This window comes from Narcine bancroftii, chromosome 3, assembly GCF_036971445.1.
Source record: "Narcine bancroftii isolate sNarBan1 chromosome 3, sNarBan1.hap1, whole genome shotgun sequence".
NCBI classification, from domain to species: domain Eukaryota; kingdom Metazoa; phylum Chordata; class Chondrichthyes; order Torpediniformes; family Narcinidae; genus Narcine; species Narcine bancroftii.
The window spans coordinates 246403396-246958395 of record NC_091471.1 but is presented as its reverse complement, the minus strand read 5'-3'; the positions used below and the strand labels follow the sequence as shown (position 1 = coordinate 246958395).

The window sequence follows — 555000 nt, the reverse complement described above, 5'->3', positions numbered from 1 at the left end:
CTGGAGGGCTCAGGCCCAAAACATTATCTTCGCCCTTGACGAAGGCTCAAGCCCGACACGTTGGTGATATATCTTCACCTTTGCTACTTAAAGGCACTGTTTGACCTGCTGAGTTTCCCCATCTTTGTGCTTTTTTCCCCTCTCTCCACAGGCTCTGTCTGCTGTTCTTTGCCTCCTACATCAGTAGCCAGAATCTCCCCTCCCCATTGGCTCTGAAGGAGGTTGGGGGAAAACTGCAGCAGCAGGTGCAATAGAAATGCAGGTGTACCTTCAGGAAAGAGGCAGCGAGAGGCAAAACACAAAACTAAATGAGAGCTTATTAATGGGAAGGGCAGTATTTGGGTCAACAGAGTAAAGAGTTGGGGGTAAAACACAGGATCCTGTTGTCACCGGTGGTTAAGTGAAAAAATACACCAATGCTGGAGAAACTCAGCAGGTCAAACAGTGCCTTTATGTAGCAAAGGTGAAGATACATCACCAATGTGTCGGGCTTGAGCCCTTCGTCAAGGTATGAGCTAAATGTAGCCAGGCACCTGAATTAAATGGTGGAGTGGAAGGTACACAGGTAATAGGTGGATAAGGGAGGAGGGTATACCAGCAAATAGGGAGGGAGGGGGGAATTGGCTCTGTGAATGGAGAGGGAAGGGGTGGAGAGCTGGAGGCAAGGAGACAGAGGGATGGGAAGAGAGGAGCGGGCTAGCTTAAACCAGAGAAGTTGATGTAAATGTCCTCCTTTTGGAGAGGGCCCAGAAGGAAATATTGGGTGCTATTCCTCCAATTTATGGGTGGCCTTGGTTCGGCCGTGCACGAGGCCGTGGACAGACCTGCCAGTTCAGGAGCGGAATGATTATCCACCGGGAGATCCCTGTCAAGATGGGATGAAGGGCTCAAGCTGTCGGTGATGCATTTTACCTTGTGTGGCATGCTGATGTAGCAGCGAGCAAGCGCACAACTCCAAAGACTACAACAGGCTTTATTCCGGTAAAAGTCTGAACGCCAGTTCATGCTTCGGTGGCTCCCTGTGTGACTGGCTCAGGAGGGGCTGCTCAGGTCTATATTTGGGTCGGCCGATTGACAGCCGGCCAGGTGGACTCAGCCCCCCCCTGAACTGATTGACAGCCGGCCAGGTGGGACTCAGCCCCCCCTGAACTGATTGACAGCCGGCCAGGTGGACTCAGCCCCCCTTGAGCTGATTGACAGCCGGCCAGGTGGACTCAGCAACCCCCCCCCCCCCGAGCTGATTGACAGCGGGCCAGGTGGACTCAGCCCCACCACCCCTGAGCTGATTGACAGCCAGCCAGGTGGACTCAGCCCCCCCTGAACTGATTGACAGGCGGCAAGGTGGACTCAGCACCCACCCCCCCAAGCTGATTGACAGCCGGCCAGGTGGACTCAGCACCCCCCCCCCCCCAAGCTGATTGACAGCCGGCCAGGTGGACTCAGCCCCCCCCCCCCCCCCCCCCCCCCCCCCCCCCCACGAGATGACTGACAGCCGTCCAGGTGGAGTCGTTTCCCCCCCCCTTAGGTGGTCGACCTGCAGGTACAGAGATCGCCCCCCTGCAGTCGGCTGGTGGTCGCATCACCACCCCTCGAGGCAAAGCTGACCTGCTGCATTGGTGTTTTTTTGGGCACTCTCCAAAGAGTTAATAATGCAACATGATGTTTAAGCTGGTTATATTACAAAAAAACCCCAACTTTTTTATCACCCAGACTGCTCACAAGGATGAAATCAAATTCTGCTCCAAATCCTGTGGGGGATTTTGGTTTTGGGAAGGGTGGGTGGGGGGGGGGAATGGATTTTTTTTAAGCTTAAACCATCTGGGCTGGGCGCTTCATTGGACAGGAGGGATCACATGGGCAAGCGCTACTGCTGCTGGAGACTGTTGGTTGGGTGAATCAGATGCTCCTTTTGCATTTTGGCTCCTTGTTGCCACAAGCCCCCTTTCGCTTGCATGACATCTGATGCTTGTCAGGCGATCGGGCGAGGGCGCGCGGCAGGGGAAATGTGCGCCGGGGCAGCGCTCGGAGGAACCAGATGAAAGGCGTGAGTGGCTGGTGGACGCCGTGTGTGGATTGTACTCCTGGATGCTGTTGCGTTGAGAGGTGCAGATGATGCACCGGGGGGAGAGGGGAGGGGGGGAAAGGGAGGGGGGTGGGAAATCTGCAGATGCCGGACGACCAGAAATGATTCCTCCGAAGGAGCAGGACAATGTAGGGGGTTAGGGTTGTGGGGGGTGGGGGTGGGGGGGGGGGGGGGGGTGGTGCAGATGGGATGTCATGGGGAGTCGCGCTCGCTCACTGTCGTCTTGTTTCCAGAATGGCGAGGTTTGGAGACGAGGTGCCGGCCAGGTATGGCACTGGTCAGGGGAGCTGCGGGCGAGGAGGCAGCCGGCAGGGCGGACCCACCGGAGCGCCCCAGAGGATGTACAAGCAGTCTATGGCCCAGCGAGCCCGGACCATGGCTCTCTACAACCCCATCCCTGTCCGCCAGAACTGCTTCACAGTTAACAGGTCACTCTTTCTCTTCAGTGAAGACAACTTTGTAAGAAAATATGCCAAAAAGATCACAGAATGGCCATATCCTTTTTTTTATTTGGTTGCTTTTGTTTTAAATCTCTCTTGAGGTGCATTGATAAAAGTATTGGCAACTGTTCTCTCATTGGATTGAAAGGGGGGGGGGGAGAGAAATCCTGCCCAATGTTTAAAACTGCCCGCTTCTACTTGTTAGCGCCGCGCTGGGGGGGTTCACGGGCTCTCACCCGATGATGCCGCCGCCTCCCGTCACCCCTCACCACCCCCGCCCTCAGTCACTAGTTATCGCCGCGACCGGTGTCCTGGCCGGGTCAGAATGGGTGCACGGTGGCAGTCGGCCCATTCAGAACCGGGTTCATTTTCCGGTGAACCGCAGCTGCCTTCGACGGTAACTGCTCATTTTTACTGCTCACAGGCGTTCCAACGGTGGTCACGGTTCGTCGCGATTAAGAGGGATGTTTTATTTTCCGGTTATCGTGTTTAAACCATGTCAGTTCCCTGATTTTATTGGTGACTGCTAATTTGACTGGTTAGGATGGCTGCATTTATTAAGAGCCATGCCAGTTCCTCTGGTGGCAATGACAACCCTGCCGATGACATAATGCCAGTTTTCCCAGTCATGGCAGTTTCACTGGTAATGATGCATCTTTCGTGGGTTCTCAGGCCAGTTTCACTGGTTAGACAGGGAACATGATGTTAAGGTGGCGCCATAATGTCACTAAAACTATTCATAATGGTGGGCATGATGTTGGGGGGGTGGGGGGGAGTGGTTGGATCTGCTGTGACAGTCCCTCCATGTATCTTATGTGCCAGTGCAGTCAGAGGACTGATGAGAAATATGAAGCAGCATAAATCCAGTCATGTCCCCCCCAAAACCTACCTTGGGTTAGAGAACTCCCCCCACCACACAACAATGAAGTCAGTTTCATATCCACCAACACAGCCATTTGCAAATATTTATAATTGTTATTAATGTAGCAGGACGGTTGCATCTATTCCTCTGGAACAAATAGCAGGAGCCTTTTATTCAGCATGTTATTGCAGACTTTTGTTTTGTAGTGGTGATGGGAGCAGGATACATTAACTGGTGCTGCTGACGTGAGGTTGTATCTATTTTAGGGAACCGTTCAGTAGGTTGGTGTGATGAATAGGATTTTTTTTTCCTCCTCCTGTTCGCATGATCACCTGCTCCCTGTCGGACTCGCGATCGTACAGATAAGATGCACGGATGGATTAGAATCTGAAGCGTTCCGGATACTCACCAGAGCCTCTGTGGCATTATTTTTAAATTCCCATTCAGCTGGGAATAGAAAGGGAAAAAAAATAACAAAAGGGAATCTATGTTCCTGTATTTGTCAGTAGGACCTTTAGTGACTGGATGTTGAATTACATCTGTTATTAACTGGAGGCCATGTTCTTTACCCTAGTTCAGGAGGATGCTTTGACGGCGGGGGGTTGGGAGGTACAATCCTTGATTTGAGGGTTTTTTTTTGCTTGTGCGATAACTGTATTAAAACCTCGGGTGAGAAGAGGAAAAAAAAATTTGATATACTCGGTGGCGAGTTTCTGATATTCTCTTCCCCCGGAGGCTGTGGGCACTCAATTGTTCAAGGCTGCAAATCCTGGATTTGTAGGAAGTAGGGAAAATTGAGGATTTGGGTGAACACTGTGGCTGTCCACCTTTTTCTTTCCACTCACACACCACATTAAGTAATCTCTATGCCATCGGTGCTCTGTGATTGCTTCAGGTGGGATGTGGGTGGGAAGAAAAATGTTTTGAAAGCCACAGTTTTGATTGTACCTAATTGACTCGTTGTGTGTATGGTTTTAGAACTCCAAAGGAAATATTTTCTCAAGCAAAATATTTCAGTAACAATTGGGTCTAGGGCAGTGATTCTCAATCTTCCCTTCCCACTCGCATACCACCTGAAGCAATCCCTTACTCAATACAGAGCACCGATGGCAGAGACATTACTTAAAGTGGTGTGTGAGTGGAAAGAAAAAGGTTGAGAACCACTGGGTTAATAAGTGGTAGAATGGATGATCCTTTGAACAGTAGGGGAAGCTCAGTGCGACAAGAAGCCCACTCTTAATTCTTAGCTTGTGAACGGGTTTAACGTCCAGCTTATAAATGGAACATTTTTGAACATGAAGGAACAGCAGGAGTTGGTACCGACTGCAGTCTTTCCAGTGCATGGTGTTGATTTGTAGCTCACATGTTCACTAACCTGCTAGTGCCGTGGGCTGTAATGTGCATTGCCAGGGCAGTTCTAGCACAGCACCAGCTTCCCTGAGCTGACCAGATCTAATTTTTGTCGACAATAAAACCCCTATTATCCGGAATTCAAGCAACAGGCAGCCTCAAGCAATCGGCAAAAAAAAAGAGTGGAAAATAAATAGATAAAAACACGCGTTTAAAATTGGCGTGCCTCGCTGTTAGTTCGCCAACACGCAATCTCAAGCAACCGGAAAAGTCACTTATCTGACACCTGCCAATCCCCCAGAGGTGCTGGTTTTGGACCTGGCTAAATCTGATGCAACATTTAGGTTTAGGCTGAATTGTCCAGACTTTATCCTGATCAGGATGGTTTGCTTAGTTTGATAGCAAATCTATCTTGGATCAGCATTTGACATTTCGTATTTATAGTTGGGTATGAAAAAAGTTTGTAAATCCCTACATTTAGATTGGGTTGGGATCAGTCTGATCAAATATCAATTCAATGAGATCTTTAACATTCATTTCCATTCTGGCCCGTGCTAAACTCTATTCTGGAATGCTGCTCTTTACCTCCAGAGGGTCCCAGATAGTTAAAATCTTGGTGAGATCACCCTGGATGCTGGGAGCAGTTCTAGGCATAACTCCTTGGAAAGAAGATATTGACATCGGAGTGAGAGCAGTGCAGATTTACTTGAAGGATACCAGAGGATAAATTTTGCAGAGATTACAAAAAAAGTGATTTAATTTGACAGATTTCCATGATATTCTGGGGGATTGAGAAAAATTGATTCCATTGGTGGGAGTTTGAGACAGAGTTGATCATAGAACAAGGAATGTAGTTAGGAAATGATTTTACTCACAGTGTGGTAGAAGTTTCAAAATATTTTTCAAAAGTTGTCATTTAATGCGCCAATTGTTAGTTTAAAGCAGCCATTCTAACCTTTTTGTTTTGCCTATGCTCCCTTGGCCCACTGCTCAAAGTTTATGGGCTCCCCTTCCCTATGAAGCGGTCAGAAAAGTTTTGGTTTGTTCCGTACTTCCCTCATTTCGACTACAAAGAAAATATTTATGTTACTTGAGGTGAAATGAAAACAAGGTTTTTACTTATGGTCCCCAGGGGGTCGTAGAAGCCCCCGTTGAAAATGGCTGGTTTAAAATCTGAGATTGGTTGTATTTTTTTTTGTATAAACATAATTCAGTGGGGTAGTGATCAAAGGCAAGCTTGTGGAATGAGGTGAGGAATTGCCCATAGTGCCATTGATTGGTGGTAATGAGGGGCTGAAGGGCCTCGATTCCTGTATTTATGGGAACACCCTGTTATTCCCATACTAATTGGCCTTTATATTTCCCAAAGTCAGTGCAAAGTCCTGGAATTAGATAGCATGTTGCCATGGTGGTTAGATAATGATCATGAATTTCTTGTCATAGAGAAAAGTACTATGTACATATACACTGAAATTTTGCATCTCACGACCTAACACATATTTCTGGGGAAAGAAAATTACCCTAGTATAGATAGAAATAATAAATATAAATGCTCAATGGATAAATAAATATCCACAGTTATAATTTTTAAATCTAGACATACAACGCTGTAATAGGCCATTTCGGCCTTACGAGTCCATGCTGCCCAATTTACAGCTTCGGTTCGTTTTTTAAGGGTGGAAGGAAACCCCTGGAGAAAACCCACGTGGACGGAGGGAGAACGTACAAATTCCTTACAGAGAGGGTGGGATTCAAATGCAGGTCCGGTCCTGGTTGCTGGTGCTGTGAAGGCATTGGGCTAACCGCCACGCCATCATGTGGCGCAGTTAGTGTAGTGGTTAGTGCCACATCTTTACAGCACCAGTGATCCGGGTTTGATTCTGCTGCTGTCTGCAAGGAGTTTGTGCATTCTCCCCGTGACCTGTATGGATTTCCTCCGGGTGCTCCGGTTTCCTCCCACCCTCTAAAACGTAGGTTAATTTGGGTGTAGTTGGGTAGCACGGGTTTACAAGTCCGGAATCAGCTTCTACTGTGTTGTAAATTTAAAAAAAAATTAAAACTAAAGGTGGTGATTTACAAACATTGGACAAGGGAGACTGTCAATCCCAGCAGAAGTTCTCTTTGGGTTTAGCATTTCCCTGCCCCCCACTGCACAATTCTTTACCCTTTCTGTGCCTCCACCATGCCCTACAATTCACCCCTACCGATACCCAACGTGAATTTCTCTCCTCAGAGGCCAGGATTTCTCCGGTGCTTTCCTCGTGAGTCTCCCCCGCGTTTTCTGCGCTGCAGAGAAATAGCCATTTGCAGAGGCTTGACGATCTCCTTTCAAATCCCAGCCCAGCCTGATGGACCTTTCCAACCAGGGCCGGATTAAGGCCAACTGATGCCCTAAGCACAGACCAACAATAGTTCACCCTTGACCCTTCCATTGTCTAATTCAGTGGTTCTCAACGTTTTTCTTTCCACTCACATCCCACTTTAAGTAATTCCTATGCCGTAGGTGCTCTGTAATTAGTAAGGGATTGCTTAAGGTGGGACGTGGGTGAAAAGAATAAAACCACTGTTTTAATCGTACCCAATTGACTTGTTATGTGCATGGTTTCAGAACTCCAAAGGAAATGGGCCAATGACAATTTTTCCCAAGCAAAATATTTCAATAACAATTGGGTCTAGAGCAGTGATTCTCAACCTTCCCTTCCCACCCACATATACCACCTTAAGCAATCCCTTACTAATCACATGGCATAGGGATTACTTAAGGTGGTATGCGAGTGAAAAGAAAAAGGTTGAGAACATTGGAAGACATGAAGACTCAGTAAGTGGTGAATGTGAAATAATACATTAAAAATTCAGTTTCCTTCCAGGCCAGATCCACACTCTATTAAATATAACCTCAATAGCTGTATCAAGACACAGACCATCACATACTTGGTGTGTGTATGTGTGTCTATATCTATGTTTTTCATTTATTGTGGGGCCCTAGTTCAGCTGCTCCACGGTAAATCGGCACTGGAAAAAAAAACTGGTGCCCCCCCCCCCCATCTTCCCTCGGTCCCCTACGCACGAGCTTATTTTGTTTCAATGTTAACCCAGGCCTGGCTCCAACCATTTGAAATAAGTCCACCAATGGCAGTGCCATCTGTCTGGATGGCCAAGGGTCCATCCTCTGCTTCCTTCGCCCTGATCCTGATCCAGATCTGCCAGCTCCTGCTGATTTCTCAGCTGCAAATTCTCCGGGACTACTGACTTGGACAAAATTTTTCTCCTCACTCCAACACTCGTTCTGTAAAGCCCCCTCGCAGGTTCATTCGGGTCTAGTTGGGGAGCACGGGGTTACAAGGCTAGAATCCGCTTCGACAGTGTTGTGCGTTTATTTAAAAAAAGCTAAAAGCGGTGATTTACTAACAATGGACAAGGGAGAAGATGAATCTAAGAAATGGTTTTTGCACAGACTAGAGAGGCTGAGGTGGCCTGTTTCTGTGCCGTAATTGTTCTGTTGTTCTGTAGTTCTACCAAGACATTCAAAACAGTTTGGGTCTGTGTTACGGAGTTTCATGGAATGAGTGGATAACCTTGTTCAAATGCACAAGATCTGAAAGGGACATGACCGGGTCAATGCTAGAATGCTTTTACTAGTGGGAGAGGCTTAAATGTGGAGACACAGATAAATAGAGGGATAGGGGCAAGGTAGGGGAGGAGTCAAGGCCAGCATAGATCAACCATGACGTTAAATGGAAGGCAGGCTTGCTGAACAAGCTGGCAGTCGTCTGCTCCTATTTTCTTGTGATTTTTGTGAATCTTTTCCCTTGTTGGGTTTTTAAGCTGCGTGTTCCAGAATTGTTGAAAGTCTTTTGTTAATCTCGGAAGGGTTAGATTCAACGTGAGGGGAGAGATTGAAAAGGGAGCACCGTTTTCCACGCAGTGGTGGGCATGTGGAATCTGAAGCTGAAGAGGTGGAGAAAAATAGCAAGATGCAAGACTCCTTTATTGTCACAGAACATGTAATATTACACAAAATTGCCTTCTGCCTGCCGCGAGGCAAAAGATCGCCATTAGTGTTGTCCAGCGCCCTTTACAGTACGAAGGAAGGAGAAACAAAATATTCCCTATCGTGTGTCTGGATTCACCTCCAGCGCTCCTGCAGCCTCTGCAATGGTACAGAGTGCTGTTCGATCCACACGATCGAGAAGCCTTCAGTGCCCAAGGCCCTTATAAAGATAGGGCTAAATGTCTAAAAGCCACTTATACACCTGATGAATCTTTCTGACCGACAGGATCTGCCGTGATCTTCCCGGATGGCGAAGAGGCTCAAGAGGCCGAATGCCACCCCACCCCCACTGTTCTTGAGCCGGGCTGCGCAGAAAGTACAAAAGGTCATTGGTATCTGCAAGGTATCTGGTGCCGAAGATTAAATGGGAGTGAGTCAAAAACTATCCTTTTGCTCTAAACAGAAAGCCCCAGAGATACAGAATCTGTGGACGCAGTCCTGTAATCTTGGAGCAGTCTTTCCTCCTAATTGAAATTAGTTTGTCAAAATTATGTGTCTACTGTACTCAGCAAAAAAAACCTCAGCCGGTCACAATGTTAACTTTCCTTTTCCCTAATGATGGAATTTATCTTCAGAATAATCCAATTTAAAAAAAAATATCATGTTGGCAGCAGCACTGATGATTAAAGCCAACATGGCAAAGACAGTACAACAGCTGGTGGAAGAGCTCAGTGCGCGTTCAACCAAGGCTTTCTGTTTAGTTTCACGCGCAAGTGGTTTTAGCTTCTGCCTTGATTTCTCTGTGCTGCCTTTATTGCTGAGTCAGTTCAATCGGTTTCTTCTTGTGTCTTTTATTAATATTGCCTCTTTCTCCTGTCATTCTTTCAGTCGGAGAGATGCAAGAGAGATGTGCTCGGGGATTTTGCTTCCCCGACCCTTGTGAATCTGGGAAGTGAACTCTTTGGAGTTCGGGGAGCACTGTGCAGGGTTTGGGGCGCCTGGTTTGAGACAAAACGTCCTGATGTTGGAGAGGGTTTACTTGAATGATACCAGGAATTGGCATATGAGGAACGTTTGGAATTCAGAAGGATGGGGGTGGGGGGGTACCTCCTAAAGAAGGATGGAGGGGAACCTCCTAGAGAAGGATGGAGGGGAACCTCCTAGAGAAGGATGGAAGGGAACCTCCTAGAGAAGGTTGGGGGGGGAACCTCCTAGAGAAGGATGAGGGGGGTGAACCTCCTAGAGAAGGATGAGGGGGGTGAACCTCCTAGAGAAGGATGAGGGGGGTGAACCTCCTAGAAAAGGATGAGGGGGGGTGAACCTCCTAGAGAAGGATGAGGGGGTGAACCTCCTAGAGAAGGATGAGGGGGGTGAACCTCCTAGAGAAGGATGAGGGGGTGAATCTCCTAGAGAAGGATGAGGGGGGTGAACCTCCTAGGGAAGGATGAGGGGGGTGAACCTCCTAGAGAAGGATGAGGGGGGTGAACCTCCTAGAGAAGGATGAGGGGGGTGAACCTCCTAGAGAAGGATGAGGGGGGTGAACCTCCTAGAGAAGGTTGGGGGGGAACCTCCTAGAGAAGGATGAGGGGGGTAAACCTCCTAGAGAAGGATGAGGGGGGTGAACCTCCTAGAGAAGGATGAGGGGGGTGAACCTCCTAGAGAAGGTTGGGGGGGAACCTCCTAGAGAAGGATGGGGGGGGGGATCTCTTAGAGAAGGATGGGGAGGGGACCTCCTAGAGAAGGATGGGGAGGGGACCTCCTAGAGAAGGATGGGGAGGGGACCTCCTAGAGAAGGATGGGGAGGGGACCTCCTAGAGAAGGATGGGGAGGGGACCTCCTAGAGAAGGATGGGGAGGGGACCTCCTAGAGAAGGATGGGGAGGGGACCTCCTAGAGATGGATGTAGGGGGTGGGGGGGGAAACCTCCAGAGGCGTTTTAAATGCTCAAAGGCCTGGACAGAGTGGATGTGGTGAGGATGTTTCCCATGATAGGGGAGTCAAGGACAAGGGGGCACAATTACAGGATAAAAGGGTGTGAATTTAAAATTTCTTTCATCAGAGGATCTGTGGAACTTGTTGCCACAGGTGGCTGTGGAAGGGAGGTCATTGGGTGTATTTAAGATTGCCAGGTATTTGATTTGTCTGGGCATCAAGGGTTATGGGGAGAAAGGCCGGGGAGTGGGGCTGAGTGGGAGGATAGATTAGCTCATGATAGAATGTAGCAGAGTCGATGGGCCGATGGACCTACTTCTCCTCTTAGATCTTGCGATCTTGTATTATGCGGAAGCCAATTGCCCCTCAATTGTTCTGCAATTGAACTGATAGTGGTTCGATCCCCACGTCGCCTGGCTCTCCTGCATTGTGAAAACACAGTTATCTGGAATTGAAGCAACCAGGAAACTCAAGAAACTGGCAAAAAAAAATAATGTGGAAAATAAGTAGGCAGAAAATACTAAAGTTTAAAATTGGCGTCAGTTCGCCAATCTAGGTAACATGCAATCTCGAGCAACTGGAATATTCAGTTATCCAGCATCTACCAATTCCCTATAGATGCCAGGTGTTTACATTGTTCTCACCCTTGTGTGTACTTATTGACAGAGTATTCGTAACCTTGAGGTGAAGGGTTTCAAGATTCACAATCCTGAAGAAATTTCCCCTTGTTTCATTAATGAGGATAGAGTATAAAAATGGGATGCTTTTCTTTAATATGACAATACCAGAATTTGATAAGACCAGGTTTGGAAAATGACATACAGTTTAGGCCTCCACATTTCAAGAAGGACACACTTGTATTGCAGGCAATGTTGAGAAGGGCCATAAGAGTGATTCCGTGTTATAGTAGAGTGAGGGAAGAGAAACTAAGCCACTATTTCCCATGAAGGACCATTTGTCAGGACTGGGGAAGGAGAAAAAAGTTTGTTGAACTGAAAGGATGGTTGAGGCAGTGGATGATTCTCCCCACCCCACCACTGGAGTGATTGAAGACCATTTGTCGGAGTGTTCTGGAGGATGCATCCCTGGACCTAAAACGTAAACCCGGGTTCTCCCTTCACAGATACCGCCTGACCTGCTGAGTATTTTCTATTTTTATCTTCTGTTTATTTGAAGACAAAGTCGGGATCGTGATACTTTGCAGCATCTTAGAACGAAATTCCAGGAATTGTCTCAAAAGAATGCTACTCTCTCAAATATTATTGGATGCTTCTCTTGTTAAAGATGACCCGAGGTTGCTTATGAGAGGTCTGTTACATAAGAAATAGGAGCAGGAATCGGCCATCGGGCCTGCTCCGCCATTCAACGTGATCATGGCTAATATCCACCTTCCTGCCTTTTTCCCCACATCCCTTAATTCCCTTACTATGTAAAAACCTATCCAACCTTGCCTTAAATATATTTACTGAGGACGCCATTGCTTCATTGGGCAATAAATCCCACAGATTCACCACCCTCTGGAAAAAGCAGTTCCTCCTCATCTCCATCCTAAATCTACTACCTTGAATCTTGAGGCCATGTCCCCTAGTTCTGGTCTCCCCCACCAATGGAAGCAACTTGCCTATCTCTATTTTATCTATGCCTTTCATAATTTTATACTTTTCTATAAGATCCCCTCTCATTTTATTAAATTCCAGCGAGTACAGTCCCAGGTGACTCCATCTCCTCGTAGGCCAACCCCCTCATCTCTGGAATCAACCTGGTGAACCTCCTCTGCACTGCCTCCAAAGCCAGTACAATTTGCTTCAAGTCAGGGGACCAAAATTGCACACAGTCCTGCAGGGGTGGCCTCACCAGTACCTCGTACAGTTGCAGCATAACCTCCCTGCTCTTAAGTTCAATCCCTCTAGCAATGAAGCCCAACATTCCATTTGCCTCCTTAATAGCCTGCTGCACTTGCCCACTCACTTAACCTATCTATATCTCCCTGCAGACTCTCCGTATCCTCTGCACAATTTGCTTTTCCACTCAATTTACTGACATCAGAAAACTATACTTAGTCCCCCTCTTCCAGATCGTTTATGTACATCGTGAACATTTGCGGGCACCGACCATTGTAGCACCCCGCTCAATACTGATTGCCCACCTGTAGAAAGCACAGCAACAAGCAGCTAGTGTCACGCCGACAGAGTCTCCCTCGTGGCTCACAGTTTGCTTATTTATTTCTAGTTTTCCAGAACCTTCGAAGAGACTTTTCAATATAAGTACCTGCTCCTTAGAATTCTCAAAGGATTTGTTACTCAGAGTTGTCTTCCTTATCCAATTGTTAATAGTCTTTCGCTGTCGTGGCTAAATATGGAGTTATTGTTCTTTGTAATCAGCTTTAACCTTGCTGAATTATCAAAGCATACTATGAAATGTTCTCTGCTCTATATTTTTGGTTGCTACTTTAAAACGTACACTCTCCCCTTAGAGGAATCCACCTGTTTTTTCTCCATTTCTATTTTTCTTCATTGGGGTACATGGTGGGGCGGGGGGGGCGGGGAACAAAGAAGAGAACTGTGAAACTGGAAAGAATGCAGGCGCTGAGATGTAGTAAACACACAAAGTTGCAGGGAGACTACAGTGCAGGCTCGAACTCTTGGTTGTATATCTTTCCCTCCTGTGAGTTCCTCGGGCAATTTTGTGCATTTACTATAAAGGAGAACGTAGGTTCAGTCCTCACCTCTACTGCTGACGGTGCGGAGTCTGCATGTTCTCCCTTGTGATTGCTCCTGCTTTTTGAATTTCAAAAAAAAACCATGCAGTTGGTTGAGTAGGCCAATAGGTGAGGGGAATTTGGAGAGAATAACATGGGATTGTTGTAAATGGGTGCTTGACGGCCAGTAGTAATTTACTGGCTGTTTCCCTGCTGTGACTTTTGCCAAGTTGGTGGTGCTCTATCAATGGAAGCTGTTGTTACTAAACAGTAGATGGACAACTCGACACTGGTGCTCTGGAAACCGGGATGACAATATCAATGTTCAATATTACCTTGGTGAAGGGCTCAAGCCCGAAACGTTGGTTATGCATCCTTATCTTTGGTGTATAAAGGACACTGTTTGACCTGCTGAATTTCTCTACCATCGTGTTTTTTACTTCGACCACGGTGCCTGCAGACTTTTGTGCTTTTCTCATCACAATATAAAGCTTTGAAATGCCCCCTGTTGTAACAAGCTCCCAAAACTAGATTGCCGAGACATTTGAAAGGACTGTTTTGTACATCAGTGAGTCCACAACTGCATTTCACTCTCGCAAATTAAAGCTTTTTCTCTTTTGTTCCTGGTTGCAAGAAAGTGATAAGTACACGTTTTATTTTTCATCAGCTGAGTTTGGATGGGGAAAGAATCTATAGCAGTGAAATGTGGCACCTATGTTATTCCTCTTGAAGTACTTGACAGCCAATGAGGTCTAAACATTTTTATATTGTTGGACAGCGTGGGGCTAATTTGGGCAGAGCAAGCTCCCTGTACAGTCATAGCGAGTAGATCATCTGTTTTCATGGGCAGCATGGTTGATGTTTTGGTGGTTCGGTTAGCGTAGTGGTTAGAGCAACGGCTTGACAGCACCAGCGATTGGAACCAGATCGGGGTTTGAGTCCAGTGCTGTCTGTAAGGAGTTTGGATGTTCTCCCCGTGTCTGCGTGGGTTTTACCTGGTTGGGGGGGGGGGTGCTCAGGTTTCCTCCCACTGTTCAAAATGTAGGTTAATGGGGTGTGATTGGGTGGCACGGACTTGTGGGCCAAAATGGCCTGTTACTGTGCTATACATCTACATTTTTAAAAAAATTAAAATTCAATGTACACGTGTAAACAAACTGTGCAATACTAGAGAGGAAAAAGATCAATGAAGTGCAAAAGAAAGAGACCTTAAATGAGTCTCTGATTGGGTTTGTCGTTGAGGAGTCTGATGGTGGAAGGGAGCAGCTGTTCCTGAACCTGGTGGTGCGAGTCTTGCGGCACCTGTATCTCTTTTCTGATGGCAGCAGTGAGAACAGAGTGTGTGCAGGGTGGTGAGGGTCCTTGATGATCGCAGCTGCCCTCCAATGCCAGCACTCCCTGTAGATGTTCTTGATGATGGGGAGGGTTTTGCCTGTGATGTCCTTGACTGTGTCCACTACCTCTTGCACGGCTTTACACTCAGGGGTATCGGTGTCCCCATACCAGACCATGATGCAGCCGGTCAGCACACTTTCCATCACACCTCTGTAGAAATTTGCCAGGGTTTCTGATGTCATACCAAATCTCTGCTATGTATTGATGCATAAACATTGCCCAGCAACTTGGAAGAACCCTACTGTTCAAAATGGCACTGTGGGATCTATGTTAATCAAAGAAAGGAAAAAGAGCCTCGATGTATAAACTTGTCTGACAGAAGCTGTTTCCCATGTTGCGATGCACTCTCGGAACTCCACTGGAGTGCTGGCTTGGAACATGTTTGAGGATCAGGTGTGGATTTGAACATGGAATTTTCTTCTACAAATATAATAGTAGTGGAAAATTGTTTGTCATATTGGAGGCCGGTGACTAGTAGAGTGCCTCAGGGATCAGTACTGGGTCCATTATTGTTTGTTATATGAATGATCTGGATGATAGGGTGGTAAATTGTATTAGTAATTATGCAGGTGATACTAAGATTGGTGGTGTTATGGACAATGAGGAAGGTTTTCAAAGCATCAGTGGGATATAGGCCTGTTAGAAGAGTGGGCAGAAAGATGGCAGATGGAGTTTAATACTGATAAGTGTGAGGTGTTACATTTTGGAGGGAATAAACAGCAAAAATTATATACGTTAAATGGTAGACAATTGAGGGGTGCAGCAGAACAAAGGGATTTAGGAATTCTGGTACATAATTCCCTGGAAGTGGAGTCACATGTAGAAAGGGAGGTGAAGAAAGCTTTTGGTATGTTGGCCTTCATAAGTCAGAGAATTGAGTACAGGAGTTGGGATGTCACGTTGAAGTTGTGTAAGGCCAAATTTGGAATATTGTGTGTAGTTTTAGTTGCTGAATTATATGAAAGAAGGCAGAGGAGCTTTTACAGAATGTTGCTGGGGTTTCAGGGTTTGAATTACAGGGAAAGGTTGAGCAGGCTGGAACTTTATTCCCTGGAGTTTCGAAGATTGAGGGGTGGTTTTTTTTAGAGGTATTTAAAATTATGAGGGGGACATATAGAGTAAATGTGGATAGGCTTTTTCCATTGAGAGTGGGGGAGATTCAAACAAGATAACATGGATTGAGATTGAAGGGGGTAAAGTTTAGGGGAAACATGAGGGGAAATTTCTTCCAGCCAAAGTGAGCGATGCAGGCTCGATTTTAACATTTTAAGGAAAACTTGGATAGGTATATGAACAAGAGAGGTATGGAAGGTTATGGGCTGGGTGTGGGTCAACTGAACTAGGTGGGAGAAGGTGTTTGGCATGGAGTAGAAGGGCAGAACTGCCCTGTTTCTGAGCTGTAATTGTTATATGGTTATTGGTTATACTATATGGTGCTGTGGTGGTGCACATCCTTGTGGCGAACCGGCCCCGCTTGTAGCGCCTTGCCGGTGGGGCAGCCGCAAGAAGATGGCACCATCAGGGGACCTCCATGCCGCGTGGGTTAGAAGAAGGCGCGCACCTCGGGCGAGCGTAATGACGTCTCTGCTGATGTGGGGGAAGAGCTCACGCCGCCCTTAAAGGGGCGCCCGTGAAGTTTGAATAAACAGTTCGGTTGAAACCTCCAATGTGGTCGTGGTGTGTTTCAATCTATATAACCGCTGCTACAGTGCCCTCAAATCTTGTTGTGTCCATGTTGTTAAAGTGGACCTGAGGTTGCTTGCAAGCAAACAGACATACAACTGCAAAAACAAATTTTTAATCACTTTGCAAAGTGTGAGAACTCTGTTACAGCAAGAGGCACTGCCACAAGCAGCTACTCTCATCCCAAGAGAGTCTGCCTTGTGGCTTATGTCATATATTTATACAGACAGAATCTCTAGTTTTTCAGAATATTTGAACTACTCCATATTGGTAAATGTTCCTCAGAATTCCCCTGGGATTCATTAATCAGAGTTGTATCCCTTATCCAAAGGTTAATAGTTTTCTACTACCTTGTCAAATAAGGAGGTTCCTATCGGCCCTAGCCTTGTTGAATTGAAAACGAGCTTCTCTCTCCCAGTGAACATTTCAAAACTTGTATTCTCAACAGTTCCTGTTGAGTTGCTCATGTTGTTGCAGTTCTATAAGTACCTTGGTAGTAGCAAGCTTTAGAGTGTCCGAAAAGAGGTGCTATGTAAATGAATGTCCTTTCTTAAAAAGTAGAGCATTGCAACATAGTGCAGGTCACCTATGCTGCCTCCTGTAACAATTTTTTTGAATGAAACATGAAAGTCTGCAGGTGCTGTGATTGTAGTAAAAACAGAGAAATGATGGAGGAACTCAGCAGTGTCTGTACGAGGTAAAGATATATTACCGTCGTTTTGGATTGGAGTCCTTCTTGAAGGTACGAGCGAAAAGCAGACAGGCACCTGAATTTAAAAAAAAAGGCTGGGGGGGAAGGGAAGGGCCTTCTATTTATCTTGTATCCATTTGCCTACGTAAGAATCTTTGAATGTACCAACCCCCTACCACCACCCCCAGCGACACATTCCAGGCGCCCGCCACTCTGAGTTTAAAAGAAAAACTTCTGACGTCTCCCTTAAACTCCCCACCACTCACCTTAAACTGATGTCCTCTGGCACTTGCTGTTGTCATTCCCAGGAAAAAGGGGCTGGCTGTCCACCCTATCTATGCCCCTCATAGTCTTCTACACCTCGTCCTTCGTCCTTCATTCAAGATTCTTTTATTTGTCATGTTTCTTTCTTCTTTGGCTTGGCTTCGTGGAAGAAGATTTATGGAGGGGGTAAATGTCCACGTCAGCTGCAGGCTCGATTGTGGCTGACAAGTCCGATGCGGGACAGGCAGACACGGTTGCAGCGGTTGCAGGGGAAAATTGGTTGGTTGGGGTCGGGTTTTTCCTCCTTTGTCTTTTGTCAGTGAGGTGGGCTCTGCGGTCTTCTTCAAAGGAGGTTGCTGCCCGCCGAACTGTGAGGCGCCAAGATGCACGGTTTGAGGTGAGATCAGCCCACTGGCGGTGGTCAATGGGGCAGGCACCAAGAGATTTCTTTAGGCAGTCCTTGTACCTCTTCTTTGGTGCACCTCTGTCACGTGGCCAGTGGAGAGCTCTTGTAATAATGTGTGATATAACACAAAATGCCCTTTAGTCGACCTTAAGGCAAACATTCGCTACAGCAGATATTGCCCAGCCTCAGAGAAAGAGGCGCAAAAGAGAGCCCATAAACTAATAATGCAGGTTCCATGGGTGCTCGTCTTGTTATGCTTCATTATGAGTTGGTGATGCTGCTTTGGCCAGCCTGGGGTTAAGCGGGTACCAAGACTCGGTATGTTGTAAAGCTGTCGATTCCTTGGGTGCTGTAATGCAGGAGAGGGGTTGGAGGTGAAGATTGCTGAGCGTGGAAAATGTAGCCTTGGCCGTTTGAAGCTCATTCAAGGAATGCCTGAGAGAAACTGCAGATGCTGGACCCTTGAGCGAGCCAGTGGATCAGGTAACACCTGTGGAGAGAAATGGACAGTCAGGACTTTTTATAGGGTCTAAAATTCCCTAGAGTTTTCTGTCACTCTGCACAGAACTAGGTTTTTGTACTTTCAAGACCAGAGTTAAGCAGTGTTTACTCCCCACCCCACCTCAGCTTCGTCTCTTCCTTTTGAGCAGACTTGATAAATGCTCACCTCTCTCCTTATTACATCCAGTTCACACCTTTTGTTGATCAGGATTCCTCACCCCAGTTCAGCAGGCACTGTCTGAGGCTTTCTGCAATTTCCTGCTTCTGGCTTATTCCTTGAAGGGCTCAGGCCCGAAACGTCTTTTGCTTTTGCTGGACGCGGAAAAACCAGCTGAGTTCCTCCAGCATTTCGGTGTGCTTTTGCAAGAATCACAGTCTGCAGACTTTCGTCTTTCACCCCTTTTGTGAACATGCCTGTCGACCTAAAATTGACGTTTTTTTCACAATGTAAATCAGTGGGCATTCATGGGAGAAGTGAAGAATGGTGTGTGGATCGTGGATTGTGTAACTTGCCAGCTGTCTTATGCTACAAGGTGGAAGCAGCTGTAATTGGAGATGTTGTCAAATAAGAGGCTATTTGGCTCTGCCTCAAGGTTAATAGAAAGCCGGAAAAGGCTCTTTAAAGAGAGATGGTTAGAAGATACTTAGAAGAGCTGATTGGCTGTTTCCTGAGACAGGAATATTGAGGATGAGCAGGGAAATATCTGCTGGAGGAACACGATGGGTCAAGTAAGCATAAAATAAAAACACAACGCTGGAGAAACTCGGCAGGTCAAACAGTGCACTTTATAAAGCAAAGATAACGATACATAACCAACGTTTTGGGGTTGAGCCTTTCATCATGGTGTGTGTTATCGAACATAAGCAAACTCACAAAGACATAAAGACTGTTCTACAAACTTTATTCCACTTAAACCTTTCCCACACTTGGTGTGAGAATATTGGTATAAGCTCTGAGACTGTCCCCAAAAGGGCCAGACCCAGCTTGTATCCCGGAGGGTGATTGACATCCCACAGGGTGGGACTTGTCCATTCAGGTCGACTGATTGACAGCCGGCCAGGTGTTGCCCTGTCCTATGTGTCTTCTGCATGTACAGAGGTCACCCCACACACGGTATGAGCAAAATGGAGGCAGGTGCCTAACAAAATGGTGTGGGGGGAGGAGGGGCAGTCCCACAGGCAAGAGGAAATAGGTGGATGAGGGAGGGAGCGCACAGCAGGAAACTGGGACGGGGGCGGCTCTGTGAATGGAGAGGGAAGGGGGTGGAGAGCTGGAGGGAAGGGGAAGGGAAGGAGAAGAGGGAGTGGGTGAGCAGAAACCGGGCAAGTCGATATAAATGCCACCTGGTTGGAGAGTGCCCGGATGGCAATTTAAGTGTTGCTCCTCCGATTTATGGGTGATCTTGGTTTGACAGTACTAGGCCATGGACAGACATGTCAGTATGGGTGTGGGGTGCAGAATGGAAATGGTCGGCCACTGGGAGATTCCTGAATTGATGTGGACAGAGCAAAGCGATCTCCCAGTCTGAGCCCAGTCTCTCCGATGCAGAGAAGACAACAATGGGAGGACTCGTTTGAAATTGTTGGCCACTGTAGCATCATTGGGAGCAAAAGAATGGTCGAAATTTTGAGTGGAGACCCTTCCATAAAGATAGTGAAGGGTTTCTGCCTGACTCGTTGACTGTTCTCTTCTCCCACTGATACTGCTCAACCCCGCTGAGCTCCTCTGGCAGATTATTCATCACTCCAGATTCCAGCTTCTGGAGTCTCTTGCAGGGGCACATCTATGTAAAATAGTGCCAATGCAGGGGTGGGCAATGTCAAAATAAATGCTGACAGGGAGGTCTCGCTAGACCTGGCCTTGGTGGCCGACATGTTGTACTTGGCGTTGTTTAAATTGAGCAATGAATGGTAGATTGAGGACAAGTCTACTGAGCATAGAAGAGACAGTCGTGTTCCTTGTATGTCTGGGGTGGTGGCGGGGCTCAGCGGAAGGAGGTCTCCTTCAAGTGGTGCCCCAGGCACGTGCCATGCCTGCCGTACCTAAAGCCCCTTTCACCCTTGCATCCCAGTAAATCGGCCGATCAGTGTCCCGTGATAGGAATGGAGGTTTGGCCTTTCACACTAGACCACTCCTAACCGGGACATTGAACGCTTTCACATTTGCAAGGGTCTATCCCCGGCGTTTTGTCTGCTCGATCTTTAATAGGAAGTGCCTGCAATGCAATTGGTAATCTCATCGCTGGCGTCTGCAGGTGCCAGGGATTGTACTAGCCCGGCAATCCCCGGCATGAGATTACGTCATCTGGTGTTGAGCCGAATTTCCCTTCACATCTGCCACTTTAAAGGTCGATTGGCGTTCGATTCTTGTGATTACTGGCAAGTGTGAAAGGGGCTTCAGATACACCCTTGGTCTTTTGTGTGTCTCGAGTCGAGAATAAGGGTCTCAGACACAGGGTGAAGGGTGGAACGTTTGGAATTGAGACGGCTCATTGTGAGTTCTTGGAATCTCTATCCCTGAGGCCATTGACACTTGTCTGCAGAATACGCTGAAGCTGTTTGGATTTGCGCACACTGGGGGACGAGAACAAAGAACAAGCAGTCAGTGGGGAAGTTTCCGACCCAGCGGGTTGTGAAGCTGCCAGAAATGCAGGTAGAGGCAGATTCTCATCAATAGGAACTTTGCGAAATCACAGTAGCTGCTTTCAGGTGCTCGGACACAGATAATGCGCTGGCAGACGTGGCTGGGGGGAGTGCAGCTGGAACGTTCAGGTGGCCGCGGAGAAGACGCCCCTCTGTCACCTGAACATGCCAGCTGCAGGAGAGCCGCGTCCGACTGTGGCCGTAGTCCCACCGCTGCTTTCAGGTGCAACGGGGGATTCTCCGAGCTGGAGGAGGATTAGGTAAGAGATCCTCCTGGCTGGGTTCTCCACTTTCAGGTGACCACCCGACAGCCGCATTTGGGTAGAATAGGTGGCTTTACAGTTGGGCATTTCTGGCCACCTGAAAGCGGCTAGTGGCACAACTGCCTCCAAGCTCCTGAGACGTGAGTTCCATCCTGAGCTCGGGTGCTATCTGTGGAGAGTTTCAGATTTATTGTCAGAGAATATGCATGACATCACATACATCCCTGAGATTCTTTTTTCTGTTTATCACTGCGAAAAAAAAGCCCTGTACCTAAAATTGTAGGGGCAACACAGTTGGCGTAGCACCACACCTTTACAGTGTCAGAGATTGGGACATGGGTTCAATCTTCTGAGATGATGACTCCCAAGAACTTAAATTTGCTCACCCTCTTCACCTCTGATCCACCAATGATCACTGGATTGTATAACTCTCTTCCTGAAGTCAACAATCAGCCCCTGGGAAAATTGTTTTATTGCCATGTGCACTGAGCAAGTGGTTCTCAACCTTTTTCTTTCCACTCACATACCACACTTTAAGTATTCCCTAAGTCAAAGGTGCTCTGTGATTAGTAAGGGAATGCTTAAGGTGGGACGTGGGTGGAAAGAAAAAAAGTTTTAATTGTACCTCATTGATTCGTTATGTGCACGATTTCAGAACTCTGAAGGAAATGGGCCAATGACCATTTTTCTCCAGCAAAATATTTCAGTAACAATTGGGTCTGGAGCAGTGATTTTCAACCTTCCCTTCCCAGTCACACCCTACCTTAAGCAATCCCTTACTAATCACAGAGCACCGATGGCACAGGGATTACTTAGTATGTGAGTGGAAAGAAAAAGGTTGAGAACCACGGCACTAAGCTTTGTTTTCCACGCTATCCAGGCAGCCTAACTCGTACAATATGACAAATAAATAACTGTGGAGCATAGTGTAACAATTTAGATTGTGCAGGGATTGGGGAGGTCTGATAACAGCAGGAAAAAAACTGGCCTTGAATCTTGAAGTTTGTACTCTCAAGCTCATGCATCTTCTGCTGAGGGAGCGGTAGTGGAAGTGAGTGTGACTGAGGTGAGAGAGGTCCTTCATTATTTTACCAGCTCTCCTGAGACGGTGAGCTTTAGAGATGGAGTCGATGGGGGGGTGGGGGGCGGCAGGTTGTCGTGATGTCCCCAGCTGCGTCTACTGTTCTCCGCGATTTCCTGCATTCTTGAGTGGTGTAGTTGCCGTTGCGTTTCCTCACGCATCCCAGCGGTGACGGAGCTGTGAACTTTGGGGCTGATGGGGAGGATAAAATATGCTGAGTGTAAGTGTTAGCTTTGATGGGCCGAAGGGGCGGCTTCAGTGTTGTATGTCTCCGTGTGTCTAATTGGACAATGTTGTTATGATGGAAGAAGAGTGGAATCTGGAACTAGTTGGTCATTTTCAAAGCTGCTAACATAAGCCCAATGAACCGAATGGTCCGATGTGAACTGCAGTACTGGAATGTGACACTCTAAAGAAACCCATGAGGGCCTGTCCTTTTTCAAATAATGTTTAATACAATCCGCGCTCCATTAAAATCAAGCCTGCTGAGCTGTTTTCAGAAGTTAGCTATGAATAACTCCAAGGGTATTTCAAATCTGCTGTGTAGGTGCTATTAATTTTAGTTACAAGTATAAAGTTGCAGATGTTTGAAAGTGAAACTGAATCAGTTCTGGTAGCAGCTTTGTATAGTAAAGCCCCGGTACCTGATACCTACGGGGAATGGTCGATGCCGGATAAGTGAATTTTCCAGTTGCTTGAGATTGTGTGTTGCGTGATTGACGAACTAATGGCGATGCACGCCAATTTCAAACTTCCGTATTTTTTAACCTACTTATTTTCCGCATTCCAGATTCTGTAGTTAAACAGTAGCACCTTGGAGAGGATGGCATTCAGTCAGTCCCCTACTGGATCGATGTGCCTCTGGAGTGGGAGTGGGGACACCCAGAGCAATGGCGTCACTAGGGATGGTGTTACCCAGTGCGGTAACTCGTGGTGTCACCCCCTCTTCTCCACCCCCACCCCATGGAGCTCCTCCATTTAGAAATATTAATGACCACAATATAGTAGCTAAAACACCAGAAAATGTGACAAAAGCAGCGACTATAAAAACACCAGCAGCAATGAAAACAACAGCGCATGCTTGTAGCACGGGCAGACGAAACCACATGATTGTAATTGGGGAATAATGACTGCTTCGACTGGAGCCCATTAGAAGGTTCCAAAAGTAAATGAGCATCGAGTTTTAGCCTTGTAGGTACATTGATACATGTAAGCTGGGCTTACAAAAAAATGTTTTTATTGTTATAATTAATGACGGGGATATTTTTTATAAAAGATAATAAATTTCTGCTGAAACACTGCACAAAGATTTTATAGACAGTCATTTTGGTGTCACCCTGTGTGGTCTGCACCCTCTACACCCCCCCCCCCCCCCCACCAGTCACCCAGACCTTGCTGAGGTGGGAATCAAACCGTCGTTGCTGACCCTGGGTTCTTGTTTGCGGGCAAGGAGTGCAGACTGCGAGGCGGAGAGGTAGCGGAAGAAGAATCCACGACGGACTCTGGGTGTGGCCACCCATGGTCTGTTGCCATCTGCGGTGCCCTTGGGAGGTGGGACCAGCGTGAACAAGAAGGGGAACCGACAAGACTCAGCGAGAATGGAGTTGAGATGGTGCATACACCAGAAGTATGTTATTGGCTGTGAAGCATTTTGTGATGCAGTCTTGGAATATACAAAAGCAGGCCCTTCAACCCAACTTGTGCATGCTACCCAAAGAAGGACACCTCTTGTTCTGTCTGGGCACCCTCCAACTGAATGACATTGACTTTATTGGTTTCCATTAGCCTTTCCCCCACCCCCATTTATCCCTATGCTCGTGCTCTCTCCCCCTCCCTCCCTCCCCTGTCCCCCCCTCCCCTGTCCCCCCCTCCCCTGTCCCCCCCTCCCCTGCCCCCCCTCCCCTGCCCCCCCTTTCCTCCAGCTTTGCACTGTTAGCTCAATGCTGTTACAGCGCCAGCTATCCAAACTGTAGTTTGAATTCCGCGCTGTCTCTAAGGAGTTTGTACGATCTCCCCGTGTTGGTGTGGGTGCTACAGTTTCTTCCCCCCCCCCCCCCCCCCCTTCAAAGAAGAACATACTAGAGGTGTAGGTCAATTGGGCGGCATGGGCTCTTGGGCCAAAATGTCTAAATTTTTTTAAAAACGAACCTCCTTCCTCCCCCAGTCAATTCTGACTTTTCCTCTTGAAGAAGGACTCAGGCCTCAAAACGTCTTTATGGATGCTGTGAGACTGGCCGAGTTTCTCCAGCATTTCTATGTTTTTAATCTCCCGAAGCCACTCATTTACATGCATCTGGTCAAGGTCCCTCTGAATCATTCCTAACCACACATCTGTCTTTTAAACTTAATTGTACTTCCTATGGGATCTCAGAAGTAAGAAGCAGGTGTAGGCCATTCTGCCCCTTGTGGCTGTTCCACCAGCCAATGTCACAGGTGATCTTGATGCCTAATTATTGCTCTATTTCCAAGAGAAATGCAATTTCTTTTTATCCCAGTGTGGAGAGTTGGGAAACAATTTGGGGTTAGCGCAACGCTGTTTCAGCACCAGCGGCGAGAGTTGGAATCCAGCACTGGATGTAAGGAGTCTGTACGTTCTCCCAGTGTCTGTATGGGTTTCCTCCGTGGGCTCTGGTTTCCTCCCACTGTTCAAAACATTTGAGGTCGTAGGTTGTGGGCCGAAAAAGCCTGTTACCATGCTGTATGTCTAAATTTTAAAAAAATAATTGGAGGGAGAGCAGATCGGGTGGGAGGGATGGATGCCTGTCTTCTACTTCAGAGCACCTTTTTAAAGGCTGAGCAACATTGAATCAATATCAAATATGTATGTTAAATTCCATGAGCAGATTTAAACCCATTGCACCTTTGAACAGTTGATTAGTGGGCCAACACCTGAGCACATACTTCAATGCATAATCCTACAGTTACTTCGATGTCTATTGAATAGCATGTAAAAATTACACATGCCTTGGTGAACATATGCAGGATGTTTTCTTATTAATTCTTGGTCTTTAGTTGTTGATGATGAGGCTAGTAATTACTGCCAATCACTGGTCCTTCTTGAGAAGGAGGTAGGCGCCACCTTCTTGAACTGCTGTTAGTTAAGATGCTTCAGATAAAGAATTGTGAGAGAAACTCCACTGGCCTGGCAGCATCTCTTGCAGAAGTTGTCTGTCTCTGGTCTCGTGCACCGCCAGACTGCGACCCCCTGCAAATTAGACAAACAACACCTCTTGTTTTGTCTGGGCTCCCTCCAACTGGATGGCGTTAATATTGACTTCTCTGGTTTCTGTTTAACCCACCCCCCTTCTTCCCCCTATCTCTCTCCCCCTCCCTCCTTTCACTGAGCCAAAATGGATTCTCACCTCTCCTTTAACCATATCCATTGACACCTTTTTGTTGGTCTGGACTCCATCCCTCCCAGTCTTCAGTCTTTATTTTGATGCCATCCTGTTTTTTTTGTTGCTTATTCCTCGAAGAAGGGCTCAGGCCTGAAACATCAGTAATATGTCGTTACCTCCCATGGGCACCACAAGACCGGCTGAGTTCCTCCAGCATTTCTGTAGGGTTTTAAGACTGTGTCTGTAGGTAGAAATGGTCATTATTTTGCTGTCATGATGTTATTAGGTATAAAATTCCAGGATTTAGATGCAGTGGCAATGAAGGATCAATGGATTTCCAATTCTGGATGCTGGGTAGCATGGAGGGGAGTTGGAGAGTGGGAAGGTGTGGTGCCTCTGCTGGCATTGACCGTATTGTGAGATTACAAGCTTGGACAGTGCCAATGAGAAAACGTACAGGAGGGAGATCGTTGAATGGTGTTATGATAACAACGTTTAGTGGTTAGAGCACATTGATCTTGTAAACCAAGGGTTATGAGTTCGTTCCTCGCTGGGGCCCCATTTCTGCGAGGGGTGCTGGTCAAAGTGGTGACTCTGTCTTCCTTATGGTAGACAAAGTTAAAGAATTTCATATATGCTACGTTCTAAATGGAGTATGACGTGACAACAACCTGGCACACAACATCAGCAAAATCAAGGAGATGAGTGTGGACTTCAGGAGGAAGTCGGGGAGCTTGACCCAGACCTCCTCGAAGGTTCAGTAGTGGGGAGGGTCAAGAACTTAAAATTCCTGGGTCTGTCCACGTTGATGCAATCACAGAAGGCTCGCCAGCGGCTATACTTTGTGAGGTGTCTGAGGCGATCCGGCTCGTCATCAAAGGTCTTTGTAAATTTCTACAGGTGGACCATGGAGAACATTCTGGCTGGTTGCATCACTGTCTGGTATGGAGGTGCCAAATCTCAGGACAGGAATAAACTCCAGAGGGTTGTTAACTCGGCCTCTGACATCACAGGTATCTGACTCCGTCGAGGACATTGACATGAGGTGGTGTCTTAAAAAAGCAGCCTCCATCCTCAAAGACCCCAACCCCCAGCCCATGCCTCTTCACTCTGCTACCATCAGGGAAAAGGTACAGGAGCCTAAAGTCGAGCACTCAGTAGCACAAGGACAGTTTCGTCCCCGCTGTCATCAGATTCCTGAATAATCAATGAATCAAAGACACTGCCTCACTTTTTGTGAACTATTATTTTATAATAATGTTGTAAGATGGTTTATAATTTGAATATTTGCCCTATGACGCTGCCGCATAACACTGAATTTCATGACTTGTTCATGATTATAGATTCTGATTCTACCTTTGGTGTATCCGAGGAGACTAACTGCAGTGCATTTATCGATTAGCATACTGCTGCACAGTTCCAGTAACCCAGTTCAATTCTGACCTCAGGTGCTGACTGCTTGGAGTTTACCCTCACCCCCCCCCCCCACCACCCCAGTGCTCTGATTTCTGCCTGCATCCCATCGATGGATGGGTGGGCAGATTAATAGCCCACTGTAAATTGCTTGCGTGAGAGGGGAATTGGGGAAAGTCAATGGGCACGTGAGAGGGAATGGGTGACAGCAGAGGTTCTCAACCTTTTCCTTTCCACTCACTTCCCACTTTAAGTGTTCCCTATGTCATAAGTGCTCTGTGATTAGTAAGGGATGACTTAAGGTGATATTTGGTGATTCTTAACCTTCCCTTCCCACCCACACACCGCTTAAGCAATCTCTTACACCGATGGCATAGAGATTATTTATAGTGGTATGTGAGTGGAGTGAAAAAGGTTGAGAACCACTGGGTTACAGGGAAAGAACAGGGGCAGGGAATGGGGATGAGAGACGTTGAATTGTTCTGAGAACCACCTCTGAGTTGGCCTTCTACTGTGTAAGTAAACCAATACGAGTGGAGAGACAATGTGGTATTGGATTGGGATTTATTCCGGCAGCCTGCTTTGTCCTGAAATTTGAGTGTTGTTGAGCTGTGAATATATTGCGTCGATAACTATAATAAAAATATCTATATTTTATTTTGATATTATTATATTTACTTTATATTGGAATTCTGCAAAATTATGTACTCTTTAATTCCAGTTGTTTTCTTTATATATGGTATTTAAGTAGATTCAACATGCCTATATTCAGCATTCTGTATTTTTAATCCAGGCACTTTCATACACGTCATTAAAGTTGTCTAATTATTTTTGGAATAACTGCCTAATCATAAAAGGAATTTTTTTTCACAAGCTGTGTATATGCTTCATAGTAAATTGTTGCATGTGATGGTTTGAACATCTGTGAAGGAATTGCTTTCATTTAACAGAAATGTGTGAGATTGTTTTCGTGATATTCCCGCCGAGTGTAGACTAAATAGGGCAAGTTTGGGAGGGGGACGGGTATGGATATTCTGTAGATTTCTCTCTCCTTGTTCAATGACCTTTCTTGCGTCTAATTGCCCCTTCGCACCCCCATAACCTCCTCACCAGTAAATTACAAAATTCACCGGGGTTGAGGTTAAAAACACAAAATGGTGGAGAAACTCAGCAGGTTAGACAGGGTCCTTTAGGTAGCAAAGGTTTTGGGCCTTGAGCCCTTCATCAAGGTATGGAAAAATGTCGGTAGGTGTCTGAGCGGGGTGGGGGGGGGGGGTGGAGGAGTGGTCGCAAATGCAGGAGGTGATAGGTGGAGAAAGGACAGCAGAGGTGATAGGTGGAGAAGGGACAGCAGTGATCTAGGGGAGGTGCGGTGGCTGGCTGAAGGAAGGGAGGAGAGCTGGAAAAGGGGGGGGATGGGGGAAGAGTCTAAGTGGGGCAGTACATAGGGCCATGGACAGATGCGTGAGTGTGGCAATGGGAGGCACTGTCACTGGTGCTGGGTGAAGTGATCTCCCAATCTGTGCCCAGTCTCTCCGATGGAGAGAAGGCCACAGAGGGAGCATTGGATGCAGTAAAACCAGTCCTGCGGGTGCACAAGTGAAGTGTTGCTTTACTTGAAAGGTCTGTTTGGGGCCCTGGAAAGAGGAGGTGGGGGCGCAAGAGCATCACCTCCTGTGGCCACGGGAAGGTGCCGGGGGAGGATCGATGGGGAAGGACGACCGCATGAGGGAGTCATGGGTGGAGCGGTTCCGACGGAAGGTAAATTGCCCACCCACCAATAGTAGGGGCAACACCTGATTTCTCCCCCTCCCCACGGGTAGTCTCCAACCAGATGGTATTAACATCGACCAGCTCTCCTCTTCCCCTTCCAAGCTCTCCTCCCCTTGTTCACTACTGTCCCCTCCTGCCCTTCTCCATTTATCACCTCTTGCCTTTGCTGCATGAAGGGCACTGCTCGACCTGCTGAGTTTCTCCAGCTTTGTGCTTTTACCCCAGTTTTACTCTCTAGATTCAAGATTCATGTAATAAAATCAGTGGAATATTACAAGAAATTTGCTTTCAGTGTTTGCCTACAGCAGAAATTGCTGGGTGCCTCTTACAGAGAAAAAGGAACAAAAGGGACGCCTCCCCCCGCCCCCCCCCCCACCCCGAGTCATTGAGTGTTCGTCTGTGGACTTGCCTCCAGCGCCCCCGCAGCCACACAGAGCCCAGGCAAAACCATCAGCAACCCAAGCTGCAGACTCGAACCTCCGACGCGATTCGGAAACCCTCTTGCGTACCCAGTTCCAATCCCCTCCAGCAGTCTGCAGCCTGGCGTGAATCCTTTGAACGCGGTCGCCCACAGTCTGCGTGGATTCCTCGGCCCAAGCCTCCCTCCCACCCCCTCGTGTTCTTCAGCCGCAGAGCCCCTCACTGTCCCGTAGGATCGTCTCCCCCACTTCTCCTTCTGTGGGGGGAGGGGAGGGTGTTCTCCCCATTTTATAGTGCCCTGCACCAGCCCTCCACATCTCCGGAGTTTGCAACCCCTCGTGGCTGCTGCCGATCATAGGTGCCGCCATCTTGGGCCCCAGACCCCCGCGGTCGCAGCACCTTCGGTTCCATTAATAGGCCATTTAAAGGCCTGTATGGTGCCAACAGTTGTCGGGCTGGCACCCTCTCTGCAGGTCCACACCAGTGGCAGTTGCAGCAGGTCCGGCAGCGATGCTATCAGTAGGTGAAATCATCCAAACTTCTGTCAGCCAGGTCCTAATTTGTTCGCCCCTAAATCCTGCGCTCTTGTGATGTACCTTGGGATGCTTTGAGTACTAAGGTTGGCGTAGCAGTCAGCGCAATGCCTTTACAGCACCAGCGGTCAGGACCGGGGTTCATATCTGTCAGGAGTTTGTATGGGATTTCCCTGGGGGCTCTGGTTTCCTCCCACCCTCAGAAAAACCATACTGGGATGTAGATTAATTGGGGTGTAAAATGGGAGGCCAAATTGGCCTGTAACACTGCTCTATGTCTAAATATTAAAAAGGTGCTAAGCAAATTGTGGTTTATTATTAATATATTAAAGCAGCAACTTGGAACTAATTTAAATATTTCTCAAAGTGAGTTGTACATTGTTTTAGTTAATTTGACGGAATTCTAATGTGAGTTTTGAACGAAGCCAATTTCCCATCCCAGATGGTTACCGTATATTTCAGTGTATAGGCCACCCTTCAGATAAGCCTGAATTTCATTGTTTTAGCATAAATTGGGTGTATAAGACAACCCACCTCAAAGAACATGAGGGCCTCCCAGCAACAATCCAAACTTCCTCTGTAAATTAACCAAGCAAATGATTATAATAACAATTTTTTTAAAAAAACCTTTGCTTCGAGCCGGTAAGCTGCCAAATGGAGCTGGGTCCAAGTCTTCAGCATTGACTCTAGCCGGAGTCAGAAACTCATTTCTCAATGTCTGGTGCGGTGCCATCCATATTGAAGAAGTCGCCTTGGTGCCCAAGGGTGCTCAGTGCATGACCCATGGCTACCTTACGGCTTGGGGGGCACCGGCTCTTGGGCAGGAGCAGGGACCCCGGGCTCTACAATTGTAAAATGTCTGGGTGGGTTATGAGGAGTGGTGGAGAGGTGACAAGACTGGCAGCGGTGGGGAGGGGTCGGGACTGGCCCACTTTTCCGGCCAGAATTTTAAGGTCACATTTTTGTTGCTGGCCTACAAGATGACCCCTGCCTTTTGTTGTGTTTTCTGGGTTCCTCAAGAGTTGTCATATACACCAAAATATACGGTTATTGTGATCATTCTGTGAATGTTGGTTGGCATCATTGACAAGAGACCTCACTTACTGCCGACCATCCTTAACTCCCCTTGGGAGCACAGGTGGGCTAAATGATAATGGCAGGTTATCTGTTCTTGTGATGTCCATTGAAGGATGGATGTTGCTCTGGTCTCGCAAGATCTAGAAGCAGAAGTAGGCCCGTCGGCCAATCGCGTCTGCTCCACCATTCTAATGGAGCTGATCCATCCTCCCACTCAGCCCCACTCGCCGGCTTTCTCTCTCTAACCCTTGATGCCCTGACTAATCAAATACCTGTCAATCTCTGCCTTAAATACAACCAGTGACCTCGCTTCCACAACCGTCTGTGGCAAAACTTTCCATAGATTCATGACCCACTGACAAAAGAAATATTCCCGCATCTGTTTTAAATTGATACCCATTTATCCTGAAGTTGTGCCTTCCTGTCCTGGACTCCCCTACCATGAGAAACATCCCTGCCACATTGAATTTGTCCAGACCTTTCAGCACTGAAATGCCTTTGAAGTCTGTGGCGCGCTGTTAGCCAGAATCAGACACACACAGAGATAGAGACTGTACAACAGGCTTTAATCCACAAAGACTTCCACAGAGTTAGGCTGGCTGTAGCTGCAGTAACTCTGAGTGAGCTTCAGGAGGCTGGCGCAGGCTTATATCCCGGAGGGTGATTGACCCTTCAGGTCAACTGATTGACAGCCGGCCAGGTGTTGTCCTGTCCACTTACACTCCTGCAGGTACAGAGATTGCCCCCTGAAGTAGTCCGGTGGTACACTCCTGCAGGTACAGATGTTCCCCTCTGCAGTAGGCTGGTGGTGTACCACCACATTCATCCCCTTCTTTAAAATTGTCCCGGGTGGTGGGGGGGGGGGCACAGTAACAAGGAATCTTACCCTCTATCTCTTCTTTGGCTTGGCTTCGCGGACGAAGATTTATGGAGGGGTATGTCCACGTCTGCTGCAGGCTCGTTGGTGACTGACAAGTCTGATGCGGGACAGGCAGGCATGGTTGCAGCGGTTGCAAGGGAAAATTAGTTGGTTGGGGTTAGGTGTTGGGTTTTTCCTCCTTTGTCTTTTGTCAGTGAGGTGGGCTCTGCGGTCTTCTTCAAAGGAGGTTGCTGCCCGCCGAACTGTGAGACGCCAAGATGCACGGTTTGAGGCGATATCAGCCCACTGGCGGTGGTCAATGTGGCAGGCACCAAGAGATTTCTTTAAGCAGTCCTTGTACCTCTTCTTTGGTGCACCTCTGTCTTGGTGGCCAGTGGAGAGCTCGCCATAGAACACGATCTTGGGAAGGCGATGGTCCTCCATTCTGGAGATGTGACCCACCCAGTGCAGTTGGGTCTTCAGCAGCGTGGATTCGATGCTTGCGGACTCTGCCAGCTCGAGTACTTCGATGTTGATGATGAAGTCATTCCAATGAATGTTAAGGATGGAACGGAGACAGTGCTGATGGAAGCGTTCTATGAGCCGTAGGTGATGCCGGTAGAGGATCTATGATTCGGAGCCGAACAGGAGCGTGGGTATGACAACGGCTCTGTACACGCTGATCTTTGTGTGTTTCTTCAGGTGGTTGTTTTTCCAGACTCTTTTGTGTAGTCTTCCAAAGTCGCTATTTGCCTTGGCGCGTCTGTTGTCTATCTCTTTGTCGATCCTTGCATCAATTGAAATGGTGCAGCCAAGGTAGGTAAACTGGTTGACCGTTTTGAGTTCAGTGTGCCCGATGGAGATGTGGGGGGGCTGGTGGTCATGGTGGGGAGCTGGCTGATGGAGGACCTCAGTTTTCTTCAGGCTGACTTCAGGCCAAACATTTTGGCAGTTTCCGCAAAACAGGATGTCGTGCGCTGGAGAGCTGGCTCTGAATGGGCAACTAAAGTGGCATCGTCTGCAAAGAGTAGTTCACGGACAAGTTGCTCTTGTGTCTTGGTGTGAGCTTGCAGGCGCCTCCTATACACATACAATATTTACAGGTTGAGACAGTCCGGTGGCCGCTTGGGTCTCTGTGACCGTCGTGGGATTGGCTCCTGGTCACTGGTTGGAGGGGAAGTGTGGGGGGGTGCTGGCAGCAGGGGTCTGTGTGATTGGTGTGGTGCCGCGCATAGGGGTGGCTGGGGTCGACATATGAGGGTCATATTGGATGGGTGGTGGGGGGGACGGGTTTGTTTCCTAAGGCTGAAGTGGGCCCCTGGTGGTCAATGAGACCCTGCGCGCCCCATAGCTGCCTGGGAACGGGGATGTATGCTTGGTCAGCGTCGTCTTGGGTTGGAGGATTCTGTGGTGTGGTGGGTGCTCCTGCTGGTGCCAAGTCTCTGGTTGAGACAGTGTCCTCGCTGCCACTGCCGAACCTAACGTAGGCGTAGTTATGGTTTGCATGAAGAAGGAAAACCTGCTCTACCAGGGCTTTGGCCTTGTGTGTCCTTGCATGCTTACTCAGGAGCACCGGTGCCGGGGATGTGAGCCATGCTGGGAGTGACATTCCAGTCGTTGACTTCCTGGGGAATGTGAACAGATGTTCGTGAGGGGTCTCGTTGGTATCCATGCACAGCAGCGACCGAATGGCATGGAGCGCCTCGGGCAGGGCGTCAGAGTACTCCATGGCCCACTTTTTTGACCTGAGAGCCAGGAGGACTGCCATCCAGACCACCCCGTTTTCATATTCCACTTGCCATTGCCTCTCAGGTTATAGCTCATCATGCGACTGGCCGCGATTCCTCTCGCCGTCAGTTACTGGCGCAGCTCATCACTCGTGAAACTAGACCCCCGATCACTGTGGACGAAGGTGGGGTAGCCAAACATGGTTAAGATCTGCCCAGGGCCCTGATGACGGTGGCAGTGGAGGTGTCCAGGCAAGGGATAGCGAAAGGGAAGTGTGAGTACTCATCCACTACTGAGAGGAAGTAGACATTTTGGTTCATGGAAGGCATGGGCCCTTTGAAGTCCACACCGAGACGCTTGAAAGGCCTTTATGACATGGGCCTGGGGCGGGTGGAAGAAACGGGGTTTACATTCCGTCCAGACCCGACAGGCCTCGCTCATGTCCCTGACGTCCCTGAAGGTGTACGGCAAGTTCCGGGACTTAATGAAGTGGTTTAACCTGGTGACACCCGGATGTCAGAGGGACTTATGCAATGCCTGAAGCCTGTCGTCGTGCATAGATGTGCAGGTCCAAGAGAGGGCACCAGGGGAGTCGTTGAACTTCCTGGGGCTGTACTGGATGTTGTAGCTGTAGGTTGCCAGCTCAACTCTCCAGTGCAGGATCTTGTTGTTTTTGATCTTGCTCTTGTGGGTGGTGTTAAACATAAATGCCATGACCCTCTGGTCCGTGAGGAGGGTGAATCTCTTGCCAGCCAGGTAATGGCTCAAGTGGCGGACCGCTTCCACAATTGCCTGCACCTCATTTTCAATGGCGGAATGCCCTAGCTTGGAGCTGTGGAGGGTCCTGGAGAAGAAAGCGACGGGGCGCCCCTCTTGGTTGAGGTTAGTGGCGAGGGATACCTCGGAGGCATTGCTCTCCACCTGGAAGGGGGAGTCCTCATCCACAGCCTGCATCGTGGCATCCGCGATGTCTTGCCTGATGCGGATGAAGGCTGCCTGTACCTCGGGTGGGAGGGGAAAAGTTGTAGCTTGGGCCAGTGGGCGGACCTTGTCCAAGAAGTGAGGGACCCACTGCGAGTAATAAGAGAAAAGACCAAGGCACCTGTGGAGGGCCTTTAGCATGGGGGGGAGGGGTAACTCCATTAATGGGCGCATCCTTTCCGGATCTTGGCCAACAACTCCATGGGCCACGATGTACCCCAGGATGGCGAGGTGGGTGGTGCTGAACAGACACTTCTCCTTGTTGTAAGTGAGGTTCAGTTCCCCGGCCGTCTGGAGGAATTTCTCCAGGTTAGCATTGTGGTCCTGCTGGTCACGGCCGCAGATAGTGACGTTATCCAGGTATGGAAACGTCGACTTCAGCTTGTGCCAGTCTACCGTGCGATCCATCTCCCGCTGGAAAATGGAGACCCCATTCATGACCCCAAAGGGAACTTGGCGGAACTGGTACAGGTGCCCATCTGCCTCAAAGGCGGTGTAGGGCTTGACCTTTGGGTGGATGGGGATTTGGTGATATGCCAACTTCAGGTCAATTGTGGAGAAAACCCGGTAGCGGGCTATCTCGTTGACCATGTCAGTGATCCTTGGCGGGGGGGGGTAGGCGTCCAGCTGGGTGTACTGGTTAATGGTCTGGCTGTAATCCACGACCATCCTCGGCTTATTTTCCCCTTTGACCACCAGGACTTGGGCTCTGCAAGGGCTGTTACTGGGCTCTATGACACCTTCCGCTAGGAGTTGCCGCACCTCCGCCTTGATGAAGTCTCTGTGTTGCAATAGGACCTACTTCTGGCGGCGATCGGCTTGCAGCCTAGCGCAAGATGTGGGAAGAAAGCCGGTGGGGTGATGCGCAGTGTGGAGAGGCCGCAGGTTGGCTGGGGCTGGTAGGTTGGTGTGCTGTGTAACGTGAGTGGAGATTTGGGGCCCCCTGAAGGCAAGCATGACACTCTGTAGGTGGCACTGGAAAGCTAGGCCCAGGAGGATTGGGGCGCAGAATTTGGGCATGACCAGGAGCCTGAACCCTGTATAAGTCTCCCCTCCCACAGTTATATTGGCCGAGCAGTGCCCAAGGGTACCAACAGTCTTATCCTTGGCGGCAAGGGCGATTGAGCAGGTGGTGGGGTGCTCTTTTAATCTCGGGGAGTGGACCACGCTCGGGTGAATGAAGCTCTCGGTGCTGCTATTGACGAACAGGCACTTCGTTACCTGCCCGTTGGCTTGCACGTCCATCATAGAGCGCCCGAGGTCATGAGGGATGTCCCTGGCCAGCATGGTGCCGGCCAGGACCATCTCTGCGTCAGAGTCGTCGCTCTCTGGTTGTGTGCAGCGATTTATGGCATCTGGAGGCATGGGGAGCATCTGTAGGGTGGCCTGGTCATCGCTTGTGTTGACCACGTCGACGTCAGTCGTGAGATGCGGCGTGCGGCAGCTGTTGGCACCCGGAGGCGTGGGGAATGTCAGTAGGGCGGTCTGATCACTGCCCATGTTGACCATGTCGTTTTCATCGTCGTCGGGGGCACTCCGTGTTGGCTGCTGCCTGGCCCAAGATGGCAGCGGCACGTCGGGACCCGCTGCGTGGCTGGCCTCCTTCCAGCCGTGTTCATTGCACCAGGGGAAGTGATGTCATTATGTCAGGCGGAAGTGTCGTGACGTCGGTGTAGTTCTTGGCGAGCGGCGAGAGCGGGGTCTGGTCACACGCTGCGACAGTCGCTGGTGGGGCTGGATGTTGCACTGTCGAAGTTGGGGGAGGCGGAAGTCATAGCGGGGACAATGTTGCCGCCTGGCAAGCACAAGTGGAGGGGTCCACGGTGGGGAGGTCATAAAGGGCCGCTGAGCTGCCGGCTGGTTTTGAGAGGCACACTTTAGCGAAGTGGCCTTTCTTGCCGCATCGGGAGCGATACTGGTTCCTAGCTGGGCAGTTTTGGCACAATCGTTGGTCTGACCCACACCAGGACCCACAGTACTTAGAGGGGCACTGGGCGCCTGCCGCAGTGATGTTTTCTCCCCAGCTCGGTCTGGGGCTGCAGCTGCAGTGTGACAGGGCCATGAGGGAGCATGGGGGAACCTGGAATTGAAGGCTTCGATGTGCAGGGCTGCCGCTTCCAGGGTTTGGACCACTTCCACTGTCTTGGTTAGGGTGTAGATATTGTCTTCCAGCAGCTTCTGCCAGATGGCCTTCGAGCGTAGCCCTCAGACGAAGGCGTCCCGGATCAGCCTCTCGACCTCCTCTGTACCTTCCCCGGGTTCAGCCAGATACGGTTGGGCCAACTCCCGCAGGTGTCCCAGGTAAGACTCCACCGTCTCCCCGGGTTGCTGGGCTTGGGTGTTGAGGAGGTACCTTCCACCTTCCTCATTCATGGGGGGCTTGTATAAGTTCTCGAGAGTGTCCATTGCACGCTTGTACGTGGAGCAGCCTTTAGTTGCCTGGAAGGCGTGGGGACCCAGCTTTGACCGGAGTAGGACCAACCTCTTCCGATCTGAGTCCAGGATGCTGCCTTTGTGTGCCTCGATGATTGCCTTGACTGCGTGCTGCCAGATCTCAAAGCATGTCTGGGCTTCCGGGTGGCGTGGGTTGACTGCGAGGCTCCCTGCGCTCAGGAGTTTTTCCATGGCAGCCGTGGGAACATTTTGTGGATTAAATTGTGGTGTGCTGTTAGCCAGAATCAGACACACACAAAGACAAAGACTGAACATCAGGCTTTAATCCACAAAGACTTCCACAGAGCCAGGCTGGCTTTAGCTGCAGTAACTCTGAGTGAGCTTCGGGAGGCTTATATCCCACCCGACCGGGTGGGGCTTGATCCCTTCAGGCCGACTGATTGACAGCCGGCCAAGTGTTATCCTGTCCCCTTACACTCCTGCAGGTACAGAGATTGCCCCCTGCAATAGGCCGATGGTACACTCCTGCAGGTACAGGTGTTGCCCCCTGCAGTAGGCCGGTGGTGTACCAGCACAAGTTCCCCCTTCTCCTTCTATACTCCAACAAGTACAGTCCAAGAGCCGACAATCGTTCCTTGTATGCTAACCCTTTCATTCCTGGTATCATTCTAGTAAATCTCTGAACCCCTCCAATGCCAGCATGCCTTTTCTCAAATAACATGCCCAAAACTACATGGTCTCACCAGTGCTTTATAGAGTCTCAATATTACATCCCTACTCCTATATGATATTTCTCTAGAAATTAACATGTCTGGGCTAACACCAAGATTGCACTTTCCATCTTAACTATTGACCCACCATGGAGGTTAACCTTGAGGGTATCCTGCATGAGGACCCCCAAGACCCTTTGCAACTCATAATTTTTCATTGGCCCATTTCATTGGAGTTATGAAATTGTGCACATAATGAGCCAATTAGGTACGATTAAAACAGTGGTTTTCTTTCTACTCACATCCCACCCTAAGCAATCCCTTACTAATCATAGAACATCTATGGCATAGGGAATACTTAATTGATCACCCTCCCCACCTCTGATTTCCCCTGATGATCGCTGGATTGTACACCTCTGGTTTTCCCTTCCTGAAATCAACAATCATCTCGGTTTTGGCGCCATTGAGGGCGAGGTTGTTGTTGGTGGACTATTTGGATAAGTTTTCAATGTCCCTTCTGCATGCTAACTCATTGCCCGTTCCTATACAACCGACTACCGTGGTATGACAGGGAATTTGTAGATGGCAGCCATAGGTGTAAAGTGAGTAGAACAGGCGGCTTTTCTTGTATCTAGAAGCATGTGTACCTTCCACCCAATGAGGGGGAATGCTTGGGGTTGGTGGAATCCTTTCCTATTTTAGCAGCTCTCCCAAGACATTGAGAGTCTGAAATTGGTTTTGTGGTGGTCTTTTCTGCCCTTTCTTGCCATCTTTAAACGAGATTGGGAGACTTTTAGAAGCATAGTCAGTTGAACAACTGATTAGCATCACTTGTCTCAATGGGAGAAAGATTGCCCCTTCTGTTCGGGGAAGGGCTTAGCAAGTTGCCAAGTACAACCTTGCCTTTCATCGTATCCACAGCATCTCTTTTCAAATAAAGCAAATGGTGAATCAGTAGGCAGTTTGGCAGTACGTCCACGGCTCTTCCTTGCGCTGTTAATGGACCAGAACGCCAGCACTGGGTTGAATGGAGGTTTCCTGCTACTGACACACAGTATATTCAGGAATAGCCAGATTCCCTTGAGGTGAAACTTGAAGAAGCCACTCTGTGGCGGAAGTTCACAGGTTTGGAAAGATTTGGGGTATCATTTAAAGGAAAACAATATCATGGGCTGTTTTGCATTTTGTTACGGATCGTAGAACAGTATAGTGTGAAATTGGCACCCCTTATCCATACCAACTGTGAAGCTTCTCTATTCAATCCCTCCTGTCACATCTAAGTAGCTGTCTGTCCAAACAGGATTTCAGGTTTATTGTCAGAGAACATGCATGACATCACATACAACCCTGAGTTTCTTTTTCATGCGGGCGAGGCAGAATTACCATTAATTGGTAGTGCAAAAAATAAACTGTACACATGAAAACAAAGAACTGGTAGACAGATAGCAAATGTAAACAAACTGTGCAATACAGAGAGAAAAAAGAAAATCTATAAAGTGCACAAGTAAGAGTCCTTGAATGAGTCCCTGATTGAGTTTGTGGTTGAGGAGTCTTATGGCCGAGGGGGAGCAGCTGTTCCTGAACCTGGTGGTGGGAGTCTGTGGCCCCTATACCTCTTTCCTGATGGCGCAGCGAGAACAGAAGTTTTAAACATTGTCTTGAGTACCTTCCTTTGCAACCATTAACATCTGGAAACCTGGCATTAATTTTTACATAGCATGATCCCATTTAAAAAAAAAACAACATGGAAGTACAATAAATCCCTGTTACCCAGAATTCAACCAACTGACAGCCTGAAGCAACTGACAAAAGATTGTGGCAAATAAATGGGTAAAAAATTCGGAAGCTTTAAATTGGCACACTTCACCGTTCTTTCCATTTTGTGGACGCTGTTTTTTGGAGTGAAGACACAAGAACTCAGCAGGTCTCACAGTGTCTATAGCCTCCTCCTACGGACTCCGAGACCTGCTAAGTTCCTCCAGCATTTCTCCTTCTCGTTTCAAATGTATCGTTGAATTGCTGTGCCTGTTTCCCTATTTGTGTCTCTCTCATTTCCTACATATGCACACAGACAGACAGCTCAGAGCAACTGGTCACTGGTGCTGTAACAGCATTGAGCTAACACGCAGTCTCAAGGAACCGGAAAATTCATTTCTCCGGCATCAATTAATCCCCATAGTACCCGAAAATTCACTTCTCCGGCATCAATTAATCCCCATAGGTGCTGGATTCCAGGGGATTTTGCGGTAGCTAGATTAAGTTTCTGGAATTGTTAATTGTAGGCTGAATATTGATCAGGATAAATTCCCTGAACGTGCCGCAAAGCAGTGCCATTAGATCGTTTGCAGGCAATTGTGACAGGAGGCAGGACTTCCCTTAACATTGATGCTAAAAGGCAGTCCCACCAGTTTTAAAGAACTTAATTTAACGATATGGCCCTTCTGGCTCATGGGCCAATGCCACCCATATACACCTACTTGACCTACAACTTCCCCCCACTCCACCATGCGCTTTGAAGGAATCTGGAGCACCCAGAGGAGACACACGTAGACAAGTGGAGAACGTACACACTCCTTATAGACAGTGTTGGATTCGAATCCAGGTCACTGGCGTTGTAATAGCTATGTGTTGGCCTAGGTCCTTGTGTTGTTCTGGGACCTGAACCTGCAGCCTTCTAAGGTAAGAGTATAGTCCACTGAGATACAATTAATGGTAAGGGTTTGAATTCTTTAATTGAAAAGCTCATCAACTATTAGAAGATGGCATGTGGTAACTGCTTCTGGTAAAATTAAGTGCAGTAGTTGATTTAAATGAGAGTGAGGCAACTTGAGATGATTCTAACCGTGGAGCGTGGTTTCCATTGGATTTATTTAATCAGTTGTGGTATTTAGGAGCTGCCTTTGAGATTTGGTTTTCTGTGTCTGATGTGTCTGTTTTCACACTGCCTAGTTTTGGTTGGTAAACAGAAAAGATTCTGGAAGTCGGAGTGAAAGTCTGCAGACGCTGTGATTGTAGGAACTTGGCAGATCTCTCAGCGTCCATAGCGGGTAGTCTCCTGCGAGACCTGCTAAGTTCCTCCAGCATTTCTGAGGTTCTGGAAGTTTCCCCCCGTCATTTCAGATGCGTCATTGAATTTCTGGGTTCTGGGTGTTTCTCTACCTTCATTTCTGTCGTAGATGCAGAGAGGCAGCTCAGTAACAGACCTTTCTGGACCACGAGCTTTTGCTGTCCAATTACACCCAATTGACCTACAACCTGGTATATTTGGAAGGTTGGGAGGAAACTAGAGCACTCAGAGGAATCCCATGCAGACATGTGAATAACTACAGGAATAGAATGGGATGAGACCAGAGATTTGAAAATGAGTCAAAGTTTTAAATTTAAAGTAAAATTTCATACTGTGGATGATCGGGAGGTTGGTGTGTAGGGGTCTTGGTGCAACTAATGGAGACTACAGGAATAGAACAGGATGACACCAGGGAGGGAGTTGAAAATGAGTCAAAGTTTTAAATTCAAAAGTTTAAAAAAAACACATACTGTAGCTGGGCACATAGTGTAACTCTTCACTCTGCTAACGCCATGGGGAAAAAGGTACAGGAACCTGAAGACGAGCACTCAGTGGCACAAGGACAGCTTTTTTCCCATTGCCATCAGATTCCTGAATGGTCAAGGAATCACAGACAATGCCTGACTTGGTCTTTTTAAAATTTATTTTGGAAGGTGGTTTATATGAATGTTTGCAAGCACAATGAATTCCGTGTCATGTTCACGACAATCAATTCTGCAAAACCCAAATGGGTCAAACAATGTACTTCATAGAGCAAAGGTAAATGTACTGGGCTTCCACCTTTCACCAAGGTGTGAGCAGAATGTAGACAGGCAGCTGAATAAAAAAAATTAATTCAAAACATGGCAAAACTGAAAGCAGCAGTCGGGGATGGACTGGACTTGGCCGTTGGAAGAAGGTGACCTGAGCCAGTCATTGTTGGAGTCCACTCTGTCAGGAGAGTCGTCTTATTCTGGATTCTGCTCAAAATGGTGGATAAGCATTTTTTGAGAATGGGCAAGGGCCTCTCCTGCCATCAGTGATTGACTGCCTCAGTCTATCCTGGGCTCGCCTCTCCTCAGCAGCCAATTCAATAGTTTAATTGAATTAATTTATAACGTACATTTCACAAAGCTCCCATTCAAGGCGGTGGGGGGGGAAATCCCTTGAAGCAGTATTCATATCTTCTGGGTATCTTAAGGTGAATGGAGCTTAAATGCTGAGGATGTGTTGAAGCAATCAATTGATTTTTAATGATGCTATCAGAGGGTACATTCTTGGAAAATAACAGATGGAGGACACTTTGGCCTTCAAACCTGCTCTGCTCTCCCTGATTATGGCTTTTATTTCAATGCCATATTCATGCTCTGACCCCATTCCCCATGATATCATTGCACTTCAAAATGTATCGATCACAAAACCTATTCAACACCTTGGCCTCTGAGGTGTTGAAGCCTCACAGTTTCATCATGATCTGAGTCGAGAAACATCTCCTCATCCTGCGACGTGTTCTATAATCTGGGAATGTGATCCGTCATTATAGAACCCTAGACCGTTATGGGACAGAAACAGGTCCTTCTAGGTTGTGCCGAACCATTTTTCTGCCTAGTCCCTCTGACCTGCACCCATAGCCCTCCATGCCTCTCCCCTCCATGTACCTGTTCAAATTCCTCTAGAATGTTAAAATGGAGCTTGCATTCACCACTACAGCTGGCAGCTCACTCCACACTCCCACCAGACTGTGTGTGAAGAAGTTGCCCCTAAACCTTTCCTTTTTCATCCTTAACCCATGTCCTCTGGTTTGTATCTCACCTACCCTCAGTGGAAAAAGCCTACTAGCATTTACTCTGTCTATACCAGTGGTTCTCAGTCTTTTTCTTTCCACTCACATCCCACTTTAAGTAATTCCTATGCCATCGGTGCTCTGTGATTAGTAAGGGATTGTGTAAGGTAGTGTGTGACTTCCAATGCAATAAACATTTAATAACAATAAACAATCATTCTGTAAGAAAACCTATTTGGCATGGACAAGTTGGGTCTGTTTCAGTGCTGGTTATCTTTCGGTCAAGGTGGCTTCTTTAGAATAGATGTTGGCTTCTTTGGGACAAAGAATCCATAAGCATTGAAGAACAAGGAGCTATAGACACCTTGTCCAATGTTTGTGCCTCCAGGTCCCCGAAACATCATCTTGTCAACATGACCTTGCTGATGTGGGAGCTTGCTGTGTGTATGCATAGGTCACGATGATCCTTGTAAGTCCTCTCATTGACCTTAAATTTAGAATCTGTTTGGAACAAGAGGTGGTCCATTTAAGAGGGAGATGAGGAAGATTCTTTTTCTTGAGAGGGCCTTAACTCTTTGGATCCCTTGACTCCAGAGCAAAGTAGAGGCAGAATATGCTCACAGGTGAGATGGACTGGTTACTGGTTTCTGGATGATAAGGAAGCCAAAGATGACGAGAAACCGGCAGGAAAGTGGAGCTAATGCATAATCAGATCAGCCACGATCCGTTTGAATGGCAGTGCTGGCCCATTTGGGGGTGACGCAGTCAGCGTAGCGGTTAGTGCGGCGCCCTTACAGTGCTGTCTGTAAGAAGTTTGCCTGTTCTCCCCGTATCTGCTTGGGTTTCCTCCGACCCGTTCAAAAATGTACCTGGGGTGCATGCAGGCCTATTGGGAGTAATTGGGCAGCAGGGTGACTGTGCTGCATGTCTAAATATAAAATTTAGATTTTAAATTTCAAAAATGTAATTAATGAATGGATGATTCATGAGTCTGTTATGATCTTGTTATGAGTCAAAATAACATGTGCTCACCTGCTTTCCCTTGGAGAAAATTACTTACAATCTGAGGAGGAAAATGATACGTTAAAGTGTGGCCGCCCTACCTGAAACACATGGACACGCAGATTGACTAGTTCCCCCTCCCTTCAAAATATCGACACAATAAAAATCTGTCCCAGCAAGGGAGCGGAGTTAAGGAAGTGGAACAAGCGGAAGCAGGCAATGGACAATTTTTTAGTTTGTTTATTTTTTGTCCTTTTTATTCCTTACCTTTGTTATTTAGTTAGGTTGTTTTTTTCTCTTGGGTAACGTAAGAGGAAGCTTCTTCACTCACCGAGTGATGGCTGAGTGGAATGATCTTCCGGAAGAGGTGACTGCAGCAGGGTCAGTTTTAAGAGAAGGTTGGATGAGTGCATGGATGTGAGGGGTTTGGAGGGTTATGGGCAAGGATGTGGAACTCATTTAAATCGGTGCGGACTAGAAGGGCCGACATGGCCTGTTTCTGTACTGTAATTGTTATTATGGTTTCGGAGGGGGCTGTGAACCTCACTCATATTTGTATGATTATATGTTTAGGGCCAAGGGAGGGGGAGGGGGGGAATAAATACAGACCCTGTATGAATGCTGATGAAGATTGTATTGTGGTTTGAATTGCTGTATGAGTCAATGAAACTAAAATAATTTTTTTTTTAAAAAATGGGCTCAGCTGCCTATGGGGCAGTAGATTAGAGTAACTGCTTGGAAAAAAAAAAGAACCTCCAATGGTAAGAACCGGAACTGTGAAGGAAAAAGACTAGTGGTTCTCGACCTTTTTTACCCGCTTATGTACCACATTACTAACCATGGAGCACCTATGGCCTCCTATGTTGTAGGTGGCTCTGTGGTTAGTAAGGTGGTATGGGGGGGTAATAAAAGGTGAGAACCACCAGCTTAGATCAACCTCCTCTTCATTGAACCTGTCCATATCTGCCCCAGCCACAGGAAAGCTGCCGATCTGTTCAAGGAACTGCCCCACCTCAGTCCCATTCTCTTCTTCCCCCACCTCCCCCCCACCCCCCCCCCCACCTTTGTCAGGCAAAAGATGCAAGTTCCAGTGTCAGGAACAATTGTCCATCCTGAGTGGGTCTCTCACTGGTAGAAGACGTTGGCCTTGCACGTTTTTTTTTAAACTGTATGGCCCTCTTTGCCTGTAACACTCAGCCTGCATCCTGTTTGCTTGGTAATTTATTTAATACTCTCCCACCACCTGTGTTGAATGCCTGGAGAGGACTTTTTTTTTAACTCTATTTTGATGCACATGACAATAAGCAATTTAAATCAATTATTGAGTGTGTCATATTGCCCTGAACGATGGGGTTTTCTTGCCCCTGAGTTGAGAATTAAAATAAATTTAAAAAAAACCTTCTGGTCCCCACAGATGCCAGAGATATTATGGACCCATTTGTTTTTGCAACATTGGTTTCATGGAATAACTTTTGAGTTGAAATTTTAACTAAACTTTAATTGTTCCGCAAGGTTGGGATTTGATCTGTCTCTAAGCCTTTGATTATACACGGCCACAGTGATTTTCAAAAGATTTGCTTCCTGAAAAGCATTTGAGAAAACTTCAAGCTGAACACAAAGATAATTTCAGATTTGCTGTATAATGTAGGAGGCTTGAGAAGCGTTAAATCAACCTTTATCTTTCATTGAAATGGCACTTTTAGCACTGCTTTAAAAAATATTATTTCAGGGTGCTAGCAAATACATGCTGAACAAGATATTAGGTTGTGACCAAACCATGCTTAGTGGCGGGGTCTGAAGAAGGAGGGAGAAGTGGAGAGTGGCGCAAAGAAGTTCCATGGCTTAAGCGTTGATGACACAGTTGCTGGTTAAATTTGGGGGCAATCACAAAGTTGGAAACCGAGGAGCACAGCCTACGAGAGTAGATCACAAATCACAGGGTGAAAGGATCTAGGTGCGAGTTGAGACACAGGCATCATTGAGGACCCCTCTCACAGTACGTTTCAGCTGCTCCCGTCGGGGAAGCAATACAGGAGTATCAGCGCCAGCACCGCCAGGCTGAGGAACAGCTTCTTCCCATTTGCAGTGAGAACGCTGAACAACGAAACAACTACTCACACTGACCACCTCTCATATTTATGAAGCAATATTTATTTATTTGTATACTTGTCCTGCATCTGTATTGTTTGTGTGTGTGTGTGTTTTGCACTGAGGACCGGAGAATGCTGTTTCATCTGGTTGTGCTTGTGCAGTCAGATGATAACAGACTCAACTAGACTCTGACCACTGTGAGGAAGTGCTTTGAAAGGTTGGTCACAGGGTAGCTTGTCTGTATATGTGTGTGCCTGAAGTTTCGTCGGGTTGTACTTGTGCAATTGGATGACAGTAAACTTGAGGCATCCGAGGTTTAAGTGATTCACAGTATGTGGAGACCAGCTGGGAAGATTTGTAAATGAGATTGTACGATCGCCTCTGTGTCCGAAATGGGGCGCAACCACCCAGGCCCCTTTTTAGATTTGACTCCCATCTCCTTGCCTTTTGCAGAGTACGAGTGTGTGTGGGACTCCCTTTAAGTGGCAAACAAGTTGTATACCTTGTGTAAACAGGAACCAGGAGAAATGGCAGATGGAGTTTGATGCAGGCAAATGCGAAGATTTCTGAATGGACAATGAACCACGGACACTACTTCACTTTTTTCTTCTTTTGCCCTAATATATTTATTTTTAAAAATGAAATTTATATCAATATTTTCCCTGTGATACTGCTGAAAAACCACACATTTCACAAGAGTAAAATTCTGATTCTGACTCGGGAACAGATAGCAATATTTAAGAGGGATTGTTTAGGAGGACATGAATAGGCAGGGAATAGGGGGACATAGATCAGGTGCAGGTAGGTGGGAATGGTTTCAATGAGCGTTGTGCAGGCGAACAGGGAGCTTGCAGGCGCTGAGCTAGAACAGTGCCCCAACATTGCTGGGGGAGGTCAGCGTAGTGATCAGCGCAGCCAGGGTGATCTGAAGGAGGGGTTCTTGCCGGGTGCTGTTCGTGTTCTACAATCTGATGGAAATGACACAGGAGGTAAAGCGAACAGGCCTGGCAAACAGAAAGTCCTGAATAGAAGGCATCACACAACAGGTTTAGGAAAGAAAACAGCCCTCCCAAAGGTAGTGGACACAGCCCAGGACATCACAGGCAAAACCCTCCCCGCTACTGAGTACATCGACAGGGAACGCTGCCGTCGGAGGGCAGCAGCGATCATCAAAGACGCACACCACCCAGCTCTGTTCTCGCTGCTGCCATCAGGAAAGAGGTATCAGTGCCACAAGACTCGCACCATCAGGTTCAGGGACAGCTGCGACCCCTCCACCATCGGACTCCTCAACGGCAAACTCAGAGACTCATTGAAGGACTCTGACTTGTGCACCTTGTTGATTTTCTTTTTTCTTCTCTCTGTATCGCACAGTCAGTTGGTTTACATTTGTTATCAGTTTTCTGTTCTTTGCACCGTGTACAGTTTATTTTTGCACTACCAATTAATGGTAATTCTGCCACACCCACAGGAAAAAGGAACCTCGGGGTTGTATGTTATGTCATGCATGTACTCCGACAGTAAATCTGAAAGTGGGATTTGGAGAGGAGGGAATGGAGTGGAATTTAGGCAATAATTCCAAACCTCGGGACTAGATATTTGAAAATGCAACTCCCAAGCATTCAGTGGGGTCAGGCTAACTGTGTGTAAATGTGATAGTGGTAGCACAGTGCTTGTATGAAATGAATGTCAAACATTTGAGAGCTGGTGCTATCCGGTAAAAGTACTGATTTTAATTTAGACATACAGCACGGTAGCAGGCCCTTCCACCCCACGAGCCCCTGCCAACCTACAACCCCCTGTTTTTGAAAGGTGAGAGAAAACCCATGCAGAGGCTGGGAGAACATACAAACTCCTTTCTGACAGCGCCAGATTCAAACCTGAGCCGCTGGCGCTGTAACAGCATTTCACTAACCGCGCAGCCTGTGAAAGGTGAGGAAGAATGAAAGAAATACTTGGGTGGGGGTGGGGGAGAGTTGACTCTTTCATAATTCGATCTCTGTGTGTTCTGGCGCTGTCTGCAAGGAGTTTGTATGTTCTCCCTGTGAACTGTGGGGTTTCCTCCCACAGACGTACAGGGTTGGTTGGTTGGTAGGGTAAATGGACATTTGGCTGGTGCGGCTGGAAGGGTCCTGTAATCGTGCTGTCTCCAAATTAAATTGATCATGAAATGGCAATGGATCGAGGTTCCGGAATGTGAGTGAAGGGTTGTGATGCAAGACCGGGAGGAGTAGGCTTCAGCACAAGTGATGAGAAAACCATTTTTAAAACAAGGCTGTCAAATTGCTTTTTATTTTCAATGGAAATGTCAACTCCACCCAACCCCCCCCAAAAAATATTCAGATCATGATCCTGACACATTGGCTTTGCGTTGTGTTGATTCAGCATACATTTTGAAATGTATCTAGGTCATTCACAGCAAAGCAAAACCATTACCATATTCAGCCGCACCAAGACAAGCAAGACCTAGATTTACAAACCACCTTTAACATAGCTCTCTAATATTCCATCGATTATTTTCTGGTGTATCGGTTCCTATTTAGAAGGTAATTTTGTATAGTAGGGCTGCAAGTTGTGTGGTCAGCTAATGTGGTTCCTTTTTGAAGGAACACCACAAGAAGTCTTGTTCAGTAGATTTCAGATTTATTGTACGTACAGGGCATCACATACAACCCTGAGATTCTTTTTCTCGTGGGCGAGGCAGAATGACCACTTATTGGTAGTGCAAAATCTGTGCTCAGGAAGATGTGCATGTAGTGAAAGGTATTTGCATAGATGTATGGACTGGCCAGTCTGACCTTCCCTGACTCCTCCCTTGGCACCTCCCTGGGTTCAGTCGTGAGCGTAGTTGGCCGGCAAACCTGCTGCAGAGTTGATGCAGACCTCAGGGGTGTGTTCGCTACTGCACCACGTGGCGGGGTCAACTCCACCGTCTGTTGGCTGGATGACCAGGCATCTTCTCGATCGCTGCTGCCTTGTCCTGTGTGCGGCGCACACAATAATCTCGTTGACGCGATAGGGTGATTAAATGGGTTTAACGACCAAAAACCTGAGCATTACTGATACACAACTTGGCCAGGTTCCAGGTACAAGAGCAAGAGGGGGCAAGTCCGGGCATGCCAACCTTTATTGGGAAATCCGGGGAGGAAGCAAGGGAGGGGTTAGGGAAGGTCAGGGAGGTTCGGACAGGCCAGTCCATACATCTATGCAAATACCTTTCACCACAACGCATATATGTAAATAAAGGAAGGTAAACTGTGCAATATAGAGAGAAGGAAAGGGAAATCAATAAAGTGCACAAGTAAGAGTCCTTAAATGAGTCTCTGAGTTTGTCATTGAGGAGTCTGACGGTGGAGGGGTAGCAGCTGTTCCTGAACCTGGAGGTGCGAGTCTTATGAACCCTAGACTTCCTTCCTGATGGCAGCAGCGAGAATAGAGCGTGTGCTGGGTGGTGTGGATCCTTAACGGTCGCTGCCACTTTCTGACGGCAGCGCTCCCCGTAGACATTCTCGATGATGGGGAGGGTTTTACCTGTGATGTCCTGGGCTGTGACCATGACCTTTTGCAGGGCTTTATGCTCAGATTCTTTAAGACTTGCTTTTCTATTGATCCTCAAAGTGTATCCACTTCATCAAGTTCTTTCAGATCACACGCTAGAGGACACGTGTTTCAGGAGAGGGGGGGGTGAAAGTTTAAGGGAGATGTGCAGGGCAGATATTTTACACGGAGGGTTGTAGGTTCCAAGAACAGGCTGCCAGTAGTAGTGGTGGAAGCGGTACAATAGTTGCTTTTAAGAGGCTTCTGGATATACGTACATATTCAGGGAATGGAGTGCAAGAGGCTTATTTTTAGTTTGATTTGTGTTTAGCACAGACAGGCCTGATCCTGTGCTGTACTGTTCCATGTTAAATTGCAGTAGGCAATTTTTTTCTCTCTCTGCTTTCCACAGACAGTTTGTTTACATTTCTTTATTTTTTTCACGTGTGTACGCTGAGTGGGGTTTCGCACTACCAATCAGTGGTATTTCTGCCTGGCCCGCAGGAAATAGAATCCAGGGATGTATGTGATGTCATGTATGTACTCCGACAGTAAATCTGAAATACATCTGTGCAAGATGGCAAGCCTCCACAAACAGAAACTGTGACCACTCTTTTCATGCCAGGAAGCATCGGTGGACGGAAAGATTCTGATGAAGGGTCACTGAGCTGAAACATTAACTCAGCTCCTCTTTCTTCCCACGCTGCCTAATCTGTGGACTAGCACCAGCTTGTTCCGTTTTTATTTCAGATTTCCTGCATCTGCAACATTTTACATTTTTGCGCCCCTTTTAGTGACGCTGATTTTGGGAGCTCTCAGCCGTGAGACCGGTTTTATTTATTTAAAAAAAGCCGCGATATTTTTGAAAGGGGAAGCATCTCGAGGACGTTCTCTCTGACTAAGGAGAACCCGACTGGGTAGTACCAGAGCATCAGCTTTGATTTTTGTGATTAATCTCTGGTTCAGGACTTGAACTTGCAAACTTCTGTATCAGAGGTGACTCACAGCTGACTCTGGTGTATTTACCCATTTATAAAAAAAATGGAGGAAAAGCTTGCGATCTTTTAATGCGTTTGTGAACTGGTTTTGTGAGCTGCTGCAGTCTGTGTAGTGAGGGGATCCCCACGTGCAACTGGAAGGGAGCTCCAGGATTTGGACGGGACAGGATGAGAGGTTATTCCCATCCCAAAGCAATGCAGACCTGACTTCGGCGCCGAAGTAAATGCCAGCAGGTCCACACAGCTCGTTCATTTAGTGTCGTTGCCACAAGACTGCGGGCGACTTGCGTTCAGGGGACTGGCTTGTGGTGACCAGCTATTGGAATTGGGATTCTAGAGGGCGCTGAAGGCCCCTGAAATGCCTCGGGTGCTGGAGGCTTCCTGATGGTGTCGGAAGTTTGGATCTGGGTCTTGGGTTGCCGCACTGGTGTGACAAGGCGGGGTGCAGACTGCACCAAGAGACACCATCAGAGGGGGTGACACCAAAATAACTGTCTATAAAATCTTTTACAGTGTTTCAGCAAAAATTTATTATAAAAATATCCCTGTAGTTATAACAAAAACATTTTTCATAAGCCCAGCTTACATGTATCAATGCCCCTACAAGGCTAAAGCTCGATGCCCATTTACTTTTTGAACCTTCAATTGGAGCCGTCATTATTCCCCAATGACAACGATGCTTCGAATCACGTGGTTTCGTCTGCCCGCGCTACAAGCACACGCTGTTGTTTTCATTGCTGCTGTGCATATGATATTATATTTTAAAGGCATAATTTTAATTTTGCTGGTTGATTATCTCACTACTATTGCCATTACATTCAGTGATCGACGGGAATTACGATTAACGAGTAACATTAGTGCAACATTAGGATTCTTGTATGGTCTGTTATGGGAGGAGGTCCATGGGGGAGGGGAAGGGGGTGTGGCACTAATACCTGTGACCCCACTGGGTTGCTGATGGATCAAATAAGAGATTGCACGGCTCCAGCAGCGCTGGACACTTTTTGTCTCATACTGTCAGGGGCACCGGACGATATTTATGGTAACTTACAGCAGACAATTTCATGTAATATTACACGTTCTGTATCATTACATGACGATAAAGGAGTCTGGAATCTCTAATGGCTTCCCGAGTTAATTCAAAGGGCATTTACTCATCAATTGCAGAGCTGTAGGCCTGGGGTCGAGGATGGGTCAGGCCAGATAAATAAGAACAGATTTCCATTCCTGCTAATGAAGCCAATGGGTTATTATAGCAGTCTATTATAACTATTAATTATTATTAAAAGTTTATTTCTGGATAAAAAAATTAGTTAATATGATTTAAATTCCAGAGCAGATGTTTCTATAAAGCTGGTGCTCAATGTCTAGTTTGCTTGTTCATTCCTTTGTGCTACCAGTCACACAGCCTCACTTTCTTATGAGGCAAGGTTATCAGAGCTGAGACTTTTCTCTTTGGAGCGTAGAAGGATGAGGAATGACCTAATAAAGGTCTACAAGATTACGAGAGGCATAAATAAAGTTGACAGTCAGCATCTTTTTTCCCAGGGCAGGTGTAGCAAACACCAGAGGAGATCTGTACAAAGGAAAGGGAGGAAAGTTTAGGGGAGACATGAGGGGTAAGCTTTTCAGAGAGTTGTGGGTGCCTGGACTGCACTGGTGGAGGTTGGAACAATAGGGACATTTTATAGACTCTTAAACAGGCACATGGATGAAAGGAAAATAGAGGGATTGAGTTAGGGAGGGTTTAGATTTTTGGAGGGTAGGTGTGTATGTGTGTGTGTATGTATATGTATGAATGTTTTTATTATATCGGTCAACACACATTGTGTAATGTAAACAAGGGGAAGTTCAAGAGACTGAAAGCCATTGGAAAGAAACTGATTTTGGACATTGAGGTTCTGGTTTACAGGCTTCTGGACCTTCTGCACAAACGTAGGGGTGGGAAGAGAATTTAACCTGCATGATGGGGGTCCTATATGATGGCTGTATTCAATCCATGGGAGGTCCGCTCTGTCCGCTCTCTCGAGAACTTTCTGAGTTTCTAGGTATTCACATTCCCAGACCCGGCTGTGTTGCGACCAGTCAGTGCACCTGCCGAATTTGAAAGAATCCTGGATGGCATCGAAAATGGATGCTTTGGTGTGCCTGCTTAATGGTACTTTGATCTGCTGGCTCCGGGAGGGGTCTTCTAAAATACATTCTGCAAATAAGTGATCTTCTTTATGGGGCTTGGGGCTGAGGTGGTAGACTCTATGGTGTGGTTTCAAAGGAGAATAGTAGAGATCTTTGTTGTATTCTTGCAGTATTCTTAATTAATTAATATCAAAATGTGATTATGTGACCCTTTGTTGTTGACTGTGGGAGGTGGCTGCATGCAAAGTGGCTGTGGAGTTTCCTGCCGAGCTTTGAGCAGATAGGGTTTCCTTTACACTGATGCCATCGCCCATTCCCATCATAGAAACAGGGAACTGGTGATGTGTTGGAGAGCTGCAATAAGATTGGAGGATAGGCAGTGAATAAGAAGACACTGAGGGGTATGGACTGACCTTCGAATCCATGAGACACCCAAGTGACGCCACTGGGATTAGTTAAGGTGGTATGCGAGTGGGAAAAAATGTTGAGAGCCACTGGTCTAGGACCAGAGGGCACAGCCTCAGAATAAAAGGACAAGACTTAGATGAGGAATCTCTTCAGCCAGAGAGGGTGCTGAATCTGTGGAATTCACTGTCAGAAACAGTTGTGGAGGCTCAGGAAATGGGTATATTTAAAGCAGAGGTTAATAGGATCTTGACTGGTAAGAGCATCCAAGGTTATGGGTATGTAACTTCAGATTCCAGCGTGCTCTGCCATTTGAATCATGGCTGTCGTGTTGTACCTCTGAACCCCTTTCTCCTGCCTTCAGAATTGGGATTATTGTCATGAACATGTGTTATGAAATTTGTTGTTTTGCAGCAGAGGTATTGAGTGGTGCAAAAATGACCATAAATTACAATTTCATAAATACAAAATTTAAAAAAAAATCAATAACTAGGGTGGCACAGTGGGCGTTAGTGCACACTTTTACAGTGCCAGCGATCCTGCGCTGTCTGTAAGGAGTTTGTACGTTCTCCCAGTGTCTACGTGGGTTTTCTCTGAGGGCTCCAGTTTCCTCCCATCGTTCAAAACGTACCAGGGGCGTAGGTTAATGGGGTGTAATTTGGGTGGCACAGACTCGTGGGCCAAAATGGCCTGTTACCGTGCTGTGTCTACATTTAAATTTAGTGCATAAAAGTGAGGTGGTGTCCATAGGATTACTGTCCGTTCATAAATCTGATGGCGGAGGGGAAGAGGCTGTTTTTGTATGGTTGGGTGTTTGTCTTCAGGCTCTTGTACCTCCCTCCCTGATGGTAGCGGTGAGAAAAGGACATGGCCTGGGTGGTGAGGATCCTTGATGATAGAAGCTGCTTTCTTGAGGCACTGCCTCTTAAAGGTTTCCTTAATGAAGTCTGATACCCACGGTAGTGCTGGCTGAGTTCACAACCCTCTTTGGTCTTCTCCTGTCCTGGGCATTGGCACCACCATACCAGAGAGTGATGCGACCCGTCAGAATGCTCTCCACAGAACACAAGTAGAAATTTTCAGATCTTTGGTAGATACCAAATCTCCTCAAACTCCTCACGAAATAAAGCTACAGGTGTGCCTTCATGATTGCATCGACACGCATCCTGGAATAGATTTTCAGAGATATTGTCACCCTGGATTCTGAAGTTACCTACCCATAGCCTTTGACCCTCTTACTGGTCAAGAACCTCTGCTTTAAATATTCTCAGTGACTGAGGTTCCACAACTGTTTGTGACAGTGAAATTTCCACAGATTCACCACCCTCTCTGGCTGAAGAAATTCCTCATCTCTTTCTTAAGTCTTGTCCTTTTATGCTAAGGCTGTGTCCTCTGGTCCTCGACCAGTGGCTCTCAACATTTTTTTCCCACTCACGTACCACCTTGGTGTCACCCACTGCAGTAGCTTATGGTGTAACCCCCGCCCCACCCCCCCCCCCCCATGGACCTCCTCCCGTACCAGACCATACAGAATCCTTTGTAATGTATTTTGTACCAATGTTACTCGTTAATCGTAATTCCTGTCGATCACTGAAAATAGTAGTGAGATAAACAACCAGCAGAATTAAAATTACACCTTTAAATTACCATATCATACGCACGGCCTAAAAGTATTTACAAATGCAAATGACCACAATATTGTCGCTAAAACACCAGAAAATTTGGGTTTTAACCTATTGATACAAGTAAGCTGGACTTGTGGAAAGAAATGTTTTTGTTGTTATAACTAACTACAGGGTTATTTTTATATATATAAAAAAATTTCTCCTGAAACACTGCACAAAACTTTTCTAGATGGTCGTGATGGTGTCACCTGGTGTGGTTTGCACCTCCCAAGTGACGCCAGTGAGTGATCCCTTATTAACCACAGAGCACCGATGGCATAGGATTACCATCGGTGCTCTGTAGTTAGTAAGGGATTATTTAAGGTGATATGTGAGTGGAAACAAAATGGTTGCGAACATAGAAACACCCTTGCCACATCCATTGTCTCCAGGCCTTACAATATTTTTTTTCAATTAAATGCACTCTTCCCCCATCCTTCCAAACTCTAGCAAGGATGGGCCCACAAACACACTTCATGCATTAACCCTCTCATTGCCAGAATCATTCTTGTAAACCTCCTTTGGAACCTCTCCAAACCAAGATTCAATTTTTAAAATCATAGTTACATGAAATTTCATTTTGCCTGCAGATTCACCACTGGCAGAAATTGCCTCTTACAGTCAGAGAGAGAGAGAAGCAAAGGAGAGCTCCCCCCGCACCCCCCCCCACCCCCCTCCCAAGAGTCACTGACTGCCCGTAGATTCTCCTCCGCAGCTCCCGCCACCCTCCCTTCGATATGGGGCCAGAAACTGCACACAGTACTCCAAGTGTGTTGTGACCAATGACTTTAAAGGCTCAGCATTACATCCTTCCTTTTATAGTCTGGTCCTCTTGTAACAACTACGAACTTTGTCTACAGATACTTGAAGGAGGCAGGAGTGGTTAGGAAAGGCAAATCGGATCTTTTCCTTTATGATCCATGGCATAGAATACAGGAGCAAGGTCTTGCTTGAATTAAACCCCCCCCAAGTGGATGGCAGCTTGAATACTGTGCGCCATATTGGTCACCACGATTACAGGGAAGATTGGATTGTAGTGGAGAGAGAACCGAGGATGTTGCTGGATACTGAAGAATTACAGCCATGAGGAAAGTTTAGATAAGCTCGAGTTGTTTCCTGTGAAACAGAGGAAACTGAGGGGAGATGGTTGTGGTAGAATTATGAGGGGCTTTGCTGCAATAAACACAAAATATTTACATCCCTTGGCAGAGGAGGTCTAAAGTAGTGGTTCACATCCTTTTTCTTTCCACTCACATCCCACTTTAATCCCGATGCCATCGGTGCTCTGTAAGGGGTTGCTTAAGGTGGGGTGTGGGTGGAAAGAAAAAGTTTGAAAACCACTGTTTTAATCGTCCCTAATGGACTCGTTATGTGCACGGTTTCAGAACTCCAGAGGAAATGGGCCAATGACAATTTTTCTCAGGCAAAATATTTCAGTAACAATTGGGTCTAGAGCAGTGATTCTCAACCTTCCCTTCCCACTCACATCTCACCTTAAGCAATCCCTTACTAATCACAGAGCACCGATGGCATAGGGATTACTTAAAGAGGTATGTGAGTGGAAAGAAAACGGTTGAGAACCACTGGTTTAAAGTAGAGATTATGCATTTAACACGGAAGGGAAGGTGAATACATATTTGGAGAGAAGTGGAGGCAGAAGCCCTTGTAACATTTGAAATGTAAAGGTTGTTTACTTGAGGAGCTGTGGCATGTAGGATTTCTGGATGAAGTGGTGGAAGGTGGGATCAGTTTCTTTCCTGACTGGGGGCAGGCCCAAAGGGCCAAACGGCCTCCTCAGGTGCTGCAAGATTTCTCTGGTGGCTGGACGTCTTACAGCATTTAGCTTTGATGATGAAAGTTTGGAATGGCAGGAACTTCAGGAATCCTTGAGGTTTGGTTTGCTGAAATGTAAGTTATCATTATCACTGATTGTACATGTCCCAGTGTTTCTCTGGACCACAGTACACACACACACACACAGTAGATTACAATCAAATATGTGCATGCAGATATAATTTAAATGTATACCTGTATAAGTATTTGGTGATGTTTTACTTGGTTACAGGACACTGTTCATCAATCCCAGAATTGATTTCCCAGCCTGGCAGTCCTGATATGGATATCCCTGTACCACGATGGTGGTGGGTCAAAGATATTGTGTGAACTTAACAACATAAGAAATATGAGCAAGAGTCGGTCATCCAGCCCGTCGAGCCTACTCCGCCATTCAATGAGATCATGGCTGATCTGGTGCTAGGCTCATCTCCACACACCTGCCTTTTCCCCATATCTCTTAATTCCCTAATATGTAAATATTTACTCTCTGGGAAAAGTTTCTCCTCATCTACGTCCTAAATCTATAACCTTGAATCTTGAGGTGATGTCGCCTAGATCTAGTCTTCCCCTACCTCTATCTTATCTATGTGTTTCATAATTTTATGTTTCTACAAGATCCCCTCTCAATCTTCTAATACTGAATGGAAAGCGTTCCTCAATGATCCTTTTGAGCTCTAGTTAAGCAACACTCCCGATGAATGTCAGTAGAGGAAAGGAAGACCCCAGTTATCTTCTCCATCATTTAGTTGATCCTCTGTATTGAACTCTGGTCCACAAGAAAGAGTGCAATTCCAAACACCCCTCCCCGCACCCTGTTCAACTTACAATCATTGTTGCCTCACAGTCAATCCTAGAAAGATCTTCCTGTGTCCCATGCCTGGTCTGAGTCCTCTACTCTATACCTTATGTTTAGCCATTTTTTTCAACTGGAGTGAAATGCAAACGTCTGCAGATGCTGTGATTGTAGTTAAAACACACTGATGCTGGCGGAACTTGGCTGGTCTCGCAGCCTCTATAAGAGTTAAAGAGATATAACCAACGTTTCGGGCCTGAGCCCTTCCTCAAGGCGCTATTTCATCTGATTGTACAGTCGTGAACTTGAATTTCAGCAGATGCACCTCAAGGTCTCCTGAAGTTCTTGCCGTTCCAATCCCTCATCACCCAAAGTAAATGCTTCAAGAGGTGCAGCCACCAGATAGATGTGGCAGCGTTAAGGGGAGGCCATTTGGCCCATTACGGCTGTCCCCAGGGTCTTGAGGAAGGGATCGGGCCCGAAACATTGCCCATATACCTTTACCTTCTGTGCACGCTGAGTTCCTCCACACGTCCTCTGCATCCTCTCACCTGGAGCCACCCTGACTGTGGCAAATTCCCCTGGTCTGGGATTTGGCCCATTCTCTTGGTTCCCTCTCGATCATATTTATCCTGTAACTGTACCATTGTCAAATGTGCTTCTGTGACTCACTCAAAAGATCTGAATTAACGGAATCTTTCCCAGCAAACCTAAAGGCTTTTCATCATGGAAAAAATAATCTCTAATTGCCTTGGAACCTCACCAGCGGGGGAGAAGGGATCAATATTTCCTGGCAAATAGACTGTGAGAAACGGAATACATTTCATGCAAGGATTGCAATTAATCAGCATCTAATAAGAAACAGTTTGCAATTTAATTTAAAAATGTCTATGCTGACCATCAGCTAATTCTACATTGATCTTTTTAAAAAAATTCTCTTCATATTTAAATCAAACCCACCCAGATTTTCCGGTGCACCAAAGTGGCTATTGCGTGTTGCTCCTTCAATGTGCAGGTGGTCTTAGTTCAGCACTGCAAGAGGCCCCCAAGTGGAGTGTGAAATGCTTGGCCACTGGGTGGTCCCGTCCTTTGCAGCACCCAGTGCTCCATCTGGGCAAGCAGATGCCTTTAACATTGTGACTTCTCCGGTTTCGATCGGACCACTCTGCAGACTTGCTTTCTCTTTCTATCTCCTTTCCTCCAGCTCCCCACCCCCATTTAGAATGCTCTCTCGTTCCCCTATCACATCCCAGCTTCTCCCAGCCGTCCCACCCCAATCCACCTATGATCTCTTGCCTGTGGGCCCATGCTCCTCCCACCATTTTAGTCAGGCGCCTGCCTACATTTTGCTCATAACTTGATGAAGAGCTCAGGCCCAAAATGTTGGTGACGTACCTTTGCTACATTAGAAATGCTAAGTGACCTGTTGAGTTTATCCAGCACTTTAGAGTATTGAACTAGAATCAATTTGTCTATGAACCTTCCTCTTGAGCCTGACAAGATGGTTGACAGAGCTTGGGCTTTTCTCATTGGAGTGATGAAGGATGAGAGGTTGATAGGTTTACATGGGCCTGTACCAAGATGTAGTGAGTTTTTTTTGATTCTTATTCTTTCATTGGTGGTGTTTACTCTGAAGGACTGATGATCAAAGTGATGGAAGTCGTGTTAGGGTGATGCAGCTCCTTTCAGAGCCCCACTCGGCGTGACGCCTGCTCATCTTTTGAGGTGGGCGCCATTTTCGTGCTCTCAAATAGTTTCACGCTCTCTCTTTGGCGGAGCCTAATTTGCTGTCGGGCGGGGTGGGGGAGGGTGGGTGGCGGGCGACACTTCACTCCGCAGTGCTATTTCCCAGGGCCGGCCTGGATCCCTCAGGGTCTCGCGAGCGAGCGTGATGTTCGGGCTCGGGCTGCGACCCTGCCAGGGAAAGGGAGCTGAGTGTTCTAGTACCAGGGCTGATGGAGCGCAAGGCCGCCATCTGTCAGTCAGTCAAGCTGAGCTATAGTCGGTTCATGGGTGGATGCAAATTATCCAGTGATTATGTTTCAGCAAAGTAGAGAATGGTTTTCCCGTGCCCTGTCCCCTGTAATCCCTCAGGGGAAAGAAATCTGCCAAATATCATCTCATCTGCCTTGGTTTGCAGGAGCACAGCATATCTATTAGTTATTGTTCTGTACATTTACAGCTCCCAAGAGCAGTGCCTTTGGATGCCCTCAATAAAGATAGGAGCCTTTTTTAAAAAACCCGCATTTAAAAATGAGGCATTCATTTTGTTTCTGCCCAGAGGTTTCTAAATTTTGGGCTGCAGCAAGATTTCAAAGTGAATTGTAAAGAAGGGATTGATGTTGGATGGCGTGAGTAGTTCCCAGCCTCTTGTCACTCCAACCTGCAATTACTTAGCTGCCAGGATTGCCAGAGTGAATGGCCAGTATCCACTCGTCCTATTCAGCCTCTGTTAGCCCTACGCCAATCAGTGCTGCCCAAAGGTCCACAGCAAGGTGTATTTATCATGGAGTGAGCTCTCTTTCAAATTGAAAACAGGTCATTGATGAGAGCTACAAACAAGGGGACATGCTGTGCAAATCTGCAGTGCTCGGAGGGAGGAAGAAAGCCAAGCCTGGCTAGGGTCCCTTTCAGGAGACAAGCTAAAATTGCTGCAACGATTATTAGCAACAATTGCAGCATGAAAAGAGGGTTGATGAAAGAGAACGCGTTTCAATTGGGTTTTGTGTCCTGGTGTTTAAATGTCTTGGATGTCAAACGTCTTGGCTGGGCAGTGGGTAATGTGGGACTTCGGCAATTGTTTTGAGAGCTGCTTTATTCTATTTAATCTGAGAATGGCGATGTTGTATCCTCTCAGCCTTTTGTGGGTAGCAGCCTGGCAGGAATTGTGAATGGTTTCCCAGATGCATTTCAACACCGAGGAACCCATTCTGCCCATTGCCTCCTCTTGGTGGCAGGGTGAGCGTAGCGGTTAGTGCCACTCTGTTACCACGCCAATCACCTGGGTTCAAATCCGGCGCTGTTTGTAGGAGTTTGTACGTCCTTCCCGTGTCTGCGTGGGGTTTCCTCCCACCCTTCAAAACATACAGGGGTTGTAGGTCAGTTGGGTGTAATCGGGTGGCACGGGCTTGTGGCTGCAAGGCCCCGTTATCATGCTGTGTGTCTAAATTTAAAGTTAAAGTGACTGCTGGAATGAGTGTCACCCGGTCCAGTAAAAATATAATGGTGGAGAAACTCAGCAGGTTAAACAGTGTCCTTTATATCATCATTAGTCATCTTGGTGCCTTGCTGCTCAGCGTGGGCGATCATGTCTCTCCATCTGTCACGACCTCTGACCCTCCGAATTGTGGTTGTTACCTCCCCTGTTCTCCTTCGGTGAAGGCTCCATCTTTGAGCTGAGACTGTAGTCAATGTTGAGTTCATGATTATACAAGGGAAAAATACTGAAGTGATTTCCCATCACCTTCTTCAGTTGCAGGGTCCGTACTGGTAAACCCTGGCTGTTGATCAGCAGATTCATCTGCCCAGCGTTTTTAGTTTTACAACCATAAATTCCAATCTACTTGTAAAAACCACCCACCATCTGCAATCCATGGCTTCACGTGACCCTGACTGGGAGGCTAAACAGATACTACACCTTGTCCAAGAGTGACCTGTAGGCTATCGGATGGAAGGAGCACCTTACACCTCCTTTTGATGAGCTCCAACACCAACATCCTAAATATGTAGCAAATGTAAAAATACATAACCGCCGTTTCAGGTTTGAGCCCCTTGAAATGTCGGTTATGTATTTTTACATTTGCTATATAAGGGACGCTCTTTCTCCAACACTGTGTTCTTACTTCAACCGCAGTGTCTGCAGATTTTCATGTTTTATTTCTGTTACCTGGCCCAAACCCATTTCATAGCTCCTAGTTCTTGTAAGTTATCTCAAGAGATAAAAACATTAAAACTAGGAGCAGGAGTCGGCCATCCGCCTGTCAAGCCTGCTCTGCGTTTCAACGTGATCATGGCTGATCTGACGATGGGCTCATCTCCACCTACCTGCTTTTTCCCCATATCCCTTAATTCCCCTATTATGTAAAAATCTATCCAACCTTGTGTTAAATATATTTACTGAGGTCGCCTCCACTGCTTCCATGGGCAGCAAATTCACCCCCCTCTGAGAAAAGCAGTTCCTCCTCATCTCCATCCTAAATCTACTACCCTGAATCTTGAGGCTATGTCCTCCAGGTCTCATCACCCCCACCAACTTGCCTATCTCTATTCCTTTCATAATTGTATATGTTTCTGCAAGATCCCCTCGCATCCTAAATTCCAGTAAGTAAAGCCCCAATCTCTCCTCGTAGGCTCACCCCCTAATCCTTGGATTCAACGTCCTCTGCACCACCTCCAAAGCCAGTACATCCTTCCTCAAGTAAGGAGACCAGAATTGCGTTCACTTCTCCTGACGCAGCCTCACCAATACCTTGTACCTTTGCAACATAACCTCCCTGTTCCTGAATTCAATCCCTCCAACAATGAAGGGCAACATTCCATTTGCCTTCTTAACAACCTGCTGCACCTGCAAACCAACCTTTAGCGATTCATGACTCACTGAATGATTGCCGCTCATATCGACCTTGCTTGAGGAAGGAAATCTGTTCCTTCTTGCCTGGTCTGGTCATTCTCATCGCAACATAGTTGATCCCTGATTCTTCTCGGGGGTAGCTCAACGTGCCATTCAGTTAAGGGAAAGTAACAATGGGAAATAAACATTGGCTTTGCCAGCAGTTCCCCACATTCTGGGAATGAATGAATAAAACCACGCTGCTGTTCAAAGACCTTCCCCTTGTGGCTAACTGATAGCGATCTCAGATCTACGTGCACTAGCTTTCTGTTGTTATAAAGTAAAAACACAATGCTGGAGAAACTCAGCAGGTCAGACCGTGTACTTTAAAGACCCATAACCAATGTTTCGGGCTTGAGCCCTTCCTCAAGGTACCTTTATAAAACACACTGTTTGACCAACTGAGTTTCTCCAGCATTCTGTTTTTACTTCAACCACGGTGTCTGCAGACTTTTCCATTTTAATTCTGTAGGTAAGAAAGTTCCTTCTGCCCGGGGGAAGCCACGTTTCAGGAAAGAGGAGATTTTGAAGGAAGGCTTCATGATTAGAACAAATCCTCAGACATCCAGTCTTGGGATTGGAGGGCATGGGTCATAAGGAAGGTGGTGTTTCTCCTCCCTGGAGAGTAGGAAGATGAAGACTTGTGGCAAGAGCTTTAGAAGATCATAAAGGCTGGAGGTAAAATGGACGGTTACAGACTTTTCCCTAGGGTAGGAGAATTGAGAAGTAGGGAGCACAAGTTTAAAGTGAGGGAGGTATAAAGGAAACCTGAGGGGCAACTTTTCTATACAGAGAGTGGGGAACAGGCTGCCAATGAAGGTGGTAGAGGCAGGTATTTAAGAAACATTTGGACAGGTAAATTGATAGGAAAGGGTTAGACAGATGTGAGCCAAAATCAGGCAAAGTAGCATGGACAATTTGGGCTGGGGCTTGTTTCTGTGCAGATATAGGTGGGTTAAGTGAATGGGCATGGGTCTGGAAGATGGGGTAAATGCGAAGTTATCCACTTTGGAAGGAAAAATGGAAGATCAGCGGATAATTTAAATAGCAAGTGATTGCAGCATGAGTCGCGAAACGTGCAGGTGCAGCAGGTTAACTAGAAGGCAAATGGAATGTTGGCCTTCATTGCTGGAGGGATTGAATTCAGGGGCAGGGAGATTATGCTGCAATTGGTGAGGCTGCCTCTGGAGAACTGCGTGCAGTTCTGGTCTCCTTACTTGAGGTAGGCTGCACTGGCTTTGGAGGAGGTGAAGAGGAGGTTCACCAGGTTGATCCCAGGGATGAGGGGATTAGCCTATGAGAAGAGATTGAGTTGTCTGGGACTGTACTCACTGGAATTTAGAAGAATGAGGGGGGGGAATCTTATACAAATGTATAAAATTATGAAAGGCATTGATCAGATAGAGATAGGTAAGTTGATTCCATTGGTGGGGAGACCAGATTGAGGGAACATAGCCTCATGATCCAGGGGAGCAGATTTAGGATGGAGATGAGGAGGAACTGCTTTTCACAGAGGGTGGGGAATCTGTGGAATTGAAGCAGTGGAGGCGACCTCACTAAATATATTTGAGACAAGGTTGGAATTATTTTTACACAATAGAGGAATTAAGAGATATGGGGGAAAGGCAGGTGGGTGGAGATGAGGCTATCGTCAGACCCGCCATGATCTCATTGAAAGGAAAATCTCATTGATGGGCCAAATGACCGACTCCTCTTCCTTATGCTCTTGAGTCTCCCTCCATCCTTTGAAGGGCCTTCCCCTTTAGTCTTGTCTTTTCTCGCATTGAAGCTCTTTTTTTTAATTTACAACTTCCCCAAGATAACACCTATTAAATTATAATCTCAGATTGCTTTTCTTTGCAAAGCAAGGACTTGTTTTACTCTGAAATTTGCTGCAGAATTGTGCTGTGGAACCCAAAGTATGAGTGGGTGTTTTATACATGTATTAGTTAATATTTAATGTGGGCTTGAATTCCATACCTTTGTGTTGGGATCAGCTGCTGCCGGGTGATTTTATTTGGCACAGAGGAGAACGCAGGGAGGTTAAGCGGAGTTATATGAAGCTATGGCGGCTGGGGTGAATGAGGAGGGCAGCTTCCATCTGGAGTTGCAAAATTAAAGCCGAAGAGAGAAGGAGTGCAAGGTCGCCATGGTTAGCACGTCGCTATTCCAGCGGCCCAGGTTCAAGTCCGGTGCTGTCTGTAAGGAGTTTGTACGTTCTCCTCATGTCTGCGTGGGGTTTCCCCTGGTGCTCTGATGGACAGGGGTTGTAGGTTAATTTGGGTGCTATTGAGCAGCACGAGTTGCAATGGGTGGAATCTGCTTCTACTGTGCGGTAAATAAGTAAAATAAAAAATTAGGGCCGAGAAGCCTTTCCTGCCAGAATTATGGGGCTCCTTAGCAATCCATGCGGGCTGCTGGGACACTTGCAGTCAAGGGACTCACACCGGGCTTTGGACTGCTGGAGACTGGCAGAAAGGACGCGAGAGGGCGCTGGGGGGGGGGGTGGGCGGGGGTTCCTGTTCACATTGGAGGTTTGGATCTGGAGCTCTGGTTGCCGATGGTTTGGACTGAAGTCTGGGTGGCAGCAGAGGCGACTGGAGGTGAATCCATGGACTCTCATTTGGTTCACTTCAGAATCAGGATTTATTGTCATGAACAAGTCATGAAATTCGGTGTTTTGCTGCAGCGTCACAGTGCAAACATTCATATTGTAACCATCTTACGACAATGATATAAAAAAAAATAGTGCATGAAAAGTCAGGTAGTGTCTGTTGTTCGTTGATCATTCAGGGATCTGATGCCAGCAGGGAAGAAGCTGTCCTTGTGCCGCTGAGGGCTCATTGTTAGGCTCCTGTACCTTTTGCCCGATGATAGCAGAGTAAAGAGGGAATACCCTGGGTGGTGGAGGATCTTTGAGGATAGAGGCTGCTTTTTTTTAAGATAGTGCCTCATGCAGATGTCCTTGATGGAGTGAAGTCTGTGATATCGCAGCTGAGTTAACAATCCTCTGGAGTTTATTCTTGTCCTGAGAGTTGGCACCTCCGTACCAGACAGAGATGCAACCAGCCAGAATGCTCTCCACAGTCCACCTGTAGAAGATTATGAGACTCAGTGACATACCGAATCTCCTCAGACACCTCACAAAGTATCGCCACTAGCAAACATCAATGTGGAGGCTCCAGGATAGATCCTCAGAGATGTTGATGCCCAGTAATTTTGTTCTAGACCCTCTCCACTACGGAGCCTTCGATGATACTGGGTCATGTTCCCCTGACTTCCTTCTGAAGTCCACAATCATCTCCTTGGTTTTGCTGACATTGAGCACAAGGTTGTTGTCGTTACACTGGTCAACGAGCTGATCTGTCTTCCTTCCTCCTGTACACTTCCTCATTGCTGTTTGTGGTGTCATCAGCCCTGTGTGGCCCTGTGCTTGGCCACATAGTTATGGGTGAATAGCGAGCGGAGCAATGGGCCAAGCACATGTCCATGGGGTACGTCTGCATTGATAATCAGTGAAGAGGAGATGTTTCCAATTCGTGCTGACTGTGGTTTTCTAATGAGAAAGCCAAGGATCCCGTTGCAGAGGCCTAGAGTTTGTAGCTTCTTGACCAGCACTGAGGCAATAATGGTATTGAAGGCCAAGCTGTAGACTATGATGAGTAGCCATATTTATGAATTGCTGTTTTCGAGATGATCCAGAGCTGAGTGGAGAGCCAGCGACACTGCATCTGCTGCGGAGCGATTGTGACAATGGGTGAGTTGCAGTGGGTAAAGTGCTTTGGGCAATTTCTGCTGATGGCGAGTCTTTGTCTGCCTTACCACCGACTAAATGCAATTTTGTGTAATATTTTATTCTGTAACAATAAAAGCTTCTTGAATCTGAGGAGAGAGAAAAGCAGTTAATGTTTCGGGTTGGGCACCCTTTATTGGAAGAGTCATCTTATGGAAGGTTCCAGACCTGAAACATTAACCATGATGCTGCCTGACCCGAATTCTTCCAGCATCTGCATTTTTAAAGTTTATTTCCTGCTGTAATAGAGTTGGCTGCTATTTGCGCGGTGAAATTTGTTTAATTGGCCAAAATGCTGGTGTGCCATGGACGCCCAGAAATGTCAACCTTATAGCGCGATGAGAATGAGTTGAATGGGACTGGAGCCCCTTGCAGCTGCCAGTCATTTCGGAATGGCTTTGGGCATGAACGCCATCGGGAGAAAGCCTTGCATTTCTCACTCCCCCCACCCCTCGTCAGGACATGCTGGATCGCTCTGCAGCCAGTGAAATCGTTTTGCCATGTTGCTGTTGAGCAAATATGGCAGATAGGAAGGATAAGGTGGAGAGGGTGCAGGGAAGATTTACTAAAATGTTGCCAGGATTGCAGTATCTGGAGTACAAAGAAAGATTGAGTAGACTGGGTCTTTATTCATTGGAGCGTAGAAGGCTGAGGGGGGATTTGATAGTGGTATTTAAAATTATGAGGGGGATAGATAGAGTAGATGTGAATAGGCTCTTCCCCTTGAGGGTAGATGAGATTGGAACAAGGGGTCATAAGTTAAGGGTTGGAGGCAGAACTTTAGAAGTCACATGAGAATGGAATGACCTTCCGGAAGAGGTGGTTGCAGCAGGGTCAGTTTTAAGAGAAGGTTGGATGAGTGCATGGGATTGGAGGGTTATGGACAGGGAGCAGGTAGGTGGGACCAGAGGAGATCACTTAAATCAATGCGGACTAGAGGGGCCGAGATGGCCTGTTTCCATACTGTAATTGTTATATGTGTTTTGAGGGATTAAGTCAAGTTTATTGCCATCTGATTGTTCGAGTACAATCCAACGAAACAGCGTTCTCCGGTCATCGGTGCAAGACAAGCAGACACACAGCCAGACATAATACATGTACGGACAAACAATACGTATGCAAGATAGAGATTTCATCTCTACAAATAAATAATTAAACATTGTTTCATGAATATGAGAGTCTTGCATAGTAATTATGTGCTGTTCCTTAGGTCGTTCGATATTCTCACTGCCCTTGGGAAAAAGCTGATCTTCTTTGGGACACCTCCCCCCCCCCACCTCACACTAGGCCTTCCTTGTCTTTGCCTCTACCTGACAAGGGCGGAGGGGGTTTTTTTTTGGTTTACCCACTAATCCAAAGGTGGGTTCTCAAGACGCGCCAGACTCCCTCAGTGCTGTACCAGAGAGGCAGCTGAGATTCTTCCGCTCAATTTTCTGGAGAGGGACTTGAACCCACAATCTTCAGACCGAGGGAGTTCTGAACCAAAGTTGTACTCAATGAATTTCAGTGAGATGTTGATCGGAGTGAAAGACTGCAGATGCTGTGATTGTGGTAAAAATGAAATAATGCTGGTGGAACTCAGCAGGTCTTGATGCGTCAATTGGAGGTAAGGATACATAAACAACCTCTGGGCCTGAGCCTTTCATCAAGGTGTGAACAAAATGCCGGGCTCCCCATGCGTAATCCCTGCAGCTCTTGAGCTTTCATGCCTTGATGAAGGACTCAAGCATGAAATATTGATTATGTATCTTTATCTTTGCTAGGTAAAGTACATTATTTGACCTGTCGAGTTTCTCCAGCGTTGAGTTTCGAGTTCAATCAAGGTGACTGCAGACTTTCGTGTTTTACTCTCGGTTAGTAGACTAATTGGGTGCATTTGGGCGGCGCAGGTTTCATGGACTGTTCTGCCTCATTAAAATTAAATCAAGTTAGATTTGCAGAGGATTGTAGCCAGTCCAGGGGGTCATGGCCTGACCCACCAGTCTGGATCTGATTGCACTATTCCTTCAGGTGAGCCAGTATCTTCATGTGGGCCAGAAAGCACTTTTCCCATGCTGACACAATCTTGTTTTCTAGCACTTCTATAACCTTGTATGCCTTGTCGTCAATTGCTTGTTCAGGTGCAAGGTATGTGGTAATTATGGGGCTGAGATCAACTGGGAAGGTGGGCACAGGATTGACAAGTGGAATTTAGTTCAGACACGCACCTAGTAATACATTTTATTTTTTAAAATTTAGACATAGAGCACGGCAACAGGCCTTTCCAGCCCACGAGCCCGTGCCACCCAAATACACGCAATTCACCTACACCCCCGGTACATTTTGAATAGTGGGTGGGGGGCACCGGAGCACTCAAAGCAACCCACACAGTTCACAGGGAGAACGTACAGACAGCGCCGGATTCAAACTTGGGTCTCTGGTGCTGAATGAACCAATGGGCCCTTTCAAACTGCTATGTAAAATGGGGTTAACCGGGCAATTTGCGGCAGTTAGAAAGGGTCTAACCCGGTCAATCCCGTTGGAGTCCAATGGGTCCCTGACCTACCTCAGAGGTAGTCGGGGAACCCAGTTAAACTTACCTAGGTCACGTCCACAGGTGTTTTGAAAACAAAAATGGCTGACCTGCTTATTCTGGTGATGTCAGCGCGTGCATGCGTGTGTCATCAGCCAGCATCTTGACTTCCATTGGGTATATGACACAGCATTGTGGGGGTTGGGATCCCCTTATAAATCATCAGGTTGGCGATTTAATGGGTTGATTTCCGCCTGCAGTTTAAAAGATGTTTCCAGCTCCTTTGCCCCAGTAATCGCATCCGGGTTCCAGGAGGGCCACCTAATGTCTGACCATCACCCACTCCCACTTAGGGTTCCCAAGTTTTGAAGTCTGTCACAGCAGGCTGCATAGCTGTTTTGAGTGGGGTGCCACTGGAGATTGGTTTCCTACTTGAAACACGAACTGATTCTCTTCTGCACAGATACTGCCTGACCTGCTGAGCATTTTGTGTCTTCGGTCCCGACTTTCTTCATCTGTAGTTGCCTGCTTTTTTTTCCCCTTTGCCTCAGAGAGTTACAGACCACAGGACAGGCCCTTTGCCTGAACTCCTGCAACTTTGTTGAACCGCCTCAGTTCTGGTCCTATGGTATTTTTGGGCAGGGTTCCCAGTGATGATAAAGGGTCGTCAATGTATTTCCGAGTGAGGATGCAATGCTGATGGCAGGGAATACACCCCCTCCCCTTCTAACTTTGTCCTTTTTTCACAAGGCTGGGAGGTGCTGTCGGTGTAGTCTAGATGAATAATTGCAGAGGTGTTTGTGGGGGGAAGGAGAGAATCCGTGTTCAGGCTGATTGGGGTGGGGGAGATGGTTGGGGATTGAATACGAGAGTCTGGATGCCACATTACAGCTGTACGAGATGTTGGCGAGATTGCACGGAGTATTGTGTGCAGTTCTGGGGGTCAATATTGTGCCTGCTGGCCAAGTTCGATGAAAGCGTGCACGGCACCCGCTCTCGGTGTGCAGCCCTACATCGTCGAATCCAGACATTTGTAACCCTCTGTCCAAAGATGCACTCTGTGTTGCATTTACTGGTTATATTGATGACCTCTGGTCACGCAGATGGGTCTTATTTTAAAATAATAGCCGAAATCTGTCAGCATAACTTTCATCCGTCTTATAAAGTCTTTTCTGAAATTGCTGGTTTATAACAATCTGGCCTCATGAGACCAGTTTTCTATTAGTTGCGATACCTCTGCACTCCCCACCCCCCCCAAAAAAAAACAATCCCCTTATCCTCTGAGACTTCAGTCTCACTCTAGAACCTTGAGTGAACGTCGAGGTTTGTCTAAGGGGTGTGGACTCCAAGCATTGACTGATCGGGGATGCTGTCTGGCCTGTTGAATTCCTCCAGCAATTCTGTCTGCTGGGCACTAATTGGCTTGAGTCCTGGCCTTGAAACATTGGGAAGATTAGTGTGGTCCTTTGACTTTAACCCGTCCTTCGCACTGTCAATTGACAGAGTCAGAGGAACGGCCCAACTTGCCCATGCCGACCAAAATGTCCTGCGCAGTCTAGTCCCACCACCGAAGCAGGCAGCTGAGACATTGCGAAGGGAGCGGCAAGGGTGTGACTTGGAGCAAGGTTCATTTTTATTTTAAAATTTAGACATACAGCACGGTAATAGGCCATTTCAGCCCACGAGCCCATGCCGCCCAATTTACACCCAATTAACCTACAATCCCCCAGTACAGAGGAAACCCATGCAGACATGGGGAGTAGGTACAAACTCCTTACAGATGGCACAGGATTCGAACCCTGGTCCCGATTGCTGGCTCTGTAACAACGTTGCTCTGTTTTCCAGCTCAATGCAAGTCACAGATTTGAAAACAATTACAGCTCAGGCCCTTTGGCCCTCAATGTTGTGCTGACCTATATATTCCTACCAAAATAAAAACTAAACCCTTCCTACCTCCATTTTTCTTTCATCCATGTTCCTGTCTAAGAGTCTCTTAAATGCCCCTAATGTTTCAGCATCCACCACCACCCCTGGCGAGGCATTCCAGGCGCCCACAACTTGATGCAAAAAAAAAACACTTACCCCTGATGTCTTCCCTAAACTTTCCTCCTTTCACTTTTTAAAAAAGTCAAGTAGAGACACAGGAAATAGACCCTTTGGCCCTCTGGTTCTGTGCAGACTGTCAATCGCCCATTTGTACACTTGTCTAACCTAAAGCCATTTTATTTCCTATTCTGCTATCCACGTAGACAAAGGGTCCAGTGAACCTCTCCAACCTGCACATCTAAGGGGCGTGGGAGGAAACTAGCATGTGGAAGGAACCCCATGTAGACAGCACCTGTGGTCGGGATTGAACTGGGGTCATTGGAGCACGACCTGCGGCGTCACCATCTGCATCGGAGAGTCTGGGCACACAGACTGGGAGATCGCTGCATTGAGCACCTCGGCTCTGTCCGTCGCAATAGCATGGATCTTTTATTGACCACCCATTTCAATTCCTCATCCCATTGCTTTGCTGGTTTGTTTTTCTGTGGTCATGCACTGCCGGACTGAGACTACCTGCAAATTGGAGGAACAACACCTCATCTTCCGACTCCAATGACTTCTCTGACTTGCGTTAAACCCCTCCCCCCTTCCTTCTTCTCCCATCGCCTTCCCCCAGCTCTCTGTCTCCCTTCCTTATCTCCTTTCGCACATACGTGATAAATTCTCACCTCTCCCCTTATCATGTCCAATTAACACCTTTTGTTGGTCTGGATCCTTCTGAGATCTCCTGCTTCTGACCCATTTTGCCTGAAGAAGGGCCTGAAATGTCAGCAATATACTTTACGTGGGCGCTGTGCCACTGGCTAAACTCTTCCACCATTTTGCAGACTTCCATGTTTCACTCGGATCACCATGATGACCCCCCCCCCCCACCCCCCCCCTTACGATTGACGTTTTCTGTTCAGACTGAACCAGAGAGAAATGCGAACACAATCCAGTTCTCCGGCTAATGTTCCTTCCATAGATGTCCAAACTTGCCCTTCCTTCCAGCAGGGGAGGTCACGTGAATCTTGTCCAGATTTAATGTTGGCCTGCAATATTGTCTCTTGTCCTCTTTATGATGAGAAAAACGCAAAAGTCCACCGATGCTGTGATTGCAGTAAAAACGCAGAAGTGCTGGAGGTACTCAGCAGGTCCCACAGCGTCCACAGGAGGTAAAGAGATATCACCAACGTTTCAGGCCTGAGCCCTTCTTCAAGGAACGAGTGAAGTGCAGCCTGAGATAGAGGGCTGGGAAGGGAAGAATGGGCAGGGGGAGGAGTACAGACCTATCAGGCAAAAGGTTGATTTGTCTCACTATTGCAAGATACTTTTTTTGCACTTGGAACGGATTTGTTATCAAACTCAAGTAAAACCCAGGTCTGATTGAAAGGTCATAGACCGGCAACATTGCCTCTTCTCAGTCTCTCGACAGATATTGCCCGAATTGTCAAATCATTCCGACAATTTTTGATTTTTTTGTTTAAAAAAAATGTTTTAAAGCAGAGGAGTGAACTATGGAAAAAATGAAAACCCACAGAAATGCTGGAGGAACTCGGCAGGTCTCGCACTGTCCATGGGAGGTAAAGATGTTTTGGGCCCGAGCCCTTTGGCACAGTGGAACAGAATGGAGTTGTTCTGGTGCAGAGAGGCCTCTTGCCTGGGGTGACCAAGTTTGAGGTGAAGGCAAAGAACCAAACGGTCTCTGCAGAATGGGCCTCGCAGACCTGGCACTGGCTCAGCTTGCTGAGGTTGTGTGATCGCAGACATTTATCAAAGGAATTGCCAACAGGTACTGGTGCCATGGGGATGCTAAAGGAAGATGATTAAATGAGGGAATTGATTTTCTTTTTGTTTAATTAGCAGAGTGTACGCAGAAAGTATCAGTTGCCATCACCAAAGTTGCTTAGCTCGCATCTTCTAAACCATGGTGTGTTCTCTATCCGGCTGGGTGCTGCCATGACTGGGAGTATAACAGCACTGCATGGTGGTGCTGGGTGGTTGTGGAGAAGAGGCGTAAACTGCAGGAGGGTCTCAATGCAGCGGCTGGGAGGGATTGGCAATGGAAGCAGAGATTTGTCAAGTGCAAATTGATTGGGTGAAGCCTGTAAGCCGGCAATGAATTTAGGCAGAGCAAATGAGGGAAGGAAAAATGATAGGGTTGTGTGGAGGAAAAAGCAGGAGGATCTCGATGCTGGGTGGGCAAAAAAAAAGGGGCAGCTTCATTGACTGCGCAAGAGCAGAGAGGTTGGGTTAGAACCGTAGAACAGCAAAAAGGGTAAAGTTCAATGTCGAGGCGTGGACGTCACAGTACGAGGGGGATGGGAATGCAGTGGAGATGTGAGGAGAGACTGGACTCCTGGAAGAGGGGAGACTGAGGGAAGGGTGAAAATACTCACAATGAATGGAGGTGTAGCATGGATGACTCCAAAGGAGTCATCACCTTGGAGGCTGTTATCGAAGGAACTGGTGGAATGATTAGAGGGGAATTATTTCCTTTGGCCCCCTACCCCATGGAGGATAGTGGGGATGGGCCCAGAGGGAATACGAGGGCGGCTTCAGTATGGCAGTGCATGAGGCAGTGGACAGACATGTCAGCATGGGAATGGGGTGGGCAATTAAAATGGGTTACAGAGAAATGCAGACCAACTGGAGAAGCCAGATTGTTTCTGGAGCAGGGCAAGGGGCCAGAGCAGTTTGGGTGGGTGGTGGTGTTTCAAAACTTGTCCAGGGTGGGGGGGTGGCACAGCAGTTAGCTCTGCTGGCTCAGAGACCTGGAGCAACAGGAGCCACTGTGTGGCAGAGACCTGGCGTCAGCACTGACCTCGGGTGGAGTTTGACGCTCAGCCTCTGGGCTTCCACTGGGGCCTGCCATTTCCTGTCGGGTAGGTTCATTAGCTTTTGTGAAAAGCTCTGGTGTGGGTGGTGGGTTGGCAGGAGCATCAAGAGGGAGTTGTGATGGGCACATCCATTTATTTATCATGTGATTGTACCAGTGTGAGCGGACGAAACTGTTCTCCAGTTCACGATGCAAGCACGTTACAATTGAACACGTATGCATACAAATGATACATGGGCAGAGAACCTATGTCTGATATACATTTAATTAAAAATAAATATTACTAGTAAATGGTAGAGTCATGGGGAGTTGTTTTAGCAGTTCATTGTTCTCACTGTCCATGAAGCTGTTCCTCAGCCAACTGGTTCTGGTTTGAATACTTCTGTATATCTCTTCCCCAATGAGAAGATGCTGTGTGTGGGGTGATAGGGGTCCTCAGATTTTTTTTTGTGAGCCCCACTTAAAACAACCATCCCAGTAAATCACTCGATGTGGTCAAGGGAGACCCCAGTGGTCCTCTCTGCTGCTTTTATGGTTGAACTCCGATTCGACGCTCATGCTGTGGCCAGGACGCCCTCGATAGAAAGTTGTCAGGAAGTGGAGTCACTGTGTGGCGCCTTCCTGCCAAGTGAGGAGAATTCTTGTGGCAGGAGCAGTGGACTCCGAGGAACTTGGTGCTCTCTCCACTACCAAGGTACTTAATGTGACTGGATTAATGAGAACCCAACCAAATGGCTGGCCAAACCTTGAAAAATCTGGCCCACATGTTGCATGCGATTCCGTCACCAACTGTACTTCTCAGAGTCGTTGAGTAAAGAAACTGACCGTTCAACCTTCACTGTCTATAAAACACTCACCTCCACTAATGCTGTTTAGCAGCAGTTGGTTTGTAGCCTTCAGTGCCACGACAAATCAAGTTGAGGTTTATTTATCATCCAATTGTAGGAGTACCACTGATGAAACTGCGTTCTCCGATCCTCTGCGCAACACCCCGAAAGCACATATACAGACACCTGATACATCTGCACAGTTCTTACTGTATATACAAATATTAAATTAATATTATCATTGAATAAATAGTAGATCGGAGCAGTAAAACACAAAAGTCTGTAGACACCGTGGTTGAAGTCGAAACACGATGCTGGAGAAACTCAGCAGGTCAAATGGCGTACTTTATATTACAAAGATAAAGACATGTCACCAACGTTTCGGGCTTGAGCCCTTCATCAAGGCATGGAAAAAATGTAGGCAGGCCTCCGAACAAAATGGTTGGGGTAGGGGAGGAGAATGGCAGGAAGTAATAGATGGATAAGGGAGGGAGGGCCCACCAGCAAACAGGGGGAGGAGTGGCACTGAATAGAGATGGAAGGGGTTGGAGAGCAAAGGGGAAGAAGACGGGGGGGGGGGGGGGTGGAATGGGGAAGAGTCTCATTGCCTGTGGGAAGAAGCTTTGATGCTCCTGTATCTCTTTCCCAATGGGAGAAGATGCTGTTCGCGTGGTGGATGGGGCCCTCATTGCGAGCCCTCTTTAGATGACAATCCTGGTAAATCATGTTGATGAAGGGAAGGAGACCCCAGAGATCCTTACTGCTTCTCTTATGGGCCTCTATGGACTGGCCTGCAATCTGATGCTCTACAGTGCTCATCTAGTTATGACCTGAACCTTTTGCAAGTCCTTGCCTCATCCACCTCCAGGGAGTTTCCCTTGACATCTTTTCTTAATGCCTTGCTCCTTACTTCTGGAAAGGAGCGATAGAAAGATGGTCCTCTTTCAGTGACATATTGAGCAGCACTAAGTATAATTTCTGGGCCCTAGCCAATTGGAATGGAGTCAGTGCCTTGCACAAAACCCCATCTCAGCTGCGCAAGCCTGGGGTGCTTGAACCATCCCAGGAGGGTGACCATTCCTGGGATCTGATTGTGCCTGCCAAAGCTGGCACTAAATACCTATCCCTATTTGCCTCTTCAACTGATTGGTTTGCAGACCAGATGGCAGCAAAAAAGGCCAATCCACTATTCCCAGCCCCAAGCCCTCAGAACCCTCATCTCTCCTGCCCTCCCATCAAATACTCCTCTAACCCCAGCCTGCCACCTCCCAACTCTGACCTCCCCTGCTTGCCACTCACTGGTGGATTAACTACCACCTGGCACCATAGGATGAGCTTTAGTGAGGCTCTCCCTGGCCTCCTTTATTGAATAGAATAAAGTGACGTTAAATAACTTGAATTAGGGGCCGATAGTGACCCCTGGGGGTGGATGGGACTATCTAAGGGGTTGAAAAATGGCAGGGGGTTGAAAGGGGGGAGGTTGATTGAACTTTTGGGGTCGAAGGAATTGTAGAGCCAGAGGTCCCCGCTCCTGCTAGAGACCCTTCATTCCGGGCCCCTGGCCTTAAGCCTACTCAGTCTAATAGTTAATCCGCCACTGCTACCATCTTCCCCTCCAATCTCCCCTGCCCGCCCTCCCATATCCACCTATGAAGCCTTGCCTGTAGACCTGTGCTGCTTCCCCCGCCCACCATTTTGTTCAGGTGCCTGCTCGAAACATTGGTTAGGTATCTTTACTACATCGTTGAATCAGAATTTGTCTCGAACACATCACTAAATTTATTGTTTGCTGCGGCAGCATCACAGGGCAAACATTTATATAAACCACTTTACAAAATAGTGCAAGGAAAAGTCAAGGTTCATTGATCATTCAGGAATCTGATGTCAGCGGAGACAAAGCTGTCCCTGTGCCGCTGAGTGCTCTTCTTTAGGCTCCTGTACCTTTTTCCCGATGGTAGCAGAGTGAAGAGGGCACGGCCTGGGTGGTGGGGTTCCTTGAGGACAGTGGCTGCTTTCAGAAGGCACTGCCTCTTGTAGATATAATGTACGCTGTGTGACCTGCTGAGTTTCTCCAGCATTGCGTTTTTACTTCTATCGCATTGCTAAGGTCCAGGAGTCACCTAACGACCAAAGCAAGTTAGAACGTAGAATATAGAAAACTTACAGCACGATACAGGCCCACAAAGTTGCGCCGAATGTATCCCTACCTTTGAAGTTACTAGGTTTTCCCATAGACATTTTTCTAACGCTCCATGTACCTATCCAAAAGTATCTTGAAAGACCCTATCGTATTCGCCTCCATTGCCGGCAGCCCATTCCACTCACCCACCACTGTCTGCATTTTTAATTTAAAAAAAACTTACCCCAGGCATCACCTCTCTACCTACTCCCCAGCACCTTAAACCTGTGTCCTCTTGTGGCCACCACTTCAGCTTTCTGACCATCCACACGATCAGTGGCTCTCATCGTCTTTATCAGGTCACCCCCACCCCCCCCTCCTCCTCCGCCCGTCCAAGGAGAAAAAGCCGAGTTCACTCAACCAGTTTTCAGAAGGGCACGTTCCTCAATCCAGCAACATCCTTGTAAATCTCTGCATCCTTTCTGTGGCTTCCACATCCTTCCAGTAGTGAGGCAACCAGAACAAAGCATAGAGGGGTCTGACCAGGGTCCTATATAGCTGCAACATTACCTCCCGGCTCCTAAATTGAGAGGATATCATTTCATTCTGTGAAGGACATTAATGAACTGGATGGGTGTTTATGACAGTTCGGTAGTTCATAGGCTGTAGTAATGAAACTAGGATTTTATTGAAGATTAATTTAATTAGCAATTTAAATTTTGCAGATGCTCTGAAGAGCTTCAGGGATGGTAGAGATGAGGGATTTGGCAGCCAACAGGCTGAAGCAGGGATAAAGGGGGGCCCAGCCTACAGTGGCGTCACTAGGACTGAATTCCCAGTTCGAACCGGCAATGAGGAGGGTCCAGTTCACAGCCCCACACGTGGCAACAGCAGCAACGGTGGCGGTGATAACCCCGGTGGCACTGGTCACCACCTTGCCGGAAAGTTCCGGGCTGCGGGGGAGCTTCACAAAGATTACAGAGCCGGGGGTGGGGGGGAGAGATTGGAAATCTGAAATAACAGCGGAAAATGCTGGGGATATTCCTACTCCTCGACCTTGATTTCAAATTCAATTAATTCTCCGCTCTAGATGTGCACAGACGCAAAGATTTTGAATCCTATTGGAAATACGTTCATTTTATAATCTGAGACAGCGATAAGGAGATGCCATTGACTAGAATTGAAGCTGATGGGTTCTGTTGCACCACAGGGTCAGTGCTGCTGGGCATGGAGACAGTCCTCGGCTCACTGACAATTGATCGCTGAAATGTTACCTACCAGATTCTCTGACAACATTTCCTGAGGCAATGAACTAGCTGGAGACCTGGGAAATATCAAACGGATTGGTTAGTTTTCTAGTGGGGAAAGAAGCATCCTTTATTTCTCCAAGTCTAGAAACGATATCCAATTCGAGGGAGATGCCACTTCCTTCTGCTGATTTAAGATTTAAGGGCGAGGACACTCGGGCATAGATGATAGCTCCATCTGTTGCAGCTTTCTCTCTCCCCCCCCCCCTGTTTTTTTCTCTTCCTACCTTTACCTCTGTCTATCCTCTCTGCCCCTCTCTCTCCCCTCCAACTTGCTCTCTGTCTGTCTCTCTCCCTCCCCCTCTCTTCCACCCTCACTCTCTCCCCCTCCCTCCTCACTCTCTCTCCCCCTCCCCCCCTCTCTCCTCCCCTCTCATTCTCTCTCTCTCTTTCTCCCCCACTCCCACACCTTTCCTTCTACTGATCAGAGCAAGCAGGCCTTCATAGACAGATGGAATGGAGGTTGCCTCCGAAGCCGTCAATGCTCTGAATTAAATGAGAATGGGCGGCTCCCACCAAGCTCCCAGTGGGAGATGCTTCCGAAAGCTGCCCCATCATTCCTCTGCAATAACCAGTGCAATGGCCTGAAAAGGCCACGATTCGGAGACATACAATGTTTTGCAGGCTCTGGGCTAAGTTTTAACTCTTTGTACATCTGCAGGAGAGTCTCATTGTCTGGAATTGCCCACCCCCCCCCCCCAACCTTGCAATGCCCAAGTCCCCCTTTACCTCAGATTAGCAATGAAACAGCAAGTGTTGGAGGGCCTTTCGTCTAAAGCTGACGTGATTGCCTTCCTCAGACTCGGACAAATTGGAAACCGTATGTAAGCGGTTGACAAACAGAGGGCAGCTCCTCACACCGAAATCAACGCCACCTCTCCCATCTCTTGGAAATCTCCCACACATAACACATCAGCGCCTTACTCCTACCGCATCATATTCCTTCAAAATACTTCTCATTTCCCCCCCCCTCCCCGATTTCAAATTTATTGTCAGAGTCCATACATGACATCACATACAACCCTGAGATTATTTATCCTGCAGGCTAGGCAGAATTTCTACTGATCGATAACTGAAAACGATACTCAAGAAAAAAAGATACGTATACAAACGAGAGAAATGTAAACAAGAAAGAGTGCAATGCAGAAAAAAGTAAATATTCGAAAATAAATAATATGCAAAGTGCGTTGTTGAGTTTGCCGTTGAGGAGTTTGACGGTGGAGGGGGAGCAGCTGTTCCTGAACCTGGTGGTGCGAATCTTGTGGCACCGAGACCTCTTCCCCGATGACAGCGGTGAGAACGGAGTGTGGACTGAGTGGTGTAGGTCCTTGATGATTGCTGCAGCGTTCCGTGTAGCTCAGTAGTTCTCAACCGTTTCTTTCCACTCATGTAAGTGTTTCCCATGTCATCGGTGCTCTGTGATTAGTAAGGCCTTGCTTAAGGTGGTATGTGGGTGGAAAGAGAAAGGTTGGAAACCACTGTTTTAATTGTACTTAATTGACTCATTATGTGCGTGGTTTCTGAACTCCAAAGGGAATGAGCCGATGACAATTCTTTTCAAGCAAAATATTTCACTATCAATAGGGTCTAAATTAGTGGTTCTCAACCTTTTGTGGGTGGAAAGAAAAAGTTGGCAAGCACTGTTTTAATCATCCCTAATGGACTCGTTATGTGCATGGTTTCAGAACTCGAAAGGAAATGGGCCAATGACAATTTTTTTCCAGCAAAATATCTCAATAACAATTGGGTCTAGAGCAGTGGTTCCAAAGCTTTCTGTCCCACTCACACCCCACCTTAAGCAATCCCTTGCTAATCACAGAGCACCGATGGCCTGGGGATTGCTTAAAGTAGTATGGGAGTGGAAAGAAAAAGGTTGAGAACCACTGGAGTAGCTGTTCTTGATGGTGGGGAGAGTTTTGCCTGTAATGTTCTAATGTTCTCTGTCATGCGACTCATAAAACAAAATAGTTTTTGTTAAGGACAACTACTGTCGGGTCGCCTGCAAACGATGATTCTGTAGAAGCTGGATCTGCAGTTGCAGACGTGGGGTCAGTAGCATGAACAGGAATGGGCTGAGCACATAGACCTGAGGTGCGCCCATACTCTGTGTGACGGTGATTGATTTTCTGCAGCCAAACCGGGCAGAACGTGGTCTTTCCGTGAGAAAGTCCAGTAACAGAGAGGGGTCCTGAGTTCCAGCGAGCACGGCTTCTCCACCAGCTTCCAGGAAATGATCCTACTGAGCAGCAAGCTGAAGTTGATCAACGGCAGCCTGGTGCGTGAGATGCTGTTCTCCAGGTGGGTCAGGATGAAGTGGAAGGACAAAGCCACAACTTCAGCAGTGGAATGGTTGCGGAGTAGCAACTATTCCTGAACCTGGAGGTACGAGGCCTGTGGCTCCTGTTCCTTTCTCCCAGCAAGAGTCTTCTGTGAACTCGGCAATGCCCTTACAGCGCCCATGATCTGGGGTCCAAATGTGGCGCTGTCTGAAATGAGTGTACATTTGATCCCCGTGGGTTTCCTCTGGGTTTTCTGGTTTCCTCCCACCCTCCAAAATGTGCAGGATTAGAACACTACAGCACAGACCATTTTGCCCTCGATGTTGTGCCGACCCTTATATTCCTTAAAAAAATGTACTAAACCCTTCCTACCCCGTAACTCTTCTATTTTTCTTTCACCCATGTGCCTGCCTCAGTCTCTTAAATGTCCCTAATGTTTCAGCCTCCACCACTGTCCCCGGCAAGGCATTCCAGGCCCCCACAACTCTCTGTGTTTATATAAAAAAGAACAAAACCCTGATGTTTCCTCTAAACCTCCCTCCCTTAACTTGGTACGTATCTCCTCTGGTGTCAGGTCACTTGTCCATGTTACCCAATCGCATAGTCAGGTGGTCGGCGACTAAACTGGCTCCCCCACCAGGCTTGACTGGTGCGGAGGGTGGCTCAACGCCCTGCAGGATGGGAAATCAAGACATGCCAACGGGCGGACAAACCAGCTTGTAGGGTCAACAGCTGTCTAGCAAACAAGTGCCGTGAAGCACGGAAACGGGCGTCCCTTGCATTGAAGCTTGGTCTGGCCGTTCACTGCTACAGAACTTCCCCTAGCCATCTTGGACCTCAACAGGCCACTGGATCTGGGAGGGGATGTTGAGAGGGTGGGTCTGGATGCGTACAACCCCTGCTCACCTGAAATCCATTCACGCACATGCTGTTCCTTTCATATCAAACCCCACAAACTGACTGAAAGGAACTGTCGTCATCCCAAGGGATGGATCAGAAGAAGAAGAAGATTGTCCTCTGGTGATTAGTAGGTTACAATTGAGGAGCATAAATTTCTTTGGCTGGAGTGCACTTTAAGAATCTCAGTGCACTGTTGTGTCATTAGAATGTTAAAAATTTATTAGATTATGTCTAACATTCCTACAACTGTGTCAAGTGAACAACCTACAGCGTTAAGGATTCCAGTGAAAAGGAAGATCAATGAGCAACAAGTGCGAGGACACTGTTATGGGACTCGTTCAGGAGCTGATGGCTGAGAGGAAAGAACCCGTTGGTGCGCGCTTTCACCTTCTCCCCAATGGAAGGAGGGAGAGGAGTGTGCTTGGGGTGTGTTGGCTGCTTTTTCTAGGCAATGGGAAGTGTGGATGGAGCCCAGGGTGGGGAGGGAAGTTTTCACTCTGAGCCGCCTTCACTCCCTTCTGTCGCTCCTTCCAACCTGAGGTATTAAACCAAGACTCTCTTTGTTCTCTCGTGTGGAGGGTCCTCGGAATCGGAATTCTGGCCTTGCTGCTTTTTGTCCACGGCACGGTTAGCGTGAGGCTATTACAGTGCCAGCAACCTGGATTCAAACCCCGCGCTGTCTGTGAGGAGTTTGTACGTTCTCCCCACGTCTGCATGGGGTTCCTCTGGGAGCTCTGATTTCTTCCCACCCTCCATAATGTATGGGGGCTATAGGTTAATGTGGGTGGCACGGGTCCAAAATCGACTCCTACCGTGCTGTAAATAAAATTTAAATTTTGGCCAATGCAGCTCATGCAATCTGTGCCCCAAATGTGGACAGCTGCTGTAACCATTTCCAAATGGTTTTGTTACACCACAGGACACCTCCTGGAATGGAGTTGTGTTTCATGCATGAAGATGTGAAATTATGGCTTGTCTGACTCCAGATGTTGGACCCCCATCTCTCTCAGCCCCTCCCATTCCCTCGTTTGTCAAATGGCAAGTGGAACTCGGTGATGAAAGAGCAGAAACTTCCCTGACTAAAGGACTGAAAATGTTGTCAGTTTCCAAGCTACAAGATTTTAATTTTTCTCCTCTTGGCAACCATCAGGGTGAGGGAGATTGTTCCTGAACTTGGCGTCCTGTTTGATACTGAAGCCAGCCCAGCTTCAGACCACGTATCTACACCATGACCAAGTCCACAACATTAAGTCAGAGTAAAACACCAAAGTCTGCAGACACTGTGATTGAAGTAAAAACAATGCTGGAGAAACTCAGCAGGTCAAACCGTGTACTTTGTAGAGCATATAACCAACGTTTCGGGCTTGAGCCCTTCATCAAGGTACCTCCATAAAATACACTTTGACCAGCTGAGTTTCTCCAGCATTGTGTTTTTACTTTTACGTTTTAATTCTGTAGGTAAGAAAGTTCCTTCTGCCCAGGGGGAAGCCACGTTTCGGGAAAGAGGAGATTTTGAAGGAAGCCTTCATCGTTGGAACAAATCCTCAGACATTAAGTCTTGGAACTGGAGGGCCTGAGTGATAGGGAGGCTTGATAGTCTGGGAACGTTCCTCCCCCTGGAGAGTAGGAGGCTCGTGTCATGAAGACACTTATTTATCTTTAATCTACTGAGTTTCTCCAGCGTTTGTATTTATACCAAGCCCACAACGTTGCTCACTTTGCCCTGCTTTGGCTCATCTGCTGCTGAAGCCTTCATCCCTTCCCTTGTTGTCATGAGACTCGACTTCTGGCCCAGTTTCCCACCTATCTCTTCAGGAGTTCATTCAAAAACTCAAGGAGTTATAGCTGAGACTGACTCGTTTATTGGTCACTCCTGTGCTCACTGACTCATACGAGGGCCTGGATTTTTGAGGGCAGCACAGTTATGTCATCAGTGACCTGGGTTCAAATCCAGCGCTGTCTGTAAGGAATTTGTATGTTGTCCACGTGACCTGTATGGGTTTTCCCCTTGTGTTCCAGTTTCCTCCCACCCTCCAAAATGTATGGGGGATCAATGGCCAGAATCAGCTTCTACTGTGCTGTTAATAAAATAAAATTAAAAATAGTAGGAGGTTTCTCAGAATGAGTATAACTGTCATCCATATTGTACAATCTAAACTGAAATTCTTACTTGTTGCAGCCAAACAGGTATTGGAAAGAATCCGCTTTTATGAAGAAACCTGTGTTCGCTTTTACAAAAGGGTTTAATGGATTTTCACTTTTGCAAAAATAGTAGTGAATGGGTCTTCGCTTTTTAATGCTATTTTGGCTTATGAAAGGTTTCATAGGAACACTCGAGTTTTGTAAAGCAGGGTATACCTGTGCTTTGTTTATTTTATTAAAAACACAACTGCAATAGTGTACTTCATTGAATTAAAAAGAGTCAATAAATAAAGATACATTATAAATATTCAAAGTTGGAAGATCCTGATTTAGAGGGGGATCTGAGGAAGAAACTCTCTTTCTGAATGAGTTGCTTGAAATTAGGACACACTGCCTTGTGGGCGTTCCCACAACATTTCAGAATTGCTTAAATAGCCAAGACACAGGCTATGGAGTCAACATTGGTAAATGGTATTTACCACAGATGTTTGTCATTGGTGAAAGGATTTTGTTTCAATACAAAATGACTTGTGGAGAAAACAAAATTAATTGTTGGAAATTTCCTCCTCACTGCTGCATGCACCATGTAGAACCCCAGTCACTAGACCACTGAGTTGAAGTGAATTAATACCACCCTGTATCACAAGATCACTTGATCTCTATGGCCCAAACGGCTTCCTGTTGATCTGAGCTTTTCAACTCCAACTGCCTGAGTCACCTGACTCCAATTGCCAGGTGGAGCCTTCAGATAAAATCCCTGCTGAAGTCTGCTACAGACTCTATTACCTCCTGGTAAGCAATGCCTCAATATTTATCTCTCATTCTTGTTTTAAATTTCCTCTCAGGTCTTTCTCAGCCACCCCCGCCATAGTGATTTCCTCCAGCCTCACAATTGCTTGGGATTCCTTCTAACTCTAGTCTCTTGCCCATCCCCCCCACCCAGTATAATCCCCCCCACCATGTTCCTGCTCTCCAGATTGCCATCTAGATTTCCCTCTCCTAAACCTTGCTATCTCCCCCCCCCCCCCCCCCCCCCCCAGGAATGAGAACATCTCCAGGGAACACTGCTGTCGGAGAGCAGCAGCAATCATCAAGGATCCACACCACCCAACACCTGCTCTGTTCTCGCTGCTGCCATCAGTTAAGAGGTCTCGGTGCCACAAGACTCGCACCACCAGGTTCAGGCACAGCAGCTCCACCGTCAGACTCCTCAACAACAAACTCAATCAGGGACTCACTTAAGGACTCTGACTTTGCACTTCATTTATTATTGAATATTGGGCAGGACAGTTAGCACAATGCTGCCTCAGTGACAGTGACCCAGGTTCGAATCCTGTACTGTCTGTAAGGAGTTATTTCTCCCTGTGTCTGTGTACGTCTATCTGGGTGATCCAGTTTCCTCCCACCCTTCAAAACATAAGGGGGTTGCAGGTTAATTGGGGTATTTGGGTGACATGGGACTGTGGGCTGAAAGGGCCTGTTTTCTTAAATTTAATAAATTTATTTATTTTCTAAATGTAGAGTCTGTCTGTTTGCTCGTCTTTCTTTGTTTACATTTCTCTCTTTTGTATACATATCTTTTCTTGAGGATAGTTTTTTTTTACATGACCAATCAGTGGTAATTCTGCCTGGCCCACAGGAAAAAGAATCTCAGGTTTGTATGTGATATCGTGTACGTGCAGTAAATCTGGACTTTGAATGTCTTGTCTCTACCTTTCTGCCTGGTCAGGTGTTCAGTCCAATAAGTCCTTGCTTTTCTTGTTTTACACTGCAAAACAATTTTACTTGTGGAGTATTATGTCGATGGAAGTGGCTGTTTTTTTCATGTAACATTTCTGTCCACTAGATTTGCCTTAACTCTCTCACTCCATTTGAATACATGATTCTAGCAACGATCATCGCCAACTGTATTGTCTTAGCCCTGGAACAGCATCTTCCCGATGACGACAAGACTCCCATGTCCGAGCGTCTTGTAAGTGATTTTCTGTCTCGTACTGCCCCTGTCGACCTTCTTGGAGGCTACAGGTGTGACACCTTGTTTCTGGCAAAACTGGGACTGAGAAAGGGTTGGGTGCAGATGTTGGGAGGAGGTCAGGTTTTTCGGCAGAGGATTTGCTGATGAACAGTTTCTTTCATTATGGAGGTTGTTCACAAGGCCAGCATTCATTGCCCACTGCTAATTGTCCCTGAGAAGGTGGTGGTCAGGCATCTTCGCGAACTGGTACAGTCACCATGGTGAAAGGCGCTCCCACAATGCTTTGGGAGAGGGGGATGCATGATGTAAAGCGGTTTATTGGGATGGGGTGTTATCGAAGCACTGAATTTTCCAATTTCAGGTAACCCTACCCTCCAGTCTTTCACGCCCATCTCTGGTCCTCTCAGTTCAGTCCCTCTTCCCCTCCTGGTTTTGTCTACCCACTATTCACACGTTTTATCCTCATGGATCCCTTGCCTTACACCTTTCCCTTTGCCTGGCCTCCTCCACATTCCAGCACTGGGTGCCTTTTTGTTCCCTTGTATCAATCTACAGTAGCTACATCCCCCTCACTCCCCTCCTTCACCCTTTTTCTGCCACCCTTGGTCCTCCCCCTGAGTCAGCGTGGCACACCCTCCGTCCCTGCGACAATGTGGCTCTCCCTCCGTCCCTCGTACGAGCGGCTCTCCTTCCATCCCTCAGACAGTGCGGCTCTCCCTCTGTCTTACCCCTCGGATAGTGTGATGAACCTTCTTCAGCCTGTCCGAGTGCCATGCTCTCCAAGGGGTAGAATAGAGGGAGTGCCACACAGATCCAGGACAGAGTGGCACTCTCTCTGTTTTGTCCCTCAGACAGTGTGGTATACCCTTTGGCTGTCACTCGGCACTCCCTCTACCTCTGGTAGAAATGCATTTGACCATTCCAGAATTCCGTGCCCACTTCCACATCCCGCTGACTGGAGAAAGCTTGGGGTGAAGCTGACAACCTTCACACTGACATCGATATTAACTAAGCATTTATCGACCGTATTTCTGCTTTGTTTCAGGATGACACTGAGCCATATTTCATTGGAATCTTCTGCTTTGAGGCAGGAATCAAAATAATTGCCCTTGGATTTGCTTTCCACAAAGGCTCTTATTTGCGGAATGGTTGGAACATCATGGATTTTGTGGTGGTTCTGACTGGGTGAGTCATGCCTATGTTGTCTTTAACATTTTCCTGGTGATTTGGGCCAGGCGTTCTTCTTCACTGGGTTTTGCATGTGTGGCCTCAGAGCGGCTGGTCAATCTACGGACAAAGAGCAGAGGGCAGGGGCATTAAGGGAAGGGAACAGGTTGGGGCGGAGAAATAACCTGAGGGCTGAGTCTTTGAGAAGTTGGGGGATGTAGAAAAGATCTTTCCATCTGTGTGGCTGAATAGTCGTTGGGATGATGAATCCAGTGGTGAATTCAAGAGTTTCTCATGCGTCACTGAGAAGGACTGGTGAGAAATTTCTGATGGGAATGACTGTGGTGATTGTTAAAAAGAGGAAAATGGGTGAGCAGATGAAAGAGGGCAGCATGCAATGATCCCTCTAATTTTTAGTCGTCAGTGGGGGCAAAAATCTGATGTTGTGCACGTTTTTATTTTCCCGTGACAAAAGTCTGTGCGCAATGAATGCGTGTGAAAATGTAAACTTGAAACTGTTTCAAGATCATTTTGGCCCAGCCTCTCTCTCATGGCCAATAAAACTGTATTGGCATGTTTTAATATAATGCACTCTGATTGCATTTTACGAAGTAACGTATTTAGTTAAGATTTTATTCTGGACTTTGAATTACTTTGTTCTGTATGTTGCTTCATTAATTAAAACATCAATGAGTATTTCTTATTTTTATGTGATGCAATGTCTGAGTAAATTAATAACACCCATCAATTCACAGATGATTATTATTAAACTTGCTGGAAATGGTTAAATCAAAACTCATTCAATTACAAAGTTAGTCGACAAACTATGCAGACCCTGAATGTGAAAATCTTCACACACAGCACAGCTTACAAAATATTTGATGTAAAACTGCACAGAATATCATTCATATTTAAGGCACTCATTTAGCCAAGAGATTATTGTCAATGTATAGTTATTAATTACTACATTATTTTAGGTCACTCACCTTTTGTGTGCACAGCAGTTCCCTTTGTGCGCTGGTTGCGAAACGTGTGCGCGCACGCACAGCTTAGAGGGAACATGGGCAGCACAGTTACGGCATAAGCGACTAGGGTTTGAATCTGGTGCTAACTGTAACGAGTTTGTACCTTCAACCCGTGTCTGAATGGGTTTCCTCCAGGTGCTTGATTTCGTCCCACCCTTCCAAATTTACCGGGTGTGTAAGTTAATTGGATGTATTTGTGCAGCACGGGCTTGTAGGCCGGAAGGGTCCGTTACCGTGCTGTGTGTTTAAATTTAAATTTAAAAAATGTAACATTTTAAAGATCTACATGGGGTGTTCTGAAGAGGGATAGGAGGAGGTTTGTGTGGAGTATGAGCATTGCTGTGGACTTGGGCTGAATGGCCCCATTTCTCTCCCATAAATCCTGTTCTTTCTGCATTGTTCAGTCGGGAGGTCAATCCTAAAATATGGACGTGTCTCAGGTCTTTGTAACTGAGGGGATAGGGGTGGGCTATCAGGCATTCCCCGCTGAGCCTGGTGTCGGCAGAGGACTGGGCTTCAACCTTTTGACCAACAGGCAGGAAGGATCATCTGGAGCCGACTGGAATCATTGAAAGGACCAGGGGACCTATATTGGTGACCTATGGCTTCTAACCGGGGTAGTTCCCAGGAGGAGAAGGAAGGATTGACTTTCAGCTTCTCCCAAGTGGTAGGAATTTAGTTGAAGGTTAGCACCCCTGTCATGTGTCACTTAAATTGAACCCAGATTTGACCATCTTGTTGCTATGCTCAACCACCCTTTGAGAAACTTGACAGTAACCTGGTTAATTCTCTTGTTTCCAATTGCAAGAACAAAATCAATGGGCCTCCAAACCTGACGTGGAAAACTTTTCTAAACTCGGAGGGTGTGACAAGGAAATGGAATTTAAAAACACTCAGGAGAATGTTACCAGGCAGTGCAACATTATGTTTTACACCAGCCATTCTCGACCTTTTTTTCCGACTCTGGCCCCCTTAGGGCCTCTGCTCAAAGTTTATGGGCTCCTTTCCCAATGAAGCGGTCACGTTTTGGTTTCTTCCATACTTCTCTCCTACCGGTGATTATGATTTCAGTCTGTGGCCTCCCATAAATGCGGCCCCCGGGGAGGGAGTGGGGGAAGGGAAAGCCCCAGTTGAGAATGGCTGCGTTACCCAATAGATCAGTGGTTCTCAACCTTTTTTTCTTCCACTCACCGTGCCTCCTTAAATAATCCCTTGTTTAACCACAGAGCACCTATGGTATCCCAGTGGGAGATGACTAAAGGTGGTATGTGGTAGGTTGAGGACAACTGCTGGAGATATTTAGCTGAATGTCAGTCTCCAATTCTGGCAAATTTGGAAAAGTTCCTCTCTTGGGTTGTACTTGGAAGTTTCCCACTTTGCAAATTGTAAACCCCGATGTACATGAATTGAGTGGCTTTCTACCATTTATTTAATTGATGTCTCTGACAGCCAATGCACGAAATCAGTGTTTCTCAAGCTTTTTCTTTCCTCTCACATCCCACCTTAAGTAATCCCTATGCCATCGGTGCTCTGTGATTAGTAAGGGATTGCTTAAGGTGGGATGTGGGTGGGAAGGGAAGGTTGAGAACCACTCCTCTAGACCCAATTGTTACTGAAGTATTTTGCCTGAGAAAATTTGTCATCGGCCCATTTCCTTTGGAGTTCTGAAACCAAGCACATAACGAGTCCATTAGGTACGATTAAAACAGTGATTTTCAAACTTTTTCTTTCCACTCACATACCATACTACTAATCACAGAGCACCTGTGGCATAGGGATTACTTAAGGTGGAATGTGAGTGGAAAGAAAAAACTTTGAAAATCACTACACCATCAGTTAAAGGTTGGTGTAAAACACAGAAGTCTGCAGACGCAATGATTTTTTTAAAAAACAAGCTTCTTTTTTACCTAAAGCTCGGTGATAGCACATGGACGATAATCTGGTGCAACCCTACGGAGGATGGTGCTTTGCGAAGAGATACTTGATCCACGCCATAAAGTACGAGTGCTTATTCTGCTCCGCTTGCAAAGGGAGCCCTACGTTCATGCTGTTCTGAGCGCGGACATTTGTTTCATTCCCAGCAGCTGGCTGGTTTGACTTTCTGATGTCTTTGTGTGGTGTTGGCATCTCACTGTGCACGGCACAGGACGCCAGGATATTTTTGACGTGAATTATGGAACAAAAAATGGTCTTGTACATGCAAATTATAAATTGATGCTGTACTCTAAACTTGCTCTCATCAATGTCAGCTTGGTTCCTGATGTACCTTTCCCAAGTTTCCAGGTTGTTATTTTAGAAAGTGTTACCATGATCTTCAGACATGCAGCTGGTGTAGAACTTTTTAAAGTGTAGTCCACAATGGGCAATTCACACATTCTGAAGATCCCACCAACACAAATATTATAATGAGGAGACAATCTAATTTTTTTAATGATTATTGAGTGAGAGATAACTATCAGCCCTGAGATTGACTTTGAAGGGTCAGATGTAGCTTGTATCCCAGAGGGTGATCGGCAGCCAACTGGGTGGGGCTTGGTCCATTCAGGTCGGCTGATTGACAGCCGGCCAGGTGTTGCCTTGTCCTCCAGTGCTCTTCCTGCAGGTGTACAGGTCATCCCCTGCAGTAGGCCAGTGGTGTATCATCACTCATGGCCTCAAGATCCAGTCGATTTAGGACGGAGATAAGGAGGAACCGTTTTTCCCAGAGGGTGGCATATCTGTGGAATTATCTGCCCATTGAAGCTGTGGATGTGACCTCAGTAAATATTTTTAAGACACGGTTGGATATGGGGTAGATGGAGGTGAGCCTATCATCAGATCAACCATTGAATGGTGGAGCAGACTAGATGGGCTGGATAGCCTACCCTGCTCCTATTTCTTGTATCTATTAGCCTGTACCTCCTCCCCATGTCCATTCCTCCCCACCCCTTCCACCAGGTCATTCAGACAGCTGCCTATCTTTGCTCCTACCTTGATGAAGGGCTCAGCCCTAAATTGTTGGTCACCCTATGGCGGCTGGGTGACCTGTTGAGTTTCTCCTGCACGCTTGCGTCCTGCATCAAATAGAAGTTTGAGGTTGAGCTGGCGGGATGTGGGGTTTGAAGAGTGGCGCATCTGAGAGTGCAGCACTCCTTCAATGCCGGGCTCAGTGTCAGCCGAGAGGGAGAGAATGGTACCCCCTGAGTCGCAGGGACGCCTAAGGTAGATGTCAAAGCTATCACAGATACCATCATCAAAACCCTTATGGATTATTTTAGAAACCTCTTCTTTCTTGCCCAATGCTTTGCCTAAAAGGTTTATTTCCTGAAAAAACATTGGGAGTTTATAACTTCAAGCTGAACACAAAGCTAGTTTCAGATTTGCTGTAGGAAGTTGGAGAAACATTAAATTAACTTTTATTAAATTTAGCACATTTATTCTCATAATGATGCTGACAGATTACATTAGTTCAACTGGCCTAAAAATGTTTTGCCATTGATTTTCGTTTGTGCTCAGTGCCTGAAGCCTCTTGGGTCAATGTCCAACAACAGTTGGCCAGCATTGATGGATTCCAGTCACCCTGATACCGTTTTCCCATGGTTGGGATGTCCGGGTGAAACCTTTTGCCATGTCCGTCACTGACTGCACCAAGATCAAGATGGATTACTGACGTGTGGCCACTCTTTTAACAGAGGATTTGTAGCCTCCTATAAAATTTAATTTAGACAACCATCACGGTAATTGGCCCTTCTGGCTCTCTAGCCCATGCCACCCAATTGACCAACAGGAAAGAAGTCCAAGTGCGAATGAAATAAATGAATTTTCAAAGTGTGTCATCTTCATACACGTTAGAGGAGACAATTGCATTTCCTCCTCTCATATCAAGAGATACAAGGAAGGAACTTGCTGGACTACATGACCAGCTTCTGTGCCCAACCTTCCAAATTCCTGAAATAATTAACGTCTGTTCGCATTCAAATAAATGACTTGTGCTTTCTATAACATGTAGTTCTGCTTTTGAGTTTGTGATAATTTTCATTCACTCTAATCTTATTAACTCCTGACAGCGTACAGCTGCAGGCAAGAGGAGGGTTATGACTGCTTCTGTCCTCATTTACATTCCTATTCAACCCTTGTAACTTCCAACTTTGCCCAAACACTAAAGCAAAAACACCATGCTGGAGAAACTCAAGCAGAACAATTTATAGAGCAAAAGATACACAATCAATGTTTCAGGACTGAGCCCTTGTCGATGATACATTGATAAAGAGCTTCGGCCCAAAATGTTGGTTATGCATTTTGTTCTTTGCTATAATAAAGTTCACTTTTTGACCTGCTGAGTTTCTCCAGCATTGTGTTTTTTAATTTCAATCACTGCACCTGAACTCTTTTAAGCTTCCCTCTTGCCCTGAAGTCGACTGGCTTCAATCTTGATGCTATTCAATGAGTGCACATCAGTGACAGCCTCGGGGGGGTTAGAGAGCTGCAGGGATTCACAGTCATCTGTGTGAAGAAAATTATCCTTGCTGCCTCACTAAACGGCTGACCCTGTCATCACAGCCCTGGATTCTGCAGTCACAACACAGCAATGACCTCTAACCCTTCTGCCTTCTTGAAGGTTTCGTCGAGTTACCCGTAGGGATTGATAGAAGCTGGATAAGTATATTTACCGGTTGCTTGAGAGTTACTCTTCCAATGCCAAACTAATTCACCTGCATTAAGAATGAACAGTTCCAAAGGCAAAAATACTACACTCGTCTTAATACTGAACAAACTTCACTTGCATGAAAATTTAAATTTAAAAAAAAATCTATACTCACAGCACAGTAACAGGCCATTTCGGCCCGCAAGCCCGTGCCACCCAATTTACACCCAACTGACCTACATCCCCGGTACGTTTCGAATGGTGGGAGGAAACCTACGCAGACACGAGGAGAATGTACAAACTCTTTATAGACAGCGTGGGATTTGAACCCCAGTCCCGACCGCTGCCGCTGTAACAGTGTTGTGCTAACTGCTATCCAAATCGTGCCACCTGGTTAGCGCTGTATAAACTTTGTGTAGCGTTGCGCTGTATATGGTTTATTTTTATATATACTGTATATAAACAAAACATTTTACTTTATTTTCAAACACATGCTTTGAAAACATTTAACCGTTGCTGCATCTGCAGGTTCCTCCCCCTCCATGGAGCCACCCAAAAGACAAATAATATTATAGATAATTAACCCCCCCATCCCCCAGTTTACAGACCTGGGCGACTGTACTAAGCAGAGATAAGGAGACACTTTAAGAGAGTCACCCCAACGGTGAGCGGCATCAACCAGCTCTTCATCCTGGGCGACGCCATCGTTGGTTCACACAACTTTATTCAAACAGCTGCTACGAGCAAATCCACAACCAAGGCCCTCCGCTGGTTAAATATTTGCTCCCATCTTCATCAAAGGTCTATGTGTTACTTTTGAGAACATTTACAATTTTAAATGCATATTTTTACCTATTATTTTGTTTATTATTTTTTAATGTTTTTTATCTATTTTCCTTGATTTTTTTTTTGCCGGTTGCTTGAATTCCAGATACCAGGGACATTATTTAAAGCTAAGGCAGAATTTTAGGCTCCATATGTGCCGGGGATACTGAGGATCAGGCAGAAAGAGCTGTCTGCTCCTGAACGGGCTGGAGAGTCACGGCTAACCCCTCGATCTGTTCCTCATGTTCGTTGAATTTGTGCTCTGGGAATTTTTTTTGTTCTCGTTTCAAAGACAAGCCCATCAGCAGTGCCGTGCTCCTTCCCTGCTGCAGAAGGGCTGTTGGGATGAGCTTTTTTGTGTGAAAGTGAGACTTGAACCCACAACCTTTAGCCTCGGAGAGGATGACCCATGAAGGAAAGATCAGACTCCTGCGGTTTGCCCTGTTCTACCCCCCCACCGGCGTTCCTGAATGCTTGGCTGCGCGGTCTTCACAGGCGACAGGTGAATGACTACAGAGTCACTCTCTCAAGCTCACGTGTCTGCCCACGGCCTTTCACAGCACCCCACCCTGATTGGAGGAAACAACACCTCATTTTTTTGTCTGGGCCCCCTCCAACCTCAGGGCATGAACATCGAGTTCGCTGCATTCCACTAATCAGCTTGCTTTTTTATCCCCCCTCCCTGCTTTAACTAGTCATTCCAATTTCGACTTCCCCTCTCTCTCTCTCTCTCTCTCTCTCTCTCTCTCTCTCTCTCTCCACCTAGCCTAGACTCCTCCCTCGCCTTCCTGCAGTCCTCCCTCCCCCACCCCCACATCATCTCCCACCCTCACCACCCACCTTCCCCCTTTTGTTTGGATATCTCTTATGTTCCCCCCACCCCTGGATGAAGGGCTCCAGCCCGAAACGTTGGTGATGTATCTTCACCTTTTCTATCTAAGGGCACTTTTTGACCTGCTGAGTTTCTCCAGCATTTGTGTGTTTTTTCACTTAACCACCAGCGTCAACAGAATCCGGTGTTGTACCGGTGAATAACTACACATCGATCTATCTTTAGCTTTTGCATTTGAACGAATTCCACCTTCAGGAGAGGTCACAGACAGGAGCATTTGGAGTCTGTTCACTTAGACACCCAAAGTATTCAGTGAGTCAGGGTAAAATTTGTGTAATGAAACATGAATGTCTGCAGATGCCGTGATTATAGTGAAAACACAGAAATGCTGGAGAAACTCGGCCGGTCTCGCAACGTCCATAGGAGGTCAAGATATATCACAGACTTTCGTCCTTCATGGACCTAGATCGTTGAAGGAGGACTCGTGTCTAAAACACCAATAATATCTTGATCTCCTATTTGCGCTGCGAGACCTGTTGAGTTCCTCCTGTATTTTTACTAAAATTTGTGTGCGACGGTTTCTGTAGAACGTTACAGCGCTGAAACAGGCCCATCTAGTCTGTGCCGAACTATTATTCTGCCTAGTCCCTAGCCCCTCCCATCCATGCACCCATCCACATTTTTCTTTAATGTTAAAATCGAACACTGTTGTGCGCTGAGATCCTCAGCCTTATGTCCTGGCACTGAAACCATCGATAGTTCATTTTGTGCTTGTCTACGTTGCCCCTCTCCTGTCTCAGAGCAGTGGAACAGTAGGAATTTTCTGCAATGACCTCCAAGATCCCTCACCTTGAAGACAATGTCGGCAAAAGGCCGTTGTCTTGCCCGCATCCAGACCCAGCCAGTAGTGGATGGCAGGTTGGTTCAGGGTCATTTTGGAGAAGGAATGTTTTGCTCACCTCTTCTTTGGGTGGCACGTGCGGCGCAGCAGTTAGTGCCACGTTGTCACTGCACCAGCGATGTGGGCTGGGGTTCAAATCCCGCGGCTGTCCGCAAGGAGTTTTGCACATTCTCCCTGGGTCTGCGAGGGTTTTCCTCCCCCCAACTGTTCGAAATGTACGGTGGTGGGGGGGGGGGAGTTGTAGGTTAATTCGGTGTGTAATCGGGCAGCATGGATTCGCGGGCTGAAAAAGCCTGTTAGCGTGCTGTATGCTTATATAACTTTTTTGTAAACAAAATTTATATTTAAATTTTAAATTCTTGCGACGTGGAAACTCAGCTCCTTGAGTAAAACACAAAAGTCTGCATGATTAAAATAAAAACACAAAGCTGGAGAAATTCAGCAGGTCAAACGGTGTCCGTACATACCCAAAAATACATAGCCAATGCTTTGGGCTCTTGCCTTTCATCAAGGCATGAGACGAAAGACCTTGATGAAGGGCGCAAGCCTGAAGCGTTTGGGTTTTGTATATTTATCTTTGCTGTACGAGGCTCTAAAGGCTGTGTACGGCCCCTCACCCCAAGTCCAAAGCCCGCTGCGCAGCTCAGACGGCAAAGTCCTCCTCAGCGACAAGATCTCCATCCTCAACCGATGGTCAGAACACTTCCAATCTCTTTTCAGTGCCAACCGCTCAGTCCAAGATTCTGCCCTGCTCCAGCTCCCTCAACAGCCCCTAAGGCTAGAGCTGGATGAGGTTCCCACCCTGGATGAGACATATAAGGCAATCGAACAACTGAAAAGTGGCAAAGCAGCAGGTATGGATGGAATCCCCCCAGAAGTCTGGAAGGCTGGCGGCAAAACTCTGCATGCCAAACTGCATGAGTTTTTCAAGCTTTGTTGGGACCAAGGTAAACTGCCTCAGGATCTTCGTGATGCCACCATCATCACCCTGTACAAAAACAAAGGCGAGATATCAGACTGCTCAAACTACAGGGGAATCACGTTGCTCTCCATTGCAGGCAAAATCTTCGCTAGGATTCTACTAAATAGAATAATACCTAGTGTCGCCGAGAATATTCTCCCAGAATCACAGTGCGGCTTTCGCGTAAACAGAGGAACTACTGACATGGTCTTTGCCCTCAGACAGCTCCAAGAAAAATGCAGAGAACAAAACAAAGGACTCTACATCACCTTTGTTGACCTCACCAAAGCCTTCGACACCGTGAGCAGGAAAGGGCTTTGGCAAATACTAAAGCGCATCGAATGTCCCCCAAAGTTCCTCAACATGATTATCCAACTGCACGAAAACCAACAAGGTCGGGTCAGATACAGCAATGAGCTATCTGAACCCTTCTCCATTAACAATGGCGTGAAGCAAGGCTGTGTTCTGGCACCAACCCTCTTTTCAATCTTCTTCAGCATGATGCTGAACCAAGCCATGAAAGACCCCAACAATGAAGACGCTGTTTACATCCGGTACCGCACGGATGGCAGTCTCTTCAATCTGAGGCGCCTGCAAGCTCACACCAAGACACAAGAGAAACTTGTCTGTGAACTACTCTTTGCAGACGATGCCGCTTTAGTTGCCCATTCAGAGCCAGCTCTTCAGCGCTTGACGTCCTGCTTTGCGGAAACTGCCAAAATGTTTGGCCTGGAAGTCAGCCTGAAGAAAACTGAGGTCCTCCATCAGCCAGCTCCCCACCATGATTACCAGCCCCCCCACATCTCCATCGGGCACACAAAACTCAAAACGGTCAACCAGTTTACCTATCTCGGCTGCACCATTTCATCAGATGCAAGGATCGACAATGAGATAGACAACAGACTCGCCAAGGCAAATAGCGCCTTTGGAAGACTACACAAAAGAGTCTGGAAAAACAACCAACTGAAAAACCTCACAAAGATAAGCGTATACAGAGCCGTTGTCATACCCACACTCCTGTTCGGCTCCGAATCATGGGTCCTCTACCGGCACCACCTACGGCTCCTAGAACGCTTCCACCAGCGTTGTCTCCGCTCCATCCTCAACATCCACTGGAGCGCTTACATCCCTAACGTCGAAGTACTCGAGATGGCAGAGGTCGACAGCATCGAGTCCACGCTGCTGAAGATCCAGCTGCGCTGGATGGGTCACGTCTCCAGAATGGAGGACCATCGCCTTCCCAAGATCGTGTTATATGGCGAGCTCTCCACTGGCCACCGTGACAGAGGTGCACCAAAGAAAAGGTACAAGGACTGCCTAAAGAAATCTCTTGGTGCCTGCCACATTGACCACCGCCAGTGGGCTGATATCGCCTCAAACCGTGCATCTTGGCGCCTCACAGTTTGGCGGGCAGCAACCTCCTTTGAAGAAGACCGCAGAGCCTACCTCACTGACAAAAGGCAAAGGAGGAAAAACCCAACACCCAACCCCAACCCACCAATTTTCCCCTGCAACCGCTGCAATCGTGTCTGCCTGTCCCGCATCGGACTTGTCAGCCACAAACGAGCCTGCAGCTGACGTGGACTTTTTACCCCCTCCATAAATCTTCGTCCGCGAAGCCAAGCCAAAGAAAAAAAAATAAAGGACACTGTTTGACCTGCGTAGTGATTTAATTTCAATCACAGTGTCTGCAAACTTTTGTGTTTTACTCCTGTCCAATGCAAAACTGCTAATCTCTTCGAGGGACACCTACCCTGAAGAGGTTCTCCTTTGAGTTTGGGTACCTGTCCACATTTTCTCAAACCTCGATGAAGACCTCAAGCCCCAAACATTGTTTCTGTGTCTTTATCTTTGCTACATTCATATAGTACACTGTTTGACCTGCTGAGTTTCTCCAGCAATGTGTTTTTACCTTCAACTCCTGGAGTCTTTGCTAACTCTTTGAGCAATCCTATCATTTGCTTGCTTCACTCACACCACCCCTCTCCCCACCCCCAACTCTCCTGCCAACACTACAGTCACCAATTAACCAACCAGCAGGTCTTTTGGATGTAGGGAGAGACCAGCGGAGTGCGAACTCCACCTCAGCCGATCTAGAAATGAACTTTCGCTAAGTGGATGACTGTATCTCTTGACCTTCTCTTTCAACTCTACAGCAGAAACACTGCTAACTTCTGCATCAGCCATATCATTGGAGGGTTTATTTAGATTCAGGGAACGCAGGCATCACTGGCAAGGCCATTATTTAATGCTCTCCCTTAATTGCCCTGAAGCTTGCTGGGTCATTTCAGAGGTCAGTTAAGCATTAGGCAGTTTGCTTCATCTGGAGGTGTTGCCTAACTCCTAAAGGGCCACATGGATGTGATTTCCTCCACAGCTAGACGATGGTTATTAATCAGCTGGAAGGGTGCATTTCACTGGGATGTTGCCAGGACTGGAGGGATTGTTGCAGGGAGATGTTAAATAGGCTGGGTCTTTAATCCCTGGAGCAAGAGAACCTGAGGTGAAATCATTGAGGTTTATGGAATCATGGATAAAGTGAATGCTCAGCCTTGCCCCTCACTACCTCCCCTCCCCACCAGTCCCCACTGGATTCTATAATTCTAGAACTGGAGGACAGAGATTTAAGGCAAGAGGGGAGAGTTTTGAGAGGGACCAGAGGGCCACCTTTTTCAGAGGGTGGTCCCTATCTGGATCGAGCTACCAAAGGTAGCTGTAGAACTGGGTACAATCACAATGTTCAGGAAGCATTTGGACAATTAAATGGATGGAAAGGGATTAGAGGGATCTGGACCTAATGCAGGTATTTGGTACAAGCCCAGAATCCCAACTTGGTTGGCCAGAAGGAGTTGGGCCAAGAGACCTGTTCTGTGCTGACAACCCATCAATTTCATGGTCTCCGCGACCATCAGCAACTCTTTTAATTCCAGATCAAATTTAGGAATTGAAATAAAACTCTAGGTGATACAGTGCATCACCAGACAAGTGACATAACCACTATCCCACCTCTCCCTGCTTTCCTCATTGAGCCATGGGACCTTGTCCCACTGATGTGGAGTGAAACACAAAAAATCTGCAGACACTGTGATTGTTGTAAAAAAGCACACAGAAATGCTGGAAGAATTTAGCTGGTCTCTCAGCACCCATAGGAGGTAAAGATGTATATTACCAACATTTTGGGCCTGAGCCTTTCAAGGAATAAGCAAAGAACAGGAAAGCATCAGAATAAAGAGAGTGAAGACTGGCCAGGGGGAGGAGACTAGTCCATCAAAAGGTGTTAATTGATATGATAAGAGGAGAGGTGAGAATTTATTTTGGCTCTGTGAAAGGAGACAAAGCTAAGAGGGAGAGGGAGCTGGGGGAAGAAGTAGGGGGGGAGGGGGTTTAATGGAGGGTGCCCAGATGGAAGATGAGGTGTTGTTCCTCCAATCTGTGGAGTGCATGAGACCATAGACAGATGTCAGCAAGGGAACGGAGCTGGGAATTGAAATAGGTGACCACTGGGAGATCCACGCTATTGCGGCGGACAGGTGCTCAACGAAGCGATCTCCAAATTTGTGTCCAGTCTCACCGACGTAGAGGAGACGACTCATCAGGCACTGGCAGGGACTTATTTTATCTGAAGGATGTGCGCTCTTGTGGCACTGACACAGAGCTGCACGGAAGCAGCGTGTGTGCTCAGAGGGGCTTGAACCAGCTCTAAGGCAAGACTGTTGCCAGCTGCGTGAAGTGGCAGGATAATGGAGGGATATGGACGGGTTATAATGGACACCTGTGAGTGAATGTCAGGAAGCAGTCTGTCTGTGAGCACTGGTTGTGGAATAATGGGTGCCCAGGAGTGCATTATCCAGAGGAAATCGAGGGCTTCAAGTTGCTTTTTCAACCATCGGACCGCATCACAAGCTGTCTCCGACCGATTGCAAGAACTTGTGACCTTGCACTGTCTCCAGGATGTCAATCGTTTCCTGTTAACTTGCGCTGAAGTTCATGGGGTGAGGTTACTAAAAGCGATCTAGATGGATTGTTAATGACAGTTTCTCTTTGTGGAGGCTGTCAACTGATACACTGCAAGCAAAAGAGGCTGGGAAATAAGTGATTGTCAGACAATTGCACTAAATTAATCTGTGCTGTAGTCAACAATTAATTTCCAGAAATAATTCTAACAATAATGCTTTAAAGCATTTGTGCCTTGACCCCAACCTCTGTTCCTCTCCATCTCATCCTATTCGGCAACATCATTCACACTCCCAGCATCAGAGTTCTTGTGATGGCACCAATGCCTTTTTCTTTTAGACACATAGCACAGGCCCTTCCGGCCCACGAACCCGTGCCGCCAAAATACACCAACTAACCTCCCCATCCGTCCGTTTTGAAGGGTGGGAGGAAACCGGAGTGTCCCGAGGAAACCCACACAGGCACGGAGAGGACGTGCAAACTCCTCAACTAATACCTAGATGAGACGTAGGAAAGGAAATAGGCCATTCAGCCTCGAACCCAGGTTCCAAAAGCGTTGCGCTAACCATGCTGCCCGGTTTCTTGACCCCTTCAATACCATGAACTTGCCAAAGCCACGCAGCACCAGGCGAGGAACTGCCTCCAACTAAAGCTGCAGGAATCTTGAACAAAGAGAAGCTCAGTAGGTCAGGCAGCATCCAGGGAGAGAAATGGTCATGTCTTGATAAAGGGTCTCAACATGAGCTTGATTTCTTTCCACGAATGCTGCTTGACTTGCTAAGCTTCCCACTGTTACCTCCAACTACATATCCGGGTGACGGATGCTATTATTTTGGTCCCCAATGCAGACTCAGTTACGTCTCCTGGTGATGCCCGAAACTGCACCTGACCAAATGTGATGGTGGTCTTTTTTTTTTGACAGGAGGCATCACCTTCTCCATTTCAGTCCTGACTGCAATTATTTTTTAACGTCACTATCCAATGGATGGAAATCTAGCCTGTCGATGGAGAGAAGGCCGGGCAGTGGTGCTGAGTGGGAACATGCATCAGTTCATGATGGTGGGAAGACTCAATGGGCTAAATGGAATATGGCTTATGGTCTAATTGTTGCTCATCAGGCAATCCATCCATTCTAGGTATTAGTTGAGGAAGCCATAGAATATTACAGCACAGAAACAAGCCACTTCGGCCCTTCTTGTCTGTGGCAAACCATTTTTTTTGCCTTGTCCCACTGACTTGCATCCATTCCATACCCTCCATACCTCTCCCATCTATGTACCTGTCCAAATACTTCTTAAATGTTAAAATTGAGCTCGCATTCACCACACTCCCACCGTTCTTTATGTGAAGAGGTTCCCCCTAAACTTTTCCCCTTTCACTCTTAATCCATGTTCTCTGGTTTGTATCTCACCTGCCCTTAGTGGAAAAAGACTATCTACATTTACTCTGTCTATCCCCCTCATAATTTTAAAAACTATCAAATCTCCCCTCATTCTTCTATGCTGCACGGAATAAAGTCCTAACCTGTTTAACTTTTCCCTGTGACTTCATTCCTGAAGTCTGGGCAACATCCTAGTAATTTTTCTCTGCCCTCTTATCTTATTGATATCTTTCCTGTTGTTTGGTGAACAAAACTGTACTATAACATTCCAACTCCTGTTCTCAATACAGCGTTCTATTTATTTAATTATTTTCATTTCGGCCCACGAATCTGTGCCGTCCAATTAACCTACACCCCCCTAGTGTGATTTTTGAACTGTGGGAGGAAACCGGATCCCTCGGATAAAACCCACGCAGACGCAGGGAGAGCATACAAACTCCTTACAGCCAGTATGGGGATTCGAACCCCCGTCCGGTCCCGATAGCTGGCGTTCTAAAGGCACTGCGCTAACTACTACACCAACCATGCCGCCTTTTATAAAGACCATCATGCCAAAAGCTCTCTTTACAACCCTATCCACCTGTGATGCTACTTCCAGGGAATTATATATCTGTATTCCCAGATCCCTCTGTTCCATCTCAGTGCCCAACCATTTACCTTTGTGTTTCATTCCTGCTGTTGTGTGACAGAGTATATAGAGGTGGTTTGGGAGGAATTGCTAGATCAGCTTGCACACACACATTTTAAAACACAGGATTTTTGCAGGACTTTTGCAGAGGAGCAACAAAGTAGCAACATACAGCAGCTTGCCTGGGAGAGCATGTGATCTTTGCAGACAGACAGAATGGCTTTGGTCTCAGAGAGGGAGGGAATGAAATAGAGAGGAGAGGCACAGAAATCAGTTCCAGAACTTTTGGAAGGCTGTCTGGTCAAAGGAGAAGACTGGCTGCCTGAAAGTTGAGCTGAAAGAAAGAGGATCATCTGGAGAATCCTGAAGGGGGCAAATTTCGTCAGCAAGACTGATTGGAAAGGAATCAGTTGCGGATATCCTGGAAAAAGAATCTCTCTTTGAAAACCAGCAAGAACCCTCCAGAGTGGTAACCATTTGCCTGTTAAGCACCCAAGATTGGTGAACTTTGTTAATGCTAATATCAATGCACATCCAAGAATTCCCTGTAACCAGTGAGATTGGACTGTGATCCAAAGAACTTTTCTAATCTTAAATATACATTACACACACCTGCACTTAGTATTAGAGGGTGTGGGGTGGGGGGGGGGGGGGGATTAAGTAGGTTAGGTAGGTGAAGTAATAAGTTAAAGTTTAATTCTGTTTTCTTGTTCAATTATAATTAAAAACTACTTTTGTTTAAGTAACCCTGTGTTGTGGTGCATATCTATGAATCTTCCATCTGACAAATAATGCTTCCTTTGCTCTGTGCTACCTGATCTCCCTCTCTCTCTCTCTCTTTTAACTACTGTTAAAAGGGTTAATGAGATGCACTGTTCACAAAATGAACTTGTGATAATAACGCAGTGCTTCAGGTGAAGAAGTAAGGATTGTTCTAAGTCTCTGAACTGAAGACTAATGTCGAGTCTGAGTGAGGGTCGGGGGAAACATTTTCTGTTGATTTGTCGTTGAACGTGGGGCAGAGAATCTTTTTTTCTCTCTCTTCGTAAGGAATAATCTGATGTGATAAGAGAGAGTTGGCGACTTTACAATTACGGGATTACACCTGGCAGAATTTGGTAATGGCCTGGAGACACGTCAGCATTGACGGACATACCCCAGGGAGAGCACACGCCAAAGGAAAGGGAAGCTAGCAGTCGAACACAAATCTTAGATCCAGCGCGCGATCTTGTGTACCGACCATTATAAACCATCAGTCATCACAGTGTGTCCTCATCCGCTGGGGTGAATATCAGAAAATTCACACTGTGGATGCAACCTTCCAGCATTGCAGAGCTGTGTGGCTTCAGATCTTCCCACCTACCTTCTTGTCCTGACAGTGTAAGTGAGCTGCTGTCTCCATCCCCTGGAGACACTGGGTTACCATGAGTCTGTGCTAATGACTCTGGCAGGCTAACATCTAACATGATTACGTTTGTTATCGAACATGGAGCAGAGGGTCTAATTTTTCCTTTGTAACGAATAATCCGATTGGATAAGAGAGAGTTGGCGATTTTGCAATTGGTGAAGCAAAGGCCGTACACATGATTGACCAATAGAAATCCAATGGTTATCTGCAGGAATATTAATGAGAAATGTTGGAAACTCTCAGCAGGTTAGGTTAGGGATCTATGGAAAGAAGAGTTAATGACTCAGTTTCAAGTTCAAGAATGTTGTTATCATCCAATTTTACAAGTATGAAGCAGCGTTTTCAGACCTCTCTATACAAACGTGCAAACGTGTGTAGACGTTATTATCAGGTTATGAGATTCTAGTGTGAAAATTTTGATGAAGATCCATTATTGCCAGCAGGGACAGAAGTGGAGTTGTTGCTGAGTAATGGAGATATAAAGAAATTTATTTCAGTAATGTATAGGTTGTTACAAAAAAAATAGTAGGGGTCCATAATTCAAGACAAAGATGGGAAGTGGATTTGAATAAGCAAATAGACGAGTGCAATTGTATTGAATTGTGTAGAGAAAGTATGAAAACACAATAAATGTGAGGTACAGGCTGGTACAATATAATTTTAATTGTCAGTCATATTTGACACCACAAAAGCTAAATAAATTAAGAACTTCAGAAATAGGAGCAGAAGTCATCCATCCAGCCCATCGAGCCTGCTCCGCCATTCAATAAGATTGTGGCTGATCTGATCATTGACTCAGCTCCACCGACCTGCCTTTTCCCCATATGCCCGATTTCCTTTCTTGTGTAAAAAAAATCTATCCAACTGAACCTTAAATCTGTTTAAAGAAGCATCCTCAACTGCTTCCCTGGTCAGAGAATTCCACAGATTCACTACTCTCTGGGGAAAACAGTTTTTTCCTCAACTCCGTCTTAAATCTACTCCACTGAATCTTGAGGCTGGTTCGCCTAGTTCTGGTCTCACATACCAGTAAAAACAATTTTCGTGCCTCTATCTTATCTATCCCTTGAATAATTTTAGACGTTGAACCAGACTTTCACGGATTTGTGTTTCAGATGTGGATGGGAAGTTGGTACATTTTTGCATTCTACTTGGCAGTGCCTGTTTGGTTTGAAATAGGTAATTTATTAGAATGAATAACAAGGGGGGGGGGGGGTTAAATTCCCACAGGACCCAATGTTATTTTCATTGGATGATATTAGAGGGGTTAAACCTAAATTAAAGTTGAACATCTATCAAGTGAAGTCATTTCATATCACTCTAGAAAATGTATTGCTATAACTTGTAAGTCAGGTACAGACCTGGGAATGGAGAGATGGCATGTGGAAGTTCGGCCATTGGAGAAAATTACTTATAATTTAAGAGTCAAATATAATTTTGGAAAATAGGGAGCCCATGTTTACAAACTGTGGGTATGAATATTTGAATGGCTCTCAGATATTTTCCTTAAGGAGGTCCCCTGTTGAGGATCTCTTGCCCCATTCTTTTTTGCTTTGTAGAGGGGTGGGTGGGAAGTTTATGGGGGGGTCTTTCTCTTTCATTATTTTCTTATATATATCATATGTATTTGAAATGGACGTATTACTGTAAAGTACAATCTTTTGTGGTTTTAAATTTATAAAAAATCATATATGCAGTACATATAAATAAATAGTAGAGTCTCGGACGGTTTGTGTGACATATTCATCAGTTTTTATACACTCTCGCTGCCTGTGGGAAGAAAGTGTCTCTCAGCCTGGTGGCTCCAGCTCTGATAACTACTCTATCTATTTCCCAACAGTCCTTAATCATTTTTCGAGCCCACTTCAGACAACGATCCCAGGAGATCATGTCAATTGTGGTGGAGAGGGGGGTGGGAGGGAGACACCAGCTCTTTGCTGCTCTCATGGTCGTATGGATTGACCTCTGATTCCATGCTCTGCAGCAACTGTACCCACACTGTGATGCAGTCGGCCAGGACGCTCTCGATAGAGCTCCTGTAGAGTGACGACAGGACGATGGCCGGTAGCCTCGCCTTTCTCAGTCTTTTTAGGAAGTGTAGTCACTGTTGTGCCTTCCTGACAAGTGAGGAGATGTGTGTCAAGGATAGGTAAATGGACTTTGAAGAACATGGTTCTCTCTACTCTCTCCACTCTTGAATTATTAAAGTGGAGTGGAGGGTGGTCTTCCCTGGTCCTCCTGAAGTCCACGATCATCTCCTTTATCTTGTCCACGTTGAGACTCAGGTTGTTGCTCTCACACCATAACATGAGATTTTTCACCTCTTCTCTGTAGTGCGACTCATCGTTGTTTCTGACGAGGCCAACAACTGTTGTATCATCTACAAACTTGATGACGCAGTCTGAGTTGGATCTGGCGATGCCATTATGAGTCAGTAGTGTGAACGGGACCGGGCTGAGCACGCAGCCCTGAAGTGAGCCAGTGCTCAGCGTGACAGTGCCAGACATTTGGCTACCGACCTGGACAGGACATGGTCTTTCTGTTAAGGTTGATGAGCTGTCATCAGACCCTGTGAAAGTTAGCAATGAAGCCACCTTTTAACAGCAAAGGACAGTGCTGTTACAGTGCCAGTGAGCCAGGTTCGAATCCAGCGCCATCTGTAAGGAGTTTGTACATTCTTCCCCGTCTGCGTGGGTTTCCTCCGGGGCTCCAGTTTCCACAAAGATGTACCGGGGTTTTAGGTTAATTGGGGTATTTGGGCAGCAAAATAAAACAGTCAGGAGGGAGGGGAGAATGAAAAGGGAAGCTGTGTGATGTGTTGGATGGTAGGCGAGATGAAATGCGAACAGCAGTATCATTATCTGAAATTATTAAAGTCCAATGGTCAGTTTGCAAGACTTTAAAAAAATTTATGCATAGAGTACAGTAACAGGCCATTTCAGATCACGAGTCTGTGCTGTCCAATTTACACCCCATTAACCTACAACCCCTGGTACGTTTCGAATGGTGGGAGGAAACTGGAGCCCCTGGGATAACCCACGCTGACACAGGGAGAATGTACAAACTTCTTAAAGACAGCGCAGAATTCGAACCCCGTTCACTGGCGCTGTAAAGGTGTTGCGCTAACTGCTGCACCAACCATGCTGAGGTGTAGTTACTGGTGTTTAAGTGGGGCTTTAGTGGAGTAGACACAGGCCGGAGGTCAGAATAGGAGTGGAAGAGACAGGCCACCAGAAACCTGTATCACATTGGAGAAGCTCTGTGAGACCTTCTACCCAATCTGCCTTTGGCCTTCAGGATTATGTCTGGCCAGGGTTTGGTAATGACCTGGAGCCACGTCAGCATTGATGGACGTACCCCAGGGAGAGCACACGCCAAAGGAAAGGGAAGCTAGCAGTCGAACACAAATCTTAGATCCAGCGCGCGATCTTGTGTACCGACCATTAGAAACCATCAGTCATCACAGTGTGTCCTCATCCGCTGGGGTGAATATCAGAAAATTCACACTGTGGATGCAACCTTCCAGCATTGCAGAGCTGTGTGGCTTCAGATCTTCCCACCTACCTTCTTGTCCTGACAGTGTAAATGAGCCTGCTGTCTCCATCCCCTGGAGACACTGGGTTACCATGAGTCTGTGCTAATGACTCTGGCAGGCTAACATCTAACACAACCCCCCTCCTCGTTTACCATCCGTGGCTTGGCCTGCCTTCTTCAAATCCTCTTTTTATTTTCACAGATTTCATTCCAGCCATCTGTGTATAATCGAGGGTAAGGGAGAGATGAGAAGAGAAAATAAAATATAAAGCGCTCCCCAAGGCTGGAAATGGTGGGGTCGGATTTGTGGCCTGGACAGGTTTGATGGCGAGCTTTTAAAAATTATTTGCTGTAGTTCAGAGTGATTAAAGGGAAGGTTAGACACCTTCGTAAATCAGGGGCAGGGAGGGGAGTAGAAGAGTGGACAGAACTCACAATGTAAAGTGCTCTTGCAGTCACCTTGGCGAGGCAACCATCTGTCTTGCCTATGTGTCATTAGGAATTTCTGTGAATATACACAATCGGCAAAGCAACAATTTGACTTGCTGTTTCATGACATTTCTGTTGACTAAATCATTCATATTTAGCAAGAAATCAAAGGCAGTTTTTTTTTAAAATTTGAGGGGAAAGGAATTTGGAGGCACACTGGTAGATAGAGGGCAGAGCTCCAGTTATAAGACACCCTGGGCAGTCCAGACCAGGACCACCCCTTGGGAAGGACAGACTGGATTAGAACGGCCACCCCATCCTGGGTCCACGGTGGGGTGGCCATTCTGACACTCTCAGTGCTGACCTGTCCAGTCACAGAGGTGTAGAGCTCAGAAAGATGCCCTTTGGCCCATCACATCCATGCTGACCCTTACCCCATCGACGCTAATCTCTTTGGTTGCAATATGAGGAAGTCCTTCTGCGCATGCCTAAATGCCTCTTCAGTATCGTAATCACATCCGATTCCACCATCTCCCCCTGCAGCGATATTAGCTGCTCTCCAATAAAAACACAGATCCCCTTTTCCCCTTTTAAACCCCCCCCCTGTTGTTTTTGATACCCTAACCATCAGGGGGGGATAAAGATTTTAACTACCCCAATTTTGATTTTGCCTCGCATCATCTTAACGTTCCTTGACCACCTTTCCCTGAAGGGAAGTCCAGCCTATCCAGTCTTTCTCCATCCTCCAATCTTGGCACTCCAACGTGAATCTCTTCTGCACTCTCTCCAGCATCCAAATGTGGAAATGCTGGAATAACTCAGCCCTGTCCATAAGAGGTAAAGATATATTACTGATGTTACGGATCTAAAGCCCTTTTTCAAGGTATGAGTGAAAGAACACAGGCAGAATTAAAAGCTGGGGAAAGAAAGAAGGACAAATGGGGCAGGGAGGAGTCTAGACCAACAAAAGGTGTTAATTGGATACGATGAGGAAAGGTGATTTTGGCTCTGTGGAAGGAGACAGAGGGGAAGAAAGGAAGAGGGGGCAAAGCAAGAGGAAATGAAACGGGGAAAGAAGGTGGGAGGGGGTGAGAGGATTTAGCGGAAATTGGAGAAGACAATGTTGATGCCATCCAGTTGGAGGGGTAACCAGCTGGAAGATGGGATTTTCTTCCAGTTTGCGGTCTTGCAGCACGTGAGGCTGTGGACAGACATGTCGGCTAGGGAATTGAAATGGGAGACCTACGCGATGGTGGCGGACAGAGCCAAGGTGCTCAATGAAGTGATCTCTCCATCTGTGCCCAGTCTCTCTGATGTGGAAGAGACCACGATGGGAGCACCGGATGCAGGAGATGACCCCTGCAGTGAAGTGTGGCTTCACTTTGCAAGGCCCGTTTGGGGGCCCCGAATGGAGGTGTGGGCACAGGTGGGGAAGGAGGAGAGGAAGTCACAAAGGTCCGCGGGTACTGCGATTGCAGTTAAAACACAGAAATGCAGGGGACTTTTGCATTTCACTCTCTCTAGTGTAACCACATCCTTCCAACGGTGCAGCAACCAGGGAATGGCCCACAATGCTCCAAATGTGGTGGAGCCAGTGATTTGTAAAGTTTCTGCTTGCTGTCCCCTCTCCTGCAGTCGAGACCCCCACCTGTGACTCCGTTGATGATGCCAAAGGCTACCCTCAGGAAATGGTAGAGACTGCCATCTGTCAGGCGGATAGGGAGCTGCTGGTATGCTGACGTGACTTCACCAGACTATCAACGTGTGGCCATTTTCAGGGATCTACAGCCGTGGAGCCCTCTTCCAGTTCATCAACCTTGTTAAGTGCTCTACCATTTAACTTCTAAATTTTTTCAAATTTAGGCACACGGCGTGGTAACAGGCCCTCTTGGCTCCTGAGTTCGTGCCACCCAATTGACCTACAACCTTGGTTTTCTTTCAAGGAAAACCAACGCAGACACGGGAGAATATGCAAACTCCTGACAGTGCGGGATTCGAACCCCGGTCCCAATTGCTGGTGCTGTACAGGCCTTGTGCTAACCACTACACTAAATTTCCCACCCCCGTGGCATGATTTACTGTGTCTGTTCTACCTTATTTTGACTCCCCACTCCCCCAAATACATGAGAGGAGATTTTACATCCAGGAAATTCAGAACTTTCAAAGTGATTGAGGTTTTGCACATTAAAGGGAACTGGGAGGGAGGATGAAGGGTAACCATTTGAGGAGTTGGGGTCCAGGGGACAGTGTGTAAAAAGCTGAGCCTCTCAGGAATGAAGTTTGGCAACACTTCATTGCGCAAGGCGTGTCAGAGATTTGAAATTCTATTCCACAGACAACAGGTGAAATGGAGGAACGGTTTTGCGTGTGGGGCCATTGCATTTCATAAATTTTGCAAACAGAGAAGAGAACCTGGCAGAAGCAAGCCCGGGAGGTGTCAGTCCGGACCCCCACTCGTCTTGTCTGAACCCGTGTGTTTCACTTCAGATCACCTTGATTCAGACGATTGATTGGTGTGCCCGGTTTGCTATCTTTCCCAATGGCTGTCAGTCACTGCAGATTCAATGTGGAGCAGCCCAATTGCTTCTGTGGCCAAAATAAAGGTCATATTTCAAAAGCCCGCAAAGTAAAGGACAAGGGAAGCAACAAAGCCAATTACAGTGACAGCATCTGACAGAATTGAACATTATTTATTTATTAAAAAAATTATTTTTCACTCTGTGCATCATATCAACCAAAATTATGTACAAATATTTCTCGTTAAATTTACACAGTGACCTTTTCTCCCTTTTTTCCCCCTTGCCCTCCCTCCCCACCCCCCAAAAACCCATTGGAATTCAACATATACAATACAATAAAACCATAAAACAATATCTTCACACAAAGGAAAATAAACAAGAAAAATGCGTCATCTATTTGTTACACACTGAATCTAGTCGTTTTGTCTTATCATTTTCTTTTTAGGGGATGGAGGTCCTAGTCAAGCTCTCTTTGATATGTTCCATGTATGGTTCCCAAATTTGTTCAAGCATTGTGACTTTATTTTTTAAATTGTATGTTATTTTTTTCCAGTGGAATACATTTATTCATTTCCATGTCCCATTGCCGTACTCTCATTTTCCAGGTTGACATTACACATTTTTTTGCGACAGCTAAGGCTATCATAATGAATTTTTTTTGTGCTTTATCCAATTAAAGGCCTAATTCTTTACTTATGTTATTTAAAATAAATATCTGGTTTTTTTTAGTATGCTATTTTTTGTAATTTTATTTAGTATCTAGAATTGTACATTATTGAGACCACATGCAGTGATGGTAGGAACATTTGAGTAAGCTTGCTGATTAAGAAACAATACATTTTTAGATGTATGGACAATGCCATCTATCAAGTTCAGGTAAGTATCACCCAAATGAACCATTGCAAATAATGATAGTTCAACGCACACAGAAATGCTGCAGGAACTCAGCTGGCCTCCAGCATCCGTAGGAGGGCCTATATTGCCCACGTATTGGGCTTGAGATCTTCTTCCAAGGTATAAGTAAAAAAAAAAGGAAGTCATCTGAATAAAGACCAGAGAATAGCAGGGGAGGAGTCCAGACCAACATCCAAAAGGTGTTATTTGGATATGATGAGAGGAAAGGTGGGAATTAATTTTGACTCTGAAAGGAGACAAATGGAGAAAGGGAACACTGTTGTTTGCAGAGGAAAATGTCTACCTGCCATGAAGGCCAGTCAACTTTGAAAGCTGAGGCAACACAAACTGATTCGGATGAATGCTTTCAGCACTGACTTTTCAAACTAGTGGCCTGCCACATTGTTGGAAAGGTGTGACAGAAGGCACAAGGATGGCTCCCCTGGCATAACCACCCACTAGGAAGACGCAAAAATTTCAGTGCACAGATAAGTAGATCAAGATGCGATTTATTGTCATGTTATAAAGACAGAATATTACACGGAGTTTGTTTTCATCTGCCATAAGGCGGACAGATTCGTCATCGGAAGAAATTGCCAGAAGCGCCTCTCGCAGACCGAGAAAGAGAAGCAAACAAGCGTCCCCGCAGAGTCACTGTGTGCCCGTGCTTTCACCTCCAGCGCTCCCGCAACCCCGACAGCCATAGAGTCCAATCCAAACCATCAGCAGACCGAGTTCCAGATGCGAACCTCCGACGCGATCCGGAATCCCTTGGCGCCCTGTCACTTTCTCAGTTCCGTAAATGTCCACGGCAAAGTCCTAACCCACAAACCTGCTGAGCAAGAACTTTCAAGATATTAAACACGATTGTTCTTAAGATGCAAATGTTCTGAGGTCCTTTGTGAATAAATGACCTACTTTGACTAGCACAATATTCAGCAAGAAAATATTTTTTCGCTGACTGATTAATTTTTTTTGCTGTTGAAGGTCACTGCTTGACTTGGAGCTTAAAAAAACAGCAAATACTCAACAGGTCAGGCAGCATGTGCAGAGAGAGGCGCAAGACTAAACTTTGAGGTTGATGAATTGGAAAGATTGATGGCCTTCCGTGACCACATCACACAGGAGACAAAAATAAGGAAATGTATAGGGGCACTAAGAGGGTTAACCTGATTTACAGCACAGTGTCCTCGACCCAACTTTGAGAGAACCCTACACTGCACCAATGCTCCTGGTTATGCTGGGAAAGCAAGGGTTCTCATGTGAGGAGTGTTTGGCAGCTCTTGGCCTGTCCTTGTTGGAAGGCTTTTAGAATGCCGGCCTTTATAAATCAAAGTATAGAATATAGGAACTGGGAGGTGATGCTGAGACTGTTCAAGGCATTGGTGAGGCCAAATTTGGAATACTGTGTGCAGTTCTGGTCCCCACATTACAGGAAGGATATCAATAAGGTAGAGAGGGTGCAGAGAAGATTTACTAAAATGTTGCCTGGATTGCAGAATCTAGAATACAAAGAAAGAGTGAGTAGACTGTAGACAGGGTCTTTATTCATTGGAGTGTAGTGAGGGGGGATTTGATAGAGGTATAGAAAATTATGACAGTAAAGACAGAGTAGATGTGAATAGGCTCTTCCCCTTGAGGGTAGGAGAGATTGGAAAAAGGGGTCATAAGTTAAGGGTTAGGGGGAAAAATTTAACATGAGAGGAAGCTTCTTCACTCAGAGAGTGGTGGTTGAGTGGAATGACCTTCCGGAAGAGGTGGTTGCAGCAGGATCAATTCTGTCATTTAAGAGAGGGTTGGATGAATGCATGGACATGAGGGGTTTGAAGGGTTATGGACAGGGATCACTTAAATCGGTGCAGACTAGAGGGGCCGAGATGGCCTGTTTCCATACTGTAATTGTTATATGGTTATATGCAATTGAGGAGAATTGGGGGGGTGGGGGGGTTGAATCTCATAGAAATATTTTGAATCCTGAAAGGTGTGGACAGAGTAGATGTAGAAAGGTGGTTTCCCACCAGTAGAGTCTAGGACAAGAGGGCTCAACCTCAGGATTGAAAGGCATCCACCTAGAACGGAGGCGAGGAGGAATTTCTTCAACCAATCTGTCGAATTTGTTACCACGGTAGTTATGGAGACCAGGTCATTGAGTGCGTTTAAGGCAGAGATTGAGAGGTTCTTGATTAGCCAGGGCATCAAAGGTTACAGGGAGAAGGCCTGACAGTGGGGCTGAATGGGATCAGCTCATGATTAATTAGACTCGATGGGTTGAATGGCCCGAGCTCCAGATACAAACTTCCGATGTGATGCAGAAGCTTTCAGCTCCCGAGGCCTTTAGGGCCCTTCTTGCCTTCAGCTCCCTCTTGATACCTTGCTCCCAAGAGCCAGTCTCCAGCAGCACATCGCCCACGTGGGTCCTTTGAACTGAAGCTGCCGACAGCCCGGAGCCTATGGGGGTCTTTCGACCATGTCGCCTGCGGCCTGTGCGGCTCTCTGACTGCGAGTCGCCAGCAACCTGTGTGGGTTCTTCAGCCGCTGAGCCTCTCGCTGCCCAGGTCGCTGTCTCCCATGCTTCTCCTCAGCCGGGGGTGTTCTCCCCATTTTTGTAGTCTGCGCCCATCCCCCGGAGTTGGCTACTTGTGGACACTGCCCAGCACAGGCGCTGCCATCATGGCCACAGACTCCATGGTTGCAAGGCTTTAAAAATAAAGCCCTGTCCGCTACTTTAAGCTTGTATGGAGCTGTCAACATTAGGACTGGGCCGTAAGACCCTGCGAAGCAGCTCGGCATCTCTGCTCCCCATCTCCCCCCCCCCCCCACCCTGGTACACAGTGTCACCATTTTTGTTTTGGTTGGTCACAGGTCCAGCATTGCGGCTTGAGAGCCATACAGTTTGACGGCACAGAAACAAGGCCCTTTGGCCCTACTCTGTGTGAGCCCGTTCTTTTTGCCTGTGAGTCCATTCCATTGGCTTCCCCAATGAAACAAAATGTGCGTGCACTCTGAGTCATCATTGTGATACAGTTTAATCTCCGAGTCAGAACGTTGTGGTTTAGACCCCACTCCAAGACCCGATCACAAAACACTCTTTGTTTTTTTTTAATCCCAGTGCAGCCAAAAGGAATTTACATCTCCTTCAGATGAAGCATTTCAAGTTCAAATTCAAGTTTATTATCATCTGGTTGTACAAGTACAACCTGATTAAACTGCGTTCTCTGGTCCCCGGCACAAAACATGCGGACACAAGACCAGTTATAGCGCAAATACAGACAAGTGCAGGACAAATATACATATATAAGAATAGATAGATAGTAGAGTCTCAGAGGGTCAGTGTGAGCAGTTCCTTTGGTCGTTCATTATTCTCGCTGCCTGTGGGAAGAAGCTGTTCCTCAGCCTGGTGGTGCTGGCTGTGATCCTCTTGTATCTCTCACCAGACGGGAGCAGCTGGAAGATGCCGTGCGTTGGGTGGAAGGGATCCTCAATGATTTTGCGCGCCCTCTTCAGACCAAGATCCCGTTAGATCACATCGATGTGGGGGGTGGGAGGAGAGGGGGGCAGCGAGATTCCAGTGATCCTCCAGTCTTATGGTCCTGAGGATTGACCTCCAATCAATTTCTTTGCAGCAATCGTACCCACACTGTCATGCAGCCGGCCAGGACGGCCTAATTGATCTCCTATAGGATGTTGGCCTCTGGCCTTGCCCGCTTGGTCTTCTCAGGAAGTGCAGTCACTTTCTGTGCAAGTGTATCCACGATAGACAACTAGATAAGTGGACTCTGAGGAACTTGGTGCTCTCCACTTCAACTGCAAGTTCCCAAGGCAACATTTTGAGGAAGAGCAGAAGTTTTCTTGCTTGGGCCTAAATGTTATTCTTCAACTAACATTTCTAAAAGCAGATGATTTTGGTTGCTGTTTGTGAGGAGGACAGGACCTGTCCCAAAATGGCTGCATGGTTAACCCTGCAGCTAGTGCAATGCTGTTACAGCGCCAGTGAGTGGGACCGGGGTTCGAATCCCACGCTGTCCGTCAGGAGTTGATCATTCTCCCTGTGTCTGTGTGGGTTTCCTCCCACTGTTGCAAGCATACCGGGAATTGTGGGTCAATTGGGTGTAATTGGGTGGCGCGGGCTTGTGGACCGAAAGGGCCTGTTTCCGTGCTGTATGTCTAAATTTAACATTTAAAATTTGAATCTTTCCTGACTGCGACTGCACTTCAGATTATAAGGGGTGCCACAGACCTGAAAATCTCTTCCACATCCCAACATTATTTTCCTCTTGTTCTCATCTGGGCAATATACCCAGACAAGGAAGAGCATGTGTTAATTCTTCTTTAAACTGTGTGTTTGTTGGTGCTTGTACTGCAGTGCAGTATCCTGCTTTGGTCAGCGTTAATTTTCATTTGCTCTGAGCCCGTCCAATTGCATGAATGATCCACTTTGGCAGTGGTTCATTCCGAGAGCAGGGGTAATTTATTTGCAAAGGAATAAGAAATCCAAGCTGCCTTCTGCCCACCTCCTGGGCGTTTGTTGTTTCTGAAGCTGCATTCCCAGATCTGCTTTAATCCAAAGCACCTTGCTTTGCAGTCGAATTTTAAAAACTGTGCATTTTCGGGACTGCCTGTCCCATACTCTTCTGAAGTGCAGCCACTGCTGTTTATCCTTGGGGTGTTCTCACAAAGGGAGAACGTGAGATCAGTGCATGAAACTAAGGACTGCCTGCATTGGGAGTGAGATAGGAAAATCTGCAGACGATGTGATTTCAGTAAATACTCAGCCGGTCTCACAGCCTCCATAGGAGGCAAGGTTTTGGGCCTGAGTCCTTCATGGAATCAAAAACAGGGCAGGTGCCCCAATAAAATGATGGGAGAGGAGGAGAGATTTGATAGTGTACAAAATCATGAAGGGTAATGTGACGGAGTATATAAATATGTTTTTGGGAGATAAATTGGGGCAAGGTTTGTTAGTGTAGGTCACATACAAACACTTTAAAACATATTATTTGAAATACTGGAGCTCCACTAAAGCTAGACATAACGGCCCCACAGCCTTTGCAAGAGCTTTGGAGAGTGCCCAAGAGACTTCGCTAATGGATTGTTGATAACAGAAAGGAAACAGATGAAAGAGCTTGTCGGAGCCACCTTCTGTCTGGAGGAGAACTTGCTGTTCTAAGAGGGTCATGTGGCTTTGCAAGCAGAGAGAATCAAACAGGTTTTCTTTTGGAGAGAGAGAGAGAGAGGGCGACATAGAGATCAGTTCTACAGTGTTACAGTTCAGCAACAGCAGCTGGGACTGGAACAGGACAAGCTGGTAAGCTTGTGGAAAACCCCATTTGGAACATGGGTTGTGAGTGCTTAGTTCAGCCTGGTCAAAGCCCATGCAAGAGGAGAGGACTGGCTGTCAAATGTTTCACTTGGAACAAGAGAAACAAAAAGGCACTCTGTGATGACCTGAAAGAAAAAGATTATCATCTGGAGAACCCTGAGGGGGCAAGTTTCTTTGGCAAGACACTGAAGTGGTTGATTAAAAAAGGAGTCAGTTGTGGGTGTCAGCGCACAATTAATCACTCTCTGAAAACCAACAAGAACCTTCCTGAGCGGTAACCATTTACCTTTCAAGCACCAAAGCCTGGTGAACTTTATAAATGTTAAATTCTGTGCACAGTATAAGAATGGCCTACAACCAGTGAACTTGGAGAAATGAGAAGTGAACTTGGACTGTGAATCAAATAACTTTTCTGAACTTACACACACATTACATACATATCTGCTTAGAATTAGAAGGGGGTTAAGGTAGGTTAGTTAAGTCAATAGGGATAAGTTAAAGTTTGATTCTGTTTTCATGTTTAAAGATAATTAAAAGCAACTTTGGTTTAAGTTACCATTTGTCTTGGTGAATATCTATTGCTGCTGGGTTTTGGGGTCCTCTGGGCTAGTAGAAAAAAGCCTGCTTGCATTTACTGTGAGGTCAGGTGGGATGAAAACTAGAGGACATGGGTTAAGGGTGAAAGGGTAAAAGTTGAAGGTTAATGCTAGGGGGAAATGTCTTCACACAGAGAGTGGTGGAATGAGCTGCCAACTGCGTTGGTGAATGTGGACTCAACTTTGTCATTTAAGAAAAATTTGGACAGATACATGGATAGGAGGGGAATGGAACGATATTGAATGGATGAAAGTCAGTGGGACTACGCACAGGCACAGATACACACATGCATGTACACACACAGACACACACATACCCATACACACCCCCCCCCACTAAATTGTTCCATGTGTGTATTTTCTATGGGTGCGAAGGTTCCCTTTACTTCCAGTGGATCATCCTCTGCAGTAGTGTGATATTAGGACCTTCTCTTGCTCTGTTATCCTGTGCTCTTCTTGGCCAGGTAGAACAGAGTTGACTTGGCTGGTAGATGGCTATCCAATGGATACGGTGTGGTCGAACGAGCCATTGATGGACGCTGGATGTGCCAAAGGGCAGGTGAGGAAGTAAATAGGGATAGGAGGATGGATTGTCCAACAAGGTGGGGCTTGAATGGAGCAAAGAGTGTGGAGAGCAGACTATGAGGATGCAGATACTTATCTAACACCCCGTGTAAGCTTCCTGGAATAGGCTGCTGAATAGGCCCTTGTTATGCCAAAACCTCAGCATCCTTGGGTCCTGCCCATTCTTAGTTGTGGCCGCCTCTGGGAATTTCTTTGGAGCTTGCGGAGGATTTTTATGACATTGGAAACCTTGTCAAACTTCTACAGATGTGCAGTGGAAAGTGTGCTGACCAGCTGCATCGTGGCCTGGAATGGGGGCACCATTACCTCTCAGTGGAAAGCCTTGCCAAAGGGAGTGGATACATCCCAGGACATCACAGGAAAATCCCTCCCCACCATCGGCGGTGACATTGGAGAGCAGCAGCAATCGTCAAGGATCTACACCACCCAGCATGCACTCTGTTCTCACTGCTGCCATCAGGAAAGAGGTATTGGTGCCACAATACTCGCACCACCAGGTTCAGGAACAGCTGCTACCCCTCCACCATCAGACTCCTCAACATGAAACTCGATCAGAGTCTCTTACTTGTGCACGTTATTGTTTTCTTTTTGATCTCTCTGCATTGCAGTATCACTTTGTTTACATTCGTTATCTCTTTACAGTTCTTATTTGTTTATGCTGTGTACAGTTATTTTTTGAACTACCAATTAGTTATAATTTTGCCGTGCCTGCAAGAAAAAGGAATCTTAGGATTGTATGTGACGTCATCTATGTTCTTTGATCTTAAACCGAATAATAAACAATAAACCGAATCTGCCTTCTTCTTCACGTCCTCCTATGACCCTTTGTCTGTTGACCTTTGCTCCTTCTCTTACCTTACTATTCAAGTGCCTGCTTACTTTTTGCTCATAACTTGTTGAAGGGCTCAGGCTTGAAATATTGGTTATGTATCTTTTATCTCCTATGGACACTGCGAGACCTGCTGAGTTTCTCCAGCTCTCTTGTGTATTTATGGCACTCACAGTGATTGCATACTTGTGTGTTTCACTCTGTGTGGCAAGATGTGCCCGATCTCCCCTTTGAAAGACCTGTGTCCAATTTTTGGACTTTGCCATTTAATTTCCAGATTGCAGTGAAAATTGTTTCACTTTGGCGGAGAGGTTATTGTAATGCATTTACAGTGCCAGTGTTACGAGTCCAGAGGACCCCAAAACCCAGCAGCAATAGATATGCACCACAACAAAAAGTTATTTAAACAAAAGTTGGTTTTAATTACCTTTGAACATGAAAATAGAATCAACCCCCTTCTAATTCTAAGTGTGTAATGTGTGTGTAAGTTCAGCCAAGTACTTTGGTTCACAGTCCAATCTCACTGGTTGCAGACAATTCTTGTACTGTGCACAGAAGTTAGCATTAATAAAGTTCACCAGGCTGCGGTACTTAACAGGTAAATGGTTACCACTCGGAAAGGCTCTTGATGGTTTTCAGAGAGAGTCTCTCTTGTTCCAGGATATCCACAACTGATTCTTTTTTAATCAGCCACTCCAGTGTCTTGCTGACGAAACACCCCCTTTCAGGATTCTCCAGATGATAACCTCTTTCTTTCAGGTCACCACAGAGTTCCTTTCTGTTTCTCCTATCCCAAGGGAAACATCGGACAGTCAGTCCTCTGACCAGGCCGTCTTCCAAAGCTTGGCAGCTTGTCCCTCTGGAACCCATGTCTGTCTGTCTGTCTCTTTCTCTTTCTCTCTCTCTCTCTCTCTCTCTCTCTCTCTCTCTCTCTCTCTCTCTTTCTCTCTCTCTCACTCCCTCCAACTCTGAGAGCAAAGCCTGCTTTTTCTTCTGCTCTCTGCCTGCAAAGATCACATGACCTTCCAGACAGTTCTGTTTTCCATACAAAGCTGCTACTGCCTGACTGAACCTCTTGCAAAAGCTCCGTTTTGTTTGTGTGTGACCTGCTCTAACAAACCTTTATCTCCCAAACACCTCTATATACTCTGTCACACCAGCGATCGGGACCGGGGTTCGAGTCCCGCGCTGTCTGTAAGGAGTTTGTATGTTCTTCTTGTGTCAGCGTGGGTTTCCTCTGGGGCCTCCAGTTTCCTTCTACTGTTCAAAACGTACCGGGGCTGTAAATTGGGGCTCGTGGGGCCAAATTGGCCTGTTATAGTGCTGTATATCTAAATTAAATGAACCTCTACGCTAACCGTGCCATCATCGGAACTGGAAAAGTAAGAGAACATTTTAAGATCAAAAAAGGGCAAAGGGAGGGGAATGGAGAGAACTGCCCCTGTAAGTTAAGCAAGAAAATCTGTAGATGCTGGGGTCGAGGGCAATACACGTGCTGGAGAAACTCAGCAGGTCACGCCCTAGCCACAGGAAGTGGTTAACATTTTCTAACCTCAGCCTTTCGTCGGGAATCTGGAGCAACAGGTAGGTGCCTGATAATAAGAATGAGGCGTCGGGGAGTGGGGGGTTGGTGGGAGAGAGATGGGAGGAGGAGAAGGACTACAGCCTCACAGGGAGGAAGTGATAAGTGGATGATACGTGAGTCCTGTGAAAAGGGGCTGTTCAGATAGCAATTAGAGCTATCCAGTAAATAACCTGGATTGTAGTTTGTCATCCTTTCTTGTTTTTCTTTATGGTTCTTACTTGCTCTGTTAATTTAACGATTGATTGATTGATTGATTGATGGCAGTTTGAGATTGCAAACAATTTGATGAATGAGCTCCAAACAGCCAATTCATCACCAAACAGGCTGAAGACGTTCAAGAAAAGCATTTGATTGAGAGATTTTACAAAAAAATGGAAGGGGTGGCAACAGCAACATCTGTGGAGACAGAAACTGGGTGAGTATCTCAGCTTGTGTCAAAAGGTGGTGGACCCAGCCCAGGACATCACAGGCAAAACCCTCCCCCACTATCCAGAACATCTACAGGGAACACGGCCGTCAGAGGGCAGCAGCAATCATCAACCATCCAGCACACCCTCTGTTCTCGCAGCTGCCATCAGGAAAGAGGTGTAGGTGCCACAAGACTCCCCCCACCAGGTCCAGGACCAGCTGCTCCCCCCACCCCCACCCCCACCATCAGACTCCTTGACAACAAATTCAATCAGGGACTCATTTAAGGACTCTTACTTGTGCACTTTTATCAATTTTCTTTTTTCCTGTCTGTATTGTACAGTCAATTTGTTTACTGTTTATCTGTTTAGAGTTCTTATTTGTTTACATGTTTGCACTGTGTACAGTTTTTTTCGCACTACCAATTAGTGGTAATTCTTCCACGCCCTGAATCTCAGGGTTGTATGTGACGTCATGTATGTACTCTGACAATAAAATGGAATCTGCCCTCTTCTTCATGTCCTCCTATGACCTTTTGTCTGTTGACCTTTGCTCCTTCTCTTGCCTTACTTTTCAAGTGCCTGCTTACTTTTAGCTCATAACTTGTTGAAGGGCTGAGGCCTGAAATGTTGGTTATGTATCTTATCTCCTATGGACGCTGCAAGACCTGTTGAGTTTCCCCAGCTCTCTTGTGTACTTAGGGCACTCACAATGATTGCAGACTTTCATGTTTCTCTCTGTGTGGCAAGATTTGCCTGATCTCTCTTTTGAAAGACCTGGGTCCAATTTTTGGACTGCCATTTAACTTCCAGATAGCAGTGTAAATTGTTTCACTTTGGTGGAGTGGTTATTGCAGTGCCAGTATTATGAGTTCAGAGGACCCCAAAACCCAGCAGCAATAGATATGCACCACGACCAAGGGTTACTTAAACAAAAGCTGCTTTTAATTACCTTTGAACATGAAAATAGAATCAAACTTTAACTTACCTCTAGTGGTAATTCTGCCATGCCCGCAGGAAAAAGGAATCTCAGGGTTGTATTCCTTGAGAATTGTATAATTTATGTTCTCTGACAATAAATATGAAATCTGAATTTGAACAGATGAGAGGGGGAGAAAACAAAGGATTGGGTAGAAGGCTGGAAGGACGACTCCTTACAGATGGATGACGTTGTGAGGGGAAAGGAATAAAGAGACAAAAGGTGCCACTATTGATCAGCACGTGGCCAGGAAGCAAATGGGGCTAATTCAGGCAGACAACTTAGTTGACATGGATGAATTGGAATGAAGGGTGTTATAAAACTTTAAGACATAGGAGCAGGAATACGCTAATCAGCCCATTGAGTCTGCTCCACCATGAGTTGATCCATTTTCTCATGCAGCCCCACTGCCTGGCCTTCTCCCCACAATCTTTGATTGCCCTGGCTAATCAAGAATCTGTCCTTAAATACACCCAATGATCTGGCCTCCACAACTGCCTGTGGCAACAAATTCCACAGATTTACCACCTCCTGGCAGAAGAAATTCCTCCGCTTCTCTGTTCCACGCAGACACCCTTCAAGCCTGAAGTTGTGCCTCTTGACCGTGACTCTCTCCCATCAAGTGAAACAACTTTTCCACATCCACTCTGTCCATGTCTTTCAACATTCAAAATGTTTGAAATGTTTCAATGAGGTTTCCCCCCTCCCCTAATTCTTCCCCATTCCAACAAATACAGGCCAAGAGCTGTCAAACACTCCTCATATGATCGCCCTTTCTTTCTCAGAATCATCTAGTGAATCTCCTCTGAGCCCTCTTCAATCTCAACTCATCCTTTTTTAAATGAGGAGCCCAAAAATGTTCACTGTACTCCAAGTATGGGTGCTGTTACACTTGGGTTTTGTGTACGTAAAACCATTTATAGCACAGAAACTGGCCAGTCTGGCCCTTCTACTCCATGCCGAACAATTCCTCCCACCTTGTCCCACTGACCCGCATTCGGCCCATAACCGTCCATGTTATATGTATATATACTTCAAGTTTATTATTCAATTGTACAAGTACAACCTGATGAAGCAGTGTTCGCCGGTCCGCACAGTCACACAACCAGACATTACACACATACAGGCAGATGATACAGGTGCAGTACCTTTGTGTGTGTGTGTGTGTATGTGTGTGTGTGTGTGTGTATTTTACATATTTTTATATATGTATGTATATACATATAGATAGGTATATTACAAATATAAATACCGTTTAATAAATAGTAGAGTCTCGAGAGGGTTTGTATGAGCAGTTCAGCAGTCATTCTGCATTCTGGGAAGAAACTGTCTCTCAGCCTGGTGGTCCTGGCTCTGATACTCCTGTATCTTTTTCCTGACGGGAGTAGCTGAGTGGGGTGGCAACGATTTTGTGAGCACTCCTCCAGGTCTTCGTGGTCCTGTGCATGTACTATCTGTGCGTGCAGGGCTTATTTCAGTGCCGCAAAATTCCACGACTCTGTTCCAGTGTAAGGTCATTGGCTTAAAGCAGTGTCCCTGTTTCCCTCCCCTCAGAGGCTGCCCGACCTGCCGAGTACTTTCCATGCTTATAATTGAATCGCGATCTGAAACTAATGATCGAGCCTAGGAAGCCAGTAATCTGCTTGCTTGGCAAGAGCTAGCTTAATGCTTTTTGCTCCAGTGTGGATGTCCTCTTGAGGTAGTTTTCCATAACCCGCCCACACTGGTGGGGAAGTCCAGAAGGAAAGAGAGAACAGGTAGGAGGCGCAGCATGATGCAGTATATTAATGTGCCCTTTCTCCTAACACGAGTTCATTCCCCACGCAGTGTTCAAATGATCTTCTCAAGTAGGTTGCACTGCTCCACTAGAGAGGAGAGAGTTTGGCAAATGTTTACTACTCCTTAAATTAAAATTTAATGAATTTCTGTACGGTTCGCTGGAAAGTCAGACACATTATAAATGGGCCTGCAAACGAGAGAGAAATCTAGTATCCTACACCTACGGGGATTGGTATATGCCGGATAAGTAGGTTTTCTGGTTGCTTGAGACTCGCCTAACTAATACACCTTCGTTAAAAATAAACAATTTAAATGACAAACAGCAGAGCTAAAATGTAAAGTCATTTGGGGGAAAAAAAGTCAGTATTGTGGTCTTTAATGATGTAAAGTTCATTTTAATCAGATAATTCCCGTAACTTACAAAATGTAAATTTAAATTAGAACCCACTTGTTGGTGCTGCAACGGCGTTGGGCTAACCGTGCCACCATCATAATTTATCTCCCCGCCCCCCCAACTAAAATTTACAGATAAAGCCTTATTAATATACTTACTGGTAATTATAAACTCATACTAAGCAGGGATAAGGAGACACTTTAAGAGAGTCACCCCAACGGCGAGCGGCATTGACCACCTCTTCGTTCTGGGCGACACCGTCACTGTTTCACACAACTTTATTCAAACAGCTGCTGTGAACAAAGCCACGACCAAGGCCCTCTGCTAGCTGAATATTTGCTCCCAGCTTCACCAAAGGTTTACAAGTTACTGCAGAAAGCATTTACAATTTAAAACTTTTATTCAAATTTTTATTTATTTTAAATTTACTTATTTATTTTCCTCTTTGTTTTTGCCAGTTGCTTGTGGTTGCCAGTTGCTTGAATTTGGGATAATAGGGTTTTCACTGTATATCTATGGGTCCTGTCTGTATTGTGAGGGAGTGTGTTTGCAGAGGCTCTGACTGGGTTCATTGTTCCTCTGACGATGGAACTTCCCTGGAGATGTTTCTCAAGGAAAGTTACGTTTGGGCCTCTTTTCCCCCTTCAGTGCGTGCTACTGTGTTTTCTCAGTGGGCCGCAGTCTCGCTCCTGGGCTGGGTCCCAGGTCCGTGTCTTCAGCGCTGTTTGCGTCGGATCCATCCAGTAATGGCTGAGCGGCTCTTGGGAAGGCCGGATGTAGCTAGGAATCATTCAATTTCAAGGTCTTTTTTTAAATAATCCATCCAACCCCGACAGAGACAGCATCCTCCGGTCCTCGCTGCAAAACATGCAGACACACAACCGGACATAACACACATACAGACAAGCAATACACATACACAGGACAAATATACATATTAAAAAATAAATATTGATGAGTAAATAGTAGTGTCTCGGATGGTTAGTCCAAGCAGTTCCTCTGGTCATTCAGCGTTCTCACTACCCGTGGAAAGAAGCTGTTTCTCAGCCTGGTGGCGTTGGCTCTGATACTCCTGATTCAGGGTAGTAGATTGAGGATGAAGATGAGGAGGAACTGCTTTTCCCAGAGGGTGGTGAAATCGCTCTCAGTTGAATCAGTGGCGGCTACCTCAGTAAATATATTTAAGATAAGGTTGGATAGATTTTTACATAGTTGGGGAAATAAAGGATATAGGGAAAAGGCAGGTAGGTGGAGATGAGGGTATCATCAGCTCAGCCATGATGCCATTGAATGGCGGAGTAGGCCTGATGGGCTGAATGGCCGACTCCTGCTCCTATGGGGGCAGCAGGATGCAATGCACAGGGTGGTAGGGGTCTGCAATGATTTTGCACACCCACTTCAGGCACGATGACGGTAGATCACATCAATGGGGGGGGGAGGGGGGAGAGACCCCAGTGATCCTCTCTGTCCGCTCTCATAGTCCTGTAGATTGACCTCTGATCCAATTCTCTGCAGAAACCATGCCCACACTGATGCAGCTGACCAGGACGCTCTGGATAGAGCACCTTTGATGGCTGACACAAAGGTAGCTTGTAGGCTCACCCATTTCAATTTTCTCAGGACCTGCTGTCTGGAGATGTGTGTCCACGATATTAAGTGGACTCTGAGGAAATGAAAGTATCCCATTTGCCCGTTAGGTTAAAATGCTGGAAACCTATTTGGAGCACAGTCACAATTAATCTTGTTACTTTGCTTTGAGCATGCATTCTGTGAACCTTGAAGTTCAAAAAGGTACCAGTAAAACTTGGTTAGAATGCAAACTGAGATCTTCACTGCCCGACAATACCAGGCACACACTCCCATTGAGAAGCTGCCACACTATTGCAGCAGGGCCTTGTTCATTTGCGGTTATTGATCATGAGCAGCGTAGATAAGGTAACAGGTCATCATCTAATTAAAAAAAACTTGAACCTGATTTCACCTAAATGGTGTAACAGTTAGCGTAGTCTTTACAGCGTCAACGATCGGGACCTGACCAGGGTTCGCACTATCTGTAAGGAGTTTGTACCTTCTCCCCGTGTCTGCGTGGGGATTCTCCCACCTTTGAAAAAAAAAGCACCAGGAGTGTAGGTTAATGAGGTGTAAATTGGGCGGCAAGGCCTTGTGGGCCGAAATGGCCTCTTACAGTGCTGTATATCTAAAATTTTTTTAAATTCTACCCCAATGTGCATAACAGGAGGGCATAGATTTAAGGTGAGAGGAAATGGATTGAAAAGGGATCTGAAAGGGTTCCATTTTCACACAGAGACCAGCAGGTCAATAGTTCAGGCCGCCAGAGTAAGTTGTGGAGATGGCCACAATTGCACATCAAAGACATTTAGTCAGATCCATGAGTAGGAAAGGTAAGAGAGGGATACTGGCCAAAGGCAGGGAAATGGGACGAGTGCAGGTAGACAACTTGGCCGGCCTGGATGAGTTGGGCCGAGTGGTCTGCTTCCATGACATTGATGTGATAGGTTGGACCGACTCCTCCTGTGACCTGAGAAGATTGTGAGAAGCAGTCCAATTCGGGTGGAGGGAACAGGAGAATGTAAGGAGATGGGAGGTGGGACCAGATCTGGATGAAGACAGGCTGGGGACTGGTGGTAGAGTTTGAAGTGAAGACATTTTACATGTGTTTCACCTTCCTCTCAGCGAAGGGAACAGACCCTTTGGCCCAACTTGTCAATGTCGACCAGGTTTGTCTCATTTACCATGTCCCTCAAAATCTTTCTTCTCTATGTGTCTGTCGCCTACGGCCATACTAGCCTGAAAACGCCCGATCTCGTCTATGTGTCTGTCAAAGGTCTTTTAAATGTTACAATAGTTCCCACTTCTACCATTCTCCTTTCCAAATACCCAGCACCCTTTGTGTGAAGTAGGTGCCCCTCAGTCCCCTTTCAGTCTTTTTACTCCCACCTGTTATTTTTTCCAAAATTTCATTTCCAAATGCCAAGCTCCTTGCAGGTTCTAAGTGAGGTTCCCAGCTGTTGCAGTAACTACAAGCCCATAAGATATAGAAACAGAAGTAGTTGAGTCTGCTCTGCCCTTCAATCTACTTTCCCACTCAGCCCCTCTCTCCTGCCTCCATAACCTTTGATAGCCTGATCGTTCAGATACCAATTAATCTCTGCCACAGCCACCCATGATGGCAAATTCCAGTGGTTCACCCCTCTGTGGCTAAAAAAAACTTACTAATCTCTGTTTTAAATGTGTGCCCATCAATCCTGAAGTTGTGCCGTCTTGCCCTAGACTCCCCTACTATGGGAAACAATTTTGCCACTTAGAACATTGCAGCACAGTATAGGCCATTCAGCTCTTGATGTCGTGCCGACCAATACGTTCCTACCAAAAAAAACTAAACCCTTCTTACCTCGCAACCCTCTATTTTTCTCCCATCCATGTTGCCTGACGAAGAGTCTCTTAAATGCCCCTAATATTTCAGACTCCACCACCAACCCCATTCCAGGCCCCCACAATTCTCTGATATCTCCCCAAAACTTTCCTCCCTTCACTTTGTTGAAATGTTCCCTGGATATTGCCTGCCTTGGGGAAAAATGTGCTGGAAGTCCACCGTACCTCCGCCTCTCAGAATCTTGTAGACCTCTATTAATTATCATCTTCGCTCAGCCAACCTTGCCTCTTAAGACTTGGTCCCCAATCCAGGCAACTTCCTTGTAAATCTCCTCTGCACCTTCTCCATAGCTTCCACAATCTTCGTATAATGAAGTGACCAGAACTGAACACAATACTCTTAAGAGTGTGGTCTCACCAGAGATTTGTAGAGTTGCAACGTGACCTCTCGACTCTTGAACTCAAATCTCCCAACTAATGAAGCCTAGCAGCCCATCTACTCCGATAATTGGTTATACGAGATTCAGAATAAACCTCCACTCAAGCACAAGGTAAAATATTGCAGCTCATCTCAAGTGAATTGTGTCAATGTGCACTCATGTCAAAAACAATCCAGTCAGCACTTCAAGTTTAGGGAATGTAACGCAGCTTAAAAGCATTTTATATCTAGGACAGGTGGACGAGCTTGCTGTTCTGTCAAACACTATTTTTCATTGCTGTTTCAGAAAGGACATCAATGATAGTAATGGCCACACTTCACTCAGTGTCAGTGTTAAACACAGCATCCGTTTAGGCGAGGATTTGACCCAGTTGTGTGCTCCAAGCTGCTTTGGAAAGCTCAGGAGTTTTGAAATGACCATGTTGTTGTCAATTTAAAGTCTTACTTTTGCACTTTGTTGGGATTTTTTTTGCCCTCTCTGTATTGCACAGTCAGTTTGTTTACATTTCTTTATTTGCTTACATGTGTACATCGAGTACAGTTTTTTTACCACTACCAATAAGTGGTAGTTCTGCCTCGCCCGCAGGAAAAAGAATCTCAGGGTGGTATGTGATGACATTCATGTACTCTTGACAATAAATCTGAAGTATGAATTTCAACCTGAATTGTGACATTTTTATAGGCACCTTGCTATCTCTCCCAATGTAACATGTCAAACAATAGTGGGCAGTCAGGATCATGAGGTGGAAAAACACAGAAAAGCCGGAGGATCTTGGCCGGTCTTGCCGCGTCCAGAGGAGGTAACGATGTAGAAATGACTCTTCGAGGCCGGATCCCTTCTACAAGGAATAAGCAAAGAACAGGAAGGCGCCAGAATAAAGGTCAGGGGAGGAGTCCAGATGAACAAGCCGTGTTAATTGGATGTGATAAGAAGAGAGGTGAGAATTGATTTTGGTTCTGTGAAAGGAGTCAAAGGGGGAGAGAGAGAGAGAGAGAGACAGGAAAGGCGACAAGGGGAAGAAGAAGGGCAGAAGAGGGTTTTAACGGAAACCGGACAAATCGATGTTGATGGCATCCAGGTGGAGGGTGCCCAGAAGGAAGATGAGGTGTTGTTGCAGGAGACCATGGACAGACGGGTACGGTATATTCCTCCAGATGTAAGAGGAGGCTATTACAGCAACTCCATCCCCCACAATTTACAATGACCTTGGCTTTTCCAGTTCCGATTTCTTGCTCATCCCTGTGTTTAATTCCCAACTGCTGGCACGAGCTGCTCTGCCTAAGGTCAGATGAGGCTGTAGAAGATGGTGAATGCAGCACAGAACCTAATGCAAACCCTCCTCCCCTCCCTGGACTCCATATATATCTGCTGCCACCTACAAAAGGCAGTTGGCAGGCTCATCACACCCTGGACCCACTCTCTACTCCCTCTTCCCAGTAGGGAAGAAGGCTTAAACACATGCAAACAGGCTTAAAGACAGTTTCATGCCTGCAGCCATCAGGCTCCTGAACGAACCCCATGATAGCGCTTTCATGCTACCCTTAGATATCTCTCTTTTCATTATACTCTGTTCACCAGCTCTTGGCCTGCACTCGTTGGAATTTAGGAGAATGAATGGGGAGCTCTTTGAAACGTTATAAGAGCCATCTTATTCAAATGGGACATCTCCAGACCTCTGACAGTGTTTCCATGGTTCTCTCGTATCAAGTCCTGTTTATCATGTATTTGATTCACTGGCGAAATTTGAAGATACACAGCGACCTTTTAAATCTTATTTTCATTTGATGTAAATGTTTTTAATGTGATTAAATGTACTAACTCTTCCAGATGAGATATCGTCTTACCTTTGTTTTTTGATTCACAGTATGAATCAAAAGCTACAAAATATACGTAACCCTCAGATGTTTTTTTTTGTTAGTTTTTTTCAATAGAGTATGTTAGGTGGGATTTAAAAAAATATATATATATATTAAAAAAAAACCACCTAATCTTCTCTTTCTCTCCGTCTCTCTCTATACGATTTTTTTAATGTCTTTTCTGATTTCACCTAGTGCAGTGGAGGGGGACCGAGTTTACACTGTTTGAAGTTTTATATATATACATATATATATATATATATATATATATGTATATATATATATACATGTGTGTATTTTCAGTTTTCTTCCCTTTTCTTCTATTTGTTATAAAAACCAATGAAAAAATTGAAAAAAGAAACATTTTGAATGCTGAAACTCATGGATAGAGTCAACGTAGAAAGGTTGTTTCCCATGGTGGGACAGTCTAGGACAAGAGGGCACAACTTAGAACAGAGATGTGGAGCAGTCTCTTCAGCCAGTAAGTGGTAAATCCATGGAATTTTTTTTGCCGCAGGCTGTTGTGGAGGCCAGGCCTTTGGGTGTATTTAAGGCAGAGATTGATCGGTTCTTGATTTTAGCTGGTGCATCGAAAGGTTACGGGGAGAAGGCCGGGCAGTGGGGCTGAGCGGGGAAACGGATCAGTTCATGATTAAATGGCAGGGCAGACTCAATGGACTGAATGGCCTATTTCTGCTCCTGAGCCCTATGGTGCGCTTTATACAGATGGATGAATGGTAGACTTGTCGCAGAAGAACCCGTCTCACATACCAATTATAGGGTGACAAATTAACATAAACTTCATTTGCTGTGATCATATGCTCTGGAACTTTCCATATTAAATTCTCTCCTCTAAAACCCAGATTTTAATCACCTGAAGCTTGGCGTGAACGTTTCCTTGAAAATGACCCTCGGAAAAACTCTTCGAGATGTTTTACAATGAACAGTGCTATATAATTGCACCTTTGTTGTTGGAGCTCAGCCACTGCTCAGATTGGGCTCCTGCTGTGGTGTTTAATGCTATAACCTTGGCGACATCCCACCCCCTTGTAGCTGTAGGAGTTCTTTGACCCTCCCACAGCTCCCAGGAATAGCTCTGCTTCAAGAATCTAATGTGGGTTTGAATGCTAATCCAGAGATTAACTTGGAAAAAAAACCCCACAAAAATAGTTCAACACTGACCGGAATGAATGAAAAGGGGCTGTAGGGGCTGCAGTCTGGTTACATTTATGATACTGAAGCAATTCAGAAACACTCTGTACAATTAATGTTTTAAGTCGTGGACAAGCAGTTGTAGTTTCTCGGGTTAAACCTTCAACTGGGACTCGAGGAAAGCATAGAACATAATAGCATAGTGCAGGTCCTTCAGTCTGCAATGCTGTACCGACCCATATATACCTGCCCTCCCAAAAAAACGAGACCCACTCTACCACATAGCCCTCTATTTTTCTTTCATCTATGTGTCTGTCTAAGCGCATCTTAAATGCCCCTATCGCTTCAGCCTCCACCACCACCCTGGCAAAGCATTCCAGGCAGCCACAACTCTCTGTGTCCAAAGTCTTACCCCTGATGTCTCCCTCTACTTTATACAGATGCTTCCTGATGCTTGCTACTCCCGCCCTGGGTAAAAAGGTGTTGGCTGTCCACCTATGCCTCTCAGAATTTTTCTGACCTCTGTTATGTCACCTTTCGCCCTCCTTCGCTCCAAAGAGAAAAGCCCCAGCTCTGCTAACCTTGCCTCACAAGACACGTTCTCCAATCCAGGCCACATCCTGGTCAATCTCTTCTGCACCGTCTCCATGAGATGGCCAGAGCTGAACACAATATTCTGTGGTCTCACTAGAGATTTATAAAATGGCAATTCATAACTCCTGAACTCAATCCCCTGACTAATGAAGCCCAACATGGCATAGGCCTTCTTAACTGTCCTATCATCAACCTTGAGACATGTATGAATTTGGACCCCAAGGTCCCAGTGTTCTTCCACATGGTAAAGTATCCTACCATCAACCACGTACTCTGCTTTCAAGTTTGACCTTCTGAAATGCAACTCTCACACATAACCGGATTGAACTCCATCCGCCACTTTTCTGCCCAAAACTGCATCCTGTGACAACCTTCAACACTGTCCACAACTCCTCCAATCCCTGACCCATCCGTCTACTCCTTCATTGTGGTCATTATAAAAATCACAAGGAGCAGGGGTCCCAGAAATTCCACTAGTCACTGAAGCAGAGGTAAATAAATCTTGACAAAGGGGATTGGACACGCTGCATCTAAAATCTGACCAGCGTTCGAATGTCATGGAGAGATACACATAGAGAGTGGTAGTTTGTTCCACCTGGGCTACAAGCACCTATTTCTTTTTACACTAATTCTCACTATTCTCCTGTATTGCCATCATCTCTTCCCAGATTCTACCCCTCACCTACGGAGTGGGGGCGAATCCAGCTCTGTCCGTAAGGAGCTTGTATGTTCTCCTGGCCTCTGCATGGGTTTCTTCCGAGCGCTCTGGTTTCCTCCCACCCTTCAAAGCGAACGGGGATTTCTAGGTAAATTGGGCTATTTGGGCGGCATGGGCTTGTAGGCCGGAAGAGGCTGTTACTGTGCAGTATGTCTAAATTAAAAATAAATAAATTTAAAACTGCAGGCCCTCCCCCAAACCCGGGGTATTTGCACTTGCTCACGGGAAGAGTGTGCAAACTCCACAAAGTCAGGATCGAACCCAGAAACAATGCCAGACTAGCTGTGCCACTCTGCTGACCGGGGCTTTGCCCTGGGGATTTGCAAAGGGCAAAGTGAAACCCAGTCCGGGAGTTGAAGACAGTGTTGATCAGGTTTGACCCTAGTACCTCTGTCAGGCCTGTCTGCCAGTTACTTTGAGCCATTGACTTCCTGGCTCCATTTGCAAGAGACCAGCGATTGAACAGCTGGTTTGGACTGGCTCAAGATAAAGCAGGCGCTGCCCAAAAAACTGATTTCTTTCAATTCAGTAGCACGAGATTCATTTTTCACTTCTCCCATCGTTCCTGCAAGATTATGGTTAGCTGATAAAGCTTTAAATTGACTTCCTCATCAATATCTCCTCCTTGTTGATGATCAACGCTGGCTCACCTCAAGGATGCGTGCTTAACCCAATGCTCCACTGACTCTACACCAGTGGGTCTCAACCTTTTTTCATTCCACTCATGTACCACTTTAAGTAATCCCTCTGCTATGGGTGCTCTGTGATTAGTAAGGTGGGATGTGGGTGGAAAGAAAAAGGTTGAAAACGATTGTTTTAATCGTACCTTATTGACTTGTCATGTGCACGGTTTCAGAACTCCAAAGAAAATGGGCCAATGACAATTTTTCTCAAGCAAAATATTTCACAAACAATTGGGCTTAGAGCAGTGGTTCTCAACCTTTTTCGTTCCACTCACCTTAAGCAATCCCTTACTAATCACAGAGCACCGATGGCATAGGGATTACTTCAAGTGGTGTGAGAGTGGAACGATAAAGGTTGAGAACCACCATCGTAGTTGAGTTCATGATTGTACAAAGGAAAAATACTGAGGTAGTTTCCCGTCGCCTTCTTCAGTTGCAGGGCCCGTACTGAATGGGTAAACCCTGGCCATTGATCAGCAGATTTGCCCGCCCATCATTTTTACTTTTACAACCATAAATTCCAATCTGTAGAATCTGCTTGAATAAACCACCCACCATCTGCAATCCATGGCTTCACGTGATCCTGACTGGGAGGCTAAACTGGTATGACACTTTCCCCAAGGGTGACCTGTAGGCTATTGGACGGGAGGAGTGCCTTACACCTCGTTTTGCTGAGCTAATTGCGCAGCCCCGACACCGAATATACTTATACAACCTGACAAAACAGCGTTATATAACAACACAGTACACAAATGATATATATGCATAGCAATCCAAAATAAATATATAGTTATAAATAACTTACAAGTTTAAGATTGTTGAACAGTCTCACTACCTTCCAGAATAAGCTGGCAATCCTGGTTTTTAGTTCCGTGCCTCTTTTGTGAAGGTACATGAAACATTACAGCACAGTACAGGCCCTTCAGCCCATGATGTTATGCTGGCCCATATCAACAACCCAAATAAAATCATTAAACCATAGTAGTTTCTCAAAGATACTGTGGCCTACATGTTAAGGGTCCTCAATGATTCTCTGAGCCCTCTTTAAGCACCACTCTCCCTAGAGATATTGTTGATAGAGGGAAGAGAGACCCCAGTGATTTTCTCAGTTTTAATCACCCTCTGTACTGACCTCCAATCTGATGCTTTGCAGCTACCACACCACATTAACTACAATGATCGAGATAGAGGAGGATGAGAGCATAGACGAGTTTGAAAATAAGAATGAAAATATCCATATTGGCAACCAGAAACCAGTGTGGGTCAGTGAGCACAGGGGAGAGGATTGGGACAGGACTTAGTAAGAATTAGAATTTGGTAGGTATTTGTGTAAATATGAATGACATTTCCCAGCATGCAACAGAAAGGGGAAGTGATGTGTGATGGGGGTGTGGTCAATGGAAGTCAGTTAAAGCAGCTCAAGGAAAATAAAGTCGGTTAAGTGTTAAACACACATAAAGTCGTTCTTATTGAAAGGCCGAGCGTTACAGCAGGTTGACCTTAAGTTTGCAGAGAGTTGAACAAGAGAAGCTGGCCAGTCGTGCAGTGGAGTTGCCATGTCAAAGGGAAAGCAGCAGCAGCAGGGATGAGAAAGTCGGGCAGGAGTAGAGCCAGAACTGGCCAACGTTCCAGATGTAGCACCGGGCAGCCTCCGCGAGGGGCTGAATGTGACACTGTTGCATGGAGTTGGATTCTGGGGAGTGGAATTGGTAACAGAAACCTGTTAGTTCTCTGCAGTGCCGAGAGAGGATTGATGTCAAATGGTCACTGGATTTTGGTGAGTGAAGAGATTTAGTACACATTTATCCGATAGAGTCATAGGGTGATACAGTCCAGGCACTTCATCCATTTGCACATTTGCTGCCTTTGGCCCATCTAAACCTTCCCCATCCAAGTAACAGTCAGTAGGACCTGGTCTTCATGAACCTGTCCCATAGTAACGATCAGTAGGGCTGGGTATCCGTGAACCTGCCATATAAGAACAGTCAGTAGGGCCTAGTATCCATGAACCTGAGCTATAAGAACAGTTGTTAGGACCTGGTATCCATGAACCTGTCCAATAAGAACAGTTGGTAGGGCCTGGTATCCATGAACCTGTCCAAAAGGTTGATAGGTCCCATTAGTTGGGGAATCCCCCATTAGTCGGGGGGGGGGTGGGATTGAGTTCAGGAGTCAAGAGATCGTGTTGCAATTCTACAAATCTCTGGTGAGACCCCACTTGGAGTATTACATTCAGTTCTGGTCACCTCATTACAGGAAGGATGTGGAACTATGGAGAGGATGCAGAGGAGATTTACCAGGATGTGGCCTGGATTGGAAAATAAGCCTTACGAGGCAAGGTTAGCAGAGCTGGGACTTTTCTCTTTGGAGCGAAGAAGGACGAAAGGAGACGTAAAAGATTATGAGACATGTAGATGGGGTGATGGGGGGGTTGGTGGACAGGGCAGTAGCAAACACCAGAGGTCATCTGTACAAAGTGATGCAAGGAAAGTTTTGGGTAGACATCAGGGGTAAAAATTTTTTTACACAGAGTTGTGGGTGGCTGGAATGCCTTGCCAGGGATGTTGGTGGAGGCTGAAACATTAGGGGGCATTTAAAAGACAGGAAAATAGAGGGTTATGAGGTAGAGAGTGGTCTGAAGGGCTGCAGTGTTTTACGTCTGTAATAGCAACAGTCGGCAGGTCCTGGTATCCATGTACTATGTTTTTAACTACTGCACTATATATAAATGAACTAACTGGACTGCTTGCAAAACGAAGTGTCTCACTGCACCTAGTACACATGACAATAAAGTTAATTTCAAGGTGAAATGAGATTTGATGACAAGCCATGGCCAAGGCTAAATTTAACTCCAAGGCTGGATCGAAGATTGATAAAGATGAAGTTTAGATGTATTCCCCTCTTGTAAGCTGGCTTCTTTCCTGACTCTACCTTCTGTCTATTTATATCCAACCTAGGAGAGCATTGGTTGTATTCCAGGTGACACACCTCCTGTAGAACCCTATCAGATCACAGCTGGCTGGTCTTTCTGAACCAAAGTGAATTGTCTCACCTCGGAGCCTCTAACTGACCCGTTACCAATCAGCTGTCATTTTGGAGAAAATAGCTTGTTTTATGTTCTAGCTCTCAGCTTTCAATAGTTATATACCTCCTCGTCACAGAGAATAACACAACGGTTATAACTAAAACAAGAATGGGTCCCTCATTGAGTATGTTCACTAACAATCATTTTGTAACCTCAATACCACATTTCTGTCCACCCATGTGAATACTTTAAATATAGACGTACAACATGGTAACAGGCCCTTCACCCCATGAGTCCGTGCCACCCAATTGATCTCCAATCCCGGTACGTTCTTGAAGGGTGGGAGGAAACTGGAGCTTCCGGGGGAAACCTATGCAGACACGAAAAGAACGTACAAACTCCTAATAGCGCGGGATTTGAGTCCTGGTCACTGGCGCTGTAACAGCGTAGTGCTAACCACTACACAAGTGGTTCTCAACCTTCCCTTTCCACCCACCTTCAGCAATCCCTTACTAATCATAGAGCATCGTTGGCATAGGGATTACTTCAAGTGGGATATGAGTGGGAAGGGAAGGTTGAGAACCACTGGGCTGCACTGACCGAGTTTCATCATAAATCATAATAACATAACATAACAATTACAGCACGGAAACAGGCTATTAGGCCCTTCTAGTCCGCACCGAACCAAGCACCCCTTTCTAGTCCCACCTCCCTGCACAATGCCCATAACCCTCCATCTTCTTCTCATCCATATACCTGTCCAACCTTTTCTTAAATAATACAATTGACTCCGCCGCCACTATTTCTCCCGGAAGATCATTCCACACAGCTACCACTCTCTGAGTAAAGAAGTTCCCCCTCATGTTACCTCTAAACCTCTGCCCCTTAATTCTTAACTCATGTCCTCTTGTTTTAATCTTTCCTCCTCTTAACGGAAATAGTCTATCCACATCCATTCTGTCTATCCCTTTCACAATCTTAAATACTTCTATCAAATCCCCTCTCAACCTTCTACGCTCCAAAGAATAAAGACCCAGTCTGTCCAATCTCTCCCCATACTCCAGATGCTTAAACCCAGGCAACATTCTGGTAAACCTTCTCTGCACTCTCTCCACTCTGTTTATATCCTTCCTATAGTTAGGCGACCAGAACTGCACACAGAACTCCAAATTAGGCCGCACCAACGTCTTATACAATCTCAACATCACCTCCCAACTCCTATATTCCATGCAATGATTGATAAAGGCCAGCATACTAAAAGCCTTCTTCACCACCCTATTCACGTGAGTTTCTACCTTCAGGGAACGATGTACCGTTACTCCTAAATCTTTCTGCTCTTCTGTATTCCTCAATGCTCTCCCATTTACCACATATGTCCTATTCTGATTCTTCTTACCAAAATGAAGCACCTCACACTTATCAGCATTAAATTCCATCTGCCATTTTTCAGCCCACTTTTCTAAGCAGCCCAAATCCCTCTGCAATCCTTGAAAACCTTCTTCATTATCCACTATTCCACCTATCTTAGTATCGTCTGCATATTTACTAATCCAATTCACCACCCCATCATCTAGATCATTAATGTATATAACGGACAATTTCAGATTTCTTGCATTTCCACAGGAGAGGCCATTGCGCTGGCTGAGCCTCTGCTGGCACATGGCGACCTTTAAAGAAGCCATTCTCGACAGAGACCCTACCCAGCCCCCCCTCCCCCTTCCCCACCCCCCACCCGGGGGCCATGGCACATTTAAATAAAACCCTCATGTAACAAATTTTTTTAATATATATGTGTAGTCAGTGGGAGAGATGTAGGGAAGAAACTAAAACTTGACTGCTTCACTGGGAAGGGGGGAGCCCATTAACTTTGAGCAGAGTCCAAGGTGGGGGAGGGGGCCCCGTAGCCAATAAAAGGTTGAGAATAGCTGTATTAAAGCGCCCCCATCGGTTCTATTCTCCCATGAACAGAGCAAGTGCAGAAAAGTTGTTTCCCATGGTAGGAGAATCGAGAACAAAAGGGTGCAAGTTCAGGAACTTCTTCAGCCAGAGTGAGGTGAATCTGTGGAATTTGTTGCCACAGGGGGTTGTGGAGGCCAAGATGTTGGGGTGTATTTAAGACAGAGATTGATTAGCCAGGGCATCAAAAGTTATGGGGAGATCACTGGGGGGGCGTGGGGTGCGGACCGCACCGGGTGACCCCATCAAAGGGAGTAACTGCAAAGTGACTGTCTATAAAATTTTTGTGCAGTGTTTCAGCAGAAACTTATTATTTTTTACAAAAATATCCCTGCAGTTAGTTATAACAACAAAAACATTTTCTGTAAGCCCAGCTCACACATATCAATATCCCTACAGGGCTAAAACTCTAAGCTCATTTACTTTTTCAACCTTCTAATGGGCTCCGGCCAGAGCTTTCGTTATTCCCCAATGACAACGAAACATCTTCGTCTGCCCGCGCTACAAACACGTGCTGTTGTTTTTGTTGCTGCTGGTGTTTGTATAGTCGCTGGTTTTTGTCAGATTTTCTTTACAATATTGTGGTCATTAGTATTTGTGAAACGAGATCAGTAACCTTTTTCAGGATGAAGTAGTAATTAAAGAAAAAGAAGGAGCAAAATCAAAAAAGGTTCTGCTCAGTTACTAATAATGTTGTAACTAATTATGTTTTCTCATCGAATTTTCACTTTAACCACAAGAAACTATGTAAGTGTAAATACATTTAGGCCATTTGTATGATATTATAATTTAAAGGTGTAATTTTAATTTTGTTGGTTGTTTATCTCACTACTATTGCCGTTACATTCAGTGATCGACGGGAATTACGATTAACGAGTAACATTAATGCAAAAAAAATTACTAAGGATTCTGTATGGTCTAGTACAGGAGGGGGTCCATCGCTGTGTGGGGGGGGGGTGGTGATGACCCCATGAGTTACCACACTAGGTGACACCAACCTTAGTGACGCTGCTGGGGGAGATGGATGGGCAGTGGGGTTGAGTGGGGGGGGGGGAGAATGGATTAGCACATGAATAAATGGAGGGGCAGACTCGATGGGCTGAACAGCCTATTTCTGCTGCTATGTCTGATAGTCTAATATTTCCTTGTGTTACGAGCCCAGATGACCCCATAACACAGCAGCAATAGATATTCACCAAGACAAATGGTTACTTAAACAAAAATTACTTTTAATTATCTTTAAACATGAAAACAGAATCAAACTTTAACTCATCACTATTGACATAACTAACTTAACTTAATCCCCTTCTAATTCTAAGTGCACGTGTGTGTAAGTTCAAAAAGTTATTGGATTCACAGTCCAATCTCATTCCTCCAAGTTCACTGGTTGCAGACAATTCTTACACTGTGCACAGAATTTAACATTTATAAAGTTCACCAGGCTTTGGTGTTTGAAAGGTAAATGGTTTCCACTCAGGAAAGTTCTTGTCAGTTTTTAGAGAGAGATTTGTTGTTCCAGGACATCCGCAACTGATTCCTTTTTTTTCAGTGTCTTGCTGACGAAACTTGCCCTGTCAGGGTTCTTCAGATGATAACTCTTTCTTTCAGGTTACCACAGAGTTCCTTCTTGTTTCTCTTATTCAAAGTGAAACAATAGGCAGCCAGTCCTCACCTCTTGCATGAACCACAAGGGCTTTGACCAGGCTGAACCAAGCACTCACAACCCGTCTTCCAAATGGGGTTTTCCACAAGCTCTCCAGCTTGCCCTGTTCCAGTCCCAGCTGCTGCTGACTGCAAAACTGATCTTTGTGTATCTCTGTCTCTCTCTCAGAGAAAGCCTGTTTGACTCTCTCTGCTTGCAAGACCACATGACTCTCCTAAAACGGGCAAGTTCCCCTTCAGACAGAATCCGGCTCCAACAAGTTCTCTCATCTGCTGCCATTTTGTAAACCGCAATCCATTTGTGAAGCTTCTTGGGCAATCTCCAAAACTTTTGCAACGGCTCTGAGGCCGACATGTCTAGCATGAGCAGGGCTTCAGTATTTCAAATAAGATCTATTTTAAAGTGTTTGTATGTGACCTACACTAACAAACCTTCCCCAATTTATCTCACAAAAACATATCTATATTCTCTCACACTTGCAAACCTTCTGCCTTCTCATTTTAAAGTGGCTGCTTCCACGGCTGTTTGCGAGAGATCCAAACTCTGTATCCTCTGCGGGAGCAGGGGGAGTGGTTCCTCTTTTCCCATTTTTAATGTGCAAGCCTGTTTCTTTTAAATAGTATTCATGATTCTTGAAGAAAGAAAGGCAGACTTGCATTGCTGTAACATCTTTTGTGTCACTTCTATGTCTGATGAAGCGTATCTGAGCAAGAAAGCAATCTGCGGGGGGTGGGGGTGGGGAGCTCAGCCAGTTGAGGAGCGTCAGTGGGAGGAAAAGGCCGGTCGGTGTTCTGGGCTGGAACCCCCTGTCGAGATGCAAATTTTCCTCCAGTGGTTGCTGAGGGTTTTTGCTCCAGATTCAAGCAACTGCCGCCAGTCGTGCACCCAAAGTATATCCAACGCTCGGACACTGTTGCAAGGCAGCTGAATTGTGAATCGCCAACTCCCACAAGCAGCTGTGCTACTGGGCAGGTAACCAGCTTGTGGGATAAATATTGGCTTCATGTTGCAACCCTTATTTACTTCCCTGCTCTCCAAACACACTTCAGCCTGCGCGCACCATTTTCTGGAAGCTCAGGTTGCCAACAGTTGGAACGGGAACCTGCACGGCTACAGGAGGGGCAGGAGGTGAGTTCATGGACACTCAGTGTCTCTGAAGGGATTCTCATTGGCTTCTCTTCCTGCCATCCGGGCTCCGGGCAATGCTCATGGGTACTTTTAGTTTGCCTTATGACAAACTACCCTTTGACTGAGTTCCAAACCTCTCTACACTCTGTGGGGGAAAAAAATTGTGCCCTTTTCCCATCTTAAATATGTAAACCTATTAGTTGAAACAGTATTTACATTTCTCGAAGAGAGAAAGACAAACGTACATTTCTATAACACCTTTTATGCCACTTCTATGTCTGATATATCTTAGCAAAAAAGCAATCTGCAGGAGGAAATCAACAGGTCAAGTATTTTTAGACCGACAGCACGTTACCAGGCTGTTTTGGCCCACGAAGCTGTGCTGCCCAATTTACACTCCAATAAACCCAAAAGGTAACGATTCCACTATTGTCACGTAATACCACATTTAGAGTGTTACATACAGTAACCTCTGTCCAGCACCCCTCACCTCACCGGTACATTTCAAACAGTGGAAGGAAACTGAAACCCACGCAGACACGGGGAAAACGTACAAACTCCTTACAGACAGTGCGGGATTCGAACCCTGGTCCCGATCGCTGTAACCGCTACACCAACCGAGCTGCCCCATATAATGTATGTGAGTAATGTATATTACATTTGCATGTATTTACTAGCAGGATACCTGGTGTTGCCCGGGAAATAAAAACACTCAGTAGTTGACTAAATAGTTGAAACAAAATACCCAAAACACTTCACGACAATTCTGCATAAATATATATTTTTTCGAACACAACATTTATATTCTTTGTAAGAGATACACGATTCAAACAATTTGTTCTTCATAAGAAGGCTTGTTGTCTGCTCACGGCATCAGCACTGAGGCGGGCTTGGCGTTGGCCCTCAGCTTCCTGCTGCCTGCTCCTTACTTGTCTGGAAGCATCAGCAGTGAGGGGGTGAGACTGCCATTCCTCCATTGCCTCTTGCTTTCTCCTTTGACTAACTCTACAGTCTTGTGAAGTGCTTCTGCCAATGTTGCTTCGCTTTGAACTGGGTTTGGCCACTTGTTTTTACTCTGAATGTACATTAATGCACAGCACTGTAACGAATTGAGGTGTCCCTGGTTCAAGTTCAAACATTTTTTTTGAATGTCATGTAACCTTGAAGGTTAAATTCAATGTGGTCATGACATTCAGGATCAAATGTTACCCTGACTGAACCTCCTTGGACATTTCTAGAGTGCTCCATATTGATTTGCATGGAGAACAGACAAACAAACATACATGTACACATATATATTAGATTACATGTCAATAAAATAAACCTTGAACAAAGGAGTTGACTGGACCTCCTTGGAGAGTTTGGATCTCTGATGGTTTACTCTTGGTTGTAACTGAAGTGTTCCCCTTAAGTGCTATGCGTTGCTGATTTACCAAGAAAATCCAAGAGTTAACTCATGAGGGGTTTAAACTATTATTTCGCCACTTGGTTAGAAGATCAAGAATGATCAGTGGTTCTCAACCTTTTTCCACTCACATCCCACTTTAAGTAATCCCTCTGCCATCGGTGCTCTGTGATTAGTAAGGAGTGGATGTGGGTGGGAAGGGAAGGTTGAGAACCATTGCTCTAGACCCAATTGTTACTGAAATATTTTGCTTGAGAAAAATTGTCATTGTCCCATTTCCTCTAGAGTTATGAATGTGTAACGAGTCAATTAGATACAATTAAAACAGCCCACATACTACTTTAAGCAACCCCTTACTAATCACAGAGCACCGATGACAGAGGGAATACTTAAAGTGGGATGCGAGTGGAAAGCAAAAGGTTGAGAACCACTGATTAAAATGAAGCTAGCAGGACATTGAGGAATCGGATGGCGGAAAACCAGTTCTGCTCTTTAGGAATCCAAGACTTTGAGTCTAGAACTTGGCAAATAGCGGAATTATATAGCGATGTGGCTTGGAAATGGACCCGTGGTCCAACAAGGGCACAGTGATCATCAAACACACTTTCACACTAATCTCACACCAACCTTTTTATTCTCCCCACATTCCTCTTTCAACTACCACCCCCACTCCCCCCCCCCCCCCCGCCCAGATTGAACATCCCACCTCTGTACTCGGAGAGATTTAACAGTGGCCAATTACTGTTACATATGTGGGAGAACCAGGCTTTTCATGGCCGAGGTTTTGAAACACTCTGCAGGCAACGGTTGCCAGAGATATTAAGCATGCTCTTCTCATTTGATAACGCTGGACAACAATTTTTTTCAAAAGGTTCACTTCCTGAAAAAGAAATTGGGGATTATGATAGACAACGTCAAGCTGAACACAAGGATAATTTCAGATTTGCTGCATCACGTAGGAAGTTGGAGAAATATTAAATTAACTTTAATTGAATTTACCATGTTTAATCACATGGTGATCCTGACACATTGCGTCAGTTCAACTATCTTAAAAATGTTTTGCTGCTGATTTTCGTTTGTACTCAGCATCTGATGCCTCTCATGTCAGTGTCCAACAATAGTCAGCCAGCCCTGATGGATTCCAGTTGCCCTGATACCGCTTTTCCTCGGTTGCGAAGTTCTGGTGAAACCTTTTACCATGTTTGTCACCGACTGCACCAAGATCGGCCGGGAAGACGTCCAAGTGCGAATGTGAAAATGACTTTTCAGTGACATGCTGCACTTCATTGTTTTGTCTGCTTGAAATAGATAGGAAGTCACAAATAGAGGTTATATCTAAAAAGTGGTACATAATAGGACAATTTTAAGGTGAATTTTGTGATCAGCTAACCAAAATCCATAAAATACCCAAAAGTGTTCAAAAAGCAAAATCTTTGTTGGCTTGGAAGATGACTATAGTTAAAGGAATTAGGATATATGGTGAAAAGCTAGGCAGATGGAGTGAGGTTCTAGATCATCCATGGTCTGTTAAAAGTAGAACAAGACTTAAGGGCTGAAAGCCCTCCTTCTCTGCCTCAGTTTGTTAAACTCAGCTGGTCCATAATAAAACGTAATAATAATATTAACATTGACTTTTCCGGTTTCTGCTGACCTGCTCTCTTCTTCCCCCTTCTAGTTTTCCTCCCTCCCTTCCCTCTCCCCTCACCTCACCATCCCTCCTCCCCTTGATCGCTGCTATCCCCTCCCTCCCCTCTCCATCTATCATCTTGTGCTTTGCAACCACACCCCCCCCAACTCTTTTGTTCAGATGCCTGCTGACATTTTCCCATAACTGGATGAAGGACTCAAGCCTGAAACATTGGTTATGGATCCAGGGTTCAAATTCCACACTGGCTGTAAGGATTTTGTACCTTCTCCCCATTTCTGTCTGGGTTTTGTCTGGGGGCTCCAGTTTCCTCCCACTGCTCAAAATCGTACCGGGGTGGAGGTTAATGGGGCATAATTGGGTGGCACAGGCACATGAGCCAAAATGGCCTGTTACTGTGCTGCATGTTGATACGGAGTCCAGAGGACCCCAAAATCCAGCACCAATAGATAGGCACTACAACACAGGGTTATTTAAACAAAAGTAGTTTTTAATCATATTTGAACAAGAAAACAGAATTAAACTTTAACTTATTACTTAACCTACCTAACTACTTAATGTCCCCTCTAATACTAAGTGCAGGTGTGTGTAATGTATATTTAAGATTAGAAAAGTTCTTTGGATCACAGTCCAATCTCACTGGTTGCAGGCAATTCTTGGACTGTGCACTGATATTAGCATTAACAAAGTTCACCAATCTTGGGTGCTTAACAGGAAAATGGTTACCACGCTGAAGGGTTCTTGCTGGTTTTCAAAGAGAGATTCCTTTTGTTCCAGGACATCCGCAACTGATTCCTTTCCAATCAGTCTTGCCGATGAAACTTCCCCCCTTCAGGGTTCTCCAGATGATCCTCTTTCTTTCAGGTCACCTTTCAGACTGCCAGTCTTCTCCTTTGAATAGACAGCCTTCCAAAGTTTGCCAGCTTGTCCCACTGGAACTGATTTCTGTGACTCTTTCTCTCTTACTCCCTCCCTTTCTGAGAGCAAAGATGCTCTGTTTCTGCCTGCAAAGATCACATGCTCTCTCAGGCAAGCTGCTACATGTTGCTACTTTGTTGCTCCTCTGCAAAAAGTCCTGCAAAAACTCTGTGTTTTAAAATGTGTGTGTGTGCAAGCTGCTCCAGCAATTCCTCCCAAACCACCTCAAAATACTCTGTCACAGTATAAAGGACGCTGCTCGACCTTATAAGTTTGTCCAGCTTTGTGCTTTACTTCAATCATGGTGTCAGCAGACTTTTGTGTTTTACATCATAATAAAGCAGGTGTGGGAGAGGGGACAAAATTAGACTCCTGGTGAAACTTGTGAGTCTATCTATATTTGTACGACTCCAGACTTTCACGTGGTTGAATTTTGAGTGTGCGGGCTCCCTCACAGAGATTTGTTCACACATGCGCATATGATTGTGTGCTGTGCACAGATGCACACAGATTAGGAAAGCTTTCAAAGCTTCTAGAGGGATCTGGACCAACTGGAAAAATGGGATGCAAAATGACAGATGGAACTTAATGCAGACAAATGAAGGGTGTTGCATTTTGGTAGGACAAACCAAAATAGGACATAGGTGGTAACGGTAGGGCATTGAGGAGTGTGGTAGAACAGAAAGGATCTGGAAATACAGATAGATAATTCCCTGAAAGTGTTGCCACAGGTAGATAGGGAGAGCTCTTGGCACGTTAACCTTCATAAATCAAGGCAATGTGTATAGGAGTTGGGATGTATGCTGAAGTTGTACAAGACATTGGTGAAACCAAATCTGGAGTATTGTGTATAGTTTTGGTCACCTAACTACAGGACAGATATCATTAAGATAGAAAGAGTGGAGAGAAGATTTTTTAGGATGTTACAGGACTTCAGGAACTGAGTTACAGGGAAAGGCTAAACAGGTTAGGACTTTATTCCCTCGAGTGTAGAAGAATGAAGGGAGATTTGATAGAGGTTTACAAAATTACGATGGGTGTAGGTAGAGTAAATGGAAATAGGCTTTTTCCATTGAGGTTAGGTGAGATACAAATCGGAGAACATGGGTTAAAGGTGAAAAGGGGGAGGTTTAGGGGGGACATTTGGTGAAATTTCTTCACACGGAAAGTAGTGGGAGTGTTGAACAAGCTGCCAGCTGAATGTGGGCTCAATTTTAACATTTAAGGAGAATTTGGACAGGTACATGGAAGGGAGGGGTATGGAGGACGATGGACTGGGGGCAGGTCAGTGTGATGAGGCAGAAAAATAGTTTGGCACAGACTAGAAGGGCCAAAGGGCTTGTTTTTTGTGCTAATGTTCTCCGGTTGCTTGTGCACACTACATGTATGTACACAAAGGCGTGTGTATGTACACACAAAGACTTGCGAACACGTGCATTCATTGGTCTGTGTTGCTCTTGCCGAAGTGTAATGAGTTTGAATGTAATGAGTTTGAGTTCGGGTTGTGTGTGCATCCTGGGGTGTGTGTTTTGCGTTTGTAGTTGTGTCTGATTGTGTGTCCTTCATGGGGAAAATATTGTTGCCTGAGTGCTTCTCCAGGTAGAAGGGAGAGCAGATGCGGCAGCGACAGTTACGTAATGTTGGAGGGCAGAGTCGATGTCAGAACAAATCTAATCGAGCAGCATTAGGGTAACTGCAGGGTGGGGGGAGGCACAGATTTTTCAGTGACATTGGACCGTGGAGGGGGGGTGGGGTTTGGCCGTAGCAATGTCGGACCGAATGAGTGGGGAGAGAGAACAATAACTCATTGGGTGGGGTGCCATGACCCGCGAATGCCACCCCATGATGCCGACCCTTTTGGAGTCATAAGCAGGCAGGCGAGGTTCAGTGGGTCAGTAGAGACATCATGGGACGAAGGACTTGTTTCTGTGCTCGTCTGCTCGATGGTCTCAGGGATTTGGGAAACAAAGCGGTTACGTGGAAGTGGGTTCCACTGAGTGGGAGAACAAGTTGAGGGGCCAAATGGCCACCTTTCATTCATGCAGCGTGCAGTAAAACTGGGTCTGATCTGGGAGCTGGGAATTTTGAATGATGCAACTCCGGAAATTCAGGACGACCTTTTCCTCACTCATTTTCTGTCCTCCCACCGTGCCAGTGTGTCATCGAGAGGAAGTGATGTTTCTGGAATGTTACACATATATTTAAACATTTATGTTGCAAACCCAGCATCTTAAATGGCACCGAAAGAAATATTGAACAGAGGAATCTCTATAAATACACTGATGATATAATTATAGACAGCACTGCAAGTCACTCACTGCTGCAGAGTATTTAGGAGTCTTTTGTTCCTCTCAATAACATTGCCTCTGTTGTGAAATCCACTCGCTGTGGGAACCGACATGAGCTCTCGCCACCTTCAAGATAATTTTAGCAGCGATGGGCTGTGTTTTCCTAAAAACAAAAGTGACAGAATCTAACCCTAGATCCTCTCTCCCTACTCTTGGGAGCCCTTGAAATAATGGAACCAGCTCTATAAACAATTTATATCTGAAAGCAAATTCTCTGCAGGAATCCTTGCAGTTACCAGAGCTGTTTACTTCTTCTGCACCTCATTGGTCGACTGTCATTGGTGTACATTGGCGTACTATTGCTGGTGTACGTTGGTGTGCTGTCGCTGGCGTAGGTTGGTGTACTGTCGCTGGTGTAGGATGGTGTACTGTCGCTGGTGTAGGATGGTGTACTGTCACTGGTGTAGGTTGGTGTACTGTCGCTGGTGTAGGATGGTGTACTGTCGCTGGTGTAGGTTGGTGTACTGTTGCTGGTGTAGGATGGTGTACTGTCGCTGGTGTAGGATGGTGTACTGTCGCTGGTGTAGGATGGCGTACTGTCGCTGGTGTCGGTTGGTGTACTGTCGCTGGTGTCGGTTGGTGTACTGTCGCTGGTGTAGGATGGTGTACTGTCGCTGGTGTAGGATGGTGCACTGTCGCTGGTGTACGTTGGTGTTCTGTCGCTGGTGTACGTTGGGGTACTGTCACTGGTGTACATTAGTGTACTATCGCTGGAGTACGTTGGCGTCCTGTCGCTGGTGTACGTTGGCGTTCTGTCACTGGTGTACATTGGTTTGCTGTGGATGTGTACCTTGTAAACAGTCAAGTTGAAATGTCACCTCTGGCTCTCTGGTCATTTGCTTTTTCTTTTCTCTGTCCTCTGAAGGCCACACTTTGTTGATGGTCGGCTATCAGAGAGTTGAACACTGTACAACTTCACAACAAAGCCATTAGAGTTCTATTCCAGGGTAGTGATAGTGTAGCTCAGATCACGGAAACTTGATTAATTGCCTCTCCCCAGCGATCTGTAAACTTACCATGTGGAACTATGAATATTAAGCACCCGCTGTTCCAGTTTAACGTCCTTCTGAAGAATTCTAGTGCATTCTCATGGGCAGTTCTCAGTGCTGACTGTAATAATTCTCACTGACAGTAGAAGGCCATTCTCTGTTTGGAGAAGGATCGGGGGGGAGGTGAGGAAATGGTAATAGATCAGCCTTATTGACCCATGTATACTTCTGATCCCTGGTGCCATCTGTGTGGAGTTTGCATGCCCTCCTGTGGCCCCCAGATGCTCCTGTTCTCTTCTACAACCCAAAGACATGCTGTAACTTGTCCCCAATGTAGGGAGATGGTGGAAGAGGGGGAGAGTTAGGGGGCACGTGAGAGAGAATTGATTGGAATGAAGTCGGGAGTAGGGACGCTCACCAAGCCAATATCAGCTTCATGGACCAAACGACTTCCTGCGCCTTGAAATTGAATTGTTCACTGTCACGTGCACCAAGATACAGTGAAAATCTTTGTTTAGTGTGCTGTCCAGCAAAATCAACCCGCACTTGAATGCTGCAGGAAACTCACACCACCCAGCACACTCTGTGTTCTCACGGCTGCCATCAGGAAAGAGGTCTTGGTGCCACAAGACTTGCGCCACCAGGTTCAGGAACAGCTGCTCCCCCTCCACCATCAGACTCCTCAATGACAAACTCAGTCAGGGGCTCTGCCTTGTGCACTTTATTTATTTTCTTTTCTCTCTATATTGCAGTTTCTTTACATTTCTTGATTTACACATACACGGATCTTTTTTTAAATTTTTTTAAATTTTTCACACTATGAACCATACTGACCAAAATACACACAGACATTTCCCTCTTGAATATACACAGTGTCACTTTCTCCCCTTTTTCCCCCCTCCCTTCTCTCCCTCCCTCACCGCCCCCCCCCCCCACTCACTCAACGTTCAACCTATATGATACATTAAAGCCATTAAACAATGTCTTCACACAATGAAAATAAATAAGAGATTTGTGTCATCTACTTTTATATACTGGGTCTGTTCATTTCGTCTTCTTCTCCTTCTGTCATTTTAGGCGGTGGAGGTCTGCGGTAGGACTTCTCTATTGTGTTCCATGTACGGTTCCCAAATTTGTACGAATACTGTGATGTTATTTCTTAAATTATATGTTATTTTTTTCCAATGGAATACATTTATTCATTTCTATGTACCATTGCTGTATTCTCAGGCTATCTTCTAATTTCCAGGTTGACACAATACATTTTTTTGCTACAGCTATGGCTATCATAATAAATCTTTTTTGTGCTCCATCCAGCTCGAGTCCAAGTTCTTTACATCTTATATTACTTAGAAGAAAGATCTCTGGATTTTTTTGTATGTTGCTTTTTGTGATTTTATTTAATACCTGGTTTAGATCTTCCCAAAACTTTTCCACTTTCTCACATGCCCAAATTGCATGTACTGTTGTTCCCGTTTCCTTCTTACAGCGAAAACATCTGTCTGATACTGTTGGGTCCCATTTATTTAACTTTTGGGGCGTGGTGTAACCAATTTTATTGTATCATGCGTAACCTCGTGTTTATTGTATTTCTCATAGTTCCGTAGTAAGCTTTTCCCATGTTTCATTCTTTATCTTGTTCCCATTTTTGTTTAGGTTTACAGCTTATTTCCTCGTTCTCTTTTTCTTGCAATTTGATGTACATGTTTGTTATAAATCTTTTAATTATCATTGTGTCTGTAATCACATATTCAAAATTGCTTCCTTCTGGTAACCTCAGACTGCTTCCCAATTTGTCCTTCAAGTAGGTTTTCATTTGGTAGTATGCAAACATTGCACCGTGAGTTATACCATATTTGTCCTTCGTTTGTTCAAAAGATAATAATTTATTTCCCGAAAAACAATTTTCTATTCTTTTGATCCCTTTTCAGTCCCAATCTCTAAAGGAAAGATTATCTATTGTGAAAGGAATTAGTTGATTTTCCGTCAATATTAATTTTGGTAGTTGATAATTTGTTTTATTCCTTTCTACGTGAATTTTCTTCCAAATGTTGAGTAGATGACGTAGAATTCCCTGAAGTTAAGTAGAGATATTGGTCTTTGTTAAGTAGAGATATTGGTCTATTCCTATGTTGCACCAACTTTTCATCCCACTTATAAAGTATATGTTTAGGTACCTTCTCCCCTATTTTATCTAGCTCTAATCTGGTCCAATCTGGTTTTTCCCTTGTTTGATAAAAATCTGATAGGTATCTTAATTGTGCGGCTCTATAATAATTCTTAAAGTTTGGTAGCTGTAAGCCCCCTTGTTTGTACCATTCTGTTAATTTATCTAGCGCTATCCTCGGTTTTCCCCCTTTCCATAAGAATTTTCTTATTATTTTCTTTAGCTCCTTGAAGAATTTCTCTGTTAGATGAATTGGTAATGATTGAAATAGGTATTGTATCCTTGGGAAGATATTCATTTTAATACAATTTACCCTTCCTATCAGTGTTAGTGTACAAAAACCCTGTACAAAAACAAAGGCGAGAAATCAGACTGCTCAAACTACAGGGGAATCACGTTGCTCTCCATTGCAGGCAAAATCTTCGCTAGGATTCTACTAAATAGAATAATACCTAGTGTCGCTGAGAATATTCTCCCAGAATCACAGTGCGGCTTTCGCGCTAACAGAGGAACCACTGACATGGTCTTTGCCCTCAGACAGCTCCAAGAAAAGTGTAGAGAACAAAACAAAGGACTCTACATCACCTTTGTTGACCTCACCAAAGCCTTCGACACCGTGAGCAGGAAAGGGCTTTGGCAAATACTAGAGCGCATCGGATGTCCCCCAAAGTTCCTCAACATGATTATCCAACTGCACGAAAACCAACAAGGTCGGGTCAGATACAGCAATGAGCTCTCTGAACCCTTCTCCATTAACAATGGCGTGAAGCAAGGCTGTGTTCTCGCACCAACCCTCTTTTCAATCTTCTTCAGCATGATGCTGAACCAAGCCATGAAAGACCCCAACAATGAAGACGCTGTTTACATCCGGTACCGCACGGATGGCAGTCTCTTCAATCTGAGGCGCCTGCAAGCTCACACCAAGACACAAGAGAAACTTGTCCGTGAACTACTCTTTGCAGATGATGCCGCTTTAGTTGCCCATTCAGAGCCAGCTCTTCAGCGCTTGACGTCCTGCTTTGCGGAAACTGCCAAAATGTTTGGCCTGGAAGTCAGCCTGAAGAAAACTGAGGTCCTCCATCAGCCAGCTCCCCACCATGACTACCAGCCCCCCCACATCTCCATCGGGCACACAAAACTCAAAACGGTCAACCAGTTTACCTATCTCGGCTGCACCATTTCATCAGATGCAAGGATCGACAATGAGATAGACAACAGACTCGCCAAGGCAAATAGCGCCTTTGGAAGACTACACAAAAGAGTCTGGAAAAACAACCAACTGAAAAACCTCACAAAGATAAGCGTATACAGAGCCGTTGTCATACCCACACTCCTGTTCGGCTCCGAATCATGGGTCCTCTACCGGCACCACCTACGGCTCCTAGAACGCTTCCACCAGCGTTGTCTCCGCTCCATCCTCAACATCCATTGGAGCGCTCACACCCCTAACGTCGAGGTACTCGAGATGGCAGAGGTCGACAGCATCGAGTCCACGCTGCTGAAGATCCAGCTGCGCTGGATGGGTCACGTCTCCAGAATGGAGGACCATCGCCTTCCCAAGATCGTATTATATGGCGAGCTTTCCACTGGCCACCGTGACAGAGGTGCACCAAAGAAAAGGTACAAGGACTGCCTAAAGAAATCTCTTGGTGCCTGCCACATTGACCACCGCCAGTGGGCTGATAACGCCTCAAACCGTGCCATCTTGGCGCCTCACAGTTTGGCGGGCAGCAGCCTCCTTTGAAGAAGACCGCAGAGCCCACCTCACTGACAAAAGGCAAAGGAGGAAAAACCCAACACCCAACCCCAACCAACCAATTTTCCCTTGCAACCGCTGCAATCGTGTCTGCCTGTCCCGCATCGGACTGGTCAGCCACAAACGAGCCTGCAGCTGACGTGGACTTTTTACCCCCTCCATAAATCTTCGTCCGCGAAGCCAAGCCAAAGAGTGGTAAGTCTTTCCAATGCTCTAAGTCGTCTTGTAATTTCTTCATTAATGGCTGGTAATTTAGTTTGTATAGATGGCCTAGATTGTAATCTAGTTGTATACCTAGGTATCGAATTGCTTGTGTTTGCCATTTAAATGGTGATTCTTTCTTAAACTTTCTGAAATCCGCATTATTCATTGGCATTGCTTCACTTTTATTTGCGTTGATCTTATACCCCGATACTTCTCCATATTCCTTCAATTTCTAATGTAATTCTTTTATTGATATTTCTAGTTCTGTTAAGTATATTATAACGTCATCTGCAAATAGACTGATTTTATATTCCTTCTCTTTTATTTTTATTCCTCGTATTTTATTTTCTGTTCTTATCAGTTCTGCCAGTGGTTCTATACCTAACGCGAACAGTGAGGGAGATAGTGATCATCCCTGCCTAGTTGATCTGCTTAATTTAAATTGGTTTGATATATATCCATTTATTGTCACCTTCGCCAATATAATGCTTTAATCCAATTAATATATTTCTCTGGTAGGTTGAACCTCTGTAGTACTTTGAATAAATAATTCCATTCTACTCTGTCAAAGGCTTTCTCTGCGTCTAAATCAACCGCCACTGTTGGCGTCTTGTTTCCTTGTACTGCATGCATTAAGTTACAGATATTGTCCGTTGTTCGTAATAAATCCAGTTTGATCTAGTTTTACTATTTTTGGTATACAGTCGGCCAATCTGTTGGCTAATAGTTTAGCTATGATCTTATAATCTGTGTTAAGTAGAGATATTGGTCTATACAATGCTGGTGTTAGTGGATCTTTCCCCGTCTTTGGTATTACTGTAATTATGGTTGTTTTGCATGAATCTGCCATGTTTTGTGTTTCTTCATTACTTCCAGGAGAGGAGGAATTAATAAGTCTTTCAATGTTTTATAGAATTCTATTGGGAGTCCATCCTCTCCCAGCATTTTATTGTTCGGTAGTTTTTTTAATATATCCTGTGTTTCATCTATTTCAAATGAGTTTATTAATTTATTTTGCTCCTCTTCTTGCAATTTCGGTAGTTCAATTTTAGCTAGAAATTCACCTATTTTGTCTTCTTTCCCTTCGTTCTCAGTTCGATATAGTTGCTCGTAGAATTCCCTGAAGTTTTCGTTGATCTCTGTTGGGTTATATGTAATTTGTTTGTCCTTTTTCCTTGATGCCAATACCGTTCTTTTAGTTTGTTCTGTCTTAAGCTGCCAAGCTAGTATTTTGTGTGTTTTTTCTCCTAGCTCATAATACTTCTGTTTTGTCTTCATTATATTCTTCTCCACCTTATATGTTTGTAGTGTTTCATATTTTATTTTTTTGTCCGCCAATTCTCTTCTTTTTGTTGTATCTTCCTTTATTGCTAATTCTTTTTCTGCACTTGCTATTTCCCTTTCCAACTGTTCGATTTCCCGTTTGTACTCCTTCTTCATCTTAGTTACATAACTTATTATCTGCCTTCTGATGAACACTTTCATTGCATTCCATAGTATAAACTTATCTTTCACTGATTCTGCATTTATTTCAAAGTACATTTTAATTTGTCGCTCAATGAATTCTCTAAAATCCTGTCTTTTAAGTAGCATAGAGTTTAATCTCCATCTATACGTTCTCGGTGGGATGTTCTCCAGCTCTATTGCCAATAACGGGTGAGTGATCCGATAACAATCTAGCTTTATATTCCGATTTTCTAACTCTCCCTTGGATGTGGGCTGACAACAGGAACAGGTCTTTCCTTGAGTATGTTTTATGTCTACCCGAATAATATGAGTATCCCTTCTTCTTTGGGTGTTGTCTCCTCCATATGTCCAAAAGTTGCATTTCCTGCAACGAATTAACCATAAATTTGGTTACTTTGTTCTTTCTGCTAGTCTTTTTTCCAGTTTTATCCATCTTTGAGTCCAAATTAAGGTTAAAATCCCCTCCTATTAGTATGTTCCCTTGCATATCTGCTATCTTCAAAGAGATATCTTGCATAAATTTTTGATCTTCTTTATTAGGTGAGTATACATTGAGCAAATTCCAAAATTCTGAATATATCTGACACTTTATCATTACATACCTCCCTGCTGGATCTATTATTTCCTCCTCTATTTTGATTGGTACATTTTTATTGATTAATATAGCTACTCCTCTGGCTTTTGAATTATATGATGCTGCCGTTACGTGCCCTACCCAGTCTCTCTTAATTTCTTGTGTTCCACTTCAGTTAGATGTGTTTCTTGCACGAATGCTATATCAATTTTTTCTTTCTTCAGTAAATTTAATAGCCTCTTCCTTTTGATTTGGTTATGTATTCTGTTAATATTTAAAGTCATATAGTTCAACATGGCCATTTCATACTTTGTTTACCACTCATTTCCGCTTCCTCATCACCACCTTTCCTCCTTATCCATTTCTGCTTTCTTTTTTTGAATGCACTGTAAGACAACACTTCTAAAACATAAAATATTTCCACTATTCCCACATCTAAAATTCCCTTAACCCCAAAAGTCCACCCCCTCTCTGAGTTGCCCCTTGTCCCTTGCCGGACAACCACATCTCCCCTCTCCATTTGGATTGCGAACCCGCTTGCAAGTGTCAACTGATTTCGCAGTGACTGTTATTCTCTCCCACCCAGCCCCCTCCAGAAAAGACTTTTATCTTCACATATAACAAAGCTCACTCTCTTAATTCCCCCCTTACTTCCTTTCTTCCCTTTCTTCCCATTCTTAGTTCTTACTTATACTGTATTTTTATCTTTATCTGTATTTTGTCATCATTTTTGTTCTTGTTATATCTCTTCATCTCTCTGTCAGTTTTGCAGGCGTTCTGCAAGTTCTCATGCTTTCTCCGGATCCGAGAACAGTCTGCTTTGCTGCCCCGGGATAACTATTTTAAGCACCGCTGGATATCTTAACATAAATTTATAGCCTTTTTTCCATAGGATCGATTTTGCTGCGTTAACCTCCTTCCTCTTCTTCAGGAGCTCAAAACTTATGTCTGGGTAGAAAAAAATGTTTTGACTCTTGTATTCCAGTGGCTTTTTGTCTTCTCTTACTTTTTTTCATTGCCTTCTCCAATATATTTTCTCTTGTCGTATATCTCAGGAATTTTACTAGAATGGATCTTGGTTTTTGTTGCGCCTGTGGTTTAGGGGCTAATGTTCTGTGTGCCCTTTCTATTTCCATTCCTTCCTGTAATTCTGGCATTCTTAGGACCCTGGGGATCCATTCTTTTATAAATTCTTTCATATCTTTGCCTTCTTCATCTTCCTTAAGGCCCACTATCTTTATATTGTTTCTCCTATTATAGTTTTCCATTATATCCATCTTCTGAGCTAACAACTCCTGTGTTTCTTTAACTTTTTATCAGATTCTTCCAAATTCCTTTTTAAGTCGTCCACTTCCATTTCTATGGCTCTTTCTCGTTCTTCCACCTTGTCTACTCTTTTCCCTATTTCTGTCGTTACCATCTCTAATCTACTCACTTTTTGTTCCGTACCTTTTATTCTTCTTTTTATTTCATTAAATTCTCGTGTCTGTCATTCGTTTACTGCTTCCATATATTCTTCAAAAAATTTCCTATCTATGTATAGTCCATTCCCTTTATCTTCTATTTTTCTGTGCAGAGCTTGATGTTCTCCCTCCTCTTCCCCTGAGTCCACTCTAGGACCTGTGTTCTCTACCTCTCTTCCTTGTATCTGTGGCTCTTCTGACTTCCTTGTCGGGCTGTTTATCTCAGGTTGCTGGGTTTTTTTTTATGGTGTCTTGATGTTGTTCCTCATCTTCTGCGTTGGTCTCTGATTTCCTTTTTTCATTCTCCTCCCTCTCGTTCCCGTTATTTTCTGTATCTTCCCACTTGGAGCCCTGCTGTCGGGTCTTTCTCAGCTGTTCAAGCTGTGGAGTGGAACTCCACAGCTGGTCCCCCCTCCCGTCAGTGTTGTCTTTGTCTTGCGCACCTCTGTTTGGCTCTGTGAGCCATCCTTGTAGTCCTGCGCTCGGTGGTTCGCGTCCCCTCGGGGTTTCCACTGACCTCAGGGAGTGGGCTCCTCTATCCACGGCGGGTCCCTGCTTCTTCGTACAGGTAAGGTCTTCACCTTTCTCTTCCGACGTCTTTCCTTCTTCTTTTCTTCCCGTTGTTTTTGGCTTTTCTTTCTTTGATGCCATTTTCTCCACACTTTTATTTTTTATTTGTTGTGGTTTGTGTGTCTGTGGCTTTGCTTTTCCTTTACTTTTTTCCTTCTTTTCTGGAGAGGGGTGGTATTCTCCTACCAGCCACTACTCCATCAAGTGACTCCTCCATATACGCATCTTCTTGAGTACAGTTTTTTTGCACTCCTAATAATCGGTAATTCCGGCTCGCCCACAAGAAAAAGAAGCTCAGGATTATATGTGACGTATTGTATGTACTCAGACAATAAATCTGAAATTTATCACAATGGCAAAAGGAAAACACGGGGGTGAGTGTAACAATGAGTCCAAGAGCACAAAGTATCGGGTTACAAAGACAAAAGAGCAGGATCTAGAGATAAAGTACAGTCCTCTATAGACGATGCGATTGGCGTGGGGGTTAGCGCGACGCCTTTACAGCGATCAGGACCGGACTGAGGTTCGAATCCCGCGCCATCCGTATGGAGTCCGTGTGTTCTCCCAGTGTCTGCGTGCGTTTCCTCCGGGGGGGCATCAGTTTCCTCCCATCATTCGAAATGTACTGGGGGTTGTAGGTTAATGGGGTGTAAATTGGGTGGCATGGACTCATGGGCCGAAATGGCCTGTTACCGTGCTATATGCCTAAATCTTAAAAATTAAACAATGAAACACTGTTATGCCATGATTGGCTGATGCTGGCTGGACATGGCTCCTGAGACTGATTCTACCCATAGCCCCTTGCATGTTCCCCCTTTGTCTTTGCTTCGATCAGTCAATGAGGTTGATGGTTGTTCCAGTCTTTAGTCAATAAAAGCCTGATAGTTTCCCAACTCCAGCCTTTTATGATTATTGACGGTGCAGCACACATAGAGAAAAATTAAACACATGCAGGGCAAGTATTCATATCTACAAATTAATAAATAAATATTTTGTGAATATGAGAGTCTCGCATGGTTTAGTGTGAGCCGTTCCTTTAGTGCTCACGGAGATGGCCAATTTAAATGTTGCTCTTGGATGTTTTCAGAGTGAAGCTGGTCGGACCAGCGTTTATTGTCAACCCTGCATTGGTCTTGGGAAGGTATCCTGAATCACAGTAGCCTGTGAAGATGTTAACGTGGTAACTCTGGATCAGGAGTTTCAGTCCAGAGTGTTGTGAAGTTAATACTTGAACTACATACAGGTTCTGAGAAAATGAAACTGAATTAGAATTTTTCGCGATGAACGTCCTTGTTTTGCAGCAGCATTAGAGTGCAAATATTGCTATAAATTACATTTAAAATGAATAAATTAATTAATGCAAAAACGAGAGAAAGTGACATAGTGTCTGTGGTTCACTGTCCGTTCAGGAATCCGATGGCAGTTGTCCTTGTGCCGCTGGGTGCTCGTCTTCAGTCTCCTGTACCTTTTTCCCGATGGTGGCAGTGAAGAGGGCATGGGATGGGTGGTGGGGGTCCTTGAGGACAGAGGCTGCTTCCTTAAGTTACTGCCTCTCAATGGAGTGACCATAATACCCATGATGTCGCCGGCCAAGTTAACGACACTCTGGAGTTTTTTTTTCCCGTCCTGTGCATTTGCACCTCTGTACCAGACGGTTATATGCCACCAGCCAGAATGCTCTCCACCTGTAGAAATGTTTGAGAGTCTGTGGTGACACATGGTTGGAGGCATGGCTTGCATAGCGGTTAACACAACGCCGTTACAACACCAGCGATTGGGACCGGGGTTCGAATCCTGTGCTGTCTATAAGGATGTTCTCCCTGTGTCTGTGTGGGTTTTCCCTGGGGGCTCCGGTTCCCTCCCACTATTTGAAACATACCGGGGAAAATATTTGAGATGTCCTTAGCTATGGTGAGGTCCTGGAGGATTGGAGGATAGCTCATGCTTTTCAGTTGTTTAAAAAAGACTCCAAAAGTAAACCAGGAAATTACAGGCCTGACATCAGTAGTGGGTAAATTATTGGTGGGTGTTCTGAGAGATAAGATGTACAAGTGTTTGGACAGCCAAGGGTTGATTAAGGAACGTCAGCATTGCTTTGTGTCTGGTAGGTCATATTTAACAAATCTTTTTGAGGATGTTATCAAGAAAGTAGGTGAAGGAAAGGCTGTTGATGTTGTCTACATGGACTTTAGTGAGGCCTTTGACAAGGTTCCACATGGAAGGTTACTTCAGATGGTTCAGATAATTGGTATCCACTGAGAGGTTGTAAACTGGATTCGAATTTGGCTGAATGGGAGAAGACAGGGAGTGGTAGTAGATGATTGCTTCTCAGACTGGAGGCCTGTGATTAGTTGTGTGCCTCAGGGATCAGTGTTGGGACCATTGCTGTTCGTTGTCTATAAATCAATGATCAGGATGATAATGTGGGGAATTGGATCAGCAAATTTGCTAATGACACTAAGATTGGAGGCGTTGTGGACAGTGAGGAAGGCTTTCAAAGCTTGCAGAGGGATCTGGACCAACTGGGAGAATGGGCCAGAAAATGGAAGATGGTATTTAATGCAGACAAATGTGAGGTGTTACATTTTGGAAGGACTAACCAAGGTAGGGCATACATAGTAAATGGTAGAGCACTGAGAAGTGCAGAGGAACAAAGGGATCTGGGAATGCAGATAGATAATTCCCTGAAAGTGGTGTCACATGTAGACAGGGTTGTAAAGAAAGCTTTGACATTGACCTTCATAAATCAAAGTATTGTGTACAGGAGTTGGGATGTTATTGGTGAGGTTATAGAAGACATTGTTGAGGCCAAATGTGGAGTATTGTGTGCAGTACTGGTCACCAAACTACAGGAAGGATATCAGTAAGATTGAAAGAGTGCAGAGTAGGTTTACTAGGATGTTGCCGGGTCTCCAGGAGTTGAGCTACAGAGAAAGATTAATCAGGTTGGGACTTTATTCCTTGGAACGTAGAAGAATGAGGGGAGATTCGATAGAGGTTTACAAAATTATGAGGGGTACAGACAGAGTAAATATGAGTAGGCTCTTTCCGCAGATTAGGAGAGATAAATACAAGAGGACATGGTTTTAGGGGGAAAGGAGAAAAGTTTAGGAGGAATATTAGGGGAACGTCTTCACTCAGAGAGTGGTGGGAGTGTGGAACGAGCTGCCATCCGATGCGGTAAATGTGGGCTCGTTCTTAAAATGTAAGAATACATTGGATTGGCTGCCTATTCCATTACCTAAAAACTTATTTAAATCACAAAACAACTGTATTAGACAGGCATAATGAGGTACCAAGAATCGCAATGGGAAAAACCGACACGGGGCTACGGGTTGGGAGGACTTAGACTTCCAGATTTAAAAAAAATCATACTTAGCCGCACAGGCTAGATTTCTCGCAGCCTTCTTCATTGAAGACAGCCCCCCCCCCCCCCCCCCCCGCACCTCCTTCTTGGATCCAGATGGGAATGTTCTAAAAGAAGGAGGGGGAAGCAAAGGATTTTATCTATAAATGGAGTGTCAAATCACTAGACAAAAAGACAAATAATCCCATACTAATACATATGATCAGAACGTGGCAAGAAATTAATGAATGCTTAGGAAAAAAAGCGGGGATATCAATATAAGCACCGTTGTGTAAAAATGTGTTACTGCCTATGAACATGGACAATGGAATATTAAATTCGTGGTATGACAAAGGTATAAGATGTATTGAAGGCTGCTACACTTTTATGTCCTTCGAACAATTAAAACACAAATATGGAGTGGCCAATGGGGCCTTCTTCTGTTTTCTCCAGATTAGATCACACTTAAGAGAAAGATGGGGACCAACGTTGACCCCCCGCCACCGAATTAGTAATGGTTTGGGTGGGGAATACACCCAAATTTCTGGCAAAAATGTACAATGTTCTCCAGAGCGAAAGTGCAAAACCAGGGTTGCCGATGTCGAGGGAAAGATGGGGGTTGGACTTGGGTTTGTGGTGATTCCAGGAAGAAGCTGGTGGGATTGGTGTATGGACAGCACAACAATTATAAATGCAAGTTATGGACTGGTTCAGTATAATTTTTTGAACCAATTAAATCCAGAAGTGATCAAGATCAAAAGCATGAAATATCAGAGATATGTTTCAGATGTGGGTCTGAGACAGGAACCTTTCTACATGTGGTCCTGTGAGAAAGTGAGGTCATTTTGGCAAGACATCACAGAAAGATTAACCAGGATAGCAGGAGTGGTCTTCAAGTTATATCTACTTGGTAATTTTATGGAAATAAGTGACAAATTGACCAAATATCAAATCTCATTTATAAAAATTGTATCGCGATCACTTGGACATCCAACTCCCCTCTACTTATAGCACGATGGACTGAAGAAATGAACAGCTGTAAAAAAAAATCGCATATAACTTAAAGAATAAATATGACACTTTTGTAAAGGTCTGGCAGCCATACCTGGACCACATAAGGGCCCAGATACAGTAATTAAAAAAGAAAAAGTACTATAAATACAACTATTATATATATTAAATGTGGTTTCCCCATGTATTCTATATATTTAAAAGATATATGAGCTCTGACGGTGTGTGGATTCGTTTGTATGGAAGGGAGGGGGAGACTGTTTTTGTTTGTTGTTGTTTGAAAGAAAATGTTTAATATATTGTGATATTGAAAATGTTATTATGTTCATTTTTGAAAAAAATCAAAAATAAAATATTTTAAAAAAATAAATGGGATGGGAGATGTCTGGAGGGTTACGGAATGGGTGCAGTTCAGTGGGACTAGAGGAATGATGTTTTCAGCTCAGACTAGAAGAGCCAAATGACCTATTTTCTGTGCTATTCTATGGGTGTGATTGGGTTGCACGGGTTCGTAGGCCAGAATGGCCTTTTACCGTGCTGAACGTCTACATTTAAATTTAAATAAACCAAATCTCCTTAAACTCCTCACCAAGTATGGCTGCCGGCGGGCCTTCTTTGTGATCGCATCCATCAACATGGAAGCTCCAGGACACATCCTTGGAGATGTTGACTCCCCCTCCCTCTCAGGAATTTGAAGATTTTGACCCTCGATGATGGTTCGTGTTCTCCTGATTTCACCCTCCCGAGGCCCACAATGAGCTCCATGGTTTTGCTGACGTGGAGCACAAGGTTGTTGTTGCGCCACCCCTCAGTGAGCTTATCTGTCTCCCTCCTCTTTACTGTCTGTGACTCCACCGACGACCATGGCAAATTTTAATTGTGTCTGGCCATGACCATGGGTGTAGAGTGAATAGCGCAGTGGGCTAAGCACCCATCCTTGAGGGGCGCTTGTGTTGATCATTAGTCAAGGATCCAGTTGCAGAGAGGGGTGCAGAAGCCCAGGGTCGGGAGCTTGTTGACCAACACTGAGTATATGGTGGGGTTCAAGGTTTTCGTGAATAGCAGATGATAGATTCATGGTCACCACTATGGATACCACTGTTTATTTATAACAATTTCTTTAATTAACGGAACTTGCTGTTGAGGTGTCGTTCATGCTCACTCAGTAGCCAGTCCAGGGCTCTGGATCACTAATCCAGTAACACAGCAGCAATGTTCCCGCTCAGTTTGTCGGTAACAATCCAAAAGGCTGCAGTGGCTGCTTGGCTGCTCCCAACACCCTTCCTGCGTCGCATAGACAACCTGGGACGTTAGTTGGCCACTGCCAGTCACCCTTGGATGTGGGCAAATGGCAAAAGAAGCAGAGGGGAGTTGAGGGGCATTAATGTTTTTAAATTTAGACAAGCAGCAGGGAAAAACAGGCCCTTTCAGCCCCTGAGCCCAATTACACACAATGGACTTGGAACCCCTGAAATTTTTGAACGGCAGAGGAAGCCCATGCAGACACGGGGAGAACGTACAAACGCCTTACAGACAGCGCGGGATTGGAACCTGGGTCGCTGGCGCTGGAACAGCGTTGCACTAACTGCTACACTGACCGCTGATTTGAGAGAGAATGAGTTTTGAGGGTAGTGGGAGAATGCCACTGTGAGACTTGTTCCCTATGGGCCTGATGAGCTATATGGCCTCCTTTCGTGGCGTTATAATGATAAGATTATGATGCAAAGAAGGAAGAACCTTTGAAAAGTTAAACATAACATCCCTCCCTCTTGGTATTACTCACCATCCATATTGGACAAATGAAAATTGGGGAAAGCCCCCACTAATTTTTCCGATCTTGCTCCTGACCAATGAGGATCGAGATCTGGACAGGGTTCTGAGCTAAATGACCCCAGGTGAGGATTTGTCCCCGAAATACACAGTGGCCACCAATGGGTGACGCCTGGGTTAGATTTGGAACAGTCTCAGAGTTCATTGGCTGCTTGGGAGAACCACTGTGGGAGGAATCTGTCACGTGGGATGCAGTGTATATGGACACCTGAATTGAATTGTCTATTGCCGTGTCTGCTGAGGTGCAGTGAAAAGCTTCACATGAACCCCTCTGAAAAGGCTCACTATTCTGAAATATGTTTTTGTGAATCATGGCATATTCATCCGCTAACCTTGCCGTTTGCTGCCATGTCTCCCATGTCGCTCTCATCCAGGTATCATTTAATTTCATTTGGAACACACCGTTTAATTTCCTCAATTAATAGCAGTTCTCTCAATCTGTCAAAATCATTATTTATTCCTTTTGAGGTGCACCAACGTAAAGATTTTCCCAGAACATGCACTGAGGTACAGCATTAATTAAACAAAAGGGCTGAGTGTAGTGTAACAGTTGAGTCTAAGAGTTCAGGGTAGATGACTGATCTGATCTCCCCCATCCTCAGGAACAGAGATTCACTGCCCTCCAAGAAGAAATTTCTATGCTCCTCAGTTTTAAATTTCCACCACTTCTGAAGTTAAAGTGTTGTCAATACTTCCTTTTAGTTTCAAGATATCTGACATTTGTATGTATAGAGAAATTCTAATTAACACACATAAAACAGAAGGAGCAGTAAAAGTGGGGACAAATGCAACGGTTAAGAGTTAGTATTATGCCAGCAACCCAGTACTGACTGAAAGGGGTTTGTACATTCTCCCTGTGTCTGCATGGGTTTCCTCCGGCCTCTTTGGGTTTCACCCACCTTTCAAAACGTGCAAGGGTTGTAGGTTGCTTGGGGTATTTGGACACCATGGGCTCGTGGGCCAGAAGGACCTGTTTAAAACATTCTGATGATCTAAAGAAAATTAGAAAGATAGGACATTGAGAGGGATTATGGGGAAAACCTTGGCAAATAGGTCTAGCCTGGTCAGGGCAGACACATTGGGCCAAAGGGCCAGTTTCTGTCCCGTTGAACTCATATTTCTGGTCACTACTGCTTTGGAGGATCACTGTTAATATTTGTTCTCAAGCTTCTAGCGTGGGATGCAGTCCTAATACTTTCAGAAAACCTGTAAACTGGTCAGAAACTTTGGACGGTAGCAGATGCGCGGTGCCCAGAGCTTTGCAATCCCTCTTAGAAAGTTCACACCTGCTCCATTGTTCTTCAGAAATTTTTTTAAATGTTACACACACACAGCACGGGAACAGCCCCTTCCAGCCCACAAGCCCAGGCCGCCCAACTACACCCAGAGAGACATTGGGCAGTTTTGAAGGGTGGGAGGAAACTGGAGCGCCCTGGGGAAAACCCACGCAGACACAGGGAGAACATTACAAATTCCTTACAGCCAGCGGGGGATTCCAACCCCGGTCCTGATCGCGGGTACCGTGGCAGTGCTGCATTTACTGCTACACCAACCACACCGCCCTTTATCAAGCTTAAGGAGGCCTGATCCCAGTTCCCAGCTCGTCCTATGGCCTCAGGCTTTCCCTCTTCAGAGGGGTTACCTGGGTTCTTTGAAACATGATGGTTCTGCCCACCCCCCCCCCCCCCCCCCCCCCCCCCCCCCCCCGACCCCATCACTTTTTCAAGCAGTAAGTTCTGGACCACCCTCTCTACTGACCCAAGTGCATGTTTGACTTCAATGCACTTTGAATTTAAATTTAGAGATACAGTACTGTAACAGACCAACGAGCCCACACCGCCCAAATATACCAATTAACACGCTTTTTAGACATTGGAGGAAACCAGAGCACCCCAAGGAAACGCATGTAGACATGGGGAGAACGTACGAGCTCCTTATGACAGTGCTAGATTCAAACCCAGGTCACTGGTGCTGTAATAGTGTGGTGCTAACCCAGCCAGCTTTACCTTAAACCTCCTTCCCCAATTACCAACCTCTCTGTGGGGAAAAGAGGTCCTTTCCTCCTGCCGGTTATCATTATCGGGACACACCAATGTTACATTTTCCTTCAGCCTTCCAAAGGAAGCCACTTCAGCCCACTGGCATCTCTAGAGTGGGTGTCACCCCGTGCGATAACCTCCCCTCCCCCCCCCCATGGACCTCCTCACATACCAGACCATACAGTAATGATTTTTGTATCAATGTAACCCGTAAATCACAAATACTAATGACCAGAAAATTGTAGCTAAAACATCAGAAGATTTGACAAAAACAATGACTATAAAAACACTGGCAGCAACGAAAACAACAGCGCATGCTTGTAGCGCGGGCAGACGAAACCATGTGATTCGAAGTGTCATTGACATTGGGGAATAATGGTAGCTCTGACTGGAGCCCATTAGAAGGTTCAGAAAGTAAATTAGCATCGTTTTAGCCTTGTAGGTACAATGATACATGAAAGCTGGGCTTACAAAAAATGTTTTTGTTGTTTTAACTAACTGCAGGGGTATTTTTATGGAATATAATAAATTTCTGCTGAAGTACTTGAACAAAAACTTTTAGACCGTGATTTTAACATCAACCCCTCTGATGGGATCACCCAGTGTGGTCCGCACTCCCTGCACCCCTCTAGTGACGCCAGTGCTTCAGCCCGTACACCCGAACTTCACTAAGGTTATGCTCTCCAGCTTTGGGAAAGCTCTCATGAGTTTCCCCAGAGCAGAATCAATGCAGAGAGCTTCACTTTCCCTTTCCTGCTCACATCCCGCCACCAGACTGTGGCCTTTTTCACACTGGCACTCTAACCACCAATCTACCAGTCAACGTGCCAACGTGAACGTTCGCGAACTGGCACGCAGGGGTCAACTCGCCCTGGGGATGAGCCGCTGAGGGAGGGTTTGTCATCACTGATTCATTTTGAATCGGCGTACTGGTTCGCCATGTGTAAATGGGACAGGGGGTATGCAGGGCATCACTGCTGGATGATGGGCGCTCCTTTGCTCTGGTGACTGTGAAAGGGAGCAAAGAACCGGTTAACGTTGGTCCAGTGTGAACCGATATTTTAAAATGATGGATTGAACCACAAATTTAGTGGTGCGCCAATGTGAAAAAATGTGAAAGGGATTGTAAGTGACACCGAGTATGGCCCACATTGTGGTGGGGGCATCACGGTTAAACTCTGGCCCCCCTCCCTCCTTACTGCTTTGGATGAATGAATGAACATTGCTTTGCGAACCATTATGAATGAGTTATGGACTGTTGCCATGACAACATTTATGAATGAGCAGTGGCCGGTTGCCAAGGAAACTGTGAATAAGCCACGGTGTGCTGTCGCAGAGATGGTGTGACTCCATCAGACAGGCTGCAGAGATCCCTGCCTGCAAACGGTGCACGTCCTCGGTCACGTGCAAAGCCATTTCAGCAATTCACAGCCGGCAAGGTTGAAACATCAGAATGCTGCTGGAAGGAGCTGACTTCAATTTCAATCTGGACCTCTTTCCGCTCCCACTAATCGGGTCACCATTCCAGAGCAGTACGGAGTAGGGAAGGGGTGCGCAGACTTCACCTGGTCTCTCGGCTTCTTGAAGCAGAGGAAAGAGAATCCTCTGGAACCAATTATTAGCCATCGGCTGGGTGTTTTGAGAGCAGGGGAGTAGTGGAAAGGAGAAAACTGCTACCTCAGCTCCACTGGTCAGATTCCACCAGGCTACTGTTCCACCATCAACCACAGACTCAGTTCAGGGGGGCTCATTTAAAGACTCTTACTTTGCCCATCCGAGGCAGGATTCACTCACGAAATTTGTTGTTTTGTGGCAGCATCGTCGTGCAAACCTTTCTATTAATTACATTCTGGGCAGAGCGGTTAGCGACCTGGTTACAGCGCCAGCGACCTGGGTCGGAATCACTGCCTGTGAGGAGTTTGTACGCTCTCTCCGTGGGTTTCCTCCCCCCTTCCAAAATGTGCCGGGGTGGTGGGGGGGGGGGGGGTGTTGTAGGCCAAATGGGGTATGATTGGGCGGCATGGGATCGTGGGCCAAAAGGGACTGTTACCGTGCTGTATGTCTACATTTTTAAAAGAAGCTATAATTATAGAACTTAAATTATAGATGTAACTTGTTAGCAATGTTGGCCCCTCCCCCCGTGACACTGCCGCAAAACAACAAATTTCAAGACATGTTCATGATTCTGATTCTGATAACCAGCGACAATAACCTTGAAACTACAGGGCTGATGCAAAAGCCATCCAGTTCTCCAAGATCCTTGCCCAGAATTACCCTTGCGTTGCCAGGCCCCTCCGCAATCTGGCTGAATTTCTGCTGCCTTCTGAAATGGCCCAGTTCAAAGTTCATTTAAAATAGACCAACTGCAACAGAGAATAAAACAGAGGTGAATAATAATCATGAATAATGTCAACGGTGTCTGGAGAGGGGATTTGCTTTCTCCAATGTATTCTTTTAAGTCTCTAAATAGCCAACTTCAAGCGGGAAGACTCTGGATTGGAGGAAGTCTCCAAGGAACTGTCGCGGATCAAAGTTCAGATTTATTGCCAGAATACATACATGATATTGCATACAAACCTGAGATTCTTTTTTTTTGCAGGGTCAGGTAGAATTATAAACTGTACTCAAAGAAAGAAATGTATACAAAAGAAAGAAATGTAAATGCATATACAAAAATAAATATCCAGTAATAAATAATGAGAAAAGTGATAATCTTTTAAATGAGTCTCCGAATAAGTTTGATAGTTGAACAGGGTGTGAACTGGGAGAGACGGTGGAAAATGAAACGTAGTATTGGTTCTACAGTGTAGTTGGCAGAGATAGACCGGGTGCACAATTGCTCTTGCTTGAACACACAGGCTACCAATGTCGAGGATTGGATGCGGTGCAGTGTAGGTGGAGTTATCTCTGTCCGTGGAACGATGCTTACCTGAATTACCACCTTGTTTTACTCGTTTATTATACGGGTAATATTTGCCTATTCTGCATCACTGCGGAGCAAACGTGGGCACCAGAGGTTTCCAGGTTGAGAGATGCCACCATAGAGAAACATTCAGAAGTTGGGGACCTGACCCCAAGTCAAGTCAAGTTTGTTGTCATCCAATTACACAAGTACAACCTGACAAAACAGCATTCTCCGGTCCTCGGTGCAAAACACGCAATCACACAACCAGAATCAGAATTTAAGGTCATGAAATTCGGTGTTTTGCGGCAACTTCACAGTGCAAATGTTCATATGATAATCATAACACACATACATACAGACAGGTAATACATATGCAGGACAAGTATTCATATGTACAAATGAATAAAAATTGTTTTATGAATACGAAGGTCTCAGATGGTCAGTGTGAGCAGTTCCTTTGGTCGTTCAGTGTTCTCACTGCCCGTTGGAAGAAGCTGTTCTTCAGCTGGGTGGTGCTGGCTCTGATACTCCTGGGCGGCACGGTTAATGTAGCGGTTCACTCAATGCTGTTACAGCGCCAGTGACCGGGTTTTGAATCCAGCACTGTCTGTAAGAAGTTTGTACATTCTCCCCGTGTCCGTGTGGATTTCTTCTGGGTGCTCTGTTTTCTTACCACTGTTACGAGCCCAAACAACCCCAAAAGCCCAGCAGCAATAGACGTTCACCAAGACAAGTGGCTTTCAAAACAAAAGTTATTTTTAATCAACTTCAAACATGAAAATAGAATCAAACATTAACTTAACTCTATACTTAACTAACCCAAATTAACCCCCTTCTAATTCTAAGCACATGTGTATGTAATGTGTGTGTAAATTCAAGAAATGTTCTTTGGTTCACAGTTCAATCACTTCTCCTTCTTCCAAGTTCTGGATGCAGGCAATTCTTAGGCACAGAATTTAACATGTATAAAGTTCACCAGGCTTTGGTGCTTGAAAGGTAAATGTTTACCGCTCATGAAGGTTCTTATAAGGTTTGCAGAGAGAGATATTTGTTGCTCCAGGATTTCCACAACTGAGGTACCATCACTAGAGACCTCAGGGTCTCGCTGATGAAACTTGCCCCATCAGGGTCTTCTAGATGGTAACCTCTTTCTTCAAGCTACCACATAGTTCCATTCCTTCCTCTATTTCAAGAGAAACATCGGACAGATAGTACTTCCAGCCATCTACTGCTCTGGAACTTGCTTTCATCAGTTTCAAACAGTTTTCCCTGGATTGCACTTTTCAGTTACTTGTCAGTGTCCCACACACTGACTGACTGACTGGGCTGTTAACTCTCTCTCTTCCAATTCAAACTCCAAAGAGGGCATGTGACTCATGTCTTGCAAAACCCCCACATTCTCCAGCAAACAACAGGAGTTCTTTCTTCTGCTCCATCTGTTATCTTAGGTAAACAATCCAGAATTGACCTTTCTGTGAGCACCATGACTCCAGCAAGACAATGGTCAAGCATTTTATGAGGTCAGTTCAATTAACACCTACTTGTGAAAGGTGCTTCCATTCTCCAGAGATCCTGCAATGTGAATTCTTCAGTATTTCAAATAAGATCTGTTTTAAAATGTGTGTATGTATGTGATCTACTCTAAATCTTATAAATTCTCCCCAAATATTAATATTGTTACACCACCCTTCAAAAAACGTACCGTGGGTTGTGGGCCAATTGGGTGTAATTGGGCTGCATGGGCTCGTGGGCTGAAAGGGACTATTACCATGCTGGATGGGGTAGCGGATAGCGCAGTGATGTTACAGTGTCAGTGATCAGGAGCAGGGTTCAAACCCGGTGCTACCTGTAGAGTTTGTACGTTCTCCCCATGGGGCTCTGGTTTCCTCCCAACATTAAAAAAATGTACCGGTGGCGGGTGGGGGGGGGGGGTCGTAGGCCAATTGCGTGTAATTGGGCAGCACGGGGTCATGGGGTGGAAGGGCCTGTTACCGTGCTGTATGTCTAAATTTAAAAAGAAATTCCCAATGGGAGTTGCGGCGGGGTGGTAGGGGTCCTCGCTGATTATCTGAGTCCTCTTTAGTCCCGGCAAAGATGGCAGGGGGCTGAACGATCTCCCTTTGTGCATTTAGATCCCTGGATCAATGTTTTGTGAGTGAGAAGTGGAGTGATGGGGTCTGAGGGGTTGGTGAGGAGGATGCAGGAGGGGGACCACACAGATCAAATGACAGGCAGAGACGCTCGATCTCCTCTGTGCTTGTTTAAGTGTGATCTGTTTAACAGGAGAGAGAAGCCAAGGAGCTACTGCCTAAAAGAAAATGTTATTTTTTGCTTGCTCGATCCTGGATTGTCCTAAATATTTCAGTCTTGCGAAGGAGGCACTATTCGCTATTTTTTTGTTGCTGGCTTTGCTATTCAGTCGAAAGCTTTACTGCAGCAGAATCACCTGATCTCATGAAAATGCATGGAAAGTATCTCCGAACACAAAGCTGCTGACATTACAAATGTGATCCTGGTCTAACTCCATCCTCGGGATTGTGGAATGAGGAGGCCTCAGAGGTGGGTGACTTGACACCAAAAGGAGAGCATAACAGCTCTCGAGAGGGATCAAGGAGATTCAAGAGTGTTTTACGGTCATGCAGTAAAACAGAAAATGTTATATAAACCCAAACTTTCCTCTAGCCTACTCTAAGGTAGGCAAAGGTTCACCATCAGCAGAAATTGCCCGGCGCTCCTCACAGAGGAAAAGAGAGTCAGTTTCCCCCCACCCCACCAAAGGTCACTGAGTGTCCGTGGCTTCATCTCCAGCCCTCTCACAGCCACGCATACTTCAGTCCAAACTATTGGTAGGCTGAGGTTCAGGTGCGCCCCTCTGACACGATCAGGAAGCCTCCAGCACCCTCTGGCATCCCTGGTACCCCCTTCAGCCACTCTCCCGCAGTCTCACCAGCAGCTCGCTGTGTTTTTTTTATTACGCAGTTAAATTTTATTCAAACTACATCGTTATAAAACACAAGTTACAACTGCAAACCACCGTAAACATGGCGGCAAAACCGTGAGAAGCAGTAATCACAGCTGGCTCTCTACTACCCATCAACCTCACACCCTGTGTATCGTTCCCTGAACTCAGTCGCCGTCCCCTCGGACACTGTGCGCTCCTGCTCCAATGCCGCATGTAACCCTGAAAGACAGTTGCCCCACACCTTCGGCCGCCCTCGCTGTGCTCTTCACCCTCAGAGCCTGTCCCTGTTCCACTGCCGTGGTCGCCGTCCCATGGGTCATCTCCTCTCGGTGGTCTCCCCATTGCCTGGTGCCCTGCGCTGGTCCTGTAGAGGCTGCTCAAGTGGAATTGTTTTTCTACGAAAGAGAGGCGGCAGGGAGACTTAATTGAGGTGCTTGATTTCTAGTACTTATTTCCCCTCGAGAAGGTGGTAGTCAGCTGTGGTGGCTTTGAGCCAATTCAGCAAAGCATTACACTTTAAAACGTCAGAGCAGAATTAGACCATTGGGCCCATCGAGTTTGCACCAACATTCGAATAATTTAATTTTAGCAATACAGCACGGAAACAGGCCCTTCCGACCCAGAAGCCCGCACCGCTCATATACACCCACAACACCTAAATCAGTACACCTTTGAAATGTGAACCCGGATTCACTGGCACTAACCACTGCACTAATCGTGTTGGCTGATATTATTTTCCTCTCAGCCCCATTGCGCCACCCCCACCCCCCCCCCCCCCCGTAACCCTTGACATCCTCTAAACAATCAGCCATCCGTGGCAACGAACTCCACTGATTCTCCACCCTCTGGCTGAAGATATTTGTCCTCGTCTCTGTTCTGCAGGGATGTCCTTTCATTCTGAGGCTGTGGCCTATGGACAGAGACTCTACGTGTCCACTCTATCCAGACAGTTCAATATTCAGAAGCTGAATGTCATGAACATTCTCCAAATTCATAATTTTGCAGCAGTGCCCACAGTGTAGTAAGTTACATTTTAAAATAAATAGTGCAAAAATGAGAGAAAGGGAGGTGGTGCCTGTAGTTCATTGTCCATTCAGGAATCTGATGGCAGTGGGGAAGAAGCTGAGTATTCATCTTTATGCTCCTGTGCCTTTTTTCCTGATGGTAGCAGAGTGAAGAGGGTGGTGGGGGTCCTTGAGGATAGAGGCGACTTTCTTGAGACACCGCCTCATGTCCTCGACGGAGTGGGGACTGATGCCCATGATGGGGCTGGCCAAGTTTCTTGCCCTGTGAATTGACACATCTGTACCAGACAGTGATACCACCGGCCAGAATGCTCTCCACCATGCTGTAGGTGCCGCAGATTCGGCGAAATCCCCATCATCCTACTAAATCAGTTGAGGTCCGGCATGTTGCCGTCGATCTGGTGTCAGGTGGGGCAGAATGTTGAAGGATCAAAGGATGGCTAACGGGAGGCCATCCAGTCTAACATATCCATGAAGACTATCCCATTTCCCTATCGTTAATCTATAGCCTGAGGCAACGATAGATGTTAGCGATGGATGAATTTATACGAAGAGCCTGCAATTTATTTTGTCACCATGTTGCTGTTGTTGAATTTCGGCTGCATTTAAATCAACAGTTTGGTTTGAACTGTGGTTTCTCTTGGCTTGGCTCTGTGAACGAAGATTTAGGAAGGATTGTAGACGTGGGCATGTCCTTTGAGTTTGCACAGTGGTTTTTTTTTAGGTGGAATGCAGTACTGGCCCCACCCTTTACACCTGGGGTTTATCTGCCGTGGCCTAGCAAACTGGGACAGTGTCAGCCAGGTCCTCGGGCCATGGGTGCCACGTCGGAGGGTCCTTCTCCTAGATGGATTGGCCTGATGAGGCTAACGAGCTCCCCTCTGCCCGGGCTTGAATCAGAGTTTTCCCTCTGTTATTCTGGCTGCCGACCAAGGCTAACGAGCCCAGCTGACCCATCCATTGTGGACGTAAGATGAGGCTGTCCAAATATCAATTAGGGTTTCTTAAAATTGCACTGACAGTGGCCAGAAAATGTATTGCAGTTACCTGGAAGTCAGATTCTCTCTTGGATATAGCCCATTGGAAAAACTGAAATGCACCGTTGTGTTCTCCTGGGGAAAGTTACTTACAACTTCAGGAATAAATACAATGTTTTTTGCAGGTACAGGAACCTTACTTACAAAATGTAGGGTTGAATACTCAATAAATAAGATACTTATTCTATTTAATTTTTCTTCCTTTTATTGAAAATTAGATAAAAATAACTGGGCCTCTTCTCTGTTGAATTGGATTAAAGATCAAGATCGCCCCTTCTCTCTTTCTTTTACTTTCTCCTCTATCTTCTTCTCTCTTTTTCTCCTCTTTCCTTCTTTGTCTTTTTTTTTCTTCTTCATTAGGGGTTTTGTTTGTGGGGGGAGGGAGGATGGGGACCATATTTGGAACGTATTAATGAGTCACATTTAATTACTTATCGGTGATGAAACTTTGGTATTGTTGGTTGATAAAAATCCAAAAAAATATATTCAAAACAAAAATGAGGTGTTGCTATGGGGGCAGTTACGTAGGTGAGGCCATTTGCAGTGACCTCCTGCCTGGCCAAGCCAAACAGCGGCCACGTGATGATCACTTCACCACTTTCCCTGGGTGAGCGGGACATCAGGGCCCAGACCTTGCCCGCTCCTCAGATTTCTAAAGCACAGAAATGCTGGAGGAACTCGGCCAGTCTTGCAGTGTCCATAGAAGTCTCAGCCCCACAATGTCATTACCTCCTATGGAAACTGAGCTCCTCCAACATCTCTGCATTTTTACTGCAATCTCAGTACCTTTGTGTTTCACTCCCATCTGAAGATCTGGCTCAGTCCTTGGCATTACCAGGCCAGTTACCTGACCATTTACCATGCTCCAACTGCACAGCTCATCCTGTGGGCAGGCCAACTGCCAGCATCTGTCTTCACGGTGAACGCTTAGAATATGATCCCACTCTGCTAAGCCCACTGACCCTGCCCAGGACCTGGGAGACCACGAGAGAAGAATAGGAAATAATTCCCCTTTTGATTCTGCTCGTCAGATTTCAGCCAGCTGAGCGACTTTGGAATGCCTTCAGGAAAGTTCTCTGCGCTCCTCCCATTCCTGAGCTGCTCTGTGTCGGTCCCTTGGGATCAAGGATCACTTGCGTACACAGACCTCATTTAGCATCACCCAATGCAAGGACAGCTGGTCCTGAATTTCATCTACATTGCTCCATCTCTACTGCCAGCAGGTCATAGGTTGCAGATTCCATGGGTTAATGGGGGTGATGCTTTTTGATGAAGACGTCCAGTGCAGTAATAGGCCCTTCCGGCTCGTGCTTCCCAATTAACCTAACCCCCACATATGTTTTGATGGGTGGGCGGAAACCAGAGCACCCGGAAGAAACCCACTCAGACGCAGAAACTTCTTACAGGCAGTGTGGAATTTGAAACTCTGTCGCTGGTGCTGTGTAATGTGCTAACTGTGCTGCCGTCCATGTTTATTTTCTTCAAGAGGCTTGGAGAATATCTTTTCCTTCATCAGCGGGGTAATTTCCTACTGCAACTCGGCCGAGAATGAGTGCGTTGGGCTTGTGAGCAAGGTGGTCTGTCCAGTGGGTCCAGGCTCTGTCCTGGGGAGTCTGACCAAGACATTGGGCTCCTTATCCTGCAGTGGGAGTTTCGAAGATTTTTCAGAAACACAGGTGGTATCTTGGCCTCACTTCAGGCCCCTGCCGTTGATGGTCCAGACAGCTCTATAAAATGCCGTGTTGCAGTTGCCCAAAACTCTCGGTACACGACAGTTGGAAAATCCTGTTCAAGTTCTGGTTGCCTTATTACAGCAATGTTGCAGAAACTTTGGAGAGGGCGCGGAGGAGATTTGCCACGATTTTGCCTGGATTGGAGAATGCGGCTTACGAGGCAAGGCTAACAAAACTGGGGCTTTTCTATTTGGAGTGAAGAAGGGTGAGAGGAGGCTTGACAAGATTATGAGGCAGACAGCCAGCACCTTCTTCCCCAGAGTGACAGTACCAAATACCGGAGGACATCTGTACAAAGTGAGAGGAGGAAAGTTCAGGGGGAGACGTCAGGAGTAGTTTTTTTTTACACAAGAGAGTAGTGGACGCCTGGAATGCATGGCCGGGGTTTGGTGGAGGTGGGGGGGGGGGTGGGTTGGGGGGCGGGTGGTGGTCAAGGCTTGTAGAGGAACATTTAAAATACTCTTAGACAAGGGCATGGATGCAAGAATATTAGGGGCTCGTGGGGAGGAGGCAGGGAAGGTGTAGGTTGTTGTGTAGGTTTATATAGGTCAGCATGACATTGTAGGACAAAGGGCCTGTACTGAGCTGTTCACTGTTCTGTGAGTCAGAAATTGTAGAAACACAATTATCACCGTTACCCCCAAATAATTGTTTTGTGGCATGTCTGAGATCTTGATTGTGAAACACGCTTTCCTTGGAGAACATGGGTAAGATTGTGGCTCTGGGCTGGAATGGATCAGACATGCAGAAAGAGTGCTGTGGGGTGGGGCTAGATTGTGTAGACAGTACAGTGGGGCCAAATATGTGGACAGTGCAGTGGGAAGAGGGGCCAGATGTGCAGACAGTGCAGTGGGGAGAGGGGCCAGATGTGTGGAGAGTGCAGTGGGGAGATGGGCCCGATGTGCGGACAGTGCAGTGGGGAGAGGGACAAGATGTCTGGACAGTACAGTGGGGAGTGGGGACAGATGTGCAGACAGTGCAATGGGGAGAGGGGCCAGATGTGCGGACAAAACAGTGGGGAGTGGGGACAGATGTGCATCAGTGGGGGAGAGGGGCCAGATGTGCAGTCAGAGCAGTGGTGAGTGGGGACAGATGTGTGGCTGCAAGTAGGACCTGCATTTCATCAGATTACAGAGTAAAGATCTATGTGTACAGTTGGAAGCCGAGGTCTGCGGTTAGATTTGGGATCTCGGAATTGGAGCACGGTCCGGATTGGGATCTCATGACTGGAATGGGGCCTGCATTGGGATCTAGAGTCTGGAGCATGTTCAGGATCAGGAAGCTGGCTTGGGGTTGTGGTCAGATCTGGAGATTATAAAAGAGGTTCACTCAAAATAGTACAGAGCAGTAAGGAGAAGGTTAGAATGCAAACAATGAAAGTTTGTAGTAAGTATTTGAATATGGATGGGCAGGTGATAGAGAAGGGAAATGCTCTGGAAGAAGATGAAGGGCAATTGGCAGGAAAAGTAAATAATGTTGTTCTTAAAGATGAGGGAAAACAGGGATTAAAAAATGGGAAATCCCTGAAATTCATATATTTTAATGCCAGGAGTATTGTAAAAAAGGTGGATGAGCTGAAGGTGTGGATTGATACTTGGAAGTATGATGTGGTAGCGATTAGTGAGACATGGTTGCAGGAGGGATGTGATTGGCAACTGAATATCCCTGGGTTTCGTTGTTTTAGGTGTGATAAAGTCGGAGGGGCAAGAGGAGGTGGGGTTGCATTGCTTGTCAGGGAAAATATTACAGCGGTGCCTAGGAAGGATAGATTAGAGGGCACATCCACGGAGGCTATTTGGGTGGAACTGAGGAGTAGGAAAGGAGAGGTTACACTTGTAGGGGTGTATTATAGACCACCCGGAGGGGACCGAGACCTAGAGGAGCAAATCTGTAGGGAGATAGTAGATATTTGTGATAAGCACAGGGTTGTAATTATGGGAGATTTTAATTTTCCACATATAGATTGGGAAACACATTCTGTGAAAGGAATGGATGGGTTAGAGTTTGTGAAATGTGTGCAAGATAGTTTTTTACAACAATATGTAGAGGTGCCGACCAGAGAAGGAGCAGTGTTAGATCTACTGTTGGCAAATGGGATGGGTCAAGTGACGGAGGTTAGTGTTGGCGAGCACTTCGGGTCCAGTGATCATAATGCCATCAGCTTCAATGTCATTATGGAAAGAGAGAAATCAGGGCCAAGGATTGAGGTTTTTGATTGGGGAAAAGCTAGATTTGAGGAGATGCGAAAGGACTTGCAGGGTGTGCATTGGGACAATTTGTTTTATGGGCAGGATGTAGTAGAGAGATGGAAGTCTTTTAAAGATCAGATTTTGAGAGTGCAAAAGCTTTATGTTCCTGTTAGGTTAAAAGGAGGGGCAAAAGGTTTGAGAGAGCCGTGGTTTTCAAGGAATATTGGAAACTTGGTTCGAAGAAAAAGGGAGGCGTACATTAGATATAAGAAGCATGGAGTTAAGGAGATGTTTGAAAGATACATTGAATGTAAGAGGAATCTTAAGAGAGGAATTAGGAAAGCTAAAAGAAGGTACGAGAAAACTATGGCAAGCAGGTTGAAAACTAATCCAAAAGAGTTCTACAAATATGTTAATGGTAAGAGGAAAGCTAGAGACAAAATTGGTCCCTTAGAAAATCAGAGTGGAAAACTGTGTGTGGAACCTAGAGAAATGGGGGAGATATTGAACAGTTTCTTTTCTTCGGTATTCACTAAGGAGAAGGATATTGGGAGATGTGGGATAAAAAAAGCAAATTGGGTAAATATGGGGAATATAGAGATTACAAAAGGTGTAGTTTTAAGGCTTTTGAAGAATATAAAGGTGGATAAGTCTCCGGGACCAGACGGGATCTTCCCCAGGACATTGAGAGAAGTGAAGGAGGAAATAGCAGAGGCTCTGGCGGTAATTTTTCAAATGTCATTAGATATGGGGATAGTGCCGGAGGATTGGCGCATTGCGCATGTGGTTCCGTTATTTAAAAAGGGTTCAAGGAGGAAGCCTGGCAACTATCGGCCTGTAAGTTTGACGTCTGTGGTAGGTAAATTAATGGAGAAAATTCTTAGAGATAGTACTTATAAACATCTGGATAGACAGGGTCTGATCAGGAGCACTCAACATGGATTTGTGGGAGGAAGGTCATGTTTGACCAATCTGATTGAATTTTTTGAAGAGGTGACTAGGAATGTGGATGAGGGTAGCGCAGTGGATGTTGTCTATATGGACTTCAGTAAGGCCTTCGATAAGGTACCACATGGAAGGTTAGTTAGGAAGGTGCAGTCTTTAGGTATAAATTTTGAGATAGTCAAATGGATTGAACATTGGCTGAAAGGGAGAGGCCAGAGAGTGGTAGTGGATAATTGTTTGTCAGGTTGGAGGCCGGTGACCAGTGGTGTGCCTCAAGGATCTGTATTGGGCCCATTGTTGTTCGTTATATACATTAATGATCTAGATGATGGGGTGGTGAATTGGATTAGTAAATATGCAGACGATACTAAGATAGGTGGAATAGTGGATAATGAAGAAGGTTTTCAAGGATTGCAGAGGGATTTGGGCTGCTTAGAAAAGTGGGCTGAAAAATGGCAGATGGAATTTAATGCTGATAAGTGTGAGGTGCTTCATTTTGGTAAGAAGAATCAGAACAGGACATACGTGGTAAATGGGAGAGCATTGAGGAATACAGAAGAGCAGAAAGATTTAGGAGTGACGGTACATCGTTCCCTGAAGGTAGAAACTCACGTGAATAGGGTGGTGAAGAAGGCTTTTAGTATGCTGGCCTTTATCAATCATTGCATGGAATATAGGAGTTGGGAGGTGATGTTGAGATTGTATAAGACGTTGGTGCGGCCTAATTTGGAGTTCTGTGTGCAGTTCTGGTCGCCTAATTATAGGAAGGATATAAACAGAGTGGAGAGAGTGCAGAGAAGGTTTACCAGAATGTTGCCTGGGTTTAAGCATCTGGAGTATGGGGAGAGATTGGACAGATTGGGTCTTTATTCTTTGGAGCGTAGAAGGTTGAGAGGGGATTTGATAGAAGTATTTAAGATTATGAAAGGGATAGACAGAATGGATGTGGATAGACTATTTCCGTTAAGAGGAGGAAAGTTTAAAACAAGAGGACATGAGTTAAGAATTAAGGGGCAGAGGTTTAGAGGTAACATGAGGGGGAACTTCTTTACTCAGAGAGTGGTAGCTGTGTGGAATGATCTTCCGGGAGAAATAGTGGCGGCGGAGTCAATTGTATTGACATAGGGAGTTTAGAGAAGAGGTCCTAAAAAGTGAGTACAGGCAGTTAGGTAGGGAGTTAAAAAGAAGGACCGGAAAGGGGGTAATCTCTGGATTACTCCCTGTGCCACGTGACAGTGTGAATAGAAATAGAATGAGGTGGAGGATTAACACGTGGCTGAAGGGGTGGAGTAAGGGGCAGGGTTTTAAGTTTCTGGATAACTGGGACCTTTTTTGGGGGAGATGTGACCTGTACAGTAAGGACGGGTTACACTTAAATCCCAGGGGGACCAGAATCCTGGCAGAGGTATTTGCTAGGGCTACTCAGGATCCTTTAAACTAGAATGGTTGGGGGAGGGAACAAAATAGTACAGAGCAGTAAGGAGAAGGTTAGAATGCAAACAATGAAAGTTTGTAGTAAGTATTTGAATATGGATGGGCAGGTGATAGAGAAGGGAAATGCTCTGGAAGAAGATGAAGGGCAATTGGCAGGAAAAGTAAATAATGTTGTTCTTAAAGATGAGGGAAAACAGGGATTAAAAAATGGGAAATCCCTGAAATTCATATATTTTAATGCCAGGAGTATTGTAAAAAAGGTGGATGAGCTGAAGGTGTGGATTGATACTTGGAAGTATGATGTGGTAGCGATTAGTGAGACATGGTTGCAGGAGGGATGTGATTGGCAACTGAATATCCCTGGGTTTCGTTGTTTTAGGTGTGATAGAGTCGGAGGGGCAAGAGGAGGTGGGGTTGCATTGCTTGTCAGGGAAAATATTACAGCGGTGCCTAGGAAGGATAGATTAGAGGGCACATCCACGGAGGCTATTTGGGTGGAACTGAGGAGTAGGAAAGGAGAGGTTACACTTGTAGGGGTGTATTATAGACCACCCGGAGGGGACCGAGACCTAGAGGAGCAAATCTGTAGGGAGATAGTAGATATTTGTGATAAGCACAGGGTTGTAATTATGGGAGATTTTAATTTTCCACATATAGATTGGGAAACACATTCTGTGAAAGGAATGGATGGGTTAGAGTTTGTGAAATGTGTGCAAGATAGTTTTTTACAACAATATGTAGAGGTGCCGACCAGAGAAGGAGCAGTGTTAGATCTACTGTTGGCAAATGGGATGGGTCAAGTGACGGAGGTTAGTGTTGGCGAGCACTTCGGGTCCAGTGATCATAATGCCATCAGCTTCAATGTCATTATGGAAAGAGAGAAATCAGGGCCAAGGATTGAGGTTTTTGATTGGGGAAAAGCTAGATTTGAGGAGATGCGAAAGGACTTGCAGGGTGTGCATTGGGACAATTTGTTTTATGGGCAGGATGTAGTAGAGAGATGGAAGTCTTTTAAAGATCAGATTTTGAGAGTGCAAAAGCTTTATGTTCCTGTTAGGTTAAAAGGAGGGGCAAAAGGTTTGAGAGAGCCGTGGTTTTCAAGGAATATTGGAAACTTGGTTCGAAGAAAAAGGGAGGCGTACATTAGATATAAGAAGCATGGAGTTAAGGAGATGTTTGAAAGATACATTGAATGTAAGAGGAATCTTAAGAGAGGAATTAGGAAAGCTAAAAGAAGGTACGAGAAAACTATGGCAAGCAGGGTGAAAACTAATCCAAAAGAGTTCTACAAATATGTTAATGGTAAGAGGAAAGCTAGAGACAAAATTGGTCCCTTAGAAAATCAGAGTGGAAAACTGTGTGTGGAACCTAGAGAAATGGGGGAGATATTGAACAGTTTCTTTTCTTCGGTATTCACTAAGGAGAAGGATATTGGGAGATGTGGGATAAAAAAAGCAAATTGGGTAAATATGGGGAATATAGAGATTACAAAAGGTGTAGTTTTAAGGCTTTTGAAGAATATAAAGGTGGATAAGTCTCCGGGACCAGACGGGATCTTCCCCAGGACATTGAGAGAAGTGAAGGAGGAAATAGCAGAGGCTCTGGCGGTAATTTTTCAAATGTCATTAGATATGGGGATAGTGCCGGAGGATTGGCGCATTGCGCATGTGGTTCCGTTATTTAAAAAGGGTTCAAGGAGGAAGCCTGGCAACTATCGGCCTGTAAGTTTGACGTCTGTGGTAGGTAAATTAATGGAGAAAATTCTTAGAGATAGTACTTATAAACATCTGGATAGACAGGGTCTGATCAGGAGCACTCAACATGGATTTGTGGGAGGAAGGTCATGTTTGACCAATCTGATTGAATTTTTTGAAGAGGTGACTAGGAATGTGGATGAGGGTAGCGCAGTGGATGTTGTCTATATGGACTTCAGTAAGGCCTTCGATAAGGTACCACATGGAAGGTTAGTTAGGAAGGTGCAGTCTTTAGGTATAAATTTTGAGATAGTCAAATGGATTGAACATTGGCTGAAAGGGAGAGGCCAGAGAGTGGTAGTGGATAATTGTTTGTCAGGTTGGAGGCCGGTGACCAGTGGTGTGCCTCAAGGATCTGTATTGGGCCCATTGTTGTTCGTTATATACATTAATGATCTAGATGATGGGGTGGTGAATTGGATTAGTAAATATGCAGACGATACTAAGATAGGTGGAATAGTGGATAATGAAGAAGGTTTTCAAGGATTGCAGAGGGATTTGGGCTGCTTAGAAAAGTGGGCTGAAAAATGGCAGATGGAATTTAATGCTGATAAGTGTGAGGTGCTTCATTTTGGTAAGAAGAATCAGAATAGGACATATGTGGTAAATGGGAGAGCATTGAGGAATACAGAAGAGCAGAAAGATTTAGGAGTGACGGTACATCGTTCCCTGAAGGTAGAAACTCACGTGAATAGGGTGGTGAAGAAGGCTTTTAGTATGCTGGCCTTTATCAATCATTGCATGGAATATAGGAGTTGGGAGGTGATGTTGAGATTGTATAAGACGTTGGTGCGGCCTAATTTGGAGTTCTGTGTGCAGTTCTGGTCGCCTAATTATAGGAAGGATATAAACAGAGTGGAGAGAGTGCAGAGAAGGTTTACCAGAATGTTGCCTGGGTTTAAGCATCTGGAGTATGGGGAGAGATTGGACAGATTGGGTCTTTATTCTTTGGAGCGTAGAAGGTTGAGAGGGGATTTGATAGAAGTATTTAAGATTATGAAAGGGATAGACAGAATGGATGTGGATAGACTATTTCTGTTGAGAGGAGGAAAGTTTAGAACAAGAGGACATGAGTTAAGAATTAAGGGGCAGAGGTTTAGAGGTAACATGAGGGGGAACTTCTTTACTCAGAGAGTGGTAGCTGTGTGGAATGATCTTCCGGGAGAAATAGTGGCGGCGGAGTCAATTGTATTATTTAAGAAAAGGTTGGACAGGTATATGGATGAGAAGAAGATGGAGGGTTATGGGCATTGTGCAGGGAGGTGGGATTAGAAAGGGGTGTTTGGTTTGGTGCGGACTAGAAGGGCCTAATGGCCTGTTTCCGTGCTGTAATTGTTATGTTATGTTATTATTTAAGAAAAGGTTGGACAGGTATATGGATGAGAAGAAGATGGAGGGTTATGGGCATTGTGCAGGGAGGTGGGATTAGAAAGGGGTGTTTGGTTTGGTGCGGACTAGAAGGGCCTAATGGCCTGTTTCCGTGCTGTAATTGTTATGTTATGTTTATGTTATGTTATGATTTGGGGAGGGGGTGTGGAGAAATGTGTCCGGAGAGAGAGGGGTGTGTTTTAGGAGTGAAGGAGGGGTGTCAGGGTCAAGGGAGGTTCAAGGGTCAGGCAGTGGGAGAACACTCCAAGCGAGGAGGTTCAGCCACAAGGAGTACTGAGTGTTTGAGGGGTCATGGGATTGATAGGGAAGAGTAGGCAATGGCTGTACAGGATGTGGGGTGAGCATATGCATGTGTATGTGTGTCTGAGACAGCATCCGCTAGCGCTTGAGTATGTGTGTGGGTTGGTGTGTTTCAAAGAGAGAGGAAAAGATGGAGAGAGAGAAAGATTTCAGATTTATTGTCAAGACTGCATACAGGACATCACATACAACCCTGAGATTCCTTTTCCTGGGGGCGAGGCAGAATTACCACTAATTGGTAGTGCAAAAAAACCCACTAAACACAGTGTAAAACATTCAAATAAACAAAGAACTGTAAACAGATAACAAATGCAAACAAACTGACTGTGCAATACAGAGAGAACAAAAAGAAAAACTATCATGTGCAAAGACAGAGTCCTTTAATGAGTCCCTGATTGAGTTTGTCATTGAGGAGTCTGGTGGTGGAGGGGGAGCAGCTGTTCTTGAACCTGGGGGCGTGAGTCTTGTGGCACCTGAACCTCTTTCCTGATGGCAGCAGCGAGAACAGAGCGTGCATTGGGGGGAGGAGGCCTTTCATGATGGAGGGAAAGAGGGGTGGGGGGGAGAGAGAAAGCACATTCCTATTCTTTAGCCTGGGGGTATTGCCAGGTGAATATTGTGGGGGGGGGGGGGGGTGGTCAGAACTAGGCTTGGATGGAATACTGCTGCACCCGCTCTTTCTGGGACCTGCTCAAAGGGAGAAATGGCAAGTTGTACCTGACTATCGGTAATTTCAGGAAAAGTTGTCAAAAATTAACAGAAAAAGGATATCCACTCTCCATGTAAATTGAGTTTTGTAAAAACAGCGCAATGACGCAAAAGGTTTTCATCAATATTCATGTGGGAACCAACAGTACATTGAAATAAATGATCATGAGAGACAGTCATTCATTCTTATGCTTTAATAAAATTGAGATTCTCCTGAGTCCTGCCCTGGAATGCAAACGGACCAACCATTGCCAATGTTTCTACTGCTGTTGAATGCACTGTGTGGGATACATTCTGCTTGGTACGCTTTCCATTCTGAGGCACACCACTGGGTGGGAGACACTGAAGAAGTCCCAGTGATCGTGGACACACCGGTGTGATGTGGGAACGGAGCACTCTGCTTTGCCAATCTCTCCTTCTCACTGCCACTCCCCCCCTTAGGTGGGCCTGCAAATAGTGGGCGCTGTGTAGAACTGGCAGCACAGCACAGGCTTATTCTCTTCCATGCGGGGAAGTACAGTGCTGCCCACTGCGGTCATCGAGGACCCACACCACCCAGCACACGTGCTGCCATTGGGAAAGAGACACAAGACTCGCACCACCAGGTTCAGGAACAGCGGCTCGCCCTCCACCATCAGACTCCTCAATGACAAACTCAATCAGGAACTCATTTTAGGACTCTGAGTTGTGCACTTTATTGAATGATTTTTTTTAAAATTCTCTCTGTATTGCACAGTCAGGTTTTTAAATTTTAAATTTAGACATACAGCACTGTAACAGGGCAATTTAGCCCCATGAGTCCGAGCAACCCAGTCAACCTACACTTCAGTATGTTTTTGAAGGGTGGTAGGATACTGGAGCTCCTAGAGAAAACCCACACAGACACTGGGAGAACGTACAGACTCCTTATAGACAGCGCGGGATCGAGCCCCAGTCCGGTCCCTATTACTGGCGCTGTAAAGGCGTTGCGCCAACTCTGCCACCAGTTTTTTTTAAACATTGTTTATAGTCATTATCTGTTTATAATTCTTTATCTTCGTGTATGTGTGTACAGTTGTTTTGCACTACCAATGACATCACCCCTCATTCTCCTAAATTCCAATTACAGGCCAAGATCTGTTCAAATGCTCCTCATATCAAAGCCCTTTCATTCCCAGAAATATCCCTGTGAACCTCCTCTGAACCCTCTCCAAAGTCAGCATATCCCTTGTTAAATGAGGAGCGCAGAACTGCTCACAATCCTCCAAGTGAGGTCTCACCAGCACCTTATAAAGCCTCATTATCATATTCCTGCTCTTATATTCTATTCCTTTTAAATTGAACACCAGCGTTGCATTTTCCCTCTTCACCACCGACTCATCCTACAAGTTCACCTTCAGCCCGTCATTCACGAGGACTCCCAGGTCCCTTTGCATCTGGATATTTCCAATTTTTTCCCCGTTTAAAAAAAAAATAGTCTGCCCGTTTTATTTTTTCCTACCAAAGTGCATGACTTCCCGACATTGTATTAGTGTAATTCTGCCTGGCCCACAGGAAAAGGAATCTCAGGGTTGAATGTGATGTTATGTATGTACCCCGACAATAAATCTGAAATCTGTTCACTCCAGTCGAGCAGTTTCAAGTGTGTTGAGGTTCCCAAGTTCTCAAAGGTAAAACCTATTGAAATTCTTTGAGGAAGTGACAACATAAGAAATAGGAGCGGGAGTCGGTCATCCAGCCCATCGAGCCTACTCCGCCATTCAATGAGGTCATGGTTGATCTGATGATGGGCTCTTCTCCACCTACCTGCCTTTTCCCATATCCCAGAATCCCCCTGCTATGTAACAATCTTGTCTTAAATGTATTTACTGAGGTCGCCTCCACTGCTTCAATGGGCAACAAATTCCACCACCCTCTGGGAAAAGCAGTTCCTCCTCATCTCTGTCCTAAATCTACTCCCCTGAATCTTGAGGCCGTCCCCTCGTTCTGGACATAGCCTCATGTTAGGAAGGGAGATGTAAGAGAGAGTAAGACTGGATAAGGGAGATGTGGTGGATGTTGTGTATTTGAAGCTGCTTATAACAAGATAAGAGCTCCTGGTAAGACAGGAAAATGCTAATTAATTGGCCGATTGGCAGGAAACAGAGAGTGGGAATACAAGGATCATATTCTCTGATTGGCTGCCAGTTGCCAGTGGTGTTCCACATCGGTCGGTGTCGGGCCCACTTCTTTTTATGTTGTAGATTAATGATTCATTTGATGGAATGAACGGCTTTGTGCCAAGTTTGCCGCTAGTTCGAAGGTAGGTGGAGGAGGAGGTAGTGTAGAGGAAACACAGGCTGCAGAAGGGGAATGAGCAGATGAAATACAATGTCAGGAAGTCATGCACTTTGGTAGAAAAAAAATAAAACGGGCAGACTATTTTTTTTAAATGGGGAGAAAATTGGAAATACCCAGATGCAAAGGGACCTGGGAGTCCTCGTGCAGGATGGGCTGAAGGTGAACTTGCAGGTTGAGTCGGTGGTGAAGAGGGCAAATGCAATGCTGGCGTTCATTTAAAGAGGAATAGAATATAAGAGCAGGGATGTGATCTGGAGGCTTTATAAAGCGCTGGTGAGGCCTCATTTGGAGTATTGTGAGCAGTTTTGGGCTCCTCGTTTAAGAAAAGATGTACCTTTGGAGAGGGTTCAGAGGAGGTTCACAAGAATATTTCTGGGAATGAAAGGGGGCGTTTGAGTGACTCTTGGACTGTGCTTGTTGGAATTTAGGAGAATGAGGGGGAGATCTCATTGAAACATTTCAAATATTGAAAGGCATGGAGAGAGTAGATGGAGAAGGGTTATTTCCCGTGGTGAGAGAGTCCCAAGACAGGAGGGCACAACTTCAGGATTGCAGGGCATCCGCTTAAAGCAGAGACGCAGAGGAATTCCTTCAGCCAGAGGGCGGTGAATCTGTGGAATTTGATGCCGCAGGCGGTAGTGGAGGCCGGGTCTTTGGGTGTATTTAAGGCAGAGTTTCTTGATTAGCCAAGGTGTCCAAGGTTATGGGGAGAAGGCCAGGCAGTGGAACTGAGTAGGGAAATCAATCAGCTCATGATTAAATGGCAGGGCAGACTCGATGAGCTGAATAGCCTTTTTCTGCTCCTGTACCTTATCGTTCTGGTGTGCTCTATCCGATTCTACCGCCCTGTGGTGCCAGCAGCAGACGGCAGCCCCTGTGGGTTCACCTCCAGGCTACACACCTGTCACATTGATGTTCCTTCACTAACCTGAGACCAGAAGCTACTCCCCTCCGCCCACCCCCAAATGGCAACATGTCTGACAACATTCACCTCAGAAACTGCCATCGTTCAAGATGGTGTTCAGCCAACAGCACCTCAGAAACAATCAGGCTCGTCCGCTTCTCTGATCCCTGTCTCCCATGCCTGAGGATTTGGCTTTCAAAGAGATCTTAAAGCTTGTGTAATTTGGGATTCGGGATGCTTTGAGCTGCGTTGTGTGCTGACTTTCATGAGTGTCAAATGGGTCAAATATTATGGATGAAAGAAAGCTGGACCTCTGTTTCAAAAGACTTTGATTCAAGACTTTTGTTGCGAAACCCATTTGCGTCGATGGCCAGGCTGATTAAAATTTGCTTGAACCAAAACTCAGACAACAATGATTTCTGCTATCTATGGAACAACACCAGCATGTAGAATCGGTAATTGGCCTGAGCTGAGGGCCTGCCAATCATTTCACCAATCTTGCTTTGTGCTGTATGAAATCACTCACAGACGAGTGGATCAGATTCCCTTCTTGTGTTCAAGTCCAAGTCTATTATCTGACTGTACATTCGTATATAACCAGACAAAACAGAGTACCTCTGGGCACAGTGCACACACATACTCATACAATACACAGCACATAATAACCACATATCATTTAAAATAAATATATATACTTTATATAAATGCAACAAAACCTCTGTTATCCAGAATTCAAGCACTTGGCAACCTAAATGAATAGAATTTAAATTGAATAAGTATTAGTAAAAATTTAAAGTTTAAAATGGTAAAAGTAAATGTTTTCTGAAGTAACACATAAATCTTTGGAGAAGATGGGAGCAAATATTCAGCCCGCGGAGGGCCCTGGTCGAGCTTTGCTCGTAGCAACTGTTTGAATAAAGTTGTGTTCGAATAAAGTGGCATCATCCAAGACAGTCCAGTCGTTGCCATTCGCCGTTGGGATATTCTCTTAAAGTGACTCCGTATCCCTGCTTAGGGAGTTTTTAAAAAATCTTTATTAGTATATTAAGTGTTTAAAGAGGCCTTTCCTTTAAAATATTAGATATTCAGCACGGTAACGGGCCATTTTGGCCCATGAGTCTATGCCGCCCAATTTACACCCCATTAACCTACACCCCTGGTACATTTTGAAAGGTGGGAGGAAAATGGAGCCCCTGGGGAAAACCAATTAAGATGGGGGGAGAACGTACCAACTCCTTACAGACAGTGTGGGATTCGAACCCTGTGATGCACCATCAATCACTCAGGAGACTATTGTAGAGAGTTCACTTGAGAACATAGCATATCCCTACTGTTTGGTTGTCCTGCACAGAGTTGACAGCCCCCTTTATGGAGGAGCCTATGGGGAGGGGCCACAGGTTCAACTGACCAATAGACATGCTTGACCAGATAATGAAATATTGCAGTGGTTTACCACACCCTGGTCCCGATCGCTGCCGATGTCACAGCATTGCACTAACTGCTATGCCAACCATGCCTCCCCAAAGGAACCCGACTCCGCCAGTACTCGAATTTGGAACCTTTGAATAGCTTCACCTGCAAGACAAGGGATTCTCAACCTTTTTCTTCCCACTCACATACAACTTTAAGTTATCCCTAGGCCATCGGTGCTCTGTGATTAGTAAGGAATTGGTTAAGGTGGTCTGTGAGTGGGAAGGGAAGGTTGAGAATCACTGCTCGAGACCCAATTGTTACTGAAATATTTTGCTTGAGAAAAATTGTCATTGGCCCATTTCCTTTGGAGTTCTGAAACCACGCACATAACGAGTCAATTAAGTACGATTAAAACAGTGGTTTTCTTCCCAGTCTCGTACCACCTTAAGCAATCCCTTACTAATCACAGAGCACCGATGGCAGAGGGATTTCTTAATGTGGGATGTGAATGGAAAGAGAAAGGTTGAGAACCACTGTGTGAGAAATCCAATGTGCTCTCCATTGCGCCGCGGAGACACCTGTTTATCTTTAAACTTGGGGGAGGGGATGGGGGCTAATTAGGATGGTGGCATGGTAAGTTTGTAAGTTACGGGAATTACCTGATTAAAGTGAACTTTACATAATTAAGTAAAAACACAAAATGCTGGAGAAACTCAGCAGGGCAAACAAGAACCCTTAATGTCGCACCCGAAGTTTCGGGCCTGAGCCCTTCATCAAGGTGTATGCTGTGGCGCTCTGTTATCCATGCAGACACTGAGTATAGGCATGAGTCAGTCTCATGTCCAACGGACGTGCTGGTCTGCGGGAGATCAGCTCAAGGTGCCTTTGCCATGATGGGGGAGGGGGGCAACTGCAGCATGATCTGTCTCATGTTCTGTTTCCCCAGTATCGTCGCTACAACAGGGGCAGAATTTGACCTGCGAACCCTGCGTGCAGTGAGGGTCCTCCGGCCGTTGAAGCTGGTCTCTGGAATTCCAAGTAAGTGCCACACCTTTGGGGGTCAACGCGGGAGTCAGCAGGTGGCGCAATGCACAAGCGTGCGTGAGGAACTCGGCGGGTCTCCATCGGAAGTAAAGAGACGCCAACATTTGGGGTCTGGCTACCTCCTCAGGTAAGGTAGCCCAGACCTGAAACTTCAGTTCCTCTTTACTTCCAACGAATGCTATGTGACCTGTTGTGTTTCTCCAGCACCGTGTGTTATTGGAACCATCATAGTTTGTTCCAATTTCTGATTTTGATGGACTGGAGAAGATTCCCCACCATTCTACCCAATGTCCCTCTTCACCTTTTACATCCCTTCTACCTTGCTTCCCCCCCCCCCCCCACCACCCACTGGTTTCCATTGCTCGTCACTCACATAGCTAGTAGTAAAACACAAACGTCTGTAGATATCATGGTTGAAGTGGGCGGCACAGTTGGCGCGAAGCCTTTACAGTGCCAGTGATCAGGACCAGAGTTTGAATCCCGCGCTGCCTTTAAAGTGTTTGTACCTTCTCACCGTGTCTAATGGGTTTTCCCCGGGGGCTCCGGTTTCCTCCCGCCATTTGAAATGTATCAGGGGCAGAGGTTAATTGGAAGGCATAGACCCATGCGCCGAAATACCCCTATTACAGAGCTGAACGTCTACATTTATAAATTAAAAAATTTAAAAGTCCAATCCTGGAGAAACTCAGCAGGTAGTTTATATTGTGTTTCGGGCTTGAGCCCTTCATCAAGGCATGAATAGAATGTAGGCAGGTGCCCAAACAAAATGGAGTCCATTTTGGAGTAACAGGTGAGTGGGGGAGGGAGGACACAGGGGGAGGGGGAAAGGGTGAATGGAGAGGGAAAGGGGTGGAAGAACTGGAGGAAAGAAGACAAAGGGAAAGGAAGAAGAGCAGAGAGTGGGCTAGCAGAAACCGGAGAAGTCGATGTTAATGCCATCTGGCTGAAGAGCGCCCATACGGAAAATCAAGCGTTGTTCCTCCAATTTACAGGTGGTCTTGGAGGAATGGTGCTTGAGACCATGAACAGACATCTGATGATGGGAGTGGGGGCACTGAATAGTTGGCCCCTGGGAGATCCCTGTCATGGATACAGACAGAGCGAAGGTGCTCAGCGAAGCAATCTCCCATTCTACTTGGCCTTCTCCCTTAGTTCGCCTCTCTTATCCTCACCCACACCTGCTTCCATCAACCCTTCCTTGTATGGTTCACCAACCAGCCTCTTGTCCCACACCTTGCCCATCCCCTCCCCCGCTCAAGCATGAGCCAAAATTTAAAAGCTTGGGGTGGGGTGGGGGGGGGGGGGAGTGGGGTTGGGTGACAGACAGGAGGAGATTTCAGGGACATGGAGGGGTGAGATGAAGGAAGGATTTGAAAACATGAATCAAAATTTAAAAATAAACCAAGGCATTGCTTAACAAAATGTTCAGGAGCTGAGAACACAGGCCAGATAGGAGTGCGTTGGCATGTTCAAATCTGGAGGTAAGGATTTAGACATATACACGGTAACAGGCCCTTCTGGCCCACAAGCCTAAGCTGCCCAATTACACAACCCCCGTACATTTTGGAGGGTGGGAGGAAACCGAAGCACTCAGAAGAAACCCCCGCAGACATGGGGAGAAACTGCTCGCAGGCAGCGCCGGATTTGAACCTGGGCCGCTGACGCTAACCGCTATGCTAACCATACCGCCCCTGGGCTGGGGTGAGGGTTTTAGCTGTAGATGAGCTGAGGCAGGAGGGAGAAGCTCAGGTTGAGGTGCAGCAGAAAGACTTGTGGACAGGGAGATCTGCACCCTTCCCCATTTTCTGCCAGATGCAGGGCCGGTTGATGCCAACTGATGCCCTAAGCACAGCCCAGCAATGGTTCCCCCTCGACCCTTCCATTATCCAACTGACAAGACATTAAGACTCAATAAATGATGAATGTGAAATAACCAGATAACCATATAACCATATAAAAGCTACAGTACTCAGCCCCTCTAGTCCCACCAATCTAAGTGATCTCCTCTAGTCCCACCTACCGGCTCCATGTCCATACCCTCCAGTCCCCTCACATCCATACACTTATCCATCCTTCTCTTAAATGACAGAATTGACCCTGCTGCAACCACCTCTTCCAGAAGGTCATTCCACTCAGCCACCACTCTCGGAGTGAAGGAGCTCTCTCTCGTGTTACTTTTAAACTTTTGCCCCCTTGTTCCAATCTCAACTTACCTCAAGGGGAAGGAATAGATCTCTGTCTATCCCCCTCATAATTTTAAATAACTCTATTAAATCCCCCCCCCCCCCGACTTTCTACAATTCTATGCTTGAATTCATCCAAGCCATTGAATATAAACAGCAATCCTTCTAGGTTCTTCCAGACGAGATGGTTGATGAGGAGATAGGAAAGGTGAAGATAAGGGGAGAGAATTGTAAGGGAAATTTTATAATTCTTCCTCTATCTCTTTTAGTTTTTTTTCTCCCCCTTCTAGTTTGGGGTTTAATATGTGTTATGAGCATGTTTTGGAATGCTGAATTTAGTTCATATTTTGAGAAGATGTCTTAAATATAATTGGAACATTGAATAATTGAGATGTTCAATTGATAGTGCTTTAGCATAGAAAATAGGTGCAGGAGTCAGCCATTTGGCCCTTCAAGCCTACACCACCATTCATTATGATCATGGCTGATCGTCTCCTCGATGCCTAATACCTGCCTTCTCCCCATACCCCCGATCCCCTTAGCCACAAGGGCCAAACCTAACTCCCTCTTAAATATGGATAAGGAACCAGCTTCAACTCCTTCCTGTGGCAAAGAATTCCACAGACTCACCACACTGAGAGAATTTTTTTTTCTCATCTTAGTCCTAAAAGACTTCCCCCTTATCCTTAAACTGTGTCCCTAGTTTCTGGTTTTCCTCAACCTCAGGAACAACCTTCCTGCCTCTAGCCTGTCCAATTCCTTAAGAATTTTATACGTTTCTATAAGATCCACCCCCCTCAATCTTCTAAATTCCACCGAGTATAAGCCTAGTCGATCCAGCCTTTCTTCATATGCAAGTCCTGCCATCCCCTGGTATCAATCTAGTGAATCTTCCCTGCACTCCCTCCATGGCCAGGATGTCTTTCCTCAGATAAAAAGAAACCAAAACTGTACACAATACTCCAGATATGGTCTCACCAAGGCACTGTATGGCTGCAGTAGATCCTCTCTGCTCCTGTACTCAAATCCTCTTGCTGTGAATATCAACATATCATTTGCTTTCCTCGCTACATGCTGTACCTACATGCCCACTTTCAATGGCTGGTGCACAGCAAATCCCAGGTCTTGTTGCAGCTCTCCTTTTCCTAAACAGACACCATTTAGGTAATAAACTTCTCTCCTGTTCTTGCCTCCAAAGCGGATAAACTCACATTTATCCACATGTGCCATGCCTTGGCCCACTCACCTAACTTGTCCAATATTTTATAAAGAAAAGAATTACAGACATGATTTACAATTGATGTACGCTAGTGCTATAAGGAACGTCTTACTTATTCTGTGTATGTTTCTATCAATTTATTGAATTGTACCTTTTTTAAAATGTGTATGTTCTTTATTAAAATCAATAAAAATATTTTTTTAAAAATAAAATAAATTCCATTTTCTTCAAGGCCAGACCCTACAACTATATTAAATATAACCTGCATATACATTTTTTTTTCTCATTTATTGTGGGGGTCCCTTTTTGCGGGCCCCTAGTTCAGCTGTTCCATGGTAAATCTGGCACTGGAAAAAAATCCCTTGGCGCCCCCTTCCCTCTGCGCCCCCTTCCCTCTGCGCCCCTTCCCTCGGGGCCACCCTTCCCTCGTGGCCACCCTTCCCTCGGGGCCACTCTTCCCTCGGTGCCCCCATGCCCGTGCTTATTTTGCTTCACGGTTAATCCAGACCTGACTGGAATCTTCACCTTGCTGGAGTTCCATTTATTTCTGTTGACTTTGAAAACTGTGAAGGTGCGTTTGGAACCCCTTGAGGTGCGTCATAACGGAAAGGAGCTGACGGAATCTCTTCTTTTTTCTTCTCAGGTTTGCAAGTTGTGCTTAAATCTATCATGAAGGCAATGATCCCCCTGCTTCAGATCGGCCTGCTGCTCTTCTTTGCCATTTTGATGTTCGCCATCATTGGGCTGGAATTTTACATGGGCAAATTTCATAAAGCGTGCTTCGACAGCAACAGTATGTCCCCGTGTCTCATTGTCAGCCTCCAGGACTGCAATTTGTTTTCCATCCATTTTATTTAAAGATTCCTTTCTTTAGACATACGGCATGGTAACAGGCCCTTCCGGCCCACGAGCCCGTGCTGCCCAGCAACCCTGGTACATGTTTGGAGGGTGGGCGGAAACTGGAGCACCTGGAGGAAACCCACGCATGTCACGGGCAGAACGTACAAACTCCTTACAGATTCGAACCTGGGTAGCTGGCACTATAACAGCATTGCGCTAACCATACCTCCCTACCCACAATCCTTGGCTTAGAATACCAGAGCTTTATCCATGGTTCTTCAGCCCATTGGGGTCTCCCATCGATCCCACTCCCCGCTTGCGACCTATCCCAATTCTCTGCTGCCCACCTACACCCAGAAGTAGACAAAATTTTGGCCCTTCAATAGAGATCGTTATAGATCATTCAAATTCAGTATCTTTATTATCCTTGAATTCCTTCATCCTTTATAACTATAACTAACTTTCTCGGGGTAAATATCAATAGAATTAAGAGAGCCAATTTAACCCACTATAGGCTCTTTTGCCCATCAATAAAGATCATGATTCATTCATTCAGGTGCCTTGCTGTTCAGCATGAGCACATCTCTCCATCTGTCACAATCCCTGACCCTCCGAATTGTAGTTGCTGCCTCCCCTGTTCTCCTTTGGTGAAGGCTCCATCCTTGAGCTGAGACTGTAGTTGATGTTGAGCTCATGATTATACAAGGGGAAAAATACTGACGTCATTTCCTGTCGCCTTCTTCAGCTCCAGTGTCCGTACTGGACGGGTAAACCCTGGCCATTGGTAGCAGGTTGAGAATCACTACTCTAGACCCAATTGTCACTGAAATATTTTGCTGGAGAAAAATGGTCATTGGCCCATTTCCTTTGGAGTTCTGAAACCACGCACATAACGAGTCCATGAGGGACGATGAAAACGATGGTTTTCAAACTTTTTCTTCCCACTCACACACCACCTTAAGCAATCCCTTACTAATCACAGGGCACCTATGGCATAGGGATTGCTTAAGGTGAAATGTGAGTTTGAGGGGGCAGTTTGAAAACCACTGCCTGGGACCAGAAATATTTTGGATTTTCTCTGGATTTTGGAATACCACTTTAAAAAATGCACTCATTCACTCAGACTTAAAGATACCTGCATTCACATTACAATACTCTCTACAGTCAATAATGCACTCCTTACGTCCACTATGTCCCGTTCTCCGATTGGGATTTCTGAACTCAATTGCGTATTACCTTACAGGATCGTGGACGAATAAAGTTTCAGATTTTGGGTATTTGGATAAGGGGTGCTCAACCTGTATGGCATTTGCCACTTTTCTGCCCTAATCTGTCCAAGCCCATCTGCAGCATTCATGTTTAAAACTGTATTCCTGGGAACAAGTAATCGGCATCTGTCTCGTCAGGGGATTTGAGTGATGCTGCAAAATTAATCAAATTTAAAGAGCTGACATGAGGAGCACAGTTTTTTTTTACCCGCTTGGCATCTGTGGGGGTTTAGTTGAGTCCTGAATGAAGTAGATCTGTTTTGATTTGTTTTGATTGTACAATGCGAATTGTCATGTTTCTTTTGCAGATGAAATTGTGGGCGAATCCCCTTGCGGGACCGACTTGCCAGCTCGTATTTGTCCCGCTGGAGCCAACTGCACGGAATACTGGGAAGGACCTAATTACGGGATCACCCAGTTTGACAACATCTTGTTTGCTGTTCTCACCGTGTTCCAGTGCATCACCATGGAGGGCTGGACTGACCTCCTGTATGATGTGAGTAGCAAGGAACACTGGTTTTTCCCTGAGATCGATTTAATTTTAAATTTGGCCCTCCGTGTTATGCAATTTGTGAGAAATGTAATTCTTGTCTTTGATTAATATTTTTCCTTAATTTAGACATGATAATAAGTTTTGTTTCCGACAAATGTTGTTTGGCGAGCAACATTTTTGAGTAGATTCATGCAATATGAAGCAATTTTAGGTTCAATCAAAGACTAATAATTTATTTGGTACATATATTGGAGCGAAGGACTCTGGAGTGTGGCTTTAAGAGGACTGTGCAGCATGCTGAATGTGTGTTGCCTGCAGGTTTATCCCTTTAAATCAGTGGAGAGGCCAACAACAGATTGGGGTGGGAATGGCTATGGAAGGAAGTAAAAACACATGGAAATGCTGGAGGAACTTGGCCTGTCTCACGGCGTCCATAGGAGGTAAAGATATATTACCGATGTTTCGGGCCTGCACCCTTCTTCAAGGTATACGTTTTTTTTAAAAGCCAGCAGGCGTCTGAATAAAAGACTGGGGAGAGAAAGGTGGAGGAATCCAGACATAAGGTGTTAATTGGATATGATAAGAGGAGAGGTGAGAATTGATTTTGGCTCTGCGAAAGGAGACGGTGGGGTGGGGGGGGAGGAAGAAGATGGGAGGGGGTTCAGCGTAAACGGGAGGTTGATGTTAATGTCATCCGGTTGGAGGGCATCCAGACAGAAGATGAGGCATTGTTCCTCCAATTTGCGGGTGGTCTCAGTCTGGACGTGCGTGAGACCATGGGCCAATATGTCAGCAAGGGAATGGGACAGAGAATTGACATGGGTGGTCACTGGGAGATCCATGCTACTGCGAAGCGAAGAAAGCGACCTCCCAGTCTCTCTAGGAGCAGCGGATGCAGCAGACGACCCCCTGCAGGTTCACAAGTGCACTGTTGCTTCACTTAGAAGGACTGCTTGGCGCCCTGAATGGTGGTGAGGGAGGATATGTGGGCGCAGGTGGAGGATCTCCTGGGGTCACAGGGGTAGGTGACAAGGGGGATGGGAGAAGTGGACAAGGGAGTCATGGAGGGAGTGGCCCCTGCGGAAGGAGGGGAGGGGAATATGTGTCTAGTGGTGGGATCGTGTAGTAGGTGGCGGAAATAGCAGAGGAGGATATGTTGGATGCGGAGGTTGGAGGGGTGGTAGATGAGGACAAGGGTAATCGTGTCCTTGTTGAGTGTGGGGGTGGAGGGGACCAGGGCAGCTGTGGATACGTGGGGTGGGGTGGGGGCTGAGTTGATGGTAGAAGAGGGAAGGACATCTCAGATGATGTGGCATGGAAGACCTCATTTGGGAGAAGGATGGCTATGGGGAGAGAACCTTTCATGACCTTCTCTTGTCTTCTTGGAAGGTTTCAGAGCCAGGGCAGAATTTTTAGCAGAACATGGCATTCAGCACGATCCCAAAAAGGCTTGCTCTTGTTCTCTCGCTCCAATGACAACCGGGAGAACTCGATCCTGAGCGGAGGGGATATGCCTGTCAAGAGTTCGTCTCCCGAGATGGAGACAGAGCGATCGAGAGAAAGAGATGGACCATGTGAGGTTGAGGAATGGCTCAGGCCTGAAACATCTGTACCTCCTATGGGCACTGGGAGACCTGCTAAGTTCCTCCAGTATCTTCAGATTCCAGCATCTGCCGTCTCCTGACACAAAGAAAATTAGAATTGATTGTCTTGGACATGTCATGAAATTCGGTGCTTTGCGCAGCATCGCGGGGCAAACATTTCCATGAACCACCTTACAAAATAGTGCAAGAAAAAAATTTTACCAAGTCAGGCAGTGTCTGTGGTTCAATGATCATTCAGGAATCTGATGGCAGTGGGGATGAAGCTGTCCTTGTGCCACTGAGAGCTCGTCTTTAGGCTCCTGTGCCTTTTCCCCGACGGTAGCAGAGGACACGGCTGGGGGTGTTGATGGGGGGGGGGTGGGTCTCACTGCGCTGGCCTAAGGGGCTGAGAATTCTGGAAAGGGGGACTGCAAAAAATTTCCAAATTCAGCTTCCCGGTGAAGGGCTGGTGGAATACGAGAAACGGTGGTTTTGAGTGTACAGGGTTAGCGACGTGATGGAGCGTTTCTCACACCACTTTTACGTCACTGCATGCATCCGGTAACCTCTGTGCATGAACCTGCAAAGTACTTGAAATTTCACTGTGAACACATTAGGAATTGCTCGCTGCTCTGTAAAAGGATCTGAGACCTTGTACAATACCTGTATCCAGACTTGGGATCAGACTGTTTTGGTTTTTTGGATTTTGGAACAATGGAACTAATCAGCATCAGCGCGATACCTGTATCCGCGGTTAAACAGCAACAACAACAAGTAACGAGAGACTTTTTGAGCACCGACATGATGCCACAAGTGGAAAATTCACATGAAATAATGTTAAGTACTGACCAAAAAAAAATTAATCTCTGCTTACAAAATAAGATAAATGCAGCACCAAACACTAGATATTCTCCTCGGTGGCTTTCTCAAATGTTTCTGCCGCCACCCGGCACCTCCCCACTGCTGGCCCCAGTCCTCGATCCTGCCCGGGAGTCCGAGGTCCCCTGCTCTTGCCCGGTAGCCCAAGGTCCCCTGCTCCTGCCCGGGAGCCCAAGGTCCCCTGCTCCTGCCCAGGAGCCCGAGGTCCCCGCTCCTTCCTAGGAGTCCGATGTCCCCAGTCCTGCCGGGAGCCCAAGGCAACTTCTTTGATGAGGACGTCACCACACCCCATGAGGAGAATGGAGTTGCCATCACCAACTCCGGCTGCAGCTGATGCTGAAGACTTGGACCCAACTCCGGTTGGCATCTGCCCACCCAGAAGCAAAGATTTATGCCACAGAGGCAAGTCAGGTGGTGAATGCTTTTCAACTTCAACATGTCAGCGCTTTAAAAAAAGTTTGGGTTTTGGATCTTTCCAGTTTTCGGAACCAGAAACGGGGTACTTGACCTATATTACCCATTTAGGTGGTTAAATGGCTAGATGACCTTAGCCCCTTTTAAACTGGAGGGGGTCGACCCATTAAATCGCCAACCTGGCGATTTAAGGGGGATCCTGTCCCTGCAATGACGCATCACGCATGCACCAGAAGTACTGGCGGATGCTGGCTGCCCAGTGCCACATGCACGCAAGCGCTGACGTCACTGGAATAAGCGGCTCGGCCATTTTCCTATTCAAATTGCCTGCGGACGTGACCTAGGTAAAGTTAACTGACCTACCTGTTTGGATTAGGATGGGGTTCAGCGGGTCAGACCCTTTCCAACTGTCGTATAACTGGGGTGCTAACCCCATTTTCCATGGCAGTTTGAAAGGGCCTATTATCTCTGAGCATCATCTTCACTCTGAGGTCCCATCCCCTATCAAATGTCTTAGCCTGGAGCTGGCGGAATTCTCAAAGCTAGCACGTGTGCGACGTGAGTTTCTGACCACATCTCTGCCTGCGGTTCCCAGTGTGCAGTGATGTGGATACATCAGTTCAGATCCCTTTTTGTAATTGTGTTTTTTTTTGGTGCCTTTCCTCCGGATACAGCAGTCTCCATGTACATTTGTCAAATGGTTTCAAAACCAGCTGGAGGATGAATTTTAAAACCTATTAGAGCTTAGATTCACTGCAAAGCTGTAATGAAGCATAGAGAGGCTGGCATTAAAAATTCTGGAAGAAGTATTGATGGTAGAAAGCATTACGGCTGTTTTTAAAATTTAGCTGGTGGGCATTGAGCTAATAATTAATGGCCTTGAACTTGCTGTGAGTATTAACCTCGAAGAAAGAAACTTTGCAGTGTTGACGTCTTCTTTCCGAACTCCTGCTGCTGTTAGCCCATTGGTTCAACAAATCCCTGGTATCCAACAGCCAATCGCACAGGAAGGGCTCTCACAGATTGGAAAGGAGGAAGCAAAATAAAAAAGTTCTTTTTTAAGAAGTCGTTTATTTTAGTCATAGACAGCACGGTAGCAGAACCTTTTGGCCCATGAGTCCATGCCGCCCAATTACGCGCAATTGACCTACAACCCCCCCCCCCCCACCCGATGTGGAGGAAACCGGAGCCCACGGGGAGATTATACAAACCCCTTACAGACGGCGCCAGACTTGAACCCCGTTCCCGATTGCTGGCACTGTAACAGTGTCACGCTAACCGCTGCACCAGCCGTGGTAACAAGGCCCTTCCAGCCCACGAGCCCAAATACCCCAATTAACCTACGTCTTTGATGGGTGGGAGGAAACTGGAGGAAACCCAGATGAAACCCACGCAAACTTGGGGAGAACGTACAAAATCCTTACAGACAGTTCCGGCTTCGAACCCTGGTCCGTAATAGCATTACAATAATGTTTAAAGGTTCGTTGCATTTTGAGATATTTACAATGGAGTTAGAATTCTCACACATTGAATTAATCTGGGGGAAAGATAGTTTCATTAAAAAGTGATTGCAAATTACTGAAATATGAAGTGAAAAGTTAAGTTTAAGGTTTTGCAGCAGGATAAATTTGTGAATAATTGAGATGTTGCTTCAGTTCCACTGATTTCCTTTAAAAGAAAGAAGTTACAAGCAGTGGACAACAGCGTTAGTGTCGTGGCTTTAGCACAATGCTATTACAACGCCAGGGTTTGAATCCAAAAAGGTAAAAAAATTAACAATGGCGCTCTCTGCCGTCCAGCAATTTCAAGACCGCATGAAATCAGATTCAGTGGCTGCTGGCCGTTTCTCTGCAATTACCATTTTCAGAATGGCGGCACGGTTAGCGCAATGTATTAGCGTGTGAGCGACCTTAGGTTCGAATCTGGCACTCTCTGCAAAGATTCCTCTGGACGCTTCGGTTTCCTCCCAGCCTTTGGAAAAGTACCGGGGGGGGGTCGTAGGTCAACTGAGTGTAATTGGGCAGCACGGGCTTGTGGGCCGAAAGGGCCTGTTACTGTGCTGTACCTATGTCGAAAACATCCGGGCAGTTCTTCCTCCAATAGCCTGGTCAAGTTAGGAGCAAGACCTTTTATTCCATCTGGTACTCTCCAAATTCTGTTAACTCCCATGACTTTTTTTTTCCCTATCCCTCTACCTTCTTTCCTTCCAGCTCCCCACCCCCTTCCTTTCCCGCTCCTTTCGGAGAGTCACCACCTACCCCATTTCTACCCTCCTCCCCTGTATCCACATAATCTCTTGCCTGTTGGCTTGTGCTCCGCCCCTTGTCCATTTCTCCCTCCTCTTCTCTTCCCCCCACCCCTCACTTTTTAATTCAGGTGACTGGCTGTTTTTTTCCCTCATACCTGATGAAGGGTCCAGAACCGAAATGTCGGTCACCCTTTTACTTCCCATTGATGTTGTGTGACCTCCAGCACGTTTGTGTATAGCTTAGTGTTACGAGCCCAAAGGACCCCAAAACCCAGCAGCATTAGATATTCACCAAGACAAGTGGCTTTCAAAACAAAAGTTATTTTTAATCAACTTCAAACATGAAAATAGTATCAAACTTTAACTTAACTCTATTCTTATACTATACCCTATGCTAACCCAAATTACCCCCTTCTAATACCCGCATGTGTATGTAAAGTGTGTGCAAATTCAAGAAAGGTTCTTTGGTTCACAGTTCAATCTCACTTCTCCTTCTTCCAAATTCTCTGGTTGCAGGCAATCACCATACAGTGCATAGAATTTAACATGTATAAAGTTCTCCAGGTTTGGTGCTTGAAAGGTAAATGTTTACTGCTCAGGAAGGTTCTTGCAGGGTTTGCAGAGATATTTGTTGCTCCAGGATTTCCACAACTGAGGTACCACCACTAGTCACTTCAGAGTCTCACTGATGAAACTTGCCCCATCAGGGTCTTCTAGATGGTAACCTCTTTCTTCAAGCTACCACATAGTTCCATTCCTTCCTCTATTTCAAGAGAAACATCGGACAGATAGCACTTCCAGCCATCTACTGCTCTGGAATTTGCTTTCATCAGTTTCAAACAGTTTTCCCTGGATTGCACTTTTCAGTTACTTGTCAGTGTCCCACACACTGACTGACTGACTGAGCTGTTAACTCAATTCTCTCTCTCTTCTAACTCAAACTCCAAAGAGGGCATGTGACTCATGTTTTGCAAAACCCCCACATTCTCTTTTTTTTTAAATTTTTTATTTTTCACACCATAAACCACATTGACCATGATACATACATTTTCCTTTTCAAATATATACAGTGTCATTTTCTCCCCCCCTCCTCCCTCCTCCCATCCCACCCTCCCTACCTCCCCCCCATCCATTTAAAGTACAAAATCTAAGATACATTAAACCAGTCAAACAATGTTGTCATTCAATAAAAATAAACAAGAAATTCCACTGAGTCAATTCTTTTCATTTCCTTCTCCTTTCGTTAATTTAGGTGGTAAATGTCCCTGGTAGGTTTTCTCTATTGTGTTTCATGTATGGCTCCCATATTTGTTCAAATATTTCAATATTATTTCTTAAACTATATGTTATTTTTTCTAATGGAATACATTTATTCATTTCTATATACCATTGTTGTATTCTCAAATTATCTTCCAATTTCCAGGTTGACATAATATATTTTTTTGCTACGGCTAGAGCTATCTTAACAAATCTTTTTTGTGCACCATCCAAATCAAGTCCAAATTCTTTGTTTTTTATGTTACTTAGGAGGAAGATCTCTGGGTTTTTTGGTATATTGTTTTCTGTAATTTTATTTAATATCTGGTTTAGATCTTCCCAAATTTTTTCTACCCCCACATTCTCTAGCAAACAACAGGAGTTCTTTCTTCTGCTCCATCTGTTGTTATCTTAGGTAAACAATCCAGAATTGACCGTTCTGTGAACACTTTGCAGAAGGTGTACTGATAGACAGCATGACTCCAGCAAGACAATGGTCAAGCATTGCATTGCAGGTTAGTTCAATTAACACCTACTTGTGAAAGGTGCTTCCATTCTCCAAGAGATCCTGCAATGTGAATTCTTCAGTCTTTCAAATAAGATCTGTTTTAAAATATGTGTATGTATGTGATCTACTCTAAATCTTATAAATTCTCCCCAAATATTAATAGTGTTACACTTAGAAGCAAAGACACTTAAAAATACTAGTCCACTGGAGAAACTCAGTGGGAGAAGAAATATGGACAATATTGTGGGCCTAAACCTTTCATCCAGGGAACTACATCGCTAAGGTTGCGACTGCAAGTGAAGATGCTGAGAAGGACAAGAGTCAGCATAGCCATAGGTCCTTTCACCCATCTGCTTTAATCCTGTTTGCCCACATTAGCACCGCACCCTCCTCTGCTGCCCTACTGAAGGACACTTTGGAGAAGACACTGGAGGTGCACAGGAGACACCAGATGCTGGCAAGCATAACTGTTGTGGGGGAGGGGGAGCCCAGTGGGTTGAGCAAAGTAGACCCGAGGCTGCTTCAAAGCAAACATGAATACAACTGCTTGAACAAACTTTGAATCACTTTGCAAAGCACATGAACTCTGTACAGCAAGAGGCACTTCTGAGAGCTGCTTAATTACTACCCGTGTCTTACAATATCACTTCATTTATAATTTTGAGCCTCTAGTCTTATGGGACATTCAAACAGACTTCTCCATATAAATCCCTAAAATTCTCTTGGGATTCTTTAGTTAATTTCATTCCACCCGACCAAATACAGAGCTCCTGATCAGCTCCTAAGCTGATAACAGGAAATAAATGCAGCCCTCAAAAATGCAGTCCCCCTTTTCCCCTTCCACTCAATATTTTTATGATATTCTAAAATCTACATTCTCAGCGTTGGTGGGAGAGAAAGAGTGGTTTACGTTTAACAGCCCAAAAGGCCGACTTTGATGAAAGGCTCAAGTCCGAAACATCAGTTCTGTATCTTTATCTTTACTATATAAAGGGCAATGTTTGACCTGCTGAGTTTCTCCACGTTGTGATTTTAGTTCAAACACAGTGTCTTCAGACTTTCGTGTTTAACTTCTATTGTAGACAGGATGGAGCAGTGAGGAGGGGCGGGGAGAAGGCAATTTTGTACCTCGTAGGAGACGATAAGAGGGTGTGATGATGCTGCAGTCCCCTGGCCCTGCGCTCAGACATCAGCATGGAGCAGTGTGCCCCAGTGTGAGACTTGACCTTACGACAGATTAACCCACAAACCTGTGGCTGATGTGTGGCGAAAAGTGCCACCGGCGGCATCGGGCTCTGTGGACACCACTGCCCCGAGTGTCAAGCCCTCTAAAAGGTAGTGGACGCGGCCCAGAATAACACAGGTAAAAACCCTCCCCACTATTGAGAGCACCTACAGGGAACGATCATCAAGGACCCACGCCACCCAGCGCACGCTCTGTTCTTGCTGCTACCATCAGGAAAGAGGTCTAGATGTCACCAGGTTGAGGAACAACTGCTCCCCCTCCACCATCAGACTCTTCAACCATAAACTCAATCAGGGGCTCAATTAATTTGGTGCTAAATTGGTTTATTTTCCTCTCGGTATTGCGCAGTTTGTTTACATTTCTTTACTTGTTTACATGAGTACATTGTCAGTGTTTTTGCACTGCCAGTAAATGGTAATTCTGCTGCTCCCACAGGAAAAAGAATCCCAGGGTTGTAGCTGATGTCATGTGTATATACTCTGACAATAAATCTGAATCTGACTGTTGAGGAACAAGATTCCACAAGTTTCAGTCCGAAACATCGACCGTTCTTTTTCTCCCGCTGATGTTGAGTTCCGTCGCAGGAAGGGGACGAGGTGGTGTTTGATTAATGAACCATCTCTGTGTTCTCCCAAGATGTGGCTTTAAGCTTCTGAAGTGTACTAACTTGAAATGAGGGTCACTCCACCTTTCAATAGGTCATGACTGATCTGATTGTGGCATCAGCTGTGCATCTCCTCCTTCCCACGGTCCTTCCCCATCATGTTTATCAAGAGTCTCTGCCTTAAAAATATACAGAGTTCCAAAGGCCCTTTTATAGTGAAAATTAGTGATTTGTAAAGACAGGTTTCCTCTGCATGGCTGGTCCAACGAGCTCCAGGTTCCCTCTGCTAAGGGTCGAAGTGTCAGAGGTGGAGCGATGTCACTCCATCTCCTGCGTAAAAGGAATGCCGCTGAAAGTGTCTACAATAGGGGGGGGGGGTGCTGGTGGCGCCGACAGCCTGCGACCTGACCGCGCAAATTTTAAAGGCGCGCAATGCTGGATCCACCTGCGAACTCAGCGCTTTCACTTCCCGGCGCAGATGTTCAGTGTCACGGTGCCGGGTAGGGCCATGCGCCTCGACCCCTTCACCTTCAGAAGCTGGGTTGGGGATCTCCCTGTGTAAAAGGTCCGCACGACCCGCCTTTTTCTGCTCGCTACATAAAAGGTCAATTCGCCTTTTTTTAAACTTGAGCAGGCGATAACATGGCTTTTGTGCATAAAAAGCTCAAAAGTTACCCAACCTTCTCTCTTAAATGGGCGACCTTTCTTTATTTTTATACGGTAATAATTAAGGTTCAAAAGTTCCTTTTATTGTCATCTAATAATATATTTAAAATGTAGTATACATGATCTACTCTGACTTTTGACTGCTGGAAGGCCACAAGCATTGCCTGGCACTCTCTAACAATAGGAGAAAGAGAAGCGAAAGACAGTCCCTTCAGAGTCATCGAGTGACCGTGAATTCACCTCTAGCGCTCCCGCGGCCTCTGCAGCCGCACAGACTCCTGTTCAGCCACCCGAGCTCCAGATCTAAACCTCCGACACAATCAGGAACCCTTCAGAATCCAAGGCCCTTTGGGAGGGAACACGTCTTGCCCTCAGCCCCCTCTCGAATCCCGCTTCCAGTACCTGGCTCCCACGAGCCACACTTCAGTTCTGGATTCTAAATTGGTTCAGGATTCTCCCACACGGGGAAACATTCTACATCCACCTTGTCCAGACTCATCAGGATCTTGTTAAGTGCATAGGGAAGCAACTGGCTAATTCTCAATTGTCTTCGGAAGATTGACTTTTAAGTGGAAGTTACTGGAAGGTGTCTGTGAGGCTAAGTCAAAGTAGCATTGATAGCCGACCACGGTCAGCTCACACAGCACTAGTAACACGGGTTAGAATCCAGTGCTGCCTGTAAGTTAGAATCCAGCACTGTCTTGTACGTTCTCCCCACGACTGCCAATGTTTCCTCTGGGTGCTCTGGTTTCCTCCCACTCTCCAAAAAATTTCTGCGGTTTGTAGGTTAATTGGTGCATTTGGGTGGAATAGGCTCGTGCTGTATCTCTAAATTTTAAAAAAAATTAAAGCATTAAATATTTGGCCAACGGGCCTACTTTTCCAATATGATCTGATGGGAAAGTGATTAGGGAGGAGGAATGAGAATCAGAGTTGGAGGAGATCAGCTGAAACTTAGGCCCTGGTTTTCTTACCATAGACTATACCCGACCTATTGCGTGTTTTCTGCATTTTGATTCAGTGTAAGAATTTTCCAATTGATGCATTTCATTACTGGAAGCCAGTAGAGTTCAATAAGCTCAAGAGGCAACCAAGGATCAGCAGGTAGAGCATTGGCCTTTATTGCAGAAAGGTTGGAGTTTAAAATAAAGTGGGATGTCTAGGGTTCTGGTGAGGCCTGGGTGGAGAACCGGTCATAGTTATGCTCATTCTGTGTAAGAAAGGATATGCAGGTACACAATCTTTTATCCGGACATCTAATATCTGGAAAGCTCCAAAAACCAGCATTTTTTTCCTGACGCTGGTACACCGGCGGGAGAGAGAGAGAGACAGCAGCGCGACTAGGTTAGGCGGGAGAGATGGCAGCTCAACTCAGGCAGGCGAGAGGGGTAGAGAGACGGCAGCGCAACTTGGATGGGTGGGGGGGGAGGAGACGGCAGCACGATTTGGGTGGGCGGGGGAGAGAGACGGCAGCACAACTCGGGTGGGTGAAGGGAAGAGAGACGCCAGCACGACTGGAAGGGGGTGGATACGGCAGGACAATTCGGGTGGGCTTAAATCTGAGGCAGCTGGCTTTGGTTCTGAAATCCGGAAAAATCCAAAATTCAGAACACACTGTATCCCCAGGGTTCCGGATAAAAGATTGTTTACCTGTACTGGCATTGGAGGTAGTCCAAAGGAGTGTCAGGCCAATAAGTGGAAAGTGGGTTGTCCTATCACAATTAACTAAAGAAATGAGCTTTATGTTCTTTGGAGTTTTAGAAATGAGGGAGAAATAATAGAATACTGAGGGGGCTCAACAGTGTAGATATTCTTCCACTGGTGGGCAAATCCTACACAAGGGGATGCAGTTGCAAGACCTTTTAAAACTGGGGTGCGCGGGGGCTTCTTTTCACAGAAGGTAATGCATCTCTGGCATTCTGTAGCCCAAAGGATTGTGGAGGCTGGCCTGGGAGGGTGGGTGGTCATTGGTGTTCAGGAGGAACACGATGGTTTCTCTTTTTAAACATCCAGGGAATGGAGGGTTTGGGGGAACTGACAACAGGAGAGGAGTTTGATATCAGAATCAGAATTTATTGTCCTGAGCAAGTTATGAAATTTGGTGTTTTGTGGCAGTATCGTAGTGCGAACGTTCATATTTTAACTGTCTTGCACAGTCAGTTTGTGTACAAATTTTTCTTTGCTTACATTTTTCTCTTTAGTGTACTTTTTTCCTTGAATGCAGTTCACAGTTGCCAATAAATAGAAACTCTGCCTGGCCCACAGGAAAAAGGATATCAGGGTTGTATGTACTCTTGACAATAGATTTGAACTTTGGTTCAATCCCGACCTCAGGAGCTGTCTGTGTGGAGTTTGCGTATTCCTCCATGACTGTGACCCCAGGTGCTAGGTTAATTCCCCAACTACCCCTTAGAAGTGTTGGGGGAGGGTGAATAAAATAGGATGATCAGAATCAAGATTTATTGTCATGAACAAGTCAGGAAATTCAGTATTTTGTGGCAGCGTCATTGTGTAAACATTCATATTAGAACCATCTTACAACATTACTATAAAAAAATTAAAATAATCGTTCACGAAAAGTAAGGCAGTGTCTTTGGTTCATTGATCATTCAGGAATCTGATGGCAGCGGGGAAGAATCTGTCCTTGTGCCACTGAGGGCTCATCTTTAGGCTCCTGTATCTCCTTCCCGATAGTAGCAGAGCGAAGAGGGCACAGCCTGGGTGGTGGTGGGGTCTTTGACCATAGAGGTTGCTTTTTTAAGACACAGCTTCACACAGATGTCCTCGAGGGAGTGAAGTCTGGTGCCCATGATGTCGCAGGCAAAGTTAACAACCCTCTGGAGTTTATTCTTGTCCTGAGAGTTGGCGCCTCCGTACTGGGCAGTGATGCCACCAGCCAGAATGCTCTCCCGCTGTAGAAGAGTCTTCGGAGTCGAAGTACATCCAGGCCAGATCAACCATGGTGAGGTGGAAAGGTGAGACAAAGATTAGGGGCCATCAGCTCTAACTTCCCGACTTTCTTATGAACAAATCAGGAATTTCAGATTTATTGTCAAAGTTCATACATGACATCACATTCAACCCTGAGATTCTTTTTTCTGCGGGCCAGGCAGAATTTCTTCTTATCGATAAAAACTGTACTCAAGAAAATGTACCTATACAAAAGAGAAAAATATAAACAAAGGAGGAAGTGCAGACAAACTGACTGTGTGAAACAGAAAATAAATATTCAATAGTAAAAATTGAGCAATGTAAGAACCTTAAATGAGGCTCTTATCTGTTGTTTAGGTGTCTGATGGTGGTGGGGGGTAGACTTCAACATGGTGGTAAGCATCGTGTGGCATCTATACCTCTTTCCTGATGGCAACAATTTCAAAACGTACCAGCGGTGTAGGGTAATGGGGTGCAATTGGGCGTCACCGACACATGGGCCAAAAAGTGACCTGTTACCATGCTGTATGTCTGAATTAAAAATTTAACAGAGTGCGCGCTAGGTAGTGTGGGTCCTGGATGATTACTGCTTTGTACAGATGTTCAATGGTGGGGAGGGATTTTGCCTGTGGTGTACTGGCCCGTATCCGCTACCTTTTTTGCATGGTTCTCCACTCAGAGGTATTGGTGCCCCCATCCCAGACTGTGATGCGCTCGGCAGTCAGCGCGCTCGTCGAAATAGTCAAGTCTGGAAGTAAAGAGAAGGCGGATGATTGGAGGTAAACAGTGGGACAGATAAACAAGGGGAAGAGCACATTGGGGCCTGGGGGAAAAAAAATAAGGAATTACCGCAAATAATCATGTATAATGCGTTTCGTGTATAATGCGACCCCTCCCCCATTTTTGAGGGGAAAAAGGGAGAAAAATTTTACCCCTGTGTATAATATGACCCCCCGCCTGTGATAGTACAGATCTATCACCAATGTACATAGTGTATATAGTTACTGTATCTAGACTGTGCTTACAGCGATTGGCTGAGAGCTAAGCCACGCCTATTGTCTGGGTCTTAAAGGGTTGTGTCCCTAGCCAGGTCGGATCATTCCGGACTGGTCGGCCACCTGTGAAGAGCTCCGGTCTTTTGCTAATAAAAGCCTTGGTTTGGATCAACAAGTCTTTGGTTCTTTCGACGATCTCTACACCGCCCCTCACCCGCCTGAGTTGCGCTGGTATCTCTCTCCCCCCTCACCTGCCCAAGTCATGCTGCCATCTCTCCCCCCACCCCCTGCCCCTCCCCCCCCAGTCGTGTTGCCGTCAATATAGACAGATGCTGATTATCTTACTTACGGATAAACCTGGCAGAAAAAAAATTGTTAAAATAATAACCTCGTGTATAATGCAAACCCCACCCCCCCTACTTTGAGCTTGAATTTCAGTACAAAATCTTTTTCGCATTATGCACGAATATTTACGTTAATTTTCCTGAAAAGGTAGATTTTCCTGTCATTTTCCAATCCTTTGGTGAGGCTGTCCACCCTCACTCCAGAAAAAAAAACAATGCTTGCATGTTTGCTCATCTGTGTCCCTGCCGAGTTTGCTTGGTTCACTGTGTTATTGATTGACTGCACGGACCTGGGTTTTATATATAGTACAATAGCCTTTGGTCACAAGCCAAAATGGGATTCATAGAGCAAAATAAGATGGATAATATTCCACTTGCACGAAAAGGCTGAACATTAATGTCCTCTGTTACTGCAGGCAGGGAAGGGATGTCAGAACAGAACATTAATCCCTTGATTCCTGTGCACATTAATGTGGACTAAAACCTTATAGTTTTTTAAAATTTAGGCTGAATTTTTTTTTGCCTGAGTGCACAGGTTTAGTTACAGGGCTGAAATCAAGACTGGGGTCTTGAGCCATTGAAATGTTAGTGTGCAAAGAAGAACTCTGGAGATTTTTTTTTTTAGATTGTCATCAAATGTTAACCTTCATTTTCCGGGATAGAGTAACAATTAGCGCAACACGATTACAGTGCCAGTGACCCGCGCTCGAATCCAGTGCAGTCTGTACATTCTCCCTGTAGGTCTCCTCTGGTTTCCTCCCACTGTTCAAAATGTGCTGTGGTTGAGGGTCTTTTGGGGGATATTTCGGTGGCATGGGCTCGTGGGCTTGAAGGGCTTATTTTGAATTTAAAACGTGCAGAGGGGGATCTGGTACTCCTGCTGTGGTCTCCTCTGCTTCGGAGAGACTGCTCGCTTTGTTGAGTGCCTCGGCTCTGTCCGCCGCAATAGCCACCCATTTCAATTCCCCGTCCCCTTGCTGACATGTCTGTTCATGCACTGCTAGACTGGGACCACCCAAAAATTGGAGGTGCAGCATCTTCTATCTGGCCACCCTCCAATCGGATGGCACCCGACAAACTCCTTACACACAGTGTTGGATTGGAACCCGGGTCACTAGCGCAGTAACAATGTTACGCTAACCGTTACACGAACCGTGTCACCCAAGATGTAGACCTCATACTTGTCGGAGTTAAGTTCCCGTTGCTACTCCATTGGGAAGATACCTGACCACCATCATTTTATTGTCCACGGGAGCTGGCTTTGTGAAAACTGGTCCAAACCTACACTTCAATGTTACAGTATCTCAAAGTGCTTTGGGAGTATTGTGAAGAGGTGCTTTAGAAACGCAAGTAAAACTTGATCATTTGAATTTAAATTTAGACATAGAGCACGATAGCATGCCACACAATTGACTTACAGCACCCATATCTTTTTTTTTGAAGGGTGGGAGAAAACCCACTCAGGCTCAGGGAGAACATGCATGCTCCTTATAGACAGCACAGGATTTGAGCATGGGTCACTGGCACTGCAACAGCACGACGCTAACCATTCTGCCTGATGTTTTAAGTGCAGTGGGAACAAACGATATGCACGTCCATTACTTGCCAACGGCACAAGTGCTCACAAGTGGATGGATGCTTCAAACCTGCAGGAAGGAGGCAAGGTTGTATGATTATATTTGGCGAATTACGGGGTATCCATTTTCATTCAATAGCAGTGAGAAATGTCAAAAGCAGCCTCACTGTTATATTAATAGTAGACTATGTTATTCAACCACAATCTATCTAAGGGTTTAGGTTACCAGGACTTATGGAACTTAAAATCCTTGTGTATCACCATCTCCGAAGATCTGTCCTGGAGTTTCCATGTCGATGCAATCACGAAGGCGGCTCGCCAGCAGCTATTCTTGGAGAAGTGTTTGAGGAGATTCAGTATGTCACCAAAGACTCTCGTAAACCTCTACAGGTGTACCGTGGAGAAGATTCCGGTTGGTTGCATCACTGTCTGGCACGGAGATGCCAACGGTCAGGACAGGAAAGAAAAAACTCGAGAAGGTTGTTAACTCGGCCTGCGACATCACGGGCACCAGACCATCGAGGATGTCTACAAGAAGCGGTGCCTCAAGAAAGCAGCCTCTGTCCTCAAGGACCCACCACCCAGTCTGCGCCCTCTTCACTCTGCTGCCATTGGGGGGGTAAAAAGGTACAGGAGCCTGAAGACGAGCACTCAGTGGCACAAGGACAGCTTCTTTCCCTCCGCTGTCAGATTCCTGAGTGAACAGTGAACGAGACACTGCCTGATGTTGACTTTTCATGCTCTATTTTTATTTATTTTTTGTAAGGTGGTTATAAATGTTTGCACTGTGACGCTGCCACAAAACCACGAATTTGGTGACTTGTTCATGACAATAGATTCTGAATCAGATTCCCGTGTAGGATTCCTTTTAAGATGACCTTGATTATCATCTGTATTGGTTAAATCTCCATATTCTGGAGGGATTCTGCCATCCATGCCTGATCTATGCAGTGTAATATACTGCAATTAGTATGTAACTCTTGTTCTGGCCAGCAAGCTTGTTACTACGTAGAGACATATGGGCACAGCACATGAATAGCTGGAGTTCCTGAAAAGAATCTTTTGTATCCGTGCACCATCCGTGGTTGTCAGATCTGAATTGCCATTTATTGGAATGAATCTCCGCGTCCTTCTTCCCTCTCAAGCCACTAGGTGAAATTGATGGAGCTCACGGTTAAAGCCAGCTTTCATTGCCCCTGTTAGCTGTTCCTGAACCTGGTGGTGTGAGTCTTGTGGGACCGAGACCTCTTTCCCGATGGCAGCAGCGAGACAGAGCGTGTGCTGGGTGGTGTGGATCCTTGATGATCGCTGCTGCCCTCTGATGGCAGGGTTCCCTGTCGATGTTCTCGATGGTGTGGGGAGGGTTTTGTCTGCAATGTCCTGGGCTGTGTCCACTACCTTTTGCCAGGCTTTCTGCTCAAGGCTATTGGTGTCCCTGTACCAAAAAAAATAATGCAGCACCCTTTCCACCACACCTCTGTGAAAATTTGCCAGCGTTTCCAATGTGAATCCCAACCTCTGCAAACTCCTAAGGAAGTAGAGGCGTTGACGTGCTTTCTTCACGATGCCATTAGTGTGTTGGATCCAGGAAAGATCCTCCTATATAATGACTTCCAAGAACTTAAATTTGCCCACCCTCAAATCTCACTGGATCATCCACCTCTGGTTTTAACACCCATGCCACTCTTTTCCAAGAAGGCAAGGATCAACCTGGAATTAATATTTTTCCATGAACCCAAATCAGGCCATCTCTGCTTGTTATCAGCTTGCCATTTGTGGGGGCTTGCGATGAACATAATTCGTTGGTAACAACAGCTCATTTCAAAAATGTATTGTTACCCATGACACATCCTGAAAAGGCGACACCAATTCCACTCTTTCTCCCATTTTAATTTGTTTAAGTTTACGGATACAGCACTGGAGCTCACTGGAGCGCCGCTCTGGCTTCTCACCGGGCCGCTTCAGCACCACTATGGAAGTGCTCCGGGATGATGCAGAAGCAGTGCCCACCCACTCCCCCCCCCCAACTGCTGGGCAGGCCCTCCCCTGCAGTAGCCCCCCTCTTGCCCGGTAGCAGCACCCCACCTCCCCACCACCACCGTGAGACCTCATTGTCACCGTTTTGATGAGCTCCGGCACCTAAAAATCTACCACTGCACTCCTGAGCACTGGTGACAGGCCCTTTCGATCCACAAGCCTGTGTCACCCATGTGACCTGCTAACTTACAAACCCGTCCGTCTTTAGAACATGGGAGAAAACTGGAGCGCCCAGAGGAACTACATGCAGGTCACAGGGAGAACATGCAAACTCTTACAGACAGCACCGGATTTGATCCCAGCTCGCTGGCACTGTAACAGCGTTGCACAACGCCCTCGTTATCAGCCAAGCCGGTTCTTCTCCTTCCTTGGTTTAACAATGTCAATTACGAGCCAGGGTTCTCTGAATAAACAACAGAGGCAGAACCCCTGTGCGGTTCTGCTTTCTCAACTCCTCTGCAGGCACCCACTACCATTGGCTTGTACCTCACTCTTGGGCCTTGGCTACCTCCGGCTCGTCCGTCCACCAAGATCCCAGCCAGTCTCCCTTGTTCAGCCCCACACCCTGCTGCCCGTGTCGCATTTGCCCACCCCTCTCGTGCTCGCTGACCCACGTGGCCTCCCACTTGAGCAACACCTCAGTTTTAAAATTCTCACCCTTGTGTTCAAATGTCTCACGATCCCCTTCCCTTCTTCTTTCCACCATTTTCTCTGCCGTCCTCCAGTTGTGCGGCACGATTAACGGAGCTGTTACAGTGTCACCGTTGTGGGATAGAATCTGGTGCTGTCCGTAAGGAGTTTGTACCTTCTTCCTCGTGTCCAGCATAGGTTAACTCGGGTGCTCTGACTTCCTCCCACCCATCAATAAACGTAGAGATTAGTAGGTTAATTGGGGCTTAATGAGCCAGTTTGGCCTTCTGCATCGTTGAAAGAGATCTGCTTTGGAGTCTATCCCCCACTGGAGCCGGGTGTTCAGCTTGGAATTTTGTTTCTCTTTAAATTTCTCTGTCCGCCCCCAACCAAGGCATTTGCGACCTGTCCTTGCATTCCTTACGTGGCTCTGTGCAGGGTCAATGTCGGAACAAGTCTCAGTAGGAGGCATTAGGGTAACTGTGGGGGGTGGGGGGTGCACAATCTGACGTTTGAAAACTCACTCAGGGGAAGATCGATTAAAGAAAAATTTTCTTGCAGGGGTATCTCTTTAAGAAGTCCATCCCACACCCCCCCCTTCTCACAGCACCCCGTTCCCAGCCACGCCGCGAACTCAATGCCGGCTCCGGGCAAGTTGGTGATGGGAAGTAGCTGACAAGCGTCCTAAGTTTCACTTGTATGAGAGAAGAAGGATCCAGCGCTGGGGGACAGAGTGAAGCTGAGTAGAAAGAAAACATTTCCTTGGGTCCACATTTCTCCTTCCCTCCCACTCTCTCTCTCCCTCCCTCTCCTTCACTCCCTCTTTCCCCCGTCTCTCCCACTCACCCTCTCTCTCCCTCCCCTCCTCCCCTTCTCTCCCTCTCCTTACCATGGACTTCCTCCGTGTTCCCGGCCGCCGTCCTCCCTTCCCCCCCCCCGGTGTAACAGGCAAGCGCGCCGCTCCTATTACGTGGAGACTGGTGACGTTAGACTCCAGTGCTGCGGGATGGGGACCTCATTTAGGGGGGAACAGGCCACGAGTGAATGGGTGGGGGTTCACAATAGTCTTAGGGTGGGGGTCAATGCCCCCACCCCCCTGGCTCTGTATCAGAATCTTGTTCAGTGAAGTGTTTTGTGATAACCCTGGCTTGGGATTAGGGCACTATAGGAGTGGATCTTTTTGCTGCCTTCTCACTGATCACTGTGATCTGAACGTTAGGCAATGCTTCTCCTCATTAAATCACGGGGGAACAATGATGCCCCTTCGTAGATGACGTGAATTAAACTCTGCCTCGAGACATTCTTCTGTGTAGCTTGATGCAGTGGTTAAATATAGTAACAGTCAGTCGCAGTGTGTACAAAACTGAACACTCAGGATGGAGATGATGTTCCCAGGCAGTGTGTAGGCTGCAGTGATGCAGGTCTTTCTCAGCTCTTGAAGGACACTGTGTTTCCCACACACACAAGTATCTACCCAGTGAATGACGTGCTGATAACACAAATCAAAAGTAAAAACACAAACTCAATCAGGTCAAACAGCAAAGATAAAGATTCATAACCAATGTATAATCCGTAACTCTATGTACGGTATTCATTGCCGTTCATTTGAAGTGTGGGAAGAGTTTTTGCCTCCAGTACCCCGAAAGTCAACAGAACTGTGGTCATCCCTTCTCTCCTCTATGGTTGTCAGACCTGGGCTCTGTACTGACATCAAGTCAAACAACTGGAGGAAGACCAAAGTGCCCCCTCCTTGGCATCTGTTGGCAAGACCACGTCCCCAAAATGGAGGGTCTTGGGTTGTGCCAAGTCCACCAGCACTGAGCCAAGATGCAATGGGTGGGACATGTCACCATACACCTCGCCAGCTGCTCTATGGTGAACCAGCGACCCCAAGGTCATCCACTCAAGTGCTATAAAGACGCTGTGAGGGGAAACCCTATGCTATCGTGACATCCGGCCAAGAGAACCTGAAGCTGCGGCTGGTGACAGAACCCGCTGGTGAGCCCTGTGCTATGAAGCCTAGACCAGTTTTGAAGGCAGGCGATGCCAAAAACGGATGGAAAACCGTGAACGGCGTCACAAACCAGCAGTCACGGTTATTACAACAATGGCCTTCCAGTGTCCCCATTGCACTCGACTCTGCGCTTCCAGACTGGGACTGCAGAGTCACCTTTGTGTCCGCAGATGAACTCTTCAAACTGAAGGACCACCAATAATACCCTCACAGGTAGTGGCTCTCTGACCCTCTTCCAGTGAACTTGAAGTAATAACCCGCCCTCATAACTGACACTGCCAGGTCCTTCCTGTCGTCCAGAAGGTGTTGCGTCAGGCAGCAGGGTACATCATAAAAGACCCCCATCACCACCTCTTCTTGCTGCTCCTTTCAATCAGAAGCCTGAAGTCAAGCACCTCTTGTATTAATCTAGCAGTTATCAAGCTCTTGAACCTTCCCTTCCTACCCTAACCATAAACTACTCTGGGACCACCAAAGGATGTGTATTTTTCCTTGCACTCACCACAGCTATCCTTCGATATTTCTTTTTTTTCCCTCTGGCATGTTGTGGAAGTTTAATTGTCACTTTTCAGCAAGTATGAATGTCAGTGCATCTGTACAACACCTATGGCAATAAGGTCGCAGATACATCGAACATTTTAGCCAAAACCCAACTTTCTGTCACCTTGGTCCACTTCACCAGTGTTCTACTGATTTGTCACCTGGTGCACTGAAAAAAGTTCTTCTGCGAGCAGTCCAACATTCACAAGCCGCTGTTTTCAAACTCTTTCTTTCCACTCACATCCCACTTTAAGTATTCCCGGTGCCATCAGTGGTCTGTGGTTAGTTAGTTTGCTTAAGGTGGAGTGTGGGTGGATAGGGAAGGTTGAGAACCACTGCTCTCAACCCAATTGTTACTGAAATATTTTGCTTGAGAAAAATTGTCATTGGCCCATTTCCTTTGGACCGTGCACATAACAAATCACTTAGGTGTTATTAAAACAGTGGTTTTCAACCTTTTCCTTTCCACTCACATCCCACTTTTAAGTATTCCCAATGCCATTGGTGCTCTGTGGTTAGTAAGGATTGCTTAAGGTGGGATGTGGGTGAAAACAAAAGGTTTGAAAACCACTGTAGACAGAGGAATGCAGTACAATTGCAGAGCATAAAATACAATGAAAAGAGAGATCAATTTGTACAAAGCAGCGGTAGCATGAGAAAACTGCCGTGGGGTTCATTCAGGGGTCTGACAGCTGTGGGGAAGGAACTATCCTGAAGCCTGTCACCCTCTTGGACCTTCTCGCTGATGGGAGGAGGGAGAAGAGAGTGTTTCCGGGGTGGGATGGGTCCTTTGGTGTGTTGGCTGCCTTTCCCGGGCAGCCGGAGATGTAGGCGGAGTCCGTAGAGGAGGGGGGAGTTTACGTGATGATCTCAGCTGCGCTTAACACCTTCTACAGCTTCTTTCGATCTTGAACAGAGCTGATCCTGTACCCACGCTGCAGTACATCAGTAAGTATGCTTTCAGTGGTGCCCCTGTAGACGGAAAGGAATTCCTTGGGTCTTGAGGTTTGTATTTGCAGGCTCATGCACCCGTGGTGGTGTTTGGAGGCGAACATTTTAAAATGGACCTTTCCGACTGTTTGGATCAGGATAAAGGCTCATTGTTCTGGACCAATAATCCCAAGTCCTGGATCCAAAATAATTAGGTTTCAGATTTATTGGCAGAGTACACACATGAAGTCACATACAACTCTAAGATTCTTTTTTTTCCTGCAGTCAAAGCAAAATCTACATTATTGGTAATGCCATTGTACACATCTGAACAAATAAACAAGCTGGCGCAGTGCAGAGAAAACAATAAAAGGCAAAGAAATGAGTCCCTGATTGAGTTTGCCATTGAGGAGTCTGATGGTGGAGCGGGAGCAGCTGTTCCTGAACCTGGCGGGGCGAGTCTTGTGGCACCTGCACCTCTTTCCCGATGGCAAGAGCAAGAACAGAGCGTGTGCTGGGTGGTGTGGATCCTTGATGATCGCTGCTGCCCTCTGAAAGCAGCGTTCCCCGTAGATGTTCTCAGTAGCGGGGAGCATTTTGCCTCTGATGTCCTGGGCTGTGCCCACTACCTTTCGCAGGGCTTTATGCTCGGGGATATTTGGTGTCCCCATACCAGACCATGATGCACCACTGCAGAAATTTGTCAGGGTTTCCAATGTCACACCAAACCTCCTGATGAAGAAGAAGCGCTGACGTGCTTTCTTCACGATGCCATTGGCGTGTTGGGTCCAAGAAAGATCCTCCAAGATAGTGACTCCCAAGAACTTAAATTGTTTACCCTCTCCCCCTCTTGTCTCCCCATGAGTTCAATTCTCACCACAGCAGGTGGGGAATCTAAATGCATTCAATGAAATGCATTTGGACCAAAAGGCTTGGGTGGCTAATGATGCAACCATGTTGTTGTGAGAACTTAGTACTGCCCTTAGAGATAGAAATCACCCATCTTTGCAATGCACCAATAAGCCCTTCATCATGAATCAATCATGACGAAGGGCCCAGGTCCAAATTGTCGGTTATCCTTTACTTCCTATGGATGCCGCATGACCTGCTGAGGTTCTCCAGCACATTTGTGTGTTGCATTCAACCCCAAAATCTGCAGATGATCCAGTTCTACTCCAATCTGCCATCTTTACCTGATCTGGCTGGAATGTCGCCCCAGAAATTCTCAACTGGCCCTGAAATGACCCAGAAGGAGATGATGCAAATCACTGTGTCAGCTGCCCGATGTACTCAGCACAGCTGGAGCACCCTCGCCAGTCTCGCTGCCCTTTACAGGGACGTATATTTAGCATTTCAGCTGCATAATTTGGCTTGGACATGAAGCACTGATGCCCACATCCTGTGGGGACAGGACCATTCTGTTTTGGAGAGAGCCATCAGCATCTGCCTTGACATGTTCACATCAGAACTGCAGGGAAAATACCAAGGTTTCAACATTCCTTTTATTAACATGTAATAATACTTCAATGCATAACATACAAGATGTACTTTTGCCCCGCTGTAAACAAAGAGGCTCTGGGACCATTCCCCGGAGCCCCTAACAACAGGAGAAAGAGAAATGAAAGAGAGTCCCTTCAGAGTCACCAGGTGTTCCTGCGGGCTCTGCAGCCACACGGCCTCCTGTTCAAACCCTCAGCCGCCCGTGCTCCAGATCCAAACCTCCTTCAGCACCTGAGGTTATTCGGGAGCCCCTATTGCCCTCTCGGCGCCCTCTGGTTGCCTGCTTCCCTTGAGTCAGTCTCCAGCAGCCTACGTGGGTCCTTTGACCGCAGGTTGCCATCGGCCCCACATCCTGTGCAGAGCAAGAGCACAAGACCTGCATATAAATCTGAAAGCTGGCCTTTAAGTTTGACTTCTCCCTTTTGCAAAAACTGCAAGATGTGTGACTCTAATTGGAGTGTCAGATGATGGTCGCAGGGTTTGGGTTGGTGCCTTTCACACAGGAACCTGTCGCCCAGCAGGCCAGGCCCGCGGGGTGACTGCATCCCACAGAGCTGCCATCACAGACTGCGGCAGGCGCATCTGAAACTCATCATTAAGTGTTCGCTCCCTGTCCGGGAAAAAAATAGAGGCAAGGAACAGTGTAATACTCAGCTGACCAGAGAGGAGACAAGGAGAAAGGCGTCTATGAACCTGGGAGAGGGTGAGGGAGAAGAGAACAAAAGGGGAGGCGTTCCTTGGGGTGGAGGAGAGAGATTAACTGTGATTGTATATTGGAGGGAAGAAATAAAAGATGTTTATGGAGGGTTGCCAGAAGGTCAAAGAGGGAATTTTTTAAAATTAGATTTTGACTAGACAGCACAGTAACAAGCCCCTCCGACTCACTCCTCCCATTAACCTACAACCCCCATCACGTTAACAACAATGGGAGAACCCAGAGAAAGCACGGGGAGAGTGTATAAACCCCTCAAAGACTGCGCGACCACCTGTGCAAACTGTGCTGCCCCTGTTGTTGGACTTGGTTGTAATCAGAAGGCAGTAATTAGCTGAGAGGGACGACGGGGTGAGTTAATCAAGGTGGAGCAGAGGCTCATTGGAAATGGACAAGAGAATGTGAGGACAGGGATAGGCATGCGAGAGGGTACAAGTGTGAGGGGGGAAAGAGTGCAGGGGAGAGGAATCCGAGGGGGTGAGGGGTGTGGGGGGTTGGAGTGAGGGGGTAGGAGTGCGAGGGGGAGGAGTGCGAGGGGTTAGGAGTGCAAGGGGAGAGGGAGAGAGTACGAGGGGGAGATGAGTGCGAGGGGTTAGGAGTGCAAGGGGAGAGGGAGAGAGTACGAGGGGGAGATGAGTGCAAGGGGAAAGTGTGCAAGGAGGAGGAGTGTGAGGGGTTAAGAGAGCGAGGAGAGGAGTGCGAGGGGGAGAAGAGTGCGAGGGGGGTCGGAATACGGGAGGAGTAGTGCGAGGGAGTAGGAGTGTGGAGTGCAAGGGGAAGAGTGTGAGGAGGAGAGGAGTGCAAGGGGGAAGAGTGCATGGAGAGAGGAGTGCGAGGAGAGAGGAGTGCGAGGAGAGAGGAGTGTGAGGGGGAGGAGTGTGAGGAGAGAGGAGTGTGAGGGGGAGGAGTGTGAGGGGGATAGTTGTGAGAGGGAGGAGTGCGAGGAGAGAGGAGTGTGAGGGGGATAGGAGTGTGAGAGGAAGGAGTGCGAGGAGAGGTGTGAGGGGAGGAGTGTGAGGGGGAGGAGTGTGAGGAGAGAGGAGTGTGAGGGGGATAGTTGTGAGAGGGAGGAGTGCGAGGAGAGAGGAGTGTGAGGGGGATAGGAGTGTGAGAGGGAGGAGTGCGAGGATGAGAGGTGTGCGAGGGGGAGAAGAGTGTGGGGGGTCAGTGAGTGAGCGGGTCAGAGTGCGAGGGGAGAGGAGTGTGATGGGGGATTGGAGTGCGAGGGGGTCAGAGTGCGAGGGGAGAGGAGTGCGAAAAGGGTTTGGAGTGCGAGGAGAGAGGAATGTGACGGGGGTCAGAGGGTGAGGGGGAGAGGAGTGTGATGAGAGGTGTGTGAGGAGGTCAGAGTGTGAGGGGGAGAGGTGTGTGAGGGGGTTGGAGTGTGAGGGAGAGACGGAGTATGAGGGGGACAGGGTGCGAGGGAGAGACGGAGTATGAGGGGGTCGGAGTGCGAGGGAGAGACGGAGTATGAGGGGGTCGGAGTGCGAGGGAGAGACGGAGTATGAGGGGGTTGGAGTGCGAGGGAGAGTCGGAGTGCGAGGGGGTCGATGTGTGAGGGGGAGAGAGTGCGAGGAAGAGAGGTGTGTGAGGGGGTCGGAGTTCAAGGGGGAGAGGAGTGCGAGAGGGGTTTAGAGTGTGAGGAGTGTGACAGGGGTCAGAGGGTGAGGGGGAGAGGAGTGTGAGGGGTGGTCGGAGTGTGAGGGGGGTCAGGTATGTGGGGGGTCGGAGTGTGATGAGGAGAGATGTGTGAGGGGGTTGGAGTGCGAGGGGGAGAGGTGTGTGAGGGGGTCGGCGTGCGAGGGAGAGATGGAGTATGAAGGGGTTGGAGTGCGAGGGAGAGACGGAGTGCGAGGGGTTCAGAGTGTGTGGGGGAGAAGAGTGCGAGGAAGAGAGGTGTGTGAGGGGGTTGGAGTGCGAGGGGGAGATGGAGTATGAGTGGGTTGGACTGCGAGGAGGAGAGGGGTGTGACGGGGGTTGGTGTGAGAGGGAGAGGAGTGCAAAGGGGTCGGTGTGCGAGGGGCAGAGGGGTGTTTGGAAGTGTTCGGAGTGTAGGGTTTGCTACTATGCTGAGTGGTTTCTGACGGTTTCTGTGATGGCCTCGTCCTTGTTCAGCTATCGCGTTGACCTACCTCCCCCTTTCCATCAAAAGGACATCTTTTACCTTCATTAATCAGCAAAGCCCTTTACTCAGTGTACATCCCGTCTCACCTCTCTCCCACACGCGCATCGCCAATGTCAGGGAACAATTACCAATCAGAATCTATTGTCCTGAGCCAGTCACGAAATGCGATGTTATGCGTCATCACCACTTTTACAATGTATAAATATTTAAAAAGACAAAATAGTTCACGAAAGTGAGTCAGTGTCTTTGGGTTCATTGATTATTCAGGAATCCGATGGCAGGAACCTAGTTAAGAATTTTCTTTCAATCAATAATGTGTATGGACACTGTTATGCATTGATTTTAATATTGGGTAACCCACTTCTGGGAAAAGGTGATTAATACCTTTCAGAAACAGAGTACCGAGCGAAGGATCCTCCTCTTCCCCCCTCCCTCTCTGGGTTCCACTAACGATCGGATTCTTTCGATGACTTCAGGCCCCCCTGAGAGTGCGGAGGGAGCAAGCCCTTCCCGTTGAGCACTGCAGCAGCGAGGCTGCAGCTCCTGTTGTCGAATGCTCCTTCCTCGAGTGTCGAGCCTCTGCCTTACGTCGCCGGCTGGGCGAAGCTGGCCTCCTTGCTGGAGAGATTCGGGCAGCAGGCACCCTTTCGGCCAATGAGAACTCATCAGCATCCTCCCTTCATCTATAAGGTCAGGAGAGGAGAGGATTACTCACTTGTTCAATTCCATTCACAACTCCTCAGCTAATGAAGAGGCCAGGCCTGCACACAGCAAGTTTATTGTCACCTGCACTGATAGAGGTTATTTTGCAAACAGATTTTCCATACGGTTACAGCCCAGTTAGGGAAATGGCTATTGCAGCTCGGGTCAGCAACCCAGGTTCGAATCCAGCACCGTCTGCAAGAGTCTGTACGTTCTCCCCTGCGTCTGCGTGGGTTTCTTCCGTGTGCTCCCTCCCACTGCTCAACAACATAGGTCGATTGGGGTATTTGGGTGGCATGGGATTGTGGGCCAGAGCTCTTATTACCGTGCTCTACATCCAAATTTATATCTAGTCAAGTATCACCAGTGAGACACAAGCTAACGTGCAGTTGTCGTGGAGAAAAGGCAAGGTGTTTTCAGTCTTTCAGGGTTCATGCCGTCTGATAGCGGCAGGAAAGAAACTGTCCTTGATGCTCATGGTGCATGACTTCACGCTCGTTAATCCTCTTCCTGGAGGGAGGGGAGGTGAGGAGAATGCTGTTGGGGAGCCATGGGACTTGATGGTCAAGGATGACAATACAGGGTGCATGACAAGATAGGCCTAAGCCAGCATGGCTTCCTTTAAGGAAAGTAATGCGTGGCGAACCTCCTGCAATTTTTTGATTTTCAAAAGGCCGCCTAAACAAGATGAGAGCCCATGGAAGGATATTAGCATGGGGAGGGTATTGGCTGGTCGGTAGGAAACAGAGAATGGGGATCCTATTCTGGTTGGCTATCCGTTACCAGTGGTGTTCCGCAAAGGTAGGTGTTGGGGCCACTTTTTTTTTAACTTTGTATGTTAAAAAGTATGGAATAGATGGCTTAGTGGCTAAATTTGGAGATGAAGCCAAAACTGGGGGGAGGGCAGGTGACGCTGAAGCTGCAGAGGGACTTGGGTGGTTTAGGAGAACGGGTAAAGAGGTGGCAGACAAAATACAATGCTGGAAGATGTATGGTCGTGTGGAAGAAATAGACGGACAGACTATGACTTAGATGGGGAGAATATTCAAAGGGGCTTGGGAGTCCTCGTGCAGGAGACCTGAATGGTCAACCTCCAGGTTGAGTTGAAGGTGAAGGAGGTGAATGCGATGTTGCCTATTCATTTGTAGAGGAAGAAGATTTAAAAGCTGGGATGTAATATTGAGACTCTATAGGCCCCTGGTGAGACATCACTTGGAGTACCGTGCACAGTTTTGGGCACCTCATTTGAGAAAGGATGGGGAGGAGAGGGGGGTTCAGAACAGATTTACTAGAATTATACCAGGATCCAGGGATGAAAAGGTTGGCATCTGAGGAACAATTGCCAGTTCTTGGATTGTTCTCGCTGGAGTATGGAGGGAGGACCTCATAGATGCATTTTGAATGCTGAAAGGTCTGAATAGAGTAGATGTGGCAAGGATGTTTCCCATGGTGGGGGAAGTCTAGGGCAAGAGGGCACAACTTTAAGATAAAAGGCTGTCAATTTAAAACAGAAATGCGGGGAAATTTCTTTAGTCAGAGGGTCATGAGTGTTTGGAACTTGTTACAGGCGGCTGTGGAAGTGAGGTGGTTGGGTGTGTTAAAGACTCACAGGTACTTGATTAAGGTTACGGGGAGAAAGCAGGGGAGTGGGGCTGAGTGGGAGGATGGATCAGCTCGTGATAGAATGGTGGAGCAGGCTCGATGGGCCGATTTGCCTACTTCTACTCCTATATCTTGTGATCTTGCTTTTCCAAGCCAGTGGGAGTTATTGATGGCATCGATGGTGGGGGAGAGGGCGGGGTGTACATGTGGTGGTTTGGATCAGGTCCACAACCCCCTGCAGTTTGCTGTGGTCTTGGGTGGACCAGCTCCCGCCCCACGCAGTGATGCACCCCGATAGGTTGCTTCCAATGGTACACCTGCAGAAGTCGCTCAAGGCTGCTGGTGGCATGCCAGATGTCCTGAGGCATCTGAGGAAGTAGACACTATATTTACCTCGTGTGGGTGACACTTAAAGAGCTGGACTGTCCATGTAAATGTAGCCTCTGCAGGATGAGTTTCAAGTTTGGCAGCTTATGGAATGTGGCTCACCTTTGAATTCCCTGAAGCTTTTCCACCAAGAGCAGAGCAGAACCTCTACCCGTCAGGATGTGATACCATCCAGGACAATGAAGCCTACTTGACTGGGACCCTTCCTTTCACCTCTTCTGTCTCTTTGCCTTTAATTCCAAGCCCATGCCTTGAACCACTGAGACCTTCAGAACCCCCTCCCGACCTCTCTGCTCCTCCACTCTCCTCTGCTCTGATGTTCCTCTGAAACAAACTTGACTCCGCTTTTGGACCATCTCGTAACCCAGCATAGGATCATAGAACACAGCAGTGCACAGATAGGCTCTTCGGACTATCTAGCCCAGGGGCAGGCAACCTTTTACCATGCGTGGGCTGGATGGTGTGCCAGTGGGCCACACTGATGCCCCCATAAATGAAATAAATCCTGAAACACAGACATTATCTAATCGACGTTTTCGATGGTCTCTGCTTGAAATACGAAATGTACAATGTGTGAATGTAACTGATGATAATTTATCAAAAAACATTCCAAATGAAAAATTCCAAGCAACGAGAACAGCTGTATTCGTTCCAAAAAAAAACTTCTTGGGTCTTGGCTGTTTACATTTTTTTTTACAGGTAACGATATTGCTGGTCCTTTTCGGTTCCACATCTATTTTTCGGCATTTAACAAAATGTTTCCATTTTGCAAATGTTTTTTTTTAATTTTGCATTATTTCGGGCTGGGTATTGGGTGGCCGGCTGGATAAATTGGAGCCATAGGTTGCCCACCCCTGATCTCGTCTGTGTCAAACTATTCACATTCGCAGAGCTATCCCCACTCCCCCTGTTTTCTCGTGTCCCCCCCCTTATCCACCTGTGGCCCTGCCCTCTTTCCCCCTCCCCCCGCAACCATTTTATTTCAGATGCCTGCATACATTCTGTTGAAGGGCTCAGCCCTGAATTTTTAGTTCTGCATTTTCATCCTTGCTAAATAGTGGACCTGTTGAGTTTCCCCAACATTATGTTTCAACTATTAATCTGCCTTGTCCCACTGACCTGCACCCACACCATAGCTCCCCCCCCAACACCCCTCCCATCCATGTACCTGTCCAAATTTCTCTTAAATGTCAAAATGGAGGCTGCATTTGCCACTTCAGCTGGCAGCTCATTCCTCACTCCCACCACTCTCCAGTAAAATTTCTACGATAACACTGGACAACAATTTTTTCCAAAAAGGTTTGCTTCCTGAAAAAAAAAGTTGGGGATTATGATAGTCAACTTCAAGGTGAACCCAAAGATAATGTCAGATTGTCTGTATCACGTAGGAAGTTGGAGAAATATTAAATTAACTTTGATTGAATTTAGCCGGTTTAATCGCATATTGATGCTGATGCCTTGCGTGAGTTCAAAACTGACCTAAAAAGAAGTTTTGTTGCTGATTTTTATTTGTACTCGGCTTGGCTTTCTACACCAGAATTTCTCCCCCACCACCACCCCCGCAACTGGATGCCTGACTTCCTCATCGGAAGACCACAGTCAGTCCGAATTGGAAACAACGTCTCCTCCTCACGGTCATCCACTTGCTCTACACCCGTGCTTGCGTGGCCAGGCACAACTCCAATGCCATCTGCGGCAAGTTTGCCGCTGACGCCACGGTTGTTGGCAGAACCACCAGCGCAGGAGGGAGATAGGTCAGCTTGTAGAGTAGTGTCAGCGCTGGCAGCCTCGCACTCAAATGTTAGCAAAACCAAGGAGATGATTGTGGTCTTCAGGAGGAAGTCAGGGGAATCGATCCAGGCCTCAGTCGTAGAGAGGGTCAAGAACTCTTCTTATTCCAAACATATGAAGAGTTAATGGATACATCAGAGTCAAAAAATTTCTTTGGTATAAAAATCGGAATTGCCTAGAATAAATATAAAAATTTAGGCAGAAAATTCATTTTGATGACTAATTCTACCAATAAGCGACACAGAAAAGGGGGACCTGCCTATAGCCAATCTTTGGGAGATGAAAATAATTTCTTGTAATATCACATTTTCCATTTTATTATATAACAATAAAATAATCTTGAATCTTGTTATCCAGAATGATTAACCCATTGGACATTTTTAACCTTTACTCCAACTGGGACCATGTAAACTACAGTACAAACACCAGTATGAACCATACCAGCTGGGGTTTGGTCCTGGAAACTGGGATATATTTTCATTGGTTCTGTACCTTTATATTTGCTACATGAAGGACATTGTTTGACCTGCTGAGTTTTTTACTTCAATCACAGCATCTGCAGACCTTTGTGTTTTACTCCTCTTGTAAGTTTACATCCAGTAACGCACGGATGGCAGTCTCTTCAATCTGAGGCGCCTGCAAGCTCACACCAAGGCACAAGAGCAACTTGTCCGTGAACTACTCTTTGCAGATGATGCCGCTTTAGTTGCCCATTCAGAGCCAGCTCTCCAGCGCATGACGTCCTGTTTTGCGGAAACTGCCAAAATGTTTGACCTGGAAGTCAGCCTGAAGAAAACTGAGGTCCTCCATCAGCCAGCTCCCCACCATGACCACCAGCCCCCCCACATCTCCATCGGGCACACTGAACTCAAAACGGTCAACCAGTTTACCTACCTTGGCTGCACCATTTCATCTGATGCAAGGATCGACAGAGATAGACAACAGACTCGCCAAGGCAAATAGCGCCTTTGGAAGACTACACAAAAGAGTCTGGAAAAACAACCACCTGAAGAAACACACAAAGATCAGCGTGTACAGAGCCGTTGTCATATCCACGCTCCTGTTCGGCTCCGAATCATGGGTCCTCTAGCGGCATCACCTACGGCTCCTAGAACGCTTCCATCAGCGCTGTCTCCGCTCCATCCTCAACATTCATTGGAATGACTTCATCACCAACATCGAAGTACTTGAGCTGGCAGAGTCCGCAAGCATCGAATCCATGCTGCTGAAGACCCAACTGCGCTGGGTGGGTCACGTCTCCAGAATGGAGGACCATCGCCTTCCCAAGATCGTGTTCTATGGCGAGCTCTCCACTGGCCACCGAGACAGAGATGCACCAAAGAAGAGGTACAAGGACTGCTTAAAGAAATCTCTTGGTGCCTGCCACATTGACCACCGCCAGTGGGCTGATATCGCCTCCAACCGTGCATCTTGGCGCCTCACAGTTCGGCGGGCAGCAACCTCCTTTGAAGAAGACCACAGAGCCCACCTCACTGACAAAAGACAAAGGAGGAAAAACCCAACACCCAACCCCAACCAACCAATTTTTCCTTGCAACCGCTGCAACCATGCCTGCCTGTCCCGCATCGGACTTGTCAGTCACCAACGAGCCTGCAGCAGACGTGGACATACCCCTCCATAAATCTTCGTCCACCAAGCCAAGCCAAAGAAAGAAGAAGAAGTAGCACTGTGCCGATGGCTCTGTTCTTGTCTCCAGTAATGGTGAATGGTGAACAGCAGAATCATTTCATCCTAAACACCAACCTTTTGGAATCCTGATAAGTATTACTCGTGTAATAGTCAATCACAGTAATAGTCGGGCCACCCCCCCCCCCCCACCCTTTTAGACATGTTTTTGGTATGACCCATGTAAAAGTCGATCCTCTCCTCCCTATATTTGGTCCCAACTTCCTGCCCATCCAAGCTCCTGACGCCCCCCCCCCCCCCCCCCCCGACCACAGACTCTCTCCTCGGCCCAGCCGCCCACCCACCAGAGCTCCCAACATCCCAACCACGGATCCTCGTCTGGCTGCCTACCCACGGGGGGCCCCGGCGCACCAGCGACACTCTCTCCTAGGCCCATCTGAGCTCCTGATGTCCCGAACACAGATTTACCACCCGGTCCCGCCGTCCAAATTCCGATGCCTTGAGCGCCGCAGGTATAAAAGGGGAACCCGTGTAAAAGTCGACTCGACCCCCCCCAAAAAAGATGGTCCAAAAAGCTTGACTAATACATAAGGATATACAGTAAATCTCACGATCAAAACCTCTTTGTGGTGCAAATAGCCAAAGATCAAATTTTCTTAGACTGGACAATTTATGGCCTTTTATGGAAGGCAAATATGATAAAGATTTAATCGAAGAGGGTATTTGTATCAGTAATGTCATCAGAGATATGAATTTCAAACTATAAGAACAGCTTGTGAAAACTTTCACACACCACGTCGCATCCCAAGTGACTGCCAGACTGCGATATTCCAAAGTTAAAGAATGAGTAATGCTTAAAGGCTCGATGGCTTTTATGGTCACGTATTAATACATTAAAAATGCAATATGCATGATACACCAACTTTTGCCTGCCATAAGGCAAACAAAATGTCACCATCGGCATTTCCCGGCGCCCCTCGCAAAAGAGAGTCCCTTCAGAGACACTGAGTGTCTGTGGAAAGTTAAAGAACCAACTTAATAACAGGATCACCAGGGGGGTGAGGACCCCACTGGGTGACCCCATTAGAGGGGGTGACCCCAAAATGACTATCTATAAAATTTTTGTGCAGTGTCTCAGCAGAAATTTATTATTTTTTATTAAAATATACCTGTCCTTAATTGTGACAACAAAAACATTTTTCGCAAGCCAAGCTAATATATATCAATGTACCTACAAGGCTAAAACTTGACGCTCATTTCCTTTCTGAACCTTCTAATGGTCTCCGGTCGGAGCTCATTCCCCAATGACAGCTACGCTTTGAATCACGTGGTTCCGTCTACAAGCATGCGCTGTTGTTTTCATTGCTGCTGGTGCTTTTTAAAGTCACTGCTTTTTGACAAATTTTCTGGTGTTTTAGCTACAATATTGTGGTCATTAGTACTTGAGTGCCGATATCAATAACTTTTTTAATTTAAAGGTGTAATTTTACTTTTGCTGGTTGTTTATCTCACTACTATTGCCATTACATTCAGAGATTGATGGGAATTACGATTTACGAATAACATTAGTACAAAAAAAATTACTAAGGATTCTGTATGGTCTGGTACAGGAGGGGGTCCATGATGGGAGGGGGGGGGTGGTTGGTGACACCATGAGTTACCGCACTGGGTGACACCAAGCCTAGTGACGCCACTCAACAGGACCGCTCATCAGTGCAGAGTCAGAGAGAGGTCTGCATGAGTTAAGTTGTTTAATTTCTTATCCTGTAAAGCTCATTGGTTTTGGGAGCTGTTGGTGACATTTTATTGGGGCTTTCTTTCCTGCGCACAACCCCAGGGCCTGGTGTTAAATGTGGATTAATGGGAATGATTCGCTGAACCATTGATTTAATCACCTCATAAGAATCTACTAATTACGTGCATTGTTCATCGTGTTGATATAATAGTTTTGGCCCCTGATTATGTATGAGCAGAAGAAATAGTTCCTTCAGAGAGCAGTGTAATTATTGCTCAAACAGATCAGTTGATAACGAGGTGTCAGAGATTTACAGGTGCCACAGAGCGTGGGCGCAGTGTAATGTGAATTCCAAACACGTCAGGGAGAGAGTCAAGCTGGAACTCACAAGGGCAGCAAAGCCAAGATGGTGCATTCCACTCCATGGAATTCACTGCATTGATATAATACTGAGGGAGTGTTGCATTGCCTGAGGTGCCATCTTGTGGAGGAAGCTTTAAACTCCCATCTGCTCCCCATAAATTTTAATTTTTAATTTAGTCATGCAGGCCTTTCCAGCCCATGAACCCGTGCCACCCGAATCAGATATGAAAGTAATCCACTCCTGACCCCCCCCCTCCCCCTCGAGAGTCACTGCAGAACACATTTTCTTCCAGTTTTAATTTTAAATGCAGTCTGGTTATCTGTCTCTGTCTCCTTCTTGGCCAAGGAGTCCCAGACTCCCACAAGTCACCTCCCTGTACAGTATCCATGCCAAGAAGATGGGTGAAAAAAAAACTCCAGAGGGTTGTGAACTCGGCCTGTGATATCACAGGCACCAGACTTCACTCCATCGAGGACATCGACGTGAGGCGGTATCTTAAAACAGCATCCTCTTTGCTGTAAAGGGTTTTAATGATTCTGATGTTTATCCTTTACGATCACTGGAGGCAAGAACGGACACATCAGCACCATATACTAATTATAAGAGGAGTAAAACACAAAAGCCGCTTTCAGGTGCTCGGACACAGATAATGCGCCGGCAGACGCGGCTGGGGGAATTGCAGCTGGGACGTTCAGGTGGCTGTGGAGAAGACGCCTCTGTCACCTGAACGGGCCAGCTGAAGGAGAGCCGCGTCCAAGTGAGCGCCGGCTCCTGTGGACTGTGGGCGTGGTCCCACTGCTGCAACGGGGGATTCTCCGAGCCGGAGAATATACCTACAGGAGGAGGGTTAGGTAAGTGCTCCTCCTGGCTGGGTTCTCCACTTTCAGGTGGCCACCCAACAGCCGCATTGGGGTAGAATAGGCGGCTTTACAGTCGGGGTATTTTGGCAAGTGCCTAAAGTCTGCAGACACCATCGTTGAGGTAAAAGCTGGGTAAACTCAGCATGTCAAGCAGTGCACTTTATACAGCAGAGATAAAGATACATAATCAATGTTCAGCCCCTCGTCAAGGTTTGAGCAAAATGTCCACTTACCTCTGTTTCCTTTCCTCCAGCTCTCTACTCAACCCCCCCCCCCCCATTTTCCCTTGAGCCCTCCACCTATTACCTCCTGCTTGTGGGCCTTTGCCCCTCCCGCTCAACCATTTTGTTTGGGTATCATGCTGGCTTTTTGCTTATACCTTGAGGAAGGGCTCAGGCCTGAAACATCGATAATACATCTTTACCTCCCAGGGACACTGCGAGACCGGCCGAGTTCCTCCAGCATTTCTATGCTTTTTTACCTCTTCCACATCGCCATGGTCGGGAAAAGATGTATGGCAAAGGGACACCACTAGAGAGAGCAAGAACCATGGGAACATCCCTAAACAATCTAGAAAATATCAGGGACGAGAGACGTCACTGTTACCATCGATCCGACCCTGGATTCGAGAGGCAGGTCTCAGTCAGAACCTTGAATTTGAACTTTCACAGGCTAATCACAGTTTGTGCGCATTCCTTTCATTGTTTACATTTCCCTTTTTTTTCTTGAGTGCAGTTTACAGTAGAAATTCTGCCTGGCCCGCAGGGAAAAAAAAGAATCTCGGGGTTGTACGTGATGACACGTTTGCCCTTTGACAATAACTTTGAACTTTGTGTCCCAGACCTGTTGTTTGGACCCTGTGAACAATGTGAAGGGGAACGTGCCCTTACTGTAAAATCCAGTGCATGATTCAGAAACACCTCTGAGCACTTCACACATAGGAAGTGAGTGCACCATCTGCTCAGCTCGAGAAGGAAATCACAGCCCTCACTCTGCCCAAAAGCTCGGAGTTCCTTTATGCTCCACTCCCTCTCACCCAGATCCATCTGCTCTCTCATCCTTTATTATTCCCTGCCTTCCATCACAGATCTTTCCTTAAGTCTTGCATTATCTCTAACCACGTTGGTGCGATCACGAACAAGGCTTACCAGCGCCTCTACCTTGTGAGGTGTCTGAGGTGGTCCGGCATGTCACCGAAGACTCTTATAAACTTCTACAGGTGTACCGTGGAGAGCATTCTAGCCGGTGGCATCACTGCCTGGTACTGAGGCGTCTTTTCCTACTCCTTATTCCCCTACTACCCTCTCCTGCTCCCTTGTCCCTACACTCAATCCCATTCCTCATTTTTGCTGACGGTGGCTCTTTGTTTGCCTTACGACAGACTAAATGCAATTTTGTGTTTGACAGTACATTTCCCCTTATCTGAAGTTCCGTTAACCGAAATGTTCCATTAACCGAGCTTTCTAACGTGAGGTCACAAGTTGAAAAAAAGTCTTTCACCTGATTTGCCCACATAGAGTTCTGAGGCCCTGTTGCCGCCAGTTTGATAATAACAGAGCTGGGAACCAGCCAGGAAGACAGACTGAATGGCTGGATGTCGGCTCAGAGAAGCAGGCTGGAATCTCGAGCCAACAGTGGAGGAAGTCGGTGGGTCAGGCAGCACATGGGGAGAAATGAGGTGCAAGGTTCAGCCCTTAAACTAGGGGCATGAAGGGTGATAGTCCTTGTTTCCGGTAACTCCCTCCCCTCTCGCTGTCCATTTCTTTACCCTCCACTGTACCGCTGCCTCCCAGCCGTGGGTGGTTGGAAGAATCCTTTGTCTTCGTGTCGTCAAGGAAAGCAGCCTCCCGGGCAGGAGCGGGGACTGTAGTCTGGACTGGTACCGATGGAGAGGTGTTGGGGACCACCAATAGTGGTGGGGAGGTGTCGGGGATCGGCAGTGGGGAGTTCTTGGGGACCAATGACGGTGGTGGGGAGTCGGTGACTGGTGACAGTAGTGGGGAGGTATTGGGGACCAGCGATAGTGGTGGGGAGTTGTCGGGCACTGGCAACAGTAGTGGGGAGTTGTCGTGGACCGGCAGTGGGGAGGTGTTGGGGACCAGCAACAACGGTGGGGAGATTTTGTTTTGGTTTTGTTCCGTTAACCAACAAAACCCAATAATGGAAAACCATCCGGTCCCAAGATCTTCGGGTTTGGAGAAACGTACTATATTACATCTGCTTTATTACATGAGAATAAAAGTATCCTGACCCCTTCCTTATTTGCCAATCCTCCTCTTTCCTGCATTCCTCTCCCTTCCCCTAATGTTCCCTCCTCCCCTCACTGCCAGCCCCATTCTTTGTTGAGTCAATTCTGAGATCAATGAGACAATGCTGGGGTGTATCTGCGAACGGGGGTTCGTGGTCAGGCTGGAAGCTAAGGGAATGGGTGAAATTGCAAAGTCCACAATATTTGGATGGATATGTGGCTTAAAAGGATATGGAGCAAATGCAGGCAAACCTCAAGGAGGGGCTCAAGCCCAAAACATTGGAAATATACCTTTACCTCCTATGGACACTGAGAGACCAGCTGGGTTCCTTCAGCATTTCTGTGCTTTGACTACAGTCACAGCGTCTGCAGACTTTCATGTTTCACTCTAACCTAGAATGTTGAAGTCAACTTTATTAATATCATTTTGTACATCTTATAGAGTTTTTCGAGGAGGTTACTAAGAGTAGTGGTGGAAAATTGTTTGTCATATTGAAGGCCAGTGGAGTGCCTCAGGGATCGGTACTGGGTCCATTGTTGTTGGTCATCTATATTAATGATCTAGATCACACATGTCAAACTCTGGCCCGTGGGCCAAATTTGGCCCGCGATATAATTATATTTGGCCCGCAAGATCATATTAAATACATATTAGAGTTGGCCCGCTGGCCGCCGCGCCAGTATAGCGCATGCACACTGAAGGTGAAAATGAAGATGCTGGAGGTGTGGAGGGATCTCAGAGTCCCGAATCCCGGGGATCGGAGCGCCGCACTCAGCCCGCCCGGCTCCCGGACACACAGACGCGGCTGGAGTTGGGGACCATCCTCGCTGGGTCTGCGCTTCAGCGGCGACGCCGGACCGAATGTCTCGTAGGCGATGCCTTCCCCCTCGCTCCGTGCGCGGAGGACCCTGCCTCCCGCTCCTTTTGTTGGAGACGAGCCCGGCGCCGTGAGATCGCAGTTTAATCCCTCTCCAACAATGGGAGGGGGGTGGGAGCAACGCCTTCTTCTCAGCCAATTCCTCCACCGCCCCAGACGCCGGCGTTTCAACGGGGGGTTCGGGTGCCTTCGTCAGGCGACCGACCTGTTGGTCCAAGACAAGGGGAGAGCGTACAAACTCCACACAGACAGCACCTGAACTCGGGTGAACGTGGAGCTGCGACCCCACATTCCACATCAGGACTGTGTGTAAGATTGGGAGCAGTGAGACGGAAGCTTATTTTGTTCCTGTGATTTAAGCCTTTCTTGGGGTGGGGGGGGGGGTCCTTCTCTGACCACTTGCCTAACAATTAATCTAATCAGATGTGGAGTTACCACAATACAACAGTTCTCAACCTTTTTATTTCCACTCGCGTCCCTGTGCCATTGGTGCTCTGTGATTAGTAAGGGATTGCTTAAGGTGGTCTGTGGGTGGGAAGAAAAAGTTTGAAGACCACTGCTTTAATCATCCTTCATTGACTCATCATGTGCACGGTTTCAGAACGCTAAAGGAAATGGGCCAATGACAATGGCAACGAAAGAGTTTATCCAAAACTATTATTAAACATTTATTTTAATAAGAAAAAGTTTAACATTACATATGTTGAAAGAAGAGAAAACATGCAGATGTTGTTGAAAATTTTCAATAAATATTTAGTTCGGCCCTCGACTTAGTCCAAGTTTTTAATTTTGGCCCTCCGTGAATTTGAGTTTGACACCCCTGATCTAGATGATAGGATAGTAAATTGAATTAGTAATTATGCAGATTATACGAAGGTTAGTGGTGTTGTGGACAGCGAGCAAAGTTTTCAATGCTTGCAGTGGGGTATGGGACAGTTGGAAGAGTGGGCTGAAAGATGGCAGATGGAGTTTAATACTGATAAGTGTGAGGTGCTACATTTTGGTGGGATTAATCAGCAAAAGTTATACACGTTAAAAGGTGGACAATTGAGAAGTACAGTAGAAATTCTGGAACATAATTCTCTGAAACTGGAGTCACATGTAGATAGGGTGGTGAAGAAAATACTTGGTATGTTGGGATGTCATGTTGAAGTTCTATAAGGCATTAGTGAGGCCAAATTTGGAATATTGTGAGCAGTTTTGGTTGCTGAATTCTAGGAAGGATATAAACAGAATAGAGAGAGGGCAGGGGAGATTTCCAAGAATGTTACCTGGATTTCAGGGTTTGAGGAAAAATTGAGCGGGCTGGGACTTTATTCCCTGGAGCGTAGATTGAGAGGTGATTTGATAGAGGTATTTAAAATTATGAGGTGGACAGAGTCCATGTGTTTTTGCATTGAGAGTGGGGGAGATTCAAACAAGAGGACATGGATTGACATTGAAGGGTAACATTTTAGGGAAACATGAGGGGGGATTTCTTCACTCCAAGGGAGTGTGGAATGAGCTTCTGGTGGATGCGAGTTTGATTTTAATATTTAATAAAAAGTTGGATAGATGAGAGAGGTGTGGAAGGTTGTGGGCCAGGTGTGGGTCACAGGGGGTTCGGCATGGACTAGAAGGGTGGAACTGGCCTGTTTCTGTGCTGTTATTGTTATATGTTTGCATTCAATTGTAACGAAACAGTATTTCTTTAGTCCTCAGTGTAAAAGCATGCAGACACTTATAGCACACGCTTATACAGATGATTTATATGCAGTATGTACATAAAAATATTGTTAAATAAATGGTAGAGTTTCGGAGGGATTGTACAAGCAGATCATCAGTCGTTCAGCATTCTCACTGCCCCTGGGAAGAAGCTGTTCCTCATCCAGGTGGTCCTGGCTCTGATATTCCTGTATCTCTTTTTCGACGGGAGCAGCTGGAAGATGTGCTTGCGGTGGAAGGGGTCCTCGACAATTCTGAGCACCCTCTTCCTTGCTTGTCTTCTTGCTTGTTCTGGACAAACTGGGCCTCTGCATAAGGAGCCTCTGCATAAGGAGAGAGGCAGAAGGTTGGTGGGGGTGGGGGTGGGGGGGTTGTCTCCTGGTGAGCACACGCCAACGACTAATTAATTCTCTACTTCCTTCCTCACAGAGCAACGATGCCCTGGGGGCCACCTGGAACTGGCTGTACTTCATTCCCCTCATTATCATAGGCTCCTTTTTCATGCTGAACCTTGTGCTGGGCGTCCTGTCGGGGTAAGTGCCTGAAGCTTGGGCTCCCCTTTCCGTCAGCTCGCGGACTTCAATCCCAAGTTCAGTGTTCGCATGCGCCATCTCATGGAAGTGTATCCTCCCGACCACTGCCCGGACAGACCATGATGGATTGGATTGACGAAATGTGGCCTTCGCAGTTAATTGAAGAACTCCCGCCTTCGGCAACAACCTCAGCCCCCACCCTCTCATTCAACATTTCGATCGCATTGTAATGGAGCCAATCACAATTCCTTTTATTGTCACGTACATAAAAAATGCAATACACGTGAAATACTTTAACTTGCGTCTGCCGCAAGAGTCGCCGTGAGCATTGCCCAGTGCCCTGAGCAATAAGAGAAAGAGAAGCAAAAGAGGGTCCCTTGAGATCCACTGAGTGTCCTTGGATTTGCCTCCAGCACTCCCTCAGCCCAGAGATTCCTGTTCCATCCATTGGGGGCCACCCGAGCTCCAGATATGATCAGGGCCCGAGGCCCTTTGAGATCAGAGCTTGAGGCCCTTTGGGAGCCCTTCTTGGCCTCAGCACCCTCCTGAACCCCGGTGGTCCCCATGAGCCAGTCTCCAGCAGCCCCGCACCCTTTGTGAGTCACTCAGCGGCTGAGCCCCACTTGCTGGTCCGCCACTGTGGTCACTGTCCTGTAGAGAAATCTCCTCTGCTTCTCCTTGTTTCTGATGCCCTGCGATGGTCCAATGCTTCAGCGAAATTTGTAACCCATGTGGTTTGCTGTCCAGCACAGGCCCCACCATCTTGGGCACTGACCTCCGTGGTAGTAGGATTTCTAAAGAAAACACCTTTGGCCCCTTCAGCAGGCCGTTTAAAGCCTGTACTGAGCCTTCAGCATCACCACTGGGCCCATTGATCCCATCTCCTCCATGCCACCAAATTGACATTTTGAGCTAGTCCCATTTGCCTGCATTTGGTCCATATCCTTCCCCTCCCTATCGACGTGTCTGTCCAAGTCAGAGTCGGTGTCAAAACAAATCTAATGGGGGGGGGCATTAAGGTAACTTGGGGTGGGGGGGGCGGTGGGCACAAACTGCTGATTGAGAACTCAATCTATGATGTCAGAGGTTGGACCAGGGAGGGGGGTGGCAGCAGCATCGGATTGGGTTGGAGGGGGCACAATACTCATGACCCCTGAATGCTCCCCCATGACACCGACTCTGGTCGAAGTGTCTTTTGAACTTTATAATTGAGCTCACCTTCACAGCTTCCTCCAACAGCTCGTTCCAGATTCGGATCACACTCTGAGAGAGATAGGTCAGGTCTCTCTCCTTAAACCTGTGCCCTCTAATTCCAGAATCACCTACTCTAGGAAATAGACCGTGAGCCTTGACTTCATTCAGGCCCATCATGATGTTGTAAACATCTGTAAGGTCACCCCCCCGCCTTAGTCTCCAGTGCTCCAGGGAGTAAAGACCCAGCCAATCCAGCCTGTCCCTGTAATTCATGCCGGCAACATGCTGGTTAATCTCTTCTGTACCCCATTCCAACCTATTGACATCCTTCCTCCAGCTGGGTGAACCGAGCTGCATCCAGTACTCCATGCATGTTCTCACAGAACCTTCTACATGCTGCATTATGATGTCTCAGCTTCTGTACTCAATATCCCATCTAATGAAGATTGGCAAATACCTTCTTCACCACCCTGTCCACCTGCGTCACCTCTGAGGAACTATGAACCTGCACCCCTATCTCTCTAGCGCGCTCTCTCTCCCCCCACCCACCCACCCCCCCACCACACACACACACACACACACACACACTTTCTCCCTCTCTTTCTCATTCTCTTTCCCTCTCACTCTCTCCTTCTCTATCACACACACACACTCACTTTCTCTCACTCTCTTTTTCTCTTTCACTTTCCCTTTCTCTTTCTCTTTCGCTCACTCTTTCTTTCTCGTTCTCTTCCCCCCTCTCTTTCACATACACACTTTCTCTTGCTCTCACTCTCACTTCCTTTTTCTCTCTTTCTCTCTCTCTTTCCCCCTCTCTTGTCTCTTTCGTTCACTCACTCTTCTTTCTCTCTTTCTTCCCCCCTCTCTCACGCACACATTCACTTTCTTTTTCTCTCTCACTTCCTTTCTCTCTCTCTTTCTTTCTCTCTCCTACAACAGAGAATAAAAGTCCTGTATTCTTTTAGTGCCTTTGGGACGTCCCAAAACAAGTCACATGCGGCAGCGTAGAGACTGATAAGATCATCTATTTTGTGATGCTGCTTGAGGAATGAACTTTGGCTCTTGGCAACGAGGGGAAACCCTTCTTGCTGAATGTCGGCCGTAGCTTCTCTCATGGGGACATCTTTGTTGCAGGGAGTTTGCCAAGGAGAGAGAGAGAGTGGAGAATAGGAGAGCATTCCTTAAACTGAGGAGGCAACAGCAGATTGAAAGAGAGCTAAATGGCTACTTGGAGTGGATTTGTAAAGCAGGTAAGCATGGGATTCGAACAATAGACGCGCATGGAGCTGGCTTCGCCCACTGTAGTCATGAAGTTCTTGTTGCGAAAGAATAAATTTAATGGATATGTTTAACTAAGGGTTAATGAATTAAGTGAGAAAATACAGTGGCTGTCTGTAAGATGGTGGGAAAATAATTGCTTCCTTACGTTGTAGAGATTATAGCTAACTCCACAAGAATATCGATATACCTTGATTGAAGATATTCTAACATTTCCCAGACAATTTCTAGACCCACTGGGTAACACGTTATTGTAAACACAAATTGCCCGGTGTGTGAAACTTGTAAAGGTCTCATGCAGACTCCTGCCCAAAAGGTGTATAGAAGTACATTGAACACTCCGATGCTTTGAGTGTGAGTTCAGTTCAGAGAACAAGTTACTAAACTCCTTATCACTCCTCACTCCCGCATGCATGACCAAAGTGAAATGAAGAAACTGTTGTATGCTAAATTGGTTCTGCTGGGGTTTTTTTGCTGTTTGTTTTATTACTGCGCGGGCTGACTTTAACACCAGTTCGAGTAGGTTCTGGTTAATGTGGGTCCTGCAGGGGAGAGGTGGGAGTCAGGAGGTGGTTGACTAGCTGGCCATTTGGATGCCAAGCCTTTCACTATTTAACTGGGCCTTGTGCCCCCTCCTCACGAAGGGACTCAAAGCCTCACCACGTTAAACACAATGCGAGCAGCTGCTCGCGTGATGCTTTTACAGCGCTGTCTGAAAGGAGTTTGGATGTGCTTCCCATCCTCCAGATGCTCCGGTTTCCTCCCACGTTCCAAAGACGTTCAGGGGGTTGTAGATGGATGGGTCACACGGATGTATTTGGGCTCGTGACCTGTTGTATCTCAAAATTAAATTAAAAATGATTTAAAAAATATATTTGGTAGGCATTGCAACTGCTTCAGTCACTTAATCCCAATGAAGATTGTGCCATTAACCTGAAATATACTCTCTAAAAATATAACAGCAATTCACCATGTCAAAATCTCAGCAATCAAGTTAATCTGAAGTGTTCTATGAATGTTCAAAGCATGTATTTCGCAGGTATAATTTCTTACAGGGAGCTTTTCATATTCTCATTTTTTTCCTGTTATTTGACTATTCATTTGATGCAGAGGAGGTTATACTGGCAGAAGAGGAGACAGACACTGAGGAAAAATCACCCTTTGATGGTAAGGCTTTGAATTAAAATGCAATAATTCAGTTGCGGTCATGAGCTGTAAGAAGTGCTGTGCATCGAAATTCTGATCCTTTCGGATCAAGCCCATGGTCAGTTGGATTTACCACAGGGGGCCAACCCTGGATGTTCCCAGCCCGGCCTACCGCACATCTCCAGGAGAGGATGGAAGTCAGGACATCCGCTCCTTCACTACATTTGCTGTTAAGAGCAGTAGCAATGCACTTAACCGGCTGGAGATCTCGCGCATCTCCCACCTGACCCCTGATCTCTCTTCCAGGGAAGTCTGAAGGACATCGATCTGGCAATTTCCAATGTACCTTGGTGCTATTTAAGTGTTTATATTTTAAGGCTGTGGGGTCAAGTGGCAGGGAAGCAGTTCCTTCTCCCCTCTGAGTCTGCACAAACTATCTGTTGGTGCCCTTCCTGCTCTTCATCCCATTTTTATTCTCTCCACATCTCCGGGAGCTTCCGCTCGACTTGACCGCTCAGCCACACATCAGCCACCACCACATATGATAGTTGACCCACAGTTGGATGAGAGCGACAGGGAGAACATGATTCTGTGCAGCGCACGAGCGTGCTGGAGAAACTCACCTAGGCCATGGGTGCTCTGTGATTAGTAAGGGATTGCTTAAGGGGGGATGTGAGTGGGAAGAAAAATTTGAAAACCACTGTTTTAATCATCCCTCATGGACTCATTATGTGCACGGTTTCAGAACTCCAAAGGAAATGGGCCAATGACAATTTTTCTCAAGCAAAAGAATTCAGTAAGAATTGGGTCTAGAGCAGTGATTCTCAATCTTCTTTTCCCACTTACATCTCACCTTACCGATCACAGAGCACCGATAGCATCGGGATTACTTGAGTAGAAAGAAAAACCACTGAATTAGAGGAATGTACCGAACGATAGTGTGGCTTACTGAGAAAAGTACGGTTCAGGATAGTGCCAAGGCATCATTTGCTGTCAGTGTGGGGTCGTTTTAAGGTTCTGATAACAGCAGGAAATAAATTGGTCCTTGTTTACAAATACACACATCTTCTGTCCAGTGGAAGGGGGAAGAAGAGAATGTAGGGTGGCCCCTTTACTATGGGAGCTGCTTTCAGAGTTCAAATTATTGTCAGAGCACATCCAACCAACCCTGAGATTCCTCTTTCCTGCAGGCCAGGCAGAATTTCTAATTCTCAGTCACTGTAAACTACTCAAACAGAAAGAAGCGTATTAAAGAAAGAAATATAAACACACTCATTGTGCATATGCAGAAAAATATATTCTGTAATAAATCATGCGCAGGGTCCTTAAATGAGTCCCTGATTGAGTTTGTGGTTGAGGAGTCTCATGGTGGAGGAGCAGCAGCTGTTCCTGAACCTGGTGGTGCGAGTCTTGTGGCACCGATACCTCTTTCCTGATGGCAGCAGCGAGAACAGAGCATGCGCTGGGTGATGTGAATCCTTGATGATCGTTGCTGCTCTCCAATGGCACCATTCTCTGTCAATGCTCTCGATGATGGGGAAGTAATGTCCTGGGCTGTGTCCACTACCTTTTGCAGGGCTTTACACTCAGGGGCATAGGGGTCCCCAGACTGTCAGCACACTTCCCGCTGCATATCTATAGCAGTTTGCCAGGGTTGCCAAAGTCCTCCCAAAGTAGAGTCGCTGAGACAGTGACAGTGGAGGGGGTGGTTTGACACAGAATGTGTGGAGAGGACTGGCGCAGCCTCCCTGGAAGTCAGTTGGCTGTTCTGTCCAAGGTATCTGTCGTTACAGGGAGTCCCTAGAATTAATCTTGTCAACCAGTAACCTGGATGAATCAGGACCATCTTCCAGCTCATCCCTGCCATCAGCAGAGGGTCAGGGTCATTGGAATAATTAAGCACTCCCGAGATGCCTCATTCTTTCTTTCTTCGTTCTTTCTGCCTGTGCCAGCCATGAGAAGAGGAACAATAAAAAAGAGTAAAACTGATCTGCTGAATCCCGAAGAGGGTGAAGATCACCTGGCGGACATCTCTTCTGTAGGTGAGTGGGCTGATGGTGGGATATGTGCTGTGCTCCGGGAGAGCTCCTGTCGATGTCCCCCTTTTCAGGTAGCATTCTGAAGCTTGGGAAGTGAGGCCAGCGAAGGTGTCTAATCGACTATGGACAGCACAAGGGAACCTCCTACACCTCCCTCGCTGTAACACCGCCCTACTCTTCGACTGCTGAAACCCTCACCTGCGTCCTTGTAACCTCCCACGGACCTGAGGCCATCCAAAACCCCTATGTGCCGACTTAGACCAAGTCCCATTCACTATCCCCAACACACAGCCCAGTGTCAGTCCCCACACTGATCCCACTGCCCCACTCTCTTCCCACAGTCCCGTGTCAGTCCCCACACTGATCCCTACTGACAAATAAAATGTTTACAGGTAAACTGCAGTATCCTATGTAGCTTTGCCAAGTATATAATATGGTGTTTCCACAACATCCACATCGCATAATGCCCAATTTCACAGAACGTATCATGGGCATTAAGTGGCGCAGACCTGTACATGATGGACATCCACTTTTGCCTGCCCTAAAGGCAAGAAAAGAGTCATCATGAGCTCCCCCAATAATAAGGAAAAGATAGTCCCTTCAGTGACACTGAGTGTCCGCGATTTGCCTCTAGTGCCCCCACAGCCTCTGCAGCCGCACGGACCCCTGTTCGATCCATCGACCACCCGAACTCCAGATCCAAACCTCTGATTCAATCAGGAAGCCATCAGCCCCCGAGGCCCTTGGGGAGCCCTTCTTGCCCTCAGTGCCCTCTTGAATCCAAGTTCCAATACCTGGTTCCCATGAGCCTGTCTCCCGCAGCCTGTTCGAGTCCTTTGACCACTAGAGTCACTGCAGACTGCTTGGATCTTTCAGCTGCCGAGTCCGTTGCCACGTTCGCCTTCCTGCAGGGTCATCTCTCAGGCTTCTCCTCCTCAATATAACAACCAGATTATAATTACAGCACAGAAACAGGCCAGTTCGGCCCTTCTAGTCCATGCCAAATACCTTTTCCCACCTAATCCCATTGACCCGCACCCGGCCCATAATTCTCCACACCACTCTGGCCCATCTACCTATCCAACTTTTCCTTAAATATTAAAATCAAACCTGCATCCACCACTTCAATGGAGGGAGTTCCCCCATTTCTGGTGTCCTGCTCTGGTCAGTTGCTCCCCTGGAATCTTCATCCCCTCTTGGTAGACTGCCCAGCTCAGGGGTCGCCATCTTGGGCACAGATCGCCGCAGTCACAGGATGTTAAAAAATAACCCATTGTCAGCTGTTTAAAGCCTGTACGGAACTGTCGGCTTCATGACAAGGCAGTAGGACCCCGCAGAGCAGCACTACGTCTCCCTCTCCCCTCAATCGAATGGGTTGCAGGCTGCTACCTCGGGTGCTGAGCAGGGGTTCAGGAGAAACCTCCACGTGCTGACGAACAGACGCACTGATTGTTTTCTCTCCCGGAGCAGGGTCGCCATTCACAAGAGCAAGTATTAAAAGTGCCAAACTTGAAGGGTCTTCCTTTTTCCGCAAGAAGGAAAGACGCTTCCGATTTTTCGTCCGAAGGATCGTGAAAACGCAGGCCTTTTACTGGACTGTGCTCAGTCTGGTAGCCCTTAACACCTTGTGTGTGGCCATCGTGCATTACAAGCAGCCAAACTGGCTCTCTGACTTCCTCTGTGAGTATCCTGGCAACTTCTATTGGGCATTGGGGAGGGGCAGGGGGCTGGGGTAGTGTGAGCTTCACTGAGAGGAATGTTCTTTCTTGGGGCTACATTCTCCAAGCACAGTTCTATTCGATGAATCTCGTGGATCTGCGATGTAGCTTGTGATATAACAGTAGAAAATGCTGGAAACACTCAGCAGGTCAGGCAACATCTGTGGAGAGAGAAAAACAGTATGTTTCAGGTCAAAGATCCTTTGCAGCAGTTTTAGGAAGAGACTGGTGTCAGTCTCGGAGCACGCGCAGAATCTTGATGTTCGTTTAGCAGCAGCCTTGGTGGTTCGTGAAATAGCTTTTTTTTTAAATTTTTTTAAAGTTTTGTAAATTAAAAAAAACATAGGCATTCAGCACGGTTACAGACTCTTTCGGCCTCAAGCCCACACCCGATTGCGCCCTGTTGGCCTACAGCCCATGCACGCTTTGAAGGGCAGGAGGAAACCGGTGTGCCAAGAGGAAACCCACGCAGACACAGGGAGAACTCCTTACAGACAGTGCCGGATTCGAACCCTGGATAGCCTGTGCTGCGATAGCATTGCGCTAACTCTATGATAATTGGGCTGCCCTTTCGTAGTAACTGCGTTGATCACTCTCACAGCCGCTGATTTGCCTGTTATATTAATGTTAACCTTAAATGCATAGATTAACCTTGCCACCATTTTCTGTGAACTTTGGCGGATCCAAATTGGTGCTATAACGTGTGGTCTTTTTGTGAACTGCCTGCATGGTCCACAGTATCTTATGCAAACGTGACAACAAAAATATCAATTCAATAAGCTCGGTAAGGTCAGCCTTGACGCTGTTGAGTGGCAGAGCAGGCCCAAGCAGCCAAGTAGCCCACTGCTGTGACTGAGTCTCCTGTTCTGCTATCCTTGGACGAAGAGCAGAGGAGATCCCCAAAGTGCACCATTCTCATCTCATTCACCATCATGTCTGTCTGTGGGGGCTGTCTGTGCTCAAACTGCAGTGCCAACACTGCGATGTGTTTCGTGCCAGTGGCTTCATGGTTGGCGTAGCTGTTAGCGCAACGCCTTTACAGTGCCAGGGATGAGGACTGCGCTATCTGTGAGGTGTTTGTGCGTTCTCCCCGTGTCTGCATGGGTTTTCTCCAGGGGCTCTGGTTTCATCCCATCGTTCAACACGTTCTAGGGTGTTGGTTAATGGAGTGTAAATTGGGCAGCATGGACACTGTGGCCCATTACCGTACTATATATCTAAATTTATTTATTAGTAATAAAATTTTATTAAAAAACTTCTCTAGACCCTTCCAAAAGGGTCTGTTCAAATTTGTTTATGCTCCAACTGTCCCTGATTTCGTACACGTTGGGCAAGATTTGTAATTTGTACATCGGGGAGTGTGCATGACACACAGAGCAGTGTCTTTTACAGACTGATCTAGAAGGCCTTGCTCTGTAGAAGGGCCTGTACCGTGCTGCAAAGATGGTATTTAGCCTGGAATTGTGCGACCCACCGAGTCTAATTTCTCTGCTTTCATTTGTAATGCAAAGTGGCGATGATCACGGTACGACTGACTGAAGCAGCCATTCACAACCACTTTTCGGACTAAGGCCTCCTTAGGCCTCTGTTCAATGTTTATGAGCCCCCTTCCCTGTGAAGAGGTCAAGTTTAGTTGTTTTCTACCGTACCTCTCTCTCCTACCAACTACATAAAAAAACATGAAAAATATTTTGCGTGATGTGAAGTGAAAAGAAAGCTAGACCTTTATTTAACTGTGCTGTTGGCCCCCGGCAGCGGGGGCGGGGGGGGGGCTCCATAGAGGCCCCGTTGAGAATGGCTGCTCCAGGCGGATTATGATTGGCCGACAGATTGTCCATGTTCCCTCTGTTTCAGACTATGCAGAATTCATATTCCTCGGTCTCTTTATGTCGGAGATGTTTATAAAAATGTACGGGCTGGGCACGAGACCCTACTTTCATTCTTCTTTCAACTGTTTTGATTGCGCGGTAAGTGACGCTCTCTCTGAAACCTTTGTTGCTAGATTTAGATCTGTTTATTACTGCCACCCAGGTCATGAGGAGAAGATTCCTTTAGCGCCGATCAAGAGAAGGCAAAGAGTTAGGGTCTCACACTTCAGACAGTAAAGGGAAAGGCAGGAAAATCCCTCCAGAGACAGCGGATGCAGCGGATTACACTGCCCCCATCGATGCAGACTTGATCCCGATGCCTGATCTCCTCGGAAGCCCAGCTCCCAATTCCCGTCAGCACCTGTGGCCTAGAGAGAGCTGCCCTCTCCTCTGCACCTCTAGACCCATTTCCCTGTGGCCTAGTGTGAAATCTCTTCTCCTCCATACCCCTGGGTCCCAATTCCCCACGGCCAGGCAGGAGGTCTCCCCTCCTCTGCATCACTCGTCCCAATTCACTGTGGCCTAGTGGGAGGTCTCTACTGCACTGCTTGTTCTGGTTCCTAATGTACTAGTGTGAGGTCTCCTCTCCTCCACCATCCTGGGGTCCTGATTCCCTACAGCCTAGTGGGAGGTCTCCTCTTTGCTGGTCTCGATTCTCGTTGGCATCTGTGGCCTAGTGAGAGTACTCAGGCCAGTGAGCCCAAGGTAGGGACACTCTTGCCCAGCTCTGCTTCATCTTGACTTTGGCTGTCCTGCTTCCCCTCAGGCTCCCAAGTGCCCTCCCAGTGATTGCCGATACCGCCACTGCCACAGCCTCCTCCTCCTCCATCGCAACCCCCTCCTGACCTTCTCGGTATAGCCCAACAGCAGGAGCCATCACCTCTTGGCTTCACCGCCACTGCCTGGGCCTCCAACACAGCCATGGCTGCTCTCAACGTCCCCTTTCTTCTATCTCAATGTGTCCACCTGGACAGACATGATGGAAGCACTTAGCATTGCCATGGGTCCAATCCCCATGCCTAGCCCTTGCTGAAATGGTCGCCATCTTGACAATCTCTGGAAACAGCTATCCCAGTCAGAGGATCTGACTGCCAGTCAGAGACCCCACCGTCCCAACATTATGGCCTTTAGTGGGAGTTTCCTGGAGTTCGTGCACTGTTTATGCCACATTGCTCAGTGGCAGATGAGGAGAAATCACAGATGTGTTTTAATGAGAATGGATTTCTTCCTGAATTGGTCTACTAAAATCGACCTAAATAATTTTTATAATTTTATTTACCCATTGCACCCAATTAACCTCCAACCACTTACGCCAGCTTTTGGAAGGCGGGTGGAAACCGGGGCACCTAGAGAAAACCCATGCAGGTCACGGAGAGAAAATACGAACTCTTTGCAGGCAATGCTGGATTCAAACCTGGGTTGCTGGCACGGTAATAGCGTTGCACTAACTGCAAAGCCAAAGGATTATGGTGGAACACTCGCCCAGTTCCTGGATGAATATATTTTCGCAAAATTCAAGATGCTCTTCACCACACAAGACACCACAGGCCACTCGATAGGTATCCTATCCACAACCATTCATACACAGCACGGTAACAAATCCATGAGTTCATGCTGCACAAATACCCCAATTAACCTACAACCGCCCCACACCCCCGTATGTTTTTGGAGCGCCCTGGAAAATGGCACGCAGACAAGGGAAGAACATGCAAACTCCTGACAGCGCCAGCTATGAATCCTGGTCGTTAGCATAGGTTAACCCAAGCTTACCGTGCTGCTCTCACTAACCTTGCGTAGACTCAACAACTAGGATACCAAGTTCCAAAGATTCATATAGACAATCTTCCTCAAATCAACCGTGATTGGCCATCCCCTTATTTTGACCCCCAAGCCCCCCATCGCTCCAGGTCTACAGACAAAAGAAACACCCTCTTAGTCATCATTCAGGGGCCTTTCTGTTCAGCGTGGGTGATCCTGTCTCTCCATCCGTCACGATCTCTGACCCTCCAAATTGTCGTTGTTGCCTCCCCTCTTCTCCTTCGGTGAAGACTCCATCTTTGAGCTGAGATCATAGTCAATGTTGAGTTCATGATTATTCAAGGGAAAAATGCTGAAGTGGTTTCCTGTTGCCTTCTTCAGTTACAATGTCTGTACTGGACGGGTAAACCCTGGCCATTGATCAGCAGATTCATCTGCCCTGCGTTATTACAACCATAAATTCCAATTTGTAGAATCTGCTTGTAAAAACCACCCACTATCTGCAATCCATGGCTTCATGTGACCTGATTGGGAGGCTACGACACCTTGCCTGAGGTCTATCAGACGGAAGGAGCGTCTTACGCCTCATTTTGCCGAGCAATTGCGCAGCCCCGACAGCTCTTAGTCACTTCAACCCCTCTTGGAATCTGTCGTCTGACGAAATTTCCTGTTTCCTTGCAGGTTATTATAGGCAGTATTTTTGAGGTGTTCTGGGCTGCCGTGAAGCCAGGAACCTCTTTTGGCATCAGTGTTTTACGGGCACTGAGGTTACTCCGCATCTTCAAAGTCACAAAGTAAGTTTGCCTGGGTTTCTAAGTACTGCCTTGTGTTAGTGGACAATAGCCACGATTGTGCTCAGATTGTTCATTCACTGGCCATATTGACTGAAGTCAATTTACTTCAAATAGGTTAGAACACAACTTGACAATGACTTGATTCAGACTGTTCGAGGCCCCGGTGGGAATTCCCCCATGATTATACCCCATTTTGTGGACTTTCAGAAGGAAGTCCTTGGAAACCACGGATCACGGGAGACTACAAATGTTGGAATCTGTAGCAAAAAGCAATCGGCTGGGGGAACTTAGCGGGTCAGACAGAGGAATGGCCAGCCTTTCAGGTCGAGATTTGACACTAAGACCTGAAAGGTCAACCATTCCTCTCTGACCCCACGGATGCTGCCAGACCTGCTGAGTTTGATTTGTTCTCATGGGTAACTTTGGTGAAAAACATGTTTTAGACCATAAGACCTAGGAATAGAGATAGGCTATTCAACCCATCGAGTTTGCCCCGCCATTTAATCATGAGCTCATCCATTTTCACACTCTGCCCCATTGCCCGCCTTTCTGTGGATGCCCTGGCTAGTCAAGAATCTATCAGTCTCCGTGTTAAGCACACCCGCCTGTGGCAACAAGTCCCAAAGATTGGCTACCCTTTGGTTGAAGAAATTCCTCCACATCTCTGTTCTAAGCAAAGACCCTTTAATCATAAAGTTGTGCCCTCTTGTCCTAGACTCTCCCAACCTTTCTACATCAACTCTGTCCACGCCTTTCAACATGCCAAGTATTCAAATCAAATCCCGCCCCCCCCCCCCCCCCCACATTCTCCTAAATTCCAAAAAAATGCAAGCCAAGAGCTACCTCAAAAGATTCTCGGAATCATCCTGGTGAACGTCCTTCAAACCCTCTTCACCCTTTTATTCCCCAAGTATCTCAGTTTCTGACCTGTACCAGCAAATATCCAAAGCCACGTATACATTCTTCTGTATTGATGCATCATTTGCCCCGTTTCCAAAATACCCCAAGGTGCTGTTCATGGTTGCTGTTGAACAAATGTTCATGCAATAAGGAGATGCTAAAGCTGAGGACAAAGTGTTTGGTCAAGGAATTGGGTTTTAAGCAGCACCCAACAGGAAGAGAGAGTGTCCAGAAAGAGAATTCCAGAGTTATGGGGATTGGCAGCTGCAGGTGTAGCCAAGAATCAGGAATCGAGTGGGTGAAATTAGAGGAGCATCAATGACCTCATGAATTTTGGAGTGGGAAGGATGGGGAAAGGTGCAAGACTGTGAAGGGACTGAATCAGAGATAAGCATTTGCAAATCGACTATAACCAGGAGCAGGTAGGTCAGGAAACATGGGAATGGCAGGGCTTAATGTGAGATGGGGCAAGGTTTAGGCCCTAAGATGCAGGTAGGGCATTCAGCCTATCGGTCCGTTCCGCCATTCAATCATGAGCTGATCCGTTCTCCCACTCAGCCCCACTCCCCCCCCCCCCACCTTCTCCCCATAACCTTTGATGCCTTGACTTCAGATACCTATCGATCTTTGCCTTAAGTACACCCAACAACCTGACTTCTGCAGCTCCACGTGGTTGCGAATTCCAGAGGGTTCACCACTCTGGCTGTAGAAATCCCTCCGCACCTCCATTTTACGTGGGTGCCCTTCCATCCTGAAATTGTGCCGTCTTGCCAAGGGAAACACGTCCACTCTTTCCAGGCCTTTTAACATTCGAGATGCTTCAAAATTTCCCTCTCGTTCTTCTGAACTCCAAGGAGTACAGTCCAGTTCAGAATGGAATAGTTCAATCTAATGGGAACAAAGACAGGGACGAGGGGGGGATTCAGCAGCAAATTATGTGAGGGAGGGGCAGGGTCAGGCAAGTTTATGATGTGTCTGTGCAGTCTGAACATTGTTGGAGTTCAAGCCCATCAGCGCAGGACTCTGGATTACCTGGAATACTCTCGTTTTGTACCAGGACAGTAGGGGAGAGGGATGTTCATACCTTATCAAATGGCCTGAGTATCTGACAGAGATTTCTGCTTCTTCCCCAGATATTGGGCTTCTCTCCGTAACTTGGTGGTCTCTCTCCTGAGCTCCATGAAGTCCATCATCAGCTTATTATTCTTATTGTTCCTCTTTATCGTCGTCTTTGCTCTTTTAGGAATGCAACTCTTCGGGGGCCAGTGAGTACAAATTGTTAGCGATTTCACCTGTACTCAGATCAGGTGGTGGGGTGGGGTTGGGGTGGGGGGGGGGGGGGGGTTTAAAATGCATTACAATAAAGGAAATGGTTCTCTATTGGAGAATATTGCTCGTGTTACAATGGGACTCGCTTCAAGTCGATGGGCCAAGTCAATGGTGCCTGTTCGGGCCATGACCTGAAGAAGACAATGGATCCTTAAAATTGCCTTGATCACAACTTCAAACTGACTTTACAGTCTGTGGCAATGTGTAAATGAACCCAGCTTCAGAGCAAATGAGGTTTAGCTTAATTCCCACAGGTTTATCTTAATTCCCTATCAGTATTGGTTAATGCCAAAGTTAATTGGTTTTAGTGGCCTTAGATGAAAGAGAATAAACAGGGAAATCAAGAAAGGGTGAATGGGACCAATGGATAGCTCCCTTGAGTTCCTGCATCGACCCAATTGGCCAATGGCTCTCTTCTGTGTCTTAACAAATAGATGCTTAGATTAGTCCCTCACTGCTAAATAAATCGGGTAGGATGTCCATGCACTGGATAGGATATCTAATCATTGGATTATATGTTTATTCACTGGGTTGGACATCTAATCACTGGATTATATGTTCATTCACTGGATAGGATATCTAATCATTGGATTATATGTTTATTCACTGGGTTGGTCATCTAATCACTGGATTATATGTTCATTCACTGGATAGGATATCTAATCATTGGATTATATGTTTATTCACTGGGTAGGACATCTAATCACTGGATTATATGTTCATTCACTAAATTGGATATTTATTCACTGGATAGGATGATCACTCACTGAATAGGATGTTGATTCACTGGATTGGATGTTCATTCTCTGGGTTGAATGTTCATTCACTGGGTTGGATGTTGATTCACTGGGTTGGATGTTCATTCTCTGGATAGGATGTCTAATCACTGGATTGGATGCTTATTCACGGCAATAAAAGAATCTTGAATGATCAGGCTGGGCCCACCATCTATGGTTTGGTAGAGTTAACCATTGGACAACTGCTTCTGGTTCTGTCTCTCAGGTTTGAAGTTCAGCGAACGTGTAGGGTCAGCATGAGAAAACTCTCTCAGCAGGGGTGGGGGGGAGGGAGAAAGGGGGCACATACCACGTTAAATGCAGCATCTTGGGATCTGCAATCTCATGTGCCTTGATGAAGGGCTCAAGCCCAAAACAACGGTTCTGCATTTCTACCTGCTGAGCTTCTCGTGTTTTTAAATACTTAGCGCCAGCCTACAATAGCACATTTCCCCTGCACTTTAATTAGAGTGAAATTAGAGGCAAATAAAACCAGTTTTGATTCCCTTTTTTTTAAAATATTGCAGGTTTAATTTTGAGACTGGCACACCCTCGACTAACTTTGACACGTTCCCTGCTGCAATAATGACCGTATTTCAGGTAAGTGCTGAGTAAATCACCAGCTGCTCCCAACCCTGCTGTGGGTAAGGAGAGTGGAACTCCCATCCGTGCCAGTTTGCTGTGTGAATAAAGACAGTTGATTTAAATCCTTAAAATCTAAGCCATTGCAGTCAAGCCTTTTAAATGTGAGAAAGCCTCAGAGTCCTTCACTCAACAAATTAGTGCTGTGCAGGCAATTAACATGGCCAATTTAACCATCTTTAATTGTGAAGATGTTGCTCCTCAGGCCTTGGCCTGTTAAAGCTGCAGTCACTGAGTGGCAGCTCGGCTGAAGCTGGAAGTCGAGGATGCTTTAAGGGCACCTAAGCCTGAACTCAAGCATCCTACTAATTCGTTTTTATTTTTAAAAAATTATATAATTACATAGCGCAAAGTCTAAAGATTAAACTTCAATTAAAATATTGCCTTTGTCAAGTGTGATGCATTCTTCCCCGTGGGGTGCCCAATACTACTGGATCTCTCTCTCTCTTGATATCTTTCTCTCATTCTATCTTTGCTCTCTCTATATTTCTCGTTCATTATATCTCTCTCTTCCTCTCTCCCCTCTAACACTTATTCCCCTTCTCTCACCCATCCCTCTACTCCTCCCACTCTCCCCTGCTCTCTTCTTTCCCCCTCCCCTTTCTATCTCACTCCCCTTCTCTCACCCATCCCTCCCACTCTTTCCCCTTTCTCTCTCTCCCCTTCTTTCAGCCATCTCTCTACTCCCTACCTCCCTCTTTCTCACTCCCCCACTTTCTCCCCTCCCCCACTCTCTCCTCTTGTCTCTCACCCATTTCTCTACCCCTCCCTCCCTCTTTCTCTTCCCCACTTTCTCCCCCTCCTCTCCACTTCCCTCACCCATACTCTACCCCTTGTACTCTCCCATTCTCACTGACCACGCTGTCCGTCTCTCCCCCCCCCTGTCTTTCCCTCTCGTCCCCTTGATCCCACTCACATCCCTCTCTCCCCTCTCTCTTTCTCCTTCCCTTTTTCCCACTGCGAACCACCCAATTGTAAACAACATTAATGTGGGGGCAGATGAATTTGATGGATGGGTCAACCTTTGATTGGCTGCCTTGGTCAGGCTCAAGATGGAACAATCAGGGGGTCTTCCACCCACCTTCCTGCTGTACAGGTGAGGGTCAAAATATTAGAGCCACAGGGCGACCCCTCTGCATATGGCCACCGCACACTAGCAGCTTGGGAAGCTGCAGACCTGTCTGAGATGAAGAGGTTGAGGAGGTCAAGGCTACTGGCCCCCATCCTGACAGCATTTTACAGGAGCCCATTTGTCCGGCTGCATCATTGTTTGGTACGGTAGCTGCAAAGCATCAGACCAGAATATAGAGGAGCATTAAAATATCTGAGAAGAACACTTGAGTCTCCCTTTCCTCTACTGGCAACATTTATCAAAATGCTCAACAAATTAGTGAGGGCCCTTTCCATCCAAAACACAATATCTTTAACCCACTACCACAGTGGTCCTCAACCTTTCTCTTTCCATTCACATCCCACTTTAAGTAATCCCTATGGGGGGAAGTCACGTGATGGAGTAGTGGCCAGACGGTGAACTCCAACCCTCTCCAGAAAAGTTGAAAAAAATAAAGGAAAGCACAAAGGCACAAAAATAAAAATTAAAGTAAAGTGAATATAAAGGTGGAAAGAAGATGGCGACGAAAAAAGAAAAGTCGAAACCAACGGTAAGAAGAGAGGAAGAGAAGACAACGGAAGATGAAGGAAAATGCCTTACCTGTTCGAAGAGGCCCGCGGTGGAGAGAGAAACCCGCTCCCTCAGGTCGGTAGAATATGGACTACAAAAATGGCTCGCTGAGCCGAGTAAAAGTGCGCAACCGTGCATGCGCGACTCCTCGCGCATGCGCGATGCGCATGCAAAAAAACACATCGACGGGAGGGGCGACCAGCTGGGGAGTCGATCTCCACAGCCGGCAATGACAGCTACAGAACAGCAGCAGCAAGAGGAGAACATAGAAGACAACGAAAACAAGAAAGAGGAGAAGAAAAAGAAAACAAAGAAACAACAGATGGCCAACCCAGAGGAAGAAGAAGAGGAAGAGGAAGAGTACAGTGAAATGGAAGAAGAAGGGAAAGGCAAGATAAAGGATATACTTTCTCTTATTAAAGAATACATGGATTCATTTAAAGAATGGCAAGCACAAGAATTTAATGATTTAAGAAGAAGAATAAACAGTACAGAAGAGAAAGTGAATAAAATAGATATGACCATATCAGAAATAGGAAAAAGAATGGACAAGGTGGAAGAACGAGAAGCAGCAATAGAAATGGAGGTAGAGGACTTAAAAAAGAAATTAGAGGAATCTAATAAAAAAGTTATAGAGACACAAGAACTGTTAGCTCAGAAAATAGATATAATGGAAAATTATAACAGAAGAAATAATATAACGATAGTGGGCCTTAAGGAAGATGAAGGCAAGAATATGAGAGAGTTTATAAAAGATTGGATCCCCAGGATCTTAGGATGTCCAGAACTACAGCAAGAAATGGAAATAGAAAGGGCACATAGAGCATTAGCCTTTAAACCACAACCACAACAAAAGCCAAGATCCACTTTAGTAAAATTCCTAAGATATACTACAAGAGAAAAGGTACTGGAGAAAACAATGGAGAAAGTAAGAGAGGACAACAAGCCACTGGAGTACAAAGGGCAAAAAAATTTTATTTATCCAGACATAAGTTTTGAACTCCTGAAGAAGAGAAAGGAGTTCAAAACAGCAAAGGCGATTTTATGGAAGAAAGGGTATAAATTTATACTAAAGCATCCAGCGGTATTGAAAATATTTATTCCAGGACAGCAAAACAGACTATTCTCGGATCCAGAGGAAGCACGAAAATTTGCAGAACAATTACAAAATAGACTGAGAGATGAAGACGTGTAACGAGAGTACAAAAGACTGCGAACTAAAAAGACGTGTGTATAGGACTATATACATATATAATACATATATTACATAAGTGTATGTGCATTTAAAAGAAAATATATAGTGTATAGAGAAGAATTAATGAGGGAAAAAAAAGGGAAGAGAGGAGTAAAGAGGGAATTTAGAGAGTGAACTTTGTTGTATATAAAAATTGAAATCTTTTCTGGGGGGGCTGGGTAGGGAGAAATTACGGTCACTGCAAAATCAGTTGACGCTTGCGAGTGAATTCGCAAATCCAAATGGAGAGGGGAGATGTGGTTGCCCGACAAGGGAACTCAGGAAATGGAGGGGACAATGGGGTTAAAGAAATATTAGGTAGGAGAATAAGGGGAATGTTTGATGTGTTAAAAATGTTGTCTTATAAACTGTTCAAAGAAAGAGAGCAGAAATGGATGAGAAGGAAAGGTGATGATGAGGAAACGGAAGGGAAAGATAAACAAAGTATAAAATGGCTACATTAAACTATATGACTTTAAATATTAATGGAATACATAACCAAATCAAAAGGAAGAAACTGCTAAATTTACTGAAAAAAGAAAAAATTGATATTGCATTTGTGCAAGAAACACACTTAACTGAAGTGGAGCACAAGAAATTAAAGAGAGATTGGATAGGACATGTAACGGCAGCGTCATATAACTCAAAAGCTAGAGGAGTGGCTATATTAATCAGTAAAAATGTACCAATTAAAATAGAAGAGGAAATAATAGATCCAGCAGGAAGATATGTAATGATAAAATGTCAGATATATTTGGAGTTTTGGAATCTACTCAATGTATATTCACCTAATGAAGAAGATCAAAAGTTTATGCAAGATATGTTTTTGAAGATAACAGATACGCAAGGGAACATATTAATAGGAGGGGATTTCAACCTTAATTTGGATTCAAACATAGATAAAACGGGGAAAAAAATTAACAGAAAGAATAAAGTAACCAAATTTATAATTAAATCGATGCAAGAAATGCAACTTTTGGATATATGGAGGAAACAACACCCAAAGGAAAAGGAATATTCATATTATTCGGATAGACATAAAACATATTCAAGAATAGATTTATTCCTGTTATCAGCTTGTATACAAGATAGAGTTAGGAAAACAGAATATAAAGCTAGAATATTATCGGACCATTCACCCTTGATATTGACAATAGAGTTAGAGGATATCCCTCCAAAAATGTATAGATGGAGATTAAACACCATGCTACTTAAAAGACAGGATTTTAGAGAATTCATAGAAAGACAAATTAAAATGTATTTTGAAATAAATACGGAATCAGTGAAGGATAAGTTTATATTATGGGACGCAATGAAAGCGTTCATCAGAGGGCAAATAATAAGTTACGTAACTAAGATGAAGAAGGATTACAATCAGGAAACAGAACAGTTGGAAAAGGAAATAGCAGATATAGAGAAAGAATTAGCAAGGAAGGAAGACACTACTAAAAGAAGGGAATTGGTAGATAAAAAAAATAAAATATGAAACATTTCAAACATATAAGGTGGAGAAAAATATGAAGACAAAGCAGAAATATTACGAACTAGGAGAAAAAACGCACAAAATTTTAGCATGGCAGCTTAAGACAGAACAAACTAAAAGAATGGTATTGGCATCAAGGAAAAAAGACAAACAGATCACATATAATCCAACAGAAATTAATGAAAATTTCAGAGAATTCTACGAACAATTATACCAAACTGAAAACGAAGGGAAAGAAGGCAAAATAGATGAATTCTTAACTAAAATTGAACTACCGAAATTACAAACAGAGGAACAAAATAAATTAACAGAACCATTTGAAATAGTAGAAATACAAGAGACAATAAAAAATCTGCCGAATAATAAAACACCAGGAGAGGATGGTCTCCCAATAGAATTCTATAAAACATTTAAAGATTTATTAATTCCTCCCCTCCTGGAAGTAATCAACCAGACTGATAAAACACAAAGCTTACTAGATTCGTGCAAAACAGCAATAATTAAAGTAATACCAAAGGCAGGGAAAGATCCACTTGCACCAGCATCATATCGACCAATATCTCTACTTAACACAGATTACAAGATAATAGCTAAATTATTAGCAAACAGATTAGCTGATTATGTACCAAAAATAGTAAGTCTAGACCAAACTGGATTCATAAAAAAAAGACGAACAACAGATAATATTTGTAAGTTTATTAACTTAATTCATGCAGTAGAAGGAAATAAAACTCCAACAGTAGCGGTTGCTTTAGACGCAGAGAAGGCCATCGACAGAGTAGAATGGAATTATTTATTCAAGGTACTATAAAAATTTAGTTTACCAGAGAAATATATTAATTGGATTAAAACATTATATAAGGGGCCATTGGCAAGAGTGACAGTAAATGGATATGTATCAAAACATTTTAACTTAAGCAGATCAACAAGACAGGGATGCCCACTATCGCCCTTATTGTTTGCGTTAGCCATAGAACCAATTGCAGAACTGATAAGAACAGAAAATAAAATAAAAGGGATAAAAATAAAAGGCAAGGAATACAAAATCAGTTTATTTGCAGATGATGTTATAGTATACCTAACGGAACCAGAAACATCAATAAAAGAATTACATAAGAAATTGAAGGGGTATGGAGAAGTGTCGGGATACAAGATTAATGCAAATAAAAGTGAAGCAATGCCAATGAATAATGCGGATTTCTCAAAATTCAAGAAAGAATCACCGTTTAGATGGCAAATGCAAACAATACGATACCTAGGTATACAAATAAATAAAAACCTCAGCCAGCTATATAAACTTAATTATTATCCACTAATGAAAAAAATACAGGAAGATTTAGAGCATTGGAAAGACTTACCATTAACACTAATAGGAAGGATAAACTGTATTAAAATGAACATTTTTCCAAGGATACAATACCTATTTTAGGCACTGCCAATACACTTGACAGAAAAATTCTTTAAGGAGTTAAAGAAAATAATAAGGAAATTTTTATGGAAAGGGGGGAAACCGAGGATAGCACTAGATAAATTAACAGAATGGTATAGACAAGGAGGCTTACAACTGCCAAATTTTAAAAATTATTATAGAGCCGCACAATTAAGATATCTATCAGATTTTTACCAAACAAAAGAAAAGCCAGATTGGTCTAGATTAGAGCTAGACAAAATAGGGGAGAAGATACCTGAACATATATTACATAAATGGGATGAAAAATTGGTAAAACATAGGAATTCTCCAGTATTGCACCATTTGCTTAATATTTGGAAGAAGATTCATGTAGAAAGAAATAAAACAAGCTATCAATTACCAAAACTAATACTGACGCAAAATCAGCTAATCCCTTTTACGGTAGATAACCTGTCTTTTAGAGAATGGGAGAAAAAAGGGATTAAAAGAATAGAAAATTGTTTTTCGGGGAATAAATTATTATCCTTTGAACAAATGAAGGATAAATATAATATAACTCAAGATACAGTGCTGGCATATTACCAATTGAAATCCTATTTAAAGGATAAATTGGGAAGTAATCTGAAGTTACCAGAAGGAAGCAATTTTGAATATCTGATTACAGACACAATGATAATTAAAAAATTTATAACAAACATGTATATCAAATTACAAGAAAAGGAGAATGAGGAAATAAATGATAAAACTAAACAAAAGTGGGAACAAGATCTAAACATAAAGATAAAAAAGGAAACATGGGAGAGGTTATGTTTAGGAACTATGAGAAATACAATAAATACGAGATTACGTATGATACAATATAATTGGATACAAAGGTTATCACTCCTCAAAAGTTAAATAAATGGGATCCAACAGTATCTGACAGATGTTTTCGTTGTAAAAAAGAAATAGGAACAACAATTCATGCAATCTGGACTTGTGAAAAGGTGAAGAAATTTTGGGAAGATCTAAACCAGATATTAAATAAAATTACAGAAAGCAATATACCAAAAAACCCAGAGATCTTCCTCCTAAGTAACATAAAAAACAAAGAATTTGAACTTGATTTGGAGGGTGTACAAAAAAGATTTGTTAAGATAGCCCTAGCTGTAGCAAAAAAATGTATTATGTCAAATTGGAAATTAGAAGATAATTTGAAAATACAGCAATGGTATATAGAAATGAATAAATGTATTCCATTAGAAAAAATAACATATAGTTTAAGAAATAATATAACATTATTTGAACAAATATGGGAGCCGTACATGGAATATGATAGAGAAAACCTACCGGGACATCTATCACCTAAAATGACAAAAGGAAAAGAGAATGGAAAGAATTGACTCAGTGGAAGTTATTGTTCATTATTGTTGAGTGACAACATTGTTTGATGGGTTTGATGTATCTTGGACTAAGAGTTTTGAATGGATGGAGGGGGAGGTGGGGAGGGGAGGGGAGGAGGGAGGGGGGGAGAAAACGACACTGTATATATTTGAAAGGAGAAATGTGTATATCTTGAATAATGTGATCCATAGTGTGAAAAATAAAAAAAAAATTTAAAAAAAGTTATCCCTATGCCATCCATGCTCTGTGATTAGTAAGGGATTGCTTAAGATGCTGTGTGGGTGGAAAGGGAAGATTGAGAATCAATGCTCTTGACCCAATTGTGACTGAAATATTTTGCTGGAGAAAAATTGTCATTGGCCCATTTTCTTTGGAGTTCTGAAACCGTGCACATAATGAGTCAATCAGGTACGATAAAAACAATGGTTTTCAAACTTTTATTCCAACCCACATACCACCTTAGCAATCACAGAGCACCGATAGCATAGGGATTACTTAAAGTGGTATGTGAGTGGAAAGAAAAAGGTTCAGGAAGGAAGGAGGCATCAAAGTCAGGACTGCCAGGCTGGGAAATAGCTTCTGGCAGGCTGTGAGATTGATAAAAAGTGCCCTGTAACCAAGTAAATCATCCCACAATATTTATATATATTTATTTTAATTATATCTGTATGTGATTATCATGTGGATGTGTATTCTGTGCACCGCGGTCCGGAGAAACGCTGTTTTGTTGGATTGCATATAACCAGTCAGTTGAATGAACTTGAACTTAACAGTTCATTGTTGTACACAATGTGCAGATTCACCAAAATTCTTACACAATTAATGCCGGAGAAACTCAGCAGATCATGCAACCTCCCTAGGAGGTAAAAGCTAATTAACGGTGCGAGCCAGAGCCTGTCATTGGGAATCTGGGCGCTGTGTGACCCTGTTGAATTTTTCTAGCACTTTTATATTGCACTCGACCCCAGCAAATGCAGATTTTATTCTTTAACACCAGAATTCTCTTTGTCAGAAGGTGAGTTTATAAAGGTATACAAGATTATAGAGGCATAGATAGGGTAGACAGCCTGGGGCAAGTAGCAAACACCAGACGAATACTGTATGAGGGGAGGGATGTCAGGTGTAAGTTATTTTACACGGAGTGCAGTGGGTGCCTAGAATGCATTGCCAAGGGTGGTTGTGGTGAAGGTTGGTGCAATAGGGACATTTATTGTCAGATTACATACATGACATCACATACAACCCTGAGATTCGTTTTCCTGTGGGAGCGGCAGAATTACCACTTACCGGTAGTGCAAAAAAACCACCTGACTCAGCATACACATGTAAACAAATAAAGAAACATGAGCAAACCGTGCATTACAGGGAGAGAGAAAAAAATTAAAGTGCACAAGCAAGAGTCCATAAATGTTGTGGTTGAGGAGTCTAACGGTGGAGGTTCGGCAGGCCCATGGATGAAAGGAAAATAGAGGGTTACGGGTGTGAGGGAGGGAAGGTTTAGATTGTTGAGTAGGTTCATATTAGGTCAGTGGGCTGAAGGGCCTGTACTCTGCTGTAATGTTCTATGTTCTCATTTGCTGCAGTCACATGGGACTGAAGTACACCAATGTTATATGCCAATATCAAAGACAAGACGAATAAAAATTCACAGCTGCAGTTAGTGTAGGAGGAAGTGACATTTCAATAGTGCAGAGGATCGATTGGTGCCCTCCCCCCCCCCCGAGTAGTTTACGTTTAGTGTAGCACAGAAAGATACAAGAGCTTGATAGATGTTGGGGAAAAAAAATCACTGTTCTTCAACCACAAAGTTTCGGGAGTTTAGATTTACCATGTAGACTCGTGTAAGAGTCGCAGTTTTCTGGTCCAATTTTTCAGGTCACATTTTGGTGGAGGGGGTTGACTTTTACACGGGTCACCCTTCTGACCGCGGTTTGTGCCTGCGGCGTTGGGAGCTCAGATGGCCGGGACCGGGCGCTGAGTCCCCACTTGGGGGCGGCGTGAGCTTCGGTGGGTGGGTGAGGGATCAGGATCTTGGATGGGCGAGCGGTTGGGGCAAAAACTAGTGGGGGGGGGGGTCGACTTTGTCACGGGTCATAGGCAAACAATTTGATTTTTGAGCCAAAGAACAGGGGTGGGAGGGAGTTGGCTATTACACACGTGTAGACAGAAATGCAGAGAACTGCCGTGGGCCATCTTCTCCACCCCAGCTCCGTGAAGGAAGTAGACAGTGTGATAGGTGACAGTCTCATTTCTTTGCTTCTAGATTCTGACAGGTGAAGATTGGAACGTGGTGATGTACGATGGCATAGAATCCCAAGGTGGCGTCAACAGAGGGATGATCTCCTCGGTCTACTTCATCGTCCTGACTCTCTTTGGCAACTGTATCCTTGACGTTTTAAAACACAAAGTCCTGGTTTCAATGCGACTTCACAGGAGCTAGCTCCCACTCTGACACCACCAGCTGTGATATTTAATTTAGACATACAACACGGTGATGGGCTCTTTCAGCCCATGAGCCCTGTGTCACCCACTTACACCTACAACCCCAGTATGCTTTTGAAGGGTGGGAGGAAACCGGAGCATCCAGAGGAAAGCCACACAGACAAGAGGAGAACGTACAAACTCCTTCCAGACAGCAGTGGATTCAAACCCCGGTCCCTGGCACTGTAACAGCATGGCGCTAAGCAGTGAGAAGCAGGAAGGACTCAGTGGATCAGGCAGCATTGGCGGGTGGAAATGGTCAGTCAACGTTTGGAGTGAAAACCATGTATCAAGACTAAGGTAAAAAGATGAAATGATGTATATAAATGGGGAAAGAAGCTGGGCGATGGGCCTAGACATGATAGGACAGAAGGTGTGAGAGGTGCAGAGACAGGTAGAGGGAGAAGATTAGGAAAGTGGGGGGGAGAAGAAAAGTTGGAGAGAAAATAACACGCAACAAATTTTTTTTCAAAAGCTTTGCTTCTTGAAAAAAATTGGAGATTATGATCGTCAACTTCAAGCTGAACACAAAGATAATTTCAGATTTACTGTATTACATAGAAGTCAGAGAGATGTTAAATTAACTTCATTGAATTTATCCTGTTTAATCACATAATGAAGTTGACACATTACGTTAGTTCAACTGACCTAAAAATGTCTTCCCGCTGATTTTCGTTTGTACTCAGCATCTGATGCCCTCCACCCCCGCCATGTCAGTGTCCAACAATAGTCGGCCAGCATTGATGGATTCCAGTCGCCTTGATCCCATTTTTCCAGAGTCGCAATGTCCTGGTGTGTGTTTATCACCGACTGCACCAAGATCAACCGGGAAGTCCAAGTGTGAATGAAGAAAATCAATTTCCAATAACACGTTTCTCTTCACGGTTTCTGTATGCTTAAAGTAGACTTAAAATATTAAAGGAAATCACAAAAATAGGTTATATGTAAAAATGTGATAGTAAAATTTTAAGGTGATTTTCATGATCAGCGTCCCAAAATTGATAAAATACACCCAAAAATGTTCATGAATCAAAATCTTCGTTGCCCAGTGTAACTGAGTGCAGGAGTATGTAAAAGGAGCTGGGAATGTTTGAATCACATCAGTGTTCCTGCCATCAGATTTAAGGGTGTCCAAGAAGAATTTGATTTGTTCCTCAAGCTGATGTTCAACCTCACCCTGACAGTGAAGACAGATGTGTCATGGCAGGAATGGTTGGGGGAGTTAGAATAGTTGAGACAGCTGTTGGCAGCTGACTCGAGGCAGCAGGGGGTACAGATGGGGCTGATGGAGGGGAGGTTGGATGATGGATGCAGTGAAGAGAAAATATCTGACCTCCAACTACTGGGACTTAATCACTCAGGTTTTTTTGGTGTATTCTTGTTTTGACCTTCATGTTGCTGTTCAGACACCCTGCTGAATGTATTCCTGGCCATTGCGGTGGACAACCTTGCCAATGCACAAGAGCTGACAAAGGTACAAGACGCCAATTCCCCCAATGTGGGTGTTGGTGGAGGGATGATCGTGTTGGGGCTGGGCCGATTGATATTTCAAACGTTGAGAATGGGCTACTGTGATGTCAGTACCTCCAAAATGTCCTGTTAACTTTTCTGCCATAAATGAGGTTCAGTTATTCTCCTTTCTTCCAATTTTGTGCTGTTGGCCCCATCGTTGAGACCCTCACTGTGACTGGACCTGACCCATTGCTGATGGAACCCTCATTTTGACTGGACCTAACCCATTGCTGTTGGGACCCTCACTGTCACTGGACCTAACCCATTGCTGTTGGAACCCTCATTTTGACTGGACCAGCCCCATTGCTGTTGGAACCCTCATTCACTGGACTAGTCCCATTGCTGTCTGACTCCTTACTTTTCCTTGCTCAGTGCAACAGGTTGAGTAATGATGCACCTCCCTTAGCCCCCCACTGGGACAGTCACTAGGGCTTGAATCTGAAACCACCATCTCCTAATCCAGACATGTCACAATGAGGCAACAGATGTATGCTTGGGCAAAGTTATCTGCTGGACCACAGCAATGCTACGCAGCCTTGCCACAGTTTGCAACAGTCAGCAGTGCCGCAGCCAGTCAACAATCAGTGTATGATGTTACCACCACTGCTGCCCCACTTTGCCGGACAGTCATGGTTGTTCTCACTGTGTCGCCCTAGGATGAACAGGAAGAGGAGGAAGCGGCCAATCAGAAGCTTGCCTTGCAAAAGGCGAAGGAAGTGGCGGAAGTGAGCCCCTTGTCCGCTGCCAACCTCTCAATTGCTGCGTAAGTGGAGTCTGCTTAACGTAATGTTGTGGTCCAGAATAACGTGGATTTAATATCTTACCACTGCAATGAAGGCAGAGGTAAGAAATAAAGAAAATGTAAAGAAAGGAGGACACACGTTCCCAGTGTGGCTGCTTCCTTTGTGGCATGTTGGGGACTGTTGAATTGGACCACATTGTGAGAGCTTTTTCGTTTTTGGAAATTTACAGCAGCAGGAGTTCAGCATCCTGGAGAGTCCTTTACCTTGGCCATCTTTCTGTTCCCCCCCTCCGAGTGTCCACAAATCTACTGACAGCAGCCTTGAATGAGTTTGACGGCTTCCGTGACCTCAAAGGTTCACACATTTCTGGGTGAAAGGACTCCTCAGTCATAGCTAGGTGACCCCTTTTTTTTTTTACCAACGGCGATGCCCGTTATGGTGTCCAAGATGGTATGGGTGGTTGTGCCAGTTTGTGATTCCATTGTCCAGCAGGGACGAGTCGTGTGTGTGTGATTGCTCACATGGCGAGGCTCTGGTCCTGCTGGTCAGCTCATGCGTGAAATCAGGACTCTTCTCAGTGTAGGGTGTATAATTAAGATTAGCAGTACTGGGCAGCTGGTCGACCCTGCCACCTTGCATTGGAAGGACGGAACTTCCACTTGGTCCAGAAATGGGAATGATTAATTTCCCACCTGGTTGGTTCAAATCCATCTCTTGTCCTGGTAGGGGCATCAAATCGGCTCAGCCATAGTGTGGAACCCATTGGAAAATAAACGGGGGCAGCAATTCAGTTCACTGATCTGACAGGGTGGAGTAGGAAGGCGTTAAGTATCTCTCCCATTTGGTGGAATTTCTACTTCACGTATTAAAAGGGTTGAATTTCTCCGCAGATTGGCTGAGCTCGGGTGGAAACCTCAGTCAGTGCTGCATCATGGGTTCAACTTTCTGAATAAGGATGCATTTCTGGCCCTTAATTCCTTCCTCATCTGAAGAGGTCTCATTTTGGCCTCTATCCCCGCAAGATTACATTGTGGCCACTTCAGCTGCCACAATGGTTGCACCCTCATCTCTTAGTCAGAAGGTTGGGGGTTCAAGCCTAGGAGAGACTTGCAACACTGTTGGAGGGACTGTTGCTTAGATGAGATGTTAAACCAAGGTCCTTTCAGGTGGGGATAAGGCATCCCATTATGTTATATTTCAGGGGAACACTCTCTGGTATCCTGGAGAGTCTTCAACCCTCAAATAAATCTTCATCTGGCTATCGTTTTTCGTGAAAGTTCGCTGTCTATAAATTGGCCCGTTCGCAACTGTGACCTCATTTCAAAAGTATCTTAACGGCTGCGAGGTGCTTTGAGATATGATGAGAGGTCCAGTAAGTTGTGCGAGCTATGACCTCAACCCTTGCCTCCTTGGGAGTAACACCAAAGATGAATTTGCCCAAACTGGGAACTTGGCTGATCCCTCTTTTCACCACCTCCCACAAATATCCTTATTCCGATTAAATGAAAGCAGAGGTGTGCTATTAATTTGATCCCAACCACTGGGTCAGAGAGAAAGACGTACATTTCTGTTACAGCTGTCACATCCCTTTAAAGACATCCCAAAATGTTTTTGTAATGTCAGTAGCCAGCGTTCAAACAATTCTTAATTGAGGGATAAATATTAACCCCAGGCTGATCCGAGCCGTTCTTCAAGATAATGAATGTGGGATATTTTACATGAATTGGATCATGACGGCTTTCTTTGTCTTTACACTTTACCACAATAGGATGGCAGGGATTTATACATGGTCTAATGTCCTGCTGAAGAAGACACCCGTGTGACATGATTTGAAAGTACTATATATACTTGTGTAATCTTCAATACTGTGTAATAGTTGACCCACCCCCCCCCCCCTTTATTAGCTCAAAAATTGGGGTGTTTTTGTATGACCTGTATAAAAGTCAACCCTACCACCCCCCCCCCCACACTATTTTTGCCTATGGCTGCCCGCCCATCCGAGCTCCTAATGCTCCAACAGTGGACCCCCGCCCACTGGAGCTTCCAACCCACCCGACTGCATGCCCATCCGAACACCCGATAACCCGGCTGAGGATCCTCACCCCTGCCGCCCACCTACCAGAGGTCCTGACGCTTCGGCTTCCCACCCATCCTAGATCTCGATGCTTTGGTCACTCACCCACCCAAGCTCCCGATGCCTTTGCTGCCCACCCATCTGAGCCTCTGACGCCTTGGCCGCCCACCCATCCAAGCTCCCAACACCTTGAATGATGCAGATACTTACTAAGGTCAAAACTTTGCCTATTGAGCACATCTCCAGGGAAGGTTGCCGTTGGACAGCAGCAGCTATCATCAAAGACCCACACCCACCCAGCACACCCTCTGTTCTCACTGCTGCCATCAGGAGAGAAGTATTGGTGCCATAAGACACACTCGACCAGGTTCAGGAGTAGCTGCTCCCCCTCCACCATCATTCTCCTCAACGACAAACTCAATCAGGGACTCGTTTAAGGACTCTTACTTGTGGTTATCGTTTTCTTTTTGATCTCTCTGTATTGCACAGTCAGTTTGTTTACATTCATTATCTGTTTACAGTTCTTTGTTTACATGTTCACGCTGTGTACTTTTGTTTTAACTACCAATTAGTCGTAATTCATGCACTTCTGCAGGAGAAAGAATCTCAGGGTCGTATGTGATCTCATGTATGTACTCTGCCAATAAACCTGAAACCTGATTTGTCTAAAAGTCGACCCCACTGCCCTCCCCACCAAACTCCTTTTTTTAGCCTGAAAAAGTGGTCCAAAAAATTTGACTATTGCACGTACATTACGGTATATTGATTTCCTTCCACATTTAAGACAGAGATGAGAAAAAAATTCGTTGCCCAGAGTGTCCGTGGAATGCTTTGCCGCAGAAGATGGTAGAGGCAAGTTCTCTGGACAAGTTCGAGAGGGAACTAGATAAGGTTCTTGTGGAATTCTGGGTTATGAGGAGAAGGCAGGGTACTGATAGTGGAAGGTCAGGCATGATCTAAATGAATGGCGGTGCTGGCTCGATGAGCCGAATGGCCTACTCCAGCACCTATTGTCTATCCCGCTCTAACAGTTCTGTGGAAATACCTTCTCCAGGAGGTCTCCAGGAGCTCAAGAAGGCCGTATAGAACTTATCGAGTTGAGATGCAGTAATACTCAGCTTGCAACTGAATGCATTTATCACCCCCGTCACTGAGACAGAGTGAAATAATAAACAGGAAGAAACCAGATTTATTCTGAGCCAAAAGATTTTCCATTCAAAGCATGAAGTCACTGAGAAGCGACTGAAGATCATTTAGGTTGTGCACTGCACTTTCAAACCCAGTTCTGTGAGAAGCGATGATTTGTTTATCATAAAATCTTCGAGTTGAACATCCGTTTGCACTAATCAAATCTCCCTTTATTAGGTCTATATCCATCCACACCGAGCCTTTCTAAACATGTGTTAAACGAAGTGATTGTATCTGATTCCACCACCTCTGGCAGTGTGTTCCAGATACCCTCTGCAAAAAGAAGTTCCCTCAAATCACTCTGACTCTGAGACCTCACAGTGGGATAAAGAAACCATCTACCGTAGTTATGCCTCCTAGAATTTTATATACATCTTTCAGCCTTTTGCTCCAGGGAGGACAAGCCCAGTCTATCAAATCTCTCCCCATTACTAACGTACTTCAATCAAAGCACATCCTGCCCATTTCTGCCATATCCCACCACCAGAATCCTCCACTATTTCCACCATCTACTCCGTGATCCCTTCAGGCAACATCTCACTTGTGAATCCGCAGAGGCCACCTACTGCATCCGATGTCCCTGTTGTGGTCTCCTCTACACTGTAGAGACTGGACGCATTCGGGGAGATTGCTTAGTTCAGCACCTCAGCACTGTCCACTGCAATGGTATAGATCTCCCAGTGCCCACCCATTTCAATTCCCCACCCCAGTGCCTTGCCAACATGTCTGTCCATGGTCTTTTGCACTGCCAGACTGAGACCACCAACAAATTGGAGGAACCTCATCATCTGGGCACTCTAGAACCTGATGGCATTAGCATCAACTTCAAGTAGCTATTAGTCCCCACCTCCATCTATGACTCCTTTCCTCATTTTCACTCTCTCTCTCTCTCCCTTCTCTTTTCCCTTTTTCTCCTTAGAGGGGAAAGGACGCCTACACAGAGCCCCAAACATTTAAAGCCTGTACATTGGCAGTCAGGTAGGACCCTTCAGTGGAGTGCTATGTCTCCATTCCATGCTCCCCCAGGATCCACACCTGCCGCTACAGCAGCCCAACAGTGCTGCCATTCCACGGATCACAGATATCAATCAGAAAAGCATCCTTCCACAACCCTCTGCTTTTCTTTCACCAACTTACTTTTCAGACCATTTAGCTGGCTCACCTTGGATCCCAGGTGCCTTGAGCACCCTAGCATGTAGGATGTTGTCCTAAAGTCCATGTAGACAACGTCTCATACAATACCGTCATTGACTTTTCTCATTTAGTTCCCCAAACATGTCAGCCTCCAATGCATCTCAATAACCTACGTCTGGCTTGATAGGTTCATTTTAATTTTTAAATGTTGACACACACCACTGGAACAGGCCAATTCACCCCGACGAGTCCATGACGCCCAATTTACACCCCATTAACCTACACCTCGATATATTTTCGAAAGGTGGGAGGAATCTCACGCAGACATGGGGAGAGCGCACAGACAATGTGGGGTTTAAACTCGGGTCTGGTCTCGATCATTGGCGCTGTAAAGGCGGGGCGCTAACCGTCACGCCAACTGTCACCCAAGGTTCATTGTTCACGGTAGAGGGCAGATGAGTGGTAGAATCTGAGGGGAAGGAGCAGTTAGTGGAAATGTGAAGAGTATAAAGTTCCTTGGAATAGGATTTGTATAACACATGCGCTGGAAGGTCTTGGCGGCTCAAAGGCACTGATTCCATGCAGTATCTCTCGATTACTCTTCGAGATACACAAGAGCAGATCAATGATGTCTATCTTAAGGAGGGTGATGAAGAAGAAAGGAGTGATGGGAAGAATAGGAGAAGAAATTCTAGATCTTAGCATTTGGGCATGTCCAGGACATTCGGAAGGAAGATGTGCAGTGATCCTGGAGGGATATAGAGATAAAAGTAGGGGAATTACAGGGGGTTTTGAAAACGATAACGATTGAAGAGATACATGATCAGAATCTAGTGCAGTGGGGGATAGGTAAACGAGAGTCGTTGCAAGAGTGGCCATGGACAGCAGAGCCCATGGCTGATGGAGAACAATGATAGAGAGGTTGCCTCAAAGAGGATAGCATGGTGGAGCAGCTGGTAGAGTTGCTGCCCTACAGCTCCAGAGACCACGGCTCAATTCTAACCTCGGGCATTATCTGGGTGGATGTGAAATTGCGTAGGGACTCCACTTCCCTCCACAGACGTGCAAGGGCAGTAGGTTATTTGTCACTGTAAATTAGCCCCAATGTGTAGGTGAGTGATAGAATGTGGGAAAAAAGGGAGAATTTTAATTCACGGGTTTCTGCTCCTATCTCACGGTTTTATGGATTAATGTAGGATTTGTGCAAGTGTGTGGTTGATGGTTTTGATGGCCCTGTGGGATGGTGGGGGGGGGGGGAAGGGGAGCACTGTATCCCTCTGTGACTTCGTGAGTCGGCAAGACTCAGGGGTGCCAGTGATTGATGAGGGTTACAGCAACCGTTAAACTGAGGGCAGGGACAGTCAGTGGATGTGACGGAGACAGAAAGAAGCATCCGCTGCCATCGTTCACCTCTGGCTTCTGTTGAGTTCCGGACAGATGCCAGCGAGAGAGTCAAATATCGTTCCACCTCTTGGCCAATGGAACAGCCCCATGGGAGACCAATTTGGTCAGAGTGACTGATGTTGATTTGCACTTCTTCAAGTCAGTCACAGTAGCATTGCAAATAAATATTTTGGAATGGGCACATTCACACTGTAATTAAGACAGTTTTATTTGCTAAGTCATAGTCATCAATGCTAAACCTACTATTAAACTAATTAAAGCAAGAAGATATTTTCAAATATTCTCACAGATTCGATACTAATGATAATTTTATTGGAACAGTTTTGCCTCTATCAGCTGTGTCATTGAGGTTTATTGCATTTCTCCCCTCATTGTTGCCTCCCCTCACCTCTCTGATGCATGGTAAACAAAGAAGGCCATTTGGCCCATCCAACTCATGGACACCTTGGAGGTTTATAGCACAGGAATTGCCATTATTATAATCCCTGAAAGAAATGGGCACCACAGGGAGTTCCTCTCAGAAGATATCAGTGTATTGCCCTTTAGCTCTTTTGTTTTAAATACTTTATTTATAAACTTTTAATCACAATATAATCACGTTACATTCAATTGTAAAATACTTCAAAAAAACTTATACATGTGGTATTGATACTCCCGTTCCCCTCAACTCACCCCCTGCCCCCAAAGGAGAAAAAAACTGGAGAGTGCCAAGAAAATAAAACATTTATATGGAAAAATCTATTGGAGGTTACCAAGAAGTGAGGTCTTCTGTGACAGAATATAGTATATTTTTGGGGGGATGAAATGGGGTTTCCACAGCTTGTCCTTTTCCGATCCCAGTTGCTGCTGCTGACTGTAGAACTGATCTCTCTCTCTCAGAGAGAAAGAAAAAACCTGTTTTACTCTCTCTGCTTGCAAAACCACATGACCCTCTTAGAACTGCAAGTTCCCCTCCAGACTGTCTGCGGCTCTGACAAGCTCTTTCATCTGTTGCCTTTTTGTAACCAACAATCCATTAGTGAAGTCTCTTGGGCACTCTCCAAAGCTCTTGCAAAGGCTCTGAAGCCCTGACATGTCTAACATTAGTAGAGCTCCAGTATTTTAATGTTGTGACCTACACTAACAAACCCTTCCCCAATTTATCTCCAAAAACATATCTATATTCTCAGAGAGTCAATCATAGGTGCAAACCAAAATTTTGTAAATATGAGCTCCATATCTTCCAAAAAACATGATATTTATCTCGCAGATTATGTAATTTTCTCTATGGTCTACAACTACAAAGTTCTGCACGTCATCTTTCCATGCCTAAATCTCTTTTTGACTTCCATGTTATTTCTATACATTTGCCCATCAGCGCTTGAAGAATGCCCGATGACAGATCAGACCATGTGGAGCCAGTCCCATCCCAGATTCATTCTCTCTAAGTAGAGTGAAGGGGCTTGGTAGGGGCTGGGGGGGGTGGGTGGAAGCAAGTGATCTTGTTTGTCACGAGTGAGGGAGCAAAGCCCCACATCGCGGAGAAAGGTAAATCAGCTGAATTTGTGAAGTTCACCACTCTTCACTTGGAAATTTTCCACAGGAGACCTTTGGGCGAGGGAGAGGCAGGTTCCACGGTGATGCACAGAATGTTGCCATAGCTGGAGGGTGTGTTAGCTCAGGAAACTTATGCGGAGAAGTAGAAAGACAAGAATATCAAAAGTCTAACACTAGGATATGAATCCCCAATGACATTGCCAAGTTAACATTGTTATGAGCCCAGAGGACCCCAAAACCTAGCAGCAATATGTATTCACCAAGACAAATGGTTACTTAAACAAACGTTACTTTAAACATGAAAACAGGATTAAACTTTATATTAACTTAACCCCCTTCTAATTCTAAGCCACATGTACGTATATAAGTTCAGAAAAGTTCTTTGATTCACAGTCCAGTCTCACTTCTCATTCCTCCAAGTTCACTGTTGTAGGCAATTCTTATACTGTGCACAGAATTTAACATTTATGAATCTTCACCAGGGTTTGGTGCTTGAAAGGTAAATGACTACTGCTCAGGAAGATTCTTGTCAGTTTTCAGAGAGAGATTTGTTGCTCGTTGGACACCCACAACTGATTCCTTCCGATCAGCCACTTCAGTGTCTTGCCGAAGAAACTTGCGCCAACAGAGTTTTCTAGATGATAACCTCTTTCTTTCAGGTCACCGCAGATTTCCTTTTTGTTTCCCTTATTTCAAGTGAAACATTATATAGCCAGTCTTCTCCTCTTGTATGGACCACAAGGGCTTTGCCCAGACTGAACTAAGAACTCACAACCTGTCTTCAAAATGGGGTTTTTCCACAAGCTTGCCAACTTGTCCTGTTCCAGTCCCAGCTGCTGCTGTTGACTGTAAAACTGAATTCTCACTCTCTCTGTCTCTCAGAGAAAACCACATGACCCTTTGAGAACTGCAAACTGCACTCAGACTGTGGCACTGGAGCCCATCTTCTGAGTTCGTTCATCTGTTGCTTTCCAAAACAATAATCCATTACTCCACAGCATGTCCAATTAACATCCTTATAGGCATTCTTCAAGGTTTTTTCAAAGGCACTCGGAGCCTGGACTGTCTGGCTTTTTTTTTTAAATGAGATCTGTTTTGAATTGTTTATCTGTGACCTAACACTCCAACAATTTATCTCCTTTGAAACATATCTAGATACAATATAAAAATATAACATAATCTGTCACAACATCTATGTTAAAACAGTAGGCAGCCTGAGACCACATAAAGGCATCTATTTTATCAGTGGTGTATGAAATTACATTTAAAAGTCCTTGTGAGGAGGCTTCTGGAGGATGGTTGATCTCACCCCTGCGGTGGGGGCAGAGATGCACACTCTGCCAGCAGCTAACGGCCTGAACAATGCACTCCCAAAATTCCATCAGAAGTACAGCTGCTGCTACATTGGTGGGATGTGGACAAGTGGCAAGAAGTGAGTTGCTAACCCCTGGTTCATTCAGGGGCCTTGCTGTCCAGCGTGGGCGATCATGTCTCTTCATTCATCACCATCTCAGACCCTCCGAATTGTAGTTGTTGCGTCCCCGTTCTCCTTCAGTGAAAGCTCCATCTTTGAGCTGAGACCACAGGGAAAAATAACTGAAGTGGTTTCCCATTGCCTTCTTCAGTACCAGTGTTCGTACTGGACAGGTAACACTGGCCATTGATCTGTAGATTCATATACCCAGCGTTTTTAGTTTTACAACCATAAATTCCAATCTTTAGAATCTGCTTGTAAAAACCATCCACCATCTGCAATCCATGGCTTCACGTGACCCTGACTGGGAGGCTAAACAGGTACGACACCTTGCCTAAGGGTGTCCTGTAGGCTTTCGGGTGGGAGGAGCACCTTACACCTCCTTTTGCTGAGGAATTGCGTAGACCTGACACCGGGATAGAGTATTAGTGGAAGACAATGTTCAGGCTTTCTCATCAACTCTCCGCACATTCTGTCACTCACACATTGGGGCCAATTTACAGTGACAAATAACCTACTACCTTTGCCGTCTTTGGATCATTGGAGGGAAGTGGAGTCCCACCTCCCCCTCCCCCCCAGACAATGCCTGAGGTTAGGATTAAGCCATGGTCTCAGATTTCAGATTTATCGTCAGAGTGCATACATGACATCACATACGGTTGTATGACATACGGTTGTACGATTCTTTTTCCTGCGGGCAAGGCAGAATTACCACTTACTGGTAGTGTTAAAAAAACTGTACTCAATGTACACAAATTTAACAAATTGTGCAATAGAGAGAGGAAAAAAAATCAGTAAAGTACAAAAGAGAGTCCCTGATTGAGTTTGTCGTTGAGGAGTCTGATGGTGGAGGGGTAGCAGCTGTTCTTGAACCTGGTGATGAGAGTCTTGTGGCACCTCCACCTCTTTCCCAATGGCAGCAGTGAGAACAGAGAGTGCACTGGGTGGTGTGGATCCTTGATGATCGCTGCTGCTCTCCGACAGCAGCGTTCCCCGTAGATGTCCTCGATGGTGGGGAGGGTTTTCCCTATGATGTCCTGGGCTTTATGCTTGGGAGGGTATTGGTGTCCCCGTCCCAGACCGCAAAGAAGTGTGTCAACCCCCCACTGCCTAAAGTCAGATTACTTAATACTGGTGACTGCGGGACCTGATCTAATGAAGGATTGGCACTTCCAAGAGGGAAGGACTGGGTGAAGCGTGGAAGAAAGCTAACCTTGAACTTGGTGATGGTGCTCCCTTTGAGCTGAGCTAACTAAACCACTTGTTCTTTTTTTTGTCTTTTACTGCATGACTTTGTTTCAGGACTGGAAACCGTTGTGTACCAATTTGCTGGTTAATGTTTATTACTTTTTTTTTAATTGTATGCTTTTTATATGACAATGTTTGAAGATTAACCTGACTTTCCTGGCTGGGCTACATCGCAGCCTCAAGTCCCAAGTCACCTCATGGCTGGGATGGAGCATCAAATTTCGCTCCATGTTTCAGAAATACTCAGCTGGCTTTCAGCAACATGACATGAGATTGAATGGTTAGAGTATTGGATTTTTTGAAAAGGATATTTCACGGAAAGAAGAACAAACCTCAATAATTTGCCTTTTGATCTTGATTCTGTGCTCAATTCAGATTAAGGAAACGTGAAACTACCAACCTTGTGAAACACGAAAGTCTGCAGGTGCCGTGATTGAATGCTGGAGAAACACAGCAGGTCAAGCGGTTTACTTTATGGAGCAAGGCCAGAGATACATAACCAATGGAGCCTAAAACGCTGATTATTTAAAATTTAGACATTCAGTGTGGTAACAGGCCCTTTAGGCCCACAGGCCCGTGCCGCCCCATTGCACTCAATTGACCTAAGATCCCTGCTACGTTTTTGAAAGGTAGGAGGAAACTGTGTCACCCAGAGGAAACCCTCGCAGTCACAGGGAGAACGTGCAAGCACCCTCCAGACTGCCTGCTCTGGGTTTGAACCCCAGCCCCGACCGCTGGCACTGTGACAGTGTTGTGGGAACCACTACGCAAATCGTGCTAACGGTGCCACCCTCTACACTAACCGTAGGGGGCTTAAAGGTAGGTATCTAGCCCCTACACAATGCCCCTATGCTAACTGTTATGTAGGGCTGATGTGCTATCAATAACTTGAAAGACTGGAGTTACAGAACTGTAGGCTTTTATTTACAATAAACCTGAAGGTTACCCTGTGCTGTGAGCCAGGCTTTCTGGGGAGGGGTTATGGTGTTGGAGCCTTTATAGAGGGTCAAGAAGGAGGAGCCATGGGTACAGTCATAGAATAGGGCGGAGCCAGGTAAATGTTCATCACAAGGGTTCAACCCAAAATGTCAGTTCTGCATCTTTATCTTTGCAACATAAAGGACACTGTTTGACCTGCTGCATTTCTCCAGCATCGTGTTATTACTTTCATTGGCACAAAGACATGTTGATAAAACTTTACAATTTAACCAAGGTGGATTTATGCATCTCTCCGACGGACCTCCATTTGTCCTTGGTTGAAATGCAATTTAGGCTACATTTTGTACAGTATTCCCAAAACTGTTGACTTCATGTCTTAAGGAGAAGTGGATCAAAGTGCAGTCGTCACATCCAAGGAGGTGGATATCCTCAATGATAAGCAGGCCCTTGGGAGAGGGGTCACTGCCACCCGAGTCCAATCCTGGCTGACCTTTCTTCCATTGTTGTCCTTGCAGACTTCCGTACTTCACTTCACTGCATTGCTTTTCTGTCAAGTGGCAGAACCCAATCAAGAGGTGAAATAATATCTCAGGTGCTGGATGGTAGAAAGTGGCCTTTGCTGTGAAAAAAATATATATTATCCATTGACTTGGTTTAACAGTCTGAAGTTATTGAGGTTTTTTTATATGCTTTCTCTGATCTTTGAGTTTTCTGGGATTTGTGTCATCTATGACCACCATCGGGTGATCGGCTTACACTACCCTGTTTCTTGTCCGCTTTCTAATTCATCAGCAAGACCATAATTTGTGGCCCTTTGAGAAGAAGGCATTGAGCTGCCTTCTTGAATGGCTGCCGCCTTTGAAGTGATGGTGGTGTCACAGTATTGGTCAGGGAAGTGGCCCCAGGGTTTAGCCCCAGCGCTGATGCAGGAGCAGTGATGTATTTCCAATTTTGAATGGTGTGAGGAGGGTTTTGGGGTTGGGGCTGGTGGAGAGAGGGGGGGTTACTGGAAAGAAGTTCTCCTGCTGTCCTTGTTATCCGAGGCAGTAGAAGTGATGCATTTCAGGGGTGGTAATGAAGAATCTTAGATGATCTGCTGCAGTGCATGTTAGGGGTGGCGCACAGTTCAGCCTGGTCTACCACTGGTGGAAGGAATGAACATTTAAGATGGTGGATGGAATGTCAAGCAAACTGTCTGCTCTGCCTTGAATGGTGCAACGGAGTGTAGGATCAGGCCCATTACTGTTAGGACCCTCATTATTATCCTAATTTGTAGACGTGATGGTTAAGGGTGGGAGCCTCACCACAGAATAAGGAGTAATCCCCACAAAATTCATACGCAGAGTTAACACAAGATGAGCACTAAACAGCGTCATTTAGTTTGCATTGACACAGTGGCGATCCCATCAAATGGACGTCATGTGATTGGACTCTTCTTAAAGTCCTTGAGACATTGGCTCAAAAACAGGGATGTTATCCCAGAATCCAATACTCAAACCTTGAAGCCAATTTGGTGCGCTTGAATTTCAACGAATCTGGGTTTTTTTTTCTTTCCCAAGTGAGATCGTTGATTTTATCTGAAGTGAAATTAGCTGAAGATTTTGCAAACCCAGTGGAACCAGGACAGTCATGATCAGCAAGCGCTGGAATGTGTGCACTTCATTGCGTGTTTGGTAACAGAAAGCATTCTTCTGAACTTTGACACTCTTTCCACATGTCTGAACAGTGCAGAGAGAGTAAGAGCCCCTTCCCCTAGGACCTCAGTGTTCGAGAGTGATGTCTGCACTCAAATGTAAGTATCGATGCAGTGCAGGTTAGAAATTAAACCAAAAGACCAGCGTTCCCCTCGAAACATCCATAGAACCTGTACCAGAAATTGAACCTCTGTATAGTGTGACATACTTTTATATGTTTATTACATAAAATGCATTAATGCTGAAATACAGCAAATGTTGTCAAATCTGGTCCTCTATTTCCACGATGTGTTTATTTAAATCAATATTTAAACAGTTATAAGATAAGGATTTGTCTTTCTATGATTGTAACAATGCCATCAGTTTTGATGTAATATTTTCTTCCTGGGTGATTGTTTGGAGATAAAAATATATGTGGATTATGAATTACACAAGTCATGATTAGAATTGTCACTGGTTTTTATCACAGGTTGGCTCTTAAGTCTGGAAGAATCGGGCACAAATTCTTCTGGAGTAGCAAAATTGAGAGGGAGTTGGACAGGTTCTTTTTTTTTGACCATTGTGGGAAAACACGCAATGTACCCAAATGTCAAGGATAGAAGCACCTAAGCCACACCTGGAATGAGACGGACATTACCCTCCTCTCACCAGTCTCTCCGCTTAGAGCAAAGGGACACAATGTTCAATAAAGAATTTACATTTTCAAAAGGCTAAATTTAAAAAAGAAAATTCTACAGCTCCTTTCAGGACACCCCAGTGCAGACAATGAGTATTTTAACAGTCTGATATTGTCATGATGTGGAAAACTAGGCTGCTGATGTTGAATGCAGTAGATTGTCTTTAAAAATAAGATAATCTTTTTTTTTTAAATGTGGTTTGACGAATAAATTTTGATGCAAAGACATCAGGGCAATATCTCCCATTGTTCATTAGACCTTTTGCATCTCCCTAGGAAAACAGAGGGATTTTAAAATTTACGGCACTGGTTCTCACCCTTTTTCTTTCCACTCACATCCAACTTCAAGTAATCCCTGTGCCATCGGGGCTCTGTGATTAGTAAGGGATTGCTTAAGGTGGGATGTGGGTGGGAAGGGAAGGTTGAGGATCACTGCTCTGGGCCCAATTGTTACTGAAATGTTTTGCTTGAGAAAAATTATAATTTCCTTTGGAGTTCTGAAACTGTGCACATAACGAGTCCATTAGGGACGATTAAAAGAGTGATTTTCAAACTTTTTCTTTCCACCCACATACCACCTTAAGCAATCCTTTACTAACCACCGATGGCTTACCACTTAAAGTGGTATGTGAGTGGAAGGAAAGAGTTTGAGAACCACTGATTTAAAGTTTATAGTGGAAAATATTCTTAATGATTCCCACCATCCCATCAAACCCAGGAGAATAAGGTTCCAGCAACAATTGGTCCAGCTGTTTAGGTTAGGTTAGCAGAGAGACCACCATACAGAGACACTGTCCAATAACCAAGACAGCATGTTCAAATTTTATCATGGTAGCTGCAAAATTTCAATTCAGTTAATTATATAAATTTGGAATAAAAGTAAATCTTGAATGTACTGTAAAAAAAAAATTCCATCTGGTTAATTAATGTCACTTAGAAGAAGACTATCAACACACAGTAATTTATGACCCCTGATTACCCCTCAAAGTGACCCAGAACAAAATTATATTACAAAATTAGAATCAGAGCCCTACTTGTCAAAAGACTGTTCTAAAACAAGCAGTGCACTTGCCGTCCTTCCCTCGACCCATTCAAAATGCCACTGGTGGGAGCACCAATGTAACTGGAGAGAAGATGTTAACAGTTGAACACTTGACCTGGAAATGATACCAGGGATCACTGATGTTTCAAATTCCTTTTATTGTATTATACGTGATACACTAAAGGCAAAAGAAGATTTGCCATGAGTGTTGACCGGTGCCCCCAATGAGAGAAAGAGAAGCAAAAAGGAGTCTTTTTGGAGACACTGATTCAAGATTCATTTTTTGTCAAGTAATTTCAATCTTACATGAAATTGCCTGCCGTAAGAATCCCTATTAGTGTTGTCCAGAGGCCCTTACAGTAAGAGAGAAAGAGAAGTGGAAGGGAGTTCCTTCGGAGACCCTGAGTGTCCATGCATTCATCTCCAGCGTTCCACAGCCTCTGCAGCCGCACAGACTCCTGTTCGAACCATTGGCCGCTCGAGCTCTGGATCCAAAACCTCCAATCTGGAAGTCTTCAGTGCCTGAGGCCCGTCGGGAGCCCTTCTTACCCTCAGCACCCTCTCGAATCCCGCCTGCGATATCTGGTTCCTGTGAGCTAGACTCCAGCAGCCCGGATCCTGTGAGGGTCCTTCGGCCACAACAGCCCGCATCTGTGTAGTAGTACACAGGTGACAGCCTGGGTAAACTGAAGAAAGTATCCATAGAGTTCTACTGCATGGAGACAGACCTTTCAGCCCATCTTGTCCATGATGACTAAGCTATTCCCATTTACCTTTCCTCTCCATGTACCTGTCTTAATGTCTTTTGATCATAACAATTGTCCCTGCTTCCACCATTCCCTCTAGCAGTTTGATCCAATCCCCCACCACACTCTGTGTGAAGAAGGTGCCCTTCAGGTCCCTTTAAAATCTCTCCCCTCTAATGGCCTTAAGGGTAGCATGGTTGGCATAGCGGTTAACACAACGCCTTTTCAGCGCCAGTGATTGGAACTGGGGTCGAATCCCACGCTGTTTGTAAGGAGTCTGTGCATTCTCCCCATGCATGCGTGGGTTTTCCCCGGAGGGTTACGGTTACCTCCCACCAGGGGTGTAGGTTAATTGGGCAGCAAGGACTCATGGGTTGAAATGGCCTGTTACTGGGCTGTCGGTCAAAATTTTAAAATGTTTTAGATTCACCTATTCTCATTTTTTAAAAACTATTTTATTTAACTATATATACCTCTATATATATATTATATATATATATATATATATATGTGTGTGTGTGAGTGTGTGTGTGTGTGTGTTCCTCATAATTTTATACAATCTCCCTCAGAACTCCAAAATCATCTTCTAGATGAATCTTCACTTCCAAGAACCCTGTCTCTGGTTGAAACTGGTTTCCACCCACATCCCATGAGGTTGCTGGAGATTTAACTGTAAATTGCCTCTTCATGCAGAGAATGGACGGCTGTGGGATACATGTGAGGAAGACGAAGATGTAGAGTACAGGGAAATGGGACTGATGGGATTTCTCTGCAGGGAGCCAGTGCAAATCCAGTGGACCATATAGCTTCCTTCTGTCTCCTAATAAGCAAATAGGCTAGAAGACGAAAGAAAGTAATGTGACCTGTGATATAAAATAACTGCTCAGCGTGGAGTTCTTTTGGAGTTATGGCAGGGAGGCTGAAACCATGAGCATTGTTCTTGCAGTAGACAACCTCCTGTGTGTAGCCCACTCCCTGCGAGCCATTCCAGTGCAGATAGAGTTTCATTCTAAATATCCCCTGTTCTACAATATTCTGATTGGACAGTATTGCTTGAAGCTGTGGTCTTTATAAATGTACATTGGTAGATTGTAATTAACTGTTTCTGTGTTCGGGCTATTTTGCTGTCGTGAATGTGAATTCTGTTCAGTCTTTGTGCCTTTTCATTTTAATTTGCCATCAATTTTTGATGGGGTGCCTTCTTGATTTGCATTTTAATTTTTTTTGGCTGGTTGACTTTGCAGGTTGGAATGAAATGTAATGTCTCCGGTTAATGACGGAGGTAACGAGGGTTCAAGACGAGATTGGTTCCACCATCCCCACCCCTGTTCCCTCTCTGCTGCACATGGTGGGGCGCGGAGGGACTTGTGTAATTGGATTGCTATCCAGAGGCGTGGAGACACTTCCGATTCCCAAGGCAGCAAGAAGGCAAATTTAAATCTGGTTGGTTAAATAAACCATTGAGGGTGAAATTACTGCTACCCCATCTCTATTAGTATCCAGGCGAGAAAAAAATCCTGACACAGTCTGTCCAGAGTGTGACATCAGGGGACACCACAGCTGCCCTGTAAAATGGCCCAGCAAACAGTTCAAGACCAAAAGGTGGAGGTAAACAGTGGTTGCCCACATCCCATGACCAATTCCTGACTCACATCCATCCACAGTTTATGAAGGCGGAGTTAGAATTGTAATGATAGAGGGCTAGTGATAATCCCGGCCACTAGAGGGAGTCATAGTCGAGTTGTTGCAGCTAAGAGTAGATTCAAAATGGATGCCTCCATGAGGTCGTGAGCGCTTTAGCTAATAAAAGTATAGTTGCTATAATAGAACCATAGTTTTTTCATTACAATAAAAGAAACATCACACCTATCTAGTCTCTTGGAACACTGGCGCAAGCTTACTGTCGCCAAGGCGTTGCTTCAGCCATATGGCCCTCTCTTACCCTTGGAAAGGCACAGAACATGGATAGCAGGAGCTAAAAATAAAGCAATTGAATGTGCTTTTAGTCTTTCCTACCTGACAAAGCCGCTCTCTGAACTTTGTGCATTTAACTAATTGCATGCGACATGCTGGATTTTATTTGCGTTCTGGTAAGTAGACCCACACGGAGCCTGCCACTGCTACATGCTTAAATCTCCACTCTTTTGTTAATCTCTGTTTTGTGCTTTGTGCTTTGTGCTTTATTTCGCTTTGAAATGTAGTAAAACAAAACAATGAGAATACTTCTGCAAATAAAGTTAACGCTCAAATAGTCGTCTGTTATCAAACTGATATTGATAGATTTTTCTTATATGTAAAACTTGGATCAGTCTCAGGGTTCTAGTGGTGCAGAATTGTCAGACTTTTGGATTTTACTTCTCTTTATGCCCTAACATATTTTTAATTCAGTTTTTTAGATGATACACAGGGGTAAAATTGGTTATCCTATGAACTAGGCAAGTTTAAAGGGAAAGTGTGGGGAAATGGGGCTTCCATGAGTTTAAAGCAGTGGTTCTCAATCTTTTTCTTTCCACTCACGTACCACTTAAGTAATCCCATAGTAACCACACAGCACATATCGCATCCTATGCCACGGGTGCTCTGTGGTTACTAAGCGATTACCTTAAGGTTGAGAACTATTGGAAAGGGAGTATGGGAAATGGGGTCAAGGTGAATTTAAAGGGAGTGTGGGAAATAGGTCCCAGTGAACCAGTTGCTTAGCAACTGGAGATTTCTGGACAATCAGACTGCAGATTATTGGAGATTTCTACTGGATGAGGACACGTGGGGTTAGGTCACAGATCAAATATAATCGAATGGTCAGACAGTTGGAGGGGCTCCTGGTCTCAATTCTGTTTGTGGGTTTCTTCATCTCTCCCTTCACCCATCACAAGAATCTGTTGATAAGAATTTTCCTTTCCTTAGAAACAGTAGGCCATTCAGCCCTTTGATCCTGCTGCATTGTGAAAAAAAATTATGACCATCCGTTTGGCAAACTGAATTTCCCTCAGTGATGCCAAATCCATTGCTGTTGTAGAGAAACTGATAGGCTTTTATTCACCTCAGAGTGGAGGTCCGTCCATGCTGGTCTGAGGAGGGGGCTGTGGCTCAGTCATCTTTTATTCAGGGGTCAGTGGGGGTGGGGGGAAGGAGCCTCAGGCACAGTCAACAGGGCTAGCACATCCAAACGTATATACAGTGGTTTACCACAATGAACATGTCACAAAATTTATTGTTTTGTGGCAGCATCACAGTTCAGACATTTATATAAACCACCTTCCAAACAAAATTAAAATAGCGCAAGCCAAAGAAAATGTCAAAGTCAGGCGGTGTCTGTGGCTCCTTGTCATGGCTGTGGGGAAGAAGCTGTCCCTGTGCTCGCCTTCAGGCTCCTGTACCTTCCCCCCTGAGGGGACCAGTGTGAAGTGGGCATGGGGCTGGGTGGCAGGGTTCTGAGGACAGAGGCTGCCAATTTTCCGAATCTATTCAAATTTTTAAAATCTCTTCCTCTCACCTTAAACTGTGCACTCTAGTTTAAACTGTGCTCTGAGACGAAGACTATGACTCTTTAGTTATAAGACTGTAAGACATAGGAGCAGAAATGGGCTATTTAGCCCATCAAGTCTGCCCCACTGAGCTGATCCATTTCCCCACCCAGCCCCCCTGCCTGGCCTTCTCCCCATAGCCTTTGATGCCCTGGCTAATCAAGAACCTGTCAATCTCTACCTTAAATATACCCAGTTACCCGGCCTCCACAATCACCTGTGGCAACAAATTCCACAGACTTACCACCCTTTGGCTGAAGAAATTCCTCTGCATCTTTGTTCTAAGCAGACACCCTTCAATCCTGAGTTAGTGGACTCTTGTCCGAGACTCTCACACCATAGGAAACAACCTCTCTACTTCTATTTTGTCCAGGCCTTTCAACTTACAAAACATTTCAATGAGATCCTCCCACCACAATCTCCTAAATTCCAATGAGTACAGTTCAAGAGCTGTCAAACGCTCCTCATATGATAATCCTTTCATTTCTGGAATCATCCATGTGAACCTTCTCTGAACCCTCTCCAACATCATCACATCCTTTCTTAAATGAAGAGCCCCAAACTGTTCACAATACACCGAATGAGGTCTCTAGTTTTTATTTTCTCGTTTGACTCTATTCTCAGACATTTAGAGTTATTCCATGTCTAGAATCCAGAATTATTATAATTGATTTGACATATAATTTGTTGGCCATAACTGACTTTGGACAGTTCAGAAAAAGTATCGGAAAACTTTAACTCCGTTGTGTAAAAGTTTTCTCTGTCCACCATCCATTGTTCGGTTGATTTCCCAGCTCACGGGCAAGGTTGGAGGTATTTTAAATGCAGACAAACGCTGACCATGGTCCTGATTTAAACTTCCCGCCTACCTGCACCTGACCCACCTCCCCTGTTCACGTGACTGCCTTAATTCCCTCTTACACATTGGATCACATCGGCTTCTACCGCTTCTCCTGGCAGCATGTTCCAGACACCCACCATTCTCTGCATTTAAAAACTTGATTCAAAAACGACCCCTTTTATCTCGACACTGTGTTTCCGATCTCGATATTCCCTTCACAGTTAGAAACTGTTGGACCACATGCATTCCATCAAGCCCTCTAAACATTCAGCACCCTTCAACGAAATCACCTCTCATTCTCCTAACCTCCAGACAATATAGTCCCCATTTATTCTATAACTTTGAAAAAAGTATTTAGACATACAGCATAGTTACAGGCTCATGCCGCCCAATTACCCACCCAATTAATCTATACCTCCCCCCCCCCCCCCATCTTAAATCTCAGGAACCAATCTCGTGCTTCCAAGTTTATTCTCCCTTAAATAAGATACCAAAGCAGAAAATAATTTTGATAAACATAAAAGAATAATTATTCAGGGTTATTTGTACAGGGCCCTGGTGAGACCTCACCTGGAGTAATGCATCCAGTTCTGGTCCCCATATTTAAGAAAGGACATACTTGCTATAGAGGGAGTGCAGCGCAGGTTTACAAGGTTAGTTCCCGGATGGCAGGATTGTCATAGGCGGATAGGCTAGAAAGACTTGGATTATATGCGATGGAGTCTAGAAGGATGAGGGGAGACATGATTGAGGTATTTAGGATTATCAAAGAGCTTGACAAGGTGAAATCAGAGCACATGTTCCCAATGATGGGAGAGACTATGACTAGAGGTCATAGTTTAAGAATACAGGGAAGGCCATTTAACACAGAAATGAGAAGTATTATTTTTTACCCAGAGAGTTGTGGGTCTGTGGAATGCATTGCCACAGAGGGTAGTGGGGGCGGATTCATTGGATAGCTTTAAGAGAGAATTGGATAAGGCTCTTGAGGGCAGGGGAGTTAAGGGTTATGGGGATAAGGCTGGGATTAGTTATTGAAAGGGAACGATTAGCCATGATCCGATAAATGGCGGTGCTGGCTGGAAGGCCCAATTGGCCTACTCCAGCACCTACTGTCTATTGTCACAGACACATGCTTTGGTGGTTCATGGTTAGTGTTACAATCATACGTGGAGGTTCGTGAACCTTAGAGCTGTTGGATAGAACAGCTCTTGAATGAAGAGGTGCTGGGTTTGTTGACGATGGGGGAAAATCTGACTGTGGGTTCTGCAGTGGGCAGACGACCCCGTAGGTTAAACAGGACCGTCCGCAGACGCTGCAATTGCAGCGCAACGCACAAAAGAGCTGGAGAAACTCAGCAGGTCTCACAGCGTCCACAGGAAGAAAAGGGTGACCATCGTTTCGGGCCCAAACCCTTCGCCAAGGTACAGCGGTAGTGGGAAGGGGCTAGGGAAAGGGAAGATGGAGAGGGAAGGCGAGCTGGAGGAAAGGAAGCAAAAGAGAGACTGGAGGAGAGGGGTTTAACGGAAACCGGAGAAGTCAATGACGTCTGGTTGGAGAGTGCCCAGGCGGAAAATAAAGTGTGGCTCAGGCCCGATATATGGGTCACCTGTCGCTTCCTGTGGATGCTGAGTTTCTCCAATGCAGACAACCCGACTAACATCTGGTTTCTTTTCAGGAGGGAACATCAGAAGAACCAGAAGCACGGGAAGACAGTGTGGGAGCAGCGCATGAGCGAGATGAGAAAGCAGAACCTGATGACGAGCCGGGAAGCCATTTACAATGAGCTGGACCCTGACGAGAGATGGAAAATGGCGTACTCCATGAACATCCGCCGGGATATGAAAACCCACTTGGATCGGCCGTTGGTGGTCGACCCTCAGGAAAACAGGAACAACAATACCAACAAAACCAGGCCCTCGGAGCCCACAGTGGATCAGCGGAGCAGTCAGCAGAGAGCAGAGGAGTTCCTCAGGAAGCAGGCGTGTTACCACGACCCCAACGAGGACAGGACTCTGGAGCGGGACATGGGGGTGGTGGAACAGGGCGAGAGGGGCAGGAGGTTCCGCAGCAACAGCAAGGAAGGGGAGCCGAACCGGGAGGGTGCCCCGAGGGAGGCGGAGTACCGGGGGAGGGAACAGGAGGGCAACCAGGAGAGGGGCGACAGCGAAAGGAGCCAAGGCAATGAGCCCGCGCACAGGCGGCACCACCACAGGACGGGGGTGGGCAAGGAAGGGAGGGGCGCCCCGTCCCGAGGAGAAGGCGACAGGGAGCGGCGGCACAAGGCGCATCGGCGCAGTGGTGATCCCCGCGAGGCCGGCGGGGCAGAAGACGGTGTCAGGGGTGAGAGGCGCTCCAAGCACCGGGAGGGAACTCGAGGCGGCAGGGAGGGCAGAGGGGGCGGGGACAGTGAGCACCCAGAGGGGGCAGAGAGACGACGGAGGAACCGCCATGCCCCATCCGCGTACGACAATGATGCCAAGAGGGAAGAGAAAGATCCAGCATCAAAGGAGAGGAGGCACAAACGGAAGAGGTAGATTACGTTTAAAACTCATTCAAAATTGTGTTAGAGGTTCATCCTCAATTGCTTGACTAGGGGCATGTATCTAAGGTAATGGCACACGCCATTTGAAGGGGGCACCACTGAGCAATTCCTGCACCCTCCACCCCTCCCCCCCAGGTGGTCTCCACTGCCCCGTGGTCTCCACACCTCACCAATGACCAGAAGTGGCGCATTGAAGGCCGCACAATTAGCATAGATGGAGGCCCAATTCGTGTGGACCATTTTCCTCTCCCCAGACCACAGACATACAAAGACCACCCGCCTCTTTCTTCTCCACTTTGTCCTCTTATTAAAAGGCTGAAGCCAAATTCGCTCTCACGAGATCTCCTTGTCGCCGATTATTTTGACCCTCGGGTCTAAACTTGATTTTCCTGTAAGCTATCTCCCCTCACCATGCCTGCCCTCGGCTCCTCCATTGTCAAGGTGAGGCCAAATGTCTACTTGAGGAGCAACACATCTTATTCCTCATGGACAGCCTGAAACCTAACGGCATGACTGACGCGCTGAGGTAGCAATGAGCAAGCGCACAACTCAACGACTGTACAACAGGCTTTATTCCAGTAAAAGTCTGAACACCAGTACATGCTTCGGTGGCTCCCCGTGTGACTGGCTCAGGAGGGACCAGTGATTGATGGCCGGCCAGGTGGAGTCAGCCCCTTAGGTGGTCTTCCTGCAGATACAGAGATCGCCCCCTGCAGTCGGCTGGTGATCGTATCACCACAATGAACACTTGCGATTTCATATTCCGGGTAAACAATCCCACCCCCCACTTCCCCATCTTACGCCTTCTATTTCTCTGCCTCAAAGACGGGCTCAGGCCCAGAATGTCGGTAATATATCCTTACCTCCTATGGATGCTGCAAAACTGGCTGAGTTCCTCCAGCATTTCTGTGTGGTTTTTTTCCCGTCCATCTCTTCTTTACCTCCTCCTGTAATCATTTTTTTCTATCCCTCCTTCCTAACCTTCTCCCCCTACCTGTCTCCCCACCTCCCAATCACCTCTGCCCCTGCCCACCCCATCCCCAACTTCTTTCCCCATTAATTGGGCGGCACAATTGCTGTTGCAGTCATAAGGACACCTCATTTTTTTTCGAGAGACGGGCATGCCATCTCATCCAACAACCAGGGAGCAGGAGGGACAGCATCTTTCCATCTCAGCGAAATGGCCAGACTTCTCGCCACGAGGGAGGCAAAAGCCACGACATGGGATTGGGAGAGAGTCAATACTGAATCCGTGGGCCTCCACTCACTCCAAAATTAGCAATGAAAAGGCGAGGAGTCAAATTAATATTAAGAACGAATGATGAAGTGCAAAATACCTTTGCCAAAAATTAAAGAGAGAGGGACCTAACCAAACCTTATGATGCAACGTTATGCATTTGTGGTTATGGTTCTCTTTTTAAATCTTTCCTGCTAGATTTACATTCCACTTATTCATTCTATTCACCTGGTTTATTTACCACACAGAGGAAGTCAATTCCGGCCATTGATGTCCGTTGCCCGCCCAAATACACCAACTTATTTACATCGCCGCAAGTTTTTAGAAGGTGGAAGGAAACACGGGAAAAGACAAAGGTCATGGGGAGAGCGTACAAACTCCTTCCGGACAGTGACAGATCGGAACCCGGGTTGCTGGGGCTGTAATAGCGTTGCGCTGACCACAACCCAAACTGTGCCAACTGTATTCAGAATCAGAATTTATTGTCAGGAACAAGTCGTGAAATTCGGTGCTTTGCAGCAGCGTCACAGGGCAAACATTCATATTATAAACATCTTGCAACAATATATTTCTTTAAATAATAGTGCATGGAAAGTAATGGCCTGAGGAGCAAAGCTAAGAGTGGACTATTACCCCCTAATACATGGTCAAAGTTGTCAGGCATCACGGTAGATCATCTACAAGGTGGTGGGAAGCTTAGACTTTAATGAGGGCAAAAAACGGGGCGGCACGGTTAGCGTGATGCTATAACAGCGACCAGGATTCAAATCCAGCACTACCTGCAAGGAGTTTGTAAGTTCTCCCGGTGTCTGCAAGGGTTTCCTCCAGATACTCTGGTTTCCTCCCACCCTTAAAAAAAAACGTAACGGTGGTTGTAGGTTAATTGGGTGGCTTGGGCCAAAAGGGCCTGTCACCGTGTTGGTCGTCTAAATTAAATCAAACACAATTGGAACATTGGCCCTTTAACTAATATGGTTTTGAGGAAACACAAGATTGGTAATTAAAACAGTTGCTTATTTTAGACCAGTAAGTTTGGAAAACTTCCCATGTGGTGCTGCTGTGGACACCAATTTAGACAATAAGTGGCAGAAAGAACAACAATTCCACCCAAAAGTTGGAGAGGAGGCAGCAGACGCTGGAACCTGGAGCAACAAACAATCTGCAGGAGGAACTCAGTGGGTCAAGTGGGGTAAACAGGTTTGGATCCTCACCCAATATCAAAGACTCGATGATGGATTCTGACCTGAAACGCTGATGGTTCTTTTTCTCCCTGTGACGCTGCTCGACCTGCTGAGCCCCTCCGGCAGATTGTTACTCAGGGTTGATTTCCTAACGAGGACGTACGTGTCCAGAGATCTGTACAAAACCTCTCTGCTTTAGGGTCAAGCCCATTTTCAACAATCTTTGGGGTTCAAAATTAAATTTTGACATACAGCCCTATCAGCCTCTGCTACTCAGTTGACCTACAGCCCATGTACCTTTTGAACGGTGGAAGAAACCGGAGAAGTTGGAGAAAATCCACGCAGACATGGGGAGAATGAATAAACTCCTTACAGACAGCGCCGATTCGAACCTGGGTCACTGGTGCAGTTATAGGGTGGCGCTATCTCTGCAGCCCTTTGGAAGGAATTTCTAGCCCTCTGTTTTGTTATTTGAGAGTTCTGCAGGCAAACGCTGTGCTGGTCTAATTTGTACTCCTGTTTTGTTAAAGAGAGACCCAAGGGACTGCTCCCCCTGCTCCTGGGGGCCCATCCTTGTCCACCACACGGCCGGTACAGCAGGACATCAGCAGGCAGAATGGACAGCAGGCTGAAGACATGGACAACCTCCGGAACAGCAAGCTGGCCACGCAACCTGCCCCTCCCAGGGACGCCGGCAATCCTGTCAACCCATCCAACCCCTCCACTCTTCACAATCCTGGCAAAATGGCAAACCACACCAACCCTCCTATTCCCAGTCACCTGACCAATCCCCTCAACACAGCCAATCGTAAAGCCCCTACTATGACCCCCGGGAATCCAACCAATCCTGGCAACCCGGAGAATAATCTCATCCTGACCAATCCCAACAATCCGACAAAAACCATCCAGAAGCCTGATCACACCACCGTAAACATCCCATTTGCAGATCCTACTCTTCAAGGTAAGGCTGTTGGTGCTGGGGATGAATGCAGTCAGACTCTGATAATGTGGCATCTGATTGTTTAATAATAGTGCAGGCAGTGAGTGGGGGCGGAGAGTGGGGGAGTGTGGCTAGGGTCAGGACTGTGCGCTGGAGTCAGATCAGGTTTGCAAAAAACAGAGGCCTTTCTGAAACAGACAGGCTGCAAGGCAAAGCTCACCGCCTTCTATTTCCCACTCGAACTCAGGGGATACCTTAAAGCACAGGCCCTTCGGCCCACAATGGTGTACTATATATATACCTGCTCAACATTCAAAACCTTTCCACCTCCCATCCATGCACCTGTCTAAGTTGTTTAAAAGTCCTCCACCACCATTCCAGGCACCCACCACTCTGTAAAAAAAAAATTTACCCCTGGCATCGCCCCAAAACTTCCTCCACCTTATACAAATGTCCTGTTCAAAGTTCTAATTTATTGTCAAAGTACATACGTGACATCACTTTTTCCTTCTTGCCCCAGGTCTTTTGAAAGTTAATATTTGATGGCATATTGTAGTCATTTAGTGCTGAACTAAACTCACCAGTCCAAGCCTTACTCAACCCCAATGTGTGTTTTTTAAGGCACCCATGCTCCCGTCGGACTTCGTGACGCTCGGCCTGGAAATGATGATTGGTAGCTTCCACATCCTCTGTTCTAAATGGACACCCTTTAATCCTGAAGTTGTGCCCTCTTGTCTTTTGAATCCCCCAACAACTTTTCTGCGTCCATTTTGTCCACGTCTTTCAACATTCGAAATGTTTCAATGAGATTCCCCCCCCCACCATTCTCCTAAATTCCAACAAGTACAGGACAAGAGCCATCAAACACTCCTCATACGATAATCCTTTCATTCCCAGAATCATCCGAGTGAATCTCCTCTGAACCCTCCCCAATATCAGCATATTTTTTCTTAAATGAAGGGCCCAAAACTGCTCACTATATATATTCTTTTCACCATGTCACATCCCTGCTCTTGTATTCTATTCCTCTTGAAATGAATGCCAACATTGCTTCACCTACTCCTGTACATATTATTTTCTCTCTCTCTCCTCTTTCCCCACCCTTCCCTTCCTCTACCCATCCCTCCACTCTCTCACCATCTCCCATTCCTTCTGTCTTATGCCCCAGCACCTCCACCCCTCCTTTAGCTTCTTAGCTCCCCTAGTCTCCCTTTCCACATGTCCTTTCTCCTAATTCTTATTCCTGATGAAGCGTTCGGACCCGAAGTATTGTCTGACCATTTCTACGCATGGACTTACTGAGTTCTTCCAGTACCTCTTTGCTGAAATTGAAATATATTTGGGCACCACTTGTTATTGCTGTTGTCCAGGTGATCCAGGGCTGAGTGGCGCTAGGCGAATTGCAGTAGGTCCAGGTCTTTGCTTCAGTACGAGTTAATTCTGGTCATGACCAACCTCTGATTATAGTAGATAAGAGTGCTCACTCTTTTCTGATAACAGAGAAACTGTACTTCAAGCTGGTGGTTTGTGGAGACCCGGGGGAAATTTAAATGAACAATAAACTAGTCAGAAGACTGGATAAGCTAATAGGATCTATTTCCCTTAGCATTCAGTTACAGTAAATGGTGGAAGAATTAGAAGGGAATTAAGGGATAATTCTTTCCCCTGGAGGTTGGCGGGTCTGGGAAAAGTGAGAAGCAAAAGCATTTTCCACATTATAAAGAATACAGTGTGAGCTTGATGAGCAAGGGGCTGGAAAGGGATATCAGTCTCAATAGTTCTGTCTCATCCAGTGATGGGCTGAATGGCCTCCTTTTATGAGGGAAGGAAACCGCCTAAATTATGGATGGGACCACATCTGGTGGATCCCATTCCGGGGGTAAGGTAGAGACTGCCGGCCATGGATCAAAAAGCAGAACTGACCTCCGGAGGGAGTCAGGAGGGTGAGCAGTGTCCTGTGGAGTCGAAGTTTCAGCTCGAGTCGCTGCGTCAGTAAAGATAGCAAGTGCGGGGGAGGGGGGGGACAAGTGGAAGCAGGTGAGGTGGGAGCTGATGGGAAGATGGGGCCAGGAAGGGAAGGGAACAGGAAGAGGAGGGATGTTTGTATAGATTGTTAGGTGATTAATGGAAACCGATAAGGAGAATGGGCAACAAGAGCCCTGGGGGAGGGGAGGGGGGGTTGATGAGGGACCAAAGACCAATGATATGCGGATGATTACCAGATTGGGAGAGGGAAATAGATGGGTGGGCTAATGGACAAGATGGGTCCCGATTACAATGGACAACAAATTCTTTTCAGAAGGTTTGCTTCCTGAAATAAAGTTGGGGGTTATGATTTTTGTTTGTACTCAGCATCTGATGCCTCTGTGTCAGTGTCCGACAATAGTCAGCCGGCATTGACAGGTTCCAGTTGCCCTGATGTCACTTTTCCAGGGTCGAAACATCCCGGTGAAACCTTTCACTGTATTCGTCATTGACGGTCCCAAGAGGAAGTCCAAGTGCGAATGAAGAACATGAACTTTCAACAGCACTCTGCACTTCGTGGTTGAATTAGATTTGAAATGTGACAGGAAATCACAAAAATAAGTTATATCTAAACAAAATGGTGCACGCTAGGAAAATTTTGAGGGGATTTTCTTGACCAGTTTATAAAATACACCCAAAAATGTTCAGGAAGCAAAATCTTCATTCTCCAGTGTTACGGAGCCTGGTGTAAAATGACGAAAACCCCGCCCCCAGGCAATGAGGCTCTATCTGTTTTGTCTACCCCCACACCCCTCCCCACCCCAGTGAATAAAAACGCCAACACAGATGCTGTACCCAAGAAGGAAGAGGAAAAGAAGGAAGAGGAGGAGGTGAAAGGTGATGGAGAAGACGGTCCGAAACCCATGCCACCCTACAGCTCCATGTTCATCCTGAGTACCACCAACCCGTACGTCACTTCTGAATGGTCTAACCTTGCTTAGCCGCAAATCCTTGCTTGAGTAAACTTGCTCCCTTGGGTTCCCCTTGAAGTAAAAGGAGTTGCCCTCTTTTATCAGTCCGTTAAAAGCTTAAGATTTCTCTTTTTTTTTAAATATTTTAATTTATTTTTACAAGACCTGTATAGAACATTATTACATACATCTTTAAAATTACAGAGTCTCATATGATTACCCAAATCTCACCCCCTTAACTGTTTATTTAAAAAAAATTCTCTGAAGAAGAAAGGATGCTGCCTTCATTAATTAGTCCATAGCCACTTTCAGGTGGCCACAGAACCCCGACTGTAAAGCTGCCGATTGTACTCCAATGCAGCTGTCGGGTGGCCACCTGAAAGCGGAGAATCTGGCCAAGAGGAGCGCTTACCTAACCCTCCTCCTGTAGGTATATTCTCCGGCTCAGAGAATCCCCCGTTGCACCTGAAAGCAGCAGTGGGACCATGGCCACAGTCCACAGGAGCCGACGTTCGCTTGGACACAGCTCTCCTTCAGCCGGCACATTCAGGTGACAGAGAGGCATCCTCTTCATGGCCACCCGAATGTCCCAGCTGCACTCCCCCAGCTGCATCTGCCGACGCATTATCTGCTTCCGAGCACCTGAAAGCAGCTAAGATCTTAAACCTTTTCGGGGAAGTTAATTATATCCTTAAGCCAGTATAATTCAAATAAGGTTATCATATTTTAACGTCATATTTCTTTCTAAGTTATCTTTTCCAGGGGGGCACAACTTCAGTGTGTAATAAATAAGGGAGAGTCGGACTTCCATGTAACAGCGGTACATCTCCTGGCTACCGCAAGTCCAATCCTCACGAACTGTATTTGTTATTTTATTAGTTTTGTGCCAATAACCATAAGATTGGTCAATAAATAGAGTTCTGGTTCCAATGGAAAATCCACTTCTATAAATTTTTGTCAGACTTTCTGCCAAGTCATTCCAAAAGGATCTTACTTCCATGTTGAATGTATAAATGCTCGAACCTCTATTACCACACCTAAAATGTGAGACTGGAATTTCAGATTTTAAACTGTGTAATTTTTACAGTGTAAGGTATGATTGGTGGATAAAATTGTATTGTACCAATTATATCTGACATTAATAAACGCGGTTGTATGATCCGAGCACAATTTTGACCATTATTGCTTTTTCTCTATTGCTGATTTACTCTTGCAATCTGTCCATCAGTGATGTTTCTGGGAAGATGAATGAGATCCCTCTTCATTGACTCCTGTGGCCTCTTGCTCATTCCCAATTGTAATTATTTGAGAAAACAGAAGCTGCAGAATCAGAATTCCCCTCCATGGTGGCGAACCTGATGAGCTGAGATCCCCTCCCTGCAACTCTGCACGTCTGCTGAGGGATACCCGGAGAGCTCTAGCTCTTATACAAGAGAGTCTGCAGATGCTGGGGTCAAGGGCAAAATTACAAATGTGTGGGAGAAACACAGCAGATCACACCGGCCCTTCGTCGGGTGTCCGAAAAAGTGGAGGGGGGGGGAGGAGGAGAGGAGTTGAAGAAGGGGAAGGTAAGAAGATGCGGGCGGGAGGGAAGCTCATTGGCTTCATAGTTCTTCATCGTTAGGCAAGGCTTTCTGGGCTGCTCTACTGTGTTATAGAATGGGAGGGGAGGCTGAGTAGGTTGCTCAACTGGTTAGTTTTATTGGTGCAGTAAATCTCTTTACTGTGAAATGTTTTCGACAGGTTGCGCAGAGCCTGCCATTACATCGTGACCCTCCGCTACTTCGAGATGTGTATCCTCATGGTCATCGGAATGAGTAGCATTACCCTGGCTGCAGAAGATCCCGTCCAACCCAATGCCACCAGGAACAATGTGAGCATCTGTCTCCTCCCAAAAATACATCCGTGATTGTGTTGCACCTGTAATGGATAAATATTTGGGGAGAATTTGGTAAGATTTAGAGTAGGTTACATACATACACACATTTTAAAACAGATCTTATTTGAAAGACTGAAGAAATACTGAGGATCTCTGGAGAATGTAAGCGCATTTCACAAGTACGTGTTAATTGAGCTGACATCATAAATTGTTTGGGACTGGAGACACTCTGGATGTTGGAAGCTCTTTTCAAGGGTTTTGACAGAGTGCATAGGAAAGTCACTCCTGGGTTTTGTTTATCTAACAACAACTTGAGCAGAAAGAACTCCTGTTGTTTGCTGAAGAAGGTCGGGGTTTTGCAAGTGAGGCACGTTGGAGAGAGGGAGAGAACAAGAGAGGTCACATGCTCTCTCAGTCAGTGTGTGTGGGACACTGAACAGGAAGAACTGATAAAAAGTTCCAAAGCAGTGGATGGCTGGAAGTACTATCTGTCTGAAGTTTCTCTTGGAATAAGAGGAACAGAGTGGAGCTCTGTGGTGGCCTGAAAGAAAGAGGTTACCATCTGGAAAACCCTGATGGGGGTCTCAACCCTGATGAGACCTTGAGGTGACTAATGGTGGTACCTCAGTTGTGGAAATCCTGGAATAACAAATCTCTCTGCAAACCCTTCAAGAACCTTCCTGAGTGGTAAACATTTACCTTTTAAGCACCAAAGCCTGGTGAACTTCATACATGTTGAATTCTGTGCACAATTGAAGAATTGCCTGCAATCAGAGAACTTGGAAGAAGGAGTGAGATTGAACTGTGAACCAAAGAGCTTTTCTTAAATTTATACACATATTACATACACCTGCACTTAGAATTAGAAGAGGGTTAATTTGAGTTAGTTAAGTATAGAGTTAAGTTAAAGTTTGATTCTATTTTCATGTTTAAAGTTGATTAAAAATAACTTTTGTTTTTAAAAACCACTTGTCTTGATGAATGTCTATTGCGGCTGAGTTTTGGGGTCCTTTGGGCTCGTAACAGACCAGATTCACTATGGCATCAGAGATACTGTCAGTAATGAGAATGATCCTGTGCACAGTTGTAGGGGGGTGGGGGGTGGGAATCAAGGTTCCTTTCTATTGTCACGCAATAATACATAAAATTCAAATACACATGATACTTCAACTTGTGCCTGACGAAGACAAAGAGTTTCTGTGGGCATTGCCGGGCGCCCCTAACAATAGGAGAAAGAGAAGCGAAAGAGAGCCCCTCCAGAGTCACCGAGTGTCCGTGGATTCGCCTTAAGCCCTCCTGCAGCCGCACAGATTCATCGGCCAGCCGAGCTCCAGATCGAAACATCTGATACAATCAGGAAGCCTTCATCACTCGAGGCTTTTCGGGGCCGTTCTTGCCCTGAGTGTCCTCTTGAATCCCGGCTCTGATGCGCCCCCAACCCCCCCCCCCCCACCTGGATACATAACTGTACAATTAGCACACTTGACATTTGTCACCTTGTTCCTCCAGTGTGGGAGATGTAATTGTTTAATTGTAGTTATTTTTAATTAATAGCAGTCACCAGGGTGGGCTGCATGGTTTTCACCCATTGTTTTTATTCCTTCTTTCCACAGGTTTTGAGATATTTTGACTATGTATTCACAGGAGTCTTTACCTTTGAGATGGTCATCAAGGTGAGTGAACACAAGAAGAGGTCAGGGGTTCAGTGAAAAGTTCACTGGGTTCAAAGAATAGCGGGACTGGACTCAGGCTGAAGGCAAAACTGATCTTTACTGAAACCCACGTAGGGGGGGATCGCAATAGGGATACCACATAAGGGTGGCACGGTTGGCGTAGCGGTTAGTGCACTGTCTTTTCAGCGCCAGCGACCAAGCCGGGGTTCGAATCTGTCTGTAAGGAGTTTGTTCGTTCTCCCTGTGTCTGCGTGGGTTTTCCCCGGGGGCTCCGGGTTTCTCGGTTGTAGGTCAATGGGGTGTAAATTGGGCAGCATGGACTTGTGGGCCAGAATGGCCTGTTACCATGCTGTTGGTCTATATTTAAATTTGAAGTTTGTTCTTCATCACACAACATAGTGCAACCAGTCACATTGGAAAACGCTACTGATACTAGCAACTGTTTATACAGACTTATCATAATCAAGGACTACAATACGCTACATTCCTTGTCTAATGTGGGCATGTCTCAGGTGCTATCTGCAACAGTATTCAACAGCCCAATCCCTAAGTAGTGCAGGTCTTACCAGCGACTCCTTCAGTATTGTTCACAGCACTGTTCAATAGCAAAAATGGAAGGCCTATCCTGCGTGGTGGACTTGAATGCAGTAAGCTGGAAGGCCCCAGCCCAGGTAATCACTAGATGATTAAAGGGGCTAGTGGTCAGGTGTGCATCAATGGGTGGGCAGAGTCTAACCTTGATTGGCAGGTGATGCAACTTCCAACTAGGTTCCAGACGGAAAAGTCATGTGACGCTCCACAATCCATATTCCCACATGGAGAGGTCACTACTTGACCCTCCACAGTCCACCCTACAAATACCTACCTCACATGGTGCAATCTGATCTTGACAGATCTGATTCTTCGAGGTTGCACATATTAGAAAGGGGAGAATCTGTAGAAATGTTGCCTTAATTCTCCTTGAAACCGGCGCAACAGCTACAATCACTGTTCGGTGCATAAGGGTCCTGATTTGGGTGCACTCTGTGCCAGCGAGAGCTGGATTTGGTCATGAACATGTGGCCTGTGTCAAGTTGGAATTTCTGGATTTCAATCAGTTTTCCAACCTCACACCTGGACTGAGAGACAGAGCGCGCTAAATGGGCCAAGTGACCTTGCCCCTTATTTGTTTGTTGATATTTGTAAGCAGCAGAGGAAGGCCGTGGATAGTGTGGGAGTTGGCCTGGAAGACCATGGAGAGAATGTTTCTAAAAAGACAGATATGCATAAATCTCTGGTGAGACCAGACTTAAGAGTATTGCTTTCACTTCTGGTCACCTCATTACAGGAAGGATGTGGAGGCTGTGGAGAGGGTGCAAAGGAGATTTACCAGGATGTTGCCTGGATTGGAAAATATGTCTTGTGAGGCCAGGTTAGCAGAACTGGGACTTTTTCTTTGGACTGAAGAAGGGTGAGAGGTGGCTTAATAGAGGTCTACAAGATTTTGAGAGGCGTAGATAGGGTGGACGGCCAGCATCTTTTTCCCCAAGCGAGAGTAGCCAAACACCAGAGGCCATCTATACAAAGTGAAGGGAGGAAAGTTTAGGGGAGACACCAGGGGTAAGTTTCTTTTCCACACAGAGAGTTGTGGGTGCCTGGAAAGCCTTGCCAGGGATGGTGGTGGAGGCTGGAACATTAGGGGGCATTGAAGAGACTCACATGGATGATAGCAAAACAGAGGGTCATGAGGTAGGAAGGGTTTAATATTTTTTGGTAGGAATATATAGATCGGCACAACATCGAGAGCTGAAGGGCCTATACTGTGGTGTAGTATTCTATGCACATCGAGAGTCACCTTTCATTTTAGTTCAGTTTTAATGTAGAAACTCACTGAGACACAAGTCCACCAAAGATCTGTGTTCTTCTGTCCAACCCAGAATATTTGTTATTTCTTTTATTTTCTCTTCCTTTTCCATTTATAATGTTTTTCTTCTCATGGCATATTAATTGTATGTAATTTGTGTTTGTGTGTTTTGAGTAGGGTGAGGACTTCCGTGGCCTCCGTACATTGTACTTGGGTACAATGGACAATAGACTCATTCACTCATTCACCCCTGCCAAATTGTTCACACCAAGACCCATTCATGAGCACGGTTAGCGTAATGCTGTTACAGGACCAGCAGCCAAGGTTTGAGTCTGGCATTGTCTGTAAGGAGCTTGTGCGTCCTTCCCGTGTCTGCGCGGGTTTCCTCCGGGTCCTCCGATTTCAGGATACAGCGATTTGCTGCCTCTTTGAAATCATTCCCTGGGATCTGTACGTTCATTGGATAAAAATGTTGAATACCGTGGTGCAACATAAATATAGAACACTACATACAGGCCCTTCGGCTCTTGATATTGTGCTGACCCATATGTTCCTTAAAAGAAGTACTAAACCCTCCTCACCCCGTAACCCTCTATTTTTCTCTCATCTATGTGCCTGTCTAAGAGTCCCATTCCCAGTTTTCCTCTCTGCCACCAGTGGATTGACCTCGGAGAGGGACCAAAGAAAGGTGAACTTGAAAGTTAGCTGCATTTTAATTGTTTCCTCTGTCTCCTTAAAGATGATTGACCTTGGCTTGGTCCTGCATCAGGGAGCGTACTTCAGAGACCTCTGGAACATCCTGGACTTCATCGTGGTCAGCGGGGCGCTGGTGGCCTTTGCTTTCACGTAAGTTCCTTGCCAATCTCGTGTGCCTGCTTGGATGGGGTTGCCACCCAGGAATGGTGTTTGTGGTGCGTTTGGTTTCCTTTCTTGGCAGTTTCTGATGGCGAGGCGCGGGATGTAACCTCTGCTTGTTACCTCTATGCCTGCAGAGAGGGGGAGTTGGGGGTGGTTTGCATGCTGGTTGTACTTAGCAAACATTTCACATTGGAAGTTTTCATAAGTGTTCAGGGCCAGATTCAGAGGGGCCTAGGATAGAAGAGCAGTGTCCATTGACACATCGAAAGACTCCAAACACCCAGGCACAATAGAAATTCTTTTTGATATTAACCCAGGAGAATGGTTTTTCCCTCTTTCGTTGATGTTTAATTTTTAAATTTTTTTATAAATTTATACATACAGGCCATTTCGGCCCATGAGCCCATGCCGCCCAATTTACACCCAATTAACCTGCAACCACTGGTGCGTTTTTGAAGGGTGGGAGGACACTGGAGCTCCCATGGAAAACCCACGCAGACACTGGGAGAACGTACAAACTCCTTACAGACAACGCGGGATTCGAACCCTGGTCGTTGGCGCTGTAAAGGCGTTGCGCTAACCCGCTATGCCAACTGTGCAGCCCTAACCCAGTGAAAATAGTAATGGGTCTCTTCAGTAATACCCTGGCTGGGCTTTTCTGCCATAAGTCCTTTTTAATGTCAGTCTTCCAACCCTGATATTCCTGCTGGTGGAGCTCTGTAATTCCTTGACACTTCGAGGATTTCTTTTTGGTTACTGAGCGATCCGTTGGGTCGTGGGCTCACAGCTGCCTTTGGGACCACATCCCCAGCCTGCAGGGACTTGGGGATCCACTCACCCCTCTACCCCCCCCCCCCCCCCCAACTGGAGCAGAGGCTGGGAGAGGCTGCGGCATGGGGCGGAGTGATTCCCATAGGTTCTGGCCATAATACTGACCATCATTGCCTTGTCTCTGAGCTCCAGGCAATTGGAATGAGGTGCAAACGGGGCAGGCATTGTCCTTCACCTGCAATATGAACCTTCAAGTGCAGCTGTGGATAAACGGAGCAGGTGTCAGGCAACATTTTTATGTCAAATAATTTAGAGGCTGACCCAAAATTTAAGTCACTCATTATCCTTATCATACATGATTGGGACCACGTGGGAGAATGGATCAGCTCATGCTGAACGGTGGGGCAGACTCAATGGGCTGAATGGCCTTATTCTGTTCCTGTGTCTTATGATCTTGCGCCATTCCAGCTATTCTTCCTCTTTGTTTCTACAGTGTTCATTTACCTGCATGGGTCACTCCCAACTCCCAACTGCATGATCCTCTCTGCCAATGACAGTTAATGGGGAACTGCAACGAGCCCTGCTGGTTTCCCTCTTCCATCCTGGCTTAGAGATATGACCCCTTTCTCTCCCCCCCACCCCCAAGCCCCTCTATTGCCACCAACCCTTAGAACTCTCTCACCCACAAAAACCGTAGGAGCAGTGTTCACTAGAACAAGGACGGTGGTTCAAGGCAGCAGTTCACCACTATCTCACTCCGGGGGGGGATTGGGCTTTGAACTTTGTGACAGAAAATGGTTTGCAAACCTCCACCAACAACCCCCCACCAACCCATCCCCATTTCCCCGCCCTTTCCCATCAGTGGTCGTGTGTGGGGGTGGAAGTAAAAGAAAGGAAAAGATCACATACACTTGTGAAAACGCTGAAAGTTGTGAAAATGGCTAAGTCGCGAACACAGTTTCCATGTTGTTTCTGAATGCAATGCTGTCTCGTAGATCAACAGCAACAAGGCTTTGACTATTGTTTGGGGCTTTGACCAGTTTACTGTAACCAATGATCACATGAAGTATTGTTGTCAAATATACCATTCAATTTTCTACGAATATCTATCTGGTGCACTTCTGACTTCATATTTCCTTCATTGATTTCATACACAAATTCCTCCTGTTACAAGCTCATTCCCTGCTTCATTCCTTGTTCTCATCTCATTTTCCTCGCAGTTTAATTGTTTCACATCTCCAGGAATCTGTGCCAGTCCCTATTTATTCTAGATTGGGGCATGGGGAACACCATGAAGCCATGCTTTATGTTTGAGACCAACCCACTAGGGAGTTCAACCCTCGTAGTTTCACTTGGTTTTAAATGGTTAACGTAGATTTCAAATCAGACATACAGCACGGTCACAGGCCCTTCTGGCCGATGAGCCTGTGCCCCCAAATACCACAAACCCTGTACGCTTTTGGGAGGGCGGGAGAAACCGGAGCCCCCAGGTCACCAGGAAACTCCTTACAGACAGCGCCAGATCTGAATCCGGGATGTTGGCGCTGTAAGAGCGTGGCGCTAACCGTGCTGCTCCATTTAACCCAAGTTATACTGGGGTAAATCAATCGGTGGATTCCGAATGCAGTATGACAGTGGTTGGACAGTTTTATGCGTAGAGCACTCTAACTATTACATATTAAAAGAAACTTGGGGGGGGGGGGTTGTTTTGGAACGTATGACCTTAATTATGAATATGCTTTGAGAATTTCTACAGAAGTACCACCTTAGGGAGAAGGTTGGTAATGGTTATTCCCATTGACATCAGTATAAAATATTACTGCCGGCTGAACAGACCATTACATGAACCTCAATCATTGAACCTAGAATCTACAGTGCAGTACAGGCCCTTCAGTGTTGTGCTGACCTCATAACCTAGTCTAACTTCCTAGAATTTCCCCACTGCCTAACCCTCCATGTACTGATCTAATGGTCTCTTAAAAGATCCTGTTGTACCTGCCTGTGCACCCACCACTCCTTACATCCGCCCTATACGTACACCCAAGCACTGTCAAACTATGCCCCCTCATCTTAGCCATTTCAATCTTAGGGGTAAAAGCCTCTGGCCATCCACATGATCAATGCCTCTCATCATTCTATCAGGTCATCCTCCGTCCCTCCAAGAAGAGGAAAAAAAACCTACATTCGAAAGCCACTCTTTCCAATCCGGGCAGCACCCTTGTAAATCTCCTCCTCACCATCTCTACAGAGCCCACATCTTTCCTATCATGAGGCGACGAGAACCAAGCACAGTGTTCCAAGGCCACTATGTGAGGGAATCAATGTTTAAATGAACAGAGAAACATTTAGAAGTAAATCTTTCTTCATGAGTAGTTAAAGTGTGGAGCAGTTGGTGAGTAAGTGAATTGGAGCAGGCACTTCAGAGTAGAATAGCTTTGCACGCCTGTTTGTTTGTTCTCGTAAGTTGCCTATTGCTGGTGTTGTGTTAGTGAAGGTGTTGAGTTAGAGAAGAGTGAGGGAAGGAATCTTCAGGCTTGTTTTGCACACCAGCAAGTAACACAATGTGCCTTTAAGTTTCAGTACTCCAAGGCAGATGCTTACAGATCAGTTGCCCTTGAGCCCATGCTGCCCAATCACACCCAATTGACCTAGAGCCCCCCTGCATCGTTGAAAGGTGGGAGGAAACCCCCTACTCAGATGCGGGGAGATCGTATGAACACCTTACAGACTGCGCCGGATTTGAACCCGGGTCTCTGGCGCTGTAATAGCGTTCCACGAACCACTACGCTGCATGTGCTACCCATTTATGTGTCCCTTCTGCCTCACTGGTTTTTTCCAGTTCGGGTTGGGATGGTTGCATCCCACCAGTACTTGTGTGGTTACCGGAAGAGATGGGTAATGCTCCTCAATTTTGGCGTTACACCACATCACTCCATTTTTTTTTACTGAAAAGAACCAAGTGGAATGTGAGCATGAAATGATGTTAGTGCGGCATCTTTAAAGTAAGATGAAATTAAATTGTTCCGCACCTTCACGGAATTTTTTAAAAAATCACAAACACTGGCACTTCTCACCTTATTGCTCTCAAATCCTGGGATCCTGAGACGGTTTGTGACTTTGGAAGATCAGCGGTTTGAGCGTCGGGCAGTCGGCCTTTCCCTGTCTTGGGACAAGAGCTCAAGCTTCTTGCCAACGACCATTCGAGCAAACACGGATAAGAATTAGGGCAGGGAAATAATCAGAATCAGAATTTATTGTCACGAACAAGTCACGTAATTCATTTCTTTTGCGGCAGCGTCACAGGGCACACGTTCATATAAACCACCTTACAACAGTAAATAATTTGTTTTAATGGTGCATGAAAATTAAAGCAGTGTCTTTGGTTCATTGATCATTCAGGAATCTGAGGGCAGTGGGGAAGAAGCTGTCCTTGTGCTGCTGAGAGCTCGTTGTTAGGCTCCTGTACCTTTTTCTCGATGGTAGCAGAGTGGCCTGGGTGGTGGTGGGGGGTCTTTGAGGATAGAGCCCGCTTTCTTAAGACACCTCCTCTTGTAGACGTCCTCGATGGAATGAAGACTGGGGCCTGTGATGCCGCAGGCCGAGTTAACAACCCTCTGGAATTTTTGCCTCCGTACCAGGCAGTGATGCAACCTGCCAGAATCCTCTCCACGGTACGCCTGTAGAAGTTTTCGAGAGCCTTCGGTGACGTACCGAATCTCCTCAGACTCCTTGTGTGGTCGAGCCAAACGAGTCATCTGATTTGGGAGTTCCATTTGGTTCATTTTAATTTTGTTTGAAATCTTGATTTGGTTGGGTTAAGCTGGTTTGCAGTTAGTGACGAAGTGGTGTCTACAAGTTAGAGTGCTGTCTTTGACAGTGCATTCTGCCCCACCCATGAGGAAAGAGTAGTCCAGGTTTATTCCCACCCTGGAGAATGTTCTTCCATGTGCATGCTTCATGTAACACGCCTCGTGATTCACTCCTCCCTGGGTTGCGCAGCTTTTTAAAGTAAAACCACCTTGTTCTTCCTTCCATATCATTCACGCCTTTTGGAGAGGTTTCTTAAGAGGAGTGGAATGGTGTGAGGAGATTAGATGGCACAACAGGAATCCTGCCAACAAAATAACAACTATGGGGCAAGACGTGCACGAGGAAGGACTGGGAGCTTCAAGGGGACTGAATATGCCCTCTCCAATGTGGGTCCCAAGTTGAAATCTCTCTTCGTCATCACACGCACACACACTCAGCATTTCAATTCCTTGGGTCCAATATTTCGGTCTTTCCTCCGTGGGTCAAATTCTTCGAGAGAATGTTGCTGGTTCAAGTCCTACCCTGAGAAGGGCACCATGTTGCCATCACTTCAGTCAGCCATGCCATCTTTCAGAGGAGCTCTCCCTTCTCTAAGCACGTCCTGTCAGGCCATTTCAGGGGAAGTGAAGGGGACCTCCTCCTGCTCATGTGAGGCCAGTGTTAAGTCCACACTGAATGTCAAAAGCAGGCTAACTCACCCTACGGCTTGTTGGAGCTTGCCGAACACAAATTAAATGCTACATTTCCAGCATTAGAAGAATGACCACACTTCAGAAGGTCTTCATGAAAATCTGTAGATACCGTGGTTGAAGTAAATGTTCCAAAATGCTGAGGAAGTTCAGCAGGTCAAACAGTGTCCTTTGAAGGTTAAAAAAAGACCCATAACCGATGTTTTGGGCTTCATCGAGGCACGAGAGAACGCTGGTGGCCATCCGAATGAAAAGGAAGGGTGGGGAGTGGAAAAGGCAGGTGGAGAAAGGAAGGAAGGGGCATCAGTGATCAGGGGGAGGGGGGATAGCTGGGTGGGAAAGGGGCAAGGGAGAGGAGAACTGTAAAGACAGGAAAGGGGGCAAGTTTAGCGGAAAGCAGATGTTAATGCCATCTGGCTGGAGAATACCCTGGCTGGAGATTAGACTGGTTAGATCTTTGGAGCCCCCCACCCCAAAAGGGCACTATAGAAATGCAAGTCTTTATACAAGGGGCAAGGATGAGAGTAATGAACCTAATCCTGACATTGGTGTTTTCCCTGCAGTTGTTGGCCTCATCTAGACATGAGTCACTGACTGAAGCATTCAGCACCATCAGACACTTGGAAGCTTCTGGAAGCTTTTATTGTTTCGCTTCATGGTTCAGCTACTGCTAAGGACAAGTTTTTCTGATTCATCCCCTGTTACGTTTGATCTCAGGGGCTTGCTGGGAAGTTAAGAGTGGTTGTGGATCAGGAGTCGCCTGTGGGAGGGATTGCAGATGGATGGAATTTTACAAGGCTGAGCTTTGTTATTGTTCCAGTGGGGCCGTGGTCTCCTTTATTTACTCAATTCACTGGATTTGAATCCCCCCTCCACCACCCACTGCCAACGAGTTCCTTGATGCTCGTTACCCCAGTGTCGCCCAGCAGAATAGTGGATTAAACCCTGAGACAACAAAATCCTACAGCAGTACATGAGGTCATTTGGCCCACTGAGCTTATACTAGCTCTTTGACTATTCCCCAATAACCCCCACAGGTGCTTCCCCCCCCCACAACCCTGTCACAGTCATCGATCTGGTCAGTTATTAGTGACTCTGAGGTGACTTAAGCCCCTCAACTTGGTTCAACTGCGTAACTGATGGGCCGTTTTAGTACAGAACCCCTCAATTAGTTCCCAGTCTATTGTGCATCGTCAATGCCCAACCTCTCTTTGTTGCGTTCATGTTCTGTGCCGTGTCTTGAGATTCCTTAAGGGAGAACATTCGGCCCACGATGTTATGCTGACCCATAGATACCTACCAAAGAAAAGCTAAACCCTCCCTACCTCAGAACCCTCCATTTTTCTTTCATCCATGTGCCTGTCTAAGTCTATTGTTTCAGCCTCCACTACCACCCCTGGCAAGGAATTCCAGGCACCCACAACTCTCTGTGTAAAAAAAAAAATTACCCCTATGTATCCCCTAAATGTTCCTTTGTGTAGATGTCCTCTGGTGTTTGCGGATCTCGCCCTGGTTCAGATTGCCAACTTTTTGAGTAGTGATGTTTTATTTTCTCTTCTTCTAGATTTCTATATCTATGCGTAGAAAAATGAGGGGAAATTTGATAGAGCCATGCAAAATTATGAGGGGTATAGACAGAGTAAATGTAGGTTGGCTTTTTTCACGGAGGGTGGGAGAAAGACAAATCAGAGGACATGGGTTAAGGGTGAAAGGGGAAAAGTTAAGGGGGAACTTCTTCACACAGGGAGTGGTGGGAGTGTGGAATGAGCTGCCAGCTGAAGAATTTGGACAGGTACGTGGATGGAGGGGGGGTGTGGAGGCTATGGACTGGATGCAGGCCAGTGGGACAAGATAGAATAATAGTTTGGCAAAGACTAGAAGGGCCAAATGGCCTTTTTTCTGTGCTGTAATGTTCTATGATTCAGAGAGGTGACAAGACTCAGTCCATCTCAAGACCTCTGACCAATAGATCCGTATTCTCTCAGGAAATCATTGGACCTGGGGATTTGAAGGAAATGTAATGTTGAAGGACAAAATCAGCCTAATTTTGGAGCAGGCTTAAATGGCCAAATGGTCCGCTATTTCTTCATCCCTTTGGGCCAAATAGTTTATTACTCATCCACTAAGCAGTGGAAAAATCAGAGTCAAGCCTGTGGATAAAAGAAGGATGGAAATAGTGGAAGGAAACTCGATTTACATACTTGAAGCAGAGCAGGTCACCTTTGAGCTTGGAGAGAGATGAGGCAAAGAGGGGCCTGAGTTCTGAACAGTGTCATGTGGCTTTATAGACTATTCCATCCATAGAAACTATTAAACAAGGACAGCTACGAACCATGCAGAGGAGAACAAAATTAAGAAAAATCAAACTACCGTATATTTCAGTGTATAAGTCAAGTCTTGGAACGCACTCAAAAATCAGGGGGTCGACTTATACTCCAGATACAAAAATTACACCTTAGATTCAACTCAAAAAAGACCACCTGATGTAGATTTGACATATAAGACAACCCTTGAAAAAGATCCAACTTCTCACATATCTCAAATGCCCTTGAACAGCACCAGCTGCTGGATTTCTTGGCTACCTCTATGACTTTTAAAACTCGCTTCATACTTTGCTGGAGGCTTCATGATAGCAACTGCCTTCCGGCAATGCCCTACAGCTCAGTCAGTGCATCATTTTGAGGGGGCGTGTTGACCTATACGCCTGATACATGAAAATGGAGACCCAACTTAACTGAAGATCGACTTATATACTGAAATATATGGTAATATCATGAATTCTGATGTTATAAAAGCAGGTCAGAAGTTGTGATAAATGACAAAGTTCTAAAGTCAAATTTCAAATTTTATTATCAGAGGACAAACATAACATCACATACAATCCCAAGATTCTTTTCTCAGCAGGCCAGGCAGAATTTCTAATTATCACTGTGCTTAAGAAGAAAGATATGAATACAAACGTGGGAGATGTAAGCAAAGAACATAGACAAACTCCTGACTCCACGAAGCCTTCCTGTTATGTAGAGGACAGGGATGGAGTGCTTTTCCCCGTACCTGGGCAGCATCCAAGATGGTGCAAGCTGCTTGAGTGGCATCCCATTCCACCACCTACCCACCCCCTCATTTGCTTCCTCCTGTGCCAGTGTGTACCATGCACGAAGTGGACTGTGGTGACTCTGGCACCACCTCTCTAACCCACTGTCTCCACCGTGAGTGCAGCTGGTGTCTTGGGGCACCACCACCCTCCTTATGGATCCCCCCTCCAAGTAATTCTGACAGAAATATATTACTCTTTCTTCTCGATTGAGGGTAAATCCTGGGCCTACCTCCCCAAATAGCACGGTGGAAACCACCTTCACCAAGCTGGCTGCAATAGTTTCGGAAGGTAGAGATTTGCGCGACGCTGTTACGGCGCCAGCGACCCGGGGTTCGAATCCCCCGCTGTCTGTGTGGGTTTTCTCCGGGTGTTCCAGTTTCCTCCCACCATTCAAAACCTACCGGGATTGTAGGTTCATTGTGATATTTGGGCAGTATAGGAACGTGGGCGGGAAAGGCCTGTTATCATGCTTAGATTTAAAGGGAAGGCTGATTTCCACCTCATGAAAGGCTGTTAGTGTTCGGAATTAATTTGTTTTTAAATTTAAACATACAGCACAGTAACAGGCCCTTCCGGCTCACGACCCTGTGCTACCCATATGCACCAATCGGCCTACAACCCCCATACATTTTTTTGGAGGGTGGGAGGAAACCGGAGCATCCAAAGGAAACCCACGAAGACACGGGGAGAAAGTACAAACTCTTTACAGATGGCGCTGGATTCGAACATGGGTCACTGGCACTGTAACAGCGTTGCGTTAACTGCTATGTCAACATGCCGCCCATAGTTTGAGTTACTTTGCCAGTGATTCAAGATTGAATTTATTATCATAGTAATAAAACAGCGTCGTATTACATGAAATTTCTTTTTGCCTGCTGCAAGGCAGACAGATTTGCCACCGGCAGGATTTGCCAAAAGAGAGTTCCCCCACCCCCCGAGACGCCAAACGTCCATAGCTTCTGCAGCCACACTGAGTCCAGTCCAAACCATTGGCAAACCGAGCTCCAGATCTGAACCTCCGACACTATCAGGAACCGTTCAGCACCCTCGGCACCTTCTCGTATCCCGGTTCTGCCACCCAGCACCCCTCCGGCCAGTTGGAGCCAGTCTCCGGCAGCCTGCAGCCCGGCGCGAGTCCATCGGCAACGGTTGGCAGCAGCCCGCAGCTTCCGCGGGTTCCTCACCGCGAGTCACCAGCAGCCCCACCACGCACACTGGTCTCTCAGCCGGAGAGCCCCCTCACTGGTCCGCTGCCGTGTCATCTCCTCTGCTTCTCCCTCTCAGACTGGGGCTGGGGGGAGGGTGGTCTTCCCATCGCCTGGGGCCCTGCACCAGTCCTCCTCTTCCCCAGAGTTTGCTGCCCCTAGTGGCTGCTGCCGATCAATAGGCGCCACCATCTTGGGCACAGATCCCCGAGGTCATGGGTTTCAAATACGACACCGTCGGCTCCCTCAACGGGCCGTTCAAAGCCGGCATGGAGCCGACAGCAGTTGACTGGGTGGCTGGACCCTGTGGGAGTGCTGCTTCCCACGGGCTCACACCAGCAGGAACTAGCACATCACAGGACGATGAGAACACCTCTGACATGAATTAAGATGAGCCAAAGACTTTGTGATCTTGTCTGTACACAAAAGTACATAGCAGGTCCTGTAGCATCCTTATATAACCAAGATACCTTGACTAAGGGGGTCAGACCCAATACGTGTATCTGTGCATGCTATGAAACCTGCTTTTGTGTATTAACTACAATCACAGTGTCTGCAGACTTCCTTGAGATCTTACGTTGCCTATTTGGACAAGAGGACTAGGAGATGAATGCTCACACAACACAGATGGGGCATAGAGTGGGCCCTGTCATTCCCATGAGGAGTCCCAGGCGATGGAGGAAGCATTCCTAACACAGGGACTATCCCTGGCTCAAGGGAGAGCCCATTCACTCCATCACTGGGATAGAGCAGAGCTGGCATCTTAGGGAAATGTCCCCATACCCAACATCGCAGTGTTCCTCGCCCTTCCCCTCAGGGTGAGAGCCAGGTGACATGAATGACGACAAAAGAAAGAAGTGGAGCTCCCACGCTTCGCAAACTCGACACCATCCAGGATGTGAGCTGCATAAAGCAAGTATCACTCTAGATGTGACTCAATGCCAAGTGGTAACTGCACACACAAATTTAAAATTGAAGCCCTCCAAAATCACGGACTATTAAGCATTTAGGATTTTCTGAATACTAAATAGTCCTCGGCCCTTTACACCAGATCTGACTTGTTGCACGCTGATATGATGGGAATCACGTTGTTCGTGCTTGGGATGAGTGATTTGCTCGTATCTCCTTGGAAACAGCAAGACTGCTTCTCTCCAAGACCTTTGGTGAGAAAATGTCCGTCTGTGCAGGATTGCCTGGGATTATTGGTCCACGCCAAATCACTTGTACCAATCATGGCCTGTACCTTCGAGAGTGGGATCACCTTCTCTTTGTTGCTGGGAGAGAGTGGGGGAGGGGGGAGGTGAGAGTGATCCCACGTTGCATGTCGGTTGAAAGAGTTGAGTTGGAACCCAGTAACGCCTGTTACTGGTGAGGGTAGAACATCGGCCTCGACCGAGATGAGGAAAGTGTGGGTTGCATGTCGCATGTTGATGCATGCCACAGGTCTCGGTGCTCGACTGCGACTTGGTAAGCCTTACCGGAGGGAGGGGTAAGTGGGCTGTGGGTTTGTCCCACCCTAGACTGAGGCTACAGTGGAGAACCAAGGGGGGAGAGTTGCACTGTTAAATTGGGGTGCAGCCTTCTCCCTCCGTCACCACTGTGAAGAAGGAGCATACGAGGTTCCCCTGGAGCCCCAGCCAATATTTACCCTTCAAGCATCAACATTCCCTAAAGAATATTGTTTTGGGATCTCAGAGTACCTAATCTACCGTGGTGAGTATGTTTCAAAAACACTCTCCTGCCTATGAAACCCTTTTGGACTTCCAAATAGAGAAGATAAGGATCCACATGAAATCTGTAATAAATGATCAACCATGGTCTTTCAGAAGTCATTATCACAGCTGAAGCATAGATGCCAGCCATGGCAACCATCCATTGCCCCTGGACGAGAGTGAGAGGCTAATCATATGCTCGATATGGCAAGGAGTTCCGATTTTCCACCTTCATCATCATCTGTTAAGAGATTTGAGTGACTTAACCAGCTTCCCTGAAGCCATGGGCTGTTGAGATAGAGAATGCAGGAAGAGTTTGAGGGGTCAGGTTCGATCTGTGGTGAAGAAAACACAATTAATGATTCAGATTGAAGCTCTTTCATCAGAACTAGTTAAACAGGGAAACAGAAGAACTGCTGGAATCTATGAGGCCACCACAAGAAGCTGGAGGGATCAGTGGGTTAGGCAACATCCGTGGGGAGATCGGGATCCTTTAGGATATCATCTCATCGCTTCTGGGAATCACCCCATCACTGCCTCCAATCCGAGAGGCCCCCAACCTCACCCTTCCCCCTTCTCCCTCCCACCCCAGATTCACGGGCAAGACTGCCCTGGCGGACCCCATTGTTCCAGCCAGTTCCTGCCCATCCTGATCTTGACCCATCTCTTCGTGCCTCAGTGCTATTGTTAAAAAGGCCTCCACAAAGGGTCCCAACCAGCAACACTGATGGACATTTCTCGCCGTGGAGGCTGAGTCCTTCCAGCTTCTCGTTGTTTCGTCACGCAGAGCATGGGGGAAGGAAGAGGGAACGAAAGGGAAGGCCCTTGAGTGCAGAGCGGGGAAGATCTTGTCCTATGCTGATGTCAGCTGATTCTGGTGAGCACCAAGCCACAATGAAAACTGCCTTATCATAAATGAATGCCTATGTTTCAGAAGGTTACTGACGAAGCCCCAAAGATAGGACATCTTCAGATCTCCAGCCATGTTAAGCTCTTCGCATTCATAGAAACATAGAAGATGGGAGCAGGAGTCGGTCATTCGACCCTTCGAGCCTGCTCCGCCATTCAACGAGATCATGGCTGATCTTAAAGTTCAGTACCCCGTCCCCGCCTTCTCTCCGTAACCTTTAATACCCTTATACTGAAGAAATATATCTAATTCCCTTGCTCTTCCTCAAACTCTTCCTTGGTGGAATGTCTCAACTTCCCAAGGAATCCTGCCTCCACCACTCCATGCAGCAAGCTACTGCTGGCGTTGCTAGAGGACAGTCCTGTGCCTGGCGACAAGCGTCTCCAAGAAGCTGAGGAATTATAACTTTCCACTTTGCTGGCAGTCAATTGAGAAATCTTTTTTTAATGCTGAAAAATGCTTCTGTGTCCCTCTGACAAGCCATAACTGGCTGAACCATTTTGTTCACAATTGCTGCACTGTTCGGTTATCCTTGTCACAATACCTTAAACCAGTGGTTTTCAAACTTTTTCCACTCACAGACCACCTGTGCCATAGGTGCTCTGTGATTAGTAAGGGATTGCTTAAGGTGAGTGGAAAGAAAAAGTTTGAAAACCACTGCCTTGAAGAATAGTTTGCACATTCACACGTGCATGCAAGTTCACTCTTAAAGACTTTCACACGTTCTCAGTTGCTAGCTCTCTTACATACAAAAACACACACACACGTCCACATAAACACACACTCGTCCATACACATACACATCCACATAAACACACACATGTCCACACACACACACACACACACACACACACACACACACACACACGTCCACATAAACACACACGTCCACACACACACACGTCAACATACACACATGTCCACATACACACACACACACGTCCACATACACACACGTCCACACACACACACGTCCACACACACACACACACACGTCAAGATTGGTATCCAGTTGCCCCAATGACAAAAATTGTAACCAACTTACATTTTATGCTCCTATGATCAAGTACACCCTGAATGAACTGCTAGTAAAAGGTATGTAGTTTGCGGTAAAAGAGCAGTGACTATAAGTATAACCAAGTGTAAATTTTTCATCGTGTTTCCAGTGGGTGGGAAATTGGATCTGAGAACAAAATATTGATGTTTGAATCTGACTTTTAAGAAGTGAAGTTTGAAAACATATTGTTCATTTTAAAAAAAGGCATCAAGGCAGTGGTCGGGGGTAGAGGGCTGCAGTGATGTAATGTATTCTGCTGACTGCTTGCTATTGGTTATGACTGTAGATTGGCTCCACCCTACTGGTACAACAGATGGTGCAACTTATCCCACTGGTCAGTAGAGGTGCCTTCTTCTGTTAATAAAATTGATATGCCATAAGTAAGGACCAAACTTGTATCATTCTATAGGCTTTTATTAACATCTCTACTGACCAGTGGGATAAGTTGCACCATCTGTTGTACCAGTAGGGTGGAGCCAATCTACAGTCATAACCAATAGCAAGCAGTTAGCAGAATACATTACATCACTACACAGGGTATGTGGAGGAGGGTCAGTGTATCATAAATTCATTTGAAAGGGAAAGCAGGTTTGAAGGACGGAATGTCATTACTCGTTACTATGGAATCAGAGAAAAATCAGAGGGTTCCTTAACAGTGTCTCCAAGTAGGAAGACACATTGACATCCAATAGTGGAGATCCCAGTTCAGCAAAACTCCCACTGTAAGAGCATATGGGATAGGAGCAGGAGTTGGCTATTTGGCCCGTAGAGTCTGGTTCCCATTCAGAAAGATGGATCTGGACGTGGACTCAGCTCCTCCTACCTGTCTTTTCCCCATCACCCTTAATTCCCCAACTGTGCAGAAATCCACATGTGTCTTGACTATATTTAATGAGCCATCCTCAGGCAGAGAATTCTGCAGATCCATTACTCTCTGGGAGAAGCAGCCCCCCCCCCCCCCCCTCATCGGCATCCTAATTCTACTTCCCCGATCACTGAGGACTGCCCTTCTATACAGTGACCATCGGAACAGCTAAGTGAGAGCTGCTCCCATCCTGCAAAGCATGCTGAAGATCTGACACAGAAATAGGCCACCTCCCCATTAGCAAGCCCTCACCAGCTTGCTTCACCTGCACGTTGCAAGCTGGAGACAGACACCACTGCAAACCGATCATTCGCGCCGTTAACTTCTTTTATGCTCCCACCGTCATCTATAACAGTTCGTGTACAGTGTGGAGGCCTCTGTATCGGCCTTGGTGTTGGCTCCCTGCCTTAGTTCTGGGGCTGTGCCTGGCTTTGACTCCCTCCAACCTTGGCAGAGGTGGCTTTGACATTCCTGACCAGAGATTTCTGAAGGAATGTCAAAAGTGTTGGGACTATGGGAGTGTGGGGGGAAGGTGGGAGGGAAGGGCTGGATCAGCCACGTTCAAGCATTGGAGTACAGCATCCTGCATGTGTAAGTTGCCTCCGGGGTTATGTAGCTCGTCGTAATTTTTTTTTTGTTTAAATCACTGTTACCTTTCTCAACAGGAGGCCACCATCGCCGGAACTGGGGTCAAATCAGGAATCCTCTGAAATGTAAATCAACCAATGGTGTTGGGATTTATTAAAGATGCATATTGCACAATTAGTTATTCATTAGCATCTTCCCGGTATCAGAGGGCCCTTTTCATCTGATTTAACTTTTAATTACCTCCTCCATGTCTATTATTTTCATTGTTCATGCACCATTATTCCCGTTGCCCGGCAACTGAGATGGATCAAGGCCTTCCTCGACTTGGCAATGCGAGACGTTTCGATGAAGAGTTAAAACCAAGCCCCTTTCGGGCGGAATTATCAGATTGCAGGGCACTATTTTGGAGAGGTTCTGGTCATCATCTATCACTCATGATGTGACTGAAATAGAAACCGTCTGGTTATTGTCCCGTGGCACCCTGCGGTGCCAAGGTTAATGCTGCACATCCAGCATAACAGTGATTACTTTCCAGGACTACTCTACCCATTGCACAGAAGCATTCTGGAAGGGATGAAAAAAGTGCAATAGAAATGCAAGTCTGGTCCTTCAGCGATTAGGCTTGGATTGGGGGGTGGGGGGAGGGAACGTACTAGGACTCCATTTTCCTGGGGTATGGTGAAAGATCTTCTCTCTGTCCAATGGATGCATGCAGATCAGCCATTCTCAACCTATGGCCTACTTGGATTCATCTTAAAATTTATGCCCCCCCCCCCCCACCTTCCCTGTGGAGCAGTTAAGTTGGTTTCTTCCATATTTCTCTCCTACTGACTACGTAAAAGCATTAAAAATATTTTATGATTTTAGTCCGTGGCACCCATAAAAGGTGATGTTTCCTCCAGGGAGGCTGTAAGGCCCATGAAGAATGGCTGATCTAGATCTCCCAATTAGGTTCAAAAACTCCACAGGAAGGAGACACATTCATGGCTGTTTTCCTTTCCCCCATCCTGGTCGTCTGGGCTTCTGCTCTTGGCAAGGGTGAGCTGCTTTTAACAAATGCCTTCCTCTCAGCTGACACAGACCTGAACCAGACAGACTAGGTCAGTGTTGAGTGGTAGATAAGGAGCCCGTTGTGTTCATGGGACCAGGAAGCACGATCCATCCATCTCTCAGTCAAAGGGTAAAAGACCCTTCACCCCAACTTGTCCATGCAAGCCAAATTGTCCATCTGATCTAGTCCCATTTTGCCCAAATCCCTCCAAACCTTTCCTGTCACAACTTGTTAATTCCTCATCCATTAATTGAGACCAGGGTTTTAATTTTCCCCAGCTTCTCAGGAGATGAACTCCAGACTTCCACCACCAACCAGTAGCTTTCCCCTCAATTTAATTTAATTTTAATTTAGACCTAGAGCACAGTAACAGGCCCTTTCAGCCCACGAGCCCATGCCGCCCAGTTACATCCAGTTGACGCACCCCAGGGAGGGGTGATGGATGATGGACATAAGCAGTTGATCGGCAGATACCAGAGTGAATCTGGGGTTTAGATGGGAGAACATGTAAACTCCTTACAGACAGTGCAGGATTCGAACCCCAGTCCCAATTGCTACCACTATAACAGTGTTGTGCTAACTGCTACGCCAACCTATTTCTTCCTCTGCACTGTCAGAAATCAGGTAAAGCTGGCTCATCTCCATGAACGTGGAAGTGGGGAAAGGGGATTACAATGTTGCTGCACTTGTTCTCGGCACCTGCTGAGTCTTTAAAGCCCCAACCACTGGCTCCTCACGTCAGGAGTGAGAGCCGCGTACTTGACCTGACAATGTTACTGTGGAGACAAGGAACTTCAGAAAAGATGCAGAGAAAGGGAGAGGAAAATTGGGGTGAACACCATTCTCTTCCAACTGAGAACTTGGGATGTTCAAAGTCACCACATGGGAGATGTAGAATCAGGAGCGGTTCCTATGACCCGTCCCACCATTCATCTGATCCAGTGTACCCCCTTCCTACCTCAACCCCAAATGCACCCTGGCTTCTGCCAATCAACTGCCTCTGTCCGTCATCCTTCACCCTTCCCTGGTCTCCCCCCTGTCCAACCCCTCCCACCTTGTCCACTGTGTCATAGAAACATAGAAAATAGGTGCAGGAGTAGGCCATTTGGCCCTTCAAGCCTACACCACCATTCAATATGATCATGCCTGATCAGTACCCGGTTCCTGTCTTCTCCCATACCCCTTGATCCCCATAGCCACAAGGGCCAAATCTAACCTACTCTTAAATATTGACAAGGAACCAGCCTCAACTACTTCCTGTGGCAAAGAATTCCACAGATCCACCACTCTGAGAGAAGAAATCTTTCCTCATCTCAGTCCTAAAAAAACTTCCCCTTTATCCTTAAACTGTGACCCCTGGTTCTAGTTTTTCCTCAGCATTGGAAACAACCTTCCTGTGTCTAGTCAGTCTAAACCCTTAGAATTTTATATATTTCTATAAGATTCCCCCCCCCCCTCCCCGCACTCTCAGTCGCTTGGAAGGGTCTTGCCCTCAAACCATTGAGAATTCTCTCTCCCCTGCTGATGCTTCTTGGTCCGCTGAGTTCTCCGGCAGACTGCATATTGACCCAGTCTCACTCACCATGAAGCCCTCCCTGGAGGATAGACCTGGAGTAGAGACCTCTGGCTTCACGGCCTTCTGAGTGAAGAAAGTTCTTTTACCTCAGTCTTAACTAGCTAAAAACCTGACTAGGCTCTTCAGCCTGTAAATGCACCAACTAGTGTACAAGAAAACCCAGTGGGGACAGGATTTCTCTGAATTAGCAGAAGCTTGTTCAGCCTAAATGGTGCATGGTTTGGAACTACATAAATAGCCTCTCAGCCCTCATGCTGGTGGAATTTCCAGGCCTCTGTGAGATTGCATCGTTCTTTGAAACTTTACTGAGTGTAAGCCCGTTCATTTGATCTTTCTTCATGGGAAACCTTCTGCCTCATACTAGGTCTCAGTGGCATTCCACGCTGAACTGACTCCAAGCATCCTGTACCAAGATCAAAGCTGCAGGCCATCCCCATATGCGATCATCAGACATCTTTGTCCAGCCTCGCTGCTGCTATGGTGCGGACTGGCCTCCATTATGTGGCACACTGTTGTCTGTGGCTTCAGCTGCCCCCCAAACTGCGGCAGAGTTGGGTGTTGAGATGTCAAGTGCAAGACCAGCAGGTCACTGTGGCAGCACTGAGGTGCCATCTTCCCCACTGAGCCTCTCAACTTCCCCCAAAGTGACTGTAGAAGTGAATCCACACTCCAACTGTGGGAGTTTAGCTGCGCGCATGTTTGCATACCCAAACATTACAACAGAGACTACACTTCAGAAGACGTTCGTTGGCCATGAACACCTCTGGGACACTGTGGGTAGATTGGACCCTTGCCCCCACACCCACCACCAGCCCCTAGACCAGGCACTTAGACCTCAGCAATGGGACAGTGCATCTGAAAGAGAAAATGTTTGGTTTGGGGGAAATTGAAGCCCACCAAACCATGTAACAGACGGTATTTCCAGGCTGCGTAAAACCATTGCGCATCTGAAGCCAATGGTTTATTTATTGCAGTTATGTACATAATCAAAGTATTGAGTACAGGAGTTGGGATGTTATGGTGAAGTTGTACAAGACATGGGTGAGGCCAAATTTGGAGTATTGTGTGCAGTTCTGGTCACCTAACCACAGGAAGGATATCAATGCGATTGAAAAAGAGCAGAGGAGATTTACAAGGATGTTGCCAGGTCTTGAAGAACCGAATTACAGGGAAAGGTTGGACAGGGTAGGACTTTATTCCCTGGAGCGCCAAAGGATGAGGGTTAGACTTGATACAGGTATACAAAATTATGATTGATATAGACAGAGTAAATGCAAAGCAGGCGTTTTCCACTGAGATAAGGTGCGATAACATGGTTTAAGGATGAAATGGATTAAAAGAAGTATCAGAGGGATCTCCATGGGGTTAGTGGTAGGAGTCTGGAATGAGCTACCAGCTGAATTGGTTTATGCAGCCTAAATTTTGACGTTTAAGAAAAATTTGGGCAGGGATGTGGATGGGTTATGGACTGGGTGCAGGTCAGGGTGGTGGCACAGACTGGAAAGGATGAATAACTTGTTTCTGCGCCGTAATGTTCCATGGTTTGATCAGTGATCAAACATTGAGTAGCAGTGGGAAGCCGCAGGCAAATGATGCTTATGGAGCATCCTGTCCTTGTCTTCTTGGCAGTGGGAAGTTCTGTCCGAATAGCCTAGGTGAGCAAGTGTGGTGCATTCTGTCAGTACTACACATGGCAGCCACTGGAAATAAATGCTCAGGGTTGTAGAAGGAAGGCCATTTAGGGGTGCTGTGTGAGCCTGGATGCAACTAAGCTTCCATGAGTGTTATTGGAACAGCCAGAGGAGGGTATTTCATCCCACTTGTTCCTTGTAGATGACAGAACATCGTTGGGACATCATTTTGAGTCACTCATTGAGGGATATGTAGCCTCTCACCTGTTTTTCTGACCACAGTCAGCGGTGAAAATAAGCAAAATATCTACCCCCATTCTGTCATTTCTCTGCCATTAGTGAATGAACCCATGTCCCCTATGGTCCACCACACCAATTTGTACTTGCTGATTTCCATCTCTGGCCATAATGAGAACTGATGAACCCCTTCTATCCCTCCAGGATAGAAGAGAGGAAAGTTTAGGGGAGACATCAGGGGTAGGTTTTTATATTCAGAGAGTTGTGGGTGCCTGGAATGCCTTGGTGGAGGCTGAAACAATAGGGGCATTTAAGAGACTCTTAGACAAGCACATGGATGGAAGATAAATAGAGGGTTATGGGGTAGGAGGGCCTTTTTATTTGGTAGGAATATGCAGGTCGGCACAACATCAAGGGGTGCAGGGTCTGTACAGTGCTGTAGTGTTCTATGTTCGAGGGGGACTCGAGCATGGTGTCATTGATTATTGAGGGAAGGTGGCTAGACTCTCTCTTGTTGGGGAAGGTCACTCTTGTGGGGCGAATGTTAGTGCCAGGTCTGAACATTGTCTGGGTTACCATTTCCTGTGGGTTTGAGCATGGTGCAGCTTTCAGCAAGCATTTCCCCATTTCTGACCCAATGAGGGAAGGAAGGTTGAGGCCAGGACACGGCCATCAGGAACTCCCACAGCGAAGTCCTGAGGTGGGGATTATTGACCTTAAAGGTGTAAGCCTGGATTTGGATCCGCACATTAGGAAGTCCGTGGCTCTGTGACATTAGTGAAAGTAAGGTAACCACAATGGACAAAATGCACAAAACTTAGAGCGTCTTTTCCACTAAATCCAACCGGAATCTGAGTTGGCTGGCACTGGGGCTGATCTCATTGCTGATTCCCTTCATGGTCAACTCTACCCATCCCATGTAAAGGATGACCCATGGTGTGAAGTAACAGAGACCTACCATTGCTCCCGCTTCCAATGTGAGACCCCCCCCCCCCCCCAGCAGACAGGATGGGGGTACAGAAATGCCAATGTTCTCTCACTGCCAAAATTTTAACTCTGTTTGCACTTGCATGGTATCATTTGATACTTCACACTGGGGTGTTAAGGAATTATTTTAATATCCCATTTGAGTTGAGTTGAAAGAAAACCTTGCAAACCATTTCATCCAAAGTTTCTATTTTGACTCACAACCCAATTACTATGGTTACTGGCAGTTATGGCGTTCAGTAAGAGGTTGCCTGTTACTAGTTGGTCTCTGGATAAGGCATGAGTTGATGAGATTCTGTGCATCAGAGTGGCCCAAACTAAATCATCAAAGTGTAAACAAAGTCTGCTTTCTGGGAGAAATCCTGTATTTAATCGCTGAGGTGGTGTGCCCATTGATTCTCTATCTCTTCCTTCTTGCACGGGCAACTAAACATGTATTTTGCCCGCTCCGCATTGGACTTTGCTCCCGGGTCCTCTTTGCTGCTGCAATTTCTAACCCCCCTCTCCTCCTCCATCCCCATTGAAGGCATGGAGGGGGGGGGGGGTGGGGGGGAGGAGATGAAAGAGTACCGAGCACCTGGAGCAAAAGTGAGGAATGGGATCTCTTCTGGGCCACGGCTTCCTGTCAGGTGGAAAATTCATGTTTTATCCACAGACTGGCTTAACCTCAGAAGCAGGCGTCGCCCTGAAGGGCCGCTGAGAAGGTTGCATGCCCAAAGCCTTCAGAAGGGATTCGCAGGGGAGGGGGAGACAGGAAACACAGGATACTGAACAGGCATCCATGGCTTATTGGTTAAAATTATTCCAGCAAATCCAAGCTTGGGTTTGACCTCCCATTAAAATACCCCATGGATGTCAGTTCGTATTTTTTTGTAACACTCCTATTCTTATTGAAAGAGGTTGGGTTTTTTTATCGTATTGCAAGAGCTGGATTATCTCACCACTTGTGTGGAAATACAATTCACCAGAAAGAGTGTTATAAAAGTGTCTTTGCTCTCCGCTCTGCACCCATATCACATCCAAATAAGGCACTGGACGTCCAGTTGAGACCATTTTGTTCTGTGCAACCTAAATTTAGCCTGTCCAGAGTCTGATTATTGGAGTGACGTGAACCGTGACTGGTGGAGAGCTGGCCTGGTGTGTTTAAATAGTTTCTTCTTGAGGTCATCCAATTCGAGTGGATGTGAGCATTTAACCGCGTGCTCGATTCCGATGGGAGTCTCCACATCCAGACCAGAAGGAGGCTGTACCCAGGAAGTGTGGCGAATTTGGTGAATGAATTCTGCGATGTAGCATGGCTAGCGTGGCCGGGGGATTGTGTTTTGCCACTCCAGTGTCCAGTTTCCCTATTTGCTGCCCTGTCTGTTCCGCTCCTCCAGGGTTTATAACTATGCTTCCTGTTTTCTTAGTTTCATTCTCCTCTGTGCACGCAGTTCGTGTTCCAAGCTTTTGTGTCCTCTCTTCACACTGACTCTCTTCTCATCTTTCTTCCCTGCTGGATCAGGAGCGTCATGGGGTAATATATCTGTTCTATTTCTTTGCAATACTGTCATCAAATTTGCACTGTGTTCTGTTCCTTCCTGTGTTCCTTGCTCTAGGCCGCTGGATGTGAATTTGCTGATGTATGTACATATGTTCTGTTTGATAAGTGACCTTGTTGGTGTCCAGCTGAGTGCAAGGTAATTTGTTGTTGTGCCAGAATGCACTGGGTGGGTATAGAAACTGATTTTTCTTATCCACTGATGACATGGCCGGTGTAGAAATGATTCGCCTGGTTCAGCACTGTCGTTTTCAATTGTTTTCAGTCATCATTAACTTTTCACTGGAAGTTCCATCCCTTGACGTACAGATCTCCAGATAAAAATCCATCCGACCGCGTCTACTTCTGTGCATTAGTCGATCCTGTGTGGAAGTTGCCTTATTTCTGGCCCCGACCGCCCGCCCCATCTGATCACTGACTGTGAGCCCTCGCTTGCCCACCCCACCGGAGCTCCCGACGACCCAACCACGGACCCTCGCCCCTGACCGCCCGCCCACCGGAGCTCCGTCTGCAGATCCTTGTCCCGGCCACCCACCCACTGGAGCACCCGATGCCCCGACCGCAGACTCTCCCCTAGGTCCCAGCCTTTTCAAGCTCCAGATTGCCCCATCTGTGGACTTAGCCCCCTGGTTTCAGCCATCCGAGCTCTCAGCAGATGCAGTCAAAAGTAATAACCCATGTAAAGGTAAATCCCCAAATTTCACCCGAAAAATTGGTCCCAAAAAACTCGACTATTGAATGAACCTGTACTGTATACATGAGCTGATCACTGAGAGTTTGGGAGGGACTCAACAGGTCAGGCTGCATCCACGGAGAGAAATGGTCAGTCAACAATTCAGGCCAGGGCTCATTATCGAGAGCTACCAAGTTTCTGCTTTTTATAGCCTGAATGAAGAGCCCCGACATGAAACTTCTCTCCAGAACTCCTGGCTCGGCCCCTTCAGCTTCTTGTCACTCACTCAACATTCCAGCATCTGTTCCTCCAAATCTGAGCCCTCCGATCTGGCCCTCGGCCCTGGAGTCATCGACTGGTGCAGGCCTTTCAGCTCATCTTGCCCATTCCAACCAAGTCGCCTATCTGAGCTAATACCATTTGTCTGTGTTTTACTCCACATCACTCCAACCTTCCCTGTAAATGTTGTCATCGTCCCTGCCTCCACAGCTTCCTCTAGCAGCCTGTTCCATATACCCACCACCCTCTGTGTGGGAAAAGTTGCTCCTCAAGCCTCTTAAACCCAATGTTTCTCGTTTCAGACTCTCCTATTCTGGAGAGGAAAAAAAATCATGTCCCCTTCACCTGATCAGAACCCCTTATGATTTTATATGCAGAGAAGATTACAGAAGAGAAAACAGGCCCTTCTCTCCCGTGCCGAGCTATTATTCTGCCGAATCCTACAGGCCTGCACCCAACCCACAGCTCTCCACATCTCTCCTGTCCATGTACCTGTCCTAATTTTTTCTTCAATGTTAAAATTGACCTCCCATTCACCACTTCAGCTGGTAGCTCGTTCCACACTCCCACCACTCTCTGTGTGAAAGTTCTCCCTCACATTTCCCCTAAGCTTTTCCCCTTTAACCCATGGCCTCTTCATCCTCCCTATGCAAGGGGTGAAAAATGTCTTAACTTATCGTCTCTCTTCATAACTAAACTCAGTGGAATTCATTTTGCCCTCTTTCCAGTCTAAGAGTGTCCTTCCCATAGTAGAATTACACACAATCGTTAGAAATGTGACAATCATAAATGTGCTTTTGATCTGATTGATGATGTGGCAACATATTGATTGTTTCAACTGAGCAGCTCGTACTCACTTGAATGAACTGTGGCAGCCCAACCAGCCCCAAATGTTTTGTCAGCATACACGCCCAAGCCTTGATGTGTCTCATCCAGTTTTGTGTCTCATCCAGTTTTGTTGGGATGCCTGGCATTTCCTTGCCAAACAGTCTGCAGAAACTAACCAAGGGTGTAGCCATTTTGACATGGTTTTGCACTTCGCCCAACCTTGTCCCTGCTGTAGAATCTTGCCCTTTGACCTGCATCCGCACAAGGGATTCCACGTGTCGTCCCCTGAGTCCTCGAAGGTACAGGGTTCAAGAAGCGTAGCCGCAAAATTCTAGGCTGCCCTGCACCCCTCCCCCCCCCAACGATGCAGCGCTGAGGGAGCCCGGCACTGTGAGGAATGCTGTCTTTCAGATGGCATGTTGAACCAAAGCCCCGTGTGTTCCATGAGAACAGTCAGGTGTCAGTGTTTCAAAGTTCATCTGATTGCACAAGTACGACCCAGTGAGGGGCCTCTCACCAGTCCTCGGTTTAAAATACGCAGGGGTAAAACCAGACATACCACACAGACAGAAAAGATATACATATGCAGAACAAATATCCTTTTATTAAAAAACATAAATAAATATAGTTGAATACATAGTAGAGTCTTGGAGGGCGAGCGTGGATAGTTCAGTTCACATAGTCTGATGCCCTGGCCAAACCCTCCATCGATATCTCTCAAACGTGGCTTTGTGTTTTGTGGGAATTAATTGTATTCAAATTGGCAGCTGAGCCCCCCCCCCCCACCACTCGTGCAGAGAAGTAACGTACTTTGTCATGTCCTGCAAGGACTGTGGAAGGTGCCAGGGAAATGCACCTTTCTCCTAGGCCTAGGTTGGATGAAATGAGATTGACGTCCATTCCCAGAGGTGATCGGCAGGGCCCAGTGCCTCACTATGGTGGAGCCACCACCATACATTCAAGCTGAATAAAATCCCTCTTTCTGATGACCTGCAGGTAATGGGCAGGTGCAAATGTCCCTGTACCTCCACTTAAGATCCAGCAATTCATCACGGGCCTTGACAAATATTCCAACACACCTCACAGTGTTTAATGATATATTGGGAGGAGAGAAGATTTCAATGCCCTACACTGGTTACAACAGGATCCCATTAAATTCTCCATGGGAAGAATGCATGACCTGGGTGAGGGTCACATTTCAGAGGGGTACTCCATGCTATTCACTGACCCCCACAGATCATTCCAGTTTACCTCCAATGTTTATTTGCAATAGAAAATGTGGAAATTGTTACACAGAGGAGAAATTTAACCTTCAGTAAACAATCCAGCCCATGAGGGGGCTAAAGTGACAATCTGTCTTTAATATTAAAGGAGTTCTTGTACCTAAATACTGCTGTTCTTTCCTTGACACAAAAGCAGGTTCAGTTGGCTGCTTGACACTTCAAAGGCTTCCAGTAAATGGATTAAAAATGATTTCCCTTTCACTAAAGCACTTACAACTTGCCAGATTACCTTGAATCTTGTAAAATCACCACAAGCAGATGATTTGTTCAATTAGTTATAAAATCTTCGCATCACTCAAGCACAGAAGGGACCCTTTTTTTTAAAGACCCACGGCATTTCGGCCCGCGAGCCCGTGCCGCCAAATTACACACAATCAACCTACAACTCCCGGTACATTTTGAATGGTGGGAGGAAACTGGAGCTCCTGGGGGGGAAACCCACACAGACACGGGGAAAACCTACAGACTCTTTACAGATAGCGCGGGATATGAATCCCTGTCGCTGGCACCGTAACAGCGTTGCACTAACCGTGCCACCCATTCCCTCGTCCCACAACTATGTTTATATTGTGTATTATATTGCCTATATCCCTTGTCTCTTCTGTTTAAACTCGCTTTAAATATTGTGATTGTATCTTCTGCCATCATCATTGGCAGCCCACTCCCTATCATCTAGGGAAAACTTCTCTCAGATCTCTTCTGAATTCCTCCCCTCTCACCCTCAAAGGTTCCTTTTATTGTCATGTAAAAACACATTATAAATGTAACATACATGATATAATATGTTTCGACTTTTGTCTGTCATAAGACAAACATTGCCCGGTGCCCCAACAATAAGAGAAAGAAGCAAAAGAGAGTTCATTCAGAGACACTGAGTCCCCGTGGATTCGCCTCCAGCCCTCCCATGGCCTCTGCAGCCGCACAGACTCCTGTTCGATCCATTGGCTGCCCCCCCCCCCCCCAACCGAGCTCCAGATCCAAACCTCCAACACGATCAGGAAGCCTTTGGCGCCCGAAGCCCCTTCGGGTGGCCCTCAGTCCCCTTTCGAATCCTGGTTCCGATTCCTAGTCCCCATGAGCCAGTCTGCGGCAGGCCGCAGCTTCTGTGGGTCCTTCAGCCGCTGAGCCCCTCGCTGGTCCACCATGGCCAGCATCCTATAGGGCCATCTCCCATGCTTCTCAGTGGGGGTCAGGGATCTTCCTTTAAACCTGTGTCCTTTAGTTCTAGTTTCCCCTACCCTAGAAAAAGTAAAATTCTATCTATCTTATCCCTAGCCCTCATTATTTTATAAATCTCTTCAAGGTCTCTGCTCACCTTCCTATTTCCATTGAGCATAAATCCAGCCTATCCAATCTCTCCTTATAACTACAGTCCTCCATTCCAGGGCACTTCCTGATGAATCTCTTCTTTCTTTTTCAATCTTTTTTATAGGAAATTAAATGAAGAAAAGGGAGCAAAACTAAAAATAGTCTATCACATATGTATACATATATTAATATAAAACTTCAAACACTATAAATTCTATCCCCCTCCACTGCAATGAGTGCAAATGGGAAAAAAAATATTGTATTACAAAAAAACCCACCTAACCTACTCTAATAAAAAACACAACTAACAGAAAACATCTGAGCAGTTTATCATGGGGTTACATAAATTTTGTAGTTTTTGGTTCCTATCATAAATCAAAAGAACAAAGGTAAAACTACATCTCATCTGGAAGAGTAAGTACATCTAATCACATTAGAAACATTTACATCAAATGAAAATAAAACTTAAAAGGTCGCCGTGTATCTTCACCTTTCACCGATTAATCAAATACATGACATCTAATTTTTTTCTAAAATTAAACATGATGTAATATGAGAAAAACATTGAATCACTGTTGGAGATCTATAGTCTTTCCATTTGAATAGGATGACTCTTTGAGCCAACAATATAGAGAAGGTCACAACCTGTTGAATAGGTACAGAAAAACTCCCTTGTCCGGGTCAATAACCCCGAAAAGAGCAGTTTTTTTGGATTGGGTTGTAACTCTACCAGGAGTATAGTTGAAATGTCTTCCCAATAGTTTTCTAAGGATGAACAAGACCAAAACATATGTGTCAATGTAGCGGTTTAAGATTTGCATCTGTCATAAATAGGGTTAATATTAGAAAAAAATACTAGCCAATTTATCTTTGGATACGTGAACACGATGCACCACTTTGAATTGGATTAATGAATGTTGGGCACATATTGAAGAGGTATTTACCAGTTTAAAAATGTTGTGCCATAGATCCTCAGATAAAGGTCTTGCAAGTTCCAGTTCCCAAGGCTTTTTAATCTTATAATGAAATACTGGGTGTATTTTTAATAATCTATCATAGATCATTCCAATTAACCCTTTCTGAGAGGGATTCAATTGAAAATTATTGTCAACTAAATCTGGTGGATGTACAACTGAAAAATCCAGTAATATGGTATAAAAGAAATTGTGATGAATCTCTTCTACACTCTCTTTCTGACTTGGATTAAGTTTCAGAATAAATCAGTGGGAAAATGAGATTGCCCTGTGAAAATACATCCATTCGTGGGCAAAAAATGTCCTGATATATGTCATCAGGAACTGCATGGAATGAAATAAACTGTGAAACACAAAAGTCTCCAAATGCTGTGTGATTGTCATAAAAACCCAGAAATGCTGGAGGAACTCAGTTGTCCATAGGAGGTAAAGATATATAAGCGACGTTTTGGGCCTGAGCCCTTCTTCGAGTAAAAGGCAGGCAGTCACCTGAATTAAAAGAAAGGGCGGGGGAGGAGTACAGAGCAACAGACAAAAGGTGTTAATTGGATATGGAGGGGAGGAAAGGTGAGAATTGGGGGGGTGGGGAGAAGTATGGCTCTGTGAATACAGATCTGGGGTAAAGGAGATGGAGAGAAAAGGGATGAGAGAGAGACCGAACTGGTGAAAGGAGACGGAAGGAAAAAAATTAGAGGCGGGGGGGGGGGGCTTAAGGAAACCAGAGAAGTAAATATTAATGCCATCCGGTTGCTGGGTGCCTAGATGGAATATAAGGTGCTGTTCCTCCAATTTGAAATAAACTACAGTAAAATCCCTGTTAATCCAGAATTCAAACAATCTTAAGCAACCGGCAGAATGAATAAAAAATGCGGGATTGGAGCACCTCGGCGTTAGTTCTAAATTCATGCAGCCCTCAGTCTCAGGCAACTGAGAATTCCACTTAGCCGGCATCTGCCAATCCCCATAGGTGCTGGGCACCAGGGATTTTACTGTATTGGCAATGCACCTTGACTGAAATATGCGTGAATTCCCTACGCAGATACACAATGCTGCTGCCATTATCTTGCACATTTAGGACTGAAGATGAATTTATATACCTGTGTCTTTTTTTATATAAAGCCAGTGATCCTTACCGTCTTTTAAAATCTGTTTCTTAAAAGACAAACAGCATTCTTTCTAAAAGGATTGGGAAATTCATCAAGTAGCATCAAAGGGAAGGCCTGACATTGGAGAAGCTGATGCACGGTGTCCCAGATAGATTATGTTGTATGAGGAGGCTGCATTTTAATGCCTTCCAAATGCCTCTGTCTTTGATTTGAAAATGTATAAAAGAAAGAATAAATATTTGAGTTGCCATGGGAAAAATAATATTACCAAATTTAGGTGAACGAGCTATAAAAAAAAATCTGAATGCCTTGACTCTGAGTAAGTGGGATTTTACTTCAGTGTGGCATTTTTGAAGTTAACAGGTTGTATAAAAGCAGGAGAATTCTTGCAACGAGCTGGAAGGCTGGGCTGCTGTTGGTATTATTTGATGACATGCTTATCTTCGCTTATTTTCTTATCAGTGGGAGCAAAGGGAAAGACCTGAACACCATCAAATCTCTGAGGGTTCTCCGAGTGCTGCGGCCCCTGAAGACCATCAAAAGGCTGCCTAAGCTCAAGGTAATGAGGATGTATCTTGGCCTTCCTCTGCATGTAGTGGGGGTGGGGGGGGGGGGGGGGGGCGGTGTGATTGAAGTCATTCATCGCACCACCAATGAAATGGACTCCAATTATCTGGATTGGATGGCACCAGGCCTATGTCAGATAAATGATTTTTTTGGAGAACTGGTCATTTTGTAAAACAGCCCAGTAGCAACAGCAAATAATTCATAACAGTGTTTAAACAACGAGGAAAGGCTTTTTAGGCATTAAAATAATGTTTAATTCTCACCAAAAAAAAAATGCTGGCCATCGCCGATCACCTCCGAGGAATAGAACCTCCTCTGGACCGCCACCGGAGCCAGTCTCTCTCAGGTATGAGAGCAGAGCTGCACGCAGTTCTCCAGGTGGGGCCTCACCCGTACCGGTTCAGTTGCAGCAGGACATCTCGCCAAATCTCCTTCTTGCATCGCAGGCACCTTCCAAGCAAGAGAGCGAATGAAGAGAAGCATGAAAGTCTGCAGACGCTGCAGTTGCTGTAAAAACACACCAAAATGCTGGAAGAATTCTATAGGAGTTTCGGGCCTGAGGGATAAGCAGAATGAGCCAAGAGCCGGGATGCAGTCCCTTAAGAAGCTTTGCTAGCTTCTCGACGTTTTGGGTGGAACCTCAGCTGAAGTTACAAAAACGTCTGCTATCAGAAGCTGGTGGGAAACTGCAAACCTGCTTAAGGTGCGGTTACACAGGAACCTTATGAGCCACAAAATGGGAGCGTGGTCAGGGTGTGGTGCATTTCCCTACCACCCTCCTGCTGCTGCCCAAGTTGACTTCAATGGGTTTCCTTCTAAGTCATTCACCTTCCAAGGCAATCAATCAACCTAAAACATACACAGGGCCAAGCCTGAAGTGAAGAAAGTCATTTTATTTAAGTTTGGAAACATTTCAGAGTGCAAAAATGGAATGTGCTTAAATAAGATGTTGAACTATCAGAAGTAAACTTTTTACAAAAGTAAGTTAAAGTGGTAATATGATTGCTGCATTCATGAGCGCAGCTTTAATACACTAATATGTACACTAAGAGGTCTTGTCTCTCTGCAAGACGAACCTGGAAGGTTAGACTGTAGCTCTGGGCTGCTTTATATACAAGGTCACCGGGATGACCTCTAGTGATCTAGTGGTGTAATTACATATCTCCACAATGATGAAATGTTTGTGTGAGGGGATTGAAATTAATATACAATTAAACCAATCTTTTTTTAACACTTGATAACTTTCTGAGCCAGTTAAGAACTAAAAGAGCTCATGGAACAAGATTCCTTCATTGTCAAAGGCAAAATGCACAAAATGTGTTAACTTTTGTAAAGCCACACAAACAGGGGCCATTAACCTGGCGACCCCACCAGGGTAAAAGAGAAGCAAAAGAGGGTCCCTTCAGAAACACCAAGAGTTCGTGGATTTTCCCCCCCACCCCTTTCACTCCCGTTAACTCCGCAGCCGTACGCCCTTCATTGCAGCAGAGAACCCATGCTACCAGTTCTGTACTTCCACACCCGAGGCCCTTCTTGCTGTTGGCACCCTTGAAACCCGGTCCCGATACCTGGTTCTCACGAGCTGGTCTCCAGCACCCTGCGTCCCGCAGTTGTGGGTGGCTATATTGTGCCGTGGGTCTAGTTTGTAAACACTGTTGCTCCACCTCGGTACCCATGCATCCCCTTGACCAGAGTGGAGAAACTTGAAGTGTGTTGGATCACTGACCACAGCTTTGGTGTGTCCCACTTACTGTATATATTTGTGTAATAATAAATCCCCTGTAAAAGCCAACCCCCCCCTCCCCCAACGTTTTGGCTCAGATATCATATGTAAAAGTTTCCCCCCCCCCCCCTTTATTTCTGGCCCAAGGCGCCCGCCTATTCGAGCACCTGACTGTGCATCCTCGTCTCAGCTGCCCGCCCACCAAAGATCCCGGTGCTCCGAATGCCCGCCCATCCGAGATCCCGGTGCCCCGAACACGGACTTGCCACCCAGTCCCAGCCATTCAAGCTCCCGGCGCGGGAACTTACCGCGGTCAATTGTAGGACCCGCGTAAAAGGTCGACCCCAAAATCTGACCCCCCCCACCCAAAAATGGGTCCCCAGAACTTGACTATTACAGCAGTATATTGTACCTTTCTAGTTATGCGGAGCAAAGTCCGTGAACGTACTTTCTCCACAGTATCCTGTCTCAAAAACTAGACTGCACTGAGGGAGATTTTGACAAGTATTTCCTTGGGGGTTTTTTTCCGCTCTGCCTGATTTTCTTGCCCTCTCCTTCCAGGCAGTCTTTGATTGTGTTGTGAACTCACTGAAGAATGTCCTCAACATCCTGATTGTTTACATGCTTTTCATGTTCATCTTCGCTGTGGTGGCAGTGCAGCTTTTTAAAGGCAGGTTTTTCTACTGCACTGACGAATCCAAAGAGTTTGAGCGGGACTGCAGGTACTTGGTTTCATGTTTAGCGCATACGTGTTCTTTCCCGTAAAGCAGGTGCTCACAGGGGCTGCCGAGGCGCCACACATCTGGCGAGCTGCACAGTGATGACATTTGTCAGTCGCAAGTATTTTCAAAGAGGGAGTACGACTGACACTGATCTCTGCCCACTGGGAGCGGCAGATATGTCCTTTTCAAGTAGGGGGTGTTACATAGGAGAAGAAATAGGCCATTCAGCCTATCGAGTCTGCTCTGCCATTCAATCGTAAACCCGCTCAGCCTCACTGCCCGGCCTTCTCCCCATAAACTTTGATGCCCCGGTTAATCAAGAACCTGTCTTAAATACACCCAATGACCTGGCCTCAGCATCTGCCAATATCAACAAATTCTACCAATTTACCATCCTCTGGCTAAAGAAATTCCTCTGTACTAAGCAGACGACCTTCAATCCTGAAGTTGCACCCTCTTGTTTTCTACCAAGGGAAACAACCTTTACACATCTACTCTGTCCGTGCTTTTCAAAATGTTTCAATGAGATTTCCCCCCCCCCCCCCCCCACCATTCTCCTAAATTCCAACAGATACAGGCCAAGAGCCATCAACAATCCTCATGTGATAACCCTCTCGTTCCTAGAATCATCCTAGTGAATGTCCTCTCTAGCGTCACCACATTCTTTCTGGGATGAGGATCCCAGACGGGTTCACAATACTCCAAGCGAGGACTCACCACTTACACAACAAGAGGAAGAGAACAGGCCTGAATTGAGAGGGTCCTGATTGTTAAATGGTCCAGTTTTCTGTGATTAGTCTTGGGGAGCATGTGCATAGATCCGGCAATCCTGTGAAATACTTCTGGAAGAATTAAGACTTTACTGTGTACATCAACAATCCAATCTCCCTGCCAAAAACAGGGCAATGGAATCAGTGTGGGGACCGACAGGGGGCTGTGGGGATAGAGTGGGGCAGTGTGGGGGCTGACACACAGCTGTGGGGAGAGCAGGTGGCAGTGAGATCAGAGAGGAGACTGATATGGGGCTGTAGGGAGAGAGCGGGACAGTGGGATCAGTGTGGGGATTGGCATGGGGGTGTGGGGAGAGAGCGGGGCAGTGGGATTAGTGTGGGGACCGACAGGGGGCTACGGGGATAGAGTGGGGCAGTGTGGGGGCTGACACACAGCTGTGGGGAGAGCAGGTGGCAGTGAGATCAGAGAGGAGACTGATATGGGACTGTAGGGAGAGAGCGGGACAGTGGGATTAGTTGGAACTGTTACAGGGTTATGGGAAGAGAGCAGGGCAGTGGGATCAGTGTGGGGATTGATGCGGGGATGTGGGGAGAGAGCGGTGCAGTGGGATTATTTGAAACTGTTACAGGGCTGTGGGGAGAGAGCAGTGCAATTGGATCAGTTGACCAAAACCATGGAAAGCAAAACTGCGGATAAGGTGGACCACTGTAATTATCTGATCATTTCCTGGGTGGTGACGACAGGAGTAGGCTGCTTTATATTGCATCCACCCACCAAGGTTATTTTAATTTAGATGTACAGCCCAGCCACGGACACTTCTGGCCTATGAGCCCGTGCCACACAAATAGATCTCTGTGACCAATTAACCTACTAACTCTGCACATCTTTAGAGTGTGGGAGGAAGCCGGAGCACCTGGAGAAACCCATGCAGGTCACAGGGAGAACATACAAACTCCTTGCAGACAGTGCTGGATTTAAGCCTGGGTCGCCCTAACCAAAGGTCACAAGTCAGCCGCGGTGAGATCCTAAACCACGCCCACCATGTCTTGAGACAGTTGGCCCACTGAATGGTGTTCCATGGTCTAATTTTCAGCGAAGATCACCAGTCTTGTGTACAACAGCAGAGCATGTGTCACCTCTTCGCTGGCCAACTCATTTGGGGTCTGGGTGGCCCGTGCAAGACCCCACTGACAGTGTCTGTAAGTGGCACCCACAAAAGCTCCCCATGGGTATGCTGGGCACCGATGCCCTCATAAAGAGGCTCCTGTGCATGCGCCACCTAGTGGACACCTGCTGTCCTTTGCCTTGTTCCTCTGTTGACATATCTGGAGGGGCAATTCCAGAGAGGGCAGATTAGCATGGCCTGGTTAGCATAGCAGTTCATTCATTCAGGGGCCTTGCTGTTCTCCGTGGGCAAGCATCACAATCTCCGACCCTCCGAATTGTAGTTGTGGCCTCCCCGTTCTCCTTCGATGAAGGCTCCATCTTTGAGCTGAGACCGTCGTCGATGTTGAGTTCATGATTGTACAAAAGGAAAATGCTGCAGTGGTTTCCCGTGGCCTTCTTCAGTTGGATTGTCCGTACTAGACGGGTAAACCTGGCCATTGATCCACAGATTCATCCCCCCAGCATTCTTATAACCGTCAATTCAAATTTGTAGAATCTATTTGTAAAAGCCACCCACCATCTGCAATCCACGGCTTCGCGTGACCCTGATTGGGAGGCTAAACAGGACCTTGCCCAAGGGCGACCTGCAGGCTATTGGACAGAAGGAGCGCCTCACACCTTCTTTCACTGAGCAGCACCAACAGCACAATGCTATTACAGTGCCAGCAAGCCCCCGGTTCAAATCCAGGCGCTGTCTGTAAGGAGATTGCGCATTCTCCCCACGACCTGAGTGGGTCTCCTCCGGGTGCTCCGGTTTCCTTCCAAAAAACGTACGGATGTTGTAGGTTGATGGTGGTATTTGGATGGCCCTGTTACCGTGCTGTATGCCTGCAGGTTAAAAATTAATCGTTGAGATGCTGTCACTCAACTCTGCATGAATCGATCTCCCCGTGTGTGCAGTTACAACATTAATGACTGCATTTATCTGAAATAGCAATAGTCAATACAAATGTATTGTATGTGAAATGCTTTGAATGTTTTTTTAAAATGCTGATTTAATCCTCCATTTAACCATTTAGCATGCTTTTATTTCTCTCTTGTCTGTTACAGAGGGCAGTACTTGGTTTACATGAGGGAGAGTGACATTAAGGCACAGAAAAGAGAGTGGAAACGTTACGAGTTTCACTATGATAATGTGCTTTGGGCTTTGCTCACACTGTTCACTGTATCCACGGGAGAGGGCTGGCCAGAGTAGGTATCTCTGCCGATCTGCAAAAGCATCCTCATTCGCCCTGTCATCTTCCATTTAGCACCATGTGACCTTTGGTCGGGGGCACCCATCGCCTGCTGGGTGAGAGGATCCTCTGTGGCGCAGGTTCGATCCCGACCCGTGTGTAGGTTGCATGTTCTCCCTGTGGTCGCGGTGGGGGGGGGGGGGGGGGGGCTACTCTGCTCTCCGACCCCCCCTCCCCCGTTCCGAAGGCCTGCAGGTTGGAGGGTGAACTGGCTGCTGCAGGTTACTCCCAGGGTGTAGGTGAGTGGGAAGACTGAAGACTGGGATGAGAGCCAGTGAATGGTTAGCACAGATTCAAAGGGCTGAAGGGCCTGTTTCTATCTACACAGCCCGCTGCATCCATGGGTTTTTCAGCCACAGAGCTCCTTCGTGATCTACCCAATCGCCAATGTTTGTGTCTTCTCTGGTTTTTGCTGGCAGCTCGTTCCATGTGTGGCTCACCCTCCCCGTGGAAAAGATGCGCCTCAAGTGCCTCTTAAACCTTTCCCTTTCTCGAATATAGATCTAGACCAGTGATTCTCAACCTTTTTCTTTCCACTCACATCCCACTTTGTCATCCCTCTGCCACCGATGCTCTGTGGTTGGTTGCTTAAGGTGGGATGTGAGTGGGAAGAAAAAGTTTGAAAACCACCGTTTTAATCGTCCCTAATGAACTCGTTATGTGCACGGATTCAGAACTCCAAAGGAAATGGGCCAATGACAATTTTTCTCAAGCAAAATATTTCAGTAACAATTGGGTCTCGAGCAGAGATTCTCAACCTTCCCTTCCCACCCACATCCCAGCTTAAGCAATCCCTTACTAATCACAGAGCACCGGACGGCAAAGGGATTACTTAAAGTGGAATGTGAGTGGAAAGAATAAGTTCTAGAATCATCTACACTGGGAAACAGACTGTGAGCATTCATTTTATAAAATCATCCCTCAGTTTCCTACACTCCAGGGAAATAAAACCCAACCAATCCAGCCTCTCCTCAAGCCCTCAATGACAGTAATGTTGTGGTGAATCCCTTCTGCTCCCTTTCCAACATTCTTCCTCCAGCTGGGAGACCAGATCCTGTTCCCTCTCGTGTGTCCCAACAACTGCTCTCAGTTTTTTCTCCCACCCACTTACACCCATGGCAATTCAACTTTGAAAAGACACCATCACCATGCCCATACACTGGGCAACATTGGTTCATTCTAAAAGTTTGTTCCTGAAGTACAATTGGCGATTATGATAGACAAAGATAAACACCAAGGGTGGGGTCCCTGATCCCTGATCACAAATTTCTCTTCAGATTTGCTACATTGCGTAGGAAGTTGGAGAATCATTAAATAAGCTTTTATTGAATTTAGCAGGTTCAATTTAACTCTGAACCAAGCTCTCAGGTTGACTGCACATGTTACACAGCAAATGTGAGGACCCCAAGGTTCATCTTGGTCACCAATTTACAACCGAAGTAGAATTCATAGGCTTTCTTCGTAAGTGCAGTCATGCTGCGTCTTTGAGCCTTAAGCGTATCCTCACCACAAATGTAACAGAATGTTTCGGAGCCATTGATGAGACATTTCTGCTGCATTGAATCTTCCTGGAGACAATAAATGCTACTGTTAAGTACACTCACTAGGCTATTGCCTGAAGAACATGTGCATCACATGCATTCAGTCTATGCCAATGTAATGCACAGCATCCGTATATGTGAGCTGCTTTTATAGCCTGTCTGCATCTATCCTGAGCCCAGGCCTAAGACAACATTTGCATAGCACCCGCACTAAGGGCACACCCAGGCAGGCTTGGACTGACCAAATCAGCTTGCTTTGTGGGCAATGTACTAAGTAGATTTAAAATGACAGGAAATCTCCAAAATAGATTATATCTAAAAAAATAGTAAGTAATATGAAAATTTTAAGGTGATTTTCATGATCAGCAGCCCATAATCCATAAAATACACTCAAAAGTGTTCAGGAAGCAAAATCTTCGTTGTCCAGTGATAGCGGAACCAACGTGAGGAGCTTAAAAGTCTTCTCTGCTGCCCCCATGTTTCCTCATTCCTCCTAAATGCAAGGACATCTCTTGAGAAAGCTGAAACCATGTCACTCATTGCAAATCCTTTTGAACAAAAAGTCTGCCAAGGATCGAAGTCAGGCATCTCAGGTTTACAGAGAGATGCTATCATTTGGCTCATTTCTGTCTTTACATTCACTGTATTTTAACATTTAAAGACATTTGGACAGGAACGGGGAGGGGGGAGGGTGCTGGTAGAAAATGTTTAGACACAGCCCACAGTTAGGCCACAGTGTGTTTCTATGTGAGTCTTTAAAAATGTTAAATAAAATACATTCAATTAGATAAAGTTGAGCTGTCTTAGACTTGAAAATATTGGTCACTCATTGCCACTAGTGGGCCATGGCATGTTAGGCCGGAAGCCAGGTGGACCTTAGACTGAAAAAGGTCGAGAGCCATTGCTCGAGGGATGTGCGCCAAATAGCAGGCAAGTGGATCTAGCTCTGATAGGCATCTGGGCCGGCATGAATGAATTGGGCCTGTTTCCTTGCTGTATAACTCCGTGAATCTACACGGTGCGAGAAAGAGATGAGGTGGGGGCGGGGGGGTGCAGATCAGCCGCGATTGTATTGAATGGTGGGACAGACTTCAGGGGGAGAGTGACCTCCTCGCTGTGGTATTTTCTTGCATCCTTACCCATCTTCTTTTTCTCTGCAGTGTGCTGAAACATTCGGTGGATGCAACCTACGAGAACCAGGGACCCAGCCCTGGCTACAGGATGGAGATGTCCATTTTTTATGTCGTCTATTTTGTGGTCTTCCCTTTCTTCTTTGTGAATATCTTTGTGGCCTTGATCATCATCACATTTCAAGAACAAGGGGACAAAATGATGGAGGACTGCAGCCTGGAGAAAAATGAGGTGTGCCCCACTGTCAGAGTTTGCAAGCCCTGTGGTTAGAAATTAATTGCGTTAATGTCAAGGGTGTTGTCCACTAGGCGATTGGCCTATGAGGAGAGATTGAGTCACCTGGGACTGTTCTCACTGGAATTCAGTAAAATAAGAGGGGATCGCTCCAAGAATGTGCCTGCAGGTATGTTCAAATAAATGTTCAGGTGGCAGTGCTGTTCTGGCACCTGAAAGGGCCGGCTGCAGGAGAAACGCTTCGGAGCAAACACCGGCTCCTGTCGACTGTGGCCGTTGTCCCGCCCGCTGTCAGTCAGTGGGGAGGGATGTCTGGCGCGGGAAGGGAGGCTGTCAGGTGCAGGGATTTGGGTCGCTGGCTGATAGACATCATCCCGCCCCTTAGCAGCCACTACTGCTTTCAAGTGCCTCGGTTGACTGCTCGGATGCGGAGATTAAACCTCCCCGAGGAGAGTTGGGTGAGTATTCCAAGGGACCAGGTTTTGCGCTTTCAGGTGGCCTTCCGACAGCAATGGGATAGAATGTGTAGCTTTACATTGGGGTATTCTGGCCACCTGAAAGCGACTACAGAAACATATAAAATTATGAAAGACATAGATAAGATAGAGGTAGGAAAGTTGCTTCCATTGGTGGGGGAGACCAGAACTGGGGGACAGAGGCTCAAGATTCAGGGACGGAGATAAGAGGAACAGCTTTTCCCGGAGGGTGATGAATCTGTGGAATTTGCTGGTCATTGAAGCAGGAAGGCGACCTCAGTAAATATATTTAAGTTTGGATATAGTAGGGGGTTGTAGAGCTCGTCGAAAGAACCAAAGACTTGTTGATCCAAATCAAGGCTTTTATTAGCAAAAGACAGGAGCTCTTCACAGGTGGCCGACCAATCCGGAATGATCCGACCTGGCTAGGGACACAACCCTTTAAGGCCCAGACAGTAGGCGTGGCTTAGCTCTCAGGTAATCGCTGTAAGCACAGTCTAGATACAGTAACTATATACACTATGTACATTGGTGATAGATCTGTACTATCACATTCACCCCTTCTTGGAGAACTGACCCTGGAAAAAAAAACAAAAAAACGAGGGAGAGAATGAAAGGAAGGGGTAGGTTAAAGACTGTAGCGGTCAGGGGGTCTGACCATCCGGCGTGACCGCCGTGGTGCCGGGATTGGGGTCGCTGGAGTGGTGTCGCCAGCGGGCTCATCGGGTGCGACCGCTCCTTCACTCAATTCCCCAGTCGTGTTGACGGCAGGATGGCCCGAGTCGTTGGGGTGCTGTTGGTCCTTCTGTTGAGGCATGGGGACTGGGGAAGAAAGAGTTGGGGAAGGTTGGGTTGGGGGGTTTGCTGGGTCTACCGCGTCCTGAGCTAGGTCCCGCCCGTCTGGGAACTCAACGTAGGTGTAATGTGGGTTCGTGTGGAGTAGAGTCACTCAGTCGACCAAGGGGTCGTTCTTTGAGTGCCGGACGTGGCGTTGCAAAAGGACGGGGCCAGGGACGGTGAGCCATGCCGGTACAGTGGTTCCTGATTCGGATTTCCTCGGGAAAAGGAACATCCTTTCATGGGGGGTGGCATTTGTTGCGGTACATAGGAGGGAGCGGATGGAGTGTAATGCACTAGTGAGAACCTCCTGCCAGTGAGAGGTGGGGAGACCTTTAGACCGGAGAGCCAGTGTAACCGCTCTCCATATGGTGGCATTCTCCTTCTCGACCTGCCGTTAGCGCGTGGGTTATAGCTCGTGGTCCTGCTTGAAGCGATACCACACTCCAGAAGGTACTGTTGCAGCTCTGCGCTCATGAATGAGGATCCCCTATCACTGTGGATGGAATTGGGGTACCCGAAAATGGCGAAAATACTGTGAAGTGCCTGTATCACTGAGGTGGCAGTGGTGTCTGGGCAGGGCACAACGAACAGGAAGCGGGAGTACTCGTCGATGGCCATGAGGATGTAGTTATTACGGTTGGTCGACGGTAGGGGCCCCTTAAAATCTACGTTAAGACGCTCAAAGGGGCGGGTGGCCTTGATAACGTGGGAGTTATCCGGACAGAAGAAGTGGGGCTTGCATTCAGCGCACACCAAACAGGCTCGGGTCATGGAGCGGATCTCTTCGACTGTGTAGGGTAGGTTGCGCGCCTTCACAAAGTAGGCAAACCTAGTGACCCCTGGATGACAGAGCGCCTCATGGAGTTTCTGTAGTCTGTCCATCTGTATGCTGGCGCACGTCCCCCTGGAGAGCGCGTCAGGCGGGTCGTTGAGCTTACCAGGCCGAGTTAAAGGTGGAGAGTTCGATTCTCCATCTGGCGATTTTGTCATTTTTTATCTTACCTCGCTGGGTGTTGCAGAACATGAAGGAGACCGCGCGTTGATCAGTCAACAGTGTAAAGCGCCTCCCAGCGAGGTAATGTCTCCAATGACGCACCGCTTCAACTATGGCCTGGGCCTGCTTCTCGATCGAGGAGTGTCTACTCTCTGGACCCTGGAGGGTTCTGGAGAAGAAGGCTACAGGCCAACCGGCCTGGTTCAAGGTGGCTGCCAGGGCGAACTCGGATGCATCGCTCTCGACTTGAAACGGGACAGACTCATCGATCGCGTGCAGCGTCGCAGCGGCGATGTCGAATTTGATTCGATCGAAAGCCGCTCTGGCTTCGGTCGAGAGGGGAAAGGAGGTGGTCTTGATAAGAGGACGCGCCTTGTCGGCGTAGTGTGGAACCCATTGGGCGTAATACGAGAAAAGGCCCAGGCAGCATTTGAGCGCTTTCTGGGATTGGGAGGGTTAAGTCCATTAGGGGACACATGCGGTCAGGATCTGGCATGACTATCCCGTTCTCCACCACGCAACCTAGAATAGCGAGTCGTGTGGTCCGGAAGACACACTTGTCCAAATTGTAAGTCAGGTTCAGCCGGCGGACAGTTTGAAGAAATTTGTCTAGGTTGGCATCATGGTCCTGTGAGTCGTGGCCGCAGATGGTGATATTGTCCAGATACGGGAAGGTAGCGGTTAGCCCGTTCTGGTCCACCATCCGGTCCATTTCCCGCTGGAAGACCGCGACACCATTCGTGACCCCGAATGGTACCCTGAGAAATTGATATAGCTGCCCATTCGCTTCAAAGGCCATGAATGGTCGGTCCTCACAGCGGATCGGGAGCTGGTGGTAGGCCGAACGTAGGTCAATGGTGGAGAATATACGGCATCCAGGAGCGTGAAACGGTTAATGGTCTGGCTATAGTCGACCACCATCCGTAGTTTTTCCCCGTTCTTGACAACCACCACCTGGGCTCTCCAGGGACTTGAACTGGGTTCGATGATGCCCTCATCCAGCAATCTACGTACCTCACTCCTAATGAATTGCCTGTTTTCGTAACTATATTGCCGACTTTTGGTGGCCACAGGCTTCCAGCCAGTGGTGAGGTTTGCGAAGAGTGCTGGCGGGGCAATCCGGAGTGTGGAAAGGCCTCAGGATTGGCCCCGGGGCACGGGAGCGGGTTGCTCGGGTGCTTCGGGGGTGGGGCGATGGCAGACCGAGAGGGGGGGCGTGGGGTCCCCAAAGTGTAGAGACATCGTTCGGAACTGACACTGAAAGTCTAATCCCAGCAACACTGGGGTGCACAGTTGGGGAAGGACGAATAATTTGAAGTGGGTGACCGTTACGCCCTGTACTTTCAGCGTGGCGATGCAATACCCCTTTATCCCGGTCGAGTGCGACCTCGTTGCTAATGAGATCCTCTGGGTAGTGGGGATAATGTCAAGTCCCCAACGGAGGGCCAAATCTGGCTGGATAAAACTGTCAGTTGACCCAGAGTCAAATAAGCAATTGGTGTAGTGTCCATGCACTTTAATCAGTTCCATTGCTCTGGTGAGGGGATGAGAGCATTGCTGGTTTAGTGTTATTGAAGCAGTTGACAGGGGAGTTCTGCGTGATGACGTCATGCAACGGGATGACGTCACATAACGGAATGACATTTCACAACGGGATGACGTAATAGACGTAGTCAATGCTGGAGGAACTCCCGGAAGTGCTGTTGTGGCGGTGTCGGCGGATGAAAGGTAAGTAATGGGGTTTGTAGTTGCTCGCGGTTGGCGGTGGGTAGGTCGTTGGTCGCGGTGGTCGGGCCCCGGCGGTCAGCAGCAGCGGTAGCGTCGGCCCCGGGGGTGGCTGTGGCGGCGGCAGCAGCAGTGGTAACGTCGGCCTCGGGGGTGTCTGTGGGGGCGGCAGCAGCAGCGGTTGCCACAGTCGGGACCGAGGCCGGGTCGAGTGTTCCATACGGGGGCGAGAGGCGGGCCAACACCATGGTTGCGAGGGTGGGCTGCCCCTTCTGGGTTCGGCGTCTCCGTGATGTCAGGCGTTGCCGTGCAGGGGAGCCCTCGCTCTCATTGGACAAGAGCTCTGGGGAAGAAGAGTTTGAATGGGATAGCGGCGGTTGGGCTTCACACGAGGCACTGTGTTTGCCGGCGGCCATTTTAGACCTACAGACTGCAGCAAAATGGCCCTTTTTAAGGCACTTCTGGCACCTGGCTTTTCTTGCTGGGCACTGGGACCTGCTGTGCTTGTCCCTCCCGCAGAAATAACATTTTAGGTTCGCACAGGGCAGTGTAGCAGCAGCCGACAGGCCGTCAGTATCTCGGGGGGTGGTAGGGTAGAAGGGCACTCTACTCACATCAGAACGTGGGGTCCAGTCCCAAGAGAACTCGGTGGACTTTAAGGCTGCATCCTCCATTGTGATTCCAATCCGGGCCACGTCCTCTAGTTTTTCTACTCCTTGCTCGAGCAAGCGCAGCCTCACTTCGTTCGATCGGAGCCCGGCCACATAGGCATCCCGGACGAGATCGTTTGTGATCTCGGCAGCAGTTTTGTCCACAGTTACAGTCCTTGCCCAACGCCTTTAATACTTGTAAATATGCCCAGCTGGACTCGCCGGGCTGTTGATTCCTCGACGCAAGCACGAGCCGGGCATGAACTCTGTTCACCGGTTGATCATACAGTTCTTTCAGTACCTTTATGGCTGCAGTGTAAGTGGTCTCATCCTGGATGTTCTCGTAGACTCTCAAGGACACCATAGACAGCAATGTTGTTAGACGCTGGTTATCCTCCTCCATCTCAATGAATCTCAGGAAGTTTTCAAAGTTCAGCAGCCAGAACTTAAAGGCTTTGAAGGCTATAGCTGACTGTGGGTCGATATCAAGTTTTTCTGGCCGAGTTAAATGCCCCATCCCTTTCAAAAAAAATTCTTTTTGCTAATAAAATTGTAGAGCTTGTCGAAAGAACCAAAGACTTGTTGATCCAAACCAAGGCTTTTATTAGCAAAAGACAGGAGCTCTTCACAGGTGGCCGACCAGTCTGGAATGATCCGACCTGGCTAGGGACAACCCTTTAAGGCCCAGACAGTAGGCGTGGCTTAGCTCTCAGCCAATCGCTGTAAGCACAATCTAGATACTGTAACTATATACACTATATACATTGGTGATAGATCTGTTCTATCACAGGGGTTAAGGAAAGAAGCAGGTAGGTGGAGATGAGCTGATCATCAGGTCAGCCATGACCACATTGAATGGTGGAGCAGGCTCGACGGGCCGGATGGCCAACTTCTGCTTCTATCTCTTATCATCATGTAAAATGGTGCATTACCTGAAGTTACATGTTTTACGAATAGGTGCACATGGTGACAATAAACAAACCACCCACTGAAGGAACTCAGTGGGACAGGCTGCATCCATGGAGGGAAATGGACAGCCAGCGCTTAGGGTCAAAGCCTTGGTTAAGGTCTGAGAGGTGGGCAATGAGGGGCAGGGGGGGAATGACAGGCAGTATTTAAGAGGAGTGGGAGGGTCCAGTGGGTGGCAGGTGGATGAGGAGAGGTGAAGGATGATGGACAGATGGACCCCATAGGGGAGGAGCGGAAAGGCGGATTTGGGGGGTCAGAAGGAGGAGAGTTGAAGCAAAGGGGGAAAGATTCCTTGCCCCTTTCCTATCCCAACATGTCTGTCTAAGGTCTCAAGCACTGCCAGACTGAGACCACCTGCAAAGTGGAGGAGCGACACATCGTATTCCATTAACATTGACTTCTCCGGTTTCCATTAGCTCCTCCCACCTCTCTTTTTCCCGTCTCCTTTCCTCACTTCCCTTTTCTTGTTCTCTATCTTTCCCATTCCCTCTGTCTTCCTTCCTCCATCTCTGCATTCACAGAGCGAACCCCCTCCCCTGATCAATTCTCAGCATTTACCTCCTGCCTTCCTATCTATGTACACCTATGGCCTCTTGGCTGTGGCTCCTCCTTCTTCCCTCCACCACCCCCAACATTTTATTCAGGCGCCTGCCCGCTCTTTGCCTTAACGATGGGCTCAGGCCAAAAATATAAACCCTCTTACTTACTGCAGGGCCCGCTAAATTTCTCCAGCAAATTGGTGTATTCACAGTGTTTGTAGACTTCCTTGTATCACCTCACAGTTAATAATTCTATTTCTTGGGACCAAAAGAAAGTTCTAGATACTTCTGGTCAATCGCACTTAGTTAGCATATTGCTGTGGGCAAGTGAGATTCATATTCAGCAGTAACAATGTACTAGGAAGGGTACGAGCCTTGGGTTGGGCCACTTGTGTTGTTTTCTGTGCAGTATCGAAGGCTGAGGGAAGATCTGATAGTTTATAAAATTATGAGGGGCACTGATAAGGTAGATGGCCAGAATCTTCTTCCAAGGTGTTGTTCAGAACAGGTTCAACGGGTTCAGAGAGAATCAAGGCTAGCCATGTGTTATTAACAAACAGTGGTCTTTATTTATGCATGGGGAATTCACAAAAGGGCACACACTCACATAGGCCAATCCAGAATAATATACAAATAACTCCACATAGGTTGTAAGTAAGTCACTGCTGAGCATACTCATCTCCCAAATGGGGATGCAAGGTTTAAACACACTGAATCCAGCACCCCTCTCTATCTCTAGCAATCACAGCACACCAATATAAATTAATTACAACTAACAAGTATATCATATAAACCGGGTCTCCAGCATTGCCTGTGGCTCGGGATCTTGGATGGGCCCATAGCAGTCAGCCCTCTGGTGCTGATTGTGGCATGAAGTTCAGTGATGGTCTCCACATAGCAGCAATGGAGAGAGAGGGAAAAGCTCCACATGCTGCTTTTTCAATGCAGGGCCCATCCATGTGACCTGCAAGGACCAATTGCGTGTCAGCCCCACCTGTGGGCAGATCTAATGCTTGACTGGTACCTGGAGGACCAGTCACATGTCCAGCTGCAAGGGTCAATCACATATCAACCTTACAGGTGGGTAGATCTAGTGGCAAGTGAAGTGACTTCAGATTATGTTCCAGCCAGATAGGTCACATGATCCCCCGCAATCCATGCTCCCACCAGATTACAGCTGAAGAGGTCACATGACCCTGCACAATCCACCTTTTCATCAGGTTCCAGGCAAAGAGGTCACATGACCCTCCACAATCCACCTTTCCACCAGGTTACAGGCGAAGAGGTCACATGACTATCCACGTTCCAGACAAAGAGGTCACATGACCCTCTGCAATTCATACTCCCACCAGGTTCCAACTGGAGAGGTCACATGACCCTCCACAATCCACCTTCCCACCAGGTTCCAGTTAGAGAGGTCACATGATCCTCTACACATTCCGACCAGGTTGCAAACAAAGAGGTCACATGACCCTCCACCATCCACACTACATTCCAGGTCACATGCATTTAAGGTGGTGGGGGGGGGGGGTGTTTAAAGCTTGATTTCCAACACTTCTACCAAGGAGAAAACTACTGCAGCACTTTCTTGAAGTCAAGTGGCCCAAATTATCGATTGTCAAAATCCCACCGCTGAATGAAATCCAGTTTCTCGGGAAGCGCGTCCTTTCTGCACAGGGTAACACGTGGAGCTGTTAGAACCCCAAAGGGTGGCCTTGGCCATCCTGGCTGGTCGAGCATTTACTGCAGCTGAATTGTATTTTGTCCTCCTTGCAGAGAGCCTGCATCGATTTTGCCATCAGTGCCAAGCCCCTGACCCGCCATATGCCGCACAACAAGCAGACCTTTCAGTACAAGATGTGGCAGTTTGTGGTGTCGCCTCCATTCGAATATACGATCATGGCCATGATCGCCCTCAATACCGTGGTGCTGATGATGAAGGTCAGTGCGCCGAGCCCTCTCCTCTCGCCGTTCGTGTCCCAGTTATCAGGAAGAACATCGCTTCCATGGAAGAATCTTGCACTGGGTGGTGTCTTTGATTCCATTGGTCTTCTCAAGGTTCCTTTTATTGTCACGTAATAGCACATTGAAAATGTAATACAGCAAAACCCCTGTTATCCGGAATTCAGGCCGTCGGCAGTAATCACAAAAAAAATCGCAGAAAATAAATAGGTTCAAATATGTATAAGTTTAATATTGTTCTGCCTTGTCATTAGTTCACAACCTGCAATCTCAATCGACCGGAAAATTTACTTATCCGGCACCAAACAATCCTAATAGATGCTGGATACCAGGGGTTTTACTGTACTTTTGCAATGTTTAAGAAAAAGATTGGACAGGCGGGTGGATGGGATGATATAATCCAAGATTTTCTGTAAGGCGAAGGAAGAGAGTCACTATGGGCATTGCCCGGCGCTCCGAGGAGAAAGAGATGCAAAAGAGAGAACCTTCAGAGACACTGAGGATTCCATAGACTGACAGTCCTTCAGCCTGTGCAAGCACGCAGATTCCAGCTCTGACCATTTGGCAGCCCGAGGTCCAGGTCCATACCTCCGATACAATTCAGGAGCCCTTCTTGCCCGCAGTACCCTCTCGAGTCCCATTTCCAGTACCTGGTTCCCATGAGCCAGTCTCCATCAGCCCGCAACCTGTGCAAGTCCTCCGGCTGCAAGTCGGCGACAGCCCGTGCCCCCCCCTTCTAAATATGCCACCATTGCATTCCCCAAAACTTGCATGTGGGTGGCCAGTTGGACCAGTTGGCCCTCGTGTCTATTTCACCCGCCAAGCACGTGGTTGATACTCGCAAGGCCTGTTGGAGAAGTCAAGAATCCAGTTTATCCAGGGGTTGGAATGTAGAACCACTTGGACATCCAAAAGTTGTCGCAGGACAGTGACGCAGATGGCAGAAGCCAGTGCCTTTCACCACTTGACTTCTCAGGTTGTCTGCGTGGAGTTTACAAATTCTCTCTGTGGATTTACCAAGCATTTTTACCACATCCCGTGGGTGACTGGCAGAATCTCAGGAGCCGATAGAATACAGGGAGAGAGTTAATGTCGGACTAGTGTAAATGAGTGGTTGATGGTCAGGGCTGACCTGATGGGGTAAAGGGTCTGCATTTCTCTTGGACATAAGTCACAGATGAGAAAAAACTACTACTCCCAGAGAGTAGAGAATTCTTTGTCCAAGGAAGCAGTAGAGGCTGCCTCATTATATGTATTTAGGACGCAGGTGGATAGATTTTTAAATAATAGGGAGATTAGAGGTTATGTGGAGCAGGCGGGTAAGTGGAGCGGTCCGCAGCCAGATCTTATTGAATGGTGGAGCTGGTTGAAGAGCCAGATGGTGCACCCCTGCTATTTCTGATGTTCTAATGTTCTTATGACGCCAACATGCACAGTCAATGGTATAAAGTTATGCACTGCTGTCAAAAATCTGTACTGAAGCTGCTGAGATGAGGCCACATTTATCTGGATATAAATAAATCCATGACACAATTGGACCAGGACAATTTCTCCTTTGTTCTGATAAAGTGACTTCAGCTTAAAACATCAGCTCAGTTTTTCTTCCTAAGATATGGCCAAACCTGCTGAGTGTTTCATCATCTTCTGTTTTTGTTATAAATCACCAACATCTACAGATGGTTTTTTTTTAAATCCATTACTTATTTGGGTGAGATTACCCCTCATTCATCAGTGGTTTTAAAACTGTTTCTTTCCACTCACATCCCAAAGTAATCCTGATGCCATTGGTGCCCTGTGATTAGTAAGGGATTGCTTAAGGTGTTGTGTGAGTGGGGAGGGAAGGTTGAGAACCACTGCTCCAGACCCAATTGTTACTGAAATGTTTTGCTTGAAAAAGATTGCCCTTGGTCTATTTCCTTTGGAGTTCTGAAACCCGTGCACATGACGAGCCCATTAGGAATGATTATAACAGTGGTTTTCAAACTTTTTCTTTCCACTCACATCCCACCTTAAGTAACCCCTTACTAATCACAAAGCATTTGTGGCAGAGGGATTACTTAAGGTTGTTTGTGAGTGGAAAGAAAAAGGTTGAGAACCACTGGCTAGCCTGCTGAGTGTTTCAACATCTTCTGTTTTTACTATAAATCAGCAATATCTACAGATGTTTTTTTAATCCATTATTTATTTGGGTGAAATTACCCTTCATTCATCAGTAGTTCTAGATCAGTGATTTTCAATTTTTTTTTCCACTCACATACCACCTTAAGCAATCCCTTACTAATCACAGAGCATCGATGGCATAGGGATTACTTAACGTGCTATGTGAGTGGAAAGGAAAAGTTTGAGAACTACTGGTGTAGATCCACTCTGCTCAATCTCACCCCTGAATACAACCCCTTGTCCCAGAAATCAGTTAGTAAGTCTACACTCTGCTGCCACGAGGAGATCAGAATCTGGTTTATTGTCAGCATTTTTGAGCATTACTGGTGCAAAATTTGCAATAAATTACAGTGAGGTAACCAGTCTGAATGCCGTCCACAGTACACCTGTGGAAATTTGCAAGAGTCCTTGGTGGCATACTGAGTCTCCTCTAACTCATGAAGTATGTGCACCTTCTTCGTGATTGCCTCGATAGGATGGCCCTAGGATAGATCTTCAGTGATGTTGACGCACAGGAATTTGAAGTTCCTTACCTTCTCCACTGCTGACCCCTCGATGAGGACTGGTCCGTGTTCTTTCATGTGAACCCTTCCTTCGATACATATCCAATGATCCGCCTTACCGAAACCCTTTGCAATGGCAGCCAGACCAGCTTGTTTTTCTGAGCTCCAGCAATGAAGGTCCAACAAGCCTCTCCATTCCTTGCTCTATCTGCATGTTAGCTTTCCATGTCTCCTTTACAAGGATACTCAAATCTCACCGTGTTCCATGGTTTCCGAATTCTCATTATTTAAAAAAGTCACATGTTTCTGTGCTTCCTACCTGTCATCTCACATTTTCCCACACGACATCCAACCAACATGAACATGCCACGAAGCGCAGAAAGGGCATCCCTTGCATCGAAGCTGGGTCTGGCCATTCGTTGCAATAGAATTCCCCCCACCCCCCAGCCATCTCGGACCTCACCGTGCCGCGAGGGGATGTGGAGAGGGTGGGTCTGGACCTGTGCAACCCCCCCTAAATCTATTCATGCCCATGCTGTTCCTTACTGAGGAGTGGGGTACCCTCATCATCATCCTACCGGATAGACGGCCAGAAGAGTTTACTTGATTCTCCTCTGAGTGTCCTTTTGGAGGTTCATTGGTCTCTCTCCGGCCCAGCTTGGCACTCTCCTGCAAGGCTGTTGCTGCATCACGTTACGTCCTCTCATCAAGACCGCTAATATTGATTGTGAGTTGCCGAGAGCCTGCTGTACCATCTGATAATCATTTACCCATCTGAATACTTAGAGTAGTATGTGAGTGGAAAGGAAAAAGGTTGAGAACCACTGGTTTAGAGGGAGGGGGTAGATTAGTAGGGAGAATGTTTTTTTTTTCCTTTTTATTATTGTCGAATAAGTAAAGGGGAGGTTTAACTACAGAACATATTGCAGAACAACATGATCACATCAGAGAAGTATAAAAATCTTATATAAGGGAATTTTATGTATTGTTAGTTTAGTTTTTGTATTCAATATTATTTTTGGACATAGTACAAGTTATGATTTAATTGTTTAATTATTATCGTTTATAGAATTTGATGTCCTGAATGAAATAAGTGATGTAATAATTAAGGTCATGCTTCTAATTTAAAATTGATACGTGACATGTATATGATATGATTTGATCTATGTTATCATTCATTTACCTTGTGTAAAGGGATTTTGTTAAACTCAATATTTTAAAAATAAACAAATTCAAATTATGATTTACAACTTGCATGTTTTGTTACACTGAATGTATTATTAATTTGACATATCATTTTATTGAATTATATTATCTCTATAAGTTCTGTCTTAAAATTAATTAAAATATTTTAGAAAGAAAAAGATTACGATGACCAAACTCTCTTCTCTTCTGTCAGTTTTCTGATCAACCGCAGTCTTACGACGACGTTCTCAAGTATCTCAACATGGTCTTCACCATTCTGTTTTCATGCGAATGTATTCTGAAAATTATTGCCTTTGGAATTCTGGTGAGTACGTGCCGTGAGTTGTGAGTTGTAGGGGTCCCTGATTTTCTCTTCCTCTAACAAGGAGGGGGGGGAGGGAAAGCGACCCTCTCTCACTCAATCAGGTGACTTATCTTTGAGGGGATGTAAACAATGATGAATCTGCTGGATCACGCTCTTTAGATGCATGCACTCCCCTTACCAAGATGAGCAAAAAATTATTCAGCTCCTCAGCTAAATGGCACAGAAGTCAGTTGCACCATTCCACTGACTGATTTGACCCAATTCAAGTATCGGTAGCCCGAGCTCCAGATCAAAGCCTTCACACAGGCTGCTGGTGACTTGAGGTTAAAGGACTTACATCAGGCTGGGACAGCTAGAAACTGAGCCATAAGACTGGAATTCAAGGGTACTGAGGACCCTCTGTGCCCAGGGCCATTTGGGAGTCCTTCTTGCCCTCAGCACCCTGGTTCTTATGTGCCAGTTCTCCAGCTTCCCCCAGCCTGGTGTAGGCCCTTTGACCTCGAGTTGCAGTAGCCCGCCGCCTGTATGGGTTCATCACCCACAAGCCACAACAGCTTGTCACCTGTGTGTGTGTCCTTCAGCTGCAGACACCCTCGCTGGTCCGCCACCGTGGTTACCATCCCAGGGGAGGTGGGGTGGAGGTGTTCTGCCCGTCACTGGAGAACACATCAGTCCACTACTCTGCTAGAGTGTGCAACCCCTTCTGGCTGCAGCCGATCATAGGACCAGACCCCTAAGTTGCAAGATTTTAAATAAAACACCTTTGGCTCCTTTAAAACCAGTACTGAGCCACTGGAAGTTGGACTGAGCGGGAGGAGCCATATTGGTGTATCTGAACTAAACATTAGAGCAATGGTTCTCAGCCTTTTTTTTCCACTCACATATCACTTTAAGTAATCCCTTAAAGACCCTCTAAGGCATAGGATGCCATGTGGTAAGTCAAGGATTACTTATGGTGATATGTGAATGGGAAAAAAAGGTTGAGGACCTCAGCCCTAGAGCAGTGGCTTTCAAACTGCCCCCCTTAGCGCACTTTAAGTAATCCCTATGCCATCGGTGCTCTGTGATTAGTAAGGGATTACTATGTGGGTGGGAAGGGAAGGTTGAGAACCACTGCTCTCGACCCAATTGTTACTGAAATATTTTGCTGGAGAAAAATTGTCATTGGCCCATTTCCTTTGGAGTTCTGAAGCGGTGCACATGACAAGTCAATGAGGAACGATTAAAACAGTAGTTTTCAAACTTTTTCTTTCCACTCCACATACCACCTTAAGCAATCCCTTACTAATCACAGAGCATCAATGGCATAGGGTTTACTTAAAGTGGGATGTGAGTTTAGGGGAGCAATTTGAAAACCACGGCCCTAGAAGAATGGAGAGAGCGGAGCAGTTAAACTCAGTAGAGTTTAATATGTGTGGATATCTCGCAAGGTTTGCGGGGATGGAGAGAATGGAGGGGTTTGAAAACCAGGGTGAGACACTGACCCCACACTGCCCAGCCAGGAACGGTGTGGGGCAAGTATCCCATCGAGTGCTGAGGAGCCTACACAAGGAACTCGGGTGTGAAGGCAGGTTTCGGCCATGACCTCTTTCCCTAGTAGGCACTCGAGGTCATTTGCAAGGAATAAATCTTCCATTTGCGTAGTTGGGAGTGAGGAAGAACGACACTTGGAAACTCTTCTTTGCTAATGTTGATGCTTTCTACTTCACAGAACTATTTTCAGGATGCTTGGAATGTGTTTGATTTTGTGACCGTCCTGGGCAGTGTCACTGATATATTAGTGACAGAATTTTGGGTAAGTGCAGATCACAAGGTTTTGTTTTAAATACAGTCGGTCAATGCAGGGGTTTAAGGGGGCAGAAAGGAGCTGATAACTCCTCCTTCCCTTCATTTAAGATTCGGTTATTTTATCGACATGTAATAAGACCGTTAAATGTGATATTACACGAAATTTCATTTTGTGCAGCAGACAAAGATTCGCTATCAACAAGAATTGCCTGGCACCCCTTACAGCCAGAGAAGCAAAAGTGAGTCCCCCGTCCCCCCCCCGCCCCCCCCCCCCGGGGCACTGAGTGTCCATGGCTTTGCCTCCAGCGCTCCCGCGCCCTCTGCAGCCACAACGACTTCAGTCCAAACCATCAGCCACCCAAGTTCCAGGTTGCACACCTCCAACAAGATCAGGAAGCCTCCAGCGCCCTCTCACATCCTGGTTCCGATACCAGTCTAGTGTGAGTTCTTTCATCGCAGGTGGCAGCAGGCCCGCAGCCTGCGTGGGTTTCTTGCCTTAGGTCACTTACGACCCGCCACCTGTGTATTCTCCATCCGCAGGGCCCTTCGCTGGTCCTCCGCCGTGGTCACCATCCTGTGGGCCATCTCCTCTGCTTCTTCTCAAATGGGGTGGGGGGGGTGATCTCCCTGTTTTCTGGTGCCCTGCGCCAGTCCTCTGCTTCCCCAGTGTCTGAAACTCCTCGTGCCATTACAGATCATAGGCACAGCCATCTTGGGCACAGACCCCCGCGATTGCGGGATTGTAACATAAACCACTATCGGCTCCTTTAACGGGGCTTTCGAAAACCTGTACGGAGCCGATGACTGTCAGACAGGGTGTTTAGGCCCCTGGGAATCACTGTGTCTTCATTCCCCACACTCTGTTACAGCAGCTCTGGCAGTGCTGCCATCACATTAAGGGCAAGTGTATCTGGTTAACATGGAAAACCTGCAGCACAATTCAGGCCCTTCGGCCCACAGAATTGTGCAAACATGACTCCACCTAAGAAATTGATAAGCTTTCCCATAGCCCTCTATATTTCTAAGCTCCATGTCCTTATCCAAAAGTCTTTTAAAAGACCCTATCATATAGACTGTTTCCCTATCTGCTCCTCGATATCCCTGTTCATTTTGGGCAGGCTATGAAAAACAATTTATTGACCCCTTCCTGTTCCTAACCTCCACCCACAGAGACTCCTAGACAATATCTCCATGGTGTCCACCTTTTCTGTAGCCGTGACACTATCTCTGATCAACAGGGCCACGGCCCCCACCTCTTTTGCCTCCCTCCTTGTCCTTTCATCTAAAATCCGGCGCTTGAAGTAACCAATCCTGTCCCTTTGCCATCCAAGTCTCCGTAATGGCCGCCACGTCATAGCTCCAACTACTAATCCATGTTCTGAGCTCATCCTCTTTGTTCATGATACTCCATGTGTTAAAAGAGGCACATTTCAAACCGCCCGACTGAATGCGTCCCTTCTTTATCACACCTCCCTCACACACTCCCTATTTGTGAGCCAACCTTCCTCTTTCCCAGTCTTTTCAGTTCATTTCCAACCCCCCCCCCCTCAACAATTCGAGTTTAAACTCCACCGCAGCCTCAGTAAACCACCCCGCCAGGATATTGGTCCCCCAGGATCCAAGTGCAAGCCATCCTTTTTTGTATTGGTCCCAGCTGATCCAAAAAGTGTAGTGGGACTTGGGTCTAAAATAATATTGGTGATTCATAGATGTTTCTGCAATTCCCGGAACTCCTCCACCTGTTCCAGTTATGTAGTTCTGTTTAGTGTGTGATCTCATTGAAGAAACGTTGAGGGCAAGAAGCGTGTTTAATCAGTCAGTGAAGGGCTGGGGGGAGGGGGAGGTTCACAACCTAATCGGCTGAAAGATTGGGACCCTTGTAACATTGCAGAGGCCTTTCGCAACCTTCCTCACTGCCCCACCTCATCTCTGGTCAGTCTTCCGCTCAAATGAAGCAAAGCTGTGGGAGGCAACCCAAGAACCAACCTCCGGTTATCGATCCGCAGTATGCTGGCATCGCTTTCCGATGCCTACGCTCAGAGGCTGTTGTCCAGGTCATTCTCTTGAAGTGTCCGAGAAACTTACCCCTTCACCAATGGTCCCACCCCCACCCCCCCAATTACACTCCCCCAGATGCCCAGTCCTGACTTTGCTTCTGTGGGATCACATGGCTCTCAGTCTGATGCCACTGACTGTCCAGATATCTAGCTGGCTGTCTGGACACTAAAGGATGATGGGGCAACAAAGAAGTTTGATCACAGACTCAGCTGTGGGGAATTGTGTGCATTACGGACTTGGGAGGTGACCCCTGAATTGAAGAAATGGACCATTGTTGGTTCTCCCGAATCTGTACCCAATGAGTCACAGGTGTTGCCAGACTGAAGTGACTCAGTAACCAGCCTAAATGTTGTCAACCAGTCATCAACCCTTGAGTTAGCCTAGGTGTCAGATCAACGCCGTTACGGCACCAGTGATCCAGATTGGAATTCGCCACTTTCCATAAGGAGTTTCTCCCTCTGTCCATGTTGGCTTCCTGAGGGTGCTCCAGTTTCCTCCCATGTTCTAAAGATGTCTGGGTTAGTAGGTTAATTGGTTACAGGGGTGTATTTGGGGCAGCACCGACTCGTGGGCTGGAAAGGCCTGTTACCGTAATATCTTTTAACAAGCTACACTTGTTGTACTGCAGGATGATTATGTCCACTGCTGCTGTCCTAATCATTGCTGTTGAAAGAGATTTGTCTCCATCAAACTTCTGTCCTCCTTCTTTAAGTTAGTGCAGATACCAAAGCTTTCAAACTGGCTCTCATCGGTTCACAAGCCTTACTGCAGGGGTTATGGGCCAATACCATCCCTCCATCTCATTCCCACCTCATGCTGCGTGCCTCAAGCTCCTTGCCCCTCTGCCAATGCCCCTGACCTCCACCCACACCCCCCCCACCAAGCCTCTTTTTTGAGCACTCCCCCAGTGATGAAAGTGACACGATAAGTTGAAGGGAAAAGTGTGCAACTCCTCTTGCCTTGTACCTTAAATGTCGATAAGTAAACGCACCAAAACACTGGAGGAACTCAGCCGGTCTTTTCTACATCTGTAGGAGACAAAGATACGTTGCCGACGTTTCGGGTCTGAGCCCTTCGTCATGGAACAATCAGAAAAGGCAGAAGCAGGAGATATCAGATAGTCTCAGAATTCAAGCAACGGGGGAAAGAATCCAGACCAACAAAAGGTGTTGGGTGGATATGATAAGGGACGAGGTAGAATTTATCATGTCTGTGCAAAAGGAGACAGGGAATGGAGAGACAACAAGGAACGGTGGGGGTTAACAGAAGCCAGAGAAGTCGATATTGATGCCATTCAGTTGGAGGGCGTCCAGTCAGAAGATGAACTGTTGTTCCTCCAGTTTGCGGGCGGTCCCAGTCTGGCAGTGCACTAGACCATGGACAGACATGTCGGCAAGGGAATGGGATGGGGAATTGAAATGGGTGGCCACTGGGAGATTTACATTATTGCAGTGGCAGAGCAGTTGTGCTCAACAAAGCAATCTCCCCAGTCTGCAGCCAGTCTCTTCAATGTCAGTCTCAACTCTATAGTTGCGATGTTACTAAAAGTATGGTTGGGCCATGATATCTGTGGAGAACTGAACAAGAATTGGAGAAAGTAAAGTCCTTGTTGAAGACAGCAGCAAGACGAAAGTGTTACAGATCAACCTAACGTATTCTGCTCATGTTCTTGTCTGTAGAAAACACTTCCCAGTTAGATTTGAAAGGCTTAGCATCTGAAAGGGCCACAGTTCAATGACACAATGTTCAGGGAAAGGAAAAATCAGTGTTTTTTTTAGGATGATGTTGTGCTTAAGTAGTTCTGAAACGAGGGCATCTGCTCATTATTCAGTTCAGATGCCCCTTTGCAAGGTGAGTTTGAGAGAAGGGTGAATGGAAAAATATTCAATGTAGATTTTTTTGCCACCTGTCCAATAATCACTGATGACTAGTGATGGAATGGTTCAACTGCTAAAAAGCATCCAGAAGCTGGGAAATGCTTCGGGGACTAGCTCTTGCTGTGTTCAAGTGACCTCCTGCACTATGGCCGGAGGTCAGCAGAGTACAGCAAGGCAAATGTACCCACGCTCTCACTTGGAAGGAGTTGGTCACTGAGGCTTTTTGCTTGGTTTGTATTCCTGGGAATTTTCCACAGTATTTTTGACCACATTGGCATTGTCTATGCTGCACGACTGCCAATGGACTCATTTTGTTCAAACGATGCAGATGTTGCCAATCCCAACTTAAAGAAGATATGCAAACCATGCACAGGAAAGGGTATGAACCACAAAACCTCCAGGCTCTGGAATCTTGTGCAAACTATGAGCTCCTGAAGGGGCTCAGTGGGTCAGGCAAAGTTCAACGTTCAGATTTACTGTCAGTGTACATATCACATCCAACCCTGAGATTCTTTTTCTTGTGGGCACGGCAGAATTGCCACTTATTGGCAGTGCGAAATATATACACATATAAACAAAATAAAGAAATGTAAATAAACTGACTGTGCAATATAGAGAGGGAAGAAAAATCTGTAAAGTTCAAGAGTCCTTAAATGAGGCCCGGATTGAGTTTGCTGTTGAGGAATCTGATGGTGGAGGGGTAGCAGCTGTTCCTGAACCTGGCCGTGCGAGTCTTGTAGCTCCTATACGCCTTTCCTGATGGCAGAATTATCTGTGGGTAGGAATGGCCAGTCAACATTTCGGGTCGGGACCTTTTATCAAGACCACCTTGATGAAAGGTCATTGACTATTTCTATCCACGGATACTGCCTGACCCATTGAGTCCCTCCAGCACCTCGCGGTTTGCACAAGGAAGAGTGCACTTCCCGACCCAACCCTTGTCGTGAACCATTTCTGTCTGTACCAATCACTATTGTATTCTGATATAGATCATTGCCAGTGAAAGGAAGTGAGACACCTATAATGATTGTCTTTTTATCTTGTTTTATCTTTTCACATGCTCTCTGTAATCTGTGCTTTATGGGTGCCACGCCTTCTGAAATAACTCATCCAATCAAAAATGCACTATGAAATTCATGTGTCCATCCATGTAACCGTCTGTGTATCCATGCCAACTAATTTTTAAACTGATTGCAAATCAATCCCAATGCAATCCAATTCCAATCATCCATCAACAACATCTACATATAGACCACGGTTGGTTTGTAACTTTTTGAGCCTAATGCATTCACGGACAACTACCCTTGGCATGGCATGCGCTGCGGAATTGTGAATTGCTCTATTCGTATTGCATTGTGTTTTTTTTAGCATGGCTTTTTGATCCCTTACTCTGTCCTATGCTTCCAAGACACAAAGTTCAGATGACAGATTTATTGTCAGTGTACATATATGACATCACATACAACCCTGAGATTCTTTTTGCTGCGAGGCAGAATTACCTCTTATTGGTAGTGCAGAATTAACTGTGCACAATGTACACACGCAAACAAATGTAAACAAACTGACTGTGCAATAAGGAGAGAAAAAAAATCCATTCAGTGCAAAAGTAAGGGTGGCAAGGTTGGTGTAGCGGTTAGCACAACGTCCGATCAGGACCAGACTGGGGCTCGAATCCCGCGCTGTCTGCAAGGAGTTTGTACATTCTCTCCGTGTCTGCGTGGTCTTTCTCTTGAGACTCCAGTTTCCTCCCACCATTCAAAACGTACCTTGGGTGTAGGTTAATGGGGTGTAAATTGGGCGGCACAGACTCATGGGCCAAAATGGCCTGTTACTGTGCTGTAGGTCTACTTTTTCAAAAATTGAAGAATCCTTAAATGAGTCCCTGATCCCTGATAGAGGAGTCTGATGGCGGAAAGGGAGCAGTAGTTCCTGAACCTGGTGGTGCAAGTTTTGTGGCACCTAGACCTCTCTTTCCTGATGGTAGTTCTGCTCTGACCTTGGTGTGAAAAGTCTTGACAAAGCAAGACCACAGAGCATAGAACATTACACGTCGTTTAGCTCACAATGTTGTGCCGACCTATAAAAACCTGCTCAACAAACTAAACCTTTCCCCCCTCACACCCATAACCCTCTATTTTTCTTGCATCCACATACCTGTCTCAGGATCTTTTACATGTCCCTGTTGATCCAGCTTCCACCACCACCCCTGGCAATGCACCCCAGGCACCTGCTATTTTCTGAATAAAAAAGCTCCTTGATGTCTTCCCTAAATGTCCCCCCCCCTCACTATGTACAGATGTCCCCCCGCCTCACTATGTACAGATGTTCCCCCCCCCCCCTCACTATGTACAGATGTCCTCGGATGTTTGCTATTCCTGCCCTGGGAAAAAAGTGCTGGCCGTCCACCTTACCTATGCCTCTCAGAATCTTGTAGATCTCTATGAAGTCGCCTCTCATTCGTCTTCACTCCAAAAAGTCCCAGCTCTGCTAGCTTTGTCTCATAAGACGTGATCTCCAATCCAGGCAACATCCTGATGAATCTCCTCTGCACCCTCTCCATAACGTGCACCTCCTTCCGTAACAAGGTGACCAGAACTGAACACAAAATTCCAAGTGTGGTCTCACCAGAGTTTTATTGAGCTGCAACATTACCTCACGGCTCTTGAACTCAATCCTCCGACAAATGAAGGTCAGCGTACCATAAGCCTTCTTAACTACCCAATCAAACTGCATGGCAACCTTGAAAGATCTATTGATTTGGAGCCCGAGGTCCCCCAATTCTTCCACATTATTAAAAATCTTGCCATCAACCGTACTCCACCTTCAAGTTTAACCTTCCAAAATGCAACACTTTGCACTTCTCCGGTTTGAACTCCACCTGCCACTTTTCCGCCCAACGCTGCACTCTGACGTAATCTACAGCAGCCTTCTGCACCTATGCACAACACCTCCAACCAATCTGCAAGGACCTTTATAGTTGTAGCCAGGCTCTCCTCCTCCTCAGGGGCAACTTGAACAAGACGTGCATTTTTGCCTGGAGACACACGGATGCTGCAAAATCTCCACTCGAGGAACTCATTGCATCGAGCAGCATCAGTGCGAGAAAAATAACAGTCAGCATTTCAATAAGAGTTTTGGCTCAAAATGTCGGCCATTCTTGTTCTCCCACTGATGCCTCTCGATCCACTCTCCTAGAGACAGTGATTAGGATGTATTTTTGTTCTGTACATTATCGCGAGGTTGCTGATCTAAAGCAGCCTTTCTCATCCTTTTTATTATCGGCCATGACCTCTTTAGGACGGTGCTGAAAGTTTATGGGCCATCTTCCCCTGTGAAGCAGTCAACTTTTGGTTTCTTCCGTACTTGGCTACATTAAAAAAACGTAAAAATTATATTTATGTCAAGCGAGGTTTAAAAGAAAAACGTGTTGCGGGCCCTCATTGAGAATGGGACCATTTGCCTTTTTCTGGCACCCCCCCACTTCTTGGTCCTCTATCTCCAAGCATTCCTTGATTGTTAGTTCTTCCACTCGAGAGGTTACCCACCACAGGGTCAGGCTGCAGCTTCTGCCTTCCTGAGATTAATTGCAACCAAGCCAATGGGCGTAGGGTTCCCTCCAGTTCGTCTGCGCCTGAAGCCAAGCAGAGTGGAGAAGATTAAGCAGTTCCCTGACGAGCGGGCCCAGCGACCTCTCCTCTTTAGGCTCCTGGGACTGATTTCATGGCCATTCTCTGCTCACGGCCTTCGCTGCAGAAATTACCTTTATGAGGAGAGGTAACTGCAGTTGCCATTTACTCTTCGTGTAAACTTTGTTTTCTGAGGAAATTGGCATTGATTGTTTGCCGTGAATGATAGGTCCCCTATGCCACCAAAGTATTGGCTGATTAGGAACGCTAAAGTCAGCATTATCATGACGGTTTATGCTATTGCCTTGTAAAAGAGCAAAGGAGGCTTTTTTCACAGCAGCCACCTTGTGTTCTAATGTAGTTACCTATTTTACAACTGCTTGAAGTAACAAGAGTAAAAGAAAAAAGTCTGCAGACACCATGGTTGAAGTAAAAACACAACCCTGTAGAAACTCAGCAGGTCAAACAGTGTCCTTTATAGAGCAAAGATAAAGATACATAACCAACGTTTCAGGCTTGAGCCCTTCATCAAGGTATCTTCACCTTTGCTGTATAAAATGAGCTCTTTGACCTGCTGAGTTTCTCCAGCATTGTGTTTTTACTTGAAGCAACAAGAATTGATTTGTTTGTCAACACTCCCTGGGGTCTAACTGTTCCTAATATTGTCCTACACCCTTCATTTGATTTGCCCCGCACAAGGAGCAGAGACTTTTTTTTCCAAGAGTTGGTGAAAGGAGGGGAAAGATTTAAAGGGGGTCCTGAGGGGAACCTTCTTCTCGCAGAGGGTGGTGGGGATATGGAACAAGCTGCCAGATGAAGTGGAAGAAGCAGGACTAAGTCTAACATTCAAAAGGTATTGAGACGAGGACATGGACAGGAAAGGTTTTGAAGGGTATGGGCTGAATGCAGACAAGTGGGCCTGGCTGGGTCAGCGTGGATAGGATTGGCTGAAGGGAGCCCAACTCTCTGACTTTAGTGCAGGCTTGTCATGATTAAGTTCCACCTGCAGTCGTCTTGTCCAACTTAGTATCATTCTCCAGTAACCCCCCCTCCCCCACCCTCCTCACAAACAGCATCACCAATTTCCTCATCTGCAAACTTCCTAATTACTCTGCTAACATGGAACATTACGTGATCAATGCATCAAACAAGTAAGGGTGCCAGCACAAATCCCTGAGGGGCACCACTGAGCAGAGAATTCCTCTCACACAAACCCTCCGCCCTCACCTTTGATCAGTTTTGAACCCAGTTTGCCAACTTTGGATCACATGGCCTTTAGACCAGTGGGTTCTCCACCTTTTTCTTTCCACTCACATCCCACTTTAAGTTATCCCTAGGCCATCAGTGCTCTGTGATTAGTAAGGGTTTGTTTAAAGTGGTCGGTGAGTGGGAAGGGAAGGTTGAGAATCACTGCTGTAGACCCAATTGTTACTGAAATATTTGGCTTGAGAAAAATTGTCATTGGCCCATTTCCTTTGGAGTTCTGAAACCATGCACATAATGAGTCCATGAGGTACAATTAAAACAGTTTCCTTTCCATCCACATCCCACCTTAAGCAATCCCTTACAAATTACAGAGCACCTATGGCATAGGGGTTACTTAAACTGGGATGGGAGTGGAAAGAAAATGGTTGAGAACCACTGCTCTAGACTTTTGGACTTGTCTTCCATGAGGGACCTTGTCAAAGTTCAAATTCAATATCTTCCGATTGTGTAAGTACAACCTGACAAAACAGCGTTCTCCAGTCCTCGGTACAAAAATATGCAAACACACATACAGACAGAACACACAGACAAATGCTGCATATACAGTGCGTACTTACATACTTAAATATAAATAAGAATGAATAAATAATAAGAGTCTCAGACAGATCAGCCATTCAGTATTCTCACTGCCCATGGGAAGAAAGGTGGTTCTGACACTGAAACTCCTGTATCTCTTTCTCAACGGGAGTAGCTGGAAGAAGCTGTGTCAGAGTGAAGGGGGCCTCACTGAGGCCAGTGTGAATCACATCAACCACAATGCCCTCGTCGATCTATTTTATACCTTCATAAAATTCAGTTACGTTAATCAGACAGGATCTCCCCATATCAAATTGGTTAGCTTAGTGGTGAGGGAGCGGTGAGAAAAACTCCAACAACCGGGGTCCGAATCTGGCCCCGTCTGTCAGGAGTTTTTGCATTCTCCCTGTGTCTGCGTGGGTTTCCTCTGGATGCTCCGGTTTCCTTCCACTGTTGGAAAAAAATACATACCTGGGTTGTAGGCCATTGGGTGGCATGGGCCAAAAGGGCCTGTTACCATGCTGCATGTCTAAATCTGTCTGACTATTACTGATCAGCCCCTGTGTTTCCATATGTAGATTGATTCAGCCTCTCGGAATATCTTCCCTGTCCTAGACTAATTGGCCTTTAAACCCATGCTGCCCTCATCAGCATGCTGTCTGGTACCAATACTCTTGGGAGAAGTATAGAGTTTCTTTGGCAGGGGCTCGTTGTGTCTCCAGTGGGTAGCAGTTCCAATGCTGCCGTTGGGCAGGCAGCACACCCCCCCCCCTGTTTTTTTCCTCAATCCCCCCTCCCCTTTCCCTGCCAATCGATTTCTCCCAACTCCACCCCTCGCCCTCCCCACCTGTCCGATGTCCTTCAGCCCTCCCAGTCCACTACTGGTTCCTGCCAACCCCACCTTCCACGACCTCATAATACTGGCCTATCTCCCTTTTGCATAATCAGTTTTCCTTCAGGGTTTCAACCCAAAATATCGACAGTTCTGTTTCTTCCACTTGATATTGCCCAATTCACCGAGTTCCTCAAGCAAATTTGTTTTTGATCTAGTGTTGGACGGTTTTACTGTAGTTGACACTTTTTGGGGCTGTAAGTCCATGAGTTACTGCAGCATTCCAGTCCTTAACTACTTGTCAAAAGGGGGGATACTTTGAAAAGGGAATAAATACACAAAAGCGCTGGAGAAACTCAGCAGGTCCCTCAGCCTCCATAGAAGCAAAGGTACGTAACCAATGTTTTGGGCCTGAGGCCTTTGTCAAGGAACAAAGATCAGGAAGGTGCATGAATAAACAGGTCAGGGTAAGAAGGAAGAAGGGACTAACACAGGCCAACAGACAGGAGGCCACAGGTGGGCAGGAGGGAAAAGCTGAGAATTGATCGGGGGTGGGAGGTACCACCCCCAATACAGAGCTGGAGGAAGGGAGACAGGGAAAGAAAGAGAGAGAGACAGGGAAGGAAGGGGCCTTACGGAAACTGGAGAAGTGGTTGGAGAGGGCCCAGATGGAATATTAGGTTTTGTCCCTCTGTAAAGGGGCACAGTTAGCGTAGCAGCTAGCGCATAGCTTTTACAGCCCCAGCGACCTGGGTTCGAATCCCGCACTGTGTGTAAGGAGTTTGTACGTTCTCCCCGTGTCTGCGTGGGTTTCCTCTGGATGCTCCGGTTTCCTCCCACCCTTCAAACGTTTGGGGTTCAAGGCAAGATTCCCTCTCATTTTTTTAGTATTCAGTGTGCACAAAAATCTGACATTGTGCAAGCTTGCTTCCTGTGTCAAAAGTACGTGTGCACTGAATGCTTGTGCAAATGTAAACTTGACACTGCCGCTGTGCAAGCCAGGACATGAAAGGTGAGGTGACGTAAATTAGTGATGTGCAAATGTGGTATTTGAAAAACCGACTAACTAGTTAGCAGAAACTGTTAGCCAAGAGGTTATTAAGTATAATTATTAATTATGACATTATTTTAGGTAACAAACCTTTTCTTTCTTTTTCAATATTTTTATTAACATTGAAATGTCACATCCAAAACTACAGAGTACATTATGTTAAAATTCACATTGCACTTCATCATTTCATCCAAGGTTCCCCACATTTTAATCAAACAGATTATATTGTATTGATATTTTATTATTTTCTTATATTAAAAAAAAGGAAAATCTAAACCCACGACCAAGAAATAAGCTGTTTGGCCAAAAAAAAAGACAAGATTCTTATCAGGAGTGATAAATTACCTCATTAGTCGACAGATCCACCTTCATAACAAATCAGAGATTATGAAGGTAATTCAAAAAGGACCCACAGTGTTTGAAAATTTACATTCAAATTGGAAATTGAGCATCTAATCTTCTCTAAGTTTAAACACGACCTGACGTCACGTAGCCATTGAGCTTGATGAGGTGGGGTAACGTCCTTCCATCTCAGCAACACCTCCCGCCTCACCGTAAGAGAAATAAAAGCTAATACATGCAGTTCAGATGCCATTAACATTCTGTCACTCTCTCCAACAATACCAGATAAAGCAGTTAAGGGATTTGGTTTAAAATTAAGATAACTAACCCTTTGTGCGCACATTAATTTCCTTTGTGCGCTGGTTGCAAAACACACAGACACAGCTTAGAGGGAACAGTGGTTGAAGGTTAATTGGGCATATTTAGCCAGCACATGCTGGTGGGCCAGAACACCCTGTGATGTTGAAATCTAAGTGTAAAAGTTTTTCATCCGACGTTTCTTTTCTTCTCCACTTTGCCTTTCTGTGAGCGGGGATTTCAGAGACGACTTTGAAGCTACATTCATTCACTGCATGCATTCCAAGGGCTGCTGGTTTATGGATACCCCCACTGCACACTCCCGTGCCCCCTCCCCCCAGTTCTTCCTGATGACTGCTGCGGGGCTATTGTGCATGCACGTTGGAGTCTTCACATAACAGAAGGAGCTGTGGTGTGATATCTGCCATGCGATGGCATACAGTATCTCGCTTTCCGTGCATCTTTGCTGTTTTGCGGACTCCACATTATGCCTTTCTTGTGCCAAAGGACAGTGCATTTGGTTGTGTTAAAAATATATAGATATTTGCAAATATTTATATATAGTTTAACAATGAAACCCGTTCTTTTCCCATGATTGGATGATGGCCAGACTTGTTTATTGGGAGTGTTCTTTCTCGTGACCTTCTTGTCAAGCACAGCCAATGAGAATGGGCAGGCGTTCACCTCTGACCTTTTGTTCTCCACCTCGCTTTTGTAGAAAAGCATTATCAACCTGAGCTTCCTGCGGCTCTTCCGTGCTGCTCGACTGATCAAGCTCCTGAGGCAAGGTTATACCATCCGCATCTTGTTGTGGACCTTCATTCAGTCCTTCAAGGTAAGGCCTGCCACGGTGTTGGGTTTTTTTCAGATGTCAGCTCAGGCTGGCCAAGCAACAAGTCGAGGTCAAAGTTCAGATTTTGTTTTTGGTCAGAGGGCATACACGGTTAGTGTGGCAGTTAGCACAGTGCTGTCACAGCGCCAGCGATAGGGACCGGGGTTTGAATCCAGCGCTCTCTGTAAGGAGTTTGTACCATCTCCCCGTGTCTGCATGGGTTTCCTCCAGTTTCCTCCCACCCTTTATAAGAACATACAGGGGTTGTAGGTCAATTGGGTGTAATTGGGCGGCACGGGCTGGTGGGCCCAAAGGGCCTGTTACCGTTCTGTATGTCTGAGCTGCATTAAATTATATACAACCCTGAGATTCTCGCAAGTCGAGGAACTTAAACAAGAAAGTTTGCAGACACTGTTAATGTAGTTTAGAATAAAATGCTGGATAAACTCAGCAGGTCATGCATTGTTTTTTTATGTAGCGAAGGTAAAGATACATCACCAATGTTTCGGGCCTGAGCCCTTCATCAAGGTACGAGCAAAAAGCAGACAGGCCCCCGAATAAAACGGCAGGGGGAGGAGCACAGGGTCAGAGGCAAGTGGTTCTGGGTAGGAGGGCACCTTTGCTCTATCTTCATCAATGGCGGGTATCTGCCAGTGGCCAGCCATTTCAATTCTGCGCCCCATTCCCACACTGACATGTCTGTCCGGCCAAGCCAATTCACCTGTAGATTGGAGGAGCAACACCTTATGTTCTGTCCCACCGCATGGCATTAACAGCGACTTCTCCAGTTTCTGTTAGGCCACTCCCCTCTTCCCCATCTCTCTGTCCCCTTTCCTCCAGTTCTCCACTCCCCTCTCCTTTCATAAAGCTACACTCCCCCCCTATTATTTCCCAGCTTTTTTTTCTCTTCTGCCCTCCCACTGATCAGTACCAGACTCCCAGGTGGGAAGAGGGTGATTTTTCTAATCCAAGGGCTGTATTTGAACCATTCGCACAACAAGTTGGCGTTTTCAAGGATCATCTAGTAATCACTGTTTTAATTCCAGATTTATTTAATTCACTGAGTTCATTTCCCAACAACCTGAGTAGGATTTAAACTTGTGTCTCTGCATCACTGAACTGCCCCTCTGAATTATCCACATAGCGGTATAAACCTTGATAAATCCTCGTTGGAGACGTGAAATAAATTTTAATTTAGACATATTTAGAGTTGTTCCTTTGTAATCTAAACTAAAAGGCAGAAAATGGAGGATATATTTGACAGGTCAGTAACAGGCCATTTCGGCCCACGAGTCTGTGCCACCCAATTAACCTACACCCCCCCGCCCCCCCACCGGTATATTTTGAGTGGTGGGAGGAAACTGGAGCCCTGGGGGAAAACCCACGCAGACACGGGGAGAACGTACAAATCTCCTTAAGGACAACGCGGGATTCGAACCCCGGTCCCGATCGCTGGCGCTCTAAAGGCGTGACGCTATGCCAACCGTGCGGCCTGATTATCAGATTTTCAACAAGTATAATTTTATGAAGCTTAAGTAAAATTGAATAAATTCTAAAAGCAGGAGTCCACAAAACACCTGATGCCTTGCTCAGCTGTTCTGCACTAAGAATGGCTCCACTCGCCCAGAAGGCAATGCAGAAACTACAGGCAAACCTTCTGAAAGGTGCTCTTTGTTTCATGTATATCTGCCTTTCCTATTTTATTTTCTATCTCAGTAACCATCAGGATCTCAGGGCCACAGGCATCTTGCCTAAATAAATCTTTAAAGTTTATCTCTGCCCTTATGGTTGTAAAACTCAGATTCCTGAAATCAAGTAAAGTATTCCTGGCACGGTTGGTATAGCAGTTAACGTGACGATGTCACAGCACCAGCAATCGGGACCGGGGTTCAAATCCTGTGCTGCCTGAGGGAGTTTGTACGTTCTCCCCGTGTCTGCGCGGGTTTTTCCCGGGGTCTCCAGTTTCCTCCAACTGTTCGAAATGTACCAGGGGTCACAGGTAAATGGGGTATAATTGGGTGGCACAGACTCATGGCCCAAAGCGCCCTGTTACCGTGCTGCATGTCTAAATATTTTTAAAATTAAATTACTTTTTTTTAATAAGTTTATTGTTATCTAATTGCACAAGTACTACCTGAAGAAACAGTGTTCTCCAGTCCTCGGTGCAAAACACACAGACACACAACCAGGCATAACATACAGACAGGCAAACAATACATATTCAGAACAAATATTCAAATATACAAATAAATAGATTTTGTTTTGTACATAAGAGAGTCTCAGATGGTTGGTGTGAGTAGTTCCTTTGGTCATTCAGCAGTCTCTCTGCCCGTGGGAAGAAGCTGTTCCTCGGCCTGGTGGCGCTGGCTCTGATACTCCTGTATCTCTCCCCCAATGGGAACAGATGAAAGATGCTGTGTGTGGGGTGGAAGGGGTCCTCAATGATTTTGCACGACCTCTTTAGAAAATGATCCCAGTAGATCACATTAATGGATGGTGGAAGGGAGATCCCAGTGATCCTCTCTGCCACTCTTATGGTCCTGTAGATTGACCTCCGATCCATTTCTCTGCAGCAACCATACCACACAGTGATGCAGCCAGCCAGGACGCTCTCGATAGAGCTCCTGTGAAAGGTTGTATAAGTTCAGCCTGGTCCTTGGTGCAAAACACACAGCCAGAGATAGCACACATACAGACAAAAATACATATACAGGACAAGTATTCATATAACCATATAACCATTTACGGAGTGGAAACAGGCCATGTTGGCCTTTCGAGTCTGCACCGGTTCACTAGAACAGCTCCACTAGCTCAAACCTCCCTGTACAAATAAATATTATTTTTTGAATGTGAAGGTCTCGGATGGTTAGTGAGAGCATTTCCTTTGGAATCTAAACTAAAAGGCAGAAAATGGAGGATATATTCGACAGGTTTAGGCGGCATCTGTGGGGAGAGAACCTTTTCAGGCCAGTGGACCTTCATTATAACTAGGAACAGAGATAAAAGAGTTGGAAAATGCAAAGGAAGGGGAGATGTTCCCATCTGGTATTGGGATCAGCCTACGTTTCCATCTACTGCATCTGCCAATCCTGTCCACCTCAGAACCCAAACTTTTAGTGACTCTGACATGATGTACTGACCATGCAGCAGATTGGGTTTGCCTCCATCAGACCTCCTCTCAACCTACTCAAAGGTGAACCTCCCACTTCTCAACCCGAATTCCATCGCTGAAACACCTCCTTTCTAAGTCCTATTTCAGACCTTCACTCCTTCCCTCCAGTTCATTGACAAAAAAAAAATGGACACCATGCTCCAGGTTTGGACTATCCAGTGCTTTAAAATGTTCAATGTGGACTCCCTGCATTGGCATGACCTCAACGTCAACATAACCTCAAGACCTGGGAGAATCGACTTCAGGCGGAGATAAGGAGGAACTGGTTCTTCCTCGAGAGCCAATTAAGTAGTAGAAGCTGCCTCATTAAATGCATGTAAGACACAGATGGGGAAGAAGAAGAAGAAAGAAAGAAAAGAAGATGGGGAATTAAGGTGAAGCCGAGTCCTCATTTTTGAATGACGGAGCAGGCTCAACTGATCTGATGGCCGACCCCAGCTCCTGTTTTTTATGTACATTGCCACTACATGATTTATTAACCACTCGGTCCTAACACCTTTGAGGGCAAAGGTACAGATCGTCTGTCCTGTAAACCCTTTATAACCATGCCTGTTATTGTCTGTTCTTATTCCTTCCTGTGCGATTGATTTTATTTTTCAGGCCTTGCCTTACGTCTGTCTACTGATCGTGATGCTATTCTTCATTTATGCTATCATTGGAATGCAGGTGAGTCAGGACTCAAGTTAAAGTTTACTTCTCATCCGATTGCACCAGCGATCTCCCAGTGTTCTCCGGTCCTCAGTGCAAACACACATACAGACACCACACACATACACAAATGATGCAGGCTGCATACTTCAGCGTATAAGACGGTATTTGAATCTTAAAAATGTCACCCCCAAAACCATTATATACGCCAAGTAGAAAATCCAAACCCTGCCCAGCTAACCCAATTATATCTCCCATCCACAGTGGAAAGATTTTTACAATCCAAGTCGGCCATCACCTGCCTATTAATGTCATCCCTCCACGTCTGAAAATGTTGTCAGATTTCCAATTCTTGTGCAGTTAGAAACTATTGAGTTACAGGGAGGCTGAGGTTCTGCTGCGGATTTTCTTCTGACTGAACTATGTCAGATGGAGTTACAGAGTCATACTCGGTTGGGAAGAGATGTATGATATTCTAGAACAGCATTCTCAACCTGTTTTTGGCTACGACCTTCTTAGGACTCTATGGGCCCCCTTCCCTGTGAAGCAGTCAAGTTCAGTTGTTTTCTTCCGTCCTTCTCTCCTATCAAATACATAAAAATATTTTAGGATTTAAATTTGTGCCTCCCCCCATCCTCCAATAAATGTGCTATGCCCCCAGGTTGGTCATACCGTTGAGAATGGCTGCAATGCCTATCGTCAGAGTCAAAGTTTAGATAGATCCTTTGGAAACATCTTCACTGTATGTTCTGCTTATCACACTGCAGGGAGGGTTCAGTAACACGGGAGTTGGGGACACAGGGCGGGGCCAGGATCTGGGAATTTTAGTTCCGAGGGGCCGTTGGCTAAGCAGATGTTCTTCTTCACATCAGAAATGGTGGAGAAGAGATTTAAACAAGATGCATAAAACTTCTCTCCTGCCAACAACTGAAAAAAAAACTTAAAATCCAGAAATCTGGAGCATCCAAGAATCCGCACTTGGCGAAAACTCTCAAACTATTAAAAATTTAGCGGGATTTGGCGTGCGTAAGCGCCACAGATGCGCAGTGGGCTACAAGCGACCACACTTGCTGACTTCATTTTACTCGTTTTGATCAATGAAGCGTGCTGCATTGGCCAATGAATAAACTGCCAAAATTTACCTGTTCACCTCTTCTTTATTCCTCCGTAAATTTGGATTATAAAAAAACTGCCCATTATTCCATCTGTTTTGGTCACGTTTCTCACTTCCCAATTATTGGGAAAGTATCTTCCGTCCTTTGCCTTCAGCATTTTATTCCACACGTGCAGTAATTATTATAATATACAGATATCAAAAAAGGTACAAATTACTTACCACACACGATGGTTTTCAACCCATCCCAAAACCCCTCCCTCCTATCCAACCTCCCACCCCCTCCCCAAAAAAAGAGAGAAAAAAATAGAAATTGAAAAATAAAAAGAGAAAGAAAAAGTAGCAAAAAATTTTGGATTGCAGAGAGCGATGTCGTGCAGCACAGTTCTTCAGTTCAAACGCAAACATATAGGGGTGGATTCTGCTGGACCAGAGGGGCTCCTACTAATGTCATGAACCTTAATTTTCTAAATTTCTGGGGTCCTTTCCTTAATTATTTTCAGAATTTATAAGATTATTGGATCCTATTTTATGATTTAGTTGTCCTTTCATTCATGCATTAATAGAACATGTATGTTCATTCATAACTTCACAAGGGAGAGTTAGATCATTAGAATAGTTTTTGCTTAATATACATTTTTTGGCTCTTTCATAGCTTGTTTACAGCAACTTGTTAATATATGTTTACTTTGTGGAATATATATCCTTGTTATTACCTATTTATGAGGATATATTTAATTCAATAAAAATATTGGACAAAGTACTGCCCGAGAATTCCGAACATCGGGACCGACCCAGTCCCTGAGCAGTGCAGATTTACTGTGTTTTATGATTTCGGTCTGTGGACCCCCTTAAATGGGCTGTGGTCCCTGTTCCTGCTGGCGAATCTTTCCGATGAAATCTTTTCCCTTCGCTGTGGAAAGAGGCCAGCCCATCCGAGACCCGTAACCAAGAGCTCAGTCTCAGCCCGTGATTTGGCTTTGCAGGTATTTGGAAACCTTGCCGTGGACGACGACGAGGATAGCGAGATCAACCATCACAACAACTTCAGGACATTCTTCCAGGCCCTGACCCTTCTTTTTCGGTGGGTACCAGTCACTTTATTAACCTTCTCCTCTCCTCCCACTCTCTTCCGAAGGTGGCGGCGGTGAAGGCTTCCCAATCGCCAGCGTTCTCTCCTGCACCTCTCATCCAAGATTCTCGAGAGCCCACAGGATGAAAAGCGTCAAAATGGCTCCCCACAACAGACGTCCTTGTCCGCCTTTAACATGCTGCCACTGGTGTAACTTGGACCGCACTGGGTGACACCATCGGAGGGGGGTGACACCAAAATGATTGTGTATAAAATTTTTCTGCAATGTTTCAGCAGAAATTTATTATTTTTTTATAAAATTATCCCTGTAGTTAGTTATAACAACAAAAACATTTTTCGTGAGCCCAGTTTACATGTATCAATGCTAAAACATGATCCTCATTTACTTTCTGAACTTTCAAATGTGCTCCAGTCAGAGCCCCCACTCAGGACCACCACCACCCCCCCCCCCCACCCCCCACATTTCAGCACTGCTGCCATCCCCCCTCCCCACACTCAGCATTGCTGCCGCCACCCCGGACATACAAGGAATACACGCCTGTTTCTTCCATGCTCAGTACACTTGGTCGATGGCGGGGGGTGGGGTGAACTCCATGAGTTACCGCATCAGGTGACATCGACCCTAGTGAGGCCACTGCATCCTGCCGCCTAACATTAGTGTGGCAAGGATGGTTTGTGGTGGAACATGGGAGGGGAAGGCATTAGTTAGTGAATGGGGGAGGTGGGAGTGAAATATAAAAGTCTGCAGGTATGATTGTTGTTAAAATACAGAAATGCTGGAGAAACACGGCCAGTCTCGCAGCATCCATAGAAGGTAAAGACATATCACCAATGTTTCGGGCTCAGCCTTTCTTTAAGAACCGTCAATTATATAATCTTTTTCTCCTGTGGACGCTGTGAGACCTGGTGAGTTCCTCCAGCATTTCGGTGATCTTATAGGAAGCCATTTGACTTTTCAAAACTGTGCTAGCTCTTGAAGCAATCCCGTTGGCTCCCTTCTGCCACATTTCCCTGTCCCCCATTCTCTCCCCAACCCATCAATCTTCCTCAATTGTCCTGCCACCTTCTTGCACAGCCAGTTAATCTGCCAGCCTGTACGGCATTGTGATGTGGCAAGAGGTCGGAGCACCCAAGGGTGATCTACATGGCCACCGAGAGAACATGCAAACTCCACAGAGATTATGTGTGAGGTCAGGATTGAACCCTGATCCTTGAGGCTGTACTACTGTTCTGCTTGCAGTCGGAAGGAAGGGGCTGATAATCGGGTGTTAAATGTTTTAATTTTTTTTAAATTTAGGCACACAGCACGGTTACAGGCCATTTTGGCCCATAAGTCAGCTAATTACACCCAATTAACCTACTTCGCTGTGTGAATGCATGCGTGTTTGTGTATGAAGGTGTGTGTGTGTATGTGTGTGTGTGTGTGTGTGTGTGTGTCTGTCTACCTGCCTGCGTGTGCAGTGGGTAGGCTGCAACTCAAAGATCAAAAGAAAAGGAGGAGGACATATTTCCACTTTTATCCTTCCAGGATATTCCCCAAGTCTCTATAGCGAATAGAGTAGTTTTGAATAATGTGGACAGGTCCATGGATGGGAGGCCTATGGTCCGGGTGTAGGTCAGTGGGACAAGGCAGAATAATAGTTCGGCACACACTAGAAGGCTGAAGGGCTGTTCTGTGCTATGGCTCTATGAACTACAGTAGTCCCTGTTGCAAAGTAGGAAATATAATGTCTAATTTGCCCTGCTACCGCACACAGGAGTGCACTGCCCCTGGTGTCCATCTTCAAGATTACACCATGGAAGCCTTCAATCCTCCTGACCGCAGTCTCGTTTGAAACGCAGCCCGTCCAATAATCCCTGAGTACCACACCTCCATGAATATACTGCTGAAGTGGGGGGTTGGGGGGAACTTGCTGATTTAAAAGCAAGAGCGAAACTCACTGAGAAATGGCTGAGACACAAATCAGCAGAGGTGACGCCCTTGCCCCAAAACGAAAGAGATCTCCTTTACCAACCCAGGCCTGAGATGGGACGGCGATTTGGCAAAGTTAGTGCAATGCTATTGCAGGTGCACCTCAACTTAGGATGGGGTTACGTTCCGGCAACCCCATCGTAAGTCGAAAAAGAATACTGCACCAACCATTTTTGATGATTAAGTTTTGAACACCTTTATCCCACACTGAAACAGCCAGTAGAGTACGTAGCTGAAAATGGGCATGACGAATGTTTGAAGCATTGAACTAAAATTAATTGCTGGACGGTGAAGATGCTAAAGCGACAGGGTCATCAATTTCACTCTCTCCTGATGATGCCCAGGATCACGAGAGTAGCGTACCACATATCGCAAGCCCGGGAACAGATCGAAATTCAAAATTGAAAGTATGGATTTGAACCATCATAAGTTGGATCATCATAAGTAGGGGAGCTCCTGAACCAGAGTTCGAATTTGGAGTTTGCACGTGTTACCTCCATGAGCTTCAGTTTCAAGTCAAGTTTATTGTCATCTGATTGCACAAGTACAACCCGGCGAAACAGCGTCCTCTGTGCAAAGCACGCAGGCACACAACCTGACTTAATACACATACGGACAAATAATACATATACAGGGCAGACAGATAAATATCATGAATATGAGAGTCTCGGAGGGTCAGTGTGAGCAGTTCCTTTGGTCGTTCAGCGTTCTCACTGCCCGTGGGTGGAAGCTGTTCCTCAGCTTCTGGTCCTCCTGAATCTCTTTCCCAACAGGAGCAGCTGAAAGATGCTGTGCGTGGGGTGGAAGGGGACCTCAATGATTGGGGGGGGGTGGAAGGGAAACTCCAGTGATCCTCTCTGCCACTCTTAAGGTCCTGTGGATTGACCTCCGATCCATTTCTCTGCACCAACAGTAGCTCACCGTGATGCAGGCGGCCGGACGCTTTTGATAGAGCTCCTGGAGTCGGTTAACATGATGGTGGCCGGTAGACTTGCCCAATTCAGTTTTCTCAGGAAGTGCAGTCTGTTGAGCCTTCCTGACAAGTGAGGAGATGTTGAGTACCAATAATAAGTGAATTCCGAAGAACTTGGTGCTCTCTACTCTCCACTACAGTGTAGTGGGAGGTGGTCATTCCTGGTCCTTCTGATGTCCACGAATCACAGGCTGCTGCCTTCTGAGCTGATTGAGATCCCTCTGTTTCTCGGTACTTTCTCAGGTCTTACCATCCCCTTATGTATATAACTCCTTCAAATCAGTCACGGGCGGCACGGTTCAACGTCACTACAGCACCACCGACCTGGGTTTGAACCCAGAGCTGTCTCCTCATGCCTGCGTGGGTTTCCTCCGGGTGCTCCAGTTTCCTCCCGCCCTCACCATACAAGGTTTCATCCACGCTGTGATCCAACCGGTCAGGATGCTCACGATAGTGCTGCAGAAGTTTGACATCTCCCACGTTCCAAAAGCAACAGCTGAAAAGGGAACCACCAGGAGAGAAGGTCACTCTCCCACAGATACTGCCTGACCCTCTGACTGCCTCCAGCAAGATTGCCTTTGCTCCGGTACCCTTTCTCGTGTGTCTCGTGTAACCAAACCTTCTGTGTCTGTGTGTGTTTCAGGAGCGCAACGGGAGAGGCCTGGCACAGCATCATGTTGTCGTGCTTGGGTGGCAAACCCTGTGACCCTCGATCCGGCATCGTGGGAAATGAGTGCGGCAATGAGTTTGCCTATTTCTACTTTGTCTCCTTCATTTTCCTCTGCTCCTTCCTGGTGAGTATGTCCACGGGCCGGTCACCCTCAGTACAGTACAGTGTCTAAAATCAGTGAAGCCTTCCTGTTTTCCTTCTCCTCCCAGCCTGAGGTGGGAAAATTGCCTGAGACCAGATGGGCTGAAGTGCCTGTCCAGTGCTGTACGGCGCTATGCCCAGAAGTGCAGGGCTGCTGCGGCTTGGATGCCCTGATCTCGACGTGTCTCCCGATAATCCAGGGGTCACTAGGCTTTGTAAAGGGGGGTGAATTGGCCAAGGTTGGAAGTGGTGTGGGTCAATACTCCAGCGCGTTCATCAGTGATTGGACCGGTGGTTGAATGATGTAGCCGTCCCGCCTGCTTGGCTGTCACAAGGGGGTGGAATGGTTAGTGTAGCAGTTAGCACAATGCTGTTACAGCGGCAGCGACCGAATTCAAATTTGGTGCTGTCTGTAAGGAGTTTGTATGTTCTCCCTTTGTCTGTATGGGTTTTCTCCAGGGGCTCTGGATTCCTCCCACCATTCAAAAATGTACCAGGGGTGTAGGTTAATTGGGTGTAATTGAGCAGCATGGACTCATGTGCCAGAAGGGCCTGTTACCGTGATGTATGTCTAAATTTAAAAATAAATAAAGATATATATACCTTTAATACCTATATGTTTCTATATACCTGTATATGTATCTATCTATAAAATATAAATATATAACATACCTAATAATTATAACAATGTTATTATGTTTATGGTATGTTTATATGTGTGTGTGTGTGTGTGTGTGTGTGTGTGTATGTGTGTCTGTGTATTGGTGTGTGTCTGTGTTCGTCTGTGTGTGCATGTGTGTTCATGTATGTGTCTGTTCGTCTGTGTGCGTGTCTGTGTTTGAGTGTGTGCGCGCGCGTCTCCGTTTATGTCTCTGTGTTTGTGTGCGCACACTTGTGTGTGTAAAAGACAGCCACACCTAAAGTGGCCTCCTTTCACACTTCAAGGTCGGGTGGGGAGTCATGTGATGGAGTAGTGGCCGGACAGTGAACTCCAGCCCTCTCCAGAAAAGTCGGGAAAAACAAAGGAAAATACAAAGGTACAAAAATAAAAATTAAAGAAAAGTGAGTATAAAGGTGGAAAGAAGATGGCGACGAAAAAAGAAAAATCGAAATCAACGGTAAGAAGAGAGGAAGAGAAGACAACGGAAGAAGAAGGAGAAGGCCTTACCTGCTCGAAGAGGCCCGCGGTGGAGAGAGAAACCCGCTCCCTCAGGTCGGTAAAAAGTGGACTACAAAAATGGCTCGCTGAGCCGAGTAAAAGTGCGCAACCGCGCATGCGCGAGGAGTCGCGCATGCGCGATGCGCATGCAAAAAAACACACCGACGGGAGGGGTGATCAGCTGGGGAATCGATCTCCACAGCCGGCAATGACACCTGCAGAACACCTGCAGCAAGAGGAGAACATAGAAGACAACGAAAACAAGAAAGAAGAGAAGAAAAGGGCAACAAAGAAACAACAGATGGCCAACCCAGAGGAAGAAGAAGAGGAAGAGGAGAAGTACAGTGAAATAGAAGAAGAAGGGAAAGACAAGATAAAGGATTTACTTTCTCTTATTAAAGAATACATGGAGTCATTTAAAGAATGGCAAGCGCAAGAATTTAATGATTTAAGAAGAAGAATAAACAATACAGAAGAGAAAATGAATAAAATAGATATGACCTTAACAGAAATGGGAAAGAAAATGGATAAGATGGAAGAGCGGGCAGTAGCAGCAGAAATGGAGGTAGAAGACTTAAAAAAGAAATTGGAGGAATCTAATAAAAAAACTAAAGAGACACAAGAACTACTAGCTCAAAAAATAGATACAATGGAAAATTATAACAGAAGAAATAATATAAAGATAGTGGGCCTTAAAGAAGATGAAGAAGGCAAGAATATGAGGGAGTTTATAAAAGATTGGATCCCTAAGACCCTAGGATGTCCAGAACTACAGCAAGATATGGAAATAGAAAGGCCACATAGAGCATTGGCCTTTAAACCACAACCACAACAAAGGCCAAGATCTATTTTAGTAAAATTCCTAAGATATACTACAAGAGAAAAGGTACTGGAGAAAACAATGGAGAAAGTAAGAGAGGACAACAAGCCACTGGAGTACAAAGGGCAAAAAAATTTTATTTATCCAGATATAAGTTTTGAACTCCTGAAGAAGAGAAAGGAGTTCAATACAGCAAAGGCGATTTTATGGAAGAAAGGGTATAAATTTATACTAAAGCATCCAGCGGTATTGAAAATATTTATTCCAGGACAACAAAACAGACTATTCTCGGATCCAGAGGAAGCACGAAAATTTGCAGAACAATTACAAAATAGACTGAGAGATGAAGACGTGTAACGAGAGTACAAAAGACTGCGAACTAAAAAGACACATAAGTTTTGAACTCCTGAAGAAGAGAAAGGTGTTCAATACATCGAAAACGACTTATGGGAGGAAAAAAAACTATTCTCGGATCCAGAGGAAGCAAGGAAATTTGCAGAACAACTACAAAACAACCAGAAAGATGAAGATATGTAATAAGAGTAAAAATGACCACGATTTATATGTATGTGGGTAAAGAGGTATATGTGTGTATATGTATAATGTGCATACATGAATGTATCCGTATTTAGAGGAAAATATAGATAGTATAGATAAGAATTAATAAGGGAAGGAAATGGAATAGAGGGAATAAGGAGGGAACTAAAAGAGTGACCTTTGTTACATATGAAAAGTGAAATCTTTTCTGGGGGGGGCTGGGTGGGGAGGAGTTGCGGTCACTGCAAAATCAGCTGACGCTTGCGAGTGAATTCGCAAATCCAAATGGAGAGGGGAGATGTGGTTGTCCGACAAGGGATAAAGGACAACTCAGGAGGTGAAGGGGAGATTGGGGCTAAAGAAGTTTTAAATAGGAGAATAAGGAAAATTTTTGATGTTTTAGGAATGTTGTCTTATAAAGGGTTCAAAACAAGAAAACAGAAATGGATAAGAAGGAAAGGTAATGATGGAGAAACGGAAAGGGAAGATAAACAAAGTATAAAATGGCTACGTTGAACTATATGACTTTAAATATTAATGGAATACATAACCAAATTAAAAGGAAGAAACTGCTAAATTTACTGAAAAAAGAAAAAATTGATATAGCATTTGTGCAAGAAACACATTTAACTGAATTGGAGCACAAGAAATTAAAGAGAGATTGGGTAGGACACGTAACAGCAGCATTGTATAATTCAAAAGCAAGAGGAGTAGCTATATTAATTAGTAAAAATGTGCCATTTAAAATAGAAGAGGAAATAATAGATCCAGCAGGGAGATATGTAATGATAAAATGTCAGATATATTCGGAGTTTTGGAATCTACTCAATGTATATTCACCTAACGAAGAAGATCAAAAGTTTATGGAAGATATCTTTTTGAAGGTAGCAGATACGTAAGGGAACATATTAATAGGAGGGGACTTCAACCTGAATTTGGATACAAATATGGACAAAACTGGGAAAAAAATTAACAGAAAGAACAAAGTAACCAAATTTATAATTAAATCGATGGAAGAAATGCAACTTTTGGATATATGGAGGAAACAACACCCAAAGGAAAAGGAATATTCATATTACTCGGCTAGACATAAAACATACTCAAGAATAGACCTATTTTTGTTATCAGCTCGTATGCAAGAGAGAGTAAGAAAAACAGAATATAAAGCTAGAATACTATCGGACCATTCACCCTTAATATTGACAGTAAAGTTAGAAGACATCCCTCCAAGAATGTATAGATGGAGATTAAACCCCATGTTACTTAAAAGGCAGGATTTTAGAGAATTTATTGAAAAACAAATAAAAATGTATTTTGAAATAAATACGGAATCAGTGGAAGATAAGTTTATACTATGGGATGCAATGAAAGCATTCATTAGAGGGCAAATAATAAGTTATGTAACCAAGATGAAGAAGGACTATAATCAGGAAACAGAGCAGTTGGAAAGGGAAATAGTAAATATAGAAAAAGAATTAGCAATGAAGGAAGATACAACTAAAAGAAGAGAATTGGCAGATAAAAAAATAAAATATGAAACACTACAAACATATAAGGTGGAGAAGAACATAATGAAGACAAAACAGAAATATTATGAACTAGGAGAAAAAACGCACAAAATTCTAGCATGGCAGCTTTAGACAGAACAAGCTAACAAAATGGTATTGGCATCAAGGAAAAAAGACAAACAAATTACATATAATCCAAAAGAAATTAAGGAAACCTTTAGAGAATTCTATGAACAATTATACCGAACTGAAAACGAAGGGAAAGAAGGGAAAATAGATGAATTTCTGACTAAAATTGAACTACCAAAACTACAAATAGAGGAACAAAATAAATTAACAGAGCCATTTGGAATAGTAGAAATACAAGAGATAATAAAAAAATTACCAAATAATAAGACACCAGGAGAGGATGGATTCCCAATAGAATTCTATAAAACATTTAAAGACTTATTAATTCCGCCCCTCCTGGAAGTAATCAACCAGATTGATAAAACACAAAGCTTACCAGATTCATGTAAAACAGCAATAATTACAGTAATACTAAAGCAAGGGAAAGATCCACTCTCACCAGCGTCATATAGACCAATATCTTTGCTAAACACAGATTATAAGATAATAGCTAAACTATTAGCAAACAGATTAGCAGAACAGGTACCGAAAATGGTAAATTTAGACCAAACTGGATTTATCAAAAAAAGACGCACAACAGACAATATTTGTAAATTTATTAACTTAATTCATGCAGTAGAAGGAAATAAAGCACCTACAGTAGCAGTTGCTTTAGACGCAGAGAAGGCCTTCGACAGAGTAGAATGGAATTATTTGTTCAAAGTATTGCAAAAATTCAGTTTACCGGAGAAGTATATTAATTGGATTAAAGCATTATATAAGGGACCGTTAGCGAAAGTGACAGTAAATGGACATGTATCAAAGCAATTTAACTTAAGCAGGTCAACGCGGCAGGGATGCCCACTATCACCTTTATTGTTTGCGCTAGCTATAGAACCACTAGCAGAATTGATAAGAATAGATAATAATATAAAAGGAATAAAAATAAAAGACAGGGAATATAAAATCAGTCTATTTGCGGATGATGTTATAGTGTACTTAACAGAACCAGAACTATCAATAAAAGAATTATATAAGAAATTGAAGGAATATGGAGAAGTGTCGGGTTACAAGATAAACGTAAATAAAAGTGAAGCAATGCCTATGAATAATGCGGATTTCTCAAAATTTAAGAAGGAATCTCCATTCAGATGGCAAATGCAGGCAATACGATACCTAGGTGTACAAATAAACAAAAATCTAGGCCAATTATATAAACTCAATTACAATCCACTAATGAAAAAATTACAGGACGATTTAGAGCATTGGAAAGATCTACCACTAACACTAATAGGAAGGATAAACTGTATTAAAATGAACATTTTTCCAAGGATATTATACTTATTTCAGGCATTGCCAATACAACTGACAGAGAAATTCTTGAAGGAGTTAAAGAAAATAATAAGGAAATTTTTATGGAGGGGGGGAAACCGAGGATAGCACTAGATAAATTAACAGAATGGTATAAACAAGGAGGCTTACAACTGCCAAATTTTAAAAATTATTATAGAGCCGCACAATTAAGATACCTATCAGATTTTTATCAAACAAGGGAAAAGCCAGATTGGACGAGATTAGAATTAGATAAAATAGGGGAAGAGATACCTGAACACATATTATATAAATGGGATGAAAAATTGGTACAACATAGAAGTTCTCCAGTATTACATCATCTCCTCAATATTTGGAAGAAGATTCATGTAGAAAGAAATAAAACAAATTATCAATTACCAAAACTAATATTGACGCAAAATAAGTTACTCCCTTTTACAATAGATAACCTTTCCTTTAGAGAATGGGGAAAAAAAGGGATTAAAAGAATAGAAAATTGTTTTTCAGGAAATAGATTCTTATCCTTTGAACAAATGAAAGATAAGTACAATATAACTCAAGATACAGCGCTGGCATATTACCAATTGAGATCCTACTTGAAGGATAAATTAGGAAGCAGCTTGAGTTTGCCAGAGGGAAGTAACCTTGAATATGTGATTACAGATACAATGTTAATCAAAAGATTTATAACAAATATGTATATTAAACTGCAAGAAAAGGAGAATGAGGAAACAAATGGTAAAACTAAACAAAAATGGGAACAAGATTTAAATATAAAGATAAAAAAGGAAACATGGGAGAAGTTATGTTCCGGAACGATGAGAAATACAATAAATACAAGGTTACGTATGATACAATATAACTGGATACACAGGCTATACATTACACCTCAAAAGTTAAATAAATGGGACCCAACAGTATCTGATAGATGTTTTTGATGTAAAAAAGAATTGGGAACAACAATTCATGCAATCTGGACATGTGAGAAAGTAGAAAAATTTTGGGAAGATCTAAACCAAATATTAAATAAAATTACAGAAAACAATATACCAAAAAATCCAGAGATCTTCCTCCTAAGTAACATAAAAAACAAAGAATTTGGAATTGATTTGGATGGTGCACAAAAAAGATTTGTTAAGGTAGCTCTAGCCGTAGCAAAAAAATGTATTTTGTCAACCTGGAAATTGGAAGATAATTTGAAAATACACAATGGTATATAGAAATGAATAAATGTATTCCATTGGAAAAAATAACATATAGTTTAAGAAATAATATTGAAATATTCGAACAAATTTGGGAGCCTTACATTAAATACAATAGCGAAAACCTACCGGGGACAGTCATTACCTAAGTTAACGGAAGGAAAAGGAAATGAAAAGAATGGATTCAGTAGAATTTCTGGTGTATTTTTATTGAATGACAACATTGTCTGACTGGTTTAATGTATCCTAGAATGTATACCTTAAATGGACGGGAGGGGGGAGGTAGGGAGGGTGGGATGGGAGGAGGGAGGGGGGGGAGAAAATGGCACTGTATATGTGTGAAACGTAAAAAGTGTGTACCATGGTTAATGTGATTTATGGTGCGAAAAATAAAAAATTTAAAAAAAAAGGTCAACACAGTGGCATCAGTGGTTGACCTGCTTCCAGCAACGTGGGTTCGATCCTGACCTCTGGTGCTCTCTGTTGCATTTGCACGTTCTCCATGCGGGATGCCTCCCAGATGATCCAATTGCCTCCCACATCCCAAAGAGTATGTTATCTAGGCCACCCCCCACCCCCCACCCCGGTTGCCCCAACAGCCCCCATCACCTTCCTGCACCCGCAGTGGTGGTATCTGGGGAAAGTCTGTGGGATTGCCGGGGCTATAAAATGGGATTAGGGTGGGTGGGCCATGTGGACGCAGGGTCCAAGGACCTGTTTCCATGCTGCATGACTTTAAGGCACAGCAAATCTGTCTGTTTCCAGAGCCTTCATGTCCTTGACCCGCATAACAGTCCCTCCCATATTCTCCAGAAATCTGATTTAGGCCTGCCAACTTCCAAACGGGATTCCCCAGTTTTCAAACTGAAACGTGATATTTGTTGTTTAAAGCAAATAGAACGTTTCATTGATGTCTCAGCGAAAGAACCGAGCATCTTTTCAAGGACAACTGTTGCAGTAATTCAGGAAAAGCTGACGTGTTCTCAGGATGATCCAACCCACAGGCAACAATGGGATCGTGGAGGGACATATGTTGCAGTAAAGATGATTAAAAGTTGATGCTGGCCAGAACTTCCCTTCTGCCTTTATCAAAGCAGTGCACTGAGATTCAGCCTGGGCCTCATCCCAGAGGGGACATCCATAGCCTTCTCTCAGCCCTGCACTGTGTCAGTTTACAGTTTAGTCCACAACCTGCAGTTCCTGAGGCTAGCACACTGCTCAGTGAGCCCAGCTGATAAGGTCACTTAGACCCTCAGTTTGATTATGCAATGAGCTTGTAAACTTTCCACTAACTTCTGACCCATAATATTGCCCGAGTCTCCACTCTGCTTACTGAACAGACTGGAACCAACCTGCCTCCCCCCTTCTCCCCACCCTCCCCCCCCACCACTTTTTGCCTGATTTTCGACATTCCTGATGAAGGGGACCCTTCCCAGCGATGCTGTGTGACCTGCTTTGTGTGTTTGCATTTAACCCGCCATCCATGTCAGCTCCCAGCCATTCCCCTTCTTATTTCTCTGTAGCCTTCCAATGTCAAGTCAAATCAAGTTTATTGTCGTCTGATTGCCCAAGTCCAACCCGCATTCTCCGGTCCTCGGCGCAAAACATGCAGACACACAACCAGTCATAGCACAAACACTGGCAAACAATACATACGCAGGAAACTTAATCAGATATTCAAATAAATAAATAAATATTGTTTCTTGACTATGAGAGACTCAGGTGGTTGGTGTCAGTTAGTGTGAGTGGTTCCTTTGGTCGTTCTGCATTCTCACTGCCCGTGGGAAGAAGCTGTTCCTCAGCCTGGTGGAGCTGGCTCTGATCCTCTTGTATCTCTTCCCTGACGGGAGCAGCTGAAAGATGTTGTGCGTGGAGTGGAAGGGATCCTTAGTGATTTTGCGCGCCCTGTTCAGACAATGATCCTGGTAGATCACATTGATGGGGAGGGGGGGAGACACCAGTGATTCCTCTCTTACGGTCCTGTGGATTGACCTCTGATCCATTTCACTGCAGCAACCGTACCCACACTGTGATGTAGCCGGCCAATTCTCTCTTATACACCCATCAACTCCCCTTTTGCCACTCATTGCCACTAAGGGACAATTTACACCGGGCAATTGATCTACCCGCACGTCTTCTGGGATGTGGGAGGAAACTGGAATTCTGCATGGTCCAGGGAGAGCATGCAAACTCCACATGAGCAGCACCAGAGTTCGGGTTGTTAGCAACTATCCCCTGGCCCAGCTTTTACAGGTCACTCTTAAGTTGTTTATTGAAGCTTTGAAGCTTCTGAAGTTGTGAATCTCTTCCCTTTGTTTACATCAGATGCTGAACCTTTTTGTTGCTGTCATCATGGACAACTTTGAATACTTGACAAGGGACTCGTCCATCCTGGGTCCCCATCACCTGGATGAGTACGTCAGGGTCTGGGCCGAATATGACCCAGCTGCCCGGTAAGTCACCCAATGTCCAATGCCCGTTTTCTTCCAGTGCAGCAGCCTGGGAGATGGGAATTCGGAATAGTAACTGTTGTTCCCATGCGCCGTGCCTCTTCACGCCCATGGAATGGAGCTGGAATGCTCACTGTTTGTTCTGGGAGATAAGAATGGTCTGTCATACCTCCCTGCTCAGATCTGAGTGGGACAGTTAGGGGTGAGTGGCTCCGACCCGTTCTAGAGGACATTGACGATTCCTTCCTTCAAGAGGGCACCACCTCTTCCCGCTTCCCCATCCATGAATCTTGGAAATCACCACTGGTGCGGTTGAGAATTTCGGCTTTTCAGGCCTAAAATCGTCGATAGCTTGCACAACACTCTTCTTGTTGAAACATTATTTTTTTAGAGATCCGTTGTAGCCTCACAGGTTGCCTGTTTGAGGGGGTCTACACACAGTCGGCAGTGTAATGCAGTAAGTACATTCCCTGCTGATGGTCTGGGCACTTGCCTTCTCCCTGATCCCTCTTTTATAAAGACTTCCTCTCTCACCTCTAAGAATATTTCCTCCTGTTCCCAATTAGTAGTCCCACTTAATCCAGTATGTTGGCCTTCACATTGATAATGTCTTGTGTATCATGGTCATTGTATGCAATCTCTGAGAATTAACAAAATTGTTGCTTCCAAAGGTGTTAGAATCTCCCTCCACTAGCGATATATGTATTCTTGGAACAAGCATTAGTGCTGTCCTGACTTAACATTGGCAAGCTGTTAGAATATCTTAACTAGACTTAGTAATGCAGCTAAGTCCTGAGATCAAATGACATTGATTAGGAACGGTTATGAAAACTGGCCATTCCATTTTCCAACTCCTAGTACAGTGGTTCTCAACCTTTTCTTTTCCACTCACCTACCACCCATACTAACCAGAGCACATTAGATGCCCAAGGTGCTGTGTGGTTAGTAAGGGATTACTTCAGGTGGTATGTGAGTGGGGGGAAAAAAAGATTGAGAATCACAGTCCTAACATAACTTGAAAATGTTCTGATGACTTCACCTCTTGATAACGAGGGAACCAAATCCCCAGCTCAGCTGCCCATATGCGGAGAGGCCACCAACAATAGAAGGCCTCTCCTCCTTGGTCTCGAGAAAGACCACCACTACCCAGATAGGAGCCTTTATCGGGGCAAGGTGATGTTTGTGCTCATTGCCTTTCGCAGAGTGAAGGAAGGATTTTTTGATAACAAATCCATCTTTCCTGTGGTTAGGTGACCAAAATTGCACACAATACTCCAAATTTGGCCTCACCAATGTCTTTACCATAACATCCCAGCACCTATACTCAATACTTTACTTAATGAAGACCTATATCCCCTCTTTACAAACCTATCCACCTGTGACACCACTTTCAGGGAATTATGTATCAGTATTCACAGTACCCTCTGTTCTAGCGCACTCCTCAGTGCCCGACCATTCACTGTGTTCGAACTTTCTTGGTCGGTCCTTCCAAAATGCAACACCTCACACTTGTCTGCATTGAATTCCATCTGCTATTTTTCAGCCCATTTTACCAGGTGGTCTGGATCCCTCTGCAAGCTTTGAAAACCTTCTTCACTGTCCACAACGCCTCCAATCTTTGTGCCTCTGCAAACCTGCTGATCTAATTTACCACATTATCATCTGGATCATTGATATAGATGGAAAACAGCAATGGTCCAAGCACTGATCCTGAGCCACACCACACCTGATTTCTCATCAGGCAAATAGTCTCTGGTCTGAGAAGCAATCATCCACCGCTACTCTGGCTTCTCCCGTCCAGCCATTGTTGAATACCAACAGATGTTCCACTCTCTCTCTCTCTCTCTCTCTCTCTCTCTCTCTCTCTCTCTCTCTCTCTCTCCCTCCCTACCCTATCCCTTTGCCTCCCCCTGCCCCCACCCCCTTCTCTGCAGCTTAAAACAGTTCAATTTCCATCACCCTAATTCCTGGTCATTGACCTTAAACATTCATTCTGTTCCCCTCTCCTCAGATACTGCATGACCTGCTGGGTACTTTCGGCATGTCCATTTTTGTCTCAGATCTCTAGCATCTGCAGCGTTTTGCTTTTCGATCCTTGGGAATTCCTTCCGTATCCGCCTTAGTTCTCTCACTCCCTCCCCACACTGAGGTTCTGGTTCCACACTACAAACTGTTTTGGCAAATCGCCCCAGTTGTCCGAATGAAGTATTGCCCTCTGTGGACACAGGTAACTGGTCAAAACTTTGATTTTGAATGGTCCAAAGACAGAGAGAGAGAGAGAGAGAGAGAGAGAGAGAAAGAGATTGTTAAATTAATCACCCTTCTGGAGTAAAAAGCGATTACTATAGACAACACTTTCCTTATTCTAAATATATCCTAATTTCAAAGTATCATCTTCCAAAGCATGAGCTGCAATATCCCAAATTTAGATCTCTTTAATCCAATAAATCAAACTCTGTGACTTTTACTTCATGTAGTTTTAATCTATTGATAGAACAGATAAACATAGCTTCACAACCAGACTTTCATAACAGTGAATAACAAAACATTTACTGTATAATACAGATACAAAGATATATAGAGACTCAAAAACTTAAAGAGATAACAAAAATTCAAAGAAAAATTTCTTGTGTTCATGCTTCCTTCACATCTTGTAGAATGAGAGCAAGCCATTAGCCAGGGCAGATATTACAACATGTTACATCATAGACACCATGATAACACTACAAATAATAGTTCTCTTAAAGAGACAGACACAAAATTAAGAATCGAAAACACAAGGTTTTAACCTTTACGATTACAGCTTAACACCGAATAAATTTGTAGAGAATTTTAAAAATCAGAATATATGGTCATGAACGTGACACGAAATTCATTATTTTGAGGCATGCAAACTTTTATATAAAACATCTTACAAAATAAATAATGCACGAAAAAGAAAAAAAAGCAAAGGTAGTGGTTCATTGATCATTCAGGAATCTGACGGCAGAGGGGAAGAAGCTGTCCTTGTGCCGCTGGGTGTTCATTTACAGGCTCCTGTACCTTTTTCCCCCGATGGTAGTAGAGTGAAGGGGGTGCGGCCTGGGTGGTGGGGGGGCCTTGAGCATAGAGGCTGCTTTCTTGAGGCACCGCCTCTTGTAGATGTCCTCGACAGAGCAAAGACTGGTCCCTGTGATGTCATAGGCCAATTTCACAACTCCCTGTCGTCTTTTCCTGTCCTGTGCATTGGCACCTCCATACCAGACAGTGTTGCAACCAGTCAGAATGCTCTCCTTGGTACACCCATGGAGGTTTCCAAGAGTCTTCAGTGACCTACCGAATCTCCTCAAACTCTTTACAAATTATCTGCTCTGTCGTGTGAATTAACAGAGAAGAGAAATGAATCAATGGTTGAGTCATCAAAACAATTTTCTTCTGCACTCCCCTACCTGTCAGCACTGAACTAAAAGTGGTTCAGCACAAAGAAAGAGGTTTCCTTTCGAACGTACATCAAGATGCGCCTTCATCTCCTCACCGGGGTCCCAACCCTGTTCACCAGTACCTGATACCATGTGTCGATCCTGCTGTGTTCCTTTGTCTTGTGGGATACTGTGTCATTTTAATGAGAGACGGGGTGGGTTCGGGCGGGGGGGGGGACACCTCAGTTTACAAGTTCTGTGCTGGAAGTGTGTGGCTAAGCTGAAATTCATCCTGCACCATTTTAAAGTTTCTTGGTATTGGCTTTGATTTCTCATCAGAATGTCACAGAAACAAGACAGCCCCAGACCTTGCCCTGTCCTTAACATTTGTGAATTGGAAATGTTGTTGACATCATATTATGAATTCGCTTTCCTGGAAGCAAAATAAACCGCTTCCAAATCAAGTCGTCCCCTTTATTTGTTGTTTATACCATAACTACTAATGCAATGCACGATAAAGATGAGATTTCTCCAGGAGCAGATTTACATAAATAGGAGTTAAATATTAAGTCATAACACAATACAAATCCATAATATAGTATGTTCTAGGAATTAAGGAGCCTGATGGCTTGGGGGGAGAAACTGTTGCACAATCTGGACAAGTGGGCCCGAGCACTACAGTACCTCCATCCAGGTGGCAGAAGGGAGAAAGGTTTACAAGAGGGGGTGTGAATAGTCCTTCGCAATGTTCGCAATGTTATTTGCCTTCCACACGCATGCATCGTGTGTTGTAGATGTCCATCATGGTTGGAAGGGAGACCCCAATAATCTTCTCCGCTGATTCCGCAGGGTCTTTCGGTGTGAGATGGGACTGGTTCCAAACCAGGCGGTGATGCAGTTGCACAGGATGCCCTCAATACATCCTCTGTAGGACGTAGTGAGGACAGAAGGTGGGAGAGGAGCTTTGGCAGGGAGTAGAGGCGCTGCTGGGCTTTCTTGGGCTATGGAGCTGGTTTTGAGGGACCGGGTGAGATTCTCCGCCAAGGGCCCACCAAGACCTCGACGGTAGATGGTCAGTATTCAACAGCCTTCAGGAACTCACAGGCTAGTCTGCTGCCTTCGTGTATGGCTGCTACGGTTCGTATTTGTGGATTATGCCCAGTAAGAGCGCCCCTGGTGAGATTTTTTTTTCATGGGATGTGACGATCATTGGTAAGGCTGCCATTTATTGCCCCTCCCTAACTACTCTTGAGAAAATAGCAATGAGAAGTTCCCTTTCTTCACCCGTGGAATGAATGGTCCCACGGTACTGCCGGCAGTTCCAGGATTTAAATCCAACAACAATGAAGGAACAGTGAGACGCATCCAAACCGGAATAGTGGGAGATTTACGGTGGTAGGTGCTCCCACAGACTTGGAGCCTGAAAAGTATGCTGGAATTGGGTGGTGGGAGAAATATAATCAGGGAATTCCACCACCAAGATTCAGTCAGAGAAGAGTTAAATATAGCGGCAGAATGAAAACATGAATCATCTTTTTTAAGAAAGTTATTAACATTAAATGTTTAAGAAACTCGTCTTCTTTAGACCCAAGTAACTAAAACCTTCACTGAAATCTGAGGATCCCACATGGAAAGGAAAAATTTGGATGGCTTTCTGCCACTTGAGTGGGACAGCTATAGATTTCTGAGCACAGATTGTGAATTGTTCCACCCGTTAAAGAGTTATTGGCATTACTAAAATTTAGACAACAGGAGACCCTTCGGCCAATCATGTCCAAGCCAGCACAGCACCAACAGGGAAACAAGTCACAATAGCAGGATAAATTATTGGGGAAATTGTTTTAAACATGGATAACTGGGCCCAACGTATCATCTGAAATCACTCATTCTTCTCATCTTCAAGAAATACAGACCCAAACCTTTTAGCCTCTCTTGGTAGGACGATCCTACTCTGCCAGGAATTCTCCTGATGAATCTCCTTTGGATTTCCACCAGTGCTGCAACGTCCTTTTGATAGGTGAATGGCCCAAAGATGTGGACTCATTCAAATGGATTGCAACCTCAGGGTCACCTCATCCAGGCACCAAAGAACACGCAAGCTTGACCAACCCTTCGCTTGTTCTACTCTTGTTCAAAGGGACGTCTTCCCAAACTCTGTTGGCAGTGCCCTAACCTGCATTGCCCCTGTGTTCGCTGCCTTCTGCTGGCTCACACCAAACGAGCATGACCCTTGACCCTCTTCTCCTTATATTTGTGACCTCTTTCAAGAAGTAGTCCTTGGAGCCCTTGACATGGATTCCAGACCCTAAAAAGCCAGGAAACTTCGTCCTTACCACCGCCCTATCACTGAACTCTCTAGGACCTTGGCCCTCTTGCATTTCCAGCTCTTGCCCATCTCTAAATTCAATTGTTCCATCTCAAGCAGTTGTGCCTTCACCTAAGGAGGCCCTAACTTTTGGAATTTCCTCTGTAATCTCTCCTGCTCCAAGATGCATCTTGAGTTTCACCTTTCTGTCCAAACCTTTGATCTTCTAATCTATTATCTCCTCACATTTTCCTTGATAAGATTCCTTTGAAGAAACTTGGGCATCTCATCTTACTCAAGGAGCGTCTTCGTTGGAAGCTGTTGTTGAATCATGTGGAAGTACATTCAATAGAAGCAGAAGATTGGAATGAAGAAGGCCCTTCATTCCCCAGTCTGTGGCGGTCCTTGACAGAACTACCCCAGCTCCAATCTCCTGTAGGCATAGTTGCATCATGGGAGCATTGACTAGTTCCTCCTGCAGCTACCATTGAGTGGATGGCCGCTGCCTCCATGACTCCCTTCCCACCGATCATCCCCCTTGACACCTACCCCTGTAACGTCTGGAGGTGTTCCATGGGCGTTCACACGTCCTCCCTCACCACCACCCCAAACAGTCCTTCCAAGAGGAGCAACATTCCACTTCTGAACCTGCAGGGGTTGTCTACTGCATCAGGTGCTCCCGTTGTGGTTTCCTCTATGCTGGAGACTCTGGGCTCAGACTGGGAGATTGCTTTGTTGAGCACCTTGGCTCTCTCTGCCGCAAAAGCGTGGATCTCCCAGTTCAATTCCCCATCACATTCCCCTGCTGACATGTCTGTCCATGGTCTCATTCACAGCCAGACTGAGACCACCCGCAAATTGGAGGAACAACACCTCATCTTCCGTCTGGGCACCTTCCAATTAGATGACATTAATATATACTTCCCTGGTTTCTGTTAACCCCTCTTTCCCACCCCCCCTTCTTCTTTCCCCCAGCTCTCTCTCTCTCTGTCGCTGTCTGTTCCTCATTCTCTCTCTCTCTCTTCCCCCCACCACCCTTTTCCCTCTGTCTCCCTTCACAGAGCTAAAATCAATTCTTACCTCTCCTCTTATCATATCCAATTAACACCTTTTGTTGGTCTGGACACCTCCCCCTCTCATTTGTCAGTCTTTAGTCTGACGCCTTCCTGTTCTTTGCTTATACCTTGAAGAAGGGCTCAGGCCCGAAATGTCAGTGATATGAATTCCCTCCTTTGGACACTGAGTTCCTCCTGCATTTCTGGGTGTTTTTACATCATCTTGTGGAGCAAGCAACAACTAAGTGAGATGGCGTTGATTTTCATGCACTGATAATATTCCAAATGCTTGCAGAAGAATTGCTTTTCTTATTCTCTATACTAATTTATTGAAAGGCACAGTGAGTCACTCAGTTTCTCACAATTTGGCAAGACATTCCATAAGTCCAGATCCCATGTTAGGGAGCTTGAGCTGCAGTTGGATGAACTGAGGATCATAAGGGAAGCAGAGGCAGTGATAGAGAAGAGTTACAGGGAGACAGTCACCCCTAGAAGGCAGGAATCAGGGAATTGGGTGACTGTGAGGAAAGGAGGGAGAGTGCCTGTGCAGAGTACCCCCGTGGAAGTGCCACTCAGCAACATGTATTCGGCATTGGATACTGCTGGGGGGAACAGCCTATCAGGGACGAGTCGTGGGGGTCAGGTCTCTGGCACAGGGGCTGCCCCTGAGGTTCAGAAGGGAAGGAGGGATAAGAACAGGATACTTGTAGTTGGGGACTCGTTAGTCAGAGGGACAGATAGAAGGTTTGTGGGTCGAGATCGGGGATCCAGGTTGGTCTGTTGCCTCCCTGGTGCCAGGGTCAGGGATATCTCTGATCGAGTTCATAGCATTCTGCAAGGGGAAGGAGAACAGCCAGAAGTCGTGGTCCATGTGGGGACCAATGACTTAGTTAGAAGTGGGGATGAGGTCCTGAAACAGGATTATGTGGAATTAGGTAGGAAGTTATATGGTTAATAGCTAGGGATGGTCTTGTGGGTGATAATGTGAAGCCCTTGGCTTTTAATGATGGAATTATTTATTGGAATGCCCCTGCTCACTCCAGTATATAAAGCTCACCTGGGGAATTAGTCCCATTAAAAGGCTGTGACTGACTCTCTGCCACGCAGCCTGAAATAGAACCTTTACCGTTCTCTGCAACTTTAAACGTCGGGTTGGCTAGTTTGCTGGTCTTTTTAATTCCAAAAGTTATTCTTCCCAGAGTTGGGTGAAGGCCACATCCCGGCTGAAGCCCAGTTGAGTAATGGACAGCTCTCTCTTCAGTTAGCGTTGCAGTTTGGTATCGGGATCGATAAGTGTGATCATAGCTTGTTGCCTACTCAAATCCCCATGGCATTCGAAACCTGCCGCACCAAAGGAGGCCTTCCAGCCAAGCTGTGCGCATGTACGTGTGCACACATGTGCATGCACACAATTTGTAACCAGCACACAAAGGAAATTAATGTGCGTAGCAAAGGTTAGTTACCTAAAATAAAATCTTAACTAAATATGTTACTTTGTAGAATGCAATCAGACTTGTATTATATTAAAACATGCCTATACAGCTTTATTAGCCATGAGAGATAGGATGGGCCAAAATTATCCTGAACCAATTTCAAGTTTACATTTGCACAAGCATTCAGGGTGCACAGACTTTTGTCATGGGAAAAAAAAAATTGCTCAGCATTTTTGCACACAATGACTACTAAAAATTAGAGGGAACGTTGCTGTCAGTCTGTTATGTCCATGCCAGCTAAACAACTACAGTATTACCCTCAGTATCCAGCATCTGTGGTAGATGCCGGATAAGTGAATTTTCCGGTTGCCTGAGATTGTGTTGTGTGTGGAATGGTGAGGTGCACCAATTTTAAATTTCCATGTTTTTTGCCAATTTATTTTCCTTGATTTTTTTTTGCCAGAAGCTGCCGGTAGTTGCTTTAATTCTGGATAACAGGGGTTTTACTCCATTGAGGCAAATGCTGTTGGATTGAAGGTCCCAGCCCATTCTCTGGTGTTTTTCAAATGTATTAACCTCCAGAACATTTTCAGACAATAAATTCCAGATGCACAGCACAATCCCAAAAAAAACCCTCAGCTCTCCTACCTGTCTTCCTTTAATCTGTGAAACATAATTGAGAATCTACGAAGTTCTCAACCTTTTTCGGTCTAAGGCCCACCTGGCTTCCGGCCTAACATGCCATGGCCCACTAGTTTTTTTTCAAGTGTAAGAAACTCATCTTTCCAATTTCAAGTATTTTATTTATCAGTAACATTTTTAAAGGTGAAGAAAGCGTGGTTCTCCAGTGAGCAATGACCCACTGGCTGAGAACCACCTTGTCTGAGGCCCTTTCTGTTTATTGATCCCTTGCAGTTTTGCACATCTTGGTTGAATCTCCTGTCAGCCATTGCCGCTCTGAAGAAAATTGCCTGCTTTGCCAACTCCCCCCCACCCCCCGGAACTAAACTTCCCAAATCCTGTGTACGCATCTTTCTTACTGTTGCACCCTAGGTTCAGTGTAGCAAGCAGAGCATGCACTGAGGACGTTTCTAAAGGATCAATCTAAAATCAAATTCTGATCATAGGTTTGTAGCCATTCTCAATGGGGGCTGTATGACCACCCTAGGGCACATTTAACGGTGAGCCACAGACTGAAATCATAAAATATTTTTAATGGTTTTTTTTTTAATGTAGGAGAGAATTATGGAACTAAACTTTACTGCTTCACAGGGAAGGGGAGCCTATAAACTTTGATCAGAGTCCTAAGGGGCCATTGCCAAAAATGAGGAAGGCTAATAGTGATCAATTCCCTCAAGTGCAAGGATAATATGTTTTTGGATGCTATTCAAATTCAGCGACCCACAGAAATTCATCTTCATTTTATGTTTGCTTCATGTGAGCGTTCAACTTAGCATCTCTACAACAGAATCGTTCCCTCTGGGAAAATCACAATGCCTTACCAGAGCCAGCCTCCAGTTCAAATTGAATTGAGGGAAGTACTTTGCAGTTTGAAAGCATTGTTTTTGGTCAGGTTTTTTTAAATTCATTCATGGGCTGGAAGCATTGCTGATAAGGCCAGGGAAAATGCACTTCGAACATAGAAGGGTACAGCACAAGAGCAGGCCTTTTGGGGGGGGTGAGATGCGGCCCCTCCTGAGGGCCACAGCTCGTTTTAGGGAGGCTGCAGACTGAAATCATCAGATGCAGGTAGACCCCGACTGACAATGGGGTTCGATTCCAGGACTCACCGTCGTAGGTTGAAATTATCGCGTTGGAATCAGGTGGAAAAACTGCGAGATTTGCCTAGAAATGCAAGATTTTCCCAAAAGAAAGAGAGAGATTTTGCCGAAAAAGGCGAGATTTCACCAAAAACCGCAAGAGCAGAACCATCGTTACTTTGAAATATTGTACGTTGGGACATCGTAAGTAGGGAGTCTAGCTGTGCTTAATGTTTTTTTATGTAGACAGTAGGCGAGAAGTACATAAAAACCAACTAAATCTAATGGCTTCACTTTGTGCTGATTCCTAAGGGGGGCCACAACAAAATATAAGCTGGTCTATGTGATGAAGGTGCTCCTGAGAGAGGATAACTGCCCATTGTCAAAGGAAAATAATGATATATTTCCAAGTTTGGATGATTGACACATGGAAGGGAAGGTGTAGACTGGTGTTCCCTTCAGTTTGCTTACCTACTTCGAAGTGGCTGAGATCACGGGTTTTGTAGGTGACGTTAACTCGATCTTACTGCAAATTAATTGCATGTCGCATTACAATCAAGTTCAATCCCACTTCCGTGCAGATATTTGGTTTGGCACCATCCCCCCGGGCATCCTGGGGATGGTGCTAGGAGTTTATTACCATGGCTTAACTTAAGTCTGCGGCTTTGGCCGGCTCACAAGAGCCTTGAGAAAACAAACACCTCCATATTGGAGAAAAACCAGACCAGTTAAGAGTTGATTCGAATGCTCGCGCCATTGGCTCCTCAGTGAAGTGGGTTTGAAGGACTGGTTGATGTGACAAACCAGCTCTGCTTTTTTTTTAACCGTAAGCTGCTGTGCATTAACATGTGAACATTCTGCTCTGTTTTAACCCCACAGCCTTCCTGTCACTAACTGGTTGTATTCTTTTTCCAGCGGTCGCATTCATTATAAGGATATGTACAGTTTATTGCGTGTTATCTCGCCCCCTCTGGGCTTAGGCAAGAAATGTCCTCATAGGGTGGCCTGCAAGGTTTGATTTCCACTAAGCTACCGGCCTCGGCATCAATGAATGCGTGTGCTTCCTCCTTGTTTTGCATTTCTCGGAGTAGAATGTACAGGAAAATGCAGCCGGCTAAACAATCCAGCATGGAAGTTGCACTTAACTACCTCAGCCATTGCTGCTTGTTTGAACCAAAACCACTTGGCATCTTGGGTTTAATTGTGTTCATTGCCTTAGGGGACAGAAACTGCATTGACAAAGACTGCATCTCCTCACAACAGGTTTCTCATCAAAGACGAATCTCTCTGTGCTCCTATGCAATAGTTAGACATTGCATAAGGATTGGGTAAATTTCAGTGATTGACAGACCCGTAAAGAATAACCTTGTAATTTTTTTTTTGTTTTTGTTTTGTTTGTTTCTTTCCATATTTTTTTTATCCTTTCTGTTCGTCGCGGATGCCAACTTCTTTATTGCCTCATTTCCGCTGCAAAGTGGCCGCATCAGTTACACTGATATGTATGAGATGTTGAGGCACATGTCTCCGCCTTTAGGCCTGGGGAAGAAATGCCCTACGCAAGTTGCTTATAAGGTAGAAATGTGTCCTTAGTGTTCAGTGTGGTGGAGAAGCTCTGTGACCTTTGAACTGTTAGGGTCAGGGTTCGTGCAGTCCAAATGAAGTGGGAGGAGTCAGGGAAGGGGGTGCTAATAAATGCAATCTACCTGGTAGTTCATGCAACTAAAATCAACCCAATCCAGGAGCCAGCCATTTACTTCATCAGTACAGTTAAATTTAAAACTTGACCCCTATCCATAAAATATTTTGATTTTCAAATATTGATTAAACAGTTGGATACTGGGGCCAAATAAATCTTGTCCTTTGCTGTTAAGAATTAATAAATATTGGTACATCAAACAGAGGCAAACTTTCCCCCAATTCATCTGATACCCTCCCATCTCTCGCTCCCTCCCTCCCTTCCAGTCAGTTTTCCATTGCCTTGCCTGAAATTCTAAAAAAGCCCCTTGTCAATAAATGTTGGATTATCTTACAAGAGGTGTCTAGTCAACGTGAAAGTGGGAAGAGTAGCCAAATCCCTCAGGGCTTTGCTGATCCATTTTGGGACCCCACTCCTTCTCTCAGGCTGAGGCCAATCCAGTGAGGGTCTCCCTGGCAACGCCAGCATTTATTGCTCATCCCTCATTACCCCTGAGCAGATAAGATGCAATCATATTGGTGTCTCAAGCCATATATGGGCCAAATGAGAGAGTGACATTAATGAAGGAGATGGATACTCTAGCAGTGTCACACATTCACTATAACTGAGACAGTTCAATTATTTCAAGTTAAAAACCCCAGCTGCCATGGGGAATTTCGAACTCGATGGTCCAGAAGTCAGCTTGCAGTTCCAGTAATGTAACAGCTGGGGCTGTTGAATTTTACAACAGTTCAGGGGATGTGAGTGCTGAATAAATTTGGCCCACATATTTCTTCCCCAAACTTTCTTGTTCTTCCCCAAGCACATATACCGTGCGTACTTTTATTAAAAAAAACACACGCCCATTTTATAGGGCATTTGCTGTCAAGGCCACAATTTATCACCCAACCTTCATTGTCTGCAAGAACTGTCTTCTTCCACGGCTACACTCCCATGTTAAGCAGGGGTTCCCACCAACAATGTAGGGATAGTGCTGCATCTTCATGTTAGATCATGAATAACACCAGACAAAAAAAAGTTTTCAAAAGATTTGCTTCCTGAAAAAAAATTGGGGATTATGATAAACAACTTCAAGGTAAACACAAAGATCATTTCAGATTTGCTGAATCATGTAGCAAGTTGGGGAAACATTAAATTAAATATTATTGAAGATGGATTCCAGTTGCCCTGATCCCGCTTTTCCAGGGTCGCAATGTCCCGGTGAAACCTTTCACCGTGGTCGTCACCGACCGCACCAAGATCACCAGAGAAGATGTCCAAGTGCGAAGGCAGAAAATGAATTTTCAATGACACGTTGCACTTCACGCTTGAAGTAGACTTAAAATATGACAGGAAATCACAAAAATAGATTATATCTAAAAAATGGTACATGATAGGAAAATCTACAGGCTATTTTTGTGATCAGCAGCCCAAAATTCATAAAATACACCCAAAAGTATTCAGGAAGCAAAGTCTTTGTTGTCCAGTTTAATCATAACAATTCAGCAGGTGTCACATTTACTGTAGAGACAGTTTAATTACCCCAATTGCCATGGTGGGATTTGAACTCAGTGGTTCCTTGATGTCAATTGGCTGGCCATTGGATGCTAGACTAGACACAAGGGTTGGCAAATGACTTGGCTGACGTCAAAGGTGACACTGAACCTGCCTTGAGTAACAATGCATGGCCCAGAATGGCTAAAATCATAGCTTTTTTCATTACTCCTTGATCTAACTTCTACTCCAGTTGTGATCACCAAAGCAAGGGTAGTCCCTGATCACAGTACTATGATCGTCTGTGCAGTTGCTTACTGGGCTTAGAGCAGAGATTCTCAACCTTTTTCTTTCCCACTCACATACCACCTTAAGTAATCCCATACTAACCACAGAATAGGTGTTCTGTGGTTAGTATGGGATTACTTAAGGTGGTTTGTGAGTGGGAAGGAGAAAGGTTGAGAATCACAGGCCCAGATGAAATCCTTATCCCCTTATCTTCCTCCACTGCGAATCCTGCCCAAGTTCCAAGCTGCTTGCATACCCACGAGTCACAACCTTGGAATAATCTCCTCTGCGGCCATGCCCATTTAGAATGTGTCGCTGGTTCATCACAGTCGGCCAGAAGTCCAGAGAGCAGGGTTAACATAGTTGTTGACCCCAATTCACCCCCCCCCCACAAGAGATTTAGAGAGAGACCCAGAAAGGCCACAAGGTCCGGAAATAGCAACATTTACACCATTTCTGAATTCCATATGTTTAAAAAAATTCAGCTTAAATCCAGCCCTCTTTAGCTCGGCAAAATCTCAATTGGGAAGGAGGGGAAATACCATTTTTTTTAAAATGGATCCAAACAATACTTTAAAAAAAAAGATATTTAACTAAATAAAGTTGTTTAATGAAAAGCACACTCCCCTTCCTGTGGGTTGCATGACTTATGTTTGTGTGTTTCAGCGAGGGCAGGTCAATTTCTCTTCAGGTATATAGGCCAAAGGAAAGCAACAGATACTCTTCAAGTTCACCTCGGAACGTTTAGCTCTTACTAACTTTTCTAGCTTTTACCTATTTTCTTTCTGTCAATGCAGTTCTAACCTGTATTGGTCCCTTTTATTCCCTCCTACACACCTAGTTAATCATGAATGCTTCCTCGTCATCCTGCATGCTGGGGTGCAAGGTGTGCCAACCTTGATACACAGGCCATAACACCCAACGCCACATTGGCAACATTTTAAAATTGCATCCCAGCAAGTTGTCCACATCATGAGATATTTCACGCCAAGATCGGGTTCGTGTATTTCAATTGCAAGCTCTATGAGTTTACCGAAATGCTGGAATCTCCATTATTCCAGTAGTGAAAATGAGAGCAGAGGCCTTATTAGATATCTTAATGTTGGCAAAACATTGCACCTCTTGTGATGCTTGAATTCTCCACTTAAAATATCCATTAATCCATGATTTCCCTCTCTTTTCCAGCCCATGGATAATCTTTCTTTTCTGTTTCTTCTCCTTTCCCAACCTTCCTTATCCTTAAGGCAACACAAATGCCTAGTTTTTAATCAGCATGGATTGGTAATGAAGACAGCTTTATAATCCCATCTATCATGCCTTTGATAGGATCAGGCCAGCAAAGTTGAGGGTGTTCCCTTTCTGGCAGTGAAACTTCTGTGGGGTTTCTTGCTGCCTGGTTTCCATCCATCTCTTGTTCCCCTATTTTCAGGCCCTCCCTTCACTTCTATGCAGTGGGTGATCTCAAGAAAGGAAGCCATTCGCCCAATGTTAGCACCCAAAATTGCTGGAGGAACTCCGCAGCGTCCACTGGCGGCAAAGATGTATACCCAAAGTTTAGCCCTTGACCCCTTCACCTTGACGACGGGCTCAGACCCAAAACGTTGGGCATACATCTTTGCCTCCGATGGACGCTGACTTCCTCCAGCAATTTAAAAAAAATTTAGCTAAGAGCCCCTTCCGGCCCACGAGCCCGTGCTGCCCAAATACCCCAATTATCCTGCCATCCATGTGTGTTTTGAAAGGTGGGAGGAAGCCAGAGGGCCTGGAGGAAACCCACGCAGGTCACGGGAAGAACCTTACAGACAGCGCCAGATTCGAACCCGGGTTGCTGCCTCTATAACAGCATTGCAATAACGGCTTCGCTAACCATGTATTAACGACTACCACAGTGCCTGGAGACTTGTTTCACTCCATTTACCCAAGAAGTCCATGTCAACTGACTCAAAAATTCCCCTTTAGATGGGTTGATGTACAGGGGAAGCCAGTACATTTTAGATATAAAAAATATCCTGGAGGTCATATCAGTTTGGAGAACATCTTACACCCTTTATTTCTCTAATAGTTGTTTAAGTTTCTCACAGTTCGGTGGGCAGCAACCTCCTTTGAAGAAGACCTCAGAGCCCACCTCACTGACAAAAGACAAAGGAGGAAAAACCCAACACCCAACCCCAACCAACCAATTTTCCCCTGCAACCGCTGCAACCGTGTCTGCCTGTCCCGCATCGGACTTGTCAGCCACAAACGAGCCTGCAGCTGACGTGGACATTTACCCCCTCCATAAATCTTCGTCCGCGAAGCCAAGCCAAAGAAAGAATATTGTGTTGATTATTAAGTGGCGATGGGGTAGGGCATGTGACTCATTTGAAGAGTGGAGGAGAGTGTGATGATCCCCCCCCGGAGAGATTTTTACTCCATCCTTTGTCTGATGACCCGCCCCACCCCACCCCAACCCGGAGGAGATGATTTAAGTCAGTAATTGGTTAATGAGCAGTGGTGGCTGAACTTGTACCTTCCACCTCCTCCTCCTTTACTGTCCTGAATGGTCCATCTACCCTCCTCCCCATTCACCACCGAATGCTACCCACCCATGTCTACCATTCCTTTGCTGTTGACCCTGTCAAACCCTCAGGAGTGAGCGATTCGGTGATTCAACGGCCCCATCCTTCTTTGCCTCCTCCCTTTCTCTGCTCCAGATCTCTGCGTTCTTCTGGTGCTGGCATTCAAGATCATTCCCAAATGAAGGCTCCACTCTTAGCAGCTGTACCCTCCGCTGCCATGCCCCATTCCTCTGGAATTCCCTCCCTGGATCTGCCTGCTCCATGTTAGATGTTCCTCCCGCCTGCCCTTTGACCAAGCTTCTTCCTATCTGCCCTGTCGTCTCCTTACATGGTTCAGTGTCAATATGTGGGCTCTGGTTTTGAATGGCATCAGTAATTTTGCAGGGAATCATTCTCCCATGATGCTTTTACATCACATTTAACCAGAGTCAATAAAATTAACAAGAATAGCCCCTCAATCTGTTCGTAATTCATAAGTATCTTGGCCATATCTAACTCCTTTTCCAGTTTCCTTTACTAAATTTGATTGACGCAAATCTATTAATATCAGCTTTAAAATCAACAACTGTTATTGGAAGTGTTCCCAGATTGATACCTCCCTGTGGTGAAGAGGAACATTTCTGGTCTTCACTCCTGGGAGGTCTGGCTCTAACCCTTAGGTACAGTCCCCATCAGTTCCACTTCACATCCCGCAAACCCTGAATTTTTGTCCTTTCCAGATTCCAGGCAATGCAACCCAAATTTGTAGAACTTATTAATCCTTGGGTCAGGAGCCTTCTTGGTGAACCTGCATTGCTGTATCTCCTTCCTCAGGAGTGATGCCCCCACACTTGCTTTCCAGTGTGCCAGGTATAGTCTAACCATAGCTTTGTACAACAGGAACTCCAAATATAAAGGCCATTAACTTTTGCGATTGTCTTTGGCTGTTCATGAGATTTGAATGGTCGAGGACCCTCGGATCATTTTGAATTTAACTCTTCAGGCTTTAATTTGGAGAGATGGCCTGATTGCCATTGACTTAAATTATAAATATTATTGCTCCATCTAACTTGCTGGTGACAGGACCATCTGTTGCATCGGCCATCATCTCTTGCCGTCATTGAAACACAGAACTCTCTCTGTTGCCTCATTAATTATCTGCTCCACCAATCACATCTTTTGAGTTTGGAAGCAATCTGCCTTGTGTCTGAACATTAAGGGTGGGAGCAGAATTGAAGGACAGCTGCAATTGGTGATCTTTCAGAAACAAGGGAGGTGATAAACGTCTGCTGCGAAGACCACAGCTCTTGGAAGATGGCACTTTTATAAACTCTACTCCACCCCCCATTTATAAAATAAGTCCCCAAACATCAGCTTATTCTGACAATGGATCCCAGATCTTCATTTCTTTTTTTAATTCAGACATGCAGCACGGTGACAGGCCCTTCCGGCCCTTGAGCCCGAGCTGCCCAATTATTGACCGACAACCCGCATATGTCCTGAAGGGTGGGTGGAAACCAGTGCGCCCAGAGGAGGCCCGCACAGTTGCAAGGAAAACATACAAACAGAGCTGGATTCAAACCCAGGGTCACTGGCACTAACCCAGTGGTTCTCAACATTTATCTTTCCACTCACACACCACATTAAGTAATCCCTATGCCATCGGTGCTCTGTGATTAGTAAGGGATTGCTTAACATGGGATGTGGGTGGAAAGAAAAAGTTTGAAAACCTCTGCTTTAAATGTACCTAATTGACTCATTATGTGCACGGTTTCATAACACAAAGATAGGAGAGATGCACAGGTCATACTTTGACCCACAAATACTTTTAATGTTGCCCTTTGAACTTTACCCTCTGATTTCCCCATGTGTTTCCATTCTTCTGTAATTCCCCCCCCCTCCCCCCTTCTATCCATGGGCTTTTCCTTTCTTTTCCTGTCCTTCATCCCTCTTTGACATTTCATGTTCTTCCAGACAAGGTAACAAAGTGTCAGGAAGTTTCTGTGCTGTTTGGGAAGATTGATCTGTCACACCTGTTGATACTTTTGCAAGCCATACTGAGCTGAGATGGTACTCGCCACATGGATCTTTATGCCATAATACATAGGAGCAGAATGGGCCATTCAGCCCATCGAGTCTGCCCCACCATTCAATCATCCAATCAGCCCCACTGCCTTATCTTTGATGCCCTGCCTTAAAAACTCCTAATGACCCGGCCTCCACAACCACCTGCAGCAACAAATTTCATAGATTCACCACCCTCTGGCTGAAGAAATTCCTCTGCATCTCTGTTCAATGGACGCCCTTTAATCCTAAAGTTGTGCCCTCTTGTCCTAGACACTCACCATGGGAAGCAACCTTTTAATACCAACTCTGTCAACACCGTTCAAAATTCAGAATGTTTCAATGAGATCACTCACCAAGATTCCAATGTGTATAGCCTGCCAAACGCTCCTTGAATGACAAGCCTTTCATTCCCGGAACAGTCCTAGCGAATCTCCTCTGAACCCTCTCCAATGTCAGCGCACCTTTTCTTAAACGAGGAGCCCAAAACTGCTCATAACACTCCGAGTGAGGTATCACCACTGCACTAAATGTAGCCCAATAGTGACAGTGAGGGTAAACCCTCCCTTCCTCTGTACTTCAGCGTTTCTGTAGAACAGGGAATCACTAGACCTTGGGTCCGAACAGCTGCTGAATGCAGGCACAAGATTAGTCTTCACCAGCTGATTCGATGCGGCTGTGTGTTCTCAGTGTCTGGAAATCTACAGCAGAACATGATAGCAAATGGGGATTTCCAGGGTTGACCTGATACATATTTGATATTAAATTAAATTGAAAAGAGATAATAAATGTTCATTGATATCATCGTGTAAGAAAAAAATGGCATTATAATAGAGAAGGCGTTCCTTTTGGTGGGGTCAGTGCAGTCCATGATTAGCATAGTGCAGGGATGTTCAAGAGCCTGATAGCTGTTGGAAAGAAACAATTCTTCAGGCTTTTGAAACTTATACCTGAAGATAGCAGTGAGACGAGGTTGTGACCAGGGTGACGGGAGTCCTTTGTGAGGTTGGCTGCCTTCTTGAGGCAGCGTCTAACTTTGATATCTTTCAGCGGATGGGAGGTCGAGAATCTCTTTGATGGTCTTAGTGGGGACTGCTGCCAGGGCAGTTCTCCCCGCAAATGCTTTGAGGCAGGGGCTGGACTGCTACAGCACGGTTCCCCAGAGATGGAGGGAGTCACCTGCTGCAGCTTTGAGTCAGGGTGCACCACCCCCCCATCTCCTGCAGCGGCTTCGAGGCAGAGGAGACAGGCTGCAGCGCGGTCCCCCCCGGAAGCGCAGGGCATCTCCTGCATCGCCTGTGGATTCCCTTGTATTCCAGCGAGCCGCCGGAGTCCTGAAGTTGTGGTCATTTTCATGGCATCACGTCAGTGGGCTCTGACAGCTTCACCACTGCTCTAAACGCTGCCAGGTCCAGTGTGATTACTCCCCCCCCCCCCCTCCCTCCCAAGTTCTGATTGGGAAGTTCTCATTAGTGTCGCACTGATATCAAGACAGAGATTTTTATTATCGGTTGTCAGGGCTCAAATACAAAATTTTAACAACTTCACAAGGGATTCCCTTAAGGACCAAATCATTCATTCTTCACTGGGCACAAGGAAATTTCTCACACTTTGCTCATGTGTCATCACCTCTTCATCCTCTCTTTGTAATTTTCCCCCTTATCTCTCGCTCTCCCCCCCTCCCCCTCCCCCTCCCCATGACGGGCATAACACTTTCCTGAAGCAAATACCTTTGAAACCATTGCATGGTTTCAATTGTAGCAAAAGCATCATCCTTACTTCACTCAGGAACTATGAATACCTCTATCAATGATCTCTGAATGATGCTCCTTTGCTCTGAGAGAGCAGATACAAAGCATTAGCCTAGCTGCGAATGGAATCCAGCGCCTTATCCTTAGAAGCTTCTGTGTCCAGTGTTACTGCATTGCTTGTTCTGTGGGGGTACCTGTGTGCATGCTGCATGTGGTCTGCATCCCTCTGTTTTTGTCACTTGGATGTCAGTACCTCCAATGGATATGGGAATGCCCATTGCATTGTGTCTGTCCCGCGGGTTTTACGGGTGTGCGAGCGTGTGTGCGTGTATTGTGTCCTAAGTGTTAGAATTTTGTTCACCAATGGAATGAATGGATTGAAATGATACTGAAAGGAACCTCGATTGGCTGTGCTTTGCACTAGGCAGCTGATGGTGCTGTGGGCTAGGTATGTTGTGTGATTGCTTCTCCGCAGAGGCTCTTGCGAATGGATTTGCCAGTTGCAGAGGACAACAGCGTGCATTTCAACTCCACGCTCATGGCTTTGATTAGAACAGCCTTGGACATCAAAATTGCAAAAGGTAAGGCTTGTATCGTTGCGACATCCCTGCTGGCCATCCCCGCTACGGGACACAATAACGGGAAAGTTCACACATCTCTGCACTTCATAATGACTTGCGGTCCCAACAAGGAATGTGTAATGGCCAGAATCAGGCCTGTGCTACCATTTGAACATAGAGAGTAGAGCTCGAACATGTTTGCACCAAGTATGCGGCCAGATTAGAATGGGCTCTCTCCTTCCTGCATATGATCCGCATCCCTACATTCCCCACTTATTCCCAGAAGCTTGCCATCACGTCTGCTTCCACCACCACCCAGTTATCCCAGGCACCTCCCACACTCTGTCTAAAAATTGTCTCGCGCCTCTCTCTCAAGGCATGTTTCAGGCACCTGCCTACAGCTTGCTCTCACCTTGAAGGGCTAAAGCCCGAAACATTGGTTCGGTACCTTTGCAATATAAAGTATGCTGTTTGACCTGCCGAGTTCCCCCTGCATTGTGTTTTGACTTCAGTCGCAGTGTCTGCGAGCTTTCATGTTTTACTCCCTCAATGGTTGCCCTGAAATCAATAATTTGATGAAATCAAGCCTTCTATGTAATCTAACCAGTGCTCTGTTACTCTTAATCTCCCATTTAATCAGAAATCTACCAATCTTAAATGTAAGATTTACATTTGATTCATTTAGATGAAGTTACAGCAGTGGTTCTCAACCTTTTCACGTACCACCTTAGTAATCCCTATGCCATCGATGCTCTGTGATTAGTAAGGTGGCACCGAGACAGAGGTGCACCAAAGAAGAGGTACAAGGACTGCCTAAAGAAATCTCTTGGTGCCTGCCACATTGACCACTGCCAGTGGGCTGATATCGCCTCAAACCGTGCATCTTGGCACCTCACAGTTCGGCGGGCAGCAACCTCCTTTGAAGAAGACCGCAGAGCCCACCTCACTGACAAAAGACAAAGGAGGAAAAACCCAACACCCAACTCCAACCAACCAATTTTCCCTTGCAACCGCTGCAACCGTGTCTGCCTGTCCTGCATCGGACTTGTCAGCCACAAACGAGCCGGCAGCTGACATGGACATTACCCCTCCATAAATCTTCGTCTGCGAAGCCAAGCCAAAGAAAAATGTGAGTGGGAAGGGAAGGCTGAGAATCACTGCTCTAGACCCAGTTGTTACTGAAATATTTTGCTGGAGAAAAATTGTCATTAGCCCATTTCCTCCAGAGTTCTGAAACCGTGCATATAACGAGTCCATTAGGTACGATTAAAACAGTGGTTTTCAAACTTTTTCTTTCTACCTACATATCCCTTACTAATCACAGAGCACTTATGGCATAGGGAATACTTAAAGTGGTATGTGTGTCATGTGTTTCTGAACTTCACTCCTGAAATTCTGCCTTTAACTTTTAGAGTCTGCCCCCTTATCCTAAGACTCTTTTACGCTCCCCTTGAAATGCAGTAATTAACACCTGTGTGAACGCAATGAAACTGGGATGGGGTGGGTCATTTTCATCCCGGTACTTACCCGCCATGGTAGGTAGTATCAGAGTCACTGCGTTTCACATGGGCTCCTGTATAAAAGGCTTACCCCTCTTCCCAGGACACCAATACTGTAATGCTGCAGGTCCCACCTCTGGGAAGCCGGGCCCCCATGTAAGAGGTCACACTGAACCGGCTTTTCCTGGTTCAGTGTGAAAGCTCCAATCTGGTGTTAAACACGGGTCATTCAGCTATTCAATCTGTATTTAATAATCTTCATATTGTATTAGACACTGATATATTTTTATTAGGGAATAGGCAACCGTTGATTGATTTAGAATTAGATAATTACCAGATCTCTTTTATTTACTTAGCGCTGGCAATGGCCAAGAAATGTATAGCAATTACTTGGAAGAATAGAAATGTATTGTCTTTAGATAGGTGGTATTCAGAGATGAAGTTTTGTTTGGTTATGGAAAGAATATCTTTTTCTATACAAGATAAGATGTCTTTTCATGAGTTAAAGTGGACCCCATTTATTGATTATATACAATTTAAATAAGTTTGAATTAATCATTTCTTTTTCTTTAAAAAAACTTTTTTTATTATTATTATATATTTTTTCTATATATATGTTTTCTTTTTTTTCTTTTTCTTTTTTTTTAGTTTTTTTATTAGTTGGTTTTTTCTCGTTTAAGTTTTTTTGTTTTTGTTTTTTCATATATATTCTTATATAATAAAATTTTTTTGGATTAATAATTAATTTTTTTTGTTTTTTTAAATATATATCGATCTTTTTTTTTAAGATATATATTTTTAAATTTTTTTAATTATACTAATAGTATTAATTCTTCACTCTTTATCGTGGGGGTGGGGAGGGGGGGCTTAGGGGTTAAAAATAGTTTTTTTTTAGTCTTAGTTTTTAGTTGTTAGGGGGAGATGCCGAGATTGGTATTGTATTAACTATGTTACTTTGTACTTGTATTACTTTATTTTGTATTTTTTTTCTGTACGTGAATTACTTACTTTCTTCATATGTTAAAATTAATAAATAAAGTTTTGAAAAAAAAACACACCAGTTTAGTGGGATCTCTGTGTAAACAGGACTCTAGACTGCCTGACCTGTGGAAATGGTTTCTCGGCAGCTGCGTCTTTCGTAGCTAAAGGCTTTAAGACCCGCAGTAAGTAGCTGCAGTTAAACAAGAGAGTCTGCAGATGCTTAGGGTCAATGCAGTAGACAAATGTGCTGGAGAAACTCAACAGGCCTGCAGCATCCAAAGGAAGTAACAGTTAACCAAAGGTTTCGAGCCTGGGCCCTTCATCAGTGACATGCTAAGTTTCTCCAGCAGGTTTGCGTATTGCTGTAGCTACCGGTCCATTTTATTTCTGGCCAGGGGGAAAATATCCTGCTGGAAGGTCACTCTCAATTTTAATCTGACCTAAGTGACTGTGCAGTGATCATACCTCAGGTGCTAAGTACCTGAGATTTCATTCATCCAATCTTCAGGAAAAGATTAGAAATTCTGCCTGGCCTGCAGGAAAAAGAATCTCGGGATTATAGGTGATGTCATGGATGTACTCTGGCAATAAATTTGAGCTTTGAATTTTAATATGGTGGCAGAGGAAATCTCAGTGGTTGCCCATAGAAACAGATCTTGGGGCCACAATGGCTCAATCAGTTTTAAATATATTGATCAATCCTATATTGCCTATCTCTTTGTTAGGAGGGGCTGACAAACACCAAATGGACCGTGAGTTAAGGAAAGAGATGATGTCCATTTGGCCAAACCTCTCACAGAAGACGATTGATCTGCTGGTCACACCTCACAAATGTAAGTGGAGCTGTTTATAACTCTCCCCTGATCACTCCTGATGCTTTAACCAGCTACCATTCAGGTTCCTGCCACATTCTTGTTGGTTCTGTGCCTGATGGCCACTTCTTCCGTCTAACCCCTCAGACGGTAAAAGCCCCCGGTATCCGGCACCTATGGGGATTGATAAATGCCAGATAAGTGGTGGTCATTTTAAGCTCTCGTATTTTTGACATTTATTTTCTGTGATTTTTTTTTTGCCAGTTGCTTGAGGCTGCTAGATGCTTGAATTCCAGATAACAGAGATTTTACTTTACAAGCCCTTACTTTCATACCTTGGGTTAAAAAAAATCTGCCAATCTTAGATTTAAAATTAAATCTGATACCAAATGTCTATTGTGGAGGTAAGCTCCAAGTTTCTAACATCTCCTGGATCTCTCCATGGATGCTGCTTGACCATTCTGAGTGTTTCCAGGATTTTCTGGTTTTGTTTCAGAGTTCCAGCATCTGCAGGGTTTCTATTTGGTCCTGGTCAACTTTCAATTTGTACTTTATCTGCACTGAATAATGGATGATGTCTGCTCTGGGCCCTTCATTCCAGATTTATCACAATACTTTATTGTGGCTTAAAAGTCCAGATGACCCCCCCCCCCACCCCCTCGATTTATCATAACCATCCTATCCCAGGCCCACCACTTGGAAATCTGCCCTTTTATTCCTCAGTCATCCAGCATGTTAATTTTTTTTTAAATTTAGAGACAGGCCTTTCCAGCCCATGAGCCCATGCCACTTGAACACACTAACCTATAAACCCATGCGTTTTCGAGGAAACCCACGAGGTCACGGGAAAAACATACAAACTCCTTGCAGATAACGCTGGATTTAAGCCCCAGGGTGCTGACACTGTAATAGCGTGTCAGCCCTTGGACTTTGATTTGTCCTATGACCTTTGACAACAAATTGTAGCCATTCTCATGAGATTAGAACAATGCAGGATTAAATTTCATTGAGCCATGATTCTGACATAAATGAGAAGCAGAGAAGATTGTGTTGATAATATCCCTTTTATTTTCCCTTAAGCTGTTATATTGGTTTTGTGGAATTTTTTAAAACATTTCAGCATGGTTTTGCAGTTTTGGGCAGAGAAAATTTACTAGGATGTTCCCCGGACTTCAGGAACTGAGTTACAGGGAAAGGTTAAACAGGTTGGGACTTAATTCCCTGAAGTGTAGAAGAATGAGGGGAGATTTGTGAGCGACACGGTTGGCGCAGCGCCAGCGCTCGGGATGTGGTTTCGAATCCCGCGCTGACTGTAAGAAGTTCACATGATATCTCATGCATCTGCGTGGGTTTTCCCGGGGGCTCCGGTTTCTTCCCACTGTTCGAAACATACCAGGGGTGTAGGTTAATTGGCTGTATTTGGGTGACAAAGACTCGTGGGCCAAATGGCCCGTTACCCTACTGTATGTGTAAATAATAAAAACAAGGGGGAACTGCCCACTGAGAGTGGTGGGAGTATGGAATGAGCTGCCAGCTGTAGTGATGACTGCAGGTTCAATTTTAACACTTAAGAAGAATTTGGACAGGTACATTGATGGGAGAGGTGTGGAGGGCTGGGTGCTGGTCAGTAAAGTGGTTTGGCACAGATTAGGAGGGTCAATAATGTTCTATGGTTCTACAGTTAATGTAGCAGTTAACACAACGCTATTACAGCGCCAGTGATCCCAGGTTTGAATAGGATGCTGTCTGTTTGTATGTTCTCCCTGTGTCTGTGTGAGTTTCCTCCGGGTGCTCTGGTTTCCTCCCACCCTTCAGGTTGTAGTTATTTGGGCAGCACGGACTCGTGGGTTGGAAGGGCCTGTTACTGCGCAGTAAGTTTAAATTTCAAGCCATAATAACATTGCCTTTTGACTTTAATTCACCAAATCTATATATTCCTACTGCTTTACTACATGAGGAATCCATCTGCCTTAAGCGTCCAGCCAGGAGCAGATTATAGTTTGCGATTTTTCCAAAAGGTTCGAAACTTTTTGATACTGTCCTGCAGGCTGTCCGGGACAGTGAAATACTCAGATGATTTGAACTCTTCCTACATCTTTAATTTATCTTAGACATACAGCACGGTAACAAGCCCTACCGGCCTATAAGTCCGTGCTGCCCGAAAATCACAATTAACCTACAACCCCAGTCTGTTTTGAATGGTGGGGGGAAACCCACGCAGACACGGGGAGAGCGTACAGATTCCTTACATGGCAGCACTCGGTTTCGAACCCCGTGTCACTAGCACTGCAACAGCATTGCACTAACCGCTAAGCTAACCGTGCCGCTCCATGGATTCCTCCAGCAAGTGGGTTGTATCCAGAGCCCTAGGTTTAAAATAACTGGCGCAGGAATTAAGGGAAGAAGTGAGAGCATTTTTATTTTTCACACAGAGGGCTGAGATATGAAACACACCATCTGGCAGGTGCTAAATGTCACGAGAACGCCAATTAGGCATGTGTTTCCAGAAAGCTATTTCCACGGTTTAGGGGAGGAGCTGCGGGCGCGGGATGATTTCCCTGGCTTTTCCTCAGAGCTGGCAGGAGTCTGATGGGCCGAAGGGCTTCCTAGCACCCTGCCACATTCTGTATTCTGTGATCTAATGGGCAACTCTAAAGCAAGATCTTCACATGTTCTGCTTTCTATGGGGTTTCACTTCACAGAGAAGCATTGGAGTTGAGTTTGTCAAAAGATTTGCTCATCCTACGGACTGTTTAGGAAAGTTTATTTTGACTCAAAAATAATTTCAACAATCACTACAATCTTTCTCAGCATTCGTGGAACGTACAGAGTCTGTGTTTTGTATCCCCCTCCCTTTCCCCCAAACACATAACCAGACATTATACAAGTGGGGTTCAGGAGACCCCCCCACCGAAAACCTAAAAAAAACAAATTAACTAAATAACCCAAGTAAGAAATAAAAGAAAAAAGAAACAAAGAGAAAAACCAAACTAAAATAAAACCAACTGAGAAAGGACTAAAAAGAAAACACACATGTCACTTGTTGCCAGTTTTGTTTCCTTCACTCCAATCCTTTCCCTACTAGGACAGGTTTTTATAATCCATATTTCACGGGGTAGGGGAGCTGGTCAATCTACATGCCCATGAAGGGCTGCCCCACCTTAACGAATGTGTCATGTTTTCCCCTGAGACTGTAAGGGATCTTCTCCAAGGGGATGCAACTCTGCATTTCCATATTTAATTGGGAGTCGGACTCCCACGTAAACCGCTGTACACTTTTTGCCTACCACCAAGGCGACCTTCCTGAACTGAATATGATATTTGGACAGTCTAAAACTCCGATACAGGTACACAATCTTTTATCCAGAACCCTTGGGGATACAGTGTTCCGAATTTCGGATATTTCCGGATTTCAGAACCAAAGCCAGCTGCCCCAGATTCAAGCCCACCCGAATTGTGCTGCTGTATCCACCTCTACCCCCTTCCAGTCGCGCTGCCATCTCCCCCCCCTTGCCCGCCCGAGTAGCGCTGTTGTCTCCCCCCCTCACCCGCCCGAGTCGCACTGCTGTCTCTCCCCCACCCCGGTTTTTGAAGCTTTCTGGATTTCAGATGTCCAGATAAAGGATGATGTACCTGTATTTCCCAACTCCGGATCTTGTGGAAAATCCACTTTTGTAAATTTTTTCTAAACGGTGCACACCCCCCTCCCCCCCCACCCGCCCGGGTCTTCCCAGAAGGGTCTCAACTTTGTACGTAGCCAGGTGGAGTGGACAAATAGGTTCCAATCTCCACACCACACCTAACGCACATTTCTGAAATTTCCTGCTCTGACTTATGCAGCTGTTCGGGAAAGTTAACCAGGTTTAAGAAATGCTTGAGAGGTGGTCTTATCTGAGTGGGAAAATGAACCAGTTCCTGATTGAATGGCGGGTCAGACTTGATGGGATGAATAGCCTATTTCTACTCATAGGGTCTTATGGTCTAAACTGCAGTGGTTTTCAAACTGCCCCTTAAACTCACATTCCACCTTAAGTAATCCCTATGCCATGTGCTCTGTGATTAGTAAGGGATTGCTTAGGGTGGTGTGTGAGTGGGAAGGGAAGGTTGAGAATCACAGCTCTGGACCCAATTGTTACTGAAATATTTTGCTTGAGAAAAATTGTCAATGGCCCATTTCCTTTGGAGTTAGGAAACCATTCTCATAATAAGTCCATTAAGTACAATTAAAATAGTGGTTTTCAGACTTTTTCTTCCCACTCACATCCCACCTTAAGCAATCCCATAGGGGTTACTTAAGGTGGAATGTGAATTTCGGGGGGCAGTTTGAAAGCCACTGGTCTAAAGTGAGCAGGGAGTTTTGAGAGGAGTTTGTAGCTAGGGATGGGATGTGGGCAAGGAAACAACAATGATGCCAGCTTTTCCGTCCCGCTCCCTAACATAACCCTCTCACCTTGTCGTCCTCTGCAGCAACGGATCTCACGGTTGGGAAGATCTACGCGGCCATGATGATCATGGAATATTACCGGCAGAGCAAAGCCAAAAAGCTCCAGCTACTCCACGAGGAGCAGGTACTAGTGTAGCGGAGAGTGTCCATCCAATCACAAACCTGATCAGGGCAGCAGCTCAAACAAAAGGGGAAATTCAAAGCAGAAACTCACCCAGAGAAAGAACCAAGCTTTTCCTTGATTTGCCCGGCTTACAATTTTGCCTTGTTGCTGCTTGCTTCTTGCACGTCCTCATTCATTGGCCTTCGCCTTAGATGTCACAGTAGCCGAGAATGGAACTTTCCTTTGGCGATAATGAGCTTCCAGCCTGGTTATTTTTTTTTTGCATCTCGGCAAATCTGGGGTATCCAAACCGTGACTCCTGTGCCGCTCGATCCTCCTCCATGGTTTTCCTCCGTGCCTTCTGCCTGATTCTGGCTTGACTTCTCTGTGGGCCTGGAGGTTTGAAAGCAGGTCTCTCGAAGCTTCGGTTCATGTTGGCACAGAAATGCGGAGGGAGCAAGACTCAAATCTCCAAAAGGGGCTGCAAATTCGATGCCAAGCAGAGCAGTGCACACATTATACGGTAGCAGCTGTGTATTGCACCCGAGTGCTGAAATTCAGTTCTGTTGTCTTCAATGCAATACCACGTTCAACCAAGAAAAAAAATCTGAACATTTATTGCTTCCGAGAATCCGTGGTTAGATGTCATTGAAGATGTAAAATCTGAACTGCTTCAGATCCTGGTGTTAAAAACTCTTGCCAAATGTTTGTACTGTAATGATTTTTTTATTTCCAAGAGGTACAACAGGTAGAAGAAACAAATGTTTAAGGATGGTGTGACGATCAAGTAACATTCGATGGGGTCGAGCTGCTTGAGTGTTGTGGAGTTTGTCAAATGCCTGTGGGTTTTAAACAACCTGCTAGTTTTCTCAGGAGAGGTTGGTGGTTGGGGATGTTCCCTGCATTTCCCAATGGTTTCTTCGCCGCCGGTAATGTCTTCCGCGTTAGGGTCTCTTTTGTTTTGAACGCCTTGTGGCCTTGCGTCGCGCAGGTGAATGAAACTGGGCCGGTTACTCTCAGCATTAGGCATGTACACTGCCTGTGTGGTGCTGAAGGCATGCAGGGATCACCGACGATGCAACTGAGGGCATCAACCTTTTGAAATGTGTTCAGCACCACAAGGCATTAATTGTGCAAAGCAAATAACCATAAATTCACTGAAAGAAGACTTGCCTCTCTAAGGCATCTTCATTTCCCTTTGTGGCCATTTCAAAGTGCTTTAAGATTCATGACTCCTTTACTTTCGTGTAATAAAAATTGTGTAACTATGACACAGTTTCGAGTCAGCAAAAATTGCCCAGCGCCCCTTACAGTCAGTGAAAAAGAAGCAAAAGGGACCCCCGCTCCAGAGTCACAGAGTTTGCGCGGATTCGCCTCCAGTGCTCCTGCAGTCTCTGCGGTCTCACGGCCTTCGGTCCAAACCAGGGGCAGACTGAGCTCCAGATCCGAATCTACAACCAGGCCCCTCGGGAGCCCCTCCTGCTCTCGCCGTCCCCAGTTCTGATATCCCGGTACCTCTTCAGCCAGTTTCAAACCTGCAGGTTCTTTAGCTGCAGAGTCCCTCACTGGGCCCACTGCCCTGGTTACCGTCCTGTTGGGTCATCTCCTCTGCTTCTCCTCCTCAAACGAGGGTGGGGGGTGTGTTCTCCCCACTTTCTGGTTCCCCGGGATCTGAAACTCCTCGAGATTGCTGCCGAACTCAGGCCTTGAGGGTTCAGACCCTGCGGTTGCCGGATTTTCAAGTAAACTGCCGTCGGCTTCTTTATATTTAAAGCCTGTATGGGGCCGTTGGACTGGATGGCAGGACCATGTGGCAAAGTGCTGTGTCTCCCCATTTTCTGCACCTGTGACACTGCTGCCTTGACAGCAGCTCCGGCCCTTATATTTTACTGCCAAACCATAAGCCTAAAACTGTGGCCTCTCTCAGGGTGAAGGGAACGCCCAGTGCATGCACAGAATGCTCCCATGCATGACAACATGATGAAATTCAGTGCAGGGAATACTGAGTGGAGAGAAGGGGTCAATGTACCAGACACAGTTGTATCCCCATTGTCAATATAGCCCAACTTGCATGGCCTGGACTGTCACTGATATACTACGAGCTACTCTTTGACAATAATCCCTATTACACAGCCACTTCAATGCGGGAATATTGCACCTTAGAACATAGAACAATACAGTGTAGTACAGGCCCTTCAGCCCTCGATGTTGTGCCAACCCATATATTCATTCTTAAAACAAAAGTACTAAACCCTCCCTAAACCATACCCTCTATTTTTCTTTCATTCATGATTCTCTTATTCTTTCATTCTAAAATTCTCTTAAATACCCCCAATGTTTCAGCCTCCACCACCAAGGTACAAAGATGGAATTAAAGTTCATTGCGGTCCCGCCTTTAAGCCGGCAGCGGAGGTAGTCACAACGCCGAATCGTCGTCTGTGTAAGAAGGGTGAGCCGGCAGGTCAGGACCAGGACGGGGAAGGATGTGTCTGTTATACATCACCCTTGATTGGTTCAGTGTAAACAAGCAAAGCTGGCTTAACGACAGGTCTTCTTTACGGCGTCTGTGTGTAAAAAGGGCTAATGCTTAAGGCAGATTCAAGACTGAGAGAGAAAATGGAAACATTTGTAAATGATCAATGTTTTATTTTGGGGGGGGGCAGTGCCGGATCAATTTTCTACAAGCGAAGCTGCTCTTGTAATAAGTTGATTGATACCAGTTGTCCCAGTGATGTGGCTGTCTTTGCCTTGATGTGCGCCCACCGGTCAAACTTGGCTCATTGGTGAGGGGTGATCGGAGGAGAAATTTGCATGGTTGTCTGGACTTCAGAAACTGAGTTACAGGGAAAAGTTAAACAGGTTAGGACAGTAGTTCTCAACCGTTTTCTTTCCACTCACATACCACTTTAAGTAATCCCGATGCCATCGGTGCTCTGTGATTAGTAAGGGATTGCTTAAGGTGGTAGGTGAGTGGGGAGGGAAGGTTGAGAATCACTGCTCTAGACCCAATTGTTACTGAAATATTTTGCTTGAGAAAAATTGTCATTGGCCCATTTCCTTTGGAGTCCTGAAACCGTGCACATAACGAGTCCATGAGGTACGATTAAAACAGTGGTTCTCAAACATTCTTTCCACTCATCTATCACCTTAAGCAATCCCTTACTAATCACAGAGCACCAATGGCAGAGGGATAACTTAAAGCGGTATCTGAGTGGAAAGAAAAAGGTTGAGAACCACTGGATTAGGACTTTATTCTCTGGAGTGTTGAAGAATGAGGGGAGATTTGATAGAGGTATTTAAAATTATGAGGGGGATAAACAGCTTGAGATACAAACCAGAAGACATGGGTTAAGACTAAAAGGGGAAAGGTTTAGGGGAAACTTCTCCAAACAGAGAGTGGTAGGAGTGTGGAACGAGCTGCCCACTAAAGTGGTAAATGCCGGTTCAATTTTAACATTTAACAAGAATTGGGGCAGGTATGGACGGCTACAGACTGGGTGCAGATCAGTGGAAGGAAGCAAAAAAAAAGGTTCAGCACAGACTAAACAGGCTGAAAGGGGCCCGTTTCTATGCTGTTCTATGGTTCTCTGGTTCCAGACTGATTTCCAAAGAGAAGCTTGTGTGCTTTTTTTTTGGCGTCTGTACGCGGTCGATAAAGAAAAGTATCTCATCTCAAAGAGTGTTCCGAAACTGATGGAGAAAGGTTTACCCCGGATTTCATTTCTGCATCTTGTCTGAAGAGATGCATGACCTTTTTTTTAATGAATGCTTTGGGTTCAGATGACGTTCATTTACTCAGTAAGGTCATTCAACATTGAACCTGTAAACTGGCTGTGAAATTTTGCAAAGATAAATTGTTGACATCCATCAAATTTTAGTTATGGTATCAATTGGTAAAAGTGTTCTAGGTGTCAAATCAGTCTCCACTTTGATGTCCAGAATCGTAGGTGCCCCATGGCCCACTATCATTGCTGCCCTTGGTCATCGGTGATGGATGAGTAACTCCTTTCCTGGATTATAGTTAATCCCTCCACATGCAAGTCCGGTGAACCACAATAGTCTGCAGGCGCTGAGATTGTAGTAAAAGTGCAGAAAACCTGGAGGAACTCAGCAAGTCTCCATAGGAGGTAAATAACTGATGTTTCTGGCCTAAATCGTCAGTTAAATATCTTTACCTCCTATGGACACTGCGACACCTGCTGAGTTCCTCCAGCATTTCTGTGCTTTTCTTGCCAATAAGAATGGGAACAGTGTGCATGTCTGAAGGACGGGAAGACCACAACCACAATGTATAGGAAGTCACTCAGAGCTAAACATCCAATCAGGGCAGCTTGCATTCCATTGAATAAATTCTCCCTGTTTTCAAATGCAAGTGCCTGTTGCAGGGCAAGCATTTTTTTTTCCTGCTCATCCTTTAATCATCCTTGGCTTCCTCGGGGAATCAATGAATCAGCCAGATCGTATTGACTCTGGAGTGCGGTTTCCGTGCCAGGAGGGTTGGGGGGTGGGGGCGGGAGCTGAGAAAGACGGGATTTTACAGCGACACACTAGCTCCATGCTCACCATAATCGTCATTTGGATTTCATGTGAAATTGATGTGAAGTTCCCCAGGTGGGATTTAAACTCATGCCTCTCGACAGTCAAAAATGATGTAATCTTTATGCATTATTATTAGTTTGGAGGCAACTTTTAAGATCGTACCATGGTAGTTATTCTGAAGGAGACATGCTCCTGTAGGTATCCTTTTTCCCTTATCTCTCTCTCTTTCCTCTCTGCCTACTGTTTGCTCTCTCTATCTCTCAACTATCTCTTTACTCTTCTTTTTTTCTCTGTAGCCTCTTTCATGTGGCCAGAATACCCCGATGTAAAGCCGTATATCCTACCCGAATGCGGCTGTTGGGAGGCCACCTGAAAGAGCCTGATGCGGCTCGGAGGAGCACTCACCAATACGGGAGGTAGAATCTCCGCATCTGAGCAGTGTTGTCCCCACCCTAACCCCCCCCCCCCTCCCCAAGGCGCCTGAATGCAGCCAGGTTGATGGTGACCCAAATCCCCGCTGCCTGACAGCCCCCCCTTCCCCGCGCCTGACAGCACCCCCCCCCCCACTGCCTGACAGCCCCCCTCCCTGTCCCTGACAGCTCCCCTCCCCGCCACCCCTGCCCCAACGTCCCACACCAGCTGCCCCTGCCCCGATGTCCCCCGCTGACAGGAGACAGAGCGCTTTCAGGGCTGCCACCTGAACGACCATTCCACAGGGCTGCATCCGCTTTTGCAGGCACATTCTTGGCAGAGAATTAACCTGAAAGTGGCTTCTCTTTACTCTCTCTCTACTCTCCTCTCGTTCTGTCTACTCTCACTACTATCTCTTTACTCTGTATCTCATCTCTCTCCCTCTCCCTCTCTCTCTCTACTCTCTATCTACTATCACTTTTCTCTTTCACTCTCTCTATCTCTCTCTACTCTATCTCTTTCTATTCTCTCTACTCTCTCTCTCTCTACTCTCTCCCTATCTCTCTCTCTCTCTCTCTCTCTCTCTTTCCCCCCCCCCCCCCCCCACTCTCCCTGGCTGATATGTGCTTGAAGTTTGAAACTTGCTGATTTAAAGTTTGCATGGGCATCTCTGAATGCCCATCCCTCCCCATCTGGCCTCTAGGCTGATCTATCCAATCGGATTGTCCCCTTCCATGGACCACCTCACCTTAAATCCCCAAAATGACTTGAATTTTTGGGTCAAAAAATGCCAACGTCAATAATCATTTTTCCCTGTGCATATTGTGACTGAAAATAATCTGATTTGTTAGTTATGCTGTAACATTTATAAGCAGCAATTTCTACCAGTATTCTCGAGGTATGGATCGTGCAAAGTTCTCACAGCCGTGGTGTTAAATGACCTCCTTTTTCCCAGAATCCAGAGTGACCTGGGAAGTAAATGAATCTTCTTACGGCATCACATTCTGAATCTGATATCTTCATTCCCATAAGTCTGTCTGATGCCAGCCCTAGGCCATGTTATATCTCACACAGAATCGAACGCCATTACTATTTCAGCGCATGGAGCCACCATCACCTACCCAGGAGATGGATCCGGGTCAGAGCACCTTGCCGGAACAGCAGCACATCTCTGGGAATGCCCTGTAAGTTTGACCGCCAGTGAGTTAATTTGTAATGTGGTGTAATCCGTGCTGAACGAATTTAATGCTACAAAGTTGAGGGCAGATCATTGGATCACTATCAAACCTCTGGCAAATCTCATTGGAACTGTTGTGCAGAAGAATCACACATTAAATGTTATCGGTGAATGATGTAAATGTCACGTACTTTTAAAGGTTATGGCTGTGATTTATTCTTTTAGTTTTGCTTTCTTCCATCTTAACCCACTGGATCTGTAATCAAGAGTCTGGCTGGTGAAACATTCTGCATTAATAGAGAACATGGGGTGAGGGTGTAAGGGGAGAGGATTAGGGGAAACATTAGAGTGGTGGGAGCGTGGAACGAGCTGCCAGCTGAAGTGGTGAATGCGGGCACCATTTTACCATTTAAGGAAAATGGATCGGAGGGGTACAGAGGGCTATGGTCTGAGTACAGGTCAGTGGGACTAAGCAGAATAATAGTTCAGCATGGACCAGAAGGGTCAAAGGGCCTGTTTCTGTGCTGTAATGTTCCATTGTTTTAATTGGATTAATATAAGATTGGACAGTGGGGCTGATTGAATGGCAGGGCAGACTCGATGGGCCAAATAGCCTATTTCTGCTCCTATGGTTTGACTGTTTATCTGACCTGATGAATCAATGGGCTAGAATGTAAAAAGGATGTTCACTCCTGATTCTCACTGACCCTACCATTATCGGTTCCAGCCAACATGTCTCTGCCAAGCCCCAAGAAACCATTCAGTTCAAGGGCAGTTGGGGACAGACGATAAAAGCAGGCCTTGCCACCGAGGGACTGGTTCCTCCTTTCCCATTGAACCTATCCAGCTGTAATGCACAATTCAAGTTTATTGTCACCCAATTGTACAAGTACGACCCGACGAAACAGCGTTCTCCGGTCCTCGGTGCAAAACACGCAGACACACAATCAGACATAACACACAGACAGACAGAAAAATACTTCATCTATGCAAAGAAATAAATAAATATGGGGTTTTTTTACATAATAGAATCTCAGATGGTAGCTGAGTTTTCAACTCAACCAAGCAGGTCGAGTTGAAAATTCTTCTCCTTGCTTTCAATTCTTCTAGTCGTTCCAAACAAAGAGACAAAAACTTGCGGACGATCGTCTGAATCCAATAAATGACCCAAATAATTAGGGTGACCAGAGGGATAAGGTTTCATTGTTCTCCTCCCAATCAAGGCAGTGATACCAATATCACCATTTCCTCATACTGTCTCGCACTGAGAAACCCATGTCCTCCTCTCACCGATGCAACCCTTGAAACGTGCATGCTTAATGATTAAAAAGCAGGTGAATGCATTTAACACCCTTCCTTGGTGGGTGGCAAGGTTAGTGCGATGCTATTTTATCGCCAGTGATCCAGGTTTGAATCTGCCACTGCCTGTAAGGAGTTTGTACATTCTCCCCGTGCCTGCGTGGGTTTCCTACGGGTGCTCCAGTTTCCTCCCACCCTCCAAAAACGTATGGGCTGTAGGTTAATTTGGATGTAATTGCACGGCACAGGTTTAAATGGCCGGCATCGGCTTCTACCATGCTGTAGATAAAAACTAAATTCATTCCAGCCCACGTATACTCAAAGTATAACCACTGAAAAGATGTTGGAAATACATGTAAATACATAAAAATAACAGGTTAAAAATACTGAACTGAGGGTGTCTTTTGACCATATGTTTTTCCACCTCTCAAAATGTAGCTTAATTGGGCGGCATAGGATTGAGGCCTGTTACCGTGCTGCACATATAATTTAAAACAAATTATATCACCAATTTTCATATGTGTTATCAAAGGTTATTTATGGGGAGAAGGCTGGTCGCTGGGGCTGAGTGGCAAAATTGTCCAGCTCGTGATTGAATGGTGGGGCAGACTCCAGGGGCTGAATGTCCTGTGCCTTTTGGTATCACAGAGGTGCCTAGAGGACTGCATGAATTGGACTTACCATCGACTCAGGGGAAGGGGCCCCTAATAATTCATTGTGGGGAAGGGAGAAAGGCAAACCAAACCAACAGGATGCGAGAGGACCTGGAAAGCCACAGCAACAACGGCTGGGGAAAGAGATGTGGTCGAGGAAGAAGTTATTGTGTGGAGATCAGGCAACACTATAGGTCAGTGAGAACAGGGACCTATTTAATTGTTAGAATGGCCCTGGGTAGATTAAGTCCAGAGAACAGTAACAAAAGCATGGGCGAAGAATCATTTTTTTAATTTACAACATGGAAGAAACTGATTCTGGCCATTTAAGTTCATGCCATCCAATTACACCATCCTACAACCCTCCACACCCCATAAGTTCTCCCCCACACAGGTCACGGGGAGAACGTACAAACACCTTAACCAGATTCGAACCCAGGTCCCTGGCGCTGTAATAGCGTTGCACTACACCACTTTCCAGCAATGAGCAGCAAGTCTGAGAAGAGGTAACAATAAGCAAATTGGAAAAGGGGCATGGACACGACTGGTGACAAGGGAAAAAGATGAAGTTGTTTGCAGTCTTACTGGAGTCCTGGATAAAGGAAAGCAGAGAGTGGCCATCACAACTGAGTGGGTAATGCTAGGGGTTTCTTTTATTTAGACACACAGCACAGTAGGAGGCCATTTCAGCCCATGAATCCATGCCTTCCAATTAACCTTTACCCCCCGGTGTATGTTTTTTGAACGTGGAAAGCAATAAACATTGTGAAGGACTCCACACACCCCTCATGTAAACTGTTCTCCCTTCTGCCATCTGGTAGGAGGAACGTCCTTACGTCCAGATTGGGCAACAATTTTTTCCCCCTGAACCATCAGGCTCCTGAATTCCCAGAACATTTGTGGATAGTGTGCACTTTTACTGTATACATCTTAATATTTTAACCTCTATTTTAATTTATATTTATATAAATCTGCTGCATGGTCCTGGAGAAACCTTATCTCATCTTTACCATGCGAGCATGGCATGAACAATAAATATAGATGACTTGACTAGACTTGACACCGGAGCCCCCAGAGAAAACCCACGCAACCACGGGGAGAACGTACAAGCTCCTTCCAGACAGCACAAAATTCAAACCCCGGTCCAGTCCCAATCGCTGGGGCAGTGAAGGCGTTGCGCTAACCCCAACGAGCAAGAATTTGGAAGAGAGGGTAAAAGTTCGAGATACGGGGAACAAATGTGATGTTGAGGAAGGATCCACCTCACAAAGATCTTCTTAGCCAGTCCCTTGGGATCGAGGTAGAGTTGCTTTCACTCCAGTTGGGAGGTCGTTGCCGGAATTATTTTAACAGGCAGTAGCCATTGCACACCAGCTTCTACGTAATCAGCTCCGCCGAGCAAAGTCCTAGTCCAGTCTCAAGGAGGTCCAGAACAAGTGGAGACTTGGCCCTGCTGCAAGATAATTCTATGTGCACACCCACAGGCACAGTTTGGTGCACACATACTTGGGAAGAAACCGTACAGGGGCAGATGCTCGAAGGCAGAGACCCACCTCCATCTAAGAAGGGATTAAAGCTGCTTCATTAGGCAGCCATTCCCAACCCTTTTTTTTCACTATGCCCCACCCCCAACCCCACCCCCCCCCCCCCCCAGGGTCTCTGCTCAAAGTTTAAGGGCCTCCTTCCAGACAAGTTTTTCCATACCGACTACATAAAAAAAATTTAAGTTACGTAGAGTGAAGGGAAAACAAGGATTTTACTTAAATATGCTGTGGCCCCCGTAGGGCCCTCATTGATCATGGCCGCTGTAAGGTACCTTCTCGTGTGCCGAGGTGGGCACTTAGCAGGAGGTCTTTAGGAAATTATATTTAGTGAGCCTTCTCTGAGACTGACTACAGTCCATGAGGTTTAATTTAATAATTAATCATAAGTATAAAAAGGAAATTAAGAAGATTCTATCATGTTAGGGCAAATGCCCCCACCTTGATCAATCAGAAGACATGAACCATTTATTAGTTGTGTATTCCAAAAATGAGGGAGGTGGCATGCATCTTAAAAAGATCACCTTTTCTGAAATATGATTTTTTTTTTTGCAAATCCTTTCCGGAATATTCCCCTGAGAAATGTGAGGCAGAAATGTCATTAAATTGATTTCCATATTCCAGTGTAGAAGGACAGACTATTGCTCGGTGAAAATTTGGCTCATGCCCCTGTTTAATTCCTCGCAGGCAAGGTGATGTAGTGGGAGATTCTGCCTGGTGTTGGGTAGTTGCAGCTCGGTGTGTACTGATGTCCTTTCTAAATGTTTGGTTCCTCTGCCCATAGACCTCAAGATGGGATTATAAAGGAGAGTCAATCTTGGATGACGGATCGAGCTCAAAAAATGTTTCAGCAGACAGGAGCGTGGAGTCCTGAACGAGTTCCATCGGAGGATATAGAAGACACTCGGCTGAACTCTCAGGTACAGGTAGTCACGGCTGCTTTTCCTGATGTTACACCATTCCATTATTATTATTGTCTTGTGGTTGTTCATTCTTCGATGGGGAAATAGTGGCCGTCCACACCTCAGCCCAGTTGGACACCAGCTCTTGAATAATTCTGCCTTCCCCTGCCTTGCACGCCTGACTAGATGGTCCAGTATTGGTGATTAATAACAAGATCATGGCGCTCACCTCTGACCTCAAACGAATACTTCCCCCCACAATGATCTGCTGGTCGCCAGCATGTCTGTCCATGGCCTAATGCACTGCCAAACCAAGGCCACCTACAAATTGGAGGAGCAGAACTAATCTGGGCATTCTCCAACCAGATGGGATTAACATCAATTTCTCTGGTTTCTGTTAAGCCCATATCTCTCTCTCTCTCCCCCCCCCCATCCCTTGTTTGCCTTTCCTCCACCTCTCCACCCCATTCCCTCTACATTCAGAGAGCAGTCCCCTCCTCCTATCGGCCCTCAGCTTTTTATCTCTCTCCTGCCCTCCCTCCCATATGTGGCATGGCTAGTATAGTGGTCAGCGCAACGCTATTGCAGCGCCAGTGATCCATCTCGAATCCCGTGATGTCTGCAAGGAGTTTGTATGTTCACCCCATGTCCGTGTGGGTTTCCCCTGGGTGCTCTGGTTTTCTCCCACCTTTCAAAATCTATGGAGGTTACGGGTTAATAGAGGATATTTGGGCAGCACAAGTTCGTGGGCTGGAAGGGCCTGTAACCATGCCGTATGTCTAAATTTAAATATCGACCTTTGACTTCTTGGTTGTGGGATTGTGCTCTTCCCCTTGTCCCTCCCTCCACCATTTTGTTCGGATGTCTTTTGGTATTTTGCTCATACTTTGATGAGGGTCTCAGGCCTGAAACGTTGGTTATGTATCTGTACCATTGCTATCAGATGAACAATTCTCCAGCATTAATGAGCAAACTGTAATGCACAATGTCCAGCAGTCTTGTGCCTTGGATTCCCCCTTTCCCGCTTCTTACTGTCACCAGATGTGAATTCAAGCCAAGCCCTGCTGCTCTGTGGTTGTAATGGTGATGAATCTCCAGTGTAGGTTACCGGCAAGAAACCAAGGGGAGTTGGAACAGGTGTGAGAGAGAGTAGGGAGTTAGCAAGGACCCATCAATAAAAAGATTCCTTTGTGTCATTACAATTTGACTGGTTGGCCAATTAAAGAACTCTCACAGCCTGCAAAAGTACAATAATTGAAAAGTAAATTTAAAAAAAGGCATATACACAGAAAATATTCGATAAAAGCAGAATCGAAGTCAAAATTTACTATCAAGAACAAGTCACAAAATTTGGTGTTTTGCACCATCGTCACAGTACAGACATTCCTATTATAACCATCTTACAACCTTACTATACAAATATAACAATAATCGTGAACGAAAAGTCAGGCAGTGTATTTGGTTCATTGATTATTCAGGAATTTGATGGCAGCGGGGACAAAGCTGTCCTTGTGCTGCTGAGGGCTCGTCTTTAGGCTCCTGTACATTTTTCCCCGATGGTAGCAGAATGAAGAGGGGATGGCCTGGGTAGCGGGGGTCTTTGAGGCTAGAGGCTGCTTTTTTAAGACACTGCCTCTTGTAAATGTTCTCGATGCAGTGAATACTGGTGCCCATGATCTCACAGGTCGAGTTAGCAGTCCTCTGGAGTTTTGAATTCAGATTCACAATTCTTTTACTATCAGGTAATAAGACAGGTGTAATATTACACAAAATTGCATTTATTGTACCGTAAGGCAGACAAAGAGAGAAGCAAAAGAGAGTCCCATGAGAGTCACTGAGTATCCATGGATTCACCTCCAGCATTCCCACAGCCTCTGCAGCCACACACATTTCAGTACAAAACATCTGTGATGTTTCTTTTATTGTAATAAAGAAACTTGGTTCTTTTATAGTAATTATAATTTATTAGCTTTAGAACTCATGAGCTCGTGGGGGAATCCATTTTGAATCTAACCCTGGCTGCAACAACTCATCTCCAACTCCCTCTAGTGGTCAGAATTATCACTAGCACTCTATTGTTACATCCACTTTCCTTGAGATATTTAATCTAACAACATGACACACTAATACAGTATTCATTTCAATTTAAATTTCAACATGAAGGTGTAAACAAACATCAGCAGCATAAACTTTTTAGATGTGCAGTTCTTTTTCTTACAATGTCAAGTTATTTGATAATACGTATGGATCTTCTTATCAGGGGCGCTTGTGTAAACTCCGCTGATCCATTACTGTCCAGCACTGGTGATGTTTTCTCTGTTGTGTGCATGCTGAATCCTCTACATTTGTCCAATTCTGCAGTGTCTCTTGCGTTTTCAGCAGGCTCTTTCAATTCCTCTTCAGCATTTGACAGTTTCTGTTCAACTTCTGTTCTGACAATGTAGGATCCTGGATCTACTTCCTCCAAAACAGTGGCCTTTTTGTCCCAAGTGTAGGAATCTCTGAGTCTCCCGGTGTCATGTTGTGCCAGTGGCCCAAAGCTTCTCGCTGACATCATAGTTTGCTTTTTGTCTCCATTGCAGGTGTTTTTGTTTCTGTTTGACATCGTTGTTCTTGGTCGAGACTGCAGAGTAGGGAAGTGTTGTATGTAGTCTACTTCTTGTCAGGGTGACATGCCATGTTCAAATGGTGAAGCTCGGTAACTCAATAGAGCTAGAAAAGGATCTGAGCCCCTGTCTAGTGTTTTCTTGAGCAACTGTTTAACTATGTGAACTCCTTTCTCTGCTTTACCATTTGACTATGGATGCAGAGGACTTGAAGTTACTTGTTGAAAGTCATGCTCTTCTGCAAAGTTCTGGAATTCTCTACAACTGTAGCATTGTCCATTGTCAATTTGAGGAATTCCAAAGATCGCCATCTCGATAATCTTTTTGAACCTGCCCTGGTCAGATGCCTCAACAAAAACAAATATGGAAGTCATGTGATGGAGTAGTGGCTGGTCGAGTGGAAGCAGCCCTCTCCAGAGAAAAGAAAAAGAAAGTGTGAGAAAACAGAGCTCAATAAACATAAAATACAGGAAGAGAAAGATAAAGTTTCAGAGAAGAGACAGAAGATGACACCCTAAAGACAAAAAGTAAGAATAGCAGAGAAAAGGGAAGAAGGAACATCACTGGAGAAGAAAGAAGAAGGCAGACCTTACCTGCATGTCGGAGAAGAGCAGCCAATCTCCGGTGTTGGTGAGTCCTCAGAGGAGCGGCCGATCTCCGGTGTTGGTGAGTTCCCAGAGGAGTGGTGTCCTCCCGACCGGCAGACTTCAAAAATGGCTCTCAGAGCCAAGAAGAGGTGCGCAACTGACCAAGTAAAAGAAAAGGTTAACGCCAGCGGGAGGGGGACTCAGCTGAGGAGTGGCCAGCTGAGAGACGCCCAGTATTGGGGCATTCGGCTGGGGGAAGTAAGCAAGAAAGAAGAAAAGAAGAGTGGTGAGAAAGAGAATGAAGGTTTGGAAGAGGGTGAGCGGCAACGGGACGACCGATAGGGGGACGACCTGTGGCAGGAGGCCCAACAACAGGAGGCACAGCAGCTGGAGGGCCAGCAAGGATAAAGAAGCAGCTCACCAGAGAAGGATGAAGATACATAGATACAGAGAAGAGAAGACACAGAAGAGGAGGAGGAAGACGACCAAGAATTTCAAAGGAAAAAAGAAGGTAAATAGAAGGACAAAGTTTAAATAAAGCCTTTTTTGAAGACAAATGAGGTCATTAAAAGAATGGCTATCATTAGAATTTAGTTCAATCAAAAGAAAAATGAAAAGAGCTGAAGACAGAATGCAAAGCTTAGAGTTGGTCCTGTCTGAAATAGGGAAAAGAGTAGAAAATGCAGAGGAACGAGAAGCTGCTGTAGAAATGGAGATAAATGATTTAAGAGGGAAGTTGGAAAAGAACGAAAAAAAATTAATGAGACACAAGATTTATTGTTACAAAAAATTGACGAATTGGAAAACTACAGTAGGCGAAACAACATAAAAATAGTGGACCTGAAAGAAGGCAAAGAAGGGTCAGATATGAAGGAATTTATAGAAGGATGGATCCCGAAGGTGCTGGGAACGACAGATTCACATGAAGAAATAGAAATCAAAAGGGTGCTTAGAGCACTCGTACCGAAACCGCCACCACATCAAAAACCGAGATCCATATTGGTAAAATTTCTAAGATATATGACAAGAGAGAACATACTGGAGCAGGCAAGAAAGAAGGCTAGAGAAGACAATAAGCCTTTGGAATATAAGGGAGAAAAAAATATTTTTTTACCCCGACATAAGGTTCGAACTTTTAAAGAAGAGGAAGGAATTCAACACGGCGAAAACTATCTTATGGAAGAAAGGATATAACTTTATATTAAGACATCCACCAGTACTCAAAGTATTTATTCCTGGGTAATGGAATAGACTGTTCTCGGACCCAAAGAAAGCCAAAGAATTTGCTGAATATTTGCAGGACAGGAGAAGAGAGGAGGAGGAGTGACAAGAAGGAAGACCAGCAAGAAAATATACAAAAATATGTAAAAATATAAAGTAAAGATAATGTATATATAAAGATTTAAAGATGGATAAGAGAAAATAGTGTTCTCTGGGGGGGCTGGGGGGACAATAATGGTCACTGCAAAATCGATTGACACTTGCGAGTAAGTTCACAAACCGAATGGAAAGGGTTGTGGTTGCCGTCAAGGGACAAGGGGCAATCCAAGGAGGGGAGGTTCATTTGGGGTTAAAGGGTTATTGCTTGTGGGGATTGTTGGGGTATTTCATGTCTTAAGTGTGTTGTCATATATTGAGATTAAAAAGGAAAACTTAAAAAACAGTAATGAGAAAAAAGGGGATGGAGGTGGTGAAGAGGCAGAAAAGAAGTGAAAATAAAGATATAAGATGGCCACGTTGGACTATATGACTATAAACATTAACGGAATATATAACCAAGTTTAAGTGTATCCCATTGGGGAAAAAAACTCACATATAATTTAAAAGACAAAGTTACAATGTTTGAAAAACCCTGGGAACCATATATGGAACATAACAGAAAAAGCAGGCCTCAGACCACCACCACCTAAAATGATAAGAAGATAAACACAATCAGATTTAATGTGATTAAGTAGATGATACGTCTTTTTTGTTTGTATTCCTTTTGTATAAAGATATTGTTTTATTGTATTTTATATGTCCAATATTTACTGTTTTTGGAGGGGGGTGGGAAGGGGGAAGGGAGGGATGGGGGAAAAAAAGAGAAAATGTCATTGTGAATATTTAAAGAAATACATCTGTAAATATATTGGTTGATATGGTTCATAGTGCAATAAATAAAGAATTACAAAACAAAAACAAATGTGTTGAAAGTCTCCAGTGCTTGAGGTCCTGCCACAGTAAATAGCAGTGCAATTTTCCATCCATCAGGTTTGCTATCGAGTCCAATAGCTTGCAGGTACAGCTTAAATCATTATTTGAACAACCTCCTCTTATGGTCGACATTTCTAGACCAATTTACAGCATCAGGAGTCTTTACACTCTCCATGTTTTCTGCGGGTATCAACTTATTCTCTCTCTGCACACTCCTGATGTTTCTTCCACTCCTGGTACCAGGAGTAATAAAGAAACTTGGGTTATTTTATAACAACTATAATTTATTAGCTTTAGAACTCGCAACTTCATGGAGTCATCCATTTTGAATCTACCCCTGGCTACAACAACTTGTCTTCAATTCCCTCTAGTGGTCAGGATTATCACTAGCACTCTGTCATTACACCATTGTCATTCCAAGTTCTAGATCTAAACCTGATATGATCAGTAAGCCTTCAGCGCCCTTCGGGAGCCCCTCCTGCCCTCAGCACCATCTCGAGTCCCGGTTCCCATGCCTAGTGCCCCCTTCAGCCAGTTTCCAGCTGTCCCCAGCCTGGCGTGAATCCTTTGACCATGCAGCCTGCGTGGATTCCTTACCTCGAGTTGCCAAAAGCCTGCGACCTGTGAGTTTGGGAATGCTGGGATTTCTGAGTTATTTAACACGTGCATCAGAATGTTAAAGGTAGTGGCAGAGCGATGGTCAGGAAGGCCATTATTTAAAGGTTAGCATTCCTCTAAATACTTTGTTGATTGTCCGCACACTGTTGCTAATGGAATCGAGTTCTGGCTGCTTCCGACAAGCCTACCCCAGTGAGCTGGTTGGAATGGGTTTACTCATCCTTAATCATCAAGGTCTATCAATCACTGGAGTGCTGTGTGCTGGCTATTCTAGTTATATAACATGCCTTAGACTCTTTGTGGTATTTTATTCTTATTTAAACATTTTTAATACAGTATTTTGTCATGTTTCTTGGAAGCAAATTCTTAAATGCATTGAATGTTGTAATCCAAGCAAATACAAGAGCTACTTATGCCAACAGCGAGAAGCTGGATGGACTGTGCAAGTTGGGCAGCGACCACGAATGGAACTAGACATTCAATCTGTCCTTTCCTAACCTCTTCAGAATCAGAATCTATTGTCATGAACAAGTCACAAAATCCGGTGTTTTGCGGCAGTGTCACAGTGCAAACATTTATATACACCACTTTACAACAATAATTTTTTTTTAAATAGATCACGAAAAGTCAGGCAAAGTGTTTGGTTCACTGATCATTCAGGAATCTGATGGAGGGGAAGAAGCTGTCCTTGTGCCACTGGGTGCTCTTCTTCAGGCTCCTGTAACTTCTTCCCGATGGGAGCAGAGTGAAGGGGGCATGGCCTGGTGGTGGGGTTCCTCGAGGATAGAGGTTGCTTCCTCCACGTAGAAGTCCTCGATGGAGTGAAGTCTGCTGCCTGTGATGTCGCAGGCCGAGTTAACAACCCTCTGGAGTTTTTTTTTTCTTGTCCTGAGAGATGGTGCAACCGGCCAGAATGCTCTCCATGCTGCACCTGTAGAATTTTATGAGAGTCTTCCTCAAGCACTTCACAAAGTATAGGCGTTGGCAGGCCTTCTTCGTAATTGCATCAACATGGAGGCTCCGCGATAGATCCTCGGAGATATTAACAATTTGAGGTTCTTGACCCTCTCCACTACTGAACCCTCCCCTTCCTTTTGTTTTGGTGTGGGCGATGTCCCCTTGAGAAACAGTCCTGACTCAAAGCATTGACTGCCCATTTCTCCACCTGACCTGCTGAGTTCTACCGACTCTCTCTGTTTGCCCAAGGTTCCATCGTCTACACTTTCACGTGTCTGTTATGAGATGCTTCATGCATACACGGTGTTGATTGAGGGGAAGATGTTGACTCAGATAACATGTGCATGATTTCTGATATGTAACTTCAATTTGTTTAATGACCAACATCATCTGGGGATTTACTACTCAAAGGGGAGATTATAAGGAAGAATGGAGGATGGACAGTAGGCATCAAAATGACCCCCGGACTAGGGGTTGAAAATGTAGATGCAGGATTGGGGTAGGGTGACCAGAACCAAAGATCACAGTCTCAAGTTAAGTCATTGGCCCAGTGATGGTGTGAAAGTTTTACATCTGGGGAATCTTGGGAATTTGCCACCCTAAAGGACAGTGATTACCTGAGTATATTTAGGATGGAGATGATAGATTTTTGGATCTAGAGCAGTGGTTCTCAACCTTTTTCTTCCCACTCATATCACACTTTAAGTATTCCCTGTGCCATCGGTGCTCTCTGATTAGTAAAGGATTGCTTAAGGTGGAAAGAAAATGTTTGAAAAACACTGTTTTAATCGTACCTCATTGACTTGTTATGTGTATGGTTTCATAACTCCAAAGGAAATGGGCCAATGACAATTTTTTTCAAGCAAAATATTTCAAAAACAATTGGGTCTAGAGCAGTGGTTCTCAACCTTCCGTTCCCACTCACATCCCACCTTAAGCAATCCTTTACTAATCACAGAGCACTGATGGCATAGGGATGACTTAGAGTGGTAAGTGAGTGGAAAGAAAAAGGTTGAGAACCACTGATCTAGAGTTCTGGGGTTAGTGCAGGAAACTGACCGTAAGGTGGATGGTCACCTATGTTCTGACAGAATGGCACAGCAGGCACGAGGATCTGAATCGGCTCCTCCTGCCTTTTGTCTGAAACCTGGTGAAACGTCCTAATGCAGAGAACTTGGGAAATACTCGGTCGAGTTTCAAGTTCAAATTTATTGTCACATTATATCTGATTGAGTGAGGGAAGTTCTATTGTGATCAGTCTGGCAAATCAACTCTGACATCCAGAGAAAGCAACAGAGCACAATTACAGTGTGCATTGTTACAGTGCAAAGATCAATTACAAATCAATGGCAGCGTGAGAGTACTGTTGTGGGGTTCCTTCAGGAGCTTGATGGCTGCATTGATGAAACTGTCCTTGAACCTGTCGGTGAGCAATTTCACATTTTTGAACCATCTCCCCAACAGGAAGAGGGAGAAGTGAGTGACTCCAGGGTGGGATAGGTCCACAAATTCACGTTCATATCAAGTGTATTGTCATCTGATTGCACAAGTGCAAGCCGACGAGACAGATTTCTCCTGTCCTTGGTGTGAGCGCATATCCAGACATAACATATGCCATACAAACTATATGCAGAACAAATATATAAAAATAAATTAATTAATGTTGTCTACTGAACACTCAGAGAGTGAGTGTGAGCAGTTCCTTAGATCGTTCAGTATTCTCAATGCCCGTGGGAAGAAGAAGTTGTTCCTCAGCTTGGTGGTGCTGGCTCTGATATTCCTTTCCCAACTGGAGTAACTGAGAAATGCTGTGTGCAGGGTGGAAAGGCTTCTCGACAATTTTGCCTGCTCTCTTCAGACAACGATCCCAGTCGATAATGTCAAGTGATCCTCTCTGCCACGAAAGGTTGATATGATGGTGGCCGGTAGCCTTGTCCGCTTCAGTCTTCTCAATTGCATCTTCCTGACGAAAGGAGATGTTGTGCATCCTTGATAGGTCACTTGTTTTTTTTAAACTTTATTTAAGATTTTTATTACATGAATAAAATAGAAAGTTACAGTAAAAATATTAAACATAAGATAATAAAAATTACAATACTACATCGGCAGACTAAATAAACTAAACCCCGCCACCAAATTAGTACACAACATTAATGACCTAGCTTAAAGTTAGTCCAACCCCCCCCAAAATAAAGAGTGAAAGAGTGAAGAGTTAATAAAATGAACAATAATTATATATTTTAAAAAACCCTTACACAAAAAAAGATAAAACATAACAAATAAAGATACTAACATCAAAAAAAAGAAGAAAAAAATTTTTTTTTAAATTATCAATACTAAAATATCAAACTTAAAAACATATTTAAATCAAACTTAAATGCATATATTTAGCAAACGGAGTCCACTTTAACTTATAAAAAGACATCCTATCCTGAATTGAAAAAGATATCCTTTCCATAGTCAAACAGAACTTCATCTCCAAATACCATCTATCTAAAGTTAATATATTTCTATCTTTCCAAGTAAGAGCTATACATTTCTTGGCCACAGCTAAAGCTAAATAGATAAAGAAATCTGATAATCTTGTAGGCCCAAATCAATTAATGATTGCATATTCCCTAATAAAAATATACCAGGATCTAATACAAGACAAATATTATATAAACTATTAAATATAGATTGAATACCCTTCCAAAACTGTTGCAATCGATCACAAAACCAAACAGTATGCAAAAAAGTATTAGCCGTCTGGTCACAACGAAAACAGCAATCCGACTTACTAAGACCAAACTTTTTTAGTTTCTCCGGTGTTAAATATAACTGATGTATAAAATTGTAATTAATCATCGCTAATCTAGCATTAACCAATTTCCTAATACTATTCTGACAAATTTCCATCCAAGCTTCTTCAGCTATTATAAAACCTAAATCTTTTTCCCATTTCAACTTATCTTTATCCCAATCTTTTTTACTATCAATTTCTTGTAAAATACAATACAAATCAGATATATATCCCTTTTGTGGTATTGAAAGTACATATTCCTCAAAATTAGAATCAGGCAATAAAATCATATGTCGACCACATATCTGTTTTACAAAAGATCTTAATTGATAATACACGAATACAGAGTTTCCACTAATACCAAATTTCCTTTGTAATTCATCAAAAGAACAAAAACATCCCTCAGAAAAACAATCGGATAAATTTTTTATTCCCTTCCTTTCCCACTGTTTCAAAGTAATATTGGAGACTGTAAAAGGAACAAGTTGATTGGTATATAATGGCAATCGTCTAGACCATTTATTTTTGAGCCCCAATTTATTAAGTTTACTTGTCCATAAGTTTAATAAATGCTTCAATATTGGGACATCATAAGTTCGTAATAAATTTTTATTCCATCGAAACAAAAACTCATGAGAAAATTTTTCTGAAATAACCACCATTTCTACCTTTGCCCAACTGGGCTGATCATCCATATTCATTAATGCACTAAGAAATTTAAATTGAACTGCTTCATAATAATGTTGAAAATTCGGTAATCTTAAACCTCCAAATTGAAAATCCCACATCAGCTTTCTCATCGCTACCCTCGGAAATTTTCCCTTCCATAAAAAGTCTCTAATTGCTTTATATAAATCCTTAAAAAAACTTTTATTTAAAAAACAAGGAATTGATTGAAACAAATATTGTATTCGGGGGAAAAATATTCATTTTTATAGTATTAATCCTCCCTAATAGACCCAAAGGCAAATCCTTCCACTTAATCAAATCTAATTTAATCCTTTTTATTAAAGGAAGATAATTAATTGAATATAATTCTTGAAATTCCGTATTAACATTAATTCCTAAATATTTAATTTGTGTGGTCCACTTCAAATTTGTAATACTTTTATACATTGAATAATCATTTTTACAAATTGTTAAAATTACACTTTTGTCCAATTTACTTTATAACCAGATAATTGACCATAAATTTCTAAACATTCTTGAATTGCTGGTAAAGAAATACCCGGATCCACCAAATATAATAAAACATCATCAGCAAATAGATTAATCTTATATTCCTCATTCAAAACTCTCATGCCTTTAACATTTTCATTTTGACGTATTAATTGTGCCAAAGGCGATAGGTCATTTGTTAAGCTCGACCAAGGCCTTCCACTGGCTGGATATTTGCTCCCATTACCAAAGATTTACGTGTTACTTCCGAGAGCATTTTGCTTTTATAATTTTAAATGTATATTTTTTACCTATTATTTTTCCTTTATATATTTGAATATTTTTAATTTATTTTCCTCGATTTTATTTTACCAGTTGCTTGAAGCTGCCGGTTGCTTGAATTCCAGATACCAGGGGCTTTACTATACAGGTAGACCCCAACTTACGATAGAGTTCCATTCCCGGACTCACATCGTAAATTAAAATGATCGTAAGTTGAAACAATAGCACCCTCTACCATTTATTTTTATATAAATTTAATTTAAATACTGAAAACATTTTATACAACACAATTTAAAGTGAATAGCATTACAAACCTGTGCCACGTAATGCAAGTGAGGGAAACATCGTAACTTGAAACCGAAAGTACCTGATTCTGATTATCATATCTTTGAAATATCACAACATGACGACGTAAGTCGGGGTCTATATTAACATTATTTTTATTAATATTATTATTAATTAATAGGTGGTGCTAATAGCAACGATAAATAATGAATAAAGTAAGAGTCTTTAAACAAGCTCCTGATTGAGTTTGTGGTTGAGGAGTCTGATGGTGGAGGGGGAGCAGCTGTTCCTGAACCTGGTGGTGGGAATCTTGTTTGTACAAGAAGGTAGCTTTGAGATTAAGCATTTTATTCAGTTGTCTTGACTAGCATAGAATATAGAACACTACAGCCCAGTACAGGCCCTTTGGTCCTCAGTGTTGTGCCAACCCATATATCCCTTCCTAAAATAATACTAAACCCTCCCTACTCCATAACCATCTATTTTTCTTTCATCCACTTGTCTTAGAGTCTCTTAAATCCTCCCAATGTTTCAGCCTTCACCACCATCCCAAGTACCCACAACTCTGTGCCAAACACTTACCCCTGATGTCTCCCCTAAACTTCCCTCCCTTCACTTTGTATTCAAGTCCTCTGGTGTTTGCTGACCCTGCCCTGGGAAACAGGCGCTGGCTGTCCACCCTGTCTACGCCTCTCATAATCTATCAAGTCTCCTCTCATTCTTCTACACTCCAAAGTGAAAAGTCCCCGCTCTGCTAACCTTGCCTCGTAAGACTTAATTTCCAATCTCGGCAACATCTTCGTAAATCTCCTCTGAATTCTCTCCGTTGCTTCCACTTCCATCCTGTAATGAGGTGACCAGAAATGAATATAAGTGTGGTCTTACCAAAGATTTGTAGAGTTGTAACATGACCTCTCTACTCCTGAATTCAATCCCTTATTAATGAATCCCAGCATCCCATAGGCCTTCTTAACTATACTATCACCCTGTAACCAACCATTAACCCTGTACTCAGCCTTCTGATTTGTCCTTCCAAAATGCATCACCTCACACTTATCTGGATTGAAATCCATCTGCCACTTTTCTGTCCAACTCTGCATCCCATCTATATCCTCTTGTAACCTTCAACAACCTTCAGCTCCATACACAACTCCTTTTCCAGAGATGCATGTTGCTGGCAAAGCCAGCGCTTATTCCCCATCCCTAATTGCCCTTCAGAAGGTGGAGGTGAATCAGTTTGGGACAGGACACCCACAAACAGAACCAGTTGGTCAGGTTTTATAAAGTTATGGCATAAACATTGGAACAGGATGCAATAGAAAGCCCCCATGGTATTGGCCAGTCCTGTGGGATCTATTAAAATATTGAGGTAAAATTGACATCAACAGGATTTTGAAATGGGTAATTGAGATGTATTTGTAAAGGTCCAGCAAGGTCAGTGTAGCGGTCAGCTCAATACAGTTAGAGCGCAATCGGGACCGCACTGTCAGTAAGGAGTTTGTACGTCCTCCCCATTTCTCTTCAGAACCTCTGGTTTCCCCCCACCTATCAAAAATATGTGCAGGAGTTCTAGGTTAATGGGGTGTAATTGGGCGGCATGGGCTCGTGGGCTGAAAGGGGCTGTTACTGTGCTGCATGTCCAATGGGGCAAAAGGGTAGATTACAGGGTAGTGTGGGGGAGATGGAGTTAGGTCACATGCAGCCAAGATTTCATTGAATTAGAATGGAGGCCTGAATGGCCTTGTTCATCCTTTCCTGGTTACTGGGAATGGGCAATCAAGGCTGGCCTCGCCAACATTCAATATAGAATAAGAATTAAACCGTTATTAACTCTGGACAAAAAAATTTTTTTCAAAAGGTTTTCTTCCTTAAAAAAAATAGAGGATTATGCTAGACGACTTCAGGCTGAACACAAAGATAATTTCAGATTTTTTGTAACACATAGGAGTTTGGAGAAACATTACATTAACTTTTATTGAATTTAGCTCGTTTAATCACAACATTGCTGACACGTTAAACTGACTGAAAAATGTTTCCCGCTGATTTTCATTTGTACTCAGCATCTGATTCCTCTCATGTAAGCGTCCAAAAATAGTCAACCAGCATTGATGGATTCCAGTTGCCCTGATACCCCTTTTCCATGGTCACAATGTCCTGATGAAACCATTCACCATGTTCGTCACTGACGGCCACCAAGGTCAGCCAGGAAGATGTCAGTAAATGAAATTTCAAAGACATGTTGCACCTTCATGGTTTTGTATGTTTGAAGTAGACTTAAAATATGACAGGAAATCACAAAAATAGGTTATATCTAAAAGATTCAAGATTCCCTTATTGTCATGTAATAAAACAGCAATATTACATGAAAATCACTTTTGTCTGCTGTGAGGCAGACAGATTCACCATCGGCAGAAATTGCCTGAAGCGCCTCTTACAGTCAGAGAAAGAGAACTCTCCCTCAGAGTGTCCGTGGATTTGCCTCCAGCACCCTCGCAGCTTCCACAGCCGCACAAAGTCCGGTCCAGACCATCGGCCGCCCGAGCTCCAGATCCCAACCTCCGGCGTGGTGAGGAAACCTTCAACGCCCTCTCTCGCATCCCTGGATCCTATGCCCGGTAGCTCCTTCAGCCTGTCTCCAGCAGTCCACCGCCTGGTGTGAGAGCTTTGACCACAGTTGTCAGCAGCCAACAGATGGCGTGGGCTTTTCGCGATCAGCAGCCCAAAATCCATGAAATGTGCCCAGAAGTGTTCAGGAAGCAATGTCTTTGTTGCCCTGTGTAATCTGGTGGGAGCTTCCCCTCTCCTTAGACATTGGTTTCTGTGAACACATTGGGCAGGTGATGGAGTGGCAGGCGCAGCAGAGAGAACAAGGAGCCTTCTCGCTCACTCGGGCGCAGCTGGGGCTGATGTTTCCTTCCCTTTAATACCCCCCCAAATTTGGCTTTGTCTTGCAGGCTGTGGAGATGCAAGAAATGGGGAGGGACGCCTACTCGGACAGCGACCAGTACCTCCTGATGGAAGGCCAAAGTCGAGCATCCTCCATGCCACGACTTCCAGCAGGGAACCAAGTGAGCTCAGTGAGACCTACTCTGCTGCGTCCTGTATTGCGTTCCATTCACTTAACTCTTCCAATGCAATCTGTGCTAATGAATTTACACTCACATGCATTTCAGGAGAACTCTTTAGGTTCCTATACCCCTACCCAAGATAAATTGTTCTTCTGACTTAGAAAGCCAGTAAATAATAAATGGGAAGAAAGGCATCCACAATGACTAGGACTGAAGGTTATAGCCAACATCTGAAGCAAAGAAACTATGGCTGCGGAATCTCAGCAGGCAAGCAGCATCTATCGAAGCAACCTTTCATGTCGAGACCCTGCATCGGGTCTGGACTTGGAAGGTTCACCAACTCCCTTGGGCCTTCAGGGATGTTTCTTGACTTGTCGGCAGTTGGTGTTTCACTCCTGAAATGTCCTGCATCTGATTTCAGTTAAACTGAACATCAAACCCAGAATAATGTTTCTGCTGAGTGCTATTGGTCTTAGACCAGCAGTTTTAGAACAGTTCCACCCCCCCCCCCATCAAACTCACATCCCACCTTAAGCAATCCCTGTTCCATAAGTGCTCTGTGATTAGTGAGGGATTGCTTAAGGGGGTAAGAAAAAGTTTGAAAACCACTATTTTAATCATCCCTCATTGACTCGTTATGTGCACAGTTTCAGAACTCCAAATGGGCCAATGACAATTTTTCTCCAGCAAAATATTTCAGTAACAATTGAGTCTAGAGCAGTGATTCTCAACCTTCCCTTCCACTCACGCACCACCATAAGCAATATCCTACTAATCGCAGAGCATTGGGATTGCTTGAGGTGGACTGTGGCTTTGGTGGGGTGGGGGGGGTTGTAATTTGAAACCTCTGGTTCATACGGAGAGCGTCAGCTAAATCTGTACGGGAATTGTTGGCAATGTTGGCAAACTTTGCTCAATATTTACCCTGTAGAGGAAAGCAGGAAACATTTCTAAGCATTACAAAGTGCCCCAAACTGTGACATGCAATGGAAAAGTAGATTTCAAATGCTGACATCCAGCCAGAAATAGGAATACTAATGACATTATAACCCTTGGCAAAAGCAACACTGAACGTTGGCTGGTTGTTAAGTTCAAAAAGGGCTTGTTTGCCTTTTCCATCTGTATGTTTTTTTTATTTTGTTTCATGACCGTTCCTTTTTTTAGGAGATGTGCATTTAATTGCCATCTCTGGAGATAAACTTCCGATGAGCTTTGCCAAGCATTTTCTTTGATTGATAGTCAGTGATAATTATCATGTAGTAGAACAGAACATGCGATATCTCATGAAATTCCCTTCTGCCTGCTGTAAGGCAGACAAAGAGTTGCTGTTTAGTGTCGAGAGTCCCTTTAGAGTCTGTGGTCAATTAGTTCAATTTTGGATCTAGTGTATTTGACTTTTCAGAGAGCGTTTGATTCTGTATAGAAGATTAGAGAATTCAGGGTCATAAGCAGGCATACAGTGAGATTAATTTAACCCTTTAGCCTCCATGTTCCTGTTTTCAGGGAGTACCAACAAGCGCATATTCTCCAAGACCCCAGCTGGATCACATTGAAGTTTACCCATGGACCCAGTCTGGAATATATATATTTATATATATATATATATATATATATATATATATATATATATTTATTAAAAGTGGCCAGGGTCCATGGGGTTAACAGAAAGCAAAGAGTGGGAATGCCTGCATATTTCTCAAATTGGTAGGTTGTGGCAAAGGCTCCTTCAACAATTTGGCTGACGGTGCACAATGTTGTGTTTCCGTACAACGATACGAAGCTGCTTTGGATGGTGCATAAAGGAAATAGATTACAAAATGAGCAACGTTAACTGGCCAAAAACACAGCAGATGAGGCATGATGTGGGAAAATGCAAGGTGATCCATTTTGGTGCCCCACAGGAAAACAGCATACGACTCAAAAGGTGACATGTTTGGAGAGTTGATATTCCGATGACCTATTTGTCCTCAGAGACAAATCATTGAGAGCTAAAGTATTATAGCAGCAAGGCAGAAAGACCCTTGTGCAATACACAAAGTGTGCTGGAGAAACACAGCATCTGTGGGAAGGGTGATCAGCGTTTTGGGTCTGGGCCCTGCTTCAAGGCGTGAGGCAGGTGCCTGATTGAAAAGGGGAAGGTGGGGGAGGAGAGGAGCCGAGTCGGTGTCAGAACATCTATTTGGGGTGGGGGAGGCATTAGGGTAACCATGGTGGTGGGCCACAAATTGACATTCAAGAACTCACTCAGTAAGAGAGGAGGAGGAGAGAATAGGTGCCATACCTGCCATGAACTTCCTCCAGGTGCCACCATCACACCTCTTCTCCCTCCGATGTCACAGACCCATGGTTGTAGGGTGTGGAGGCGCAACCACGTCATTTTGATGGTGCTGCGGGTGGGGGGGAATTGTGTACAATGTTGATCTGCTAACCAAAAAATAGGATCCACCTCCCAGAGAGAGCCACAGGATTCAGGAGACTGGTTCTTGGGATGGTATGTTTGCCTTATGAAGAGAAATGGAATGAACTCAGCCTTTAATCATCAGAATTTATAAAATTAGAAATTATCTCATTGAAACGTGCCTTTTTTTTCACTGGGGTTGAGGGAAGATATTTCTCTGAGCCGAGGAGTCGAGAACCAGTGGAAGATCAATACAAATGATCATTAGCCCATTCCATGTATGGATACACATTGGTCTAAATCTTTTGGCTTCTCGGTTAATTTTCTACTACCTCACCTCGCAGCCTGAAAAATATAAGACATAGAACCTCCAATGCTACAGGCCATTCTTCAGTCCTCGATGCTGATCCGGGTTATGCATTCCTACCAAGAAAATAAATCCTTTCTTCCTTGTAGCCCTCTATTTTCCTTTCATCCACGGACTTGCTATTCAGCCCATCAAGTCTGACCCACCATTTAATCATGAGCTGATCCATTTTGTCACTCAGCCCCCATTGCCCGGCCTTCTCCCCATAACCTTTGATGCCCTGGCTAATCAAGAACCTATCAATCTCTGCCTTAAATAAACCCAATGGCCCGGCCTCCACATCTGCCGTGGCAACAAATTATGCAGGTCCACCACCCTCCGGCTGAAGTAATTCCCACACATCTCTATTCTAAGCAGACGCCCTTCAATCCTAACGTTGTCCTGGAATCTCCCACCATGGGAAACAACCTTTCTACATCTACTCTGTCCATGCCTTTCAATGTTTGAAATAGTTCAATAAGATCCCCCCCTCAATCTCCTAAATTCCAATGAACACAGGCCAAGAGCCGTCAAATGCTCTTCATATGATAACCCTTTCATTCCGGGAATCATCCAATTATGAACAGGTCAGTTGTTAATATCAAATCTGGTTTTGATTAGGGAAGCTTCATTGCTTCCCCATCTTCCTATCACATTAATTCAATTCATTAATAAAGAAAATAATTGTTTTATTTGTGTTGTTGGATATTCCCATCTATACTCCCTGAATGTTACAAGAGACCAAAACCCATTCTTCCACCTGAAAGAAATTCTGTTGGTCTGGACAATGCACTTCTCTTTAATAATTGTGAAACCGTCTGGTGTGTTCTGTCCTGCTCTTTCTATCAGCTTATTGTATAACTGTTGTATCTTTGTGCTTTTTCCCTTCTGCCCCTTTTGTTTATCTGCTTTGTTCACTGAAAATAAAACCAACTGACTTTATTTGTGTCCTTCTCTCCAAACCTCGGACACACTCGCTGCTGCCTTTTCGATGTGGGGAATCCTGCTGTGGTCACTTTCTGTCACCTCTGTCCTGTCGCTCCTGTCTTGTGTTTTCACCTCCCACCCTTCTCAATGCGCACCTTCACGTGCGGCTGTTAGCAGAGGAGAAAAGTGCGGAACCGTGGGAATAACCTCAGTGTATGTACCCTGTCTTGGTCTCTCTTTTGTGTTTCAATTGCTCCTGTCTGTCTGAAAGCTGCGTTTTGTCCAATTGTCACGTTTACCGGGCATGTTCATTTGTTGAAGGGGTCATGGCGTTGACCATTTTTCCTCAAATAATTGTCCATGCACATCTGACAGTGATGTGATTATAACGAAGGTGATGCAAAAATTAAGAGTTCTTCTCCAAAGGAAAAAATATTTTTTTGAATAGCCATTTAATTTTCTTTAATGAACTCAATTTCTCATAGTTGTATTTAAATATTAATGGCACATTTTATCCAGCTCTTTTAGAATCATAGAACACGATAGTACAGAAACAGGCCCTTTGGCTCATTAAATCTGTGCTGAAGTGCCTTGCCCACTAATCTGCACCTGGAGCATAACCCTCTATAATCGGTGTTCACTCTAAGCTGTGCGCATGCACGCTTGCACAAATGACCCGCGGGTGCACACTTGAGCGAGCTGGGATGTGCGGGCACGTACGCACAAATGCGCGCACGCTGGTTTCCCTCATGCCCACGCCTGCTGATCGTTTGTGCGCACACACGCATGCACAGCTTAGAGGGGTTTTTTTTTTAAATGTCAAAATCGAGCCTGCTTTCACCTCAAGTGGCAGCTCGCTCCACATACTCTGTGTGAAGAAGTTATATAGACTATAGACTATTACAGCATAGTACAATGATGCACGGTATGAAACTATTGACCAATCTACACCTTCTCTACCTCCCACCCCCTCTATTTTTTATTCATTGTTCTTCAATCCTGGTTAATCTCTGCACTCTCTCTCCAAAGCTTCCACATCTTTCCTGCAATGAGGTGAACAGAACTGAACGCAATATTCCAAGGGTGGTCAAACTTGCATTTTATGGAGCTGTAATGTAACCTCACGGTGCTTGAACTCAGTCAGCTGACTAATAAAAGCCACCATATCATTCGCCTTCTTAACTACCTTGTTAACCTGTATGGCAACCTGGAGAGGTCTAAGGATTTGGTCCCCCAATGTCCCTCTGTTTTTCCACATGGTAAAGAATCCTGCCATTAACCATGCACGTCACCTTCAGATTCGCCTTCTAAAATGAATCACTGCACTTCTCCGCTTTGAACTCCATCAGCCACTTCTCCGCCCAACTCTGCATTCTGGCTACATCCTGGCAACTTTCGATGCTATCCACCACACCACAAACCGTTTGTGTTGTCTGCAAACTTACTGACCACTTCTACCCCCAGGTCATTTATAAAATCAGAAAGAGCAGCTTCCCCCACCCATGTTCCCTTTAAACATTTCACCTTCCATCCTTCACCCAATGTCCTCTAGTTATTGTCTCTCCTAACCTCAGTGGAAGAAGCCTGCCTGCATTTACACCTCATAATTTTGAATACCTCTATCAAATCTCCCCTCATTCTTCTATGCTCCGGGGAATAAAGTCCAAAATTTTTTAACCTTAGCCCCGGAACTCAGCTCCTCAAGTCTTGGTAACATCCTTGTAAATCTTCTCTGCACATTCCCAAAATCTTCCCTAAGGAATAAGTAGACGGTCACATTTCTTGAAGAGAATGACTATTTAATTGTCTTTAAAAATAAAATGGTGCATTTTATTAAGTTATTTTAAACTTGTTTGTGATGGAAGACCTGCCTCTCAGAAGAGTAAATGGTTTTTTTGATCCCCTCTTGATCATCTATTATTTTTGTCCAAAGGCTCTTCCATCTTACAGAGCCACCAGAAATTGGCCAAGTGCTCTTCCAAGGACTCCTCAGGCTCTATCTCACTATCTACCTCGGAAGTTGAAAGGGAGGCAATCAAAGTTACTTCTGCCACCCAGATGTGTGCCTTGGGCCTTGTCTGTGGTCCAGGTCTTCTAGATTGAAATAATGTATGAAGTAGGAGCAAAAATAGACCATTCAGCCCATCTGCCATTTAATCATGAGCTGATCCATTTTCCCACTTGGCCCCACTGCCCGGTCTTCTCCCCATAACCTTTGATGCCCTGGCAAATCAAGAACCTATTAGTCTCTGCCCAATGACCTGGGCTCTGCAACAAATTCCGTGGATTCACCCCTCTCTCCCCTCGGCTAAATAAATTCCTTCACATCTCTGTTCTAAGCGGATGCCCTTCAATCCTGAAGCTGTGCCCTCTTGTCTGAGACTCTCTCACCGTGGGAAACAACCGTTCTACATCTACTCCGTCCATGTCGCTCAAAATTCAAAATGTTTCAAAGAGCATTGGTCGAGTGTTGGCACCCAATTCCTTCTTGCCACAGTCGCACCATGCAAAACAAAATCCTCTTCCACTAAACTACTGAGGGATCTGTAGTGTAACATTTTAAAGCCCTATACTGATCACAACTGAACGTGCCCTTATAACAGCGTGCATGCCAAGGGTTTTTGCACACACCCAGACTCAAGGCTTGCATGTTCCTGGAATGATTCTGCACTGATAACCTAGCATGAGAAAGCATGAACAGTTAAACCCCCCCCCCCGGCATCCAACGCCTACGGGGATTGATGGATGCCGGGTAAGTGAATCTTCCGGTTGCTTGAGATTGCGTGTGGCGTGATTGGCTACTGATGGCTAGAGGTCACCAACTTTCGTATTTATTTTCCACAATTTTTTTGTTTTTGCCTTGAGGCTGCCGGTTGTTTGAATTCTGGATAAAGGGCATTTTGCTGAATTGTGATCATTAACAGGACAATAGTTCTGATTGAAGAGAGAATGTTTGCCACATTGCAGAGAAAAGTAAAGTTCCATTTCTATGTTGGTAGCAAACTGAAACCTTTATGATGATTGAGCCCGTAAAGTTCAAGTTTATTTATCATCCAATTGTCCAAGTACAACCCAGCTAAACAGCGTGCAACACACTGCAAACACGCATACAGACATAACACACCTACAGACAAGCGATACATATGCACAGCGTTTATATACAAATATTAAAAGAAATAAATATTACTGTTAAATTATTTGTTGAGACGCGGAGGGTTTGTTATTTGAAATATTGTTGAGTGAATGAAAAAGCTGTTAAAGGAAATATATTCCGTTATCTTGAAGGAACAGTGAGCATGTTGGCAGGTTCTCTGTTGAATTGTGGTTAAAATGCATGGAGGATATGATTGGATAAGAACTGTTATCAAATCAGAGAGGTCAACAAGGCACAGACCCCAGAGCTTCCATTGGCGTCAGATTTCGGATTCATTGCCAGAGTACATGCATTGCATACAACCCCGAGGTTCTTTTCCCTGCGGGTGAGGCAGAATTACCACTTTCTGGTTGTGCCAAAAAACTACGAAATAGATAAAGGACTGTAAACAGATAATGAATGTAAGCAAATCACTGTGGACTCAGAGGTTAAAGCACCACAGTAGATCCATCACTGCACCCTCTACCTCATCTCAACAGGGCTCAGCTCCTCCTCACTGCCCATCGGAAGACTTGGGTGAAGGCTGCACCAGTGGGAAAATTTTTAACAGAGCCTGTATATTCAGCCTTTTGAGTCACTATTCGACCAGTCCAGCCTAACCCCGAGTTCACAGCCCCAAAGAGTCATGGTTAAACTTCTTTTAGAACAAGATTTAAAATGAGCAATTTGAGTCATGGAGTTCGACTGTGCGGAAAGTGCATTTGGACCCGGTCTGTCCATGCTAATAAACAAGCCTGGCTTCAGTTGCCACTTGTGACTGAAATCTACAAAACTCATCTACCATGTGGAAGTATTTTCTGACTTTTTTTTTATTTCCTCCGGGTGCTCCAGTTTCGTCCCACGCTCCAAACCGTAGAGGGCTGTAGGTTAATTTGGGTGTAATTGAGCGGCACAGGTTTAAAAGGCCAGAATCGGCTTCTACAGTAATAACATTTAATATTTAAATAAATTTTAAAAAGGTTGAAATTTACTTGATTGTGGGAATTCACAAAAATCCCTATAATTGAATATATGGAGAGTGTGTGTGTGTCTGTGTTTGTGTGAATGTGTGTGTCTGTGTTTGTGTGATTGTGTGTGTGTGGTGTGAGTGTGTGTGTCTGTGTTTGTGTAATTGTGTGTGTCTGTGGTGTGAGTGTGTGTGTCTGTGATTGTGTGTGTGTGTGTGTGTGTATGGTGTGAGTGTGTGTGTCTGTGTTTGTAATTGTGTGTGTGGTGTGAATGTGTGTGTCTATGTTTGTGTAATTGTGTGTGTGTGTGGTGTGAGTGTTTGTATGTGTTTGTGTGATTGTGTGTGAGTGTGTGTGTGTGTACAGTATGTGTACATGATATGTGTGGGTGCGCATATTCTTATGTGTACATGGTGAATATATGTGTGTGTGTATGCACAGTAGGTAAAAATAGCAGGTTATTTGCATGTACACAGAACACATCTAAAGTTAGTTTACACATATGAACAAGTAATATATTTTTCTTTAGATACAAAATATGTACATTAGTAATATGGTTGCTGTAAACTGCATGTTGAGAAAAGGTGTAGGTTTAATGCGAAATATGGGATGTCGTCACAGGTCAACAGGTACATAAAAATGTCTGCATCTAGCAGAAATGTGCATTATGCTGAAGACAAAACGATAAAAGCACCTCATTAGTTGGTTGGTGATTCTGCCAAATATTTCTGCCCATTAAAGTCAACATCATGACTTTCACAGCCTGAGCCTGTGGGATAGAAGTCAGCGATTGGGACCAGACCTGGGTTCATATTCCGAGCTGTCTGTGAGGAGTTTGTGCATTCTTCCCGTGTCTGCGTGGGTTTCCTCTAGGAGCTCATGTTTCAAAACGTACCAGGGTTGTAGGTTAATGTGGTGTAAATTGGGCGGCACAGACCCGTGGGCCGAAAATGACCTGTTACTGTGCTGTATGTCTAAATTTAAAAAATTTTAATTTAAATTTATATTAGCATGTCCTAAATGCAGTTGAGGATAATATGTTCCTGCCATTTTATAATGGTCATGGAAAACACGAACATTGCAATTACTATATCTGTGGAGATAGGTACAATTTCAGTGGCATATTTACTCATGATAAACATGAAATTTTGCTGATTAAAAACTGCATTGTGAGTGAAATCAAGGAAATCAAATAATGACAGATTTTTAGGACGGTGTTTATATAAAATGGGCATGCATGTAAGAATGTCATTGCATGCAAAGTTGGGAATTTGTCTCATAATGGATATAGTGTTTGAGGACCTTTAGATGGAAGAACTAATAATTATCTGATGCAGCTAGGTTGAACGATTGCGTAAATGTTGACGTTTTCAAGTGCCACTCACTTTCACACTCGCCCTAGCTGCGTTAACTAAGGTTGGTTCATTGAGTGACACACCCTACGTTGTGCTCCGTAGACTATCGAAGACACCAGTCCGATTAAGCGATCGGCGTCCACACTGGGCCACCAGCGCTCCAAGGGCATACGGCTGGACGACTACTCGCTGGAGCGGGTCATCCCCGAGGAGTCGCAGAGAATCCATCGCCGCAGGGAGAGAGGTCACAGGACATCAGAGAGGTCGCTAAGCCGATACACGGACGCTGACACAGGTGGGCTTTTTATTTATTACTCATTCAAAGGATCTGGTTTTCCCTCTGAACTGAGTGCCTGGCTGAATCATTTCAGATGGTATTTAAGAGAAAACCACTACAGGACTAAACCCATATGCTGGCTTGGCCGGGAAAGGTCAGTCGGTTTCCTTCCCCACTAATGAATTAGATGGATATTTAGTTTCAGAATTTTTGAATCAATTTTTTTCTTTTTATGCCTCAGAATTTATTGTCATGGAATTTGTTGTTTCGCAGCAACATTACAGGTGCAAACATTGCTATAAATTACATTTTTAAAAATTAATTAATTAATGGAAAAGTGAGGTAGAGTCTATGGTTCATTGACCGATCAGAAATCTGATGGTGGAGGGGAAGAAGCTGGTTTTTTTTGTGATGTTGGGTGCTCATCTTCAAACTCCTGGACCTCCTCATTGATGGTAGCAGTGAGAAGAGGGCATGGCCTGGGTGGTGGGAAGCTGCTTTCTTGAGATACCACCTCTTAAAGGTGTCCTTAGTGAAGTGAAGACTAACGCCCATGATGGCATTGGCTGAGTTCACAACCCTCTGTAGCCTGTTACTGTCCCATGCATTGGAACCTCCAGACCAGCCGGTGATGCAACCAGCCAGAATGCTCTCCGCCGTACAGCTGTAGAAGTTTTCAAGAGTCTTCAGTGTCATTACCAATCCCTTCAATCACCTCACAAAGTATAGCCACCAGCAAACTGCTTCATGTTGGTTAAAAACTGATTACATGTTATGGACGTTGGGGGAAAGACTAGGACTAGGGGCCATAATTTTAAGAATACAGGGAAGGCCCTTTAGGACAGAGATAAAAAAAAGAAAAATTCTTTACCCAGAGAGTCGTTGGTCTGTGTCGCAGAGGGTGGAAGAGGCGGGTTCTCTGGATGGGTTCAAGAGGGAGCTAGATAAGGTTCTTGTGGATGGGGGAATTAAAGGTTATGGGGAGAATGCAGGGTACTGATAGTGGAAGATCAGCCATGATCTAAATGAATGGTGGTGCTGGCTCGATTGGCCTACTCCAGTGCCTATTGATTATGGACAATCTACCACCAATGTCAGCTATCTTCATAATCCAGTCACAAAAGAGGAACAGCGAGAAGGATTCTTTCACAATCAAGGCGAACAACAGTCAGTCAGTCAAGTATAGAATTACAAATTACCATCACAGTGATGTGAACCTTCTTCATTGCTAATGCCAGAGGGAGGGAAAAAAATAAACATCACAAAAGGTAAATTGTCCAGCATCTAATGATATAACCATGGGTATGTTGAATTCCTCCTGATAAATATGAATTAAAGAAATCCATTCAACAATATTATCTTCAGAATTATGATTCTCAATGAATCTAGCTTGATCTAAATGAATCAAAATTGGTAAATATTTTGCCAATCGATTTGCTAAAACCTTTGTTACAATCAACATTTCATTATGAAATAGGTTTAAAAGATTCAACTTGCAGAGGATCTCTATCTTTTTTAAGAATAACTGTGATAATTGCCCCAAGAAAAAGAATCCAGAAATGAAAGAACCTTGATCGTCCTGTTTCAATACTTCCATTAACAAAGGTCTTAACAAATCCTGACATTTCTTTAATAAAATTCAACAGTGAATCCATCTTCACTAAGAGATTTCCCATTAGGCATGGACTGAAGTGCTTCTATTATCTCTTTATAAGTAAATGAAGCTTCCAAGTCATTAATATCCCGATTACTCAAAGAAGGTAGATTAAGATTAGATGAAAAATTATCATTTTTAGCTTCATCTTTCTCTAATTCAGAAGTATACAATTTTACATAAAATTCCTTAAGCACACCATTTATCTCTTGTGGTTTATACGTAATCTTAGAACCTTTCCTAATCGCATTAATCATTCTAGAAGCCTGTTCCGACTTCAATTGCCAAGCTAAAACGTTTCCCCTAATTCATAATATCTTTGATTAGTTCTCTGTAATAATTTTTCAAAAAAAGGTAAATTGTCAAATGAGAACAGTTCCTTGAAGGAGTTACTGGACAACCACCACCCCCCCCCCCCCCCCACCAAAAAATATTCAAGGAACTGAGTTACAGCGAAAGGTTGGGACTTTATTCAAGTCAAGTTTATTGTCATCCGATTGTACAAGTACAACCCGACGAAGCAGCGTTCTCCGGTCCTCAGTGCAAAACACACAGACACACAACCAGACATAGCACACATACAGATAAATAATACATATGCAGGACAATAATTATATCTGTAAAAATAAATAAAAATTGTTTCGTACAAATGAGTCTCTGGTGGTTAGTGTGAACGGTTCCTTTGGTCGTTCAGCGTTCTCACTGCCCGTGGAGAGAAGCTGTTCCTCAGCCTGATGGTGCTGGCTCTGATCCTCCTGTATCTCCTCCCTGACGGGAGCAGCTAAAAGATGTCGTGTGCAGGGCAGAAGGGGTCTTCAATGATTTTGCGCGTCTTCTTCAGACAACGATCTCGGTAGATCACGTCGATGGGGGGGAGCGGGGAGTGAGACTTCAGTGATCCTCTCTGCCACTCTTATAGCCCTCTGGATTGACCTCTGATCCATTTCTCTTCACCAATCGTATCCACACTGTGATTCAGCCAACCAGGACACTCTCGATAAAACTCCTCTAGAAGGTTGACATAATGGTGGCCAGTAGCCTTGCCTGCTTCAGTCTTCTCAGGAACGCATTCGCTGTTGTGCATTCCTGACAACCGAGGAGATGTGGAGTATCCCTGATAGGTCACTAGTTAAGTGAACTCGAAAGAACCTGGTGCTCTCCACTCTCTCTACAACAGAGTTGTTCATGTGCAGTGGAGGGTGGCCGTTCCTGGTCCTCCTGAAGTCCAAGATCACCTCCTTTGTCTTGTCCACGTTGAGATTCAGGTTGTTACTCCCACACCATTTCACAAGGTATTCCTCCGCTTCTCTGTAGGGCGACTCATTGTTGTCGCTGACGAGGCCTGCGACTGGACGACACTGTGGGAGATGGATCTGGCGATGCAGTCGTGGATCAGTAGCGGTGTGAGCACAACTCCCCTGAGGTGCGCGAGTGCTCAGAGTGACAGTGCTCGATATTACGCTAATGATTTGACTGTGGTCTTTCCGTAAGGAAGTCCAGGATCCAGTTACAGAAATGGGTGTTGAGTTCCAGCAAGGTCATCTTCTCCACCAGCTTCTGGGGAATAAGATCGTATTAAACGCCAGGCTGAAATCATTGAACAGCAGCCTGGCATATGAGGACAGAGTGAAGCGACAAGGCTATAGCATCGTCCGTGGAACGGTTTCTTCTATAGATGAACTGAAATGGATCCAGTGTCTCTGGGAGGTAGGCTTTGATGCATTCCATCACCAGACACTCGAAGCATTTCATAATGGTGGAGGTCAGTGCTACTGGGTAGTAATCTTTGTGGCCTGTTGTAATCGCCTTCTTGAGTACTGGAATTATAGTGGCTGTCTCAAACCCTGTGGGAACGATGGACTCCTGCAGGGAAGTGTTGAAGATGTACGTGAAGACGTCCGTCAATTGGTCTGTGAAGTCCTTCAGTACCTGATCAGGTATGTTGTCTGGTCCCCGCCGCCTTATGTGGGTTCACCTTGGATAGGATTCTCCTCACCTTGGCATGGCTATGCAAGGGGCCTATTCATCAGGGGACATGGAGATTTCTTTGGCTTCATCCTGTCTTCTCTTCTCATCAAACCATGCATAGAAGGTGTTCAGTCTGTTCAAAAGGGAGGTGTCATTGTCCTTAATTTACAAGGTTGACTTGTGATCCGTAATTGTCTTGGTCCCTTGCCCCAGGTGCCTCTATCGCCAGTGTCTCACAGCTGAGTGGATCTTCTGTGTGTACCCTCGCTTTGCTTTCTGGATTGCATGGGAGAGCTCAGTCCTGGATGATCTTAATGCCATCGTGTCCCCTGTCCTGAAGGAGCTCTGAGAAGGACCAAAACCTCTGCAGCCAACCATGGTTTCTGGTTAGCCCTGGTTATGAAGCATTTGATCTCAGTGACATCCTCAAGGTGCTTGCTGATGTAGCCAGTCACTAGGCTCGAGTACTCCTCTATATTTACATGACCATTGTAGGTGGCACCTCCCTGAAACAGTGTAGAAGAATGAGGGGAGATTTGATAGAGCTATTTAAAATTATGAGGGGGATAGACAGAGTAGGCTTTTTCCACTGGGAATAGGTTAAGGGCATGGTTTAAGGGTAAAAGGGGAGAAATTAGGAGAAACTTCTTCACACAAGCTGCCAGCTGAAGTGGTGAATGCAGGTTCAGTTTTAACATTTAAATAGAATTTGGACTGGCTTGTGGATGAAAGGAATATGGAAGGATGTGGCCTGGGTGCAGGTCGGTGGGACGAGGCAGAATAATAGTTCAGTGGGGACTAGAACTGCCTGCCCCTGGGCTGTAATGTTCTACGGTTGCGTGGCAGGAATGTCTCCGAGTCAGGGCTCCTAAATGTGGTGTGATTTATGCAGGTGTGATTTGAGCCAGCTCAAGTGGAGGAGAGAATGGAAAAGTACACCCAGCAGGTCATTGCTCTTGACATTGCAACAACTCAGGTTCACGATGAAACTGAAGGTCATCGCAGCCCAGACATCAAACAGAAGAGGCTGGCACGAAGCAACAAGGACCAAAGGAGAAGCCCAAACCTGCCCATTCTGCAGCATCCCTGGGCATCTGGATACAGTCAATGATGAGTGGCTTGGGATATCAAAATTGGTGGCCTACATGCTAATCGTCAAAGAAATATTTTACAATACAGTGAAACCCCGGTATCTGGAATTTAAGCCTCAAGCAACCGGCAATAAAATCAAGGAAAATAATTTTTAGAATTTGTATTGGGAAGGGTTGTGGCTGTCATGTGACAGCACTGCCCCCCCCACCACCAAGTCGGAGGACACACCAACTGCCAATCAAGTTGGGTTCCGCCCCACCCATTAGTGCACACCTTGCTGTCGGACACATGTAAATTACCTGGACTGCACTCTCCAGCCTGGCTGTACTTGGCTAATTAGATTAACCCTCCTGCCACTGAGCTATTGGCCCCCAGTAAATGATGTGGCCTAGAAAGGTGCCATGTGCTCTTTGTTCTACCTCTTTGCCACCCTGCTTCACTCCAGGCCTAGAAATGTGGAAGGGTGCTGAAGAAACTGTTGGTAAAATATGCACTCTTAAAAGGGTTGGGACCATTTAATTAGTGTCCCTTGTAGCATAGAGCCATGCCTGCACTGAGTCGAGGGGTGGTGGGGCATCGTAGTCATTTTTCCCTGATCACTGTATGTACCAGTTCATTGTGTGTTGTGTGTGTATGCTCTGCAACACTTGCCTTCTGTCAATAAAATCCTTCCCTACCTCAGAGTCCTTACTTTGAGACTTACCAAACCTGTTTCCTCATTCACAACAAAATTAAAATAAATAAGCTAAAAAAATTCACACATTTAAAATTATAAAAGTAAAAGTTCTCCGAAGTAACACATAAACCTTTGGTGAAGATGGGGGCAAATATTCAGCCAGCGGAGGGCCTTGGTCGGGCTTTGCTTGTAGCAATTGTTTGAATTAACTTTTTTAAAATTCTGACAGCACGGTAACAGTTCATTTCAGCCCACAAGTCCGTGCCGCCCAATTTACACCCAATTAACCCAACCCCCCACCCCCCCAGTATGTTTCGAACTGTGGGAGGAAACCAGAGCCCCCGGGGAAAACCCACACAGAGACAAGGAGAACGTACAAACTCCTTGCAGACAGTGTGGAATTTGAACCCCGGTCCCAATTGCTGGGGCTGACGAGCAGGAAGAACAGCTGGTTGATCCCGCTTAGGATGGCTCTCTTAAAGTATCTCCTTATCCCTCCTTAATCAGACTCACCTTGGTCAGAGGTTTTATCTGTAAACTTGGGGGTGGCAGAAGCCGGTGGTGGGGGAGGGAGAGGAGGATGGGGGTGAGCAGTAATTACACTGGATAACAAATTTTTTAAAAAGGTTTGCTTCCTGAAAATAAAATGGGGGATTATGATAGGCAACTTCAAGCTGATCAAAAACATAATTTCAGATTTTCTGTGTCACGGAGGAAGTTGGAGAACCGTTAACTTTCATTGAATTTAACAAGTTTAACCACATCATGATACTGACACATTGCGTTAGTTCCACTGACCTAAAAATGTTTTGCCCCTGATTTTCATTTGTACTCAGCATCTGATACCCCTCATATCAGTTTCCAACAATAATCGACCAGCATTGATGAATTCCAGTTCCCTGATACCACTTTTCATTGGTCGCAGTGTCCTGGTGAAACTTTTCCGCAGGTTTGTCACTGGCGGCACCAAGATCAGCAGGAAGACATCCAAGTGCGAATGCAGAAAATGAATTTTCAACGACTCATTGCTCTTTATGTTGCTTGAAGTTGACTTAAAATATGACAGGAAATCACAAAAATGGGTTATATCTTCAAAAAAAAGATTCATGAAAGAAAAATGTTATGGTGATTTTTGTGATCAACAGCTGAAAATCTATAACATTCACCCAATCATGTTCAGGAAGCAAAATCTTCGTTGTCCAGTATTCGTCTTTCAGGCGGCCCTGCGGAGGGGGAGGAATCTGCAGATGTAGTGATGGTTAAATGTTTTTAAAGCATGTGGCTGAAAATAAAGTAAAATGCTTTAAGATTTATATATTCATGCAAGTGAAGTTTGTTCAGTGTAAGTACAGTGTAGTATTTTTGTCTTTTAAACTGTTTATTCATAATGCAAATGTATTAGTTAGGCATGGTAAGATTAAGTCTCAAGCAACCGGAAAATTCACTTATCCAGATACCAGGGGTTTTACTGTATTTAATAACTGAAACAAATATTTTCTATAAATGAAAGTCTTTCTTTCTAAACATTTCTTTTTCTTTGCCTAAATGATCAGCTTTTATTGACATAGGGCTCGGAACAGACCTCAGTACCACCACACAGTCGGGTGACCTGCCTCCAAAAGAGAAGGATCGGGAGCGAGGAAGGCCCAAGGACAGGAAACACCACCACCATCACCACCACCACCACCACACATCGTCCGACAAGGAGCGTTACTCCCAAGAGCGGCACGAGTACAGCAGACCTCGATCGAGGGACAGGCGGTGGTCCCGATCTCCTAGTGCAGGCCGCGAGTGTGTCCCCCATAGACAGGTGGGTCTGCAGACTTCACAGATTTTAGCGGTAGACAGAAGGGCAGACAACATGTGTCTAACTTGTGCTGCGGAAGAAAGGACGACTCAAATAGTGCAGTGGAAATCTTTTGTGGATGGAAATAAATGACTGAAATTGGTATGTTTGGGCAGCACAGGGCTCATGGGCCGAAAAGGCCGGTTGCCGTGCTGCATGTCGAAATTAAAATTAATCCCTTGTATCTAGAACTCCTCTACTGTACCTAATTAATATCAGTTTTCTCTAAATTACAACCATAATCCCAGCCAATCCAATCACTAACCCCTGCAGTAGATACTAATTTTCATCCTGCACCCAACAGATAGAGAAACCCATCCTTAAAACTTTACACAAAGGGATCCGAATTTATTGTCACGAACGTGTGTATGAAATTTGTTGTTTTGCGGCAGCAAAAATTGCGGTTAATTGCATTTTTAAAAATAAATAAATGAGTGAAAAGGTGAGTGAGGTGGCATCTGTGGTCCATTGTCTGACGGTGGAGGGGAAGAAGCTGTCCTTGTACCGCTGGGCGCTCATCTTCAGGCTCCTGTATCTCCTTTCCAATGGCAGCAGAGTGAAGAAGGCGTGGTCTGAGTGGTGGGGGTCCTTGATGATGGTGGCTACTTTCTTGAGAAACCGTCTCTTGTAGATATCCTTAATGGAGTGAAGGCTCGTGCCAGTGATGGCTGAGCTTACAACTCTTCCTGACCTGAAAGAGATCCAGACACGATCATGTGATGTGTAACAAATGGCTGGGGACTGTCTGCTGTGAGTAACATTTAAGAGGCATGTGGACAGACACATGAATCGACAGAGATTGGAGGGATATAGACTATCTGCAGTTTATTTTACTATCACTTTCAGTGCCAATATCGTCAGCCGGAGGGTCTGTCCCTGTGCTGTCAATTCAAGATTCAATTTATTGTGATAAAAACAGTACAATATTATTCAAAATTTGTTTTCATCTGTAAGGCAGACAGATTCGCCATCGGCAGAAATTGCCTTAAGCGCCTCTTGCAGTCAGAGAAGGAGAAGCAAAACAAAGTCCCCGAGTGTCCACCTCCCGCAGCCCCTTCAGTCCAAACCATCAGCAGCCCGAGCTCCAGATCCGAACCCCCGGCACCATTAGGAACCCTTCAGTCCCCTTTCACCTCTCAGCTCCCACACCCTGCTTACCCCTTCAACCAGTTCTTGAGCCAGCCTCCGCGGCCTGCGTGGGATCCCCGCCTCGAGTCGCCACCAGCCCTGCCACCGTGGCCACCGCCCCGTGGGTCATCTTCAGAATTGATGGCGGGAGGGTGGTCTCCTCATTTTCAGTACTGTTCTATGTTCCAAGTTCCATTCTACTTCAATGTTACATTTCTATTCAGGAAAATAAATTGCTACCCAATGGTTTGTGGAGTTTGTATTTAGCAATGGTCACAATCTAAGCAAATTTTTGAGTGGATTGCCAGCATTTTATGAAGAGACAGAGGGCAGGAAGCTGAAACACAAAGTGCTAAAACTGCAATAGGACAGAAAACAGGCCCTTCAGCCCTTCTAGTCTGTGCTGAACTATTAATCTGCCTCGTTCCACTGACCTCCTCCCTGTCCATACCCCTCCTATCCATATAACCTTACAAATCTTTCTTAAGTGTTAAAAGTTGAGCCCGCATTCACCTCTTCAGCTCATTCCGCACTCCCACCGCTCTCTGTGTGAAAAAGTTCCTCCTAAACTTTTCACCCTTAACCTCTGGTTTGTATCTCACCTACCCTCAGTGGAAAAATCCTATCTACATTTACTCTGTCTGTACTCCTCATAATTTTGGGCAGCTCTATCAAATCTCCCCTCATTCTTCGACGGTCCAGGGAATTAGATCCTAACCTGTTTAAACTTTTCCTGTAACTCAGTTCCTGAAGTCCCACGATATCCCAGTAAATCTTCTCTGCACTTTTTCTATCTTTCCTGTAGTTAGGTGACCAAAACTGCACACAATACAGGTAGTCCCTGATTGCAACCTATGTGACTTACGGCCATCCGTACATACAACTGAAAAAAAAATTAAAAAAATATTTGTAAATATAAAAATTACGCTTTTAGGGTGAAAGTAGGGGCCTATCTATGGAAATAAAGCACCTATGGCAGGGGTGTCCAACTTCTCTTCGAGACCTGGCCTTGGTGGCCACCATGTTGTATTTGACGAACATAACATGGATACAGTGACTTTCTGACTTGCGTCCATTTTGAGATATGGCTGATCGGTCAGAACGGAGCATGGTTGTAAGTTGAGGAGTACCTGTATTCCAAATTGGGCCTCACCAATGTCTTACACAATTGTTCCTTAACATCCCATCTCTGTTACTCAATACTTTGATTTATGAAGGCAATAGGCCAAAGGCTCTCTTTACAACCCTATCTTCTTGTGTCGCCACTTTCAGGGAATTATGTTTCTATATTCCCAGATATTCTGATAGCTGCCATTTTTTAATCGGCCATTTGCAGCCAGATTGCATTTACAAACCAGCCACTAGCTCCAGTTCACAGATTTAGAGAGGGGAAAAATTAGGGCTGAATGTCAATCTTTATTACAGTAACATCCCTATTATTCCCTTACGGGAATTGGTAGATGCTGGATAAATTCGTTTCCTGGTTGCTTGAGACTGCCGCACGTTGTGTGAATCTACAAGGCGGGCCCATTTTAAACTTCTGTATTTTTCACCCATTTTCTACAATTTGTTTTGCCAGTTGCTTGAATTCTGGGTTACAGGGGTTTTACTATATATCCAATTAATCGCAGCAGTAGAAATATTGACTACCAAATTTGGGGTCAGAGGTGAACCAGGAGGAAGTCAAGGGAACACAACCCAGTCCTCATCGTGGGTCCAGTAGTGAAGTGGGTCAAGAACTTCAAATTCCTGGGCATCCGAAGATCTGTCCTGGAGCCTCCACATTGATGCAATCACAAAGAAGGCTCGCCAGCGGCTGGACTTTGTGAGGTGTCTGAGGAGATTCGGTATATCACCAAAGACTCTCGCAAACTTCTACCGTGAAGAGCATTCTGGCATCACTGCTTGGTACAGAGGCGCCAACTCTCAGGACAAGAATAAACTCCAGAGGGTTGTTAACTCAGCCTGCGACATCGCAAGCACCAGACCTCACTTCATTGAGGACCCCGGCATGAGGCGATGTCTTAAAAAAGCAGCCTCTATCCTCAAGGACCCCCCACCAGGCCATGCCCTCTTCACTCTGCTGCCATTGGGGAAAAAATACAGGACCCTAAAGACGAGCCCTCAGCGGAACAAGGACAGCTTCTTCCCTGCTGCCATCAGATTCCTGAATGATCGATGAACCACAAACACTGCCTTACTCTTCGCGCACTATTAGTTTAGTTATTTTTTTATTGGTAATGTCCAGGGCCGGCCTTAGGACCTGCGGGCCCCAATTGGAATCATTTTTTTGCAGGGCCCCAGGTTCACAGCCAAGGTCTGTAGAATCTTATAGTTTATTATAGACTTATATCTCTATGATAGAATGGAAAGCAATCGAAAAATACACCAAAATATTTAAAGTCTGTGCATAGCTTGTTCACAGCGTGGAATCGCAGCTAAAAATGGCTCCACGATGTTGGTTAATATTTAATTAAGCGCTGCTAATGCACACGTGTTCAAAGCTTCAGCATCAGTGGTGCTAAATCTAAATTTTGACTGAGTTTTTATAAGTTCATTATCTTGTTATTTTGGACTTCTACTGTACAGTTTTTAAAAATTCAAAATATAAACAGTACTAACTTTTTAAGAATTCAGAAGAAAATTAAAATTGTTGCTGCTCTCCATAAAACCAGCAACATGGTGTTAGGACTATGCTGCAATGTCCTGTTTTTGACAAGACGGGAGTAGATATTACCTTGGCGCGGGGCCCATTTGGGAGTTATTAGTCCAATTGGGTTTAAAGCCAGCCCTGATAATCTCACAAGATCTTGCCGCAAAACACCGAATTGAATGTCCTTTTTCACACAACAATAAATTCTGAATCTGATTCGGGAACCGCATGCTGAACTCAAAAGTTGTCTCTTTGGCTGCTGGTCCATGTTAATAAGACTGAACATCCAATTTCATTCACAATTCAGACACCCAACCAGGAAAATAAAAGATCGCAGGAAAAGAATATTTTGTAAAGGCAATAAGACACCACTGTAGGTTTGATGAGAAAATGGTTTTGCAAAGTTGATGTCTGGGAAAAGCCATTATTAGCTAGAAATTATGTAACTAATTGTGATGTTATCAAATTAATGGCTATCTGGCTCATAATTGTGCAGATCACAGAAAGAGAGAGAGGTCCTTGGAATTTCTTAACTTAAAATGGAGGTTTATTGATTTAACCAGGTGGTTTTGAGCCAGAAACATTGGGTAATGGGATAACCTCCATCAGAATTCATGCACTGTGCAGCATGTAGTTGTTAAAACACCAACAAATTTAAGAGTAAAAAATGCGCCAAGCGGCTCAATTTGTGACATTATTTTCTAATCTTCATGGCCACCCATCCTGTTCCCAGAAAATGGTCTGTATTTCAGACTCTTCCCTTACTGAAACAAGAAAATGTGGAGGCTTTGATAACTCGGTGGACATTATTTAAAATGTTTAAATCCAGTTCAGCAAGCTGGCTGAAAAATCTCAGCTGAGCATCTTTTTGCCACATCCACTGTTTCGAAGAAATATTTAACCCTCAATATTTATACAAAACACACTTCAAGTTCATACCAAATTCATTTTACCGGCAGTCCAGCTAGACATCTCATACATAAGATCATAAGAAATCAGACCAGGAGTCGACCATCCGGCCCGTCAAGCCTGTTCCGCCATTCAATGAGATCAGGGTTGATCTCCATCTACCTGCCTTTTCCCCATAGCCCTTATTACGTAAAAATCTATCCAACCCTGACTGAGGTAGTTGTCACTGCTTCAGTGGGCAGTGAACTCCACAGATTCACCGTCGTCTGGGAAAAGCAGTTCCCCCTCATCTCTGTCCTAAATCTTGAGGCCATGTCCCCTAGTTCTGGTCTTCCCCCACCAATGAAAACAACGTACCTAACTCAATCCTATCTATGCCTTTCATAATTTTCTATGTTTCCATAAGAACCCCTCTCATTAGAACATAGAGCAATACAGGCCCTTCGGCCCTCAATATTGTGCCAACCCATATATCCCTTCCTTCAAAAAAGTACCAAACCCTCCCTACCCTGTAACCCTCTGTTTTTCTTTCATCCATGTGTCTGTCTAAGAGTCTCTTAAATGCCCCCAGTGTCTCATCCTCCACCACCATCCCCGGCAAGGCATTCCAGGCACCCACAACCCTCTGTGTAAAAAAAAACACCCCTGATGTCTCCCCTGAAGTACTTCATTGTCATTGTGTAAGGAAACACAAAGAAATTTAAAAACGCAACCGCGGTACTCACCGTAAAACATACGAGCAAGTAAAACAGTAAAAACAAGAAAGAAGCAACATTAAAAGAATACAAAATACAAACACACTAATTGGCGGAGTTTAATTCTCAAAAGTCTCTGGGATAGAATCTTTACTTGAGTCTGTTTGTCCATGATTTAATGGACCTGTATCATCTACCCGAGGGCAAATGATAGCCCCGGGCTGAGTAGAATCCTTAAGGATATCGGCTGCCTTCCCGATGCAGCAAGATCGAAATATATCTTCCAAAGGGGACAGGGAAAACCCCATGATCTTTTGGGCCATATTGATATCCCCTCTGAAGATCCCTCTTTTATCTGCTGCTGTACCACACAGGAATGCAGTAAGTCAGCAGACTCAATAGAGCAGCGACAGAGGGACATCAATAACTTCTCCTGTAGATTAATTTTCACGAAGGATTCTCAGGAAATGGAGATGTTGATGTGGCTTCTTGGCTATAGTGGTGGCATTAACAGTCCAAGAAAGATACGTTCTCAGAAACGTGAAAGTCATAACCCTTCCCACTCAGTCCCCATTACGAGCTCTTTCATCTTCTAAGAACTTCCCTCCCTTTGCTTTGTACAGATGTCCTCTGGTGTTTACTGATCCTCCCTTAGAAAACAGGGATTGGCTGTCCACCCTATCTATGGTTCTCATAATCTTGTAGACCTCTATCAAATCACCACTCATCCTTCTACACTCCAAGTTATACATTCCAGGAACTACGGTCCCAGACGACTCATAGGCTAAACCCCTTCACCTCTGGAATCAACCATCGTAGAGCAAGCAAGTCCCAGCACAGACGTGCATTTCAAAGATCAGTTGGTAATATCATTTTACCATTGGGAGGTTCATTTGTTCCTCCTGCCATTAGATACCAGAATGAACCTATCACAATAGTAAAGTTGTTGTTTACATTTGTATGTCAGAGGCTGGTTGCATTTCAACAGTAAATTCAAAAAGGGGTCTTAATTGGTGGACTTCGGCATGTCCCAACATTAACAAGAGAGGTATTGCTGATTTGCACGTCATTTTTTTTCTTTTTACAACAGTTCCGTCAGCTCCTGAGAAGCTTTCAGTTAACTTTTCAGAGAAATGAGGGTTAAGGCAAATAGGCACCCTCTGGTATGTGTATTTACTTGTGCAATTCCAAGGAGGGGAGGGAGGGAGGGGGGAGGAAGAACTTTGGGTGTGCAAATTCGTTCTTTGCCACTGAACTCAATTTTCAGGAGGAAGGAGACAAGTTATGGGCCAGCCTAGCATATGTTAGCTAGCGAATTTCCCACTCTGTATTTTCCCAGACAGAGCTAAACCCCAATGAACATTAACTCAGATTTTCACCAGATCACAAGTCGGCCCGTCGGCTCATCGAGTCTGCTCCGCCATTCTAATCCTGAGCTGATCCATCCTCACTCCCCGTAACTCTGTCAATACACCCTTCCGACCTCGCTTCCACAGCCACCCGCGGCAACAAGTTCCACAAACTCATGACCCTCTTACTAAAGAAGTTTCCCCGCATCTCTGTTTAAAATTGACACCCTTTTTATCCTGAAGTTGTTCCCTCTTGTCCTAGACTCCCCCACCATGGGGAAACATCCTTACCACATCTACTCGATCCAGGCCTTTTGGCATTCGAAATGCCTCGATGAGGTCCCCCCACATCTTTCTGTCCTCCAAAGAGTGCAGTCAAAGAGCCGGCAATTGTTCATCATACCCTAACCCTTTCATTCCTGGTATCAGTCTAGTAAGTCTTCTCTGAACCCTCTCCCACGCCAGCACGTCTTTTCTCAAATAACTGTACATAGAACTCCAAGTGAGGTCACACCAGTGCCCTGCAGAGTCTCAACATTATAATCCCTGCTTTTTGTATGCTATCCCTCTGGAAATGAATGCCCTCTTCACCACCTACTCAACCTGGAGGTTAACCTTTCGGGTATCCTGCACGACTCCTTTGCACCTTGGAATTTTGAATTTTATCCCCCATCTAAGTAATAGTCTGTCCGTCTATTTCTTCCGCCCAAAGTGCACGACCGGGCACTTTTCAGTGAATGGGGCCTCTGGAGACTCATCACATTTTAGCGTAGATCCTTCGGACTTCCAGCTGTGCTAGCATTTCCCGTTCAATTTTGAACGTAGACTCCAAACTGTTTAATGTGTACACACGTTTAAACCCATGTTATCAAAAAGCCTGCTCTTTCTCAACCCATTGACTTACAGACACCAATTTCTCTTTTTACTTTCTTTTGATTATTTTATTCTGTGGTCATCGCTTCCCTTTTCTTTTTCTTTTTGTTACCTCTTTACTTTCTCCGATGGTTTTTTCCTGTCTGTGTTTTTTGCTCCTGATTTTTTATTTTTGATTTGCTTTGTTTCGATTTTCATCTAGGGCAGTAGTTCTGTGAGTGGGAGTCCAGTTCCTTCCACTTCTGGTACCAGCACACCGAGGAGGGGACGCAGGCAACTCCCCCAGACTCCCTCCACGCCCAGGCCGCATGTCACCTACTCCCCCGTGGTCCGCAAGGCCATGAACACATCGCAGCAGCAGGGCAGGACACCGACCCCGGTGCCGCGCCGGTACTCGTCCCCGCCCCCGGAGCACCAGAGGGGCGAGAGGCCTAGCAGCAGCAGGAGCCGGTCGCCTGGCGCGGAGAGAGGCCCCGTCCCACGGAACGGCTCTCCCCGACTGCATCGCCAGAGCAGTGGACAGTGGTCCACCCCCAGCTCCCATGTCTCCGAGCCTTACCTGGGGTGCCACGACGAGGACTATTACCGCCACGCCGACTATGAGCCGAGTGAAGAGACGCTGACCTTCGAGGTAGCCATGGCGACGAGTTCCGGGAGGTCGCCGAGGACTTGTCGGGCACCGTCCTCCTCTGTGTCTCTTCCGAGGCACGGGCGTCGGGTACCCAATGGGTACTACCACAACCTCGGGCCAACCAAAACGAGAGGGCCCGGTGGAAGGAAAGGGATGCATGAACCATACAGTGAGACTGACGAGGATGACTGGTGCTAGCCCACTGCCACCCGGCCTCTCCTTTGCCCCGCCACCGCCATACTTCTTATGTTGCCATGTGAACCAGAGGAATGGCCCTCTCGAGAAGCTCTTGCCTTCCAAATACACACACACACACAAAAGAAATATAAATATATATATATATATATATATATATATATGTATATCTTATCAATGAAAGGGCAAGAAATTACACCGATTTTGACCGGGAATATGGCATTTGGAGCATGGGCATGCCAAGAGACCAAAATGGCAGCCTGGTCACATGCTTGGCATAATTGAGCAGGAAAAAGGAAATGAGAAGGAAGCATGGGCACGCCAACAGGCCAAAATGGAGGCCTGGTCATGTGCTTGGCATAATTGAGCAGGAGAAAGGAAAATGGGAAAACCATGATGCAGGAAGAACTGCTGGGAAACTGTTGGGGTTTTATTGATGAGTTTTATCATCCATTAACCTGCTAATATGTTATTGGTGTTGTTTGGCTGGGGGAGGGGTGGGAATGGGGGTTGGGAGCATGAGTCACCACGCGCCAGGCCACGTGCGGAGGCCTCAGAGGCGCAGTCGCTAAGCAACAGTCAGCACCGAGCACCCTTTGGAGAGCCTGGAAGTTGTTTGCCCTGTCGGAATGGCCCATCAACAGCATGGATTCCTCTCCATCAAGAGCATGCCGTGACCAAGAGCACTTTGGTTTAATTACTGTGCGTAATTTGGGGCGGGGTTGGGGGAGGGGGGCGTAAGGCGGGCAGCAGTTAGTGGTCGGGGGTGGGGGGAGGGAGGGGAGAGGAGGCTGCCAGATTAGCAGCTCGCTCCCCATAAACACGAGTGAGATCATTTCCATTTGATTTGTAATTCTACTTTTTCGAGGACCCTGTCCATTGAGGAGGTGTTCAGGGGAAAGGGGGAAATCACTCTGGCCAAAAAGAAATAACACAATCCCAGTGCAAAATGGGGAGTGTATTTTCTAACTGTGTGATGCTCTGAGTGCCTTTGTAGTTTAATCAGTTTGTTAGTTTTCCAAATTTGCTTTCTTTCCTTTCATCTCTTCTTTATAATTCAGAATTATGTATATTCTGGGTGATTTCCTCTGTGCATTAACCATTAATCATTGTTTATTTCTATGGGTGACGATGAAAGTTAAAGGGATTGGATTCTCTTAAAGCTTAGTCATTTGAAACCAACATCCAGAGTTCTCCAGCAGGTTCTTTAATGAGTGTTTGTGTTAATGGTACAAAAATATCTGACAAGTGCATAGGTCCAAAAAAATAAATCCCAGATATTCACATTCCCAATGTGCTCCAGTGCCTCGGAACCAGTTGATCTGGTCAGTGCCCACTTTCCCCTCATTGCAATGGAGACTTCAGTCCACTTTTGGTTTAACGGCGCTCCTTTCCACTGAGTTACCTCAGCAGGTCAGTCTTTGCCACGTTGTGGGAGAAAACAGGAGAGTTTCCACAACTAAGGGCCTGCTAAAAGGGTAGAGTAGTAGATATAAGTGCAAGGCTGGAGAAATTGAGCAGGTCAAAACCGTGTGCTTTACACAGCATGGATAAAGGTACGTCACCAACGTTTCGGGCTTGTGCAAAATGGAGGCAGGCACCCAAACAAAATGGTTGGGGGCTGGGAGAGGGACAGGGAGAGGAGCACAGACCCACGGGCAGGAGGTGCTAGGTGGGGAGGGCACACCAGCAAACAGGGGTAGAGAGGATGGCTCTATGAATGGCAAGGAGGTGGACAGCTAATAGCAACGTTTCAGATGGCGAACAGAGGAGAAAGGGAAAGGTCGCTAATTTCTAATTCGACTTGGAATGCGATGATGGGCAAACTTGAATGACCTCAGTTCCTTATTGGGTGAGTTGCTTCCACGTGCTGTTGAGAAGGGAGTTCTTGGACTTAGATCAACGATGAAAAGTTGACCGGTGTGTGACTTAGAAGGAAACTTGGGTTGTGTATTTGAAGTTCTGGAGGAGCACAAGTGTTTAAAGTTGGCCTATTTCTACAGAGCAGCCATTCTCAATGGGGAGAGGCATGGGCCACAGCACATTTCAGGGAGGTAGGAGTGTACACAGACTGAAATCCTTTATAAAAGGGACCCAAGGTATATTGAGGGCTGGAGAGAAGTACGGAAACCAACTAAACGGCCACTTCACAGGGAAGGGGGGCCAATAAACTTTTGAATAGAGTCCTAAGGGGGCCACAGCCCAAGAAAAATGGTTGTTCTTAAGAAGGACTCAGGTCCGAAACGTCGGTAATATATCTTTACCTCCTACGGTCACTGCAAGACCGAGTTCCTCCAGCATTTCTGTCTTTCTTTACTATAATCACAGCGCCTTGGAGATGTTTGTGCTTTGCTGATATATTGTCAGCCTGAATATCCACATGGAGTCAATTAACTTCTTAAGAAATATTCTTTCACCCAGCGTGCTAGATTGGTTAACTATTCTGTTAGACACAAGATGCAATCAGTAGGAAAAAAGGACATCAAAGGGCATTTGCAGAGTTGGCTCTTCCATTGCTGAATAGGTAACCACAATTGTGCCGAGCGTTTATCCCTTCAAGAAGTGGCTGACGCATCCAGGCTCGTAGCTCTTACCCACTTGCCAAGAGATCAGAATGGGTGATCTATCCAAACCTCTGGGATCCCACAGAAGGAATCTTAAGGCAAACAAACAAGTGGGAATTAGATTGGGCACCTCTATGTCCCTTCTGATCAGGTAGACTTTTCCTATGTGCTTGGTGTAGCGGTTAGCGCAACACCTTTACAGCTACAGCGATCAGGACTGGGGTTCAAATCCTGCGCTGTTCGTACATTCTCCCATGTCTGCGTGGGTTTTCCCCAGGGGGGCTCCAGTTTCTTCCCACCGTTCGAAATGTACTGGGTTGGAGGGGGGGTGTTGTAGGTTAATGGGGCGGCTTGTGGGCCAAAATGGCCTGCGGCCGTGCTGTATGTCTAAAATTTTAAAACGCCCCGTATCTTTGCCCTGCCCTTGAGAGCATCCACTCCTGAATGTTGTTCCTTGGGAAGATAGGTCGTCGACGCAAACACTACAGAGTTGATGAAGTGAGATTAGGGGAGTGTGGTTTGTGCCCCCATCACCGATTAAAATCCTGCCCTTAGATGAGCAACTGCATAAAGTGCCAGCCTTAAAATACCCAGTAGCACTACCTGTAGGTGCAGCAGGAATGCAGACAAGCACACCGAGTCTGCATGAACAGGGATTTTTTTTAAACGTGTTTCTTCTGTGCACTCTATCAGTGCCTGCCATCCAAGCTAATGAAGGAGGTGTAGTAGGGCCGGGGGGTAGAGGGGGAAGCATCAGTCCCAAACGACAGCTAAAACAGGGAAAACTAACATCTAGAGTCCTGCAAAGGCAACAGGATCTTTAATAATGAAGATGTGGGATTTTTGTGTGAAAATGTTTGCATTGAGTTCACTGTAAATAAGCTGATGACCCTCGTAGAATAATGTCAGTGATTTGAGTTTAGCATTAGTGCAATTCCAACAAAAAATAATAGATTATAAATTTCTGGAAAATATATGAATATATATGTATATACATATATTTATGTATGAAGAATATTTATTAATATAGAGCATCTAAGAAGGCACTACAAAACGTACCCAAAATGTGAAAGAGGGCAGGTGAAAAAGAGAATTACAAAAGACACATTTTGAATTTTAATGGAGGTGATCTCGTAAAGTTTTGAATGCTCCAGGTTCAATTTAATTTCAATGTCTTTCTGATCCACTCAAACGCTGGTTCTTGTTTGCACATCTTGTCAAATGTACAATTATGTCCTTTATATGCCTCTGTGCACTCAACTGGAAGACTGGGTGCTTATGCTATGGTGCGGGGCTAAACACGCAAGCGAGGCTGGTTGACAGATCAGCTCTTCTTCCCCACCGAAGCAAAATGTGGCTCGGTCTGTGACACTCCCTTTAATTCCAATGGTTGCGAGGCTGTGTGTACAAGCTGCACTCCAGGAACTGGGGTACATAAATCTCGGCCAGCACTTAAGTACAGTACTGAAAGAGTGGTACACTGCTGAGGTGCTGCCCTCTGGATAAGATGTAAACCAAGACCCCTTTCTGCTTTTCTCAGGTGTAAAAGATTCCTTGAAATTATGTCTGAGTTCTCACCTGCTATCCTAAGTTCCTCCTGTTTGTCAACATTTTTGAATTGCAGTTCATTCTGGGATTAGTGGGAGTTGTGTACAAATTTATTGCTGTGTTTCCTCAATCACAACAGTGGCAATACCTCAGAAACTGTTTCATTTGGCTATGAAGTATTTTTGGACATTCTGGCAGGAATATGGAAGGTGCTGTAGAGAAGCAAGTCTTTAAATCATTCTCTGACTCAATTTTCCATTGTAGGTGAGGCTGAGTGCTAAGGGACCATCTGATATGATCAGCAAGGGAAAAAAAATTAAGCTTAACTTTTTTTTCAAAGCTTTTGGACACGATCAAAAAAAAGGTATAAAAGGAAATGTATTTCAGTCCAAAATCTTATATACAGTGCAGTGGTTCGCAACCTTTTTCTTTCCACTCTCATCCAACCTTAAGTAATCCCTATGCCATCAGTGCTCTGCGATTAGTCAAGGATTGTTTAAGTTGGGATGTGAGTGGGAAGGGAAGGTTGCGAACCACTGCACTAGACCCAATTGTTACTGAAATATTTTGCTTGAGAAAAATGGTCATTGGCCCATTTCCTTTGGAGTTCTGAAACCGTGCACATAACGAGTCAAGTAGCTATGATTAAAATGGTTTTTCAAACTTTTTCTTTCCATCCACATACCACCTTAAGCAATCCCAGAGCACCGATGGCAGAAGGATTTCTTAAAGTGGAATGTGAGTGAGAAGAAAAAAGGTTGAGAACCACCAAACTAAATGAAAGCCTTGCCAAGTTTCGAAACAAGCAGAAATTAATCTTTACTTTGGGTGGCGCAGTTAGCACCGCGCTGTTTCAACGCCACTGCCTGGAATTCTAATCCGGCACTGTTTGTACGCTATCGCCATGTTTGCATGGGATTCCTCCCTCCCTCCAATGGGGGTTTGTAGGTCAATTTGGTGTGATTGGACAGCACAGACTTGTGAGCCGAAAGGGCCTTTTACGTCTAAAATATATTTTTAAATTTTTTTAAATTAATTTTATTTCCCGCCAGGAAAAATTATATCACAAAAAAAAACAATTCCACAATGTTACAATAATTTACAATATTTTATCTTCAATTTTACTCCTGCGGTAACATTGTAAATAAATAATCTTAATAATTTCTGACTCAAATAGTTTTTTAAAAACCTGCTGAAACTCATCTGTGAAATAATGAGTTTCAAACCTATTCAATAGGATGCCCTGATAATATGTGATGCTTTTCTCTTCCATCTTGTGAAGTTAGTGGTTTCACTTGTTTCAGTGTCTTGTCCAAGGCAAGGTGAATGAAATAAAAATGATGGGCCTTAAATTGTGTGCACTCAAACCCATGCTGACCTGTATCAATACCAGGAAACTGGTTCAAAACATGTAACCATTGCAACCGGCACCTTAAACTTTATCCCAGGAGTACAATCTGAACCACACCACAGAACCACAGCAACAAATTGCAATTTGTGCACAGCTAGTTTTAAATAATATTGTTTCACGATTACTGTGTCCTTGTACAAAAGTAGATGTCATCCTAATATAAAATGTCTTTGGAGGGTAGATAACTGTGTCAGAAATGGGTTAAAATGGCCATGTCTCAAAGTGCATCTTTTGTGTCATTACTCCAGTATTTTCTGAATGTTACTGTATAGAATGTGAACTGGCTTGCAACAATCTGTGTAGGTTTTAACATATATTGTACTGAATTACGGCATGTCTTTGTTAAGCAGGACTAAAGCAGACAGTTAATACTAAAACTATTTTTTATTTGAGGACTTACTCTTCAGAAATTTAGCCTGGGAGAGTTCTGAGAACTACTCTTCACAGAATGTTCTCCCCTCCCCTCCCCCCCTCGTTTCTTGGGTATTATTTCATTGCAAAATGGGGAAGGAAAATTTGCCCTGTTTTTTGGCCAGTGCTGCTTTGGATGGCTGAATGCCCGGAGAGGTTTGATCTTTGAATGGTATCCTCAGTTTCCCAGAAGGGGAACATTTATTTTATATACCATGTACTTCGGTGTATAAGGCGACCTTCAGGTAAGACGGGTCTGCATTTTCAGCCTGAATTTCACGGTTTAATCGTGTATTGGGCGTTATAAGATGACCCGCCAATTTTCTGCTCAGAGCGGCAGCCAGGAGCGGCCAGAATTTTAAGGTTACATTTTTTTTGTATCTGGCCTATAAGATGACCCCTGTTTTTAGAGTGGTTTTTTTTTGGGTGCTTCAAGGGTTGTCTTGTACGCCAAAGTATATGGCAGTTGAGGAAATGCCAGCGAATGCAAACGCACATAGCACTCAAAATCCGATCAAAGAATGACGACTGAGATCTCAACCCTTCTTTCATTCCGGCCAATTGCCCTCCATGTTTATTGGCCAACCACACCTTTGGCAACAGAGACGCTGGCTCCTTGACTCTTCCTCCTCTCCACCGCCCATTCTTTCACGTCAACGGTGATTTTGTCCAGCCGCCCTATTGTCCAATTGCGTGGCTCGGGGCCGACTTTGTGCTTTGTCGTCTTCCGGAAAACTGCTGATGTCTATTCATGAATTAAAAATTTCCCTAACTCAGTCTCATCCTCCCCACAGCCCCACGGTCAACTCTCTTCTTATTTTTACATTCTAAAAAATCACCTGTCATTCTGAATAAAAAACAGCTAATGTGACATTAATAAACTACAATGTACAAATTGTAGGCTGAAGCTTCCTAATGAGCACCTATCGGTGTAAACTTCCGGCATGCATGATTCAGGAGGCAGAATTTTGTCCCCGTCAAGCACGAAACGGGTGAAACCGTAACAGAGGTGCTTCATACTATGCATTTGAAATTCATCTCTATTGGCGGTTTTTTGGTAGGAAGTCCAGCACATGTTTGGCGTGTGCATTTGAGAAGGAATTTCCATGGCAGATGTCTTAAGGGGTGAGGTATTCAAAAAATAATCATTCTGACATTTTACAAAATAAAACTACTGACCTCAGCATTGGCAAAATATGAATCCAACAGTGCAGTAAAACAAAATCCAGATCAAAGTCCAAATTGTTCCCTTGATGGAGATCAAGGACTGAAAGAAACAGGGTGTGGTGTTCACTTAAGACAGGCGGACATTCTGTGGTATTAAATTTCAGTTACTTTTAGGACTTACAATTGTTTAAAGCTTGCTGAGTGGAAAAAAATAAATGAGAGCTAATGGCTAGGTTAATACATAAACTCACCAAAACGCTGGAGGGACTCAGCCGGTCTTTTCAGCATCTGTAGGAGACAAAGATATGCCGCCGATGTTTCGGGCCTGAGCCCTTCGTCAAGGGAAAATCAGAAAAGCCTTGTCGAGGGGCCCAGGCCCGAATCGTCGGCAACATATTTTTGTCTCCTACACATCCGAAAGAGACTGCCTGAGCTCCTCCAGTGTTTACTACAATCGCAGCGTCCGCAGCCTGTCGTATTTCGCTAGGTGAATACATTACCTGTGCCTTTCTAACATCTGACCGTGTCCATGAATTCTGTCAAAACAATCGGAGGTTGAAAAGAAATAGAGCATTTATGCAATCCATCTGTGAAATTCATGAGCATTTTCGGTGCTTACTGTCTGTTTATCTCTCTGCTCAACAAATTTACTATTGAATTGAAGATGTACGTGGAAAAAGAGTCATTCTCTGCTATTTTAAAAATGATCTGGTTCCACCACCTTGAGTTTTCGACCTCCAAACGTGTCCCTAACTTCTCAATTGTTCTTTCTTGATTACCAGAAATGTATGTCCTGTTCTTTTTACGCCATTCATAGCTTTATGCAGCTTAATTAATCTCATTCAGTTATTCGGCTTGGGTGTCACAGATGTGGCCATTGTTTATTGCAATCTCAGTACTGAACCAGCTCACGAAAGCTCTCCTGGTTGAATGGAAGAGCAGCGGGTAACACTCGCTGGAGATTATTGCAAGCCCAGTGTACAGTGCCATGTGAAATGGTTAAATCAATGCAAATGTGTGTTGTGATGAATATTCTGTCTTTGAGCAAGATTGGATGTGTTGGGAGAGCCAGTGTTCTTGTTTTTGTGGACGTCCAGGTTGGCAGGATTCAGCAGAAACCTTGCACCTTCACCATCTGTAATTCTCGATGTTCAGTTTGGGGTTTTCTGCCAGTTGGTTACCAGCTTTTTACAGACTCTAAATGCCAACCTCGGAGTCGACTGGCACCAGCACATTGTGGCGCCCACAGCATCCTAGGTGAAAGTCTACTGTTCACATACTGGAGAGAGGAGTCAAGGGAGGGAGGGGGCATCTTTCGACGCACTCTCTTATATGTCAAATATCACTGTGTTATCCATGGTAACCAATCATTTGTCAACGTAGAAAATTGTTCTTCCAGAAGTTAGCTATTGTTCTAAATGGTACAAAACGGTTTTTTTTTAAAAAAGGTTCAGGACTGAATTGTAATTCCAGGCTTTCTTCCCTGTGTATGTCCAATGATACTTCACTAACTGGTATGTAGATGTGCGGCTGCCTTTTACATTAACATTTACCACAGAAGGGGAGGAAGGCAATGAAGAAAGTGAATGGAAGAGGTCAAAGCAGTGACAAGTGCATCTCTGCAGCAGCTTGAAATTTTAGATAATGAGGAAATGAACTTGCATTTAGATTTAGCTTGTGACAGCCATGTTCCACAAATGAATAATCTCAATTGTCTACATAGAACATTAGAGCACAGTACAGGCCCTTCGGGCCTCAATGTCATGCCGACCTATATATTCTTACCAAAAAAAATTACTAAACCCTTCATATTTTCCCTTCATCAACGTGTCTGTCTAAGAGTCTCCGAACTGCCCATAACGTTTCAGCCTCCACCACCATCCCAGGCAATGCATTCTAGGCACCTATGTAAAAAGACTTACCCCTGGTGTCTCCCTTAAACTTCCTTCCTTTCACTTTGTACATATGTCCTCTGGTGTTTGCAATTCCTGTCCTGGGGGAAAAAGGCGCTGGCTGTCCACCCCATCTATGCCTCTCAGAATTATGTAGACTCCTCTCACCCTTTGCTCCAAAGAGAAAAGTCCCAGTTCTGCTAACCTTGCCTCATAAGACTTATTTTCCAATCCAGGCCACATCCTGGTAAATCTCCTCTGCACTCTCTCCATAGCTTCCACATCCTTCCTGTAATGAGGTGACCTGAACTGGACACAATACTCTAATGTGTGGTCTCACTAAAGATTGGTAGTTGCAACATGACCTCTCAAATCTTGAACTCAATCCCCCTATTAATGAAACCCAACATCCCAGAGACATTCTTAACTACCCTATCGACCTGCATGACAACCTTGAGAAATGCATGGATTTGGACCTCAAGGTCCCTCTGTTCCTCCATTATCCTTGTACTCAGCCTTCTGTTTTGACCTTCCAAAATGCATCACCTGCAAAGGATATTTCAAATTAAATACACGTGCCAAATATTTGATTGAAATTTCACTACTGGACTATCAACACTCCTTCAGGACTGTGTGGGTCTAACTGTCAGACCAATATGAAGTCCTTTTACTCTGGTAGTCTGATTATCCAGGATGCAACCATTTGATCTCCATTATCTTTCTCTATGGAAACACATTTAATAATTATCAAACTTACTGTCACACCAATTAACAGATTTCTACACTCTAAAGGAAACAAGCTGTAGCATCTTTCAAATCCCACATAGGACATTCCAGTTAATTGCTTTTTAAAAAGTACCCATTGCTCTCAGTGCCTGCTTTTCCATTCTCTCTCTGGGGGCCAACCATCCTACTCAGAGTCTGAGAAAGATTCCATTAAGAAGAAAGCTGAAATCATGTGATAATTAGGTTGATTGGAAAGCCAATCATGGATTCCATTCCAAAATTCCAGTGGACTCCAGGGAGGAGAGGGGGGGGGCTGGTTGCCACAATGGTACAGGGACTGCCTTTCAGATAAGAGTTGAACAGAGGCCTAATCTGCACTCTCTCAGATGCAAGTCAAGAATCCCTGGTAGAAAAGGAAACCAGTTTGAAGAGGCAACAGGTGGCCTGGACAATTTACACTCAAATCACTGGAAATAATTATCTGGCCATTTTCTCGCTGCACTCTGTGAGATCTTGTGCAGAGATTTACCATTTTTTTTACATTGAAACAATATTGATACTTGCTTCATTGGTGGTGAAGCACTTTGGACATCCTGAAAGGTGTCACGAAATGGACTTTCTAAGTTGGCTACAAGATCCCAGGGAGTTGTGATACTTCTGGAAAATGACTGCATGGAGCCACAGGATGTGAACATTAGTAACTCTCCCAACAAATCCTAAATCAGTGGTTCTCAACCTTTTTTCTTTCCAGTCGCATCCCACTTTAAGTGACCCCTATGCCATTGGTGCTCTGTGATTGGTAAGGGATTGCTTAAGGTGGTGTGTGGGTGAGCTCTCAACCCAATTGTTCCTGAAATATTTTGCTTGAGAAAAGTTGTCTTTGGCCCATTACCTTTGGAGTTCTGAAACCGTGCACATAACAAGCCCATGAGGTGCAATTAAAACAGTGGTTTTCAAACTTTTTCTTCCCACCCACATCCCACCTTAAGCAATCCCTTACTAATCACAGAGCACCCAATAGCCTAGGGATGACTTAAAGTGGGATGTGAGTGGGAAAAAACAAGATTGAGAACCTCTGTCCTAAAGGCTACTGAACTGTCAAGATGAGTTGTTTCAGAGGGCAGTTAGATTCACATTTAGAACAGAGCTGATAAGGAGAACATGGATTCCATGCTCTCCATTACTGATGCATTTTTTTTCCCCTGAATAATTTATTTAGTTTAAATTCTCCAGCTACCAGAGTGGATTCCTCCAGATTATTTGTCTGGGTCGTGAGATTGTAGTGTGCATTATCTTACAGTGTTGGATCCCGACACGCTAGGGGTAAATCTTGCAGTGGGGAGGTCACTGGAGAGTAACGGAGAAGGAAGTTACAGCCAGGACCACCTCAGGTCCAAAGGGAAGAGATTAGGGAGGAAAGGGGAGAACAACATGATTTCGGGATTCATTGTGATCAATCATTGGACGTAACAGATGGGAAGCAAATGCCATGGATAGCTTTCTGTCCTAATCCTTTCTTGCAAGAACAGACTAAATTAGCCTCTGGTTTCTAAGGTAAATAAATTGTAATGTATCTAAAAGTGAATTTCCCCCATTTTCCTCCACCCTTATATAACACTGGACAACAATCTTTGCTTCCTGAAACAAAAATTGGGGATTATGATAGACAACTTCAAGCTGAACACAAAGATCATTTCAGATTTCCTGCATCAAGTAGGAAGTTGGAGAAACATGATTGAATTTAGCAGGTTTAATCCACTGCTGACACATTGCGTTAGTTCAACTGACTGAAAAATGTTTTGCCGCTGATTTTCATTTGTACCCAACATCTGAGGCCTCTCGTGTCAGTGCCCAACAATAGTTGGCCAGCAGTGATGGATTCCAGTTCCTCATCGCTGTTGCACTAACTGCCACGCTGACCATATCGCTCACCCCCACCCCAGCTTGTGCCCCAAAACCCCAGACCATCCACAGACATTTGCTGAGACTTTACCTGGCCATTTTGTTTTGTGACTCTCTGACAATGTTTAAACTTGACAAACCCGCTGCATCAAGAGAAATAAATACAAAAAGTTTGGCTTTTCACAAACTGGAATGTTTAGACGAATGACATCTGACCCATTTGGCAAGGTTGTGACAGCCAGCCTGCACTTTGGCATCGTGCCAACATGTCTCATGTAATTTGGACAGAGAGGGGACCCAGAAGAGGGGCAACCTAGTTTTGAAGTTTCTGCCAAGTTCAGAGAGTTGAAGACAACTAGCGTTCCCCCAACCTCTTCCCCTTCTCTCCCATCCCCCCCCCCCCCCCAACCATTGTTTTTCTCTCTATTTCAGTTTCTTTTCAGCTGTTACTTAGGGTGAACGGTCACCAAATTTCTGTCCATATCAAAGCAAAGGCATGAATGAATTTCAGGGGTGGGTGGGTGGGGAACAGAATGCAGAAGGGAATGTGCCTGTGACTAATAAGCAAGGCTTTTTAACTTTTTCCAGGAATCTAGGGAAGGGGAATACGATGTGGTTGCGATTTTGAAACAACATCAACAAATTCCAGATGTGACACATCCCACCCAGACACAACTCACCCTTAGAAACCAGCAGCAGTTAATTTAATCTGACCACAAACCTCTATGTCAATGTTTTAAATATGGTGTCTTAGAAGAGTGAGGGATTGATATTGCCACCTGAATCCACTGTACTGCAGCCCAAAGCCCTCCCTGGGCCAGGGAAAAGGTGATGACAGCCACACTGGAAATCCGAAATGCCACGAATGTGTGGGAAATGCTCAGGGGAGCCACCGAGTTTAAAATTTCAGATCAGTGACTCGGGTGATCCCTCGCTAGTTCTTCTGAGGTTTCTCCCCAATGCAAGGAGGAAAGCATCCAAATTCTAGTGTCCAGCCTGAGGTTAACCTGCTACGGCTGACAGACACTGAATGTAAATTTTGATGATCTGGTCAAATCTCACTCCAATGTCGTCCCCGCTCCCTTCCTCTGAATGGTGTCAGTGCAACCAACCAAAGGTCCAAGCCTTCACCATAAATTTCCATCATTTGTGACCTCCCTGTCTACATTTTCTGATATCCTTTCGCAGACAAAGAACGATTTTTGATAGCCAAACAAAAAAGCTGTTTTACAAAAAAAAATCTAGATTTTACAGTAGACAGCCTGGATTCATACTGAGTTGTGGACCTCATGATAAAACGGTGAACCACTCCTGCAGGGAATCTAAGGTGGCAGTATCACAGACCTGCTCCAATGGAGAATAGTCTAATGAAGAAAAAACTCTGGCGCTCGGGTGACCTGGGTGAGGGTCTCAGTGCGTTGGAGATTGTGGTAACCTCTGCTGGAGATCTAGAGTCTTTTCAGTCACTTGTCAAGTGCATGTTTCTTTCTTAACGGACAAGTATTACTTCTGTAATTAACAACCCACCCACACACAAAAACAAAAACCTGGACACACATCCAGCGGACTATGCAATTCTGTAAACTCCTTTCGTCCCTTCCCCCTGGTATTTATCCAACAGTATTTGCAAGTTTCTGGGTGGATGTTGCAAGGTCAGTGACTCTTTAAGTGCAGGAGGTGACCTTGCAACAGTGGTATCTGTATTCTGCATGGTGTATAGTCGCATGGCTTCTGGCACTGTCCTATTTCTTCTTCTCCCACCCAGATCTTTACGTTGCTAACAATCTGCTGCCACACACCTCATCGGCTCATTACAACTTTCTCTCAGTAGGAGTGCTGATCAGTGGTGTGTGGATATAGAGGATAGAGTCTTCAATCTAGAATTAAGCACAGAATCTAAAATTATACGTCGATATTAGGTGAAACAAAATTGACTAATGTTACAAGATATCCTCTCTGGCAAGTAGCTTTGCAAGACTTGATCTCTTACCAAATCTTCTCGTGGCAATGGTTTGATCCTTCTCAGCCTTGGTGTCCCATGCTTGAGCCTAAACCACATATCTGCACGTACACTAGGGCCCACCTTGCTGCACCATCAATTACTCCAAGGACTGTTGCTGAGAAACCAATAGGCTTTTACTCACTTAAGAACAATGGCGCGTCCATACTGTTTGACTGCCCTGTACCGACAAGGAGGCTGTGGGACAGTCACCTTTATACAGGAGCCCGTGGGGCCACAGGTGGGCCTGACCAGACCATTATACACAGCAGTGGTTTACTGCACCCACTCTGAAACATTGTCAAGTCAAACCCTGCCAATTACAACTAATTCAGGTCAACCTCTCCCATGTGACTCATTCTAGATCAACCAAACCCCTTGCTGTCCAGGTCCCAAATCCTATCCATCCATGTTCCATGATGAGCTTCCTAATCTTATACTTTTATATCAATGCTTAATTTTAAATCTCTCCATGGTCTCATCCCACAGGGGTGCACCTCCCACCCCCTGCCAAATTATCAATGCGACCTTTAAATTAAATCTTATTTTTCTTGTCCATTGATTCCAATCACTTTGTAAAATGTTGTTTCCTTCCTGAGGGTGGAAATCTGAATCCGGCTTTAGGTATTGGCATCACTGTGCACTTGTATCACCTTTACACCAAATAACATTCTCACTTCAAAGGAAAAGTTAGATGGTGCTGAACCTACTGGGCATCGACTAAAGAACAGGAGTATTCCCTTAAAATTAATCCTTTATATCATTTTGACCACTGGAGAACAATATTTTGCAAAAGGTTTCCTTCCTGAAAAAAAACTGGGAATTATGCTGGACAACTTCAAGCTGAACACAAAGATCATTTCAGATTTGCTGTATGATGTAGGAAGTTGGAAAAACATTAAATGAACATTCATTGAATTTAGCATGTTTAACAGTGCTGACCCATTGCGTTAGCTCAACTGACCTAAATATGTTTTGCCACTGATTTTCGTTTGTACTAAGCATCTGATGCCTCTCATGTCAATAGTCAGCCAGCATTCCAGTGGCCCTGATACCACTTTTCCATGGTTTTAACACCCTGGTGAAACCTTTCACCGTGTTTCTCACTGACTGCACCAAGATCAATAGGCAGGAAGTCTGAGCGCGAATGCAGAAAATGAATTTTCCATGAGATGCTTGCTTGAAGTAGACTTAAAATATGACAGGAAATCATCAAAAATAAAATGATAGATTATAGGAAATGTTTACGGTGCTTTTCATGATCAGCAGCCCCCAAATCCATAAAATGTGCCCAAAGGTGTTCAGGAAGTCAAACCTTCATTGTCCAGTGTTATTGATTGCAGGTGCATTGAAATGCATTTTGCATTCACAGGCCTAATGTCACAGGGAGAAGTTCCTAAACTCCATCTTTCAAGCCTGATCTGATTTTGAACCCAAATTCTTGAAGGGCCTCCTCTGCAAGTTTGAGGACTTTCAAACCTCCGCTGCCTTTGTCTAACTCACGTTACCATTTCCACTGGTCGCCTCCATATTTCCCGACCGACTTTCCGAATTATTTTCGAAGCCACCCAGATCCCACCCCCTCTGTAATTTACTCCAACCTTACAATCTTCTGAGATCTCTTGAACGCCTCTGGCTCATTTACAAATTCCATCCCTAATCTTCTCCACTTCTACTATGCTCCTTAAACCTACCTCCTTGAAGAAGCTTTTGGACACCTATCGCCAGGGCCATTAGGCCAACTAGGCAGTCACCTAGGACGCAGACCTCAGAGGGGCACTGTTAAAAGAGTGTCTCCAACAGCTCCGGCACCTCTGCATCATGAATGGCATTGTCCTGACTAACGCCCTATAGACGCGTGCGTCAGTCTAGTAAGGCGGAGGGAGGTAGTGGTAAGGCACATCAGGCACTCCCTCCCCCCCCCCTACTCAGCCTGGTCAACACAACCCCTGCCCAGCCCGGTCAACAACACACCCACTCCCCATTCTCAGCCCTGCTTGGGGCGCAAAATAGTCTGGCACCAGCCCTGCCTATCACAATGCAGTTCTGAATAACACACTCCTGTGGAGTACATTGGGATAATTTGCTGTGTTAAATGCACAATAAAAGCCAGAATTTCTTGTTATTTGGAAGTACAGAAAATATTGTTGAGCCTCCCAGTTGCACCATAGGTTCAATCCCATACAACAAAACAATTTGTCGGAGAGAGATTAATCCACACCTGCATCACCTGACCCCATAACCTTGGCACCACTCATGTAAGAGTTCCATTCTTTGACGTACGTAAGTGCATTGGATAAATTGGACCGTTTTCCCATATTGATCCCTAGTCAAAAGCCATTTCAAAACAAAACAAAGCGACTTTTCGCACACCACTGACCAGACTTGGGTTGAGCACCGATGAAGTAGGCCTCAAACGTATGAATGAAACCAAGTTTTTAATTTTTTTTTAATAATTCCGGTCAAAAGAATGTGGGGGGGAAAAAACTTAGGTTTTGAAATTATTTGAAAAGAAATTTCCAAAAGAAAAGTATGCATGAGATTTTTAAGCTACTTATTTCATTTTCCTCACTCGACGCTTGAAGGGCACCTCTAAAGGCTTCAGGGCTGAACTCAACTTCAATTTGGGGTCCCCTGGTGCCCCAGGCCACTTTCAAACTCAATGCACCCGTTGGTCATATGCGGAACATGCAGATATAACATACCGTTGGTAAACAAGACTACTAAAAGTGAAAAAATACTGCATGTGCGATGTGCATGCCACTAAATGGTTAAATGTCATCTTCAGGATTATAGATGTTTTTAGGGCAGTGTGTTCTTTCCTCTATTTTTAACAAATTTGGTAAATTAATGGAAGTTTGTTTGAGATATTTATATACATGCTGTTACTGAGATGGTCGAATCCTTCAGTAGATACATCTCAGAATAACAAAAGTCTTACAAACAGTGAGAGGATAAAGCTGGATTATCAGTGCTGTTTCTACCAGTGCATTTTGTAATCCCAAACAGAACCTTCCTTAGCAAACCTGAATAAATCAGAGAGTATGCACATGTGATCTGTCTGCAATGGGTGTAATTATTTGAAGCAAGATTCTTTGTGGTCATGCGATAGTGCAGGGCATTGTAATATTGACATGAAATTGCCTTCTGCCTGTCGTGAGGATGGTCCGAGGGCAAAAGGACTCCCTTCAGAGTTGCTGAGTGTCCACGGATTCACCTCCGGCACTCCTGCAGCTGTACGGACACCTGTTCGATCAATCGGCGACTGAAGTGGCCAGACGTCCGGTTTTAGAGGGTCAGTAGGCCGCGTGCAGCCATGTTTCTTCTTGCGCAAATGCTGGCCATCACATACACGGTGGATTGCAGTACCAGGTCCCTACTTCCATCAGAGAGAAGGGGAAAGTCTGCCAGCAGCACACGAAGGTTCATGGCAGGTAAGCCACCCACACCCCCCACCACCACCACCACCGCTGAGAGAGTTTTCTGACGCTGACCCTGCATGTCCTCCTCACTGGAAATTTGGAAATGGCCACCTGACAGCAGCCCAAGTTCCAGGTCCAAGCCTCTGACATGATCGGTGGGGGCCTTAATGCCCAAGGCCCTTCAGGAGCCCTTCTTGCCCTCAGCACCCTCTCGCTCCCATGTCTCAGCCGCTGAGCCCCACACAGGTCTGCAGCTGTGGTCACCACCCTCCAGGGTCACCCCCTCTGCTCCTCCCTCAAAGGGTGTTTTCCCCATTCCTGGTGTCCGCACTGCTCCCCAGAGTCTGCAGCCCCTCGAGGTTGCTGCGGAGCAAAAGAACAGCCATCTTGGACACAGACCTCCGCGGTGGCAAGATTTTCAAACAAGCCATGTAAAGCCTATACAGGCGTTAGGACCAGGCATTTGAACCCTTCAGAACAGCGCTCCCCCACACTCCCAGATCCGCCCCAGCGGCAGCGCTGCTGTTAACTGCTCTGGCACCGCCATTTTTTTCTTTTTTTCTCCCTTTTAACTTCAAAAGTTGTCCCCCATTTCAAAATATATGAAGGTGCGGCCCTCTAGTACTTCAATCCCATTGGTTCATGACTGAAGTCCTCTGCATCCAGGGCCAGATTAAGCCCAACTGATGCCCTAAGCAATAGTTCCCCCTCAACCCTTCCATTGTCCAACTGATAAGACATTAAGACTCAGTAAGTGCTGATTGTGAAATTACAGATTACACGAAGTCAGGGCCAAAGGCTTTATTGATCTAAAGATCCAAGCATGCCTCAGCCGGCTGCTGGCTCAAGTCCAAGGGCAGGTATGAGGGAGAAGACTAGGGCTCTTGGCCTTTATTAGGGGTCTTAAGAGGAGGGGCTACCAGTTCTGCAGATGGGCCAGCTCAGTGGGGATGCCTGCAATACCATGTTCTGCCACATGTGGGGGGCCCTTTTTGTGGGGCCCTAGTTCAGATGCACCATGGTAAATCCAGAAAAAAACTCAGTGGTGCCCCCCATCCCCCCCACCCCCCCACACCATTTCCTCAGTGCCCTAAGCACGTGCTTATTTTGCTTCATAGTTAACCCAGGCCTGGCTCCAACCATTTGGAATAAGTCCACCAATGGCAGTGCCATCTGTCTGGGTGCCCAAGAGTCCGTCCTCTGCTTCCTTCACCCTGATCCTGATCCAGATCTGCCTACTCCACTCCACAAATACTCCAGACAGCTCCTGCTGATTTCTCAGCTGCAAATGCTCCGGGAGTGCTGACTTGGACAAACTTTTCCTCCTCACTCTAACACTCGTTCTGTGAATCCCCCTCGTAGGTTCATTTGGGTCTAGTTGGGGAGCATGGGGTTACAAGGCCAGAATATGCTTGGACTGTGTTGTACATTTTAAAATTATTAAAACTAAAAGCAGTGATTTACTAAAACTGTCAATCCTAGCAGAAGTTGAATCTAAGCACAATTCTCTTTGGGTTTAGCTTTTCCCTGCCCCCCTGGACAATTATTTGCCTCCACCATTGCCCTGCAATTCACCCCCAGCGATACCCAATGTGAATTTTTTCTCAGAGGCTGGGATTTCTCCGGTGCTCTCCTCGTGAGTCTCCCCCGCGTTTTCTGCACTGCAGAGAAATAGCCATTCGCAGAGGCTTGACGATTTCCTTTTACATCCCAGCCCAGCCTGAATGGACCTTTCCAACCAGGGCTGGATTAAGGCCAACTGATGCCCTAAGCACAGCCTAACAATGGTTCCCCCTCGACCCTTCCATTGTCTAATTCAGTGGTTTGCTACCTTTTTCTTTCCACTCATATACCACTTTAACTAATCCCTCTGCCATTGGAGCTCTGTGATTAGTAAGGGGTGGCTTAAGGTGGCATGTGAGTGAAAAGAAAAAGTTTGAAACCCACTGTTTTAATTGTACTTAATGGACTCGTTATGTGCAGGGTTTCAGAACTCCAAAGGAAATGGGCCAATGACAATTGGGTCTAGAGCTGTAATTTTCAGCCTTCACTTCCCACTCACCTTAAGCAATCCCTTACTAAAATCAGAGCACTGATGGCACAGGGATTACTTAAAGTGGGATGGGAGCGGAAAGATAAAGGTAGAGAACCACTGCTGTAGATCATTGGATCAGAGGTCAATCTACTTGACTATAAGAGCAGCAGAGACAATCACTGGGGTCTCCCTATGCCCTTCATCGACGGGATCGTTGTCCGAAGAGAAGCTCGCAAAATCATCGAGGACCCCTATAAACCCACAAACAGCATCTTCCAGTTACACCTTTTGGGAAAGACAGGAGTAACAGTGGCAGAACCTCCAGGCTGAGGAACAACTTCTTCCTACGGGCAGTGAGTGATGAAATGCTCATACAATCCCTCTGAGAATCCATAATTATTATTGACAATATTTATTTATTTTTATGTATGTACTCCATATAAATCAGTTGTAAATATGAATTCCATGTCTTTATATGTGTTTGCATGTTTTTTTTCACAGAGGACTGAAGAACATGATAATAATAAAGTTGGTGATCCACTTGAACTATTTGCAAGGACTGTCGGCCGCTAGGCATGTGGCAGGTGAAGAGTCAAAAGAGAAGGTGTTGCATCTTCCACAGTTACTTGGGGAGGTGCCATCAAAGTGGGGAATAGAGACCTAGGAGCAGAAGTAGGCCAATCAGCCCATCGAGTGTGCTCTGCCATTCTAATCATGAGCTGATCCATACCACCTCCCCCTCCACTCAGCCCCCAGCTTTCTCCACATAACCCTTGATGCCCTGGCTAATCAAATACCTGTCGATCTCTGCCTTAGATACACCCAATATCCGCCTGTGGCTACATTCCATAGACTCACGACCGTCTAATTAAAGTAACTTCTCCACATTCTTTTTTTTTAATTGACACCCTTTTATCATGAAGTTGTGCCCCCTTGTCCTAGAATCCGCTACCATGGGAAACATCCTCACCACATCTACTCTGTCCAGTCCTTTCAGCATTCAAAATTTTTCCCCTCATCCTTATGTTGTCCACCGAGGTTCCAGCCCCAACAAGGAACCGCCAAAAGATGAACAGTAACATTATAGATATTTAACCCTCCCCCCCCCCCCCCCGCCCAAGTTTACAGATAAACCCTCTGACCTGGGTGACTCCTACTGAGCAAGGATAAGGAGACACTTAAAGAGAGTTACCCCAGCAGCGAGCGGCATCAACCAGCTCTTCGCCCTGGGTGACGCCATCGCTGTTTCACAAGACTTTATTCAAAACAGCTGCTATGAGCAAAGCCCGACCAAGGGTCTCTGCTGGCTGAATATTTGCTCCCATCTTCACCAAAGGTTTATGTCTTACTTCAGAGAACAGTTACTTTTGCAATTTTAAAGCTTACATATTTTTAACCTATTTTATTTATTTTTCAATTTTGCGGGTTGTTTGTATTCTGGATACCGGATGTTTTCCTATATTAATATTATTAATTAATAGGTCCCGCTAGTAGCAGCATTTTGTTCCTCCCAGGCACTCTGCTGGAATTTGGACATTCACCACGGTAACAGGCCCACGAACCCATGCCACCTGTTTGCACCCAGTTAACCCTCAATCCCCGTATACTTTTGAAGGGTGGGAAGAAACCCTCGCAGGACACAGGGAGAATGTTCAAACTCCATACAGACAGCGCGGGATTCAACGCCCAGTTACTGTGGCGCTGTGGCAGCATTGAGATAACCGCTACACCTATAGGTGGTGCTGGCAGTCCTCCCCGCACTCTGCCAGAGGTAAATATAAATGTCAGTTCCTCGAGACATTAGATGGTGCTGTAGACCCTGTGACACTTCAGTGAATGAGAAAGAAAGAAGTTAATTGTGTGTAATGAAAACATCGTACCATCCTAAATGAATCACAAATGTCATCGAGGCTTTCACTATTTTCCAAGCATTGAGAAATCACTAACAGCAAATCATCAAACAACTCAGCGGCTGCACTTAATTTCCATACTTCTGATGCACCTTTAACGATCTGATCAGAGCAGATACTATTTATTGTCAAGTCATAAAAGGCAAATGCAATATTATGCAAAATTTCCTTTAGTCTGCCATAAGGCAAAGATTCACCATTAGCTTTGCCCGGCGCCCCTTACAGTCAGAGAAAGAGAGCAAAAGAGAGTCGTCGTCTCATTTCCCCCCCGCCCTCCACAGAGTCGCCAAATGTCCGTGGAATCGCCTCCAGCACGCCTGCAACCCCTGCAGACGCACAGACTCCGTTTCAAACCATCGGCATTCCGAGCTCCAGATTCAAATCTCTGACGTGATGAGGAAGCCTTCAGGTCACCTCAAGCTGCACCCACCGCTCTCCTAATATTCTGATCCGTTGGCAGGAGGCACAAAAATGTGATCACAAAACTGTGATCTTGGCTTCGTGTCAGCTCTCTCAATCAGATGACTGAAAGTTCTGGCCCCTCAGCGTCCTCTCGAATCGTGGTTTTCAAAACTGCCCCCCCCCCCTAAACTCACATTCCACCTTAAGTAATCTCTATGCCATAGGTGCTCTGTGATTAGTAAGGGATTGCTTAAGGTGGGATGTGGGTGGAAAGAAAAAGTTTGAAAACCACTGTTTTAATCACCCCTCATGGGCTCGTTATGTGCAGGGTTTCAGAACTCCAAAGGAAATGGGCCAATGACAATTTTTCTCAAGCAAAATATTTCAATAACAATTGGGTCTGGAGCAGTGATTCTCAACCTTCCCACCTTAAGCAATCACAGAGCACTGATGGCATAGGGATTACTTAAGGTGGGATGTGAGTGGAAAGAAAAAGGTTGAGAATCACTGCTCTAGACCCAATTGTTATTGAAATATTTTGCTTGAGAAAAATTGTCATTGGCCCATTTCCTTTGGAGCTCTGAAACCGTGCACATAACGAGCCCATTAAGTGTGATTAAAACAATGGTTTTCAAACTTTTTCTTCCCACTCACATCCCACCTTAAGTAATCCTTTACTAACCGCAGAGTCCCGACGCCATAGGGATTACTTAAAGTGGTGTGTGAGTGTAGGGGGGCAGTTTGAAAACCATTAGAAGAGCATAAACTCAATCATCTGACTGAGAGAGCTGACACTAAGCCAAGATCACATTTTTGTGCCTCCTGCCAATGAATCAGAGTGTTTGGAGAGTGATGGGTGCAGTTTGACATGAGCAAACTGCAAAAGGCAATACCATCGTGAAAATTGCCTGATTTGTTTACCATTCCTATTGGTTCCCTTATGACGTTGCGGGAAGTAAATCCCTCTGCACCATCCATTCATTTGCCCCTACACAGAGGCTCTACAGTTCCTTGCTATATTTTGCGTGGTTGTGTGAAAGTTCAACGGATAATGTGTTTCCAATTGTCCGTCTGGGACCAGTAGGCTCTGTAAACACATCTGCGTATTAATCCACGTCAATGGACGAGTAATTATGTCAATACACATCACTATGTAACGTTGTGTCCGCCGATCGACCTCTGTCAACCTCCTTCCCAGCTTTAGATCATCTGCCTTATATTTCCTTAGGTCTCTCCATTGGTTCTTTAAAGTTTTATTCAAACTACACCTTCCTGCTATGCTCATTTAATTTTTTTTAAATTTAGACGTACAGCACGGTAACAAACCCTCCCGACCCATGAGCCTATGCCACCCAAAGGCATGGATATATTGGGTGATTTGTACATTGGAAGAGCCCCAATATGTTGCATCAGTGGTCTTACTGGCATCCCTTAATACCACTGGATAATAAGAATGTTATCGCAATGACATGAAAACTTGTAATCATAAAGGATTTGTCATGCATATCAAGTCAAGTCAAGTCACCTTTATTTGTTGTTCATACCATACTCGCACGGTAATGGCGAAATACTGTTTCTCCAGGACCACAGATCATACTTGGATAAATATAAGTTAGAATAGAAGTTCAGCACTTTGAAATATTAAGACGTATGCAGTAAAAGTTCACGGTATCTATCCACTTATGTTCTGATGGCTTGGGGGAAAAGCAGTTGCCCAATCTGGACGGAAGAGCCCGAGTGCTACAGTACCTCCTACCAGATGGCAGAAGGGAGAACAGTTTATATGAGGGGTGTGTGGAGCCCTTCACAATGTTTATCGCCTTTCGCCTGCATCAAGTGTTGTCGACGTCCTTCATGATAGGAAGAGAGCCTATCAGAGTGGAGTCAGTGGTCTTTTCCGCTGACTCCACTATCCTCTGCAGGGTCTTTTGCTCTGAGATGGTACAGTTTCCAAACCAGGCAGTGACGCAGTTCCCCAGGATGCTCTCGATACATCTTCTGTAGAACGTAGCGAGGACGGAGGGTGGGAGGTGGACTTTCCTCAGCCTTTGCAGGAAGTGGAGGTGCTGCTGGGCTTTCTTGGCTGTGGAACCGGTGTTAAGGGACCAGGTGAGATTCTCCACCAAGGAACTTGATTCTCTTGATGACCTCAACGGTGGAGCTGTCAATGGTTTGCGGAGCATGGTTCTCCAGCACCCCCACCCCCCCACCACCCAGGGACATGTAAGTACAATCTATTAATGTTACAAAATGCAAACTTGCAGCAGCCAAACAGCTAATTCTGTTAAAATTATAACAATTCCAATAGTGTACTTTAAATGACCCCAGTACAAGCTTCAAGATGCTTTTATTCTCATGTAATAAAACAGATGTAATGTTGCAAATTGCCTTTAGTCTGCCATAAGTTAGACAAAAAGTCGCCTTGAGCAGAAATCGCCCAGTGCCCCTTACACTCAGAGAAAAGGAAACAAAAGAGGGTCCCTTCAGAGTCACCAAGCATCCATGGATTCACCTCTAGCGCTCCCGCTGCCTCCCCAGCCACACAGACATCAGTCCAAACCACTGACAACCCGAACTCCAGATCCAACACAATCAGCAAGCCCTTCCCACCCTCCGGCACCCTCTTGCATCCTGGTTCCAATGTCTGGTAACCCTCCAGCCAGTCTTGAGCCAGTCCCCAGCAGCCCGCAGCCTGCAGGTGTGTTCCTTGCTCAGAAAGAGATGAAATATTCACACTTTCAGTTAGCGCAAGAGAAAAAGTGATGTTTTCAGGCATGCAAGACAGGTCTTTATTTGGGGTACTGTAGTTTATTATTATGGTAGAAAGGGGAGGTTCAAGAGTCTGATAGTCATTGGGGTGGAAACTGTTCTTGAACCCAGAGGTGCTGGATTTTCTGAGGCTAACGTGCCCCCTTCTGCCCGGTCTTTAATCAGAGTTTTCCTTCTGTTAGGCTGGCTGCCAACCCAGGCTAACAAGCCCAGCTGACCCATAAAAATCCAAGTACCCCATCCTTAAATATCTCCAGGATTCTAATGGTTCACCACCCTCTGTGAGAAGAAAATTCTACTCATCCCAGTTTTAAATGGCTTCTTCTTCAGGACTCTCCTGTTGGTAGAAAGATCTGTACATTTATCCAATCAGGCCTTCTTGTATTCTAATTCCAAAGAGTTGAGATCCAATTTCCTTCGCCGCTGCTGATTGGACAAGCCTCTCATCCTGAGAATAATCTTTCTTTTGGATTACTTTTCAACTGTCTCCACTACTTCTTAAATAACAGGGAGAAAACTGGGCAGAGCATGGTCACCACCATGTACAATTGATAAGGCATCTCCATTTTTAAATTGCGGCCCCCTTCCAATAAAGGCCAATATGTCATTGATTACTGTCTATTATTTGTCTTTGTGACTCACGCAGAAGAATACCTACATCAGAACATTGTGGGGGTATAGGTTAATTGGGTGTAATTAGGTGGCATGGGTTCGTGGACAAAAACCATGTTGCATGTCTAAATGGTTTAAGATCTCTTGGTACCTAATTCTAATTTCTATTCAATTAAAAGTCTGCCTTTGGTCCCCTCTTACTGCAGTCCATGAAGTAGATGTTGAAGATCAGGAGAAGAGGGCACAACTTCAGGATTGAAGGGCGACCACTTAGAGCAGAGATGTGGAGGAATTTCTTCAGCCAGAAGGTGGTGAAGCTGTGGAATTTGTTGACTCGGGCGGATTTGGAAGTCGGGCCATTGGGTACATTTAAGGCAGAGATTAACAGGCTTTTGATTAGACAGGGCATCAAAGGTTATTGGGAGGAGGCTGGGCTGTGGGGTTGAGTAGTAGGGGGGGGAATGGATGGTCAAGGTCAAATCAGGTCAAGTTTATTATCATCTGATTGCTCAAGTACAACCCGACGAAACAATGTTCTCCGCTCCTCAGTACAAAACACAGAGACACACAACCAGACATAACACACATACAGACAAACAATGCATATGCAGGACAAGTATTCATATGTATCAATAAATAAATGTTGTTTTGTGAATATGAGAGTCACGGATGGTCAGTGTGAGCAGTTCCTTTGGTCGTTCAGCATTCTCGCTGCCTGTGGGAAGAAGCTGATCCTCAGCCTGGTGGTGCTGGCTCTGATACACCTGTATTTCTTTCCCGACGGGAGCAGCTGAAAGATTATTTTACGCACTCTTCCAGAGACAACAATCCTGGTAGATTATGTCAATGGAACCGGGGATGGGGGTGGGATCTGAAGGAGCCTCCAGTGATCCTCTCTGCCACTCTTATGGTCCTGAAGATTGACCTCTGACCCATTTCTCTTCTGCAACCGTACCACATTGTGATGCAGCTGGCCAGGACCCTCTCAATGGAGGTCCTGCAGAACATTGACATGTTACCCCCCTGCTTCTCCTCAAAACCTCTAGGAATCCTCTCTGCCACTCTTATGGTCCTGTGGATTGACCTCCGATCCATTTCTCTGCAGCAAGGTCAGCTCATGATTAAATGGTAGGGCAGACTTGATGGGCTGAATAGCCTAATCCTGTGTCTTATGGTCTAACTCACAGTAAACTCCATTTGCCAAGATTCTACCCACTCAAATCATCTAGATCCTGTCTACACAGTCTAAATATCACCCCCCCCCCATCTATTTTAGGGTCTCCAGCTAACTTTACACCCTGCTAGCTTCTCCAGGTTATTAAAATGAAGAGTCAGTAATTGAGGGCCAGGAACATTCCATTAATTATATCGTTCCAGCTTGAAAAAGCATCCTTCAATAATTTTCACCAGCAGTTGAACATAAATTGGATCAGATAGTTAACAAGGTTTTATTTAAACACGAATTGAACCTGAACCCAGCCCCTTGGTTCCTGGCATCTCTCCCACTCCTGGAACTTCCCGTCCTGAAAGGAAATCCCAGAGGAGGCTGGAATGTCTCCATTAGATTTTGGCCTCATTGGCTGAACCCTGATCCAAATTCACCGGAAAATCACAGTGAAAAAAGGAAGCCATTCAGTCAAAGCCGACCCTCCCAAGCGAAGGAACACTTTACAACCTGGTCTCGCCACCCAGCTCTCAGTCTGCAGCCCTGTGGGTTACAGAGGATCATGAGTTATTCAGCCACCTTTTAAATGCAGTGGGGGCTTCTGCCTTGTCCATCCCTTGGGGAGTGGGCTCCAGAAATGAATGATTTTTTGTTTATTCTCAGCTCCCTTCTACCTATTACAATCAATTACATTAAAATCTGTGCCCACTACTCCTGCTCACAGAAATGGATCTATCTTCCACTCCACTAGTGACCTATCCTGGATATGCAGCATCTCCTCACTTGTCAGGAAGGCACAACAGTAATCGCGCTTCCTGAGAACACTGAAGCGGGCAAGGTTAGCGGCTACCATTACATCTTTCGAGAGCGTCCTGGCTGGCTGCATCTCAGTGTGGTCACAGTTGCTGCAGAGAAATGGATCAATCCTCAGGTCAATAAGAGTGGCAGAGAGGATCGCTGGAGTCCCTCCATTGACGTGATCTACTGGGATCGTTGTCTGAAGAGGGCGCGCAAAATCATTGAGGACCCCTTCCACCCCGCACACAGAATCTTTCAGCTGCTCCCATCGGGGAAGGAGGTACAGGAGGATCAGAGCCAGGCTGAGGAACTTCCCACAGGCAGTGAGAACGCTGAACGATCAAAGGAACAGCTCACATTGACCCTCCAAGGCTCATATTCATGAAACAATATTTATTGATTTATTTGTATATATGGATACTTGTTCTGTATGTCTGTTAAGTCTGGTTGTGTGTCTGCGTGTTTTTGCACCGAGGAGCAGAGAACGCTGTTCCGTCGGGTTGTACTTGTGCAGTCAATAAACTTGACTCATTCCACCTACACTGCCTCAGAGAAGCAGCCAACACATTAAAAGCCTCTCCTCATCCCATCAGGAAAGAGATACTTTACTCATCATTATCAGGCTTCTTGAATGAACCCCAAAAGTGGTCAAATCACAAGATCTCGGAGCAAAAGTAGGCCAATTGGCTCTGCCATTCTACGCATAAGCTGACCCTCCCACTCAGCCCCACTCCCCTGCTTTTTCCTAGTAACCCTCAATGACCGGATACATCAAGTACCTGTCAATCTCTGCTTTAGAAACACCCAACAACCTCGAGTATTAACAAAGGTGAGGTTTAACGCAGAATACAGGAGCTTAAATTTAAATTTAGACATACAGGCTTTTTCATCCCATGAGACCGTGATGCCCAATTACACCCAAGTGACTGACAACCCCAGTAGGTGTTGAAGAGTGGGATTAAACCAGAGCACTCAGAGGAAACCCACACAGACAGGCGGAATATATACAAACTCCTTGCAGACACTGCGGCATTCGAACCCCAGGTCGTTGGCGCTGCAACAGCATTGAGCTAACTGCTCAACTGGGCTTCAGGCTCCTGGAAGCTGAATGCGCACCCACCTCTGGAGGAAGGCTGATGGAAATTAAAGGGAGCTGTGAACATGTACGGATTTGTACGAGAATAAAAAATGTTGGCTCAGGAACCCCTGTGGGTCAGCAAGGACAAAGCTAGGAGAACAGGATTCGGGTAACGGCTGGAGGATTTTGGTCAGGCAGCACTTGAGGAGGAAGAGCGATGGTTAACATTTCGTCTTGAGGCCCTGCAAAAGGGGAAACAGCCAGAATAAAGACGTGAAGCAGATTATAGGAGCATTCGGGTGAGGGGTTTGATAGAGCCAGGTGGGGGAGAGAAGGTTCTCACTGGTATGGTGGAGATGTAAGGGCTGCAGATTAAGGAATCTGATAAGAAAGGTGGTGAGGAGAAGCAGATAAAGGAGGGAGGGTGGGCAGATGGAAACAGATGGGGAAGGGGATAACAGTGGTTCCCAACCTTTTACTTTCCACTCACATATCACTTTAAGTATTCCATATGCCATAAGTGTCCTGTGATTAATAAGGTGGAATGTGGGTGGAAAGAAAAAGTTTGAAACCCACTGTTTTAATCGTCCCTAATGGACTCGATATGTGCATGGTTTCAGAACTCCAAAGGAAATGGGCCAATGACAATTTTTCTCAAGCAAAATATTTCAGTAACAATTGGGTCTAGAGCAGTGATTCTCAACCTTCCCTTCCTACTCACACACCACCTTAAGCAATCCCTTACTAATCACAGAGCACTTGTGGCATAGGGAATACTTAAAGTGGTCTGTGAGTGGAAAGTAAAAGGTTGGGAACCTCTGGGATAAGAGCACCAGTGAAAGGTAGGCAGATGGAACAGGGTGGGGGAGAGGAGTAGAAATGATGAACAAGGGGTTGAAGCAGGGTTGTTTGGAAAGAAGGGGTTGTGTTGGGGGCCCTGGGTGAATCAGAAGACCTTCCGTCTCTGGGCATTGAGGACGTGAGACTAAGGGAAAGCACCTCAACCAACAGAGAGGGGAGTATCAACCGGATACCACAGTGGTGGCAATGGTGGAACGTACAGTGATGGGAAAGTACGGACCTGACACCAGGAGTATGAAGAGACTTTGGACGGTTTTCTTTTTCATAAGCAAGTTATTGTGAACAAAGTCTAGAGTAGATACTTATGTAATCGTCGAATGTTTTGGACCAATTTGTTTGGGTCAAATTTGGGGGGAGGGCTTTGACACAGGGCAAACTTTTGACCATGGAAAGTATCTGCATTATTCAAGGCATCGGGAGTTCAGAGAGCCATGACTGGGTGGTGAGTCCCCATTCGGGGAGTCAGGAGCTCGAATGGGTGGGTGGCCAGGGCCCAGGAGCTCCACGGCGAGGAACCATGGTCAGGGCGTCGGGAGCTCAGATGGGTCATCCTATAACACGCGATGTTTGGGCCAAAAAGGGGGATGGGGGCAACTACTGCACAGTATGGATAATTACACAAGTATATAAGGTATTTTGGGTGGAACTGAAGGGATGCAGATGATAAGATATTGGAGAAGTTTGGATGACTTCGTTTAAAATCAACATGTGTGTGGACAGAATGGTCCAATCAACAACAGATGAGCTGAGGCTGGGGCACAATTGGCCGGTTACACTCAGTGAAGGACACATTTGTGTTCTGAAACTCCTCGCTTGATACGGGGGGGCTGTTTATTTTTACTGGAGGTCACGAGATAACCTTCAAGACCAAGGTGATCCAGGTTTGTTACGTGAACCAACCAGGATCAAACCTGGGGCTTTTTAATTTTAACTTTTAGACATGCAGCACGGTAACAGGCCCAATTGACCTACAACCCGCGGTTCATTTTGAAGGGTTGAAACTGGAGCCCTCTGGCAAAATCCTGCACAGTCACAGGGAGAACGTACAAATTCTTTACAGATAGCGCTGGAATCGAATCCCTGTCCCGAGACGCAGGGAGAACAGGCAAACTCCTAGCGGACAGCGCTGGATTCGCTCCCAGGTCACTGGCGCTGCGATAACCCCTACGTTAACCATGCCACTTCATCAGCTAATCAACTCTCAGACTCTCCCGTACTTTTAGAATAAAATATTTTCCATGCGGATTGCGCCGACGTCCACCCGATAAACTTTCATTTCGGGCGGTGCATGACTGAATGACAGTGTGGTGCAAAGAGTAGAGCTGCACCCCCACCCACCCCCCCCCCCCCCCCCACAGCTCCAGTGACCCGAGTTCAACTCTGACCTCACACACGACCAATCGGACAGAGAGTCGTGATTTATAGGCTTTAATCACCTTAAAGTGTCAGCACAGCTTGGCCCAGTTCCAAGGCAGGTACATGGGTATATGGGGATATCTGGGAGGGTGGAGTCGCAGGTTCGGGGGGGTGGGTCAACTCATACACGGTGGGAGCAGCACACCTCTGCTCTAAGTGGAGTTTGCATGTTCCCCCCGCGATTGGGTGGTTTCCCCTGAGTGCTCCAGTTTTCTCCCATGCCTCCAAGACATGCAGGTTGGGAGGCCCTAATGGTGATAATGCTGAGTTTATTGTTGAGATTCCCATGTCATCTCTTACAGTGCAGAATGTAACATCACATGAAATTGTCTTCTGCCTGCCTTAAGGCAAAGAAAGAGTTGCCAGAGAAAGAGAAGCAAAAGAGGGTCCCCCCAGAGACATTGAGTGTTCATGGATTTGCCACCAGCCAATATTCCCTCTAATTTTTAGTAGTCAGTGGGCACAAAAATCTTAAGTTGTGCACTTTTTTTTTCCTGTGACAAAAGTCTGTGTGCACTGAATGCTTGTGCAAATATAAACTTGAAACTGTTTCAAGATCATTTTGGCCCAGCCGCTCTCTCACCACCAACAAAACTGTGTTGGCATGTTTTAATATATTATTGCATTCTATGAAGAAACTTATTTAGTTAAGATTTAATTCAGAACTTTGTTCAGTTTGTTACTCCATTAAATAAAACATATAACCATATAACCATATAAACATTTACGGAGCGGAAACAGGCCATGTTGGCCTTTTGAGTCCGCACCGGTTCACTAGAAGCCTGGGGAAAGAAAAAGGTTTTTAAAATACTTAAATTTGTTACCAAATGTTGCAGAATATATCAATTAACAGGAAAGCAGGGGTAGTCTCTTTAACCAGTGAGTGGGAACCTGATTGGTTTTGCCAGTATACTTCAGGGGTGAAAATTACAGCTACGATTTTTTTTTACCCTTAATATTGACATTACTTAATTGGAGGACATTACAACTCAGCAGTTTCCAGAGACCTGCCTTTCTGTTAAGTGAATTGAGTATTTCTTATTTTTATGTGATATAATGTCTGAATAAATTAATAACACCCATCAATTTCACAGATGATTATTATTAAAGTTGCTGGAAATGGTTCAGTCGATTACAAACTGGGACAGGAAAGGTGATGTGACATAAATTAGTGATGTGCAATTGTGGCATTTGAAAAACCAACTAACTAGTTAACAGAATCCGTTAGCCAAGAGATTCTTTTCAACAAGTATAATTATTCATTATTACATTATTTTAGGTAACTCACCTTTTGTGTGCCCATTAATTTCTTTTGGGCCCTGGTTGCAAAACATGTGTGCTCGCACATGCACACTGCTTAGAGGGCCCAGCGCTCCTGCAGGCTCTGCAGCTGCCCCGACTCCTGTTCAATCCGTCAGCCACCCAAGCTCCAGGTCCAAAGCTTTGGCGGGATCGGGAAGCCTTCAGCGCCTGCGGCCCCTTCTTGTCCTCACCACCCTTTCAAATCCCAGTATTCAATGCCTGGTTCCCACAAGCCAGACTCCAGTAGCCCACACAGCTCCCCTTGCCTCAAATCACCCACAGACTGTGCTGGTTCCTCAGCCGCTGAGGTCCTCGCTGGTCCGGTAACCTCGGGAGTTTACCGTCCTATCAGGTCATCTCCCAAGCTTCTATTTCTCATGGGGGGGAGGGATGGGGGGGGGGGGTTTCTCCCCGCCTCCTTTTTTATGCTGTAAACATTCAGCAGGCCAGGCTGCGTCTGTGGGGAGAAAGAGACAAAGAGTTGATAATTCAGTCACTTTGGCAGAACTGGTCACCTCACACTTTTCAAGGAGCTGGCACAATCCCAATGAGCTGAACAGCTCCTGCAAAAACCATGTAAATGTGTATCTCAGCCTTTATGTGAGGTGCACATGTTAATTGGTGCAGAGCTTGATTCGAAGGATGAAGCAGATAGTTAGCCTATGAAGCAAGATTGAGCCATCTGGGATATTCTAAATTGATATGCCAGTTTTTTTTTGCATGAACTGTAACTGTGAATATTTATTTATCTATATTTTAGATAAACAAATAAATCACCGACAAACAAGTAAAATTATGAAAGACAGAGATAAATTGTTTCCATTGGTGGGGGGAGACTAGAACTAGGGGACGAGACCTCAAGATTCGGGGTAGTAGATTTAGGACGGAGATGAGGAGGAACTGCTTTTCCCCAGAGGATGGAATTCGCTGCCCAACGAAGCAGTGGAGGTGATTCCAGTTGTGATGAATTGCTATGATTAACCTTTACTCTGAAGTTAAAACTATATTTCATATAGCTTAGTAAAAATTCATTTTGGGTGGACAAGGCTCATTTATATTCTACAGACATGGTTCTTTGCAGCTGGTAGCCAGCTTCTGCATTAACAAATACCACTGACCACGAAGTCAGTTTGAAAGCTGAAGAGTCTGATGTTTGCTTTGCCAGATTAAAGATTTTTATGATGGTCCTTAAGATAAGTAGAACCATGGGTTGTTTGCTCGAGTATGCAAGAAGCCATTTTGTTTGTAAATTCCAGACTGTCTGGAAACAGGAGAGAACCATCAAACAAAGTTAATTACTTTGATTCTGTAAATAAGTGGACAGAGATGCTTTTAGCAAGGAACATTATGAACTTCAAAGACAGAAATGATGTTGCACACCATGTGACATGAGAGATTTGCAATAAATATATTATCAAAATGAGAGACAAAGAAGTCAGTTTAAGGGAACTCGCCATCCTGTTCAGACAGGATTGAAAGCAGCAATATTTCCTGCAGAGGGGGGTGGGGGGAAGCTCTTGAAAAAGGGGAACACGGAATAAGTGGCTTTGAAATAAGTAAGTCCACTTTAAGATAAAGAGGGCAGTCCCATCGTTTGGAACACAGATTCCAAAGTCTTAATTCAAGAGAAGAAAACACTCGTGTGAAGAAACTTTCTCTGAAAGACAAATCATCAAAAGGCTTGTGAGTTAAAAAGAGGCCTGAAGATACGATGTTTAAAACCCCTTTATAATTATTTCTGAACTGAAAATTTGAGATCTTCAAACAGACCAAAATGATGCTGAAGTTTTAAAATTGACTTTAACACACACGCGCGCACATACGCATGCACAAACTCACACACACACACACACACACATACACACACACACACACACACACACACACACACACACACACACACACACATTTACATTTGCAAATAGTGGGGGCTTAAGTTAGAGATAAGTAAGAATTTTCGTGTTATTATTGATTTAATAAAAACTGTTAATTAAAATTTACTATAACCTGGTGAAGTTTTGCAATTGCTGTTCCATTGTTGGTGCTAACAAAGTCTCTTTAGTCCCAAACAAAATGGAGAGGGTTGTTAGTTCATAACACAGTAAATACCCACCTCACTGACAAAAGGCAAAGGAGGAAAAACCCAACACCCAACCCCAACCAACCAATTTTCCCCTGCAGCCGCTGCAACCGTGTCTGCCTGTCCCGCATCGGACTTGTCAGCCACAAACGAGCCTGCAGCTGACGTGGACTTTTACCCCCTCCATAAATCTTCGTCCGCGAAGCCAAGCCAAAGAAGAAAATATATTTAAGACAAAGTAGAATAGATTTTTACAGAGGATGGGAATTGAGGGATTTGGGGGAAAAGGCAGGTCGGTGTAGATGAGCCTCCCATAAGATCAGCCATGATCACATTGAATGGAGGAACAGGGTCGACGGGCCTGATGGCCAACTTCTGCTCCTATTTCTTATGTTCTTGTGTATGTGAATCAATTGTGGGTCAGCTAAAACCAAACCCGCTCATCTAGACACTTCCAAGTTCTGGCACAGCAGGTTCCTTAATTTCATTCTCTCCTGGAAGCACCTGCATCACCAGGAAAGAGAGATCCTAACGTGGAACTCATGTGGGCCGGGGTGACAGCCTCCAGTGACCGTCCCCCCCCCACCCCCGCCTCCCCAAGTTCCACGGAACCTCTTCATTCAGGGGAGGACTCCAGCAGCGCAGCCTCTGAGAGCTGTAGTAGGTTGGCTGACTTCCCTGTGCAGGATTTCCTCACGCAACATTCACTTCCTCGCTCCCAAACCCAGGGCCAAGAGCACAGAGTGCATCAGGCTCACAGACAAACATAGCTCTTGGGGTGGGGGGGGGGGGGGTTTGCTGGAATCTCCTAACCCATATTTCCTGTCAAAGTGGTTGGGAGAAGTCCAGTCAAGTCACATGTGAATAGAACAGAGGATGTGATTCATCCAAGCCAATTCCACCCAGAGTCAGGCAGCCTGGGTTTGTCGAATATAATCTCAGTTTGAGTGAGGTGTAAATGGGCAGGAAAGCTCCCTCTGTGTTTAAGCGAACTAAAGAAACTGAAGAACAGGAGATAGAGCAAAGCAGATCACAAAGCTATCCTGATCCATGTCAGGATAGCATCTATTCATCACCTCTCGACACTTCCATTTAGCTCATGTGCCCCTTTCTGGGTTCATGAGGTCAGAGTGTGAGAACATACATGGTATAGTGTGGAAACTGCATTGTCAGAGGGGCAGTTCTGAGGGAGTGCTGCGCTGTCAGAGGGGCAGTACTGAGGGAGTGCCGCACAGTCAGAGGGGCAGTACTGAGGGAGTGCCGCACTGTCAGAGGGGCAGTACTGAGGGAGTGCCACACTGTCGGAGGGGCAGTACTGAGGGAGTGCCGCACTGTCGGAGGGGCAGTACTGAGGGAGTGCCGCACTGTCAGAAGGGCAGTACTGAGGGAGTGCCGCACAGTCAGAGGGGCAGTTCTGAGGGAGTGCCGCACTGTCAGAGGGGCAGTTCTGAGGGAGTGCCGCACTGTCGGAGGGGCAGTACTGAGGGAGTGACGCACTGTCGGAGGGGCAGTACTGAGGGAGTGCCGCACTGTCAGAGGGGCAGTAATGAGGGTGTGCCGCACTGTCGGAGGAGCAGTACTGAGGGAGTGCCGCACTGTCGGAGGGGCAGTATTGAGGGAGTGCCGCACTGTCAGAGGGGCAGTACTGACGAAGTGCCGCACTGTGGGAGGGGCAGTACTGAGGGAGTGCCGCACTGTGGGAGGGGCAGTACTGAGGGAGTGCCGCGCTGTGGGAGGGGCAGTAATGAGGGAGTGCCGCGCTGTGGGAGGGGCAGTACTGAGGGAGTGCCGCGCTGTGGGAGGGGCAGTACTGAGGGAGTGCCGCACTGTGGGAGGGGCAGTACTGAGGGAGTGCCGCGCTGTCAGAGGGGCAGTACTGAGGGAGTGCCGCACTGTCAGAGGGGCAGTACTGAGGGAGTGCCGCACTGTCGGAGGGGCAGTACTGAGGGAGTGCCGCACAGTCAGAGGGGCAGTACTGAGGGAGTGCCGCACTGTGGGAGGGGCAGTACTGAGGGAGTGCTGCACTGTGGGAGGGGCAGTACTGAGGGAGTGCCGCACTGTCAGAGGGGCAGTACTGAGGGAGTGCTGCACTGTGGGAGGGGCAGTACTGAGGGAGTGCTGCGCTGTCAGAGGGGCAGTTCTGAGGGAGTGCCGCGCTGTGGGAGGGGCAGTACTGAGGGAGTGCTGCGCTGTCAGAGGGGCAGTACAGAGGGAGTGCCGCGCTGTGGGAGGGGCAGTACTGAGGGAGTGCCGCACTGTGGGAGGGGCAGTACTGAGGGAGTGCCGCGCTGTCAGAGGGGCAGTACTGAGGGAGTGCCGCACTGTCAGAGGGGCAGTACTGAGGGAGTGCCGCACTGTCGGAGGGGCAGTACTGAGGGAGTGCCACACTGTGGGAGGGGCAGTACTGAGGGAGAGCTGCACTGTGGGAGGGGCAGTACTGAGGGAGTGCCGCACTGTCAGAGGGGCAGTACAGAGGGAGTGCCACACTATCGGAGGGGCAGTACTGAGGGAGTGCTGTACTGTCGGAGGGGCAGTACTGAGGGAGTGCCGCACAGTCAGAGGGGCAGTACTGAGGGAGTGCCGCACTGTCGGAGGGGCAGTACTGAGGGAGTGCCGCACAGTCAGAGGGGCAGTACTGAGGGAGTGCCGCACTGTGGGAGGGGCAGTACTGAGGGAGTGCCGCACTGTCGGAGGGGCAGTACTGAGGGAGTGCCGCACTGTGGGAGGGGCAGTACTGAGGGAGTGCCGCACTGTCGGAGGGGCAGTACTGAGGGAGTGCCGCACTGTCGGAGGGGCATTACTGAGGGAGTGCCGCACTGCCGGAGGGGCAGTACTGAGGGAGTGCCGCACAGTCAGAGGGGCAGTACTGAGGGAGTGCCGCATTGTGGGAGGGGCAGTACTGAGGGAGGGCCGCACTGTCGGAGGGGCAGTACTGAGGGAGTGCCGCACTGTCGGAGGGGCAGTACTGAGGGAGTGCCGCACAGTCAGAGGGGCAGTACTGAGGGAGTGCCGCACTGTCGGAGGGGCAGTACTGAGGGAGTGCCGCACTGTCGGAGGGGCAGTACTGAGGGAGTGCCGTACTGTCAGAGGGGCAGTACTGAGGGAGTGCCGCACTGTCGGAGGGGCAGTACTGAGGGAGTGCCACACTGTGGGAGGGGCAGTACTGAGGGAGTGCCACACTGTGGGAGGGGCAGTACTGAGGGAGTGCTGCGCTGTCAGAGGGGCAGTACTGAGGGAGTGCCGCACTGTCAGAAGGGCAGTACTGAGGGAGTGCCGCACTGTCGGAGGGGCAGTACTGAGGGAGTGCCGCACTGTGGGAGGGGCAGTACTGAGGGAGTGCTGCGCTGTCAGAGGGGCAGTACTGAGGGAGTGCCGCACTGTCGGAGGGGCAGTACTGAGGGAGTGCCGCACTGTCAGAAGGGCAGTACTGAGGGAGTGCCGCACTGTCGGAGGGGCAGTACTGAGGGAGTGCCGCACTGTCAGAAGGGCAGTACTGAGGGAGTGCCGCACTGTCGGAGGGGCAGTACTGAGGGAGTGCCGCACTGTCAGAAGGGCAGTACTGAGGGAGTGCCGCACTGTCGGAGGGGCAGTACTGAGGGAGTGCCGCACTGTCAGAGGGGCAGTACTGAGGGAGTGCCACACTGTGGGAGGGGCAGTACTGAGGGAGTGCCGCACTGTCAGAGGGGCAGTACTGAGGGAGTGCCACACTGTGGGAGGGGCAGTACTGAGGGAGTGCCGCACTGTCAGAGGGGCAGTACTGAGGGAGTGCCGCACTGTCGGAGGGGCAGTACTGAGGGAGTGCCGCACTGTGGGAGGGGCAGTACTGAGGGAGTGCTGCGCTGTCAGAGTGGCAGTACTGAGGGAGTGCCGCACTGTCAGAGGGGCAGTACTGAGGGAGTGCCGCACTGTCGGAGGGGCAGTACTGAGGGAGTGCCGCACTGTCAGAAGGGCAGTACTGAGGGAGTGCCGCACTGTCGGAGGGGCAGTACTGAGGGAGTGCCGTACTGTCGGAGGGGCAGTACTGAGGGAGTGCCGTACTGTCGGAGGGGCAGTACTGAGGGAGTGCCACACTGTGGGAGGGGCAGTACTGAGGGAGTGCTGCGCTGTCAGAGGGGCAGTTCTGAGGGAGTGCCGCACTGTCAGAGGGGCAGTACTGAGGGAGTGCTGCGCTGTCAGAGGGGCAGTTCTGAGGGAGTGCTGCGCTGTCAGAGGGGCACCCTGTACCTCATGTACATGGGATGTGCGAGGTTGCAACCCCTCCTCACCTTTCCGAAGAGGCCGCTCCTCCCGTTCTGGTTGCGTTTCACCCCTACCCTCTTTATCTTTGGCCACCCAAGGGGGGAGGCAGAAAGGGAGAGGGGGTGGGGGGATGTACTGGTCGCCTTGCTCCTTGGCCTGGCCAAGCACTCCATCCATGGCTCCCGGAAGCGAGCGGCTCAGAGGCTCATCCCGTAATGAGAGGAAGTGAACGGGTAACAGGAAGGTTGCTTGGGGAGTGGTGGGCATCTTCCAGGGATAGCCTCGCACGTGGGTGTCCTTGGAAAGGGACCGTGCGCTGTCCTCGGGATCCATGGAAAGGTTTTTGGAGCGCTAAGCACCACGGGGTGTACACTTCCTCCTCCACGAGGATGTTCAGATTTTAATGTAGTTATACACTTATTTTATGTCCAGTAATTGTTTGATGACTTTGGTGTATTTGTGCAATGATATACATATAAAATAAAGTATATATTGGAGGGGGAAAAGGAGTAATACTGGGGGAGTGCTCTGAGGTGCAGCACTCCCAGGTACACAAAACACACAGCGTGCAGTCTTGTGGTGATACGACCACCAACCGACTGCAGGGGGCGATCTCTGTACCTGCAGGAAGACCACCCAAGGGGCTTTCTCCACCTGGCTGGCCATCAAGCAGCCACTTGAATCAACCCCACCTAAGGGGCTAACTCCACCTGGCCCGCAGTCAATCAGCCAACCTGAATAGACCACCCAAGGGGCTGACTCCACCTGGGCAGCTGTCAATCAGGTAACCTGACTATAGACCTGACCCAGTCATACAGGGAGCCACTAAGGCTCAAACTGGTGTTCAGACCTTTACTGGAATAAAGTCTGTTGTACAGTCGTTTTGAGTTGGTGCTTGCTCGCTTCTACCACAGTGCGCCACATTTATAAAGGAAAAATATAAGGTGAGAAATTAAACAATAATAGCATTGGTGAGTTAATTGACACTCCTATCCAAGCATATTCACCAATGTCTGTAAGGAGTTTGTACATTATCCCCATGTCTGTGTGGGTTTCCAGTTTCACCCCACCCTTCAAAATGCACCGGGTTTGTAGGTTAACTGGGTGCCACGGGCTTGTGGGCTAGAAGGACCTGTTACTGTGCACGACATTTAAATAAATTTAAACATAGGTAACTCCTATAATCTGGGGGAATTGAAGGAAGAGTAACCGGGACTAATCATAAAATGTTTAATAATCATCATACTGGGGGTTGTGGGGGGGGGGGTTTGAGCTGTAAGGAATCGTTGACTCCATTAGGAATTACTGCATGCAAAAGTAGTGCTGTGGTGAGGAAGGGCCACTGTTGTTTTGTTTCAGATAATAAGCTAGGATGAGCTCTCTCTGGTCAAATGAAACACCCAGGGTCATTTCTGTTCGTGGTATTTGACGGCCAGTCTTTAACCAGCACTTGCATCCTTTCCTCTACTGTCCCTTCCCCTCCCCCGCTGTCCCTTCCCCCCTCCCCCCGCTGTCCCTTCCCCCTCCCCCCGCTGTCCCCCCGCTGTCCCCCCCGCTGTCCCTCCCCCCCCGCTGTCCCTCCCCCCCCGCTGTCCCTCCCCCCCGCTGTCCCTCCCCCCCGCTGTCCCTCCCCCCCGCTGTCCCTCCCCCCCGCTGTCCCTCCCCCCGCTGTCCCTCCCCCCCCGCTGTCCCTCCCCCCCCGCTGTCCCTCCCCCCCCGCTGTCCCTCCCCCCCCGCTGTCCCTCCCCCCCCGCTGTCCCTCCCCCCCGCTGTCCCTCCCCCCCGCTGTCCCTCCCCCCCGCTGTCCCTCCCCCCCGCTGTCCCTCCCCCCGCTGTCCTTCCCCCCGCTGTCCCTCCCCCCGCTGTCCCTCCTCCCCTCCCCCCGCTGTCCCTCCTCCCCTCCCCCCGCTGTCCCTCCTCCCCTCCCCCCGCTGTCCCTCCCCCCTCCCCCCGCTGTCCCTCCCCCCTCCCCCCGCTGTCCCTCCCCCCTCCCCCCGCTGTCCCTCCCCCCTCCCCCCGCTGTCCCTTCCCCCCTCCCCCCGCTGTCCCTTCCCCCCTCCCCCCGCTGTCCCTTCCCCCTCCCCCCGCTGTCCCTTATCCCCCCCTACTATTCCTTCCCCCCTTCCCCAACCGTTCTTTCCCTACCCCCCCCCTCCCCCGCTGTTCCTCCCCTGCTCTGCCAGCCTTTTTATCCAGGAACCTGCCTGCTTCTTGCTCAAACCTTGAGAAGGGGCTCAGGCCCGAACCATTGGTTATCTTTGCCTGTGAGGCTGGCCGGGCTCCTCCAGCATTTCTGTGTTGTTACTACAATCACAGCATCTGCAGACTTCCCATGTTTTGCTAACATTCCTGAAACAAATTATCCTCTCCCTGCCCATCACCCCACTGTTTTGTTCAGGTGCCTGTCTACATTTTACCCTGATGAAGGGCTCAGGCCTGAAATGTTGGTCCTATATCGTTGGTTGCTGTGTGAAGTGCACTCTTTGACCTGCTGAGTTTCTCCAGTTGTGTTTTATTTCAATCACGGTATCTGCAGACTTTGGTGTTTGGTTATTATGTGCACAAGTTGTCTGTGATTCCAACTCGACAACATTGCCACGCTTTGCACTTCAACAGCACTTTGGGAAGTCCCGCCACTGTGAAAGAGTCTCTCAGGCTCAGTATTTTGCTTATCCCAATCAGAGAGCAGGGTGGGCAAACCACAACCACCCACGTGTCTGCTGTCAGATCCTGCCTCGTCTCGTGCAGTATAAACGGGCCATTAACTTGCACAGGAAGCCTGAGGTCACACCCAGAGCTGCGAGGAAGGGCGGACGGGAGCGGGTGGGGGGGGGGGGGCGAGACCAAAGAACGGCGCGCAGTCAGCTCCACCCACTCCCAGCTGCGAGTGGAGACTTGGATGCATCTCTGGCGGCAAAGAGCCGTGTAAACCCTTGGGTCCTCGTGCCTGCACATTCCACCGCAAAGCACTTAATTCCAGGGAATGGGGGTCAGATGTAGTTCAGTATGTTGACAAAATGAAAGCTGGGGCAGAGATTGGACCGGAATTTATTTTGCAAGACCTGAGTGAGTGGTGAAGAAGGCAAATGCAAGGGGTGTAAATGTCAAGACTACAAAGGAATCGTGAGACCTCACTTAGAGCACTATATACAATTTTGGGCACTGTATTTGAGAAAAGATGTGCTAGAGTTGGAAAGGGTCAGAGAAGATTTATTAGAATGATACCAGCAATGAAAGTGTTAGCAGAACATAGAACAATACAGCACAGTACAGGCCCTTTGGCCCTTCTATGTTGTGCCACCCATATATTCTATCCTAAAATAAAAATACTAAACCCTCCTTACCCCGCAACCCTCTATTTTTCTTCCATCCATGTGTCTGTCTCCCAGTATTTCAGCCTCCACCACCATCCCCGGCAAAGCATTTTAGGCACCCACAACTCTCTGTGTAAAATACCCCTTGATGTCTCCCCTAAACTCCCTCCCTTAACTTTGTACAGATATCCTCTGGTGTTTGCTATTACTGACCTGGGAAAAATACGCTTACTGCCCACCCTATCTATGTCTCTCAGAATCTTGTAGACGATCCTTCCATTTGTAACTGGCTTTCTCACAAACCCAGCAAACTCATCCCATTTTTGGGATCAAATGGCTCAAGACATTAATAAAACACTCGAAATTACTTGGTGATTAAGAGGCCACACCCTTGTTGTGGCTTACTGGCACACAAGTGAACCAGTTCACAGAATGATCAAGTGGTCACGGGATAAACAAAGCCACTCCGCCCATTGAGTACATGCTATCACTCCGTAAGATCCATTTAGCTAGATTCACTCCCCACTGCCAGTGGCATCACTAGGTGTCACCCAGTGCGGTAACTCATGGTGTTACCTCCCTCCCACCCACCCCACCCCACCATGGACTTCTCTCGTACCAGACCATACAAAATCCTTAGTAATTTTTTTGTACCAATGTTACTTGTAAATCGTAATTCCCATCGATCCCTAAATGTAACGGCAATTCTTTTTTGGCTTGGCTTCGCAGACGAAGATTTATGGAGGGGTAAATGTCCACGTCAGCTGCAGGCTCGTTTGTGGCTGACAAGTCAGATGCGGGACAGGCAGACACGGTTGCAGCGGATGCAGGGGAAAATTGGTTGGGTGTTGGGCAATAGTAGTGAGATAAACAACCGGCAAAATTAAAATTAGACCTTTAAATTACAATCTCATATGCACGGCAGCAACAAAAACAACAGTGCATGCTTGTAGCACGGGCAGATGAAACCACGTGATTCGAAGTGTCGTTGTAATTGGGGAATAATGACAGCTCTGAAGGTTCAAAAAGGAAATGAGCATCGAGTTTTACCCTTGTAGGGATATTGATACGTGTAAGCTGGGCTTATGGAAAATGTTTTTGTTGTTATAACTAACTACAGGGATATTTTTATGAAAAAATAATAAATTTCTGCTGAGACATTGCACAAAAATTTTATAGACAGTCTGATGGTGTTACCCGGTGTGGGCCACAGCCCTCGCAGTCCCCTAGTGACGCCAGTGCCCACTGCCCTGATACAGATTTGGGGAGTACTGTCTCTAGTACTTCCCTACCCAATCTGTTCCAGACTCCAAACACTCGCTGCGTTAAAAATTCACTTAGAACTGCAGAAAATTACAGTACGGAATCAGCCCCTTCCGCCCGAACTATTATTCTCCCTAGTCCCACGATGATCTGCACCCAGATTGTACCCCTCTATACCCATCCCATGCTTGTACCTGTCCACATTTTTCATCATTGTCAAAACTGAACATGCGTTTACCAATTTGGCTGGCAGCTCGTTCCACACTCCCACCACTCGTTACATGAAGATATTTCCCTAATGTTCCCTTTAAATTTTTCCCCTTTAACCATGTCCCCTCATTTTTATTTCTCCTAACCTGATCTGTCAGTTCTGGTTCTTTTGCCAAATCTTCCCAGAGTTCCGCATTAAAACATCAGCATTGAGAACAGTTACCAACATGCCTGAATTCTTATCGGGGATACACACCACCATATAATAGAAAAGCCCCGGCCCTTACAGGTCAAGTGCACCTTATGTAAAATGCATGGGACCAGAAGTGTTTTGGATTTTGGATTTTTTTGGATTTTGCCACACCATTTTTTAAAAATGTGCGCATTCATTCAAAGATACCTACATTCACGTTACAGAACTAATATTAACTTCTGCACAAATTAACTGAAGTAGACAATATATTGAAAAATCTCCACTCAATAATGCACTACGCGCACGCGCTTTGTTCCATTCTCTGATTGGGATTTCTGAACTCTATTACCTTATGGGACCACGGACTTAGGAATTTCGGATAAGGGGTATGTCGACGCTAGATTTCTTTGTCGCATTTTAAGTGCATTTGCCGCATCGCGGTGCGGCGAATTTACAAACAAACAAGTTGGGGGGAGACATCGGGGGCAAGTTTTTTTTTGACACACAGAGGGCCTAGAAGGCCTTGCCAAGGGCGTTGGTGGAGGCTGGTGCAATAGGGACATTTAATAGACTCTTCGACAGATACACGGATGCAAGAAAAATAGAGGGTAATGGATGTGAGGATGGAAAGTTTATGAGTAGGTTTATATAGGTCGGCACAACATCGTGGACTGAAGGGCCTGTTCTGTGCTGCGGTTCTATGTTCTTAAGTTAATACCTTTATCCTGCTGTATACTGCAGGGGTGACAAGGAATGTTTTGGAGCACGAACACCTCTTCCTCTTCTTTTTTTCAGTCACAATCACAACAATGAAGATGGGGTTCAGCTGAAGGTAAAACAGGGCTTGGAATATGAAAGCAAACAACAAGTGAGGGTTGTCCAAACTCACAAAGGAGGGATCAGTTAATGCAAGGAGGCAGGTCCTCGCTCAGTGCCTCTGAGCCTTTGGCATGGTGTCAGCAGTCAATTGATGGCACAGGGCCACTCCGCTGTGGATTCTGGCAGACAATGCAAAGCAGGTCTTTTCCATGACAACGCCTTAGTGTTCCCACTGCGAGTCAGCTGTGCATCAGCACTCAGGCACCTCTCCCCACCCCCGGAACCCAGCCAACAATGGAGGATCTGGCAGCTGGGAGAGGGTTTCAGGAGTGGAGGGGGGGGTGGGGGTTGCTGCAACTCAACTGGTGGACAGGTTCTGACTGATTTCCTGCTTCCATGGAAATCCACTTTATCTCCTGATGTGTCTGGGGGAGGTTCGGACTGACAGCGAAAATCTTGGCAAACTTCTACGGATGTGTGGTGGAAAGTGTGCTGGCCGGCCACATCGCGACCTAGTATGAGGGTACCAATTACTCTGCGCAGAAACCCCCGCAAAAAATAGTGGACCCATCCCAGGACACCACAGGCAAAACCCTCCCCACCGTCAAGAACGTCATCAGGGAATTCTGCAGTCGGAGGGCTGCAACAATGATCAAGGATCCACAACACGCAGAACACGCTCTGTTCTCACTGCTGCCATCAGGACGGAGGTCTGGGGCCACCAGATTCGCACCCACCAGGTTCAGGAACAGCTGCTCCCCCTCCACCGTCAGACTCCTCAACCACAAACTCAATCAGGGACTCATTTAAGGACTCTTATTTGTGCACATTATCTATTACTGAATAGTTATTTTCTGTCATGTTTCTTTCTTCTTGACTATAGTTATAAAAAATTTTTAACTTTAATTTAATTTTCAATATACAGGCCCTTTTGGCCCTTGAGCCATTGCCAGCCAATTACACTGAATTGAAAGGTGGGAGGAAACTGAAGCACCCGGAGGAATCCCGTGCTGTCATGGAAAGAACGTACAAACTCCTTACTGACCGCATGGGATTCGAAAGCCAGTCCTGATCTCTGGGGCTGTAATAGTGTTGCGCTAATGTGGTGCACTGAGGTAGCAGCCAGCAAGCACAACTCGAAAGACTGCACAACAGGCTTTATTCCAGTAAAAGTCTGAATGCCATTTCATGCCTTGGTGGTTCGGGTGGTGTTGGAATCTAGGGGTTAAAACAGTATGAAATAAATGATTAATTAATAAGTGTATATTTACTGCATGGAATCTAGGGGTTAAAACAGTAAGAAATAAATGATTAATTAATAAGTGTATATTTACTGCATGGTTCAGGGAAAAAGGAATGTGATTAAGTGGCAATCACAGCAGGGAGCAAAGTTGGCTGAGCAAAATTGTCTCTCCAAAATACAGGGAGAGGAAATGCATAAAACAATTTAGGAGGAATGCTCAAACGAAATGAGGTGGTGAGTAGCACAGGAGACACAGGCCAGATCAGAACAAAGAATGGCCTATAAGAAACAAAGGGAATGGAAAACAAGTCTAGGAGGAAGATTAAGGCAGGAGGAGGTGTTAAAGAGAACAGCAGAAATTGGCAGGACAAGAACAGAATGGTGATTAGAGATATCTGGGGATGAAGTAATTTCTGATCAACACAACGGGATAGTCTGGCCAGGAGGATTAACATGGGAGTGCTACACCCCAGATATCTGCAAAACAGGAGATGACTTGTGATAACCCTTATGCAAAAAGATCTAGCAAAGGAAGACAACTTTTGTTCTGTATGATAATGAAATCTAGCAAAGGAAGCCAACTTTTGTTCTGTATGATAAGGTTGACCTATATAAACTGAACCAACTGGACAATAGGGGTCAGTCTTGGGGAGTAGCTCACTGTGCAAGTGACCTATGAACTAATGAGTGACCCAGAGCTCTGTTAAGTTTTATTCTTGTGCTGTGTAATAAATTGACTGTTGAACCGAATACCTTCTCCTATCACTTCATTCAAAGAACGCGCTGGACTCAGACTACACATAGACTAAATTAAGAGTAAGTTAAAGCCAGAGTCCGACAATTTGGTGACCCCGACGTGATGAAGATGGAGAAGTGACGGAAGAAAAAGATACGAAACACCGGTCGATTGTGGTGTGGTGATAACAACAAGTGACCATTCTACAAAGGGAGGTAAGCAGACGCCTGTTTAAACGAAGTTCTGCTATTGGCAAAGATAAAATTGTGTGTTGTCACTACTCTGCAAAAGCCCTCGTTAAAGCCAAAGAATAAAACAAAAGGGGGTTGGAGTCCCCCTAGTAGAACGGGGTTGGAGTCCCCCTAGTAGAACGGGGTTGGAGTCCCCCTAGTAGAACGGGGTTGGAGTCCTCTGTAGTAGAAGGGGGTTGGAGTCCTCCTAGTAGAACAGGGTTGGAGTCCCCTGTAGTAAAAAGGGGGTTGGAGTCCTCCTAGTAGAAAGGGGGTTGGAGTCCTCCTAGTAGAACGGGGTTGGAGTCCCCTCGTAGCGATCTCGAGAGATAGGTTTAGACACTTGGCCAATTAGAATAAGGTGTATGGTGATGGTTATTTGCTTCTATAGTGTGTAATAAGTATTTGATTAAGGATCGTGTGCCATAGTAGTGTATAAGTATCTGTATAAGGTGCATTGTGATGGTTATTTGTTTTCATAGTGTGTAATAAGTATTTGATTAAGGATCGTGTACCATAGTAGTGTATAAGTATCTGTATAAGGTGCATTGTGATGGTTATTTGTTTTCATAGTGTGTAATAAGTATTTGATTAAGGATCATGTACCATAGTAGTGTATAAGTATCTGTATAAGGTGCATTGTGATGGTTATTTGTTTTTATAGTGTGTAATAAGTATTTGATTAAGGATCGTATACCATAGTAGTGGATAATCAGTATCTGTATAAGGTGTATTGTTTTATAGTTATTTGCTTCTATAGTGGATAAGTATCTGTTTAGGAATCGTGTAGTGTATCATAATAGTTTATAATAAGTACTTGTTTAAGGATTGTGTACAGTGTGCTGCTGGTGTTCATAATAACGTGGGAAGGGACGAAGTATATTGCAGGGTGTCAAAATCCTACCAGGGGAGAGACCCAGTGAAGTACGAAGTCTAAAGGGTTAAAGATCAGAACGGAGATGGAAGGAGTAAATAGGGATGTAGGGCAAGAGCTGGGGGGAGACAGAGGAGTTCCCCCATCTGTAAACCAACAGTGGGAAAAAACAAGAAATCAATTACTGGTAGGATTACCGAAGGGAGAGGAGGTACAGGCTATGGCACGGTAAGAACAGATATGGAGAGAGCTGCAGAGTCAGGGGAAGGTACCTCGAGGGTTTGAAAAAATCCGGCTGGTACTGTACTTAGGAGAAGCAGAGAGGGAAGCAGCCAAGGAGGTACAGGAACATGAGGCAAAGGGACAAGGATCTATATGGAATAGAAGAAGGCTTAAACAACAGAGAGAAGTGAAGGAACAGAGAAGGGCAGATTTACACAATATGACATTGGCTTGCATGGCTGTGGAAGCGAACCTTCAACATGATATTAAAAAGGGATCCCATATCACTAAGGAGAATACGGGGGAGGTTAAGCCGTCAGCCCCGCTATATCCAAAGTTACCAGAGACATTGCCACCACCTTATCCTATTCCCCAGATGCCAGTGATGCAGATAAATGAGGGAATAGTGAATGTCACTGAATTAGCAGGTCACGAACTCCAGGAGGCGAAGGAGAGACTTAAGAGAGTTAGGCAGGAAAGGGTGGAGGAAATGAAGGAGTTAACAAAGGAAATACAGAATGATGTATGTAAAGTAAGGGAAACTAGTATGCGACTGGAAAAAACAAATGAGAGAGAGTAAGAACAGACACTTGAGAATGCCTTCTCGGTAGGCCCCTATGCTAGATTCTCTCCCTGAGAACCTATGGTCAGTGGGACCAGCAGATGTGGGTTTTTGTCAGCAGGTTGATCCCATAACCTTCGAACTGTCAGATTACACCCCTATTTGGCAGATGCAGTATCCCCACAAACCTGAAGCTGAGGAAGGTTTGGCAGATACCATTGATGGTCTTATGTATTCAGGGGTGTTGGAACATTTGTGTTCTAGTTGGAATACACCCATCTTACCTGTTCCTAAACAAGACACGGGCAAATATCGGATGGCCCATGACTTAAGGCGCATCAATGGTATTGTGCGAACACCCACAGTTCCAGTACCAAACCCATATACTGCCATGACTGCTTTAACCCCTAACCACAAGTGGTTCTCTTGCATAGATTTAGCGAATGCTTTCTTTTGCTTGCCGCTGGCAGAACCATTAAGAGATGTGTTTTCGTTCACGTATAGAGGTAGAAAGTTGCGGCATACTAGGCTTCCGCAGGGCTTTATCTTATCTCCAGGGATTTTCAATCAGGTGTTGAAAGAACAGCTGGGGGTGCTAGCACTGCCAGGTGGGGTAGTTCTGATCCAGTATGTAGATGACATCCTATTAGCAGCACCTGATCATACTTCCTGTTTGGAGGCCACCTGTCTCCTGCTAGTGTAGCTGTTCAAGGCAGGCTTTAAAGTCTCTTGCTCAAAGCTGCAATGCGGCAGGCAGGTGGTCACCTTTTTAGGGAGAATGGTCTCAGCGGAAGGCACAGGGATTTCCCCTGCACATCGAACAGCGATACTACATCATCCAAAACCAAAGACAGTAAAGGAAATGCTTTCGTTTTTGGGTTTGTCAGGTTATAGTAGGCAGTTTATCCCATCGTATGGTGAGTTGACACATCCACTGTGAACTTTGGTGAATGAGCAGGGGATGAGGAATCTGGGAGCTACACTTGATTGGACTGCACAGGCTGAGATGAGTTTTATTCTATTGAAGCAAGCGCTTACAACAGCTATAGATTTGGCGATTCCAAATTATAAACTACCTTTCTTTTTGGATGTTTCTGAAAAAGCACACACAATTGATGGTGTTCTTTTTCAGAAAAAAGGGGGTGGAAGATGTGTGCTCATGTATGTGAGTATCACACTAGACCCGACGGAAGACAGACACCCACCATGTACGAGACATGCAGCGGGAGTAGCAAAGATTTTACAAAAGGTGGCACACATAGTAATGGGACATGGCCTGACGGTATTAACAACACATAGCATTGTAGCATTTGTGAGCTCGACAGCATTTACAATGACTTCACTAAGGCAGACGAGACTAGAAAAGATCCTGAATGCTCCAAATGTTACATTTACCCATGAAGGCATTAACATGGCAGACAATATGGGAGAGGGAGAACCACACTGTTGTGAGAAGAGGGTAGTGAAGGATATTAAAATAAGACCTGACTTACAGGCTACACCCTTAAGAGAACCAGATGAATCCTTGTTTACAGATGGGTGTTGTTACAGACACCCCACAGATGGATTGAAAGCTGCCTATGCGGTGGTACGAAAAACTACAGGAGGATTTGAAGAAATCATTACAGGGACAGTGAGAGGAAAGGAGTCAGCACAACTCGCAGAACTACAGGGAATAATAGCAGCATTAGAATGGGCAGAAGGGAAGGAGGTCAATATATATACAGACTCGGCATATGTGGTAGGGACAATTCAGGTTGAACTTAGTCAATGGATTAGAAGTGGGTTTTTAACAGCAGCAAGGACCCCAATTAAACACGAGAAGGATGTTAGGAAACTGGCTGAGGCCCTCCTGAAACCAAGGGCATTAGCAGTTCTTAAATGTAAAGGACATGATAGAACAGATACGATGGTGGCTCGGGGAAATCAGGAAGCGGACATGGCCGCTAAAAGGGCAGCAGGATACGGCCCTCAGTTTATTATGATACAGGCAGACAGAACAGCACATGACTTATTACCACCGTGTAGGGTAGAAGTAATAGTACAGGAACAAGCAAAGGCATCACCTCAGGAGAGGATGGTATGGGAGGAAAGGGGGGCAACCAAGGATCAAGGACTATGGAGATCGATAGACGGGAGGCCAGTTTTACCATCTGGACTCATGAAACCCCTCCTCGAGGAGGCGCATGGGCTAACACACTGTGGAAAGAAGCAGATGATAAGGTACTTGATACATTGGTGGCACCCCTTCCTGCCGGCGATGGTGGAGAACCATATTAGAGAGTGTGATGTATGTATAGCTTTCAATGTAAAGGCGACTGTAAAGCCACATGAAGGTCAGTTCCCTCTACCTAAGTTACCAGGGCAGGAAATCGTACTTGATTATACGGACATGATTGAGAGGGTAAGTGGCTATCGATACCTCTTAGTAGCAGTAGATGTGTTCACAGGGTGGCCGGAGGCAATCCCTGCCAAAAGAGAAGATGCAAGGACGGTATGTAAATTCCTGATCAACCAGTATATTCCGAGACACGGATTCCCTAGAAAAATCAGGTCTGACAATGGAAGTCATTTTAAGAATAATAATCTACAGGAGGTAGAAGCAATGTTGGGATTGAAACATGCCTTTGGAACGGTGTACCATCCGCAATACCAAGGGAAAGTGGAGAGGATGAACCAAACAATAAAAAGTAAGATCGGGAAAGTACAGGCACGGACCAAACTAAATTGGGTGGATGCGTTGCCCCTGGCATTAATGTCAGTAAGGAGTTCGGTAAGTTCTGTGACAGGATTTACTCCATATGAACTACAAACAGGGCACCAGTTTCCAGGACCGGGAGCCGGAATTCAGACAACGAAGAATGAGGTAAGCTCAATGGGATGCAAGCTTTATTATGAAAAACTAACGGCTCTGGTGTCAGATTTTTCACAACAGGTCACAAGTCCCATCAGAGAAGGGGAAACACCGATACCTTCAGTCGCGGAGTGGGTTCTGCTAAAGGTCATCAAAAGAAAGTGGTCGGAGCCCAGGTGGACAGGACCCTACAGAGTGGTGGAGAGGACGTCCCACGCGGTTCGACTACAAGGAAAAGGCGAGACGTGGTAGCATTGGAGTCAGTGTGCAGCAACGGACCCACCGACACGGACACTGGAACAGATTCGAACGGAGGTGACTGAGAACCTGTGAAGCAACCACGGACTAAGAACACTTAAAGTCCTTTTTAAAGAGACTATTGGACTACAGTGACTGTGTATCAGTGGTTGACGGCATAATCAAGTTATTGGCATCAAAACAACGAAAGAAGCTGGGATGAATACTATGTGGGGACTATGGGTACTGGTATTCCGAGCCCTTGAAGGGGCTGGAGTAGAAAACCACTGTACAAAGTGTGTGCACTCGGCCTGGGGGTCGCACAACGAAAAAGAACAGTACTTTACTGATTGGACTAACTTTCCTGAACACTGTGTGGGGACTCACACAGGACGTAAGTGTGTGCATAATGGACAAGTGTATGATGTTAAATTCAATAAGGGCTCTTTACTATCTAATAAATTAACTGGTGATTGGTCTCATTTTCATGAGACCAAAAGGGGGACTGTTGGAATCTAGGGGTTAAAACAGTATGAAATAAATGATTAATTAATAAGTGTATATTTACTGCATGGAATCTAGGGGTTAAAACAGTAAGAAATAAATGATTAATTAATAAGTGTATATTTACTGCATGGTTCAGGGAAAAAGGAATGTGATTAAGTGGCAATCACAGCAGGGAGCAAAGTTGGCTGAGCAAAATTGTCTCTCCAAAATACAGGGAGAGGAAATGCATAAAACAATTTAGGAGGAATGCTCAAACGAAATGAGGTGGTGAGTAGCACAGGAGACACAGGCCAGATCAGAACAAAGAATGGCCTATAAGAAACAAAGGGAATGGAAAACAAGTCTAGGAGGAAGATTAAGGCAGGAGGAGGTGTTAAAGAGAACAGCAAAAATTGGCAGGACAAGAACAGAATGGTGATTAGAGATATCTGGGGATGAAGTAATTTCTGATCAACACAACGGGATAGTCTGGCCAGGAGGATTAACATGGGAGTGCTACACCCCAGATATCTGCAAAACAGGAGATGACTTGTGATAACCCTTATGCAAAAAGATCTAGCAAAGGAAGACAACTTTTGTTCTGTATGATAATGAAATCTAGCAAAGGAAGCCATCTTTTGTTCTGTGTGATAAGGTTGACCTATATAAACTGAACCAACTGGACAATAGGGGTCAGTCTTGGGGAGTAGCTCACTGTGCAAGTGACCTATGAACTAATGAGTGACCCAGAGCTCTGTTAAGTTTTATTCTTGTGCTGTGTAATAAATTGACTGTTGAACCGAATACCTTCTCCTATCACTTCATTCAAAGAACGCGCTGGACTCAGACTACACATAGACTAAATTAAGAGTAAGTTAAAGCCAGAGTCCGACAGTGGGGCTGGTTCAGGTCGGCTGATTGACGGCCAGCCAGGTGGAGTCAGCCCCTTGGGTGGTCTTCCTGCAGGTACAGAGACTTCATCTCCAACATCGAAGTACTTGAGATGGCAGAGGCCGACAGCTTCGAATCCACGCTGCTGAAGATCCAACTGCGCTGGGTAGGTCACATCTCCAGAATGGAGGACCATCGCCTTCCAAAGATTGTGTTATGTGGCGAGCTCTCCACTGGCCACCAAGACAGAGGTGCACCAAAGAAGAGGTGCCTAAAGAAAGCTCTTGGTGCCTTCCACATTGACCATCGCCAGTGGACTGATATCTCCTCAAACCGTGCATCTTGGCGCCTCACAGTTCGGCGGGAAGCAACCTCCTTTGAAGAAGACCGCAGAGCCCACCTCACTGACAAAAGACCAAGGAAGAAAAACCCAACACCCAACCCCAACCCACCAATTTTCCCTTGCAACTGCTGCAATCGTGTCTGCCTGTCCCACATCGGACTTGTCAGCCACAAACGAGCCTGCAGCTGACATGGACATTACCCCTCCATAAATCTTCGTCTGCGAAGCCAAGCCAAAGAAAGAACAGAGATCACCCCCTGCAGTAGGCTGGTGGTCGTATCACCACAGCTAACCACCATGCTAACTGTGCCGCGCAACTACCGATAAGTAGATATTCTGTCTGTCCGTAGGAAAAAGAATTTCAGCGTTGTATGTGATGTTACGTATGTATTGTGACAATAAATATGAACTTTGAACTATACTGTAGGACTGGCGAGATGGTGGGAGGGGGAGTAAAAAGAGAAGTCTTGCATTCACTGTTTTGGGTCAGGACCTTTTCTTGAGAAAGGGAAGAAGGAAAAAGGAAGAGGGAAGCAACTGGAGAGAACTCACTGCGGATTCTTATGAGTTCAGCACAAATACCAATTGGTTAATAATTAGATAACACCTTTCAAAAAGTATAGATGTTGGCCAGGAGGCCAGCAATATCTGCCCTGATCTTCTTAACAAATTGCCACATGGGGACTTCTTTTCAGACAGGAGGCAAAGCCCTCAGTTTAAAATAGCATCTAGATCAGCCATTTTCAAGGGGGGACTCTCTGTGTTCTCCCCCCCCCCCCCCCCCAGGAGCTACAGCACATTTCAGTAAAAATCTTGTTTTCGTTAACAATTTTTTTTATGTAGTCAGTAGGAGAGAAGTATGGAAGAAACCAAAACCTGACTGCTTCACAGGGAAGGGCCCCCATGAATTTTGAGCAGAGTCGTTTGAGATTCAAGATTATTTTATCTTCATGTAATAAATCAGAAAGTAAAAGTTGGAAAACCACTGTTTTAATCGTCCCTCATGGACTCGTTATGTGCACGATTTCAGAACTCCAACGGAAATGGGCCAATGACCATTTTTCTCCAGCAAAAGATTTCAGTAACAATTGAAATTTTTACTGAAATTGGGTCTAGAGCAGTGGTTCTCAACCTTCCCTTCTCACCCACATAAGCAATCCCTTACTGTGGCATATGCACCTGTGGCATAGGGATGGCGTAAAGTGGGATGTGAGGGGGAAAGAAACAGGGTGAGAACCACCGATCTAAAATAAAGTAACTGCACTGAGAAGTGTGTTTTTTAGAAAGCTTTGTGTGTTGACCATTACTGCATGATGTTCACTCCCAACTCTGAATCAGAAGATGTAGTGGGTTCAATGTGTTTGTGAACTGCACCCTCCCCCTCTCCCATCATGGCTGTCCCTGCTTGCTCCCCTATGGATGAGGTGGGGCTGAGCAATATTCAGACTTGTTTGTCTGCATTCCCTGACTGTGAAACACCCTGGAAAGTTCCCCACCCATTTGCTCTCTCTCTCTCTCTCTCTCTCTCTCTCTCTCTCTCTCTCCCCCTTGTCTCTCTCTCTACTCTCTCTCCCCCTCTTTCTCTCCCACTGTCTCTCTCTCCCCCCTCTCTCCTCCACTTTCTGTCTCTCTCTCCCTCCCTCCCCCTCTGTCTCTCTCATTCTCCCTCTCTCCCCCTCTTTCTCTCCCCCTCTTTCTCTCCCCCTCTCTCTCTCCCACCTCTCCCTCCCCCCTCCCCCACTCCCTCTTCCCTTCTTTCTCTTCCTCTGTCTCTCTCTCCCTTCCTCTCTCTCTCCTCTTTCTCTCCCTCCCTCTCTCCCACTCCCTCTCTCTCTCACACTCTCTCCCTCTCTCTTCCACCTCTTTTTCTCCCTCCCTCTCCCTCCCTCTCTCCCACTTCCTCTCTCTCACTTGCTCCCTCTCTCTCTCTTCCCCCACCCCCTCTTTCTCTCCCTCTCTCTCCGTCTCTCTCCCCTTCACGTTGGGACTGTTTACAGAAAACAGGCTTTATTATAGTTCCAGCAACTTGCTCAGTGAGAAGAAGGGTAGAGTCCTGATTTGGCCATTTTCACCTGGGGATGGAGAACAGAAAGGGATTAAATAAAACCGAAAGCTCTGCAGATGCTCGACGTTTGAAATAAAAAGAGGAAATGATGGAAACCCTTAGTAAGTCAGTTAGCATCTGGTGAGAAGGAATCGGGTCAATTACTTGTTTTTTATTGGAAGGTATAATGCTTTAGACGAGCCATTCTCAATCTTTTTTTAGCTATAGCCCCCCCCCCCCCCCTTGAAGTTTATCTATTGTTTCACATTATTTGAGTCTCAATGTCTTGACAGTCAGACAATGGAAGAGTCAAAGGGGGAACCATTGTTGGGCTGAGCGTAGGGCATCAGTTGGCCTGAATCTGGCCCTGCCCAAAATGTATGGCCTCCATTAGGAATGGCTGTTGTAGGGGCCATCTGTGGCTCAGTCGTAAGCAGTACTTCACTTCAAACAACAATCTGAAGGAATTCTATTGGTGCTGTTCGGCCTGCTGTGTTCCCCCTAGCAGACGGATGCTCCAGATTCCAGCACCTGTGGTCTCCTGCGCGTCCTATCATCGGTCTTGCTGTAGTGCTGTTCCACATCTGTCAGCCAATATTTCATAGAACGGGCCAGTGCAGGCTGAGTCCATTCATCCCAACAATCTGGGAGCCCTCTTGCAGGAGAGCTTGAAGGTTGAGTCAGTGATGAAGCAGGCAAATGCAACGCTGGTGTTCATTTCTGGAGGAATAGTATTGTGAGAGTACAGATTCTATCACTAATGTGTATATGTACAGATGGTAGTGTAGGATGACTGTGATTGTCTGAGAGCGTAGCCACACCTACTGGCAGGTCTTAAAGGATTGCTCCTCGCCAGACCAGGTCATTCTGGACTGGTCAACCTACATGTGATATGCTCCAGTCTTTTTAGTTAATAAAAGCCTTGGTTTGGTTCAACAAGTCTTTGGTTCTTTCAACGTGCTCTACAAGTATCTAAGAGCAGGGATGTGATGTTGAGGCTTTATAAGGCACAGGTGAGACCTCACGGAGTTTGGGCTGTCCATATGAAAAGATGTGCTGAAGTTGGGGATGGTTCAAAGGAGGTTCACGTATTATGAGGAACGTTTGACAGCTCTTGGTCTGTACTTGCTGGGATTTAGGAGAATGAGGGGGAATCTCATTGAAACATTGATTCCCACGGTGGGAGAGTCTAGGACAAGAGGGCACAACTTCCGGATTGAAGGGCGTCCACTTAGAACAGAAATACGTAGGAATTTCTTCAGCCAGAGGGAGATAAACCTGAGGCCTCATCATTGGGTATATTTGAGACAGAGATTGATAGGTTGATGGCCAGGGCATCAAATGTTATGGGGAGAAGGCCAGGCGATGGAGCGGAGTGGAAGATGGATCAGCTCATGATTAAACAGCAGGGCACGCTCGATGGGGTGAATGGCCTATTTCTTCTCCTATGTCTTATGGTCTTATTCCTGGGCTGGCACGTCTGAAAGGGCAATTCAGTTGGTGACACTCGCCCAACTAATCCCCCATCATCCCAAGGAGTGACAGGAATGCGGGTGAAGGCTAATGACCAGATCGTGAATCAGAACCGACTCATTTTGGAAATGTTGCCACATTTTCCAGTTGACACACCGAAAACATGTGATCAGAATCTAATCCTGATACATGACTAATGATGAACAGAGGGTGAGGAAATTGGCTGAGCCTTGAAATACTATTCAGAAACATGTCAAGTGAAACTGCATTGGCTCCTAATGGACTGAGATGCCAATCCTGTGGCTTTGAAGGAAGAGGTTATATTAGCATAAGATTGGGACTTGGGATGCAGAATTACAGGGCCAGAAGGAAGTCAATCAGCTTCTCTTTATTGAATCAAATCAAATTCATGTTTGTTAATTATCATCCACCTGATGAAACAGCATTCTCCAGTCTTTGGTGCAAACCACGCCGACACACAACCAGACACAACACACACACACACACACACACACAAATAATAGCCACGCAGGACAAAAAGGCATTCATAAAAATATAAATAAATAAATGTCAGCTCGAAAATAGTAGTCTCGGATGGTTAGTGCGAGCAGTTCCTTTGGTCGTTCGTGGGAAGAAGCCTGGTGGTGACAATACTCCTGTATCACTTCCCCGGCAGGGAGCAGCTGAAAGATGCCATGCTCAGTGGTAGGGGGTCCTCAACAATCGGGAGCTAACCTTAAAAATACAATAATGGCACATAGAAATGAACAAAGGTATTCCATTAGAAAAAAAATTACCTACAATCTAAAAGACAAACATATTTAATTTGAACAAATTTGGGGACCATACGGAGAGTATATTAGAAACAGTCGATTTCAGACCTCCACCTCTTAAAGTAACACAACTACAAAAACACTTAAATATGGAATTTTGGGCGACACAATTTATTTTTCTCTTTTGTATTCTTTTATTGTTTATTTATTTTTCTTTTTTTTATTTCTTGCTTTACATTATAGGGGATGGAGAAGGTGGGAGGAAGGGGAGGGGAAATGAAAATGCCACTGTGTATATTTTAATGATGAATATTTGTATATTGTTATTGACATATTTCACGGTGAAGTATTAAATAAAAAAATATTTTAAAAATACGATCAGGAGCTTACACCTTCTTCCCATTTTCCTCATCCCTGAGGCTGTCAAAAATGGTTTCAAACTAACAACTGACCTGGTCTCAGTCTGCGTTTGTCAAAGCGAATTCAAAAATTCAACTAGTGCATATAGTGTTTTTCAATTCACCCTGCCCTCATAACTGTATAGATACTTCTTATCTATCTTTTGCATTTATCATCTCTTTTTAATTCAGTGGGGTTGTACAAAAGAAGGGGATGAGTCTGCATACAGGATGGAGATTGAAAACTTGGCTGAATGGCGCACCAACAACAAGAGGTTTACAATCTAGTGATGATTGAGGGATCAGAGGTGGAGAGGGTGAGCAAATTTAAGTTCACCATCTCAGAGGATCTTCCCTGGACCAATCACACCAATGGTATCATGAAGAAAGCCCTTCAGCGCCTCTACTTCCTCAGGAATTTGCGTTGGTTTGGCATGACACCGGAAACCCTGGAAAATTTCTACAGAGGTGTGGTGGAAAGTGTGCTGCGTCATGCTCTGGTACGGGGACGCCAATGCCCCTGTGCGTAAAACCCTCCAAAAGGTAGTGGACCCAGCCCAGGACATCACAGCCAAGATCCTCCCTGCTATAGAGTGCATCAACAGGGATCGGAAAGCAGCACCAATTATCAAAGACCCACGCCACCCAGCACATGCTCTGCTGTCACTGTTGCCATCAGGAACAAGGCCTAGGTGCCACAAGACTCATGGCACTGGGTTCAGGAACAGCTGCTCTCCCCCCACCATCAGACTCCTGAACAACAAACTCAATCAAAAACTATTGAAGGACTCTTAGATTGTGCACTTTATTGATTTTGTATTGCAGTCAGTTTGTTTACATTTGTTATCTGTTTACAGTTCTTTTATTTGTTTACATGGTTACACTGTGTACAGTTTTGTTTTTCCACTACCAATTAGTGGCAATTCTGCCATGTCAGCAGGAAAAATAAATCTCAGGGTTGTATGTTCTCTGACAATAAATCTGAAAACTGAAATATTATTGTAGCTGTTTATATTTTGGCTTCAGCTGCATACTGTGTGTACATTATACATTATATATGACAATACACTTATGAACATGATCAAATTTTTGGAATCTGCTTTCTTGTCTCCTTGCTGACAGAAATAGAGCCTCTCAGCCAATTCCCCTGTGATAGTACAGATTCTATCACCAATGTGTATATGTACATATGTAGGGATGGTAGTGTAGGATGACTGTGATTGGCTGAGAGCGTAGTCACACCTACTGGCAGGTATTAAAGGATTTCTCCTAGCCAGACCAGGTCATTCTGGACTGGTCGACCTACTTGTGATTTGCTCCAGTCTTCTAGTTAATAAAAGCCTTGGTTTGGATCAATAAGTCTTTGGTTCTTTTGACGCCCATTACATCGCCTCAATGAAAACTACAATCCAGGTTGCTCCTGCCATCTCTCGCCTGTGCATACCGAATCTCTGCCATTTCTTCTCGCAGCACAACCCTTGCAGTCTAGCTGTTCTGGTGAATCTGCACCCCAATCTCTCCAGAGACACTGCACCCTGAACTATGCTGCTGACAACAAGTGCTCCAGGGTGTGTGGTTCAATCAGGGTGTGGCCTCACTTCATTCAGCATAACCTCTGTGACCTTGTCCTCCAGATGATTTTTTCCACCGTGTACATTTTCAGGTCAGTCAATTTGGACGTCGATTGCTTCTTGTCTTTTAAGGCGTTTCAGAGCTCTAGCTTGCATTTGTAACACTTTACTTCACTGAACAAGTCCTCATCTCTCTCGCTTTAAACGAAGCTGGGAGATTATCCGGTTTATTTTAAACCCTTTATTTCTCTTCTCGTCTTTCAAAGGCTCGGTTGGTGCAATGCTTTTACAGCGCCAGCGACCGGGGTTCGAATCCCATGCCGTCTGTAAGGAGTCTGTACTCTCTACCAGTGTCTGCGTGGGTTTTCCCCGAGGGCTCTGCTTTCCTCCCACCCTTCAAAACGTACGGGGTGGTGGAGGTTGAAGGATATTGGGTGTAACGAGGCACGAGGCAGCTCATGGACCAGAAGGGCCTGTTACCATGCTGTATCTCTGCATTTTCAAATAAATTAAAATCTTGCTGATTCTGGCTCCAAGGATATTGGCCATCTTCTGTTAACAGAGGACCGCCCCCCCCCCCCCCCCCCCCCCCACCATTCTTCCCCATTAATCTCCGGACTTTAATTAAGATGCTTGCCTGATTTTTGCTTACAACGAAGAAGGACTCAGGCCCGAAACGTCGATAAACATATCTTATGAATGCTGAATTCTTCCAGCATTTCTGTGTTTTTATCGTCTGTTAACAATCTTGTCCATTTTGGGGGCACTGAATGTGTGTAGCTCTGAGTGTTCTAGCACACCTCTTGCCATCTCTCTTTACCATGGAACAACAAGAAGTATGCAGAATCTAGAAAACTAGAGCAACACAAAGTGGTTGTAGAACCCAGCAGGTCAGGCACCATCCACAAGAAGCAATAGCCAGTTCATCAGGATTCGGCCCAAAATGTCGCCTGTCTATTCATCAGTGGTTCTCAACCTTTTTCTTTCCACTCACGTCCCACCTTAAGTAATCCCTAGGTACTCTGTGATTAGTAAGGGATTGCTTAAGGTGGGATATGGGTGGGAAGGGAAGGTTGAGAACAACTGCTCTAGACCCAATTGTGACTGAAATATTTGGCTGGAGAAAAATTGTCGTTGGCCTATTTCCTTTGGAGTTCTGAAACCGTGTGCATAACGAGTCCATTAGGGATGATTAAAACAGTGGTTTTCAGACTTTTTTCTTTCCACCCACATCCCACCTTAAGCAATCCCTTACTAATCACAGAGCATGGGGAGTACTTAAAGTGGGATGTGAGTGGAAAGAAAAAAGGTTGAGAACCACTGGTCTATTGCTTTCCAAGGATGCTGACTGACCCGTTACGTTCTTCCAGCACATTGTGTGTGGCAGTGCTACATCTACAGAGAACTCTGCTGTCGGGGAGCAGCAAGGATTCAAATCACCCAGCACACGTTCTGTTCTCACTGCTGCCATCAGGAAAGAGGTCTAGGTGCCACAAGAGTCGCACCACCAGGTTCAGGAACAGCCGCTACCCCTCCACCATCAGACCCCTCAACATGAAACTCAATCAGAGACTCATTTAAGGACTCTTACTTCTGCACTTTGATTTTCTTTATGTTCTCTCTGTATTGCAGAGTCAGTTTGTTATCTATTTACATTTCTTTATTTGTTTACATGTTTACACTGTGTACAGATTTTTTTTTGCACTACTAATTAATGGGAAAAAAGAATCTTGGGGTTGTATGTACTCTGACAATAAATCTGAGATCTAACTCTGTTTCCCCAAAATTTTAGAGCATCCTTGTCTTAAGTTGAACTAAGTGCTGTTCACCCGACATCACATCGTTCCTGAGCTCACTAACTACATTGCATATTAATTAAGGATGCTTCAATTTTAAAGTTACCCTTGTTTTTTTAAATCCATCTGCATGTACTCCCCACCTTCATCTTCTCCAGTTCAAGTTTATTATCATCTGATTGTACATATACAACCCAACGAAACAGTGTCTCCCCAGACCATGGTGCCCGCTCTAAAACAAACAATACACAGCACTTAATGAGCACATAAATAAAAGGGATGGTTCATGCGGTGACAAGGATACTTGTTCGTCAGTCTCACAGACTACAGGAAGAAACTATTCTTCACCCTGGCAGACCTGCTTTTGATGCTCCACTACCTTTTACTTGATGGTAGTGGGTTGAAGGTACAGAAAGAGTTTTCGATCATTCCTTTCATGATCCTCTGTAAAGGTTAAACCAGGACAGGACTTACACAGTGAATGAGAGGGGATCATGTTGTAGCACACTTGGGATTTCAGTAGACCAGCTCGTCTCAACCTTTTTTCAGCTATGGCCCCCTTGGAACAGCTCAAAGTTTATGGGCTACTTTCCCTGTTGTGCCGATATGATTATGTGCACTGGCTAGCCTGCCCTCCGGGTGTCTCCCTGCCTTGGCTCCTCCCTTAGTCCTGCCCATGTGACTCCAGACCATAAAGGTTGAGTCCCCTCTCCTTCCCGCTCATTTCCTAGCCTGGACCCGGGCCAGCAGTCTCTAGTACAATAAAGCCTTTTGTTGGTGTCATTATTGGGACTGCAGATAGCGCCCAACAATTTAGAGCGGGAAGGAGAGGGGACGACCTTTATGGTCCAGGGTCACATGGGCAGGACTAAGGGAGGAACCAAGGCAGGGAGACACCCGGAGAGCGGGCCAGCCAGTGCACATAATCATATCACCACACCTGTGAAACTGTGTGCTGAATGGAAAGGGTCTTCTATCATTCCTTGAGCCCTCTTAGGCGACTTTTCCAGTAAATGTCGGCTACTGAGGGAAGGGAGACCCCAATGATCCTCTCAGCTGCTTTAATAATCTTGTGTAAAGACTTACAGTGCGATGCTTTCCAGCTACCGTCCCACACAGACACTCTCAACTGTGCTCCTGCAAAAGGTTGTCAGGATGGGGGGAGCCGGTTCCATTGTCCTCTCAGACCGCTGCCCTCCTACTTCTTGTTGGCTTTGCCTGCAATTGCCATGGCCAGAAATTTTCAACAAAATTTCCTGCTCCCTTCCCCCTTCAAACTATAACCCACTGGCCGAGTTTTAGATCATCCACCTTGATATCTGATGGCAATCCTTGGCATCAGGAGGTTGGCACGGTTAGTGCAGCAGGTAACACAAAGCCTTTACAGAGCCAGTGATTGGGACTAGACTGGGGGTTCGAATCCCGCACTGCCTGTAAGGATGGTCTCCCCGTGTCTGCATGGGTTTCCTCCGGGGGCTCTGGTTTCCTCCCACTTTTCAAAACGTACCAAACGTTTGAGGTCAATTGGGTGTAATTGAGCAGCACAGGCTTGTAGGCCAAAAGGTTGTATGTCTAAATTTAAATTTTAAAAATAAATTGCGAACACATGAATTAGGAGCCATTCGGCCCCTTGAAGGTGTTCCATTATTTAACAGCATGAGTGGGTATTGGCCACTGAATCTCACATCGACCCATCACCTCCTGACAGATAGGACTGAGATCCAAAACCATGTGAAATCTGATGGAACAAAATGTACATTAGAAATGCAACAATATTCTCCATGGTAATAAACCCAGCCACCCCCATTACAGTCCGACACCAACTCTGTAACACTCCGTCACTCGACACCACAAACTTTGCCACCACACTCCAATCCAGCCCTTGCCATTACTCAAGTCAAGTTTATTGTCATCTGACTGCACAAGTACAACCCAACGAAACAGCGTGCTCCGGTCCTTGGTGCAAAAACACGCAGACACACAACCAGGCTTAAAACACACACACAGACAAACAATACATACGCAGTACTAGTATTACAGCTATAAATCTTTTGTACAAAAAAAGAGTCTCGGAGGGTCAGTGTGAGCAGTTCCTTTGTCATTAAGCACTCTCATTGCCTGTGGGGAGAAGCTGTTCCTCAGCCTGGTAGTGCTGGCTCTGATCCTCCTGGATCTCTTCCCCGACAGGAGCAGCTGAAAGATGCTGTGTTCAGGGTGGAAGGGGTCCTTGATGAATTTCACTCCTCCTCTCCATTGCACTCCAAACTGAGCCCTCACTGCTACATTAGAAGGACCAACAGCCACCAACTGGTTCAGGACATGGTTCTCACGGTGACCCTATGATCAGGTAGCTGGTGTCTTAAGCAGAAGTGTGCACCCAGCAAACTGATCGGTGGGGTGGTGGGGGGAAAGAAACCAGGGGAAGTTGCCACATTGCTTCGACGGACTTCCTCATTATCTGTAACTGTCAACGGTTTATCCCTTAGTGAAATGAACAAGTTCCTTTATTAGAATTGAGTTCCTCCATTATCTTTCACCACTTGTCTGAATATCCACAGTAAGGCCCTACACACACAATCACAAGTAAAGCATGAAATTCTGCAGACACCGTGGTTGAAGTGAGAACAAAACCCAGCAGGTCAAACAGTGGACTTTATATACAGAGCAACGGTAAAGGTACATAACCAACGTTTCATCAGGATTGGCCTCAAGGGCTCTGGATGAAGGGTTTAAGCCCAGAAATTTGGTTATGTATCATTATATTTGCTACATATATATATATAGTACACTGTTTGACCTGCTGAGTTTACCCAACCTTGCGTTTTCGCACGCAACCACAAGATCCTTACGTCAACAAGTGGAAGTTATAGTCATACAATTGAACGACACCGAAATGGGTCCTTTGGCCCACTTCATCAATACTGTCCTTTTTATCACTAATCCTATTTGCCTGCATTAGGCCCATGTCCCTTGATACCTTTCCTACCCACGTAGCTGTTTAAATGCCTTTCTTAGATGATGCAGTTGTATCTCCCTCAACCACATTCTCCACCAACTCTTTCTGAAGTGATGAAGCAAATTAGCTCCTGTCTGTGGGGCAACTGAGGGGCAACAGGGATACGTTCCAATTCGCCTATGGTAGCAACAGGTTTTCGGCGGATGCCATCTCACTGGCTCGACACAAAGCCCTGGAACACCTGGACAGCAAAGATGCATACATCAGGATGCTCTCTATTGACTACAGTTCAGCATTACACGCCATCATCCCCTCAAAACTGATTAGCCAACTCCAAGACCTGGAAGTTAACACCCCACTGTGTAACTGGATCATGCATTTCCTCACCTCCAGACCACAATCAGTGAAGATTGTTAAGAACTTCTCCTGCACAATCTCCATCAGTACCAGATCACCACAGGGCTGTGTTCTTAGCCCCCTGTTCCACTCACTTTACACCTACGACTGTGTGGCTCAGTACGACAATAACTCCATCTACAAATTTTCCTGACAATACCACAGTAGTGGGTTGAATAAAGGATGGGGATGAGCCAGCATACAGGGATGGAGATTGAAAACTTGGCTGAATGGTGCATCAACAATAACCTTGCACTCAATGCCACCAAAACTAAGAAGCTGATTGCTGACTTCAGGAAAGTCAGAGGTATACGATCCAGTGATCTTTGGGAGATCAGAGGTGGAGAGGGTGAGCACATTTAAGTTCTTGGGAGTCACTATTCAAAGGATCTTTCCTGGACCCAACACACCAATGGCATCATGAAGAAAGTGCGTCAGCGCCTCTATTTCCTCAGGAGTTTGCAGAGGTTTGGTTTGACATCGGAAACCCTGGCAAATTTCTACAGATGTGTGGTGAAAAGTGTGCTGACTGGCTGCATCACAGTCTGGTATGGGGGACACCAATACCCCTGAGTATAAATGCCTCCAAAAGGTAGTGGCAGAACCCAGGACATTCCAGGAAAAATCCTCCCCACCATAGAGAACATCTACAGGGAATGCTGCCATCGGAGAGCAGCAGCAATCATCAAGGATCCACACCATCCAGCACATGTTCAGGAAAGAGGTGCAGGTGCCACGAGACTTGCACCACCAGGTTCAGGAACAGCTGCTCCCCCTCCACCATCAGACTCCTCAACAGCAAACTCAATCAGGGACTCGTACTTTATTGATATTTTTATTTTCTCTGTATTGCACAGTTTACATTCGTTATCAGTTTACAGCTCTTTATTTGTTTACATGTTTATGCTGTGTATAGTTTATTTTTTGCACTACCAATTATTGGCAATTCTGCCTGGCCCACAGGAAAATGGAATCTCAGGGTTGTATGTACTTTGATAATAAATCTGAAATGACCACAATAGTATGAAAAGCTCAACCTTCAGATCTTTGTGATCTTCAAACAGAAATTTTAAAAAAGACATGAAAAGGAGAAAATAATTTTTTTTTAAATCCCAGCCTTTTCCACTTCCCTTAACATTGAAATAAAAGCAAAGTAGGAAAAAAAGAATTAAAGAAAAGATATAGGTCAAAATTATAAATCAGTCATGAATGACCGTCCCCAAAACATCTGAGATTTTACACCTGAATACCAAATCTTTTCCATATTCAGACAGGACATGATGTCCCCCAGGTGTGAACCGTGAGTGGGTGGGGCAGCATCCTTCCAATTAAGCAAAAATCCCACGTCTCGCAAAAAGAGAAACAAAGGAGAGTACGACTCGTAACTGAAGACAAAGGCACTCCATCTTTTCCTGTAGTACTGAATTAATCTGCCTTCCAAAACTGTCCCAACTCTTGCACTTGTACCCTGACCTATGAAGGCAAGCATGTCGTATGCCTTCTTCGCCACTCCGTTAACCTGCACTGCCATTCACTCTCTTACTATGTCCATTGGGCGGCTGTTGCACGGGCTCAAGGTTGCTTCCACTGCAGTCTATACAAACCCCTTCTATAGTGTATGTCAGTTGTAAATTGGCGTCTACATTAGAATGTTGAAAGGGCTCCAATCTGTGCTTACTCCATAGACAGTTTCACATGAAATATGACAAAACTAAGTTATTATACCAATCAACCAGGCTGGGTTCTTTTTCTGTTAAGAAAATGACGATAGGATGGCCTTTAACAGGTTGTAATTCTACAAGGTTTGGATACCATGGAGGTTGTAAAGATATTTTTGCTTCTATGGGAGAATAAAACTCCATAAATTTAAGACAGCCACTAATAGATCCAAGGGGGAACTCAGGAGAAATGTCTTCATCCAGGTAGTGGTCAAGATGTGGATCTTACAAGAGGATGAAGTGAGCCCTGCAAGTCCATCCAACATGCAGAATGGATTAAGGAGGAGGTAGGAGGTAGGTAGATGGCTTGTGTGGAACATCAGTTTCAGTAAGGAAAACTGGAATATCATGTTACCACTGCACAAAGTCCAGGGTGAGACTGCATCAATCTGGTCACTGAACCTTAATTAAACTGGAAAGGATGCAGAAAAGATATGCAAGAATGTTACTGGGGCCAGTGGGCTTCAATTACGAGAGGCTGATTCAGCTGGGACCTTCCACACTGGAGCATGGGGGGGGGGGGGGGAACACCTTATAAAGGTTTATAAAATCACAAGCATAGATGTTAAATTATCAGCCATTTTCCCTAGGGTGGGATTATCTAAAACTGGGGGTGGGGGGGGGGGCATGGATTTAAGGAGCAAGGGGAAAGAGTTAAAAGGGGCCAGAGGGGCTCTTTCTGCACCAGAGGGTGGTGGGTATATGAAACGAGCTGCCAGAGAAAGTGGTAGAAGCAAGTACAATTGCATATTTAAAGGACACTTAGATGGGTACATGGCTAGGAAAGATTTAGAATGATATTGGCTGAACAAAGGCAAATGGGACTAACCCACTAGTCCTCAACCTTTTTCTTTCCACTCACATATCATTTTAGGTTGAGAACCACTGCTCCAGACCCAATTGTTCCTGAAATATTTTGCTTGAGAAAAATTGTCATTTCCTTCGGAGTTCTGAAAGCGTGCACATAACAAGTCCATAAGGTATGATTTCAACAGTGGTTTTCAAACTTTTTCTTTCTACTCACCTCCCACCTTAAGCAATCACAGACCACCGATGGCATAGGGATTACTTAAAGTGGGAGGTGAGTGGAAAGAAAAAGGTTGAGAACCGCTGGGTTCGAAGGATATGGACCCAATACATAAAGATAGTACTTGGCCAGAATGCCCTTGGTCAACATGCCTGTGTGACCATGACTCACCCACTGCTATCTGGTGAGAAAAGTCAGATTCTAAAGATGCCTGAACTTACCCTTATTGCTGTGTATTCACACCGACTACCACATCCCTGGCATTGAACTACTTGTCCAAAGTAGTTCAAGCGAATGTTGTGAAATAAGACATAGGTGCAGATATCGGACATTCAGCCCATTGTGTCTGGCTCACCATTCAATCATGAGATGATCGTTTTCCCCACTCACCACCCCCCCCCCCCCCACTTTCTCCCCATAACCTTTGATGCCCCGGCTCCTATCAACCTGTCACAGATAAGAAACAAATCGTCCTAAATAAAAGTTCCGCTTCCCAATTTTTCCACAGGGATCCAGAGCAGGAGGCAAACTAGATTCCCATGTGGTTAGCTCGACCCAGGCAGATGGAACCAGAGACCAGGGCAGAACCTGAACCTTTCAAACTAATCTCCCCGTTATCATTCATTGATAATGAACTCCCACTCTCGGTGGGGGGGGGGAGAGAGACAACTTTTACCCATTTTTTCTAAATAAAAAAAACCTCATCCAAACCTCTCAAGATCCTGTTGACATGATCAAATTCTCAGTAGGTGACCTGGACTTCCCCAGTCTAGTCTAATCTAATCTCAGAGGAGCATAAAGAACTCTGGGGTAGAATGAGCAGCAGCGAAAACCAGGGGTTTTTTTGGAGAAAAAATATATATTTTTATTAACAAATCGTACATTTCAAGTATGCAAAATGGAACTTAAGTCATCAAATCTTAAATAATAGTCCTTACAGCCCTGATGTATGACATTCCTTGCCAAACAAGTCCTGATTTTCTTTTACAAAAAAATACATTTCAAGTACAGTATGCAAGATTTAACCTCGCCATCAGGTTTGAAGTAGGGAATAGTCCTTACAGCCCCTGATGCAGCCCTTTCCTTGGCCAAGCGAGTCCTGACATTGCCTGATGTCCATGTCATTTCACCTGCTGACGTAATGAGGTGTATCAGTTCGATGGGCGGTGACTCGTCTCGCTCGGCGCTAGTTCGAACCCCCCCTCCCCCCCAAACCAACCCCAGTCCGCGGTGCCCACGATCAACAAAGACCGGACTGTTCAGGGGATTCTTGTCCGTCTGTGCAACTTTGACGCCAAATGAGTCACGTCGCTCCTCCCGGGAGGGGGGGAAACGGACGGACACGACGACCCTCCACTCAGTTCTTTCCCAGACAGGCTTTTGTCTTCAGTGCGAACACTCCCGTCGCCGGTTCGAACCCCCGTTCAGGGCGAACGCTCTCCGCCACCCCTCGTCTCGGGGGAGGTGGGGGAACAGGCCAGATTTCACTGTCTCGCCCGGACTTTCAATAAGCCACGATGGGCCGGACCCACATGGACAACTCGCCCAACACCCTGTCCCGCCAGATCTGGCCCTGGTTCACCGGCTGCTCTTTCACTTTGACCTGCGGTCCTGACCCAAGGCTGGCGGCCAAGGCGCGGGTCTCTCCCCCCTCCTCCTCCTCCAGCCGGGCTCGCTTGGTCGGCAGCGCCTCGGGCTCGGGGCAGTCTTTCCTCCGCTTCCTGCTGCGATCCGGCCGGGGGACGAGCCGCTTGTCGGCGGGTACCTCCTGCCCGGGTCGGGGTTCGGGGCAGGGCGTCCCGCGTGGGTCGCTCCCGGCCAGCTGCGCCGAAACGGCCGGCGGCTCGATCCCTTCCAGGCGCCCCGATTCGACCACGGGCTGAGCCGAACAGTCCATGAACTCGACGCCCGGCGCCGGGCTGGGAGCCCGCACCTCGGCCGCAGCTCCGGCGCCGCTCTCCGCTTCCAGCTGTCGGCCCGGCCCCCCGCGGGCCGCTCTCAGGCCGAGGTAGACGTCCTGGGCACCGCGGAGCACCAGCGACAGGAGCAGACTGCGGTGGAGCCGGGCGCCTCCCCTTTGGAGCCGGCCCGTGTACATCTTGCTCAGCGCCACCGCCATGACTCGCTGCGCCTCCGCCTTCATGTCCATGGGGGCGAGCGGGATGGGGCGCAGCGCTGAGTGGCTCTGGATCCCAGCAGTGATGGTGGGGAAGGGGGGGGGGGCAGCACTAGGAACGGGAAAGGCACTGGAAAAGAGAGGGAAAACACTGGAGAAAAAGCTTGCGTCTCGCTACTGCCTCGCCGCTCCTTCGATCGTCGTCCAGAGGGGAGGAACCGTCCTTAAGTACTGGTTCCACCCCCCTCTCTCGAAACAACACACCCCTGTCCCGTGAACGCTGCCTCTGACAGCGAACAGGATGTCCCTCCCCTCCCCCCCCCCCTCCACTGATGTTTACCAACTTTCTCTCAACTTCTGCTTTCCTTCTTCCAAACTTTATTAATGGAGTGTCACCCACAAGGATTCCCCCCCCCCCCACCAATGTTATTGTGGTGAGAGCACTATTCGAGTCCGAGGTCAGTGTGAGCGACCAGCGATGCTTGTCCACATCTTGCAAATAAAAGCCTTTCAAGTCCCGGTAGCTTCAGTTACAAAACCAGCCTCGGTGCTCATCATTTCTGCTTTCCCTTCTTACAAACTTTCTTGATCGAGGCTGGCCCACAAGAGGATATTTTTAAGTGAACTAAACTTCAGGAAAGATGTCCATAAGATGGAAAGAGAAGGTTTACTAGGATGTTGCCCGGACTTCAGGAACTGAATTACAGGGACCGGTTAAACAGGTTAGGACTTTATTCCCCGCGGCGTACAAGGACGAAGGGAGATTTGATGGAGGTATTTTAAATTATGAGGTGGGGGGGGGGGAATACAGACAGATTGGCTCTCCCCCCTCCCCCCAATGAGGGGAGGTGAGATTCGAACCAGAAGTTTGAGTGAAAGGGGAAGAGGCTTAGGGGGAACTTCTTGGCACAGATGAAGTGGTGAATTCAAGTTCAGTTTTACTATGAAAGAACTTGGATGGGAGGGGTATGGAGGGCTGTGGAGTGGGTCTAGGCAAAATAAAAAGGGCTCTGCACAGACTAGAAGGGGTCTGATTCTGAGCTGTAGTGTCCTATGGTTCTCATTCCCCTTGAAGTCACTGCGTTTATTTGTTCTATCCGGTCTTCCCAATAAGTTGCAGCCCTGCTGCTAATCCTTCCCACAAACAACCCTGACCATCCCCCCCCCCCCCCCCCCCCCCCCCCAGTCTCTCATTTCTCCCCCGACCCACATCTCACATCCCTCCCCCACGTCTCTCAACTTCATTGGGACCCCCGCTCACTTTCGCTTGGCTCGTCGCCCCCCCACCTCCCCGTATATGGTCAGGGCGGATGAGCGGCCAACTCATTTCAGTTCACGCACGGAAAGCCCGGGTGACGAGCGGTGGCTTCCGATGTCCTTAAATGGTTCTGTTGGAAACTCCCACGTCCTCGCTCCCTTCCAATTTCCCCCGCAGGTCAGAAACCATATCCGGGGTTCTTACGAGAAGGCATTGATTTTTTTTGTGTGTGTGGCGTATCTCGGTGGAAGTTGTAATAAAAGGAGCAGCAAGTCGGTGCTCAAAAGCTGGAGAAAGTCCAGATAAAACCTCCCACAACAAATCAGAGATATTCATCAGGCCAGGCAACTGCCGAGGGGAGAGGGGGGGGGGTGGAGGGAGGTGGGGGGGGGGGTGGAGGGAGGTGGGGGGGGGGGTGGAGGGAGGTGGGGGGGGGGGAGAGGGGACGCTGCTCGTCTTTTTATACACTAGGTTCCTCGATACACTGTAGGTTCCTCTGTACACGATGCACTAGGTCCATCTGTACACTGTAGGTTTCTCTGTACACTGGATACACTGTAGATCCCTCAATACACTGGATACACCGTAGGTCCCTCTATACGCTGTAGGTTCCTCTGCACACTGGATACACTGTAGGTCCATCTATATATAAGGTTTCTTCATACACTGGATATACTGTAGGTTTCTTTATACATTGGATACACACCTACAGTGTGTAGGTTCGTCTACACACAAGGTTTCTTCATACACTGTAGGTTCATCTCTACACTGGATATACTGTAAGTTTCTTTATACATTGGATGCACTGTAGGTTCATCTATACACTGGATATCTTTGGCTTGGCTTCGCGGACGAAGATTTAAGGAGGGGGTAAAAGTCCACGTCAGCTGCAGGCTCGTTTGTGGCTGACAAGTCCGATGCGGGACAGGCAGACACGGTTGCAGCGGCTGCAGGGGAAAAATGGTTGGGTGTTGGGTTTTTCCTCCTTTGCCTTTTGTCAGTGAGGTGGGCTCTGCGGTCTTCTTCAAAGGAGGTTGCTGCCCGCCAAACTGTGAGGCGCCAAGATGCACGGTTTGAGGCGATATCAGCCCACTGGCGGTGGTCAATGTGGCAGGCACCAAGAGATTTCTTTAGGCAGTCCTTGTACCTTTTCTTTGGTGCACCTCTGTCACGGTGGCCAGTGGAGAGCTCGCCATATAACACGATCTTGGGAAGGCGATGGTCCTCCATTCTGGAGACGTGACCCATCCAGCGCAGCTGGATCTTCAGCTACACTAGATATACTTTAGGTTTATTTATACATTGGATACATTAGGTTCATCTATACACTAGATTTTTTTATACACTGGATACACTGTAGGTTTCTTTATACACTGTAGGTTCCTCTGTACACTAGATATACTGTAGGTTCCTCTATACACTGGATACACTAGGTTCATCTATACCTGTAGGTTTCTTTATACACTGTAGGCCCATCTATACACTGTAGGTTTATCTTAGGGGTGTGAGCGCTCCAATGGATGTTGAGGATGGAGCGGAGACAACGCTGGTGGAAGCGTTCTAGGAGCCGTAGGTGGTGCCGGTAGAGGACCCATGATTCGGAGCCGAACAGGAGTGTGGGTATGACAACGGCTCTGTATACGCTTATCTTTGTGAGGTTTTTCAGTTGGTTGTTTTTCCAGACTCTTTTGTGTAGTCTTCCAAAGGCGCTATTTGCCTTGGCGAGTCTGTTGTCTATCTCATTGTCGATCCTTGCATCTGATGAAATGGTGCAGCCGAGATAGGTAAACTGGTTGACCGTTTTGACTTTTGTGTGCCCGATGGAGATGTGGGGGGGCTGGTAGTCATGGTGGGGAGCTGGCTGATGGAGGACCTCAGTTTTCTTCAGGCTGACTTCCAGGCCAAACATTTTGGCAGTTTCCGCAAAGCAGGACGTCAAGCGCTGAAGAGCTGGCTCTGAATGGGCAACTAAAGCGGCATCATCTGCAAAGAGTAGTTCACGGACAAGTTTCTCTTGTGTCTTGGTGTGAGCTTGCAGGCGCCTCAGATTGAAGAGACTGCCATCCGTGCGGTACCGGATGTAAACAGCGTCTTCATTGTTGGGGTCTTTCATGGCTTGGTTCAGCATCATGCTGAAGAAGATTGAAAAGAGGGTTGGTGCGAGAACACAGCCTTGCTTCACGCCATTGTTAATGGAGAAGGGTTCAGAGAGCTCATTGCTGTATCTGACCCGACCTCACACCCCTAACGTCGAGGTACTCGAGATGGCAGAGGTCGACAGCATCGAGTCCATGCTGCTGAAGATCCAGCTGCGCTGGATGGGTCACGTCTCCAGAATGGAGGACCATCGCCTTCCCAAGATCGTATTATATGGCGAGCTCTCCACTGGCCACCGTGACAGAGGTGCACCAAAGAAAAGGTACAAGGACTGCCTAAAGAAATCTCTTGGTGCCTGCCACATTGACCACCGCCAGTGGGCTGATAACGCCTCAAACCGTGCATCTTGGCGCCTCACAGTTTGGCGGGCAGCAGCCTCCTTTGAAGAAGACCGCAGAGCCCACCTCACTGACAAAAGGCAAAGGAGGAAAAACCCAACACCCAACCCCAACCAACCAATTTTCCCTTGCAACCGCTGCAATCGTGTCTGCCTGTCCCGCATCGGACTGGTCAGCCACAAACGAGCCTGCAGCTGACGTGGACTTTTTACCCCCTCCATAAATCTTCGTCCGCGAAGCCAAGCCAAAGAAAAAGTAGGTTCATCTATACACTGGATACATGAAGTTTATTTATACACTGTAGGTTCCTCTATACATGGGATACACTGTAAGTTTCTTTATACATTGCAACTGTAACACTACAGTTGTAACATTATGCATTTATGTGTTCATTAGTGGACTACTAGCTGTATGAAAATAAGAAGGGCTCAGAGCTTGGGTGGCCATTCTAAAAGGAGGACACTGTCATAGGTTACTATATATACAGTGTGTTACAAAATTTTATATTTTTATAAGATCTAAATGGTATTGCAAAAACAACAAATGCAAACACACTAGTAAACTATAACCATGTTCTCCTTTTGGGATGGTCACCTCTAGCTCAGGCCCAAATAATCAGCAATATATTATATATCTTCACCCCCCCCCCCCTCACCCATGGACACTATGAGACTGGCTGAGTTCCTTGGTGTGTTTTAACTACAATCATAGCATCAGCAGACTTTTGTGTTTCATTTCCTGCTGTATGGTTTGACTTGCCTGGATAGCACTCAAAACAAAGTTTATGTTAAACTGTAATTAGGTACACATGACAATAAAACTGTTTTACTTATTAAATTAAAGGTCTACTGAGTATTTCCGGAGATCTTTTTTTCAATGTGATAACATGTGCATTTCTTTGGGTTGGCAAATGAAGGCTACATGGAGCCATGATTCTTTCACAGGAGCTCTATCCAGAGCATCCTGGCTGGCTGCTTTACAGTGGTGGTACAGTTGCTGCAGAGAAATAGAGCGGAAGTCAATACTCAGGCAGAGAGTATCACTGGAGTCTCCCTCCACTGCCCCCCTCCCCCAAATGACATGATCTACCAGGATTGTTGTCAGAAGAGGGCTCACAGTATATCCAGTGTATGAAGAAACCTTACAGGAGGATCAAAGCCAGCACCACCAGGCTGAGGAACAGCTTCTTCCCACGGGCAGTGAGAATGCTGAATAACCAAAGGAACTGATCACATTAACCATCTGAGACTTTCACGTTCATGAAACCACATTTATTTATTTATTTGATTACTTGAACACTTGCATGTGTCTGGTTGTGTGTCTACATGTTTTGCACTGAGGACAGGAGAACACTGTTTCATGAGGTTGTACTTGTGTAATCAGATGACAATAAACTTGACTAGATGCATACAGTATGGAAACAGGCCTTTGGTTCACAAAGACCTCGCTGACCATTTTCACGCTGATCCTCTCCCATTTTATTCTCCATTCAACTACACACAATTTAAAGCCACCGGCACACACACACACACACACACTTGTGGATTGGTCCCAATACTACAGACCTTAGCTCAAAAATTCAGGCTATATCACGATATGTATGTCATCTTACAGATACAAAAATCAACCCTGCTTCCTGTAGGCGATTCCATAACACAATCTAAAAGAAGAGCAGGAAGATGGCATCGTCAGGGGTTCTCCTTGACTCCAGCCTCCCTTCCAGCGCATGCCCCAGGCAGCGATTATGATGTCACTACGCATGTGGTGGCTGAGCCCACGCTGCCCTTAAAGGGGCGCGCGCTGAATTTGAATAAAGAGTCGTTACGACCTTTGGTGTGGCGACTGTGCTTTCTCCAGCTGCGCAGAGTGCCACAATTATGTAATTAAAGAGCTCGCCTTCTAGATGAAATGAGCTGTCATAGTGACACAGCAACACTGCCCCAGCCAAGCCTGTCGTGAGTGTTCAAGTTCTTCCAAGGCCAGTGTGGGCTTCCCCTGGGTGTTCCCGATCCACCACCACAAAACAGCGCAGGTTAGCACATTAATTGACTGGTGGAGGTAGGCGAATGGAGGAATTGATGGGAATGTGGTGAGAATTTAAAACTGAGATTCTTTATTTGGTATTTATTTTATATATGTATATGCATTGTTTCCCTGTATGTGCATTATATCTGGATGTGCGTTCGCATGTTCGTCAGGGTTACGTGAGATTAAATCAGGTTCAGTGGGTTCACAGATATGCGAGACCAGACACAAGCTAAACAAACAAGGGATGATCTTTATTGCATACATGGGCAAATTAAGATGGGGAATACACAAAGCAACACGGTACTAAGTAGTGTAAGTATTCACATGGAATACAGCGATCTCCAATCCTGTGGCTGCTTATTCTCTCTCTCTCTCTCTCTCTCTCTCTCTCTCCCTCTCTTTATTATACACATGCAGTATTATTTGGTAACAAGCAAACTCTTACAAGACAAGGACTGCAACACGCATCTTGATGATGAAGAACTCTAGCCCGAAACGTTGGATATGTAATTTTATCTTTGCTATATAAAGGACACTATTTGACCTGATGAATTTCTCCAACATTGTGTTTTTACTTTGTTTTGACTTCAACATGTACTCCCAATGCCCTGTTCCAACGGGGTATGGCTCAATGCTAAGCATTCCCACACAATGCTAAGCATTCCCGCTCTCAGTGTAGTGCACACTTTACCAAACACACCTCCAGCCATGTCCACAGTTCATGACCTGGCATCGAGCAGGACCAAGGAGCAAAGAGTATGATCTGCTGCACATGGTGGGCTTTTAATGTGATGTATTGTGGTGCGCTGTTAGCCAGAATCAGACACACACAAGGTAAAGACTGTACAACAGGCTTTAATCCACAAAGACTTCCACAGAGCCAGGCTGGCTGTAGCTGCATTAACTCTGAGTGAGCTTCGGGAGGCCAGCGCAGGCTTATATCCTGGAGGGTGATTGACATCCAACTGGGTGGGACTTGATCCCTTCAGGCCGACTGATTGACAGCCAGCCAGGTGTTGTCCTATCCTCTTACACTCCTGCAGGTACAGGTGTTTCCCCCTGCAGTAGGCCGGTGGTGTACCACCACATTCACCCTCTTCTTTAAAATCGTCTCGGGGAGGGGCAGTAACAAGGAATCGTACCCACTATACACATACAATATTTACAGGTTGAGATGGTCCGGTGGCCGCCAGGGTCTCTGTGACCATTGTAGGACTGGCTCCTGGTCACTGGTCGGAGGGGAAGTGGGAGGGCTGGCGGCAGGGGTCTGTGTGACTGGTGTGGTGCCACACGGAGGGGTGGTTGGGTCGACGTATGAGGGTCGTATTGGATGGATGGGGGGGTGCAGGTTCGTTTCCCAGGTCTGAAGCGGGCCCCTGGTGGCCTGGGGACAGGGATGTATGCCCGGTCAGCGTCGTCCTGGGCTGGAGGATGGCATGGTGTGGTGGATGCTCCTGCTGGTGCCAGGTCCCTGGATGAGATGGTGTCCTCCCTGCCACTGCCAAACCTAACATAGGCGTAGTTGTGGTTTGCATGTAGGAGCCCTGCTCAACCAGGGTTTCGGACTTGTGTGACCATACGTGCTTACGCAGGAGCACCGGTCCCGGGGACGTGAACCATGCTGGGACATTCCAGTCGCTGACTTTCTGGGGAATGAGAACAGTGAGGGGTCTCGTTGGTAGCCATGCACAGCAACGACCGAATAGCATGGAGTGCCTCGGGCAGGTCGTCCTGCCAGTACTCAACAGCCCATCCTTTTGACCCGAGAGCCAGGAGGGCTGCCTTTCAGACCACCCCGTTTTCGTCTTCCACTTGCCCATTGCCTCTCGGATTATAGCTCGTCGTCCGACTGGTCGCAATGCCCCTCGCCATCAGGTACTGACGCAGCTCGTCACTCATGAAACTAGACCCCCAGTCACTGTGGATGAAGGTGGGGTAGCCAAACATGGTGAAGATCTGCCCCAGGGCCCTGATGACAGTGGCCATGGAGGTGTCCGGGTAAAGGATAGCGAAAAGGAAGTGTCAGTACTTGTCCACTACCGTGAGAAAGTAGATGTTTCAGTTCGTAGAAGGCAGGTGCCCTTTGAAGTCCATGCCAAGACGCTCGAAAGGCCGAGTAGCCTTTACGACATGGGCCTGGGGCGGGCAGAAGAAATAGGGTTAACACTTCACGCAGAACCGACAGGCCTCGGTCATGTCCCTGACGTCCCTGATGGTATACGGCAGGTTCCGGGACTTAATGAGGTGGTACAACCTGGTGACACAAGGATGGCAGAGGGACTCATGCAATGCTTTCAGCCTGTCATCATGCATAGACGCTCACGTCCGAGAGAGGGTATCGGGGGAGTCATTAAACTTCCTGGCACGGTACTGGATGTCATAGCTGTAGGTTGCCAGCTCGACTCTCCAGCACAGGATCTTGCCCGCAGGACTGTGAGGAGGGTGAATCTCCTGCCGGCCAGGTAGTGGCGCCAGTGACGGACCGCTTCCACAATCGCCTGGGCCTCCTTTTCTTTTTTAAAATTATTTTTTTTTTATTTTTCACACTATAAACCATATTGATCAAGGTACATACATTTTCCTTATTAAATATATACAGTGTCGTTTTCTCCCCCCCCCCTTCCCTCCTCCCCTCCCTCCCTCCCTCACCTCCCCTCCCATTTATTTAAAGTTCAGAATATAAGATACATTAAACCCGTTAAACAATGTTGTCACTCAATAAAAATAAACAAGAAATTCCACTGAGTCAGTTCTTTTCATTATCTTCTCCTTCTGTCATTTTAGGTGGTAGATGTCCATGGTAGGTTTTCTCTATTGTGTTTCATGTATGGCTCCCATATTTGTTCAAATATTGTAATGGTATTTCTTAAATTATATGTTATTTTTTCTAATGGAATACATTTATTCATTTCTATATACCATTGTTGTATTCTCAAGTTATCTTATAATTTCCAGGTTGACATAATACATTTTTTTGCTGCAGCTAGGGCTATCATAACAAATCTTTTTTGTGCTCCATCCAAATCGAGTCCAAATTCTTTGTTTTTTATATTACTTAGGAGGAAGATCTCTGGGTTTTTTGGTATATTGCTTTTTGTGATTTTATTTAGCACCTGGTTTAGATCTTCCCAAAATTTTTTCACTTTCTCACATGTCCAAATTGCATGAACTGTTGTTCCCGTTTCCTTTTTACAGCGAAAACAACTGTCTGATACTGTTGGGTCCCATTTATTTAACTTTTGAGGTGTAATGTATAGCCTGTGTATCCAGTTATATTGTATCATACGTAACCTCGTGTTTATTGTATTTCTCATGGTTCCAGAGCATAGCTCCTCACATGTTTCATTCTTTATCTTTATGCTTAGATCTTGTTCCCATTTTTTTTTGGTTTTACCATTTGTTTCCCCATTTTCTCCTTTTCTTGTAGTTTAATATACATGTTTGTTACAAATTTTTTGATTATCATTGTGTCTGTAATCACATATTCAAAATTACTTCCTTCTGGTAACCTCAGACTGTTTCCCAATTTGTCCTTCAAGTAGGATTTCAGTTGGTAGTATGCCAACACTGTATCGTAAGTTATATTATATTTATCCTTCAATTGTTCAAAGGATAATATTTTATTTCCCGAAAAACAATTTTCTATTCTTTGATCCCTTTTTTCTCCCATTCTCTAAAGGAAAGGTTATCTATTGTAAAAGGGATTATCTGATTTTGCGTCAGTATTAGTTTTGGTAGTTGGTAATTTGTTTTATTCCTTTCTACATGAATCTTCTTCCAAATGTTGAGCAGATGATGCAATACCGGAGAATTCCTAAGTTGTACCAATTTTTCATCCCATTTATATAATATATGTTCAGGTATCTTCTCCCCTATTTTATTTAGTTCTAATCTAGTCCAATCTGGCTTTTTCCTTGTTTGATAAAAATCTGATAGGTATCTTAATTGTGCGACTCTATAATAATTTTTAAAGTTTGGCAGTTGTAAGCCTCCTTGTTTATACCATTCTGTTAATTTATCTAGTGCTATCCTCGGTTTTCCCCCTTTCCATAAAAATTTCCTTATTATTTTCTTTAAATCCTTGAAAAATTTCTCTGTTAAGCGTATTGGTAATGTCTGAAATAGGTATTGTATCCTTGAGAAAATGTTCATTTTAATACAGTTTATCCTTCCTATCAGTGTTAGTGGTAAATCTTTCCAATGCTCTAAGTCGTCCTGTAATTTTTTCATTAGTGGATAATAATTGAGTTTATATAGATGGCCAAGGTTTTTATTTATTTGTATACCTAGATATCGCATTGCTTGCGTTTGCTATCTGAATGGTGATTCTTTCTTAAATTTTGAGAAATCCGCATTATTCATTGGCATTGCTTCACTTTTATTTGCGTTAATCTTGTACCCCGACACTTCTCCATATTCCCTCAATTTCTTATGTAATTCTTTTATTGATATTTCTGGTTCTGCTAAGTATATTATAACGTCATCTGCAAATAGACTGATTTTATATTCCTTGTCTTTTATTTTTATCCCTTTTATTTTATTTTCTGTTCTTATCAGTTCTGCTAGTGGTTCTATGGCTAATGCAAACAATAAAGGAGATAGTGGGCATCCCTGCCTTGTTGATCTGCTTAAGTTAAATTGTTTTGATATATATCCATTTACTGTCACTTTCGCCAATGGCCCCTTATATAATGCTTTAATCCAATTAATATATTTCTCTGGTAAGATGAATTTTTGTAGTACTTTGAATAAATAATTCCATTCTACTCTGTCAAAGGCCTTCTCTGTGTCTAAAGCAACCGCTACTGTTGGAGTTTTATTTCCTTCTACTGCATGAATTAAGTTAATAAATTTACAGATATTGTCTGTTGTTCGTCTTTTTTTAATAACTCAAGTTTGGTCTAGATTTACTATTTTTGGTACATAGTTGGCTAATCTGTTTGCTAATAGTTTAGCTATTATCTTATAATCTGTGTTAAGTAAAGATATTGGTCTATATGACGCTGGTGTAAGTGGATCTTTCCCTGTCTTTGGTATTACTGTGATTATTGCTGTTTTACATGAATCTGGTAAGCTTTGTGTTTTATCAATCTGGTTGATTACTTCCAGAAGGGGAGGAATTAATAAATCTTTAAATTTTTTATAGAATTCTATTGGGAATCCATCCTCTCCTGGTGTTTTATTGCTCGGTAGTTTTTTTATTATCTCCTGTATTTCTTCTATTTCAAATGGTTTTGTTAATTTATTTTGTTCCTCTGTTTGTAATTTTGGTAGTTCAATTTTAGTTAAAAATTCATCTATTTTATCTTCTTTCCCTTCGTTTTCGGTTTGATATACTTGTTCATAGAATTCTCTGAAGTTTTCATTAATCTCCATTATATGTGATTTGCTTGTCTTTTTTCCTTAATGCCAATACCATTCTCTTAGTTTGTTCTATCTTAAGCTGCCACGCTAGAATTTTGTGCGTTTTTTCTCCTAGTTCATAATATTTCTGTTTTGTCTTCATTATGTTCTTCTCCACCTTATATGTTTGTAGTGTTTCACATTTTATTTTTTTATCTGCCAATTCAATTCTTTTAGTTGTGTCTTCCTTCATTGCTAATTCTTTTTCTATATTTACTATTTCCCTTTCCAACTGTTCTGTTTCCTGGTTGTAGTCCTCCTTCATCTTAGTTACATAACTTATTATTTGCCCTCTGATGAACGCTTTCATTGTGTCCCATGGTATAAACTTATCTTTCACTGATTCCGTATTTATTTCAAAGTACATTTTAATTTTTCGTTCAATGAATTCTCTAAAATCCTGCCTTTTAAGTAGCATGGAGTTTAATCTCCATCTATACATTCTTGGAGGGATGTCCTCTAACTCTATTGTCAATAACAGGGGTGAGTGGTCTGATAATAGTCTAGCTTTATATTCCGTTTTCCTAACTCTCTCTTGCATGTGAGCTGATAACAGGAATAGGTCTATTCTTGAGTATGTTTTATGTCTGCCCGAATAATATGAATATTCCTTTTCCTTTGGGTGTTGTTTCCTCCATATATCCAAAAGTTGCATTTCTTGCATCGATTTAATTATAAATTTGGTTACTTTGTTCTTTTTATTAATTTTTTTTTCCAGTTTTATCCATGTTTGAATCCAAATTAAGATTGAAATCCCCTCCTATTAGGTGAATATACATTGAGTAAATTCCAAAACTCCGAATATATCTGACATTTTATCATTACATATCTCCCTGCTGGATCTATTATTTCCTCTTCCATTTTGATTGGTACATTTTTACTGATTAATATAGCTACTCCTCTAGCTTTTGAAATATATGACGCTGCTGTTACATGTCCTATCCAATCTCTCTTTAATTTCTTGTGTTCCACTTCAGTTAATTGTGTCTCTTGTATTAATGCTATATCTATTTTTTCTTTTTTCAGTAAATTTAACAGTTTCTTCCTTTTGATTTGGTTATGTATTCCATTAATATTTAAAGTCATATAGTTCAACATAGCCATTTCATACTTTGTTTATCTTTCCTTTCCGTTTTCTCATCATCACCTTTCCTTCTTATCCAGTTCTGCTTTCTTTTTTTGAACACATTATAAGACAACATTTCTAAAACATAAAATATTTCCATTATTCTCCTATCTAAAATTCCTTTAACCCCACTATCCCCTCCCCTTCCTGAGTTGCCCTTTGTCCCTTGTCGGGCAACCACATCTCCCCTCTCCATTTGGATTTGCGAAATCACTCGCAAGCGTCAACTGATTTCGCAGTGACCATATGCCTGGGCCTCCTTTTCAATGGTGGAATGCCCTAGCTTGGAGCTGTGAAGGGTCCTGGAGAAGAAAGTGACGGGACACCCCTCTTGGTTGAGGGTAGTGGTGAGGGCTACCTCGGAGGCATCGCTCTCCACCTGGAAGTGGAAGTCCTCATCCACAGCCTGCATCGTGGCATCCGCGATGTCTTGCCTGATGCGGGTGAAGGCTGCCTGTGCCTCGGGTTGGAGGGGAAAAGTTGTAGCTTGGGCCAGTGGGCGGACCTTGTCCAAGAAGTGAGGGACCCACTGAGAGTAATAAGAGAAAATGCCAAGGCTCCTGCGGAGGGCCTTTAGCGTGGGGGGGTAGAGGTAACTCCATTAATGGGCGCATCCTTTCAGGATCTGAGCCAACAACCCCATGGGCCACGATGTATTCCAGGATGGCGAGGCAGGTGGTGCTGAACAGACACTTCTCCTTGTTGTAAGTGAGGTTCAGCTCCCCAGCCGCCTGGAGGAATTTTTCCAGGTTAGCATCGTGGTCCTGCTGGTCAGAGCCGCAGATAGTGACGTTATCCAGATACGGGAACATTGCCTTCAGCTTGTGCCGGTCTACCATGCGATCCATCTCCCGCTGGAAAACGGAGACCCCGTTCGTGACCCCAAAGAGAACTGGTACAGGCGCCCGTCCGCCTCAAAGGTGGCGTAGGGCTTGTCCTTCGGGTGGATAGGGCTTTGGTGATACGCCGACTTCAGGTCAATAGTGGAAAAAACCCAGTAGTGGGCTATCTTGTTGACCATGTCGACGATCCTTGGCAGGAGGTAGGCATCTAGCTGGGTGTACCAGCTAATGGTCTGGCTGTAATCCACGACCGTCCTCAGCTTACTTCCCCCTTTGACCACCAGGACTTGGGCTCTCTAAGGGCTGTTACTGGGCTCAATGACACCTTCCGCCAGGAGTCGCCACACCTCCGCTTTGATGAAATCTCTGTTTGTGGCACAATAGTGCCTACTTCTGGTGGCGATCGGCTTGCATCCTTGCGTAAGATGTGGGAAGAGCGCTGGTGGGGTGATGCACAGTGTGGAGAGGCCACAGGTTGGCTGGGGCTGGTAGGTTGGTGTGTTGTGTTACGTGAATGGAGGTTGGGGCCCACCCCCGAAGGCAAGGGTGATACTCTGCAGGTGGCACTGGAAATTTAGGCCCAGGAGGACTGGGGCGCAGAGTTTGGGCATGACCTGGAGCCTGAACCCTGTGTAAGTCTCCCCTCCCATAGTTATATTGGCCGAGCTGCGCTCGAGGGTACCAACAGTCTTATGCTTGGCAGCGAGGGCGATCAAGCAGGTGGTGGGGTGGACTTTTAATCTCAGGGTGTGGGCCACACTCGGGTAAATGAAGCTCTCGGTGCTGCCACTGTTGAACAGGCACTTCGTTACCTGCCCGTTGACTTGCACATCCATCATAGAGCGTCTGAGGTTGTGAGGGATGTCCCTGGTCAGCGTGGTGGCGGCCAGGACTGTCTTGCAGTTGGAGCCATCACTCTCCGGTTGTGTGCAGTGATTTATGGCGTCCGGAGGCATGGGGTGTGTCAGTAGGGTGGCCTGGTCATCGCCTGTGTTGACCACTCCGACGTCGGTCATGGGGTGTGCCGTGCGGTAGCCGTTGGCACCCAGAGGCGAAGGGAGCGTCGGTAGGGCAGCCTGGTCACCGCCCATGTTGACCACATTGTTCTCAATGTCGTCGGGGGCCCTCTGTGTCGGCCACTGCCTGGCCCAAGATGGCGGCGGCACATGGGGGCCCGCTGCGTGGCTGGGCTCCTTCCCTAGCTTTGTTCGTTGCACCGGGGGAAGTGACGTCATCGTGTCCAGCGGCAGTGATGTCATTCCATCAGCCAGAAGTGACGTCACGCCATGAACCAGAAGTGACGTCGCTGTAGTTCTCAGTGAGCGGCGCTGGCGAGGGCGGGGTGTGGTCCAGGTGCTCGGGGAACATGCTGCGACAGTCGCTGGCAGGGCTAGATATTGCACTGTCGAAGTTAGGGAAGGCAGAAATTGTAGCGGAGTCAATGGAGCTGCCCGGCATGCACACATGAAGGGGTCCGCTTGGGAGGTGGGGAGGTCATAGAGGGCCGCTGAGCTACCGGCTGGTTTTGAGAAGGACACTTAAGCGAAGTGGACTTTCTTGCCGCATTGGGAACAATACTGGTTCCTAGCCGGGCAGTTTTGGCATGATCGTCGGTCTGACCCACACCAGGACCCACAGTAATTACAGCGGCACCTGGAGCCTGCTGCAGCGTCATTTTCCTCCCCAGCTCGGTCTGGGGTTGCAGCTGCAGTGCGAGAGAGCCATGAGGGAGCCTTGGGGAACATGGAATCAAAGGCTTCAATGTGCAGGGCTGCCATTTCCAGGGTTTGGACCACTTCCACTGTCTTGGTTAGGGCATAGATATTGTCTTCCAGCAGCTTTTGCCGGATGGTCCTCAAGCATAGCTCTTGGACGAAGGCATCCCAGACCAGCCTCTCGACCTCCTCTGCACCTACCCCGGGTTCAGCCAGACATGGTTGAGGCAACTCTTGCAGGTGCCCCAGGTAAGACTCAGCCATCTCCCCGAGTTGCTGGGCTTGGGTGTTGAGGAGGTACCTTGCACAGACCGCATTCATGCAGGGCTTGTACAAGTTCCCGAGAGTGTCCATTGCTCTCTTGTACGTGGAGCACCCTTTGGTTGCCTGGAAGGTGTGGGGACCCAGCTTTGACCGGAGTAGAACCAACCTCTTCCAATCTGAGTCCAAGATGTCGCCTGCGTGTGCCTCGATAATTGCGTCGATCGCATGCTGCCAGATCTTGAAGCATGTCTGGGCTTCCAAGTGGCGTGGGTCAACTTCGAGGCTCTCTGCGCTCAGGAGTTTTTCCATGGCAGCCGTGGGAAAATTTTGTGGATTAAATTGTGGTGCGCTGTTAGTCAGTATCAGACACACACAGGGTAAAGACTGTACAACAATTGTACAGTCTTTTTTTTTTAACCTTTATTTAAAGATTTTATCACAGGAATAAAAAGAAAAATTACATTTAAAGAAAAAATATAAAATAAAATAATATAATTACAATACAACATCAATAACCTAACTTAATTCAACCTAACCCCCCTACATATCTATATAAAAAAAACACCCTTCCCCTCCCCCAAAATAAAGAGTGAAGAATTAGTAAAATTAAAAAAGCACACAAAAAGAAAAAAATTAACAAATAAAAATAATTTTTAAAAATGATTTATCAAATCTAGAATATCACATCCAGGAACATACTTAAATCAAACTTAATTGCATATACTTAACAAATGGAGTCCACTTCAACTTATAAAAAGACATCTTATCTTGAATTGAAAATATATCCTTTCCATAATTAAACAAGACTTCATCTCTAAATACCACCTATCCAAAGTTAGTATATTTCTATCTTTCCAAGTAGATGCTATACATTTCTTGGCCACTGCTAAAGCTAAATAGATAAAAGAAATCTGATAATCATTTAATCCTAGATCAATTAATAATTGCATATTCCCTAACAAAAATATATCAGGATCTAATACAACACAAATATTATATAATCTATTAAGTATAGATTGAATACCTTTCCAAAACTGTTGCAATCGGTCACAAGACCAGACAGTATGTAAAAAAGTACTAGCTATCTGATCACAACGAAAACAACAATCTGACTTACTAAGACCAAATTTTTAAAATTTTTCTGGTGTTAAATATAATTGATGTATAAAATTATAATTAATCATCGCTAATCTAGCATTAATCAATTTCCGAATACTATTTTGACAAATTTCCATCCAGGCTTCATCAGCTATTGTAGAACCTAAATCTTTTTCCCATTTCAACTTATCTTTATCCCAATCTTTCTTACTTTCAATTTCTTGTAAAATACAATACAAATCAGATATATACCCCTTTTCTGGTATTGAAAGTACATATTTTTCAAAACTAGTTTCGGGCAATAAAGTCATTTGACGACTACATATTTGCTTTACAAATGATCTTAACTGATAATTCACAAATACAGAATTTCCACTAATACCAAATTTCTTTTGTAATTCCTCAAAAGAACAAACATGTCCTTCAAAAAAAACAATCAGATAAATTTTTTATTCCTTTCTTTTCCCATTGTTTCAAAGTGATATTGGAGACCGTAAAAGGAACAAGTTGATTATTATATAATGGCAATCGCCCAGACCATTTATTTTTAGGCCCCATTTTATCAAGTTTACTCGTCCATAAATTCAATAAATGTTTCAATATTGGTACATCATAAGTTCGTAACAAATTTTTATTCCATCGAAACAAAAATTCATGTGGAGATTTTTCTAAAATAACTGCCAGTTCTATCTTTGCCCAACTGGGCGGATCCTCCATATTCATTAATGCACTAAGAAATTTAAATTGAGCTGCCTCATAATAATATTGAAAATTAGGTAATCTCAAACCTCCAAATTGAAAGTCCCACATCAATTTTTTCATTGCTACCCTTGGAAATTTTCCCTTCCATAAAAATTCTCTAACTGCTTTATATAAATCCTTAAAAAAAACTTTAAAAAAAAAATAAGGAATTGATTGAAATAAATATTGCATCCGAGGAAAAATATTCGTTTTTATAGTATTAATCCTCCCCAATAAACCTAAAGGTAAGTCCTTCCACCTAATCAAATCTAGTTTAATCATTTTTATTAAAGGAAGGTAATTAATTGAATATAAATCTTGATATTCTGTATTAATGTTAACTCCCAAATATTTAATTTGTTTTGTCCACTTCAATTTCGTAATATTTTTATAAATCGAATAATCATCTTTACAAATTAACAAAATTTCACTTTTAGCCCAATTTACCTTATAGCCAGATAATTGACCATAAATTTCTAAAGATTCTTGAATTGCTGGTAAGGAAATATCAGGATCTACCAGATATAATAAAACATCATCTGCAAATAAATTAATCTTATATTCCTCATTCAAAACTCTCATATCCTTAACATTTTCATTTTGACGTATTAACTGTGCCAAAGGTTCAATAACTATAGCAAATAAAGCAGGTGACAATGGACATCCTTGTCTCGTAGACCTTGTTAAATCAAAAGATTCTGAAATCTGTCCATTAGTAGCAACTCTAGCCTTCAAACTATTATATAAAGCCTTTATCAATCCAATAAATGAAGAACCAAAGCAAAATTTCTCAAGTACTTTAAATAAAAACTTCCATTCCACTCTATCAAAAGCCTTTTCTGCATCTAATGAGACCACTATTGGATAATTCATTTGAGATTTAAATTTATTTATCAAAGTAATTAATTGTAAAATGTTATCAGATGCATATCTATTTTTTATAAATCTTGTTTGATCTTTATGTATTATTTTAGGTAAATATTGAGCCAATCTATTAGCCATAACTTTAGCCACAATTTTATAATCTACATTTAACAACGATATTGGTCGATAAGAAGAAACCTGTAAAGGATCTTTATCTTTTTTTGGTATAACCGTGATTATTGCATTAGAACAAGATTCAGGTAATTGAAAAGTTTTATAAATCTGCTGTATTACATTCTTATAAATAAAAGATATATCAACATAAAAAGTTTTATAAAATTCTATAGAGAACCCATCTTCACCAGGTGCCTTTCCATTTGGCATATATCTTATAGCCATTTCAATTTCATTCTCTGTAAAAGGTTTATCCAGCTCTTGTCTATCTTCTTGATTCAACTGTGGCAAATTAATATTTTTCAAAAAAGAATCTATTGCATCTTCACTTACATCTTTACACTCAGATGTATATAGTTTTTTATAAAAATTACAAAATTCCTCATTAATTTCTTTTTGTCTAAAAGTAATACCCGATTTTTTTCTAATTGCTGGTATAATCCTACATAATTGTTCTTTTTTTAACTGCCATGATAAAACTTTATGAGCTTTCTCACCCCATTCATAAAACCTATATTTAGTTCGATTCATTAAACATTCAAATCGATATGTTTGTAATTCATTATACTTTAATTTAGAATTAGTTAACTGGTTCTTTTGCATTTCAGTAGCATTTTTTTGAAATTTTTTTTACTAACAGTTATATTTTTCTCTAAATCTTCAATCTCTCTAATTCTCTTTCTTTACTTTAGATGCATAGCTAATAATTTGACCTCGTAAAAAAGCTTTCATTGCGTCCCATAAAACAAAATGACTAGAAACAGAATTAACATTATTACTAATAAAATCCTCAATTTGTTTTTTTAAATAACTAATAAATTCTGGTTTTTGTAATAACATAATGTTAAATCTCCATCTTGGAGTTCTCTGAACATCTTGCGAACTCTGATATTCTAATAATAGTAATGAATGGTCTGAAACCAACCTTCCCTTATAATCCACAGACATAACCTTATCCTGCAAATGTGTTGAAATTAAGAAATAATCAATTCTTGAAAAAGAATTATGACGTGAAGAATAAAAAGAAAAATCTTTCTATGTAGGATTAAGTCTTCGCCAAATATCAACTAAATTCAAATCTTTCATCATATTAGTCACTTGTACTGCCATCTTAGATTTCTTAATTGCTCTTGGATACTTGTCCAATAAAGGCTCCAATACCACATTTAAATGTCCCCCAATCATCACATTGGAATTTGTTTGTCCAAGTAATAAAGACACATCTACAATAAAAGCTGTATCTTCAACATTTGGACCATAAACATCAAGCAAAGTCCAAGCCTCATTAAAAATTGTACAATTCAGTTTTAATAATCTTCCTCCATTTTTCTCTTCATTCTGTAACTGAAATGATAAATTCTTATGCACCAGAATTGCCACTCCTTTTGCCTTTGAATTAAATGAAGAATAGAAAACTTGTCCAACCCATTCACATTTAAGTTTCAAATGTTCCTTATCTGTTAAATGAGTTTTCTGCAAAAATGCCACATCAACTTTCAATTTTTTTAAGTAAGCAAGTACTCTCTTATGCTTAATAGGATTATTTAAACCCTGAACATTAAGAGAGGCAAACTTAAGTTTAGACATTACTTATAATAACACACAAAAAAAGAGGAGAGAAAAAAAGGAGAGAAAAAAAGAGAGAAAAAAAAGAAAAACACCCCCTTCCCTTATCCCCTCCTAAAACTACAAAAAAAAATTAAAAAATAATAATAAAAAAAAACTTCACTCCTTAATCCAAAAATTGATTAAAAAAAAAGAACAGGTAGGAGGTTACAACCACCTCCTCCTGTCTCAACTGCTCAATGCGGTAACTCCCACAAAATATTGGGTGTGAGATAACTCACATGTAGCTGATGACTTCTGGAAAATGATGCCCACCCAGCTCCCTCTCCCAACTCCCGTTTCACATTAAACTATCATCATTATCTGAAATCTTCTCAGGAAAAAAAAAAATTTTTAAATCAACTTTGTCACTCCGACCACCATTGCTTCCATTTCTTCTTGGAATTCGGTTCCCATCTTGTGTCTCCACTCTCCTTGGAGACCGTGGTGGACTACGTCGTTCCTGAAATTGCGTAATTGGCAGTAATTGAGCAAAGTCCATAGCTTCCTTAGGATTATCAAAAAATTTTGGTTGATAACCATCTTGAAAAATCTTCAATACTGCAGGATATCTAAATGTTGCTTTATATCCTTTTTTCCACAACACTTCTTTCACAGGATTAAATTCACGTCGTTGAGACATAATTTCTTGACTCAAATCCGGATAGAAAAAAACACGATTGTTCTGAACCATCAGGGGAGATCCTCTTTGTTGTGCATTTCTTATAGCCACACGCAAAATTGTCTCTCTGTCATAATAATTTAAACAACGAACCAAAACAGGTCTTGGATTTTGTCCTGGAAAAGGCTTTCTTCTCGGGAGGAGTCACGTGATGGAGTAGTGGCCGGACGGTGAACTCCAGCCCTCTCCAGAAAAGTCGGGAAAAACAAGAGAAAATACAAAGGCACAGAAATACAAGTTAAAGAAAAGTGAGTATAAAGGTGGAAAGAAGATGGAGACAAAAGGAGAAAAATCAAAATCAACGGAAAGAAGAGAGGAAGAGAAGACAACGGAGGAAAAAGGTGAAGGCCTTACCTGTCCGAAGAGGCCCGCTGTGGAGAGAGGGCCCCACTACCTCAGGTCGGTAGAAAAAGAACTACAACAATGGCTCACAGAGACGAGCAAAAGTGCGCAACCGCGCATGAAAAAAAACACACCGACGGGAGGGGGGACCAGCTGGGGAGTCGATCTCCACAGCCGGCAACGACAGCTGCAGAACACCTGCAGCAAGAAGAGACCACAGAAGACAATGGAAACAAGAAAGAAGAGGAGGAAAGGGCATCAAAGAAACAACAGATGGCCAACCCAGAGGAAGAAGAAGAGGAAGAATACAGTGAAATAGATAAAGGGAAAGGCAAGGTAAAGGATATACTTGCTCTTGTTAGAGGATACATGGAGTCATTTAAAGAATGGCAAACACAGGAATTCAATGATTTAAGAAAAAGAATAAACAACACAGAAAAGAAAATAAATAAAATGGATATGACCTTAACAGAAATGGGGAAAAAAATGGACAAGATGGAAGAACGGGCAGTAGCAGCAGAAATGGAGGTAGAAGACTTAAAAAAGAAATTGGAGGAATCTAATAAAAAAAACTAAAGATTCACAAGAATTATTAGCCCAAAAAATAGATATAATGGAAAATTATAACAGAAGAAATAACATAAAGATAGTGGGCCTTAGGGAAGATGAAGAAGGCAAGAATATGAGGGAGTTTATAAAAGAATGGATCCCTAAGGCCCTAGGATGTCCAGAACTACAGCAAGAAATGGAAATAGAAAGGGCACATAGAGCATTGGCCCCTAAACCACAACCACAACAAAAACCAAGATCTATTATAGTAAAATTCCTAAGATATACTACAAGAGAAAAGATACTGGAGAAGACAATGGAAAAAGTAAGAGAGGGCAACAAACCACTGGAGTATAAAGGGCAAAAAATCTTCATTTATCCAGATATAAGCTTTGAACTCCTAAAGAAGAGAAAAGAGTTCAACACAGCAAAAGCGATTCTATGGAAGAAAGGATATAAATTTACACTGAAGCATCCTGCGGTATTGAAAATATTTATTCCAGGACAACAAAACAGACTGTTCTCGGATCCAGAAGAAGCACGAAAATTTGCAGAACAATTACAAAAATAGACTGAGGGATGAAGACGGGTAATGAGAGCAAAAATGATCACGATTGATATGTATGTGGGTAAAGACAAAAATAGACTGAGGGATGAAGACGGGTAATGAGGGTAAAAATGACCACGATTGATATGTATGCGGGTAAAGAGGTATAAGAGTGAATAGAGACAATGGACATACGTGAAAGTATCTGTAATTAGAGGAAAACATAGATAGTATAGACAAGAATTAATAAGGGAAGGTAATGGAATAGAGAGAATAAGGAGGGAATTAAAAGAGTGACCTTTGTGACATATAAAAAGTGAAATCTTTTCTGGGGGGGCTGGGTGGGGGAAAAGAGCGGTCACTGCAAAATCAGTTGACGCTTGCGAGTGGATTCGCAAATCCAAATGGAGAGGGGAGATGTGGTTGTCCGACAAGGGATAAAGGACAACTCAGGAGGGGAAGGGGAGGTTGGGGATAAAGAAGATAGAAATAGGAGAATAAGGAAAATGTTGGATGTTGTAGGAATGTTGTCTGGTAAAGAGTTGAAAATAAGAAAACAGAAATGGAAAAGGAGGAAAGGTAATGATGGAAAAACGGAAAGAGAAGATAAACAAAATGTAAAATGGCTACGCTGAACTATATGACTCTAAATATTAATGGAATACATAACCAAATTAAAAGGAAGAAACTACTAAATTTACTGAAAAAGGAAAAAATAGATATAGCATTTGTCCAAGAAACACACTTAACTGAATTGGAGCACAAGAAATTAAAGAGAGATTGGGTAGGACATGTAACAGCAGCATCGTATAATTCAAAAGCAAGAGGAGTGGCTATATTAATTAGCAAAAATGTGCCATTTAAAATAGAAGAGGAAATAATAGATCCAGCAGGGAGATATGTTATGATAAAATGTCAGATATATTCGGAGCTTTGGAATCTACTTAATATATATTCACCTAACGAAGAAGATCAAAAGTTTATGCAAGATATCTTTTTGAAGGTAGCTAATACGCAAGGGAACATACTAATAGGAGGGGATTTCAATCTGAATTTGGATCCAAATATGGATAAAACGGGGAAAAAAATTAACAGGAAGAACAAAGTAACCAAATTTATAATTAAATCAATGCAAGAAATGAAACTTGTGGACATATGGAGGAAACAAAACCCAAAAGAAAAGGAATACTCATACCACTCGACTAGACATAAAACATACTCAAGGATAGACCTATTCCTGTTATCAGCCCACATTCAAGGAACAGAATATAAAGCTAGACTATTATCGGACCACTCACCCCTGTTATTGGCAATAAAGCTAGAGGACATCCCTCCAAGAATGTACAGATGGAGATTAAACCCCATGCTACTTAAAAGACAGGATTTTAGAGAATTTATTGAAAAACAATTAAAAATGTACTTTGAAGTAAATACGGAATCAGTGGAAGATAAGTTTATACTATGGGACGCAATGAAAGCATTCATTAGAGGACAAATAATAAGTTATGCAACCAAGATGAAGAAGGACTTTAATCAGGAAACAGAGCAGTTGGAAAGGGAAATAATAAACATAGAAAAAAAATTAGCAATAAAGGAAGATACAACCAAAAGAAGAGAATTGGCGGATAAAAAAATAAAATATGAAACATTACAAACATATAAGGTGGAGAAGAATATAATGAAGACAAAACAGAAATATTATGAACTAGGTGAAAAAACACACAAAATCTTAGCATGGCAGCTTAAGACAGAGCAAACTAAGAAAACGGTATTGGCAACAAGGAAAAAAGACAAACAAATTACATATAATCCAAAAGAAATTAAGGAAAACTTCAGAGAATTCTATGAACAATTATACCGAACTGAAAACGAAGGGAAAGAAGGGAAAATAGATGAATTTTTGACTAAAATTGAACTACCAAAACTACAAATAGAGGAACAAAATAAATTAACAGAACCATTTGGAACAGTAGAAATACAAGAGATAATAAAAAATTTACCAAATAATAAGACACCAGGAGAGGATGGACTCCCAATAGAATTCTACAAAACATTTAAAGATCTAATAATACCGCCCCTCCTGGATGTAATCAACCAGATTGATGAGACACAAAACTTACCAGATTCATGTAAAACAGCAATAATTACAGTGATACTAAAACAAGGGAAAGATCCACTCTCACCAGCGTCATATAGACCAATATCTCTGCTAAACACAGATTATAAGATAATAGCAAAACTATTAGCAAACAGATTAGCAGAACAGGTACCGAAAATGGTAAATTTAGACCAAACTGGATTTATCAAAAAAAGACGCACAACCAACAATATTTGTAAATTTATTAACTTAATTCATGCAGTAGAAGGAAATAAAGCACCGGCAGTAGCAGTTGCTTTAGACGCAGAGAAGGCCTTCGACAGAGTAGAATGGAATTACTTGTTCAAAGTATTGCAAAAATTCAGTTTACCGGAGAAGTATATTAATTGGATTAAAGCATTATATGAGCGACCGTTAGCGAAAGTGACAGTAAATGGACATGTATCAAAGCAATTTAACTTAAGCAGGTCAACGCGGCAGGGATGCCCACTATCACCATTTTTGTTTGCGCTAGCTATAGAACCACTAGCAGAATCAATAAGAATAGATAATAATATAAAAGGAATAAAAATAAAAGACAGGGAATATAAAATCAGTCTATTTGCGGATGATGTGATAGTGTACTTAACAGAACCAGAACTATCAATAAAAGAACTATATGAGAAATTGAAGGAATATGGAGAAGTGTCGGGATACAAGATAAACGTAAATAAAAGTGAAGCAATGCCTATGAATAACGCGGATTTCTCAAAATTTAAGGAGGAATCCCCATTCAGATGGCAAATGCAGGCAATAAGATACCTAGGTGTGCAAATAAACAAAAATCTAGGCCAATTATATAAACTCAATTACAATCCACTAATGAAAAAATTACAGGACGATTTAGAGCATTGGAAAGAGCTACCACTAACACTGATAGGAAGGATAAACTGTATTAAAATGAACATTTTTCCAAGGATACTATACTTATTTCAGGCATTGCCAATACAACTGACAGAAAAATTCTTCAAAGAGTTAAAGAAAATAATAAGGAGATTTTTATGGAGAGGGGGGAAACCGAGGATAGCACTAGATAAACTAACAGAATGGTATAAACAAGGAGGCTTACAATTGCCAAACTTCAAAAATTATTATAGAGCCGCACAATTAAGGTACCTATCAGATTTTTATCAAACAAGGGAAAAACCAGACTGGACGAGACTAGAATTAGATAAAATAGGGGAAAAGATACCTGAACACATATTATATAAATGGGACGAAAAATTGGTACAACATAGAACTTCTCCAGTATTACACCATCTCCTCAATATATGGAAGAAGATTCATGTAGAAAGAAATAAAATAAATTATCAAATACCAAAACTAATATTGACGCAAAATAAGCTAATCCCTTTTACAATAGACAACCTTTCCTTTAGAAAATGGGAAAAAAAAGGGATTAAAAGAATAGAAAATTGTTTTTCAGGAAGTAGATTCTTATCCTTTGAACAAATGAGAGATAAGTACAATATAACTGGAGATACAGCGCTGGCATATTACCAACTGAAATCCTACTTGAAAGATAAATTAGGAAGCAATTTGAGTTTACCAGAGGGAAGTAACCTTGAATATGTGATTACAGATACAATGTTAATCAAAAGATTTATAACAAATATGTATATCAAACTGCAAGAAAAGGAGAATGAGGAAACAAATGGTAAAACTAAACAAAAATGGGAACAAGATTTAAATATAAAGATAAAAAAGGAAACATGGGAGAAATTATGTTCTGGAACGATGAGAAATACAATAAATACAAGGCTGCGTATGATACAATATAATTGGTTACACAGACTATACATTACACCGCAAAAGTTAAATAAATGGGACCCAACAGTATCTGATAGATGTTTTCGATGTAAAAAAGAAAGGGGAACAACAATTCATGCAATCTGGACATGTGAGAGAGTAGAAAAATTTTGGGATGATCTCAATCAGATATTAAATAAAATAACAGAAAACAATATACCAAAGAATCCAGAGATCTTTCTCCTAAGTAACATAAAAAATAAAGAATTTGGAATTGACTTGGAAGATGCACAAAAAAGATTTGTCAAGATTGCCCTAGCCATAGCAAAAAAATGTATTATGTCAACCTGGAAATTGGAAGATAATTTGAAAATACAACAATGGTATATAGAAATGAATAAATGTATCCCATTAGAAAAAATAACATATAGTTTAAGAAATAATATTGAAATATTCGAACAAGTACGGGAGCCTTACATTAAATACAATAGCGAAAACCTACCGGGAACAAACATTACCTAAGTTGATGGCAGGAGAAGAAAAGAAAAGAATGGACTCAGTAGAATTTCTGGTGTATTTTTGTTGAATGACAACATTGTCTGACTGAATTAATGCAACCTAGATTGTATACCTAAAATGGATGAGAGGGGGGGGGGGTGGGGGGGTGGCTTGGGAGGAGGGAGGGGGGAGGGAGAAAAAGTCACTGTAAATGTGTGGAAAAGAAAAAGTGTATATCATGGCTATTGTGATTTATGGTGTGAAAAATACAAAAAAAAAAAAGGTTTTCTTCTCAAAGCTCTATGAGCACGTTCCAATATTATGCCTTCCGGAAACTTATCTGATCCTAACACTTGTGGAATCCATTCAGTGAAGAATTTTCTTGGATCTGATCCTTCCATATCTTCTGGCAAACCAACAATTTTTATATTATTCCGTCTAGATTGATTCTCCAAATAATCAACCTTTTTCGCCAAATTTTTATTCTGAATTTGTAAAATTTCAATTGTTTTATTTACACCTTGTATTTGGTCTCATACCTCGACTATGCCTTGATCACAACCACCAAGTCTTTCATTCGTTTCAAGCTTAAAAGCTCCATAATCAACCATCTGTTGAGTATTAATGTCCACCAAAGTATTAAGCTTTGTATTAACCTGAACTAAAGCCTTACCTATTTCTTTTATTGTAGAGGATAACTTAGATTCAAGATTCTTAATAAGCATATCTACTGGAATAGATTCAGGCACAGTAGGATCTTGCTGTTTCTGTGTAGCCAAAGGGTCTTCTATTTCCTTTGGTTTAACTGCTTTTCTTATAGTATGACTACGTGTGGAAACCCCTGCCACAACCTCCTCAGCAGTATCTGGAGGCTGATGGCCAGGGTTATCCTTAACCCATATTATATCAAATGCCTTCATTACATCGATGTTAGTTGAAGTCTTCATTACTGGAGGTGCATTTCGCAGCGCCACCGCTACATCAATCGGTAAGCATCTTTTCAAGGTCGGGTCTTCAGCTGGCAGTGTCCCAGCTGTTCTAGCTGTCAAAGACTCACTGACAGCGCTCACAGCGGGCGTTGATTCACGTGCACGCGCCTGGCCAGCCCTTTGTTCCAAGGGCTGCCGGGCACCATCTTTAAAGAGCCCTGCCGACAAAGAGCAGAGCTCCGTTGCCGAATCTTGTACCTCTCTTCCTGGATCCATTCCACGCTGAGTCCTGGCCTCTTGTAAACAGGTAGGCTCAGATAACTTCGGAAAATGCAATTTCTTAACGATCTGTTGCCATTTTTTTTGCTTCTTTTCAGCAGTTGTACCATTAGAAACTAATTCAACTCCTCTAACTATTTCTAAACTTTTAAAAAGTTTTAACGGGCACTTATAGACAAAACAATAACAAAGAGTCAGGAGAGGACTGGAAGGCACGTCTGTTCTTTACGCCATCTTGCCACGCCCCCGTACAGTCTTTAATCCACAAAGACTTCCACAGAGCCAGGCTGGCTGTAGCTGCAGTAACTCTGAGTGAGCTTCAGGAGGCCGGCACAGGCTTATATCCCAGAGGGTGATTGACACCCGACTAGGTGGGACTTGATCCCTTCAGGCCGACTGATTGACAGCCAGCCAGGTGTTGTCCTGTCCCCTTACACTCCTCCAGGTACAGAGGTTGCCCACTGCAGTAGGCCGGTGGTGTACCACCACAATAAGCTGGGGAGACCAGCCCAGATCGTCAGTAAGTGATTTAAAGCGGCCAGTGGTCAGGTGTGCGTTAATGAGTGGGCAGAGTCCCACCTTGATTGGCAGATGATCCAACTTCCAAGCAGGTTCCAGATGGAGGGGTCATGTGACCCTCCGCAATCTACATTCCCACCAGGTTCCAGATGGAGGGGTCATGTGACCCTCCACAATCTACATTCCCACCGGGTTCCAGATGGAGGGGTCATGTGACCCTCCACAATCTACATTCCCACCGGGTTCCAGATGGAGGGGTCATGTGACCTGCCACAATCTACATTCCTACCAGGTTGCAGATGGAGGGGTCACATGTGCTGTGAGTGGGGAATGGGGAAGTATTTTATTTACAGAAGGCAAGTATGGGAAATGGTAATTGATGTAGCACACACACATATAGTTTACAGCAGCTGTGGGAAAGAAATAAAGATAACTAATAATGAACGTGGGGAAAATAGCATGGGAACAAAATACGCACACGCACATGCACACACACTGAACTGGCACATACAATGATCAGGGAAAATTCACTACGATGCCCCACCACCCCTTGACCCAGTGCAGGCACGGCTCTATGCTACAAGGGACAGTAATTAAATACTCCCAACCCTTTTAACAGTGTACATCTTACCAACAGTTTCTCCAGCACCCTTCCATACATCTAGGCCTCGAGTGAAGCAGGGTGGTCCCAAGCTGGCAAAGGGAGAGAACAAAGAGCACAAGGGGCCTTTATAGTGCTGGAGGGACAAGCCCACATCATTTACTGGGGGCCAATAGCTCAGTGGCAGGAGGGTTAATCTAATTACAACACTCAATTGCTGGAGAGTCTAGTCCAGGTAATTTACATGGTCCAACAGGTATGCACTCATGGCTGGGGTGGAACCAAACCTTGAATGGCAGCTGGTGTGTCCGGCTAGGTGGGGGGGGGGGGGCAGTACTGTCATGTGACTGCCACAGCCCTTCCCAGTACAACGTGACCCTTCACAATCTACATTCCCACCAGATTCCAGACGGAGAGGCCACATGTCCCTCCACAATCTACATACCCACCAGATTCCAGACGGAGAGGCCACATGACCCTCCACAATCTACAGTCAGGTTGTACTTGGATGGTAATAAACTTGAATTAGAATTCATATTTATGGGATTCATAATCATACAGCACAGAACAGGCCCTTCAGGCCAATCCCTCAGGGTTGACCAAGTTGGCATCTGGTCTCGACTTGTATCCCTCCATATCACTGGAGTCAAGTGAAGTGAGAATGAGTTAGTATTTTTGCATTTAGCATCTTAAACTAAACTAAGAGCAATATCTCTCTTATTTGACGCCAACATCGAATGGAAGGCTTGGGCATGAGGTTATACACACTTCATTAGTCAGGAATGTGCAGAGCACCAACACTGAGGAGGTGCTCACCCCCCCCTATTGACAACCCTTTATAGGAGGACAATTGACACTGACCTGTCTGGCTGAATCATTTATGATTTTCACACAGAAATAAAGGAAACATTCTGTAAAAAAATTTTGCACACTTAACCTCTGGAATAGTCATTTACACAGCCCTTCTCCAAAGCACTTTCCCAATTCCTTCCTTCCTGTGTGGCGGAGTTTGTCAGAGGGGGAAACGCCATGGTCATTAGCTCAGTTTCCTACGGAGTGGTTACAGTCAATTTACACTGCAGCTGCTCCATAAAAATGTGTAGGGGTCCTGGTGGGAAAAAAAATTACGGGATGGAATTTAGCAAATAAATTCTGTCAGGACATTTTTCACACTGCCCGTGGAGCAGAAATTTGCGCAAATTTGCAGCTGTGTAAAAGGGCCTATTGTATGGTGGACGGTCACTGCAAAGCATCATCAGGACTGCTCGGCTGGGAAATATCTTATTTCCGTAGGCTGTGAGACTGATGAACAGTAACTAATTAAATCATCCCAGAATACTTATTTTAAATGATACCTTTATGTAGATATGTAATTATTATGGGTATTATGCATGTGCACATGGTCTGGAGAAGCAGTCAGGTCTATATGTACAGTCAAAGGATAACTTGACAGATGCTGGAGGAACTTAACGTTTCTGAAATCTGCTGAATTTTTTCCAGTGCTTTTGTGTATTTACTACAATCGCGGCATCTGCAGACTTTTGTGAACTTGATAGGACAGGAAAAGAGAGTTGTGAACTTGGCCAGCAACAAGTCTTCACTCCATCAAGGAGGTCTACAAGAGGCAATGCCTTAAGAAAGCAGCCTCCATCCTCAAGGACCCCCACCCACCCAGGCCGTGCCCTCTTCACACTCTCTGGCATCACTGGGGGTGTGTGGACTGCACCTGGCGACACCATAATGACTGTCTATAAAATTTTGGTGCAGTGTTTCATCAGAAATTTATTATTTTTAAAATAAAAATATCCCTGTTATAGCGACAAAAACATTTTTCATGCCTGCAAGGCTAAAACTCGATGCTCATTTCCTTTTAGAACCTTCGGTCAGAGCTGTTGTTATTCCCCAATGACAACAACCTTCGAGTCATATGGTCTCGTCTCCCCGTGCCACAAGCACGTGCTGTTGATTTCATTGCTGCTGAGGTTTTTATAGTCGCTGCTTTCGTCAAACTTTCTGGCGTTTTAGCTACAATATTGTGGTCGTTAGTATTTGTGAACCTAGATTAGTAACATTTTTGAGAATGAAGTAGTAATTAAAGGAAAAGAAGGAGAAAATCATGGGCGGGGGGGGGAATGTGACTTTAAACTAAAAAAAAGGGAAATGAGGAACTGGGACAATGCAAAAGGAAGGCGATGCAAAGGATGGCCTGGTCAGTCACATCCTGGCATCGATAGGGAGGAAGGGGGCAGGGGAAGATGCTGATAACTCACCCCTTCACTACAAAGAAAGGGTCCTCCATTGACATCCACGCCGTTTCGCAACGCTCGGTCCCTAGGGTCTGGGTTCTCTCTGAACCATCCGAGTTAAACGCCCTCGTCACGTGCTGCAACAGCCAAAGCTCCTCGCCCATGTGAGTGTGTGAAGTGAAGAATGTGGATGCAACTCCTGGAGGTGGAAGGCAGAGTGCTGGGTGGGGGCAAGGAGCTCCAGCACGCACGTGAAGGGCCGAAGGGCCTGTTGCATGAGTCACCCCAACGGCTGACACCAACCCTAGTGACGCCTGAGCACCCAGTGGCACAAGGGCAGCTTCTTCCCCTCTGCCATCAGATTCA

General features: G+C 45.5%; 3 protein-coding genes across 3 annotated transcripts in view; 2 read left to right on the top strand and 1 right to left on the bottom strand.

The window, feature by feature from the left end:
- Nucleotides 1-2924, top strand: part of LOC138756809 (uncharacterized) — a 66700-nt gene extending 63776 nt beyond the window's left edge. Inside the window, exons 3-4 of the mRNA XM_069923199.1 lie at nt 2317-2574; nt 2729-2924. Coding sequence (XP_069779300.1) covers nt 2317-2574; nt 2729-2924 — 454 coding nt within the window. The remainder of the gene's footprint in view (nt 1-2316; nt 2575-2728) is intronic.
- An 81098-nt stretch (nt 2925-84022) lies between these two features.
- Nucleotides 84023-455925, top strand: LOC138758466 (voltage-dependent P/Q-type calcium channel subunit alpha-1A-like). Its single transcript, XM_069927418.1, has 45 exons — nt 84023-84123; nt 85172-85311; nt 185986-186077; nt 190129-190278; nt 191902-192089; nt 232173-232276; nt 234605-234720; nt 235859-235915; nt 237847-237936; nt 239404-239613; nt 241506-241618; nt 243959-244071; nt 246105-246236; nt 247604-247676; nt 257174-257291; nt 258798-258865; nt 259560-259666; nt 280845-281699; nt 284660-285090; nt 287860-288001; nt 289749-289878; nt 291498-291557; nt 294140-294246; nt 322898-322994; nt 325287-325447; nt 328397-328537; nt 331283-331484; nt 339457-339621; nt 343705-343815; nt 345527-345610; nt 358187-358303; nt 362073-362138; nt 364221-364318; nt 367916-368066; nt 377075-377202; nt 388626-388722; nt 397435-397540; nt 400725-400832; nt 405279-405379; nt 411383-411492; nt 415763-415898; nt 430303-430416; nt 439646-439838; nt 446779-447020; nt 454866-455925. The coding sequence occupies exons 1-45, from the start codon at nt 84031-84033 to the stop codon at nt 455490-455492; spliced, it is 7044 nt and encodes a 2347-aa protein (XP_069783519.1). The 5' UTR covers nt 84023-84030; the 3' UTR covers nt 455493-455925.
- Nucleotides 455926-522666: 66741 nt separating this feature from the next.
- On the bottom strand, nt 522667-524163 carry LOC138758465 (immediate early response gene 2 protein-like). Its single transcript, XM_069927417.1, has one exon. It carries the CDS (start codon nt 523974-523976, stop codon nt 523332-523334), a length of 645 nt encoding a protein of 214 aa, XP_069783518.1. The 5' UTR covers nt 523977-524163; the 3' UTR covers nt 522667-523331.
- Between the last annotated feature and the right edge of the window lie 30837 nt (nt 524164-555000).

What these genes read in the sequence shown, in the direction of transcription:
- LOC138758466 (XM_069927418.1), top strand. Translation starts at nt 84,031, where the DNA reads ATGATTCTAGCAACGATCATCGCCAACTGTATTGTCTTAGCCCTGGAA. An exon ending in CACATCTCTGGGAATGCCCT is followed by an intron (nt 411,493 to 415,762) that starts GTAAGTTTGACC and finishes CTCTGCCCATAG; the next exon opens with ACCTCAAGATGGGATTATAA. An exon ending in AGTGTGTCCCCCATAGACAG is followed by an intron (nt 447,021 to 454,865) that starts GTGGGTCTGCAG and finishes ATTTTCATCTAG; the next exon opens with GGCAGTAGTTCTGTGAGTGG.
- LOC138758465 (XM_069927417.1), bottom strand. Translation starts at nt 523,976, where the DNA reads ATGGACATGAAGGCGGAGGCGCAGCGAGTCATGGCGGTGGCGCTGAGC.